The sequence below is a fragment of the Anabrus simplex genome, chromosome 13 (genome assembly GCF_040414725.1).
Source record: "Anabrus simplex isolate iqAnaSimp1 chromosome 13, ASM4041472v1, whole genome shotgun sequence".
NCBI classification, from domain to species: Eukaryota; Metazoa; Arthropoda; class Insecta; order Orthoptera; family Tettigoniidae; genus Anabrus; species Anabrus simplex.
This window is the reverse complement of record NC_090277.1, coordinates 38,686,122-39,148,106: the sequence shown is the minus strand read 5'-3', so window position 1 is coordinate 39,148,106 and position 461,985 is coordinate 38,686,122. Positions and strand designations below refer to the sequence as shown.

At 38.5% G+C, this 461,985-nt stretch overlaps 1 protein-coding gene across 8 annotated transcripts; it reads right to left on the bottom strand.

Annotated features, from left to right (window-relative positions):
• Positions 1–17,197: 17,197 nt before the first annotated feature.
• Positions 17,198–259,608, bottom strand: LOC136884700 (zinc finger protein 714). Of its 8 annotated transcripts, XR_010861407.2 has the most exons (14): positions 259,500–259,608; positions 231,680–231,756; positions 223,821–223,937; positions 223,204–223,326; positions 220,127–220,243; positions 209,067–209,183; positions 207,064–207,180; positions 181,337–181,453; positions 179,526–179,636; positions 168,370–168,531; positions 162,650–162,729; positions 84,681–84,761; positions 50,541–50,621; positions 46,212–46,265 (listed from the first exon to the last, which is right to left on the bottom strand). XR_010861407.2 is itself a non-coding variant. In XM_068229978.1 (12 exons), the coding sequence occupies exons 2-12, from the start codon at positions 231,734–231,736 to the stop codon at positions 114,650–114,652; spliced, it is 1,131 nt and encodes a 376-aa protein (XP_068086079.1). In that variant the 5' UTR covers positions 231,737–231,756; positions 259,500–259,608; the 3' UTR covers positions 113,769–114,649. The 8 variants fall into 8 exon arrangements, 7 of the variants coding, with proteins under 7 accessions (XP_067013079.2, XP_067013081.2, XP_067013082.2 ...); XM_068229978.1 differs by lacking the exons at positions 46,212–46,265; positions 50,541–50,621; positions 84,681–84,761 and adding an exon at positions 113,769–114,662; XM_067156976.2 differs by lacking the exons at positions 46,212–46,265; positions 50,541–50,621; positions 84,681–84,761 and adding an exon at positions 130,526–135,053.
• Positions 259,609–461,985: the final 202,377 nt, after the last annotated feature.

The window sequence follows — 461,985 nt, the reverse complement described above, 5'->3', positions numbered from 1 at the left end:
CTCGACCCATGTTTTAACGGGCTTAAAATATAATACGCATATTTTATTCTATAGTGCAGCAGTTAACCTTCAATACCAATGTGTTGTAGGTGTGATCTGCGGGTTTTGAAATGCCACAGAAGCGATTTGGATAAAGTGTACAAGAAAGAAGGGACGTTACGCTTATATAAGAATTATAAGATCTGTTCAGATCATTTCCAGGCCAGCGACTTTAAAAATCCTCGACTATACAGCCAAGGGTATGTTATATTTTTACTCTAATTGTACGTAAATATTCCTCAAAGCATCACTATCGACAACATTTTCAAACTTTTCTTTCTTTTATCCCTCTTCTCAGATTAAAGCCGGGATTTTATAGATTTTCTTTCTGTTAGTAGGCTTCATGTTAAGAGAAAATTGTCCAGCTATTAAATGTTAATTCATTGCATCATATGTGTAAGGAATGTGCCGATATTTTTATTGACAAATGTCTTAATGTAATGATACTATGTTTTTAAATGAGAAAAAAGACAAATCCAACCGTAAGATTTCAGGCAGGTATGCTAAAGCTAAAAAAAGTAATGCATAAATGAAAGATCAAGCCATTTCACAGCAGTCCATTTCACACCTTGTTTATGTGTCTAATTTCAGTCTTTAAATAATAACCTTTTAAATAATTCTTCATTCATTTATCCAGAATTGCTTTAGCAACTTCAAAGTTAATATCTCAATACCACTTTCTTTCTAGACGTAATTTATTTATCCATTTCCATTGATATTTGAATTTAGCGCGATTTGTTCAGGTCAAGTCACTAGGAGCGCCACCGACGAATTGTCTCCCATGTTAGCAAGGCGAAATCCGTAAGTGTCGTGTATTGTGTCTACTGTATTTGATTCCGTCGATTGCTAGGCTAACGTCTAACCACATCCGCTACGCTACACTGCTGGGAGCTCGCTGGTAGTACGACGAGAGAAGAGTACATACGCCATCCGGTTCGGCGTTTAAGACATTAATTACTGCACTATTACCTAGTTTTATGCATTGATTCCCCTCTTCCATACACCCGGTCACGAGGCACGGCAAATTAACATAGTTACGTGTTCAAAGGACGTCGGTACATGATTTCAAGGCGTCATGTTTTGCGAGCGGACGATATAACCCTGTCGGTAGGGTTCAGAATTGTGTGCAAAATGTGCTCAATTGACATTAGTACGCCTGCAAGGGAATAGCCACCTTATAACCATGTCGCACGTTAGTTGGGTTGCATAAAACTACATTGGAAGGGGCGGCTGAATCACACGGTATAATGGTATAGTGGTTAGCGTGATTAGCTGCCACGCCAAGAGACTCGGGTTCGATTCCCGGCTCTCCCACGAAATTTGAAAAGTGGTGCGAGGGCTGGAACGGGGTCCACCCAGCACCGGGGGTTCTATTCCCACCGCAGCCATCCTTGTAGTGGTTTTCCGTAGTTCCCCACTTCTCCTCCAGGCAAATGCCGGGATTGTACCTAACTCAAGGCCACAGCCGCTTCCTTCCCTCTTTCTTGTCTATCCCTTCCAAACTTCCCATCCCACCATAAGGCCCCTGTTCAGCATAGCAGGTGCGGTCACCTGGGCGAGGTACTGGTACACCTTCCCTGTTTTATACTCCGACCCAAAGTCTCACACCCCAAGATACTGCCCTTGAGGCGGTAGAGGTTGGATCCCTCGCTGAGTAGGACGGAAAAACCAACCCTGAAGGATAATTTAATTATAATCCAGATATGTACATTACAATATTAGCAACCATTTTTGGCATAATAATAGCAACAGCATGGTTGCTTCCATATTTACGTACATAATAAGATACTACACATTAGTACGAGGGGTGTACTACAGTATATTGTTTTACACTTCATTTTTTGTACGTCCGGGTATGGTTCACATTTCACGTTTGAAGGTGGTGACGTGTAACTAGTGTCTTGTAGAAGCACGCACACAGGGGCCAAAGAATGCACTCGTCATATCCATTTCATAACAACACTGTCAGCTTAGGAGCAGACGACATGGAAAGCAACCGTCAGGGACAGCGCTATACGACTTGGTTCCTATGGAAAGAAATACATCGACGCTTGGTGGCAGCCTGTGGAGAACATGCACCGTCACGGAAAAAAATTACAACTGGGTGGAAGGTTGGAAAACAGGGCGCGCATCGGTGGACAAGGGAACCAGTTTTGGAAGGAATGTGACAGTGTCAACACCAGCCAACGTTGCCCGGGTCGAACAGGCCATCCAAGAAAAGAAATGTATGACATTTACGGAAATGGAGGTAGCCACGGGAATTAGCCGAAACACCCTGCAGCGGATCGTGCACGGCCATTTAGAGTTGGAGAAGGTGTCATCCACGTGGGTGTCTAGACTCTTGTCTGCAGACAAAAAGTAGAGGCGTGTGAACGTGTGCAAAGAACTTTTGCAACGCCAAAGATCCAGCCGACTTCATGGCTAGGCTTGTAACTGGTCAGTGGCGGCGCGTGACTTTCGTCACTGGAGGTTCAACAAAAGAAAAAAAAAAAGTGCATCCCCCCTCCACCTCTTCGGTCGTGTGCCGTAACCTCCTAAAATAATATGATAGAAGTTTTGAAAATGTGATCGAATACAAGAGATGGCGATATTTACCGCATACAAAATAAGAAATGTTTCACAATCAACTTACCCTATGCAGACAGCTTATACAAAAAAAATCCATCCTGCGCTCCTTGAGGGATGCAAACTTATCTATGCTTCGTTGAAGTCTACAGAGTCCCGAACCAAGTCCTTTTCAATTGACAGCATCGCAAGAGCATTAAGTCTGTCTTGGGTCATTGTGCTCCGCAAGAAAGTCTTTATTCTCTTCATGGTTGAGAAGAACTATATTTAAAAGTTTTATGCTTTCGCCAGAGACACTCTGCAACTTATTTTCTAAAAAAACTGCAACAAAGTCGTAGCCCCAGAAACAGCTCGAAAATCATTTTTCATGTATAATATTTCAAGTTCGGTTCTCAGTTTCGGTTTGTCGAGAAATGGGTAGGCTTTGTACAAAAGTGAGTGGGGAAACTGTTTCTTGAAGCTGCCGAAATTCTCAGCTTGAAACAGATTTGCTGCAAGAAGGTTGTTTGTGAATTGTAACACTTCCTTAGCTTGAAGAATGACCGTGTCACATTATTTTTTTTTTGCCGCAACTCGTTTCGCGGTACGCAGCGGCCCTCGTGATACCTTCACTGGCGGGGGCAGTGTGTCATATTTATCAGCGATGTGGTCAATTTTATTTTCCCGGACTGTTTTCATAGCAGCTTCGAAACCTGAAAGTGCGCCTTTGACTTCCAATGGATCTGAATTTCGCTTTTGTAGTTGACTGTATAAAATGTCCACGAGGCGTTATCTGATGGAAAACAGCCAACCAGAACTGAAATAATGGGTCTCCAACTTTAAACGCAAACCGCTTGCTTGCGATATGGTGTTAGGCTGTCGAGAGGTAGTTCCTAGTTGATCCAGGCATTCGATGAGGGCATCTATGTTCTCGTCAACTATTTCAACAGTCCTTGATTTAAAATTCAACCTTGTGTTTGAAGCATGAGGTACTCTTCTACCAACTACTTTGGTCAATACACCTGATCGCTTTGGGGAGTTATGAAAGAAGTTGGGGAAGTCACTTAAAACTGCAAAAAATATGTGGACATCCGTATTATGGCTTTCGCTTGTGCCATGACTAAGTTCAAAGAATGGGCATAACAGTGAACAAATGAGTGACTGAATGGGTGGCTCTGTTTCTAGAAAAGAGAACTCAGAGAATTAGAGTAGGTGAAGCTTTATCTGTCCCTGTAAAAATTAAGAGGGGAATTCCTCAAGGCAGTATTATTGGACCTTTATGTTTTCTTTGTGTAAAGAAGTTGAATCAAAGATAAGGCTTTTCGCAGATGATGTTATTCTGTACAGAGTAAAAAATAAGTTACAAGATTGTGAGCAACTGCAAAATGACCTCGATAATGTTGTAAGATGGACAGTAGGCAATGGTATGATGATAAACGGGCATAAAAGTCAGGTTGTGAGTTTCACAAATAGGAAAAGTCCTCTCAGTTTTAATTACTGCATTGATGGGGTGAAAGTTCCCTCTGGGGATCGTTGTAAATACCTAGGTATTAATATGAGGAAAGATCTGCATTGGGGTAATCACATAAATGGAATTGTAAATAAAGGGTACAGATCTCTGCACATGGTTATGAGAGTATTTAGGGGTTGTAGTAAGGATGTAAAGGAGAGAGCTTATTTGTCTCTGCTGAGACCCCAACTAGAGTACGGTTCCAGTGTATGGGACTCTTACCAGGATTACTTGATTTGGCGATTTCCGACAAAAGAGCAGCGTTAGAAAAATGTTGCAAAGTTTGGGCTGGGAAGACTTGGGAGAAAGGAGACGAGCTGCTCGACTAATTGGTATGTTCCGAGCTGTCAGTGGAGAGATGGCGTGGGAGGACATCAGTAGACGAATAAGTTTGGATGGTGTCTTTAAAAATAGGAATATATATTGAAGTATACCAACAGATCATAAGAATTTTCAAATGTTGTGTTACATCCTCAAGACAGTGACTTATTTTAGTGTATACTGAATATTAGATCAGAACTATTTTCAAGTATTATGCTACTGTATCTATTTTTGTTATATGCATGGCCAATTAGTTTTTAAGTGTTTTAAGACCTTATGGCTGATGAAGGCCTAATATCAATAGGCTAAAACTAGTACCATTATTAAAATAAATTGAAGTACTAATTTTATGTTGTATTGATTGTATTGATTAGGTGGATTACCTCATTTATCCACGATAATTACATTGTCACCAATACGGAACATGAAAATTATATACTTTGATTTAACTCAAAAATTGTTGATTTTGAGTTATTTATATCATTCTCTTCCATTTTTCAAGATCTCTCTGGTTGATTAATGCAATAAGCCATACCTCTAATCAAAACCATACTAAATAAAATAATTACTATAGAAATGTCCACAACTGCCGTGTTGAACTTTTCACAACTGCACATTTCAAATTATTTTTTTAAACAGGAACAATGAGCTATGTGTCAATTTTCTACAGTGGTTCAGAAGGATTAAAGAATAAGAAGCTACCAAAAATGTCTGATTGTATAGACACACATAAACTTTCAATCTTATAACTCAAAACCAGTTTTTATGAGATATCTTACTTTTGAAAATCTATCTATAAATTATTTGTTGAACACTTGTATAAAACTAAATGCAATGGGTGAAAAATTAAGACAGAATAGATTGAGGTTAAATTATGTCTTATTTGGTTATGTTATGAAACAAATGTAAATAGGTAAATACATGGATGGCAGGAGGGGAGCATGAGGTGATGCCAGAGGGAAAAATAAACAGGCTGTCATTTGAACTCGTGTGTGATTGGGTTATGCGGGCATGGTTTATGGTTACATAAAATCAGCTTCATGGTTCGTATCGCACTTCAATAGATTCACAATTAAGTATTTATTTATTTTCCACCTAGTCGATACAATGATTGCTTAAGGCAATTTTTAATGGTTAAAAGTGGTACATGTTTCATATATTATCAACATCTTCAGCCACATAACACTGTTTAGATGAAAAATATATAAATTGACAAAGTAATGCTTTAGAGGAAGTGTCCTTAAAATTAACATAAGACTGACAACATTATGTTCATCTAAACAGTGTTACGTGGCTGAAGATGTTGATAATATACGAAACATGTACCACTTTTAACCATTAAAAATTGCCTTAAGCAATCATTGTATCGACTAGGTGGAAAATAAATAAATACTTAATTGTGAATGGTTTATGGTGTCGACAGACGTTATTGTGAAGAGAGTCTTGAAGACGAGCATCGCAAATGCGTTGGACGGAAGTCAGGATAATGCAGTATGGGATGGTGACCAGAATAATGGACGCAAGAATAGTTCGGAGATTGAAGACAGTGACAATGAATAGGGTTAGTATATAGCTGTCTTGTTTCAATAGCCTAATGCAAATTTTACATTTTTTTTGGGAATGTGATCTGTTGCACACAAATCCCTGCATATATTACACACCAAAAATGTTCACACCTATTTTCTGTCAAAAAGTGCGAGTTATATGCGAGCAAATATGGTATAACACTACATACATACCTGTAAGAAATGCACACTAGTAGACAAAGAATGACATGTTTCATTCTACAAAACTATCCTCAGATTCTATTAAATCACTAAAATCATGTGTATATATGTGCAGTATTGTTTATGTTGCATAAACTTGTCAATGATAGAGACTTAGGAGATAATATGAAAAAGTATTAACAAATGATGATTTTATAAGTACTCAACTTACTAAACTTCGGCAATCCAGATAAGTATAGCACCATTATTAAAATAATTGAGGTACTAATTGTATATTGTATTGTCACACTTTTGAATGAGGTGTTGAAAATGTTGTTGATCTTATGTCCTCCAACTACTTTTATGGCTTTCAAAGATGCCCAGGTACCTGAAATTGTTTTGCAGATGTTCCTCTGTGCCTGAAATATGCCAACACAAGGCTGATATATAGCTCAGAAGTCCAGCATTGTAACTTATCCCAGCTTTTTCTCTTCTGATTAGTGTTAGGAGAGGAGAATTGCCCAGGTTTACTTCCCTCAAAAATTATTATCACCATCACTCAAGCTTGAGATGCTCGTATTGCGAGATGAGTGAGCACCCTCATTCCCATTCATGTATAGACATTGAAAGGAATTAAAATTCATGAGGGCTCCGTGGGACCCCATTCTTCAGCATAAAACAGATGTAGTTTATTGTCGTTTATGAAGTCTTTGTGAAACTTTAAGTTTCTATACAGTTTGTCTGTTTTACACAGTAAAAAAACCCAAAAGATTTTGTATATGTATGTCAACCCCTTAATCCCATTTCCTGATACAGGATTGGGAATGAGGTGAGATGAAATTACATCATGTTTTTAGATCCGGATACCCTCTCTGACTCCAGCCTCAGTTGAGGAGCTAATGAAGATGAAATGAATGATGGTGAATGAAATTGGGAAAGGAGGAGGGAGAAATCAGCTGTGGCCTATGAATGGACACTGTTCTGGCATTTGTCTGGAAGTGAAAATGGGAAGCAACAGGAAACCATTCTCAGGGCAGGCGACTGTGGTTCTTGAACGCACTCTGTCTCCCAAAGGCAGAAGTTGGCTCCATGGCTGTAGTGCGTTAATATGCGCATCCACTTGGTTCAGTAAATACAAAAGTCATTATTTCCAAGAAATACTTTATTATGAAGTATACAATGGTTTGAATGATAACAAGGAAGGAATGGTCAGATCAGTATGAGTGTTTTGGGGTGCAATAAAATAGGGATACTTTGCACAAAAATTGGAAAAAGATTGATCATACTGCCATCTGCGTGGGTCTCATCAAAACTATGAAATATCAAGTATATTAGTTTCTGGCTATCTTGGATGTTCCTCGGCAGGTACTGTCACCTGTTTACTCCATGAACTGAATGTTTGGCATGATTAATTGGAAGCGTGCAGGAGTGATCCATTTTGTTGTTCCAGAAAAATCTGTCTGAATATCATATCAGTATTAGTTCAACCAGGTAAGTGACCGTTCCCTTATGTTCTAAAATTTTTGGTAATCGACTTTAATTCATTTGTACTTAAAATCATCTGGAAAAAAGTTAATTACAATTTAGTGGTGTGGGATAATTTTGCACCAATTATGGGAGTACTTTGTACCAACATGAAAAGATGTCAACATCAATGAATAAACACACCCGGTTCATAAAAATTACTTTTATTTGATTTCCTTATATTACAGTATCTATTTTTTTATTGTTACAGGATGCCAAGGTCATACAAAAAAAGTTGGGTGCTTGATCCTATAGGAACTACCCTGAAGATACAGTGAGTGCTTAAATGCAACCCAGAGTGGTTTATTAACACAAAAGGCTGCTTGCAAAAAATGAATCTCCAGAAGAACCATAAACTATAAATTAAAAAACATTTGTCAACTCCCGGAAGACAACCAGTTTTTTCTATAGAAGAAAAATTCTGTTTTGTGCAATGCATTATAAACTCAGTGAGTTTGGGTTCCCAGTTGATTCTTTTAATCTTAGGGTCATAATAAGATCATATTTATCAAGATTGGAAGAAGTGTTTGCCTGTTCAAAGAAAATTTATCAGGACGAGACTGGGTCTGCTCATTTATGCAGCGCCACCCTGAGCTGACTGTATGGTTCACTTCAAACATTAAAAGAAGCCGCGCAGCTCTCACACCACAAATTCTGATGGCTTTCATTGAAAATTTAAAGGTGGTGTTGATAGGAGCTGAGCCACATAAAATATGGACTTTTGATTAATCTATCTCACCAATGACCCTGGTAACAAAAAGGTGTTAACTAAACAGGGCATCAAATACCCCAAAAAGATTAGAAATATCTCCAAGACTAGCATTTCTGTCATGTTTGCAGGAAATGCAGTTGGTGAGGTACTACCCCGTTATGTTGTCTATAAGTCGACTTGTCTGTGGACTACTTGAATGGAAAATGGTCCACAAGGAGCCTGCTACAACAATACACCTTGTGGATGGTTCGACTCCTAGATATTTGATGACCGATTTGAATACGTGTTACACTCCAGGCTGAAGAAGAGTGAAGGCAAAAAAGTCATAATTTGCAACAATTTATCCTCACATTTATCAGCAAATGTCCTCAGGCTTTGTCAGTACAATAACAGCAGCTTTGTGTGTTTACCTATCAATAGCAAGCATCTCACACAATCATGGGATATGGCTGTGTTTAGACTTCTTAAAGGCATCTGGAGGAACATTTTAGGTCAGTGGATGGACAGTGAAGCAGGGAGAAGAAGCAATGTTCTCTCAAAACTAGAGTTTCCACTTCTCTTGAAGAGACTTACAAATGAATCACAGCACACCATGAGGCAAAATCTCATTTTTGGATTCTGAAAATGCGCCATCTACCCTAATAATATAGAGGAATCACTTTCCAGGCTTCCATCAGCAAATACAGATCTCAGTAAGAGTGCTATTGATGATTCATTTTTTGAGCATCACAAAAATCAGGGGTTGCAATGCACTGAGGTTCAAAGAGTTGTTCGCAGGAAGAAAGTTTGTGTTGAACCACGAAGAAGTATAACCAATGAGAACATAGTTGCTGCACAGCCTCAAGCAACCACCTCAACTCAAAGGAAGAAGACTGAAGGAAGACAAAAGCAGAGAACAAGAGATTCCAGTAAAGAAGAAGTTGATGATGACCCAGTGCCTCAAAGTTCTTCAGATGACGAATGCACCCTACAAACGTACACTCAGCTATTGTTGGAAGATGCACAGGAAGAAGAAGAGGCAGGGTTCTTGATTGACGGTAAAACATCACAGACAAACATTCTGAACCTACCTGCTGTCCAAAGGGTTGTAGGAGAATATGTTATTTTCAAACATGAAGGGGAGTAATTCCCAGAAAAAATAATGTAATTGGATTGTAAGGAAGTTGTAGTAACTGCTATGGTAAAATCAATCAGGTCATGGAGGTGGCCTGCTTGACCAGACATATCAATCTACGACTGGGAAGATGTAATTGGCCACACTGATCCTCCCACTCTTATGAATAAAAGATGATTGTACCATGTTCCAGAACTGGAAAAGTTGGGATGGCTGTAATTTCATATTGGTTATGACTTTTTAATTCTTCTATTGGGTTATTTTCAGCATTTATCTAATTGTGCATAGTGTATGATATAATATTGTTATTCTTTGGTTTGTTTTCACTTATTATTACCATCTAATATTCATATCAGTTTTTTTACATCATTTGTAGTCACAAATAAACAAAGGAATCATAAGATCCACCTATTCAATACTGAAGAGAATTATGTGATAGATTCTACAAGTCTGTTAAATCTTCCCATTTAATTTATTTAGTTATATGGGAGCGGTTTCGACAAAAACTGTTTGTCATCATCAGCCAAGAAAAGAAAACATAGACATTAGAAATACTGTACATTAAAATTTACATCTCTAGTAAAATATACCAATGATTTACAAAATTATTCATATCAGGGCTAAAATGTTTATACAAACGTGAATTGATAATGGTACTACATCAGTGTATGTTTTATATGACGAGGTGTACACCATAATAATTATAAATGAGAGATATGCTAAAAATCTTTGTACAATATGCTTTGTAGTAAAATGTATACAATTGTCAATTTTTCAGTACTAAATAAATGTAATATTTTTGTTTATACACAATTTAATACATTATTAAAATAGATGGATACTGTAATCAAGTTTCATGAGGCTAAAAAACAGGTACTCAATTATAAGTCATTCCACAAAAGTATATACAATGATGGTGTGAGAACATTCTAATTGGCATACGGTTTTATACTTAACAGAAATAATGATTAAAATATAGAATTACCAATTTAAACAAACTAGGCAGGTTGAGTTTATAGAACGCTGGTTAAAAGCAAAGTACTAAAATAGAGTTTTTATGTCAGCTTGCTTCACTTTTATGTCCATGATTGTCATAATAAATTATGATATGAGGTTGACTAATATAAAATTGTTTGTCATCATCAGCCAAGAAAAGAAAACATAGACATTAGAAATACATTAAAATTTACATCTCTAGTGTTAAAACAGGTGTGTTGAAAAATGATCTTATATTAAAAATCCATGTTACATAGGTAGGTCTAGAACGGTCTCGAACCAAGACGGAACCTTCAAGAAGAATAAGACGCGATTAGCATTACGAAAAGGATGCGGGAAAAGATATATCAATGAAACATGAGACTCACCTCAGATGCCAATCTGATGGAAGGTAAGTTAAAGAGGAACTGACAGACTACAATGACCGGCAGTACATCGCGAGAAAGAACGGCAGGGGGTGGGGTAGCTAAGTTGGAGGAGGGGAAGGTGTGGTAGAGGCGGGGCTATACTCAGGCGGGCGTGGACAGCGGTAGGGGTAATATGAGCGTATTGTGTATTATTTGAAATATTGATCGATTTTTGGGTAATTTAAAATGATTTAATATTGTAATGAGTATGTCAAACAAAACTGTAGGTCTTTCGGATAAGTCATTGAGATTGAAATTTGGATTATAGTATTGGTCAAGTGAAATGTAACATTGTTCAGTTATGTCAAATAGGAGCCCTTTATTTATTACTTCAATAATATCTATGTAATTCTCTTTACCATAAAATTTGTGATTATAATCATTCACATGTTGACCTACCGCAGATAATTTTCTGTATTTGATTGCATTTACGTCTTACATGCAACTAATTTTAAATGATCTAACGGTCTGTCCGAGATACGTGCCGCCACAGTCATTAGAATGGAATCTATAGACACCTGATTTTTAGAGTTATGCAAAATGTCTAAGTTTCTATTATCAGTTCTAAAAGAAATATTAATGTTTTGCTTCTTAAATATGTTTGTAACCTTATAAATATTGTGGTTGTAGGTAAAAGTTACAAACATTTTTGGTTTAGTCGTTTCTTTAAGAAGATTAGATTTTGGGCGGTATCTGTGCTTGTTTATTATGCGTTCTATAACATTTTTATTGTAACCGTTGTGGAATGCGATGTTACATATAGTGTTTAGTTCTTTATTAAGGTTAGATTTTGACATGGGAATATTAAATGCTCGGTGTGCTAGGCTATTGTAGGTGGCACGTGTGTGGTTGTGAGGATGTAGAGTCGTGTTTGATTGTTGTTGCTGTGTGCGTAAGTTTTCTGTAAATGTTATATTTGAATGAAGAGGCAGTCTGGTGATAGTAAGATCCAAAAACTTGATAAAATTTTTGATTTCAGATTCAAGTGTAAATTTAATATCTGTGTCGATGTTATTTAGATGTATTAAGGTGGTAGCTGCATCTGTGGTGCGTTGATCCAGAATAATAAATGGGTCATCCACAGGTGTATATTATTGAATGTTGGGTCTTTGTCTATTTTTGTGTTTTCTAAAAAGTCCAAATATATTTCTGCTAGAATACCAGAAGCTGGTGAGCCCATAGCTAGTCCATCTGGTTTGTATACTATCTTGTCAAATGTAAAGAAGTTATTATTGATTAAGAGTTTCAAGATACACATAAAATCAAGAATTTCAAGCTGACTTAGTTGACTGTGGTTGTATAGATTTTGAGGGATAACATGCAGAAGTTTTTCTGGTTTGAGGTTTGTACACATGTTATAGTCTATCTTCATAGTAATCATCTTTTTGGACGACCGGAGGTGTGGCCTGGCCTCGAGTGCGAGGAAATATGGGAGCGTTCGCGCTGGTAGTGGGGGAAGAACTTGAATCTTTCCTCCAGCTGACACAGTCGAGTTCAGGCAGCGGACGTAGCTCAGGGAGCTGATTGAAGTAGTGTGGAAAGCTTGTCATAATATGTTACTCTCACCGCTCCAGCCCCAAAATGTTCTCGGGTCGGGATGGTCATAATGCAATGGCACATCGGTGTACACACACCACACTAACTCAAATGTGTAAGAATTATTTAGTATGATAAACTAGTGAAAATAAAGTAATACTGTACATTTTACAAATTGAGTCTTACATTTTGATTGTGTGCGTTAAACCTTGTCAATGAACTACACAGGCCTTTGAGCACGGAAATACTTCGTATAATCCGTAGTATATGTTGGTGACATCAAGAAATCAGAGGGTAATACCTAAAATAATTCATATCGGATTATGCTTTCGATACAATGTCAAAAATATATCTCAGTGTATAGCAATGTAGCCTTTAATTTATTCTTGTGCCATTTATTATGACATATTGTTACAAATATGTCACCAGTTACATAAAAATGAAAAGTTTGAACTATTTAGTAGAAGAAGAAGAAGCTTGCAGCTGGTAATACTGCAAATAAAGGAAGTTCGTTTGACACTGTACTGTATGCCCAGGAAAGGCGTATCATCGGTACGCACTATCATCTCATCAATCGTCTAACGAAATTGAGGAAGTTGTTTCCACTGACAGCCCAAAGATATAATCTACAGTACTTAAGCTGATTTCTGGCAAAATACATATAAAAGAGATTGATTATTGTGAATTTGTCAGGAAAATGCAGAGAAAAAAGCCTTACTAGAAAAACTTCAGCTACTTGCATAATAATAACATTAGCAATGTCTTCCTTTCTTGTCCACTAGAGACCGAGCTCGATAGCTGCAGTCGTTTAAGTACGGCCAGTATCCAGTATTCGGGAGATAGTAGGTTCGAACCCCACTGTCGGCAGCCCTGAAAATGGTTTTCCGTGGTTTCCCATTTTCACACCAGGCAAATGCTGGGGCTGTACCTTAATTAAGGCCATGGCCGCTTCCTTCCCATTCCCAGCCCTTCCCTGTCCCATTGTCGCCATAAGACTTATCTGTGTTGGCACGACGTAAAGCAACTAGCAAAAAGAAACAAAATTGCCCACCAGAAGAAATATAATAATACATAATACTCTTGAATAGCCTGCTACTGTTATGATTGAGAGAGAGTTTTCTTGCAACAACAACAACAACAACAAAGGAAACAGCAACAAAATGCTCCGGAACAATAGACAATACAAATCTGTCGCATAAAATCAAAGCAAAAATATTATCTGACTGCTTACGTGTTATATGATCAAGTTTGTTTGTTTGTTTAATATTCGGAGTTCAGGGATCTTACTTACAATTTATTCAGAACAATCTTCACTCTCATCTGAATCAGTGTTATCTGAACTTTCACCAAGGTTGATGATGAACTGGTCTAATTCTAATTCCTCATCCATTATGTGGTCATGCTCCCAGTATTCCTGCTCAATGACTTTTATGTGGTCACAACATTTTGTCCATTTGTGTAGCGAATATTGTGCAAACAATATCCGGCAAAGAGCTTCCTTTTTGTCGAGTGTGTCTGCCATCAAGTCACGAGCGATCTATAAGACAGAGCAACATTTTTTGAACATAACCACCACTTTTATTTATATTGGAAATAGGAGCACCTCATTTATGAACAGTGAAGGCATTAGAGATGCTATGGCATACTTTTTTGAGCTTAGAAGTGAATGATGCATTATTAGGCCTACTATTAGTTGAAATATATTCTTACTACGAACCTCTCCTTTGATGTCTGCCCAAACCAACTCAATGGGATTGAGATCTGGATGATATGGAGGAAGATGAAGAACTTCATGTCCATAGCTTCTCAAAAGATTATCAATTTTAGTATACCTTCTCCACGCTAGTTCTTTTCACGAGTCCCAACAATTCAGCCTTCATCATACCTGGATCAAACTCAATTCCTTTCTTCTGCAGCCATTCATGTACATCCTTCTTCAGATAGGTAGAATTAGGCTTTCTGTCTTCCTGAACACAATGATAGGCTGCATTGTCCATTATTACTAGGCTCTGTGGGGTTAAATTTGGAGCAAGTCGCTTATTTATCCACTTAGAAAAATTATTATAATTCATATCGTCATGATAGTTCCCGGCCTTTAAGTGAGACTTATAAATTAAAAGGGCATTGGGAACAAAACTATTCTCTCCTCCACCGTGCACTATAATTAATCTGTTACCCTTTCCTATGGAACAAAGTACCACCAGTAATTCAGATCCTTGCCAGTACCAAGAAACAACATGCGAAGCATGAAGATAGGTTTTGTCTATAAATATAATATTTCTGCCTTCATTTCGGAAAATCCGTAACTGTTGCAGGCATTTCATTCGCCATTCCACAATTTCTGGTCGCTCAACTAAAATCTTAGCCTTTGATTGGCATTTCCTCCAACAAAATCCCAAGTCACACATTATTTTATGCAGATGTGAGCGACTGCACTGCACTGTGTCATCCTCTCCCAAAGCTTCAGAAAGGTTTTTTAAAGTGGGCACTTGTTTTCTCACAGAGTAAAATTCATGAATCTTTCTCCTAATAGCTGCTTTTACAACATCATCAACTGTAACTCTCTTCTTTCTTTCACCTTGTTTTCCTGTCGGAGTGCTAAACGTAAGCTCACCCTTAGCCAGACTCGACACTCGCTCTTTCATTATCTTTTTCACCAGTGTTGTTCCCACTCCTGTCACTTCTGAAACTGTCTGCACAACATTCAATTTGAAGTCATATTCTCACTTCATAACTTCCATATGTTCACTCACTTTGTAAACAATTTCGCGTACCTGACCTCGCAGTGGTCTCCCAGATTTAGAAGAGGACTTAGAAGCCATGCTCGTCACATCAGTAATTTCAACGTAGCCCGCACGTACCATGCACCGCTTGAGAGACGTTTTCACTTCAGCGCTAGCCTGGCGACTGGACTTGCTGCAGGAGTGGGGGGACGATAGCTCCCACCACTGCATGCGCAACCATTTCTCGCGCAGGACGCTTTCAACCAAAATCGACTATAGTGATATCAAACGAGTTATTTGTAGTAACGACTGTACCAATGGAAAAGACCACTGAATATCAGTCCTAAAATATACATAATTTGTGCCAGTATGTGCTGCAACTTTGACTTCTATCTGTCATTTAAGGTGAAATTATTGTGGTGGTGCATAGTTACCCACTCACTGGACTAACTTTGCACCAAATTAGATTAAATTTTAAATGAACAGTAGGTGATCCATTCGATCAAATTCTGAACTTAATAGCATCCACAGAGAGTCAGGAACAAAATGTAATTGGTTTTGTGTCTTTGAAGTGCTTTAAACAGTAGGTACATTTAATAATGTACAAGAAACTGGAAAATATGGTGCAAAGTAACTCCATTTTATGGTACCTTTTTCGACGAGCTATAAATTATATTCTTAGCTCTGGGGTAGTAATGACAGTGTTAGTTATTTAGTATATCATGGAACTGCTTTTGGTTAATTAGTATATATTTAGTTTTCTCAAAACTAACTTGAAATTAATAATGTTATTGGCTGCACGTCCTACTAATTACTTTTATGGTTTTTGGAGATGCCGAGGTGTTAGAATTTACACCCGCAGGAGTTCTTTAATGTGGCAGTAAATGTAGTGACATGAGGGTGATGCATTTGAGCACCTTCAAATACGACCAGACTGAACCAGGATCAAAGAACCTAACTTGATTTGATGTAATGTTCATGTTAATTTTCAGGATTTTTCTTTAATGTTTGGTAGATAACCCTTAATTTGACAGGTTTTCCTTGTACAATGGAGCTAGCCCACTGTGAACTGTGACTTATTATTCCACACAGCTGATTGAATCATGGCCCATAACAACAAGGTGCCCAACCTGATGTTGATTCCGGCCCTTCTGATCGTTTCGGTGGTGTTTGTAAACAAACCTCCATGGGCTGTGCTTTGCTATTCTATTTCATTTTATTTCGTAGTCTTCAGTTCGGAGCGAGTTATTTATTTCTGTATATATATTGTAATTTCATCCATTATATACCTTTTTAGTACAGAGTGTGTCTAATTATAGCATCTTCACTTCATTATGGACAGTTAGTATTGAAGTAATGCCAAATTTATTGGTAGATGAAAGGGTTGGATCTGACTTTGAGGTTATTGAGAATGAGCTGACAGATTCAGTGTTGGAATGTTTATCACATATTCTTTCGCATCAAATATTGGAAAGTGAAAGTGATGATGATTCTCCGATAAAGTAACCTAGCATAATAACGTGGTCTAAGGGCATGCCTCCAAATGATTGCATGCCAATACACTTTCCCTAATATTTTCAAGAATATACCTCACAGATTGATGAAAGTTTTGCTAGTGCATTACAGATACATTACTGACAATCTGTAAATCTCAGTTTGTTTGCAACATGTTCCAGTTTTGTGTACATAACTGAACCTTTTATTATCATTATTATTATTATTATTATTTTGAATTTAGGCATTACAAGTTTTGAGCAGACTGCACATTGACAGTTCTGGGGTTAATCTCTTCTGATATGGACTGGTTGTAACATGTTTGTCTTGTACAATACTGCCAAACAGTTTTCCATCTTCCTTTGATGGAGATTTTTAAATGCGTTCGCAGCACTTCTGGCCCTGTGATATTTTGTTGGATCAGATACTTATAACCTTTTGACGAGTGCGAACAGCATACGGCATGCAATAATGTTGGCCTCATCAGAGTACGTATCTGACCGGTAAACAACCTCTGGGGATATCTTTGTATTGAATAGGTGGTTATAAAATAAAAGTTTTTAACTTTAATACATTATCTTCAATACGGTCTAATTATGAGATTTATCACATGTAACCTCTGGGGAGTACAAAATTTTTTAAAAACAAAATTATAATAAATTTATTACAAATTTGTCAGACTTTGAGACACATGAAAAGACATTTTGGATCGAGAAAACAGTCATTTCAAAAACTTTTTAATGTATTACCTTCACAAATATGCCTATTTAGTTCTTCTATAATATCATCACCTGTGTGAAGAAACTCCATAGCATCACTTGTAATTTACAAAAGAAGAAACATTCACAGTTATATTTACGAAAACCAAAAATAAATATAGCTACAAAGAGCACAAACATATCAACATCGGCGGCAATCGTAACACTGCTGTAACCTGTAGGCTTACGGTACACCAAACTCTTATGCTGTAGGGAGTATAAGCATTTCCGTTGGAGACCACCACCATACACAACTAGGTTTTGTAGTGCGACACTATTCGAATAACTGAAAAAGTTCCTAAAAACGCAGTCAGATGTCATATTACGTCAGTAAGCAGTTAAGTTCTTAGTACGGTACTAGGCTAAAACGACAAATGCTGTACGCACTCTACTGACTGCCCTTAGGTGCATTCGTCAACAGGTTAAGGTTTCATATTAATTTATTCCTCTTCTCTGGTAGAATGGGAATAGCCCATTAGAAGACAGGGATGTTCTTAAAATTTCCAATTAGGTGCAATTCTCTTGCTACTTTGTGGTGTAACTCATTAAGGGCTAGAAGGATGATACCACAATTACATGCAACAGTGGGCTACAGTCTATCTGACCAGGAATTAACACGTCCACCAGCAACCAGAAGGCTCAATCACTCACAGTCGACTTACCCTGACATGATTCCTGATGGAGACGTAGATGACGCACCAAATGAAAGCGCCGGTAGAATTGCTTCAAGCACACGTCACATTTATGTGGCTTTATTCCTGTGTGCAGTCGCTCATGATGGATCATGCCACTACGACGAAGAAATTCTTTCTCGCATAAGGCGCATTTAAATGGCTTCTCTCCTGTGTGCAATCGTTCATGTTCCTCCAAAATAGTGCGTCGAGAGAAACTTCTCGCACAAACTGAACATTTATACCTCTTAGTATCAACATGAGTTTGCTGATGTAAAGTTAGTCTGCGCTGGTGTGTAAATGACTTATTACACAGAGAACATGAATATTTACGCTCACTATCGTGACAGACGTGTAACTTTAGGTCATGATTCGTTTGATATTGCTTACCACATGTCGAACAAAGGAACTTTCTCTCACCGTAATGCACACGACGTTTGTGTATCCTGAGCGTACGTACATGTGCAAGAACCTTCCAGCAAATATCACACTGAACTTTCCTATCTCCATGCACATTCAACTTTCTCTCACCGCAACGCACAGTAAGTTTATGTCTTCTGAGTGTACGTGGATGTACGAAAAGCTTCAAGCAAATGTCACACTGAACTTTCTTATCTACATGCACATTCAACTTTCTCTCACCGTAATGCACATGACGTTTGTGTGTGCTGAGTGTATGTGGATGTACAAAAACCTTCCAGCAAATATCACACTGAACTTTCTTATCTCCATGCACATTCAACTTTCTCTCACCACAACGCACAGTAAGTTTATGTCTTCTGAGTGTACGTGGATGTACGAAAAGCTTCAAGCAAATGTCACACTGAACTTTCTTATCTACATGCACATTCATGTGGCTCAGGAGCCTGTCCTTTTTAGCAAATACTGTATCACAGATTTGACACTTATGCAACTGGACATCAGAGGCAGAGGGCTCTTGCTCCCTGAAAAAAAAGAGAGGAAGATAAATCATTCTGAACTTAAAGAACATCCCAGATATTTCCTTCAGTAATCCTCACTACTAATTCTATATCTTGTGCGATACACCTTCCCGATGACTTTTCACTGTATTTTTGTCTCTTTTCAAAACTAACAAGTGTCTAATACAATTTATGCTTTCCAGAATGGTACGATTAATAAAAAATGTTACTGAAAGTTTAATAATAATAATGTTATTTGTTTTACGTCCCACTAACTACTTTTTAAGGTATTCGGAGACACCGAGGTGCCGGAATTTAGTCCCGCAGGAGTTCTTTAACGTGCCAGTATATCTACCGACACGGGGCTGTCGTATCTGAGCACCTTCAAATACCACCGGACTGAGCCAGGATCGAACCTGGGGTTAGAAGGCCAGCGCCTTAACCGTCTGAGCCACTCAGCCCGGCACTGAAAGTTTTATATTTGTGTCATGTGCTACAAACTACATTTCTACAACACCACTGCAATACAGAAATAGCAAAATTAAATACATCTCTATAATGAAATAATACAAATTAAGTCCTGAGTACTACTTGCCACCAAATAATTTCTAACACAAAGTTCAGAAAAAAAGAAACACATGTCTTACAACCATTAAATTTCTGCAAATGTGTCACAAAATTGTAAATTCCAATCACCTTCCAAGTAACAGAAATGCAATATAATATAAGTTCGCTATAGCAAGTATGGCATGTAATCAGAGACCCTTAGTAGTTGTGACACTTTATTACTGCCCAACAAAAATTTCTTTATTAACCTGTGTAATACCCCTTGGTTATGAGAACACTATCACTGAATCATCCATTACCACAAGTGATTACAGAATATCAAGTGATTTGTAGCATGCATATTCCTTCCATTATTTGATATTAATACACTACAGTATTTATAATCAATATAATTGATCATATTCATTATTGATTTTATGCTACATGCACTAGCAAGCCTCTTCCTGGCATTCGAAGGCACAATCCTGTCCAAGTTGATTAGTAATAACTCTTGTCTCACAAATCCAATTCAACTGGTGTAAACAAACATTCAAATTCAAAATGAGAGGGAGAACATGCTTTTGCAAGAAGTGCATAAATAATGTGGCTGATAGCAGTTTTATTCATTATTTAATGATATGGTGATTTTATACAATATATATACATATACAAGGCAAAATCAAACTTTTAAAATCCATCCTTCTAAGCCATTCAGTTAAAGTGGGTGTGAGAGTGAACAAATCGTCGGGAGTGCCAGGGTACAAATGAAGAGGACAACGTTGGACCAGGTGCTCAATCGTCTGTTCCTCCAGGTTACAATCACATATTGGTGAACTGATCCAACTCCACTTGTACCTGAAATAATTGCAGCAATCACGTCCAGTCCTTAACTTGTTGATACGGCACCAGAGGTTCTTCAGTAGGTCAAAACCATTTCCACCTTTCATTTAGGTCATATCCATCTGCAATAAGTTGCCCTGCAGTGACACTTGCTGGTCTTCTTGATTGCAGTCACTGCAGTGACGGATGACAGAATTCTTGGTGCAGTGGCAAAGAGGGTGATGCAAAGATTTTCTTAGCTTATCTTAGCAGAGCGTGCTTCCGCCTTACGTGAGGTGGAGGGATGTGACTCAGCACAGGTAACCAGTGACATGGAGTTGATTTGATGGTACCAGTAATGCAACGCATTGTACTGTTCAATTTTGTGTCTACCTTCTTCACATGTACACTTTCCAACCAGACAGGAGCACAGTACTCAGCAGCCAAGTAGAAAAGGCTGATGCCTGTTAAATGAAGATAACAGAGCTTATGCATTATGTTGTTTCTTCTGGCGACTTTATGAGAAATCTTAGTGATGTGCTCTTTAAAGTTCAGGGTTCTATCTGAAGTGACTCCATGATATTTTGGGAAAGGATTGTACCTCAGCTTTCGTCCATTGAGCAGAACTCTTTGTTTGTAGTTTGCAGCATGATTCACTAGATGGAAACAAGAGACTTCAGTTTTTGTTGTGCTGGGGATCAATCTCCACTTCTTAAAGAAAGCTGACATCTTCTTGAGGTCCTCCGTAAGAATTTGTTCACCATCTTGAAAGTTATTGCTCTGTGCTACCAGTGTGATGTCATCAGCATATATGAACTTAGTTGATGTTGTGGTTGGTAAATCATGAATGTACAAATTGAATAGCAATGGTGCTAAAATAGATCCCAGTGGTATACCGTTATTTAGTTTTCGATTGTGGCTTTTAGTGTTGCCTAGAAATACTTCAAATTGTATTTTCACTAAGCATGCTAAATATTAGATTCACGATTTCTTGACTTGGTACAACTGAGGCCTGTGGATTCCACATTCTTCTATAAGCTTTGTTAAAGCCTTCTCCTTGTCTGAACAAATTTTGGCCCGGCAGACACCCTATTTTGAAGCCTACAGTTACTATAATAAATGTATACTGAATCTGCAGAACTCTTTGTTAGTTTGAATTGTAACTATCTTCAATATGGACCACAATGAAAATTATAACTTATAAAGTATATTTTATCCACAATGTCCCTCCTCCGACACTACCATATAACTAGTGCTTAATCTTACACTACCAGTAAAACAAAAACCAGATCTCAGCAAAATACTGGCTGAAAAAGTAAAATTGGTGAAGAAAGTTAGATTAGTTCAGGAATAGAACACCGTACAAGAAATGGAAGAGCAGAGAAGACATATGCCATGGATAGTAAGTCCAAGTGAAGAATTGTATGGAAATTACTGACAATATCTTGGGTGTATGCAAAACAAGGTGGCTAAGAGATGGTGATTTCTACGCAGATAATTTTAGAGTAACTCGTACAGGTGGCGAGTAGTAATGGAGTTGCTGTCATACCATACAGGAAATGGAAAAAATAATGCAATCAACACCTAACATGTAAAATGATTGATTGAGGATGGTGAAGGTAAACCCAATGTTCATACAGGTTTACTGCCCAACAACAGCAAGTGCTAATGATGATGCAGAGTTAATTCATATCTGCCAACTTTACAAAACCAAAAATCAGGAGATTTTGATATGAAAATCAGAAAAAAGCAGGAGATACAATTGGTCAAACCTGCTTATTCTACTTTCTTGCTCAATACAGGGGGGCTATGGTATATATTATAACTTTTATTGACTCAAAACCTGACAGTTGCTATATGAGGCTACAAGGCAAAAATTACACATCTCTATTCCCTCACAGGAAGTATGCAACTGAGATGATCGGTCTCTGATCAGCCTTCAGAAAGTAGTATGAACACATGCTCCACACGTGTGAATCAGTCATGCACTTAGATGCCATTACTTAACAAATGCATAGATTAATACATTGCATCATGTGCCCGCATGATTATGTGAAGCACAATACAATTTTTAACTTTTCTTCTTCATCCATTCCCTTTTCCAGATTCTCCCCGGGTAGGGTAGTGTACCAAAGCCTTCCACCTTACTCGATCTTTCCACCACTCCTCTTTGAGTACTCGATTGCTATTGACTCCTCTACAGTATTTGCAGTACAGTCCACAACAGAGCTCTCCATCTTATTCTGGGCCATCCATTAGGCCACTATGCAGTCTCTGTATCCATGAATTGTATTCTCTTTCCTGGCATTCTCATCATGTGCCCAGGCCATTTTAGCTTTGCTATATCAATCTCTTTTTGAAGTTTACACACTCCCATGCTTCTCCTTATTTCCTCATTTCGTATTCTATCTCATCTTCATCTTTCACTGCATGCATGTCAAGAACCTAATTTCAGCTGCTTGTATCATACTTTGGTTCTGCTTAGTCAACTCCAGGCTTCTTGCACTTCATTGGCTCATCTTTGTTCCATACAATGTCTCTCACACACTGGTAAAAACTTGCAGACTGCTGTATTCTTAAATCAATTTCTCCAACAAAATTTCCATCTTGTGACATCATGCTGTCCAAATATTTGAAAATTTTCATTATTTCAAGAGATTCTTTTCCTATTTTTATCACCCTCCTGGATTTTTTGTTACCTCTCGTAGTGATCAAAGTCTTGGTTTTTGCAGGACTAATTTTCATTCCAAAATTTCTTATCACCTCATTCCAAAAATCAACTTCTGTCTGTACTTCATTATCTCCCTAAACTACAATGTCATCAGCAAAAGAGCATAGACTTTATTAGCTCACCTATCATCTTCTCCTTGACATTATGTAGAATTCTATCCATGATGATAATGAAGAGTATGGCAGACAATACTCTTCCCTGTCTTAAGCCTGTCTCAACTCTGAACCATTCAGTTTGACCCATTTTGGTTCTAGCACAGCTTTCACAATTTTGATACAATGCTGTCACCATCTGCATTGTTTCATTCCCAATCTGTGCCTCTGTCAATTTTTATCAAGTAAAAAATTCAAATTCACCAGAATTGTCTCCAAATAGCTCAAAAAATTTCTAGAAAAGTCACTAGTCACTATCTTTGAAATTCTGTCACTAAGTACTTAAAAAAGAATCCAAATCGGTATAAGTCCAGGATCCGCCGGCACGGGCGAGCACGGGCTCCGCGGCTGCTGCTCGTGCGTCTATATGACGTCATGTATGACGTGTTTAGCGAGTTGATGTTTGCAAACATGGCGGATAATTCGAAGGAACGTGTAGCAGGCGCTAAATGTATGAATTAATGGTCTGGTATATTTGGCTGTTTGAGACTGCGTAACACAATTCACAGCCACTAGATTGGGTTAAAAATTGACTAGCTGGATAGTGAAATAGATATTAACGGCGCGATATGATGGGGCTGACTTCATTTCGCGAAAACTTTACGAATATTAAGTACGTCCGGCAAGTAGGAAAAGCACTGATCTGGTTTGGTTAAGTCCGGCTAGTGGCAAAACCATTGGTCTAGAGACAAGCAAAAGGGGGTCGGTGGGCATAAGCCCCCATGTTAGGGCCGCGAAGTGGCCAACAGCCTCTAGCATCCTTTACGAAAGCAATTGTGATTCACCGAAAACCACTTTTATTTGCTAGTTGCTTTACGTCGCACTGACACAGATAGGAGGGAAGGGGAAGGAAGTGGCCGTGGCCTTAATTAAGGTACAGCCCCAGCATTTGCCTGGTGTGAAAATGGGGAACCACGGAAAACCATCTTCAGGGCTGCCGACAGCATTACTAATTTAGCGCGGTGATCCACCGAAAACCACTGACAGTGACAGGTTAGGTTGTGATCCACCGAAAACCACTGGTAGTGACACGTTAGGTTAGGTTTGGTTAGGTGCGACAGCATTACTAATTTAGCGCGGTGATCCACCGAAATCCACTGATAGTGACAGGTTAGGTTGTGATCCACCGAAAACCACTGATAGTGACAGGTTAGGTTGTGATCCACCAAAAACCACTGGTAGTGACACGTTAGGTTAGGTTTGGTTAGGTACGACAGCATTACTAATTTAGCGGGTTGATCCACCGAAATCCACTGATTGTGACAGATTAGGTTGTGATCCACCGAAAACCACTGATAGTGACAGGTTAGGTTGTGATCAACCGAAAACCACTGGTAGTGACACGTTAGGTTAGGTTTGGTTAGGTGCGACAGCATTACTAATTTAGCGGGGTGATCCACCGAAAACCACTGATAGTGACACGTTAGGTTAGGTTTGGTTAGGTGCGACAGCATTACTAATTTAGCGGGGTGATCCACCGAAAACCACTGGTAGTGTCAGGTTAGGTTGTGATCCACCGAAAACCACTGATAGTGACACGTTAGGTTAGGTTTGGTTAGGTGCGACAGCATTACTAATTTAGCGGGGTGATCCACCGAAAACCACTGGTAGTGTCAGGCTAGGTTGTGATCCACCGAAAACCACTGATAGTGACATGTTAGGTTGTGATCCACCGAAAACCACTGGTAGGGACACGTTAGGTTAGGTGCGACAGCATTGCTAATTGAGCGACTGTTGTTGGAAGTACACTTTTGGTGATGACATCACGAATAGGAAAGCAACACTATACACACGAGTATATTGCAACCACTGAGACAGGATATGAATTTATGGGTACTCACCAAAAGTTGGCACAGGAGTAGACAGAAGATGGACTTCTTGTGTTTACGTAGATGTACTCCCTCTTAAAATAATAATTACTAGTATGGATGCAGCACTGAATGGGAGTTTTAATTGTTTTGGCTAGTTGTACTTCGTCTTAAAACAATAATCACGACTATCACAGAACTGAACACACGACTCGACTGTTTATCTCTAGTTATACTTCCCCTTAAAACTATAATCACGACTATGACAGAGCTGGTCACACAACTCGATTGTTTTCGTCTAGTTGTAGGCCTACTTCCTTTTAAGATAGCAATCAAGACTATAACCAAAACATAGCTTTCAAAGATAGTTTTCGTCTACTTGTACTCCCTCTTCAAACAATAATCACACTGCTGGTAATGAAACTCGTGATTTGAGTTTGATGTATTTTTGTTCCTCGTAAAAGTTAAGTTGGCGACAATTCAGAGAGAGACGACAGAGTCATCTTTTGGGGTAAATATTAATTACATTGCAATGCCATCTCTATTACTGGTAATGTACTATATGTATCTAAATATGCATCGTTTACGCTTCAAATTATCAAGTAACATGTTAGCTGAGTGGATAAGCTGATGGACTACGGAGTTGAAGATCGCTGGTTCAAGACGGCCTGTCGCCAGGAATTGATAACAGGTAAGTAAAATTAGATTAGTATGCGAATATATAAGTGAAATAACTACGTATAAAATAGGTTAAATGGATGCCGGTGAAATACAGGCGGGGGGTGAAAGAAAGTGAAGGGAGAGGAAATACAAGGTGAAAGTTCTTCAGTATCTTTTAAGTTCTCCCCACCCGAAACCCCTCCTACCCAGGAGGTCCCGTAAGTATGTCGTCATAGCTGTGCCGGCGAATTCTGGCCTTGTTCCTCCAAATCTAGGGCTAGTCTCAAGAATCAACTAGATGAGCATGAATGTAGCACACAAGAACGAGAGATTGATAATCAATATATGCATCGCAATATACAGGCTTCAATAAACATCGCACATTCGGGTGCATTTCTCGTATTAATAAACATCGATATTTCATTTGAAAGCAGCCAATGAGCAAAGGACTTCCAGCCACTAGCATACAAAGCTGAAATGGCGGAATATGAAAACAAATGTTTGAAGTTCACCAAACAATAAGCTAAAATCAGGAGAAATAATAGAATAATCGGGAGAAAGTCGGCAGGTATGGTTAATTGATCAGAAAAACAATTAATTATTACCTAACAAAGAAAATGTAATTGTAATGGGAAACTCTGAGGCAGACGTAGGTTTACACAGTAGCTCAAAATATACTTGGAAATTTGGTCAGTGGGAGATAAATCCCATGGGTAGAACTCTGTGAACAGCACCAGGTTGGTGTTGTTTGAAGTACCCAAAATAAGAAGTGCGTGAAAATATCTGACATTCTTAAAGTGATTACATAGTCCAACAAGAGTATCACAACTAAATAAAATGCAGCCACAGCTACCCAGGGCAAGACACCGATGGTGAAAATAACCTAGTGATAGCTACATGTAATGTCACTTTAAAAAAGGTGAAACGTTCCACTAAAATGAAATGGCGTTTATAACATTTTGAAAAAGGCAGAGACAAGAGAACATTTCAAAGGTAGACTCAGAATGGAATTAAAAGAATTGCAGACAATATATCAGGAGAAAACCAAGTGAGTTGGCCATGCGGTTACTGTCACGCAGTTGTGAACTTGCATTCAAGAGATAGTGGGCTCAATCCCCCCCTGTGGTATGTCCATTTCCACACCAGGCAAATGCTGGGGCTTTTGCTTAATTAAGGCCAAGGCTGCTTCCTTCTCATTCCTAGCCATTTCCTATCCCATTATCCCCATAAGACCTGCCTGTGTCAGTGCAACGTAAGGCAAATTTTATTTGGCGAGAGGAGTCTGCAGCCAAGGAAGGAGAAAGAAAAGGAAAGAAAGGAAAAGAAAAAAGAAAACACTGAAGACTACTAGTGAGCCAAAATCAGATCTCAGCAGACTGCTAGGTAGAAGAAGTAAAATGGATGAAGAAAATTTAGAAATTGAACATGATATAAGAAGTGGAATAGCAGACAAGACATATGCCATGGCTAGAACATACAGTATGCATCAAGAACAAAAAGCTCTGTGGTGAAGAATAAGGAAAGTAACAACCTAACAGGTAAAAGATCTGTCAACAGCTGAAAGGAATACACTGATCTCTAAATTGGAGATGATATAGTGACCATACAGTGACTACGTTGAAACAGAAGATTAAATTGATGAAACTTCAAAGGGTCCACACACGACTATGAAATAATTTGAAATTGCATTACCAAGTGCAGTTGCTGCAGGTGTTAAAATGCTAATGACTATGGATCCAAGCTCTGTATTTTGATGATGAGTCATTTGGTTGTCCTGAGAATAGTTTTCTGTGGTTCTGCACTTTCACTTCCAGTAAGTGCCGGGACAGTTCCTATTCATAGGCCACAGCTGATGCCTTACACCTCCTTATCCAATTTCATCTTCATTAGCTTCTCAATTGAGTATGGCATCTTGAAGGGCATCCGGCAATAAAAACAAGCGACATAATTTCTTTCATCCTACCTTATCCCCAAACCCAAATCAGGAAACATGACTAAGGGTAGACGTATATATACTTTGAAGTGGCTTTGTTAGATCTCAATTTTCATCTACTCAAAAGAAATCTGACACAACAAGGCAATGAAGAGTTACTGCAAGCGACCAACAAAGAATCATCTTTTGAATGTCAACAAGGTAGAGTTGCCCTTCATGTAGATGATTATTTCAAGGTGTACTGTACGCAGATTCATGGATTTCACTCCTCTACACAGGATAGAAAAGGAGAAAGAGGGTTTCTATTGACCTGTACAGCTCCCAATATTTATTAAATGTGTTTTCAAAATGATTAGTGCTCCATGTTAATTTTTCATTCACAAAATTTTAAAAATATTCTACTCACAGAACAGTCTCGGCATTACACACAGGCTTTACAACATGTAATTTGGTCTTATATTCATGGTTCCTTTTCTCTCCACTTTCCACATTCTGTAATGAGACAAATGCACACAAATCACAAATGTATACACTGTAAACAATAATAAAGTACAACCTGTCTTTGAAGGACACCCTATCTATTAAGCAGAAACATGCCTTTAACACACTTACTATGAAGCCCGTAGATTGGGCTACCTTCCTTCCAAAAATTGCCAAGCCCTTAGTTTCTACAGAGTCACTAATTTAAACTAAGGTTATTTTGCTAAGCAGTGTTTCTACGGGCCTGGACACTGGGGAATTATGCCTTGTACTGTCAGAAATGATACTCAGCAAGAGATAACACTCTAGTTGACATATTTTCAAGGTTATGCCTTTCTCATGAGAGTGTTATTGCGTCACTTCACAGTATGGGTACAAGTGGAAATAGAAGCTCCCCAAAGATTATCGCGTCATGATATTCGGGATTGATATGCTAATACAGACGATGATGTAGATGATTTCGAATATGAGGAATTAGATGCTGGTATATTTGAAGGTATGTACATGAAAAAACTATACAATAAGCACGGTAAAACAAAATTATGAGTGTTTACAAAACAGTACAATTTCCTTCACCATTCCACAGTTGTGTCTCCAAGCAGGTTATACTGAATGTGCTATTCATGCAAATCAACTCCAAGTTTATGCATAGTTAATGGTTTGAGTACATTCTTCTACAACCAAGAAGTAAGCTATTAGGATATGCCATGTTTACAGTGCGAGAAGTAAGAAATCAAGTGGGAAAGCTTTTCATAAAGGAGCCACACCATGAGTGTTAGCAGTGCGGTGTTCCGATGTGCATGGAGCCGTGCACAGAATATATCACATGAAGAAAAATATGATCCCGAGTATATAAAACTAATAATAATAATGGTGTAAAAAATGCTACAAATTCTATCCATAGTGATAATAAGAGTGCCAGCCCCGCGGTGTAGCGGTAGCTTGCCTGCCTCCTACCGGGAGGCCCCGGGTTCGATTCCCGGCTAGGGCATGGATTTTTACCTGGATCTGAGGGCGGGTTCGAGGTCCACTCAGCCTATGTGATTACAATAGAGGAGCTGTCCGACAGTGAGATGGCTGCCCCGGTCCAGAAAGCCAAGAATAACAGCCAAGAGAATTCTTCTTGCTGACCACATGAAACCTCGTAATATGCAGGCCTTTGGGCTGAGCAGTGGCTGCTTAGTAGACCATGACCCTTAAGGGCTGTTGCACCATGGGTTTAGTGATAATAAGTGAAATAATAAAAGTTTATGAACAGTGATCCTTTGTTGGAGTTTTCTGGTGACATTTATGTGGTTGAAAAATCCCACATAAAATTTGAGATTTATTTGAAATAATTGTGCTTTTTATTTATGTTCTATTGCGGAGGAATAGACCTTTGAAATGATGCAAGTTTCATTAAAGTTTGTAGCAGAATTACAACACAAAATAAATGAAAATATTGCAGAAAATGCCTTGTTTCCAAGGACCTGTACATAAATATGGTCTGGTAGTGAGAGTGTTAATGGAAAAATTCCTTGACTTTGGTGTGAAAAGGTAATTTGGATTAAGCAGAAATGATAATACATAGAAACCGAAGTCAAAACATAATCTTTATTTCGAACTCAAATAGTAGATTGTTAATTATCCTATATATTGTAGATGGACTGTGATGGAAGAGTGGGTTCTGTATATGGTACAGTCTATTCCTTCTTTCCTGGTCCATTTGTTTTGGTGATTAGCTCTTGGGCATTTCTTGAGACCATAAGGACAATCCACTTTCCATTTGGCTCTACTCTAGCCTGCCAATCATCCTTGGAATTCATCACCTGCATTTCAGAAATTATTGCGGGAAAAAGAAGAAGAGCACGAAGACAAGAAGGATGATGATACTGTGTTTGAAGAAGAAACAACTGAGCACAAAATGAAGACTTACTAAGATGCTATGAGAAGTTCAAATGAGCTACAGGAAATCACCCTATGATGGAATGATTCAGATAAGTTCTGCAGTAAGTTCAACTCTAAAACCGAAATGTAGGCTTTAATGAGCACATTTCAGCATAGGTAATAATAAAAAAATATAACAATAATGGACTAACAATATGCTACACAGATAGAAGTCTACAGAATAATCATCATCATCATATTCACTCCTCTTTACTATGTCATATATATAGCAGTGGTTGGCGTACCAAAGTTCTTTATTTAGTATTAAAAACTTCATTTTTTTGTCCGTATTGACTCAAGATTTTACAATGCTTAGTAAAGCTAAAGGTTCCACCTATTCAATACGTTATCGTAATGGTCTATTTAGAACATCACATATTTATTTAACTTATCATAAAATACATCTTTGGTACCGGTTTCGGCAATCCACTATGCCATCATCAGCCATTGAGTTTTTTATAGCAAGGAACATTCAAAATTTTTTTTAAAAATATGCAATAGCAAGTCCTATTCTTACATGAAAAACATTAAAAATATAGCTAAATAGCATAGGCCTATTTTACTATACAAATAACATGTCTTTTTTGAAAAATACAATATTATTTAGTGTATCTAAAATTATTTTATATATAATTGGCAAAATCTATGATTTGGTATACCTTATGTACAATAGAATCATGTAAAATTGATAAAAGAATCTACTTTTTGCCATTTAACCAGTTTTTAAAACAACAAGTCCTATTTTACATGGAAAATATTAAAACTTGGCTAGTTAGTATTAACCCTTTTTTATGTTATACAAGTAACATGTTTTGTTAAAAAATAAAGTATCTTTTTGTGCGTCTAGAATTGTTTTTTAGGTGCTTAAAAAGATTATGGTTTGATATAGTTGATACACATGAAATTTGATGTTACTATAAAAACCTCTGTCATTTTTAACACAGTTCTTAGTTCCTCATAATATGCGACTTATACTGTTTTAGATAATAAATACAGGTTCTTCTTCCTTAAAACTTATTGAAACAACAGTCTGTTTGACTATGTAAGTCCTGATGTGTTTTTTCTTGTTTGAGTATTGCTTCTAGTATTTTCCAATGTAAATAACTGTGTGGCTGAGGCCGAAACTATGGTTAAGATCTTGAATATTATTTTATGTGCCAGATGGAAATGGGCCGTAAATAGTGTTAATCTCGAACCAGTACGGACCTAAAAAGGAAATAGTGAAATGAGTATGAGTTATTGAGAACGATACGCGGTACTATAGAAAAGAATTGAAGATATGAAACTCACCTCAGGTTGAATGTAACAGCGTGCAGAGAGAGTGAGGAACAACTGCTGAATGTCTAACGCCAACCAGCCGGCTCAGCTGTAAGGCGGGGCGTATTATGTAGGGGAAGGGGACGCAGGAGAGGTTGCGTTCGCGTGTGCCTGTGTGTCAGGGGGGCGTGGACTTTGCCGGGGATAGTAGGCTAGCGCGCTACGTAATATTTTATATACGGATTGATTTTTAGGAATTTTTAAACTGTTAATTAATGAAATAAGCATGTCAAATAAAATTGTAGGTTTTTCCAAAATATCATTTAGATTGTAATTGGGATTATAATATTGATCTAAAGTAATGTAACATTGCTCTGTTAGGTCTAGGAGTGGGCCTTTATTTATTGTTTCGATGATGTCCAAGTCCTTGTTGATACCGTAAAAATTGTGTTTGTATTCCTGTATGTGCTGACCTATTGCCGAAAATTTTCTATATTTTATGGCATTGACATGTTCATTGTATCTGATATTAAATGATCTCCCAGTCTGTCCAAGGTAAACACTGGTACAGTCGTTGCAATGAAACCTATATACACCTGATCTATCGAATGGGTTTTGTATATTAACCGATTTTGAGTTGTAAAAAATATCTAAATTTCTATTATTGGTTTTGAAGGCAATATTGACATTTCTTTTTTTAAAAATATTGGTTAAACGGAAAATGTCAGAGTTAAAAGTAAAAGTAGCATATGTTTTTGTTTTGGGTGTTTCTTTTTGTAATTTAGTATTGGGTTGATGTTTAAATTTATTTATTATGCGTTCTATAAAACATTTGTTGAAGCCATTATAAGATGCGATTTTGCGTATAGTGTTGAGTTCTTTTTTACGTTCTATATTGGACAAGGGTACATTAAATGCTCTCTGTATTAAATTATTGTATGTAGCTCTTTTATGACTAGGAGGATGTTCAGAATCGTGTTTGATGGTCGTGGCTGTATGTGTCGGTTTTCTGTATATTTTGTATTCAAAAGAGGATGGGCGCCTGGTTGGCGTTAGACATTCAGCAGTTGTTCCTCACTCTCTCTGCACGCTGTTACATTCAACCTGAGGTGAGTTTCATATCTTCAATTCTTTTCTATAGTACCGCGTATCGTTCTCAATAACTCATACTCATTTCACTATTTCCTTTTTAGGTCCGTACTGGTTCGAGATTAACACTATTTACGGCCCATTTCCATCTGGCACATAAAATAATATTCAAGATCTTAACCATAGTTTCGGCCTCAGCCACACAGTTATTTACATTGGAAAATACTAGAAGCAATACTCAAACAAGAAAAAACACATCAGGACTTACATAGTCAAACAGACTGTTGTTTCAATAAGTTTTAAGGAAGAAGAACCTGTATTTATTATCTAAAACAGTATAAGTCGCATATTATGAGGAACTAAGAACTGTGTTAAAAATGACAGAGGTTTTTATAGTAACATCAAATTTCATGTGTATCAACTATATCAAACCATAATCTTTTTAAGCATCTAAAAAACAATTCTAGACGCACAAAAAGATACTTTATTTTTTAACAAAACATGTTACTTGTATAACATAAAAAAGGGTTAATACTAACTAGCCAAGTTTTAATATTTTCCATGTAAAATAGGACTTGTTGTTTTAAAAACTGGTTAAATGGCAAAAAGTAGATTCTTTTATCAATTTTACATGATTCTATTGTACATAAGGTATACCAAATCATAGATTTTGCCAATTATATATAAAATAATTTTAGATACACTAAATAATATTGTATTTTTCAAAAAAGACACGTTATTTGTATAGTAAAATAGGCCTATGCTATTTAGCTATATTTTTAATGTTTTTCATGTAAGAATAGGACTTGCTATTGCATATTTTTAAAAATTTTTTTGAATGTTCCTTGCTATAAAAAACTCAATGGCTGATGATGGCATAGTGGATTGCCGAAACCGGTACCAAAGATGTATTTTATGATAAGTTAAATAAATATGTGATGTTCTAAATAGACCATTACGATAACGTATTGAATAGGTGGAACCTTTAGCTTTACTAAGCATTGTAAAAAAAAAAGTACCAAAGTTCAGCGGTCATTGGTGATCCATGTTATTTCACATCGTAGAAAGTTCAAGCACAATCGGTATGTAAACTCCCACCCATCATGAAAGGGAGTTAAGCACAGGAAAAAAAGATACTGAACTGTATCTTCTTTTAGCCCTCCAAGTGCTGATGGTTTCACTGTTAAGTGCTGAGCATTCTTAAGGCAGTGTGCAGATACATATTTTAAAAATTATAATAAGTACAAATTCGTAACTACATATGGCATATTATATATCATTTTGTTCTGGAAGAATTAGAGAACAAGATAATAGTAGGATGTTTTATTGACAAGTATCCAGTAAAAGTATAATGGATGATTAGCCATACTTTTTTTTAAATAAAAAATATTCCAATTTTTGAGGTTGGTAACATGCACTACATTATCTGAAATTAAATTCCAAGAAATACAAAATGTGCTAAATTTAATTACACGCACAATGATATATAATAACAGGAACCTCAATGAATAATAAAAAAGTCACAGGTAAAAAAACTCGGAGAGAGTCTGTTGTGGTGGGCCATTAGATCTAGATGTGCCTGGTGGGGTTCGCACGTTTAGATTGTCTACATCACTACTTGACACATCACTACAGTCAAGGGTATCTAAATTCGGGTCATATTCTTCCCCACTTCTAGAAGAAAAGTCGTCTAATGATAAATCATCAGGAAAATCTTCTACATTACCAATATCATCTTCACTTTCATCACTCCCAAGCTCCTCCAATGCTTCTCTAATTGCACGAGAACCACTTAGTTCACCCATGTTTATATTATAATAATCACCAAATAAAAATAAACCAATTAAAATAGAGTAAATCAGCCACACAATAATCACAAATCGGCTAGCAAACAATAACCTTGAAACGCGCGAAGAAACAGCGCAGTTTGTGCAGACGTAAACAAAGACCAGTTCACAGCTGACAAGATCGCCGCTTACTGCTTTATTTCCCCAACCAAAGACCAACTTGTACTTCCTACCAGATAAAGAATTTCATTTCACAGCGAGAATATTCCTAGAATCGATTGTTATACCGATTTTAGGAGTTGTTATATCGATTTTGCGAATCGTCTCACTGCGAGATGATAGCACTTCAGCCGGGATCCGAATCGTCTCATAGTGAGACGATAGCACTTCGAGGGTTAAGAGGAATATGTAAACAAACTAGCAGGAGCTGAATGAGGGAAATGGACTATGATGATGTAAACAAATGATGTGAATAGTATTTCCATTACATAGATATGACAAGTGTCATAACATCTTGGTTTGTATATGTAACGAATATAAATGTATCCAGGAAATATTGTGTAATGCTATATTTTTCTTGTCATGTTATACTCAGTCATCTGTAACCAGTATTATTTATCATTCTGTACTTGATATATGGTACTATAATTAAGGACACGGCCGCTACCTTCCCAATCTCAGATAATTTCCATCCTATGTTGCCGAAATTCTTTGATGTGTTGGTGTGACGTTAAGCCAGTACTATTCCTGTACAAGAAAATACTGATGATGATGAATGACACAGAATTTCAATAGGAAGGAAGCAAATGGGCAAACTGAGCCTGGATTCTCATACTCAAAACAACTAAGATAAAGATGGATGCAGAAGGGGGGACCAGCCAGAGAAAAAAATAATCAACCAATGCGAAGCCTCTTGACACACTGAAAGAAGTCTGGACAGTGCAGAGAACAGCATGTCAGTGCCATATTGTACCAGGAACGCATGGTACATGCCATATTTATTAAGAGCGATGTCGTATAATCATCACACGTGCCGAGAACTCCAAGTTCGATGTGTTTACATCTACCAGCATGAGAGCAAACAGCTGAGGGATGTAGATGCAGGAGTGAGGTAGACTATCGCGTCCAACTTGTCAACTTGCCTTGTGACAAGGACTGGATTTCTGGAAACATTAATCAGGCATTCAAAAACTTTTGATTTAGAGATTTAGAAAACTTCTTTAATAAAGGTCGTATTGTCTTGAGAGATACGCCATTCTATAGCCAATTACAAGAATGTCTCCATTATCAAATCTCAAGAAAATCATCGAGGGATTTTCAAGTAAATCCACTTTTAAATAATCGCGTTATCTTATAACATGTAGGCTTTGATCATATAAATGGCGGAGTACCCAGCAATAGACAAGCATTCTTCGACAAGGGCTCTGCATGGCCAGACCCTTTGTTATTCTGTCTGTCAACAGTAGAGTCGAGTGACAATGTAGTGATTATCAAGCGCGACGTGTAAGTTCTCACACTGTGAACCAAACCCAGTCTAATTCTTCAACTGCGAAACTTAGTATTTCTTTGGTCAAAACCCAAGTGAAGTGTTTAACTTATTCCATGGCTATGCAAATGTTAAAACATTATGAAGGTAATCCCAAAAATAAGGTGTCCTATCTTTTTATAAATACATAGACCGGTTTATTTCCACAATGCTTGACATCATTTTACAGCTTGAACATATAGCTATTTCTCTACATAATCACCATTTCAGTCGATGCGATTTTGTAGACGCTGTGACAGTTTTTGTATGCCCATGTCATACCAGCTCGCCGCCATGCTGTTCAGGAAGTTGTGAACCTCATCTTTCACCTCATCATCAGTGCTGAATCGCTTTCCAGCCAAATGTTCTTTCAACTTACGGAACAAGTGATAGTTGCTGGGTGCCAGGTCGGGACTATAGGGTGGATGGGTGACGATGTTCCACTGAAACTGTTGCAGGAGAGCGACGGTTTGTCGGGCTACGTGTGGGCGAGTGTTGTCATGGAGAATGTTTATGCCCTTGCTCAACATTCCTCTTCTCCGGTTCTGAATTGACCTTCTGAGTTTTTCAGGGTCTCACAGTACATGTCAGCGTTAATCGTGGTCCCAGCGGGCATAAAGTCGACCAACAATATCCCTTTTCACAGTTGTCATTACTTTACCGGCAGACTGAGTTTGCTTGAATTTCCGAGGCTTTGGCGAAGAGGGATGCCCCCCACTGGCATGATTGTTGCTGGGTCTCAGGTGTAAAGTGAACACCTAGGTTTCGTCACTTGTGACTACTGAGTCCAAAAAGTGGTCCTGTTCGGCTGCAAAGCGTTGAAGAAATGTATGGGAAGAATCAACTCGTTGCCGCATGTGGTCTTCAGTCAGCATGCCTGCACCCAGTATTTCAACTTTTCTGTTAAAATTCTGTGAGCGGCGCGTCGGGAAACCTCAGGAACCAAAGTGCAGAGATCATCCAGGGTGATCCGCCAATCTTCATGCATGATTTGCTCAACATTCACGACTGTCTCGACAGAAATTGATGGTCTCCCGTTCCTTTATTTGTCGTGAATTTCAGTCCGACCGGCTGCAAACTCTCTACACACCACTTACGAACATGTTCGACATCCATGCACTACTCAGCATAAACTTCCGTCAACTGGAGATGGTTTTCAATCGGTTTAGTACCTTTTGCAATGAAAAACCGAATAAAAGCGCACACTTCACGGTAACATCCAATGGGAGCTCCATTCTCAATGGCTGCCAAGCCAAGACTGAGTGCCTCAGCACGGCGTGCGCATGTTTCTATGCGAGCGGGGAAAACACACTTCACAATATTGTGACCAAGAGCCACACGAACAGAGTTCTGTATTTATAAAAAATAAGAGACCTTATTTTTGGGATTACCCTCATATTTCAGTAACTGTGATATTTTAAAGGTGTTTAAAGTATTTTATCATGATAACACAAGTGTTTTCCTATTTCTTGCTATTTAACACTTAAGTGCTCCTTAACTAGTGATAAATTTTTAATATGATAAACTGTGCCGACCGCACTGTTAAACTTGAGCGACGTAAACTGATAATCCATTATACAGTTAATCTTAACTGGAGTCAAACTGATTTCTGTTCATACTTGTACATAATTACTTCTAAATATTCTTCAGTAACTTTCTTAGTTTACGAGACTCGCTGTGCTAGGAGTGACTGACAAGTTATTATTTATTTCATCGCTATCAGCAGTGTCTTGATTAATAAATTTAATTTTGTTCCGTATTGATAATTACCAAATGTCATGAAAGAAAGAAAAGTTCCACCTAATCAATATACATTTATTATAACATATAAAACAGGACCGGTTTCGACCTCTTACAAGGTCATCTTCAGCCTCATTTGAATCTTACATTATTTGCATCTTTTTATATTCTGCCTCACCAATTAAAGTGATAGACCCTAAAATTTAAAATCATTGTAGTTATGCTTATGCTTTGCTTAACCCCTTACCTGGGTACTAAATTCTCCACATGCGTAACCTGCCGTGGTTACTTTTTCCCCACTTTGTGATATTTAAATATTTCCTTCATAAATGTGTACACAATTAGTTTAATCTAATACGATAGTAATTATTATTCTTCAATAATGTGATACTAACATTATGTACATTATTTACATTGTTATGAATCCAAATGTGTTACTAACATTATTTACACTGTTCTGAATCAGGATGATTATAGGTTTTGTAGATTGTTATCTGTGTGATATAGGCGGAAACAAGGTGTTACACAAAGCCCTTTCACAGTCAGGACACCAGTATGATGTTTCCTCCGCTTCTAAAACTGTCGAAATACCCGCACAATCAAGCCGATCTACTTTACGTTTGGAAGCCATGCTTCGCGACATAAATGGCAGCGCGGGAACCTCGTGCAAGGCGCCAAAATAAATGCATTTCACGAAGCTGTGACAGCTCTAAAAAACAATACACAGCGTGATCTCGTGGAAAACATATCAACTAATGCGATAGATTAGATGGACATGCCGTATGCCTTCACCGTCAAGATATATACGCGATAAATTTTACGATCGACTAATGCCGTCATACTCACTGTAGAAGCCCAGCGCGAAAACGTCTAAAGACGTCATACCCACTTAAGGGGTTAAGAATGTTAAAGTTCTATAGCTTATCTGTAAACAGTTGAATGTATAAACAATTTTAAATGCTCAGAATACATAATAAAATATGACACAATATACATATATCTTGTTATGAAATTAGTAAACAAGTATAACTGAATGAGTTCATCATCTGTCTTATATCTTATGCGTACAAAGAGTATGCTTGAGCTCAGTTTCATGCTAGTTGCGATAGGCGTTGTGCCTTGTCAGTTAAAAAGGTGTTGTATTAACACATAGATGTTTGGGTCTTGTATGAGATATGCTTAGTTGGCACATACATAGTAGTTAATATTACGTTCGTATTGACACTACTTATATCAGATGATATCAAATATGTGTTGAACTATTTGTTAAAATTATATAAACCATTAAAACATTAACAAACATAGTAAAATGCACTTATAATGCAAATGTCTGATGACAGTCTAAAGCAGGCCTTTCCAACTTGAGCACTTAGTGCCGGGGCGCACCAACGCTGCACTCTGCAGCACCGCTCCCCTCCTTCCCCACCTGCCCCACGCAGTGGCCGGTTCATGCGTACGTAAGAGACAGTACATTCATTCTCATTCTCTCTCTGTGTGCGTCATTTTCAGTAGAATCTATTCGATAGAACAGATAGCGGAGCAGTTGGATTCACCTTTGTTAAAAATGTCGTTTAATCCTTCATGGGTGGATTCATATTTTGTTCTCAATACCGAAGGGAAAGCTCAATGTTTAATTTGTTATGTCATCTTAAGCGTAAAGTCTTTAACTGTTCGACGACACTACCACAATAAACATGTTTCCACCTATGATGACACTTTTGGCGGAGCAAGAACCGAATTAAATGCTAAGTTAAAATCTGAATTGTCAAGTTCTTCAGAGATAAGTAATAACTTACTCATTAGGAATTGTTTTACATGAAATTTAGGAGATTTGTTTTCGTTTTTGGTTTTGTATTATTAAGAACTGTTTATTATTAGACTTAGATGTGCTGCTAAGAAAACACACTGGGCGAGTTGGCGGCGCGGTTAGGGGCGCTCAGCTGTGAGCTTGCATTCGGGAGATAGTGGGTTCGAACCCCACTGTCGGCAGCACTGAAGATGGTTTTCTGTGGTTTCCCATTTTCAAACCAAGAAAATGCTGGGGCTGTTCCTTAATTAAGGCCACGGCCGCTTCCTTCCCATTCCTAGCCTTTTCCTATCCCATCATAGCCATAAGACCTATTGCAAAAAAGAACCTACAAAGATAATTATTTTAATTATTTTATCTCCCTGTCCCACAGATACTTGAACCCAAGACTTTAGAAGGCGCAGTTCGAGCACGTTATGGGCTTTTGTTGCTCTGAAAATCACAAAAGAAGAGATGTTTTCAATTCTGAATTTAAATAAATGGAGAACTAGGACTTCTCTGTCTGATGCGGACTTAGAGGCTGTACTTAGAATTTCTACTGCCAAATTGATTGTACCCATTATTAGTAAATTAGTTGCCACAAAACGATGTCAGCAATCGACTTAAACGCTAAATGTACATTAAGGTAGACGCAAAGTATGTACAGAATAAATTGTGTGTTAATGTGTTTACAGAACTGTCATAAATAATATTGTTTTCATAAGCTGCGCGCTGACTTGACGACCTGTGGTTCTGCCTCTGCCACTTCCCCTCCTTCCCCCACCACCTCAACGGTGCTATAGTATAGCCGGGGCCGTGGGAGCACCTCAGTTGGAATTGCTTGGTCTAAAGTAACACATCGGTATGTTCTTGCGTTGTTTTTACAGAACATTTCATATGAGGGTTATCAGCTTGAGTTTGAGACATTATGCCAATACACTTAGTAAATGGTTCAACCACTTCTTCTTAATATTCTAATTGCGTTGATCATGCAAAATCTGAGAGTAAATGTATTGAGTTGACATTGCTGATTGATGATCGTTAAAAGCAGTTCACTTCGAGTGTTCACTTTCAGTGTTAAGGTGGCTCTTTCCCTTCCTATGAATGTAGATAAGTATCTGTAAGTTGAAATAAATAAAAATTAGAGATTCTTATTTAAATGTATGTTCAGTTGCCTATTTGTGTATGTGTTCTGTGATATTTACTTACTGCTGTTGAGTGGTTGCGAAGCGTGCAGCTTGGCTGCCTGGCGCGTATTATACCTCGTACTTCTAGTGTTGGTGTCAGTCGTCGTAAGGGGAATGGAGGGATGAGTGGGGGAAGCTTCCGCATGCGTATGGGCGGAGTTGGGCGTGTCCCCTATCTGCGCTATGGCTTGCGTATGACGTTGTTTGTTTACTATTCTGAGGTAGTGACTTTTTACAATAGGCATAATTTTGTTAAACGTTATCTTGTTGAATGTCCCTCCAATTGCTGTTTGTCGGTTTGGTGTTGTCCGAGGTTATGTGGTGACTGTAAATACAAACGTTGATTTACGTCCCTTTCAATCAACCTTATCAAATCCATTAGTTCAACGGACGGTCATTGACATCTATAAGAACATATTTTTTCAACAGCATTCACAGAGGTCATATGACAACAAGCATTTAAATTTCTTGAAGACCAACATTTATCCTGTTACAAGTTCAATCATCAAATTGACGATAAATTTGAATCTTCAGAGACTCTTATCCACAAGGGAAAAATATTTTTACCAGATCTCATTGCCAAGAAAATCCTCAAATTTAGCTCCTAAGATTGATTTTCACGTCTTTCTAAGATTTTGGACATGATATATAGGCCTATATATTTATTTTATTTAATATTTTAGCACTCTCTCTTCCATAATTTTAATGTATCTTCCTATTAAGTACATGTAATTAAGCCATGTATACAAGATTTTATATTTTATGATATTCCAATAGAGTAAGTTTTAAGTTTGTCAAAAATGTTCTAATAGTTCTTAAGTCATTATTTACGTAAATAACAATTATTCAAGATTCAGATTTGGCTGATGATGCTCTATAAGGGAGCGAAACATGTCCCATATATAACTTTTTAACTAATGAAGTTATTTTAAATGTGACAACATTATAAAGTATTGAACAGGTGGATTCATAATAAAACTTTATTATTGTATAACAATTCCTGTATTGACCTCATCATGTGAGAGAGGGTTCAGCACAATGAATATTATTAGACACAAACTGCGAAGCAAGCTTGCCGTGAAGAACTTAAGTGATCTCTTGATGATATATTTTGAATGAACCATCTTCAAAGGACTTTGATGCAACAAAATGTAATGATTTTTGGTATTTTGGTGGGAAATCAAACAGGCGCATGTAGTGTAATTTCAAAAGACGCTGACCTTGAAGGGGATTGGTGACTATTTGGGTTAGTATTTCTTAAAATATAAATTGTTTTCTATTCCATTCTTATATGAATTAATAGATTAGACTACTTAGTGGCACATTTCAAACACGATACGTAGCTTTATCCTAGTCTAAACTAACCTGTGGTTTTTATGATGGTTACTCAAAAAATTGTGCTGGCTCTTGATAAAAAGGGGCTGGCTACTGAATTATTTCTAATTTTTTCTACCCCTGCTTGTATGCCACTGGAAGTAATTTTAAACTTATTCTAGGGAAAAAAAATGTTAAATTTTATTTTGTAATGTCTAAGTAAAAATTTGAAGTGAACATTGTAATTGAGACTCATGACCTGTTATGTTCAAAATAAATAAATAAATAAATAAATAAATAAATAAATAAATAAATAAATAAATAAATAAATAAATGAATGAATGAATGAATGAATGAATGAATGAATGAATGAATGAATGAATGATTGGGAAATTGGAGAATAAAAACATTAATCCATATATACATAAGCATATCATTAAGTATCTGCATTTTGCTCTAATTGTCTTTAGGTTGGCTCTATTGCATTGTGTGCTCACCAGCCACTAGATGGCACTTTTGTCTATGTCTGTGGTAGGTTTCAACATTATCAGATCAGTACAGCTTGTGCTGTTGTGACATAAAGATGGCTGTGCCACTCTCTGTTTGCACCAAGGAATAACAGTGTTCTGTAATCCATTTTTTGTAGTCTGAGTGTGTAAGAGGAGCGGAAATTCATAGAAGACTTTCAGCACAATACCAGGACAATGTTTTGCCACAGAGAAGTGTTTACTAGTGGACTAAACAGTTCAAAAGGGGTCGCACAATCTTGAAGGACGAGGAATGATTCTGGGCGTCCATCTACAGCCGTAACTGATGCCAATATTGAACAAGTGCGTGGTATGATCCTGAATAACAGACTAGTGACTGTTGATTATGCGGCAAACCATATGCACATTAGCCATGGTTTTGCATATGAAATCATGCTTAAGAGGCTTAACTTTTACAAAGTCTGTCCGAGATGGGTTCCATAACAACTCAATGAAGAGCAGAAGTACAATCCTGTGAGAATGTGTCAGCACCTACTGGACCGAAGGTAAATCTTTTTGAAATGGATTATCACCACTTCGAACCTAAGCACAAACGACAGAGCATGGAATGAAAGCATCCAGGATCACCAGTCGAAAAGAAATTCAAGGGTCAACCTTCTGCAGGACTAGTGATGCTCACAGTGTTTCGGGACTCTCAAGGGCCAATCCTGGAACATTACTAGGAAAAAGAGCAAAAAGTAAACAGTGAACGTTACAGTGATATGCTGGTAAACAGCTGAAACCTGCAATTCGCAACAAACCCAGAGTTTGATTGTCGGAAGGAGTTTTCTTTTGTTGCATGATAATGCACATCTATATAGCACCATGCACACACCTCAAACTCTTCAGATACTGCATTTCAAGGGGTTGGAGCATCCTGCGTACAGTCCCAATCTTCCCCGCCGGATTATCATCTGTTTAGTCTACTTAACCCATTTTCATCCTATTTAAATACCGTAACAGTTCACTGAGAACACATTTAAATCCTGCACTACGGCAGTTGTCTGTACAGTGTTGTTTTATAAAACATACAAAACCAACCAGTAAAGATCCCCTTTCTCAAAATGTGCATGTATAATAATGAAGGAATAAGCTTACCAATGCTGCTTTTCTAGTACCTCTGTTGAGTGTGGTATACCTCAAAACATTCTTCTAAGTGAAGTGCTATATGACACTTTTTTGCACTGCCAGCAACTTTCACTTCTCTTACCCCAGCTGTAGCACACAACACATCTTTACATGATTTTTTTTTCTTCTCTGTTGGGGGAAGATGCATGGGAAAGTGGGCCCATGATTTAGCTTGTAATCTGGTAGGGGTGGTGCTCGCTGGAGGTCGACCTCGAACAGAGTACTCCAGCAACTGAGCAGTTTCAAGTAGCTGCTTTGCAATGCTGGTTCTGAAGTCAGTGTAACTCATCTTTTTGTTAGCAGTGATACTGTGATACACAGTGAAGGAACTGAAAATGTATATATCTAGTAGGTAAAATAATATTTTTCTATATCCTTTTACTGTGCATCGTATCACAGAGAACAGAGCTGTCACCTGATTCTGAAGATCAACTCCACCCATTCTCTTTTCGTATTCAAGGCCACACTCGGACTTTATCAGTTCCTTCCTAGAGGTTTGTCCTCTCTTTCATCTGAGTTTGCCTGTCCCCGTCATGTCAGCTGATTTGTGTTTAGTGGTGAGAAATCAAACATCCTTGTTATCTTTTCACTTCACACATAATATACTGTTTGCAGCACATGTCTCATACTTTCCACGTTTGAGTTTAGTTTTACTGATATCGCGAGGCATGTCTTTTCGGTTCTGTCTAACAGTCCAATTTGCACATTTGTCTTCTTGTCATGCAGCCTTCTGAATAAATCTGGGGAAGAATACCAGTTATCTAAAAACAATTTATGCCCTCAGCCTGAGAATGGTTCACACATATTGAGCACAACGTTTGTACTTGCTGGTAGACTAGGATCTGTTACATCATCACCTACATAAATTTTGAAGGCTAGACAGTAGCCAGAACTACATTAGCAAATTTTGTAATTTTTATTCCAAACCTTGAACGTTTAGACCTATTGCACTGGACATATGAAAGACGGTCTCTGAACTTCATTAGACTTTTGTCTAAAGCAATGTCTTGTGAAGGTAAATATAATTCAGAAAATTTGGAATAGAAATGTTTTATTACAGGTCTAATCTTTCTGAGTTTGTCACTACTATCAACTCGTTCATCATCAACAAAATATAAAAATCATGAAATTATAATGAATCTTCGCCTGCGCATGGTTTTAAAAAAAAATGGGAGTGTCTATACACCTGTTTTTACTCCAGTATAACTGAATTCTTGATTTTTGCACTTGTGACATTAGTATAACTAATGCAAAGTATGCGCTAATTTTGTCGGGTGTAGTCTCAAACCATTTTTCATCGTCTTTCACTTTCTTTCTGTCAGGATTGCTCAACTGCTTGCTGCATAAGTATTTGTCTCATCAGATATTTTGTCAAACAAAGGGTTCATGTATTCACAAAAAACTGCGAGTTCAGATAGTGGCTGCGTATCAAACTTTTTCAATAAGTTATCACTAACCTCGCTGTATTCTCTAAATGTATGTACAACAGGGATATTGTCACTTTATGTCCAGTTCCAGTCATTCGAGTTAGTCTGCGCCGAAGTTCAAACTCGTTTTGAAAGACTTGGCCCACCATCGTCATTTGTATCTCTTTCTGTGTCATCAGCACTATTACTTGCATCACTCGAACTAAGACCTTCAGGGTATATTTTGCCGTCACAAACACCACTGTCTTCATAATCACTCTCTAAAACACTAACTATTAGCTCTTGTACTCTATCTTCATCAACACCAACACATCTGCTTGATGCCATCATCGCAACTGACGTGAGCGAAATAATATGAACAAAGATTCTTTTATCTCTTGTCCCAGAAGTGTGTGATAACCTGGAGCACAGGAAATAACCGAAGACACATGTCCAAACTTCAGCTCAGAATGCATACAAGTGGCATCTGTGAGTTAGTAACTGAACTACATGTATTGATATACAGCAGTGCATCACCGCGAGCTGAACTCATCATTGGATTCATATGGCACGAATAAATTTTGCGAGCTAGGGTCATCAAATGATGTGACTGGGTTAAAAATGCTCTAAGAGGCCGTTGATTCAGCTCCGATCAACAGGTGAAGGAAACAGTGCATACGTGGCTTGATGCACAACCAAATGACCTTCTTTGCAGAGGATATCAGAAAGGTTGCGAAACGGTGGACCATGTGTACTGAAAACAGGGTGACTATGTTAAAAACTGATATCTTATAAAACTTGATTGCAGATACTTCTTGACCTTCACTCATAGATCCATTTTCTGGATACAGCAGTGTTTCTGAAATACAAAAAGTGTGAAGTTCGCCCACCGTCCAAATTTACGATGTTTTCAGAGTAAACAACTCCACTCTTTTTGAACTTATTTCACATGAAACATTTGTACTACAGCAAGCAGTTAATGAAGAAATGAAGAATGGGTAAGTCATAACTTTCAACGGCATGAACGAGAAATTAAAGTGAATTATCTTCATTAGTTAGTATTTTATGCATGTTTATATGTGCCAGGAATGCTCTTTAACTACTGGTAGGGAAAATTAAATCAGATCCCACAATCAACATTGTGGCCGTTTATTGAAATTTGAATGGGTTTTGTTGGACTAGCAAGGAGAGAGGAAATACTACTAGATGAACTGGTTTAGGACATCACATAATTTTAAAATATATTATTAGTGTTCAACAGACTATAAAATTTTAAAGTTACTTGTCTAAAAATATCAAAAAGGAGAAAAAGTCTCACCTCATTTTCTGCCAAGCACTCATTTGATGCATCTGATACATTCTCTGACTCTAGTTCCTCCTCATCAGTAGACTTGGTAATGTTCTGTGATGGGTCATGAGGTTCTTGCTTGATTTCCTCTTTAACCCACACCTGTGGTACTGGTTCGTGTTCCTCATTGTTCTCATCTTCCTGTAAACAATGTAGAAGAGCAAAGTATAAATTTTCATCAAAAATTAAGTTTATCAGGCTATATTTTTATCATTTTGAAAGACGTGGCACATCCGTGGCACTGAAAATGTTGTGGTAGATAGCCTCAATAGAAAGTTCTATCCAGATAGTTCTGATCCTCAATCAGAGTCTGCAGATCCCTCTCCTAACCAAGTTTCAGCCTTTGTGAATGTTGTTTTAACTAACTCGCCTTTTCTTTTCAAAGATATTTCTAAACATCAGGAAGATGATCCTGAATTGAAGGCTATTGTTGGCAAGATTAAATCAAGTGAACGTGTTAAACCTTATGTTCTTAAGAATTGTGTTCTATCTTGTCCTGGTCACGGTAGATGAGACCCCTAAATTGTTGTTCCATCTAACTAATTCCTGCTCTTTTCAAGTATTTTCATGAATCATGGTGGTCATCATGGTGTTTTCAAAACTAGAGAGAAAATCCATAAACATCTCACTTGGAAATCCACGGACGGTGAAATCCGTAATCTTGTCAAATTTTGCAAACTTGTAACATTAGTAAACCTGCGCCTAATACCTGCCTAGGTCTGTTTTCACCTAAGTAAGCTTCTCATCCTGTGGAGAGATTATTCATAGACTACACTGGTCCTTTCCTGATGTCACGGACTGGCCAACGTTTCATAACGGTGTGTGTTGATGCCTTTTCGTGTTTTACATGGCTGTTCCAAACTTGCATGGCTAATACTAATACTATCATCTCTTGTTTGAAATAGATCTTTGCTTCTTTGGGACCTTGTCGACAACTCCAAACCTTTCTTCAGTTACATAATTTCTGTTTTCATTTGTCAATCTCTCATGTGACCACCATCCCATATTATTCGAGGACTAATTACGCCGAAAGAGTTAACAGAAATCTTAGACCCGCTCTTTTTGCCTATCACTCTGCTGACCACTCAAAGTCAGTTGGTTGGCTTTTGCCTTTAATATTGCTGTCCATGAGAGTCACAAGCAAATGCCTGCTTCATTAATGCTAGCTCTTTCTCCTAATTCTCCACTTTCAAATCTATGGTCAATTAATGAGCTCCTTCCTGTCCTCACCAACCCAGAAATGATCCATGCTACTTGGCATCGTGTGCGTAAAAATGTGAAGGTTTATTACGCTAACATTCACCGTAACTACTATCGTGGGTGAAGGCTGCATAATCTGTCTGTGGGTGACCAGTTTTTGTTAAAATTCATCCTGTTAGCAGTGCTGCACACCACATTATTAGTAAGTTAGCTCTAAGATTTTGATGTCGCTGCACAATTTTGAAATTTCTTACCCCGGTATCTTTATTGGTGAATGATCCTGAAAGGAAAAGGATCAGTAGAGTGAATTTTTTGTAAGTAAAGGTACCCTAGTTGTTGATATTGCTGATGTGCATTCCTTTATCTGTGACCATTTATGTCTTGGTTGTAAGAAATATCTTTATTAATTTAATGGCTAGCCAGCCCATATACGTGTTATGCCTGTATATATAAACAATTTGTGTATGATTAGTATTAGTAAGTTAAGGAATTGTAATTGTGATTATATTAGGTATCCTCTTTTGGTATTTTCTTAATGCAAAGGGATTTTGTGTGGTATGATTAGGTTGTATAAGATTTTGTTTTTATGGCCACAATGTAGGAAATTACAACTGTAACTTTGAGGTTCTAGGGAGAACTCCTGTAGATGTTCAAGTTTTATCTTTGGTCCTTTTTCATAAATTAATAAAATAGTGCTTGACCTGGGTTTACCAGTATCCCAAGTGTGGGAGAGGGTCTCTCACAGGAGCACATACTGAGCCACCAGTTGGGTGATGCTTATATAGCTTATAGCTTTGTTATTGTGACAAAAAATGCCCTTGGATATTATTGTTTATCTTCGTCAAAACCCTTCTTCAACATTGTTGGACGCTGGACTTGTCTGTTTTATTCCCCTCTCCAGCTGCGTATCTGTTTGTAGTGCATCCACTGCAAATTTTATGTCATCTGGTGGACATTATACTACTGTGCCCGTCTGGATGCTGCACTACACTATTTGGTTGCAACAGTCCAATATTGCGATTAGAGCTGATGGAATGTTCCTGCCTTTATGTGGCAGGACTGAATGTGTATCAGGATTCTGCTGGCATGCAGCCGGTGTCAACGGCTACCTAAATCAGCAATACCTGAAAGAAAAGGAAGTGGATGCATACTGATGTTCCTATCATGAATGGCATAAAAATTGCGTCATGTGGCAAACCCTCCAATCAATATGACATTTTCATGTGTCAATTTTCAAGCACAGCTCGAGTTTGTGCAGTGGTGGATATGGCAGTACAAAGACAGTAGTGGGGATGGATTGAAATTTCTTATTTTATTGTATTACAAATCATTTATGTTGTATAAGATATTATTCTGTTTGGACTTTTGGACTAAGAAGAATTGATTTGATTTCATAAACCTGGATCTATCAAGATCACTTTAAATTCTGTTTCAGAAACCCTTTATTTTTGTCAAAATTTGTGAAAAGTACTATACTACACACGTAGTTCCAGAAGCACATTTTCTGTTGCATCAACGAAGACTTTTCTCTACCATTCATTATCACTGTGTCAGCAACAAAGAAGAGACTTTTGATTGGAGAAAATACGAGTAAATGTAATTGGTGAATGTGAAAGTCAAAGGTGAATTCTGTATTCTGATAGGTTCTCTTTGGTGGTTGCATCATTTCCTGTTTCCTGATCATTGCCTGCTCTTTTGGTAGGATTTGTGTCTTTGATCTTCTGACCATTTTAGCGAGAGGACGCGCTCCTCTTTCGATCTCCTCATGTGAAACCCTGTCTCAGGTAAGCACTGTTTCCACATTTTATTTTGGTTTTTATCTTCATTGAAATGTGATAATCTATCCTTTTCTTACACAGGAGTTTGCTTTGAGTTTCATATTCATCACTAAATTTGTTGAAATGACTTAGCTTCTCAGCTAATATCATATACTTTTTGTTTGGAGGCAAGAGCCTTTTTCTTAACCTTTGTATTATAATGTAACTATCTCTCGGGTTTGCCTCCCGATTTCTGCATCACCTTGTGTAAGTACGGAAAATCTATGCCATTACCTGAAGAGTTTTACATAGTGATGCAAGTTTACTGTACCTCTGTGTTTGGTTTTATTTCTATCCTTGTGTACATTGGGACTAGCCCTCATTCTAGTCGACAAGTATTGCCGGTTTAGTGATTCTATAGATTCAAATTTAGTGGAAAAGTAGATGCGAAGCAGCAACGGATGTGTGCCTTCATACCTTCTTCTCAGGTCCCAGACTTCCAAGTGGATCCCACCTACCACACAAGACCTGGACTGCCCTGAATAGAATCAGAATAGGATATGGCCAGTGCAGAGCCGCTCTCCATAAGTGGAAAAAGCTACCTAATGTAAACTGTGACTGCGGACCTCCCCACCAGACTATTCATCATATCGTCAAGGAATGTAAGATTCGAGCCTATCACGGTGATGAAGATTACTTCCTGCTGGTATCTCCAGATGCTGTACGTTGGATTGAAAAACCTGATATTCAATTGTGAAGCACAAATTACTTGGTTTCTCAGCTGTAACTATATATATATATATTACTAATATTACCTGTATAAGCCATATGCTAAATAATAAATAATGATTAAATTTATTTTAGTGCTCTATGTCTGCAGATGTGGTTAATAACTCTTTTATATCCATTTGTAAAGGTCTTTCAATGATGTAATACCAGGGCAATTACCCTCTCCGTATTCTTTCAGAGCAAAAGACAATGTTCCATTACCTCTTAGGGCTCCATGCTGCTTTCCACATCCATTCTGTAGTTGTAATGTTTCCTAACATGTTTGTTTACATTTTGTGCTGCGGTGCTTTGTTGGATCTAAGTTTTTAGTAATCTTTAAATTTCATTCACTGTTATTATTATGATTATAATTTGTGTAATCAGCCCAATAATGGTTACAAATTACAAAGTAAAATGGATGGTGAACTATGAGCAAAATGCCAATGAAACATAATAAAATTGGTTGAACAATTGATGTTTTCAGCACCAAAGCAAGATTCTTCAAAATATTCAATAAGAGAGAAAATATAAGATAAATTTATTTGAAATTTTGAGAGTAGGATTATAATATTTATAGTACTTATAGGCACAATTTTGTAGTGATAAAATGAATAGTTTCTAACTTTCAAATTTCAATCATGGCTAACCTTGAGTAGCTACATATTATATTACAACAACAAAAATAACATACCAAATCGGAGTCTCCTGAGGACCAATCTGCTTCACACTTTATTCTAACTTCCTCCTCCATTATGTGGGGTGTTTTAGAATCCTGAAAAACATATCAGATGGAAATGAGTAAACATCCAAACTGCACAAAATTGAAGCAGATCTACAATATATTTAAAAGGACAATTATGAACATGGTACTCAGATATAAGCAGCCAGATATTTGAATACCGTATTTTCTTGCATAATTAATGCTCTTGCATAATTTACGCATCCCAGTATTTTTGGGTCCAAAGTGAAGAAAAAGAAATGTTCACGTATTTGACGCATCCACTTCTTCCACACCTGCCAACGACTGAAAAGGGCTATCAGTAAAACTCGCGCATGACAAAAAATTTTAAAAATTTCGACATAGATGCTGATTGAAATAATAACAGTAAGTTATTTATTAAACCACCTAATCACCTAATCAACAAAGTGTCCCCTTCACATTTGACTAACATTCCCACTACAATCAACCTATCTAATACAGCCTTCTCTAAACAAGAATTAAATCTATTAGATAAAGGCATTAAAAAAATTGGCCTAATCACAAAAAAGCAGAAGACATCATCACTACCATCGCTGAAACCGAAACTCATATTGATAGACAGAATGACGTACGTTATGAAGTAAAAAAGAAACTCCCAACTTTGATTAACGAGATAACATCTAATAATAACCACAACGTCTCGAAACAAATTCTAAACCTGAAATCCAAAATCCATAATAACAACGTTGTAATTACAAAAGCAGATAAGGGCAACACCATAGTAATAATGAACAAACAAGATTACATCAATAAATCTGAAACTTTTTTCAGACAATACCTATACCTTAATTAACAAAGATCCAACAAACAAAATACAGTGTAACTTAAAGAAAAAAATTCTAATTTAATTTTAAATGATCAAGATTATCAGAAATTAACTGTAATGAACCCAAAATTACCTACAGTCAGAGCACTGCCCAAAATGCATAAAAAGGATGTTCCCATTCGGCCTATATATTCCTACACGCTACATCCTAAGCCAAAAGGCAGATTGTCACGTGATTCTCGTCCTCTCAGTCTGGCCTTCTTGCCATATGTGCAATCTGTCACGGATAGGATTGGCAATATTCTCAGAATGCACAATATCAAGACCATTTTTAAGCCTAATATCACCATAGGCAATTGTTTGCGATCTGTCAAAGATCGTACTGGTTTAAACTGCGCTGGAATATATATGATTCCTTGCTCCTGTGGATCGGTTTATGTCGGCTAAACATGTAGGAAAGTAGCAACAAGGGTTAAAGAACATCGCAGGCACTTACGTCTTTGCCAGCCAGAGAAGTCTGCTGTGGCAGAACATGCCATAATAATGACCATCAAATAATTTTTGATGCAATTTCTGTCATTTGTAAAGAGAAACATTTTATTCCCGGAATCATTCGTGAGGCAATAGAAATTGCTAAACGCCCGAATAATTTTAACAAAGGTGACGGCTATATACTGAGTAGATCATGGCTACCCTCCATGGTTAACTCGTCAACATCTTTCTCCGTGACTCTGGAGGCCCTGGAATGAACTACATTTCTAACAGGGTCTCTCTATCTTGAGTCTGTTTACTATGGAGAGACCGTAGCCATTTTGCTTTGTTGTTGCTCTGAAGACGATCCTGGTCGCAGGATTGAAACGCGTCAGCTGGTATTTATTTATTATTACACGACCTAATATCCCCAAATAATTATCATAATGTCATTTAGTGGTCGTGAAAGTCTACGTATTAAGATTACAATAAAACTTGTTTAACATAACACAGGCAAGAAATAATATAATACACACTGCAAATCACATGCTAGCAACTGCTTTATGTTGTCCCGACACAGATAGGTCTTATGGCGACGATGGGATAGGGACGGGCTAGGACTGGGAAGGAAGCGGCCATGGCCTTAATTAAGGTACAGCCCCAGTATTTGCGTGGTGTGAAAATGGGAAACAACGGAAAACCATCTTCAGGGCTGACAACAAGGGGTTCGAACACACTATCTCCCAGATGCAAGCTCACAGCTGCGCGCCCCCAACTGCACGGCCAACTCGCCTGGTTTTTGTCATAACAGGAACCAGAACAACTGGTCTTCAAAATAGAAACAGACTCCAGAGATTCATTAGTCATGCATGATCTGAACTCTGTTCTAATTTTCTTCACAAGGCTGAAAACACGTTCACATTATGCACAGCTATGGGATATGGTGAGAATAGAGAGCATTACTCTAGAAATTCCGTTATACTTCAGAAGTCCATCGGCTCCACGAATTCTTGATATTTGTGCCCAACTGGAATCACTGGCAGCACCTTGATTTGCAGCCGAAGTGTCATCTACCTGCAGAGCTGTGATCTGCCTCTGAAGCTCATTCATTACCTCAACTGTAGTTTCAATCTCTTACTAGCATAACATGATAGGAAACATTTCCAAGAAAAAAATGAATGGAAGAAAACTGTACAGCTTCAATTTTGTCTAAACTAGCAACTTGAGCATGTACTGAAAATCGAAATGAACCTGTATCACTGAATATCACATAACATTATAACATAAACACTCATCCTTGAGTGGAAACTTGTTGATGATGTAGTCACAGGCAGTACAAAAGTAGTTTCTCACTGATGAAAAAAAAAGGGATTTATCTCTATCCTGGAGATCATTCACTTTGTTTGAAGTGTGAATGCCAATAACTAACTCATCATCACTTAAATCGTTTCTTCCACCATGTGCAATATTAATACCATGCAGAAGGCAAATTTTTCTTCCTTTCTTGATTTTATTATGCATGGAAAATCAACAGAATATGATTCTTTAAATGCCTGGAAGTACTTTCTCTTATTGGATTTATTCATGATGATCTATAATAGGAATTTAGCATATGAAAATGTCCGAGAACTAATGTCTCGATATGTACTGAAAATCTAAATGAACCTGGATCACTGAACGTCACATAAAATTATAACATAAACAATCAAGGCAGTCAAACACTTCATTAAAACATGTCAAAGCACACAAAGTCTTAAACCATTAAATGAACACGACACCAACCTCGTGAACAAAGAATATTCACACGGTAAAAAGCATACACACACGTGGAATGTACGCAATTCTTCTGCTTCTTTATAATTTAATGGGCTTCGCTAATAGCGGTATATCCCGTCACTGGAATGAATGTAATTAGTCCAACGAATACAGGAAACTGCAAAGCAAAAAGTTATAACACAAAAACTCGAACACTTCATTAAAATATGTCATAATCTTAAAAGGCCAAAACTTTCAAGAAACGCCAACTTCGTGAACAAAGAACAACACCCACGTGGTAAAAGAATATAGGTTAAATCACAACAAGCGAACGGAGCGGAACAAAGAATTTTCGAAGCAGAGCCTGTCGGCACCTAAGATTCACATGGAAGAACTGTTATCCCGGCTTTAAAGTCAATTCCAATAACGATACAAACATCACACGGTTAAAATTACCAGTCCTATCAAAGAATGAGTTATCAACTATCGTGGACTTGCATTCGACCAAGACCAAGCATGCTTCGACCCATGCAAACAATCAATTGTACAGAAGTGGAGCGATTATCTAATGTTAACGTTTCAAATTAATGTCCGGGAAGTTATAAAAACATAAAATGGTGGAATTTCCATAAGTTTTACGGATAAACCGTAAAAGTTGGCAAGTATGTATCTCTGAACATTCCTCGTGCAGCTTTGGATGGGTTTTGAAATGAAGACGTAAACTACTCAAATAGCAGCCTTCCTTTTGCGAAATCGGGCATTCCAAATACTGGGCAACATGCTATTATCAGTCGATAGGAAATACCACTGCGCTAATTCAGTAAGAGAATCAGCGCAGAAGTGACTAGTGGCGCTCTATTCCAGTCTGGTACAAACATATTTTACGAATGTTTCAGGCATGTGACATGTGTCTTCTGTGATCTGAAAATTATTTCTTAGTCCACAGTGAGCAAGAATTAGAGTAATACTGTATCATATAAACACGCGGTGATCAGTTGCACCAAAACATAGGGCACCGGGCAGCGGGCCGCAAGTATTTAGTGTGCAAATGCAACTTGCGCTACCGCGGTAACAGAGAAGCGCACTTCAAGCGACCAACAAGTCTCACAAAGCATTTCATGGACCAAAAGGCGGCAGTTTCCGAAAGTAGAGGAGGAACAGCTTAAATATACGACTTCATTACGCAAAGTTAGATATGTCGTTTCTCATGAAATGCTGTATTTTAAAGGATGAGAAACAGCTGCTGCTCATGGAATCAGCATCTCATATTTGAAGGTTAGCTGTGGCTGGATGATTAATTTTATGATGAGAGACGGAGAGAGCTTGGCGCCTGTGGAAAGACTTCCCTAACACACACACTCACAATACCTTCGTTAAAATCCGCCGCCACGCGAGGTTTATGGTCAGAAGAGACTACAAAAACACGTAGACACTGTCACTGAAAACGTCCGCAGCAATCCCAAGCGCTACTGGAGTCTCATCAACACACGGAGAAGGACGGAGCAGATTCCTGTCAGCGTGAACCACAGATGCAACAGCAGATGGCGCCGATCGCAATGAACTGTTCAACAGGTATTTCTTCTCCAACTTCTCCCCTCCCTTACAAAACCAACCGCTCCCTCCCATTGGTACAGCTTCAAACAGAACCCTATCAAGCATAATTACCACACCAAGTGAAGTTCATAACCTTCTTCAAACTCTTCGTACCAACAAAGCTACCGGTGCCGACACTATAGGTCCTCTTTTCCTAAAAAATACTGCTAGCACTCTTTGCGTCCCTCTCTCTAAATTATTTAACAGGTGTTTTGCCGCGGGCTATTTTCCTATTACCCGGAAACAGCCAAATATTGTTCCACTTCTCAAATCAGGCAACAAATTTAATGTTTCATCTTACCGACCAATCTCTATTCTCCCCACACTATCCTTTATCTTTGAAAAAATTATACACCAGCGTCTCCTCGCATTCACTTTGCCGTATATCTCAACCAAGCAGTATGGTTTTCTACCAGGTGGCTCTTGTCTAACAAACCTGGCCACTCTGCATAGCTTTGCATCACACGCCATTGCAGCTAAATCACAGCTGGATATCTGCTACGTAGACATTTCGAAAGCTTTCGATTCTGTTGACCATACTCTGTTGCTCCATAAACTCTCCGAACGATTTAATATACATGGCAGTCTTCTGACCCTTCTTGCTGGCTTCCTACATAACCGTTGGCAGAGAGTGGTAATATCAGGCACTTCATCCTCATGGTTACCAGTCACCTCCGGTGTCCCACAAGGCAGTACTCTTGGCCCCTTGCTGTTTTCTTTGATTATGGACGATCTGCCATCCGAACTCAACGAAACAGCGAATACCCTACTCTTTGCTGACGACTGCAAGATATTTAGGGAGATCAGGAATCCAGCAGATGCAGTTCTGCTACACTCCTCACTTAATGCCCTCTCGAACTGGTGCCGTATTTGGAAACTTATCCCCAATCCACAAAAATGCAGCCACATGAACATAACACTGCGTAAATCTCCTCTACTGACATCATATTACCTACTCGACAAGCCCATCACCGTGGTTGCGCAACAGCGTGACCTAGGTGTAATATTCGATACAAAATTACAATTTAAGACCCATATAGAAACATACACAACCAAGGCTATGAAATTACTAGGCATTCTCTATCGCTTCACAGAAATTTCTGACCCCATTGCTCTTCGTCACTTCTTCCTCACGATCGTTCAACCTCTCTTAAACTACGCAGCAGGTATTAATGGCAATTAATGTGTCACCGCTGCACATCAGGCGACAGGTAGCTGACCTGAGTTTCCTCCACGAGATCTTAAATGGACATTACCGCTCGGAACATCTTGTTTCTCTCTTCTCTCTCCGCGTTCCTTCCCGCTCCACCAGAACCAAAGACCTTCTCCACATTCCCCACACTCAGCACTCAATACTTCAACGATCTTTCCTAATCCGCCTCCCAACACTCTATAACAATATTAATAGGAGACAAGAGCTTGATATAGCATCAAATAAAAGTGTATTCGAGAGGTGTGTAAATAGTATCTTAAAGATAAGTTGATGTGAAGGGATTATACAGCCATCTTGACCCACGACGACTTGGCTATGAACATGGACATTCTCATGGTTTTCGATTTGGACAGTTATTAGTAGGATGTGTACCTGATCTTGTTATATTTTATTATGAAAGTTTACGTTTGTTAAATAGTCTATTGACAGTGCAAGTGAAATTTGCTCAGTGTAGCTGTATCTTGTGCTTTGTGAATAAATAAATAAAAAGAACAATATTACTGGTATGCCAAAAAAATGCCGTATGATTTCAATCAAAAAGTACTGTAACTGGTTTTCATTGCTTTGCATTTGAGAAGCGTAAAGTAAACGAATATTTGATCTCCCAAATAGGAACCGCAGGTCAGATGCTCATCAGTTTCCACATGCCACAAAGTCGAACGATCGATAAGAAAGGGACATCGAGTGTTATCGTACGCACTAACAGAAGCGAAAAATAACTATGTTCTGCAATGCTTGCTGTAACAGCTGATGGCAGAAAGCTTCCACCTTACGTTGTTCTAAAATGAAAAACAATGCATAAAGTAAAATTTCCACACTAGTATCCAAGAATTTTTTTTTTGCTAGTTGCTTTACGTCGCACCGACACAGATAGATCTTATGGCGACGATGGGACAGGAAAGGGCTAGGAGTGGGAAGGAAGCGGCCGTGGCCTTACTTAAGGTACAGCCCCAGCATTTGCCTGGTGTGAAAATGGGAAACCACGGAAAACCATCTTCAGGGCTGCCGACAGTGGGGTTCGAACCTACTATCTCCCGAATACTGGATACTGGCCGCACTTAAGCGACTGCAGCTATCGAGCTCGGTAGTATCCAAGAAAAACGGTGGATAGACACGTCACTCGTACAAGATTAAATACGAACGGTTTGGGGAAATCTACACAGGGTCCCTCCTTCGATCACTGGCCCTTTTTGTGTTGGACAGTTTTCTATTCTTTTTTTTGTTGCCATTATGTCATTATTATGTACTTGCATGAACTGTACTGTTATTAGTTCAAGTTTAATTCACTTCAGGTCGTACTGTCAGCTCGTAACGGGAAGAATATTTTCCAGTATCGGTACTTCAAACCCACGTGTTCAACCTACCTGATGTACCACTACCTTATTTGACTTTTCAGAAAAACTCTCACGATGGAATTTTACGCTAAATGACGATAACTGCAAATGAGTTGAACCTATTGTGTTTATATTTTATTTGATGTATCTTTTAAGTGTAAATGAATTGTAAATCATTTTTAGATATCTGAATTCCTTGAATAATTTATGCATCTGAAGTTTTTACCTGTACTTTTTTTTGGCAAAAATTGCATTAATTATGCAAGAAAATATGGTAAATTTTTGTTGCTATTTGCTTTACGTTGCACCGACACAGACAGGCCTAGGAATGGGAAGGAAGCGGCCGTGGGCTGGTGTGAAAATGGGAAACCACAGAAGGCCACTATCTCTCGGATGCAATATTCATTTTGACACTAATATGTCTTATAGCTGGGAGTAATGAAATAGTATCAAGTAACAAAATGTGCAGGCTATGTCTTATGGCTGGAGATCAACTGAAATCAACATCTGCTGATGCACGGCCATGACTAAGAGATATATAAGACATATTTATATACATCTGATCTGACAAAATTTTATATATCAGTTATTAGAATAAAATACTCCCATCCCCGAGTTGCAGATTGCCAGCAAAGTAATCATTTATTGCAATCCAAATCATCTGGTTGTGGCTGATCAGGTGTTTGTTAAAACTCACCCCGTTAGTAGTGCTGCGGACCATGGTATTAGTAAGTTAGCTCCCAGACTTTGAGGTCCCTGCACAATTTTGAAATTTCTTACTCTGGTGCCTTTATTGGTGAGTGATCCTGAAAGGAAGAGGATCAGTAGAGTGCATTTATTGCAGATAAAGGTACCCTAGTTGTGGGTATTGCTGATTTGCATTCCTTTTATCTGTGATCATTTATGTCTTAGTTGTAAGAAGTGTCTATATTAAACTAATGGCTAGCCAGCCCATATAGGTGTTATCCCTGTATAATTGTTAACTGTGGTCCTGAAAAGGCTCTGAGCAGATGGCGGTTGAGGAACGTTTGCCACCCGGTTGCAATGAGAGCTGGACAATCTGGAAATCTCTCAATAGGTTGAGATCAGGAGTGGGAAGGTCCAAAGTTAATTTGGCAAGATGGGGCATCATCAATGGCGACAACACCAAGTGTGACTGCGGAGAAGATCAAACCATCCAGCATATGCTTCAGTGTCCGCTGTGTCCATCTTTGTGCACGCAAGATGACCTGCATCGAGCTACGAAGAGAGAACTCGAAGTAGCATTATATTGGTCCAAGATTATTATCTGACACGAGAATAATAATAATCCCTGTATATATAAACCTTTGTGTATAATTAGTATTAGTAAGTTAAGGAATTGTAATCGTACTTCATATTATATTACGTATCCTCTTTCAGGATTTTGCGTGGTAATGGTTAGGTTATGTAAGATTTTGTTTTAATGGTCACGACTTAGAAAATTATAACTGTAACTTTGAGGCTCTGGGGTGAACTGTAGATTTTAATGTTTTATCTTTGGTCCTTTTTTAAATTAATAAAATTGTGCTTGCCTTGGATTTACCGGTAGCACGAGTGTGGGAGGGAGTCTTTCAAAGGAGCCCATACTGAGCCACCGGTTGGTTGATGCTCACTCTTATATTATATCTTCATTATTGTGACAAAAATACCCTTGGATATCGTTTGTTTTTATCAAAACCCTTCTTCAAAATTGTTGGACGCTAGCCTTATCTGTTTTAATCCCCTTTTCTAGTGCGTAACAGTTTGTGTTGCATTTGCTGCAAATTTTGCATCCATCTGGTGGACATTATGCTACTGTGCCCGTCTGGATGCTGCACTGCACTATTTGGTCACAATGATCCAATACTGGGATTAGAACAGACGGAATGTTCCTGCCTTTATTTGGCGGGATTCAATGTGTACCGGGAGTCTGTTGGCATGCAGCCGGTGTCAATGGCTACCTAAATCAGCAATACACGAAAGAAAAGGAAGTGGATGCATATTGTCGTTCCTATGGTGAATGGCATCAAAATTATGTGTCATGCGGCAGACCCTTCGATTATTTTGAAATATTTTGTATATCAGTATATAGCTCGGGTTTGTGAGGTGGAGGATGTGGCGGTATAAAGACAGCAGTGGAAATGGGTAGAAATTTCTTATTTTATTTATAAAAAATTATTTTTTGATGTATAAGATTTTATTCTGTTTGGACTTTTGGACTTGGAAGAACTGTTTTGATTGCATAAACATGGATCTATCCAGATCACTTTAAATTCTATTTTAAAAACTCTGATTTATTGGTTGTATCAAAATTATCATTTATCTGTGAATTTTAATATTTCCATTTTTGTCAAAATTTGTGAAAAGTACTATACTACACACGCAGTTCTGGAAGTGCATTTCTCTTGCATATACAAAGACTTTACTTGAACGTTTATTATCTTATGTCAGCAAGAAAGAAGAGACTCTTGGTAGCAGAAAACAAGAGTAAATGTAATTGGTGAATGTGAAAGTTGAAGGTGAATTCTGTATTGTGATAGGTTCTCTTTGGTGGTTGTACCATTTCCTGTTTCTTGATCTTACCCTGGTCCTTTGGTGTGAGCGAGTTAGAATCTATATCTTTGATCTTCTGACCATTTTAGCGAGCAGACATGCTCGTCTTTTGGTCCCCTTGTGTGATACCCGATCCCAGAGTAAGCACTATTTCTACATTTTATTTATGTTTTCAACTTCATTCAAATGTGATAGTTAGGGCCCGGATTATTTCAAAATGCATATGCGTATATATAAAGGCACATTTTGAACGTTGGTGCATATTCTGTACATCAGTGCATACAGAGATATATTTGTCTCTTATGTGTGATTGATTATCTAATATTTCTGAACAAAATCTAATGAACTCTATATGTTGTACATTCCTTGGCAACATGAGAAGCCTACCCTGATCAAAGAAAGTGTTTTCAGTGTCGCAATGCAAGCAGGTAAACGGATAATGATCCATTTCACAACAGCTCTTTCCTTCTTTCTGGCATTCTTTCTTCCTTATAGAAGCCTCCCAAGGTTTGTTTAAACAAGTACGTTCATCTGTTAATTTGAGCTTTGTCTACCACACTTTTTTAACAGATTAATCTGTAATAATGCCTAAAGATAAAAGCTATAGGTCTTTTTTTAAATGAAACGGTGGATGTCAGAGAAGAGGGACTATACAAGTGACAGTGATGTAGTGTACTGTCAAGTGTGCGACAAGAGTGTAATTTTTTAAATAATTTTATTAAATACCACCTATTCAATACATAATAAGCTAATGAGGACTTATATCCTTATTAAATTGTTAACATGGTACATGTTTTGCTCCTTTTTGTGAGCATCCTCGTCCAATTAACATTTACCCAAGGTTTAATAAGATCGTGAACATTTTCCATTGAGCTAAAATATACTTTGTAAATATGAGTGACAAAACTTATAATATTTTACGAATCATATAACAATAAAAATTATGTCTTTAAATTAAAACACATTTGTCTAAAATCTTAGTGTTAACATTGTTGTTTAAATTTATGGACGAAACTCTCATCAGTTGAACATCCTTTTAAAACTATTTTGAAAAACCCATTTGAGATCTGGCTAATTGTATTGATTCAGATACTTCTTGTCTTGTGCAATTGTTACTGAGCCTTCATTAAATATATTAACAATTATATGCAGTTGATAATTGCCTATATTATGAACCATTATCTTGTACTCGATGTTACCGGAGTAACACTGGTACAAAATGTACTGGCATTAATCCTGTATTGTCAATGTGCTGTATGTTCTAGGCAAATTCCCCCGCCTCTTTCGGGCTATGTGTTAGCTACTAGGTAGCGCCCTTTAGTATTTAATTTTTGCCTTATATCTGCTATGTTTGGCCTTTACGTTTTTTTTATTTATATGTTTAGTATGTGACTCTATTTATAACTTTCTTCAGACATGTTTTAAATGTTTAATATTCTCCCTTCCCCCTTCCGCCGCGCAATTGCCTTGTGCAGGTTACCAGGGCAACGTGCCTTCCCCTCTTATCTAGCCAATTGAGCTGACCTCCCCCCTCCCTCCCGTCGGCCGCTCGCTTAGCTATGTCGAGCTGCAGGCGACGTCTGGGACTTGACCTGTAGCCAGCAGCCTGGCAATAACTCTGTGCTTGGAGTGAGAGCGGCTGGTTCCGCTCGGGTTGCGAACCCTTGACTGTCCATGGTGTTGGTGGTAAGAAGTTCACTAAATAAAGTTTAGAGTTTCAGCGGGGGTAATGAAGGGAGGATATCGTTTTACGATTTGTGAAACCCTTGTTAACATGAGATGTTTGTATTACAATGCCCTTTAAGTAAATGAACACGTCCTGTCACTTCGGAAAATGCTGCCACCTATGTGCTTAGTTTGGTTAAAATGTTGGAGTGTATCTTGTTTGTTCCCTATTAAATTGGCCGTGAGCCGAGTTGTTTATTAACTTACTTCCCTTTCTTGAGTCGCAGTCTAGCGACCTTGGGTTGATGTTGCATGTTGATGTTTAACTACTTACCTTATGTCTTGCCTTAAGCAAATCGGGAGTAAAGCCTGGTTAGAGGCAGCTCCCATATGGTAATACCTCACAGTATTGAAGGGTTATTGTCACCCTACATGGATGATTCGTATTGTGGTGTTCAGAATTATGGAAATTTGTGAACTCTTAGAGAAAATAAGCAAAGGTGTTAGTCTGTACGTGTTAGCGACTAGAGTCACTGTGTGCACGAGCTGCCTTGAAAACTGAAGGGAGCATTGAAGAGTTAAAACTCACTTTCATATTTTCATTTTAATTGTAATTGTAATTTTTATATTATATTTTTGGGCACGAGACCCGGCCTTTTTGTACTTGTTCAACAGCCTGAAGCTGACTTAAACTTTAAAACATGTATCTTTTACATTAATTGTACATGTTAACATATCGAGGGAAAACACAGCAAGGGGATTGTATCTGTAATAAATGTGTAATTCCTTGAAAGATACGCTATCTTTAACCAGGCCCGGGGCCGTACGCTTTTCCTTTTCCCTTCTCCTGTGTGGGAATGATAGACAAACTACGCAGGAGTACTGAGTGGGGGTTGCGACCCTGGGGAATCAGAAGAATCAACGTCGTGGTCTGAGAACATTCGACTTAAGGAATCGGCGACGACATTTTCCGTCCCTCGGATATGGTGGACATCGAATTGGAAAGCGGAAATGCGAATAGCCTATCTGGCTAAGCGATCGGTCCTTCTAGGCTTACCAAGGACCCAGCTAAGCGCATGATTATCGGTTTCGAGCAGGAACTTAACATGCTCCAAATACATCCTAAACTTCTCTAGGACGAATAAAACCGCTAAACCCTCAAGCTCATAAACCGAATACTTCGACTCGGGTGGGGATAGCGTCCTAGAGGCGTACGCAATGGGGCGCCTACCCAATTCCGAATCCTAGCAAGACCGGCGCGACAGCGGACGAGGAGGCGTCGGTCTGAACTACAAAAGGCTTGCTAAAATCTGGCATAGCCAGCACCGGGGCGTTAGCTATAGCTATTTTCAAGTCCTCAAAGGCCGCCTGCTGCAAAGACTCCCATTCAAAGTTAACTCCCTTAAGACGATGCGAGTTAAGCGGGGCAGCACGATTAGCGAAGTTTGGGATGAACTTGCGAAAGAAATTTATCATCCCCACAAACCGAGGGATGCCTTTAACATCCGTCGGGGGCCGGAACTGGCGAATAGCCTGGGTGCGAGATTGGTCAACAGAGACCCCGCTAGGGGAAACGATATGACCGAGAAAAGATATCTGAGGTCTAGCAAAAGAGACCTTAGAGAGCTTAACCTTCAACCCGGCTTGACGCTACCGAGTCAAAACTTCCTTGAGATGCTGAAAATGATTTTCAAAAGTTTCGGAGTACACGACTACGTCATCCAAACAATGGTTCAAATAGCTGAATTTGATGTCTGAAATCAAATGATCAAAGAGCCTAGTCAACACGGCCGCCCCCGCAGAAATGCCAAAAGGCACACGGCAAAATTCGTACAGGTTTCAATCGGTCGCGAATGCAGTTAAGTGACGAGATTCTTCGGCCAAGGGAATTTGATAGTAAGCTTGGTTCAAATAGAAGACAGTAAAATACTTGGCCCGTTTCAACCACGAAAAACGAGTGCAGATCTGGGAGAGGACCCGATTGCAATACGATGTTCTTATTTAACACCCTGTAGTCAAGAACAGGGCGAAAGCCACCTTGCGGTTTGGGTACTAGAAAAATGGGAGAGGAGTATGACGAAGTAGGACGTATGATTCCGTCATCCAGCATTTTTTTAATAATTTGCTTCAATGCCGCCTGCATTTTCGGGGGCGAAAGCCGATAAGGCGGAATCCTCACAGGGGACGGAATCAGTGACTTCGATCTTATACTCAAGTATGTTAGTAACTCCCAATTTTTCAGTAAAAACGTCACGAAACGCACTACATATCTCCCTTATGCACTGCACCTTGTCCTCTGACAAATGGCTAAGGTCGGAGACCATTTCGCCTTGAGGGTATGCGACACATGAAGCTAAAGCAGAATTACGCAAAGATAAACTGATTTTTTCCCGTTCTGCAAACTTAAACCAGCAATGGCTATTTTGCATGTCTAACACGAGTCCAGCATAAGCAAAGAAATTAGCCCCAAGAACGACAGGACACGATAAATCCTTGGCCACATAAAAGCAATACTTCCACGTAAAATTGGAAATGCGAATCTTACATTTGATTAAACCAATTACTTCAAGTTTAGACAGGTTGGCCGAAATACACGAAAAGGATACAGACTGAATATTAGCAATTTAACAAATGGCCTTGTGTGAAATAACCCAAGATTCACTCACGAGAGAAAGGACACTTCCCGTGCTTGGGCAGGTTCATTATTTAACTCGATCGAAATAAAAGGAGCGAAACCCTTAAAATCAGCCGATATTTTCAAGCACTCGGGCGGGCAATCAAACCTTGACTGAAAGGGAAGATGGGAATCACGTCTCTCAACAAGGGTAGAAGGGTCGGCTCGAATGGAAACCGACTCCTGGCCTAGTCAGAGCTCTGCGGAACGATTAGGGCACCGCCTCGCCATGTGTCCCCTTAATCCACATCGAAAGCAGACGACTCCGATAACCCCGTGTTATTCCTCTCACTACCAGCGGCACTAGGCGAGGAATTGGTGGAAATACGAGAAGGACATCGATTATGCAAATGATCTATTGCCCCACAGGCGTAACACTTCCTAACAAGAGCGGGTTTCCCAGACGAGGGTGGCTGAGTACGTTGGTCTGACAAAGGTACATTCGACTCGCGGAGAGAGTTGGCGTGCCGAACTCTCTCGGAGATACCACCACAGCCTCGAGTTCGATAAATGTACGAGCGCGAGTAGCAAAACACAGATAAGACCGATAATTAGGGGAGATGCCCTCCACGATCGTAGACACCATTTGCTCTTCAGAGTAACCAAGTGCGAACACCCGAGCATAAAATTTAATATCCGAAATAAAATCAGACAAGCTCTCACCTAAACGCTGCACTCTAAAAGAATGTTTCTGAATTAAGGAATTAAGCGCACGTGCCGGAATAAAATAGGTCAATAACTTCGCATGGAACTCGTGCAAGGAAGTTTGGGCCGCTATGGCATCAACGATTTTATCACCTAACACACCGGTGGCATAGGGGTAAATAATTTGGAGGACCTGTACGTTCGACATTCCGGAGACTAAGGCATGGTCCTGGAATTCGACCAAAAATCCAAGGAACAACACAACCACGCTCGCCGAGCTGACCGAATAACAAGAACCCTTTTTTAACACAAGACTCAAGGGGTGAGGAAGACTAGAAAACCCTGCGTTATAGAGCACCAAAGTAGACTGCTGATCCTTGCCTGAAAGGCCGTCACGATCTCTTAATGGAGGCATAGACAAAGGAACGATTGCCCACTAAACTCAACTCCGTCAACTGCCTTATTCGACTCACCTTCAGCTGCAGTAACGGAAAGGCAAGTGTTCTTAGGTTTAGCTGACAACCTCATCACCCATGAATCAACCTTCTCTAATAATGTGGAGATTTCCGATTGCAATGCCTTAACCTGACCCATAAGGTTATCTTTAAGTTCTAAAGAGAGCAAATCTTCGATCCTATGTAAATAGTGGTTCAGACGACCTTGAACCCTCTTTAACTGATGGACCGAAGCAATAACAGTTTCCAAAAAATCGATGACTGAGATGATCTCTGTTAAGTTTGCTCGGATCAAGGACGTCGCCCCACCGACCTCGCTACCAATATAAACAGGCACAGTAATAGGTTTATCAAGGTTCGACCTTAATAAATTCTCATCACATTTCACAGTTCGTCTTGACTCCAAATCCCTAATGAGCAGTTCATACAATGACTCTTCCTTTCGCAAGGCCCCCGGATAAGAGACATCTTGAGCCGATATAATGCTCTAACACTGTTAGACCCACAGGTCGAAAGAATTCCAAGAGTACACTCAAAGGTAAACAGAATAATACTTGAATTGAAGCTGGCTCAGCCAACTAGAAAATGAAACTCAGGAAAGTAAGGAATTTCAAGTTACCCAATTGCAAAAGTCAAGTTTTAGGGAGGAAGGGGGTCTGAGATTGCTCTTGGTAAACTGTCAGAGTGTAGTAAATAAACAATTAAAATTTGGTACATTGATGGAATCTTATGAGACTGATGTGGTGATAGGAGTGGAATCATGGTTGAGAGAAGGGGTGGGTAACAGAGAAGTATTTCCAGAAGGGTACACAGTCTATCGTAGAGACCGAGGAGATAAAAAGGGTGAAGGAAACTTATTGTTCACATGAATGGTTTACCGATGAAAGGGATGAAATATTAAGGATAAAATTAATTTGTGAAAATATGAAGGAGGTGGGAATTATAGGAACATACAGGCCTGGAAGAGAGGAAAGAGACGTGGAAATATTTGAGAAAATAATATATTATACTCATAAAAACAATAATAATGATGTGGTAATAATTGGGGGAGATCTAAACTTGCCTGAAGTTGAATGGAATGGAGCTGCAAGTGAAGCCCATGAACAGAAACTGGCAAATAAGTTAATTTGGGAGGGAGGATTTACACAAGTAGTACAAGAACCGCCTTGTCTCAATAACTTACTAGATGTATTCTTGGTTAAACCATGGGAAATTGTTGATAAAACTGAGGTAATTGAAGGAACAGGTGACCATAAGGCTGTAATAATGGATGTAGGACTGGTACCAAAAAGGCTTAATAAGAGGGTCACACAAGACAAGAAATTGTACAGAAAAACTAAAGTTGATGAATTTGGGACTTACCTTACATCACAATTCAGTTGTTGGATAAGTGAAGGGAGTAATGTGGATACACTTTGGGCTAAATTCAAAGGAATCATTTGGGAAGGAGAGAAGAGATTTGTACCTGTTAAGAAGGGTAAAATGACCTGACCCTGTTTATTATACAAGGGAAAAAAGAAAATTAAAAAGAAAATGTAGAATAGTAAACAGTAAAATCAAAGAAGGTGGGAGAGAAGAGAAAGTAGAAAACAGCTAATGAGGAAACTGAATAGAGTGAAAAAGGAAGCAAAAGAGAATTATATGAATGGCATTCTTCAAGAGCGTAATGACCACAAAGGGAAATGGAAAAAGCTGTATTCATATATCAAGAATCAAAAAGGAAAAGGAATCCAAATTCCTACAATGGTGGGAGAAGGGGGTGAACACTATTTAACAGATACTGAGAAAGCAAACCTCTTTAGTAGGGAATTCAGAGATTCAGTAGATGATTGTCAGGAGTTGGAAACCGAAACAGAAGGTACAGAGGGAAAGAAGAAGCTTCTCATTCACAAATGAAGATATTTTCAGATAAATCCAACTGCTTCAGCAAGGAAAAGCAGCAGGAAGTGATCAAATTACTGGGGAGGTATTAAAGACAATGGGGTGGTACATAGTGCCTTATTTAAAATTTCTCTTTGACTATGTCATAAATAATAGTGTAATTCAATGGAATGGAAGGAATCTATAATAATACCAATTTATAAAGGAAAAGAACTACAGAAGGAAGAGAACTACAGACCAATCAGCCTGACCAGTATAGTTTGTAAAATACTGGAGAGTTTAATATCAAAGTATATCAGAGGAATATGTGATGATAAAAATTGGTTCATGAGGAGCCAGTATGAATTTAGAAAGAAATTTTCTTGTGAGGCACAACTGGTGGGATTTCAGCAGGACATATCAGATCAATTGGATTCAGGAGGCCAGTTAGATTGCATAGCCATAGATCTTTCCAAAGCCTTTGATAGAGTGGAACATGGAATATTATTAAAGAAATTGGACGGAATAGGATTGGACGTAAAGGTTACACGTTGGGTGAAAACATTTCTAAATTCAAGGGTTCAGAAAGTCAAAGTAGGAAATAACGTATAGCAGGAAGAGAAAGTTTGGAAGGGAATTGCACAGGGTAGTATAATCGGTCCGTTATTTTTCTTAATATACGTAAATGATTTAAGGAATAATTTAACATCAAAAATAAGGTTGTATGCAGATGACATAATTGTTTATAGGGAAATAAATACCATTGAGGATTGTTCAGAATTACAAAGGGAGCTTGAGAGTATCCAACAATGGGTTGAAGAGAATAATAATAAGGTTAATGGAGGCAAATCAACTGTTACAACATTTACAAATAGGAGTTTTAAAGCTGAATTTGAATATACTTTGGATGGGGTAGTTAGCCCAAAAAAATGGCAAGTGCAAATACTTAGGTGTAAGATTTGAAAGTAATTTGCACTGGAAGGGTCATGTGGATGACATTGTTGGGAAAGCATAGAGATCATTACATGTCATAATAAGGCTACTTAAAGGATGCAACAAAGATTTAAAAGAGAAAAGTTACCTAAGTATGGTTCGTCTATTATTGGAATATGCAAACAGTGTTTGGGATCCTCGCCAAGAATACCTAATAAAAGAAATAGATAGTGTGCAGAGGAAAGCAGCAAGATTTGTAACAGGGGATTTCAGGAGAAAGAGTAGTGTATCAGAAATGTTAAAGGAACTAGGGCGGGAAACTTTAAGAGAAGGGAGAAAACTAGACTTATAGGATTATATAGAGCCTATACAGGAGAAGCAGCATGGGGAGATATCCGTGAGAGGCTTTAGTTGGAAAATAATTATATCGGCAGGACTGACCACAAATGTAAAATTAGAAGGAATTTTAACAGAAGCGATTGGGGTAAATTTTCATTCATTGGGAAGGGTGTGAAGGAGTGGAACAGTTTACCAGAGGTAGTGTTTGATCCTTTTCCAAAATCTGTACAGATATTCAAGAAGAGAATAAATAGCAACAGAGAAAATAAATTAAATATTAGAGGGCATTCGACCAGTGTAGGTTAATGTAAATAAAAAATGTGTGTGAATAAATTAATTCCATCCCCTGGTCTAAGGAGTTTGGACAGCCAAAGTAGGGGACTGCCTGTAGGGGTGAAGTACAATGGGGACTTCGAGGGCCCTGGGACTGCTACGGTAGCTGTGAAGACCCTTCAGGAACTCTGAAAAATGGTGGCAAATGGGGCTCTGGTTAAGACGCAGCAGGTCGTTATGCTACTTAGGTTCCAGAATGGGTAAAGAAAAAAAAGTAAATAAATGCAATGTAAATTTTAATCTTATACCAGTTGTACAGTATTATTTGAAATAATTCCACATACTGTATATCTGTTGACTATATTTGTAAGTAGTACAGGAGATATTATAAGTAGAATTTTGTAAACAATATAAATTTATTAAGGATGAGCTGTGTGTTTAATAGAAAAAATGATTAGCGTAAATTGTATAATATTGTATTATAGGAAAATTTTCTTCTCTTCATGGTTAATGTTTGTGGGTTACTGTAGTCACGTCCTAGTTCATGAACCATGGGCAACGGCTGAGCGGCCTAGTAAGTGGTCCTGAGAGTTGGGATACCAGTTGCTATGGAATGGGAGTGGGCATCTCGGATATATTCTGAGTCCTGGCCCTCCTTGTGCTCAGGCGGCTAGGACTATACAATCCACTGGTGGTCCATAACCCGTTAGAGGAGAGATCCTCACTTGGACTATGTGCAAGTAGGGCAGCATCCTGCTTCATGAATCGACCGAGCTCAGAACATTTTAAGCAAGCCTCGGACCTATGGCAGTAACTGAGTCCCAATCCCATTTGACAGGCGAGGGACTCCTTGGAAACAACTTGGCAAACGAAATGGAATTCGATGGGGAGCTATCAATATTAATGGGGCTTATGGAAGAAAGAAAATAGAAGTGGCTGAGTCAGCAAAGAGGATGCATCTGGATGTGCTAGGAGTAAGTGATATTCGGGTAAGGGGAGATAACGAGGAAGAGATAGGAGATTATAAAGTGTACTTGACGGGTGTTAGAAAAGGAAGGGCAGAGTCTGGGGTAGGGCTCTTTATCAGGAATAGCATTGCACGGAACACAGTTTCTGTTAGGCACGTAAATGAGCGAATGATGTGGGTAGATTTGTCAGTTGGAGGAATTAGGACTAGAATTGTGTCCGTGTATTCACCATGTGAGGGTGCAGATGAGGATGAAGTTGACAAGTTTTATGAAGCATTGAGTGACATCGTAGTCAGGGTAAACAGCAAGGATAAAATAGTGCTAATGGGCGATTTCAATGCGAGAGTTGGTAACAGAACTGAAGGATACGAAAGGGTGACTGGTAAATGTGGGGAAGATATGGAAGCTAATGGGAATGGGAAGCGTTTGCTGGACTTCTGTGCTAGTATGGGTTTAGCTGTTACGAATACATTCTTCAAGCATAAGGCTATTCACCGCTACACATGGGAGGCTAGGGGTACCAGATCCATAATAGACTATATCTTAACAGACTTTGAATTCAGGAAATCCGTTAGGAATGTATGAGTTTTCCGAGGATTTTTCGATGATACAGACCACTATCTGATCTGTAGTGAACTAAGTATCTCTAGGCCTAAGGTAGAGAAAGTGAAATCTGTCTGCAAACGAATAAGGGTAGAAAATCTCCAGGACGAGGAAATTAGACGGAAGTACATGGATATGATTAGTGAGAAGTTTCGAACAGTAGACACTAAGCAGGTTCAGGATATAGAAAGTGAATGGGTGGCATACAGGGATGCTGTAGTAGAAACAGCCAGGGAATGCCTTGGAACAACTGTGTGTAAAGATGGGAAAAGGCGAACATCTTGGTGGTTTGATGAAGTGAAAGCAGCTTGTAAACGTAAAAAGAAGGCTGATAAGAAATGGCTCCAAACAAGGGCCGAGGCAGATAGGGAGTTGTATGTAGATGTAAAAACAGAGCGAAACAAATAATTGTTGAATCCAAAAAGAAGTCATGGGAAGATTTTGGTAACAACCTGGAAAGGCTAGGTCAAGCAGCAGGGAAACCTTTCTGGACAGTAATAAAGAATCTCAGGAAGGGAGGGAAAAAGGAAATGAACAGTGTTTTGCTATTTGCTTTACGTCGCACCGACACAGATAGGTCTTATGGCGACGATGGGATAGGAAAGGCCTAGGAGTTGGAAGGAAGCGGCCGTGGCCTTAATTAAGGTACAGCCCCAGCATTTGCCTGGTGTGAAAATGGGAAACCACGGAAAACCATCTTCAGGGCTGCCGATAGTGGGATTCGAACCTACTATCTCCCGGATGCAAGTTCACAGCCACGTGCCTCTACGCGCACGGCCAACTCGCCCGGTAACAGTGTTTTGAGTAATTCAGATGAACTAATAATAGATCCCAGGGAATCACTGGAGAGGCGAAGGGAATATTTTGAACATCTTCTCAATGTAAAAGGAAAGCATCCTGGTAGTGTTGTGAACAGCGAAGCTCAAGGGGAGAATGAAAATGATGTTGGTGAAATTATGCTTGAGGAAGTGGAAAGGATGGTAAATAAACTCCATTGTCATAAGGCAGCAGGAATAGATGAAATTAGACCTGAAATGGTGAGGTATAGTGGGAAGGCTGGGATGAAATGGCTTCATAGAATAGTAAAATTAGCGTGGAGTGTTGGTAAAGTACCTTCAGATTGGGCAAAAGCAGTAATTGCACCTATCTATAAGCAAGGGAACAGGAAGGATTGCAACAACTATCGAGGTATCTCACTGATTAGTATACCAGGCAAAGTATTCACTGGCATCTTGGAAGGGAGGGTGCGATCAGTCGTTGAGAGGAAGCTGGATGAAGACCACTGTGGTTTCAGACCACAGAGAGGCTGTCAGGATCAGATTTTCAGTATGCGCCAGGTAATTGAAAAATGCTACGAGAGGAATAGGCAGTTGTGTTTATGTTTCGTAGATCTAGAGAAAGCATATGACAGGGTACCGAGGGAAAAGATGTTCGCCATACTGGGGGACACCTTTACTGTTTGTAGTTTACATGGATCATCTGCTGAAAGGTATAAAATGGCAGGGAGGGATTCAATTAGGTGGAAATGCAGTAAGCAGTCTGGCCTATGCTGACGACTTGGTCTTAATGGCAGATTGTGGTGAAAGCCTACAGTCTAATATCGTGGAACTTGAAAATATGTGCAATGAGTATGGTATGAAAATTAGCCTCACGAAGACTAAATTGATGTCAGTAGGTAAGAAATTCAACAGAACTGAATGTCAGATTGGTGATACAAAGCTAGAACAGGTCGATAATTTCAAGTATTTAGGTTGTGCGTTCTCCCAGGATGGTAATATAGTAAGTGAGATTGAATCAAGGTGCCGTAAAGCTAATGCAGTGAGCTCGCAGCTGCGATCGACTGAATTCTGTAAGAAGGAAGTCAGCTCCCAGACGAAACTAGCTTTACATCGGTCTGTTTTCAGACCAACTTTGCTTTACGGGAGCAAAAACTGGGTGGACTCAGGATATCTTATTCATAAGTTAGAAGTAACAGCCATGAAAGTAGCAAGAATGATTGCTGGTACAAACAGGTGGGAACAATGGCAGGAGGGTACTCGGAATAAGGAGATAAAGGCTAATTTAGGAATGAACTCGATGGATGAAGCTGTACGCATAAACCGGCTTCGGTGGTGGGGTCATGCGAGGCGAATGGAGGAGGATAGGTTACCTAGGAGAATAATGGACTCTGTTATGGAGGGTAAGAGAAGTAGATGTAGACCAAGATAACAATGGTTAGACTCGGTTTCTAACGATTTAAAGATAAGAGGTATAGAACTAAATGAGGCCACAACACTAGTTGCAAATCGAGGATTGTGGCGACGTTTAGTAAATTCACAGAGGCTTGCAGACTGAACGCTGAAAGGCATAACAGTCTATAATGATAATGTATGTATGTATGTTGTTAATTTAATATTTAGTGCTTGACAATAATGTATTTTAGTGTACCATTTGCCACCAAGGTAGACACCTCTTTTGCAAATAAAGAGATTTTGATTTGACTTTAAACCAGGTCCATTCAACCATGCTCCGGGCTACCACTCTGTACCCCTGGGTAGTTTCTCTATCATTCCCACATAGGAGAAGGGAAGAGGAAAAATGTACGGCCCCAGGCCTGGTTAAGGATAGTATACCTTTCAAGGAATTAACACATTTATTACAGATACAATCCCCTTGCTGTGTTTTCCCTCGATATGTTAACATGTACAATTAATGTAAAAGATACATGTTTTAAAGTTTAAGTCAGCTTCAACGCTGTTGAACAAGTACATAAAGGCTAGGTTTCGTGCCCAAAAATATAATATAAAAATTACAATTACAATGAAAATATGAAAGTAAGTTTTAACTCTTCAATGTTCCCTTCAGTTTTCAAGGCAGCTCGTGCACACAGTGACTCTAGTCGCTAACACGTACAGACTCATACCTTTGCTTATTTTCTCTAAGGGTTCACAAATTTCCATAATTCTGAACACCACAATATGAATCATCCATGTAGGGTGACAATAACTCCTCAATACTGTGAGGTATTACCATATGAGAGCTGCCTCTAACCAGCCTTTATTCCTGATTTGCTCAAGGCAAGGCATAAGGTAAGTAGTTAAGTATCAACATGCAACATCAACCCAAGGTCGCTAGACTGCGACTGAAGAAAGGGAAGTGAGTTAATAAACAACTCGGCTCACGGCCAATTTAACAGGGAACAAACAAGATACACTCCAACATTTTAACCGAACAAACCACATAGGTGGCAGCAATTTCCGAAGTGCCAGGATGTATTCATTTACTTAAAGGGCATTGTAATACAAACATCTCATGTTAACAAGGGTTTCACAAATCGTAAAACGATATCCTCCCTTCATTACCCCCACTGAAACTCCAAACTTTATTTAGTGAACTTCTTACCTCCAACACCATGGACAGTCAAGGGTTCACAACCCGAGCGGAACCAGCCGCTCTCACTCCAAGCACAGAGTTATTGCCAGGCTGCTGGCTACAAGTCAAATCCCAGACGTTGCCTGCAGCTCGACATAGCAAAGCGAGCGGCCAACGGGAAGGAGGGGGAAGGCCAGCCCAACTGGCTAGATAAGAGGGGAAGGCATGTTGCCATGGTAAACTGCACAAGGCAATTGCGCGGCAGAAGGGGGAAGGGGGAAGGGAGAATATCAAACATTTAAAACACGTCCGAAGAAAGTTCTAAATAGAGGCACATACTAAACATATAAATGAAAAAAACGTAAAAACCAAGCGAGGGAATTTGCCTAAAACATACGGCACAGTCAATATATCAGTTTTGTTTCTGAATGAACTTGTAGGTAAAATGAAAACATTCTAATGTGAAGTAGAATTTGAGTGAACATCAAACATTTCCAAACTGAGCTTGTTGATATATCCTTCCTGCTGCTGCGTGTTATTCACAGCCTCTTGAGAACTACTTGTTGTTCAATTTGCGCTCCTTGTATTATATGAGTGAGTGTTGATGAGCTTGTGTTTTGGTCGGGAGTGGGAGGGTAAAGTGCACTGTAGTGTACTGTCAATTGTGCGACAAGAGTGTAATTTTTTAATAATTAATAATTCTATTACATACCACCTATTCAATACCTAATATGCTAATGAGGACTTATATCCTTATTAAATTGTTAATGAAGATGGTCACAAAAAGGAGCAAAACATGTACCATGTTAACACTAGAACGGCCAGAGCGGTCATTTTGACAGTTAGTGAATTTCAAGGAATTTCCGCGCTTGTAATTTTTTACGCACGAGGATGTTCTTTTGTGACTTTTAATCTTTTAGGGTTATGTACATTCACACCACAAATTACATCTGTAGATGATAAGGGAACACCGACATTGTCCCTTATACCTAGGAAGGCCATAAGCAGTTATTTTGACCGCTTCACTTCCTTGATATGGACAGCTCTATTCTGCTCACTGCTTGCTTCCTGTGACATATTTACAAGTGGTGCTTTAGAGGTGTATGATGTAACTAAATAGTATGCCTCTATCAGTGGTTGCGAGAGGACGAGTTAGTGCCTGTCCCTTGTGTCTTATAGTGTGTAATAATGGCTCGGCGGCAATTACTAGCAGAACTTGAAAAGCTAAGAGAAGACGAATCAGGTGACGAAGATGCATTATCAGATATAGACACAATGAGTGACGATGAGGATTTTATACATCAATAGTGTGATAATATGTTGGATAGTTATGGTGTTTCGGCTGACGAAAATATGCACACAGTGGACTTCGCACCTACGATAGAAGTAGTTACTGCTTCAACCAGCTGTGATCGATCTTGCAGCATAGGACGATCTCTTAGCAGTGGACAACCTGTTCGAAGAGGAAGGGAACAGGGTGGGAGAGGTCATGAACTGGTAAAGTCTTCTTCATTTGCACCAGGGGATCAGTTACGTGGTAAGGATGGAACAACTATTTGGACTGTTATCAACAGTAGTGGGAACCCCCCTAGAAGGATGGCTGCTCAGAATGTACTGAAAGAGGCAGCAGGGCCTACTTCTCACGCTAAGCGTAACGTAGAGACTAATAGCAAGGTTAGTGCCTGGCGTTTATTCATTGACTCATCCATGTTGAAGCATATATAAAGATGTACACAGAGACCGAAGCTCGTAGACAGACAATGGATAATAACGGGTCTATTGCTTTGGAAGAATTAGATGCTTTTATTGCTTTGTTATACGCCCGTGGAGCTTATTAACTTACTAGTCTTGCTGTAGATCATATGTGGTCTTCTTTATGGGGTCTCCCTGTTTTCACTAACACTATGGCAGGAAACAGGTTCAAAGAAATTCTAAGGTATTTGTGCTTTGATCTCCGTAAAACTAGATCCACTCGTTTGCAGACAGATAAATTTGCTTTGGAATCGGCTATCTGGAAAAGATTTATTGAGAATTGTTATGCGTGCTATAAACCAGGAGCGAATGTCACAGGTGATGAACAACTCTTCCCCAGCAAAGCTCGGTGCAGGTTCATGCAGTACATGGCCAACAAGCCAGATCAATTTGGCATAAAATTCTGGCTACTGGTAGATGTTGATTCTAAGTATGTGTGAAATGGGTTTCCTTATCTTGGGAAAGACGAAATGCGACCTGCCATTGAGTCACTGCCTGAAAATATTGTCATGAAACTTATGGACCCATACCTCATGAAAGGACATAACGTGACCACTGATAACTTCTTTACATCAGTAAAGTTGGCTGAGAGACTGAAAGAGAAGGAAACTAGTATTGTTGGAACAATCAATCGAGTGAGGAAGGAAATCCCGGTGTCAATCAAAGCACTACGTATTAATCTGAACGAGACTGTCGTACGTCCGAAGGAAGATCACACTACTCTCACAGTATATCAAGGAAAAGTGAACAAGAATGTGCTTCTGCTAAGCACTCTACACGCAAGTGTTGAAGTCAGTGAAGATAACAAGAAGCTCCCTAGTGCTACTGAATTTTATAATGGAACTAAGTATGGTGTGGATGTAGCTGATCAAATGGCGCGTAAATACACCACTAGAGGTGGATGCCGAAGGTGGCCTGTACATGTATTTTACAATGTACTTGATCTAGCAGCAATAAATTCATGGATAGTCTAGAAGGAAGTTACGGGACAGAGACTCTCTCGATATGATTATATTCTTGAAGTAATACAAGAACTAAGGTCTGATATTGTGAAGACAAGATCCCAGTTGATTGAACTCCCTACACTTCAGCCTGAGCCACAGATTCAGGTTCAATGTGCCAGTCGTAAGCGATGACAATGTCAAGTGAACTCCAATTGTAAACAGAACAAAACCTCTGACACATGTTCTTCGTGCAACAAAGTAGTCTGTGGAAAATGTTTGTGTAAGGTAATAACTTGCATAAATTGCTTGTCAAGTGCCTAAATAGGCTTGTAAACAAATAGAGACTGTTATTCTTATCATAATCTTTCACAAAGGCATTCAATAGCAAGTCCACTGAAATATTTCATTGTTACCTACAAGAAGTGAGAGAATATGAACAATTATTAATATTTAACAATGGACTGATCTGTATACAATACAAAATGACCGCTTGCAGCCTTTATAGGTATGAGGAATGTTTGGCCATTCTAGTGTTAACAATTCAATAAGGATATAAGTCCTCATTAGCTTATTAGGTATTGAATAGGTGGTATTTAATAAAATCATAAGAATTTGTATCATAAGTAGATCTTCAATACAAAAAAATGAAATGTATAACCTGCAAAGAGTGTAAAATGAGATAAAAAATGTAAAATTGAACAGAATTTGAAAACAACTTTACATCTCAGATCAAAAGAACAGAGTAAGAATATGCAACACTACTTTTAACCAACGTGGAAACACGGCGTGAAGTTAGTACATTTTCCGCTGATATTTGTAAAACTTTCGTATGAAGATTGAATAACCCACATCTACGATTGTTTCTTGAAAAGTATTGTGCTAATCAAAGGATACCAGATGAATCTACCCTTAGGAAGAACTATTTACTTTCACTGCACACTTCTGTAGTGGATTCAATACGATCTGACATAGGAGGGAACTGTGTCTGGATATCGGTAGATGAAACAACTGATTCATGTGGACGATACATTGCAAACTTCATACAGGGTAAATTATGTCCAGAATAACCCCGAATACCTCATTTACTTTCATGCAAAGTGCTAGAAAAAGCCAACCACCATGCTGCATTGCAAGATTTGTTAACAATTCCCTGCGACTTCTGTTGCCTAGTGAATCAGAGTGATTGTTACAAAGTGCACATTTTAGTCACAGATGCAGCTTTGTATATGATGAAAACAGGTCAGTCTCCTTCAGCATTTTCTCCAAATTGCATCAGTGTCACAAGTTTGGCCCATGGATTGCATCATATTGCAGATAAGATACGTACCCTTTTTCCATCTGTCAACAAAGTAAGTTTAAGTAGAGAATGAACTGTTTCTAAAAGCACCGACTCATGTACGTACAGTTGTACAAAACTCATCTGCTTCAGGTTTCTCTTTTGCCGGAACCTGTTCTCACAAGATGGGAGAACTTGGTTATCCACAATATTGTTCTACCAGAACTTTAATCAAGTGAAAGATGTAGTTAAAAGTATTGATGATAGCCATGCTGCATGTGTTTGTGAAGCAAATACGCATTTGAATCTGAAACTGTATATAAAGATATCAGTTTCGTCCATGTGCATTATTCGTCACTTTTGAAGGCGATTAAGGCCCTAGAAACTCACAGTGCAGCCCTACACGAATTCCTTCAGTTAACACAAACACCATTAGTTCCTTAAATGGTATCCCAGGTGGGAATGGAAAAGAAGTTAAAAGGAAACTCAGTGCAGTGTTGGACTCAAACCCAGGACTGAAAAAGATTCAACCCATAAGCAACTAAGTGGAATCAGGCAGTCTTTGCCAGAAGAATGTTCTGAGCAGTCAGAACCAGTGTACAAGTACTGCTCAGTTACGTCCGTCGACGTAGAACAATCATTTTCAGCGAATAAATTAATTCTGACTGACAACAGAAAGCCAATGATCCCTGAAAACATTGAAAAAACTGTACATAACCTACTGTCATGCATCATTTTGCAAGGAATGAAACATGTTTATCAATTTAACACTGAGTTAAAATTAAATAATGTGTTTGGTAAGTGTACTTTGTTTTATTTTTAGTGCATATTTTCAACACTTTTAATGCATATGTGCATGCATATTTTTGGAATTTTTAGTGCATATGAATCCGGGCCCTAGTGATAATTTATTCCTTTTTCATGCAGGAGTTTGCCCTTGAGTTTCACGTTCACTGCTAAATTTGTTGAAGTGATTTAGCTTCTCAGCTATACCCCTTTTCTTAATCTTTATATTATGTTGTAACTATCCCTTGTCCGGCCCCACGGTGTAGGGGGCAACGCGTCCCCCCGTCACCTGGCGGCCCCGGGTTTGATTCCCGGGTGGGTCAGGGGTTTTTAATTGTAAATGATTAATATCCCTGGCCTGGCGACTGGGTGTTTGTGTCGTCCTTAATGTTCCTTTCCTCACATTCAACACGTTACACTTCCGCCATTTACATCATACACACAGATTCCTCACATATGGTGCAAGTAGGGGCAAAAGATCTTCCTAGGTCGACGCCCCGAACAAATAGCACAAAAAATTAAAAAACTATCCATTGGGTTTGCTTCCCAATTTCGGTGTCACCTTGCATAATTAAAATTGAAAGAAGTTATAAAATGGTTCAACCTTTTCAATACAAGTAGAATTAGAGAAGTAATGTTATATTACCAGTTGATTATAAGAGGTACCGGTTCTGACCACTTAAAATATAAAAAACAATGCACAGGAAAATAATAGGTGATGTATAAATTTTCACTACTTGTAGTTCATGAAAAATTATAACACTTTTGGCGATAGCATTGTGCGCTGAAAGTTCTTAAAATCTTGAAAAAGGTCGAGGATCAATTATACAAAATGAAGCCAGACATAAGTTCTTGGAGAGCAATAAAACATATGTGCTAATGACACTGTGTTTATAAATGTTTATGAAACTCAATGAAAAACTAAATAGCTCTAGAATCAAGTTTGTAAACATTGCTAGGCATGAAATCGTATAATACAGTGATATGTACTTGACAATAGAAATATATACTGCGCCGTTCCGACGTCCAGGTCGAGTCGCATAAGATCCAGGCTACCTAGCATTTCTCGATATTCAAAGTTTATGGGTTATGGGTTCTGCATTAGAGAAAAGATCACGAATATATATGCTAGTGGAAAATACCTAACATAGGCAGTGGACGTTTCCTACCCGTATTCCTAGTTAGTTTCCACCTCCGGCTTACGCAATTACCAAGTGGTTAACACTTAAAACTAAGCATCTATTCTGGAAGTCATTAAAAGAATGGCTAATTTTTACCATGCATCATTTATTATAAATCAAGAAATGTCAGACGCAAAAGGTTGCCAAGAATTCCTCTTTGAAATGGTAAGTAATAAGCATTGATATATATCTTGAAATTCATCTTGAAATGTTAAGTTGGAAACACTGAATTGAAATAAGAACTCAAATTGGGATAATTAAAAATGAAAACATTACATTAAAAGACATTAATTGAAAAATACTAGATTGAAAATATCTGATTGAAAAGAAAATAAATTAAGTTGAAAAAAGACATTAGATGCATCTAATTAAATGAATGAAAATTACATTGAATCACAATATATACACTGTCGTAGATTGAGAGTCTTTAAATGTTGGACACAGCTTCCATACTTGGTAATGAGTAAATTAAAATTAGAATCACATCTTTCATAATATAAATTCTTGTAAAATTATTCCGAAAATCCTACTTGCTTTCATCTAATATTTGTTAATTCCTTGCAATAAGGTAACTTTGCTTGACTCAAACTATTTGTGTCCAAATACACAACCAGACTGGCATGAGAAAATATTTAAAACAGTTAATATGCATCACACTTTTCAAACATGTTCTCAGATTTCTTGGCATTTCTTCTTGTAGATACAAAGGCAACCCGCTTTAAGTCAGTATATTCTTTAAAATATTATGATCAAACATCATATCTAGAAATTACTCAAATTGTTCTCTTATTTGAGAGCATTAATTAATTCAAGTGCACATCTATGTCATAACATTGTACTATCAAGTGTATCTGACCATCACTCAATCAAATCATACCGTAATTGTGTGGTCTACCTTGTGAGAAGACTCTACTTACTACCAACAACTCTTAGTTGTGAAGCTAAGTCACCAGTGATATCGGATAATGCATTGGAATAAACCTCAAAGCTTCCCCAATATGTGAGAAAATTCTTACGATCAGAAGAAATTCATGAATGTAGGTTAATTTCATATCATCTTCCTCATCAAGAATCATCTGAGGATCTACAATTAAAATACCAACATACGGACGTCACTGAGATCGTATCCTACTCTACCTATGGCTTATTCAAGGATCAATGGTCGATTGAAGACAAATTATATTCATTCACCATCTCAAAAATACTTAACTTGAAATACTATCTTCATTATAATAAACTATGACCTTACTCACGAAGAACAATAATCATCACCAACATTAATCATCATAATCTTATATCATTATTCACATTTAAAACCATCACTTCACATTATTTATCATACATAACACTTCACATCCTAGTAAGCGCACTGATTCATTCCAACTCGACGTATGTCTGATTCTCATCATTGACCGTGTACCTGACTACTCTGTCATAGTCTCAATCTTTTAATAATTCCGTAAAATATTACCATATTCTCCTATTTAGTAAACATATCCTACATACGATCTCATTTCCTCTATTATTTGATGTCATAATTTCTCACGTAAGCCTAGTATTTATTGCAACGTCGTTTAAAATTCACCAAGAGATAAAAATTTAACCTCCTTTCATATTATATTGACAGCATTACGAACGGATGCCTTATTATCACTGGTTGACTACGTCCTATACATGGATTTGACATTTAGGTCCGATGAATACCTATCAACCTTTAACCCAACTATGGTATTCATCTTCCCGTATATAATCATTTCACTGACATTAATTAGAATAGTACTTTGAAAAATAAATTTTTTTCTACAGCATTGACTTAAAGAAACTTATCTTTGCTCTGATTCCCCCGTTGTCATCTCATGTCCGGGTGGATGGACATGCGGGCACAGCTCACGGCTTTTCCCTCATCTGTTTGGGAACATCTGGGACTGTCTCGGCTGGTTATCGGTCCTTATGGGTTGGAAACGTCATATCGTGCCGCCATCATCTAGGTAGCCTCGCCTTCATTTTCTTAGTGCATGCTGCTGGTCTCTCGAACAATCGGAACAAAACAAGACATCAGTTTGGTTAATGTCGTCATCTTATGGATATGCTTTTCTACAATCTGAATATGATATAGGAATATTGCTCTTAGAAAATTGATCTTGGTAGTAATCTAAAATTTGGAATATGTAAAAATGAATATTCCAATTGAATTATGAACATATATGTATATATATATTCTTCTTCTCTCTCTCCTTGTTGATATTACAGCTCTGTAGCCTTTCAGAATTGATGGTATGGGCTGATACGTCGTCTTGAGTGGATATCGTGACGTAGCAATGTGGAATTCTTTATACTTACAATTTAATTTCGCGGCGTGAAATATTCTTGAGTGCTAATACCTCGTAAAAGAGTTGTGAACAAAGGTTTCACTCTATTTTATGGCTAGTATTCTGACAAAATGATGTTTTTCTTCCTCATAAGTATGACCGTGATGTTCTCCTACGTGAATTGAATGGTACGTTTTTTAAAATAATAACTCTTATCAATCTTCACACATCTTTCTTTACCACCGCCTTCTATGCTCCTTTCTCGCCAAGCGCTTGACGAAAACATTACTCCTTCGGCTCATGGTAGTTCTCTGACGCTTTATTATCGACGTTCTGATGATTTAAACTCTATTTTTGTTCCAATTGGATCTTGTTGGGAACAGTGAAATGGCACAATACTAAGGTTGATAAAATCTCGTACGTCAGATCCTTGAAATTTGGAGATGCTGAACAGTTGACATAATAAACAACTGTGAAAAGAAAACAGTTGCAAAGTGCAATATCAGAACAACTGAGAACTGTATATACACAGCGTGTGATTTCTTGAAGATAAAAGCTCCAGTAGTTCTTGAGGTGGCGTAAGGTATAAATTTAATTGTTATAATGATCTGAACTGTTAATGATATTATAATACCCAGTTCAATGAGGAAAAGAAACAAAGATTTTTTTTTTTTTTTTTGAGGGGTTGAATTAGTTAGGAGATGATTAATAGAGCAGGAAGTGGAATGAAGAAAGGAAAGGGCAGGATAGGGAAATCAAGCAGAAGTAGTAGTTTAAGGTGGGGCAGGTGGATGGGTCCAAACGAGGGTAGGAACTATGTAAGGCATGCCAAATCACATTCGGGTTTAGAAATATAGCATTTTTGATAATGAGAATGAGGAAGTTGAATAGAATATCGGGTTTTTCAGAAATTACGTTTAAATTGAAATTAGGGTTGAAGAATTGGTCAAGGTGAATAAAACAATTTTCAGTTGTGTTTAGACGGGGGCCTTTGTTAATAAGTTTAAGTATTTGCATGTCCTGTTCAATTTTGGTGAAATTATGTTTAGAATCTTGTATGTGTTGTTCTATTGCAGAAAATCTGTTATATTTTATGGCGCTGACATGTTCGGAGTACCTGATAGTCAAGTTAGGCCCAGTTTGTCCAATGTACAAAGAGCTACAAATGTTACATATGTTTTACTGCTCTCCAAGAATTTACCCCTGGCTTCACTTATATGATTGATCCTCGACCTTATCAAGATTTTAAGAAATTTCAACATGCAGTGCTACCACCAAAAGTGTTATAATTCTTCATGAACTACAACTAGTGGAAAATTTATACATCACCTATTAATTTCCTGTACATTGTTTTTTTATATTTTAAGTGATCGGCTGATGATGACCCGGAACAGTGGTCGAAACCGGTACCACTTATAATCAACTAGTAATGTAACATTACTTTTCTAATTCTACTTGTATTGAAAAGGTTGAACCATTATAGCCTATAACTTCTTTCAATTTAATTGTGAACTCGGTTCAATACAGAACAGAGTGAAATTCTTATCTTTAAATCACCTTGCATAACTATGGAAAATGTATGACATTACCTGAAGAGTTTTAGAGTGTGATGCAAGTTTACTGTACCTCTGTGTTTGGTTTTATTTCTATATTTGTATAGATCGAGACTAGCTCTCACTTTATTCGACATGTATTGTCGGATCAGTGTTTCTATAGATTCAAATTCAGTGATCAAATTACTTTTAGCACACTGCCCATGTCTGCAGGCATGGTTATTAACTCTTTAATTTCCCTTTGTAAAGGTCTTTAAATTTTGAGTTTCTGATTTTTCTTTTTCAAAAACAAATGTTATAATACAAGGGCAATTATCCTCTCCGTTTTCTTTCAGAGCAAAAGACTACGTTCCATTACCTCTTATGGTTCCATGCCGCTTTTAAGATCCATTCTGTAGTTGTCACGTTTCCTAACCTCTTTGTTTACATTTGCTGCAAAGCTTTTGCTACATCTAAGTTTTTTAGTAAGCTTTAAATTTCACTGATTCATTATTATTATCATTATTTGTGTAATCTGCCCAATAACTGTTACAAATTACAAAGTGACACGGATGGTGTACTATGAGCAAAATACCAATGGAACATAATGAAACTGAACAATGGATGTGTTCAGCACGAAGGCAATTTTTGTAATATGTTCAATAAGTGAGAAAGTATGAAAGAAATTTATTTGAAGTTTTGGGAGTAAGCTTATAATATTTATAGTAAATATAGCAACATTTCTGTACTGACAAAATGAATAGTTTCTAACTTTCAAATTTAAATCATGTCTAACCTTGAGTAGCTACATCTTATTTCACAACAACAAAAATAACATACCAGATAGGAGTCTCCTGAAGACCATTCTGGTTCACACTTCATTCTAACCACTTCCTCCATTCTGCAGGTGTTTTTAGAATGCTGAAAAACATATAGGATGGAAATGAGTGAACATCTAAACTACACAAAATCAAAGCAGATCTACAATATATTTAAAAGGACAATTTTGGACATGGTAATCATATATAAGCAACCAGATATTTAGATAATAACGATCATTGAATTTTGTGATGGCAATATTCATTTTGACAAAAATATGTCTTATAGCTGGGAGTAATAAAATACGTAAGTGTCATGTAACAAAATGTGTGTTAGAAGTGAAACCTAGCAAGTATGTGTTATGGCTGGAGGTCATTTGACACCTGCTGATGGACGGCCATGAATAGGAGATATATAAGACACATTTATGACCATCTGATTTTTCCAGAGGGAAATTCGACACCGTTTTATATATATATGTATGTCAGTTATTAAAACAGTACTCCCATCCCCCGGTCCTGGTTACCAGGAACTGGGGAGAGAGTAACTTAATCATTTTTTTGCAATCCAAATTATTTTTTTATATATTCATGATTTTCTTGTTACAATTAATGCATCTATTACTACCTTAAATATTAGACTTATGCCTAATCACTACCTACAGCCAATCTCTAAATTGTAAATTTCTAAGATTTCATTTATTTTTGTCCTAGACGTTAACAGTTATATAGTCTAGGACAATCCTTATTAATTAGTATTAGAAAAGTATTTATTTATGTCATGAGTCTTAACAGTGTTATTCTTAGCTTAGAATAGCCATTATGACTGTATGAATGATTAGATGACTGAATGAATGAATGAATGAATGAATAGCCTGACTGGATTGTATTCATGCATGCACAAGTGGATGAACACTCCTCTCTCCCAATCAAGGATAGCCACCAACTGGGGAGAAATAATTCATTATTGAATGCTATCAGCCTATATCTATGGAACTCCAGCAGATAAGGTGAGAACATTCCATTTAGATGAATGCATGAATGAATGAATGGCCAGGCTGAGTGGAACAAAGTGTACGCAGAACTTTCATGGGCCCTGCCATACATAAACCATATCGTTCTGATCAACAAAACATGTGAAGAGGTCAAGGTGACCTCAAAATGTCAGAAAGCATCATTGAAAAAAGAAGAAAAAAAAAAGAAAAGAAAAGAAGAATCGGGAGCGGCTGTAAGAAAACTGAATATATGTCCTGCACAACTTCCCTCGCTATGCTAGATTCCTAACCTCTCTTTTCCACCCTCGACCAGTAAAATTTTACCGGCCAAAGCGAACGACATAAAGAGATCTCGTAGCTCGCCTTCCAATAGATATGGCAGAGTAAGTTCGGTTGTGCGGGAATTACATGCAAGTATTTATTTGTAAAATTTTCCTCAGATGCCCTACGTTAGTTCTCGGAAAGATAGAATTAGTTATATAATGTGGCAGTTATTCTGTAGGCACATAATGAAAGTTTCACACTTAACGCCCAGTTCAACAAGAAACCATGAAAAGGTGTACCGAACGTTTGAAATATATACGCTGCAACAGGATGTTCGATTGCCGCACATAGCAGGCACATTCGTATGGAAAGGAAAGTGAGAGGAAAACTGCAATATCATGTTGTTGCATGTTCCATCGCAACGAATGCTCAAATTAGTCAAAAATTCCCCCTCCCCCCAATCTTCTGCACACAAAGCCCCTGCTGTATAAGGCCAGCCCTGTTTGCAGCCAACGTTGCATATATTTGCTCACGCACACTGCTCACAAAGAAATTTTCATGAGGATATATCTCTTCTACCGACACAGTCTTTAACCAGTAAGATTCTTTAAGTTCCTCGCTTAAAATCACGACACTACTTCATCATTAATTGTTTTATGAATATCTGACATGGTACACTTTTCTACCTACTAACTTATTATTCATAAAGCGATGGATGCTCGTCCCCTTATGTTGTTCCCTCAGTGTTTGACAGGTCACTGGCTGCCAGTATAAGGCGTTTCATTGGCCGTCTGTACTTGTGCCGGGCTGAGTGACTCAGACGGTTGAGGCGCCTTCTCAACCCAACCTGGCAGGTTCGATCCTGGCTCAGCCCGGTGGTATTTGAAGGTGCTCAAATACGTCAGCCTCGTGTCGGTAGATTTACTGGCGCGTAAAAGAACTCCGGTGGGACAAAATTCCGGCACCTCGGCATCTCCGAAAGCCGTAAAAGTAGTTAGTGGTATGTAAAATAAATAACATTATTACTGACCAGTCCTTGCCTTCAACTTCGGCCGCCTCCACTTTCCTGGGCAATACGCCGCTTTAGTACGGGCGATCTTGGAACCGTAACCTGATGAATCAAAATAGTACGAGACACTGCATACTCATTCTCCTTGCTGCATACTGCGCTACTTATTTGTTCAGCGATGCACTCGCATAGGGATTGGTCCAGTTAGTTCATTTGCTTGAACTAGTTCATTACATACCGTTCACAGCCTTGAGTCGTTCAAATGAACTATTTCAAATGAAAGAGGTAGTTCATCAGGTGCTGTCACAGAAACAGCCCTCGCGGCATTTTGTTCAAATGAACGAGTTAGTTTATTGTGAGTACGAACAGGGCCGTCATAGGTAGATGGCAGGAAAGAATGAAGAAGAATACAACCAGAAGCAAGGAAGGGAGTGTGGAACTGGGATTGAAGGGTGAGATGTTATTGGCGGTAACGGTCGTCTCGGTGCTCATGGTGATTGGGGGGGTGGGGGATGGAAGTGAACCCAGGCCCTCAGAGCAGTGGAAATTTGAATTGGGAGGCCATAGAGGTGATAAAGAAAGTGGTAAAGGAGGTACTTGAGGAACTCTCCCCGTTTGAGCAGTTAAAGCAGATGATTCAAGAGCAAGTCAAGGAACACGAGAAGACGAGGCTGTGGATCCAGGAAAACTGGAACGAAGTTAAAGGAAGAGTGGAAAAAAGCGAGGGGGAAATAGTATTGCTAAGGGAGAAAATAAAAAAATATGAAAGATGAAGTAATGTGTTTGAAAAATGAAGTAGCAGCCCACAATCTAGAACGGAGGAAGAAAACAATATTTATGTACGGTCTACAAGAAGATAAGGGAGAAGCAAAAGTGGACATTATCTATAAGGCGGTAGATGTCATACAAAAAATAAAATTAACTTTTGTGAGGTTGATATAGACAACGTTGAGAGGGTAGGCAAGATGAGGGGGCGCAGGCCTATGAAGATGACGCTGCTATCATCACCAAGGGCGGACATAGTAATAAGAAACGCCGGAAACTTACAGAAGGAAAAAAATATGGATTAAGCCGGACTTGGGAAGAGAGAGGAATGAAAATTTTAAACTCCTGGAGAAACATATGGTTAAGGCAAGAATGCAAGGTCTGCGGGCACACATTAAGGTCAGTCACTGGTGGTGTCCAATGGCAAATGGACCCGCAATTGGACGGTGCCGAAACTTCAGTCTTTGGGACAGTGTTTAATACAGGTTGAAACGAGTGCCGGAGAAGACAGACATTATGAAAAGGCAAGTCCAGGAACCAGTGCGAACAAGGAAAACAGTGATTGAGTGATCTTAATGTGGAATTGAGTTCGGAGGAAAGAAAAAGAAGGCAACAAAGTTTCGACGAATTGTGGTTCGACAGTGAGAAAAGGAAAATGTGGGCCAGAGAATTAGGTACAGAAATAAGAGGAGAGTCCGGTGGGGAGGGCTGTTTAAGCCCAAGTGTGAGTGAATGTGTTGTGCAGAGTGAGAAAGTTAATAAGAGTGAGGAAGTCAATAAAAATAAGGTTCTACATAAAGAGAGAAGTAGGAGCCTAAAATATTTATGGGGAAGATAGATAAAAGAGAAGAAGGTATAGTAACTAGGAGTCAAAAAGCAAGTAAAGCTAGTAAGTAATTTAGGGCTAGCGTTTTGTTTATTTTATTTCAACTTTATTACGTCTTTTAATCAGATTTTATTTAAATGGCATATTCTGGAAACACAATAGAAACATTCAGGGGAGACGTTGGACGTGGCATCAAGGGGCCGAGGATGACTGCCGTGGTGACCCTCACTTTGGGGTTACATTTCCGGAGTATCCGAGGGATTTCATGGCATGTCCAAGGAGTATGTTTGATTCTTCTTCTTCTTCTTCTTCTTATGTTCTGTTCATTTCTGTTTATTGCGTGTATTATTTTTCTTTTCTCTTTTCTGTACAGTATGTGGAGTTTGAAAGAGTGAATTTTGGCGTAGACTGGACATTGTTATTTTTCTCATTTAACGGAACAAATGGACATTTGTTACTGTAAATCTGGAGCAAAATAATAAAGTATCTTATCATATCATATAAGTCTTTTCAAATGTTTACTCTATAAAACCAGTGTTTTTTCCCTATGCCTGACAGTACACTCATCAGAGTGGGATGTTTCAGGCCTACTCACTGACGGTAGGATGTATGCAGGTGAATTTATCAGAAGCCCGTTAACTTTCTCTATGCTCTATTGGTGTGTAAAATATAATTCCCTTAATATTACATTGTAATAAGGGGAGTAATGACTGAAATTATGAACTTCTCTAGTTTTCTGTCGATCGTCACCTAATTTTAACCACTACTATATATATCTCATTTTAGACATCATTACACACAGGACAGGACAGATGAAATGGAAATGGCGTATGGCTTTTAGTGCCGGGAGTGTCCGCGGACATGTTCGGCTCGCCAGGTGCAGGTCTTTTGACTTGACCCCCGTAGGCGACCTGCGCGTCGTGATGAGGATGAAATGATGATGAAGACGACACATACACCCAGCCCACGTGCCAGAGAAATTAATCAATGATGATTAACGTTCCAACCCTGCCGGGAATCAAACCCAGGACCCCTGTGGCAAAAGGCCAGCACGTTAACCATTTAGCCATGGAGCCGGACACAGGACAGATAGTGACCGAGAATAGGAATTGTCTCACAGGAAAAGGGGCTGAGCAGCTTTTATTTCTGGAACTGTTTAGCGGCCCCCATTTATTGTTACGGTTTCCATGGACGTCGAGGTGCCGAAATTCTATACCGCAGGAGTTCTTTTACGTGCCAGTAAATCTTCTGACAAGAAGGTGTTGTATTTGGGCACCTTGAAATTTATGAGCTTTTTGTATGTGGTATGAACAATTTTAACATATAGTATGTTGTTATTTTAGTTTATTATTCTTCTACGCCAATACGCTCATCTTTAGATAACCTGAGCGTACTGAATACAGTACCGTAGTCTCGTGTCGCTTACCATGTGATAACATGATTTTGCTGCTCCTCTCCAAGTGCGTGTGATTTCGATGTGCCTCATGTTGACATTGATTATTTTGTGTGTAGACAAAGTATTTAAAGTTAAAAACTTCATTATTGTTCCGTATTGAATAGAGAAATAAGATGTACAATATTATAGGTTAGGATCCACCTTTCAATACTCCGTAATAAGATGGTAAAAAGTAGTTATAACCTGTTTAATGGGACCGGTTTCAACACATTTTAAGTGTCATCATCAGCCAATTTGCGAAGATCTTAAAACAACTAGCACATTGAATACAGGCAAAAAATTAACATTGTATCATAACGTAGCAATTCAGTAAATGTTCAAAACACAATAATCACAGTCAAGAGAGTAAACAGAACATCACTATCTTGCGCCGAAAACAAATATAGCTGAAGTTCATAAGCAGGTCAAATATTCGCTTATGTAAAGTCGTTGCTAGGCAGGTCTTGTAGGCATTTGTTTCTCCGGCCGAAGAGCAAAAGGTGACGTGAATGAAGTCCTAGGAAAACAGTGTAGGATTTAATTTCGTCAAATTTCAAAGTGGATATATAGGTTTTTTTAAAATAATTTAAAATGTTAAAAAAGAATAAAGCCAAATAAAAAATATATTTAAAAAATAGGAAGAAATAATGAAAGAAATACGAGGTTCAACTCAAAACAACTTGCCGTAGTAATTGATAAAGAAATGATAAATAGAGAAAGGGGGGGACGTTAATTAGAGGGTAGTGATGGTGGTGGTGGTGGTGGTTATTGTTATTAGAGGAAATACAATTGGGCAACAATCCTTAATATAATACTAATTCGAAGAAAAAAGAAAAAGAACCGACACTTCGAAAAATGAAGATATCGGTTAAAGGAAGACAAGGGCCACGAAGGGCGTGAAAATGAAAGACTCCCTAGCCCTCACAAACCTAATAGCATCGGGGTCGGAAAAGAACAAGAATTGACCAAGGGAGGTCGGACAGGATAGATGAAAGTGAGGAGCCTGGCACAAGTAAGTGGAAGCAATGCCAGGACTCAGCTAAGGGCCCCGTGGTCGCCAACCCACGCTCTGAAGTTCAGAGCCCCTTAACAATCTCAAAAATATATCTACGACAAGGAAACCTTTTACTAAATTACCTAATGAACCAAAAAATCATGACAGTATTATTAGTAAGTTCCACCCCCCTGTTATAAACTTATCCAAAACAACCCTAGATGATAATGATAACTTAATCCTATCAAAAGGCCCTAAACATAACTGGCCTAACTTAAATAAAAATAACAGTGTTTTTAATACAATCACTGAATCTGAATTGGCTATCAAAAAATGCCTTTAGAACTACAGGACGAAATTAGACTTGATGTAAAAAGAAAACTTAATAAGATTTACACATCCAATGATAATAGCAACACTGTTCCCTTCGTTGAACGTAAACACATTCTTAACCTCAAAAAGAAAATTAAAGACCAGGACCTCATCATCACAATAGCTGACAAAGGTAACACTACAGTAATAATGGATAAAGTTGATTATATCGAGAAAACCAAAAATTTCTTCAGCAATAATTCCTTTTCTATAACAAAGAATGATCCTACCCAACAAATTCAACGTCTTCTAAAACAAACCCTTAAGAACTCTTCTTTCTTATTTACTGAACATGAAAAAACAAAATTATTAAGCATGAATCCAGGCCTACCAACCGCTAAATCTCTCCCTAAAATTCATAAAACTGACGTCCCTATTCGACCAATTATTAATTACAGACCCAGCCCACTTTACAAATTAGCACAATTCATTCATAAATTTCTTAAGAATAATTACAAATTTTTATCGAATAAGTCTGTAAAAAACACCATAGAACTAGTTGAGAAATTAAATAACTTCAAAATCCAACCACACCACTCTCTACACTCTTTCGATATTGTCAATATGTATCCCAGTATTAATATCAGAAAATTATTTCCTATTATTGAAAATAACTTAAATACATATAGTTGCTTAAGCAAACTTGAAATTAATGATTTTATGACCCTCTTAAAATTAGTAGTTACTAACAACTTCTTCATCTTCGACAATACAATTTATCAACAAGATGGTTTAGCTATGGGCTCTCCAGCCTCGGGGATCCTTGCAGAAATATACCTAGACTTTTTAGAACACAATTTCATTGATAACAATGACGACTTTAAACATGTATTATTTTGGGCTAGATATGTGGATGACACATTTGTTATACTGGATGATAAAGTTTTCAATGCAGCTTCTACTCTTAATAGCCTCAATAAAATTGATCCACATATTAAATTCACTCTTGAAACAGAATCAAACAAATCTATTAATTTTCTAGACATAACAATAAACAGATTACCTTCCTCATTATCATATATGATTTACAGAAAACCCACACATACAGCTAATACCATAAAACAAGACTCTTTTCACCCACAGTCACATAAACGTGCTTCATACAACAGTATGGTTAACCGCGCCTTCAAAATTCCGCTATCAAAGGATAACTTAAATAAAGAACTAAACATCATCCGCTCTATTGCCAAATTTAACGGTTATAATTCTTATTTTATTGAACAAATCATTAACAAATTTAGACACCGCCCTAACACAACACTCTTAAAAGATATTCCCAAACCAGCTGCTTACACCACATTCACATTCAATGCAAATACCTATAGTATAGCTAATGTCTTCAAAAAACATAATACTATGATTTCTTTTCGAACTAATAATAGAAACCTTGAATTATTACATAATTCCCACTCCTTAAATAGAACAAGTGTCTTTTCTAAATCAGGCGTATACCGTTTTAAGTGCCACAACTGTAATTCTTCTTACATAGGTCAAACTGGTCGCAACTTCAAAATTAGGTACTTTGAACACGTTAATGCAATAAAGCACAACAGATTTTCGGCAGTGGGACAACACATACATGACACAAAACATGCTTTCACTACAATAAACCATGATATTGAAATTCTCAGCACTCTAAATAAAGGCCCTCTCCTAGACATCACCGAAAACTGTTTTATACACCTTGACCAGTTTTTCAATCCAAATCATAATCTGAATGATATTTCTGAGAAACCCAATCCCCTTTTCGATTTTCTCATCTCCTTTTTAAATAACCTGAAGTCAACAAATAAGGAATCAATCTTTCACAATTTACACAATACCCTCTCATGCCACTTCCCCCTTCCGCAACACCCCCCTTGATCCTCCTCAGTTCTCCCCCTTCTCACCCAAGGGGCTCTGAACTTCGGAGCGTGGGTTGGCGACCACGGGGGCCCTTAGCCGAGTCCTGGCATTGCTTCCACTTACTTGTGCCAGGCTCCTCACTTTCATCTATCCTGTCCGACCTCCCTTGGTCAACTCTTGTTCCTTTCCGACCCCGACGCTTTTAGGTTTCCGAGGGCTAGGGAGTCTTTCATTTTCACGCCCTTCGTGGCCCTTGTCTTCTTTTGGCTGATATCTTCATTTTTCGAAGTATCGGATCCCTTCCATTTTTCTTTCCTTCCCACCCTCCATCCCCCAGAGGTTCTGAACTTCGGAACGTGGGTTGGCGACCACGGGGGTCCTTAGCTGAGTCCTGGCATTGCTTCCACTTACTTGTGCCAAGCTCCTCACTTTCATCTATCCTGTCCGACCTCCCTTGGTCAACTCTTGTTCCTTTCCGACCCCGACGCTTTTAAGTTTCCGAAGGGCTAGGGAGTCTTTCATTTTCACGCCCTTCGTTGGTCCTTGTCTTCTTTTGGCTGATATCTTCATTTTTCGAAGTATCGGATCCCTTCCATTTTTTCTTTCCTTCCCACCCTCCATCCCCCAGGGGCTCTGAACTTCGGAACGTAGGTTGACGACCACGGGGGCCCTTAGCTGAGTCCTGGCATTGCTTCCACTTACTTGTGCCAGGCTCCTCACTTTCATCCATCCTGTCCGACCTCCCTTGGTCAACTCTTGTTCCTTTCCGACCCAGACGCTATTAGTTTTCCGAGGGCTAGGGAGTCTTTCATTTTCACGCCCTTCGTGGCCCTTGTCTTCCTTTGGCTGATATCTTCATTTTTCGAAGTATCGGATCCCTTCCATTTTTTCTTTCCTTCCCATCCTCCATCCCCCAGGGGCTCTGAACTTCAGAGCGTGGGTTGGCGACCACGGGGCCCTTAGCTGAGTCCTGGCATTGCTTCCACTTACTTGTGCCAGGCTCCTCACTTTCATCTATCCTGTCCGACCTCCCTTGGTCAATTCTTGTTCTTTTCCGACCCCGATGCTATTAGGTTTGCGAGGGCTAGGGAGTCTTTCATTTTCACGCCCTTCGTGGCCCTTGTCTTCCTTTAACCGATATCTTCATTTTTCGAAGTGTCGGTTCTTTTTCTTTTTTCTTCGAATTAGTATTATATTAAGGATTGTTGCCCAATTGTATTTCCTCTAATAACAATAACCACCACCACCATCACTACCCTCTAATTAACGTCCTCCCCTTTCTCTATTTATCATTTCTTTATCAATTACTACGGCAAGTTGTTTCGAGTTGAACCTCGTATTTCTTTCATTATTTCTTCCTATTTTTTAAATATATTTTTTATTTGGCTTTATTCTTTTTTAACATTTTAAATTATTTTAAAAAACCTATATATCCACTTTGAAATTTGACGAAATTAAATCCTACACTGTTTTCCTAGGACTTCATTCACGTCACCTTTTGCTCTTCGGCCGGAGAAACAAATGCCTACAAGACCTGCCTAGCAACGACTTTACATAAGCGAATATTTGACCTGCTTATGAACTTCAGCTATATTTGTTTTCGGCGCAAGATAGTGATGTTCTGTTTACTCTCTTGACTGTGATTATTGTGTTTTGAACATTTACTGAATTGCTACGTTATGATACAATGTTAATTTTTTGCCTGTATTCAATGTGCTAGTTGTTTTAAGATCTTCGCAAATTGGCTGATGATGACACTTAAAATGTGTTGAAACCGGTCCCATTAAACAGGTTATAACTACTTTTTACCATCTTATTACGGAGTATTGAAAGGTGGATCCTAACCTATAATATTGTACATCTTAGACAAAGTATTTAGTATTTACCTGTGCCCGTGTATAATTCCCACAACTGTCGTGTATTATAGAACGCTTATGCTGCCAGACTGTAAACACGTTTTTCGTAATGTTTTAAGAGGTAAACCAGCGACATTATCACCCCATTGTGTGTATTGTGGACCGTATCTTGCTTAAGATTGGACTCGAACAAACGTGAGCACAGTTATAGGTAGCAGGCAAGTACGACATTCTGCGATCTTCGAATTTTATTGTCGTCTTTCGGAGCTCCTAGCACGAAAAGAAAACAAGTACCCAAACCCAATGCACAGTGCCGCCGCCAGTTGAGAAGTGTGAGAGGAGATGTACTGTCATGTGATCATTAACACGGCACGCCATTGGCCATTTAGGTGCGAGCTTATGTTGTCGTTCAAATGAACGAGGTAGGTCATTTATGCTGTCTTCATGGAAACAGCTATAGCACTTCGTTTAATGAACCACGGCCGACTGGATCCCTCGCTGCGCTCCTAGCTAGCTAGAGCGATGCATCAAGTCGGCCGTGAATGAACGAAGTCGTTTAAATGAACGAAGCACGAGCTAGAACGTACATTTTACAATAAATGGTACTTGATTAAGTCTTCGTCCTCTAACATGCTGTATGCTGGCGTGAACGACCCGTTCAAAATATTTGAAGGAACTCGTACCAGTTCAAATAAAAGAAACGTTCAAATGAACTAGTTAGTTCATGAACGACCCAACTCTACACGTGCAGAAAGCCTCACGATGAGCATGGTCATCTGGTTGCAGGCGCTGAGTAATGTGTTGTTTGGACGGATACCGATCTTTGTTTAACACTTCTATGCACTCAGACATGTCCCATTGTTTGTGCCAAAGGTCTAGTAGGCCTACTTGTATGAGGTTTAGCGGCAACACCTTCTCTCACCAAATTCACTTCTTTGAGATTTTAATGTCCTGTCTGAGCAGACGAGTTGTAATATAAATCGCATCACGGTAAGTTCAAGGAACTGTTCCTTTTTTTTTTTCAACGAGTGCTTGGGAGGAAGACCTAACGGTTCAGAATGTAAATCTCTTTCAAAATCAGAGGGCAGAAAATGTTTCGAGCATACCCGTGCTAATTTGGAATTAAAAACATTCTTTTCTTTTTTACAAAAATGTACCCATTGTTTGTGCACAGTTGGGACTTTTGGGAGTGTAAAAGGACAACTTACTTTTCTTTGCGTGGTCGGGATAGTTTGTACACCCTGCAACAGCTCAGCAGCGCATTTTAACAGCAAAAATGGAGTTTATTTCACTTACGAAAAAAACAGCACGAGTTCAAGGCTTTTAAAACATTCGAAAACCTCGAAGGGAATTAAAACTATGTACAGACCGCAGAAGAACAGGAAGGTGACGAACTTAAATGAAAATTGAAAACTGACAGTAAGGGGAAGAACAATGTGCCGGGCAGTGTTCATTAAGACCGCGGCGGGTTTGAGAGGGTGTATAGAGGTTCTCGTGACGTTACAACCGCTTCATGTTTCGGCGCACCAAAGTACCCAACAAATAAAACAGGTTTGTCGCCATCGGAATAGATAACATAAAACCAATTCTTTAAAGCATTCTTACAAGGGGACTAGTAGTCTTATTGTAAGCACATTACAGTTGAGCATTTGTATACCTCCAGGCAAGTAGATTTCAAAATACAAATATTTCAGGGGAAAATATATATATAGTGAGTAGAATTTTATTTCTTGATGAACCTCTGTTCTGTCATTGCATTGCATTGCATACCACATCTCTAACAGTGTCTTGCACTGCCAGAATATCGAACAGTACTCTATTTTGCTTTTCTTCAAATTGAACATGTTTAACTTTGCACCAACATTCTCTTCAGAGAAATCATAAGACTGGAAGAGAGATTTTAGAATTTCATCATAAAATTTCACAAAACTTCCCTCCAATTCTTTCCTTTCTGAATCATTTATTTCTTAAAATGCATTAGAGATAAATAAAGAAAAACATTTGCCTGAAATATGGAAAATTCTATAGCCTATATAACCTGCAAACGGGGGTTGAAATATCCAGGCTTAAATGCAATAATACAGATACAGAATGTTCTTCAAACTTAAATGTTCTTAACCCTTTATAGGTTACTGGTACATATATGTACCGCTAGCTTTTATGGCTCATATCGTGCTTGAAACATGCGTGATTACAGTCTTTATGAGAGACTTAATGGTCTGAAGTTGCTTTCTTCATTAATTATCGCAATTCCCGCGAGAACGCATCTGCGACATTTATCTGTTTAAAATGTGGTAAACATGTGTACCAGAGAGCGTTAGTTCGCGGGAAAATTTTGCATTGCCGACCTTGGATGTTAACTCATTGCGGACCGTGGACGGCGTAAGACGTTCAAGCTTGCTCCTATGCTCGGGCCGTGGACGGCGTAAGACGTTTAATGTTCCGCGCGAAGCAATGCTGTTTATATTCGTCATCTATGCATTCTTACACCTTAGTCAGCGTTACTGGCTGTAGCAGGAAGTTGGTTGTCCTTGTTGAGATAAACCTCGCGTTGAGTGGGCTCATGTTTATCTCAGCAGTTTTAGCTGGAATATTTCATAACTTCCTCGCGCGTAAATTCGGTACTTGAGATTCCAATGCAGTGCGTGTCGTCCTTACCGAGTGTAGTATAATGGCTTATAATACAAATTTTCTTACGGAAGATTAAATAGATATTGTTCACAATGATTATTCTGGTGATGAACTTATTCCTGAAATAGGCTCAGTGAAAGGGAGAGTGGTGAGGAAATTGCGATTCCCGAATCCGATAGGCCTGTAGAGAAAAGTGAAGTGCCTGATACATATAATTCTAGTTATTGTCCACCCGTTCCACCATTTACAGAGAATTCAGGTATAAACGTTCAAATAGAAAATAAGCAGGATATTTTGCGTTAAGTGAGTATTTTCATGAATGACGAATTTGATCAGTATGTGTGAGCAGACCAATCTATACGCGAGTCAGGGGCGTAGCCAGGGGGGGGGTTACTGGGGGTTAGAACCCCCCTCATTGAACTTTCACAAAAAGAAAATAAATAGAAACTGACAGTAAACAATAAACTTCTTTTATGTGATCAAGATAAACTCCCTGCAATCTACTGCTTGTTGAGAGTGTTTGCCACCCTACCTGTCACCACTGCAGCCAGTGAGAGATCATTTTCAACATTAAGACGCCTTAAAACCTACCTCAGAAATACCACAAGTGAAAGTCGACTCAACGGGTTGGCTCCCTTGAACATTCACAGAGACATAGTTGTAAAACCAACAGATGTGTTAAATTTATTTTCTAGGGAGCCTCGAAAATTAGATTTTAGATTGTAAACTGAACATACCGTTTGAGATAAAACTGCTGACCTCGATCATATTGTTCTTGTTCTGTATTTTAAAGTAAGAATTTTGTAGTGTATTGCAATCTGAATATCACATACAGTAATTCACTCTTGTATCAGTATCCTTATGACAGTCATGCATGCGCGTACCAGACACGCACAAGCACAAGCACTTTCATTATGTTATATCTTAATTTTGTAACTGTAACCCCCCCCCCCCACTGGCCGATCCTGGCTACGCTACTGACGCGAGTCAAGTGATAAGTGCGGAGCCCCGGCCTTTCACAAAGAATTCGATCATGCAATCGTGGAAACCGATTAGTCCAAAATCTTGATATAAAAATGTACTGGACCGAAGAGCCTATTATTCATACTACGATATTTTCTAAAACAATGTTCCGAATACGCTTCCTTCATATTCATTTCTTCATTTCGGTGACAGTAATCGTTATGCCGAAAATATAGATAGGCTGTATACAATTAGACGTATTTTGAAACCTCACCTTAAATATTTACTGCAGGTAAGCACAAAGCATCAATTTTCTAACACCTATAGTTTAGGAGTAAATGTAAATTGTATTAAGTGATGCACGTCGGGAGGGCCGGGCATGAAAATGGCTGGTCCAGGCATTCAAGTGTCCCGCTCAGAAGCAGGTACTGAACGTGTTAAAATACATTTTACTCCATTTACATTGAACTCATGCCAAAGTAAGTTACTTTATAATTACTGTAGACATTATAAACTTATTAGCTGCATAACAGTGGCGGCGCGTGGATAAAGCGTCTGGGGGTTCACTGCTGTCGAAAATAATGTGTTGAGATTTATTGTTACTTGATATTTACATGGATGTAAAATAGTGACATTGCTTGATTAGAAAAGCGTCCTTCCTTTGAAGGGATACGGCTACAGCTCGAGAAGGATATTGATGCTATACAAAACGTAGTTACCAAAATATTCTGGCTCATTGCGGTTAATTACATCAGAATTGCAAAATCGTCAAATCGTCAAATTAAAACCCCTCCAATACCTACCACATACGGCCAACTTTAACCGCGCGCTCTGACAGTGCTTCGGCTAATTTCGGAACTGCTCGAAGTAACTCGTGTCTATCGCTGGTCCAGTCACCAGCGATTCCTGGGCTATGTTTTCCCTGCCCCTCACAACCCCTCGCCTTGTGCACCCTCCTTACGTCTCACGGCCCCGCTCCGACAGACCTGAAATTGAACCTCTTCGTTGGTTCCGAAGAGCAACAGAGTGTTGATGTAAAAAATACCGCTACACGCGTGGATATACCGAGCTTATTAAAGGAATAGGCTGTAATAAACCATTTTACATAGTCTTATCTATTGCTAGGGGGTTCACTGAACCACTGAACATATAGAACGCACCGCCACTGCTGCATAACTATCTAGAGATTTGTTACCGAAGAATGCAGCTAAATAGAGATATTAGTATGCGGTTGCTATCGTACTTGGAAAAATCGTGTTTCGTGCCATATATTTGTTCGGCATTGTTGCACTGAGTGTTCGTTTTATTTGATATTTCTCATTTGATATGAGTGCATTAAATAGCTTTGATTTGAGTGGTAAAGTACTTTCCTTCAGGATATTTGCCGCTAAGATGTTATAATGTGAAGAGTGTACACACGTAACGAAACGTGAGGTTATATTGTGCCTGAATCTTGCCAAGGAGTGAACGGACGTACAGTTTGTAAGTCAAATCTTTTTCAATTTATTGCAGGAATGGATACAAAAGGGAAGTTAACAGAAAATGAAATATTTCATCTCATTACCGATGAAATGGCAGAAAATTCGGATGCTGGAGAAGATTCTGATGCAGAGGATTATAATTCAGCTAACAATTCAACAGCGTCAAATGTTACATCTTATTCCGATGAAGTGGGTGCAGAAGACCAGGGGGAGGAAGACAATCAAGAAGAAATAGATGGCGGGGAAACTCTAAACGTTGCAAGTCACTTAGTGGAAGATGAACGGAATGAGAATTATGAACAGGATGAGGTGGAACAATCAACCAGTGATAGTGATGATGATCTTGTGTGGGATAAGAATGGGCATATCCCTAAACATTTTTCAAGCAGTGACTTTTCACAGCCATTTGGTATTTCTTACCAGGCACAAATCAATCTAGGTAGTCCGAAACACATTTTTATACAAATACTCACGCTTGCTTTCCTGCAACACATAGTTCAACAATTAAACTTATATGCCACACAGAAGAACTCAACCGTCAATCTGACAGTAGAAGAATTGCAGGCTTTCTTAGGAATATTAATTATTATGGGGTTCAATAGCCTTCCAAGCATGCGACTGTACTAGACTACTAATAAAAATTTCCACAACAGCAGAATAGCAAGTGTGATGGTAGTCAAAAGGTTCCTAAAAATATTAAGATTTATTCATCTGAACGACAACACTGCAAGACCAAAAAAAAAAAAAAAAAAAAAAGGCAACCAAACTATAGAACCCACAAGTTCAAACCTTTCATTGACCTTATGAACACTAACTTCAAAAAGCTATTTCATCCATCTCGATATTTATCCGTAGATGAGTCGATGGTAAAATTCAAGGAGCGGAGCACTTTGAAGCAGTACATGTCAATGAAGCCCATAAAACGAGGCTTCAAAATATGGGTGATTGCATATGCAGTTACGGGCTACTGCTTGGGCTTGTCCTTATATGAAGGAAGAAAACAAACGTCGGGAGAAACCTCTTTAGGAGAAAGAGCAGTAACAAAACCAGCCCAAGGTTTTGAGGGACTTGGTTACTGCTTATATTTTGATAATTTTTTTTAGAAACATTATCATGGTAAAGAACTTGCTAGAGAAGAAGTTGTTTGCATGTGCTACAATTAGGCAAACAAGAAGGCAATTTCCTTCACACAAACTCTTTTCTGATAATAATCTAAAAATGGGTGAAAGTGATTATGTCATGACTGGTGACATAAGTATATCTAAGTGGAAAGCCAGAGGGAAAACGTGTGTATGTGTTATTAGTACCATGCACAATGCTAGTGAGAGTGCACATGTTCTGAGAACAAACAAAGAAGGACAACGTGAACCTGTAACATGCCCAGTTTCGATCAAGGACTATAACTCTTACATGGGGGGGGGGGCGTTGATAATTTGTGATGATGATGATTGTTGTTTAAAGGGGCCTAACATCTAGGTCATCGGCCCCTAATGGTACAAAATGAGACGAAATGGAATGACATATTAAAAATCTAAAATTCTCCACTGACCAGAATTCAAAAACGTGAGAATGAAGAATGAATGGATGGATGGACATGAATTTAAAACAATCAGTGGTTGCGACCCGCAATGTCTCACATTCACATAAACAGACGTGACAATATCGTATTACTGACCAAGGGACTACTGCTATAGCATAACACGGAATCGATTATGCGTGCAGTCAAAAAGGGGTCCTAAATCGCAGTTATTCGCCCCTCATAACGGTACTGATCGCTATCAGAATAGAACCATGGTATTTGTTCTGTTGCGGTACTAATCAAAAGTAGCAGAGACTTGCGGCATTCCACACATTATTGTACTACTCAGAGCTTATGAAATTCGACATAATACAGACCTATGCTTTTCTCACTTTGCGGCGCCATTTACAGGCAACGCAAACCTATGGTGTTCATCACATAAGAGTACTAACCACAGGGACCTCTCCCTATCCCGTGGTGTTCCTCATATAGTGGGTACTAATCATAGGCAAGGCAGAACCATGGTAGCTATCATCCCATGGTCCTGCTCATATGGTGGTACTAATCACAGGTACTGCAAAAGCCGACCGCGCGGTGCTCCTGTGTGCTACTGATCACAAACCAATTTCGTACCTAATGTAGTGGTATTACGCACAAGTAAAAGCAACCCTTGGTGTTCTCCGAGTGGTGGTACTAAGCACAAGTAATTTCATGGTTCTAATACAATCAACCCTTGGTCGCCTCTTTTAGTCGCCTCTCACGACAGGCAGGGGATACCGTGGGTGTATTATTCGTCAGCCTCCCCCACCCACAGGGGGTCGTTGATAATTTTGACCAGTTTCATTCAGCCTACGATGTGAGCTGGAAATCTCGGAGGTGGTGGCTGAAAATCATTTACTACTGTCTCGATGCATGCATTGTGAATGTTTATATTCTCCACAAAACAACATCATACGCTGTCAATTCCCAACATAAACCAGTATCTCATCTGAAATTTCGATCAGTGCTAGCCGACGAACTAATAGGAAATTACAGTGCTAGGGTAAAGAAAGGTCCGGTGTCACAGACAGGTAGAGGAAGAAAGCGAAACAACCCAGATGGTAGATCCACCTTACCAAATGGTAAAAGACTGCCAAATGTTGCTGAGCATCTTCCTCTCTCAGGGACACGGAGAAGGTGTGCTTTCTGCAGCACACAGATAGAGCAAAAGCGTTCAACCATTACATGTGCCAGCTGTGAAGTAGCGCTATGTTTAGAATGTTTTGTACCTTTCCATAAGTCATAAATTATTCATTGTTGTAAACAAAAGTGTATATAAAATGTAATTGTGTTATAAAACGTGATCGTTGTGAAATGAGCAGAAGTTAGGGTTTTATTACTTTTTATAATATACTGCCTTTTATATTATGTTGTTGCACATTATTTCGCATTTATTATATTCCATTGTTTCTTCGATGAGAAAGTGGTACATATGTGTACCACTGAACACTATGCGTAAATTTGTCACTGAATAGTCTCTGGTACATATACGTACCACACCATATCATCGAACTAGGCACCTTCAGGATCTCATATGGCTTCATTTTACATTCAACACATCCCGGAGACAATAAATAGCACAACTAACATATCTTTTGAAAGGCCCCAGAATACTGCCCTATAAAGGGTTAAACTTTCGCGGCCACTACCTATTATAACACTTAATTTGGGAATATCAGGTCGCGTAATTCTTATAATATGCTGACACGTTTCGAACCTGCGACCAGGATCATCTTCAGAGCTAGAACAAAGATTTTATTGGCAACTGTCACTCCATAATAACTAGACACAAGATGGAGAGACCCTGTTAGAAATGTAGTCCATTCCAGGGTCTCCAGAGTCGACGAGAAAGATATTGACTAGTTAACTTTGGAAGGTAGCCATGATCTACTCATAAGGGAACTATCAATATGGACATATCAAAACAGACAATGAAATTTCACTGAGAGGACGAGCAGCCCATAAGGAAACAATGAACTAGAATTTAGCTGCCATTTCGAGCTGTCAGATCCTGAAATCGACACAAAAATATCTCATTAAGATTGCATTCGTTAGCATATAGCTGGACGTGGACAACTGTGGTAATCAGCTGATGCGAACACGTCAGCTTGAGTTTTCTGTGCCAGAATATTAACACATGATGCTTTGAGAGTAGCCATGAATCCGGATAATTTTCTAGAATATTGCATTATCTTATTTGCATGAAGAAAGGATTATTCTTCTTCCCCAGAAATAACGTCGGAAGAAGGGGAGAGGGGTCGATTTGTGATCGAACTAATTGAAAATAATCCCATGGGTGCCAGCATTGTCTCACGAGTCGTATCTGGAGAGAAACAGTGATAGCGAAAGTGACAGTCGAAGCAGCAACATATCGTCTGGAAGAGAAGACAACACACCATTACCAGGTAAAAGAGGTGTTATTGATCCGAGTTTGAGCTTCAAGCCTGATTCCCGTCAATCCAGTGAAGCGACACAGTAGTCACCTGACATATTTACCAGTTCAAAATATGCTTCTAGTACAGGAAGAAAATGAAACGCACTGAAGATATTACATACAAGAGGAAAGCTATACATTTAAGGTTTAATAAGTGGGGTAAGAAGTGGCTTTTATTAACAACTGGTCACAGAAATTGTATGGTGACGTCACAACAACTGTACATATACAAGAATCTACGCAAGTCCAATTGAACACAGGGAAGCGATATAAAAAATATTTTCTGGCTTTGCAGAAACAAGAAGGTTGAAGGAGAATGTTTGTGATGAAAACCTGCGAATGTGGGCCTTTGACATATGAAAATAAATTTCAGCACATCTACTGGTTGGTTGAGTTGCTTCAAGAAGAAATACCGAATCAAAAGTAGAAAAATCACAAAATATGTATCCTGTGCATATCTGCAAAGGGAAGAGGTAAAAAGACAAAGTCGTAAAGAAATTTGTAGAAGCGGCTACAGAGAAATTTTTGGATTACATTCAGATTAGATTAGATTCAGTATACAATACATATCAGAGTGGTTTCGTGCGCGAACTGGAAATGAAAAGGACATCATTTGTTGGTGAGAAACATATGGAAGCAGTTGTTCTATCAGACAGTGCATTCACCCATTCGTACACGTTTATGCCTAATGTACCGGGCGGTACACCTCCACGCCGCTTATTTAAAATTTGCGCCAGTTGAAACTCCTCTGCTGGAGGAAGTCTGAACTTTATCTACGGTATTAATTTTCTACTTTCTCAGAAGATGTCACTACCTGGAAATTTTGGAGTTTTTGAACTGTGTCATTTTCGACGTATTTTTGTTTTGCTTGTAATAAGAAGTGTGAACTTTCTCTTCTAGAGGACACTACTGAAGATCAACAATAGTGCACCCTAGTGCGGAATGAAAGAACTGTTTTTTTGGAGAAAATTTAATTTCAAAAATTTGTTCTTTGCTAAATTTCTTTCAGTCATTGTTTAAGTTGGCAATATTAACCCTTTCTTTCCCCTTCTTTTGAATTTAGCCAATCCCGAATTTCTTGAATTAATTTTCCACCAATTATGTGTTTCTTCTTCATCTTGTGTAGGGGTTTTCTTTAACCACCAATAAAAGATTGTGGGTGGGTGTTTTCCTTCCTAAAACGCCTCGAACTTTCCGCGAGAGTATATAACTGCTGATTTTAGGGTCTCTGCGCCACTTCTGTTCCATCTTTTCGTGTGTAAAGTACATAGCAGGGGGCGGGAAGCGCCTCTTTCTTCGGCGGCAGTCAACAACCAGGTAATGGCCGATTAATTACTTCTTTTCTTGCTTGCTCAGCAGTTTAACTCTCGGGGCGGGTCCGAAGTTTTTCCATTATGTAACCTTCCTTAAAATGTAAAGAAACTTGTATCTATTCTATCTTTTAAACTACATATGGGGATAGAGAGTGCTTAACCCTCTCGAGCTCCCACTCATATTGTTTTGAGGTGAACTTATTTTCTCAACCTATTCTTCCTTAACATTATGTAAATTTGTTTCTTTCTAAAGTCACCTCTTTAGTATGGGATTAGCCCTTGCATCAGTGGCCTAGAGCCAAATTAGGTTTTGAAACAAATAGATTAGGAGTGCAGATCGCCTCCTCTCAAATTGTTATTTTAGAGGTCATGTAATTATCCTTTTATCGCTTAATAGACCTCAGTAGGTTGGGTATTTTATCCCTGTGCTTACGTCCTTAGAGGAAAGCTTGAAAGTAGAGTTAGGTGTGGCCTTGTGATAGGCTTAAAACTTTGAGAGCGGATCACTCTTTTGCAATTTGTTTCTGCGTGCCTCTAGGAGGTATTACTGTGTAATTCGGAGCAAGTGCTCCTGGGCATGATTGGGGTTTTCTGCCCCTTTGCTAAACCTTATGTACATGTAAATTCGGGCTAACTGCTCGAGAATTGGAAGTTCGGGGCCCGAAGCCCAAAACCTGTAAATACTATTGTTGCTCTTTGTTGCCTTGCTACTCTGTACCTGCCATTCTTGTTATTTCTGAGTTTGAAAAGAAAATATAACCTTGTTAAATTTTAAATTAATTTTACTTTCGTAGCTTGAGACCTGTTCACCACCCCGCACCTTCTTTCACCTCTAACTACCACAAAAACACGGTAACACCTAATGTTAATATGGCCGGTATCCTTTTACCGAAATTATTAATTGTACCACAGGATCTAATAACGTTTGGTCCGAGAGTTTTTAAAGGAATTTTTCATGCTGAAGATATAATTGTAACAGCCCCAAAATCAGTGAAAATGGAAAAAATTGAAGTATTGTTTTAAAGAAATCTTTCCGTTCATGGAAGATGAGTGTTTTGCTACTGTTAGGTTCCTGGACTACTTATAGCAATAAACGCTGCCTTGAAATAATTCCTTCTGAGAAAAGGGTAGACATTTTCTAGATTCCTCCCGGCACTACAGGGAAAATACAGCCCTTGGATAAGTTTTTTGCCGTTTAACAGACATTATGCGGCATGCGAAGACTTCCCGTTTGATGTTTATCAGAGAAACTGCATATTCAAAGTACAATCTTTCATTCATTTTGAATTTCCTTCCTCACGGTTCAAGGACATGATTAAAAATTCATGGTTCGCAATCAATCACACAACGGAGAAACGAACCAAATTTGAAGTGCCAGTAAAATATTGCCTTCAAACAAGTAAGGAAAACTATGAAGAGAAATGTGACCTTAAAGAACATATTCGTTGTGTGTGTTGACAAAAATATTTGTGTTTTATCATGCGATTAACACACCTCATTCAAGGAAACACATTCGTTCCCTAACATTAAAATATTCTGGACACACTGTAACCTGCCACTTTGTCCGGTCTCTTTCCAGCACAACTAAAATTCCATCCCGCTGTGTGCCACACCAGCAAGATGGAAGTTTTGTCCAGTAGCTGCATTGTCACACAGATTCTGAATGAAGATTTCAACACTTTTCAGGTCAAAAAGGCAGCTAATTTTTTTGTAACCTATTTTATGGTCTCCTCAAACTCGCAGCGAAATCGCATCGTCGGTTTTGATATGACTTGATCAACAGTTCCCTTCTCAGCATACAGCCTATACCTTATTTGGGTGTTAAGCAGTTTTTATCACCTCACGAATGGTTCTAGGTATAATACGTTTCTCCTTATAAATGACAGATATTGCATACAAATGATTTGGTGTTCATTATGCCGTAGCAGACTTCTCTGGCTGGAAAAGACCTAAATGCCTGCGATGTTCCTTAACCCTTGTTGCTACTTTCCCACATGTTCAGCCAACATACATAGGAGCAAGGATTGATAAACAGTATATTCTATATATAGAGATGATTTCCGGTTTAAAAATGGTTTTTATTTTGTGTCTTCTGAGAATATTGTCAATCCATTTCCATAATAGATTTTATGTATGGCAAGAAAGCCAGCCTCAAAGGACGAGAATCACGTGACAGTCTGTCCCATGTGGGTAGATTTACTGGCACATAAAAGCTCCTGCGGGACTAATTCCCGCACTTCAGAGTCACCAAAAAACGTAAAACTAGTTAGTGGGACGTAAAAACAACAATATTATTATTATGGTGATTCAACTGTGAAATGGGTGCATTAAGCCTTGAACAGAACCCTTAGTGCTATTCGACAGGAGAAGACTATGTGCTGGCACTGGGTTTCACCTTTTCCCTTCCTAGTATGATATATCATTAACTCCTCTAGTGAGGTTAATATCAGGAAGGGAATCAAGTTGTAAAACCGAACTTCAATAATTCATCTCTCTTCATACCTGACCCGTAGTGAAATGACTTACGGGTTAGACGTACAATTATTATTCATATTCAATTTCCTCTCTGGGATTTTATGAGTGTTTTATTGTAGGATATTGTTACACTTGAATGTAAACACTACAAGGTAGGATTTAGATTACGGAAGAATTTGGGAAACCTCACAGAGGATAATGATACTTGATACCCGTAGGACATCCGTTTGACTAGAGTCGATCCGGCAACACTGGTGACACGCAACGCTGCACCTGCGTAGCAGCAGGTTTTGACCATCTGCTCCGAACGTTGTTCAGTTGAGCATCGTTTGTGTGCCGTATAAGACCTGTTTGACGCAGTGCGTTTTAGTGCATTGGTTCTGAACTGCGAACAAGAAGATGAACGACCAAAAGATCAATGTACAGTTTTGTTTTAAGCTTGGCAAGACACCGAAAGTAACGCGTGCAATGCTGCTACGTGTTTATGAAGATCAAGCACTGTCCTTGAAGTGTGTGTAGTGTTTCTGACAACCCCCGTAGCGGAAGACCGGTGACCGCCGTCAGTGACGAAAATATTGAGAAGGTGTGGACATTAATAACGAACGATCGGCGATTAACTGTGCACATGATAGCGGATGGAATGCAGACTAACCGTGAACGTGTGCGACATATCGTTACCCAGAAGTTAGGGAAGAGGAAAACGCGTTCTCGTCTTGTGCCACATCACTTGACTGACGATCAGAAGCAGGCACGTTTAGAAGCTTCACAGGATTTTGTCGAAACGGCGGGTGTGAAGTCAAATTTCTTGAACTCTATCGTCACTGAAGATGAAACCTGTTGTCTCAGATACGACCCTGAAACGAAACGGCAAAGCATGAAATGGCGTTCTCCGGGATCCCCTCGTCGGAGAAAAGTCAGAGCCAAAAAGTCATGCACCAAAACGATGCTCATCACCTTTTTCTATAGTCAAGGCATTATCCACAAGGAATTTCTACCTGAGGGAACGAGGTTGAATAACTGCACGATACATTGAAATTTTGACCAGTTTCATGAGACGTCTACGCAGGGTACGACCTCAGTACGCACAAGGTTCATGGATTTTGTTCATGACAACGCTCGCCCACACACAGCCAATATCGTCAAACAGTTCATGGCAAAAAGGGGGTGGTGCAACTTGAACGTCCCCCAAACTCGCCAGATCTCAATCCTCCAGACTTCTTCCTATTCCCAAGACTCAAAATCGCTTTGGAAGGAAAAAGATTTGACGATAGTCCTGACATCCAACGAAACGTGACGAGGCTTTTGAACACAATCCCAAAGGAAGCCTTCTTGCAAAGTTTCCAGGACATGTATAGCCGATCTCAGCAGTGCATAGTTATGGGAGGGGACTAATTCGAAGGACAGTAAGGTCACTGTCGTGCATTGTTCATCTATGTTGATAGTACAGGACTATCCACCGAACTTTGTCACAGGATGTATTAACGTAATTAAAGTTTACGTTGATTGACACATACCCTAAAATACTCCACAAAGGACCAACCCACGTGGGATTAATATTTGACAGCTATCCCACACTCCAATCAGTTTCATAATTTAATACCAGCAAAATCTAAAATACAAGCGACAATACCAGACTCAAAACCAATAACTATTGTGCCATTTCACCGTTCTATAGTTACTATATTTGGAACAAAAATGGCGCTTCGGCTATTAGCGGGTCAGAATAAAAACAATTAACAGCTGTATGAACTGAAGAGATGATAAATTCAACCGGCAATCACAGAAGGAATTTTTTTTAGAAGGCAGTGCGAAAGAATGACGAGAGCGGATTATTTAAATCGATTATTGAAAAAAAATCTTCCATTAAGGAAAGGATTCTTAATTGAGCACTACACCAAGAAAGACGGAATCGCGTAAAGAAACCCAGTAATAATTGGAGAGTTTAGTCTACTGTTAGAGATAAGATCAAGTCCACGATAACCCGCCGAACACCAGCTGTAATTGACATATACGTGAGATAAGAGACCAGCTGATAAGAAACGTCAAGTTGGAGCTTCACTACGTCACGGTTGGGCTCGGAACATTTTATTTGCCCGATACTGCATAACATCAAGAGAACTGAAGTAGACGGAACAGAGTGCAATCCTTAAAGCACATAAAATTCATAACGTTTCGGCGAGCAAGGCAGTTTGAAACAAGACGATATTTAGAGTCTTATAGGCAAATTAAGCGGAACAGAAAACAAATATACTGACCACATTAGCATTACTAAGCAGATTACCATGTATAAATCCACTAATGCCTTGTATTATTCTGTCCTTGATGCAATGAAGGCCGTCATGATGTTCTAAGAAGCTGAGGCGAGGACTACTCTGGCTATGGTAACGCTTGACGAGATGGATGATCCAGGAGGATAATAGTCAGCTGTGATGACGAGATGATTCCTTATTACTTAAGCCGAACCAGGGAGCAAGACCTACCATCCCATGACGATCAACAGCGAAATGGAAGTCAGATCCAATAAGCAAAGATAAGTCCCCATTTAAGTCGTATCGTAAGTAGAAAACCTTATTCTTTGGGTTAATGTATAATATATGTAGTAACATTTTGTGTGCGTAATTAATATACGTGTGTGTGTTCATAAGGAAATAGGTATTCATCCAAAGTTACCGTAAATTCCAAACATAGGCGTTAAAGCACCAGTGAAATGCCGTTCGTAAATCTGTCAATATGAGAGTGGAGAAGTGATTGATATTTTTCATAATTTGTTGTCAGTGAAATATTAGAGTATTATGAGGAACCTAATATTTATATGCATGATGGTTTTGACTAAGAGCAAGCGTAAAGATCGTATTTAGGGAGTATTACAAGGAAATTTGATGGCACAATTTTAAGGTTACAGTGTACTATTTATTTGATACTATGACAGTAATGGTAATGAATATATATATGTGCAGGTGATAGTACATATGTTGTGTTTTGATGGAATGAGTGCTTCAATTATAAATGCTACGCGATAATGGAAGTGTTAAATAATGAATATAGTTAGCATATGAATTGCTAGTGTATTTTGATGGTGATAGTTACTGTTATTTAAGGTGTCGGTCATAGTATTTCTTCGAGAAATGGTAGTATGTGTGGGTTGCACATGCTAAGGTGTCGGAGGTGAAACGTACTGTTTCTGATTACTATTTTATTCTCTAATATATATATGATACAGTTTAGGATACGATCGTAATGCCATCACTAAAGAATTAATTGAATAAGTAGGATCTTCGAAGAGCCGAGAGATCACTTACGTAAACATTTAGACCTTCACTGACATAACTACGAATGTTTTCATATATTCTCACTTACGGCAAGTCAGCTTACGATTTATTTATTTTCTTTTGGAGCAATATTAGACATCACTGGTAACTTAGACTTTCATATGTGGATTTTAGATGAGGATAGAGTCTTCCTATGTGTCAGTTTTTCCACACATGGTATTTCGTTGGAATATTAATCGTAATATACTTGGAAATGTTATGGTAAGTCATATACGCACTTTAGCTGAAATTTAACCAAGAATTAAAGGAATAATTGAATAATTTAGCAATGTAATCCTTACGATGGAAATAATTTGAAGATGCTTACGACTTAAAGTGGACTTAGTTTTGCTTATATGGAGGCTAGTTGGTACAAAATATGAAACATTGAACAAATTGAAACTTCGAATAGAGTAAATACCTAAGGATCAGACAGTAATCCTTTCACACGATTTTTTTACTGTGCGTGGACATTGAGATGAACTGTTTTCAACCGAGTGATATACATTTCTGTAATTGTATGCGAATTTAATTCAGGCAATTGAATTTTGATGATTTCGAGAAGCAACTTAGCTTGATATTCAGAGATTCCAGATCTTAATTAGTTAATTAATTAATTGAGTGATTAATTATTGGCCATTTTCTTTGCGTTTTCCTCATTTTCCAATTGAACTTTAATTTGAATTGTATATAGTAGGAATATAGTTTATTTTACTTAGAACTTTCGGATGCATCCAAATAATTCATTCATTACAAACATTATAATAATTATAATTATTGCAATTATCCAACTTTTTCAATTATGTTGAGTAATTTTACTTATTATATAATTTAATTATTTTTCTTTTCATTTGAATCCCTTGGAAACTACTTAGTTATAATACAATTTTTCGATAGGCTAAGATTATGAGTCAGATGAATAAGGCCTAAGTTCATTATTTTATTTATTTATCAGAGGTTTTCCCAAACCTATTTCTTCAAGACAACATCAATATATGATTGAGAAACTGATTGAATAGGAAACCTGCTATACTGTATAAATGATTTTCAAGGTAATCAACGTTTATTCCAATTCATCCATAAATCAATTTATGAATAAAAGCTGAGTAGAGTAATATTGAATTCTTTCAATGTCTACTTAGAATAGATACTAGATATAAGCTTGGAATGATTAATTTTCATTGCGATCATGATGATATCATGTACAGTGTACTTGACAAGCCACTATAATCTGATTTTTGCGATAAAATTTGGTGTCAAAAATATACGGTAACCGACTTATAGCGTGTTGAAGACGTTCATCTACGTAGGTTGGTATTTACCGTAGGCCGTCGGTGTTCTTTCTCACGCGGAACTCACAACCCAAGAATATTCGGCAGATGAAAGTATTATCTAGAGCTAGTCTGGAAACTCGTGTAATCAACCTGGACGCGGGATGGTGCACTATTCACCCAAATAATTTACTCAACGGGGAGTAGAAAATCCCCCTAAAATACAGTACACTTAAAAGGTTCAGGTACCTTACAAACTTTTGTTAATTAACTTTAGTAACGCCTCTAAGTGCCCATGCCCATAAGCCAAGTTCAATACACTATTTAAAATTTACAAAGGGTACAAACTCCGAGAACTTCAATTAAACGCTGCTGAAAACAGACTAAATTCGATTGAGAAGGTTCACACGTAACATTACGAAACATGTTTCTAACATGTTAGGTTACGAGCAGCTTGACTCATATAATCAATTAATCCAATATAACACCAATCAATAGTCATGTTCCTCCCATCATCCCTAAGTCCGATCAAATACTTAAGACCTTACCTCCCATACCCCTTGCGGCCCTTAGTTCGCAGAAAGAGCAGTGAAACACTCAAGTAACAGAACCAGAATCTACCGACAACCAGCAAGCCAGAGCGGCCTCGCTGGGAGGGGCGATGACCCAAATAACTACGTCACGCGCAGCGACTCTCATAGGTGAGCCAAGAGAGGCGCGGCGCATTCGCTCGGGGCATTGGGAGGGGGAACAAAGAGGGAGACAAAATCGGGACAGAGCGCTCCAGGACGGAATAATTGCTTTTACCCTGGAGCCATAATATTAGGATTGCTTTATTAAGAATTGCCCGAAAGCATGATATGAAAGGCGTAGAAATAACACACTTATAAGTAAGGATGAGCGAAAAGCCCATTGAATACATATACCAAGTTTATAAAGGGGCCGATAAAATTCATGGCTCAGAAATCGTTGTTGAAAACAATCTACACGACATCATTTTCCTCATTGTTTGTATTTACACTCGCATGTACATCAAATATTGGAGCTGGTGGGCGATAGAAAAGAGACTCAGGATCATTGTTCTTGTCTGGATTACAATTCACCCTTTCAGCGCTTTCACTGCTCACATAATCACACTCGCTTTATATATCTGAAACTATCAACTCATCACTTTTCTTTTACTATTCGCTTTACGCAGATAGGTCTTATGGCGACGATGGGAGTTTTTGCATTAATAGGTATCTATTATTATCCAGCAATTCATTTTTCAACCCACTAATGCAACAATATTCATTCTCAACCCTGGAGCCATTAGGAATTACCTGAAAGCATGGCACCTAAGGGGCCGAAATAACACACTTACAAAGAAGGATGAGCTAGAAAGCCCATTAAAATACATATACCAATTTTAAAAAAGGGGGGATAAAATTCATGGCTCAGACCTTCCCCCTTTAAGCACCAACCAGGGTAACAAAATAGGCTTTCACAAATAAGAGATTCTTGCTGCATAGTCCATTGACTTATTCGGTGACTGATAATGTAATAAAAATCTTGCTTTACAATTAATAAAGATAATAGACATATATTCTCTTGCTGTACATAGGTGAAGAAAACGGTTTCTTGTCAACGTTATCCAGGGATACCAATATAAATTGTCCGTTATTGGACATTATAAATTTTCCAGCTAACTCACTCCTGGTTGTCAGCGTTTCGCCCCAGTGTTCTAAGTTGGGCTCATCAGTTGGTAAATAACACACCCACCCAGAAGCATGGCTAGTACATACCGTGGGGGCCACAGCGTAGGCTACTTGGAGTCACTGGCAATGCCAATGCACTATGAGAGACATTGTCTCAGGTTCCCTATGGGAATCAACATCTATATTATCTGTGTAATCCCGGGATATCGACAAGTAGTAATTTCACAAGGTAATGTCCCAACAAATCGCCGAGACAGAGCTGGCCGCACAAGACGTCACAAACACGGAGGAAAATGCCTTCCCAGGCATTCGGGCAGTACATGCGGCATAGGGCCGCCACATGATGAGTGTAACCAAGCAGCAAAGGGCACACATAAGTCAGAAGAAGGATGGCAAGACATAGTCAACAAGGAGCTGAAAACCACGGCAGCGGGAGATGAGGCACGCCAAAGGCAAACCCACACGGGGGCCTTTCCTATGGAGCAACGGGTGAAGATAGTTACTCCGCCTCTCTGTAAAATAAATAAACAGCCAGCAATGGTGTCCAAAATGATACCCAGCATATGGGGGGGGGGCAGAGAGCAAGAGGCGGCCCGATTGACCGGACCGGGGCATGGGAGTAATAAGGAGGGAAAGGGATTCCGGGAGGACTCACATGAAAATTAAACATAACATAAGAATCTTAAATTAATCAATGGGAAATAGATCCCCCCAGAAAGACAGAATATGTGTCAAAGAAACCGAAGAAAGAATCATCAAGAAATAGATAACACACAAATCTGACTACTCATAGCAAACCGATATGCCACATGAAACCGAGGAAACACTAGGCAGATTTAACCTGTGAGAGATGAACACAAAAATCTCTGTCTCGAGATACTTCATGAACAAAGTGACCGGCGTTAAAAATTCAATAATCTCACAGGGCCTGTGAAAGCGATGAGCAAGCTTCCCAGATGGGACAAAATTCTTAACAAGTACCATATCCCCAACGGCAAGATCGATGGGACGGCGCTCTCTTTTCATCTCGTACGAGACCTTGACGTTCTGCTTAGCCTTCATCCAAATGGCCCTGATATTAAGGGGATCAATCTTTTCCGACAACAATTCATTTATGTCCCAAAGATTAATAAGCGGAGAATTAGGGACAAACGAAAACATAAGAGAAATATGGGAAAATTTATGAGCTTCGTGTACCTCAGAATCGTATGCGAATGCAAGCCAAGGCAACGACGTGTCCCACCTCAAGACATCTTTATGGTGGAAAGCAATGAGGACAGACCACAGGTTTCGGTTAACTCTCCCAGCGTACGAAGGTTGAGGGCAATAGGGAAATGTGGTAACATGAGAAATGGACAAGTGAAAGCAAAATTTCTTAAACAGGTTCGATGTAAAGGCGCGGGCATTATCGGAGACTAGGTACTGGCTAGGGCCGAAAGGTGAAAATATCTTCTTTAGACATCTAAAAGTAGTCTCAGAAGTGGCTAATTTCGTTGGAAACAACCAAGAAAACGAGTAAAGCCATCGACACAGACGAAAACGAACCTATTACCATTTGTTCTAGATTTGGGTAGAGGGCCGACATAGTCGATATAGAGATGCTCAATAGGACGTGTAGCTTGAATAGATGACAACAACCCCACACGGGTGTTAAGGGAAGGCTTATTGAGCCTGCAAATATTACATGCTTTAACATGTTCGCGAAGTTCAGCGTCAAGCCCTTTCCAAATAAAGTATTTCGTAATCTTTTCCCTCGTCTTATACACTCCCAGATGACCAGCTAGAGGAGCTTCGTGAAAGTATTTAAAAATCATACGCACCACTACGAAGGGTATAACCACTTTCATTTTATGATCGTGACAGGCGGGACAACAGACCGCCATTCCTTAACACGTAAAGATCGATAATTTTCCCTTCCATCAGGTCTTGGATAATAGGCCCCAAAATAAGGTCCTCCACTTGAAACTTAGCAACGTTATGATACAATAATAAAGTATCAGACAAGATTGCCCCAGCTAGGGGTAATAACGAAGGATCTTCAGAAGTTGATGACTCACCCTCCTGAACAGGCTGATCCGAAAATATTCGACTGAGAGAGTCGGCCACTACATTGTCCGAACCACGAATATGAAGTACGTTGAACTGAAATGCTGATAACTTAACGGCCCAGTGGGCTAGACGCCAGATTTCCTAGGCTTCTCCAGGACCCAACTCAACGCCTGGTTGTCCGTCTCGAGTTCAAACCTTACATGTTCTAAATAAATACAAAATCTTCCTAAGGCGAATAAATCCGCCAAACCCTCAAGGTCGTATACAGAATACTTGGTTTTGAGAGAAGACAAGGTCTTAGAGGCATACGCGATGGGGCGTCTCCCCGATTCCGAGTCGTGCAAAAGGATAACCGCAAACGCAGACGATGATACATCGGTCTGAACGATGAAAGGTTTCGAAAAATTAGGCATAGCCAACACAGGACCATTAGATATCACCAATTTTAAATCATCGAAGGCAGCTTGTTGGGGAGTCCTCTATTTGAACGTAACTCCTTGACGATGAAAGGCGTTAAGAGGCCCGGCACGATTAGAAAAATTTGGAATACATTTGCGGAAAATGTTGACCATCTCGACAAAGCAAGCGGCACCTTTAACGTCCTGCGGGGGTTTGAATTCACGAATGGCCTGGGTGCGAGAATGATCAACTGTAACGACATTGGGTAACACTACACGACTTAGAGGGACATCTGGGGCTTGGCAAAAGATACTTCAGGAAGTTTCACCGTGAGGCCGATCTTACGAAGACGTGATAACACTTCCCTTAGATGCCGGAGATGGTCCTCGAAGGTTTCGGCATAAATTACCACGTCATCAAGATAATGATAAAGGTAATTAAAATTGATATCAGAAAACAGTTGATCAAGCAACCTGATAAGTACAGCAGCGCCCGTGGTAATGCCGAAAAGCAGGCGACAAAATTCGTAAAGTTCCAGTCCGTAGCGAAGGCTGTCAAGTGACGGGACTCCTCAGCTTACAGAATCTGATAGTATGCCTGATTAAATCTAAGACAGAAAAATACCTAGCCTTCTTGAACCATGAGAAGAAAGAATGCAAATCAGGGAGAGGAACTGATTGCAATACCACCAAACTGTTCAACGCCCTATAGTCCAGCACAGGGCGGTAACCACCTTGAGGCTTCGGGACCAGGAAAATCGGGGAGGAGTAGGCAGAAGTAGAGGGTCGAATAATCCCCTCATCCGGAATTTTATTCATTATCTCTTTTAACGCTTGCATTTTCGGAGGAGACAAGCGGTAGGGCGGAGACCTAACCGGAACCGAATCCGTGACCTCAATCTTATACTCCAAAAGGTTCGCCATCCCCAGTTTCTCGGTAAAGACCTCAGGGAAGGCATCGCACATTTCCCTAATGCATTTGGCCTGATCCTCAGGCAACACCACAGATGCAGAAACATGATTAGATATATGTAAAGGAGTTTTAGTAGTATTACAAAATTTAAACCAACAGGAGCCCTCCTGCATATCCAAAAGCAACGCAGTGTGAGCGAAAAATTTGAGCCAATCATTATAGGACACGACAAGTTTTTAGCCACATAGAGAGTGAACTTCCATGAAAAATTAGACAGAAGAATTTTGCACTTTACTATACCCAAAACCTCGACTCTAGAAGAATTCTGAGCAACAAACAAATCAGGAACTGGGAGGAGGTCGGGAAATTTACAAGCAGAACTATAGAGAGCAAACCACTTCTCGCTAATAAACGAGAATACACTTACGGAATCCAACAGAGCCAACACAGGTTCATTATTTATCTCTACCTTGACAAAAGGGGCTAAACCCTTGACCTCAGTAGACATCCCTAAGCACTGGACGGGGCAGAGAGAAGAATGTTCGCCGGACGATATACTAGCATAACGTCGGTCAACCGGTTATAAGTCAGAGGAGCAATAACTGCCCGTTTCCTTGTCTAGTCAGCTACCAGTTGGCCTTTGCGAACACTGCCTTGCCACATGGCCGGGAACCCCACACCAGAATAATATGACATTAGAAGCACTAGACTGAACCCTGGTGCTCGAACCGGCACTCGACACCTGTGCACGAAGAGAACGAGCAGGGCATTTATTTCGAAGATAATCAGGAGCTCCGCAACCAAACCACCTTTTTAATGGGGCTGATTTACTAATAGCCGGAGAGGCAGAGATATCACGAGCCGAAGACGGAATAATCGGAACGCGAAGCGAACGCTCCGCAGCCACAACCATCACTTTCAACTCTTGAAAATTGCGAGGCTGGGCTGCGAAGCATAAACATGAACGGTATGAGGGGTAAACACCTTCCACAATGGTAGCCACAATCTGCTCCTCAGTAAAATTCAGTGCAAAATCTCTGGCATTGAACTTGATATCAGAATAAATTCCGACAAGGTCTCATCCACGAACTGCACCCTAAAGTAAAATTTCTGTACTAGCGAATTAAGAGCCCTAGGAGTAATAAACTGAGCGAGTAAATGAGCATGAATGATGTAATGAGGATTGAATCGAAAGAGCAATAGTAAAATTTGGACATGCGTGGACCCAAAAACCAGGGCATGATCCAAAAATTCAATTAGAAAACGAAGAAAGGAAACCATATCGCTTGCCGAATTTACGGAATAACGAGGGGCACCTTTCAACATCATATTCTAGGGGTGAGGCATATTCGAAAATGGTGTAATCTGGGATGGCAATGTTGGCTGTTGACTCGAAGGGCGACAGTTAGGGGGAGCATTTAAATGAAAAAAACTGCTGCAGTTCGAAGGAAGTACTCTCCATGTCAGGTCGAAGGCTACGAGTCTGTTGGTTCAAATTCGCCTTCTACCTAGGCAGTTGAATGAAGAACAGGCTTCGTTTTAATGAAAAGCCCAGCTAACAAACCCTCCACTTTCTCTAAAAGTTTAGATGATTTGTCCTTTAATTCCAGAACCTGATTCGAAATTTCTTCTTTCAATTCCAATGAAAGGAGATCTATTAGAACAAAAACACTGTGTGCATGTCAATATATTAACTCCTAAGCTTGCAAAAGGATCATATTTAGGGTTTCGAACGTTATGATTAATTTTTTTATTTTGGTTACTGTCCTGGGTTTTGTACACTATTTTAACATTGTGTTTTTTAAAGGATTCGAAACTTGTTGAATGAGTAGGTTATTGTAGGTAAAAGTAGATAACCTTATTAATAATTTCTGCGTTGTATCCATTAAATACAGCCAGATTCCTAAAATGTTTTAACTCGTTCCTTCGACTCTCTGGTAACAGGGGAATCTTAAATGCTCTATAGACTAAGCTGTAGTATGCGGCCTGTTTTCGAGATGACGGGTGTAGTGAATCATTTTTAATTGCAATAGGGGAATATATAGCTTCCTGTATATTTGAAAGTTAAAACAATTTTTTGAGCGTGTTGTAGTCACATCTAAGAAATAGTTAATCTTGTCTCCTTTTGTAAACTTTATATTATTGTCTATGGTATTGAGGAACTTCAAGATGTTATCACCATTCTTATTAATAAGAAAAGCGCACAAACGTGCAGAGAGTTAAGGTTCACTGTTCTTTGCTATATTCCATTAGTGATTTAGTGCGCTTGTGGCATTCGCTGAAGTGGCTTACAGGCCTTCGTGCAGAGGCTGCATATACACTCTGGTGAGGGTTCGTAGAAACTGTTCCTTGTGCATAACTTGTGGTGGAAACCGTGCACAGCGAGCCTAGTTATGGCTCTTCGTAAATTCTTGTTTGGTCCCGTCCAGTTCCGATCTGGCATCGCATCTGTTGCGTAGAATTCGGACCAGATGTCCGCTCTCTTGATTTGTCTGTCCCGAAGTAGCTCCGACTATTGTTTCGTCGCTGGCAGCTGTTGTCTGAACCTCAAATCTTCTATGAGGAAGCACGTTTTTGCAAGTTCGTAGGCCAGTCTCGAAGGGGCGTATTTTGATATTCCTAAAGTTCTCTTTAGGTATTGTACCATTACGTTACATTAGCGGCCGTCAATGTAAAGGATACAGTGGACAAAGATGGCGGAAAATAGCTTCAGGTGCAAGTACACAGAGTAGTGATCTAATAAATCGATATTGCCCGGCCGCAAAGGAAAAAGAATTTCTAGAGTTAAATAATGATGGACTGAAAAAAAATTTGAAAGAGAACGATTCTTGACTACTTTGTGAAGATAGAGTTACAAGTTGAAGGGAAGTTGCACGGCTTATAGAAAGATTATAAAAAGGATCAACTCAGCGTCAAATACGAAAGTATTCGTATATTAACAGAATAGAAGAATATATCTGCAAGAACATAATACGGAAAAAGAGTAGATTTGAAAGAAATCTTCGTTACTGTGAGGCCAGAATTCAGAAACGGAAAGGAAGCTTCAGCCGAATTACACGTTGCCGAAATTAGTACCATAGCGGCGTAATTTATTGTTTCCAGGAGGGAGACAATATCTGTTTAAGCAAAAGAAAGAGCAAGGAATAGGCCAGATTAGAGAAATCTATAAATTTAAAGAAAAGAATATTTTCGTCTAACTCGAATTTCCAAAAACAAATATTGCGAATTGAATTGCCTATTATTCACCAGTATACTATGAATTCTACTATGTATTTGTTCTTTTATGATTGCATGATGACTGGTGACAAGATGGACTCAGCTTAAACAGAAGGGATGTTTGCTCAAGATTGATTAGCTCAAGCCAAGACCCAAGCTGAAGCCGCAGATGACGTAGTCTTCGGATCGCAGTGGTTGCCTACTCCAAGATGCCGTAGTCCAGCAAGGATCCAGCGGCAAAATCCCGTTACGAGATAAGTATTATGAGTTGCATCGTAATGAATTTCAAATCAATTGATGAAAAATATTTATAGGTGTACAGGAGTGCTAGATATATGAGATCAAGTGCCAATGAAAGGAAATATGAATATAAATGCCAATTATTAGCCGATGAAATGTGCTATTTTATGCTATATAACTACAGTGCTAATGTGATAATTTTAAGGTTATTGGAAACTAGATCTGACTGAGTATTTGTGCAAGTTTTGTGCCAATTAATACGTGTAGACCGTAAAACGTTTAACCAGTTATGGATGTAGAAATATAAGCGAGATATAAGACGTAACCTAGAACTTCAAGTCAATATGTATACCAATCATGGCCAGTATGATAATAATATGGTAAAGAAGTGTTTGAAATATTACGAAGTTGCAGTGTATAAGAGAATAATCAGGTTATTGAATATTGCGTCCGTAACACAGAGGTTATTTTAGTGGTATTGAATGATGATATATTTTAAATATGGAGGAATATATATATATAAAGGAAATGAAGTGTTAATGTGGCATGTTATAAGTAGAATGAGGAGATATGTTTCTGTTCGTTATTTAAGAATGGGATAGATAACTGAAATGCGAATTCCTGTGTTACATATTATATTTAGATTTGGGTTAGCACTGCAAGTAAAGAATATAGGCCATGTTGAGTTGAATGCATGTCTCGAGCCAAGCAGTATGTGTTTCGTTGTAACTTTCGGAGGATGATATGGAGAGGTTACGTATTTATGCATTACGTTATATATATTTGGGAATAGAATGGAATCTCGCACATTTACGTATTTGAAGGTCAGCACGTTAACGCTTATACGGAGTACGGTTTGCTTTATCGAGACTATGGCACAGCGAAGAAATATTTGGGAGTATGTAAATATTTTGGCACATGACTAGGACTGTATGGCACGATTTTCGCAGATTAGAATGACGTACCGTCAAATCTATGGCACTCCGTACTAGATTATTTGGTTTATGTTGTACATATGGTGATGTACTGATTTAATTTATTCATTTGGGTTATGATAGGAATATTAGTAGCTGCATGGGTGTTTTGAACCCATATTTAAACATGCTAATGCTTATCTCGTAACGTGGTGAGTCACAAACAAGAATCCAAACATGAATCTAAACATGTGTCCAAGAAAAGTTTGGTCAAATAGCCCGAAAACCAAAATGAAACTTAACTTATGCCCCAAAGAAAATCCCAAACAACATTAAATGAAAGATATTCCACTCCTCCTTGGTTAAATAAAGTTTTGATCCCTATTTTTCCCCTTATATGAATTTAAACATGGAAGATATGGTATAATTTGATAATTAACAAATATGTAAGCAAATATGTTGAAGATTTAAAGTTCTTTCAAATATGTTTATCCCGGAAACCAAGCATTTTTGAGAATGATACTTATAATTCTATGATTTTCCTTTCGTTATTGCCAATGAATATATATTATTCAATTTTATTATACATTAGCATGCTAATAAATTAGATATAGATTTGATTTTGCATTTCTATTCCTTAAGTAGGTAGTAGTAGGATAGTATACGGAATTATTGGGTTAGCTTACGCTGAATATTAGGTGAGGATCGGATAATTTCTTTTGACATAAAGAAATGGTATGTATGTTTCAACGGACGGCGACTCTTCAACGGAATCCGCGATTTATTTAATGCATATGGGAACAACGAAGCGAATTTTTACCCTGAGAAATGATTATATGCCATATGTTGGAACTTATGTTCATAAATACTATTCCAGTTTGGAATCTTTGTATGACTTGCGACCCGATGCTTAGGATTTAGTGGCCGGAGCAATATTCAAATATGTGAATACTCAGTTAATACTCCAATAACATAAGACAGAGATGCCGATAAAGGTCGCAAATCTAATTAAATAGCACACATCAAATTGGTCGCCCAACGTGGCGCAACAACATAAGACAGAGGCATCGGGAAAGGTTACAAAAAATCAATAAGGCATAGTATCTTGCTTTCACACACTCAAGGGTCGAGAGGTATCTAGTTGTCAGGTTGATTCATATGAGCTCAATGCCATAGGTCAGAACAGGCATTATCTTTGCATGGAAAAGTGTTAATGCGGTGTCTAGTGCTAGTCTTGTCAGATTTTTAACGTTGTAAATGGCTGTTATGGCGGCGGCTGCCCTCTCCCGTATGTGAATTTTATAGGATGATCCCGATGATTGTAGGGTGGTGCCCAGGTACTTGAAGGAGTTTACGATCTTTAACTCGTCCGCACCGTAGTATATTTTGTCTTGTGCAGAGGTTCTTCCTCTCCTCCTGAAGGACATTTGCACTGTCTTGTTTGTATTCAGCTGGAGTTGGTTGTTTTCGACCCATTCCTGGAGCCGGTATACAGTGTCTTGCAGGGCCTCCCTGTCGTGCGAGCCTAATACGATGTCATCTGCGTAGAGGTTCATTTTCACTGAGTCCTTTTGTAGGATATCTGTGACGTCTGACATGACGATGTTGAATAGGGCTGGGCTTGTAAAACGCCGTTGGTCTGTACTATGTTTTCTGAGGTCGTCACGCCATCTTTGATTATGATTTTGTTGTAGGTGGGCAGGGTTTTGATAACAGCTGTTGTTGGGTTATCCTTTCCTGTCATACTTTCAAGTTTCTTCATGGGTATTTGTCTGTTCAGCAGGTCAAAGGCTTTTGTGAAATCTACGTAGACTGTGTAGAATTTTCTCGACGGGTGTCTAGGAGGTTAGCAACTGCGTGAAGGGTTCCTCTTCCCTTCCTGAATCCGAACTGTGTTTCCGGCATAAAGGCGTCTGTTAGTGAGTAGAGTCTGTTCGTCAGGATTTTGGAGAATATCTTGACGATGTTGTTCTCAAGTGCAAGTCCTCTTTGCGTTGAGGTCCTCTATGTCGCCTTTGGCCTTGTATAACAAGATGATGTTCGACTTTCTCCAATCCTCTGGTATTTTCCCTGATGTAAGGCATTTGTTACACAACATCGTCCACAGCTGGACGAGTTGTTCAAGAGTTTCTATGAGGTTTTCGTTGAACACCTAGTCTGGTCCTGTTGCTTTTCCTTTTTTAGATTCTAGGATGGCCTGTCTTACTTCGTCCTCGGTTATTGGTTCCGATTCTATCGTGTATGTCTCTTCGGTTTCGTATGCATGTTTTAAGTTGTTCTTGTTGTAAAGCTGAATGAAGTGCTGTTCCCAAACATTCACCGGGATTCCTGCCACTCCTGCTCTGCTGTCCTTCTTGAACGCTATAAAGGGGTCCTTTAGGGCTTCTTCTGCTTGCCTTTATGCATCTGCTTCAGTGTGATTTGCTATTGTTTATTTCGTTGTCTATTACTACAGAAGTGTCATCCACATAACATAACCATAATTTAATTCCTTCTACCTCTGTCAATATTTTATTCTTTTCTAAGAAGTCCATATATATGTACCCTAATATGCCTGAAATGGGGTCACCCATTGCCAAGCTTTTCAGGTGGTATATTTTGTCATTAAAGGTAAAATAACTGTCTGTTAATACTAACACACTAGAATAAACTCACATGGTTAAGAACTTCTAACCAAAATAAAAACGATCAGAATAACAAAAATACAACTATAACCATTTAACTAATAATACCCAACTTACTGTCAATTTGGAAAACACATAGCTTTTTGGAAGATGAAATCAATATTCTCAAAAAAGGGCCTAAATTTAATTGGCTTAGTAAACACAAGGAAGAGGATATTATTTATACAGTAGATGAAATTGAATTGAACATAGTCAAACTTCCTTCAGAACACCATAATGACATAAGATGTGAGATAAAAAAATACCCATCTTAACCAAAGAAAAGAAAAACAACTATGATTACACTAACCAAAAGCTAAGCCAAGAAACAAAAACAAAGATAGAAACTAATAATATAACTGTTACTAAAGCAGATAAAGGGGGGTCCCACAGTGTTGATGAATATAAGTGAGTATATAAAAATAGAAGATTTCTTCACAGATAAGTCGTACACGATTATCAACAAAGATCCAATAATTAGAACATAATAGAGTTTGAAAACATTTTAATAAAGTTCAACCTTCCTACTAAATGAAATAGAACAACAAAAGCTAATTAACATGAACCCTAAGTTACCCACAGCTAGGGCCTTACCAAAAATTCACAAGAAAGAAGTTCCCATACGACCAATAATAAACAGCAGAAATAAAATCTCAAGATATCTACACAGATTTCTTAAAAAACATTACCAATTTCATAATTCCAAACCCTTGAAAAATTCAATAGACTTTTGTATTAGGTTGAATAAATTTAAACTAAAACCCAATAACATAATGTGTTCGTATGACATCATAAATGTGTATCCTGACACCCCAGTAAATGAAACTGTCAAAACAATAAAAAGTAATCTAGACAAATACAGCCATCTAAGTGTGAAATTGAAGAGTTCATTAAGTTATCAAACTTTGTATTAACAATCAGTTATTTTACCTTTAATGAAAAAATATACCTCCAAAAATGCTTAGCGTTGGGTGACCCCATTTCAGGCATATTAGCAGACATATATATGGACTTCTTAGAAAAAAATAAAATACTGACCGAGATAGAAGGAATTAAATTATGATTACGTTACGTGGATGACACTTTTGTAGTAATAGACAATGAAATAAACAATAGTGATAAGATCTTGGAGTTCCTCAATACCACAGACAATAATATGAAGTTTACATGAGAAGACAAGATTAACTGTTCATAAAATTTTTTATACGTGACTACAAAATACTCAAGAAATTGCTTTAACTTTCAAATATACAGGAAGCCTGCATATTCCCCTATAACAACTAAAAATGATTTACTACAACCATCATCCCAAAAACAGGCTGCATACTACAGTTTAGTCTATAGAGCATTTAAGATTTCTCTGTCACCTGATACGTGAAAGAACAAGTTAAAATACATTAGGAATCTGGCTGTAATTAATGGGTACAATGCAGAAATGATTCATAAGATCATCAATAGAGTGAAATAAAAATTAATGACTAATCTCACTCCAGACAAGCTGGTTAAATCCAATTACACTACTTTTACACACAATAACCCACTCATTTAAGAAGTTTTGAATCCCCTTTAAAACATAATGTTAAAATAGCGTACAAAACCCAGAACAGTAACCAAAATAGACTTTTTAATCATAACATTGTAAACCCTAAATATGACCCTTTTGCAAGCTTGGGAATTTATATATTGACATTCACACAATCGTTTTGTCCTTATATAGGTCAGACAGGCTGCAGCTTCCACACTAGATACCAAGAGCATTATAACATGATTAAACATAACAAATTTTCCACAATGAGCAACCACATAAATGATACCAGCCATAAATACACAAGAATAGACCAAGAACTTATGATTCTAAAAAAATTGAACAAAGGAAGGCTAATGAACAATTACAAGAATATATACATTTGGATCAATATTTTAATAAAGACCATAATTTAAATGACATTTCAGGTATTAAGAATCCCACATACAGAAATTTACCCAATTATTACTTTTAATAAATTAAAAGGGTCGCATGTTTAACGACATTTTAAAACTTCCCCAATCTAATACCCCCACAGTTACTAGCAACACAAATTCCTCTCAGTTTCCCCCTACAGACTAACCAATTACGTAATGCTCCACCCATTCCTTCTACCTCTACTCCCTCCTCACTTAAGATGCTGCACTGCTATAACACTCGGAGTACGAGAGCAGTAGCAGTCAATAAGGCAGGTGACATGGGTGATACTATCTTGCCAAGCAAGACAAGAGGAGGTAAGCGAAAAGTTCCATAACGGTGTTCTTCCCATGTCTATTATCATAGGTCCTTTCTAAGTCACCTTTTAATATGTTACAGACATACTCAATGCTTATTGCCTACCAAGAAATTTTCATTCTTCCACTTTTAAGAAAGTTTTCTGTGAGACTCCCATTCGACCACCATCAGCACTGTGGCAATACTAATTTCACCTGCATCTTGGAATTTGATCTCATTCTACTTATCAAGAGTAACAAAGCTCCTTATACAATAAAAATCAACAGTATAACTTAGAACATAATACTTCGAACTAGCATTACACTAGCATACTAACACTTCTTATTATGAGGATCAAGATTTCAAGACCATTATTGTTTATGTGCATAAATTAAGTCACTAGACAACTAAATATACTATTAATATTGAGGCCTATTGAATATGAATCCAGTATATGAATGTAAACAGCTCAAAAAATTCCAAATACGCAAGGTATTAATTTTTTCTTACTACAAATAGGACATATTGTGCCATGAGTTAAGATATTTTAAAGGGTTTTATCCAAATCCATCCTTCTCATACTATTGATTAGATGTTGTCAGAAAACTAGTATTTTAGACAACACCTGATTTATTTCTATCTAAATGCTGCATTTTCCTGTGATTATACATAAGTGCCCTTACATGTTTTTTGTGCATCCAAGTATTTAGTTTTCTTATTTAAGAACATTGTCTTAAGAAGACAGAACAGTACCTAACTATAAGAAAAATTTTAATAAGTGTTAAAAGACATTCAATGAACAATTTTAAGACTGTTTCAGGAGTATTACCTCATTTTAATAATTTGCTTTTACTGTTAGTAAAGTTTTGACTAAAATATATTTGTTAACACATAGCATTCTTACAATCAAGTGTTAAGATACATTATTATTAGAATATTGGGACCCAGATGATCTGTGAATTTGGGGAAAAGGATTTGGCTGAGGATGCCCACAACAAGGGCAAAAGCAAGTCCCAATTGATTGTAATGTATAAATCTTAAGCATTTGTATGAATGTAATGTATTGAAAAGTTTGACCATATAATAAACTTGATTTGTTTTAATTTTTGAGTTGACCGAGCAAGTGCCCATGTGTTTAGGGTCGCACGGCTGTGAGCTTGCATTCGGGAGACACTGGGTTCGAACCCCACTGTTGGTAGCCCTGAAGATGGTTTTTCCAATTTTCACACCAGGCAAATGCTGGGGCTGTACCTTAATGAAGGCCACGGCTGCTAACTTCCCAATTTCCCACCTTTCCATTGCTGAAAACCTTCCATGTGTTAGTGCGATGTTAAACAAATAGAAAAAAAATTGAGTTGCACTTTTGGACGAGATGATCAAAATTTTATTAGCCTTATATCCTCCAACTAATATTAAGGCTTTCAAAGATGCCCAGGTACCTGAAATTGTTCTGCAGGTTTCCTTTGTGCCTGAAATCCACCAACACAAGGCTGATGTATAGTTCAGAAGTCCAACATTGTAAACTCATCCTGGCCTTTCCTCTTATGATTAATATTAGGAGAGGATAATTGGCCAGGTTTACTTCCGTCAGAAATAATTATCACCATCACTCAAACCTGAAATGCTCGTATTGCAAGTTGAGTGATTAGACCACTGCCTGAGCACCCTCATCCCTATTCAGGTAAAGACATTACAAGGGATTAAAATTCATGTGGGTTCCATGGGACCCCCATGTTCAACATGAGAGTTAAAACAGATGTAGCTTACTGTGATTCACAAAGTCTTTGGTGAAACTAGGTTTCTATATAGTTGGTTTCTTTCACACAGTATAAACCCAAAAGTAGGAATTAACGTATCACAGGAAGAGAAAGTTAGGAAGGGAACTGTACAGGGTAGTATAATCGGTCCGTTAATTTTCATAATATACGTAAATGATTTAGGGAACAATATAACATCAAAAATAAGATTGTATGCACATGACATAATTCTTTATAGGGAAATAAATACCATTGAGGATTGTTCAGAATTACAAAAAGGACCTTGAGAGTATCCAACAATGGGTTAAAGAGAATAACATGAAGGTTATGAGGCAAATCAACTGTTACAACATTTACAAACAGGAGTTTTAAAACTGAATTTGAATATACTTTGGATGGGGTAGTTATCCCAAAAGATGGCAAGTGCAAATACTTAGGTGTAAGATATGAAAGCAATCTGCACTGGAAGGGTCATGTGGATGACATTGTTGGGAAAGCATACAGATCGTTACATGTCATAATGAGGCTACTTAAAGGATGCAACAAAGAATTAAAAGAGAAAAATTACTTAAGTATGGTTCGTCCATTATTGGAATATGCAAACAGTGTTTGGGAACCTCACCAAGAATACCTAATAAAAGAAATAGTGTGCAGAGGAAAGCAGCAAGATTTGTAACAGGGGATTTCAGGAGAAAGAGTGGTGTATCAGAAATGTTAAAGGAACTAGGGTGGGAAACTTTAAGTAAGAGAAGGGAGAAAACTAGACTTATAGGATTATATAGAGCCTTTACGGGAGAAGAAGCATGGGGAGATATCCGTGAGAGGCTTCAGTTGGAAAATAATTATATCGGCAGGACTGACCACAAATATAAAATTGGAAAGAATTTTAGCAGAAGCAATTGGAGTAAATTTTCATTCATTGGGAAGGGTGTGAATGAGTGGAACAGTTTACCAGGGGTAGTGTTTGATCCTTTTCCAAAATCTGTACAGATATTCAAAAAGAGAATAAACAGCAACAGAGAAAATAAATGAAATGTTAGAGGGCATTCGACCAGTGCAGGTTAATGTAAATAAAACATGTGTGTGAATAAATTAATTCCATCCGCTGGTCTAAGGAGTTTGGACAGCCAAAGTAGGGGACTGCCTGTAGGGGTGAAGTACAGTGGGGACTTCGAGGGCCCTGAGACTGCTACGGTAGCTGTGAAGGCCCTTCAGGAACTCTGAAAAGTGGTGGTAAAAGGGGCTCTGGTTAAGACACAGCAGGTCGTTATGCTACTTAAGTTCCAGAATGGGTAAAGAAAGAAAAAGTAAATAAATGCAATGTAAATTTTAATCTTATACCAGTTGTACAGTATCATTTGAAGTAATTCCACATACTGTACATCAGTTGACTATATTTGTAAGTAGTACAGGAGATATTATAACTAGAATTGTGTAAACAATGCAAATTTATTAAGGATGAGCTGTGTGTTTAATAGAAAAAATTGTTAGCGTAAATATGATATTGTATTATAGGAAAATTTTCTTCTCTTGTTAATTTAATATTTAGTGCTTGACAATAATGTATTTTAGTGTACCATTTGCCACTGAGGTAGACACCTCATTTGTAAATAGAGATTTTGATTTGATTTGATATTGTATATGTATGTCTGCCCCTTAATCCAATTTCCTGATACAGGGTTTGGAATGAGGTGAGATGAAATTACATCATGTTTTTAGATCCAAATACCCTTCCTGACTCCAGCCTCAGTTGAGGAGCTAATGAAGATGAAATGAATGATGGTGAATGAAAATGGGAAAGGAGATGGGAGAAATCAGCTGTGGCCTGTGAATGGACACTGTCCTGGCATTTGTCTGGAAGTGAAAATAGGAAACAATGGGAAACCATTGTCAGGAGTCATGTTCGACAGCACTCTGTTCCCTAAATGCAGAGCTTGGCTGCATGGCTGTAGCACATTAACATGCACATCCACTCGGTTCAGTAAACTTGAAAGTCATTATTTCCAAGAAATATTTTATTATGAAGTATACAATATCACACACATAATCTTCCCTACAAGAGTCCACACAGTTTATATTATATCAATGCTTGGTCAGACATAATTGGAATAAATTACAAAAAAATCAATGTATGTATTGAAGTCAAGACTTGTGAGCACACATTATAATATGCATTAATAATTTTGGTTGTGATCTTTGGTTAAATATAATATACATTAATACAACATGTTGACTCTAAAAATATTATTATGTATAAGCAAATAATATACCTAACTGCACATAAATGGTAAAGCAAGAGGAACTTTAAACTTAATTTTAAGTAATGCAAAAGGAAATATTCAAAATCCAATAGGCCATACAGTGCACCACTTGAGTTACAAAAGCACGAGTCCTGGAGGGCTACGGGTGGCGGTAGGCTGAGTATCAAGTCAAAACTTTGCATTGAAATCTGCTGCAATCAGAATTATTTTTCAGTAGGTACAAGTCTGAAGAAATTAGGCTGTTATTTGCATTGATTAAATGATCCCAGAATAGGAAACTGTGGGACTACCACAGATTTCATTACTCCCTCAAGGCAAAATTATCTGACCTGTGAGCATGATGATATAATAAGCAATAGGTATGGCAAATACACAAAGGTAGATGAAATATAAACAGGATTTTTGTCTCTGAATATCAACAGTTGGTAGGACTGGCCCTGCGCTTCTGCTATGCATAGGCGGGACCTTCAGGAGTGGGGAGAGCATGCTATTAGATATTTCCTGCCATTTTGTCAGTAACGCACATGATGTTGGAGGAACAGGTGCACCCCTCCACAGTGCAACACATAATTATAAAATGTCTTGCTTGTAAAGGAGTTACAGTGGTGGAAATTTGCCAGAGATTGACTGCAGAGTTCCGTGATCAAACATTGTCAAAGACGTGTGTGTTTGCCCGGCACAAAATGTTCAAGGAAGGGCACGAACGTGTGGAAAATCAGCAACACAATTGCAGTCCTCGGACCAGCATTACAGACGAAAACATTTGTGTGGTTAAAGACATTATTGACAACAATCAATGTGCGTGAGCGACACATAATCAATGCTGCTTACTATTGTATGCTGTTGAGCAAGGCGAGAGGTGCATATCATCACAAAAGACGAGACCAACCGATTCGACAGGTCATCCTGCTCCACGACAATGCGCGGCCCCACACTGCAGCTCATTCTCCAAGCTACAGGAAATGCACTGGAATACACTTGATCATCCTCCTTACAGCCTGGACTTATCGCCCTGCAATTTCCATTTGTTCGGACCGCTTAAAGAAGCTCTAGGAGGGCAATGATTTGAAGATGACGAGTGTGTGGAAGACTTTGTGCACAACTGGCTGATGCACAACCCTGTTCTTTTTACAATGACGGTAACAAAAAGCTGCTCATATGCTGGAACAAATGCATTTCCAAAGCACGACACTACGTGGAAAAATAAATTGTAATTGCCTTGTGTTTTTCAATAAATAAATTTAAATAAAGAATAAAATTCTGTTTATAGTTGATCCCCCGTCGTATTAATGATTTTTCTATAAATGAAACTACGTAGAAGAAATAGAAAAATGAGGGAAGTCCAGGAGCAGAAATAGTCAGCTGGGTGTGCTGGTCCACTACTCAAATATGGTATACCCTGCAACTAATACCCTTAGATTGGAATGATGTGAAGGAGAGAATGGTCAGATCAGTATTCTGGTGAGTTTTTTTAGCGTACATTCCTCTCCGAGCTATAAATTATATTCATAGCTCTGGGGAAGTAAGGACTTGTCTTGTATATCATGATTCATATAAAGTTTTCTGAAACCCACCTTGATTTAATGTAATGTTGATGTTATTATTCACGTTTCTTCTTTAATGTTTGGTATACAACTTTCTATTCGACTGGTTTTCATTGTAGAATGGGGCTACCTCACTGTGCATTGTGAATTATTATTCCTAATATGTTTAAGAGTTGATTAAAACATGGCCCATTACTAATTGGTGCACTACCCGATGTTGATTCCAGACCTTCTGGTCTTTTTAATTACTAGATATTACAATCTTTTTCATACTTATCTATTCTCTAAATTTCTGTAAAAATATGCACATAGTTTCTTTGGATCTCTTCTAATGTGGACTTGATGTAACATGTATTTGTAGAACATTGCCAAACAGTTTTCCATCTCCCTTTCATGGAGATTCTTAAGTATGTTCTCAACCCTTCTGGCTCTCTATGATGATATTTTGTTTTATCATAAACATTTTAGAGGTTTCTTGTTAATTTGTTTCTGTTTTCAAGTAGAATGAGAACAACCCATGAGAACAAAGGGACGCACTTCAAATTCCCAATTAGATGAAATTTTCTTCTTTTTTGGATATTTTATCTTGTTCCCCATTTGTTCAATTAAATTAGATATACCGTATTTCTCTGAATCCAAAACGACTTTCTTTTTCCTGAGAATCTCCTGGGAAAAATCAAGGGTCGTCTTGCATTCAAGACCTAACATTAATGAACACCACTGGAAGCTACCAATCGTAAACACACTGCTGCTTTTCATCCCCGTGTGCGTGCACACAAAACTTGCTGACAATCAACGTAAGCCTCTTTATTATATACATCATTAGTCGTGGCAGCCGGTTGAACAGTGCCTCTGTGTAACATCACTGGATCTTGGGAAATAGTGGAGAATGAAAATCTACTGGCCTCTACAAAAATGTTTCTCAAATCTGCAGAATGGCATCAAAACATGCGAGCCTTCAAATTTTTAGAGAGGCCACGGCTACTCAGTGGCAGAGTTATAATGCATCTACTGTACCTGACGCTTTTTATAGACCGCAGGAATATTTTCCTGATGGATTGTTGTATTGTAAAGGTATGTGGAACAGGTATTGCAAGTAAATTTTCAATGGGTTCTTGTCAATATTATTATGCTAATTTTATGTTAATGGTTACTGAACACATGGAAATGAATAATTATGCAGCCGCAAGAAAATGGGCACAGAACTAACTAAAGCCAATATTCAGCATTAGCATGAAGAAAAACATAGCCTAAAAAATTGTACTGTACAAAAAAAAAAAAGTGTGCATAAAATATAAGGGTGGAACGGCCATACAACAGCGCAATAAACCCGTTCGTTGACCTTCCACATACGTGCCTTTGTTAGGCCTATACATCACTAGCCGTTGAAGTCGACGTAAGCCGACAAGTGAAACATGCGTGTAGTGGTAGCTGGTTGTACCTGATGATAAGTAAAAGTAACAGTTTATAGACAGCAGGAATATTTTTTTCATGGATCGTCATATTGTAGAAATGCATGGAAAAGGTATTGCTGGCAAATATTCAACGGGTTCTCTTTGATATTCAGATGCCAATTTTAAGTTAGTGTTTATTAAACCTGCAGAAATGAAGAATAATAGTGCAGCCACAAAAATATGGCATAACTAAAGCCAATGTTCTGTACTGGTGTGAAGATAAAAATATTCTCATAATGTATACTGCACAAGGCATTCACATGATTTTACAAAGCACTTTTTAGGGTTGACTTAATATTTTTGAAGGAAAAATTTGGGGTCGTTCTTGGATTCGGAGAAATATGGTACTTAGTTTTCTATCACGTTGTTTATACCCACCGAACACTCATGCCCTTTCCACATCAGAAACTTTTTCTCATTATTTTGTGGCGTGACTAGAAAGATGAATCACAATTGCACGCTCTTTCCGCAACAGCGGGCCACATTTTGTCTGACTAAGAATTAGCACTTCCATCAGTGACTAGAAGACTCAATCGTTCTCAGTTGACATTATAACATTATTACTGTTGGCAATGTACATTATAATGACAGTAGAATTGCTTCTCGCATACGTCACACTTTTGCAGCTTTACTCCAGTGTCCGATCACCCTTTACGGATCATGCCACTAGGACGAAGAAATTCTTTCTCGCACAAGGTACCTTAAGACAGCTTCTCTCCTTTGTGCAATCGTTCATGATCCATCAAACAAGTGTGTCAAGGGAAACGTCTTGATCACACTGCACTCTTAAACTTCTCAACAGCTGTATGAGTTCGCTGATGCAAGTCTACGTTGGTGCAAAAATAACTTATTACACACAGGACAGATATTTTTACGCTCACTACTGTGACATACAAGGTGTAACTTCAGTTCATAGTTTGTTTTAAATTGCTTACCACATGTTGGACAAAGGTACTCCACCTCACCACAATGCGCACGACGGATATGTCTCAAGAGTGAACGTGGCTGTATAAAAAGTTTGAAGCAAATACCACACTGGAAATTCTTATCTGTGCACACATTCATTTGGCTCAGAAGCCTGTCTGTTTTAACAAATTCTGTATCACATATCTGACACTTGTATATAGAACTTGGGTTATCAGTGGGCTTCTTAGAAAGGTCACAGTTTGTGCCTTGTAACATACTCTGTCTGCAGCAATATTTTCTTTTCATGGTCTCTAGATGCAACTGGGCATCAGGAGAGGGCTCTTGTTCCCTGAAAAGGAGAATGAGACAATAAATGAAGAGGAACTTAGATAATACAACGGATCTATGATGTTCAGATACACCCCAGAACTTTGCTTCAGTAAACCTCAATTCTAATTCTATTTTTTGGTTGATACACCTTACCCATGACTTTTCACTGCATTTTTGTTTGTTCTACATACTAACAAGTGTTTTACTCAAATTACGCTATCGAGAATGGTTTGTGTAATCAAATTAGCTAATGAAAAGTTTAGATCTAGAATACCATTACAATACAGAATTTGAAAAATTAAATACATTTCTGTCATGACATCACACAACTTGAGTATTTCCAAAATCAGAGTAGAGTTTAGAAAATGTGAATTCAAGAGATCATGTAGAAGACCTCACAAAGGAAAAGGTGTGCCACTATTTGAACAATACAAACCCACAAATCATACTGGTTTATCAGTCAGTGAATGGTGTGTGTATATATATATATATATATCATACGGTTGTACAAGTACACAAAAGTTTACAAATAATCAAATGGAAATATCCAAATTTGACAACCATTCCAGAGCACATGGTGTTACTTGGTGTAAAGTCTTCAGACCACCGTCAAATGCACAAAGTGGGCACTCTTGAACAATGTGTTGTATGGTTTGGTCCTCCACTCCACAGTCACAGGCAGCAGATGTATGGAAACTCCATTTCTTTAAGGCGTGACCACACCTCCCTTGACCCCTTTGACCAGGTTCAGCATGGTAGTTGGAATCTCTCTACCTTCTTTGTAGGATCTTCAACCAGGTGAGCATAGTTGGGTGGATGTTCATACCAACGTTGTTGCTACTTGTAGGTCATGTTGAAAGAATTGATACCTTCTAAATCAACCCAGGGTGGCTTGAGTGATTTCAAACATGTTGTTGGTGGATCTTGCAGGGCATCATACAACGGAGAGTTCTTATGAGAGGTGATCTTGAGCAAGCTTACCTTAGCTGCTTTCCTCGTTAGATCTTGCGGAGTGATATTAGCTACGACTGGTAGACACTGTGTGGGAGTAGATCTAACAGTACCAGTGATAACCTTCATGGTCTCATTGAGTTGCACATCAATCTTAGTGGTATGAGCACTGTTTTCCCATACAGTGGCACAATATTCACCAGCAGAATACACAAGAAAGAGTGCAGCAGAACGTAGAGTATTAGCATCTGCACCCCAGCTGCTTCCGGCAATCTTGCAGAGTGGATTCACTCTTGAGCCAAGTTTCCTCAATAACTTGATGCACTGTTGTTTGAATGCCAAGGACCGATCCAGAGTGATTACAAGATATATTGGATTGCAGTTATGGGGTACTTCGATTCCATCAAAAGTCACATGTAGCTGCCTTTGAGCTTCTTTATTATTTAGATGGAATGCAGTAACCTCAGTCTTGTTTGGGTTGAAGTCTCTATTTGTGGAAGTAATCACTCAGTTTTGCCAGATCACTAGTTAGAACATTCTCACAGTTAATGAAATCTTTACTCTGGATAATTAATGCTAGGTCATCTGCATACTGGATTTTTATGGAATCTGTGAGAGACATGTCATGGATATACAGGTTAAACAAAATGGGGGCCAGAACTGATCCCGGAGGTAGGCCATTGTTTAGAATCCTCCACCTGCTAGCTTGTCCACTCAGGAACACCTTAAAGCACCTGTCAGAAAGCATGTTGTTCATTAAAAGTGCAAACTTTTGACATGCAATGACTTCAATAAATTTGGACATCAAGCCCTCCCTTCACACAGTGTCGTAAGCTGCTGTAAGATCCACAAAAAAAGCAGTTGATTGGAGACCTCATTGAAATCTACCTTCTACTACACTTGTCAATGTTAAGAAATGGTCGCAGCAACTCTGATCTTTCCTAAAGCCACCTTGTTTGATAGGGATGATTTGATCAATGGCCTCTTGATTGCAATTTAGAATAAACCTTTCTAGTAGCTTATAGGTCATGCTGAGTAGTGATATTGGTCGATAATGAGAAGCATCAGTTCCATCTTTTACCAGTTTCAGGATGGCAATTATCTTAGCCTGTTTGAAAAGCTTCAATAATTTTCCAGTTTTCAGAATTTCACTGAAAAATCCAATAAGCCACATCTTTGTTTTCGGTCCAATGGCTTTAAGAAACTCTGGATATATGCCCTCAAAGCCAGCAGCTTTGTTTACCTTTAGCATATTAAAGGCTTTATCAAGTTCCTCAAAAGTCACGTGAGTAGACTGGGTGTGGTTTTAGATGGGACCTCTTTATGTACAGTTCATTCTTCACAGTTTGTGTCTGTTCCTTGTCTATTTTAGTTTTTGAAATATTCATCAGTCTGGATGCAACAGCATTAGCATTCACATGTGTGACTGTACTTGACAACCTGGGATCTGTACCAAGTTTTCTAATGAGGTTCCAGGCTTTCTGACTAGAATGTGTGAAGTTGAGTCCTGCCATTGTTTTATGCCATATTTCTCTTCTGTTCTTATTCAGAGCTTTGAAGAGGACATCAGCTGTCACATCGTCAGGAGATTCTTGATATTTGGCATATAGTGCATCACATTCTTGGGACTATCCGGGGATGTACTCCTTCCAAAAACCACGTGGGACACATTTCCTGGCATTTGCTTTAATCGCACCCACAAATTGTTTATAATTGGATGGTACTGGAGGAATCCATTAAACAGAATTATCTAGACCTTTCCAAAATAGTTCCCAGTTTGCAAGTTGAAAATTCCATCAAGGTTGAGGTACGGAGGTGACTAATGGAATTTTAGTACCAAAATTAATTATGCCTGGCCTATGCTGGCTGTGTGTCATTTCATTATTTCCAGATCAAGATGTGATGCACAAATCAGAATAATCCTTTAACCATCTGCCAGATCGGAATGTTCCAGGATCTTTAGCATTATACACAAGCTGAAGATTGTGCATGTCCATCCATTAATTCAGAATAGCTCCATTTCGGTCTTCTTTCTGGTATCCCCAGACATGACGTTGACTGTTGAAATCAGCAACATATACAACTGGATGACTGAAGAATCTTACAGGTGGATTTGGCCAACTAACTTGCAGTGGTTTGTAAATATTTGCAACCGTGGCGCCGGCAACTTCTACACCCAACGAAAATATCTGCTGCTCTATCCTGGTAAGTTACTTTGTAGTCAGTAAGATGGGACCTGACATATGTTGCAATGCCATACTGTTCATCATTTATGGACCCAACCACAACGTATCCATAAATTCTTCCTCTTCTGTAAAGATCTGCATCAATCTTGTTGTGAGTTTCCTGTATTGCTATAACATCTACTTCATTCTGCAGCATCAGACGTGAAAGGTATTGACTCTTAGCAGAGGAAATCGATTCAATGTTCAAGTGACATATTCGTAAGCTGTTACCAATAGGGACTGTTGAGTGTTCTGCGCATGGTTGGTCCTGAAAAGGACTTTTCGATCGTAAGTTCTCTTGCATACTTGTTGCTGTGTAGCAGCACCTTTGTGGAAGAATTAGCCAGTATTAAACCATTGCCCAGGAATCGCCCGACTGCAGTAACCACAATCTTTGGGGAGGCTCCTTCCTTGATCCCCATGAATGGAGTGAAGGAATAAAAATGACTGCTAATGTCTGCGCTGTTCAATCTCTTCCTGGCAGGTCCCAAAAAGGAAACCTCTGCCAGCATTGCCGAAGAGAGATAGAAACACATCCTCATGCTTTGGGATCTTGCCCTCATTGACAGATGCTGTGGAATGCCAGGCATAACAAGATTCAGTCCTTTATAGCGAATTCCCTCAAAATAAAAATTATAGGGTCATCAAAGAGGTATCCGGACTTGCCAATAATGGTAGCAGTAGGAGAATAGACATCATAGCCTACAAGGAATAGGAGGGTGTTGGATACATAATTGACCCCTAAGTTCGTTTTGAAATCTTCACAGACCAGCCAGAAGATAGGGAAAAGAAGCTTATCTATGAACCTACCATAATTTCTTAACAAGATAAATTTGGATTAAAGAATATTAAAGTGATAGAATTAATGATAGCAGCTTGATGGACTTCTCCTTGATTCATTGTGAATTTTTGGAAGCAGTTTAATTTAGAGGTTCCGGAACTAAAACTATGTCTTACTTAGCTTTACGAGGTTTAGTTTCATTACTGAGGAAATCATTGCTATAAGGTATAACTGTTACAGTTTAAAGACATCAGGAAAATAATGTAATCGACAAAATTATTAGGAATCAAAATTATAATTTTATTATTATTTTTTTACTTCATCCATTGCGGTAACCTTCAACTGTTCTCTAAATGAAAATATAAATTAATAAAGAAATTAAATAACCCTGAATACTACTCCAAACCAAACCAAACCCCATGGCACTACAGCCCTTGAAGGGCCTTGGCCTACCAAGCGACCGCTGCTCAGCCCGAAGGCCTGCAGATTACGAGGTGTCGTGTGGTCAGCACGACGATTCCTCTCGGCCGTTATTCTTGGCTTTCTAGACCGGTGAATACTACTCACCACCCAATAATTTCTAAAACATTATTCAGAAAAGGAAACATATGTTTAATAGCCATTAAATTTCTGCAAATATGGCACAAAATTGTTAATTTAAAATACTTTCAAAGTAACAGAGAATAAGTCTGCTATAATGAGTATGGCATATAACGAGAACCTCATATGTAGTGGGTAGCATGCCTGCCTCTTACCTGGAGGACCCAGATTTGATTCCTGCCCAGGTCAGGGATTTTTACCTGGATCTGTGGGCTGGTTCGAGGTCTACTCAGCCTATGTAATTATAACTGAGGAGCCATCTGACAGCGAGATGGAGGCCCTGGTCTAGAAAGCCAAGAAGATTCGTCATGCTGACCATGACACCTTGTAATCTGTAGGCCTGAGAGGTGAGCAGCATGGCCCTTTGGAGCTGTTGTGCCATGGGCTTTGGTTTCATATGTAGTGACACTTCTTCAATTCTCCTCAAAAATTCCTATATTATCCTGTGTAATATACTTTGGATACGAGAGCCCTATCACTGAATCATTCATTACCACAACTTATTTTTACCAACTGATTCATAGCGTGAACATTTCTTCCATTATTTGATAATAAAATACACTCCAGCATTTATATTGAATATGAGTGATCATCTTCTGTATCGATTTTGTGCTACATGCACTAGCAAGCCTCTCATTAACTTTCAAAGTCACAGCGCTGTCAAAGTTTATTAGTAATACCTGTTGACTCATAAATCCAATTCGACTGGTGTAAACCAACATTCAAGTTCAAATGAGAGGGAAACATATTTTTGCAAGAAGTGCATAAATAACATGGCTGATAGCAGTTGTTAATTTCTTTAAAATAACTGAAATAAATTACTGCTCAATTTTAATTCTAAGTCCCGAAATTAAGTACGACAGTGTGCAACACTGAGTTCAGAAGTTAGGTTACACATTCTTGTGTCTGGCTAAATTTTAGAAAGTCTGTTCCCAGATAAATTGATAGTGAAAATGTTATCAATACTCTGCAAGAGCATGAAATATGTTTTCACGATACATGCACTGTTATAATTTTTAAGAATGAAATTAAGTGCACATTCTCACAGTATTAGAATTAGAAAAAAACTAATGAGTAAGCTGCAGGAGGAAAAACATCCTCAAAAGTGTATGTTTTTAACAGACTGGTTATCATTTCATACAGAATTTTTTATGCCCTCTCTTTTATATGTTCCACAATTATGGCTTCAAACATATAATGGCCACCTGGTTGTACTAATAACCAAACGAAAGAGCATATTTTGAAGTTTTATGTCATTATGGGTTTCACTGTGATTCATCACGTGGCAGGGTGATAATAGATTTCAAAATAGTGACTAATCAACAGAAAGCATTTTGTGTGTCGAAATATGAGAAGATCAAAGCCATCAGTACTGGGCAGCATACGTTCTGAAGACAGTACAGCATACAATCACTAACCCACCAAAGCATTCTGCATGGCTATCGGCAGTACAAGGAAAGAGGTTGTACGACCAGGTGTTTAAGTTGAAGGAATGGAGAGTGTCCGAGATGCATTCCTTCATAGCCCAAAGATACCTATACATCATGCAAGTTACAAACTAGGCATTGCTCAGCCAACTGTGCGGAAGATTCTGCGCAAATGATTACATCAGATCTCCTACAGCTGCTGCAACATTTACGGCCAGACAACTGCCATCAGACAAGAGTTTTGTAAGTGTTTCCAGGAAGTAGAAGATGACAAATTTGCCTCCTGACTTGTATTCAGTGATGAGGTGATGTTCCACCTGTATGGAAAAGTGAATCGTCTTAATGTCTGCAAATGGCGCACTGTAAAACCCCATGTTACAATGGAGATTCTCCAAAGGTGAATGCCTTCTGTGCTGTTTCACATAGCAATGTTTATGGGTCCTATCTTTTCCCTGGGAACATTGTAACTCGTATAACGTACGTACCCATGTTGCAAGACTGGTTGTTTCCGAACATGATAGATAATAACCCAAATTTCATATTGCAATGAGACGGAGCTCCACGTCATTGGCATAGAGAAGTGCGTTGCCATTTGAACGAGGAACTTCCAAACAGGTAGATTGCGCCAAGTGCTCCAGATGATTTGGCACTTGGTCTCCTGACCATTCAATTTGTGATTTTTTTCTTTGAGGATATGTGAAAGATATTCTTTAGGTACCACATTTGCCGACAACAGTGCCTGAGCTCCACCATTGTATCACTGCTGTGCTGGTGACCACTGACAGGGACATGATGGAATGTGTGGTGTCAGTCGTGTAACATGAGAAAGCATAGAACATTTGTAATGATGTGTAAGAAACTTGAAAATGTGATTTCACATACAATGCATCATTCACTATTTTGTAAGAAATAATTTGTGAAATACATTCATCTAAAACCCGATGAATCATTTGTTATCACCCTGTATTTACTAGTTATTTTTATTACAGTATTACCTTGCTTTTACTTTGCTGCATTTTATGTTTTCCCACCATTTACAACATTTTTTTGCTGGTCCCCTGTGATTCTCTATGCTTGAAATATATTAACATTCTTGTTAACAGAGAAAGAAAGTTTACTGCATGCTAGACAATTCTATAGGAATTCTAAGAAACCAAATTCAAGTAATATACTGCATTACACAACATTTTAACTACCTACTGGTACCCTTCCAGTTTAAAAACTTCATATTAAATCCGTACTGAACCGAGAATCTAATGGGAATAAAAAAGTGTATTCAATACAATGCAATGTTATAAAATGAATTATAACATTTTATTATTCACGGGACTGGTTTCGATGCTGGTGTGCATCATCTTCAGCCATAAAATTAGAAAAACATACAATGAGAACTTAAGGTAGCAAAAACAATGCATAAAAGTGTACACAAATCATATAAATGATAGGAGGAATGACTTGATTAAAACCATAAGCCATGAACATTTAACTTGTAACATTAACCTAAAAGTACTCTCTTCTAAAATTATAACACCAATTATCTTAAAGTTTTGTGTAAACGTCCTCTTAACAAGAGTTCAATGAATCTTAAAAACTTTGAATGATTTGTGACTAGATTACCAATGAGCCAAGGACAATAACTTACATATCACTATCTTAAAAGTCTAACACTATATTTCCTTTTTCACGAGAATATTTGTACGGAAGTCTTCTTGATGAAAATTCACCGAGTCTTGAAGTAAATGGTGCAAATGTTAAGAACTTCAATGAAAAACATTTTGTTTTACCATTAATTGAAAAAGATCGGTCGTTAAAATAGCTTAACGAGTCTTAAGATGTGACAAACTATAAATCTGGTGCAAATGTTAAGAACTTCAATGAAAAACATTTTGTTTTACCATTAATTGAAAAAGATCGGTCGTTAAAATAGCTTAACGAGTCTTAAGATGTGACAAACTATAAATCTAAAGAGAACATGAAGGAACTTCAAACTCTGTTTTTATATAGTAAAATGCTTGTCTTCTCTAACTCAAGAAATTGTGACTGGATTCGGTCTACTAAGTATTCTATAGCAAGTTTTTACATGAAAATGAGGTGGACGCCGTGTTTTCCCCACAGTGCTAAACAATGTTCTCGGTTCAAAATGGGACCTCTGGCGATGTGTGTAATCAGATTTTAGAGAAGACACTGAGAGTCGAAAAACACTGTGAGGGGAACATATCAATGTTAATCTAGTCACAAATCATTCAAAGGGGAACTGTTGGAGGGGAACAACACAGGTACAGGTAGGTTAATCTTACAAGTTAATGTTCATGGCTCATGTTTTTAATCAAGTCATTCCTCCTATCATTTATAATATTTGTGTGCACTTTTAGGCATTGTTTTTGCAATCTTAAGTTGTCATTGTATGTTTTTCTAATTTTGTGACTGAAGATGATGCACACTAACGTCAAAACCAGTTCCATGAATAATAAAATGTTATAATCCATTTTATAATATTGTATTGTATTGAATAGGTTGACCCCACTTTTTGTCCCCATTAGATACTGGTACCCTTCTTGTGATCAGTGGATGAGCAGAATTACAAAGGCAGTGTAGTGTCAACAGTTAATTTACACTGGATGTTTAACTGAGGTAAATACTGTACAGTGTTCTCCTCAGAAATTTTCGTCATCCGGGTGGCAGGAATGAGTAGCCGGGCGGGGTAAAACACGTAAAAAATGAATGATAAAATTTCAATTTATTACCCTCTGGGAATTAACAGTAATATCAGGCAGGTAAACATTAATTGTATAATTAAGCTATTTTAGTGTCATTATCACGAACAAGACATAACAGAGTATTTTGAACTTCTTATGTTCTACTGCTCCTTCATAACCATGTAACATCGGTGCTTATCACTCGGTTCCTTTGGAGTGTCATACGGGGTTGTCACGTCATGCGGAATCGAATGCTCGAATGTGATTCCACGTTAATCCATACACCGTTTGCACACGACACTAAGTGATAGTCAAGCCAAACATGTAAACTCCGATGTAATTGATGCAATTATGTTGACAATAATGAAGAATTATCCTTTAAGTAAATCGTTTTTATTATTCACGTTCGAATCTGGAGCATCCATTGACTAATATAGATTAATTTTACGCAACTAGCACATACAGTATCCAGGTTAGGTTAGCCGGGCGGTCCTAGGGAGAACACTGCTGTAATAGGATTAAGGTTAAAATACTCTATAAATTAATTACATGCATTTGTTTAATGTTTACATCCTTTTCCAGAGTGTTTTTACTTAAAATATATATGTTGTTTCCCACGATTTACACTCCCTCCATTTACACCAGTATTCCATATTCTTTGGGTCCCTTGAAAAAAAAAAAGATCTACTGGTTACATAAACCAACAACCTTCAGCATTTTCTTGTGTGTATCAGAAGCAACTGCTAGGCATAGGTACCATCATCACGAGTCAGCAGCCAGGAGAAATTAGCTGTAATAAGTGCCAAAAGTAGCTCCGACTGTGGATCAGTGATAGATTGTTGGCCTCTGGATACCAAGATTGTGTACTCAATCCCTGCAGAAGTAGTGCTGAATATTGGAAGGATAAAAGAAAGTTCATCCAGCTCTCCATATCATATGACAGGGGTATTCGTAGCCTGGTACGCGTGGTCATCTCAAGCGGTACACAAATTTATCGAATATTCTAAGTGTTTTTAGTGATCAGTTCAGAAAAGAGTGGAGACTATTGATTGTCAATAAAATCTTGTTTTGATGTAGTGTTTTTTTTCCTACCACTACACAGAGTCCCTTTTCTGAACTATTCACTCTAAAATATTGTATGTGTCAGTTTGTACCTCCCACTGCTGCATTATTCTTTTTAAATTCTTGTTTTGAAATTCACTCATACACTTAATTTTTTTTCAGTAGCTGTGTATATTGTATCATAGGAAATAGAACCGACTGTTACATGAATACATGTATAAATGCATTTCTTTAATTGTCACATGTATATCGCTGCTACGCAAAAAAACCTTGGTGATTCCACTCAAGAGAAAAACATGTTTTTCCGTCTGCCTTGCCTGACAAGGGAACAGAAGACTGCAATGGTCCAATAATCAGGCTATCATTAACCTATAAAAATGGACGGAGCAGTTCTCTAGCCATTGCCGACCGCTCAGTTTTGGGCTTTTACTGTAAACTTCACTCCGAAGAAGTTATGAGGTTTCCTTTGCCCAGCGACAATATATTCCATATTTTCTTGCATAATTAATGCCCTTGCATAATTTATGCATCCCAAAATTTTTGAGTCCAAAGTGGAGAAAAAGAAATGTTCACGGATTTGACGCACCCACTTCTTCGAACATCACGCAGCTCTGGATACATTTTGAAATGAAGTTCTCAACTACTCAGTAAGCAGCCTTCCTATTGCAAAACCGGGCATTCCAAATACTGGGCAATGTGCTGTTATCAGCCGGTAGGAAATACTACTGCACTAGTTCAGTGAGAGAATCAAAGCAGAAGTGACTAGTGATGCTCTATTCCAGTATGGTACAAAATATTTTGCGAGTTTTCAGGTACGGGACATGCGTTTTCTATGGTCTCAAAACTGTTTGTTAGTCCACAGTGAGCAAGTATTCAAGTAATACTGAATCATATAAACTCACGGTGATCAGTTACACCGAAACATATGGGAATAGGGCAGCGAACCACAAGTATTCAGTGTTTGAATGCAACGTACGCTACCGTGGTAACAGGGAGTGCACTTCAAACGACCAACAAGTCTCGCAAAGCCTTTTGCTGACCAAAAAGCAGGAAGTTTGTGCAAGTAATGGAGGATCTGCTTAACCCGATGAGTGCTACACCCGCCTATAGACGGGCTGACGCGGCCGGTCCAACAGTGCTACATCCGCCTATAGATGGTGCACGAAAACTTTAATTTCTTTGAGTTTCACAGTTCGCTCTCGAGTGCCGATTCGATCCCTGGCATGTTCTGCCATCTGTTGCGCATTATGTAGAACTAATTGATCATGGCTTATAGCTTCGGGAAGTAATTTACAGAGCTTTATGTACACGTCTGTAGAATACATCTATGATGTAAACAAACATGGCGGAACAACAAGCTACAATTGCTCTTGCAGCGATGTTCTCTGCTCTGCTATTTGCTTTACATCGCACCGACATAAATAGGTCTTATGGCGACAATTGGATAGGAAAGGCCTAGGAGTGCAAAGGAAGGGGCCATGGCCTTAATTAAGGTACAGCCCTACCATTTGCCTGGCGTGAAAATGGGAAACCACAGAAAACCATCTTCAGGGCTGCCGACAGTGGGGTTCGAATCCAATATCTCTTGGATGCAAGCTCACAGCTGCACGCCCCTAACCGCATGGCCAACACGTCTGGTGTGCAGCGATGTTACTTTCGACCAAAGAATCTTTCAGTTATTAACCACAGTGGAAAGTGATGAAGACGATGATTTTAATGAATTTTTAAGGGATTTTGAAAGTGAGAGTGAGACAGAGAGTGCTGAAAATACCCTATTATAAGAGAGAAAGAAATAGAGCCTCCTTCTAAACAAAAGAAGAAAACAGGGCGAGTTCAAAAGCTATTTCATCACTGTTTTCGTGGCGGATGGATGATTTTTCTCCACCAGACATTCAAGTAACTGTGACAGACTCTGGGAGCCAAGTAGTATTTCATGACAACCCCAAAATCATTGATTTTTTAAAAACATTTGCGCCAGTGGAGTTGGTGCAGATAGTTGAACAAATCGGTATACACAGTCTTTGTCGACTTAGAGAAGGCATTTGACAAAGTGAGGTGGGATAAGCTCTTGGATATACTTAAAAAACATGGAGTGGAATGGAGAGAGAGAGAAGACTGATGAAGGAATTATATTACAACCAAACAGCAGGAGTGAGAATAAGAGGAGAATTAACAGAGGAAATCAGATTGGGGAAAGGTGTGAGACAGGGTTACTGCTTATCACCAACTTTGTTTAATATTTACTTGGAGGAAATTATTTGTGAATGCTTGGATGGTAAAAGAGGTGTCTATGTTGGAGGTAAGAGAACTGGATGTATAAGATTTGCCGATGATACGGCAGTAATAGCTGAAAATGTGAAGGACCTTCGCAAAGTGCTGTGAGAATTAAACAAAAAGTGTGAATAGTATGGAATGAGCATAAACAAAAAGAAAACCAAATTCATGATACTTGGAGGTAAAGGTGAAAAAGCGACAATCAAGACAGGGGGAAAAATTATTGAACAGGTGAATACGTTTAAGTATCTTGGAAGTATTGTGACTGAAGACCTTCACTTCACTCTACAACAGACATAAAAGCTCGAATTGTCTTAGCCAAGGAAAGCTTCAGGAAGAAGGAAAATCTGTTTTATGGTCCACTAGAGAAAGATCTGTGGAAGAGAAGTGCAAGGTGTTACATATGGAGTATTGCTCTATATGGTGCTGAAACATGGACATTAAGGAAGGAAGAACAGAGAAGAATAGAGGCATTTGAGATGTGGATTTGGCGAAGAATTGAAGGTGTAAAGTGGGAAGATAAAATATCAAATGAGAAAGTCCTGAAGAGAGTGGGTGAAGTGAGGAGCATGCTGACCGTAATCCAAAATAGGAAGAAAAACTGGATAGTGCATAATCTAAGACATAACACTTAACTACGAGTAGCAATTGAAGGGATGATAAAAGGAAAACGAGGAAGACGAAGGAGACGATATCAGTTATTAGACAGCATTAGAAAAAGAAAGGAAGATTATCCAGAAGTGAAGAAAAGGGCACAAGATCGAGAGATATGGAGGTCACAGCCATGATTGGACCTGCCGGATGGCAGAACAACCTATGATGATGATGATGGATGTGATGTACACATGGGCACAAAAAGTATAATTTTGTTTTCTCTCAAAATGATATTGAACATAAAGGGTAGGATATTCCATTTGCATTTAGATTAATAATAATAATAATAATAATAATAATAATAACAATAATAATAATAATAATAATAATAATAATAATAATAATAATAATGCTATTTGCTTTACATCCCACTAACTACTTTTTCGGTCTTCGGGGACACCAAGCTGCCGGAATTTAGTCCCACAGGAGTTCTTTTACGTGCCAGTAAATCTACCAACACGAGGCTGACGTATTTGAGCACCTTCAAATACCACCGGACTGAGCCAGGATCGAACCTGCCAAGTTGGGGTCAGAAGGCCAGCGCCTCAACCGTCTGAGCCACTCAGACTGGCTGCATTTAGATTTATAAAGAACCAACATTTATAAACATTTTAAGCTAATCACCCCACTGATAAGTTAAAAATTGAGGCTTCCACACATTTTTTAACATAGGAAGAAAAAACTCAGCACTGAGGTACCAAACAGTCAATTGGTAACTCAGTACTTAAAAGAACTAGAAATAGCAGCTGCACATGGAATCAGTGTCTCGAATTTGATGTTTAGCTGTGGCTGGATGATTAACTTTATGCCATTTGTTTTACGTCGCACTGACACGGATAAGTCTTATGGCGACGATGGGACAGGAAAGGCCTAGGAATGGGAAGGAAGCGGCCGTGGCCTTAACACTTTGAAGACGATGTCACTCCTCATGGGGTGATGGACGCTCATACAAAATACTGTATGTCACCCCTCATGGGGTGACACGGTAGTGTGTCCAGGACTCTCAACTTTAGGCTGTCGCACGAAACTAGCGCTACCATTTGCTGCAGTATTGCATTGCTTGTTTACGTAAGGTGTTCATAGAGTGTAGTGCGGTGCCCATTCCTTTATCAGCATGCTGTGCATTGAGCAACAGACGGTGGAATTTCTCTGACACCTTCTTGCTGTAGCAAGTTTGTTCCATGCAGCGCAAGGTTCATTGGGGTCCCAACTGAACTGAGACTACTTCTGTTTAACACAGCAAGCTTTTCATTCCACCATAGAACATGTTCAACTTTGTCAATTTTTAATGCTGGCCTCATCGGACAATTCTTCCCTCTATGCAAAAGTGGAACTTACATCTACAACTTTCTAGAAGCATATACTTAGTTATATATGTCAATTGTGCAACACAGGAGTAACTGCCAACCGAAGACTATCTCATCAAGAGTTTTTACGTGACTTCACAAGATTTTACATGTCAATGTGAACACTTCTGTTACTTTTATCATTATTCGCAAATACGGTTTTTCACTTTTGTCTGTCATTCCACCACCATCCCATCCTTCTAGATCCTCTCTCATTTCTCCACACTATTTTTATCACTATGTCTTTTACTGTTGTAATTTGGCTAGGCTGATGATGGTCCACAGTGGACCGAAACTAGTACCTTTTAATATCATTGTATTGTTTTTGTAAAAACATCAAATGATTTTTAGTATTGAGAAGGTGGAATATTAAAATTTGGTATTTACTTTAAGCATAGTCTCAATACGGAACCTAACAATGAAGTTTATTACTTTTAATTAAGATTTATATGTAATCTGAAATTTTCAGATCATGTTACCCAGTCTTACGTCAACATCGGATGGCTACGCCTTGAAGACAGACGCAAGCTGCATACCCTGACTTCATTGCATCGAATCCTTGCCTTACAATCCCCATCTTACCTGTATGAACGATTTCATAGCCTTTCTGAACACCATGATAAAAACACCAGAGCGCTGAGCTCGACATTGCTCACTACTCCTAAGCATAAATCCTCAACCTACAACAATTCCTTCACTGTTGTGACCAGCTGTGAATGGAACTTCCTTCCGCAGGAGGTCAGAGGGATATCAAACCACAGAAGATTTAAAAGTATGTGTTCAAAATATCTCTATGAAACGAGCTGGTAGTGCGACAGTCTTTTTCTTCTTCTTCTTCCTCCCATGATCATTCTTCTTCTTCTTCCCATCCACATGGTCCTCCTTCTTATCATCATCATCATTATTATTATTATTATTATTATTATTATTATTATTATTATTATTATTATTATTATTATTATTATTCAATAGTGTTAGAAAGTACTCAGCTGTGGTTTCCTGCATAGTTATCCCTATCCCCATTTTGCACTGTTTTTCACCCACAGTAAACACATGAAAACTGTAACATTCGTCAGTGTGATATACTTCTGGAATTGGACAAATTAATTGTAAGTATTAGTAGGTTTATCTATATTATTATTATTATTATTATATTATTATTATTATTATTATTATTGAAATTGTAATTCGTTCTTTCGTTGTATGTTAATTTCTTTGTAGGAAGCAAAATGTTAATTTATATTGTGTATTATAATAGTTATTTTTATGTACAGCAGGATAACATAGTAGCATAGTAATTTGTTCCAGTCTCTTTTTCATTTATTCAGTATGTTATATATTTTTATGTTATTTATGTATTTCACTGGTTAAGTGTAAGATAGGGACATGTGTCCCTAACTTTGCCAGTTAAAATAAATCATATCTATCTATCTATCTATCTATCTATCTATCTATCTATCTATCTATCTATCTATCTATCATTGAATTTATGGCATAGTATAAATGATATGAAAGGATAACATTTTTTACAAGATACACATCACTTGTGAACCAACTCATAGTGAGGTTTGCATAAGAATGCTTTGTCTGGGCAATGTTTACAATATGTTGTTACTTTCTTCGCTTTCCTTGCAGCCTGTCGACCTCCAGTTTCGTTAGCCTCTTTGTAGCATATGCTGCAGTATTTCCTTCTCTTCAGTATGGAATCTCCAGCCTTTTCAGTTTCTTCCGTCTCCACAAGGAGATGGATACCACGATTGTGACAAGGTGTTTCTACTTCATCCGACAAGCACATTAGTTCAAGAGCACATTTCTCCTTGAAGGTAGTTATGGACATTTTCTGCAGCTTTGGCACCGTTTGATAGTTTCTGTATGCAATCCATGAATTCACCAAGCTCGTTCCAATTAGTAGTTCCGTCGCTACCTTGTGATACCATCTGACAGTTTTCTGAAGAGATGTATTATAGGACGATAGCTGATCAGATACATCAATGCCAGGCTTTGCTTTGTTGTAGTCAATAACTACAGATGGTTTGAAAATTTCCGTGTTACTCTTATCATGTTTTCCTGAAGATACAAAATCTAACTGGCGCTTAGTTGAGAGCATATAAACCTCTCGCTTGTCCATCCATTTCCATGCTAGGATACCATTATGTGATTCCTTAGCAACCATTTCTCCTTTCTTTAGACTTGGCGGAAGCCCAACTCTATTTTTCCGCAAGGTACCAACCAGATGAGTGCGTCTAGCTAGGAGTTTATTCGCCAAATCAACTGACGTGTAGAAATTGTCTGAACAAAGTTGATCAACTATCTAAATAAGAATCCATAAGTTCCATCACAACAGCTGTAGCATGTGGTAGTCCAGGGTTTGCAGTTGTCCCTTTGCCGGAGTAAACTTTTGTGATGTAGGTATAGCCGTCTGTATCACATAGTTTGAATATCTTCACCCCGCATTTATGAGCCTTATTTGGAATAAACTGGCGAAATATTAGTCTTCCCCTGAAGGGGGATCATAGATTCGTCAATGACCAATGTTTCCTGTGGCTCATTTAGTTCTTTGAAATTCTTATTGAGCTTTAGAACAAGAGGTGCGATTTTATACAACCTGTCATGTCCTCTGTTTGCTTCACTGTTGAAATGCCAGAAACGCAAAATCAGTAAGAACTTGTCCCGCTTCATTACATGACCCCCAACATAGTTTTTATACAGTCTGTTCTTTCTTGACCAATAATTATGAAGTTTGGGAAACTGTGCTAAGCCCATCCACATCAATAAGCCTAAGAACTTTTCATGTCAGCACAATTGATATCAGTCCACTGAGTGAATCTACTCCGCCTACTCACACGTTTCCCTTGCAACACATTCCTTGCATTTTCATTGGTTTCATGCACCATCATATTGATGATATTGTCATTAACTATAGCACGATAGAAATCAACTGGTTGAGATTTAGCACTCAGAGGAAATTTTAAACCGGGGCCACGTGCAAATAAAAAATGTTTCTGCAAACCTGAGAATGTTCCCCAGTAATTGTCACTGGCTGGTGATATGGTTGAATCATCACACGATGCAGCACCGGAATCTTCGCTAGTGTCCTCACTACAAACACTACTGTCAAATTCTGACTCAGAAAAGGTGGAATCACACTGCAAATCCGAAATGTCAACATCACTTGATGCAGCACTCGAACCCTTTTCAAGTTCTTCTTCTATCTCTCTGTAATCATGGTTTACTCGACACAGAAACACATATAACATTAATTAAATTCTTGTCACACAACTGTAAATTACAAGGAACTCGTTGAAAGGTGCGTAAACCACCAGTTTACAACACAGAGCACAGTGTTCCACAACAACAAAGGTAAAAATGGCGTCGCTCTTTTTCTGTTGCATTGTCACCCTAATAACCATATGTCACCCCAATAGAGGGACACAAAAATAGTAACTGTGAACATAAATTATGTCTCTGATTATCATCAACGAATGAAATTACGCTCATCCGTACCCTACAACAACCTAAAATATGTATATTGCATTTCTGCAGTTTACCGCAAAAAAAAAAAAAAAAGCAAATGTACGCGTCGACGTTAACGTGTTACTTAAGGTACAGCCCCAGCATTTGCCTGGTGTGAAAATGGGAAACTACGGAAAACCATCTTTAGGGCTGCCGACAGTGGGATTTGAACCCACTATCTCCCGGATGCGAGTTCACAGTTGTGCGCCCCTAACCACACGGCCAACTCGCCTGGTATTAATTTTATGAAGAGAAATGGACTTTCTCTTCTACGAAGAACAACATTATGCCAAAAGAATACAGAATGATTACAACCAAAAAGTGACTGATTTTCATCGCTTTGTAATTGAGAAGCAAAAAGTGAAGGAATATTCAATCTAACAAACAGGAACTACAGGTTGGACACCAATCAATTTCCAGGTGCCACAAAGTCGAAGTAAAACAATCGATAAGAAAGGGACATCGAGTGTTATCGCATGCACTACCAGAAGCAAAAGACAATGATGTACTGCAATGCTTGCTGTAACAGCTGATGGCAGAAAGCTTGCACCTTTTGTTGTTCTAAAATGAAAAACAATGCCTAAAGTAAAATTTCCATGAGGATCCACATTCGTATCCAAGAAAAAGGGTGATGGACACGTCACTCATACAAGATTGGATACGAATGGTTTGGAGAAATCTAGCAGGGTCCCTGCTTTGATGCCCAGCTCTTCTCGTGTTGGGAAAGTTTTCTTTGCCTGTATGTTATTATTATATACAGTGGTTGATCATATTATTAGGGCCACTAGGCGAAAGTTGTCATTTTCAAACTTGGTAAGATATACACAATTAAACTTCACTGAAATACATTTAATTAATCTAAAATTGACTTTTGACAAACATATTACACAATTTTACATATGAAATATTAATAAAAATCAAGAAAACTAAGGAAACTAGGAAAATCTAATATTTTGTAACACCTTCCTTCGCAGCAATTACCGCTTGGACTCTATCTGGCATACTACAAATGCATCTGAGGCAGCTATTTTTAATTTCATCATCGTGATGCTACACATCGATTAGTCTTTATATCAGCTTGGATCTTATTCGTGACATTATGAGCACAAATTTTCCTCTTCATTAGCCCCCAAAGGTTCTCGGTCGGGTTGAGGTCAGGAGAATTGCCAGGCCACTCCAAAACCTTCACTTTGTTGTCCAGAAGAAACTTTGTCACAGTTTTATCCTTGTCACAAGGTGCAAAGTCATGTATAAACACAAATTTGCCATCTGGGAACTATTCCTGAACTTGTGGAAGTAGCCGTATCTCTAGAACTGGCGTTGGTTCATGGTTCCTTCGACAATATACAGGCGGCCGGTTCCATTACTATTGATGATGGACCACACCATGACACTTAACGGGTGCTTAACGGTCTGGACATTGCAGTCACTATTGTATTTCTCACCCTTGCGCCTCCACACAAATACAGATCTGTCAACAAGGATGTGTACTGATGACTCATCCGAAAAGCAAACCTGAAAAAAATGTAGTTCTGTATAAAAACCAGTTTACGCCAAGTGCGGTTGGGCATAACAGGGGGGAAGTAAACAGCTTACCCTTTTCCATTCATTTGAAGTCCAATTTTGATGTTGTTTTGCCCATAATAGTCGCTTCTTCATCATGGTCGGTGTCAGTAATGGTTTCTTTGCTGGACGATGACAAGCTCTTTGATCCTCCGACGAGCTGTCATTGAAGATATGTTGATCCCCGCTTGTCGAATCTTTGTTGAAATGACTTGCATTTAAGCTTTTCTGTGTTTAATGACGATGTTTCTTAACTGGCGCTCTGTTCGTAGAGAAGTGATTCTTTTGCGGCCACATTTACTCACCCGTTTAGGTGCGAAATTCGTGCCTTGGTCAAGTTTTTTCTTAATTCTATCCACTGTTGACTTTCACACAGAAGTGATAGACGCTATTTTTCTATGAGAATAATCAGTATTCTTTAAAATTGTTTTTATTTCTGAAATTTTACTGGGAGAAAGGTCTTCAGCTTTCCCCATGTTTGTTTTCTAAATACCAGTATTTTCAAGTATATACTTAACTATAACCAACTGTATTCTACTCTTGTCACCTCACTATATCATATAGAGAGCAAAATTCGCACAAGAAATGCAAGGAAACAAATCTACAATATATCACGTGTGTTACTCGAACAACAGTCAGCAAGGAACTGTGACATAATTGGCGCCTTTCTCAATTCTCGACCAGAGTTTTCATTATTAGGCTTCTTAATGTAGGGCTGATTGTTGAATTTAACTATAGAAATGTGTAATTAATAATATCCAACCATAAAAATAAGCAATAAGTAAACACTTACACGAGGGTAATGATCCAAACATATATTTTTCCATTTTTACCTAGTGGCCCTAATGATATGATCAACCACTGTACTTACATAAATTGTACTTTTATTAGTTCATCTTTATTTCACTTCAGGTCATACTGTCAGCTCGTAATGGGAAGAATGTTTTACAGTGTCGGTACGTCAAACCCAAATGTACAACTTATCTGATGGCCCTATTTGACTTTTCAGAAAAATCTTACACCTGAATTCTACCCAAAATGATGATAACTGCTAAAGAGATGAACCAATTGTGTTATATAATATTATATTTGATATATCTTTTATATGTAAATGAGTTGTAAATAATTTTTAAATATCTAAATTCCTTGAATAATTTATGCATACAAAATTTTTGCCTGTATTTTTCATCAAAAAAGTGTGTAAATTACATGAGAAAACTATCTATTTCTGTAGTAGCATTTTTCAATTACCAGGTGCATATTGAAAATCTGATACTGACAACCCCTCTGCGGTCTGAAACCACACTGGTTTTCATTCAATTTCCTCGCTCCCACTGATCATGCATTCCCTTCCAAGATGCCAGTGAATACTTTGCCTGGTATACTAATCAATGAGATACCTCGATAGCTGTTGCTGCTCCCTTGCTTATAGATAAACAGGTGCAATTACTGCTTTTATCCAATCTGAAGATACATTACCAACACTCCATGCTAATTTTATTTCTCTATGAAGCCATTTCATCCCTCCTTTCCCACTATACCTCACCATTTCAGGCCTAGTTTCATCTATACCTGCTGCTTTATGACAATAGAGTTTATTTACCACCACCTTTTCCAGCTCCTCAAGTGTAATTTCACCAACATTTATTTTCCTCCTCCCTAAGAGCTCGGTTGTTCGCCACACCAACAAGGAGATTTTCATTATGTTGAGAAGATTTTCAAAATATTTCAACCACCTGTCCAGTGATTTCCTGAGATCTATTATGAATTCACCTAAATTACCCAAAACACTGTTCATTTCCTTTTTCCCTCCCTTCCTAAGATTCTTTATTACTGTTCACAAAGGTTTACCTGCTGCTTGACCAAGCCTTTTCATGTTATTACCAAAATCTTCCCAAGACTTCTTTTTGGATTCAACAACTATACTATACTACAGCATCCCTGTATGCCACACATTCTCTTTTTATATCCTAAAGCTGCTTACTGTCCACTGTTTGGAACTTCTCACTGATCATATTCAAGTACTTCTGTCTAATTTCCTCGTCCTGGAGATTTTCATTCCTTATTCGTTTGCAGACAGACTTCACTTTCTTTATCCTAGGCCTAGAGATACTTAGTTCACTGCAGATAAAATACTGGTCTATATCATTGAAAAATCCTCAGAAAACCCATGCATTCCTAACAGATTTTCTGAATTCGAAGTCAGTTAAGATATAGTCTATTATGGATCTGTTACCTCTACCCTCCCATGTGTAGTGGTAAATAGCCTGATGCTCAAATAATGTATTCATAATGGCTAAACCCATACTAGCACAGAAGTCCAGCAAACGCTTCCCATACCTATTAGCTTCCATATCTTCCCCACATAAACCAATCACCCTTTCATATCCCTCAGTTCTATTCCCAACTCTCGCAATGAAATCACCCATTAGCACTATTCTATCCTTGCTGTTGACCCTGACTGTGATGTCACTCAGTGCTTCATAAAACATGTCAACTTCATCCTCATCTGCACACTCACATGATGAATACACTGAGTCAATTCTTGTCCTAATTCCTCCAACTGCCAAATCTGCCCACATCATTCACCCATTTACGTGCTGAACAGAAACAATGTTGCGTGCAATAGTATTCCTGATGAACAGCCCTAATTCATACTCTGCCCTTCTCTTTTTTAGCACCCATCAATTACACTTTATAATCTCTGATCTCTTCCTCATTATCTCCCCTTACCCAAATAGAATTTACTCCTAGCACATCCAGATGCATCCTTTTTGCTGACTCAGCCAGTTCTACTTTCTTTCTTCCATAAGCCCCATTAATAATGATAGCTCCCCATCAAATTCCATTTTGTTCACCAAGTTATATCCAAGGAGTCCCTCGTCTGTCAAACAGGAGTGGGACTCTGTTACTGCTTAAAATGTTCTGAGCTCAGTAAATTCATTAAGCAGGATGCTACCCTACTTATACATAGTCCAAGTGAGGATCTCTCCGCGAACAGGTTAGGGACCACCAGCGGATTGTATAGTGTTAACCGCCTGAGCAAAGTTGGGCCATGACTTGGAATATGTCCGAGATGGCCACTCATATTCCGTAGCAACTGGCATCCCGACTTTCAGGACCCCTTACTAGGCCACTCAGCCATTGCCCATGGTTCACAAACTAGGACATGACTACAGTAACCCACACCATATACCATTATTATTATTATTATTATTATTATTATTATTACAAATAATATTATTTGTCATCCAGCAACAATTTTTTTTTATTTCTTGTATATACATTATACTCGTACTTATGGGATATGAGCGTAAAACAATTGGATTTCAGGGATACACCAACCAGAACATTTGAATACTACTGTCATATGATATTGGTACATAAAAGATTCCTGTGATCACCTGATGAAATGAATTAAGACTCAGCAGATCATCAAAGGAGTATTGTTACCCTGATATCCGACATGCTGGAACTGACATACAGGTAGCAAAAATTGTAAAAAATGCCTGCATGTGATAGTTGAGTCCATTCAATTATTATTATTAACAAATTGTCACAACAGGAACTTTTTGACCATCAAGACATAAAGAGACTTTTACTCCTTCATGAAGGTATATTTTTCTTTCCTGCCAGAGATCTTTCAGCCTCTGACCTTTTTTTTTTTTTTTTTTTTTTTTTTTTGTTGCTAGTTGCTTTATGTCGCACCGACACAGATAGGTCTTATGGCGATGAGCCTCTGACTTCTTCCTGGCTACTCTTCTGGAGAAATATTAGGTCTGCCTTAGGGGAGAGATCTTTTACTGACCTGACTTTTGTCCAGAAAGTCACTCTTTCCCAAATATGTTATATACACCATCTTCAAATGATTTTCTTTGAGCTAGGGAGATGGTAGCTTCCACTCTTCTTGGAGGATGAGGAGTTTGCATCTGCATTCCTATTCCTGTTGTATGTCCATAAAAATATCATGTTTCTTTTTCTCACATAGACTTATATACCTTCAAACCTTTTGTAAAGTACATTGTTTGATGGCAGGTAAAATGCAAATTCATCAACAGGAACTTAGTTAGGCCCTAGAGCTGTAGTAAGGAACTTCCTTTTCCTCTATCTCTATCTCATTCTAGCTAACTTTTTTCTACATATAGGCATTTTAAGACTCCGTGACTCAGGCGGCAGCACACCAGGCTCTCACCACTGGGTTCTGTGTTTCAAATCCAGTCATTCTATGTGAGATTTATGCTGGACAAAACGGAGGTGGGACAGGTTTTTGTCTGGGTACTCTGTTCTTCCTTGTCATCTTTCATTCCAGAAACACTCTCCAATATCATTTCATTTCATCTGTCAGTCATTAATCACTGCCCCATAGGAGTGCGACAGGCTTTGGCTGCCGGCACAGGTCCAATCCTCACCACTAGATGGGTGCTTCATTCATTCCATTCCTGACCTGAAAAAATTACTTGAAACAGGCTGTGAATTTGTTTTCATAGGCATTCTAGCTTAACTAATGCATTACGGCCTCTGTACTTGACCTTATAGAAGAGGGATCTAGATTTGTATGTCTTGAGACACAACCAGAATCTCATTTCCATTCTTCTTAATCTAAAATCAATGGAAGCTTTGTAGTTAATATTTGGAAAGAGAACTTTGTCCAAATATTCGAATTTCTTGGTCATATAAACAGTCCCACACTAGGGGCTCATTTCTTGAACTTGATCACATATGTTCACGTTCATATGTCCACACCCAAGAATTAGAATCTCATAAGTAAGATCTTTTCTGAAACTGATATATTTGGACCAAAGTTTGTAAACAACATACATCAAGCAGCTCCAGGATGAAAAATAGAAAAACGGATTGTGAATAGGCAGAATTTAGTGTGAAGTACTCACTGGCCACTGATAATTTTTAAACATAATAGATTTTAGATTTAGTTGTCTATAATAATGTTTACTTAATAAAAATAAAACAACTTCTGAAAGATAAAGTTATCAAATTACCTGCTGTTCACTCCTAAATTAAGTAAATGTTTCACGGCAATATTAAATTATTTCTCCATATCTTGCAAGTGTATTAGGGAAACATATTATACAATATAAATTGTATATTTGTAAGATGTTTTGCACCTAATTATTAATAAACCTATAAGAAAAGGCTTCGAAACATAAAGCAAAATATTATCCTGTAAGATTAATGAAATTCGGCATTAATTCTTAGGTATATCCTGTTTTCTCAAAGGAGATTTGCAAGACTTACTCTCTTAGCTGTTTGTTTACGGGTCTCAATTATTTATAAAATTATTACTGGTAGTGGCAAAACTGAGAATTCTACTCCTCTTAACCGAATGTCACTTAACAAAATCTATGGCTAAACAAAGCCAATGCAAACAATAGTTTACAACCTAAAGCAGTTAGGATATTTTAATGGGGATCAAAAAAAGAATGTCAGAAAGGGGAAACGTGCTAAAAAAGATGAAAAGATGTTCGAACATAAATATAATTATGATAAAAACAAAGAAACAAGTGTTTACAATTATAATTAATGAAATCTATAAAGAAATAATATATTTTAAGAACACCAACACAGTAAAACATCACGGAAAAACTTTCTTAGAAATGCGAACTATACACGTTGCTTACAATTATCTTTAAAGTTGTGATATGAATGTCGGGTGATTAGCACACATTTCTCAATAAACTTCAGTTTTTCATCATTTATAAACTGTCTAGCTATCTTCTTCTCCATAACTGAATGTCCTGCAAACCACTATGTGTAAATATAGTAGGCCTAATTTATGTATGTTGTTACACAATTCACTTACAAACATAAAATTAACCGCCAACACGTCAACTGTATACGTACGAACAGTAGGCCTAATGTACATATGTTGTTACACAATTTACTTACAAACGTAAAATTAGGCATCAATACGTCATACAAGCTACTGTTGTGGGATCCAAACAAATACATGCTCACGTCAAAGACTGGCGCTCCCTGCAGCTGTAAGCCAACATGCTAGGGCTGTGAAATTAAGTTCTCTATCAAATCCACCGAGCTCGATAGCTGCAGTTGCTTAAGTGCAGCCAGTATCCAGTATTCAGGAGATAGAAGGTTCGAACCCCACTGTCAGCAGCCCTGAAGATGGTTTTCCAAGGTTTCCCATTTTTACACCAGGGAAATTTTGGGGCTGTACCTTAATTAAGGTCATGGTCGCTTCCTTCCCACTCCCAGACCTTTCCTGTCCCATCATCGCTATAAGACCTATCTGTGTCGGTGTGACGTAAAGCAACTAGCAAGAAAATATCTACTAAATCCTTACCCAGGCTAGTCACTGCTGGTGTAACGTGCGTGCAACGTGGCCGGGAAAGCTAATATAATTTTTTTATGGTGGAAGTTACGAACGCACTAAAGAGTGACGTAAATGTGCTATCCAGATTTCTTTAGCATGAATTTTATAGGACATGGACTGGTACTTTGGAATAATGATGTAATAACCACAGAAACACGCTAGAGAGGGATATGTCAACCAGTTTTGACTGTATATACCAATTGTCCCATTTACAATGCAAATCTGATGAACCTACCATTTTGTTTTCAGTTCACAGCAAGGCTAAGATTAAAGATCCTTGCCTGTTTCAGCACACAAATATGAATGCCTTGTTACAAAAGCAGTAAATCATCTCTCCACACACTCAGTTTACTTATGTTTTGCAATCGGCTAACATACGCTGAATGAAAGTTATTCTGTTCCTACTTGACCCTGGTTTCCACCTACCCTGTACAGTACATTTCTGGAATTCTGGAAGCCAATCTACAGGAAAATTAAAGGCAAATTTTTTTTTTACATTGCACTGACACACAAGTCTTATGGTGACTATGGGATAGGCCTAGTAGTGGGAAGTAACCTGCTATGGACTTAAGTTACAGCCCCAGTATCTGCCTGGTATGAAAAAGGGAAACAGCGGAAAACCATCTTCAGGGCTGCCAACAGAGGGATTCAAACCCACTATCTCCTGGAAACAAGTTCACAGCTGCGTGCCCCTAACTGCAGGGCCAACTTGGCCAGTCTGTGATTTTTACAAGATTTTATGTATACAGTACGATGTCAATAAAAAAAAACAGACTGTTCTGTGTAAGATAAATCTGAATAACTGTGCTGTATTCTGTATTTATTACAATAAAGTTGAAATTACGTTTTACACAAATTAATACTGTACAACATACATTTCTTCCTTTCATAAGCAGAAATAGTTTGCATGTATTATTCAGAAAAGAAAAACTATCCAAAAATGGCTCTGGCGACTCTGTTTTGGCTAAATGGGGTTCTATTATATTGATCTACAGAGTGTTCACAGAACAAACAACTTATGCTTCGTTACAAGCAGGGCTTTTTCGGGGGAACATGGGGGGTACGCATACCCCTTAAATATCTGAAGACTGTTTAAGAAAAAATATTGGTAAATTTCTATCTAGTCTAGCAAATATAACTTCTGACTCGAAAGTTCATCGATCAGGTTGCGCCAAGCCACTGTTCACAACAACCGGAGAACATTTAGAGTAATCTTCGAATTAAATCAACCTATCAAATTAGTTTCACTTGGTAGGCAACTTGGCATTAAGCAAAATGAGTCTTTCTTTTCCTACCGCTTTTCCCACACCTGTGGGGTCACGGGTGCGTACTGCGTCGCACATGTGGATTTGGCCCTGTTTTAAGGCCAGATGCCCTTCCTGACGCCAACCCTATATGGAGGGATGTGATCACTATTGCGTGTTTCTGTGGTGGTTGGTAGTGTAGTGTGTTGTCTGAATATGAAGAGGAGAGTGTTGGGACAGACACAAACACCCAGTCCCCGAGCCAGAAGAATTAATCAGAAGCGATTAAAATCCCCGACCCGGCCGGGAATCGAACCCGGGACCCTCTGAACCGAAGGCAAGTACGCTGACCATTCAGCCAACGAGTCGGACATTAAGCAAAATGAGTAAACAAGTAAAATGATTAGAAATACTGGGTGCAGTTACCATTTTGACATGCTGACCACAAATAAAATAGTGCAATCAATTTTTCTATAAACATGCCAGCCCCAAAAGTGATAACCAGACTGTGTTGCCGAAAATTGTAAGATCATGATGTTTTGTCTAGTACAACTGAGAGTATCCCTCAAAAATTCTTCTGGTTACAAGCCAACATGAAAGATAAGTTGTGTTATTAATATATATGGTTTAACGAAGCCCTAACTTTTGCAACAAACAAGCTTGTGATTTTGACAACAAAAGGCACAACACTGATCACTTACCTACAAGCAATAACATTTAAATGTGTACATAAACGGAATAGTTGTAATTCAAATTCATGTCATATGCTATATTTAAAAGAAAAATGTTTTAATATTTGTACTTGTCTCCACTGCCCAGTATTCTCTCCTCTGATACTAATTTGTCATCTTGTTTATCCTAATGAGTGTTCTTATTTATATTCTTATCATTCTATATTTGGCTAAATAAAAAAAGTACACATATTCTACTTACTGACGAGTCTCATGCATAGATTTTATGTCCTCTAATTCGGTCTCCTCTTTGCTTTTCCTTTTATCCCCATTTTGCACATTCTGTAATTCGAGACAAAGCACACAAAATTACAAATATATTCCTTAGAAACATTGATAATTGGAAAATCGTACGATATGGATAGCTTTACCTGCCTGCTGGCATCAACCCCTGCAGTACACCTGCTTTAAAATCCCATACTGCACAGGTAGGGTCTTACATGATCCCAGTTGTATTCTTATTACTACTGCATAACTCTTGGATTTATCATCACTGTATTTTTTTATTTTGACCTTTGTGTGGCTTACTTATTGAACTGTTTAATATTTTGCACAATTATATCTTAAATTAAGAACATCATGCAAATTATCATAAGATATAAAAGGTCCAGCTAAAATATGCCCATGAGAATACAATTAGAAGTAACAAAAATCATCAAAGAAAGAAAGACATCATACTTTGGCCACACTGTGCATAGCGAGAAATACCATCTCCAACAACTCATAATTCAAGGAGAAATAAAATGAAAAAGAGGCCCTGAGTGATGACACCTTTCCTGACAGGGAAACCTCCACCAGTGGCCCAATTCATCATCAGCAGGCTTATTCAGAGCAGCTGTTAGTAGGGAAGCGTGGACCAGATTAACTGCCAACGTCCATTGAGGAGAAGAAGAAGAAGCTGAAATAAGGAATGAATTTGCAATGTTGCTGTGTGAAGACCCATTGGAGTGGGAGCATTGACCTCAACTGTGTATGCTGCCAGATTCAAAGCCTTTCAGTGATAATAGCGAACTGGACCGAGGCATATATAGTGTTTGTTGCGCAGACTTTTTTTAAAACAGTAAATATTTTGTTATGACTTAGCAAATATTTTGCATGTATTTTGAGATTCATTGCAAAGGCAATGTTCCAAATCACAACACTGTAAAAATGAGGGTTTCAAATCTTTGGAAAACAGCCTCTGCAATAAAAAGAAAACCAACTGTCAAATTTCATGAAAACACTGAACAACTGCATCATATGCCAGTCTGAATCCCTCAAAAACATCTGATTGTACAGCGCATAGCATGTTACGTCAAGATCTGAATTTTTACTTGTATAAAATGGCAAATGGTCATGAATGAGCTGAACAGGACTTGCTATGTTGAAAACAAGTTCTTTTAAATTCTCTGGACAATCAAACTGACCTGAGAGGAAGAAAATTTTCATCTAACTAGTGACTTCAATTCTAAAAATTTTCATTATTGGTTATTACAGAATTTCAGGTGAACTGACATATAGGCAGGCACAATAGTGTTTGTCAAATTTCGGTACCTTTTTCTGGATGAAGCAGACAAGTCAATGAGAGTAACTTCAGTCTACATTCCTACATTAAACCAGAGCTGGAACGACATAATATTGAAACCCAGACTGTGCGGTTCTAGCAAGGAGAGGCAACAGCAGAAATCTCCATGGCTCTACTCAGAGAAATGTTACCAGGTTACATCATTTCAAGATGGGGAAAGATTATCCTCCCTCACAATTTGCTTTTATGTCACACTGACACAGATAAGTCTTATGGCAAAGATGGGACAGGAAAGAGATAGGAACAGGATGGAAGTGGCCGTGGCCTTAATTAAGGTACAGCCTGGTGTGAAAATGGGGGAAAACCATCTTCAGGGATGCCAACAGTGGGGTTCATACCCACTATCTCCTGGATGCAAGCTCACAGCTGCGCGCCCCTAATTGCACGGCCGACTGGCCTGGTGATAACCCTATCTCAACGCAGGTGATTTCTTTCCTTGGAGGGGGAGGGAGTAAATTCAGTCTATTGCTGTGATACTTAGATCTGTGGCTGTGAAAGCCTTTTTAGGAGTAAAATCTCAATTCATCTACTGGTGTGAAAATGGGAGGAAAACCATCTTCAGGGCTGCCGACAGTGGGGTTCGAACCCAGTATCTCCTGGATGCAAACTCACAGCTGCGTGCTTCTAATTAGTATTTTACAACTAAGCAGTACTGGCACTTAGCATGGAAACCGAGCATACTGCAACTAACAATGTAATATGTTACAAAGAGTTACATAGAAAATTCATATGACTTTTTTTTTTAAACATCGATACAGCCTCATTGTACCACATTTATTTACATATCCTTGCCCACATGTTATGAGAATTGAAGTCACCAGTTGGATGGAAATTTTCTTCTTCTGTCATTAGAACCTGGTCAGTCCGATTGTCTAGAGCACTGAAAAGAACTTCTTTTTCAATATATCAAGTCCTGCTGAGTTCATTTATGACAGCTTGCCATTTTATACAAGTGAGAATTCATATCTTTATATAACATGCTATATACTGCATAATCAGTGTAATGTTACTGTTGAATTTTAAATGCTCTGAGATGAGTACCCTATGACATGTAAATGCATAATTCCCCTGAGAACCAATAGAGTTACAAAGAAAATTCATATGACCTTTCTTTTAGACATTATTACAGCCTCATTGGACCATGTTTATTTAGAATTCCAACCATGTAAAACAATATACATACCTTGGAACCATAATAAATGAAGACTGGGATTGCTCACAAGAAGTCAAGGTGCGCATTGGAAAAGCAAGAAGTGTGTTCCAGAAAATGAGTAATGTGTTTAAAAGCCACAATCTAACTTTACGGACTAAAATCAGACTTCTGCACTGTTATGTATTTTCTGTTCTTTTATATGGTTTAGAGACATGGACCTTAAATAAAAACACAGAAAAGAAGCTGGAGGCCTTTGAAACATGGCTTTATAGGCGGATCCTGAGAATATCTTGGACCCAGAGAATTACAAACGTGGAAGTAATGAGAAGGATGAACACAACACCTCAGTTGATCAAGATTAGTGAAATGCCGAAAGCTGCAGTATCTGGGATATATAATGCGCAACACAGATAGATACAACCTACTCCAAAAAATACTCCAGGGGAAAATCAACAGCAAAAGAGGTCCTGGAAGAAGAAGAATATCTTGGCTTGACAATCTTAGAGGCTGGTGCAATATGTCATCAGCTGAACTGTTCCGCGCTGCCACAAACAAGACGAAAATAGCCATCATGATCGCCAACATCCGAAACGGATAGGCACCGAAAGAAGAAGAAGAACCATGTTTACATATCCTTGTCCATATGTCTTCCATTCTTTTAATGTGAGTGTTTCTTCTGTCTCTTGACCAGGGAAGTTTCTTCACTGGTTTGACTTCATGTTCAGATACCCTCCAATTCAGGAATTTTTGTTTAAAGATGTGTCTCTCTAGGACATTTTGTTGAGTTATTCCACTCAGCCTCAAATAGTCACCCACTGCTTGGTGCCATTTAGGTTTGCCTTTGAGATTCCAAACTTGTGTTAAGATGTGTTTCATCAGCCTGCTATCAGCCACATGTAACACAACCGAAGAAGTTTCGTTTCCTTGTACTGACGACGTCTGTTACTTTGCCTAACCTATTATGCAGTTCATTTTTTCTGAGCTTCCATGTTCCTTCCTTTTTAATGGGTCCTAGGATCTTTCCCCCTATCCTTTGCTGTAGTTTTTCCAGTTCTCATTTTGAGGTTTTATTTCTCAAGCTCAGTGTTTCTGATGCACATAGGACTTACAACAGTGTGGTACTGTCAGATCATAGCTCCCCATGATAATCCTCTCTAACTGTATGTCTCCAGAGTTTTCATGTAAGCTGACTTCATTTTAACCCGATGAGTGCTATGCCTGCCTATAGACAAGTTGACACGGCCAGCCCAAAACTACTACGAGCGTCTATAGACGGTGCACGAGAATTTTAATTTTTTTTGAGCGTCCCGATTCACTCTCAAGCGCCGATTCAATCTCTGCATGTTCTGCCATCTGTTGAGCATTTTGTAGAACTAATTGATCACGGCTTATAGCTTCGGGAAGTAACTTATAGACATCTGTGGAGCTCATCTATAATGTAAACAAGCATGGCAGAACAAGCTAGTTGCTCTCGCAGCAATGTTATTTCAGATCAAAGAATCTTTCAGTTATTAACCACAGCAGAAAGTGATCATAAAGATGATGATTTTAATGAATTGTTAAGCGATTCTGAAAGTGAGAGTGATACAGATTTTAGGTGAGAAAGAAACAGAGCCTCCTAAATGAAGAAGGAAAAACACTGAGTTCAAAGGCTATTTCATCACTATTTTTGTGGCGGATGGATGACTTACCAGACTTTCAAGTGATTGAGACAGACTCTGGGAGCCAAGTACTGTTTGATGACAACCCTAAAATCAATGATTTTTTAAATCTATTCTGCCAGTGGAGTTGGTGCAACTGGTTGTTGATGAAACAAATCGGCATCACAAACAACTAGTGGAAAACATTGAGCTGTCACCACATTCCATGTTTGGAAAATATTTTAAAATATAAACTTATGTATCTCTTAGGAGTTACATGTGTTAGTTGCCTACAGACTTTTAGGAAATAATTTTATTTTTGGCTCTTTACTTTGTATAAAGATGATATATGTGTAGGCACAAAAAGTGTAATTTTGCTCTCTCTCAAAATAATATTGAACATAAGTGCATGATTTTCCATTTGCATTTAGATTTATAAAGCACCAATATTTATAAACATTTTAAGCTAATCACCCCATTGATAAATAAAAACTTGAGGCTTCTACACAAATGTTTACATAGGAATGAAAAAACTCAGCACTGAGGTAACAAACAGTCAACTGGCAACTCAGCACTTAAGAGGTTAATTAATCTCGCTTCCACACCTTGTTTCTAATTATTCCTCATATCTAGCCACTCTCCTAAATATTTGAAAATTTTGACTTTTTGAGCATCATCCTGTGTTGTTTTTATCTTAGGTTTTTTAATACTGGCCATATATTTACATTTTTCAAGCGAGAGTTTCGAGTCCTATTTTTCCTGCCTGATGAAGTTCCACAATCTGTTGCTCAGCTGGTTCAATGGACAGTGCTAGGATTGCAAGATCATCTATAAAGGTCAGGCCATTTATATGAAATCTAATTTTAGATCCCCTGAAATTGACTCCATATGATCTTTATTTTAACAGAAAACTCAATTACAAGTCCATGTGCTGGACTTTATAATAGGAAGGATCATTTGCCCATTATATTAGATTTTAGTGGAGCAAGATCAGTAAATACTTACATATTAATGGCTGCCAATATGAAAAGGTTAAATATTGAAAAATCAGAGTGGGCTGCTTGTATCTGACCTCAATATATGAGATACATCCATACCAAATTTCAGTACAATAACTACCTGGTAAGGTATAACTGAGAAATAAAAAATAAAAACCATCTAATTTTAAGCTTTTTAAGCAATTTTTTTTTACATAATACACCAAATTATATATCTTCACATCAATATTTTGCAATAAAATGTAGTTAATAATGTGACATTTTCTTCCAAAAATGTTTGTGCAAAATTTAATGCAACTCTGCCCGATGATTTAGATATAACATTTCAGAAGGCAGAGAACATTTCATTTTTATTACCCTTGATGGCAAGTGTCCTGTATCTTAAAAAATATATTGGGAACGATAAGTATACCCATTTCTTTCAGAATCCACGTACATTTGACCACAACACACACTTAATGTTTAGTGAACTTCTGTTACTTTCTTAACTAATTGAAGAGCAGACACAGTGCAACAGAAAAGATCTGTAACCTCTGTAAAAATTACCAAAAGAAGAAAATGTCTCACCTCATTTTCTGCCTCATAGTATTCCTCTGAAGAATCTGTCATATACTCCGACTGCAATTTCTGCTCATCAGCAGCCTGTGATGGACCATAACACTGTTGTTTGGTTTCCTGTTTAATCCACACCTGTAGTATTGGCTCATGTTCCTCAATGATATCACCCTCCTGTGAACAGGGTAGAACAGCTGAAGTATAACATTTAGAATGATGCTTTCATGGCCAGCATTAATAGACATATCACATTTAGGTACTTTTCTTGTGATGGGGCAAACAATAGGTAATATTTACATTTCACAAACACTTTGCTCTGCATTACATGAAGAGAAACTCAATCGATCTTGCTCTGAATGTTCTAACAATAAACAAACTTTGAATTAACTACTTTTTGACCTGTTGGAGAAATGATGCTCCTGTTCATCACCAACTAACTTACTATTATAGTATATTCCAAGAAGGAATTGATGTTGGTACATTTACTGCATGTCAGAAGTTTCATGCCTTTAAGTCCATTAGTTGGGGAATGTACCATACAAGGCCATCAGATGTATCATGAGAGGGACGGGGATGGAATATAAAAGAAAATGAGAATCAAGAGCAACAGAAGGAAGATAACACAAGGAACACAATTAAGATTGTGATAAGAGAACGTTTATCCATGGTTTTCAATTAATCATCAATGATTTGCATTTAGGGCGGTTGCCCAGGTGGCAGATTCCCTATCAACTCTTTACCTCATATTTTCATTTATATATAATTGTTTACCTAGCTTTTCTTAAATATTTTCAACGTACTTGGAAATTTTATTGAACATTTTTCTTGATAATTTATTCCAATCCCTTACTCCTCATCCTATAAATGAATATTTGCCCCAATCTGTCCTCGTGAATTCCAACTTTATCTTCATATTATCACCATTCCTTCTTTTAAAAGCTCCACTCAAGCTTATTCTTCCAGTTATGTCATCCCATGGCAACTCACCACTGCCAGCTTGAAACATACCACATAGTCAAGCATCTTATCTCCTTACTACCAAGTCTTCCCATCCCAAAGTTTGCAACATTTTAGTAACACTACTGCTTTGTCGAAAAACACAGAACAAATCGTGCTGCTTTCCTTTGAATTTCTTCTAGTTCTCATATCAATCAGTCCTGGCAAGGGTGCCATATACTGGAACCATACTTTAGTTGGGTCTTAGAAGAGACATATACGCCATCTCCTTTACATCGTTACTACAACCCCTAAATACTCTCGGGATGTAAGTTTAAAACTGTCGGGGACGGGGGAGAAGATAAGGTAGGAAGAATATAAAAGAAGAATATAAAAAAGGAAAAGGAGGTCAGAGAAAAATAAACAAATAAATAAATAAATAAATAAATAAATAAATAAAAAATGAAACTACATTTGTTTGTGCATTTGTCTCACATCGATAAACTATGGACTGATTTTGCTGAAAATTTCACAATTTGTCCTTATTACTCCCGATACAGTTTAAGAAGCGGTTTGAATGAAATCCGAAGGGCAGGTTTTTTATGAGTAATTTTATATAATTAATTTCACTGTAAAGCTGCACCAAGATTGGAGTGACTTGATGGACAGATTATTGCTAGGCAACAGCAACTTATGCTCTATCATGATAAACCAGTAGGAAATGCTGTACGTAGGAGGATTGTCTTCTCTTCTTCGGCAGTTGTACAAATTGCCCAAAAAAATCGTAGAGCTCTTATCTATAACATTTGAATATTCACAGTCACATGGTTACAAATCTATTTATAACCTGAGAAGCAACACATTCTAACATCATCTAGTTAGTTAACTACAATCTGTGTTAATAATCAATACACTTCTACTTACAATCCAACCAGGGGAATGGTTCACCATTGTGAGTAGTAAGCTCATAAGTGTTTTGAATCTGAGACAAGCATAACGGAAGTTGAAGACAGGGAAACTTAAAATTTAAAATATATTTTGAACAGCTGCAGTGTGAGAATGAGTTAGTGATTTACAAATCTTCCTTTCATACTACCACATTAGGTAATGAAGAGGTTCTTATTGCTTATTCCTTTTTGGGGGTTTCAGGATTATAATATGAATACACATATGGCCTAATTTGCTGCTGGAGGAATGAGATAAGGGTAATGACCTGGTTTGGAGGTTGTTCAACTGGCTTGCATGTTGCCTTACTACAATAACAGAAAGCCAGGTCAATTGTGTTTACATACATAGAGCTGACCGACATAAATTTTTTTTTTTTTTTTAGTTTGGAATATCAATGATGAGATTTAAGAGAGACTTTTTATTTAGTTATAGTTTAATGGTGAAAGAATAGACACATATCTAGTTGGTGTAGGCTCGAGGACAGTTCACTGCAGAGGAGGAAACTGCATCTGCATTTGGTAGAAGATGCAAACTTTGAGTGGAAGGTTTTAATAAGTTTTTGTGAAACACACTTATTTTAGCAAAATGAGTAGAAGTTACTTTGACAAGGCTGCATTACAAATACAAGAAAGTGTATTGTTTGATTATTAACAGAGATTGTAGTTTAACTGGATGATGTTAGAATGAGTTGCTTTACGGTTATAAGTAGATTACATGTTATAAACTTCATATTTGGTCTGTATTGAAAATGTACATCAATTTTAAGATTATTAAAATTTTATTAGTCAACCTATTCAATACAAATGATATTTTCAAAGTTAGGACTTACATCCTATTAAACTAAGGTCTAAAGGGACATGTTTCACCCTTTAAAAGGGCATCATCAGCCTTTTTACACTCATGCTAAAGATAAAAATCAGGATCCTGATTGTCAATATAAGAAAAAAATATAAAATGAGAATAAAAATTGGAATGAATATTGTACAATATGTGCAATCATGAGTTCTTAATGACAATTGACAATTAAAATATCATTTAAAATGTTTGCGAAGAAATGGGAGTTGGTACGATAATTATATCAACAATCTTAAAATGATCTTATAAAACTGAACAAACTAGGCCTTAACCAAATAAATAATAAGAAAGTCTAAGGCTAAAGTTGCCGTATCAAGGTTCGTGAAATTCGGCTGGAAGCAACCTGATTTTAAATGTAGAGTAAATGGTTAATAGAATCCAATAGCCACTCAAGACAACATAAAACCTCTCTCGTTGAAAAGTCGTAATGAAACTGTAGTATGGCACATGTAGATTATAAAGTTGTGTCCAATCAATCCATTAATCTCATATTTTGTGAAGTGAGATTGGGGTCTCAGTATTTTTGTTGAAGGAGCTGTGAGAAGTTAACTAATAAGTGCCGCTGTACAGATTTTGTCAGCTCGTATACCGATGGTTAAAAGGGAACATCCTTACGTATTGGCTGTAGTTTTGAATGTGGATTGATTATTGAAGAAATATAGTGCAGAATCTGTAATGAAAAGGAGAATAAAAAGGTAAGAAGTTTAGAGGAAAAAATGGTTAAATTAGGGGAACTGATATAAATTCAATTACTTACGTTCTCGGTTTTTGCGGTATGAACTAGTTGCCTGTAAGGTCTCAGAACGAGTGAGGTTTGAATGGCGTGTGTTGTATCTGTGTGGAACTGAGGGAGGGGGGTGTGATGGATGAACGGAAATAGGCGGAGCATTGAGCTTGCGCGCTATTGGCTGTTGAAGATGTGGAGTTAAGGAAGAGGAGTGTAATGGAGAAGAGGAGGTGGACGGAGGGTTAAACCTACATGCCGTTGGCTGTGGAACATTAGCAGGGGCGGGGACGGAGGGAGTTACTTTTAAGGGGAAGTTGGAATCTTTATTGGAAGTTAGTTTAAGGTTTTTAAGGATTTTAGTTAAATTTGGATTTAAAGATTGAAATAAATTGGGTAAAGTCTCGTATAGGGGATTTTTTATTTCGATGGGATCATTGAGATTTAGGTCTTTGTTGTAATGTTGATCCAGATATATGTAAATGTTTTCTAATTCGTTCATTAATTTTCCTTTGTCTACTATTTTAATGATTGTTAGGTCCTGTTCGATAGTTGTCAAATGATGACCTGTATCTTTCATATGTGAGCTCATGGCTGAAAATTTATTATGTCTATTGGCATTATAGTGTTCCTGATATCTAGTAAGGAAGCTCCGGCCTGTTTGCCCAATGTATGATTTTTCACACTGCGTGCATTTGAGCCTGTATATGCCTGAGTTTGAGTAAATACTATTGTTCTTGTTGAGTGTACTGTGGTTGAAAAACAGGCTGTGATTGGTGTTTGTCATCTTAAAGGCAATGTTAATGTTTTGTTTTTTCAGAGGGTTTGTTGCTTGGTAAATGCCTGGATTATTGTATGTAAAGGTGGCGAATTTAGATTTTTTAGATTTTTCAGGGACGAGGTTTGTTGCTAGTTTATATTTAATTTTATTAATTATTCGGTTGATTATTTCTATTTTAAAGCCATTGAATTTTGCTAAGTTTTTAATATAATGAATTTCTGTTTTTAGATTCTTGGGTGATAATGGGATTTTTAAAGCTCTGTAAATTAAAGTATGGAAAGTAGCTTGTTTGTGGGAGTTGGGGTGTATAGATGAATTTTTGATTGTTATTGGAGTGTGGGTGGGTTTTCTGTAAATTTGGAAATCAAATGTGTTCTTGTCGCGTGTTATAGTTAAGTCTAAAAAGTTAATGGATCTGTTGACCTCGTCCTCCTTAGTGAACTTGATATTTTGATCAAGGGTGTTTAAAAAAATCTAAAATATCATTGCTATTGTTGAGATTACTGTCAATTATTGCAAATGTGTCGTCAGCGTATCTGAGCCACAGGCTGAGTCCTTTTATTTTTGAAGTTATTTTATGGTGTTCTAACGAGTCCATGTATATGTCTGCCAAGATGCCTGATAAGGGATCTCCCATTGAAAGTAAAATAGTTGTTTTTTAGTACAAAGTTTAAAATATTGATGAATTCGTCTATTTTGGGGATGCTGAGATTGCTGTGTTTGGATAGGTTGTCCTTGATAATGTTTATTGTTTGTTTTGTTGGCACGTTAGAATCATCATAGGAGCACATGATGTGGTTAGGGAGTAGATTGAATTTCTTTAAAAGATCACAAAAATCAACCGAGTTCTTCAGAGGGGATTTGTTGTTGAAAGTGTAGTGTCTTTTAAGGAAATGGTGGATGTATTTTGAGGTCTTGTAAGTTGGGCTTTTTCTGCAATTAATTATGGGACGTATGGGTGTATCTTTTTTGTGTAGTTTGGGTAATGCTCTGGCTGTGGGAATATTAGGATTCATGGTGAATAGTTTTTGTTGCTCTTGTTCATAAAGTAAAAAAGTTGAATTCTTTATCAGTGTTTTTAAATTTCGTTGGATTCTGGTGGTAGGATCTTTATTAACTATTGAAAAAGTCCCATCTGCAAAAAAGTTTTCTGTTTTTGTAATGTATTCATTCTTATCTAATAATACGGTAGTCCCTCCTTTGTCCGCTTTAGTTACTATGATATTATTGTCGATCTTCGTTTTTAAACTTTTTATTACGTTTGTATGATTGAAGTCGGAAGTTTTAATTAATTCTTGGTGACTGTTGGGAGTTTCTTTTTTATTTCGTATCTGGTGTCGTTTTGCAAATCTGAAGGGAGATTGGTAATGTTAGACTCGATCTCTGCTACAGTGTTGATTATGTCATTTTCTTTTTGTATGCTTGGCCAATTATGTTTTAGACCTTTGCTTAGTAGGTCTATTTCCTGTTCTGAAAAGTTTGTCTTTGTCGTGTTAACTATGACTGGCGAGTTGTTGAAGAGTGAATTGTTTTTTATTATTTCTACATTCCTATTGGATGATTTTAATTGGGTCTCCTTTAAGTTTGCAAGCTTTTTGTCCAAAGTTTTTTGTTTTCCGCTTAGGATATCGTTTAATTTATAATCTACATGTAACTGGAATGAGCTCCATTCTATTGGGGATACGTATTGAGATATTGCCAAATGTGTTCTGTATAACTGTAAATTTAAAAGCCTTTTCTTTTTGTGGGATGTTTTGATTTTGTGCTTGAGCCAAATTTCATTAGTTCTATTTTGAGTTTTGGTTAAACTGGAGACCGCAATCTCACTTCGCAAAATCTGAGATTAATGGATTGATTGGACACAACTTTATAATCTACATGTGCCATACTACAGTTTCATTACGACTTTTCAACGAGAGAGGTTTTATGTTGTCTTGAGTGGCTATTGGATTCTATTAACCATTTACTCTACATTTAAAATCAGGTTGCTTCCAGCCGAATTTCACGAACCTTGATACGGCAACTTTAGCCTTAGACTTTCTTATTATTTATTTGGTTAAGGCCTAGTTTGTTTAGTTTTATAAGATCATTTTAAGATTGTTGATATAATTATCGTACCAACTCCCATTTCTTCGCAAACATTTTAAATTATATTTTAATTGTCAATTATCATTAAGAACTCATGATTGCACATATTGTATAATATTCATTCTAATTTTTATTCTCATTTTATATTTTTTTCTTATATTGACAATCAGGATCCTGATTTTTATCTTTAGCATGAGTGTAAAAAGGCTGATGATGCCCTTTTAAAGGGTGAAACATGTCCCTTTAGACCTTAGTTTAATAGGATGTAAGTCCTAACTTTGAAAATATCATTTGTATTGAATAGGTTGACTAATAAAATTTTAATAATCTTAAAATTGATATAAGTAGATTTGTAACCATATGACAGTGTATAATAAAATGTTATAGATAACAGGTTTATTTTTTTGGGCTATTTGTATAACTGCTGAAGAAGAGAGAATTGATGCTTCTGAAACATGTACAGGATGTAATGTGATAAGAAACATTTAACATATAATTTTAAGTGTTGATTAGGCTGACTGTATATGTATGAGTGATTTTAATGATAATAAGATTGTGGTCAATACAGACCAATTATAAATATTTAACTTATTCGATTAAGATAAAAATATGTTGACCATGTGTTGTAAAGAACATCATCTTTACTAAATCTCGATTGTTATGCTAATTATTGCTTGCTTATCGCATGAAGTGCCATCTGTTAGTAATTTTATGCACTTTATTTTGGTGTCAAAATAATCCCATATCATGTGTGTCAATTATTAGCTTTCTACCTCCAATATTCTCTGAAGTATTGCCTCAACAAATGTTAACATACTTTTGGGTCACCCTGTACATCTCAATCACAGCATGTTGGATTGCAATTTTTTCCAAATAACAGGCATGGGCGTGAACCTCCTAGCAAGAAAGGTACTTTATAAAACATGGCGATGTGTTCCCATCCTCCGAGCGTACAGACAAAAATTATAATTTTATTTATATAGATGAAAGTAGACTGAGTGGCCACGCATTTTAATGTGCTATGGCTATGGAGCCAAGCTCTGCATTCGGGAAATGCATGGATTTGAATCCCACCGTCGGCTGTTCTCAGAATAGTTTTCTGTGGTTTAATATTTTCAGTTCCAGGCAAATGCCGGTACAGTTCCTATCCATAGGCCAGAGCTGAGTCTTCGCACCCCTTACCCAATTTCATTCACCATAACACATTTCGTCTTCATTAGCTCCTCAACTGAGGTTGGTGCCAGGATGGGCATCCAGCAGTAGAAACAGGCTGTATAAATTAATATCATCTCATCCCAACCTGGTATCAAGAAACGAGACTGAAGGTAGATATACATACAGACAGAGAAAAGTAGGCTGATTATATTTTGAGCAGCTGCTTTACTTAACATCAGAGTATGAATGTTTGAACAGTTTGAGCATAATGTAAGCATTAATTTAATATTAATATTGCCCCCTATTGTATAAGACAGTGTAAGTTAACTGTTAAGTATGAGATGAGCTACAATTGCTTCAAAAAGGGTAGTACTGTCGAAGAAGTTAAGTGTTACAGTAAAATCCTTAGTTTTGAAATCGGAAAGTGCAAAATTCAACGGTTTTAATATGTCCATCTTTTGTCCTACTTCTTAAAACTAATTTAACTGCTTTTACACCCACAACCATCTAGTAACTAAATAAAAGGTATAAATTAGTCCTGTTTATTCTCTGTCAGTCCTGATATAAACACATCAGCCCCAAACGGTAAATGTGGAGAGTCCACGTCCTTCCGGGCGAATCGAGCCCGCCTTTACCACCTCGGCAAGGCAGCCCCTATGAGAATGGGATGCTAAAGGTAAATCTGTTTGCAGATGATATTGTGATGTGAGGAGCAAACGGAAAGGAATTACACGGGCAACTCAACATGCTGAGTAAGATTATTAAAAATTATGGAATGAAAATGAGCATGGAAGAAAATAAGACAATGGCGTTGATTACAGGAGAAAGGGACAGGAAGAGAATTATAAAAATTTGTGGGGCAGAACCTTGAAATTGTGGAGAACTTCAAGTACTTGGAAAACAAACTGATGCAGGACTGTACATGGAGATTGATGATGACGAAGTTTGTTGTTTAAAGGGGCTTAACAGCTAGGTCATTGGCCCCTATGGCATGCGGAGCAATGACATGAAAATTAAAACTTCAAAATGTATTCACTGACTAAAATTTAAAATGAATGATAAAGAAAAATGATTGTGAAACAAAAAAAAAAATTCAGCGGTTCAAATTCACAATGCCTTAATTACTGGGATGATACTTATTTTCTAAAGGGGTCCAAAATCCAGGTTACTGGCCCCTCATAATGGTACTAATCACTGGTAAAGCAGAACCATGGTGTTTCTCGCATGGTGGTACTAATCACAAGTAATGCAGACTCATGGTATGTCATACACAGTGGCACCACTCACCGATAACACAAACCCATGGCATTTCGTATATAAAGGTACTATCAACATGCAATGCAGGCACATGGTGCTCCGCACATAGTGGAAATAATCATGGGTGCCGGTATTCCCATGGTGTTCCTCAAATTATTGGAACTAAATCACAGGCCGCGTATACTCATGGTGTTGCTCACATGGTGGCACTAATCACAGGCAACATAGACCCACGTTGTATCACACATTATGGCACCACCCATAGATAACACAGACCCATGGTGTTCTTCATATAATGGTGCTACTTCCATTGTAATCCTCCCACACTGATACTAATCATAGAACCAGGTGGAGGCCATAACAGTTCATGTTCCTTAAGTAGTACTGATTTTTACTCTAGAAGGGAGCATAACCAGGCACATGCTGTAGTACTAATCACAAGTAAAGTAAACCCATGGTTTTTCTCACAAGGTAGCAAGTAATGCTGAAGTATCAGAAGTAGTCTCATGGTTCTAATGTCATCATCCCTTTTGGTCACCTCTTACGACAGGCAGGGCATGCAATGGGTGTAACTTCGTCTGCATTCCCCACCCACAGGGGGGAGATAGAGAGAGAGCATTATATAGGAAAAATGAAGGGATCCAACACTTTGGAAAATTAAGTACCAAACGTAGAAAGTCAAGGGCTTGGAAGGATCTGAAAATTAAAGACTCCCTAGGCCTCGAATGCTCTAATACCACCGGGGTTTGAAAACAATATGAGTTGACCAGGAGAGGTCAGACAGGTTAGATGAAAGTGAGGAGCATGGCACAAATAAGTGAATTCAATGCCAGGACTCAGCTAAGGCGCTGTGGTCACAAACCTACCCTCTCAAGTTGAGGGCATCTGGGCCACCGTTTAGTCGCCTGTTACGATAAGCAGGGGATACCGTGGTTATATCCTTTGTCTGCATTCCTCCACCCACAGGCGGTGACATAGAGATTAGTAGAACAATTCAACATGGAAATTCATTCCACCAGAATGTGAGAAACCTACTGTGAAGGAAGGAAGTACCAATGGAATGCAAACTCGTGTCCTCATACCGAGGTGGTGCAGCTCTTTTCAGGCACAGCCCCAATGGAGGTGAGCTGCATGTACCATTTTAACCATGTACCAGCCCTCCTGTCATTCTTAAATTTCTGGGGGTACTGGGAAACGAACCCAGGCCCCGAGGATGGCAGCTAACATCACTAAACGTTATGCTATGGAGGCGGACCATAAAGAAGAAAGGTATAAGATATACCAATATCCAATATAGACTTATAGAGTGGAGACTTGGACACTGAAGAGAGTAATATCCAGGTCAGTGAAAATAATTTTTTTTAAAGTATAAGAGGGAAGATAGATCAGAGGATAAAAAGAGGACATCTGGAAGAAAATCGCAATAAATTGGGTTTATGGCATAAAGCAGAGAGAGAGATTTTTTTTTGCTAGGGGCTTTACGTCGCACCGACACAGATAGGTCTTATGGCGACGATGGGATAGGAAAGGCCTAGGAGTTGGAAGGAAGCGGCCGTGGCCTTAACTAAGGTACAGCCCCAGCATTTGCCTGGTGTGAAAATGGGAAACCACGGAAAACCATTTTCAGGGCTGCCGATAGTGGGATTCGAACCTACTATCTCCCGAATGCAAGCTCACAGCCGCACGCCTCTACGCGCACGGCCAACTCGCCCGGTAGATAGATGGTTTGGAGAGGTTAAGAGGATGAAAGAGGGAGACCCAGACTAAGTTGGAAGAAAACGATTAGGAGTAGCATAATTCATAGAAACCTGGACTGGAAGACTGTTAAAGAGGAACAATGGTGACTGAATAGAGAAAGTTAGAAAGGTGCCATAAATATCCCCACTGAAGGAAGGAAATGGATATCGATGATGATGATGAATATACGACATCCATTATTTCAAAATTCAGGAAATTTTCATAGTTAAAAAAGTCGGGACACTATTTATCATGCTGAAATTTGTTTATCAAGGTACTTCTAGAGAAGTAGGTTTAAAGAAAAACTTGTATTTGATGTCCCTGGGTCATTTCTAAAGCCAAATTTTGTATAGCAGAGATTTTCCTTACATTTCTTTTTGATTGCATGCTTGACCTTTTGAGCTCAAGTTCATGGTTTCTTTTCTGCTCAGTTTGGTAAGTGAATGTGCTGAAATACATCAGCCATGTGTCCACAGAATTCCTGGCAACTTAAAAGCACACGTATGCCAAAATTGTGTCAGAATATCATGGGAAGTGTTGACCCTCACAAAATGCAAGAAAGCAATTATAGATAGTTTTTGCAACATCATGATAAGGAACCTTACATAAAGATCCAAATTTCCCCAACATACCTTACATAACCTCACCACTATTATCAAAAGAAAGAATGTTTCATGATTTGCCTACCTTATATTGGTCTGATGAAGTGTGATTCTTCTTCAGGTATGAAGTTAGTTTCCCCTTAATCACTGTCTGTAAATCATTGACCTCTTGATCACCCAACTCTTCCACACAAACCTAAAGCACATAATTATTTCATTTATTTCAACCTGGTTTGAAGAAAAAAATGCAAAAGCAATGAACAATTAAAACACCATTGAAACAGTGTTACAGTGTGTGGGTTAAAATAAGTTTGCATCCAAACCTACCAGTGCTTAAAAATCTGGACTCTAGTTAAGAGGTACTTGTGTTGTTCTATGCTGTCAAGGTATGAACACTAAAGGCTTTGGCAATGAAATGACTGTAGGCCTTTGAAACATAAATGTCATGCAGAAGGTCCACAGTCCCATGAACAGACCATGTCACGAAAGATGACGTACTTTGTTGTGCCAGGATAAGCTCACCAGACAAAAAATTAAGTCACCCCTGGAGAAATCTTTACAAGCATCATTCAATACCATGTAACTCTGCCTCTGGACTTGACAACTGTCTGGATTCAGTTAGGAAGCGAGTCCACAAGGTTAAACCATTCGCTGCAGATTTGATAAGGCAATTCCACCAAATTGCAGGGATGCTGATGTCGGCATTTTACTCACCATTCCAACATGTCCCACAGATTTTCAAATGGGTTCAAGTCAGGTGATTTGGTAGGCCAATCAAGATGTAATAGGGTGGGGGAGTGTTTATAAGACCAGTGACATGAGTCTAGCCCGATGTACTTTGCTGTTGTCATCTTGAAAAATCAGGGTATCAATAGCATAGACTGAAAGTCAACACCTGATCATCCAGAATGTTTAAATAAACATGCTGGTAAAGGTTAGTGGTCACTTCATTTAGCAGATCCAATCCAAGATATGAAAAACACCCCAAAACATCACAGACCCTCCTCCAGCTTGAACCTGACCTTGTACATGTTCAGGATGAAACGCTTCATTTGGAATTCGGTGCACTCGACAACATGCATCATTGGCACAACGGCAAAAACATGATACAACAGCCCACTTTACATTCCACCAGTCAGCTATAGTCCACGTTCGATGATTTCTAGCCCATTCAAGATGAGCCTGTGTGGACAATGGCCTCTTTTTAGGTGCCGACTCCAAATGTTCAGTGCATGCAGTTCCTGTTGCAATGTTATCTGGCTAACAGGCTGGGATGGACCTTCATTCACCGACTGCAGCAGTTCCTGTTGGGTTCGGAAGCAGTTTTGATTCACACACCGTGAAAAGCACCTCCATTCCCTGTCAGACAGGATCTTTTTCCGGCCACAATTCTGATGTGTTTTGTGGCCACAAGTACACCACTGTTTGCAGGCACGTTGGACAGTCTCCTGTGAAACACCAACAAATCCAGCAACTTCACATACCGTATGGCCATGGGCATGGCCAAACACGATGGCCCATTTTTGCCACACCCACGTTGACGTATACTATCTGCTTGAAACATCAATGTCTCACTGATCGCTACTGCCTTATGCTCACATAAAGGGAATGCACATGTAGTTGAGCATGGTACTCATTTACTGCACCATCCGTACAGGTCTAATGGTCCATCAGTGCCTGCGCACTAGGGTAACTAATTTTTCGTCCGGTGAGTGTAACATGGGAAGTGTTAACTCCCACAAAATGCAAAAAAAGCATTTTGTAGATACTTCTTTGAACATCTTGTATAGAGATTCCTGGTAAAGAAACTTACACCAAGATCCTATATTTAAGAAACATACCTCACATAACCTTAACAGTAATATCAAAGGAAGGAATGCTTCATCACTTGCCTACCTTAAATTGATCTGAAGAAGTGTGATTCTTCTTCAGGTATGAAGTAAGTTTCCCCTTAATCACTGTCTGTAAATCATTGACCTCTTGTTGACCCAACTCTTCCTTTTCCATACACACCTAGCGAACATAATTATTTTCATTTTTTGAATCTGCTTTGAAAAAAATAAGTGCAAAGACAATCAACAACAAAAACACCATACAAACAGTGTCACTGTCATGCAGGCTGAATGAAACACAAATAAAAATAAGTTTGCATCTTAACCTATCAGTTCTTAGAAATCCAGACTCTAATTAAGAGATACTTGTGTTGTTCTATGTTGTCAAAGTATGGACACTGAAAGCTTTGGCAATGAAATGACTGTGGGGCTTTGAAACATAGATGTCGTGCAGAAGGTCCATGATCCCATGACCAGACCGAGTCACAAAAGAGGACGTACTTAGTTGTGCCATGATATCATAGGAAGTTTAAATCCTCACAAAATACAAGAAAGCAATTTGTACATAGTCTAACTTGTAGAGATTCATGGTAACAAACTTTACACCAATATCCCAACTTTTCCTAACCTACCTCACATAACCTCAATACTAATACCAATATTGATCTGATGAAGTGTGATTCTTCTCCAGGTATGAGTTAGCTTGCTCTTAATCTCTGTCTGCAAATCATTGACCTCTTTTTCCACCAACACTTCCTACCAACATTGTTCTTTCCAGTTCTTCTGCTCAATATTTCCAAGGCGTCGAATACCCTAGTTTTTATTGCATTAAAAAACTACAACATATAATTCTAATTTTCTATCCTGTAATGGCTTTAACAACTAAGGTCAATGGATTTTTCTCACCTTCCAATATTAATTTTTACAGCTGGTTTTTATGCGTATACAAAAATTTGTCAGTTTAAATTCAAGCTAATCATTACTAGAACCTGTTTCATTCCATTTTGTTACATCTTCGGCTTAACCAAACGTATATTAAGTACAAATATTGGCACGCATAAAATAATGGTAACACTAAAGGTGGTAATGAAGTTAAAATGCTCTTTGTAGAGAATTAAAAAGCTGAACACATTGCTGCTCGTATAGATAATTGTGGCACTAGTCTTTAAAGAGTAAGAGGTTCCCCATTTTTTAAAATAAAAAAAATGTTGTTGATATTATACAATGTACATTCCATTAATTTGTAATAAGTACAGAATTTTGAATTTTAAACAATAACAACCAGGGAAAACTCCTTAAAATCAGAAACTTAGTTGATTATAATTCCTGGTTAAGAATATAGAAATGTTGGTGCAAGTCTGTAATAAAGGAAATAAAGTGTCAGAAGGGAGTAAAGAAACTAGTAAATAAGTGGCAGTGCTGCATGAAAAACAAATGCTTACCTCCTGGCCGGCCCTATTCTACTCCTCTACCAAACTCGATAGCTGCAGGCGCATAAGTGCGGCCAGTATCTAGTATTCGGGAGATAGTGGGTTCGAACCCCACTCTCAGCAGCCCTGAAGATGGTTTTCTGTGGTTTCCCATTTTTTCACCAGGCAAATAATAACAACCTTAATTAACCCTTTCCTGCCCTTAGTGCCCGACTAAACTTTGCCTATATAATTGTCTGTTATTGGACATTATAAATTTTCCAGCTAACTCATTCTTGGTTGCCTGTGTTTGGCCTTCGCGTGCTAAGTGGGGCTCATCAGTTGGTACTTAGCACACCTACCAAGACGCAAGGCTAGTGCATACCGTGGAGGCCACTGCATAGGCTACTTGAAGCCACCGGCAGTGCCAATGCACAATGAGAAACTGTGTCTCACTTCCAAAAAGTTATCTATATCATCTGATGGCCAGGCAGGCACCAATTTTTGGAAGTGAGACACAGTCTCTCATAGTGCATTGGCACTGCCGGTGGCTTCAAGTAGCCTATGCAGTGGCCTCCACGGTATGCACTAGCCTTGTGTCTTGGTAGGTGTGCTAAATACCAACTGATGAGCCCAACTTAGCACACGAGGGCGAAACGCAGGCAACCAAGAATGAGTTAGCTGGAAAATGTATAATGTAGAATAACGGACCATTATATTGGTATTATAAATTTATTCATTCAGGACAAATATTTCATGTTCCCTATGGGAATCAACATCTATATCATACACTTTGCCTTCCAGTCCTTAGCGCCTGGCTGCATTATCTCCACATGTGTGAGATCTATGCGATAGTTTTATATTTTTTCGGCAGTGAATTGTTTATAAGGCATTTATGAACACGCAGTACAACCTACAAGGCTTAGAAAATAAAATAAGAGTGATAGTCTGTCTTGACGTTGTCTAACAAACGGTCTTGAACTTCTGTGAGCCAGCTGTTTCGTTCGTAAACATGGCAGGATTGAACTGCAAATATTGAAACTGAGCTGAATGTAGGTGAAACAGATGACATAAATTTAAGCAATCCTACTTATTTGGACATATTTAATTTGTGTATGGAGAATTTTTCTGCCCTCATCATCTATTGATTGAATTGCCGTTAATACGTGTGACCGAATAATGCCTATTTAAATCTGTACTCAGCGATTATTACATCAATTGCTACATCTTCCCATTCGTTCAGTATGTGAATCAATAAGTTGTGCGGTTGCGCATTACAGTACTCACTTCTGCTCTGTGCACTGCGAGTGCTTCTACTTCCGCCTTCTCGGGGAGAGGAGTTGTGTTGGTGCTAGCTATAAGATGGAGGTAGATTGTATCTAGTTGTGAAGGACGCAATTGAGTGTTGGTGAGATGGAGTCTGACACTCCAGGCTAGTAGCCATGTAAATTAAGGCTTTGGCCTTAATTCCTATTTCACTACTTTGTTATTTACTATTAATCTGTGATACTTGTGACCTCTGAATAGACCTAAGAACGTAAGCTATTGGATTACATTACATTGGATACTCAAGGATGTAACTACTGATATCTCTTAATTGTTTCCAAACTGTGCTACTGCCGGAATATTTGGAGAAGAAGAATCTACGTAACACACTGTCATTGACATTAATATTGTGGGAAATTTCGGCAATGCTGTCAGAATCGTATCAAGCCAACCTCGCAACTGTAATTTGAAATTACGCCTATCTTTTCATGGACCTGTCGGTGACGGTTTATTCATTAAATTAAACTGGGATCTCTTCTGCATCGGACATTTTAATAACATAATTTGAATCCTCAAGATTTTTAATATGTAACAAGTTTTTATAAAAATTCAACATTCCAAAATGTAATTGTAAATTGATAATGGGGTAATTCTGGAACTCGGGATATGCACCTAGGAAAAGTAAATTATTCCATTCACTTTAATTGAGATTATCATCATGTTAACTTTTCTGTTTCTTTTGTTGTTGGGATTATTATTATTATTATCATCAATTTTTGTTGGTGGATTTTCTTCTATTTTTCCTGGTTCATGTTTTGTGGTCTCTATTGCACTGTTATTAAGGTACTGAATGATGCTCTGTGCTAGTTTAATATTTGTGATGGAATAATTCTTTTACTCCTTTCAGGGATGGTTTCCTTTCTGACTCATATGCACATTACCATACTTCCAGGTCCTCCTAAAATTTAAATTTAATAACCGGCATTTTGGTCCTCTATTAATATTTTGTTGAAGGAAATGATAAATTCAATCAACTATACATTATTATTGTAATATCGTGGTTGTGGCGAATTGATGTTTGTTTCTCCCATTCCTTAAATATATTTCTGTTTACGCTCCTGAGTTCAATTCATGTCCGTGTGTTCTTTTCTTTTTTCTTCTTTATTTGTAGCGTCACATTAATTTTATCTTACCTCCTGTGTATGCTATATTTTAGTTGGCTTTGCCAGTTGTTAATGAATTATGTCAGCTTGGGTTTGAAGCTGTAGGTTTCCTTGTGTGCATCATTGTTCAGTTAATTGGGGAATATTAACATTGTTTTCCCTTCGTAATTTGTAACTTATTTGGTGAATATTATTTTGGTTTCCTGCAATTCTCTAGTCTGTTCATTTAATTATTTATGAGAGTAAAATTATATTTTCTGTTGTTATATTTTAAATTTTGTGTGCGACCATGTTTCCGGGATGATTGAAATATTTATGTACAGGGACTGGAAGCAAATTTCAATTTAGTCAGATTAATTGTAGTCTACCTAGTTAACCCTTTCCGCTCGTGTCGACCTGAGGTCGACAGCCGTCACTTAGCGTTATAGCTCGTGTGTCGACCCTGAGTCGACACAAATGTTTCGCCGCTCGTTGCTAGGTTATCTGGCAAGCCAGGACTTTTGTACTACGTTTCGTAACTGTTGGTCCCTTCCGGAAACCAAAATAAACCAAATAGCAGTGTATTAGTTTCTTTTTGCTCGGCAAAATTGCTCCGTTTCCTTGACAATGGAAAGCAGTCGCGTGAAGCAACATGGTGGCGCACAGTCTGACCGAAGCTGAGATTCTTGAGTTTATTTCGGCTGATTTTGTTGATAGTGACCATGAAAGTGAAGAAATTTTGAATCTGGTGATGAAAGTGATATATCCATTAGGGATTCAAGTGATGATATCGATATCAGCGTTGCAAGAAATCATAGAGGAGGCAGTAGTATTATGACTCGTCCCGGTCCCAGTCATACAGTGCTGACTTAAAATATACTTTGGAGATTGTGGAGAACTGGTGATGCAGGATTACCCAAATTTCCTTACAGATTAGCCAGCGGATTCATAAGTTGTGGCAATAGACCTAAAATAGAACTAGAATACTGGCAACCATTTTTTACTGATCAGTTGCTAACCTCTATTGTCCATCTGAAGAACACATTTGCCGAAATGAAAATACAGCAAAATACTCCACTTCAGAGAAAATCTATCTGGTTTTCTTGGAAAAGCTTAGAAGAGCTAAAGGCATTTGCAATGAAACTGGGTTTCATGTCTCTATGGATCGGTTCTATACCAGTTACGACCCTGCAGTTGAGCTACTGAAACTAAAGGTCCATATTACAGGCACTGTAATGGTAAATAGGAGAGGTCTGCCATTACAAGTGAGGAAAGCCGCAACACAGAGAATGAAACAACATGACATTATTGCACTCCAAACAGATAACACTTCTTGCTTGGTTTGGAAGGACAAGCGAATTATTGCTATGCTGTCCACTTTCTATGACAATTCCACTCAGCCTGTGCAAAGAATAAGATGTCAAGGTGCCGAGGCAAATGTAGAGAAACCTACTGTCGTATGTGCTTATAATCAATACATGGGGAGGCGTTGATCTTTCTGACCACTATGCTAGCTCATACCGATTCACACGTAAATCAGTGAAGTGGTGGAGAAAAATGTTCTTCTGGCTTCTGGAGATCACAATAGTGAATGCCTTCCTACTCTTCAAAGAAGAGTAACAATGGAATCACCCATCTGAAGTTCAGGAAAAACTTGGTAAGACAACTTGTAGGAAATGCGCAGAATACACAGAGCAGGAAAAGGGGAAGACCTTCCTCAAGAGGTGAAGAAGTGAGGATGAATGACAAGCTACACCTGCTGTACCCCCATCCTGAAGGAAAAACTGAAGATTGCAACGTTTGCAGTGACAGGAAAGTTGTTGCGAGGGAGGAGAGAGACAGTCCACTTCTGTAAAACCTGTGAGAAGCAACCAGGGCTCCATCCAAGCCTATGCTTTGAACGCTTCCACACACTCAAGGCATACTGTTAAGAAAATGAAAAACATTTTGTGCATTGTAAATACCATTAATTAATTAATTTTGTAGTTCCTTCCTGTATATATTGTTACAACCAGTACTTAATACAAGGTTTTAAAATATGAAGAATGCTGACAGAAATAAATACGAGTGGGGAGAAATCAGGACTTGCAAATAATTCGAGTGGAAAGGGTTAAACTTACTGGCCAAAGGTATGATTGACTCTTAACGAATGAATCCATTTAACATTTGACATTTATTATTTTGATGCAAGCTGCAGACTTTGCTTATTTTTTGATACATTGTAAGAATTGCAGTAGCTTGCTATCTGAGTTTTTGTTCATAATTTTAATTATTTTAAAAATAGATGTTTAACTCTTATTTGAATGAATTAATTTTACAAGAAATACTTTTTAGGTGAAGTTCTTTAACTTGCTTATTTTTGTTACTTTGTAAGAATTACTTTAGGTTGACATCTGTGTGTACAATCATAATTTTAAAAATATATTTTTAATGCCTATTTCAGTGAATTAATTTTAACATTAAATTATTTGTTCTTGATTTTCCTTATTTTTCAACATATTTCAAGAAATTTTGAATCTTATTTAAGTATCATTCATGAATTTTTCTTCTTTTCTAATTTTTTTACGTACAGTTTGATTTATTAATTTTTAATTTCATCTATTATTTGGTAGTTTGTGATATTGACCTGGCAACTCCTCAAGTAGTATTTAAGATCCTGTCTTCTTTATTCCTTAATTTTCTGGGCCCTCCACGTTGAATGTTTAATGCTACTGCCACCAGGGTAAGTAATTTGGTGACCTGAGTGCATATTGCCATTTCACGTGTGTTCATTGTTGTGTGTGTCCTGGGCATTGCAACAGAATCGATGAGTAGGGGTGGAGGTGAATTTTTAGAGAGTAAATAACACATCAAAGAAGATAATTTTAGTGATAACAGTGATTTAAGTGAAAATGGATATCGTGAAATCAGACCTGAAGGCGATGTGCCGGCAGTTCAGGTAACACAAACATTTCGTTTCGTTACTCCGAATGATTATATGGATGATGTTGAACCTGTCCATAATTTCGAACGAGTATTATGAGAAATAGATTTTTTTTTTTTTACATATGTAAGGAGGAAACAAACTAATCAGTGACATAACCAATTGCATATATATCAATGCAGCAATCAAACAGGCACATTCCAGTAAAATAGATACAGAATGGGAAGACACTTGCTCAGAGGAAATAAAACCTGATATATATGGGCACCATTCCATTTCCAGAATCACGTGATTATTGGTTTAGAGGGATTCAGACAACATGTGAATGTGACAAGTACAGCTTACCCCTGTGTCGAGTATCACCGGCAGGGGTGGAGGTTTGAACCAACAACCTTATGACTCTATGAATGAGAGAAATGAATGCGGTAATATGTTTTCTAATATCAATGAAAATGTGAATACACTGTGATCAATAATTTTCATAATATTTAACTTTTTATAAAACAATGTGCTCTGCTTCAATGTTTCCTAAACAATAGGTTGAAATCAGGGGACAAGTGGAGTGAAAATGTGGGCAGGAAAGGGTTAAGGCCACGGCTGCTTCCTTCCCACTCCCAGCCCTTCCTGTCCCATTGCCGCCATAAGACATATCTGTGTCGGTGTGATAAAAAGCAACTTGTAAAAATATATATATATTTCCCTTTCTATTAAGCCATCAGCTGACTGACCACATGTTTTGTTAGGCTAATATGTGAGTGAAGTATGAAGAAGAGGAGAGAAGATGGAAGGAGGAGTGATGGGTATATTGTTGTGAGTGAAATTAGTGTGTGGTGGTGGGGAGGTGCATGGGATGTTTCACTGGACTCTTTTTGGTGACATTTTAATGTGAATCCAAAATAGTAACTTCTTCTAATAAAATGTAACTTCATCATCACCTTTAGTTTTCTCATTATTTTATATGTACCAATATTCGTACTTAATATACAGTTTTTAAGCTGCAGATGTTCCAGAATGGAATGAGACATGTTCTAGCAATATTCAGCTAGAATTTATGCTGACAAATGTTTGCATATGCATAAAAACTAGCTATAAAAATAAAATAAGTATTGGAAGGTGGGAACAACTCTTCGACCTCAGTTATTAAAAACTAACCATACAAATAAGAATACTTCCATTCCATATAAATTATGAAAAGTCTCTTGTACATCAGGTACTATCAGGTAAAAGTTAAATATACAAGGGAAGTTCAGGAGAGATGCTGCAATTTTAACAAAAATTTAAAAATCTTAAAATGAATTTTCATGCATTTTATTTCTACTTGCACATTACATTCATCTTTATCTATACATAAACATCCATCTTACACCTGCCTAATATTACACTCTAAAATTATAGTGACAATACATCAATACGCTCCTCTACTGAAATTTATTACCATGGAGGAGAGTTGCCGCATTGTCATTTTTGTTTTCTAACATTCTCTTCCACAGTGACTACATAGTTATTTGTAGTATGTGCATGTTTCATGCAATTATTTGAGACACTTGCCACACTGAATCCAGTCACATTTTCCCAACACTCTGTGCAGTTGTTGATGTCTTGGTCATAGGCGAGGTTAATCACAGCATTGCCAGGGGCAATCCTTTTGCATGCAGTTTTCTTCCGTTTGTGCTGGAGTAGGTAGTTTAGTGCTTTTCAATTTGGTTTTCCACTCTGTAGATGCCCTTGTGTTCTCCATTCTCATTGAAGTAGTGAGAATTTCTGCAGATAATTGTAACGCTTTGCGGAGGGAAGGGTAATGGGAACAGGACTTATCTCATAAAGGTGCTCCGAGGGTGACACTTTGAGTTTATTAACTTACCCAATGTAGTTTGATTTTATAATGGCCCGAACAGACTACAATCTCTACTTCAATAAATACACCTTTGGTAATTAACACTAGCCTTGTCAATACTTGGAGTTATTTAATTATTTGTTATCATCGAATACATTGTACAGTTTTTGAGGACTTATTGTCCTCTTGCTCAGCGGTTTTTTCAAACTACCGAATATCTCTTGGACCTCTTTACTCGTTATTAAATACCAAATACCATAAACATCTCTTAATTGATATCTACTATGCATCATAAATAAAATAAAATATATCATAAAAGCCATAAAAGAACACTAAACTACACTATTCTATTTACAATCTTCTTACAATGTCATCCTTGTATATTACCTAAAAATATAATCAATTTATTAATTTGTGTCTCGTAAAATTTTACTAAAACCTTCCAATTCAGAGATTACATCAGTTAAATGTTGTTGGTATTTCCATCTGTCCTCAAACACTCCCTAGAGTGGTAGCTCTTCACTGCAATTTAAATGAATACGCTGTTATCCACACATAACCATAATTGGCCTTGGCCAAAGCATTGGGCCATGTGCCTCTCAGTAGAAGTATTGGCAAGGCTGATTTTAAATATCAAATGTGTACTGTCAAACCTTATTAATTCAAAGTCATTGGGGCGCAAAAATCAGACTTCAAAATTAACTGCCAACTCATAATTCAGAAATGCCAACCCTTGCCGCACCACAAAATATTCTAAGACCTGTTACTGCACGCAATTGATTCACAGTTTAAACCTTTCAAATATCATGGAAAAAATTATTTCCAAAATGCATCCAACAATGTGCATTTACATTATTCAAATAATGCACTTGGATAAATCACTGGCAAACATAACCTCACACAACGAAAGAAAAACTCAAGATTCAAAGATGAGAACAAATTAGGCTCACTACCCTGTGCAAATGCTTTACTTTTTGGATTACTATACTGTTTGCATTTTTTAGATGCCTTGTACTTGCACGGAACATGCTCGACACCTTTAAAACATCATGACTTATAAACTTTGCTATGGCGAGGTGGGGAAGCCTCTCGCTTTGCTTCCATGTGCACTGCTACACAGTACAATGACCCTGACCCTTGTACGATTACCCGACTGGCACTTCTCTTCTTTAAAACCATCAGTGCGTTTGGGCTCAGCATTAAAAAAAGTGTGTACAAATTGATTACATGAGCCACACTTTTTTGCCAACCATCGGCATCGCCAGTGTTTGCAGATTCTGCTTCTTCGCACACTGCCTGCTACATGATATTATAGGTGTTCCTTAAAATGCTGAATACAAAATAATTACTAATATAAAAGAACTAGAATTTTACTCGAACTTGGCAAATATGAAGAGAGTGAAAGTATGGAAAACTACCGCAACACGTTCCGGAAGACTGGTTCTGTCATGATATGGATAAATTTTGAATTTAAATTACTGTGTACAATACTATTTTTTAAAATGTAAAAGCAGTTTTGAATTAAAAGTCTGAATTTTGGTAATGGGATTGACATTAGTCTTCGAACTATGAATTATCCGTATTTTGAATTAAACAATTTAAATAAAATGCAAAACCATACTTCATGTTTCCAGGAACGAGAGTTTCTTCGAATGAGGTGAGATTTTGAATGAACCGATTTTGAATTATCAAGGTTCTACTGTATTTATTGGAGTACAGGTGACACTTTGGTCATTGTGGGTGTGGTGGGGGGACTGAGAGATGCGGAGGACTACGAAGTACTGGGAAAATTCAACTCAAGATCCTTAGAACTGGATCAACTTCCATTTGAGGGGAACTGGTTCTGCTTGTGGTGGGTACGGGACTGCTAGCGGTGTTCCCAGAAGTTGAATTGCCGTTGGTAGACAGTATAGCATCGGATATAATAAAAACAATGCTTAGGAACTGCATATGGATTAAGAGGAAAAATCCCACAGGCTCTGAAACCTGAAACTGCACTGCCAACTGAAGTAGCCTTATTCCATGCAGCGCCAATAAGATACCCAGCTTGATATTTTGAGACATTCCTTTGAGGATGATCTCGAACCCGTGCAGCAGCCTCTTTGTTATGGATGGCCTTCAAAAGATCAGTAAACGATCGATCTGGCAAACACAAAATCTTCCTTTCCAGCGCATTTCAAAAGCTCCAGAGAATGGGTGTGAGACACACGTCCATCTAGAATAAGAAGAGTCTTTCCGCGTGAATTCAAGAAAAAAAAATGACCCTGAACCTTCTATAGAACAGTTCAGCACTTATATAGGACAATTTTTGGTTCATGTAGATGTCTGACCTACCCAGAAGACCATCAACACACTCAGCTTTCTTGTTAACAACACCTTTCATTACCGGCACAGGTGGCAGAAATGTCCCTTCTGGTTTGCAGCACGCAACCCAGGTAAAAAGTTTCTCACCTTTCTTTGAGTATTAAGGAGATTATGCTCTTAGTGCTTTTGGTTGCCAAAAATTTCCCAGGTTTACTGATGAGAGGGAAGCCGATCTCATCAACATTGAAAACAGGGTCTGATTTGTCAAAAAGGCCAAGTTCTTACAACACTTTACACAGAATCGTATTTAAAAAAAATTTCATGTCTGTTCTGGTTATCCCACAAGGTCTGCTGAGAGACTGTCCCTCTGCCTGTATCAGCAATAGCTCTGGATTCCTTTTTATGAAGGAATTCAATTCAAGCATACCCAACTATTTCCTTTTCCTGGGAAAACGTGTGTTTTAATCCTAGCTTTTCTGTGAACTTGAATGCTACAATTCGAACTGTTCTGCCATCTGGTGCAAATCCTGATGCAACTAAGCGTTGGATATGGGTAACAAGCCTTTTCTCATTGTCGCTTGTTAACAGGCCATCAGCACCTAGGCATTTATTGGAAAAGTCCCCCTTTTTCATCCTGCGACAGATTGTCCTAGCTGGTATTCCATAATACCATTCTGGTTCTCTCTTTTTTTATTTCACCTGTTGCTACTATGGTTACAGCTTCATTGAGGGTTTCCTATTACCATGCTGCCCTTGTGGATTTCCTCTGGTATGTTGAAGGCATTTCTCTGCATAGAAAAGAAACAATTTGGTAATATTTTCAAATTTCAAAAAGAGCTGCAAAAATCGTACTAATTATAGCTGGATTAATGGGAATGTTAAATGTTCAACCCTATGTGATATTTTCAAATTATGTACTAAATTTAAATCTATAAATGGAAAGTGAAACTATTCCTGTTGGTATAAAATTATGCTGAAGAATCAAAATGTAAGTAGGAAAAGTATATCCTCATTACTTGTCCCAACTGCAAAATAATAGCAAAATGTTTTAAAGGAACTACTTTTTGTCCATATTTTCCCATGGCACAATAGTGCCAAAGGGCCATTGCCGACCAAACAACCGCTGCTCAGCCAGAAGATTACAAAGATTATAAGGTGTCGTGTGGTCAGCACGACGAATCCGCAAGGCTGTTATTTATAGTTTGCTAGATGGAGGCCGCTAACACACCGCCAAATAGCTTTGCGATTGTAATCATGTAGCCTGAATAGACCTTAGCCCTCAGATCAAGGTAAAAGTCATCAACCTGGCCGGGAATCACACCCAGGGCCTCAGGTAAGAAGCAGCCATGCCATCCCTACACTGCATAGTCAGCATATTTTGAGTACAGCAAAACCACATTTTAAGAAAAGGGACAATTAAACCCAGAATTTTTCCAACAGGCAATCTTTCCATATGATGTAGCATCTCTCCTTCTAAATGACGTGGCATCTCTTCTGAACTTACAGGGCAGATGCCGCCTCAGTAAGCACGAAGGGCCTGCTTCGTTCTAAGATTCACTTGTGTGAATTGAGAGCAATGAAGTCCTCAGATGTTGCATTAAACAACATATGATACTTACATTCAGAGACTGCATTGTAGTAGTGTGGTCATCTTACCTTCTAGAATGTTCTCACGCCAACTGAGAAGGCATTAAACGTCCCACTCCCATACGTAATAACAGCACTCAAGTAACTGGATAGCCAGAAAGCTGAATGAGCATCAGAAAGGGAGATATGGTGGAGCTATGTGACGGCATAGTAGTGAAAAATGCCGCATGTGGCGCCTGTCCAAGACTTCCCACATATACACTGAACCCGCATGATCGGGGTCATAATTTATTCATGATTTGTTATATGAAAGAATATAGGGTACATTATTGAAGTGCAGAATTTTAGTTGACAATATTTCATCTGTGTAGTGTTGAAACATGAGCTAAGGACAGGACAGACTGGAGCCTGGGAGATTAGCTTGTCACAATGTGTAGAGAGCTGCCTCACGGCAGGGGGCCCATTAATTTAGCAACCACAAATATGTTTCGTACAAGAAGAGAAAGGCGAGCCAGAAACAATAGAATGGTTGCAACATGAGCGCTGCGAAAGTATATTTTGGGGGAGTGCAAACTTTCTGCTACGTCACGGATTCTTGGAATCAGAGAGTGGAAAATTACAGTGTTTCCACGGCAATCGTTGGCTAAGTTGCTGCAGGTGATAATTCAAATCGACTGCTCGCTGGTAGACCAATCACAAAATTTAGTTGGCGACTCAGGAATACCACCTTGAAAGATCTGGGTGAAATAATAAGGTTAGCTTCGGATATAATCATCAATAAATTATTGCAGTTATATGGATCAACTTAAGGAACTTTTTAGAAGTCATGCAAGGAAGAATAATCAATAATAAACTGCAAATTAAATTAATTGAAGACGGATTTTCTTGGAATCTAAGCACCTCGATTGCTATTGGCTGGAAGGTGACCACGTTGGGAGAGACGTTTTCAAGCCCGCGAAAAGTCAGGAGCGAAATCCGTCCATATCTCCGAAATCTATGATTGTTAGATCATATTCGATCCAGTGTACATTCCAAATGAGGGGATTAATTTGATATAAGTTATAATTTCCAGTTCAGAGTGCAAGTGCCGATTTGAGAAATCCACCCCCTCTCTCTGAGACACGTCAGCGGAGCCACGAGGAAGACATTCACCGATAAATATGAGCGCAATGAACACTCACCAGTTTACTTCTGAATTCATGTTGACGCTAACTCGTTGTGGAGCTTATTTCTGAATTCAGGTTGACGCTAACTCGTCTTGGAGCTTACTTTGAAAATTCACTTTGACGCTGAATTAACATGCATTTTGTACGAACGGCCGCATGTACTTACACGATGTGCTCATGTGTGGGCGATGTGACTTGTAGTATTTACGTCTTGTTCCATTAGTTACGATCATGTTACGATTTGAGACTTTGAGATATACAGTTTGTGAAGTCTAAAGAGTAGATAGTATTTCTGAGGAGAGAAAATACTTTCTTGTCCTAAAACAGTAAATGCAGAGGTACGCTACTGTGTGACGAACAGTGCAAGGAAATAACAATAAATTAATTGAGCCTGTAAGGTAGGAATCGAACCGTCATCATTATTAACTCTTCAAGAGTGCGACGTGATTCAGACGGGCCGGACAACGCGAAGCGCGTCGGGCGTGTATATTAACACTCCGCTGTTGTGTTAAGTCCTTTGTGCGAAAGGGGGATGAAGAGATAACAGTGTAAATAAATTAATTTGGGTCTAGGATGATTAAGTGTTATGATAGTATTTCAGTGAATACCAACAGTGTTAATATTTGAAGTAATAAATGGGTGATAATTTAATAAGTATGGCGGAATGCCAGGAAATGACATGTGATGGGCAACCTGCCGTTATAGAAGGCTAAAACAGCAGAGAAGGCCGAATGGGTCTCTCGTCTACTATGCCGCTGAGGATTACAACTACCAAATGAGTACCAAAACGTAAAATATTTGGGGATATTATTATGACGGGGAAGGATAGTAGTTTGATTTTTTGACTTGGTTACTTCACATAACGAAACAGGTCGCTTCTCGATGCCATTCTAAATTTGTATAACGAATGGGATTAAATAATTCTAACGTAAATGTCGGGTCGAAATATGTATTCATTTTGTTGTACATATGATTCTGTAGGTATAGGATAGCAGTTAAGTCATGCATGTATTAACAGTATTTTATAGTCGAGATTTTTTGACAAATTTTGATTTTGTGTAGCGTTCAATTTGACCCGTAGTTTGCTTTTATGTTATTCATTTGATGACAAGTTGTATAATAATATTTAGGGAAAATCCAGCCATGTGTCAGGCCAGCTGTGTTTGTGTTATGTTAATAGTCTCCGTTTGACGTTGTCAAAAGTTGGAGAGAATGCCACTAATAATAATCATAATAATAATAATTCTTGAGATATCGTCTTTCGATGTGAACCGTAATAGTAAATTTTGTGTGATGATATGTTGAAATTATCGAGAATCGTTAATGATGGTATGTTTTATCTAATTTGGACTTAATATGAGTAATAATCTAAATTGGTGAATTAATAATTAGGAACAGTGAGATCGGTGCTAATGATCCTTGTATGTTGACAGACGTATTGTTTAAATTACGGCCTAATATTTTATAAATAAATGTCAGATATGTCATTTGTAAGTAATAGGCGGAACACGTATGATGATGAATTACGTGATCATGATTGTCAGATGTTGGCAATATAATTCCAGGTTGTTGCGATGATTTGTGGAGAATGACCTCAGAAATAAATCAGAGGGGAAGAGAGATGTTATAAAGATCACGCAGTCCGGATATAAAAATGTCGTACGATGTCATAGATGAGAAATATCAGTTGAAAACTCTGTGATAAATAAATGAATAAAATAATGTTGTGATAGAGAGAGATATAAATTTGTATGGGAAACACTTAGCATATGATGAAGCTGTGTTGAAATAATATGATACGAGGAAATGTATGAAATTAATGATGAACACAGAGAAATGAGTGTAAAAGTACGGGCAAGGTAACAGAGTAATACTGAATTACGTAGCGGGCAGGATTCAAACCCGTGACAGCATGTACGAAATAAATAGACCGTGCAGCTATTTGTTGAAATACCACGGACCTAAAGATAATGAGAGGTTCAGATTCCACATAAATGATCGTATGTTGTGATAGTTAAAATGACTAGTTATGATAATCATGATACCATAATAATAATACTAATAATAATAATAATAATAATAATAATAATAATAATAATAATAATAATAATAATAAATATTTCAGATCAAGAAGTGGGACCGTGTTAAATAAATAAACGAGGATAAATGTGCTGAAGAGGAATAACTGATGGTGTGAGACTAATAATAATAATAATAATAATAATAATAATAATAATAATAATAATAATAATGTTAGAACGGTGATAAATCGTAGTGATCAGTATAACAATAATTGTCAGAATATAATAATAATAATAATAATAATAATAATAATAATAATAATAATAATAATAATAATCGCATTTTGGCGTGGCGATCATTGTCGATACGTAAATGTAACCGGCATATTGAGATATTTGTGGACGTGACCTACTCATAACACATAATAATAATAATAATAATAATAATAATAATAATAATAATAATAATAATAATAATATGAGTGATATCATAATATTAATAATCACATGGGTGATAGCATAATAATAACAACAGTAATAACATTTGTGTTTTGCATCCCGTAATAATAAGGATCATAATAAAACGTGGCATTCTTAGGAATCATCGAATAATAATAATAATAATAATAATAATAATAATAATAATAATAATAATAATGTTAATATTCTAATAATAATGAATTAAGGTATTGACGACGACATCATTCAGCTTGCGATTTCAACGGAGTAATAATCACAGGTTCTCTCGTAACTAGCTGGCTCATGCGTGAGTCATGTTACCGTAATACTTGGTTTGTTTATTTTTGCCTGCGGGGTGAGTGGAGGTCATCGGCCGGTAATTCGCACTACTCCTCATGTTATCTCATCAAGACACTGACCTACTGAGACCATGTGGCCGAGTTGGGCAGTGTTAAGATCGTGCGTAAATAATTTGTAGATGTTGGTTCCAGTGGCACGGCATCAGCTGGATATAAAATAAAACCCATGATTACACTTCCTGAGATCATTACGACATTTCCCATCCTGAGTGCCGACCTAGGGAAATGTAAATAGTCGGAGGTACTTCATCTAATTTCAATCGAGAAGCCGACAATAAACATGGTTTATCCTCGGGCTCTCGAGCCCTATGGACATAGGTTCGATCCTAATGCGATCGATCAGTGTATTATACCCCACAACTGTAATTCTTTTCCAGGACGAATATCATCAGCATATTGTCACCACTTGTGGTGAAGCAAGTGATTTGTTTGATTTAACGTGTTGTAAATTTAATAGTTGTTATCAAGTGTATCAAAATTCAGTGCGCCAGATGGCACAATAAACTGCTCCTTCTGGCAATTATTTCAAAGGAAACCATTCTCATAATCTTCATTGTAGCTAGATGTTATGCCCTTTTTAAAGTTAAATGTCACTTCCTAGTCCTATCATGGAGTCCTTAAATTCATGTTACAATTGAGCTTTCCCCATTTTTATTTTTAGTTGCCCCATTCATTCCCGCGTTCACTGATGCCTCTATATTTATATATTTGATGACTTAAATAATGAACCAACACCCCTGAGATAAATGCTAGTCTAGGACTCGGGAGATAGACGGGTGCAACATGTGCAATGAATATAAACTACATTCTGTTGAGTCTCTACCGTAAGCATTTAAACACTTTGAACACTATGTCCGTACAGGATACGGGCGCACTGCTGTCCTGCTTCCGGACGGCGTCCGTATGTGATACGGGTGTGATTTTCTCGTGTGTTTATATCCAGCTGCATGTATCACGTACGGTTCCCGTCCCTTGGTTGGAGGTGACCACTAGAATGCAGCAGTTATTGGGAATTTCGAACTGAAATGACAAACAGGGTATTTTATCCTTGCCGTGACCTCTACCGAAACACTCGGTGTGCCGTTTGCTGCGAGTGCCAAATCTGTCATGGTGTCAGCTGTGTTACTGTGTAAACATGTCTTCACGCCGGCTCAATGATAGTGATATTCTGGATATTTTATTGGGAGAAGCGGGTTCAGAGATAGATGAAAGTGATGATGTCCCTACTTACGAACCAGAAGAGTAGATGGTGGTACAAGGAGTGCAAAGTAGGACTGTGTATAGTCCAATGTTTTCAGGACTACCATACGAAAACAAACTATTCCTAAATAGGTAAATATTTTATTCCATTGCATTTGTGTTTATTTGTGGCCTAATTAGTCGCATTAAATGATTATTTTTTATTGTTTGAGCAAGCTTATTGGTATAACCTCAATGTAAAAAGAATTTTCCGTAGTATTTTTTTCATGATATTCAAAAGACTAGTATAATTAAATTACTTCAGATATTCACTTGTTGATTAATATCTTCATTTTGGATGGTTGGTACCTACATACGGTACAAAAATCAGGCATGTAATATGTTTCACTGTTCCATAATAACGTGTTAAAAATGAGCAAAAAGACGCAGTTCACAGCCAGGGTCCATGTTTAAAATATCGTAGTGTTGAAAGTATTAAAATAATATGAGCTATACTGTTGTAACAGTGAATTTTTAGATTGCTGCATTTTCCTACTATTCACCCCTGAATCACCTCCGTCCACTGGGTAAAGCAGTACTCAAATGTTTCATGTCATTGAGGAATAATTAGCAAACAGAAAATTACCAATGCTCTTATCAACGTGGATGCTACACCATAGAAACAGTGTCACATTTCCATTATATATATGATGCTGGCTAACACAGTACTGGCAACAGAATTAGAAAATCCAAACCAGAATAGATAATGCAAAAATCTTGCTTCTGAAATTAAAACACCATCTGTGCAACGTGATCTCAAATTCAAAACTCGTTGGTGCCTAACAAACTGCTATGAGTATAGCTCAGTTTTTTAAGCACTAACAGGTTCAAATGCAAACTTAGTCAGCGAGTAGCAGGCAGCATCTAGCCCACTCTACACACAATGTACGGGGGCATTCCATAAACGTAAGGCATTCCAATACGCCATATCTGCAATATTTATAAACTGCATTACAAAATTGTTGTGCCAGCTTTATGAAACATGCTACTCACTAAAATAAGTTTGCACCCTAACCGATCAGCACTTAAATATTCAGACTACAGTTAGGAGATACTTGTGTTGTTTCTTGTTGTCAAAGCATGGACACCAAAGGCTTTGGCAATGAACTGAGTGTAGGCCTATGGAAGATAAATGTCGTGCAGAAAGTTCACAATTGGATGACCAGACCACGTCTCAAAAGTGGAGATACTTTGTTGTGCTACGGGTATAATGAGCTGTCTTAACCCTAACAAAATGTAAGAAAGCAATTTGTAGATAGTTTTTCAACAACTTGTACAGAGATTCATGGTAAGGAAACTTACATTAGGATTCCAAATTGTATAAACCTAACTCACATAACCTCACTACTAATATCAAAAGGAATGTTTCATCATCTGCCTACCTTATATTGATGTGATAAAGTGTGATACTTCTCTATGTATGAAGTTAGTTTCCCCTTAATCTCTGTCTGTAAATCATTGACCTCTTGTTTCCCCAACACTTTCTCTTTCACATACACCTAGAGCACATGATTATTTTCATGTATTTCAACCTGGCTTAAAGAAAAATATGCAAAAACAATGAAATATGAAACCACCGTAGAATCAGTGTCCCTGTCATGCAGGCTGAATGAATCACTCAACAAAACAAGTTTGTATCCTAAAATATCAGCGCTTAAAAATGCAAACTCTATTTAAGACATACTAATGTTGTTCTATGTTGTCAAAGTATGGACACTCAAGGATTTGGCAATAAACTGAATGTAGGCATTTGAAACAAAGATATTGTGCAGACGGTCCACAATCCAATGATGAGACCACGTCACAAATGAGGAGGTACTTTGTTGTGTTAGGATATCATGGGCAGTCTGTACCCTCAAAAAATGCAATAAAAGCAATTTGTAGATAATTTTAGAACAACTTGTACAGATTGATGGTAATGGACATTACACCAAGGTCCCAAATTTTCATAACCTACCTCACATAACCTTAACACTATGCGCCCGCCAGTAGTAATATTACTACCAGGCGGCGTGCGCCTGAGTGCCGCTGTTAGTAATACTACTACCACGATCTTTGAAATTCTGCCACTCAAAGCTATTCACATTATCGAATTAGTTTTTGCTTTGACATGTTGTTGATTTCCTTTACTATCGTTAGGTGGTGTTGTCGATCAATAGTGATTGGTAGTGCAACTTAGGGACGATGTTTTGTAGCCACGTGCGTTCAGTTAGATCTTACGTAATTGCTGCTCGCGCGCTCCGGTTAGATAAGCTCAAATTTATGTGCGTGTGTTCTAATGATAGATTATACTGACTTCACAGATTTAGAATGTAGGTGTAGTGAGGGAAAAGTCTGCAATCATCTCTCAAGTAGTCGATTTATACTGTATAATTATGACCATCTGTGGGACTGTCAGACTAAAGCAAATCGGAAGGAATGCCAAAATCAGAGTTCACAAAAAAACTGAAAAAGGGTGAAAGTCATTGCAGAAAGAACACCTTCTAGCAACGAAGTGCTGAGATGTTCAAGACGTGTATATGCTGAGCACTGCACATGATGACATGATTGAAGTACCTGCAGCAAGAGGGAGCCACGAGAAATCCAAACCATCAGCAGTAGTAGACTATAACAAATTCAATATTGGTGTTGATAAGTCCGACCAATTGTTGGCATATTATGCATTCACAAGGAAATCGATCAAGTGGTGGAAAAAAATTTTCTTCCATCTGTTTGATCTTGCCATAGTGAATGCCTATATACTGTACCGTAAGGCTTCTTCACAAAAACTTCCCCTTTCGAAATTTTGTGAACGTTTAGCAGATGATTTGGTGAGTAGTGTTGGGGCCGAAATTACTGAAGAATCACCAGCATCAACTGCAGGAAGGCTAGCGGGTAGAGATCATTTTCCAGAGAGAATACCTGCAATAGGCGCGAAGAAGGAAGGGCAGGCGCAGCGTACGTGCAAGGTTTGCTACGACAAGTCAAAACATAACACCGGTCGTGCTGTGAAGAAAATAACAACCATATATTGTCATAAATGTGACATAGGTCTTGGCACAGGAGAATGTTTTGAGTGTTACCATACCAAAGCTAAGTATTGGGAATAACAATGTGTAATTCTGTTATTCAGTGACTAAAAACTATCAAACCGTTTGACGTATGTACTCTACATTCGTCGTACTACTAGCACATACATAGCAGTGTAGCGTAGTGGACGTGGTTAGGCGTTAGGCTAGCAATCGACGGAATGTTCCACCGGGGGTTCGAATCCTGCATCGTTGAAATATCTATGCATTGGTATGATGTATATTTTTCCCATTTTAAGTGTTCTGTTGTAAATATATTTCCTGGTTAAACAGTTCAAGTTTTAGAGCCACTTGAGATAGAAAACGTCCAGCTCACGGTTAGAATCCTCCAGTCTCCGCGCAAGTTGATTCCAGTGTTAGACCATTCGCGCCTGTCATGGAGCCACTCCAGGCTTGTCAAGGCCATATGATGTCACACTATGACAACATGAACACCAGATGCTCACTCTCACCTTGTGGAATAGAATCGAACCCATCAGTCGAAATTTCCACTCCACCGTTCACATCAAGCGGATTAGAATCAAATGGGATTCTACACGGAAAACACAAAGCATGCAATGGAAAGTTTGATAAAAGTTTAATGCAGTAAGTTGCGTGCCGCGAAAGGGTGAAGTCATTAATCGAGGTGGCCTTAACATTAATTGAAAACCGAAAAATGTATTTTTACACAACACAGCAGCTTCTTATGCATTACCATACTGTTTGTTAGGAATACATGTATGACAACCATAGGGAATGCCACTTATAAAATTGTTCATGGTAAATACTGTTCATTCCAAGCCATGTCAATTATTGTACTGACATACCGTACTGTATATGGACTTTAACATGATAATATGATTCTGAAATAAGGTCAACAATAATTGCTAAATAAACTAAGTACCATACAGGCCTAATCTACCATAATATTGAATATTCTAACCTGTTTGATTTTTCATTCTTTTGCTTATTTCCTTCCAGGCATTGTCTCTTATGTTGTTGCAATAATACTTAATGAGTCTTGTCGTAGAGGAAATTATGTTTTGGAACTAAACTGATAAGATTTTCTGTGTCCATTATTAGTGAGGTGTAAAAAAACAACTCCCCAACTCTATGCAGGAAACAGCCAAATTGCCAGCTGAGACGCATGCCGCCAAACAGACGGCCGAAATATCCTGATTGTCTACAAAGTTGAACGAATATTGATAAACAACTGGGTGTTGGTGGGAAGCATACAGAGGCGTTGCAATACCACATGTTGGCATAAAACTGAAAGTTATTTTTATTTCTACCTTTATACGAGCTAAACATTGTATTTTTTTAAAATTGGAAACGTGTGTAACAGATTTAATGTGATTTGCTAATTCTGTTCTTCCTCTGTGAGAATGAGCACATAGAACAAAATGCAAATGTTTTGCCTTTCCGTGATCGCATAAAACAAGGAAATTCAGAAATATATGCCTCCCTAAAAGTTCTTAGTTGAACTCGGTATGACCACCACAAAAATACTGAATCGCTTACAAATTTGTCACACAATTCCACAAGTTTCAGAACTACTACAATGTTACACACACACACAAAGCCTTTCAGCTGCTACAAAGCGCAACACAGTTACTAAAGTTGTTATATATAAATTCACAGCCTGCTACTTTTCACTGATTTCTTTTATTCAAAATCACAGCCTGGTACTTGTTTGGGAAAATCTCCATGAATGGAGTAGCAGTTGAGGTCGAAATGGGGTGAGAAAAGCACAGTGATGGTGATAATCGATAATGTGATTGTCAATACATTTACTGCTCTAATTTCAAACGCAGCATCTCGTATTACCAGTTACTATAGAAAGTCAAACAAATCCAATTTGACCGGGCGAGTTGGCCGTGCGCGTAGAGGCGCGCGGCTGTGAGCTTGCATCCGGGAGATAGTAGGTTCGAATCCCACTATCGGCAGCCCTGAAGATGGTTTTCCGTGGTTTCCCATTTTCACACCGGGCAAATGCTGGGGCTGTACCTTAATTAAGGCCACGGCCGCTTCCTTCCAACTCCTAGGCCTTTCCTATCCCATCGTCGCCATAAGACCTATCTGTGTCGGTGCGACGTAAAGCCCCTAGCAAAAAAAAAAAAAAAATCCAATTTGACTGCAGAAAGCAAAAGCAAGCACAGATATTCAAAATCGGTACAATAACTTTGTTCATCGATACGACTGTAAAACACTCAAAATCCGTACATTTTATGGAAAAACTGGAACGCATGGCAGGTATGTGATCCTATAACCAGATCACGTCACAAAATAGGAGGTACTTCATTGTGCCAGGATATCATAGGAAGTTTTGGCCTACTCATTGGCTGAATGGTCAGCGTAATGGCCTTCGGTTCAGAGGGTCCTGGGTTCGATTCCCGGCCGGGCTGGAGATTTTAACCTTCATTGGTTAATTCCAATAGCCTGGAGGCTGAGCGTTTGTGCTGTCCCCAACATCCCTGCAACTCACACACCACACATAACACTATCCTCCACCACAATGACATGCAGTTACCTACATATGGTAGATGCCGCCCACCCTCATGGGAGGGTATGCCTTACAAGGGCTGAACTCGGCTAGAAACAGCCACATGAAATAAATTAAAAATTAAAAAATGGGAAGTTTTAACCTGCAGAAGATGAAAAAAAAAAAAAGCAACTTGAAGATTTTTTCAACAACTAGTACAGAGCTTCATGGTAAATAAACTTATATTAGGATCCCAAAATTTTGAAATCTAACTCATATAACCTCACTACTAATATCGAAATAAGGAATGCTTCATCATCTGCATACCTTATATTGATCAGATGATTCTTCTGCAGGTATAAAGTTAGTTTCCTCTTAACCCTTTTACTCCAGTTGATTGCTGTAGCAGTCAGGAGGAAGTTGTGCCGTGCACACGGTTCACTGCTGTAGAAGTATTACAAACTATCTTATTATTAGAAGAATCACGTCTTTCGGCTGTTTTCCGTTTCACGACGATAGACTGCTGCGTAAGTTCGGCCTATAGAGGTCTCTCATGGCTGTCTTCGGGGTCTGTAGTTACAGCTATTATCACCAGATGACAGGAGTAAACAGTTCAAAGACTTTCGTTACTCACTTTGAGCCTAGTTGCTCCCTAGTGCTGACGTGCTTTTGCTTCTTGACTTAGCTTTCAATCGCTTTGAATTTGTGAAAGGCCTGATGACGGAGGAAAGATATACTGCGGAGGAAGCTCTTGCCTTCATATAGGGTAGCAACTTTGAAAAAGATGACTATGATAGTGATTTGTCATCTCGTTCTGGTCACGGAATGCCTTCAAACATCCCTACTTCAAGTACGTTTACTACTCCAGTTACCGCTTCAATTGTCTAAAAGTTTGGCCTACTTCGATGATTCAAATGAAGATGAAGATAGAGAGGATGAAAATCAGGTGCCTAAACCACCAAGCATAAAACTAAATTGGAAAAAGTAGGACCTGAATCAGAAGAAATAAATACAAAGCAGCTAATTCCAGATTGAAAAGTTTAGTGGACAATGGAAAATGTTTTCTTTGAACTGATTTACCATGAGTATTGTAAGTCTTCTGTGCGAGGAAGATGAAAAGTGCTATAAATATATTCATAAGGATTTCCTTGAACACGAAGTAGAAATAAAATAAAATTCTTTTAAACTCTGGCTGTCCTCTCCTCATGTCACAAACTGACTGCAAACTGGAGAGCGGAGCGGGCTCAGTGAAGCACCTGCTGCTCGTGTCCAGAGGGTCACGCCATCATACATGCTATGCCAGAGTGAAAGATTTAATATCTGTCTTTAAATCATTGACCTCTTGTTTCACCAACATTCCTATCACCATTATCAACACTATTGTTTCCATTTCTTCTGCCCAATATTTCCGTGGCAACGTATGCCCCTAGTTTTCATGGCATTAAAAACAACCCATTCATATTAAATACCGTCACTTCTATTCCATTTAGAATATGGAATGTCTCTTATTTATTAGTAAATATTAGATAAAAAGTATATATATATATATATACACATACACCCAATGAATGTAAACTACATGCTTTTGAGTCTCTACAGTAAAAATTTGAAAATAATCTGAGCTAAACCGTTGTAACAGTGGTATTCAAATAGATTGCATTTTCTTAGTATTCAGCACTTAATCACCTCTGTCCACTGCCCACTCAAATTTTCCACATCGTTGAGGGGTAATCAGCACACAGAAAGTTAACAAATGTTGTTATGAACATGGAAGAAACACCATAGAAACAGTATCACATTTCCAGTGTATATGCTGCTGGTTATCACAATACCTGCATCAGAATTTAAAAATCCAAACCAGAGCAGATACTGCACAAGTCATAGTCTGAAATTAAAACGTCATCTGTTCAACCGTGATCTCGGATTCAAAACTCGTTAGTGCCAAACGAAGTGTTACGTGTATAGCTCAGTTTCTTAAAACTAACAGGTTGGAATACAAACTTATTCAGCAAGTAACAGGTAGCATCTAGCCCACGCTACTCTCATCTAATGGGGCGTAGCGAAAATTTAAGGGATTTTAATAAGCCATATCAGCAATATGTACATATATGTACAAACTACATTACAGAATTGCTGTGCAGGCTTCATAAAACAGACCACTCCCTAAAATAACTTTCCATCCTAACCGATCAGCACTTAGAAATTCAGACTACAATTAGTAGGCACTTGTGTTGTTCGTTATCGTCAAAGTATGGACACCAAAGGCTTTGGCAATGAACTAAGTGTAGGCCTATGAAATATAGATGTTGAGCAGAAAGTTCATGATTCGATGACCAGACCATGTCCCGAAAAGGAAGAGAATTTGTTGTGCTACAATACCATGAGTTGTCTTAACTCTTAACAAAATGTAAGAAAGCAATTTGCAGATAGCTGTATCAACAACTTATACAAAGATTCATGGCAAGGAAACTTACATTAGGATTCCAAAAGGTATAAACCTAACTCACATAACCTCACTACTAATATCAAAAGAAATGTTTCATCTCTGCCTACCTTATATTGATCTGATGAAGTGTGATTCTTCTCCAGGTATGAAGTTAGTTTCCCCTTAATCTCTGTCTGTAAATCATTGACCTCATGTTTCCCCAACACTTTCTCTTTCACACACACCTAGAACACGATTATTTTCATGCATTTCAAACTGGTTTGAAGAAAACTATGCAAAAACAATGAAATATGAAGGAACCATAGAATCAGTGTCCCTGTCATGCAGGCTGAATAAATTATCCAAACATATTGGCGCTTAAAAATGCGAACTCTATTTAAGACATACTTACGTCATTCTAAGCTGTCAAGGTATGGACAGTGAAGGCTTTGGCAATGAACTGAATGTAGGTGTTTGAAACATTGATATTGTGCACATGGTCCACAATCCAATGATAAGACCACGTCATTAATGAGGAGGTACTTCATTGTGCCAGGACATCATGGGCAGTTTGGACCCTCAAAAAATGTAATAAAAGCAATTTGTAGATAGTTTTTCAACAACTTGTACAGATTCATAGTAACGGACCTTACACCAAGATCCCAAATTTTCGAAACCTACCTCACGCAACCTTGACACCAATATCAAATGAAGGGGTGCTTTATCATCTGCCTATCTTATATTACATTATGAAGTGTGATTGTTTTCCAGGTATGAAGACAGATTAACCTTTATCTCTGTCTGTAAATCACTGACCTCTTGTTTCAACAGAACCTACTACCAACGCTCTTATTTCCATTTATTCTGCTTAATATTTACGAGGCAATGAATGACCTAGTTTTCATTGCATTAAATAACAATCCATGCAAATGCAAGAAAGTCACTTCTATTCTGTATAAAATATGAAAGGTCCTCTTCTTCATTAGAACACTTTTTTTTTTTGCTATTTGCTTTACAGTGCACTGACACAAATAGGTCTTGTGCTGACACGATGGGATAGGAAAGGGCCGAGACTGGGAAGGAAGTGGCCATGGCCTTCAGGTACAGCCTGGCGTGAAAATGGGAAATCACGGAAAACCATCTTAATGGCTGCCAACAGTGGGGTTTGAACCCATTAGTAGACTATAGGTAAAAAATAAGTATATACCGAACGAATGTGAACTACTTTCTTTTGAGTCTGTACTGTAAGCATTTGAACATAATCTGAGATAAACTCTTGTAACAGTGAATTTTTAAATAGATTGTTGCATTTTCGTAGAATTCACCCCTGAATCCTCAAACCACTGAGTAAAGCAGCACACAAATATTTTGTATCGTTCAGGGGCAATCAGCAAGCGGAATGTTAGCAATGCTGTTATAAACGTGGATGAAATCACCATAGAAACAGTGTCACATTTCCAATGTATATGACGCTAGCTAACACAATACTGGCATCTTACTGTAAAAAATCCGAACGAGAATAGATACTGCAAAAATCATGCTCCTGAAATTAAAACAACATGAGCAACGGAGTCTCCAATTTGAAACTCATTGGTGCCTGATGAAGTGTTATGTGTATTACATGCATGCAAGGGGACGTTGCATAATTTTAAGGGATTCTAAATGGTCGTATCTCCAATATTTATACAAATTGCATTACAAAATGTTTGTCCGGGCTGAATGAAACATGTTAATCATTAAAATGAGTTGGCATCCTACACTATCAGCATTTTAAAATATATATGCTAGTTAAGAGGTACTTGAGTTGTTCCTTGCTGTCAATGTATAGACTCCAAAGGCTTTGGCAATGAACTGACTGTAGGCCTTTGAAATATAGACATCTTAGAGAAAGATCAAGATCTGATGACCAGACCACGTCCCGAATGTAGAGATACTTCATTGTGCTAGGACATCATGGGATGTCTTAACCCTCAAAAAAAAAAGCAATAAAGCAATTTGAAAATAGTTTATTCAACAACGTGTACAGAGATACATAATAAGGAAATGTACACGAAGATCCCAATACTTTGAAACCTACTTCACATAACCACCCTACTAATATCAAAGGGAGGAATGCTTTATCATTGCTTACCTTAAATTGATCTGGTGAAGTGTGATTCTTCTCCAGGTATGAAGTTAGTTTCTCCTTAATCACTGTCTGTAAATCATGGACCGGTTGATTCCCCAACACATCCTCTTTCACAGACACCTAGAATACAAAATTATTTTTGATTATTTCAAACTGCTTTGAAGAACCAAATGCAAAAACAATGAATAATGAACAATGAAGACAGCACAGAAACAGTGTCACCGTCCTGCAGACTGAATGAAACAACCATAAAAATAAGTTTGCAAAATAACCTATCAGTGCTTAAAAATTCAGACTCTGGTATAAGAGGTACATGCATTTATGTTGTCAAAGTATGGACTCTAAAGGCTTTGGCAATGAACTGACTGTAGGACTTTGAAACGGAGACATTGTGCAGAAGGTTTACGATCTCATAAACAGACCACGTCTTAAAAGAGGGGACACTTCATTGTGCCATGATAACATGGGAAGATTTAACCCTCAGAAGATGCAAGTAAGCAATTTGTAGATTGTCTCTTCAACAACTTGTGCAGAGCTACATGGTAAGGAAACTTAGGATCCAAAAATTTTGAAACCTAACACATATCACCTCACTACTAATATCAAAAGAAGGAATGCTTCATCATCTGCGTATCTTATATTGATCAGATGAAGTGCGATTTTTCTCCAGGTATAAAGTTAGTTTCTTCTTAATATCTGTCTGTAAATCACTGACCTCTTCTTTCACCAACATTCCTACTGTCACTGCCCAAACTATTGTTCTATTTCTTCTACTCAATATTTCTGAGGCAACATATACCCCCAGTTTTCATCAGAAGTTCTCTTCTTCATTAGTAGACTAGTAGATAAAATACACACACACACCCAATGAATGTAAACTACATTCTTTAACGTCTCTAGAATAAAAATTTGAAAATTATCTAAGCTAAACTGTTGTAACATTGATATTCAAACAGATTATATTTTGTTAGTTTTCACCACTTAATCACCTTTGTCCACTTAGTAAAGCAGCACTCAAATCTTCCACATCAGTAAGGGGTAATAAGCACATAGAAAGTTAACAGACACTGTTATGAACATGGATGAAAGCATCATAGAAACAGCACCACATTTCCAGTGTATGGGTATATGCTGCTAGCTAACACAATACCTGCATCAGAAATTTAAAATCCAAACAAGAACAGATACTGCATAAGTCATACTTCTGAAATTAAAACATCATCTGTGCAACCGCGATCTCCGATTCAAAACTCATTAGTGTCTAACGAAGTGTTACGTGTACAGCCCCGTTTCTTGAACACTAACAGGTTAGAATACAAACTTATTCAGCAAGTAACAAGTAGCATCTAGCCCACTCTACTCTCATATAATGGGGCGTAGCAAAAATTTAAGGGATTTTAATATGACATACCTGCAATATATACATTTAAGTTATGTACAAACAGCATTACAGAATTGTTGTGCAGGCTTTATGAAACATGCCACTCATTATAATAACTTTGCATCCTAACCAATCAGGACTTAAAAATTCAGACTACAGTTAGGAGGCAGTTGTATTGCTCCTTCTTGTCAAAAATATGGACACTAAAGGCTATGGCAATGAACTGAATGTAGGTCTAAGAAATATAAATGTTGAGCAGAAAGTTCATGATCTGATGACCATACCACATCCTGAAAGTGGAGATACTTCATACTGCTAGGATATCACGAGTTATCAGCGTTTAAAAGACCACACTCTATTCAAGACAAACATGTGTTGTTCTATGTTGTCAATGTATGGACGGTAAAGGCTTTGGCAATGAACTTACTGCAGGCATTTGATACATAGATGTTGTGGAAAAGGTCCACGAAACCATGACGAGACAACATCATAAAAGAGGAGGCGCTTCGTTTTGCTAGGATATCACGGGCTGTTTATAACCTCAAAAAATGCAATAAAAACAATTTGTAGATAGTGTTTTCAACAAATGTACAGGGCTTCATGGTAAGGAAACTTACATTAGGATCCAAAAATGTATAAACCTAACTCACATAACCTCACTACTAATATCAAAAGAACTAATGATTCATCATCTACCTACTTTATATTGATCTGATGAAGTGTGATTCTCCACCAGGTATGAAGATAGTTTCCTCTTAATCTCTGTCTGTAAATAATTGAACTCTTGTTTTTCCAACACTTTCTCTTCCACACACACAATGGAACACAATTATTTTCATTTATTTCCACCTGGTTTGAAGAAACAAATGTAAAGACAATGAAATATGAAAACACTGTAGAATCAGTGTCATTGTTATGCAGGTTGAATGAATCACTGAACAAAATCAGTTTAAATCCTGAGAAATTGGTGCTTAAAAATCTGGACTCTATTCAAGACATACTTGTGTTGTACTATGTTGTCAAAGTATGGACACTAAAGGCTTTGGCAATGAACACAGACTGTAGACATTTGAAACATAGATGTCATGAAGAAGGTCCATAATCCCATGACCAGAGCCAGTCATGAAAGAGAAGGTACTTTGTTGTGCCAGGATCTTTATGGGAAGTCTTAACCCTCACAAATTGCAAGCAAGCAATTTGTAGATAGTTTTTTCAACAACTTGTACAGAGATTCATGGTAAGAAACCTTATAACAGGATCACAAATTTTCATAAAATACCTCACATAACCTCACTAATAATATCAAAAGGAATGTTTCATCATCTGCCTACCTTACACTGATCTGATGAAGTGTGATTCTTCTCCAGGTAAGAAGTTAGTTTTCCCTTAATCTCTGTCTGTAAATCACTGACCTCTTGTTTTCCCAACATTTTCTCTTTTATAAGAACTTAAGAGCACATAACTATTTTCAATTATTTCAACCTGATTTGAAGAAACAAATGCAAACACAATGAACAAAGAAAACACCACAGAAACAGTGTCACTGTCATGCAGGCTAAATGAAATAATCGTAAAAATAAGTTTGCATCCTAACCTAACAGTGCTTAAAAGTTCAGACTCTAGTATAATAGGTACACATGTCGTTCTATGCTCTCAAATTATGGACACTAAAGGCTTTGGCAATGAACTGACTGCAGGCATTTGAAACATATATACTCTGCATGGCTCTACTTCTAAATTTACATTTTGGTTGATTTTGGCTCTGTCTGGTGGTTATGTGCTGAAGCATAGACATCCATCCCATCCCAAGCTGCCATTCATATAGATTTATACCAGCAGAGCACGATCTCGAATCCTAGTTGCCAAGTCTAATATTTACATTCACCACGTGGTTAACCTATCTCGTTCAGCAAGTATGGTATTTGGTATGGTTCGATCTTTCACATTTTCCTTCAGTAATTAGTGTGTTTTTCATATTAATCTTCATCTCTCTAGTATAGTACAGTATAGCATAGTTTACAGTTTAGCATAGCATGAGTTAGTAAAATACAGGTTTAATTATTCAGAGTATAAAATAGCTGGAGTATTCTTTACATCCGTGTATCAGCGTACTTAGTCCGTCATGTTTACCATGTCTCAGTGTAGTTCGGGAAAGACAATTGGCAAGAAATCGAGAGGTATGGGACAAGGAACGCCCTTGAGAAGCCAGGCTGTGAAAATGTATCCAAGGTGCGCGAGTACTTTGAGAAAGAAAAGGAGAACGGCGCTACACTGCTTACTTTAGTACAAGCCATACAGAGAACTGCTGACCCCACCAAAGTAAGTAAACACACAGCAGTGGCAGTTGGAAAGGAGAAATACCATGCTGAGGAACAATCTCCTGGATCCTCTAAGTTTGAAACGCCAGTTAAGAAAAGGAATCGGGCCAAACCAGTGACGAACTTGGACAGTTTCCAGAAAGATGCCATTCGTCAGCATATTTTTGACTACTACCACAGAAAAGACCACCCTTCTCTTGCGAAACTACGTGAGTCTCTGAGGGAAAGCACACTATTTAATAGAAGCAAGACTTCACCGAATGTGTTGGTAAAGGAAGTGGGATTCCGTTGCAAGAAATTAAGCGGCCGGCGAGTATTAATGGAGGAAGTGATTCTGTGATGTGGCGCTGCCAGTTGTGAAGGGATGTTACGAAGGAAACTTTTGATTCGATTGTGTGGTTAGATGAAACACGGATCAATGCAAATCATACCATAGGAAAGGGCTGGACAGATGCATCTGTGGAAGGTACAATGGCAGTGTCCATTGGTAAGGGGGGGAGAATGATTGGGCTACATGCCGGTACCGCAACAGATTTGTACCTGTTTATATGTACTGAGATCTAAGAAGACTGGCGATTACCACGAAGAGATGAATAGTGTTCACTGGTTTGAATACATGTTAATGAATAACCTGTCTGATAAATATACGATAGTAATGGACAATGCTCCCTACCATTCCGTAATTCTGGACAAAGCTCTGACAATGGCAGCAAAGAAGTCAATTGTTGCTGAGTGGTTAATGAAGGGCAACATTCCTGTGTGGGACGACATGAAGAAAGGTGAACTGTTGTGGCCTCTGAAAGAAAACAAGCCACAATATCCTGTGTATGTCGTGGATGAAATTGCAAGACATCATGGACATAATGTTATTCAACTTCCACCTTATAATTGCCATTTCAATGCAAAGAGAAAATTTGGGCTCAGTTTAAGGATTATGTTCCAACCAAAAGTAAGCGGTTTACTGTACCCGAGGGAACCTGTTAGGCAAAGCTGTGGCGAATGTCAGTGCTGATGACTGGAGGAAAGTTGTGTGCAGTACACAAAGATTAATACGTGAGGCATGGGAAAATGGAGATGTGATGGAGAAATCCATCCAAAGTTTCATAATATCTCTGAGGCTGGTGACTGTGACAGTGATTCATTGTTGGAGGGTTCCAGTGACTCTGAGATCAGTGGAGTGTTCCCTTTGTAGACCATAGCCTCCTTCCTGTGCCAGCCATTAGCGGTGAGTGATGTGTTATTTCCTCATTCTCTTCTATTCTTAATAATATATTCTCTTATTAGCATCAGATGATGTTAATAAGTGTAGTTTTTGTGAATTTGTTTTCAATCCATATTCATTACTATTGCAAGTTATGAATCTCATTCCGTATTGACGGTTATCACTTTACAAAAGAAAATATTTATAAAATCCTCCTATCAATAATTCAAGTCATCTGTTAGATGAAACAAAGTCTATACATGTTTCAGCCTAATCTCAAGGCCATCTTCAGTAGTAAAACGATTGTTACATAATATACAAACAAATTAAAAAACGTTATGATGTGAAGTGACAGTGATCATGATAAGTGAGTTAAAAACACATTGAGGTGCAAAGTCCTCTCGTCTAATAGATCTTGCTGGCTGTTAAATAAAACATTATGCTGAGGAGTGTAGTGAGACCGTCAATACTACGAATAAAACGTGTAACATCTGTAATGAGAAAAAAGGAATGTATGAGTGGATGAAGAACTAGTTAAAAATGATGTACGAAAAGAAAACTCATATGACTTACTTGTAACTAAAAGTTGTCGTCTCGAATGGAGATGACCTTGTCGGTCTCAAGTCACATTGACAACTAAGCCTGTGTGTGGCTTACTGTGTATCTGTGTCGATGTGGTTGGGAGGGGTAATGGAGGGGGAGGGGCAGGGAGGGAGGGACGTTGTGATTCGTGGAAGGAGGGTGGAAGGGCGGGTCTTGTTCTAGAATGTCGGTAGTGAAACTCTTTTTTATTAATGAACTGTCTGCAGATGAGCGGAACAAAGGTTTCCAATAAAATATTTTTCTTTTCGTTGATTTCATTTAAGTTATAGACGGGATTGTTATATTGGTCGATATCTATATATATATATTCTCTAGGTCCCTTACTTAATATACTAGAGAATATATATATAGATATCGACCAATATAACAATCCCGTCTATAACTTAAATGAAATCAACGAAAAGAAAAATATTTTATTGGAAACCTTTGTCCCGCTCATCTGCGAACAGTTCATTAATAAAAAAGAGTTTCACTACCGACATTCTAGAACAAGACCCGCCCTTCCACCCTCCTTTCACGAATCACAACGTCCCTCCCTCCCTACCCCTCCCCCTCCATTACCCCTCCCAACCACATCGACACAGATACACAGTAAGCCACACACAGGCTTAGTTGTCAATGTGACTTGAGACCGACAAGGTCATCTTCATTCGAGACGACAACTTTTAGTTACAAGTAAGTCATATGAGTTTTCTTTTCGTACATCATTTTTAACTTGTTCTTCATCCACTCATACATTCCTTTTTTCTCATTACAGATGTTACACGTTTTATTCGTAGTATTGACGGTCTCACTACACTCCTCAGCATAATGTTTTATTTAACAGCCAGCAAGATCTATTAGACGAGAGGACTTTGCACCTCAATGTGTTTTTAACTCACTTATCATGATCACTGTCACTTCACATCATTACGTTTTTTAATTTGTTTGTATATTATGTAACAATCGTTTTACTACTGAAGATGGCCTTGAGATTAGGCTGAAACATGTATAGACTTTGTTTCAACTAACAGATGACTTGAATTGTATTGATAGGAGGATTTTATAAATATTTTCTTTTGTAAAGTATTCATTACTATTATTATTATTCCATATTCAGTACGGTATTATATTTTACAAGGTCTGTTTACCACGGTCATATTGCATCAGCTGTTCTTGTGGGCGTAGCACGCTGGCAACAGAGGAATGGCAATGATCATTTGTTTTGTGAACAATTTAGAAGTAAGGCCGTGCGGAGTATATGTCGTGCAGGTTTAAAATTTCATAAACAGACCATGTCACAACAAAGAGGTACTTCACTGTGCCAGGTTAAAATGGGAAGTTTCAACACTCAAGATGTAAATAAGCAATTTGTAGATAGTTTTTTCAACAACTTGTGCAGAGCTTCATGGTAAGGAAACTTACACTAGGCTCCAAACATTTTGAAACCTACCTCGCATAACCTCACCAATAATATCAAAAGAAGGAATGCTTCATCAATTGCCTACCTTATACTGATCTGATGAAGAGTGGTTCTTCTCCAGGTATGTTAGCTTCCCCAGAATATCTGTCTGTAAGTCGCTGACCTCCTGCTTCATTAACATTTCCTATCAACATTACCAACACTGTTGTTTCCAATTTCTTCTGCTAAATATTTCTGAGGCAACGAATACCCCAGCTTACACTGCATTAAATCGATTCAAACACAATAATATCACTTCCATTCCATTTAAAATATGGAAGATCTCTTCTTCATTAGTAGACTAAGAAATAAACACACACCCAATGAATGTAAACTACATTCTTTTGTGTCACTGCAGTACACATTTGAAAATAATCTGAGCTAAACAGTTGTAACAGTGGTATTTAATTAAATTGCATTTTCTTAGTATTCACCACTGAATCACCTCCGCCCACTGGGTAAAATCGTACTTCATTAAGGGGCAATGAGCACACAGAAAATTATGAACACTGTTATCAACATGGAAGAAAACACCATCAATCACCATCAATCATTACTGATCTGCATTTAGGGCAGTCGCCCAGGTGGCCTTTCTGTTGTTTTCCTAGCCATTTCTTAAATGACTGCAAAGAAACTGGAAATTTATTGAATATCACCCTTGGTAAATTATTCCAATCCCTAACTTCCCTTCCTACAAAGGAATATTTGCCCCAATTTGTCCTCTTGAATTCCAGCTTTAACTTCATATTGTGATCTTTCCTACTTTTAAAGACACCATTCAAACTTATTTGTCTATTGACGTCATTCACCCCATTCCTCCATTGACAACTCGGAACATATAAACTTTTTACAAGTTATTATCCTCATTAATGTTTCTATGTTGAAAGTTATTCCTATAAGAAATAACAAAGGTATTTTTACTGTTCCACAAACTTAGTTGAGCAGCTTGTCTCCTTTCTCCTAAGTGTTCCCAGCCCAAACTTTGCAACATTTTTGTAACGCTACTCTTTTGTCGGAAATCACCCAGAACAAATCGAGCTGCTATTCTTTGTATTTTTTCCAGTTCTTGAATCAAATTACCCTGGTGAGGGTCCCATACATTGGGGTCCTCTCCTTTACATCCTTACTACAACCCCTGAACACCCTCACAACCATGTGCAGAAATCTAAACCCTTTATTCAAAATCATATTTATGTGATTATCCCAATGAAGATCTTTCTTTATATTAACACCTAGGTACTTACAATGATCCTGAAAAGGAACTTTCACCCCATTAACGCAGTAATTAAAACAGAGAGGATTTTTCCTATTCGTGAAACTCACAACCTGACTTTTAACCCCATTTATCATCATACCGTTGCCTACTGTCCATCTCACAACATTATCGAGGTCATTTTGCAGTTGCTCACAATCTTGTAACTTACCATACAGTATTTATTACTCTGTACAGAATAACATCATCTGCAAAAGGCCTTATCTCTGATTCCACTTCTTTACACATATCATTGATATAATATATCTAAGAAAACAAAGATCCAATAATACTGCCTTGAGGAATTTCCCTTTTAATATTATAGGATCAGATAAAGATTTGTCTACTCTAATTTTCTGAGTTCTATTTTCCAGAAATATAGCCAGCCATTTAGTCACTCTTTTGTCTACTCCAATAGCGCTCATTTTTGCCAGTAGTATCCCATGACCTACCCTATCAAATGCCTTACATAAGTCAATTGCAATAGTCTATTTGACGTTCTGAATCCAGGATATCTGCTAGATCTTGTTGGAATCCTGCAAGTTGAGCTTCAGTGGAATAACCTTTCCTAAACCCGAACTGCCTTCTATTGTACCAGTTGTTAACTTTGCAAACATGTCTAATATAAGCAGAAACCATGCCTTCCCAAAGCTTACATGCAATGAATGTCAAACTGACTGGCCTGTAATTTTCAGCTTTATGTCTATCATCCCTTCCTTTACACATAGGGGCTACTATAGAAACTCTCTATTCATTCTTGAAAACAATAATCAAATAATAAGTCCTTCAGATATGGTACTATATATCCTAACCCATTGTCTTTAGTATATCCCCCGAAACCTTATCAATTCCAGCTGCTTTTCTAGTTTTTAACTTATGTATCCTACTGTAAATGTCATTGTTATCATAGGTAAATGTTAATATTTCTTTAGTATTAGTTACCTCCTCTATCTGGACGTTATCCTTGTAATCAACAACCTTTATATACTGCTGACTGAATACTTCTGCCATTTGAAGATCCTCACATACGCACTCTCCTTGTTCATTAATGATTCCTGGAATGTCCTTCTATAGAAACTATACAAACTACGCCACTTTTCCAGTATATATGATGCTGGCTTAAACAATACTGGCATCAGAATGTTAAAAAAAATCAAAATCAAATTGATACTGCAAAAAATCATGCTTATGAAAGTAAAAGAAACCGTGCAACCATGCCGATTTGAAACTCATGGGTACCTAATGGAGTGTTAAGTGTATAGCCTAGTTTCTTAAGCACTAATATGTGAGAAAGCAAAGTTATTCAGTGAGCAGCAAGTGGCATTACAGAACTGTCATGCAGGCTGAATGATGATGATGCTCAATGTTTAAAGGAGCCTAACATGTAGGTCATCGGCCCCTAACGGTATGAAATGATGAAATGTAATGACAATTTTAAAGTCCAAAATCCTCCACTGACCAGAATTCAAAATGTGAGAATGAAGAAAGAATGGATGGATATGAATTTAAAGCAATCAGTGGATCCAACCTGCAATGCCCCACATTCCCAGAAACTAACATTAAACAATAATATTACTGACCATGAGACTGCTTTCTAAAGTACAATACTGAATCGATGATGATTGTATTTTTCTTGCTATTTGCTTCACGTCGCACTGACACGGATAGGTCTTATGGCGACGATGGGACAGGAAAGGCCTAGAAATGGGAATGAGGCAGCCATGGCTTTAATTAAGGTACAGCCCCAACATTTGCCTGGTGTGAAAATGGGAAACGAAGGAAAACCATCTTCAGGGCTGCGGACAGTGGGATTCAAATCCACTATCTCCCAGATGCATGCTCACAGCTGCGCGCCCCTAACTGCATGGCCAACTCGCCCGGTAGTCTAAAGGGGTCCAAAATCCAAATCATTGGCCCCTCATAATGGTACTTATCGCTAGGAAAGTAGAATCATGGTATATGACATGTTTCGGTGCTAATCAAAACGAACATAGACTTGCAATATTCCACAGATTATGGTATTACTCACAGGTAATGTAATGCGCACATGTAACACAGACATATAGTGTTTCTCACATTGCAACACCATTTACAGGCAACACAAACCTATGGTGTTCTTCACACAAATGTACTGACAACAGGGACTCGTACTCTCCCGTGGTGTTTCTCACATAGTGGGTACTAATCATAGGCAAGGCAGAACCATGGTGTCACTCATACAGTGGTACTAATCACAGGTACTGTGAAAGGCAAAAGCACACACTGTTGCTACTAATTACTAACCTATTGTGTACCTAACATAGTAAAAGTGACCCGTGGTGTTCCCCGCATGGCGGTACTAATTACAAGTAGTCTCATGGTTCTAATTCGATGATCTCTCGGTTGCCCCTTTTAGTCACCTCTTACAACAGGCAAGGGATACCGTGGGTGTATTCTTTGTCTGCATCCCCCACCCACAAGGGGTCGGGCTGAATGAAACATGCTACTTATTAAAGTAAGTTTGCATCCTAATCTATTAGGACTTAAAAATCCAGACTCTAATTAAGAGGTACTCGTGTTCTTTTATGTTATCAAAGGATCTGGCAATGAACTAACTGTAGACCTTTGGAACACAGATGTCGTGAAGATCGTCCGTGATCCCATGACCAGACCATGACCCGAAAAAGGAGGTACTTTGTTGTGCCACGATATCATGGGAAGTCTTAATCCTCATAAAATGCAACAAAGCTATTTGTAGATAGTTTTATCAGCATCTTGTGTAGAGATTTATTGTAAGGAACCTTACAGCAAAATCTGAAAATTTCAAAACATGCCTCACATAATGTCATTACAAACATAAAAAAGGAAATGTTTTATCATCTGCCTACCTTATGTTGATCTGTTGAAGTGTGATTCTTCTCCAGGTATGAAGTTAGTTTCCCATTAATCTCTGTCTGTAAATCATTGACCTCTTGTTTCCCCAACATTTCCCCTTTCTCCCACACCTAGAGCACATAATCAGTTTCATTTATTTCAACCTGATTTGAAGAAACAAATGCGAAAATAATGAACAATGAAAACATCATAGAAACAGTGTCAGTGACACTGTGGTGTCATTAAAATAAGTTTGCTCCCTAACCTATCAGAGCTTACAAATCCAGATCCATTCGCATCATTTGACAAGCTGTGGTTACATGTGGTGTTATGGCGCATGAATCAAATGACGAGCTCAGCATGCAATGATGCTTATCTTTGTATACACTGACTGACAGAGCAAATGCAACACCAAGAAGGAGTGGTCAGAACTTTATGCCAATTGAAGGGTAGACTGACGTCACTGAGGTATGCTCATGATGTGAAATGCGCCGCTGTGCTGCGCACGTAGCGAACGATAAATGGGACACGGCGTTGGCGAATGGCCCACTTCGTACCGTGATTTCTCAGCCGACAGTCATTGTAGAACGTGTTGTCGTGTGCCACAGGACACGTGTATAGCTAAGAATGCCAGGCCGCCGTCAACGGAGGCATTTCCAGCAGACAGACGACTTTACGAGGGGTATGGTGATCGGGCTGAGAAGGGCAGGTTGGTCGCTTCGTCAAATCGCAGCCGATACCCATAGGGATGTGTCCACGGTGCAGCGCCTGTGGCGAAGTTGGTTGGCGCAGGGACATGTGGCACGTGCGAGGGGTCCAGGCGCAGCCCGAGTGACGTCAGCACGCGAGGATCGGCGCATCCGCCGCCAAGCGGTGGCAGCCCCGCACGCCACGTCAACCGCCATTCTTCAGCATGTGCAAGACACCCTGGCTGTTCCAATATCGACCAGAACAATTTCCCGTCGATTGGTTGAAGGAGGCCTGCACTCCCGGCGTCCGCTCAGAAGACTACCATTGACTCCACAGCATAGACGTGCACGCCTGGCATGGTGCCGGGCTAGAGCGACTTGGATGAGGGAATGGCAGAACGTCGTGTTCTCCGATGAGTCACGCTTCTGTTCTGTCAGTGATAGTCACCGCAGACGAGTGTGGCGTCGGCGTGGAGAAAGGTCAAATCCGGCAGTAACTGTGGAGCGCCCTACCGCTAGACAACGCGGCATCATGGTTTGGGGCGCTATTGCGTATGATTCCACGTCATCTCTAGTGCGTATTCAAGGCACGTTAAATGCCTACCGCTACGTGCAGCATGTGCTGCGGCTGGTGGCACTCCCGTACATTCAGGGGCTGCCCAATGCTCTGTTTCAGCAGGATAATGCCCGCCCACACACTGCTCGCATCTCCCAACAGGCTCTACGAGGTGTACAGATGCTTCCGTGGCCAGCATACTCTCCGGATCTCTCACCAATCGAACACGTGTGGGATCTCATTGGACGCCGTTTGCAAACTCTGCCCCAGCCTCGTATGGGCGACCAACTGTGGCAAATGGTTGACAGAGAATGGAGAACCATCCCTCAGGACACCATCCGCACCCTTATTGACTCTGTACCTCGACGTGTTTCTGCGTGCATCGCCGCTCGCGGTGGTCCTACATCCTACTGAGTCGATGCCGTGCGCATTGTGTAACCTGCATATCGGTTTGAAATAAACATCAATTATTCATCCGTGCCGTCTCTGTTTTTTCCCCAACTTTCATCCCTTTCGAACCACTCCTCCTTGGTGTTGCATTGTCACTGTCAGTCAGTGTATTATAACTTTTTTCAATACAAGTTTTCACAATACACACTGTAAGGAACTAGAGACACATGTACTGTTGGTAACCAATGCTGTCTGAATTACTGTGTGATACAGGGATTGTTGAACAATAATTTATTTTAATCGGTGTTAAGAACTCATTATGCAGTAGAATCAGCATTGCGATATATTCTGAGAGCTTCAATCTGCTTGTATTCCTTGGCAATTATGGCAATAATTATGTTTTGGAAGATGAATCCGAGTTTGAGAGTTGTGATGGCAACAGTGAAAGTTATTCGAGTGTGAAGTGCATTAAAGAAAGTCAGGGTGGAAATGCCACGCCAGCTCATTTCAAACCCACGTGGCCGGTGATACAAAAGAACCATACTGATTGAAAATTCGTGAACAAAGGTATGAATCCTGATATAATATCCAATTAGTGAATACACAAGTGTTTCAGAAATAAGCTATGAAATATTTAGTCTGCCCATCTTATGAACTTGCGGTCTTTTTAGACAACACAGTTCTGTTCCTTTGAGAAGTTATTTCAAATGGAAAGTTCGAGATGCAACCATCAGTCATTCAAGGAATGAAGAATGGGTAAGTAATAAATTTCAATTGCATGAATGCAAAATTAGAGTGAATTATCTTTGTTAGTATTTTATGCATGTTTTTGTGTGACAGATACTCTGATACTACTGCCGGGCAAATTAAATCAGATTCTACAGTCAACAATGTGACAATTTATTGAGACTTGAATGGTCTGACATACTTATATTGTTCTATGTTGTCAAAGTATGGACACTAAAGGCAATGGCAATGAACTGACTGTAGGCCTTTGAAACACAGATGTCGTGCAGAAGGTCCATAATTCCGTGACCAGAACAAGTCAAGAAAGAGACGGTACTTTGCTGTGCCAGGATCTCATGGGAAGTCTTAACCCTCACAAATTGCAAGCAAGCAATTTGGAGATAGTTTTTTCAACAACTTCTGTAGAGATTCATGGTAAGAAACCTCATACCAAGTTCCCAAACTTTCATTAAATACCTCATATTACCCCAGTTTTAATATCAAAAGGAAAGCTCCATCATCTACCTTATATTGTCAACTACATAGCGTAATGGTTAGCACTATTAGCTGCTGTCCTCGGAGGCCTGGGTTCGATTCCTGGTACTGCCAGAAATTTAAGAATGGCAGGAGGGCTAGTAGGTGACTGAAATAGTACATGCAGCTCACCTCAACTGAGGGTGTGCCTGAAAAGAGCTGCACCATCTTGGAGTGAGGACACGAGTTTACTTACCGATACCTTATGTTGATCAGACGAAGTGTGATTCGTCTCCAGGAATGAAGTTAGTTTCCCCTTAATCTCTGTCTGTAAATCATTGACCTCTTGTTTCCCCAACACTTTCTCTTTCATCCACACCTAGAGCATATAATTATGTTTATTGCTTCAACTTGCTTTAAAGAAACAAATGCAAAATCAATGAATAAAGAAAACAGCATAAAAAACATGTCACTGTCTTGCAGGCTAAATGAAACACACATTAAAATAAGTTTGCATCCTAACCTATCAGCGCTTCAAAATCCAGACTCTAGTTTAAGAGGTACTTGTGTTGTTCTATGTTGTCAAAGTATGGACATTAAAAGGTTAGGCAATGAACTGTAGTAAGCCTTTGAAACACAAATGTCGTGCAGAAAGTCCATGATCCCATGACCAGAACACAACAGGAAAGAAGAGGTACTTCACTGTGCCAGGACATCATGGGAAGTTTTAATGTTCACAAAATGCAAGAAAGCAACAGCTTGTACAAAGATTCATAATAAGGAACCTGACACCAAGATCCCAAATTTTTTAAACCTACGTTACATAACCTCACTACTAATGTGAAAAGTAAGAACATTTTGTCATCTGCCTACCTTATATTGATCTGATGAAATGTGATTCTTCTCCAGGTATGAAGTTAATTTCCCCTTAATCTCTGTCCGTAAATCACTGATGTCTTGTTTTCCAAACACTGTCTCTTTCATCCATACCTGGAGCACATAATTATTTTGATTTATTTCAATCTGCTTTAAAGAATGAAATGCAAAAACAATTCACAATAGTTAAATCAACACTCTCAAGGGAAGTATTTTTACATTAGTCCTTGTCTTATCTTTGATTTTATATCATTGCAAGTTCTTTTTTTTTTACATTGAACTAAGACTTTAAGGTATACTGTATGAGACAACAGGACATTGATTACAATGACTTTTTGGCAACAAGGAAAATATGAAGTGTTGTGAGGAAATACATTAAACTCCTCTGGCAAACCAAAGTATTGCACACTGTTTTTCAATGTTTCTTACTGTGGTGTAAGACACCCTACCAGGGTGCGAAATCGCGGGGGAGGAGGATGGGAGGGGGGTTTTCCCCACCGATGATTTTTTCTCAAAAGTTCCCCCCCACTAAAATTGCCCAGGGGGGGATTCTTTCATTATAAAATGAGGAAATTACAACACATATATTACTGAAATCACTGTGTTTTACTCTGCATATTTTCATAAAAACGTCAACAATAATACACATAAGTTAGAAATAATAGGATGACTGTCGCACCTTGAGCAATTAAACAATGCAGCGGTGACAACTCCACACATGCAACCTATTTTTAATGTTTCATTCTGGCAAGTCCATCTGAAACCCGGGAATAATTCTCCATTGAACATCATTCTTCTTATAACAACAGAATTCAAACGAAAAGATTTTAAATTTACATTTAAGGGAATTTTATACCCTTATATACTGTTTGAAATAAACATTAGTAGTTAAGCCCTCCGATCCTCCTCTCCCCCCCACCATTTTTTTCGATTTTGCACCGTGCACCCTACCATGTTAAGAATATAATTTTCAATGAATTATAGTTCAGTTCTTAAGAGCTTTGACATTTGAGTACTGCTTTTTGGTCTTGGCTAAGTGAATGAATACACAGCCAATCATAGGCAGCCGATCGCTCAGATAGAGCGCATTAGATTCTAGTTACAGTCAGCAGTATTGTTGATCTGTTGTTTACTATAACCGAGTGCTATCAATTGTGTGTTGTATTATGCTCAGGTAGGAACAGCTTCAGCATCCTTCCTACAGCCTGGAGCATGTTGCCTGAAACTTCCAAATGTTTGGTCCACTAAAAGTAAATCTTAAAGGGAAGCGCATTCACTCGGACAAAGAACTGGAGAATACCGTGAAGGACTGGCTCTTGTCACAGTCACAGGAATTCTGGGAGCAGGGAATCCTTCTGCTCATGAAACAATGAGATGGTTATGCTCAAGCCTATGGTAGTTACTTTTGAATAAAAATGTTGATTATACCCACAGTATAATTTCGTACCTTTTCATTTCAACACCACCGGTAGATAAGCTCTCCCTTCCTCAATCCCAACACTTCTACATCCATCTCTCCTCAGCTCCGAAAAGCTTACTTCCGATTCCTAGCTTTGCTAGGAGGGAGGTCTTCAACACTCATTAAGGTGGAAAGTATGGGGTAAGAAGAAAGCCAGAAAAAATAGGGAAATAAAAAACAGGCAAAAAATTTCAAGATAAACACAGGAGGAAGTAAAGGACTAGGAACACAAGAGATATACAAAAGGAGAGAAGAGGAACCCACCAAGTCATGATGATCATCATCATCTACTAAAGTCAATGCCCTGTCATTGTAGCCACATCTGACGATCATTTGCTAGCCTCCTCATGTTGCTCCATGAACCACATGCCAGTACACTGACGGAGCTCCTGATGTCCTTGGTCATCTCCGGGGTTCTTTCACTTAACTTTCAATGACGCTTTGGAGAAGAGAGTCATTTCTCAGTACGTGTCCAAGGAACTCATTTCCCTCTTCTTTATTGTACTCAAACATTGATCCTCTTTTGCATTCTTTAAAACAAAGCCATTTTTTTATTTATCCATCCAACTTCTTGTAGTTCTTCTCCAAAACCACATTTCTGCAGCCTCAAGTTTTGTTTCTTCCTGTTTCCCTAATGTCCAGGTTTCGCATCCATACAGTAGCACACTTCAAACTAAGATCTTGAAAAATGATTTTCTGGTATCCAAACTGAGATGGTTGTTCAGCAATAAGTTTTCTTATTTTGGAAGGCTCGTTTTGCTACCACCATTATTTTCTTGATTTCTGAAAGGGATCTGTTATCAGAGGTAATTACGCAACCCAAATGGGAGAATTCTGTGACTTGTTCTATCGGTGTATTATTTAATTTTAAGTGTTTTCTGCCTGTAAGCTTCTTTTTGTCCACTATCATGAATTTTGTTTTCTTTATATATAGTTTAAATTTTTCCAAGGATTTGTTTAATGTTCTTAGCATCTTACGCATATTCTTTTTGGAATTAGCTAAGATAGCAATATCATCTGCAAAGTGGATACTGTTCACATTCATTTCCATGTCTGGTCAGCATTTCCAACAAGCTGCAGCTGCGATGGCCTTGTTGTTTCCTCTAAAAACATCTTGTGATGTGCATGGGTTGTCCAGGAGGGGACAGAAAAGTAGATGGCTTGGGTCTTATTCAGCACCACATTCACGCAAGGTGTCTGTGTTTGCCGGAAGATTCCCCCATTTCTTCAGGTTGGTCTTGCATCAAGGGACGGACGAGGGTGCTGTGTATGCAGTAGGAGGGATTTGATGTCCTTTTCTCCCATTGGTAAATTTAACTCTCATTCTCTAAAAATTTAATTTGTACTTTTGTTTTCCTTCATAACTGTGCCGAACCAAGCCTGCCTTGGTGGTGCACTTCCTTTAATCCTACTTCTCCTTGACTGTCATTGTCGCCATTAGCGATAACATTACCCGAATGTGACGTGAAACTTATAGTTTCTCATTGAAGATGGCGCTCTAGCCATCTGTGTTTATACACAGTCTCTTTGACACAGTCTGTCTCTCGCTCTCCGAGTGTTAAGTTGGTCTGCTCGCGATGCCAACAATGGTCGGATCAAACGTGATAAGCAGACTGGAATTTAATATGTGCTTCTTGATCTGCGAATTGCTATTATTGTGGATTTACTTGTTTCAAGGCTCGGTTCTCTGCTTGAAATTATTTTGATTGAGGTATATATTTCGAGACTCCTGATTGCTGCTCCCAGGTATTCATTCATTCATTTTATTTCCTTTTCATGCCAGTTACAAAAACTGTTCTGTATGATTGCATTTCGGTAGTCTTTTATCACCTGTCCTTGCAGGCTCTTAATTACTTCATTTTATGTGTGTGTTTCAATTTTTCCTTTCTTTGTGTGCACACGCGTGGGAACGGAGAGTGGTATTTACCTATCTGTTTGTTTGGGCCTGTGTGTGTTTGTGGGTTTTGAGACCATGCATTTTTGTTTACTCATCATTTGAAATCATGGCTGAGCATTGGTGTATTGTGTGATTTGACGCTACGGGGTTTAATCCATGTTTGTCCACGTGAGGCAATTTGGATGTCCCGTGTAGCAGGTCGACGAGTGTTGTGATTGCTACGATTATATTTGGATCAGCCTTGCCTATATTTTGCGGCGGTCCAGCATTGTATCTGCGGTGTTCGAACCATGCTCGTGAGCCCATGATATCCTTCGCTATCCTGTGCGATAGTATACGTCGCGTGCCTTTACACTCCGGACTGATCTGGGTCGATTTTATATTGGGTCTCTCTTCTTGTTCATACGTGTGTGTGTATGTGCGCGAGCCTGTGCTGTCTGCTTGTATACGGTCTATAGTACTCTCCGTATCTCGTAATTTCAATTTTAATTTTTCTTTATTTTATTTTACTTTTCGTTTTAGTTGGCCGATTCGGGCCATGTGTAGTGTGCTATTTTATATTTCTAGGCAGTTATTTGGTCCATTGTCGCCAATTAGTTTTTGTTTTTGTAACTGTGGCAACATCATCTTCTCCTTCGCTTCTGCTCCTTTTGGGAGGCTGTGCTTTGCTTTTGTTGGGACGCGCTGGCATCGAATGGACGCTCGCTTGGAGCGCGGATGCAAACTGCGATATGTGCGCGGCCCGTATTACCGCGACTGTATTATTCCTTCAGTGGTTCCATTTTCTGATTCCTTCGATGATGTGTTTCACGTCACATTATTTTTCTCAAACGAATTCGTAAATTCTATGTAGTCATACGTAGGTGTGTTGTGCGATCGTGTGTACTGTCGGCGTGTTATACAAAACTTACTATGCCACTGAACGGGATACTACTTGATGTTTCAATTTTCTACAGTTATGTAAGTAACTTTTAATGCAGCCTCACATTTCTGTTCTCATTCTAATATTATGTGTGTTTATAATAAACCCCAGTTTCCTTGATCCATTCTTTTATTCCTGGGGGTTACGGGTTCATGCCTTTCTGTCCTTTCGCTTCCCTTTGTCTACGCACGGATCCAGCCCCGAGCTGTTTTAGCTCGTTCCAGTCCATCCACGGCAATTTACGAAGAGAGGTAAGCGAGGTAAGTATCTGCGCGTTTATGTCGTGTACTGTTTTGATGTGTAATGGTAGCAGGGTATGGGGGTGGTAGATAACTCAAACATTTCTTGAGATATTTTGATGAAATTATATGGCCCGGTTTCTTCAACGAATGTTAAGTGTTAACACTGCTGTTACGGAGACTTAACACACAATTTAACTAAATGGTCGTCTCATCAAGAATTGTTAACTCTAACAATTGTTAAATCTTGTGTTAAATTAACCTAGCAGCACCCCTGTGTTAAACCTCTTAACAGTTGCTAAAATTTCAAAATGGAGACATGTACAAGACGTAAGTTTGAAGCTTTACTGCTGTGTGAGGACTATTTATAAACTGAAGAAGGCAAAGGACGACCCATACTAAGAAATAATGACCTTTTAGAGTTGTTAGAAGAAAGATTTCTAATTACCGAAGCCATAATGAATAAGGTACCTACTAGACGATATAGGTTAGAGTTTCCAACAGATTGCTACTTACCAATCTCTCCAGTGCAGCAGTTGCTTATAGATTTTACAAGGATGGGTCAGACCCTGCGTCCAATCGATTTCAACTAGCTTAATGTACCTGCTGAGGGATACTCAACAGTAACTCGTGTAGAAGGGTTTGGGTCAATACTGTACAGTTTCGGTTTCGAAATAAATGAGGACAAATGTTACGAGGCAGGATCCGCTTCGGACCACGTGGAGGGGATAGAACACTAAAATGCGAACACATTTAACTTGAACTTGTTAGGTCCGCAACGTAATAATTTCCGAAAAAATTACGAATTTCCGATTGTAAAGCACCGCGTATATACTTGAAAAGTTGCACGCTAGTTAAGTGTAACAGTGGCTGAGTGGTCATCGTACTTGTCTACGAACCACGACGATGAGAGTTCGAGTCCCGCGTTGGATTACTTTTTTTTAAATACAAATGTAATTAATTATTTCAGGGAATGTGAAGGTAAAAATGCGAATAAAAGTAATGATCAAATTGCAGTGGAACTTTATTTCCTACCTCAAATTAATATAGTCCGCCTCTGTGGTGTAGTGGTTAGTACCCCCGGAGGTCCGGGTTCGATTCCTGGCTCTGCCACGAAATTTGAAAAGTGGTATGAGGGCAGGAACGGGGTCCACTCAGCCTCGGGAGGTCAACTGAGTAGAGGAGGGTTCGATTCCCACCTCAGCCATCCTCGAAGTGGTTTTCCGTGGGTTCCCACTTCTCCTCCAGGCAAATGCCGGGATGGTACCTAACTTAAGGGCACGGCCGCTTCCTTCCCTCTTCCTTGTCTATCCCTTCCAATCTTCCCATCCCTCCACAAGGCCCCTGTTCAGCCTAGCAGGTGATGCCGCCTGGGGGGGGTACTGATCATTCTCCCCAATTGTATCCCCCGACCCAAAGTCTGAAGCTCCAGGACACTGCCCTTGAGGCGGTAGAGGTGGGATCCCTCGCTGAGTTCGAGGGAAAAACCGACCCTGGAGGAAAAACAGATTAAGAAGAGATCCAGCAGTAACAGTGAGAACATTTAGACCTATATTAATTTCAGGTAGAAAACAAAGTGTACCTGTACTGCAATTTGCGTAATATTTTTGTTCACATTTTTAAATAACGTTCCCTGAAACGAGACTAGAACTCACGTCTACGACGCTCGCAGACAAGTACGATGACCACTATGCCACAACTCCTAAATATATACGCCTTGCATTGGAATCGGGGTTTCATCAGTTTTTCAGAAGTTATTAGGTTGCGGACCTGACATGTTTAAGTAAAATTTGTTCGCCTCTAGTGTTATATCACCTCCACTTCGTCCGAAGCGGAGGCTTGTAACGACATCTGACCTCGAGACACTTTCCATGTAGGCCTAATTGTAGGGGCAAAAGATCTTCGTAGGTCGACGTCCCGAACAAATAGTATTTTTTTTAAAAGAAAAAAGGCCTAATTGTAGGCGACTATGTTCACGAGGGCAAGAAAAGAGTGTGTAGAATTCTACAAAGAATTATTGCTGCCATTGCAGCATTAACAAGGTACTACATTATTTTCCCCGCAATAAAAGAATGCCCGAAAATCATTCAAAACATATCAATTATCACATTTTCCCGGTGATGTAGGAACCTTAGATTGCACTCCTACAAGAATAGGCTATATAGAATGTTGTGATATAACAGTTCGTTATTTCATTTTTTAAGCACACTCGCATAATTTTAAATTGAAACTATAACAACATTTGTCTCGCATTCATCATATTAACGCTGTTGTTGCCTCTTACTTGACATGTTTACTTCTTAGCGGTCTCCGCTAACCATAACCTATAATAATGTCAACCATGTGTCTGTGTGATAAAATACTATTTCAACACGCCACTAGGAGCACTATATGTAAAGAAACAAAAGACGCTCACTGCCAAACGCGTTCAGAAATCTTACGGAAATGTGTTAATTTGTCTTTAACAATTGTTTCGTAACAAATGTTGGAAATGTGTTCGTGAAACAGAGAACCTTTAAACGAACTGTTAAATTAATAACAATTGTTAGATAACATTTGTTAAGCAGAATTTAACATAGAGTTGAAGAAACCGGGCCTATATGATTATGTACCTTGTATAACTTAACAATGCATACTAGAACCATTGCTGTAACATTAGCTTTTTGTATTTTCTGAAAGACCATACCTGACAATAATGTCCAAAAAAGTCTAATACAAAAAAATGAAAAATAAAATATTATTTTGAAAGATAAGTACAGGATTTTAGTTTACATTGTTCACACAGGTATTCTGAGCATTCTTTGAGCAATTTTAAGGTTGTACAAATTATCAAGGAAAAGCATGATGAATGTATAACTTAGTCCAAAATTTTTAAAATGAATTTTTATTAACATTAATTTGCTAATGTTCAGACAGAATACTTAAAAGGAAGGACAGTACTATGAGTATGCGAAGTTTTATTTCAGCAGAACTAAGGGATGAGGTAAATATATTTAAATATCTGCATATTTTTACATCCACAAAGGTATACCTCCCCCTTAAATTATTAGAAACTGAGGTTAAACAATGTCATCCTGGTATCCCCTACTTCTCTTACCCTCCATAACAGAGTCCATTATTCTCCTAAGTAAACCTATCCTCCTCCATTCTCCAGATGAAACCCATCACCAAAGCCAATTTATATGTACAGCTTCATCGATCAAGTTCATCCCTAAATTAGCCTTTATCTTCTCATTCTGAGTACCCTTCTGCTAATTCTTAACTGAGGGAAATTTCTGGCACACTTTTACTTCCAAAGAATAGATGAAAAATTAAGACTCATTAGAATAAATTACTTACCAACTCACATTGATGAGGAAGCTCTTGTTCACGTATTACACGCATCTTCTCCTCCATTCTGATGTATTAATTAAGATCTAAAACAAAAAAGTAAAATGCAGGCTTGAATGAGTATATTTCAGTCCAGTGATAGGCAATACAGTAGTGGTAGTAAGCATTGTTTTAAGATGATGTACAATAAAGTAAGTAATTGCCCACTCTCAAGGAGACCTGGACATAAGAACCTACAAACATTTAGTTATTTTGAAGCGAACTTTTATTTAACCTCATGCCATACTTTGATAGAATGTTCCATCCAGCGAGTAAAAGGTGCAAATATACTTTGACGGACAGTTCTGTCCAAGCACATGGACTACCTAAAGACGCATATTTATGCTTACTGAGCCAGCAAGGTTTCTTCTGCAGGTTTTAAAACGTAACCAACAGATGACACAAATTACCTGAACTTCATTTTTGTATCATAAATGGTAATTCGCTCCTGGAATAGGAAAAAATAAAATGCACCACACTGCGTGTTATTTCTAAACAAATATGGCAGCTGCCTGGAGTGGAGCGGATGGTGCTGTTCACGATTGGCTTGCGAATATTGATATTGAGATTCACAACGACAGTGTGTGAATTATAAATAATTAATCTTCAAATGATATTGGTGAAGGTGAATCTTATTCTATTTCCACAGAGCCAGTGCCAATGAATAATTCAAGATTTACACAAGATGCAACAACATCAATGGGTAGGAACGTCAGTAATGACTGGATCTGGGAACTTCAAGCTAATAAAGTTACTGATGTCACATGTAAGCCAGTTTGCAAAATTCACTCTGTGGCAAAGAGAAAGTTACAAGATAATCCAACAGAACTGTAAATGGTGAATGAATTCCTAACCCCCCCAGATCACGTAAAAAATAAATCAATGCTTAAGTCTGTAAATATCTTGCTTCTTTGCCAAATTTCCCGCACAACGGTAATATTCCCTTGAAATCTCAGAGTCGATATACTGGCTACTATAACTAAAAAATACCACCAACTAAGAAGAAGTTAGAGCCGTCCAGGTGATGCAGAGTGGTGCAGCATGGGGACTCTGCAAGGATACCTCACTAGAGTACCTCAAACGAGAGGTTGCCTTGCATGTGGACACCTGTTTTTTTAGTGTCGCATACATTAGAGGACTTCTCCAAACCATAAACGTATTGTAGAAAGCAAGAAAAGTATTTTATGTGTGTGTAATAACCATGTATATATTCGCCTGCATTTCATTAAAAAGATGAAAAATTAAATAATACGTAAAGGCACATTAAAAAAAAAAACTGGCAGGTCAAAGAGTTAAACTTTTCTGCTTAATTTCACTATATTAGGTATATTTATTACAAAACTTGCATTCAACTTTGAATATCCTTCCCACTCCCAGCCCTTTACTAAACCATCATTGCCATAAGACCCGTCTGTGTCAGTGAGACGTAAAAAGAAAAACCTTTGGTATGAAATATCACTAACCTACAGTGAATAATTAGACTGAGCAATGCTAAAGTACATTTGAACCGTTTTGGAACTTAATTTACAGTAAGCAGTACCAAGTTCTACAATTCCTTTGGTTACTGGTTTGATGTCACACCAACTCAGACAACTCCCAATAGCAGATTTTAAACCCACTATCTACCCATTGCGACCTAACAATTACACTTGAACCATGCAGCCAATTATTTCTGCAGCTGAGAATAGGAGAGAGCCCATCTATTTGGATATGGTAGAGTATGAAGATGCATAGATTATCATTTTCCTTTTAAGTTTTCATGTTTGTACTCGTAACCTCTTTCTACATTGACTAGTCATTGTGTCCATCCTATACTAGGCTCCTACCTCTCTGTACATGATTGGTCTGTTCTCCTGCAGTTTCAGGCATGGTAAATGTGTTACTATATAATGCCCTAGTATTCTAACATTTGAGGGAAAGGTTGGAATCTCCTTCCGCTTGGTTGCTTAGTGTCCTTCTTTAGGTAAAGGTTATGGAGAGGGCTAATCTTCATTCCCTCTGTCCAACCCATCAGTTTTCAGTCTTTTTCAGGCCTAGATTTCTGATTCTTAACCCATTAACTGTCAATTTTTATTCTTGTAATTTAAACTGCTTTCAAAGTTTCTTAAGGCATCTAGTAGCAGAGAAAATAACTCCAATGACACGCTTTGACTTAAAATAATTTATTGTGAGCACCAAATGGAGATCAATAATAAACAATAAGAAACCAGTTGGGAAAACAAGATGCTATTAGATGTAATCCATAACTATATGAAACAAAGCAATTGAATTGAATTATAGATGTATAATACGATGACTTAAAGATCTTTTAAAAGCGCTGAGATGAAGAAACCACGGGAAACCAGTTTTCTTCCTACAAATAACACTCTACAACTGATAAGTTTTATACATTTCACCAGTCACTTCATGAACAAGTTCTGGAAATGAATGGGAAGAACAGGCAGAGACTGCCAACCTAAAAATTACTTCTAATGTCATGCAGTGAAGGAGCCCCCAAATGAGGACCATGACAGTTAATGGGTTAACATTCTTATAGTACCTAAAAATCTTCATCCAAATGACACTTTACCAAGAATACTCTGAACTTCTTCATTCATTGGATTCTTATTATTTAGCGTATGGCTTATACAGACAATATCAGTAATATATATACAGCTGAGAAACAAATTAATTTGTGCTTCACAATTGAATATCAAGTTTTTCAATCCAACGTACAGCTTCCGGAGATACCAGCAGGAAGTCATCTTCATCACCGTGATACACTCGAATCTTACATTCCCTGACGATATGATGAACAGTCTGGTGTGGAGCTCCGCAGTCACAGTCTGGATTAGGTAGCTTTTTCCACTTATGGAGAGCGGCTCTGCACCGGCCATGTCCTGTTCTGATTCTATTCAGGGCAGTCCAGGTCTTGCGTGGTAGGTGGGATCCACATGGAAGTTTGGGACCTGAGAAGAAGGTATGAAGGCGTACATCCATTGCTTCTTCCCATCTACTTTTCCACTCATCAAGAGATTTGAAATCCTTAGCATCCATGTTAGCAGCATCACGCAGAGTTGGATGGCGTGATTTCAGTCTATTAAGATTCAGAAGTGGAAGGTCACTATTCACGGGTAGACTAGGATTTCTTGAGATCTTGTAGAATTCCTTCATAAGGGCATTAGATCGGCGTAGATCAGGTGGCATTATACCAGTTAGCAGTGGAAGCCAATGAACTGGAGTAGATGTGATTGCGCCAGATATGATGCGCATTGTGGTATTAATCTGGGTGTCAACAAGCCTTGTATGATGACTGTTCATCCAAACAGGTGCACAATACTCAGCACTTGAATACACCAAACCCAGGGCTGAAGATCGCAAAGTGGTTGCTGAAGATCCCCAGGTAGTTCCACACAGTTTATGAAGGTTGTTATTTCGAGACGTCAACTTTTGTGTTAAGTTCAGGAGGTGTTGTTCGAAGGATAGTGTACGGTCCAAGATGACACCAAGGTATTTTGGGTTCCAGTTATGACGAAGAATTCTCCCACTGAAACTAACATTCAGTTTCATGTTCGCCAAACGATTACTTAAATGGAAGCAAGACACTTCTGTTTTACTCACACTGGGTTGAAGTCTCCAGATTTTGAAGTAATTTTCCAGTAAAGACAGGTCTTTGGTCAGAATCTCTTCAGTCATCTCCATTACCTGATCTTGTACAGCTAGAGCCAAGTTGTCGGCATAGCAGAATTTTCTGGATGAAGTGTCAGGAAGGTCAGAGAGATATAAGTTGAACAATAATGGTGAGAGAACTGATCCTTGGGGCAATCCGTTGTTCAGCTTCCTCTCCTTGCTTATCTTGCATCCAGAGATTACTTGGAATTTCCGATCACTTAACATGTTGTTAATCAGTTGAGCCATCGTTCTGCATGGTATGATACGAAGAAATTTGTAGATAAGGCCTTCCCTCCATACAGTGTCAAAGGCAGCAGTAAGATCAACAAATGCTACAGATGTTTTCAGCTTCATTTGATATCCTGCCTCAATGAAGGATGTAAGAGACAATACTTGGTCACAGCAGCTACGTCCTGGTCTGAAGCCTGCCTGTTCAACTGGAATATGCTCTAGGATTGCGCTACTTATTCTGTTATATATCAACCTTTCAAAAAGTTTGTAGCAGCAGCTAAGAAGGGCGATGGGTCGATAGCTTTCTACCTTGTTGCTGGGTTTGCCAGGTTTCAGAACAGAAATTATCTTAGCCTTCTTGAACTCCAATGGAAGTTGACCAGTCAGCAGGATGTCAGTAAAGAACTCTGCCAACCATTTCTTAGCATATCCTCCCAAATGAACCAGAAATTCTGCATGGATGCCATCGAAACCAGGTGACTTAAAAGGTTTGAGGTCCTTTAGTCCCATGTCAATATCTAGAACTGTGAAGGAACGTGCATATTCAGATGAGGGAGATGTTGTCTTTTCTTTTTCATTGGATTCATTTCTGTTCAACAAAATACAGTACAACATCTGAGTTGGGAAGTAATTGGATTACTTGTAACATGTTCTTAATCATTTTTACTTTTAATCAATACTTTTTATAAAAGTAACCTTTACTTGTAATTTACTTCTTAAAATAAAATTGTTATCATTACATTCTAATAACCATTACTTTCTAGTAATTTATGTGCATTGACCTGAAGCAGAAGTGGGGAAAAAATAAATTATGATGAAGATTTCTTGATTAGTTCTAATACAGCAGAACTAGCAGCTTCACCAATTCTGGATAAGGTGCTTTCTTTCCTCTCCAGTATTTCCAAAAGAAGTCATACTTATACCAATGATGTTCTTGAAATAAATCAAATGCCCTTATAGTGTCTTTTCACTAAATGGAAAGATGTACTTTTCATTAAAGACTTCAAGGCTTAGTAATGAGAATTTTAAGAACCAATTATTTTATTTGTAAAATAAATAACAAATTATTTGAAATGCTGAAAGACATTAACTAAATATCATGAGAAAACATCAATCTGTTAACAAAGGTGGCGGAGAGCTCAGTCATAGTGTAAAGTGTGTGTCAAGGCAAACTCGTAAATCTGCAAGATAAACAGCAACTAAGTGCCATTCGCAACCTAATCTCCATAGTTTTAATAATCACCATCCAAGACTGACAAAAATCATGACGCTACGGGATGTAGTTCAAAAGGTATCGGTAACTGAAGATGCAATGCAGCATTTTTGCGCCCAACTCAAGGAGGCGACCAGCAGCGCCAACCGGGAGGAGAAACTACAGCGGCTGCAGGAGGAGTTCTGTGAATTTCAAGAGAAAGTGTCTGGTGAACTGAAAGACATAAAAAACAATATTTTAAAAAAAGAGGAAAAGCTGGACGAGCAAAGTGAACGGATGGACGAAGCAGAACAATATAGCCACCGAAACTGTCTAATTTTGCATGGCGTTCCGGAAGCACCAGGTGAAAACGTGTACGCTAAAGTATTATCAACTATTAAAGAAAAACTGGATATCGAGCTTAATAAGTCTGACATTGACCGTTGCCATCGCCTAGGTGTTCCAAAGCGAACAATGGCTGATGTGGTTGCCACGGGTAAATGCCCTTTGATTATTAAGTTCCTGCGGTACCAGGATCGTGACCGCATTTGGAGGGCTAAACGTCGGCTAAAAGGCACGCACCTTCTCCTGATGGAATCGCTCACGGGTACCAGGAAAAACATTTTAAATCGTGCACGAGATCACTTTGGCTTAAATCATGTCTGGAGCCAGGACAGTCGCATTGTTGTGCTATGAGACAATGGACGAAAGGTGTTAATTACCACAATGGTACAACTTGTTAGTTTAATGTAAAACACGAGTGAGCATTGACACAGAGTCATTACTGAGATGGCATTAATGCATAATGTTGTAGTTTTAGGTAAATGTGCGTGTATGTGTGTGAGTGAATGTGATTGTGCCCCTGGAAGTACTTGTGGAGAAAACAAGGTGAGTAAGCAGAAGTATTTTCTAGATAATGGCTAGTCACAATACAAATGTTATTTCTACCGAATGTAGTGACCTTGATGTCAGTGACCCGCTCCCACCCCTTCCCAGTCGTCCCCTCACCCTACTCTTCAACAGCGTCAGCGCGAAACATTCTCAGGGAAAGTCTTTCAAGATATCGGCGAGCCCTACAGTGTTATCATATTAACGTGCAATCGTTAATGGCTCACACTGACGAAATACAATCCCTCTTTCATGATAGTAATACCTTGCACTGCATATGTGTAACTGAGACTTGGTTACAACTCTCACTAAACTCAGGCCTTGTTGAATTAAATAACATGACTTTACATTGTCTAGACCAAAGAAAACGTATAGGGGGAGGGTGTGCTATATACTGTCGTAATGATCTCAAAAGTAAAATAGTGGCTACTTCAGACCAGACAATTCCCAATCGACCTGAGTTTATGTTTATAGAAGTTTTGGCTAACAATCAAAAAGTACTGATCGGAGTAGTTTATAAACCCCCAGGCGTAAGACATCTATCGGACCTTGAAATTTGCTTAGCCAAGTTAATTCCACTGTATGAAAATATAATTATACTTGGAGATTTTAATACAAATCTGCTGACTGCAACAAACGACTCATTACATTTACAAAATATGTTCTTTAGCTTAGACCTGAACATCCTACCTCTACTAATCATCTACATACAGTACACCGGACGACTCATACTTTGATTTATGTCTCAAGTATTATTACAATATTATAAGTCCACCTGTTCAATACAATACAATATGATCCACTATTTCATATGGTCAAATATTTTTTGTACATAATACATAAAAGTCAAAGGTACATGTTTCACCCTCCTTACGGGCATCATCAGCCTATATCAATCTTAAAATAATACATTTACTTATAAATTATAGGTTAAAATGTTGAAAAATGGTTTCGTAAAACATTAACAATAACATCTAAAACAACGATAATGCACCAAAGTATGTTAAAAGAGGGTGAAATTAACAGTTTTAAAGATTAAAACGTGATTAAACATGAAATTTTGAGAGTCTAAAACTAAAATGGATCCATATTTTTATAATATCATTAAGACTGTGAAGGCCTTGAGTATAAATACAATCATCAAAGGGGGATGTTTCTTCAATTCATACTTTGATTGACTTGATCATAACTAACAATACTCAGAAAGTTTTAAATCACGGACAGCTTGCAGTGTCAGGTATTTCTACCCATGATCTAATATATATCTGCTATTCATTAAAGATGCCAAAATATGAAACTAAATATATAACACACAGGGATATAAAAAATCTGGACAAAGAAGGAATACGACACGAAGCATATTATCTGTCGTGGAACGATATTTTACATGGAGGATATTGACGAAAAAATAAATAAACTGTCTGATCTGGTGTTAGAACTGTATGACAGATTTGCTCCCAAGAAAGAGATCCGGGTAACTCGACCACCTTCTCCGTGGTTGACTAGTGAGATTAAATCAGAAATGGCAAAGCGTGACTCGTGGTACAGAAGGTTTAAACGAATGGGTAATGCTAATGATTTTGAAAATTACCGCGTCCTCCGCAACAGGGTTAAACAGTTAATCAGAAACAGTAAATATAAACACATGTCAAGTATCGAAATGCAAGAACTCGACAGAAATATGGAAACAATTATGAACGATGGGTATAGGTCGAAAGTTATTAAAGCAGGTGCCGAATGTATCCCTTGATGACTTAAATTTACACTTCATGTCGGCCGAATCCACTGTAAGAGCAAATAATAATAATAATAATAATAATAATAATAATAATAATAATAATACAGGCACAAAGTGGACTGAAGACAGGAAAAAGAAACACAGTGAAACAATGAAAGAATACTGGAAGAAAAGGAAAGAACTAAGGAGGAACAATTGAAATTGTAACGTGGTCCTTAGAAGGCCGGAACGCAAGAAGAAGATGATAATAATAATAATAATACGGTAATAATAATAATAATAATAATAATAATAAGAAGAAGAAGAATGATGTTCATTTTATGCCAATTCAAGATACATTTGTGTTTAAAGAGGTTGGTATAAATGACGTAAAACGAGTTATGTATTCTCTCAGATCAAATGCTGCTGGACACGATGGCATACCTCTGTATTTCTACAAATATATCATTGGCGCCATTCTGCCGATCGTAATACACATTATTAACTACTGTTTAACACGAGGAATTTTCCCTATGGCATGGAAGGATGCCCTCGTCATCCCAATCCCAAAAAAGGATGGACCCAGTATTCCTTCAGATTACCGACCAGTTTCTATCCTACCACCCCTGTCCAAAGTGCTGGAACGCCTGGTACATCAGCAAATCCTTACGTACTTACATAAATATGCTTTACCCGACTCTTAGCAATCAGGCTTTAAGAAAAAACATAGTAGCATGACAGCTCTGCTGAAAGTGACAGATGACATTAGATATGCAATGGACAACAAACAAGTGACAATACTTACTCTTTTAGATTTCAGTAGCGCATTTGATACTGTCGATCCTACGTTGCTTCTTACCAAATTACAGTCCTTAAACTTTAGCCAGGAAGTGCTGGAATTTTTCTATTCTTACCTTACAAACCACCGGCAGTGTCTGGTTGCAAATAATAATAAATCAACGTGGCGAACAAAAAATATTGGTGTTCCACAAGGGTCAGTCCTAGGCCTTCTCATATTCACTTTATATATAAATGATATCACCAGATCAATTAAGCACTGTAAGTACCATCTTTATGCTGATGATCTGCAAATTTATTACCACACTAGAACTAATAATATACAACAAGCAATATGTAATGTAAATGCTGACCTTGAGCAAATTAATAGCTATGCAATTAAAAACAACCTTAAATTAAACCCCCATAAAACGCAAGCCATTATCATCGGTACATCAAAGAATCTTCACATTTTAAAACAAAATTGCATTCCTCCTGTAACTTTAAATTATATTGTTATACCTTATTGTGAATCAGTTTCTAACCTTGGTGTTATTATAACGGAAACTGTAAACTGGTCAGCGCAAGTTAAGAATATCTGCAAAAAGGTTTATTGTGGCTTGCACCCCTTAAAACGGTTTGTGGCTTGCACCCCCTAAAACGGTTCAGAAATGTATTCCCTCGATCACTAAAAATTCAACTTGTTCGGTCATTATTATTTCCCATTTTTGATTACTGTGATGTAATTCTTACGGATATAACAAAAGAATTAAGCTTGAAACTACAACGCACTCAAAATGCTTGTCTTAGATATGCTATGGATTTACGGTATGACGCTCGAGTTTCTCCCTACTATAAACAATTATCTTGGTTACGACTAGACGACAGGCGTAAACTACGTGCAAATACTCTTGTGTACCAGGTACTTTCGGAAGACATCCCTGCTTATCTCTCCAGCAATTTTCGTCACCTTGGTTCTTTACATCTCCATGATACTCGCTCACTGTCCCTCCTAGAAATACCTGTCCACCGAACAACCACATACCATCGATCATTTACTATCAGCGCTTCAGGATGGTGGAATGCCCTTCCCAAAGACATCAAGGATGCTGCATCAAAAAGTATATTTAAAACCTCCTACCAGCAGTTCCTCGTTAAGTGCTTCCAGCAAGGTACCTGTATGAGTGGAACGAGTGATTGTGTGTGAAAATGATACGAGATTATTGCACAATAAATTAAATATTGGTTTAATATGATAATTTAAATTAAAAACATCCATATTGTATTTACGAAGTAGAAGTAGCCTAAAAATAGCTAGTAGTAAGTACAGTATTTAACTTGGATCTAGTATTGCAAAGGTACAATTAGTTAAATTTCATTTAATATTTTTATTGAGCTTACTAGTATTTTTATATTCATATTTCTTTCATTGTGTATTGAAATTTTCTTTTTTTCTTTTTCAAACCTGTATTATGTAGGCAGTTACTTTTTCTTTCTTTCTTCTTTGCGTGTATATATTAATATTTTTGTCTTAAAAATTAGTGTTATTTGTAGTTCTTGGTATTTTAGGTTAATCAATGTCACTGTATGGAATAATAACAATATATGTGTGGTTAAGTGCAAGAAAGGGCCAAGAGCCCTAACTTCGCCACAGAAAATAAAGGCTTTATCTATCTATCTATCTATCTCTCAATTTGCAAGTTCCAAAGTATCATGTTTAGTCTCAGATAGTGATGATAGCTACTTAATGTATCTATGCAAAAACACACACATACATAATGCAGTATGTCTAATATATTTTCCTTGCAAACTTTTTTGTTACAATAATAATTAAACTTATATTTTAATGGTCCACCTTTTCAATACTATATTATGCAATGTTTGCATTACATTTTTTAAACTTGGAACTAGTTCGGCCCTGATTGGCCATCGTCAGCTATAATATAAAATAGTACAAATGCATCTAATGACTAAAACAAATGCGCAAACACAAATTACATTAAGAGTTAATAAAAGAATGATCTATGTACAGAACACGTAAAATATGAAATTAAAATAAAACTCTAAAGTCCTTGGATGCATTGCATCATGTTATTGCTTCTTGTTAAAATATGCTGATGGGTATTGTCAATACAGCACATGAAGATATGATTAATAGCTGGCAGTTCATAGAATGCAGCTGGTTGAAATTCATAATTCAATGCGGTGTCCATAAAGTTAACCTTTAGGTGCGACATGTAGTGAGTTGCCTACTGTGTGCCTCACTAACAGGGAGGAGTTGAGATTGGAGCGTGTAGAGAAATTCAATGTCATTGCCCAATTTGTCTATTTTGACTTTTAAACCTAAATATAAATAGGCTTTTTGTTTTACCTGGTTGGGTGCATAATCATAGGATATAAATAATCCAATCTCAACTCCTCCCCGTTAGTGAGGCACACAGTAGGCCACGCACTACATGCCGCAACGAAAGGTTAACTTCATAGACACTGCACTGAATTGCGAATTTCTACCAGCTGCATTCTATGAACTGCCAGCTATTAATCAAATTTTCGTGTGCCGTTTTTGACAATACCCAAAAGCATATTTTAACAAGAAGCAATAACATGCTGCAAAGCATCCAAGGACTTCAGAGCACTATTTTAATTTCATATCTGACATATTCTGCACATAGTTCATCCTTTTATTACCTTTTAGGCCCAGTTTCTTCAACAAATGTTAAGTGTTAACTCTGCTGTTAATGAGACTTAACATGTACCTAATTTAACAAAATGGTTATCTCATCAAGAATTGTTAACTCTAACAAATTGTTAATACTTGTGTTAAATTAACCTGGCAGCAGTCCTGTGTTAAAACTCTTAACAGCTGCTAAAATTTCAAAATGGGGGGATGTAGAAGACGTAAGTTTGAAGCTTTACTACTGTATGAAGTCTATTTATAAACTAAAGAAGGCAAAGGACGACCCATACTAACAAATAACGACTTTTTAGAGTTGTCAGAAGAAATATTTCTGATTACCAAAGCAATAATGAACGAGGTACTAGACGATATTGAAAATAGGTTAGAGTTTTCAACAGATTGAAACTTATCAGTATCTCCAGTGCAGCAGTTGCTGATAGATTTTACAAGGAGGGGTCAGACCCTGTGTCCAACCGATTTCTACGAGCTAATGTACCTGTTGGGGGACACTCAACAGTAACTCATGTATAAGGGTTTAGATCAATACGCTTTTGTCTAAAAAAAAAGACTAATGTCATGATGCAGGATCCACTTCGGACCACATGTAGGTGATAGAACACTAAAATGCGAACACATTTTACTTAAACTTGTCAGGTCCGCAACCTAATAATTTCCGAAAATTTATGAATCCCCCCATTCTAATGCAACGCGTATATATTTGAAGAGTAGGAACCCAGACAAGTGGAGCAGTAGCCAAATGGTCTTTGCACTTGTCACCGAACCACGACGATGTAAGTTCGAGTCTCACCATAGCCATACTTTTTTATAAAAATTAAATTATTATTTCAGGGAATGTGAAGGTAAAAATGCAAATAAAATTAATAATCAAATTGCAGGGAACTTTATTTTCTACTTCAAATTAATACATGTATAAATAGAATGAGAATGCAGTCGTATACTCATTTCACAGAAATGCCAGATTTTTGTCTGGACATTAAAATACACTTAAAGAATAGAAATTGCAACACCATGAAGGCATTAGTCGTTCGTATTGATTTTCAAGCTATGGAACGATACCATGTAGGTATGTAAACCATCAAAGTTTCAGACCTATTGGATTGTTGCTTCAGATCTCCCCACGTGATTGGTCGCGGAGGAATCAACTCCAGTATGCGGACTCTGGTATAGCGTAGTTGACTTTCAGTCTGTGCAGTGATGTGTTCCCCGTCAAACATGCCACGACGACAGAGAAGAGCACGCTATCAACAACTGTCGCCGTTTGAGAGGGCTCGGATAATTGGGCTGTGTGAGGCTGGATTATTGCTAAGGACTGTCGCTGCACGTGTTGGCCGACAGGCATCTACGGTACAACGTGTATGGCAGCAGTGGTCAAATGAAGGTACCCACACTCGTAGACCTGGCACAGGCCCAGCGCGACAGACAACTGTGTGAGAGGATCGCCGCATCATACGGATGGCCCGGATGGAACCCCATGCAACAGCAGCGCAAATTCGAACAGCTGTGGCACCCCACGTCACACAACAAACAGTTGGTAATCGCCTGCGTGCAGCTGGCTTACGATCCCGTGTACCTGCAGAAGGTGTTCCACTGACCCCACAACAGCGACGTGTAAGGCTGGCCTGGTGTCGAGAAAGATCGACGTGGGTCGACGAATGGCATAGGGTCGTCTTTAGTGATGAATCGCGCTTCTGTCTTGCCCGCAGTAATCACCGGAATCGTGTGCGTCGACGTACCGAGGAGACAGGCCGCCCAGATCTTATTGTCGAGAGGCACACAGGGCCAACACCAAGCATTATGGTCTGGGGAGCTATTGGCTTTAATGTGAAATCACAATTAGTGCTTGTTGAGGGCACTATGACTGCGCGGCAGTACGTTGATAGGGTACTCAATCCAGTGGTTGTCTCTATGATGGCGAACATTGCTAATGGGATGTTTCAGCAGGACAATGCCCGGGTTCACACTGCAGCCATCTCCAGAGAAGCTCTCCACAACATGGCCCGCCAGATCCCCGGACCTCAGTGCTTTGAACATGTGTGGGACATGATGGGTCGACAACTGGCCAACCGTCCTCAGCCACCCACAACTCTGGAACAACTGACCCGTGCAGTGCAGCAAGCATGGGCCACTATTCCTCAGGAAGCGATCCAGGGCCTTATTGACTCCATGCTTCGACGAATTCATCAATGTACTGCAGCTCGTGGTGGGCACATCCTGCATTGCTTGTTGTCCAAACTTGCGGTCAGAGGGACCTGAAAGTGTAATCATTGAATGACAACTGAACACTCGTCCTGCATGTTTAATTGCAGCAATGTAGCACCACTCCTTCTGGGTGTTGCAATTTCCATTTTCTTTAGTGTATGTTTAAAATGTTAAAATTTCCTAATGCTAGTCAGTGATATTCTAAAGTTGAGATAGCCTATGGCCAGTATAGGTACTGGCATGAAATACTGGCTTTTGGAGTATCATGTAAACCTTTCTTATTCCTTTATTTTTAATTTGACTTTTGATATTTTTAATTCTGTCTGTGGACTACCTGCTCCCTCTTCCGGAGCACGGGTGATCCGTGGAACATAGGTAGTGTGAAATTTTTAGCCAGTGGTATGTATGAATAGTGTACTTGATAACCTAATGCGCAGCCTCTGCAGGTGGAAATCATGAAATGAAAAGTACGTTCCTGTGGACGTAAAGCTGAAGGTCTCTTGGCTAAGATCACGATATCAGCAGTCATCTAAAACTACAGGCTTGCTCGACCGTTTAATTGAATGAATACCTCAATCTCTGTTCTAGATTCCTATCACCTTCAGAACATCAAAGGGCTTGGACAAGTCAACATTGTGAAATGCCTTTTCCAAACCTATTACTCCTGTAGGCTATACGTAAGCTTGTGCTCCTTTAGATGATCTTCTTCAATCAAACGAAGGGTCAGTATTGTGCCAATTGTTCCAAATTTTTTGAAGAGAACGTTCAAACCGATTATCTCCTATTTCTTCTTCATTTTAACTTCCATTTTATGCGCATGATTTGTGTAAAAATGTATAATAATAATAATAATAATAATAATAATAATAATAATAATAATAATAATAATAATAATAATAAGACCCGTGTGGGGATTTACTGGTTACCTCCATCGGGCGCGTCCCATTGGAATTGGGGAAGCTCGCTGGCTCTGCCGCCAGCAGAGTCAGAGGGTAGTAGGGAAATAAAATACCACCGTGAAAAAAAACTGGTCCCTTGCCAGGGTTACGGCGAAGACTGGTAAATGACCAGAAGCCAGAAAACATCTTGAGGCAACCTCTAGGGCTAACAACCCTAGTTGTAAAAGGATGGGTACCCGTCCAAAGCAAAGTCAAGTCAAAAAGCATGATGGCACAACATTTCAAGAAACATACCCCAGGGGGTAAATCTTCGGATAAATCCCTCGTCGTGAACGCCACGGCGCACGAGTCTCGTTCAGATTCTGGGGGAGACTCGACATCATGCAAGAGACGAGTCGGAGCGTCTCGGTGTACCCCGAAGAGTCAAAAACTCAGGCCAAAATCTAAAACCTTTCTAGCAACTTTCAACATAAATTCACTTACACAAACTGGCAAGCTGAAAACCCTCACCAAAGCTCTTCCCGAAAATCAGATATCCATAGTGGCCCTACAGGAAACAAGGTACCCAGATGAAGAGATTTTTGAATCTGAAGGCTACCGATTTTTCAAGAGCAAAGCGCAGAGAGGAATCCTCAATGGAGCTGTGATGCTTGGAACCGCGTTTGCTGTTAGAATCAAGATCCTTAAATCGGTTGCAAATTTTGAACCTGTGAATGACAGATTGTCTATACTCACAATTAAATGCGCGAACTAAACCTACGCCCTAGTTAACGCACATGCTCCTACAAACGATAAGAACAAGTCTGATCCAGATGAAGTTGATAATTTCTGGGACCTACTGGATGAAAAATTGAACAAAATCCCCAAACACCATGTCAAGCTTCTTTTGGGTGACTTCAATGCCCAACTAGGTCGTGAGCAGAAGTACAAGAAAGTTATAGGAAATTACCCTGCTCACAAAAGAACCAATCCCAATGGCAAAAGACTGGTGACCATTTGCGAAAATCACAACCTGCAGGTCATGTCGACCCACTTTCGCCATCTACCCAGAAAGCAAATGACTTGGCGTTCTCCCGTCCAAGCTCTCGGGGAGTTCCAAATTGATCATGTTGCGATCTCCAGGAGAAACAGCCCTGAGATTATGAATGTCAAGGTAAAGAAAGGCATCAATGTGGCCTCAGATCATTATATGTCTCTTATCAAATTCAAACCAATTCCCGCAAACACAAGGAAGACAACCAAACAGATCACACGCTTCGACAATGATAAACTTCGGCAAAGGGTCGAGGAGTTCCAGGAGAAGGCTAGACCAAATGACTGTGACTTTAACAACGCCAAAGTCTCCTTGTTGAGGCCGCCAAAGACGTTGCAGAAATCAAGAGAAGCAAAAAGCATGCCTGGTGGAATAGTACCTGCGAATCAGTCCTCCAAGAAAGACTCAATGCGTGGAAACAGTACAACTCTACGAAATCAGAAAATGATTGGGAAACCTACAAAACCCAACGTGCCCAAGCAGCTAGGGTGTTCAGAACTGAGAAACGTAAATACGAAAAATCTGTCATTGAAAAGATAGAACAAAACTTTAGGAAGAATGAAAGCAGAGAGTACTACAGAGTCTTCAAACGCAAACTCACTGGCTATAAACCACCATCTCTATGCTTTGAGCGAACGGACGGCACACTGGCAACGTCAAATGAAGAAAATTGCAGCATTCTGGCAGATTACTTCAAGAATTTACTTAATTGCTCTAAACCGCAAAACGCCATTGAGACCAAGGAACCCTTACTCAGGTACCCAGATTCCAGACCACCCGACAGAAATGAAATCAAGCGCCACATTGCCCGTCTCAAAAATATCAAAGCGCCGGGGGAAGACTCAGTAGTAGCAGAACTATGGAAATATGCCCCAGAAGAATCACTTGATGTCTTGCAAAAGCAAATAGAAGAAATTTGGAACAAAGAGACCCTACCCGAAGATTGGAAAATAGCTTTGATCCATCCATTACACAAAAAAGGCAGCATGAAGAACATCAACAACTACAGAGGAATATCTTTGCTACCCGTGACTTACAAAATTCTATCACTTGCCATCCTGGAGCGTTTGGAAGCACAAGTCGAACATCAAATAGGTGAATACCAAGGAGGGTTCAGAAAAGGTCGCTCAACAGCTGAACAGATCCAAAATCTCAAAATGATCATCAGATATTGTACACTAAGGTCCAAGCAGTATGTGTCTGTCTTTGTGGACTTTAAGAAAGCGTACGACTCCATTGACCGGGAAGTCCTGCTAAACATCTTAAATGAATTTGGAGTTGATTTGAAACTGCTGGCATTAATTAGAGCCACCCTGACCGATACAAAATCCAAGGTGAAGTTCCACAGATGTCTCTCGCATTCCTTTGACATCAAAACAGGAGTCCGACAAGGGGATGGGCTATCCCCGATACTCTTCAACTGTGTTCTTGAAAAGATCATCAGAACCTGGCGGGTGAGATTACAGGAAACCAACTACAGTCCATTGAGAATAGGAACCAAATCCAAGGGGATCGCAACAGACTGCTTAGCATTTGCCGATGATATTGCTGTTCTCTCAAACGACATAGAAACCGCTAAAGCTCAAGTTGAAATTTTAAAGGAAATTGCCGAACAAACTGGTTTGCAGATATCGTTTGAGAAAACAGAAGTAATGACTAACATCAAAGAGGCTCCACCAAAACTCCATACAAAATACGGGGACATCGCCCGAGTAGACAAATTCAAATACCTGGGTGAGATCATCATGAAAAATGGACTGGACAAAGAAGCACTTCAGGAGCGAGTACGCAAACTGGAAATAGCCTACCAAACATCCCGCACAATCTACAACAAAAAATGCCTTTCCCAAAACACCAAGATACGTCACTATGAAACAGTTCTGAAGCCAGTAGTTCTATATGCAGCCGAAACCCTGTCTCTAAATGCCAACAAAGGACTCCTTGAAGAACTGGAGAAAAGAGAACGCAAAATTGTGAGAGGAATCTTGGGATCAAAGTACAGAAATGGAATCCATCAAAAGAGATCCAACAAGGAAGTCTACAGCAAAATAGAGAAAATTACCGACACAATCAGAAAAGGACGGGCACGATTTTACGGTCATCTGAAAAGAATGGATGGAAGAAAGTTAACTAAAGAAATCTTTCACTTTTTTGATTCAAACCTCAAAACCACAATTCCCTGGTTTAGAAATACCAAAGAAGACCTGCAAATGCTACGTATCTCAGCTGAGGATGCCTTTAACAGAGATCTCTTCCGCAAGAAAATATTGACGAACGGGCTAAACCGAGACGAGCAGACACGGTGCCCCTTGGACAGAGGAGCGTAAGCAGGCCCACTCACAAAGAATGAGGGAAATTTGGGCTCTAAAGAAGGCCAAGTTCAGTGTCAAATGCAACAAGACTTAACGTGGTCCTTGATGGCCCCAGCGAATTATATATATATATATATATATAATAGAAAGAGATCCAGCAGTAACTGTGAGAACGTTTCTTTTCTAGTTGTTTTACGTCGCACCGAAAACAGATAGGTTTATGGCGACAATGGAACAGGAACGGCCTAGGAATGGGAAGGAATCAGCCGTCGCCTTAATTAAGGTACAGCTCCAGCATTTGCCTGGTGAGAAAATGGGAAACCAGGGAAAACCATTTTCAGGGCTGCAACAGTGGGGTTTGAACCCACTATCTCCCGGATGCGCGCTACTAACTGCACGGCCAACTCGCCCGATGTGAGAACGTTTAAGCCTATATTAATTTCAGGTAGAAAATAAAGTATACTGCAATTTCCATAATATTTTTGTTCCAATTTTTATCTTAACGTTCCCTCAAATATTAATATATTTTGTACAAAAATTATAGCTGCGATGAGACTCAAACTCACATCTACGAGGTTCGCAGACAAGTACGGTGACCACTACACCACCACTCCGCTTCGCTGTGATGTAACTCCCAAGTATACCGTATATGCCTTGCACTGGAATAGGGGATTCATCAATTTTATATTATAGCTGATAATGGCCATCCAAGGCTGAAACTAGTTCCAAGTTTAGAAACTGTAATGTAAACAATGCATAATATAGTACTGAATAGGCGGACCATTAACACGTTCAGTACCTGCTTCTGAGCGGGACACTTGAATGCCTGGACCAGCCATTTTCATGCCCGGCCCTCTTGACGTGCATCACTTAATAAAAATTACAATTACTCCTAAACTATGAATGTTAGAAAAATGATACTTCGTGCTTACCTCTAGTAAATATTTAGGGTGTGATATCTGGTGTCACAGGTTTCAAAATACATCTAATTTTATACAGCCTATCTGTATTTTTGGCGTAATGATTACTGTCACTGAAGTGAAGAAATGAAAGCATATGAAGGAAGCGTATTCGGAACATTGTTTTAGAAAATATCGGAGTATGAAAAACAGGGTCTTCCGTCCAGTATATTTTTTATCAGGATTTTGGACTAATCGATTTCCACGATTGCATGATCGAATTCTTTGTGAAAGGCCGGGGCGCCGCACTCACCACTTGACTCGCGTATAGATTGGTCTGGTCACACATACTGATAAAATTCGTCATTCATGAAAATACTCATGTAACTCAAAATATCCTGCTTATTTTCTATTTGAACATTTATAACTGAATTCTCTGTAAATAGTGGAGCAGGTGGACAATAACTAGGATGATATGTATCAGGCACTTCACCTTCCTCCATAGGCCTATCGGATTTGGGAATCGGAATTTCCTCGTCACACTCACTTTCACTATCCAAGTCTATTTGAGGAATAAGTTCATCACCAGAATAATCATTGTGAACAATATGTAATAATTTTCCGTAAGGAACTTTGTTTTATAAGCCATTATACTACACTCGGTAAGAACGACACGCACTGCATTGAAATCTCAAGTACCAACTTGACGCGCGAGGAAGTACTGAGATATTCCCGCTAAAGCAGCTAAGATAACATGAGCCCACTCAACGCCAGGGTTATCTCAAAAAGGTAAACCAACTTCCTGCTACAACCAGTAACGCTGACTAAGGTGTAAGACTGCACAGATGACAAATATAAACAGCATTGCTTCGCGCGGAACATTAAACGTCTTACACCGTCCACGGCCTGCAGCATAGGAGCAAGCTTAAACGTCTCACGCGGTCCGCGGTCCGCAATGAGTTAAAACAAAAGTTTAATTATTATTGTGATCATAATTCAGTATGGATCAAAACCATGGACTTTTATATTATTTCAGCCCCGTACGAAAAAATCAGTCATTTCCTTAAGATTAGCATTCTGTAAAAGTAATTACAATGAAAATTTTATTGATTGCTAGTTGAAAAAGTAAATTGTAATTGTGAGTAATAAATTTCTCAGTATCACTAATAACAGCTATGAAACTCTTCAAACTCAAAATCTTGCCAATAATGTCATACAGTACAGAACTTGTTTTGGGACTGCCTTACCACAGCCAAGCAGTTAGTGTGCTGGCCTTTGGCCACAGGGATCCTGGGTTTAATTCACAGCAGGTTCGAGAATTTTACCCATCAAAGGTTAATTTTGATGACACAGGAGCTTGGTGTGTGTCGTCTTAGCATCATCACGACACGCAGGTCACCTACAGGCGTTAAATCGAAAGACCTGCGCCTGGCGAGCCAAACATGTCCTCAGACACTTCCGGCTCTAAAACCCACACGTCATTTCATTCACCGAAAGGAATCACACAGATATAGGAAAGAGTCAAATCCACTTTCTTAAAAAGGGTGATGAGCTTCTCAAAATATACTTCTTCATGCCATACGTATAAGCCCGAGAATCATTTGCTATTGAAGATATACGGCACCTTTCATTACTTCCAAACACATGTGCCTACAAGAGCCTCCTGAGAGATTTGCAAAAGAAAAGGGAAGATATATGGTCGGGTTTCTATCGCACAGACAGAAAATGGGTACAACCTAATTACATTCTCAGACATACTATAACGTACTTTGCAATGCACGGGTTCTACCATGGGATATGTATAATAGAGAAATACCACTGTATCAATGACCAATGTGTGTGTAACTGTGTGGGAAATCCTGGCATCGATATCATGCTCTAGATTGTGATAAAAGACAGTTGTCATTGACAAAATTCTGTCAAGATTGAACATGCACACTGTGCTAAATTCTTCTTATCATTATTAAAATATTTCTCAGATACCCCTAACTGTAATTCAGCCTGATTACTTCTTCCCTGTACTCTTCCCATCACAGACTACATCTGAAATGAGTCACAAGCTTACTTAAATTTAAACAATCTTTAACAATAAAGAAAGAAAAGGATAAAACCCACCTTTTCAATACTATATATACCGTGAAAATGTTTACATTTCTGTTAAATCATCACGTTTATGAACTTTTGGCACCGGTTTCAACAAAACTATATGTCATCATCAGCCAAGGACAAATTATACAAAGACAATAAAATACATTGATCATGACTCTTATAGTAATATCACAATAGTAGTTTAGGAAATATACGTGATAAAACTTTGTATAATTTGTCCTTGGTTGATGATGACATATAGTTTTGTCCAAACCGGTACCAAAAGTTCATAAACGTGATGATTTAACAGAAATGTAAAAATTTTCACGTAATATATAGTATTGAAAAGGTGGATCTTATCTTTTTCTTTCTTTACTGTGAATCTTGATTCAATACGGAACCCGAAGAATGAAATTCTTAACGTTAAATGATCTTTAACGTACAGCTAATGAGCCAGAATGTCAATACAAAGGGGAAAAATTGCAAATTGCAAACTCAATTTTGTTTTCTTGTACTTATAAACTACACTAGTGTCCAAAAGTTAAGCATAAGTTACGAGCAAGCAGGGCAACAGGAAACAGACCGCAAATCGCACGACAGGAGTGTTCCCTGCTTTGAATAGCAGCGTAACCACAAGGTAAACACAGCCAGTGCCTCAGTCATGTTTGCCCTGTTATAGTGTGCAGAGTGTAGCCTCGTTGTGAACGTGACAACATAGTGGCACAACAATGCCATTTGGACCCCATTTTGCCGGGTAGAATACTCGGCTGCCTGGAGGCAGGCCTGAAACAGACCAAAGTTGCTGTATCCTTGAATGTGCCACAAAGTGTGATTTTCAGGCTTTGAAGACGATTTTGAGACACAGGAGATGTTAGAGAGGTAACTTAAAAGGGTAAAGAAGTAACTTTAACAGGAGATGCTAGTCATAGGCCAGTACCAAGTCGACCAAGGGTAACCACCCCACAGCAGGACTGAAATCCGGCCTCAACCGCCCAACGAAATCGTAGTGCACCTGCAAGTCAATTGTGAGGCTCAGAACAGCAGGGCTGTTTGCCCGACGTCCAGCAGTGTGTGTCTCGCTCACTCCAGCACAGAGATGGGACCGTTTACTGTGGAGCTGTCAAAATCGAAATCGGACCACAAATGAATGGAGGCATGTACTCTTCACAGATGAATTCCGCTTCAGTTTGCAGAACGATTCCCATCACACATTAACCCCTCAGCGTCGGAGCCGTTTAAAGAGCTTCCTACCCCGCGGCCGGATGAGATTTCAACTACGCGTGACTGAAATACATTGATTCACTTAAAGCGTTACTACTAGTATAAGAGTAGCGCGATATTCATGAAATTTGGAATTCCTTATGGTAGAACTATGTACATGAAGATAATTACATAATTGTTTCACATTTCCTTAGTAATTTAGTACCGTGTGATAGAGTTCGAAGCACTCTTCGAGACAGAGACCGAAGGCACACTCCTGGCAGCAGTACACCGATGTCTTCTTTTCACCGTGTTTTGAACACACGATACGTCTCTGAGGTTTGGATTTTTCACTCTTGGGTGCTAATTTCCTGATAAAACGTATTTCCTGCAACCTTGGAACTGTATTATCTGATGCGCACCGGCCTTGAATATTTCGTTTCCCGCCCGAGAAGCGAATTTTGTACTATGTAATCAAACCATCCATCAGCTGAAACTGATAAGATATCTGCTCAATGTTTGTCCCTGTGACTTGTCTAAATATTACTGGAGAATCTAGGAATCATAATTCACTGTTGAAAACTTCCCTTTGACCTGTATGCGTATCTATAGTCTCGTACACGAAAATTCTAATGCTGGATCCTCCTCATCGTCACTCTCTTAATTTACCACTGCATCGGCCACAGCCACATCATCTATTTCATTATCACTACTGCTAATACTGCCACTACTACTTCCGACTAAACTTTCATTTGAATTATACAATATTTCAAGCACGTTACTCTCAGGCCATTGAGCGCGGTGCGTCACACAAGCTGATGAAGCTGCAGCAGGACTGAAAGCGGCAGGACGAAACTGAATGAGGGGAATAACATTTATGACGAATCAAACCAACTCGATACATATTTCAGATTAAAAGGTTGATACATCGTCTTTAAAATGAGATATATACCATGAACAACTGCTGCTCGTGTCGTATGGCAGAAAGCAGCACTAACTGATGCCTACACAGAGCACTCGTGGAAAGTTACGAAAAAACTACAAGCTGAGAAATAAAGACAAATATAATAAATAAACCGCACTCTTAATACAAAATTAGAGCAAAGAACATCACACGAAAAGACAAACTTCCCAGATCATCATTTCTTTATTTTATTCTGTGGGAAAGAATGAAGCAAATGGACTATTAAAAAAGCAGGGATTGGTGCTCAGACATAACTGACAAATACTTATCCTTGCAAAAGCAACTACACTTTAACGATTTTCAATTCTTATTTAGAACACTGATAAACCCGAAAATGTCTTCTTGGAAACAAAACAATTTGCATATCCATAACACCAAAACTCTTCGCGCTACAGCCGTAAATGCAAAAGCATGTATGGGTCTATACCACATATAGAGGTTGGCGGCTACGGAAGAAAAGGGCGTCTATACCACGTATAGAGGTCGGCGCTGAGGGGTTAATCTGGAGAGAACCAGGTAGCCGATACAACCACAGGTTTCTTGGTAATGACAAAGTCTCTCATAGTGCATAGGAACTACCAGTGGCTCCAAGTAGCCTACACAGTGGCCTCCACTGAATGCACTAGTCATGCGCCTTGGTGGGTGTGCTATGTACCAACTGATGAGCCCAACTTAGCACACGGGGGCAAAACGCTGGCAACCAAGAATGAGTTAGCTGGAAAATTTATAATGTCCAATAACGGACCATTTATACTGATATTACAACCACAGGAACATCGTGGAACGGAACCGGTACGGTGGTGGTGGCGTCATGGTGTGGCGCGGCATCATGTTGAATAGTTGTACCGACCTGCACATCTTCATGGGTTGTCCGAGGAACACTGTTACGCTCGGAGATACAGGGATGAGGTACTGAGATCACATGTTCGACTCTTCTGAGGTGCGGTGGATCCAGACTTCCTCTTAATGGACGATAATGCCCAACTGCACCGCGCTGCTCTGGTGGATGAATTTCTGGCTGGGGAAGACATTCATCACATGGACTGGCCAGCAAGGTCTGCAGATCTGAATCCTGGGAGGCGAGTTGCCTCCTGTCAGCCTCCACCAAGGACCATTCAAGACCTTCGCATTGCCCTTTCGGAGGAATGGGATCGACTGCCGCAAGAGCTCTTGGACCATCTGATAGAGAGCATGCCACGTCGCTGCAAAGCATGTGTGGCCATTAGGGGTAACCATACACAATATTAACAGCATATTTTGTTGTGGAAGACATTGCCTAGTTTTGTTAGTTGTTGTCAACGGTGTACCTTAGCTATCAAAACCTTTCTGACACTATTTTTTTGGACATGTTGTGTGACATATGGTGTGTGACTCAGCTTCTGTTTGTTCAGCAACCCGTCGTACATTCCTATCAGATGGTATGGCCTTGTTTAGTGATTATGCTTAACTTTTGAACACTAGTGTATTTTTTTACTTATGGAACTACTCCTGTGTTGTGTAACCAATGCTAAACAGAGTTTTCTTTTCCTGCTAGTTGCTTTACGTCGCACCGACACAGATAGGTCTTATGGCGACGATGGGACAGGAAAAGGCTAGGAGTGGGAAGGAAGCAGCCGTGGCCTTATTTAAGGTACAGCCCCAGCATTTGCCTCATGTGAAAATGGGAAACCATGGAAAATCATCTTCAGGGCTGCTGACAGTGGGGTCCGAACCTACTATCTCCCGAACACTGGATACTGGCTGCACTTAAGCGACTGCAGCTATCGAGCTCGGTAAAACAGAGTTTAACTTGACAGAAAGAATTACCACCATAGACTTAAGATTATGGTCAAGATTCCTTCCTTGTATCTCAGATGGAAGATAGAGCAACAAAGGGGAAAAAAGAAAGCCTGCATATTATAATAGCAACAATTAATAATAAAACTTTTGTAGTGTGTCACACCCCTCAAAACTCAAAATGAGTTAAAATCATCATCATCATCATCAAATCATGCCAGACAAGTCAGTAATAGCTGAGCACGCCCAATCGCTGGATCATGATGTTTGAGCTCTTACCCACTATATAAACACTACACATCTGGATTACACAGGAAGCTGTGGAAATACATAAAAATCCTAACAATTTCAACAGGAACACTGGCTATCAATTAAGTAATACGTGGCTGCCAGCCATTAAGGATTTGCGTAGGTATTTTTCTTCCCTGCCCTTTCTATATTATTATTTTGTTTCGGTGTTTTCCAAACTCGTACATTTGTCATCACCAGTTGGTTCATTCCAAACTACGTTATGTGTAAATGTCATACTTTAATAATGTGTGTACGCTGGTTATGCCCCCTCCTCTCACACCGTCTCACATCATTATCATCCTCTGGTTTTTTCCACATACTTTCTTTCCATTCTTCAGCTCTGTTGTACTCTATGCTAGTGTCTTTCATTGCATTTTGTTATATTACCTTATAATTATTTCTTCTACAATCTTCACCCCTGATTCATCTGTTATTTCATACGCAAACATGGTGTAACGGAACATCTTAATTGGAACTTAATGTTGTGCTCAGTTTCTGCCTGGAGTGCTGTGCCAACATACAGTGAGCCCCCTGATGACGAAAGAGCGTACCACTGCAGGTCCAACGGTAAAATATTCTTAAATTCAAATCCTCATTATTGTAGATGACTTCCTCGTGGACAGTTGAGATTTTCTTCTAAAGACGCGGAGCAAAGTTCTCTACGAAATCTAAAGAGTTACACCTTATTTTCTTGACATGGCATAAGTACAGGCTGTGAAAGCATCCATGTTTAAAATCATCTAGTTTGTTATATTTTGAGGCAGCTCACCACAAAATATATTAGGTAAGGAGAAAATCTTTTAAGAGGCAAAAACCTGGGGGAGCGATGAGTAGGAAGAAGTGCCTTTTGGAGGCTAAATATATAATGACATCTTAATAGGAAGGAGATTGCTCTTAAAAGCTAAAATTGTAGAGAAGATCCACCAGCACTACTTAAGAAAACATTTTTGAACTTTAATAATAATAATAATAATAATAATAATAATAATAATAATAATAATAATATGTTATTGTTTATGTCCCACTACCCACTTTTTGGCAGTTTTCGGAGATGTTCAGGTGCCGGAATTTTGTCCCGCAGAAGTTCTTTTACATACTAGTAAATGTACTGACAAAGGGCTGCTATATTTGAGCACCTTAAAATACCACCGGACTGAGCCAGGATCGAACTTGCCATGTTCGGATCAAAAGGCTATTGCCTCAACCATCTGAGCCATTTAGTCTTGCTTTTGAATTTTTCCTTACCCTTCAGATAATCTGTATAATTGAGCAGGGTCTATTACATGTACAGGCAAAGCGTGACACATGCCCACGCTTCCCCCACAAAGCTACTGACAAAATAATTTTTACCTATTACATATATAAGTTGTTTTAAACTTTATATAAGATCTCATTTCCTACGCATATGACCAAAATCACAGACTACAGGCAAGAACAGAACATGGAATCAAGTTCCTGGGATACAAACATTCTGTGACAAAGGTTCATGTACCAGACCAGTCTTCCCAAAATTTTACCTGAAGTGATAAAATGAAATGGCGTAGTGCCGGAAGATCCCAGGACGGGTTTGGCTCGCCAGGTGCAGGTCTTTTGATATGATGCCTGTAGGTGATCTGCGCGTCGTGATGAGAATGAAATGATGATGAAGACAACACATATACCTAGCCCCCGTGTCGGGGAAAGTAACCAATAATGGTTAAAATTTCTGACCCTGCCGGGAATCGAACCCGGGACCCCTGTGACCAAAGGCCAGCACGCTAACCATTTAGGCATGGAGCCGAACGCCTGAAGTGATGTTCTGGTGGAAGTAGGTTTGAAGTTTAACAAATGTCTGGGGCACATGTATGTGCTGTCACCCTTGTGTGATGTCAGTGACAAGACATCCTTACAGGTTTCTTTCCTCACCCCCCCCCCCAATGTCCTTCTGTGGTGGCACACAATCCTCTTGTTTGCGATTCTGGAGTTAGTTCATTTTGTAGTCTTGATCATGTTACAAGAAAGTTGCATTTTAATTTACAAGGTATGTTTAACACTGAAAATAGAGCCAACATCATGTCTTATTTTCATGTATTTTCAGTCATTTGTGAGCATTATTGTCGTGTGAAAGTGTCACAATGAACGACGTGATGTAGATACTCAATATGTATAGTTCTAAGTAATGAAAACAATCTTGGTCAAGCAATTAGAACCTTCAGGACCAGAAATATGCATGAAAGAAGTGATCAGTGATAATAAGAGCTAGGTCATGAAACAAGTGAGCAGTGGTAATAACGGATCTCTTACCATGATCTTCACTAGATCAACGTACGAAAATATTGAGTGGACTTGTGGTTGTTCGAAAAACAATTAATTCTTTTGTTTGGAGATTTTTTTGCAGATGCATATGGTACATTTCAACAACAATATTCCGTATCCGTCTCAAATGTCCAGTTACACCGTTTAACGTGATTTGACAGTTGCTTTGAAATCCTTATAGGGGAATTATTCAAAATGGTACATTTTTATTTACGATACAAAGACACAATTGCGTCCCTCCTTAATTTGTAATTCCTTGCGAAGATGAGTTCTTTCTTTTCTAAATAAAATTAAAAATCCACACCACCGTCAAGACTGTTAAGGTTATGGATGCATAAACATTACCTAAATTTACGAACTTACTACACAGAGAATATCTCTCCAATGAATTAAAAAATTGCCTTCAAATCATCTAACTTTTCTCGTTAACTTGAAATCAGAATATTTCTCTAAAGCGATGTTAGGAACCACTGCACGACACTCGATTCTGGAAAATATCTAGCAAGACTAACACTACGTGAATTTATTAAATCGTCATGCAAGACTAATTATACGAGAACACATTACGATAGTTATCACGATTTTTAAACACAACAATATTACTCTCGCCTCACACCAAAATAGCCTGATTGTCCCGTATGATAGGAAAATAACTAGATTAGAGAAAAAAAATCGCTTACCAGGTATTAAACTTGATCCTCTTTTATATGAAAATTATAGCGAAGCCAAATCGGACATACAGACCGATTTCAGAGTCTAAATAGCTGTAACGAGCATCTTAACTTCACCACGCTGCCCGCAAAGTTCGGAATTAAAGTAGAGATGCGTAACTCTTGAATGACTCGTTCAGAATGAACGCTTCACTGCTACGAAGTGTGAACTAAGCAATCAATTACAATGAACTGGCAGTTCAAATACTTCACAGTTCTCACATTTCATAACATTCACAACTCATTTGATTCGTCTGTCGCTCGCTCCTTCTCTTCCCGCCCCCACTATCTGCATCATTCATTATCCCTTCTGTTCCATGCCCATCCTACCTGTCAACTGTGTTCCAAACACGTACTTCCTTCTTTATATGAGGCAGGCGTCTGTTTAACTTTTCCTTGTCCCTGTCAACCACAATGTTGTGCGCGGGTCCTGTAAGCTATTGGATGTCCATAATTACACGGCTCTGCAGTCTGTTGGTAATTAAATGTTTATGAACCTTTATTGGGTGGAGTGAGAGAGATACTGTGAAGCAAAGAGAATGAGTGAAGTAGCTACTGAATGATATAAGCAGCTTCGTCAGTAGAGATAATACGCGACACTTACGTATTTCGCCTTACTAAAATGGGAGACAATTCGACGGTGCGCTCCTAGTGACTTGACCTGAACAAATCGCGCTAAATTCAAATATCAATGGAAATGTATATATGGAAATGGATAAATAACTTACGTCTAGAAAGAAAGTGTTATTGAGATATTATCTTCGAAGTTGCTAAAGCAATTCTGGATAAATGAATGAAGAATTATTTAAAAGGTCATTATTCAAGGACTGAAATTAGACATATAAACAAGAAGTGTAATGGACTGGTGTGAAATAGCTTGATTTTTCATTTATGCATTACGTTTTTAGCTTTAGCATTCCTGCCTGAACTCTTACGGTTGGCTTTGTCTTTTTTCTCATTTAAAAACATTGTATCATCACACTTGTCAATAAAAAAAATCGGCACATTCCTTACACATATGATACAATGAATTAACATTTAATAGCTGGACAATTTTCCTCTTAACATGAAGCCTACTAACAGAAAGAAAATCTATAAAATTCCGGCTTTAATCTGAGAAGAGGGATAAAGGAAGAAAAGTATGAAAATGTTGTCGATCGTGATGCTTTAAGGAATATTTACGTACAATTAGAGCAAAAATGTAACGTACCCTTGGCTGTATTGTCGAGGATTTCTAAAATCGCTGGCCTGGAAATGATCTGAACAGATCTTATAATTCTTATATAAGCGTAACGTCCCTTCTTTCTTGTACATGTTATCCAAATCGCTTCTGTGACATTTCAAAAACCACAGATCACACCTACAACAACACATCGGTATTGAAGGTTAACTGCTACACTATAGAATAAAATATGCGTATTACATTTTATGCCAGTTAAAATATGGGTCGAGCAGGTCAGAAGATTATGAAGTACTATAAAAATCTCTGTCACTGGAAGAATATATTTGCAAACACAATATTACTTACATGTTCTTGTCACGAGGGAACCTGAAGAATGACCGCGCATTTTTCTCTACTTCGTAATTACTGCAGCCAAACACAGCACATACCTTTCGCCTCATGTTGGGAGGAGATATCAAGGAATGACACACACTACTATTTATTTATGTCAACTCACTGAAAACGCATAAATAACACCAAAAACTTCAAACAAAAATACACGTGCTCTTATGAGAGAATCAGTACTGTTCAGGTCTATCCGCTAGAGTGAGCTCCAGTAGCTGTCCATCGATATCTCGCTCAGTGTCGCGTATTATCTCTACTGTATTTGGTAGAGATGAGCTTAATCGATATTTCAGAATATCGGTGACAGGCGTATCAGTGACACAAAAATATCTGTGACATTTATCTGTGATTCAGTCACAGGAAGCACGAGCATATGATTATCGTCACGGTCACTCTTTGGTCGTGGGACGGCCAGTATGGAAATACTGTACTTTTATATAGTTGATATGATGACAGTGCCGGGTAGTATTTTTCGGAAGATTCGGGACGTTAGAATTGGGAAAAATAATATTCGCATTTATAATTTGAAGTTTTAATAATGCATGGGGGAAGGGTTGTTAATATGATGCGCAATAAATTAACGAATGGAATGTGAATACCCATGTCGTGTCTCCGGGATACCAATTATTTACAGTAATCACTGTACGTAGGTGTAAAAAAAAATTACGAACCTAATACCAAGATTCCTCCCATATACAGGGTTATTCAGCAAAGGTGTCTACCTCAAATAACTCGTGAACGGTTAAAAATATTGACATTTTTTTTTTCACTTTCAGTAATGTCAAATACAGTAGAGACAATACGCGACACTGAACGAGATATCGAGGGACAGCTATTGGAGCACACTCTAGCGGATAGACCTGAACAGTACTGATTCTCTCATAAGAGCACGTGTATTTTTTGTGAAGTTTTTGGTGTTATTTATGCGTTTTCAGTGAGTTGACATAATTAAGTAGTAGCGTGTGTCATTCCGTGATATCTCCTCTCAACATGAGGGGAAAGGTATGTGCTGTGTTTGGCTGCAGTAATTACGAAGTAGAGAAAAATGCGCGGTCGTTCTTCAGGTTCCCTCGTGACAAGAACCTGTAAGTAATATTGTGTTTGCGTATATATTCTTCCATTGACAAAGAGATTTTTATAGTACTTCATAATCTTCTGACCTGCTCGACCCATATTTTAACTGGCATAAAATGTAATACGCATATTTTATTGTATAGTGCAGCAGTTAACCTTCAATGCCGATGTGTTGTAGGTGTGATCTGTGGGTTTTGAAATGTCACAGAAGTGATTTGGATAAGGTGTACAAGAAAGAAGGGGCGTTACGCTTATATAAGAATTATAAGACCTGTTCAGATCATTTCCAGGCCAGCGACTTTAAAAATCCTCGACTATACAGCCAAGGGTATGTTACATTTTTACTCTAATTGTACGTAAATATTCCTCAAAGCATCACTATCGACAACATTTTCATACTTTTCTTTCTTTAATCCCTCTTCTCAGATTAAACCCGGAATTTTATAGATTTTCTTTCTGTTAGTAGGCTTCATGTTAAGAGGAAAATTGTCCAGCTATTAAATGTTAATTCATTGCATCATGTGTGTAAGGAATGTGCCGATATTTTTATTGACAAGTGTCTTAATGTGATCATATGATGTTTTTTTAAATGAGAAAAAAGACAAATCCAACCGTAAAAGTTCAGGCAGGAATGCTAAAGCTAAAAAAGTAATGCATAAATGAAAGATCAAGCCATTTCACAGCAGCCCATTTCATATCTTGTTTATGTGTCTAATTTCAGTTTTTGAATAATAACCTTTTAAATAATTCTGCATTCATTTAGCCTGAATTGCTTTAGCAACTTCGAAGTTAATATCTCAATACCACTTTCTTTCTAGACGTAATTTATTTATCCATTTCTGTATATACATTTCCATAGATATTTGAATTTAGCGCGATTTGTTCAGGTCAAGTCAATAGGAGCGCCACCGTCGAATTGTCTCCCATTTTATCAAGGCGAAATCCGTAAGTGTCGCGTATTTTCTCTACTGTATTTGGTAATGGTACCAAAGGGCTAATAATCGGACTTGATGAAGTTAATATTTTCTCTGAGATCATGGTACTAACTTCCCTCTTTTAAACGGTACTACACTATTCTGCACACATAGCCTTAAATCTACAAACATTACAAAATCACCTCCGCGATTATTTTGAAAAATCGGACAACCTCGAAAAAATATTATGTATTCAAACAAGCCTCATTTGTCACCTGAGGACTCATCTGTTCGATTGGCGCTACGTGTGAAACATGAGCTAGCTACAGTTGCTAAACAGGTGTTCTCTCTACTGTGCTCACAAATACACTATAATAAAATGTATGACTTAGAACCTTTATATCGCCGTAGGTAACTGTTAAATGAAAAACGGATATAGACCTTGAGCTACAGCACATAACATAGCCCTGTGAACGTGATCCAAGTACACACCTTAAACGATGTTTTTTTGCTAGTGGCTTTACGTCGCACCGACACAGATAGGTCTTATGGCAACGATGGGATAGGAAAGGCCTAGGAGTTGGAAGGAAGCGGCCGTGGCCTTAATGAAGGTACAGCCCCAGCTTTTGCCTGGTATGAAAATGGGAAACCACAGAAAACCGTCTTCAGAGCTGCCGACAGTGGGATTCGAACTCTTATCTACCGGATTCAAGCTCACAGCCGCGCGCCTCTAACCGCGCGGCCAACTCGCCCAGTAAACGATATTTTGTCACAGAAACTTCTGTCACAGCGTATCTGATATATCAGCGACTGAAAAATATCGGTGACAAAGTAGCAGGCTGTGATTTATCGACCATCTCTATTCGCCAGGCATCATTACAAATACCGTTGCCTACGAGATATACAAGGACTGGTCATAGCTACTAATTTGTCCTTGAAAAAGCGGCCCGACCGTGTTCACGGGTTGGCCGCTAGATGTCAGGTTTCCGTTCTGCTCTTGACGGACTTTAACATTGTGATATGCGGAGTAATTGTGATGCTGTGTTGATTTTGTGCAATTTATTGTGAAAATTGTTTCTGTCGGTGAGTGTCTGTGGGGTTGAGAAGAAGATGCACTGTTATGTACCTCTCTATTTCGAATGAGACTAAAAAAGCATGAAAATTGACGTTCCATAATTTCCCTTCCGAGTGCGGGTAGGGGGGGGGGGAGAAATGGAAGCAAACTATTTCTAGGCAAAGTGATATAGTAGGATCTCTTTAGGTACCTAGCAATTCTTCTCATAAAACAGATTTCAGTGGAAGCACATCAATCGAATTTTCTTCTGTTTTCATTGTGTATCCTGTTCACAAACAGGAAAATGTCAACACAGGAAGCGTACAGCTCCCAAAAATGATGTATTGCCATCAAAATGTAGTAAAAGTTCCGATTCAGATAACTATGAACATACCATATCTTCATACGTCAGGCACAAACAAAAAAGGAGTACAAGTCTCGTTTCTATATCAAGGAAAGTCTACGAGTATCTCTGTTAAATCTAAAAAATACATGGATGAGAAAATTAAACCTCAGATTACAGAAAATAATCTATAAATTGAGAAGTAGGACACGGGTGATGAAATCAGAAAAAAAGGTTTACGGTACGGTATCTGAACTTGACCAAAAAGCAAACCAAATTGAAAAGCATGCTAAAATTGGTCATTTAGGAGCTTTATTCCTGTTAGAACGAATTTAATTTTCTTCTTCTTTCTTCATCCGTTTACCCTCCAGGGTGGGTTTTTCCCTCGGACTCAACGACGGATCCCACCTCTACCGCCCCAGGGTAATGTCCTGGAGCACCAGACTTTGGGTCGGAGGATACAGCTGGGGAGGATGACCAGTACCTCTCCCAGGCAGTCTCACATGCTATGCTGAACAGGAGCCTTGTGGAGGGATGGGAAGATTGGAAAGAACAGGCAGGGAAGAGGGAAGGAAGCGGCCGTGGCCTTAAGTTAGTTACTATCCTGGCATTTTCCTGGAGGAGAAGTGGGAAATAACGGAAAACAACTTCGAGGATGGCTGAGGTGGGAATCGAACCCACCTCTACTCAGTTGACCTTCCGAGGCTGAGTGGCCCCCTAGTCCAGCCCTCGTACCACTTTTCAAATTTCGTGGCAGGGCCGGGAATCGAACCCGCACCTCCGGGGTGACAGCTAATCACACTAACCACTACACAACAGAGACGAACACAAATTTAATTTTACGAGAAGAAAAAAGAGAAATACGGTGAAACGACGCTAAATATTTGCGTAACGGCATAACATCGCTCACCAAACAGCGGCTTCAATACGAATGTCAAAATATCAGATGTGCGGAGGAAACGATTGGATCGCTGATAATTGGATGAAGGGCGATTAAACCCAAAGTTATTTATGAGCGCAATCTCGATCCGCTTATCGGATACTCTGAGGCACAATTAAAGGAATCGGTAAGAAGTGACAAACTCGCTATCAGATTTCTATGCTTCTTTCGTGAATTACTTATTTCATTTACGCATTTGTATGAAATACGTTGTAGAAAATAAGTCAAATAATTGCTCTTGGTCTATCTTTGATCCCATATACGTTTGCTGCCTTCTGAAATTACTAGTTTTAATGAATTTTTTTTAGTTTTCATATTGAACGTGTTGTAATGAGCGGGCGAGACAGAACAGTAAAGAGAACTCTAGCGGCACTTGCCGGAAGTATCTCGAGGACGAGTCTAGTGTGCTGTATTTCCCGGCCTTGTGTATCTCGTAGGCAACGACTATACTTCATGAATGAACTACCGGTACTTCATTTGAACGATTCACAGTAACGACTAATGAGTGAAGTACGTCAAACGAATGAACTGGTTTGACGCATTGCTACACGGCCAGACTTTATTAGTGTAGTCTGGCCATGACTGCTATTAAGGATCTCGTCTTTCCGTCGAGTGTTCTGGTAGAGTGCGGGTCTTAGTGTTTGCGTGAGAGTTTGACTAATACAACAAAGTTCTTCTGTGAGTTTTTCGCCGAAGATGGATACCGATAGTGGCGGTGGTGGGACCAATCGACCACCTAACCTTGTTGTGGAAGGCAAAATTGTTGATTCCAGTTCTAACCTCAATCTCCCTGATTCGTCTCCCACTAATACTTTAGGTAGCCCTAGTCAATCTAACAATATGGATCTAGAAACTAATCCACCCGAAGTAGAACAGGAAACATATTCCCGTTTGCACTTTGGACCTTATATCGTACTTGTAGAATCCACGGCAAATAAAAATGTTGCCGGTATACATCCCATGACATTAGGAAAGCTTTTTAATGATACTAAAATCCCGGGTATTAAAACCATTGTTCGAAAAGGGCGAAATAGGATCCAGATTGATTTTCAGAATGCCAAACAGGCAAATGATTTTCTAACACACACCTTTTTACGCGATAAGAAGCTCAAAGTCTATATACCATCCTCGAACGTTTTGAGGGTCGGCCTAGTAAAAGGAGTTGATAAAACTTTGACAATACAAGAAATACAAGAGCATATGGAGTCTATTTTCCCAGTGAAGAGAGTGCAACGACTAAATAGGCGAGTCGTAACGGAAAATGGCATAGCATATTTACCAACTGGTTCCGTAAAGGTCACCTTCCGTGCGCAAAAATTACCGAATCAGGTCTCGCTTTTCAACGTCGTTTTGGACGTCCAACCTTTCATTTTTAATCCCTTAATATGCCAGAATTGTCAGCGCTATGGGCATTTGGCCGTTCATTGTCGATCAAAAACTCCCTGATGTGGACGATGTGCCTCGACACATCTAACTAAAGACTGCCAACAAGATATACTTCTCTGCGTACACTGTCAAGGCAACCATAAAGTGGGGGCTCCCGAATGTGCTATGCACGAATATCAAGTCAGGGTAAAGAAAAGCATGTGTACCGATAATATTACTTTCAAAGAGGCTAACGAACAATTAAATCCCCAGCTGAATCTCCAACACTTTCCACCCCTTTCTGCATCGAATTCTCAATCTACCTTTGAAACGTCTAGGAAAAGAAAATTCACCTCAGTCATTGTCTGGGAGCCGAGGCCAGCTTCTATGCCTGGCTATGATAGAGACGCATATCACAAAATCCTTTATGATAATACACACCAAGCCGCCAACACTAGTTCCCTAAAGCCTACTACAAACAATGTGAATCCCATAGTTGCTAGAGAGGCGTCCGCTTCATCTACATCAGTCCCATTGACTACCAATGGACCATCAACCTTACTCTTGAAACAAATCAACCAGTTTACCCCGGAAATCATTACAACTCTATTACATCTATTACAACTGCTCGGATTTACCGATCAGAGGTCCCCTATGGTCTATCCACATCGGGATAAGGTAATAAGCTTGCTCCAGACAAATGATCAAAATACTCCAGTGGAATAGTAGAAGTATCCTCCCCAAAAAACATGAACTACTTTTATTAATTCAGGAATATTTACCTCATATTATCTTCTTACAAGAAACATGGTTTCAATATTCATCGCATTTTCATCTACAGGGTTATCATATTGAAAGACTCGATGGCAATGGCTATGATGGTTTAGCCACTTTAATAGCATCTAATTTGTCTTATTGACTTCTCTCACTACAGCATAATATCCCTAACTTGTATGTGCTCGCTGTACATTTTTACATATGTATGTAGTAAATATATACTGCCCACCTGATATTTACCTCACCAGATTACAGTGGAATACAGTTCTTAAGCAATTTGCAGATTATCCATCCTTAATCTTCGCAGGCGATTTCAATGCACACCATAAGTCATGGGGTTGCGCTGTTGACTCCCCTAAAGGCACCAATTTACTTAATACAGCCTATGAACATCAGTTATTAATATTGAATGATGGTTCACCCACACGGTTAACTGCTCCTGGGTCCCCACCAAATGCAGTTGACTTATCATTGTGTACTATTCCATTAGGGGTTGTGCTATTGACTCCCCTAAAGGCAACAATTTACTTAATACAGCCTATAAACAATTATTAATATTGAATGATGGTTCACCCACACGGTTAACTGCTCCTGGGTCCCCACCAAGTGCACTTAACTTATTATTGTGTACTATTCCATTAGCTCATAACATATCCTGGAACACCATGAAGGATACCCATCTGAGTGATCATTTTCCATCATAATCACAGTTGGAGTCGGTAAACCTAATCGTATTCAGGAGTGTCAATCATATAAATCCTACCATAGATCACTTAGAATTTTTAGTTCAGATACTTTTCGCAATTACATTTCATCTGGCATGCATTTTCATAGTGACGCCACGATAACATATACTCAATTATTGACACTCATCAAACAATATTTAGATCTGTATCACCCTGTAGTGGTAACCATACAAACATTTGTAAATACTTCAACAAAAATACATAGGTGGGACAAGCAATGTCATCAATTACTTCAACTGAGAAAACAGCTGTTCAAAGCCTATAGGAGTGACTTAACCCCCTCAAAATTATTTTTCGCTTAAAAAACATAATGCAGCCATGTGAAGAATTTGTAATAATAAGCGGCGAGAAGCTTGGAAATCCTTTATCGCAATCTAAAGGTGACAAGCAATGCCAAAGTAATATGGCAAGCTGTACGATCTTTATCCCATGTACATCATACAAATAGCACACTGATACTGGACCAAGAAACCCTTCAGGAATTCTATCAACAACTCACGCCAGATACAGTTCTGCCAATGTTTTCTCTAACTCCTCGCTATTGTAGTCTTTACTTTAGCACTTTAATACATCCTATATCCTTCCGAGAATTGGAATTCAGCATTGCAAAGAAAAAATCTACAGCCCCGGGACCCGACTATATCACTTATTCAATGTAACACGCCTTACCTCCGCAAGCCAAACAGATTATAATTAATTATTCCAACCATATTCTGGATACATCGCTAAGCCCTCCAGATTGGAATGATTTCTTTCTAGTACCTATACAAAAAACAAATATTCACCCCATAACTCCATCCAATTATAGGAGGATTGTCCTAGGTTCTTGTCTGAGAAAAGTGTTTCTAAGATCCTCCTAGGAGAGAGATTTATTAAAGAAATAAATCATCTGTCCTCCAATGAGGGTGACTATTTGGATCCGGAATAAGTTTCAATTTCAATGGAGTTTAAAAATATCAAGAAATTAAGATTTAATCATTGAAGATCTTATCTTCTTTTTTCCCATGGTTAGTGGGGGAGAAACTTCAATCACGTTCTCAGGTACAGATGGAAGTGAATGATTTGCAGAGAGTCCCTCAGTATCTCTATTACTATTTTTTCTAACTCGCAGAATGGAACTTTCAGGTTTTGTAGGAAGTTCGATGTCTGACTAGGGAGGGCGCCTCTTGCTCCAAATAGGGGGCCTCTGACAATCCACCGATCGATTTTATACTTAGATGAAAGGTAAGGCAAGCATGGAATATAAATAGCTTGCTTTTCTAGATCCGCATCCCGAGCCTGATCCAGGTCCTTTTCAAAGCGAATGGTGGGATCTAAGACCATCGCTTTCATGTCCTCTCTGTTGATGGCTATGATGTCCCCCCTCCGATTAGAGTCATCGGTAGAGACGCAGTGAACCTCCTCGTGCACCTCCCATCCACGCTGCCTCAAGCCTTGAGCAATCGACGATCTTACACGGTGGTGGCGGTGGTTGCGGAGTAGTTCAGTGCTCCGGCAGAATCCCAGCACTTGTCCAAGGGTTTCTGTCTCGTTGCAACTGTTTACCGGGAACCGACCTGACTGCGGTGAGGTTGCATGTCATCTTCACTGCATTCATGTATTCAGAGGAGGATAGAGGTGATTTATGAGTCATCCAGGAGTTTGCTTTCGGGCAGTCTGAATATAACACTACTCCTTTTCCTTTATGTGGTAACTGACACGACGACTGAAAGGATCGATTTCTCATAATTTCGCGTAGTTTCCTTCCGTCAATCTTTGGGGGGAGACTTCCTTTTTTTATGTCAAGTCTGTGGAGTGCCATATCTTGTTCTTTAGGTAACTTCCTTACGTATGGTAGGTGAACGTCCTGAACATGGAGTAAGCAATTACAAATATTGTATGGTGCCTTAATTATTACAACCTTTTACCTAAATATCAATATGCATTCATACCAGAGCGAAGTACACAGGATGCCCACAATGTTTCCATCGCCGACATTCTGCTGGCAAAATTTAGAATACATACATTGATAGCAACCTTTCTCGACATAAAAGGAGCTTATGATAATTTTATAATTGACCTACTCTTAAGAAAACTACATGATCTACAACTACCCTATAACTTTCTCACTCTATTGCGTAAATTGTTGCTTGATCGCCGATTAATTATCAATAATCCCAGCCACCCCTGCAAATTAGATCTACGTCGCAAGGCCTGCCTCAGGGAGATATGCTCAGTGGACTACTATTTGCTTTGTATTTGTACGACCTAAAACGGTTGGTGCTCCGATCAGCAAGAATTATCACCTACACAGATGATATCCTTATTTATGCCGGTCATGCGAACATAGACACATGCAGGAATATTTTAACAGATACGCTACGAGATGTCAATTTATCACCTACACAGATGATATCCTTATTTATGCCGGTCATGCGAACATAGACACATGCAGGAATATTTTAACAGATACACTACGAGATGTCAATGTCTGGCTATGAGATAATGGGTTTCAACTGTCACCCTTTAAATGTACCACGATGGTTTTTAGTCACCACAGACAGTGTGATCATTCTCTTATCGTCCTGGATAATATTAAAATTCCTATCCGAACCTCTCATCGCTATTTAGGTATAGTATTGGACCCTAAATTTTCATGTAAATATTATTTTCAGACATTGACACAGCAAGCAAATAATTATCTCAATATCCTGAAATCTGTTGTTAGAAGACAATGGGGAGCAGACCCAGTGATTGCTCTAACTTTCTATAAAGCAACCATTCGATCTAGATTGGACTATGGTGCTCATATCTTTGACTCTGCAGCAGTGACACAACTCAGAACCTTATTCACATCCAATTTAGTGCCCTTCGTCTGTGCTAAAAACTACTCCTACTAATGTGCTACTTGTAGAAGCAGGAGAGCAACCATTACATATAAGAAGATTACACCTAGCCAAAAATTATCTCCTAAACAAAATGTCAATGGCACGTGCTGTTATTCTACCCAAAATCCAGCTCTTCTATGAACTCTTCCAACGTAGTACCCAGCGAAACATGCCACAGCCTGCCTTGCTTATAGCGTACATCCAAATTATGCCATATAAAAATACCATTCTTCAGTGTACATCCCTACCCCATTTAGCTTTCCATCTAGATATCCTCTACTACAATCCTCAAATCATGTTTCCCTCTATAAACTACAGTCATAAGGATTTTACCGAGTTTCAGCCTGCCTTGAAAACTAACAAACGACTTAAAGTATCAAATAAGGCTCTAGGTCTGCATATTTATACGAATGGATCAAAAAATAAGACTGGCGTAGGAGCTGCCATTTATATACCCCAACTGGAAATCTCTCAAAAAGTGTCCTTGCCATCGACACTATCAATTTTCACGGGAGAAATTTTTGCTCTTAGGCAAGCTATTTTATTTCTTAAGCAGTCCCCACAAAAAAAGTATCATTTTTACTGACTCCATGAGCTCCCTACAGTCGATATCCTCTCTCCAAACATCCACCAACTGGTACGTTTACAACGTTAAAAAATTACTTTTTTCTTGGAAAAAGCTGGACAACATATTACACTGGCTTGGATACCAGGACACACAGGTATTATTGGTAATACCATCGTTGACCACTTAGCAAAGGAAGCAGCCACCAATACTGCTATTATACACGAAATAGCACAGCCCTATACTGAGTTAATAACCTCAATTAAACAAAATAGCACTAGGAAATGGAATGAGCTTTGGCAGGATACCCCCAAATACACTGACTGACAGTGCAAATGCAACACCAAGAAGGAGTGGTCACAACTTTATGCCAATTGCAGGGTAGACTGACGTCACTGAGGTATGCTCATGATGTGAAATGCGCCGCTGTGCTGTGCACGTAGCGAACGATAAATGGGACACGGCGTTGGCGAATGGCCCACTTCGTACCGTGATTTCTCAGCCGACAGTCATTGTAGAACGTGTTGTCGTGTGCCACAGGACACGTGTATAGCTAAGAATGCCAGGCCGCCGTCAACGGAGGCATTTCCAGCAGACAGACGACTTTACGAGGGGTATGGTGATCGGGCTGAGAAGGGCAGGTTGGTCGCTTCGTCAAATCGCAGCCGATACCCATAGGGATGTGTCCACGGTGCAGCGCCTGTGGCGAAGATGGTTGGCGCAGGGACATGTGGCACGTGCGAGGGGTCCAGGCGCAGCCCGAGTGACGTCAGCACGCGAGGATCGGCGCATCCGCCGCCAAGCGGTGGCAGCCCCGCACGCCACGTCAACCGCCATTCTTCAGCATGTGCACGACACCCTGGCTGTTCCAATATCGACCAGAACATTTTCCCGTCGATTGGTTGAAGGAGGCCTGCACTCCCGGCGTCCGCTCAGAAGACTACCATTGACTCCACAGCATAGACGTGCACGCCTGGCATGGTGCCGGGCTAGAGCGACTTGGATGAGGGAATGGCGGAACGTCGTGTTCTCCGATGAGTCACGCTTCTGTTCTGTCAGTGATAGTCACCGCAGACGAGTGTGGCGTCGGCGTGGAGAAAGGTCAAATCCGGCAGTAACTGTGGAGCGCCCTACCGCTAGACAACGCGGCATCATGGTTTGGGGCGCTATTGCGTATGATTTCACGTCACCTCTAGTGCGTATTCAAGGCACGTTAAATGCCCACCGCTACGTGCAGCATGTGCTGCGGCCGGTGGCACTCCCGTACCTTCAGGGGCTGCCCAATGCTTGGTTTCAGCAGGATAATGCCCGCCCACACACTGCTCGCATCTCCCAACAGGCTCTACGAGGTGTACAGATGCTTCCGTGGCCAGCGTACCCTCCGGATCTCTCACCAATCGAACACTTGTGGGATCTCATTGGACGCCGTTTGCAAACTCTGCCCCAGCCTCGTACGGACGACCAACTGTGGCAAATGGTTGACAGAGAATGGAGAACCATCCCTCAGGACACCATCCGCACTCTTATTGACTCTGTACCTCGACGTGTTTCTGCGTGCATCGCCGCTCGCGGTGGTCCTACATCCTACTGAGTCAATGCCGTGCGCATTGTGTAACCTGCATATCGGTTTGAAATGAACATCAATTATTCATCCGTGCCGTCTCTGTTTTTTCCCCAACTTTCATCCCTTTCGAACCACTCCTCCTTGGTGTTGCATTGTCACTGTCAGTCAGTGTACTTCAAACTATAGAACAAATATCGAATAATATGTAACCGTGTTTATATTCCCAAACGATCCACACACGAGATAACAGTGGCTATGAGCTATTCGCATGGATAATTAAGAACCAGGTGCTATCGCTGTGGTATGTGTTAAACATTTTTCAGAAAAACACGTGCCTAGTGAGAGAAGGTACTGCCATGCAAAGTGATGGAAGTGTTCTTGTAGTACGCAGAAAAACTCCTAAACTTACTGAAGATGCATGCCCATCAGTGTTTCCTAACCTACCTTCCTTCCTTTCTTTCTTTGAAACAAGCACACAAATGTAAGGATTCAGTAGAAAGAAGAAGAGGAGAAACGTGGCAAAGAGATTCAGCAGCCTTTCGTAAGCTGCTTTACATGACAAGTTTCTTGAGTTTCTATACTTTTCAGAATGGAGTTTGTGACATGAATCTAGAGGTAGGCTATTTTCATTACCATCGTAATTCACAACAATGTGAATAATTGAAAGTTGATAGGCCTACGGAAGATATTCCAAAAATTGTAGTAGGTACTGATCACATTGAAAATTAATTTCAGTGTTATTATGGAAGTTTGTCATGGTAAAATTATAATACATAACTAATCATTTTAAAATTGTCCTTTTTGAGCAAATTATTTTTAATTAAAGGTCCAAATTTGGGTGATGCTTTGTTAGGTGGGGCGTTTGTTTGGACATAATATTTTATGATGCCTAAAGTAGCAGAGAGGAGAGATCCTTCCCGTATGCTTGCCAGAAACACAACATCCCACTGTAAAAAGTATTCTTATTTATATATAAGAATTCAAAACAATCAAAAATCAAAATACTTTATTTGCAAGTAAGAGAGCTTGAAAGTATGAAATGCCACCTTTTTCTTGTTTCCCATCGGCCAGCTCTGATTAGCTGTCATTGACTGTGAAGAAGTCTGTGCTATGTTTCTCCCAACAGAGGTTGCATGATCTGTGGCCACAGGGTTCCCGACCCAGACCAGTGGTTTTGTCACTAGCTGGACCTAATCAATCCAGATAAATGGTGGTGTCGCTAGCCGTACCAAACCACTCCAGACCAATGGTGTTGTCATGCAGGATACTAGAGGCACGTGGGTTGCTTCATGGCTGTAACCTGGAGACTTACGCCCCCTGATGGATTTGTCACTAGCTGGATGTAACCTATCCGGTTCAATGGTCTTTTCATTAGCCTTGTGTTGCAAAGAAATTGGTTGCACTAGTTCCTGAGTTAGCAGCCTTGTGTAGCTTAGTGTGATGCCACCTGAGCCACGCCATGTTGTATGTCCAACCACTGTGACATCATTCGAGCTGCACCACATTACACTACTAATCCCTCTAACTTTGTCCAAACCACACCATGTTGTATATGTAACCTCTATTACAGGCCCTGCCAAACAAAGATTTGCCCAAATTTGACAATCTTGCAAGTCATCTGAATCTGTTTACAGCTGCAAGCCAACAGACAGAGGACAAATTAGTTCAGGCTGCCAATATCTTAACGCTCTTATAGCCAGGAGCCAATCTGGTTGGCTATTCACCATTATATGATGAAAATATTGATTCCCATAGGGAACCTGATATGTATGTTCCGAATGAGTAAATAATGGTATGCACCAGCCATGCATGTTGGTGGGTGTGCTATTTACCAACAGATGAGCCAAACTTAGCAGACTGGGGCAAAACGCTGGCAACCAGGAATGAGTTAGCTGGAAAATTTATAATGTCAAATAACGGACCAACTATATTGGTATTCACCATTAGCCGAAAGAGGCCAGTGCTCCATCTCCACTCCACTACTGTAAAGTGCCAGGCCATTTTTAGTGGAAATACATGCATTTTAAAATTGGCTTATATCTATCGGTGTATGGCAAATAACGGGAAGAAATTTTCTACATGTCGACTACATAGAATAAACAACTGATGAGAGTTATATAATGTATTAAAACGGATTATAGTTGATTTATTTTCAGGAAAAAGGAGACATTTTCACACTTCGTTTCTCAATATCTACTTTGAAAAAATCACTTACAATACAACAGTATAAATGTAATGATATATAATATACTTTCTAATATAATTCTATAAAATAATTACTTTGGACAAGAAAAATATAAATAATACAAATTTATAAACGTATGTCACTAATCTAAACATGATAATTTTGCTCCCCGATAAAATTCTCGTAAGTGTATCGATGTATGACAGATACTGATAAGAAATTTTCTATGTGCAAACTACATAGAATTAAAAGATATTCTGAGTTATTAAAATATAAAAAATGAATAGCTGATATAGTTTTTGTTTTCAGGAAAGAACATTTTCTCACTCTCTGTCTCAGTATCTATCTTATAAAATAATTTGCGATACTAGAGAATATAATTAAAACACCTAACGCGTTACAGCTCTGATGGGCCTTGGCCTACCAAGTAACTGCTGTTCAGTGTGAAGCCCTGCAGTATAAGACGTGATGCATGGTCAATGCAACAAATCCTCTGAGTTTTTATTCTAAGATTTCCACGCCGGGGTGACCATCTCACAGTCAGATAGCTCCTCAGTTGTAATCATTTAGGCTGAGTGAACCTAGAACCAGCCCTCAGGTCCAGGTAAAAATCCCTAACCTGATCGGGAATCGAACCTGTGTCCTCCGGGTGAGGGGCAAGCATGCTACACCTGGCTCACGAGGACTGGCATATATGCAAGGATAGAGAATTTATTTCTGAACAGAATTCTGTAAAACAATTACTCTGAACGGGAAAGGGAAAAACAATACAAATTCAAATATGTGTCACTAGTTAAAATAAGAAAAATGACACGATATTTTCACTGCCAGTACTTGTTGAGCTGACGACTTATGACCTGATAATATTATGATGTTGTCCAAAGTTTTAGACCACTGTTGAAGCACTTAGGAGTATGGTTGTATATTTATACTAACAGATAATTAACACTTATCATTAACACTAACAGGAACTATACATACAATAAAAATATTTAAGCCTAACGCAGCTTTTAATTGTAGTGCATCTCCAACATTGAGTTCGGGTGACAGTTCATCAAGGTAAGGAGTTGGTCAGTGTAGTGATTTGTTACTGTGACTATAAGGTTTAGCAGATATAACGTGAAAAATAAACTGAAGTATGATATGGGTGGAGAATCAGATGGAGGGGCATGTTTAGGTCCAGGAAGTTCCATGAAGGAGACAGGAGGTTGAGAAACGTTGTCAGCTTCATTGGAATGCATTTCCATAAAATTTTCTCCAGAGACATAATCATCTTCTTCAGCGTCAGCTGCACAAAATAACTGATGACTTTAAAAACGCTATGGCAGAAGTAGCGGCATTGAAGTCTAAGGTTGCTGTCCTCGAAAGGGAAAAGACAATAGCAGACGAAGAAGTCTCTAAGCTTAGAGAGGAAAATCAAGACCTCCAACAGTACGTCCGGAGGAACAACGTAGAAATTCATGGACTGCCTCAGCTTGGTGACGAGAATCCAGTCGCAGTTGTGAAAGCACTTGGCAATGCGCTCGGTGTCGAAGTGACCGACAGTGATATTGATGCGTGTCATCGTCTACCCCAAAAGAAGCAGGAACTCCCTCCTCCTCTCCTTGTAAAATTTTGCAGCCGGTTAAAAAAGGATCAGCTGCTCGCAGCAAGGAAGAATAAATCAACACTAAGCTCAAAAGATTTAGGTATCCAAGCAGCTAATCGAGTTGTATATATCAACGAACATCTGACATCGGGGAATAAATATCTCCACAAGATGGCCAGGGATCTACGGCAACATGGATATAAATATATTTGGACAAGGGACTGCAAAATCTACGTAAGAAGGACTGAAAACCATCGATCAGTGCGAATTAGGAGCATTGATGATATTAGAAAGTTGCAGAGCGAAGACACAAGTGTAACGGCACAGCCAAGATATCATACCAACACTCGTTAATGGCAGTACCTAAGTGTTACAACAAATATTCCATTTCTCCATTAGGCTGTTATGAAATACAATACGATTCCATAAATAATTTTGTTTTACAGAACATCAGTTCATATACAGTTGCTTCTCACCTGGACGGAAACAGCTCTACTGGCCCGTCAAAATCTTACAGTGCGGTTAGGTGCTTGTACCTAAACAGCAGGAGTATCCGAAACAAACTTGAGGAAATAGAAATTCTGCTGCACATTATAGGCCAGGTAGATATATTGGTTGTGACAGAAACTTGGGTAAAAAGTGAGGAGGCGAAATACTATCATATACCTAATTATAGAAGCATCTTTTCACACAGAGACGGCAAAGCTGGAGGTGGCTTAGGTATTTACATTTCGCACTGTTGGAAAGCAAATGTGAAAATGAATTGTGAAATTGATCATAGCTTGATATGGGTTGAAATTTATAGGGATAAATTTAGTAGTAGTAATTATAAAAGTATTGATTTAATTGCAGGATATAACCCAAATAGGAATAATGCCATACCATTTCTAGCATCCCTCGAAAATTTTCTAAGTAAAACAACTAACAATTTATGCCTATTTTTGGGTGACACGAATATTAATATCTTAACTAGTGACCAACTAAAAAGAAAATACATGAACCTGCTTTCTTGCTATGATTTCAAGCAATGCAATAATATATATCCAACACGAACATGTGATACCACAAGCACTTTAATAGATCATGTGTCTATAAATAATTCTGGAATATATTATTATTTATCGAATGTTGGTAGCTATATAAGTGACCATAATATATTAATATTTGATATTCTTTTGCCTAATTCTAAATCTCCATCACAATCGCTTGAACTGAAAAGGCTGAAAGCAACTAATGTAGACCAAAATAATGATAGACCTGAAAGTAGTAATATCACTGAACATAACACAAAAGTCATAAACAACACTACTAGTAGAATTGACATAATGTATAATTCCTTTATTGACCAGCTACCGCTTGGTACACAAAAACAGAAAGCACAAAGTCATCGAACACAAAGAACTGGTAGCTTGCCATGGATATCTTCTGAACTTCTCAGCCTTATTAAGCGACGTGACATTTTACATGCAAAACTTAAAAATCCCACCCTAAAGAATAACATCAATCTCAATCAGGAATATCGCAGGTGTAGAAACAATGTGACAAATCTAAAAAGGAGCTTAAAAAACAAATATTACTCTGAAAAATTTAGAATTCATAACAAGAACCCAAAGGAAACGTGGAAAATAATCAATGAAATTATACATAACAGTAAAACAACAAAAGGCGATAATTGTACATCTCTAGAAATAGATAACAAGATAATTACAGACAGTCAGGAAATATGTGAATCATTAAATTTATATTTTACAAATATTGCTAAAACCCTGGCTTCAGCAATCCCTCCCCAGAGCACTGAAACACTTGCAGTTCCTAGTTACTTGAACTCATTTCACCTATATCCAACTGATGAAACAGAAGTAAGATCTATAATATCAAATCTAAAAAACAAGAGTAGCTGTGGGCAGGATGGTATAACTGCCAACTTTCTAAAAGAATTCCAGGATTCTTTAAGTGGGATGCTAACAGATATCATTAACGAATCCTTGGCATCTGGTACATTACCTAGTGAGCTAAAAGTAGTTAAAGTAGTTCCTGTCTTCAAGGGTGGGGACGGGAGGAATCCTAGTAACTATAGGCCTATCTGTATTCTTTCCATAATCTCCAAAATATTAGAAACTATTGTTAAAAAGAGACTTCTCATATTTTTAAACAAAAATAATTTCTTTTACAATGCACAATATGGCTTTCGTGAGAACTCTAACACTGAAATAGCAACCGTAGATCTCATAAATATGCTGCAAGAGTCAATAGATTTTAATAGTTTTGCTGGTGGGTTGTTTATAGATCTAAAGAAGGCCTTTGATACAGTGGACCATGAAAGACTGTTAGCTAAATTAGAGAGAGCAGGAGTTCGTGGTGTTGCATTGAAGTGGTTTGATAATTATCTGTCCGATAGAAAACAGTATGTAGTGCTGAATAACTGTAGGAGCTCAGCAATTAGGGTAACCCATGGCGTTCCACAGGGGTCAGTATTAGGGCCGATTCTCTTCCTAGTCTACATCAATGATATTGCAACTTGCCGCTTGAAAGGACGTATCACACTGTATGCCGACGACACAAACTTGTTCTATACTGGTAGTAATATAGACTCCATTGTTAAGGATATGCAGGAAGACCTCAATACTCTGTGCTTTTGGTTTCAAGCAAATAAATTAACTATTAATGTGCAAAAGACTAATTATATGATAATGACAAAACAAGGTCAGAATGAAATCCCACACAGTAAAATATATATGCAGAATACTGAAATAAAACTAGTTAGAACTGTCAAATATCTTGGGTTGGTGATTGATAGGAACTTGAACTGGACAGACCATGTTGAATACATTACTAAAAAGATCACACCTGTTCAGGAATTTTAAAGAAACTTAGTTATCTTATCCCACAACATCTTCTAAAACACATCTACTACTCTTTAATTCATAGTCACCTACAATATTTGAATGTAATCTGGATGCGCTGTAAGAAGTCCGACTTGAATGAGCTAATGGTAGTACAAAATAGAGCTGTTAGAAATATACTTAATCTTCCCTACTTAACACCAATAAAATATCTATACCTAAGTGCTAAAATACCACCCCTAAGCATGAGTGCAGAATTCAATACAGCTGTACTCATGTATAAAATAAAACATAAATTTATACAACACAACACTACATATACTCTGAATTCTGACAACCATCCATATAGTACTAGGCATGCAAATGACTTTGCCTTATACAATGTTTGCTCTTATAAATATGGTATAAAAAGCTTGAAGTTCTCTGCGATCCAGTTATTAAATAACATCCCTGTGGAGATAAAAACAGCACCAACTTTGGCAAAATTCAAACAAAGAGTCAAGCATTATTTTTGGGAAAGGTACAGTGCTGTTTAAATCAAAATATCAGATGTCATTTAAGGCATTCTCCCAAACAATCTTGCAAACTGTCCGGAACTATTCTTGTACCTCTACAGCTTTTATGTTATGTAAATGTAAATACTCTGTAATCTGTTCTTGTACCTCTGCAACTCTGTGTTATGTATATATACTGTAAATACTCTGTAATCAATTCCTGTACGTCTGCAACTTTTGTGTTATGTAATTGTAAATAATCTGAAATCTATTCTTGTACTTCAGCAACTCTAATGTAAATGAAAATACTCCATAATCCATTCTTGTACCTTTGCAACTTTAAATACAGTCAGAAATAATTCTCTGTAATCCTCATATTGATGATGCACATATTTTATATATTGTATGTGTTTATATGTTCAACCATTTACTAATTATCTTTTATACACAAACTATATTTTGATGTGTAAGTGCCCGCCAGTATGTAATGTCCTGTACAATTCCTATGTATGAGCCTGCAGGCTCGTTGGAATTAATTGAAATAAATGAATGAATGAATGAATGAATGAATAACTAGTTTCATCTACCACCACATTCACAGAAGCATTCATGGCATGTAAAACAAATAAACGTCCCTTCTGTAGCTGCAGTGATCCATGGGGCGTGTCTGGTATAATTCTGTCACTACTCTCTGAAATAAATTAAAAACAATAACAAATAACAAATTTCCAAATACTCCATCAGTTTATCATCGTCAATACCCGCTGAAAAAACAGCATGTGAACTACTTACCATTTTGCTTTCACAATTCCAGTCTGTGCAATGAACAATCCCTTACTAACCAGTTAGCAGTATTTCTAAACACAGGAAGCGACTCTTGTGAAAGCTAGAACACCCTCTTAAAACTGCCAAAGCAAGGTCAGGCACACAATAACAGGTAGCCCCTTCCCTATAGGCTGTCACAAAAATCTTCAAGTCACTATAGATTGCCACAAAATTACGTATATCATACAATTTTCTGCCGGCCGATGTAATCGGCGCTGGCAACTTCCGCCTGGATATTTACAGGCCGACCTGATCGGCTTTAGCAATTTAAAGGGCTGGTCCTTGCACTACCGCATGGCTCCAAGGGCGTTAAATCAGTGTACATAGAAATGAATGAAGATACTGTAAAATATCTGATATCTAAATCCATATAAAAGTACATGGGTCCAAAATTTTTGGCACTAGTCTTCGTCAGTGGAATATCAAATAATGATTGTGGAGACCCTTTTTGAAATATACAGGTAAAGGAAGAGGAGAGTTAGTCAAGGAAAGCGAAAAGTTTTCTTATGACAAAGTTGGATACTTTCCTAGAGCTGAGGAGCAATTGATGTGCAAATTAAAGCAATAGGGGGGGGGGGGGGGGGAGGAAGCATGTAAATGTTAAGGGACTTCAATTATGAAACAATCAGATGTGTTTTGATGGAACCGGTTGTAAATGAAGACAGAAAGATGTACCGTATCTTCACGATTATTCAAGTGCTGCAGAGGCCAGTTATTTGTTTGGCCAGATAATAATAATAATAATAATAATAATAATAATAATAATAATAATTGTTACGGAGAAATCCGTGGAGCAGAAAGAGGTGAAAGAAAGTGCTGGGTTGAATGGGTCTAACTACGATATCAAAATTGAATTAAAACTTCAAGAGTTTATATTTCTTTCAGACTTTCAAACTTAATAAATTTTTCACTCAGTGAAATAATGAGGTTACAGGTACAATGACAATTTTAAAAAATCGGAAAATTCAAGATTCAGAACTTTAATAATTCTGGGCTTCAAGCCCCTAGGTCACAAATTTACAGTTTCAAAGTGGAATTTTTGAGGCAAGGGCAGAAATCCCCCAATTCAAGAGCACTTGCTCCAAAAGTTTCAATATTTAGCCTTCCAGAGGCAGCCCTCACTATAACAAAAAACATGGAAAAGAGCTTACATGCTCTCAATTTCTTACAGCCTACTCAAGGCAACGTTACACCAACTTTTAAGATCTCTGGCCTCTCAAGGCATGATTTACAATGGAAATACTTTCACACAGCGGTATCTAGTACCCAACCTACTGGGCCTTAGTAGAAGAAGAACAGGTCAAATTAATGGCCCGAAACACAAACTGGATGGAGGCATACACTTGCACTCCTGAATGAAAAATAAAATCCTAACGGGGCTCTCAGCCCAGAGATACAGGAGCTAATCCCAAACTACTGAGGTGACTCGAATGAAAGTTGTTTTAAGGCATTACAGGAAAGAAAAAACACAGTTATAAAATCGTAGTCACCTCGACCCAAGTTGAAGAGAAACTCGAAAGGGTAACGCACTCTCTATCCCCGAATAAATTTGCGGAGACAGCAAGAAAGATATAATATATGTGGCCATTACCTGGCTGTTGTTCTGCCTGCCGAAGAAAAGAGGCGCCCCCGCCTCCTGCCTTAACATACACACTCAGAAAGACGACAATCAATGAGACAAGGTAGCCAGAGCAGCCGCAGTTTATATACCCTCAGGGAAGGTTCGAGAGGATTCTGGACTAGTCCGGACATACCCTCTCAATTTTATTGGCAGACATAAAAGTTACACCCAAAGAACCAAAAAGAAGCCTGTGATAGGCTGAAAAACTAATTACAGAAAATTCCAATTGGCTAACTTCAAAACTGGCGGACTGAGAAAAAAAGTATTACAACCTTGATATATATCAGAAGAACAAATGAAAGTTAATTTACTAAGGAAAACCCATGAACAAAAAAATTCTCTCAATAACAATTTCATTTAGCTTGCACTAGAGTGCATGACCATAGTTTTTTGGTAGTGACATCTGTGGAAATGTGTCCAAACTTCTTGATGTAAAGCGAAAACAAAACCAAAAGAAATCCAATCAGTTTAGGAAACTTCACCATAACACAGTTACTTAAAACTTCAGTAGTGACAGCTTTTAATTAAAGCTCCAACTTCTTGTAGTAGCAATTTCACGTTTGGTTAGTTAGATATAGTTCTTTAAGGCGCATCTTTTGAATGTGCGGAGTTGAGGTGTACCTACTGGTACAGACCTCCTCCCCCCACACAAAGATCCTTCCTTAGGGTGACACAGAAGAAATTTGAGAAAAAAGAAATTTCCCATTGAAAATTGTTTTTGATAAGTCTTTTCCAAAGGTTGATTTGTAGACAGATTTGGAAGTCCAGATTTAATGTCTCGTCGTGATCGTAGAAGTTAAATACATGCTGATTAGGTTTGACGGCAAGACCTGCCGCCCGTACCGATACCCAGGTGATGTCGCCCGGACCCCGCGAGTACCCTCAGACCTCTCCCATTACTAGGAGAGCGGTAGTCATGGTGATGGTCACCGCAGATCAGATGTAGAGGTGCAGTCCCCAGATGGGTTGGCGGTATAGATGCTGCACTGCAGCCCTTGCCGGGAAAATGGACTCCGGCGCGCCGTCCAGAGGGAGACGTCACTAGAGCGAAGTGGGCCCATTCTCCACTCTGGTATCTCTCGCCAGATGTTGAAAGACGGCCGCTGATGGCTGAGGGGGTACTGAAACAATAGTGACTGGGCGACAGATAAGTGTGGCTGGAGTTTTGAGAGTACGATCTTTATTGTTGTGAGGCAGTGGTGCGGGCGGCATTGATGGTGAGTGTGTGTCCATAGTGCGTGGATGTAGGAGATGGGGGCTTGGTAATGGCCACCAGGGAATTGATGACAGAAGTAATCCGAGGGGAAGATCGTACATATCAGATAATATACAAAATCTATATATATAAAATAAGAGTTTTGTCTGTACATTGTTCAGAATTTGAAAATAATGGTATTTCTGTACCGGTCATGTCCATAGTAACAAAAAATGCACTTTTTACTTTTCCGTAATTTCTGTCTGTCTGTATGTATGTATGTACACGCATCACGAGAAAACGGTTGAAGAAAATTTAATGAAAATTGGTATGTGAAGTCAGGGGATGAGCCTTTACAATCTAGGCTATAAATCATTTTACTCACGCTGAGTGAAATGGTAGTTTAGGGGAAGGCCTAAAATTGAATTCTCAACTATTTATGCTATTAGTGGTCTAATGAAAATTGGTATGTGAAGTCGGGGGATGAGCCTCTACAATCTAGGCTATAAATCATTTTACTCACGCTGAGTGAAATGGTAGTTTAGGGGAAGGCCTAAAATTGAATTCTCAACTATTTATGTTATTAGTGGTCGCATTTTAAAGAAAATGGGTATGCAAAGTTGGGGAATAAGTTGCTACAATCTAGGCTATCAATAATTGTATTTACGCTGAGAAAAATGGTAGTTTAGGGGAAGGCCTAAAATATAATTCTCAAATATTGTTGTTATTAGTAGTCCTATCTTGATGAAAATTGGTATGCAAAGTCATGAAATAAGTCGCTATAGTCTAGGCTGTAAATTATTTTATTAACGATGAGTGAAATGGTAGTTTAGGGGAAGGCCTAAAATGTAATTCTCAAATATTTCTTTTTAGAGGTGTAATCGATGAATGCTACATAACTAGGGTTATATAGTATTAAATTTCCTATTATTCATGTCTTATACATTGTTACCGTACTGGCTATGATCACAAAGATATTCATGATTTTGGATTTTTGTTACTAAGTCCATATCAGCGCCGAGTAACCAGAAAATGGGTAAACAGTATTTAATGAAAGCTGGTATGTAAAGTCGGAGAATAAGAAACTACAGTTTATGGTATAAAATATTTTATAAATCACAGAGTCGAAAGAAAACTAAATGTGAAGACCTACAATATAGAAAGCTCATAACATTAATCAACAATAACCTTACATTGACCATTGTTTGTCGTGATGTGCTTTGTGTCATCTGTTGCCCCTCATCTCCGGTAGATAGGATTACTGCTGCGTACAAAGTATTTTTATTTGATTTACGTCGCACAGTCATAGATAGGTTTTATGGCGACGATGGGATAGGAAAGGGCTAGGAGTGCCTTAGGTCTTAATTAAGGTACAGGCCCAGCACTTGACTGGTGTGAAAGTGGGAAACCACGGAATACCATCATCAGCGCTGCCGACAATGGGGTTCGAATCCACTATCTCTCGGATGCTAGCTCACAGCTGCGCACCGCTAACCACACGGTCAACTCGCCCAGTCGTACAGAGTGTAACAGCCTGCCTGAATATTGATAGGAAGTAGCTGTGGAGTTAGATAACTTTCTTCTTTAGCATGCCATTCCCCTGGTATATAAATTTTCTGATACTACTGGTACGTAACACACTGGATCATCATAGCATTCGGGCTATTCAATCCCTACTCTGAGGCACTGATTGGAATGAACAGTGTGCATATTTAGCGGAATAATGGCAGATGAGTGTTCATGGCAATCTGCGGCCTGGTCATCCCAGCTCTGGAACTTTGGACTATTAGATTGGCATCGCAATCTAACCGCAGCACTGTTCGTTAAAAGTGATAAAACGTGGGCTTTCCATTTGATCGAGTATTTTATATGATAGCATTGCTTTTAATCGCTACATTCATACTAACGTTTTTGTAATGACCTATGTTGATTTCAGGTTAAGAAAACCACAAAGTCAGTCTTTCTGAGAATCTCGTAGCGAAGCACGGGTACATCAGCTAGTTCTATATAAAACGGGGCAGAAGGCCTCAAATTAACACAATTCAAAGAAACATAACCTTCGACTCCTGCCAAATATTAATGGCCAACGTAAGCAACAATGAAATTACACAGGTTTCGCCTGAGAGAGGTGAACCCAAAAGATCCTCTCTGTGGCTGGATTAGTGACCAATAAAGTAAATGGTGTGAGAAAGTCTAGAATGACACATGGCTCATGGAATCTGGGGCAAGCTTGCCTGCAAGAACAAAGTTTCTTACCATGACTTGATCTCCGACTTTCAAATTGGTGGGCCTCCGTCCACGATCATATCTGTCTCTAACCTTTTCCTGTGAAGCCTTTAGGTTGCTTTTAGCCTTCTTCCATAGATCTGTAAGATTATCGGGATCTATTGTCTCTGGTAAGATAGTGACCAAAGATTAGAGAGAGGCATGTTAGGAACAAATTTCAACATAAGAGAAGCTGGAGTGAACGTAAGGGACCCATAAACCACCGAATTTAAAGCAAAGGCCAACCAATGCAGGGACATAACCAACCTGGAATGATCCTCATTATGAAACACAATTAGAGCAGATCTAAGATTACGGTTGAGCCGCTCAGCTGAAGTGTTACATGTGATATAGACAGGTCAAAACAGCATTATCGGAAACTATATATTGACAGGGGCCAAAAGAAGCAAATATGGTATTCAAACAAGAAATAATTGACTGAGCGATTGCCAGCTTAGTCGGAAATAACCAGGAAAATCTAGTGAAACCATCTTCACATACCAGAATAAATTTATTGGCGCTCCCCTTTGATTGGGGGAAAGGGCCGACGTTAAATGGCGGATAGTGTATAGTCACGAAATACGAGGCTCGTGGTTTGTGCGGCATTAGGAGGTGAATTTTAGCAGTTTGACAGTCGCAAGTGCGATATATTACTCTAACTTGTACAGTTATTCACGTCAGAGTTTTCGTGAAGTGTTCAGTGAAATCTGAAGCAAAATATCTACAAAAACATCCATGCCCCCAAAGTTAAAGAGTTGCCAATGGAAGCCATTGTGAAGTGGTGCAGGAAGCGCTGAGCAGTAAGGAAACTCTCAACATGCTTGCCAACCTCATCCACGATCAGGTGACGAAGACAGTTTTATAGCAACTGAAAGAAACCATAAATTTCAATACGAGTGTGATCGAAGAACTAAAGCGTACGCTGGAAGAGACATGACCATAAGGGAATTAAAAAGGGAGCTGCAAATTAAAACAGACAGTTTAGAGCAGTATCATAGAAGACAGTGCTTGCTTGTGTTTGGTGTGGAAGAAGCTGCAGGAGAAAACACGGACAATACTGGTATTGCTCGTGAAATTGGAGTGGAACTCTCAGTGGACGAAATAGACAGATCGCATAGGGTTGGAAAAAGTCAAAATGGCCGTCCAAGACCCATAATTGTGAAGTTTGTTTCGTGCCGGAAAAGAAAAGCGATGTTTATAAACAAAAAGGAACTCAAGGGTACAAATAAAACAATTAGAGAGGACCTAACCCCAGAGAGACTGCGGCTTCTGAAGGATGCTATAAGTGAGTTCAGTGTGCGGAACGTGTGGTCGAAGGATGGCATAATTTATGTTAAGCAGGGAACTCATAAAATACCTGTGTCAAAAAAGATCTCGATCGTATTCGCTAACCATGAGTCGACATTCTGTAAACTAAATACTGCTGTATAGAACTTTAATCAGAATTTGAACTGCAGCTATAACCTACATTTTTCTCATTAATTTCAGTTTTTAGTTTCTTAATTTTATATAGTGTAGTTTTTCCTTTTATATATACAGTTAAATTTTAAGTTGGCAGCAACAAGCAACCAGGAAAAAATGCCTCTAGTTTCAGCCTCTCCATCCCACAGTCCCAAGCAGGTCACTACCTGTATCCCCCAGCCCCACCCCAAGTACCGCGAATCACCTTCAAGACATTCTTTCGCCTCACACAACCTCGTTACAAATAGCTCATGTAAACACTCAGAGTATTCTCCCACATTTCCCAGAATTCTCTGAAATATTCTCAACCTGCAACCTGCATGCCATACTATTCTCCGAGTTGTGGTTGCGTCAATCTATCCCTTCATCTCTTGTTAGTATGAATGGTTATTCATTAGTTAGGAATGACAGGAGCGGTAAGCTCGGTGGAGAAGTCGGTATGAATATACGGGATGATGTGAAGTATAAGGTTATATTAAAATCCTCCAGTGAGTTCTCCAATAGCCTTGAATTATTGTTCGTTGAGCTCATCGTTCGCGGTACGAAGTGCTTGCTTGGTGTGGTGTATAGTCCACTGAAGACTGGTAACATCACAAATCTAGAGTAAGCCCTACATGATCTAACACCCAGGTATGAGCATTTGATTTTAATGGGAGACTTTAATACAGACTTGACAAACAAATTTACCGAAACAAAACGATTGACTGAGATGTTTTCATCCATTAATTTGACAATACTACCCCTAAACCCTACCCACCATGTTGCCAACTCACCTACGCTCCTTGATCTAATAATTACTAATAATACCAACCGAATCCTAACTCATGGACAAATGCCCGTTCCCGGTCTCTCCCGACATGACATGGTTTATGCTGCATATTCCTCGAAGTGCCCTAAATTCAAGCAGAAATTAATTACATATAGAGATTTTAAACACTTTAATGAAGACGCATTTTTTGAAGATGCTCTTAACACACCATGGCACAACATTCAGTTCATAAATGAGATTGACGGAAAAGTAAATCATTTTAACGAACTACTTCTGACTCTGTATGACAAACATGCATCACTACACACTGTTAGGGTAAAGGGACCTTCAAACCCATGGCTGTCCCAAGAAATACGTGACTAGATGAAAATAAGAGACGCAGCCTATAATTATTACGTGAAATATCCTACATCTGACAATTTCGAAAAGTATAAAAAACTACGAAACAGAACAACACAGTTAATTAGAAATGCTAAAATACGTCACTCTTATGATATTTTGAACACTCAAAATTCTAGTCAGATTTGGAAATCTCTTCGCAAACTGGGATTATGCAAAAACAAGACAAATGACAACAACTTTCATGTACCACTAGCTGATCTAAACTCATACTTTAGCTCACGATCCTCTCAGATTGATGAACAGACCAAAGCAGCAGTAATTAACAGAATATCCTCAAAAACAAGACATAATGGCGAGCAGTTCTACTTTTCTCATGTGACCCCCAGTGACGTTAGGGAAGTGTTCAGTGAAATAAAGTCAGGGTCCACTGGCCATGATGGAATCAACCTGTCTCTTTCAAAAAGGACCATAGATATCATACTTCTAACGGTCACGCATATCATCAATAACTCACTCATGAATGGAGTATTTCCTTCGAATTGGAAACATACAATCATCCGACCTTTCCCTAAAAAGAATAACCCCAAGAGTCCCGAAGATTATCATCCTGGAAGTATCCTTCCCTTATTAGGAAAATTGTTGGAGAAAATAGTACATTAGCAAATGACTGAATACCTTATACAGTACAACGTACGTGACAAATATCAAACGGGATTCGGACAAAATCACAGTACTGCCACTGCATTAGTTAAAGTGACAAATGACATGCAACTAGCGATAGATAAAGGACAAATGACTGTACTTGTTCTCTTGGACTTAAGCAAAGCCTTCGACTGTGTAGATAGAGACATATTACTCGATAAACTTAAGGCGCTGAAATTTTCTTACAGCACTTTAACCTGGGTACAGTCCTATCTTAGTGATCGTCAGCAGTGTGTATCAGTGGGAAACGATACATCTTCGTGGCAAACCACTAGATGGGCGTGGCTCAGGGAGGAGTATTGTCACCACTTCTGTTCGCATTGTACATGAACAACTTATCTGAGACGCTGACCAATTGTAAATATCACCTATATGCAGATGATATTCAATTATATATTCACACAAAGCCTGACTTAAACAATTCAATCACTAAGTTAAACGAAGACCTAGCAAATATTAATGACTGGACTAGCGGACATGGCCTGAAAGTGAACCCATCAAAATCACAGGCCATCATAATTGGCACGTATAAATCTCATGCTAAAATACAAAACACATCTATACCCAGTGTTATGCTCAGTGGAATACCAGTAACATTTAGCTATCCTGTAAATAACCTTGGAGTATAGTATTCAATAAATATTTAAGTTGGTCGGAACATGTCACAAAAATTTGTCAAAGAGTATTCTACCCATTACATTCTGCAAAAAGGATGAGGGACTTCCTTCCAAGAAACTCAAGAAAATTATTAGTACAGAGTCTAATATTTCCAATATTTGACTACGGAGATGCAGTTTATAATAGTATGAGCAAAACACTTTCATGTCGACTACAGCGAGCCTACAATGCTTGTGCTCGATTCGTATTAAATATCCCAATCCAAACTCATATTGGCCCTTTCCTCTCTCAGCTATCATAGCTAAGACTGACTGAATGACGTAAATACCACGCTGTTTCCCTTCTCCAGTATTCTGCAAACAAGCAAACCAGACTATCTTAGAACAGACTTTAAATACCTCTCCCCTTCTGATAGAGCTCCCTCACTGTCATCCACACGTTCCCTCTTGTCCATTCCCATTCACCACAGTAACTTGTACAACAACTCATTCATACCTGCTACCATACGTTCCTGGAGCTCAATCCCAGCTGAAATTACAGGCATAGGCAATCCGAGGCTATTTAAAAGGAAATGTTTAATGTTGTACTCAAATATGTAAAAAGTAGATTTCACTAATGTAAAAATTTAATAATTAGCTGTTAATTATCAATAAGGATACAAAATTATAGAGGTAAGGATACCAAATTATAGAGGTTAAGTAAATTAATTTGAGTGATTTTTAGAATAATATGTAAAAAATGATTTTATGTACATTATTCTGTAAATTGTATAAAGCTGTTGTATAATATGGTTTAGCATAATAGCAGTCTTCATAGCCTGAGCCCCGCCATATAAGAAAGGCAATAAACTAAACTAAACTAAACTAGTCTATATATAGACGTTCCATGGGGCGCGACGCTTGATGAGATGACAATAGACCTAGTTTAGTGGACAAGGTGGGCTTAATAAGTAAGCGAGATTTACAAGCCTTTACCAACTCTCGAATTTTGCTTTCCATGCCTTTCAAAATGAACATATCTCGGATCTCTTCCTGAGTTTTGAAGATGCCTAAATGCCCCCTAATAGGGTCTCATAATAGTACTTGAAGATCATAGGTACAAGCACAGCTGGAACCACTACTTTCATTTTTTGACCATGCCTCGATGGGCAACACAAAACCCAATTTCTCAATACATAAGGGACAACATGTTCTTCAGAAGCAAGGGTTTCCATAATAGGAGCCAGCACTGGATCTTCCCGTTGGTATTTTTCAATACCCCGGAACAACATGGGGGCATCAGTTAGATGGCATTAATGCCCGAAGGTATGGGCATGGGAAGAGAAGAGCCATCTTACTGTTCGGTGGTCTCCATGTCATGAGAAAACATGCGGCTTAATCCATCCGCAACTACATTTTCAGATCCTCGAATATGCCTCACATCAAATTGGAAGGAAACTTACAAACAGTCTTTAATTTAGAATACCATTCAGCCAAAATTATAGAACACACGTTGCCTGAGTCTAATAGAGCAGTGACAGGTTCACTATTCACTTCTATTTTAAGAAATGGTACAAGTGCTGGGGTCTCCGCCGCAATTCTGAGGCATTCTTTAGGGCCTTCAAATGGTAGATTAGAAGAACCTTTACTCTTACCAGAGCTTTCACTGGGTTTAACAGTGGCTGAGCCTTGGGAAGGTGAACATGGCGACTCAGCCGATGACACTAGTCACTTTCTATTATTGGAGTTCGCGGAGGTTGCACTAGAAGTTGAGCAGGAGGGGGTGCTATTGACATTAGGGCAATTCGTGGCGAGGTGAGTAAAAGAGCCACATTTGAAACACCTTGAGATGACCCTACTCCATTCTTTGTCCCACTTGATTTTATAAATGGGCACTTGTGGAGCAAATGTTCCGTTGACACACAAGCATAGCATTTGCGGGTGGTGAAAGTTTGGCGAGATGCGAGCCGAAAATTATTTGAAGAGGGAGGGGGCTCCTTCGTAACTCTTCAGGTGTCGGCATAACTCATTCCTTCAGCTGAGACAGCCATAGCCTCTAATTCTACAACAATTTGGGGACGAGACGCAAAACATAAATAAGATCTATAAGGTGGAGAGATACCTTGAACAGTAGAATGCATTATTTGGTCTTCAGAAAAAATGCAGAGCGAACACTCGGGTATAAAACTTGATATCTTGGATGAAGTCCGCAAGATTTTTATCCAGACATTGTACCCTAAAATAGAGAACTTTTGGATCAATGATGACATTGCTCTAGCCGGAATGAAATCTGCCAACAGGTGGGCGTGGAAGTCTTCTATGGATGATCTATCAGCTATAGCCTTGACTATCTTGTCCAATAGAATGCCTATAGAATATGGGTACATAATATGAAGAATTTGAAAGTGAGAGAGGGAAAACACTAGCACGTGATCTTGAAATTCAACTAAGAACCTTAGAAAAGAAAATTTACTTTGTTAGTGGAGTTTACTGAAAACTTTGAAATTCCCTTAAGCAACATAGCCAAAGGATGAGGCAAACTACTGAAACCGGGTAACATAATAAGTGACGGCATAGAGTGTTGAGAGGTCTCAAACACAGCATTATTCAAAATAAAAAGGAGCTTAAAAACAAATATTACTCTGAAAATTTAAAATTCATAACAAGAACCCAAAGGAAACATGGAAAATAATCAATGAAATCATACATAACAGAAAAACATCAAAAGGTGATAATTGTACATCTCTAGATATAGATAACAAGATAATTACAGACAGTCAGGAAATATGTGAATCATTAAATTTATATTTTTCAAATATTACTAAAACCCTGGCTTCAGCAATCCCTCCCCAGAGCACTGAAACATGTGGGGTTCCTAGTTACTTGAACTCATTTTACCTATATCCAACTGATGAAACAGAAGTAAGATCTATAATATCAAATCTAAAAAACAAGAGTACCTGTGGGCAGGGTGGTATAACTGCCAACTTTCTAAAAGAATTCCAGGATTCTTTAAGCAGCATGCTAACAGAGATCATTAACAAATCCTTGGCATCTGGTAGGTACACTACCTATTGAGCTAAAAGTATCTAAAGTAGTTCCTGTCTTCAAGGGTGGGGATGGGAGGATCCTAGCAACTATAGGCCTATCTGCATTCTCTCCATAATTTCCAAAATATTAGAAACTATTGTTAAAAAGAGACTTCTCACTTTTTTAAACAAAAATAATTTCTTTTACAATGCACAATATGGCCTTCATGAGAACTCTAACACTGAAATAGCAACCGTAGATCTCATAAATCTGCTGCAAGGGTCAATAGATTTTAATAATTTTGCTGGTGGGTTGTTTATAGACCTAAAGAAGGCCTTTGATACAGTGGACCATGAAAGACTGTTAGCTAAATTAGAGAGAGTAGGAGTTCGTGGTGTTGCTTTGAAGTGGTTTGAAAATTACCTGTCTGATAGAAAACAGTATGTAGTGCTGAATAACTGTAGGAGCTCAGCAATTAGGGTAACCCATGGCGTTCTACAGGGGTCAGTATTAGGGCCGATACTCTTTCTACTCTACATCAGCGACATTGCAACTTGCCGTTTGAAAGGACGTATCACACTATATGCCGACGGCACAAACTTGTTCTATACTGGTTGCAATATAGACTCCATTGGTAAAGATATGCAGGAAGACCTCAATACTCTGTGCTTTTGGTTTCAAGCAAATAAATTGACAATTAATGTGCAAAAGACTAATTATATGATAATGACAAAACAAGGTCAGAATGAAATCCCACACAGTAAAATATATATGCAGAATACTGAAATAAAACTAGTTAGTACTGTAAAATATCTTGGGTTGGTGATTGATAGGAACTTGAACTGGACAGACCATGTTGAATACATTACTAAAAAGATCACACCTGTTGCAGGAATTTTAAAGAAACTTAGTTATCTTATCCCACAATATCTTCTAAGACAGATATACTACTCTTTAATTCATAGTAACCTACAATATTTGAATGTAATCTGGATGCACTGTAAGAAGTCTGACTTGAATGAGCTAATGGTAGTACAGAATAGAGCTCTTAGAAATATACTTAATCTTCCCTTCTTAACGCCAATAAAATATCTATAGCTAAGTGCAAAAATACCACCCCTAAGCATGAGTACAGAATTCAATACAGCTGTACTCATGTATAAAATAAAACATAAATTTATACCCAAAACACTACATGTACTCTGAATTCTTACAACCATCCATATAGTACTACGCATGCAAATGACTTTGCCTTATACAATGTTCACTCTTATAAATTTGGTATAAACAGCTTGAAGTTCTCTGCGATCCAATTATTTAATAACATCCCTGTGGAGGTAAAAACAGCATCAACTTTGGCAAAATTGAAACAAAGGGTCAAGCATTATTTTTGGGAAAGGTATAGTGCTGTTTAAATCAAATTATGAGTTGTCATTTAAGTCATTCTCCCAAACAATCTTGCAAACTGTCTGGAAGTATTCTTCTACCTCTGCAACTTTTATGTTATGTAAATGTAAATACTCTGTAATCTGTTCTTGTACCTCTGCAACTCTGTGTTATGTATATGTACTGTAAATACTCTGTAATCAATTCTTGTGCATTTACAACTTTTATGTTATGTAATTGTAAATAATCTGAAATCTATTCTTGTACTTCTGCAACTCTTATGTTATGTAAATGAAAATACTCTAATCTATTCTTGTACCTTTGCAACTTTCATGTTATGTAAATGTAAATACAGTCAGAAATAATTATCTGTAATCCTCATATTGATGATGTACATATTTTATATATTTTATGTGTTTATATGCTCAACCATTTACTAATAATCTTATATATACAAACTATATTCTGATGTGTAAGTGCCCGCCAGTATGTAATGTCCTGTACAATTCCTATGTATGAGCCTGCAGGCTCGTTGGAATTAATTGAAATAAATGAATGAATGAATGTATTTTTTGTCTCAGATGACCAGACTCCGTTTCCAATGGGGCAGAAGTTTGTTGAGTAGCTACAGATTTTCTATTTTCTACCACTTTGGAGAAATCCTCCTCACTTGCTTTGTTTATCACAGGAACTCGGTTGGTTTTGGGAACAGCTGCCCCAGTCAACAACTGACTAACCCTATTTGACATTCCTGAAAGATGTTACAACAAGATTGCTAGCCTCTTTAGCATGATCTTCTTTTAATTTTAGAGACAATAGGTCCCTAGCCTGGTGATAAAAATGAAACAGTCTAGCCTGTACTCTCTTAAGTTGGTTAGTGGATGGATCGCTTACTTCAAAAAAACTTACGACAGACGCTAGTTCGGTAGTGTTGTCAGTGATGGTGGATAGAGCCTCATCAATTTCCTTTTCCCCCAAAACTGGGATACATATAAGCAACTCTAGGGATTCTTTAAGTTTGGCAATATCTGCCACAACTCTGCCTCCAGACTGGAACTTTCTAATAAGTAATTCGTAAAACAATTCCTCATTGCGCAAGTACCCAGGAGCGTGGACTTCGCGAGGGCCAGACATGATGATTGAAAACTACAAATTTAGAAAAAATTCTCAGCGACCGAGGAAATTCTTACAGTTCGGTGCGCATTTGATGTTTAGCCATCAAAAGGGGCTTAATTTAGACCCATTCAAACACGCTCTGCTACCACTTGTTACGGAGATATCCGTGGAGCAGAAAGAGGTGAAAGAAGGTGCTGGGTTGAATGTGTCTAACTACAATATCAAAATTGAATAAAAACTTTAAGAGGTTATATTTCTTTCAGAAATTTTTCAGTCAGTGAAATAATGAGGTTACAGGTACAATGACAATTTTAAAAAAATTGGAAATTCAAGATTCAAAACTTTAACAATTCTGGGCTTCAAGCCCCTAGGTTACAAATTTACAGTTTCAAAGTGGTATTATTGAGGCAAGGGCAGAAATCCCCCAATTAAAGAGCACTTGCTCCAAAAGTTACAATATTTAGCCTTCCAGAGGCAGCCCTCACTATAACAAAAACCATAGAAAAGAGCTTACATGCTCTCAATTTCTTACAGCCTACTCAAGGCAACATTACACCAACTTTTAAGATCTCTGGCCTCTCAAGGCATGATTTACAATGGAAATACTTTCACACAGGGGTATCTAGTACCCAACCTACTGGGCCTTATTAGAAAAAGAGCAGGTTAAATTAAAAGCCCGAAGCACAAACTGGATGGAGGCGTACACTTAATCTTCTAAATGAAAAATAAAATCCTAATGGGGCTCTCGGCCCAGAGATACAGGGGCTAATCCCAAGCTACTGAGGTGACTCAAATGAAAGTTGCTTTAAGGCATTACAGGAAAGAAGAAAAACAGTTATAAAATCGTAGTCACCTCGAACCAAGTTGAAGGGGAACTCGGGAGGTAACGCACTCTCTATCCTCGAATTCCAGTTAAAGATTTTATGAAATTTTTACATTAGGCAAACGAAAATTTACATTTCAGAAAATATTGTTTACATAGCTAGAAATTCGGACCTTCCCCTCGGATAAATTTGCAGAGATAGCAAGAAAGATGTAATATACGTGGCCATTACCTGGCTGTTGTTCTGCCTGCCGAAGAAAGAGGCCTCCTGCCTTAACACACACACTCAGAAAGAGAACGATCAATGAGACAAGGTAGCCAGAGCAACCGCAGTTTATATACCCTCAGGGAAGGTTCGAGAGGATTCTGGACTAATCCGGACATACCCTCTCAATTTTATTGGCAGACATAAAAGTTACATCCAAAGAACCAAAAAGAAGCCAGTGATAGGCTGAAAAACTAATTACAGAAAATTCCAATTGGCCAACTTCAAAACTAGTGGACTGAGAAAAAAGTGTTACAACCTTGAAATATATCAGAAGAAAATATAAGTTAATTTACTAAAGAAAACCCATGAACACAAAATTTCTTTCAATAACAACTTCCTTTACCTTGCACCAGAGTGCATGAACTTAGTTCTTTGGTAGTGATATCTGTGGAAAAGTTTCCAAACTTCTTGATGTACAGCAAAAACAAAACCAAAAAGAAATCCAATCAGTTTAGGAAACTTCACCATAACACAATTACTTAAAACTTCAGTAGTGACAGCTTTTAATTAAAGCTCCAACTTCTTGTAGTAGCAATTTCACATTTGGTTAGATAGATAGAGTTCTTTAGGCACATCTTTTGAATGTGCAGAGTTGAGGTGTACCTCTGGTACAACAACAACAACAACAACAACAACAACAACAACAACAACAACAACAACAACAACAACAACAACAACAACGACAACAACAACAACAACAACAACAACAATAATAATAATAATAATAATAATAATAATAATAATAATAATAATAATAATAATAATAATAATGTTATAGGCTTCATGTCCCACTAACTACTTTTTTTACAGTTTTTGGAGGTGCCGAGGTGTCGTATTTTAGTTCTGCAGGAGTTCTTTTACATGCCAGTAAATCTACCCACATGAGACTGATGTATTTGTTCACCTTCAAATACCACTGGACTGAGCCAGGATTGAACCTGCCAATTTGGGTTCAGAAGGCCAGTGCCTGAACCGTCTGAGCCGCTGTTTCATGAGAGTGCTGCTATAAAGGAATATGTAAAAAGCTGGGAGATGATACGATGACATTTTATGGGATAAAACTTATTAATGGTGCTGGCTATATGAATACAGCACGTCTTGCTGTAACATCTCATATGATCTACTGATCCAGAATTTAAATGGGTTATAACAGCTGAAAATGATCTCTGGTAGGTCGAAACTATACCATGATATTTTTATGTTTAAATAATTTACATCATCAATAAATGTGTATTGAATTGGTGGACCTTGATTAACTTGAATTGTAATTGCTTGTCAATATGGATCATCATTAAATTATAACTTATGATATGGTGATACAGTCATGTCATGAGAAAATGCAATCATTACATTACTCTAACTCAGTCCTGGAGGATGAGAACACTGATGTGGTAGACTACTAAAGATGTGCATGGATAACATAAAGGATGACAAGTTTGATGTGGATCTCAACTATAAAGATGTCCACAACAGAGCCCTGTGGAAGAGACGTAGCAGAGATCCCATATTGTGGGTCAAACGTTATGGTAGAATAAGAAGAGAAGAAGTTAATTAATGCAGATATACACTTTCAGTGTTTCACTTTAAGGGGACCAAGTCTCTCTTATGTGTCCAATATTAAATTGCTGAATTTCTGGCATGCTCAACCACTAAACCACTGAAACTGGGAAACTGACATTTCCTTTTGCTCATAGTGCACAAGTTAAATGTAATATTGAAACAGTAGTTGAAATCAGCATGCAGGCTACCTTAATGGAATCATTTAAGGCTGCAACCTGCCAGCTAAGGCCATATTAATATTTTTAAAAAAAATTATTCCAGCATCAAAATTCATGTTTATTCCAAAGGTACATGTAAATATTGTATTTATCAATTCTTTAAATTCTCTCCTGCAAATCTGTATGTACTGCATTCCTTTCAGGTGCCAAGAGATCAAGCGAAATGGACAAGATGGTTCCTGTAAAAAGTGAACCAGTCTGGGCCTCATGAAAATTCCAGTTTGGTAAGTAGGTCACCCTTTTTCTTGAAATAATCCCTATCTATTTTTGTACCTTCGGGGTTTACATGATAACTCCCTGTTTGTTAGGCTAGGATTCGATTTCTGACCCTATGGTTGAGAATTTATTTTCAGATATGAAGGCAGGAGACAGTGGGATATCTAAAAAGAAAATTGAGAATGAATCCCCGCTTCAACTGCCAGTATAGCTTAGTGGAGGATGCAGGCTTTCTCCACAGTAATTCCCTATTATATCAAATCAAACAAATCTAAGCATCTTCAACTACACAATCTCCAATTTATAAGGCACTTTTCCTGGATAATGTAAAGTAACACCAGTTACAGAGTAATACCTATAGATCCTCTGATATGATGCAAGGAAGTATATTTCATTTTAAGAAAATTAAAATCAAATATGTTTTATAATTTGATGCAGATTTCCTATTTTCCTTGATAGGATTATGATAATTGCCTTAAAAATTGTATTTTCACTGAGCGAGTTGGCCATGGGGGTAGGGGTGCACAGCTTGTGCTTGCATTCGGGAGATAGTGGGTTCAAACCCCACTGTTGGCAGCAGTGAGGAGGGTTTTCTGTGGTTTCCCATTTTCACACCAGGCAAATGATGGGGTTGTACCTTATTTAAGGCCATGGATGCTTCCTTCCCACTGCTAGACCTTTCTTAACCCATCATTGCCATAAGTGTGAAAGTGTGATGTAAAGCAACTTGTAAAATAAATTATTTACCTTAAAAAAAAAAAAACCCATATTGCAGCCCCGAAAGGCCATAGCCTACCAAGTGACTCCTGCAGCCTGAAGGCCTGCAGATTATGATGTGTCGTTTGGTCAGTATGACGGATTCTTTTGGCCTTTATTCTTGGCTTTCTAGACCGGAACCACCATCTATCTGTCAGATAGTTCCTCAATTGTAATCACGTAAGCCGAGTGGACCTCGAACCAGCCCTCGGATCTAGGTAAAAATCCCTACTTGGCCAAGAATCATACCTGGAGCCTCTGGGTAAGAGGCATGCTATGCCTACACTGCAGGGCCTGCTTACATTTTTTAAAACAATGAAATATGTTTATCAGTATTCAAAAAATATTTATGCAAATATACGTTTCAGGGAAAGTAATTCAGAATATGGGATTGCTTTAATTATGATGAATATGTGACAAATTATAATTGTAGAAATAAGTGCATATGGCCCCGAAGGGGTCCTGATTCAGGTCTTTTTAGTTAATGCCCTTGGGTGAAATGCATGTCTGCGAGGATGGACTCTACTTTGCATGAAATATAATGTTGAATTTGTCAAACACAACCAGTCTCCAAGTCAGAATAAACCACTGCATGTTAAGATCCCTGCCCCGGCCTGGAATCATACCAAGGACTCCTGGACCAAAGACCAGCAAGCTAACCAATTAGCCACAGAGCCAGGTGTATTATTATTAATAAGTCATAGATGAATGTTAAAAATGTGGAGTTTCACCGAAACATGGATAGACTGTTACAGAGCCAATTTCGTGTGTTGTGCTGTTGTCTTTTCACAACATACGAAATTGGAGCTTTTTTTTTTTCTTATCATCTAACAGGAGTATTCAAGGAGGCACATTTCTGTTTCATTATAAAGACTGAGCTGTTTATTACTCTACCCCCAACAAGTTTTTCAACTCTCCCGAAAGTATAATCGTGTGAACTTTTGACATGCAGCTTGATACTGCAATTTTAGCCAAGGACATTCTAATAATTTGTATGTTTGGACAGACACCTACGATGATATCCTCTTTTTATGACTTCAAGTACAATCAGGATCCTGACTTTTCACCATACAGGTTTGAGTTTGAGGCTGATGATGCCATTAATATGGGTGAAACATGTCCCTTAACATTTTATAATAATATTTAATTTCTAAAAAGATCTCTTTGTATTGAATAGGTGGATACAAAAAAATAACACTTGTAACATACTTTGTATTTACGTACATTTCAATACGGACCTAACATGAGAATTATAACGTGTAACATACCACTTAGTCGAGCAGCTTGTCTCCTTTCACCCAAGTCTTCCCAGCCCAAACTTCGCAACATTTTTTTAACGCTACTCTTTTGTCCGAAATCGCCCAGAACAAATCGAGCTGCTTTTTTTGTGTGTGGATTTTTTCCAGTTCCTGAATCAAGTAATCCTGGTAAGGGTCCCATACACTGGAATCATACTCTAGTTGGGGTCTCACCAGAGACAAATAAGCTCTCTCCTTTACATCCTTACTACAACCCCTAAATACTCTCATAGCCATGTGCAGAGATCTGTACCCTTTATTTACAATCATATTTATGTGATTACCCCAATGAAGATCTTTCCTTATATCAATACCTAGGTATTAACAATGATCCCCAAAGAGAACTTTCACCCCATCACTGCAGTAATCAAAACTAAGAGGACCTTTCCTATTTGTGAAACTCACAGCCTGACATTTATCCCCGTTTATCATCATACCATTGCCTACCGTCCATCTCACAACATTATCAAGATCATTTTGCAGTTGCTCACAATCTTGTAACTTATTTATTACTCTGTACAGCATAACATCATCTGTGAAAATACTTATCTTTGATTCGACTTCTTTACACATATCATTGATATATATAAGAAAACATAAAGGTCCAATAATACCGCCTTGAGGAATTCCCCGCTTAATTTATACAGGGACATATAAAGCTTCACCTACTCTAATTCTCTGAGTACTGTTTTCTAGAAACAGAGCCACCCATTCAGTCACTCTTTTGTCAAGTCCAATTGCTCTCATTTTTGCCAGTAGTCTCCCATGATCTACCCTATCAAATGCCTTAGACAGATCAATCGCGATACAGACCAATTGACCTCCTGAATCCAGTATATCTGCTATATCTTGCTGGAATGCTACAAGTTGGGCTTCAGAGGAATAACATTTCCTAAACCCAAACTGCCTTCTATCAAACCAGTTATTAATTTTGCAAACATGTCTTATATAATCAGAAAGAATGCTTTCCCGAAGCTTACATGCAGTGCATGCCAAACTGACTGGCCTGTAATTTTCAGCTTTATGTCTATCACCCTTTCCTTTATATACAGGGGCTACTATAGCAACTCTCAATTCATTTGGTAAAGTTCCTTCATGCAAACAATAATCAAACAAGTACATCAGATATGGTACTATATCCCAACCCATTGTCTTTAGTATATCCCCCGAAAACTTATCAATTCCAGCTGCTTTTCTCGTTTTCAACTTTTGTATCTTACTGTAAATATCATTGCTGTCATAGGTAAATTTTAATACTTCTTTAGTATTAGTAACCCCTTCTATCTGGACATTATCCTTATAACCAACAATCTTTACATACTGCTGACTGAATACTTCTGCCTTTTGAAGATCCTCGCATAAACACTCCCCTTGTTCATTAATGATTCCTGGAATATCTTTCTTGGAACCTGTTTCTGCCTTAAAGTACCTATACATACTCTTCCATTTTTCACTGAAATTAGTATGGCCACCAATTATGCTTGCCGTCATGTTATCCTTAGCTGACTTCTTTGCTAGATTCAATTTCTTAGTAAGTTCCTTCAATTTCTCCTTACTTCTGCAGCCATTTCTAACTCTATTTCTTTCCAACCTGCACCTCCTTCTTAGTCTCTTTACTTCCCTGTTATAATATAGTAGGTCTTTACCATTCCTTAACACCTTTAAAGGTACAAACCTATTTTCACATTCCTCAACAATTGCTTTAAACCCATCTCAGAGTCTGTTTACATTTTTATTTACCGTTTTCCACCGACCATAGTTACTTATTAAAAACTCCCTCATGCCTGTTTTATCAGCCATATGGTACTGCCTAACAGTCCTAATTTTAATCTCTTCCTTTCTTTCACATTTATTTTTAACTACGACAAAAACCGCTTCGTGATCACTAATACCATCTATTACTTCGGTTTCTCTATAGAGCTTATCTGGTTTTACCAGCACCACATCCAGAATATTCTTCCCTCTAGTTGGTTCCATCACTTTCTGAATCAGGTGCCCTTCCCATATTAACTTATTTGCCATTTGTTGGTCATGATTCCTGTCATTCGCATTACCTTCCCAATTGACATTTGGTAAATTGAGATCACCCGCTACAATTACGTTCCTTTCCTTATCATTTACCACATAGCTGATTATCTTATCAAATAATTCTGAATCAGCATCTGCGCTACCCTTTCCTGGTCTGTACACTCCAAAGACATCAAGTTGCCTATTATCTTTAGAAATGAGCCTTACACCTAGAATTTCATGCTTGTCATCTTTAACTTTTTTTGTGGCTTACAAATTCTTCTTTCACAAGAATGAATATTCCCCCTCCTACCATTCCTATTCTATCTCTACGATACACCCTCCAGTTTTGTGAGAAAATTTCTGCATCCATTATATCATTTCTCAGCCATGATTCAACTCCTATTACAATATCTGGTAAGTATATCTCTATTAAATTACTTAATTCTATTCCTTTCTTTACAATACTTCTACAGTTGAGCACTAACATTTTATTGTCACCCCTACTTGATTGCCAGTTCCCTGTTCCTTTAACACCGCTCCCTAGGCCAGTCTGTTTCCCTGAATGTACCTCCCTATAACCCTTCTAATCAAATTTCCTAACTGATATGTACCACTGCGGTTTAAGTGAAGGCCATCTGAGCGCAGATCCCTATCTCCTACCCACCCATTAGGATCTAGAAATTTCACTCCTGGTTTCCCACAAACCCACTTCATAGTCTCATTTAAATCCCCAATCACCCTCCAGTCAGTAACCCTCCTACACAGAATTCCACTGATAACAATCTCCGCTTTCTTAAATTTCAACCGTGCTGCATTTACCAGATCCCATACATCCCCAACTATGTTGGTACTTATATCTGCTTGTCTTACGTTGTTAGTACCAATGTGAAACACTACCACCTTCTCCTTTCCCTCCTCCCTCTCTTCTACTTTCCTCAACATCTGCCTTAACCTAATTCCTGGATAACACTCTGCTCTGGTACCCTTTTCTCCACATACTTTCCTGTCATGTCTAACGATAGAATCCCCCATGACCAGAGCCTCAACCCTACCCACCTCATTTGATGCCCTCCCCTCCTGGTCTGTCCTATCTTTCCTGACAGCTGCAGAAGCTACTTCTTCCTCCCTTTCCTCCATCCCATGACCCTGTTCCACCTGTCTTTTCCTATCCACTACTCTGCATTTCCCTTTCCTACCTCTTCCCTTTCTCCTGCTTCCAAACTTCTTGGCAATATTTCCATGTTCCTCATCTTCCCTCGGTTGTTCTACCTGCAGTGACTCGTACCGATTTCTCACCAACACCTGTCCTGAATTTTGATCCTGAATGGAGCCCTTAGCCTGCAATCTCCTTCCCCTTAAAACATTAGACCATCTGTCTTCCACAATTCCCCCCTTTCCTTCCAATCCCTCTATTGCACCTACTGTATCCATGGACACTGGACGGCCTGGGCAAGGCAAATCGGCAGTTGATACTCTACCCCGTTTGACGGTCTCCACTGTTCTATGGGGCATGGCATGTACACCTAATGCTTCCTGCAGCTCTGCATGGCATTGGCATGCATTTCTGCCACAGAGAACTGCTATTTAATATACGATCGTTGCTCCTGCTTGTTGACTTCCATTTAGTGTCGCTGTCACTCACGCACTGAACTTGGGGACATGCTTAGACCCACACTGTTATTTACATACACCATCTAGTGGCATCATACGCAAGTACATACCCTACGTTTCCAAATGCGTATCTTAGATTCTGCGTTGTCTCCTGTTCGCGAGGAAAAAATAGTTGCCATGACTTATGACTCGACCTACATATTAGGAATGATCTTCATTGGCGTAATCATATTTATGAGATTATTAAGAAAGGTTACAGATCTCTTTACAAAATTAGGAGGATATATATGGGTTGTAGTACGGATGTAAAGAAGAGGTCATATTTGTCTCTGGTGAGACACCAATTAGAATATGGTTCTGGTATATGGAACCGACACCAGGAGTACTTGATGTGAGAACTGAAAAGATCCAAAGGAAAGCAGCATATTTTTTTGTGGATGATTTCCAACAAAGGAGTACTGTTACAAAAATGTTGCAAAATTTTCCTGGGATGACTTGGGAATTAGGAGACGAGACACTATGTTTCAAGCTGTCAGTGGAGAGATGGCTAGAAATGATGTTAATGGATGAAAAGGCTTGGGTGGAGCTTTTAAAGGCAGGAAATATCAAATCAAATCAAAATCTCTTTATTTGCAAATGAGGTGTCTACGTCAGTGGCAAATGGTACACTAAAATACATTATTGTCAAGCACTAAATATTAAATTAACAAGAGAAGAAAATTTTCCTATAATACAATATTATACAATTTATGCTAACAATTTTTTCTATTAAACACACAGCTCATCCTTAATAAATTTATATTGTTTACAAAATTCTACTTATAATATCTCCTGTACTACTCACAAATATAGTCATCTGATATACAGTATGTGGAATTACTTCAAATGATACTATACAACTGGTACAAGATTAAACTGTACATTGCATTTATTTACTTTTTTTTTTTTATCCATTCTGGAACCTAAGTAGCATAACGACCTGCTGCGTCTTAACCAGAGTCCCTATTGCCACCACTTTTCAGAGTTCCTGAAGGCCCTTCACAGCTACCGTAACGGTCCCAGGGCCCTTGAAGTCCCCACTGTACTTCACCCCTACAGGCAGTCCCCTACTTTGGCTGTCCAAACTCCTTAGACCAGGGGATGGAATTAATTTATTCACACACTTTTTTTTATTTACAATAACCTGCACTGGTCGAATGCCCTCTAACACTTCACTTATTTTCTCATATTTTATCATAATATGAGGATAAAATTGGAATTCAAGAGGACAAATTGGGGCAAATATTCTTTGATAAAGTGAGAAGTAAGGGATTGGAATAATTTATCAAGGGAAATGTTCAATGAATTTCCATGTTCTTTGAAAATGTTTAAGAAAAGGCTAGATAAAGAACTGATAGGAAATCTGCTTTGTGGGTGACAGTCCTAAAGGCAGATCATTGATGACTGGCTGATTGATTTGATAAAATCATTGACATATAGTGAGCAGCATGTTTGATTTGTAATGGAATGAACAACCAACACATTTCCATCCTAATTCTAACCATAATTAATTACAAATGCACATGTTTAAGCAGGGACCTCTGTTGCTCAGATATTTAGTAAGAAAACCTGCACTTAGCATCATCTGTGATATATTACTAATTCTTATGCCATGACTCCTTGAATATGTGAATTGAGGTGTTTAATTTTTATTGTACTTTATCCTCTGTTCTGCTGCGAAAGCTAATGGCTTGTACTTTACCTAATTACTATCCTCTGTTTGCAGGAAGATCAGTTAAAAAGGAAATATCAGCTGGTGCCTCTGAGGAAACTGATGAAGATCATCCCTCATATTCAGAGAGTAATCTACTTATAGAAGAAGAGCTGGAGGTAAACGATGCTTAATTTCTGGACTATGTAAAGATGAGATATATTTTTTACTGTACTTTTAAATACTTAAGATTGTTTTCTCAAAACTTGGACATATCTGCTCATGTGATATTCTTATGTGGCCCTTGAGAGGACATATATCACACTGAAAAATTATAATTGTAGCCAGATGGTGCTGACACTTGTCAATAGAATAGATTTATTTATCATCAACAGGTTATTTTCCCAATTAAAGATGATTCAATAAAACATAAAATACAACAAATACACCTTAAATAAATAACACTAACTTCCTAAAACAATTACCAAGTTCAAAATAAATCTAGAGACCTATATATATGCATCTTTAAAACACCTTAAATAAATATTAAATAAATAATTAAAGCTAAATATCCTTAAATAAATGACATTATTAAACTACATCAAGTAACATTTACATATTTATATACATTGACTGACAGAGCAAATGCAACACCAAGGAGTGGTCAGAACTTTATGCCAATTGCAGGGTAGACTGTTGTCACTGAGGTATGCTCATGATGTGAAATGCGCCGCTGTGCTGCGCACGTAGCGAACGATAAATGGGACACGGCGTTGGCGAATGGCCCACTTCGTACCGTGATTTCTCAGCCGACAGTCATTGTAGAACGTGTTGTCGTGTGCCACAGGACACGTGTATAGCTAAGAATGCCCGGCCGCCGTCAACGGAGGCATTTCCAGCAGACAGACGACTTTACGAGGGGTATGGTGATCGGGCTGAGAAGGGCAGGTTGGTCGCTTTGTCAAATCGCAGCCGATACCCATAGGGATGTGTCCACGGTGCAGCGCCTGTGGCGAAGATAGTTGGCGCAGGGACATGTGGCACGTGCGAGGGGTCCAGGCGCAGCCCGAGTGACGTCAGCACGCGAGGATCGGCGCATCCGCCGCCAAGCGGTGGCAGCCCCGCACGCCACGTCAACCGCCATTCTTCAGCATGTGCAAGACACCCTGGCTGTTCCAATATCGACCAGCACAATTTCCCGTTGATTGGTTGAAGGAGGCCTGCATTCCCGGCGTGTGCTCAGAAGACTACCATTGACTCCACAGCATAGACGTGCACGCCTGGCATGGTGCCGGGCTAGAGCGACTTGGATGAGGGAATGGTGGAACGTCGTGTTCTCCGATGAGTCACGCTTCTGTTCTGTCAGTGATAGTCACCGCAGACGAGTGTGGCGTCGGCGTGGAGAAAGGTCAAATCCGGCAGTAACTGTGGAGCGCCCTACCGCTAGACAACGCGGCATCATGGTTTGGGGCGCTATTGCGTATGATTCCACGTCACCTCTAGTGCGTATTCAAGGCACGTTAAATGCCCACCGCTACGTGCAGCATGTGCTGCGGCCGGTGGCACTCCCGTACCTTCAGGGGCTGCTCAATGCTCTGTTTCAGCAGGATAATGCCCGCCCACACACTGCTCGCATCTCCCAACAGGCTCTACGAGGTGTACAGATGCTTCCGTGGCCAGCGTACTCTCCGGATCTCTCACCAATCGAACACGTGTGGGATCTCATTGGACGCCGTTTGCAAACTCTGCCCCAGCCTCATACGGACGACCAACTGTGGCAAATGGTTGACAGAGAATGGAGAACCATCCCTCAGGACACCATCCGCACTCTTATTGACTCTGTACCTCGACGTGTTTCTGCGTGCATCGCCGCTCGCGGTGGTCCTACATCCTACTGAGTTGATGCCATGCGCATTGTGTAACCTGCATATCGGTTTGAAATAAACATCAATTATTCATCCGTGCCGTCTCTGTTTTTTCCCAACTTTTATCCCTTTCGAACCACTCCTCCTTGGTGTTGCATTGTCACTGTCAGTCAGTGTATCTTACAGATAGGGCCTTACATCGATGAGGTCATTAGGGCACATCTGATTTTTGACGGGGATGAGTGAAAAAGGTCAACTGATTCACCCACCTCATTCAGTGATGTTAGTGCCCTCAGAAGCCATGAGTTTGCCCGAGCCACAGTTCTCACTTTAGGCAGATGAAAAGTATACCTCTGCCTCGTATTGCGATGAGGAATATGTAATGGAATCAGCTCCAGTAATGTTGAGCAATCCACTCTATTCGTCAGACACTTGTAAAAAAAAAAAAAAAGAGGGCATTGGCACATCTGCAGCGTGAGTGCAATGTCCTCATGCGCATAGACTCACAAAAAGACTTGTAATTGGGCGAAGAGAGAAAAATACCCAAACCTTGTAGCTGATCCATTTCCTGAACCTGATTTGGACTCTTTCCATGTTTTGTATTAAATACTGCTGAGAAGGTAGCCACACCTCGCAACAGTATTCTAATGATGGCCTGATTAGAGTGCAAAACATAGATATTACAGTTCTAGGAGAAACAAATATGGCATAATTTCTTTTCAGAAAGCCAAGTAATTTAAACCCTTTCCTAGAAATCTTGTCTAAATGTTTCTCGAATGAAAGACCATAACAGTTTGAAAGTATCACACCAATATCATTTTCTTATTCACATGAGCTATTTGGAAATTGCATAAATGGTAAGGGTAATTTACTATTCGCAACTAACGTGAAAATGTAATTGCGTTGCATTTTGAAGTATTCAAACCAAGCAGCCACTGTTTACACCAGTTACTTAGGAGATTTAAGTCAGACTGTAGCAACTTACAGTCCAACTCACTATTGACCACCTTAAAGATCTTTTGATTGTCAGCATAGAGAAGGCAATTACTGTGTTGTATAACTGACGTTATATCATTTATAAATATGACAAAGAAAAGAGGGCCCAGTAAAGAGCCTTGGGGTATACCTGAAGTAGGGTGGTACGGCTTTGACATAATACCATCAGCTTTTACTACGCAAACCCTATTAGTGAGATAGCTTCTAATCCACTCCAAAGCGCTTCCTCCTATCGCATATGCTGACAATTTGATTAGTAGAGCATCATGTTGAACTGAATCAAAGGCTTTGGAAAAGTCCATGTTATCTCCTATCCAGAGTTTCTGAAATGAAATTGATATACACCACCATATTGGACATGGTAGAGTGTTTCTGTTCAAAACCATTCTGTGCTATATTAATATACTGTGAAACTGAACTGTACAATCTCTTATACACGATCTTCTCTGCCATCTTTGAAATCAGGGACAATAACACAACAGGCCTATAGTTATCAAACACCATTTTGTCTCCTTTCTTGAACACTGGTATGAAGTAAGCTTTCTTCCACTTACGTTTTTAGTTGTGAGTGTAATTAATTTTTGTGATTTTATTTTTATTACTAACAAGCATGAACACTCCGAAAATATAAGTAGTTAAACATAAATAAGCCATTCATACCTAATTTCATCAGAATAGATTGCAGGTATCCATTTATTCTGGAAGAAATCATAACTCAACTTCCTGTTTTCATGCAAAAGTGACACAAAGCCAGTGGCGGCTTGTGAAAAAATCGTCCTACGTGCTACAAAAAACAAGCTAAATACGCTGTTTTAAATCTGCATATTGCCATGATGAACAACGCATACTTCAAACTTGGTAATAATACTACTACTACTACTAATAATCATAATAGAAATAGTAATAATAATAATAATAATAATAATAATAATAATAATAATAATAATAATACAACTTTTCTCGCAATTTATTACTCAGAACAAAAAAAAACAACATTAATTTGGAAGCAGATGAATTCTTCGACAACTGTCTACGAGATAAATAATTCATTGAAGAAATATTGTTTTTACTAACCTAATGGCGCAACTTACATCAGTGCAAATAGAATCGTGGGAATATAGATCCCCACTAAGAACACTAATTTAATTTCACTTTATATACACTGCAGTGGATAAATAATTTGATAAATCTTCGTATAAACTTTAGCAATAACACAATGACAGGAAAAACACGCACCAGTAATATAACCGCGAGATTAAAAACTGCACAAAGCAACTGAAAGAGCTGCCAACTGATTCATTGAGACCTCCCCTATTAGGTTACCAGAGTAAATGTCCGGCTCCATGGCTAAATGGTTAGCGCGCTGGCCTTTTTGGTCACAGGGATCCCGTGTTCGATTCCCGGCAGGGTCTGGAATTTTAACCATCATTGGGTGTACGTGTTGTCGTCATCATCATTTCATCCTCATCACGACTCGCAGGTCGCCTACGGATGTCAAATCAAAAGATCTGCATCTGGCGAGTCGAACATGTCCTCGGATACTTCTGGCACTAAAAGCCATACGCTATTTCATTTCACCAGAGTAAATTACATTGTAATGCGGGATAACATTTAGGGTCAGTCAAAGATTCTTTGACTCACCTACGAATTCCTTATTTTTGACACAAAAGGAAGATGGATATTTTAATAAGCATGTGTGAGATAGATTGCCTCCACTTACGCTTTACTTTCGAACCCAGACGATGCTACTCTCTAGTGGCAGATTCGCTTACCACGTTCACCATAAGCACGGCCGACTGGATCCCTCGCTGCGCTCCGGGTAGCAGGAGACATCGAGTAATTCTACCCCCTTGCAGGAGAGGAAGTAACTATAAACGGGATCAGTGAAAGTTGATCCCGGTTTACGGTATACTCCGCCGGCTAGGGGGAGTGTTGCAAGCTTGGCTGCGCCTGCGTATTGCTTCCTTCAGGCTACAGGCAAGGGCTCACTTCACATGAGCACGAGCCTTGTTCCCCGGGAGAACGGCGCTAGGTGTTCGACAGATCTCGTCCTGATTTTCACAAAACATAAATTCATATCGTACTCAAAACAACGAAAAGGCACCAGGATAATTGTACTGTACATAAATAATATTCCTTACAGTTCCAAGCTACGTGCTGGAGCCCGGTAGCACGTACTGACCGGCCGCCACTGCACAAAGCATGCCATAGAGTAGTTTTGACTTAACCTACATCACAAAATACTGTATTTATTTTACATCTACAAAACTTGGTTGTAAATACTTTCTTGCCTACTTCATAATTCATTATCAATTATACTCCCATATAATTATTGAAATCGATCAGTTCATTAACATATTCAAGTCACAATATATGGCCAGATTGTTGTTTGTGGAATCAGATTTAATTTGCCCGCCCGTAGCTTGAGCATACCTGTCGCACAAAAACATGCATAAAATAAAAACTAATCACAGTTTTGGACCGTTGGTGGACTATACATTTTTATAAGTATTTCTGAAACACCGATGTATCCACAAAATGGATATATATCAGGATTATCATCTTCTTCTCCAGTTTCCAATCACTATGGTTCTTTTGTGTCATCGGCCACGCACTGGTGCAGCAGCACTTTCACTCCCACTTTCTTCAATATCCTGCTCACTTCAGTAACTTTCACAGTTGCTATCACTATCCTCAAATTTTATTGCTATAATCACCATTTAAAACAATGTCTACAAGCACTTTAAATTTCTCGTCGACATTACAAAACCACTTCTACTGTATAATGAATACTGAATACCAATAAAAATAAACTATTATTCAACAATTCCTGTGTCGCACAGAAATCAGATAGCATTGTTTACCAACAGTACATTTCTCTAATTCCCGACAGTGTGAATTGTTAGAAATGATATTGCAAAGGGAATCCAATATATGAAGAAAAGTGAGGCACTGCGACATTGCGAGCCAAGCTTGTAATTTGATTCATGCACCAAAACACTGCGTGCAACCACAGCTCGTCATATGGCATGAAGGGGTTAATAGATATGCACAGTACACTATATGGGTCAAAATGGGAAGTAAAATGATACTTTATTTATGTTGTAAACTAAAATTGTTTGCAGTCCTGGATCCTGATTTGTGACCTCATACCATTCCATGCTTTCCTCATCACTATTATTGACTTTCTGTCAAATTCTGATGATTAATCCCACTGATAATACATAGATAGTGATCGTCTGAATCTGTCTTGTCGCTTATGTTGTTCTCACAGTCACTTGAATCAGTTTCAGTTTTCCCCCTTTTTCACCCATTATTACTCAGTTTTGGATATTTGTGAACACAATCTAGTAAGTATAACTCTATTTTGGAGTCATCTTGAATTCTGTTTTGAGATAAGTTATAATGTCCACAATAGCTAAAACACATATAACCGAGTGAGTTGGCCATGCGGTTAGGGGTGCGCGGCTGTGAGCTTGCATCCGGGAGTTAGTGGGTTCGAATCCCACTGTTGGCAGTCCTGAAGATGGTTTTCAGTGGTTTCCCATTTTCACACCAGGCAAATGCTGGGGCTGTACCTTAATTAAGGCCATGGCCGCTTCCTCCCCATTCCTAGGCCTTTCCTCTCCCATCGTTGTCACAAAACGTATGTGTGTCGCTGTGACGTAAAGCCATTATCAAAAAAGCACATATATTTGCAATGTCAGCAAACTTCTGAAAAGAACATCTCCATGGAAATTGCGCTTAACAGCAAATTCTTTCTTCTTTTTCATTCCAAATCCCTGTGTTAAAACTAAGTAGGGCCCTGTGTATTCATCCTCACATCTATGGGTGCTATTTCAAACGTAACCCGAAATATAAGATTGCAAAAGTGCATAATTTGAAATTCCGGATAAAGACATAGGCCTATTTCGTTCGCTCTTGCGGGAACAGAGAAGTTCCGGATAAACATTTGTAATATTTGGGTAAGGTTAATATTCATGTGATTGAAAATATATACCTTTATATTGTTAGATACCCTTCTGAAATATCAATATGGAGGCTAATAAATAGATAGGATGAGGAAAATACTAGATTTTATAGGAATGGTGTACTGCTGGGAAGGAAATATATTTAAATATGACAGGACATTGTGTAAGAACTTGGCTCAAAGTGTAAAAGATGCAGAAAGACAAACAATAAAGGCAGAATCTAACAGCAAGCAATTTTATAAAGGAAATAAAAATATGAGATTTAGAACTGACTTGTTAAGTGACAGAGAAAAGAGAGGCACAATTTGTTGGTTGATGGGTGTATATAAGAATAGAGCCAGTCGTCTATGAGTCAGCAAGGAGTGCGGATGTGCTGAGTGGAGCGCGGAGCAATGGGCAACACGTTGACACAATACAGGATTACATAAAGTAAATTTCATCGTAAAGTCCGTATTGTCGTACGTATACTTTTAGGTTAAGTCAATATTCCACCTTTACTAATACCATAAGTTTATTGTCTATTTATTTAAACAACATTATTAACTATGACGGGACATGTTTCGTCTAACTTGTAGACATCATCAGCCATAAGATATTTAAGAAAAAAGCACAAAAAAGACAAGGACAGAACAACACATTAAAATAAATCGGGTTGCCGAACACGTCAACCAAAATAGCGAGTATGTTCCAGATTATTCCAAGTACGAACATTCAAAAGCTGTTGATGAACAAAATTAAAATCATACACATGAGATGATACAGTCAAGCTTGTTGTTAAAGTTCTTCTTGAGGGTGCCGTTGACATGCAGCATTCAGGTGCGTCAGCAAAAGCTGACAATGAAGTGCATAATGTTATTTGTAGCAGAAAAAAAGACGATCAACGAGCATGTGTAGGGAGTCCAGTGAGAAGATGTAAAGAACGTCATATTGGTGCAAGATTGACATTTCTTATTAAAAATAGGTGGAATATCAGATCGCATGACGTACGTGAAATACAGTGGACAGCCCTAGAATGAGAATAAAGATTATTATAAAAATTGAAAAAATTGAAATTAAGCAAGCTGTTACGATATAGAAACGAAAGAATGAACAAAATGAAAAAAGGAAGATTGTGGCACATCTGATTACTTGCGTTCTCGCTTCTCAAAGAGTAATTAGCTTAGCATGGTTTTTTATTGGCTGACTGAGGATGAACTATGGAGGACGTGTGTGATGGGAGCCGGTATGAGGGGAAATTAGGGGAAGGTTGGAATCAATAGACGGGGAGCGATCACGTGGAAGCTTGTTTGAATGTTTGTCGAAATAGGAACTGTTGAGTAAAGCCTCAAAAATAACGTTCATAGTTTCTGAAATCTCATTTAAATTATGAGTGGGGTTGCGTTTTTGATCTATGTCAACGCTGCCAAACATAAAAGATACTCCGTCATGAGCACTCATATGAGAGAGCAATCATTTCTTCACTTCCATAGAACAGGACCTAAAAATTATTTATTTTCATAGTAAAGACAGTTTACTCAACGTTTTAGAAAACATTTTTTTCATTCTTTCGTTTTTATATCATAAAAGCTTGCTTAATTTCAATTTTTTCAATTTTTATAATAATCTTTATTGATTCACATTCCAGGGCCATCCACTGTATTTCACGTACGTCATATGATCTGATATTCCACCTAGTTTTAATAAGAAATGTCAATCTTGCACCAATATGACGTTCTTTACATCTTCTCACTGGACTCCCTACACATGCTCGTTGATCGTCTTTTTTCTGCTACAAATAACATTATGCACTTCATTATCAGCTTTTGCCGACGCACCTGAATGCTACATGTCAACGGCACCCTCAAGAAGAACTTTAACAACAAGCTTGACTGTATCGTCTCATGTGTATGATTTTAATTTTGTTCATCAACAGCTTTTGAATGTTTGTACTTGGAATAATCTGGAACATACTCGCTATTTTGGTTGACGTGTTCGGCAACCCGATTTATTTTAATGTGTTGTTCTGTCCTTGTCTTTTTTGTGCTTTTTTCTTAAATATCTTATGGCTGATGATGTTTACAAGTTAGACGAAACATGTCCCGTCATAGTAAATAATGTTGTTTAAATAAATAGACAATAAACTTATGGTATTAGTAAAGGTGGAATATTGACTTAACCTAAAAGTATACAATACAGGATAGCGATTGGTAGCTGGAACTGTGAAAAGTTAAGCAGAATGGAGACAAGAATGGAGCTGAAGGGTGAAAAAAGGAGGATGGTGGCTACTCTACTGGTGGCGGCGGTGGTGATGGTGCTGTTGATAATAGGTGGAGTGGAAGTTAATCCTGGTCCAGGTCCAGTGGGTTCCATTGGATGGGAAGAGTTCGAAGCGATAAGAGAGATGATAAGAGAGGCTTGTCAGACGGAGCAAATAAGAGAAATGTTTCGAGTTATCCAAGGAGTTTATGGACCTAAAGTTGAGTATTAACAAAGATGTAAAGAAGATATTGGAGGAGGACCTGTTGAAATAGAAGATAAGAAGTTTGGAGCAGGATCTGAGAGAAACAAAGAGAGTAGTAGAGAGGGGTGTGCAAGAAAGTGTGAGAAAGAATATTTTCATATATGGTGTGCAAGAAGAGGAAAAATAGTCTAAAGTGAAACTAGTGTACAAAGTGGTGGAAGTGGTCCAGAATAGGATGAAGATCAACTTTAGTGAAGTTCATGTAGACGATGTGCATCATGTGGGGAAAGTTAAGGGAAGGAGGCCCATCAGAGTGAAATTATTATCTACATTGATGGCTGACATTGTGATAAGAAATTCAAACAATTTAAAGGAAGAGAAAGTATGGATAGGAAGGGAGATGAACAGGGAAGCTATCGAGGAGAACAGAATCCTGAACAGACATTTAAGGGAGGCAAAAAAAAACAAGGCCTAAAAGCATATATGAGAGGGCAGCAATTGGTGGTTGGAGACGGCAGATGGACTCGTATATGAGTGGTGGGCCGGGTAAAAGAAACTTGATGAGGAACACCAACAGCAGCAGAAGGAGTCCTTGATGGCAGAGGGAGTAGCAAGGAAGGGCACAAGGAGAAGTGGCAGTGACGTAGAGGAGAGTGATATTACGGAAGTGAACGAAGTCCACATCATATCAGGTACAGGAAGTAGAGAACTGCTGAACAGCAGTGCCAGCAACCAGATGGTCAGGAATGCAGAGACCTTGAAGAGCCAGCATAACACAGAGGTGGATGAAACAAGTAATGTGTCACGGGTGGTGCGGAGTGAAGTGAAGGTGTGAATGAAGATAATAGAAGACAGGGTAATGATTCATACTCACCGAGTAAAAGGAAAACAGAAATTAAAATGGAGAGAAGACAGGTGCTAAATAAGGAAATATAATTAAGTTTGAAAGATTTATGGGGAAAGAAAAAAGGCGTAGGCACAGAGAAAGGGAAGGAGGAGGAGGAGAGAAAGGAAGAAGAGGAGGGAGATGGAGAAGACTTGCACGTTAGAGTGACAAGGCGTAGGGGTGGAAGTGGAGAAGCACAGAAGCAGAGAGGGGGAGGGAATAAATAACTAGATATGACGATAGGGTTGTGGAATATTGAGAGGTTGATGGGGAAGCTAGGGAATAAAGAAACTGAGAAATTAGTAAAGGAGTTTGTGATCATTGCCCTAGTAGAGACTTCGTTAGGGAAAGGGGTAGAAATTGAATGGGATGGGTATGGAGTAGTCACCGTGATAAGGAAAAACAGGGAGGATGGGAAGAAACCCTGGTGGGAAAACAGTTTTAATAAAAATGAGATAGTAGGGAGGGTAGAGTGAATACAGGATGAGGTAGAAGGGGTGGTGTGGTTTAGAATTAAAATGGGAAGTGACACGAAGGAGGCAATTTGTCTGGCTCTATCCTAATCACCCTAAGGATTCAGTTTATGTGAATAAACGTTTTTCTGAAGAACTGATTGAAGAAATAAACAAAATTAAAGGCTTGTATGTGGAAGATGGAATGATATTACTGGGAGATTGGAATACAGGAGTGAGTAGTAGGGTACCAGATTACGGGAAGGAGGATACCGAAGTGAGAGTGTACAGAAGAAGCAGTAAAGACAAAGGTATAAATAGTTATGGCGTAAGGTTGTAAGAGTTATGTGCTATAGAAAAAATATATTTTAAACGGATGGATGAAGGGAGACAGTAAGGGGGAATTGACATTCACCACATCGAAGGGAGGGAATGTGGTAGATAGGAGTAAGCACGGAAACAGTTTTAAGGAAAATAATTTTTGAGGTGGCAGAATGTGGGACAACAGAACACATGCCCATTAAGATAAACTTAAGAGATGATAATGGTGAAGTGAAGAGAGGAGTAGGTAAAAGGGTGAGGTATAAGGAGGGATGGAAGTATATCTGGAATGATACTACGAGTGAGAAATTGAGATCAGAGTTAAAAGAGAGGGGAGATAGTATAAGGGTAGAAATTGAAAGGGCGCTGGAAGGAGAGGATATGGATAAAGTTTTAAAATTAATAGAACTCCCAGTATGGAAGGTGGGAAAGAAAGTGAAGATAAGAGAAGAGAGAGACAAAAACAGAGTCATGGGGGTGGTTTGATGAAGACTGTAAGAGGAACGACAGGTTGTAACGACAGCTCTAGCAGAGTTTAAGAAGGGAGGGTAACAAGGAAAAGGGGAGGAATATTATGAATTAAGAAGAGATTTCAAGAAGTTACTGAATGAGAAACAGAAAGGCTGGAAAGAGGTGGAAGCTGAAAGAGTGAACAGATATTGCAAAGAGAAAAGATTTGAGAGGATTTGGGAAGCTATAAAAAAGATAAAGAGAACTAGGCCTATGGGGAAGGGAACAAATATAGGGGAAAATGAGTGGGTAGGATATTTTACAGGTTTTTTTGGGTGGGAGGGGAGACTGGCATGGGGATATGGGCAAGACTTATATTGTAAGAGAATTACAAGTAGGAGTACAGTTACTAGATGAGGAGATAACAAGACAGGAAGAAATTAGGGTGTTAAGTAAAGTAAAAACTAAAGCAGCGGGTGGGGCGAACAGTATTACTAACAGGGTATGGAAGGAAGTAGGGGCAAATGAACCGATGTTGAATGTGATGGTTAAATTTTTTAACAAGATATAGGAAACGGCAAAATTTCCTAGCGAGTGGTGAAAAGGAGTATTATGTCCTATATACAAGAATAAAGGGAGTCGAAGTGATCGTAATAATTATAGAGAATTAACACTCCTTGACTCGTTGTTGAAGGTATATACAGGAATTCTAGCCAATAGGATTGAAAATTGGGCAGAGAAGTATGGAAGGATTTCGGAGTATCAAAATGGCTTTAGAAAAGAGAGAAATACGGTGGATAATGTATGGATTTTGGATACTTTAATTATGAAGTATGTAAAGATAGCAGGGATGAGATTATATGTAGCAGCAATAGATTTAGAGAAAGCCTTCGATGCAGTGAATAGGGAGGCATTATTTACTAGATTAAGGGATACTGGGTTAATGAAGGAAATGAGGATGGCAATAGAAGGAATATATGGCAAAGTAATGGTGATGATTAAATTACAGGGAGGGTGGGAGGTGGGGTGTGTAAGTGTATTGAATTGAAGATGGGTGTGAGACAAGGTTGTAAGCTGTCACCAATATTATTTTTATTGTTTATAAATAATATTAGACAGACATGGAGGTGGGGGATGGTAATGTCCTTGGATAGGGAAGCAGGAGATACCGGGACTGTTATTTGCAGACGATTTATTGATCTTGGCACCAACAGCAAGTGGATTGCAAAGAGGGTTAGAAGAGCTTGTGGAATATACTAGAAGATGGACACTTTGAATAAATGTACGGACAACGCAGATAATGGTATATAGGAAAAGGAAAGCCAGGAAAGAAAAGAAATTTTGGATAGTAGAGCAAGAAGAAATCAGACCAAAAAGATAATGAGTATTTAGGTGTAATAATTAGTAGTAACGGATCTTGAAAGGATCAGAGCAAAGGGCGAAATTTAATGGGAGGGGAGCACTTGCAGCAGTGGGGGTTTTAGAAAATAAATTCCCGGATATAAAGTATAAAATTCAGAGACTGGTGTTCCAGTCACTGGTTAAAGGAAAAATGTTATATGGGGTAGAAGTGTGGGGATTGGAGGAGAGTAGAAAGGAACTAAACCAGGTGGTGGCAAAATTTAGTAAGATTATGATGGGGGTTCCAGACTGTACTGCAAATGTGGGGACTAGATTAGTACCTAGACATTACAATAGCTAAGAGGGTGATGAAGTATCGGATGAGATTGGAAGAAGGGAAGTGAGGGGATTTATTACAAAAGGTGTATAAGTTCCAGAAAAGTATGGAGAACGAAGGGTACTGGGTGAATAAGTGTAAAAATAAATTACAAAATTTAGGGTTAGGAGATCTAAGGTGTGAGGGATGGGGAGAGAGGAAAGAATGGGTATGGAGAAGGGTAAAAGGGAGAGTGGCAGACATAGAAAGACAGAGTTTAATAATAATAATAATAATAATAATAATAATAATAATAATAATAATAATAATAATAATAATAATAATAATTATTATTATTATAATGGCGTATGGCCTCCGGAGAGGCCTGGGGCAGGTCCTTTTCTAGTAGACGGCCTATTAGGCGACCTGCATGTCTGTGAAGATGAGGGCCCTACCTAGGATGATTTCTAATGTTGAATATGCCACACACACACCCAGCCCCCGAGCCATTGGAATCAACCCATTAAGGTTAAAATCCCCGACCCAGCCGGGAATCGAACCCGGGAACCTCTGAACCGAAGGCCAGTATGCTGACCATTCAGCCAACGAGTCGGACAGTTTAATAATGTAATGTAGGGAAAGAGACTTGCTATCAGTATTAAACAAATTGGTTGAAACAACGAACCCGAGAACCGAATTTGAGGGCAGGAGGGGTAAAAGAGGTTTATACTGGTGGTTTATATGTAGTTCTAAAAAATAGGGGATGGGTAGGTCGAGAAAATAAGGATAGATGTATTTTATGTGGGGGGATGGTCGGACCTGCATATATTTAACAAATGTAGTGCATTAGAGGAGATTAAAAAGAAAGTGTTGAATAAGAAAGAGATGGTAAAAGTAGAAAAGAGTTATAAGATGACATCATGGCTGTGCAGAGAATGGGAAAGAGGAACAAATATATCAAAATATTTAAATTTGGTTAGAGCTAGATTTTTAAAGAAATTAAGGGAATTATAGGTAGAATGGTGTTTCAGAGGAATGGGAGGAAACATGTAGACGAAGCTGTTAGATTATATATAATGTAAATATAATAAGAAAAGATCTGAAGATACAGGAAAAGAATGTATTATAAAAAGAAAATTGTAGATATTGGAAGAAGTTGGTATTATGTTGTCAAATGTGTTAGGTTTCAGTTAATGTAGTGACAAAAAGAAGAGATTGTAGATATTAGTATTAGAAATGAGTTGGTAATAGCTAGATAGGGATGAGGATGAGTTGATAAATGTGTTATATGATAGGTAATCTAGACACAATAAAAGAAGCCTGTAAATATTGGTAAAAGATTCTAAGAAGTGATGAGTAGGTAATTGCTAGATAAGGGTGAGGTAGAAAAACCTTGTCATAAAGAAATTAGACAGATGAAGGTAAGTTGAGAGAGGATCTGTAAAGAGATGGTATAATAATTAAATTGGTAATGTAAAGACATGTGCAATGAGTGAGTAGTCTTTTAGATTAAGAGACATAAATAAGATGAAAGAACTGTGAGGAATAAGGAAACTGTAAAACTGTTGGCAAGTTCGGTGTTGTTGAAAGTGTTTAAATATTAACTCTAGGACATAGTGGATGAAAATAAGCAAGCAGTGTGTAAACTATAGTGGATAAGTTATAATAAGGTAGATGAACAGGTGTAAGTGAGAAAGAGAGATTGAAAAATAGGGAAAAGGGAGGGGGAAGATAAGAGGTGGAAGGGTGGGGTGAGACAGACCCATCCCAAGGTGAAAAGAATAAGCATGTCCGCACATTGAGGAACAGGAGGGTCAAAGATGGGAGCAGGCAATGTGTAAGTATAACGACTCAGATTAGCAGGCTGACAGTAGATAAGAGCGTGACAGGTCGCATGATGGACTGGATTCCGCCTCTTGTGATTTGCCACGCAAAGAATGGGAAGGAAGCACATTGCCAACAAGGTGTAGGTGGGAGAAGACATCTGACCCACGGGGTGTGGCTGATAGTGGTATCACGGGCGGGATGGGCTCTCTCCTTACCAGGGTGATACCACGACCAGCCAGTTTTTTCTTTTCTGTTAATTAGTTGCAAGTTGTAAAATAAAGAGTTAGCACGTTAGAGTTGATGTAGGGGGTGCCCTAACATGCGGTTAGGAGATCCTCCCATGTTAGAGGCAGCTCAGTAGTTCTAGTGAAGGGTGGTGCAGTGGATGGGTCTGGTATTCCGCCTGTGCGGGCGCCACTAAACTAAATTAGTTAGAGTATGTAGTTTTAAGAGATACAGAGTAGATATTGTTTGTTTGTTTTTTGTTTCTATGTGTGTTTCACTGTCTTTATTGCCTGTAAGCCTATGGTGTATACTAGGGTGGGCAATAAAGAGATGTTCTATGTTCTATAAGAATAGAGCCATATGACAAGACAGTAAAAAAATGTATTGTATGAAAGGCTGCAGTAAAACAAGGAAAATAGAGGAAAATATATGAATGAGAGAAATGTAACATTGTAAATGAACTTAAACCTTAAACTCTTGTTTAGTTATTAAACAGATAGTACAAGAAACATGGGAGATCAACAAAACTATAATATTATTAGAGGAACATAAGAGACGAAATCTAATGAAGGTAAAATAAGATACAATAGTTGTAAGAATGTTCATGAGGAGGTATCCTAGACTCTAAGAGATTTACAGTACTTCTAAGGATATGTACAAATGAGAAGGTATTCTCCACTCTAACTGAGCTTTACTATTTGTAAGAATGAGCATCAGGAGGTATTCTAGACTTAATTTAATTATCTAATGATCACAGTTGACAGGGACATAGACTGTCTCCAGTATTGTTCAACTTGTATGAAATAATTCCCAGAAACCAGCAGAAGTGTTATAATAGCAAACGAAAAATGCTACAGAACAATCTGTTTTTTCGAGATGATGTCACTGGGAAATGATGAAGAAGAGTTCTTGAACACTACATCTTACGAACAACATACTTAAAATGAATTGGAACATGAAGATAAAGAATAAAAGTATGAAGATCGTGAAGTGCTTGAGAAATGCACAAAAGATTGCACAAGTATGGCTAGAAGGACAACAGCTAATGCAGACTTCTTTCAAATACATGGGGAGCTCTATAATATTGGATGACAGAAGAACTGTTGACATAAAGTGCAGAATAGCACAAGCCAAGGAAGCATTTTTCAAGAAGAGAAGTCTGTTAATGTCAAGATATGTATCATTTGAAACTAGGAAAAAATTGGCTAAAGTTATAAAAGTAAAACTCACGAACTAAGTTTTACAAAGTTACAGTAAAAAAACTTGTACCGGTCACTAGTTATAGCAACCTGGACAACACAATTTTCTAACTAATGGTGGTGTAAGATCAAAGTTACAGAAATGGAAATGATTTTCAGAACTGTATCTAATTCTACTAATGACAGGACACCTGAACAAGAGTCCGTGAATTTCCACAGAGACGTAAATAGTCACTGTTGTGTGAGATCAGTTAGTGTAACCTCTTTGATTCTTGTTACTCCTGAGATTTGTTTACAAGAGCTTTGAAATAAGCAAAGAAAGACACTTCAAGTTTTAGTTTGGTATCATTTTTGTAGTTCGCAAGATGGCTTCCATGTATATGTGTGTGTTAAAATAAATGTGTTCGATTATTGTGGAACTGTACCCTTGTTTTATCGTTTTCGAAGTGCATTCCCAACATTTGGCGACCGTGACAGGACATTAGACAGTTATATAATCATATAAACAGTTTCATACGTAGTATTTCAAGCATGGAAGTGAATATAGCTGTGACAAAGAAATCAAGAGCGGTATTACGGCGATCAATAACCAAGATCTACAATGAGCTCGACGCGTTACTACAGATGCCGGAGAAAGATACGGAAAGTATTAGTGCACATATGGATCTATTAGAAACAAAATTTCATGAATTAACAGGTATGGATACTCTTATCTTCACTAATATGATTGAGAACGTGGAGGTTAGGGATGACGAGTTAGACAAAGAAATCAGTATGGCTGACGAGTATAAGTTCAAATTTTATAAGGTTAAGACTGTTGTTACGAAATTATTAAATGAAGACCGGAACTCAGAAGCTACTGCAGTATCAGTTAATTCTAACTCGTCACTCCAAGTTAAGCGTTCATACAAACTGCCTTTGTTGGAATTGAAAAAGTTCGGAGGTGAACTAAAAGATTGGCTTCCTTTCTGGTCACAATTTAAGAAAATTGATGAGGACCCTCTTTTAGACCCTAGTGATAAATTCCAATACCTCATACAGACCACCACTTCTGGATCCAGAGCAAGAGATTTAGTTGAGAGCTTTCCTGCTACCGGAGAAAATTACTGTAAAGCAATATCAAGTCTCAAAGCACGCTATGGGAAGGATGATTTGCTGGTAGAAGTGTACATTAGGGAGTTGTTAAGTTTAATCTTACAGAATGCTGTGAGCCCTAATAAGGTGTGTTTATCATCCCTCTATGATAAGCTTCAGAGCCATATAGGAGCCCTAGGAACCTTAGGTGTCACAACGGACAAGTGTAATTCCATGCTTTTACCACTAGTAGAGTCATGTTTGCCTGAGGACATTCTAAGAACTTGGGAGAGAACTTCTTCAATCGCGCTCATTGGCCAGTCTTCTTCAAATTCAGCTGTTGAACCAGGGGGGGCTAGTGTCGGTGACCAGAGTGTGAATTCCAAGAATCGTTTAGACAGTTTGATGCAATTTCTTAAATGTGAAGTAGAACAGGAACAGAAGATTACTTTGGCTATGTCAGGGTTTGGTGTTTTGTCTTCGGTAGCTGTCAAGGGAGGTCCAAAGAAGAAGGAAAAGAGCTTGAATTACACCACTAATCCGAATGAGAACATTCCCACAGCAGCAGGTCTCCTTAGTGCATCTGGTAGAGAAACAGCAGGGTGTGTCTTTTGTTCGTCTAATCACAAGTCTCAAGACTGTATTAAGGCCCAGAAGATGACTTTGCAAGAACGTCGTCTTGCACTTGAGACTAAAAGATGCTGTTTTTCTTGTCTCAAGGTCGGACATCCAGCGAAGAAATGTAGAAATAGGCCTAGGTGCATCGTGTGTAGTCGAGGACACTTTGTGCTTATGTGTGATAAGTTGCCACAAACCCAGGTAGACTCAGCCGTAGAGAGACCAAACTCAACAGGAGACAAGATGGCTTCTAGTGCGCAAGTCCAGAAAGATGAAGCTTTAGCTAGTTTGTCGAACCATTGTGGGGTGCTGATGCAAACACTAGTTGTCAAGGTTCGGGGCCAAGGAGTTGAGCGGACTGTAAGAGCATTAATTGATTCAGCATCACAACGTTCCTATATTTTGAAGAGTACAGCCATGGAAATGGGATATCAAACTGGCAGACAGGAAAATATCCAACACTCGCTATTTGGAGGTACAACCACTGGAGTATACCATCATTGTGTGTACACTATTTATCTCTCTAGTCTGGATGGTAGCTACAACTGTCACTTTGAAGCATTAGACCAAACAAGAATTTGTGGTGCCATACCTTCAGTACAGCAAGGTCCTTGGATTGAAGAACTAAGTAGTCAGAACATTGTTTTGAGTGACATCGAATCTTATGGACCAATAGAAATATTAATTGGAGCTGATGATGCAGGCAAATTGTTTACATGAGGCTACAAGATACTAAGTACTGGACTAGTGGCCATGGAAACTCGTTTGGGATGGATTTTAATGGGCAAAGTACCTTCAGAACATAGGAATGAGGAAAGTATGGCTATGGTGGTGACTGCTATGCTAACAAGAGAAGCCACCATCACAGATTTGTGGACTCTAGATACTTTAGGGATTAGCGATCCATATGAGAAACGCAGCAGATCTGAGATTGAGTCTACTACACAGCAACATTTCCCTGATACAGTATCAGTCAATGAAGAAGAGCGGTTTGAAGTTCACCTCCCATGCGTTGAGAACCATCCTCCACTGCCTGATAATTACCAATTATCACTGAAGAGACTGATGTCTACTGTTAAGAGATTGAAGACTGAAGGTTACTATGATGCTTATCAGGAAGTACTAGATGATTGGCTGAGGGAAGGGGTGATAGAAGAAGTGCCTCCTCAGGAAATGGATGTTCATTGCCACTATTTGCCTCATCGTCACGTTGTGAAACCTGGATCAACAACACCAGTGCGCCCCATGTTCGATGCCTCGTCTAAAGAAGATAAACAGCCCAGCCTCAATCAATGTCTTGAGAAAGGCCCTAATTTAATTGAGAAAATACCTTCCGTGTTGGCTCGTTTCCGACTGAAGAAGGTGGGAGTTGTTGGAGACATAAGAAGAGCTTTTCTCCAGATCAGCATTCGTGAGAGAGACAGAAATTTTTTGAGATTCTTGTGGTTAGACAGAAATGGAAGTCTCAAGACATACAGACATTGTCGTGTTGTATTTGGAGTCTCTCCAAGTCCTTTTCTATTAGAACCATGCATCAAACTTCACCTTGAAAATACATTAGTACTGTGTGAGGAAGGGAAGTCACCATGGCCCAAGTCATTCGTGGAACTTCTTACCCATAGCTTCTATGTTGATAATTGCCTTGCCAGTTTGGACGATGAAGAACAAGCTAAACAGTTTATTGATGTAGCTTCAGGTGTTATGAGGGAACGGCAATTTTGTCTTCGAGGGTGGGAGTTGACCGGAAGTAATGATGTTTCCGGACCTACCAATGTGTTAGGACTCCTATGGAACAAGTCCGACGATTCCCTAGCAATCAACATAGATAACCTTCTTTCGATTAGCTTCGAGAAAATAACAAAGAAAGTTATTTTGAGTGCTGCCCATAGAATTTTTGATCCGGTGGGTGTCACATGTAGTGTAGCATTAATACCAAAATTGTTGCTTCAACAGACTTGGAGAGAAGGTTTGACATGGGATGAAGAAGTCAATGAAGAGATCAAAATGAAATTCTTGAGTTGGCTTGAAGAAGTTCCTCTTTTAGCTCAAGTCAAGATTCCTCGTTGGTTGTCTAACTGCAACAGCCCAGACGACTCCTGGACACTTCACATTTTTTCAGATGCCTGTCAGACATCATATGCAGCAGTTGTATTCCTGCGTGTTGAGCAAGGGGGTGAAGTGAGTGTTCACTTGGTGGCTGCCAAGTCAAGAGTTGCACCAACTGGAAAATCAGGCAAGGGATTGACCATTCCCAGGTTAGAACTTTTAGCAGCTTCAATAGCAACGAGATTATATGCATCGATTGTAAAGGATTATTGTATTCCCGATATTAAGGCAATTTTTTGGACAGATGCTTCAACTGTTCTCGCTTGGATTCAGCAAAGTGAAGCATGGGATGCTTTTGTCATGAACCGGATTAAAGAGATACGAGAACTGTCAGTTGGTTGCGAATGGCGACATGTTCCTGGAAAAGAAAACCCATCAGATCTTCCATCACGCGGATATTCTGTGAAGAAGTTGATACAATGCCGTTGGTGGGAAGGCCCTGGTTGGTTGAGAGAAAATCCAGACTGCTGGCCACAAACTAACTTTTCTTATAATGAGGAAGAGATAAATTCGGAGAGAAGGAAGAATGTCGTTTCATTGATATCAAGTAATTCAGAAGACATCGGTAAAGATAGGTATTACCAACGCTTTTCTCAGTACAAGAAAATTGTAAGGATGGTAGGCTGGATGTTCCGCTTTCTGACCAACTGTCGCATCAGCAAAGCTCAACGCATACATTGTGACCTGACAAGTGAGGAATTTGTCACGGCAGAAAGGAAGATTTTACGGTGGGTGCAGGAGGAAGTGTTCATAGATGTTTTCAATTCCAAACTAAAGAGCTTACTTCCGTTTGTTGACGAACAGGGATTGATTCGGTTGATGACCAAGATATCAAACCGGGATGATGTCAGGGACTTTTGTCATCCCATTGTGCTCCCAAAGGCGGATCACCCAGTCGTTCAGCGACTGATTATGGACGCCCATCTTAGCAACTGTCATGCTGGTACGCAGATGCTTTTGTCAATTCTGAGGCAACAGTATTGGATTCTAGGAGGTAGACAAACAATTAGAGCTGTTATTAACTCCTGCATGATTTGTAAACGTCATAGTTCAAAGAAGTTGGCAGCTCATCCTTCACCTTTACCTGAGAGTAGAGTGCGTGACGCAAGAATTTTTGAAGTTACTGGAGTTCATTTTGCTGGTCCTCTCTACATCAAAGCCGATGATGGAACCTCGAAGAAGGCATGGGTTTGCTTATTCACTTGTGGAGTTTACCGTGCAGTTCGATTGGAACTGGTATCTTCGTTATCAACAGATACCTTTCTACAAGCTTTCAGACGTTTCTGCAGCAAACAAGGAAGACCTGTCATTGTCTACAGTGACCAGGGAACAAATTTTGTTGGGTTTAAGAACTCCTGTCACAAACTGGACTGGAATGCAATCTCACAATACAGTTCAGCGCGGAAGATAGATTGGCGTTTTAATCCTCCAGCTTCGCCATGGTGGGGAGGTTGGTGGGAACGACTAGTAGGAATGCTCAAAACTCTTCTCCGTCGAGTGCTTGGTCGATCATCTGTCAACTATGAAGAGATGCAGACAATCCTCTGTGACTGCGAAACCGTCATAAATTCTCGGCCATTAACCTATTTGTCTGACAACCCATCAGATCTGGCTGCTCTAACTCCAAACATGTTTCTACACGACATAGAAGAAGTAGGAGTACCTGAGTATGACCTGTTCGAAGCAGCTGATCTTCGGAAAAGACTGCAGTATCGCCTTCAGTTGAAAAAGAATCTTAGAGAAAGATTTCGTACTGAGTATTTAGGTCAGTTGAAGTTATTCGCCAGCAAGGATAAGCCACATGATCTCAAACTGGGAGAAATTGTTTTGGTTGGCAATGATGACACTAGAAGAATGGATTGGCCATTGGGACGAGTTGTCGAGCTTGTTAAGGGAAAGGATGGCAATGTTAGAGTAGTTCGTGTCGTCACTGCTTCAGGCGAGCTTATAAGGCCAGTTCAAAGAATATACCCACTAGAACTCGAGTTTCAACCACCTGAGGATACCCAGGAAATCCGAAACCACCTAAGGAAAGACTTTGTTCCAAGTGAGGAAAATATAAAGGATAATCACGAGGCCGGAACATGTGACTCTTCTACTCCTGCTGAAGATGGTCCTCAAGTTTCAAAGCAGACAGTGAAAACAACTCGTCTAGGACGATTGATTCACAAGCCAGAAAAGTTAAATTTGTGATATGTGTCAATTAACATATTTATTTGTGTTTATATTATTGAATTTTATCATTTTGTAATTGTTTCAGGACTATTTTATGAAATTGGCAATTTGTGCATAAAGGGTGTAAGTCAATTCATGTTAACATTCATTTGACTTAGGTGGGAGGATGTTGTGTGAGATCAGTTAGTGTAACCTCTTTGATTCTTGTTACTCCTGAGATTTGTTTACAAGAGCTTTGAAATAAGCAAAGAAAGACACTTCAAGTTTTAGTTTGGTATCATTTTTGTAGTTCGCAAGATGGCTTCCATGTATATGTGTGTGTTAAAATAAATGTGTTCGATTATTGTGGAACTGTACCCTTGTTTTATCGTTTTCGAAGTGCATTCCCAACAGTCACTCTGTACTTAAATATTAAGTATTTCAAAATGTAACTTCAATTCCCCATATCGTTAGAGAAAAAATGCATTATTGCAAAGACCAGTTAGACACATTAGCTTTTCAGATGATCCTAAACAGTGGGAAAGATGTCTTAAATGTCACTTTTGGTGTAATCTAACCTAATGTCACCACAGTAGATCTAGTCTTCTTCTTGTAATGCAGTGGACAATCAGCTATACATTGTTCTAAATTATATTATACTCCTAACAGTCAAATATTCTCAAAATATGCATGATATGAAAATGTGAATTTTCCTCACAAATTTTGCAGGTTTATCCTGATACATAATTTAAACTTAAAAACTCACAATTCTGGACTAAGGATGAAATGAAGCAAAAACAAAATCCTTGATTGGTTGGTTTACAGATTCTTTCTAGGGCCAGTCTCTTCATGTTACTGCACAGTAAAGCCTTGAATTGCAAGCATAATTTGCAAATGTGCTTGTAATTCAGAGCATTCATATATCAAAGCAAAATTTCCCATGAGAAATAATTGCAGGACATCTTTACTTCAATGCAAGCTTCTGACATATGTGAGCAATTTTTCTGTTCATCTTCCCTGCTTACTAATCTCATCATTTCACCAATTTTCCTGTGTTAAACTGTGTGGTTATTTGAATCTCCTCACCACCTTCAGTTGTTCCCCACCAACTGTTACTCCAGTTGGGGATCTGTCTTTCTTCCTGACTGGAAGCATCATGTCACTCTTCTTTATACTATATTGCATGTCATATTCTTGTATTATTTCATCCTATGCATCCAACTGTTTCTGAACTTCTTCCTCCCTGTTTTCCCCACAACATAAAACCATCTGCAAATGCCAATACTTTCGTCTTTTCTTCCCCAATTCTCTCTGCCATTCTTCTCATTACATCATTCATTAATACAATGAAAAATTGTGAGAGTTCACTTCCTTGCTTCAAACCATTCTTCTGATCTAGCCAGTCGGTTCTCTCTCCTCTTTTCACACAACTCGTACTCCCTTGATACATCTCCTTTATCCTCCATCCAGTCAGTTTCTCAACTCCTGTGTCTTCCAGGGCCGTCCGTATCTTGCTTCTGTGTATACTTATTAAATGCATTTCCAGGCACATCATTAATTAATAGCCCTCATCACCTGTGGCGATACATTAGAAAGTGCAAGACCAACTTTAACATGAGAATGAAAATGTTTAAATGATGATATGTATGGTGTTTCTATTCTCATATATAAGAATTAAAATTTGCATCACTTTTCACATCTTTAATGACACGTTTTTCTTCGTTTACTAAGCATTTTCCCACTTTTATGTTGGAGGTCAGCAAATTCCTTCATTATATTTTTTTGCCACTCCTCTTTATTCAGGACTTCCTCCTTCATCCAGGCTCTTCCTCTGAGATCTTCCAGCTGTTTAATCTGCCTACCATAGCTTGGGTCTGCCAAACCTATTTACTGCCACCTCTGGCCCTTGCGCTCTCATTTCTACATATTTTTTGGGTCTTCATTTCACATGCCCAAACCAACAGTCTGCTTTCTTGGAATTTTCCTATCTTACGATTCTATCTATTCATTCCTTCTGATGTGCTCGTTTCTTGTTCTGTCAACTCTTGAAATGCCACTCATTTACCATAGCATTTGCATTTCAGCCACCTCCAGTCTCCTTTCCTGAGCCTTGGTAACTATCCAAGTCTCAGAACCACATGTTACCATCAGTCTTTCCACTGTTTTTTTTTTTTTTTTTTATTTTTTTTTTTTACAGATTTCCTTTCAGTCTGCTGCTCACATTGTTCTTGCACAACACCCCAATCATACTCCTCCAATTCCTCCATCCACACTGGATTCAATGGGAAACCTCAGCATCCAAGCCTCAATCTTCTTCTGAAGTTGATCCTTGGTATTTACACCCCCTTGCTGTTTGCTACATTACCACTTGATGTCTTACAGAGATATCTTCTCACAGGTCCTTTGTCACTATGTCTTCAATCTTAGCTCCACTGATCTTCATTCCTCTCTCTTCCAGTGCACTCTGCCATTCTTCTCGCCTTTGCTCCAGGCTATCTCCATTGGTATCCTACAAGGCAATAAATATTGTATACAAACATCATGCTGCTTTGAACTTGAAATCATTCACCAGTACATCTGTAAGCAGATTAATGGCTGTGTACTAAATTAATAATTTTTTTGCATGTGATAAAGCTGCTCCCCACCTGCTAATGGGGTTAATATTAAAAATTGCAATAATTTTTATATTTTGTGTGCACCAAAAGGTTAGTTAATATGTATTTCACTTTAGAGTAATATCTTATATTACAACTCTGTTGCAGATTGTGAAGGATGAAGTTGAAGACTCATATGAATTCAGCGATCTGAAGTCTGATGTCTTCCTTTCTTTTTGCTATTTGCTTTACGTCGCACTGACACAGATATGTCTTACGGTGACGATGGGATAGGAAAGGCCTAGGAATTGTTAAGGAAGCGACCATGCCATTAATTAAGGTACAACCCCGGCATTTGCCTGGTGTGAAAATGAGAAACCACGGAAAACCATCTTCAGGGCTGCCGACAGTGGGGCTCGAACCCACTATCTCCTGATTACTGGCTACTGGCCACACTTAAGCGACTGCAGCTATCAAGCTCGGTGATGTCTTCCTTGATGGGTGAGTTCAGTCCTTTCCTCTTTCTCTATTTCATAGCTTTTGGTGGGATGGGGCAAAAATTAGTAGGATTTTCTATTGTCAGTTGGGGCTGAAAATTTTCATAAAGGCATTGACACAATTCATGTGAGTAATTTAGGAATCGCATTATTGTCTGATTAAATCTGTTGGTATTAGTGATGCCATTTTCAGGCCCGATAGTTCTGTTCTTAATATACTTTTACTTATTCTTCTACATTATTCTCCAGTTTTTACAACAGCATCAAATATTTGTGCCAAAGGAGGCCAAATCTGTCTTCTTGCAGGATTATGTTTTGGTGTGTACCTATTTAATGTCAAAAATTTCATGTTTGGTCCGTATTGAAACGGCAGTTACAATCAAAGATAAAGGTTCCATCTGTTCAATACTACAAAATAGTGAAATTGTTAAAACATCACATTTTTCTTGTCATTTTTGGTACCGGTTTTGGCAACTTTATTTGCCATAATCAGCCTAGGAGATTGTTGCAGGACATTTTGTTACCTACATTAAAATATTTATAACATATGTATGTACATAAACAGAACCTTCTAAAATAAGTTTTGTTATTTACAATACCGTAAAACTTACATAGTTGAAAAAAAACCAGATATTAAATCACTCCTTATGAGGTTCTAGACAAGTCATAAAAATTTTCTATATACAATCTTTTAAATGTAGGCTACATCTCCTTGCGTTGTCAATGGTTTGTAACTATATATAAAATTAATTATAACACCAAGTTTCAGATAAAATTTCCTTTTTATATGTATCTTATTCAGCTGTTAAAGACGTAAAACTAGCCATGAAGAGGTATAAAAACATTTTACAACATTTTGTCACGAGCGATCTTTACAATCATACACTAACAACTGGTTTCATTCTAGAGTATTGTTGTAAAATATAAGTAGGTAGAAGACCAGTTTCAGTGACCAATTTTTTATAGAAAACAGTTCCTCTTAGAATGTAATCAATAATAATAATAATCGTATGGCCTCAGCTACCATGTGCAGACATTTCGATTTGACGCCATCTGGCTGTCTGCTCGTCAATTTCGACGTTCCGTTTTACTCTAGGTCCGCTAGATGGCAGACAGAGTAAACCGGATCTCTCTTGGGCGTCTATGGCTGAGATTTAATTAATTTTGTCGGGTAAATACCAAATGTATCACCAGAGATCTTTTACATGCCGACATCGTACGACATGGAGTGTCGAATGGACTTTTTTCCACCCTTCAAAAATCCGACTACCTCTGCCGGGTATCTGCCGCTATCTTGGGATCCGGAGGCCAACACTCTACCACGGATCCACAGAGGCAGCTTAATGTAATCAATGAACCATCTATACTGCTCAGTTCAGTATTACGCTGGTACAGTTATCTAATAATTTGGATTATATCGTTCCCGATCCCTTCACTGAAGATTAAGGTGCTTTCCACAACTTACTTGTAGGATCAACTGTGTTGGACTAATTTTCACTGTAATTTGGAGAGGGATTTTTTTTCAACTTTTGGCAGACAATACGAACCAGTACGCAAAAATGAAGCAACAAAATAAAGTGGATCAAAAGTGGGAGCCTAGAAGTATATAATTTATATTATGATGAAAATAAATTTTTCAAAAGTAAATATCATCATCATCATCATCATCATCATCTGTATACCCTCCAGGTTCGGCTTCTCCCTCGGACTCAGTGAGGGATCCCAACTCTACCACCTCAAGGGCAGTGTCCTGGAGTTTCAGACACTTGGCCGGGGATACAACTGGGGAGAATGACCAGTACCACGCCCAGGCGGCGTCACCTGCTATGCTGAACAGGAGCCTTGTGGAGGGATGGGATGACTGGAAGGGATAGGCAAGGAAGAGGGAAGAAAGCGGCCGTGGCCTTAAGTTAGGTACCATCCTGGCATTCGCCTGGAGGAGAAGTGGGAAACCACGGAAAACCACTTCCAGGATGGCTGAGGTGGGAATCGAACCCACCTCTACTCAGTTGACCTCCCGAGGCTGAGTGGACCCCGTTCCAGCCCTCATACCACTTTTCAAATTTCGTGGCAGAGCCGGGAATTGAACCCGGGCCTCCGGGGGTGGCAGCTAATCACGCTAACCACTACACCACAGAGGCGGACTCAAAAGTAAATATACGGTTTAAAAAAATTTAATATTTGAACTGTGAGTTAGGTCTCTCTGGTTGTTCAAATTACCCACTATAAATTTTCCAAATTATTTTAACCTGTCAGAATTAATCTGTCCAATTTAGGTTAGTGGACTTTTCATTTTCCTTTGCCACAGTGTTACATGCATACCTCGACAGGTATACTGTTCTCTACATGTTGCCCACCTTTCACAGTTCTCCAGCATAAGGAATGCACATCACTTTCAGGGGACGGCCTGACCTTTTCTGTGGCTGATTTAAGAGTACCATTTTCATTTGAGGCTGTTATTATGATGGGGTCACCACTTTCAAAGGCATTTCAGAGATTCTGCCAGCAGGTAAGAGTAGTAGTTTTATAGTTACAACTCTACAGATGTGGAGTTGTAAAGATTTTTAAAAAAGTCTGGAAACTTGCATTTGAGTAGTCTCAAAGATCCGAAGAAGAGGGTTAAAGTCTCCCTGACAGTTACTCTAACATCCTACTCCAGTGTTTCCAGAAATGTATCTTCCTCTCTGCGTCCAACCTGGGATGTATACACTTTGATGCTGGAATGGAGACAAAGCAGGACTTCATTAAGATAAGTTCCAAATTTCAAATCCCTAGGCGCTTGGACAGAAATAAACATAAATATTTCCAAATATTGAATGTGATTTAATAGAATCTTAGGATGTTCTTTTAGGAACAAAACATGTGTGCCATTTCACTGTTCTCATTGAAGTCTGACTGGAAAGAAAATGGAGTCTAGGCCATGAGAACGTCAATAATAAAACAGCAAAGCATTCCTGAATGTCCAAGGAATAATGTTTTCGTCGGGTACTCGAGGAGAAAGAAGCACAGAAGGCGGTGACAGAGAAAGACGCGAGAAGATTGTTAAAATTTATTATTGGAAAATAACATTCAATTCACACTGAAGGTATAGAAGTAGAACGTCACTCAAGACTGCTGAATAGGAAGGATAGTATCAACGAAGTGAAGTTAAAGACGCAAATATAATATAATAATGTCTACGAGTTGTTTGCAAGACGCTGACGTGGAAGGATATTCAGATCCGTAAAAATATAAAATTATTCCAGCAGACAGAAAGACTTCCATTATCAGGGAAGATGGCGGATGACAGCTGTCAGAAAAAAGCACGTGAGTTTGTTTCCAAACAAGAGCACGTGGAATTTCCCGCCACCACAAAGAGGGCAGCACGGTGCTCAAAGATGGCTGCTGTCACGTGGAATTATCTGCCACCACATCTCAAAGGTATCTAGCTAAAGAAGGCAGCACTGAGGTTTGCGATGCAAGATGGCTGCTGTCAAAAAGCATTTTTCAAATTATCCGCCACCACATTTCAAAGGTAAGTAGCTAAAGAGGGCAGCACTCTGCTCTATTGATTAAAGATGGCGGATGTCAGCTGTCAAAAAAAGCACGTGGATTTGTTTATTTCGCGCTAGTGAGCTTAAGTTGGTAGCACTAAGGTTTAGGCCTGCCAAGATGGCAGCACTGCCGATGACAGGTGACGAATTTATAGCTACTGCGATAAAGAGGGCAGCACGGTGCTCTGTAGTTTAAAGATGGCGGATGACAGCTGTCAAAAAAGCACGTGGCTGTCAAAAAACACGTGGCTTTGTTTATCTCGCGCTAGTTAGGTTAAGTTGGTACTACCGAGATTTAGGCCCGTCAAGATGGCAGCAGTGAGGTTAGCGATGTGTTGTTGTCTGTCAAAAAGCACGTGGCTGTCAAAAAACACGTGGATTTGTTTACCTCGCACTAGTTAGGTTAAGTTGGTACCACTGAGGTTTAGGCCCGTCAAGATGGCAGCAGTGAGGTTAGCGATGCGTTGTTGTCGATGACAGCTGTCAAAAAGCACGTGGCTTTGTTTACCAATTCAAATCTCGCGCCAAAATTCAAATTTCCCGCGGGAGGCGGAGGCCTCTCCCGAGAGCCGGAGGCGGCGGCAGAACCCGCTTATTATACTACTTACATGCTACTCGACCTGGACGCGGGAACAGCGCACATGTCATTCTCTGTTTGAGAGTGTGTATAGTACATGAACCTTTTCTTGAGCCCTAGTTCCCATTCAGCACTATAGAGCTCAGGGCTCAAGAAAAGTTTTGCGTACTATATATTTATTACTTGTTTAGTGCTGAAATATTTTTTACAGGCATGTCATAGTGTAATATCTATATTGAAATTCTCCATTCTCTGTCCTTAACTGCATGATTTTTATTTTATCACTTATCTAGTCCTCTTTATCTATATACTTATCTTGTATGTTATTCTGACCTCTCCATTATGTCCTCCACTCCAGTAGAGAGTGTATCCTTTCTTCAACTCTTCCTTCCTTTTCCTCTCCACTTAAGCGAACTCAATCTCATATTTTCCTTCTCCATGAAATCAATCATTTGTTCTTACTTTCCAGTCAGTGAAATGATGTTGATTATTGCCACCATCATAATGTTCTCTACTGGTTTCCCACCTTTCACAGTTCCCGGGCATAAGGACTGCACAATGCTTTCAGGGGATGGCCTGACCTTTTCTGTGGCTGATTTAGAAGTGCCATTTTCATTTTAGGCTGTTATTATGACGGGGTCACCACTTTCAAAGGCATTTCGGAGCTTCTGTCAGCAGGTAATAAGGCCTAGCCTAAGTTGGGATCTGATGCTACTCAGTGGGTTCCATTGTCATTTCCTGTACTAAGGTGACCATTGCCTCATTTAAGGAAGCTCATCCGTCCCTAATGCCCTTAGGTGATCAAGTTATAGGCTTGTTCCAAGAAGTAGCAGTTCATACGACCACTTCCAGCAACTCAACTTCCATCTTATCAATGTTTCCCTCACCTTCCTCCATGTCTAAGATTTGAGGTGAAATAATTTTTTGCCTATGGTTGCTTTTCTAAGCTGTCAACATGACCCAATCCATTGGCTGTAATAATGAATACACATGACAATATTTCAACTTGCAGCTCTTCACTGCCAGAGTATGATCAGGTTTTGACAAAGATGAAATGTAATTTTAATGGCTATGGTATTTTTTCCCCTTTAATTCCTTTCCTCCAAAGAAACAAACTATTCATGAATCCAGTCTTTGAAAATTACTCCATCCATCTATCCATGGATTTGACTGTCTTCAGTACCAAACAGGCAGGTCATGAGAAGTGCTGTTCTTACCTGTGCACCTTTGTACATTTTTAAACGCAAAAGGATTTTTTTTACTTCTATGTAAGAGTAGTTTCAACTTATGTTTGCTTGTAGCTAGGACTGTAAATCTCTCTTTACTTCCTTTGTAGCCTGCAGCAGACATTTCATCCCTGTACGCAAGAGCTTTCAAAGGCAAGATTTGAGAATTCAGACTGAATTAATCAGAATTGAAAAATCGATCTCAAGACTCCCTTCCTTCTACCAGTCCATGAAAATTCTCCTTGAATTTATGAGAATACTTTCCATGGAAGCAGAAATCTTTTCTCCACAAATGCTCAGCTGACTGATTCCTCAGCAATTTTCTTTTTTTTTTTTCTTTTCTGTCCAGCCAGCCAGTGTTTGCAGTAAATCCAGGCTATCTTTTTTCATTAAATTCCTCATATGATTTGAGGATTCTATTCTGCAGATTGAGTCCTGTTACTGGTGATCACTTTTACTCCTCTTGGACGTAAAACAGAATTACAAAGACTCACTCACTATTTTGTATTTGCCTCTTGTAATATCTTTTGTCTTATTTAAAGAACTTCTTTCTATGCATCAGGCCTCCACCTCCAACAGCTTTTCCTCAGCCACATATCACTGTCCACCTAATACCTAAATATTCTGCACATTTATCTATTTTCCTCCACTTTATATAGCTACTTCAGTGAATTTAATTTCACCTCCATTGTCACATTGTCATGTTTTCTCCTTTTAGACTAATGTTTTAACTGCACTTACAATACATGCTTCTATAAATCATTTCTGCATCTTGTTTCTGTTTATCCAAGTCAAAATTCTGCAGAAAAGTGAGACAAGTAGGGTCAAGAAAAACCATTAAAATGTTATAATCTTCTTTTGTTGCCAAAGGGATGGCTCTCAAAATAGAAAGGCGAGTCAAGAGACACGCACCAGTTTGCTTGACCTTCAACAATCTGTATTTGCAAACCCTATCACTGTTGTTGATATTTAAAAGGATCAAGTGAAATATTATTCAGAATTGTACCTGCATGGTTAGAATTATGAACGCAGCTGCAAGGCCAACTGCTTGAGCAAAATTAACCATACCAATTTGTGAAAATAGAAAGCAATACAAATTCACAATAGCAGAAATGGTTTTCATCATTTGATGTTCTTTATGAAATATTCATGCATGTTTTAAACTCTACAAAGGTCCACTACACTCTCACAAACAGTGCCACTTCTTTTAAGAACCTTTGCCTCTCAAGTATCATCTGCAAAAATGTTCATTACCAGGATTGTTTGGTATGAAATGAAAACATTCTCTTTGTCCTAATCTTGTGCCAGCCAAATGCTGGGGCTCTACCTTAAATAAGGCCAGAGTTGCTTCCTTCCTACTTCTAGCCCTTTTCTGTCCCATCGTCGCCATAAAACCTATCTGTGTTGGTGCAACGTAAAGCAACTTGCAAGTCTTGTGACTAATCTACCACTGAAAATCAACAGCTTGTTTCCAGTCACTTGACCAGGTCAGGAATGGAATGAATGAAGCCCCATTCTAGCAGCGAGGATAGGAATAGTTCTGGCTGCTGAAGCCTGTCACACTCTCCTGGGGCAACGATTAATGACTGACAGATGAAATGGAATGATATTGGAGAGTGTTGCTGGAATGAAAGGTGACCAAGAACATTGGAGTACCCAGAGAAAAAATCTGTTCTGCGTCTGCTTTGTGCAGCACAAATGTCATATGGAGTGACCGTGATTTGTACCATGGAACCAAGTGGTAAGAGGCGAGCAAGCTGTTGTGTGAAGCACGGAGGCACTGATTCGTATATGGATACAAAATAGAAATAAAATAAAGGCTTCTTTTATGATCACTGGTGGCTGATGATTTCAGTGGAATCGTGCGTTATCGTGTGATGAGTCTCACAACTGCATTTGGACCTATACAGTATCTATATTGAAAGTTCATAGCAATACTATTGTTACTAACATTTTTCATATCTTATATTAATGCAAATTAAAAGTTCCTGTGTATGCCAGAAATCAGTATTGCCTAGAACACTAACAACCGTAAGTCATGGTGTTTTCTGGCATACACAAACTTTTAATTTGCTTTAATATAAGATGTGAAAAATGCTAGTCATGATAGTATTGTTATGAACTGTTGATATACAAAGGATGTTGAGATATAAGTTCAAATAACCTTACGGAAATTAGGGATCAATATCCACAATTAGTAAAACGTGATTTTAAAAAAAAAAATAGTGAATGATTTGTGCAAGAGAGGAGCTTGAGATAGAGTATGATGTTTTGTGAAGTTTCTTTCTTTTTGCTATTTGCTTTATGTCACACCAACGCAGATAGGTCTTATGGTGATGATGGGACAAGAAAGGCCTAAGAATGGGAAGGAAGCGGTCGTGGCCTTAATTAAGGTACAGGCCCAGCATTTGCCCTGTGTGAAAAATCGGAAAGCACAGAAAACCATCTTCAGGGCCGCCAACAGTGGGGTTCGAAACCACTATCTCCCGGATGTGAGCTCACAGCTGCGTGCTCCTAACCGCATGGCCAACTTACCCGGTGTTTTGTGAGGTAGGTAGTATCTTCATTTGCCCCTCGGCTTACATCACCCTCTATACCATGCTTCACGGTGGTGTTCCTCACATAGTGGTACTAATGATAGGTAAACACCAGACCCGTGGTTTTCCTCGAAACACAAACCCATGGTATTCTTCACATAGTAGTACTAATCACAGGGACCCATACTATCCCCGTGGTGTTCCTCACATAGTTGTACAAATCTCACGGACCCGTAATATACTATTTCGTTCCTCACATAGTGGTACTAATGACAGGTAAACACCAGACTCGTGGTGTTCCTCACATAGTGGTACTAATCACAGGGACTCATACTATCTAGTGGTATTCCTCGGAACGCAAGCCCATGGTGTTCCTCACATAGTTGTACAAATATCAGGGACCCGTACTATACCGTGGTGTTCCTGACATAGTGAGTACTAATGACAGGTAAAATCCAGACGTGTTTTGCTCCTCGGAACGCAGATCCGTGGTGTTCCTCACATAGTGGTACTAATCACAGGGACCCGTACTATACCGTGGTGTTCCTAACATAGTGAGTAATAATCACAGAGACCCGTACTATCCCGTGGTGGTCCTCACATAGTGGGTACTAATCACAGGTAAAACCCAGACCCATGCTCTTCCTTGGAGAGCAAACTCATGGTGTTCCTTACATAGTTGTAGAAATCTCAGGGACCCATATTATCCTGTGGTCTTACTCACATAGTGGGTACTAATGACAGGTAAACCCCAGACCCGTGGCATTCCTCGGAATGCAAACACAGGGTGTTCTCTATATAGTTGCAAAAATCTCAGGGACCGAGCTCGATAGCTGCAGTCGCTTAATTGCGGCCAGTATCAAGTATTCGGGAGATAGTAAGTTCGAACCCCACTATCGGCAGCCCTGAAAATGGTTTTCCATGGTTTCCCATTTTCACACCAGGCAAATGCTGGGGCTGTACCTTAATTAAGGCCACAGCCGCTTCCTTCCCACTCCTAGCCCTTCCCTGTACCATCGTCGCCATAAGACCTATCTGTGTCGGTGTGACGTAAAGCAACTAGCAAAAAAGAAAAAAATCTCAGGGACCCATACTATCCCGTGATGTTCCTCACAGAGAGGGTACTAATGACAGGTAAACCGCAGACCTGTGGTGTTCCTCGGAGCGAAAATCTATGTGTTCCTCACATAGTAATACTAATAATAGGGACCCGTACTATCCCGTGCTGTTTCTCACAGAGAGAGTACTAATGACAGGTAAACCCCAGACCTGTGGTGTTCCTCGGAACGAAAACCTATGTGTTCCTCACATAGTAATACTAATAATAGGGACCCGTACTATCCCGTGCTGTTCTTCACATAGTGGATACTAATCACAGGGACCTGTACTATACCGTGGTGTTCCCCACATAGTGGGTAATAATGACAGATAAAACCTAGACCCATGGTGTTCCTCTTATAGTGGTACTAATCACAGGGCCCTGTACTATCCTGTGGTGTTCCTCACATAGTTGTGCAAATCTCTGGGACCCGTATTAACCTGTGGTGTTCCTTGAAAGCAAACCCATGGTGTTCCTTACATAGCTGTACAGATCCCTGGACCTGTACTACCCCGTGGTGTTCCTCAGAATGCGGACCGATGATGTCCACAACCAGATGCTGAAACACCTGACTGAGGTTTGCCTATTTTTATCTCCATGGGATCCTTCAACCGAATCTGGGCAAAGTGTTAGCCTCCGTCATATTGATGGGTACTGTAAACCCATAGCGATCCTCCAACAGACAAATGGTATTCTGCATTTTGTGGTACTAATCACAAGGATAATGGAACTAAACACATGTAATTTGGTTCAAAATTCAGCATCCCTTGGTCTCGTCCTCCACCGACGGACGTTTGTATGATTGGTCCTTGAGAGCTATTTTATTTTGCTCAAGTCGGCTGGCAAATCTGGTAGGACCCACCTACCTGCCACCTGGGATGCAGCACGAGGGAGTAACACCTCTCCCCCTGCTATGACAGCGTAGTAGGTTCGTGGTTAATCTCCTGTAATCTTATGTCGTCGATCCCTCCTGGCTTACCGCTCTTACAACTGTCAATGTCTGCCATGCAGAGGAGCCGCATAAGATGACTAGACTCTATATCTTCTGACCGTAAAATTTTGAAGTCTGATTGTGAGTTTTACCATTTTCCACGAGCTGGCGGGCAGTCTGTTTAGCTGTTACATTAGCATGACACACTGTACCTGCTGGATCATAACTCAGACGCTTAAGAAACCTCCAGGCTTTCTGGCTACTCTTCCTTAGATCAGTCTGCTCAATTGCTCCTGTTATTAGATATCACTTTTACGAAATCTTCCCCAGCCTGGACGGTATCAGAGCTCAAAGGATCATTGTCAAAGAGATCATGATAATTTCTCTGTATTTCCCTAGTTTCTGTATATATTGTGCAACCTCATGAAATTGAGATACGAGAACAATGCTTCGCGATATTTACATAATCATCATATGATTCAGGAAAAGGCTCTATATTAAGGACGATTTCTTCCAGTGAAATGGTACATTTCTCCCAATCGGCCTTCTTAATGTGATATGTTTTTTGAAAAGGAACTCAGATTCTAATGATTTAAAGATAAGACGTATAGAAGTAAGACAAGGCCACAGAACTAGTTGCAAATACAAGATTGTGGTGGCGTTTAGTAAATTCACAGAGGGTCGCAGACTGAACGCTGAAAGGCACAACAGTCTGTAATGAAAATATATGTATGAAAAGGAACTGTCTGTGGTCAGATTGTAGCATATATCTGGATATAACAGGATGATGAAGGATTGCTTGCCCCACGGATTTCACTGATAACTGAGATATGTGCTTACTTATGCAGATACTGTAAGTTAATATCTGGATTGTATCCATGCCTCCATCTTGCACTGTTGAATGATGCTGGAAGTTTGTTAGCATGCTGTAGAATTAGATCACATAAATCTGCCCATTCTACCCCAGCCTCTCTGCTTTTGTCGGTACCTGGGTAGTCCCATGTTGTATTATGACTTTTGAAATCAACAATCAGAAACTTGACATATTGATGCTGGAAGGCTCCACATATCTAAATACAGCACCTGGTGGCTAATTAATTGAGCTCTACTGTGAGAGTTTTTATGCCATCACAGGAGACGATCTGGATGCTGGATAGCACTGAGGGTGTTCAACCATTAAACGCATGCTCTTGATTTCTGGACGGCAAGATTCTAGTAAGTAAAATTTTTTCAAGAATAAAATTTACTATGCCCAGCTATTCAATACAATTATATTCTGTAGTGGTTAAATCCTATATGAATTACATATTCTAATTAGGGTCATGTTTTGCCCTAGTTTGGGGCATCTTCAGCCTAATAATAATCTTAAGGTCAAGTCCTTAAATCAATTAAACATTAGAACTTATAACTAAATACTTATGCTTAAACATTTATTTACGAAAGGCTGTGCTTTAGGTGATATTTACATAGATTTAAAAGGTGTACATTAATTAAAACCCAGACTTTGTGACAAGGAAGCAATTAAAATTATCATACAATGACTAGAATTTGTCCAAAGCGTAAATTGGAACATCTCCAAATAATACCATCCAACCACGCTTCTTTCTAACAGGATATCCAAGCCCAACAAGATCGACATTATACCACGGTTCCGGTTTTGTAGCTGTGCACTTACGACATAGGTGATCATAACCACCTTTGAAGAACACATTTGTATAAACTATCAACCTAATGATTCATCCTTACATTTGGAGAAGTTCCATTCTACGCTTTGGTCAATTTCTAGTCAATGAGAACACATTTGTATAAACTATCAACCTAATGATTCATCCACACAATTGGAGAAGTTCCAATTTATGCTTTGGACAATTTCTAGTCATTGTATGATAATTTTAATTGCTTCCTTGTCACAAATTCTGGGTTTTAATTAATGTACACATTTTAAATCTATGTAAATATCACCTAAATCACAACTTTGGGTAAAAAATTAAAGCATAAGACCATTGTATTTAGTTTTAAGTTATAATGTTTAATTGGTTTAAGGACTTGACCTTAAGATTATTATTAGGCTGAAGATGCCCAAAACTAGGGCGAAACACGTCCCTAATTGGTATATGTAATTCATGTAGTATTTAACCTCTACAGAATATAATTGTATTGAATAGGTGGACACAGTAAATTATATTCTTGAAAGAATTTTACTTGTTGTTGTCTTCAATATGGAACAGATATGAGATTAGTTACTTGAAGATTCTAGTTTACTAGCAGGTGGAGAAAATTGCGAGAGTAAATATTTTGTGTTGTCTTTCAGATTCTGAGAATGAAGTCAGTAATAAAAATAAAATAATGAAATTGCAAACTTGCATAAAATAAACCAGTAAACCTATACATACAGAGGATGATGATGAGCAGAAAATGGTAGCTGATAAGTGTTAAGTAAGGTCTGTATAATCCAGTAATTTCCACAATGTAGTCTGGTGTATTTTGCTATGTGTGGGGCTGATTTGACCTTGTATTATTTTAGTGAAAGTTTATCACAGTTTCAACTATTAATTTTTGTGCTGAGAAGACACAAGGCAAAATTTACGATACTTGCGTGTGTCACTTTGTTATAAGAAAAATTTTGTCACATTTTCCTCTGGATGTGACGTTAAATTTAGTGCATTTCTCATCAAATTTGTTCAGACATAATGAGGAACATGTTTGCAGTAGAGCAGTGAAATTTAGAGGGCTTTTAAGTACGTAAATTTGCGCGATTTCATGTCCACATATGTAGAATTAGTTGTGTATGCAAATTGGAAAGTTTTAGTCAACTTGTAATTTGTAAATGTCAATAATTATAACTGTACCAGAAGGTTCACCCACCCTGTGCATTTAAATGAAGCACCTTTGAAAAAGCCATCTTAAATCTAAAGCTTGTCACAATGAGCACAATAAATTTGGCCTTTTGTCAACAGATGTCTCTACTACAAACCACCTTACGCCCTCTGGTGTGAAGATGGACTGTTAAATAGTTAAGTTATTTTTGTTTTCCTAGGTTTCCTAAACTGAGTTGATTATTCTTTGTTTCTGGTGTGTTAAAGTTTACAACACTTCTATATCTTCCCGCCAACTTAAGATGCTGGCCAATAGAAATTATTAAATTATTTATTTGTTGATGCTTGCTGCTTGTTGTTTAAAGGGGCCTAACATCAAATGTCATTGGCCAGTTATATATTTATTTGTTAGCCAATAAACCTTGTCTTATATCTATTTAATTACCTAATGAAAACTGGGGGGTGTGTTCGGCCTTAGCCCAGAGTTTTCTGGATCCTTCCACTTGGGTATAAAACTTGGTACATTTTTCTAGCCAGTTGTCTTATTCATTGCTCCAGTCCAGTGTGTGGTAGTTAAGGGAGGCGGAGGTGCTGCTTCCATCGGCGAGAAGTCCATCAGCTCAAGGTTGTGGCAGTCCTGGTTTAATTAAGTAATTGTCTTTGACTGCTAGCTTGAGGAGAAGGTTTCCAATCCTGATAAAGTAGCTTCAAAATGTAAATTTCAAGCTTCTCATTTAAACTTCAAGCAAGCCACGGGAACTTAACCATAATCAGGGAGTAGAGAGTGTGACACCCTCTCAAATCCCCTTCAATTAGATTTTGAGGTGACTATGAATTTGTAACATTTTCCAGCTTGTAATTCGCGTAACATAAATTTTCTCTCCATCTAGTCACCTCAGTATTATAGGCTTAGCCACTGTATCTTCGGGCCATAAGCTCACATAGGGTATTATTCAGCCAATTGCAAACTTCTAGGAGTGCAAGTGTTTGCTCCCAAAATATCGGGCCAGTAATTGAACCTTTTTTTCACAAGGGCCTGGTAGAATGGGTACTATACACCCATGTTAAATTTTATTTCATACGTTTAGTGTAAATACGTCAGACTGTTGAGCATCGAAGACTGTTAATTGGTTTTGTTAAATGTAGGTTGTGCCTTTGATAGGCCCGGACTTCTCTAGAAATAGGTTCATAAGTGTACATTTTATTGAGCAAAGCTACACTGGATATGAATGTAAAGTTGAATGTTGCCTTTAGAAGGCTGTAAAGTTATAAGGTCCGGTGCGCAGTCTCCTAGATAAATTTGTAGAGCACAGATGCTCTGATTATGATGTAAAAGGTATTGGGAGATCCGTCTCCTTGACATGTTTTTCTTGACGGGAGCTGCATGCTCTTGGAGACTGTATAATTAGGGAGCTTCAAGCTCAAAGCTGTTGTTATTTGATCTTCTAAAGTTGTTAGCTAGCTTGTAAGTGAAATTTTGGTACCTGAATTTCTAAAGTTTGCTTTGAAAAGAAAAATGATAGCTGAGAAAGGAATATAACCATAATTTTAAAGTTTTAGATCAATCTTCTAATTGCCTCATAGACCCATTCTTTCACCTCACTGATCCACACAATCCTGGTAACAATAATAATAATAATAATAATAATAATAATAATAATAATAATAATAATAATAATAATAATAAATTTATTTGGCATATGGCTACATCACTCAAAACAATTAATATTTACAATAATTATCTCAGGTAGCAGGTAGGGACCCTCTTCGGAGGCAGCCCTACCCAGGGAGTGGCGCCCCTGCCTATGTGAGTCCCAGAGCACACTGACCCGGTGTGTAACATCTGGTATGGGTCCCAGCTCAGGGTTACGAGTGAAGACCTCAACGGCATCTACGGCAGAGAAGGTGGACTTCGGTATGGCGGAGATGGCAGAAGGGGCATACCCGTAGCGTCTGTACTCCAGAGGAGCGGCTACGAAAGGCGTCTGCCTCCATGTTAGGGGCGGCCTATTTTTGAACCTGGCAGTAGGTATAAAATGCCTTTGGGTGTGGCGAGCCCATCGTAACAATAGCCTATATGGACAAAGTAGATATGGTGCCTCGGAAAAGGTTAGGGCGTCCCCTGCTAAAAGCGACGCGCAGCTCTTCAGGTGCTGGGGGAACTGTGAAAAATGGGCAACCAGCACCAAACTACATCACAATTGCAACAGTAAATGTACTGACACTGACGGGAAAGACAGAAGAACTGGTTGACTTCATGATAGAAAAAGATATAGCCATACTTGGACTGTGCGAGACCAAGAGGAGGGGTACAGGGGAGATCCCTCTGAGAGAAGGATACAGGCAGTATTACAGCGGAGGACCTGAAGCAAAAAATGGAGTGGCCATCATACTTAGAAGAAAAATACAAGAATATGTGGAATATACAAAGTACATCAGCGATAGGATAATGATGATGAGACTCCAGTTTGAAAATGGCGAGAAAGATCTATTTCAGATGTATGCCCCACAAACTGGTTGTATAGATGAACATCTAGAGGACTTCTTAGAGGAAGTGGAGAGACAGATAGAAGATAAGGAAGTACTATTGATGGGAGATCTAAATGCACAAGTTGGAATGGAAAGACAAGGAAAGGAAGATGTTGTAGGGCCCTTTGGATATGGAAATGTAAATCCAGAAGGCAAGTTGTTGGTGGATTTTTGCATGAGGAATCAAATGATTGTTGGAAACACCTGGTTTAGGAAGAAGAACAGTCAGAAGATTACAAGGTATGGTTGGGGAGACAGATGAACAAAGACCATGATTGATTATATAATCATAGAGAAAGAACACCGGAAGAACCTTGTAGATGTAACAGCTATGCCTGAAGAAGCCTTTGGTGGAGATCATAGAGTTGTGATAGGAAAATTGAAAGTTGGAAAGATTGAAAAACCCCAATTAAGAAGAGAGAAAAGAATTAAAGTATGGAAGTTGAAGGAGAAAAGCATACAAGAAGAATTTCAAAGGGAAATAATACCCTTGGTACCCAGGACAGAGGTGGGGAATGTTGAAGAGGAATGGAAAAGGTTTAAGGAAGCACTGGTTGGATGTGCAGAAAAGGTGTGTGGTAGAACATCAGGAAATGTGAAAGACAAAGAAACACACTGGTGGAATGATAGGGTAAAGATTAAAGTGAAGGAAAAGAAAATGGCATGGAAAGCATCTAAGACTGAAGAAAGTAGAAGAAAATATATGGAGGCAAAGAATTTGGCCAAGAAAGTAGTGGAGGAAGAAAAGAGGAAAAGCTGGGCCTCATTCACACAGAAATTGAGAGATGATACGCAGGGCAGCAAGAAATTACTGTATGGTATCTTAAGAAACAAAAAGAGAGATCAAGTAAACACCAGATTGTGAAGGATGAAGGTGGCATAATTTTAACAAAGCCAGAAGAAATAAGAAATAGATGGAGAGAGTATTTTCAGAAGCTGCTGAACATAAGAACGGATGACAGTCATTCAATGGACGACCAGGAAAGGCAATTAGTTGATGAGGAAATGGATAAAGAAATTACAATGAATGAAATTGAAATGGCAGTAAGAAAGATGAAGAATGGAAAAACTGCTGGAATAGATGAAATTTCAGTGGAGAGGATAAAGGCAGCTAGAGCTGTAGGCCTGCAGTGGACATATCGGGTTCTCAGGAATGTCTGGGAGAATAAGGAGGTCCCTGAGGATTGGCAAAAAGGAATAATCATCCCAATTTTCAAGAAAGGTGATAAGAAAGTTTTGAAGAACTACAGGGAAATTACTCTAATATCCCATGTTACTAAGATAATGGAACGGATACTGGAAAGTAGAATAAGGTTGAGGGTTGAGAATCAGATACAGGAAAATCAGTTTGGTTTCAGAAGTGGAAGGTCAACAATAGAGCCCATTTTCATTATGAGACAACTAATGGAAAAGCATTGGGAGTACGGGAATTATATGGTGATGACATTCATTGATATTGAAAAGGCATATGACAGTGTCCCCAGGATGAAAGTTTGGGACAGTCTGGTGCAAAAAGGAATTGGACAGGGATTAATAAAAATGATCATGGCATTGTATGAGGAATGTTGTAGTTGCGTGCAAACACAAGTTTTCAAATTATAATTAATGGAATAAGTAATAGTTACGATCCGTGTGGTATGCTTTGTTTTGTGAAAGGTCAGTCTGCGATAAATTTGACAGGAGGTATAGCATGGGGTTCGGTCTAATGAGGTTTGAGGTCGATGTTGAAGACAGTGTCATACGTGTCTGGAGTACTGTATTTCCAAGTGAAGTGAGAAGCTTCGTAACTGTCCATAACTGTCGGTGGTACATATGTTCTAATTGTCTTTGTAGTTATGAAACCTTGTGACTCAGTGAGACATGTTACTAGTAGATATTCCAGAGTTAGTAGTGTAATTAATGCCTAGGTTTCTTTGTAAAAGGCCCGAGAGAAAATAGTCAGGACAGATGTTTTGAAATATGGTAAGCTGCATGGTTTGAACATTGAATGGGACCCTACATCCAGAGGGATCTTTGTCCATCCAATAACTCCATTAATATCAGTAAAACGCATGTCATATTCCACAGATACCATTAGACTTGAGTTCATTCGTGATGGCAATAATCAAGACCAACTACAATATTATCAGACCTGAATGCATACATCGATACGTGACAAAATGGCTGCCACATTGGGCTACGTGTTAGCTGGCGTGTGGGGCCATGTTTACATTCAGTTTGGTTTAAACCGCGCACATGTGTGGTTGGTTGAGGTTATCTTGCTACTGGAATTCGTGATTTAATTATCCACCGAATATTTGTATGTGTTAAATAGTGTTGCAGTGTCCTTTTATCGGTTCTTTTATTGGTTATCTAGATATTTTTAATGTGTTAGTGATGTTTTAGTACTTATAGGTTATTTCAGTAAGTGGTATGAAAGTGACAAACTTACAGACATTACCTCATTTAACTGTGAAGTTCAGAAGAAATTCGTTAAACCATTCACTGTAATAGTGAAGGAAGATTGTGTTGTTTGTGAAGGTGGATGATGAGTCATTTATTAACGTTCCATCAGTGAGTTTTAAAGTTTCAAGTTCATTTGCAGTTCAAGTGTTTCACAAAAATGTGTGTTTGCCTACAAAGCATTTTAGGTTTATATTGGAATGTAATGATTGTGAAGACCTGAAATGTGACAGATCGCGGAAGTTTTTTTTTTTTTGCTAGTTGTTTTACGTCGCACCGACACAAATAGGTCTTGTGGCGACGATGGGACAGGGAAGGGCTAGGAGTGGGAAGGAAGCGGCCGTGGCCTTAATTAAGGTACAGCCCCAGCATTTGCCTGGTGTGAAAATGGGAAACCACGGAAAACCACTTTCAGGGCTGCCGATAGTGGGGTTCGAACCTACTATCTCCCGAATACTGGATACTGGCCGCACTTAAGCGACTGCAGCTATCAAGCTCGGTCGACGAAGTTTGATAATTTGGTTCATCTCACAAGTTATTCTGATGATAATATTGGTCTCACTGATAAAATTTCTCTTTTAATGAAACTTTTTAAGAAATGCACTTGAATTAGACTGAGACTTTAATGCAGAGAGAACTAGTAAAATAAAACTTGTTCTGGAACAGTTAGAGCTCTCTATAACTAATCAAATAAGGTACCTACTCTCTAGAACTACTGGTATGGGCTGTGGCATTCTCTTATTAGACCAAACCCTGATAAGACATTTGCTGCTTTAAGTAAAGTGGTCAAGCTTGATGTTGGTAGAGAGTCAGTCTATAAATTTAATACTACTAAGGCCAAATTTTCAGACCTTGTTTCATTTAGACAAGAGATTGTTGCTAAAAAGTGGCTCAATATTTATCTAGGAAGGCTCATGTTGCTGGTTTGGAATTGCTTGAAAGTCAAGGTGTGGATATTTCTGATGGCACAATTCAGTTTCTAAAATTAATTCTAAAGTGGTGGTCAGTATGTAATGTGCAGCGTCCCATGAGAGGTGCATATACCATAAATTAAGATGCTAGTCCAATTACTGGTGCTGATGACATGAAACTTTCATTCCTTATATGTTTAAAAACATACATAGACTTATGACACATGCCATAAACAGAAGGAAGATTTTGACACACACACACCACAGTGGTAGACCTGTGTAAATATATTTCCAATAAGTACCTTTGGTCTTATGTGCTTACTGCCAAATTGCAGACAGATAGTTCAGAGGGAAGATTTGATGTCTACAGGAGATTGAGTGGTTGCACTTATAATGCTTCTGTAGAACAAATTCTTGAGTCTGAAAGAAAGCTCAAGGGGTTAGGTGTATTGAAGATGAGGTCTGTGAAAAACGTGGTGAATTTTCTTCTAAAGTCTTTGCGCGTGATGATTATAACAATAGCCATGATGGAATAATTGATAATTTAGATGCGTTACAGCCTGAATTAGAAGTAGTAGTTCACAACACAATTCTCCTTGAAACACTGTGGCTTTTACAAGTGATTGAAATATTGTGTAAAATGTGTGATGTCTGCATTGAAGTGATGCAGACTGAAAATTAATTGCTTGTGGATAGTGACAGGGAAATGGTGTATTTTAATGTAGTGAAGAGAGGTGGTTTGAAGTGTCCATCATTAATGGTCATGTCCTTGTGTTGTACCGGTAACGTGTTCAGAATTTTCCAGGTGTTAATTAGTGACAGTTACAAACCAGAATTTCTTAAGTTACAGAATCAGAGAGAGGCACTGGTAGTGTTAGGATTACAGTTAATTGAGAGAAGTATATGTAGCTTTAATTATGAGTGTCAGTGTAGTGTGAAGTTTGAAACGATGATTAAAAAGTGTGTTAAGGTGTTAGCAAATGTTTTAATCAATAATTATGATTTTCTTATAAATACACCTTTAATAGAATATTTCAAGTAGGACTAGGCTGGTGACTGTGTGTATTTGTTGAGAATGTTGGGTCATTGCCCTGTGTAATTTGTGTTTTTGTTGTTATGTTGTCCATTGATGTGATTTACCAACGAATGTTGGTTTAATTTTGTCATTTTCAAGTGTACTGACTCTGGGGTTATGTTAGTGAGTCATGTGCATATTTAAAGTACAGTAGTCTACGTTGCTGAATGCCTTATTTACTGAGTAAGATATATGTCATTTCACTCTTGTGGATAATTTGTATTTTTTCTTGTAATATGTTACTGTTGTTTTACCAACGAAAATTAATTACTTAAATTTTGTCTTTGTCAAATGAACTGGTGTAGGGTTATGTAAGTTGGTCGAATACTTGTTTCGATTTTGGTATATCGTTTTAAGGGACACTAGGACTGAAATTTCTAATTCCTGTAAAAATTAAGATATCACCTTAATATTCAGTTGGCTCAAGGTATGTACTATTATGAATATCTGTACTGAATTTGATCAGTGTAGCTTTGCTAGTTTCATAGATATTAATTATTTTCCAATATTTATATGCAAATTACTCAAATATTCTAAATGTTAAGCGTATCAAAGCGATCCAGATAGCACATTTTAAAGTAATGATCTAGTACCTTATTCTTATATAAATGAAACTGTGCATCATTTTTGAGATTGTATTATTTACTATGGAGATAGGACTTTTTCCCCTGTTGAAGTTTATTTTTTGTAAAATTATTGAAAATTTAAGCTTAGAATTTTTTTTACAGGCAAACCAAATTTTCAATCAAAAAAGTAATGCACACATTTATGGATAATGTACTAGGGAACATTCATGTGAATTTTCAAGGTAATAGCATCATATCTGTAATGTGTATGACATTTTATACATCTGAAAATGAGAAACTGAGAAAATAGCATATTTTTTAATATTGTCAGTTGACTTACTCATTAGAACTGTCCTGCAGCATAAGTCATACTCTCCGCATTCCGTTTTTCAGCCTCTTTCTTCATTTTTGTGACCTTCGCCTTTCGTAGAGTTGATTTTTTCTTCTCAGAGGACGATCACTGTATTTCATACTTTCTGCGATCATCAGCCTTTTTCTGTCACATGAGACACTGAAGTTCTTTTGATATCTGACTTCAAGTCTATTGTTGCACTGCACCCCTTATTGAACTCTGCCACAGCACTGCATACACCAATTTCAAGTCTCTTTCTTGATACAAAATTTCCTTTGGACACTTTCTCCAGATGCTAGAATGTAGACTTTCGTTTTGATTCTGCGTGGCACCACGGACACTTCGGGATAGTACTTCATCAGAGGCCAGGCTCTGATACACAGGCATAATCTTACACGCTAATGGCTCAGAAAGTTCTACCGACATTTTATCATGATTCTGAGGTATCATACCTTCTGCTATGCTTTTGTTATAGAAGCACCAATTATCCAAGCCTTGCGGGCATTTCTTATGTTGGGGCTTACTGTTGGTGGATATGTAATAGTAGAGTGTGGCAGAGATAGCATTTTTCATGTTTGCAACATTAAGTGTGATTTGTACAATATAACTCCTATAATAGCTGGTAAGTTTGGTAACTGTAGCATTAGTAAGACCACCTGAACGGCCACCTAACTGCACACCCTTTACTTTCCAACTTTGTAGCATCTGTCTGAAACCTTTTCCCATTCTCTTAGCAATGTGGATTACACACACTCCTCCTTCAGTACTGTGTTGGTGCCATACACCACATTTCAAAATTATGTGATGAAGTACGCATAAATGCGTATGCAGGATAATGTTAGGTGAGAATCGAAGAGGAAGGGGCTTTTCAATGGCTGTGCAGCAGGCATTTAAATGTCCCGCTGTGCCTTTAAAAATGGCGGAACGTGGAAAATAATATCGCTAATTTATCCGCAATGGTCAGGGGTAGAGCATTATGTGAAAATCGAAAAATCAAAATATTCGATAAAATATGCCTAAAACTCAGTCCCAGTGTCCCTTAAACCGTTTCGTGTTCTCTAACTATGGAAACTTGATTTATATTCCATATACTAATTCTTCTTAACGTTATCGTGTTAGTTATATTATTAGGGATTAATGCTTAGCTGTGTCCCAGAGCAGACAGTGATCCCAATGTTTCTGCCATGTTGGATTCTGCATTAAGGTCTGATAGGTTGTAGTTGGTCTTGCAATAATGTTAACCGATAAATTGTGTGACAATACAAGGATTTGGACATAGATTTGTGCTGTAGTAAAGGGCCGTCCATGGCGAGGTTTGTTTGCTCACACATAAGACAGTGGAGAGCGGCAGGTATAAACCTGTCATATGAGATAACAGGTGTTCACATTTATACGAGGCAGACCCTGTTCGGAAATAGAAGGGCGCCTTACAACTTTATTGATGTTAAGATAAATGGCGAGTTATTTGAATTTCAATCCTATTGCATAGGAAAATGATACAATGGATTCTCATTAACACTTCCGAACATTTGACTTTGTATTTCAGTTTCGATGTTTCCATAACACAGTAATAGTTCATATTCCCAGTGAGCATTTAAATAATTATTTTGGTGTCAAAAGGATGTCATTAGATATTTAGGATTTCCACTTCTTGATATGTTCATAGTGCAGCTAGTTGTTAAGGACTGTCGATGGCGGGTCCTCCAGTGGAAACGTAGGATGGTGGTTGAAGTGCATGGAAGGGAAACTTGGGGATTGCTCAACCATGCTAAGACCGTGAAATGATGTAGTTAGCCAACTGCCTCTAGATGAGAGGCGAGTATTCAAGTCTGACACAAAGGGTCAGTACCATAGGGTATTCCATAAGATGTAGTAGCATTCTGCCATTAGTCCACGGGATAAGCATGATTTATAGCCATGCTCTTCATAAAGATATTGTAATATTTTGCATGTATATATTTTAGTAAAACTATATAAGTGGATGTTGGTCTAGAAAGCCAAGAATGACAGCTGAGAGTATTTGTTGTGCTGACCACATGGCACCTCATAAACTGCAGGCCTTCGTGCTGAGCAGCGGTCGCTTGGTAGGCCAAGGCCCTTCAAGAGCTCTAGTGCCATGTGGGGGTATATAAGTGGATATAGTTTAATTCTGTGACCAATAATATATAAGGGTTGTCCATGGGTTGAGTTTATTTTCGGGTCTGATTGAACCTTATAAAAATATTATAGCATGAGTAAAATCATGTTAGTATAGGGTTTCTTATCTCAGGTTTTCATGGATTTATTCCAATCACCAACTTCAACTTGTTGCTTTGGTTCATGATATAACTTCATACATTTAATATAAGTAATACTATTTTATGGGAGCCTCCGTGGCTCAGACGGCAGTGCGTCGGCCTCTCACCACTGGATACTGTGGTTCAAATCCTGGTCACTCCATGTGAGATTTGTGCCGGACAAAGCGGAGGTAGGGCAGGTTTTTCTACGGGTACTCCGGTTTTCCTTGTCATCCTTCATTCCAGCAACACTCTCCATTCTCATTTCATAGCATCTATCAGTCATTAATAAATCACTTTGGGAGTGGCGACCCCACCATACTAATAGCCTATATCTGCTTCATTCATTCCATCCCTGACCCGGTCAATGACTGGAAAACAGGTTGTAGGTTTTCATTTTCAATACTATTTTATGTTGTGTAATATTACTCCATTAATTCACTGGCACTTGAAGTCCTCTTATTTTGGAAGTACACTTTGGTCATCAGGCATGTTTCCTTAACCTTAAATACTAATTTTATTGGATGACAATGATAGACCAGTGACGAGTTGGCCATGCACATAGAGGCGTGTGGCTGTGAGCTTGCATCCGGGAGATAGTAGGTTCAAATCCCACTATAAGCAGCCCTGAAAATAGTTTTCTGTGGTTTCCCATTTTCACACCAGGCAAATGCTGGGGCTGTACCTTAATTAAGGCCACGGCCGCTTCCTTCCAACTCCTAGGCCTTTCCTATCCCATCGTCGCCATAAGACCTATCTGTGTCGGTGTGACGTAAAGCCCCTAGCAAAAATAAAAATAAAAAATAGCCCAGTTATGTGAACTGGAGGTTACTCAGATTCAGTTGAGGGCTCAGGTAACTCGTCCTATGCTAATGGTCAGTTAGTGGACAGCCTAAATTTTAAAAAAAGGTCTGGAGAGCACTTCCTGATATTTAGACGATAGAGAAAACAGCAGCATAATGCACAGTTGTTTATGGAGCCCAGCAGATTGAATGTCATGTTGTTTTCTAGTTAACCACAAAGTGGTTTTCTGTAAATAGCCCTTCAGGCTTTCTTTTGCGGTGGAGATTAATTTTATCCTAAAATCATCCAACCGCAGCATTATATTAATGTCATTGAATGCAGACCAATGTTTATGGCCATATTTGTAAATAAACCTGCCATCACATTTCATTGTTTTTGTTTGAATAAGCACAGTTTATGTAAGCTTTTAATTTGAGTAAGTAGGCCTTCCTTGATACCCGAAAGTCATGTCTGGAAGTGATGAAGAGCCATTAAAACCCCCAAGACACAAGATTTAACAATTCATACTGAAGACCTGGAATAGGCAAATATCAGTTTGACATGACAAAAAGTGTTCAGTACTCAGCATGTCTCTTCAACAGTTGCAACATTGAGATATAAGAGAATTTTAGTGACTAATTTGAGGTTTCATTAGAGAAAAGTGAGTGGCCAATTCTCTGCCATGCATAAGTATACTGCATCTGTCGACATACGAGTCCTTCCTTACAGACGACTGCTCGAGAACTACACGATCTTCTTGAATAGCTTTGGGGACGGAAGGTGAACTTTGAACTTGCATTCAAAACACGTTGACGGACACAATATTTTCATACAAGAGCTGAGGGAGCGGGTACAGTTTTGAGCTACTAGTTTACTCATAATTAAAGGGACACACTAGTGACTAGGAGAGCACAGTTGTTCTCAGTCTTCAGCAACAATTTCTTCAACTACATACCCTATTATGAGTGAATTTGGCACTTATTTATTCCCTTGAATTGTTTATTCAAATGTTTGAATATTTTATCCTGCACTTCTAATCTTCGTTATATGATTCTACTGTGTTCATCCGGATTACTTCTTATCCTTGCAGCCGGATGGCTACTCAATGAGCACACTTCTACTGAAGTCCGAAAACAGGAAAAGGGTCATCCATCGCGGAGAACAAGCGGATGTCAAATCTGTGATTGATGAGATAACTGATGAAATGTCCTTTGCTCCTTTTGCAAACACACATGGCATAATGCTACCTGAAAATTGTATCTCAGGGAAAATGGCAACATCTCCCAAATTGGAGAAGGTCTTGTGAACCTCCAAACTCTTGTGGAGATGTTAGTGGGACGTAAAGCAAAATAGCATTTTTTAATCTTGTGCGGCTTCATCCCGGCGTGACGTGACGCATGTCAGTCATCTAGCCAGTGTGCACTGATAGCGAACTGCAACATGAGAACGATTTGCCACGAAACACAGATCAGTGTGGTTCACATGTGCACTGTTTAGTTGCACATTTCCTTGAACATTTTGTCGTATTACTGAGCAATTGTGTGCCTTAACACCTGTGTCATTCGGATGTGAACTGTTGGATAGCCTTTCTGGCTGAAGATTTCCCACAGATATTTCACCAGTATTGCTTCTTGTCTGTATGTGTTTCAAGAGTGATTAATACGAATTCTGCAAGGGTGTGGCTACTCGCCGCCGGTGTGAGTACGCATTAGACCTGCTAGGTATCCTAGATAATGTAGGTTTCATTCTAGATGAAGGATTTGCCACAGTCATTGCATAATTTTGGCTTGTCACTCATGTGACATATGAGGTTGCCTTTCTGAATTAAGTATTTGTCACAGAAAGTGCATCAGTGCGGCTTGTCATCTGTGTGGGATTGCACTTGATGTGTTAGGTGGGATTCCTGCTTTATGACTTGCTACACACATTGCAGCAGTACGGCCCCTCACCTGTGAGATTATACATGTGATATGTTGGGCCTTGTTTCCGGATGAACGATTTGCCGCAGAGATTGCACCAGTAAGGCGTATCTCCTTTGTAGGTTGGCATCTGATCTGTTAAACGGGTTTTCCGGCTGAAGGACTTGCTACAGACGTTGGAGTTGTAAGCTTCTCAGTTCTGTGATTCCGCATGTGTTTCGAGACTTGACATTTACTCGTGAAGAGCTTACCACAGACATTGTAGAGGTATGGCTTCTCCCCTGCGTGGGTCCGCAAGTGATGTTTTAGATACACTTTCCTGGTGAAGGACTTTTCACAGACATTGCACCAGCATGAGACCGCATGTCACGGGCTAGATCGGATCCACGGGCGAATGATTTGCCACAAATATTGCAGGAGTATGGCTGCTCACCTGTGTGAGACGGCATATGATCTGCTAGATAACGTTTCTGACTGAAAAACATTCCACAGAGATAGCAACATAAGGGCTTGACTCCTGTGTGGGTCCGCATGTGATCTGTAAGACCGGCTTTTCGGGTGAATGACTTGCCACAGACATTGCAGCTAAATGGCTTGTTTCCCGTGTGGCTAGAAGTGTGTAGGGTCAGACCGGCATTTCGGGTGAAGGACTTGTCGCAGATGTCGCAGGAGTATGGCTTCTCGTCTGTGTGAGTACGAATGTGTTCTCAGAGTGTAATTTTCTTGCTGAAACGTTTACCACAGACATCACAACAGTATCGCTTCTGGCCTGTGTGAGACATTATGTGTTTTGCGAGATTGCTCCTCTGTCTGAAAGACTTTCCACAAACAGTACAACAGTATTGCTTTTCGCTTGTGTGAATCTTCATATGATATGTCAAGCTTTGTTTCTGGGTGAAAGGTTTGCCACATACTTTGCAGGAGTATGGCTTTTGGCCCGTGTGGGAATGCACGTGACGTGTTAGATGAGATTTTGAGTTTAACGACTTGCTACACACGTCGCAACAAAACGAGTTCCTGTCCGTGTGAGTGTGCATATGATATCGATAATTTCTGTTCTCGCTAAAAAATTTGTCACAAACATTGCATTGGTATTGCTTCTCGCCTGTGTGGGATATGATATGACGTGTTAGGCTTTCTTTACGGGTGAAGGATTTTCCACAAACATGGCATAAGTGCGCCTTTTGGCCTGTGTGAGAACGCACGTGACTTGTTAGGTGTGATTTGCACTTGAATGACTTGCTACACACGTTGCAACAGAACGGCTTGTCACCTGTGTGGGTACGCACGTGATATGCATGGCTGCCTTTCTGGATGAAGGATTTGCCGCGGAGATTGCAAGAATGCAGCTTGCCGGCCGTTTCGTTACTCCCATGCAGCCTCATGTGCTGTGTCAGCATGTTACTGTTTGTAAAGCATTTATGACAAATTTCGCACATTTGGAGGGGGTGGATGTTGTGGTGTTCACACAAGCTGCTTCTGCTGCCAAAGAGCTTTCCACAGTGATGGCACTCGAAGGGACAATCATCAACGTGTCTCTTCAGATGTTGCAAGAAATCCGACTTCACAGCCAGGACTTTACTGCACACATTGCCCCTAAAGCAAGGTCCTCCGCAATCCGGAGGTTGATGAACTGCGTTGCACATCTCGAGTCTCGACCTACAGTGACAAATTAAACCCATGCTATCAATAGTTCAACAGCATACTCCACTGCAACTTTCACAAAGGAATTGCTACTGTAAATTCCACTCACTGATAACCCATTCAGAGAGCTCGTTACTCTTGAACATCATATTCCTGAGGGTAATCATCTTCTGAGGACAAATTCAGAGTGTAGTCTTAAATTACAAAAGCTCTCAATTTTTACAAGGATGCGGTGTGTCTTTTCTTTCGAATCACGATATCATGTGCAAGAAACTTCCGATGATTTAGGAATGTACGAGCTCATAGACAACCCTATTTAAAGAATGCTGTTGAAGTGGTCCAGCCTAAAGTGAGATATACAAGCTCTTTAATCTAGCACAAATTTATCTGTTGAAATCTGAATGTATCTGTATTCCTACATAAAGGACGGTATATTCTTTCCAGTTTTTATCTTGTTCAACCACTCAGCGCATTGTGGCAGGCAAGGAATAATTTCTGTAAGAGCCTTTTGTTGTTGAGTTCATTTGAGAGAATCTGTTGTAAATGTTAATAAAGTTGAGGACATTGCTTGCTGACAGTCAGCAAGATCTGCTGAACCATGGCTAATCCTTTATGAATATTATTTACTGTCATGCAAACATACCTATTGTATATATTCATTGCTGTCATATGAGTGTAGCATTATATTACATCACAGTGTGGTTATTTCTAATTACATAGCTTTGATATGCAATTAAACGGAACCGATCAACATACTGGACGGTAGATTTATACAAGGAAATTCATACTTGCTACCATGTATTACATCAGTCTGTCTTAACTGCTGTCTTTAACAGAGGCCGTATTCAACATGGAAAACACTAATCCCTATGAAATCCTCGATAAGGTGGAAGATAACAAGCAGATGACAGCTCTTTCCCCAACACTCAAGCTTTCCTTACCCTCCAGAGACTGCTGCCATAGACATTACGAAGGCGGCAAATAAAGTGTTTTATTGCAATGTTCTGATATGAATTTGAAACAGAATGCAAGCTATCAAGTCCTTGAATATTCTAATAGTGTTCCTTGAACACTAGAGCTAGAAGGAGAATGAAAATCAAGGTTTGAGCCAAAATTCGAGATGACAGGACATTGAATGTCACCAGCGTGGATATTGCTGCTATGTAAAAGAAGGAATGATATTCCTTTTATTTCAAAAGATCATGAACAAAGTGATTAGTGGATTGATAACATTGCTGGATACCATCCAAGTCTGTGCCTGTCTCCCCACTGCAGAGTGGTTCTGCATATTCTAGGAAAGAAGAGGGAGAAATACAAATTTCTTTGTTAAAGATGAGATCAGGCACATGGGAAAAGACAATCATGCATGCCAAAATACACTATAGCAGGATGCAGCACTTTTTGATTCATGCTGTATGCACTGAATTCATATTGGCACAGTCGAATGCATGACTTCCTCACAAGCAGAGTAGCGGGAGGCTCGATCACATGTTGTTAATGCACTCTTAGGAGAAAATAAGTAAACAAATAGAAGGGGAACATTGATTCCAGATACAACAGGCTAGACCACTTGATCATCACACAAGATCTTGATGTTGATACCACTAGACAGCAGGGGGCAGAAAATACAACACTGGATTTTACGACATACACTTTGTGGCATACCACGCCAATCAAAATTTGCAAAAGTCTGTGGCTATTCTTCCTTATGTAATTATGTGATAGGTGTCACAAGTGACTTATCAGGTTCACAATAAGTTTTTCAGTAAATTGGTAGTTCATTTTGCCCTCATGAATATTCTCCATGAACCAGCTACATTAAAGAAACACGTCCCAGGTGACGGATACAGGTTCCCCACTGGCCTGCTGGCAGACTTGAGCTAAATATAATACCCCTCGCGGACCAAACACGTACAAAGTTTTTAATAGCATATTTGGTGGAGATTGAGATGTTCGGGATGAAGCACTTCATACTCTACCTTTCTGGAAGCTAGTGCAGAAAGGAGCGTAGTATTTCTTCTCTAGAGGAGCGGCTGCAAAGGGCATCTGTTCTCCATGTCCAGAGCAGCGTAACTATCTGCTGTCATGAGCTCTAAAATGTTTCAAGACAAGCTGGCCATAAAATAATACCGCCACATGATTACAGAAATGGAATCAGAACCAAGGTTAGGGCGACCTCATGAAGGGACGTGCATTGGCAGGGCCCAGTCTGCATGGAAAGTTTGCAAGGGTTACTGTTGCACAGGCTGTGATGGCTAAGGAAGCGAGTACCCCCTTTCTGTATCGCTCCAAAACTGGCCAGGGCACGGTAACTCAAGATGTCTTCTGGGCACTGCCTGACAAGAAAACCACTGACTATCTTATCATTGCCGGTGATGTGAATGGACATGTCAGATGGAGGAAAGAACACACAGTCAATGTCAGACATAGATATGTTCAGAAGAAGGACGATGGCCACAACAAATTCCCGATTATGCAGAAAATGATCATCGACAACACACTGTTAAAAAATCGTGATATCAATCTAGTCGCATACTACCGTGCCTTCCATCTAATTAACATTGACCACATCCTTGTGAGAGGTAGGAATATCAAAGATGTTCTACAGACAACAGTTGTTTCTTATGAAACCATTGCGATGCAACATCGACCAGTCATCTGTAAGCTACGGATAAAGTAACCAAGAGACCAATACTTCACAAGAAATGGACCAAATGGGATCAAATGGTGGTGCCTGAAGAAGGAGGCCAACATTGTTGCAAAAGTTACAGTGCCACAAAACAACATAGTTGAAGTGAGCCAGACTAAACGGAAATACGCCGCATGCTCTATTCTTGGAACAACTAACTCAGGTGACAACAACGAAAGATTAACTATGACATGTGGGTTCGGAATGACAATGTTAAGTATGCAGTACGGTTAAAGAAACAACTGTACGACAAGTTTCTTGCTTGTTGGAATGCCTATAAAGCAGCCACTAGTAGAGTGAAGGAGATCATTGCCATAACAAATGCAAACCGGTAAGCAAGTCTATATGTGAAACCTGATACGTGCAAAAACGAATGGATTATTTAATGGCTGGTCAAACTGAGGCATCGTAAAATGGAAGAAGTCCAACATTTTTATAGCACCAATGAAGAAAGAGATGATTTGCTACTCAACTGGCGGGAAACATGAATGGGGCCAATGACCTTCAATGTTAGGCCTCATAAAACAATAAGCATCAAGGGAAACATGACTACACTGGCAGAAATACTTCGACAAAATTTCAATCCTGGAGTTTCCGTATCTACCAATCCCAATCACACTGAAGGTCCAATGTTGGAAACTGATGTCACCGAAGTCCAGGCTATGCTGAAGGAAATGAAACCATGGAAGCCATCTATCTCGATTTTCTTCTGGCAGAATTTTGTTTCTCCAAGTGTGGGGATGCAGCAGTGTGGCTGAAGCAAGCTTTTCAACCAGATCATTAAAGAAGGTCGAAAACCAAAAGATTGGTGATGGAGTATCCATTCAAAAATAAGGAAAGCCCTGCCAATTATTCTAATTATAACCTATTCATACTTCTGAGCCACGCAATGACAGATTTCGAACAAATCTTCGACAAGAGGATTAGCAATTTAGCCAAACATACAACAAGCCAAGTTAGGATTTGTGTAAAATTGTGGCACAACAGGAGCAACCCATGTTGTATGGCTGTTACTTGAGAGAAACTGTGAAAAGAATAAGAGGCTTCATCACAACTTTCTGGGCCCTGAGAAGGCATTCCATCGGGTACCACATAACCTAATAAGTCAGTGCTACAAGAACATGTGCATTCCAGAGCACCTTGTTGAGAGGGTATAATTGTTCTACGAAGAACCAATGAGTTATGTTCAAGCTGCTGCAGGAGCCTCTAATAAATTCCGCACAACTGTATGAGTTCACCAAGGCCCTGCCTTATCACCACTGCTGTTATTTCTTGTGATGGACTCCGTTACATCAGCCCTGCACAGTCCAATACCATGGACACTTCTCTATGCAAATGATGTCATTTTGGCTGCAGAGAATAAGCTTGATCTTAGCATCAAACAGAAGACTGGAACAATCGACTAGCGCAATATGTTCTAGGCGTCAAAAAAAGAAGACAGAATACATGACATTACATCGTCAAGAAGTTGGAAACGGCATGTTTACAGTGAAGATATAGCACGAGCAGAGAAATGTAAGTATCTTGAATCCACAATCCCTGATGATAGCTGACTTACTGATGAAGTCAACCTAAGGCTATAGAAAGCCTGACATAAGTGGACAATGACAATGTGCACCCTTGCGACCGTTGGATGAAGGATCATCTGAAATCTAAGATCTACCGAACTGTTATGCGTCCTGTAGTTTTCTATGGCAACAGATGCTGGCCAACTAAAGAGGTAGAAAGCCAACTAAGCATCATGGATACAAAGATGCTTATGTGGAAGGCTGGCATAACAAGACTGGATCATATTTCAAATGACGTTACTGTATTACAAACCATTTTGGCATTGCACCCATGCAGAAGAAATTTGAGGAAAAGCGTGTGCGCTGGTTTGGGCATGTGTTGCCTACAGGGGACGATATATTGGAAAAGTCAGCGTATACACAGAAAGCCAGTGAAAAGAGGCACAAGTGCCGAACAAGACAGCATAGGACAGATAAAGTGCACAACGACCTGAAAGCTGTGAGACTACCTAGAGACATGGCTCGAGACCGAAATGGAGACAATGAATCACAACACTGGACCCCGCCACCAGGCAGGACTAACACTAAAGAAGCAGAATGGGATATGATGGATATTTTACACATACTAATATTTGGCTGAGTATGTTCAAATCCTCTCCCCTAAAGCCTATGTCCAATATACAAAAAGACTTATTTTCACAAAACACAGTAGTGTTTGATGGACAGAATGCTTCTGGATTTCATACTTAAGTGACTCCTATAAATGCATTATAATTAAAGATATATAACTCAACAAAATAAAAATTTGAGGATTATCTGTTTTGAAATGAAATGACGTATGGCTTTAAGTGCCGGGATGTGTCCGAGGACTTCGGCTCGCCAGGTGCAGGTCTTTTGATTTGAATCCTGTAGGCGACCTGCGCGTCATGATGAGGATGAGGATGAAATGATGATGTAGAAGACACGTACACCCTGTCCCCGTGCCAGGGGAATTAATCATTTATCGTTAAAATTCCCGACCCTGCCGGGAATAGAACACGGGACTCCCATGACCAAAGGCCAGCGCGCTAAACATGTAGCCATGGAGAGGGATATTATCTGTGTTAATCAGGAGTGACAGTTTGAATATCCAGTGGAATTCAATGAGTACCAACAAGAGGGGAGTCCTGCAGTGTATTCTAGCCTCAATAGAATTTTGCAATTCATATTTCTGCTTACATCCATCATAGATAGCAAACAATCAGAATAATGAATTTATTATTTTCACCCTAATCAAGTTTAATATGAAGACCTTGGAGGAGCGGCACATACTGGTCAGCTCAGCACCATGCGACACTCGACACTCTAAAAGTGGAAGGAAACCGCATCACTAATTTGTTAGTTCAGTACCATGTGTCTCTACACAAATGAAGTTAGTCTCATCACTAATTATTTACCTCAGGGTGATGCGTCTCTCCACAAATGGAAGGTAATCCCATCACTCATTGGTAAGCTCTGAAATATGTGTCTTTCCACAAGTAAGCAATTAGGAAATTTTATGCACCTTAAAAACTGTTCTTATATAATTCAGTACCAAATTGACATGGCAAATCTTATGACATTTTAAAAGAAGTCATTTAAGTTGCTGAATGATTATTGTAGACTGCTGAAGTAAGAGTCACGACAACACAGCACCTGAGGTAAGATATAAAACAAAGTGGGAAGCAGTAGATAAGATCCAGTCGAATGAATCCTTCAGAAGTATCTAAAATCTATAATATACAATGGACTAAGGTATATAGACAATGGACTGTCCTCTGCCTTATATACCAAGGAAAAAGGCAACACACAAAAAGCTTGTTGCTTTTCTGGTTTGAGAGTGCTTCTGCACAGGATATGTTTAGGAAGAAGAAAGCTAATTTAAACACCATCCTAAAATAGAAATATGCATTTTGTGTGTGAAAACTATTCATAACCAACATATTTATTGGTTGTCATAATACAAGATTGTTCTCTAATGTAGCCTATTGTATTCTGTTACAAAAGAATTACAAGGAAACAGCAGAATTTCATCCTCGAAGAGTTGACGTATTTGGGTGATCTTCAGTTGTGTGCATGGTTCTACTCTGGTTAATGAGAGTGTAGGCTGGTTGTGGGCAGTTCTGAGGACTGAAATGAATATTTCTTGCCACTAGTTGTGAATGTACAGTAGGACCAAGTCAATGCATCACATAACGGCCGAAAAGACTCTAACCACCCACAAAATCAAATAAAGCTTTCAGAATTCATAGTTTCCATCAATAATCTGGTTTGAAGTCAAACCCTAGCTATGACTAGCCATTGCAGGACCTGCCAATACAAGGGCTCAGTTAAGAGCACCAATCCATGATTATACAATCATTTCCCAGGGATTATCAAAGATCATTTCACACTGTAACCAACAAAGGTGTGAGAGTAAAAAATGAATTAGCAAGTAGTCCAATGGCACACCTACAGTTGAAAAAAACACTACTGCATTAAATGTTTGAAAACAGGAAACACTGGGCGAAACACTGGTAATTTTTGACGATTGAGTTTCCTGAATTTTAATTTTAGCTATCTCAATCGGAAGCCATTTTTTCGTCATGCTAGCCCGGGAGGGCAATATAGCAAGTGGAGATGCAATTCTCCCCTAGTACGTCAGCACTGCATTGTGCTTATCATATGTATGGTTTGCAGTGGTGTTGCTACCGGCGTGCTAGCCGGCCAGTGTCTTGGAAAATGTGCGGTACCCAACTGATGAGCCCATGCCGCACTCTGGGCGAAACACTGGTAATTCTTGACGATTGAGTTTCCTGAATTTTAATTTTCACTTGCAGCTGTCCATTTTATTACTTTATACTAATTGTGTAAATGTTTTTGCAATCAACAAACTACAAGCACTTGACTGATAATGAGCACTAAAATGAATAGTGGGAATTGGCGACAATCAGCAAGTGTGACCTCAATACTGGAACAAACATAAATTCAATACCACAAGATTGTTTTAATACTTACAACAATGTGAAAGTTTTATTTGAAACCTATGATATCTACTGACTGATAGTTTCATTTCTACAACACATTATCTGCTCTGTCACCTACAAATGGAGGAATCTGACTTAACACAGAACAGAACAGAGAAGATCATAAAGAAAAGTATCTAACCAAATAAATAATTTACAATTACATTTTTTGAGTTATCACACTATTGAACTCAGCTATCAAAATATTGATTAATGAACCTAATTATGTTAGTTTGATATTATTATACTGTTTACAACATATAGCCTAACAATTTTGAATTTGTAGATTTATTTTATATTCTACAAACATGGCCTTTTCTGTGTGTCACTGTTGGTACAAACGTACAGAATTACTGAGAATATCTGCAGATAATAGTTGCAGATGGCATTACAGATGATAAAATGTGATGAACAAATGATGCAGTGACAGTGACATTTAACACAATGACTAGCTATTTTCTTTACCCTCTTATATTCACATTCCCCTGTTCCCAACTTTCTATACATGACTTGACTTGTCACCTCTTTGTTCATTTTTCATGGTTGCTTAAAGGTATTGTAAACAAATACACTTCCAAAATAACTAGCTTTACCAGAATTTTTTTGGTAGCTATTTATTCAATAAAACTACATGACAGGACATTAAATATGATCTTAAAGTTCCTGAATATTTTTAAATAATTTTAACCAATAGAATTTTAAGATAATAGTGTTTGAATGTAACCTTGTAAAGAAAGTATTAAACTGATGAAAATGGCCACATTTTGGAGATAAACCAACCAATCCTGAACACAACCGTGAATAGGTACAACCTATTCCATACTGTATAGGATTTGCAGTGTACGTACTTTGTTTCTTCTTTGATGTATGGCAACAGCTGATCGTCAGTATGTTCTTCTATGAATATTTCCTCCTTAATATTTTTGGACAGCTATAAGTAAGAAATAAGAAGAGTAGAATAAAGAAGGGAATAAAAATATCTACGCCTAAACAAGAAACAGCTGAGAAAATAAATTTCATGGTGGCACAAGAAGAGTATAATTAATTTACCTCCATTTTAAAAATATAAGAATGAAAAAGAACAATCAAATCGAAATTGCTCTAAATACAAAAGAGGTGTCTACATTGGTGGCAAATGGTACATAAAATTACATTATTATCAAGCACTAAATGTTAAATGAACAGAGAAGACGACAAGTTACTAAAATACAGTATTGTACAATTCATACTAATATTTTTTCTAATGTCCAAAGCTCATCCTTAATAAATTTACATTATTTACAAAATTTTACTCATAACATCTTCTGTATTTACAAACATAATCAACTCATATACAACATGTGTAATTACTTCAAATAATACTATACAACTGCTAGTAGATTAAAATTTACATTGCATTCATTTTATTTTTTTACCCTTTTAGGAATCTAACTTCCATAATGACCTGCTGCATCTTAACCCAGAGTCCCTTTCACCACTGCTTTTCAGACAACTGATATGAGAGATAAGACCATGAAAAGGAACACACTGCAGTAGAACAGCAGTAGACAACATAGCAATAGAAAAGGAGGGACATTTGTAAATATGAAAATTTAAAATTGCCTACATACCTGTGAATATTTAGGAGAGTATATGTACACATTCATGTGGGGATGGAGGCACTTCCGTGTATGTTACACGTACAATTTAAGGAAAATAAATAATAATAATAATAATAATAATAATAATAATAATAATAATAATAATAATAATAAAATACTATCTGCAAATCATTACCCAATACCATTCCTAGCTTCTCTTTCTGTTGATCCCTATTTCCACAATGGCTAGCTGTTTTCTTTATCCTCTCATATTCACATTCCCCTGTTCCCATCTTCCTACACATGACTTGACTTGTCACCTCTTTGTTCATTTCCATGTTGATATATACTTTCTTCCCCAATACACTTCATTGTAATATCAAATAATCCTGCATTATTCCTACCACTTTCTCAACAAGTGCACAATGCTTAAATACTGTATAACCATAGAAATATCCATCATCCCTCTCTGTAAATAAATAAATAAATAAATAAATAAATAAATAAATAAATAAATAAATAAACAAACAAACAAACAAACAAACAAACAAACAAACAAACAAATAAATAAATAAATAAATAAATAAATAAATAAATAAATCAATCAATCAAACAGCACTTAGGACTGTTGGTTGTTTATGTAGAAAAAAATTGTGGACATGTATGAAACAACTTCCTTGGTAAATTATTTCAAACATTAAATCATCTTCCTATAAGTGAATATTTGCCAAAATTTGTTCCCTTGAATTCCAACTTATCTTCATGTTGTGACCTTTCCTACATTTAAAGAACATGACTTAAATTTATTCATCAACTTATGTCATTCCAAGCCATCTCTCCAATGACATCTCAGAGTATACTGCTTAAATGAACAGCTTGTCTCCTTCCTCCAAGTCTTCCCAGCCAAAACTTTGCAACATCTCTGTAACACAACTCGTTTGTTAGAAATCACCCTCAGAAAATGGAACTGTTTCTGTGGATTATTTCCTGTTCTCTAATCAAGTAATACTGGTGAAGGTCTCATACTCTCATTGTGGCCTTGCTGGAGATTCATATGCCCTTTCTTTTACAACGCCTAAATAACCTCGCAATCATATTAAGAGATCTGTAAATTCTATTTTCGATCCTGTTTTTGTGATTACCACAAGGAAGATCTATCCTTATTATGAATATCTAGGTACTTACAGAGATCCCCATGAGGAACATTCACCCCATCAACACAATAATGAAACCAGAGTGGACTCTATTTTGTGAAACATAGAACTGGACTTTTCACCCTGTTTACCAACATAACATTGACCGATGTCCATCTTACAATATTGTCAAGGATTTCGGCACTTATCTCTGATTAAAGTTCATTATTCATACTGTTTATGTATCAGGAAATAAAGTCTCATAATATTGCCCTGTTGGACCCAATCCCATAATTGTTATAGGATCAAATAAAGCTTCACCTACTCTAATGCTCTGAGTTCTATTTTCCAGAAATACACCAGATGTGGCCTAATTATTAGGGTAAAAGGTATATTTCTATCTTTATGTAAATTATCGACCTTTACAACCTAATCCTTGAACATGTTTGGTGGTAAAGTTACCCCTTGGGATATCCTTGTCCTCAGTAACGCATTTTCTTCATGTAGTGGCTACAGTGAGAACTATAAAGCAATTTCATTTTTCAGATGGTTTTGTGTAATTTTTGTTAGTGCTCATGTTCTGGTGATTATCGTCTACACCTGCATATTGTTGCTGTATGGAAGTAAATAATGTGACCTATTGTGAAGACTGTGCATTCTGTAAGTTACCTGCATTATTGATACTATTCACGAGTTCAGTTGATATTTTTAAAGAGTGTTTCAAGAGAACTGCCAAATTTTGAGGTTAAGACTGATTCATTTGTCAGTAAACAATCACAAGGCTACTAGTTAATATTTACATAAGAAATTAGAAGAGTATGGGTCTTTCGTATCAGCCAGGACTGTGAGACGAGAGCTGTTTAATGCCGGAATGGAAGCAAGACAACCAATAAAAGCAAAGATTATGCCTGCTATGGATGCAAAGAGGTTCCATTGAGCCAAGAATCTCCAGAATTGGACATATGATGACTGGAAAAAGGCAAGTCCATGACAATAACTGTAATTCCTAAATTATCATCCATTATTCCATTTTAATACAATCTAACTGATGTAACCATACAGAACAAGTACGATTTTTTTTTGAAACTGTACAGTTTATTGCATTTACTGCTAGGCTTATTTGTTTTAAGTTATTTCAGGATTGTTTTACTAACGAATCGGTATTTAGTGTCGATGAAGAGACAAGTCAATATGTCAGAAGAAAAGAAGGAAAAGCATTCCATCCAATTGTTTAAAGCTAAGGGGATGCATACCAAGTAGGTACTTAAGTCATAAAGTAAAAAATTGGTAACATCTTGTGTGTTCAATTCTCAATTTTTTAATTTTTACTCCAATAATTTGGCCATATCTTTATAGACGCCCATTTTGTCACTATTTTATCTAGCCCAACTGCACTAATTTTTGTCGGTAGTGTCCCAAGATCTACGCTATCAAAAGCCTTTGATATGTCAACCATGGTACACTTGATCTCCTGAATCATATCTGCTATATCTTGCTGGAATCTACAAGATGAGCTTCAGTGGAATAATGTTTCCTAAACTTGAACTACCTTCTATCGAACCAGTTCGTAATTTTGTAAATATGTATAATATAATCAGAAAGAATGCATTCCAAGAGCTTGCATGCAACACCAGTCAAGATGACTAGTGTGTAATTATAAAGCCAATGTTTATCACATTTTCTTCATACACAGGGGGCTACTACACTAATTCTTCATTCATCTAGAATAGCTGCTTCATACATATAATAATCAATTGAGCACTACAGATTTGGTTCTATATCTCAACGAACTTACTTTCGTATATGCCCAGAAATTTTACCAATCCCAGCAGTAGTTTTAGTTTTAAATTTCAATGCCTATTTTTTTTTTTTGTAGGTCCATGTGGACATTGCAAATGTAAATTCAAAAGATTGGGTGAAATTGCCAACTGCATCAAGTATTGCAAAAGAACATGACCACACCATTGGTGACATATCCTATGCCACACGAGTGACGGGTGCGATGCCCATTTGCTAGTGAACGGTGCCTTTCTTTTACGTGATGCCGGACTGTGATGCCCATCGACTAATGGAATATACACATTCCCATGTTGTGTCCGGCTCCATGGCTAAATGGTTAGCGTGCTGGCCTTTGGTCACAGGGGTCCCAGGTTCGATTCCCAGCAGGTTCGGTGATTTTAACCTTAATTGGTTAATTTTGCTGGCACAGGGGCTGGGTGTATTTGTCGACTTCATCTTCATTTCATCCTCTTCACGACACGCAGGTCACCTACAGATGTCAAATCAAAAGACCTGCATATGGCGAGCCGAACTTGTCCTTGGAAACTCACGGCACTAAAAGCCATACGCCATTTTATTTCATTCCCATGTTGTGTAATTGCTACTTCATACCATTCTCAGTCTGTCGACATTCAACACTGTAGATTCACAATGAAGTATTTATTTATTTTCCACCTAGTCGATACAATGATTGCCTAAGGCAATTTTTATTGGTCAAAAGTGGTACATGTTTCGTATATTATCAACATGTACCACTTTTGACCAATAAAAATTGCCTTAGGCAATCATTGTATCGACTAGGTGGAAAATAAATAAATACTTCATTGTGAATCTATTGAAGTGCGATACGGACCATGAAGCTGATTTTATGTAATTCAACACTGTACACTGCAACAAGACGTAGTACCATGCACTACATTCTGGACTTCAGATGTAGCGGCATTCTTCAGTCAGAGTGTGTGCCTGTGACTTCCCTTCATCTCATCCATGCTGCATTTATCATAATTTGCACTTCAACAACTACCCCACTATCTGTCTGTAGGCATGATCCCAGATACTTGAATCAACTTGGGGGAGCCTTTAGATGGTTCGGATGACTCCAGGTATTCACTCTTCTTTTTGTTCATTCAAAGGTTGTATTGTGAGAAACAGGTATACCAATCTTCACCTGAATGCTGTAGTCCCATTCTGGGTCTATCAGCAAGTGCAACATCATCTCTTAGGAACACTCCTCTGCAGGTCCCATGCGGTGGTGTCCATGCTGAGGACAAAGGGCAATGGGGACACAGTGGAACATTGGTGTACACAACAACTTTCACTGAGAAGCTGGCATTGCAACACACAAAAACTCTGGTGTTCGTGCATAGCATCTTGATCCAAATTATAAGCATTTCTGGTACACCATGGTCATGAGTGCAGACCAGATCACCCGGCGTGAAGCACGTTCGAAAGTCATTTCAAGACAAAGGAAGGCTGATGCCCTCAGTGCTTTTCAATTAGCATTCTGACAGTGAAAATTGCATGAGATGTTCCAGCACCCTTAATGAAGATGCACTGGTTAGCAATAATGCCTGGGCAGATGACTTTCGACGTTAGGCCCCCTTAAACAGAAAGCAATAATGCCGACAATTTCACCCAGTCAATAATGAAGGATACTCTGAAAGATCGTCTCATGTACAATTAGGGGGAAATTGGACAATAACCTGCACATCCTGCTGGATCGTCATTTTGTTTTAAAATAGGCATAAGGATGTTTGTAGTTTAATGACTGAAACAGAACCAGAGTCAACTCTTGCACTGAACAAGCCTGTCAGCTAGCTGATAATGAGTTCTTTAAATTGATATAACTTCCACAAGTTTGCACGAAGGTCATCTGTTCCTGGCGCATTCTAGTTCTTCATATTCCTAATGGCACTGTCGACTTCCATTGATGTGATGCATAAGATGGGACATACCACCTGGCATAGGGTGATGTAGGAATTCAATGCAGGAAATCATGACAAATGTTGTTGCAAATGTTTGAGGATTTCTTGTTCGTCCTGTAACCACTGGCCATCTTAGCCTCAAATGCACACAAGAGAGCTCAATACTTGTGTCAACTTTGATCAGCTGGAAAATAGTTCTTTTCTCCTTCCTTTCAGTTCAGTGGTGTACAGTGATTATCAGGACTATTCTAATAAAAAAATCGAGGATGCTCTTCGTGTTATGTTAAGAACAATGGTTCAATCAGACTGGCAGGGAAAATTATTCTTGTTGGGATAATTACGTTAAATTGTTACTTCCGGGTGCCTGATTCAAATCGACGAGCTGCTGCCATGTTTCAGGGAAGAGAAGGGAATGGAGGGGTGGTAGAGTGTATGATGCAGACAGAGATAAGGCTTCGCACGTATAAAAAATTCCCTCATACGACTTCGATAGGATTGTCTCTATATCCACAGTTCATTTATTAAATAGCCATAACTGCACACACAATTAATGAACACACTGTATTGAAGACACAGTTGTCAGTCGAGGTAAGCACCAGATTGTTTCTCCTCTCCTCCGTTTATTGCAGTAATATTCTATATTAATTAACATGCTCGAAGATACAATGCTGCCACGTCGCAATTGCGGATTCCTTCACTCATATCATTGTAAATTCAATGAAATATTGAATGATGGAATCAACACACCCAATGGTTTGATTACAGCAGATGTTCAATATGGCCCCCTCCTACTTTCGTGCATAGTTCAAAATGGTGTAGTAGTGAGTGACTTCGGACACTGTTCGGGATGTGTAGTGTGTAGTGAATGCCACAGAGAAGTGGGAACTCACCATCAGGACATGCTGAAACTTGATCTCGTAACTCCTGCCAATGCTGTTCCTTATCCAGATCATCACAGCCAGGTTGTGACAGATAAAACACAAGTTCGAGAGGATGCAATGTCGAGTGTCAATGACATAAGGCTGTCTGAGTAGCGCTGAAACTCAGCAGCTCACTGTTGCAGGCTTGTGCACACAATAAAGTCAACAGTGTTCCTGCTGGATGTAGTCTGGTAGATAAGCTCATACACATCTCTGATGTCATGAGATTTCTAGCCTTTCCAAAGCAAGCAACGTACTATCTAATAAACATAGCTACTCTTCAATTCTAAACCAGACTTGCATTATCCTAATTACAAAAGATCAACTGAAACATACAATTTTAGTGAGAACTAAATTTCTAGGGAGATATGTCTCCTACAATGAAAAGATTATGTAATAATAAAGCAAGTATAATATTTACTAATAAAGTAACTACACTACAATAATTCTAAGCCACATTTAGATGCATCCTAATTACAATAGTTTGACTGAAACAACAAATATTCTTAAACTATGAATCTGTGGCACTTACAGGCCTGTAAATTTTCATTGGCTATGTACATAATATTTAGTTTCCTTGGTTTATGAAAGAGATAAAAAAGGTGAATGGTTTGAATGTAATTATCTGTCAAAGAACTGTGGCCAGTTGAATTAATAAATTTAAGATTTACTAATGAAAGTTAATTAAACATAACCTACGACATATTGGTTTTTCGATGATTTCTGCCATTTCTCTTTCACCAAAGAACTGTTTTTTACTGTTTGATGATGATGCTTGCTGTTTTAAGGGGCCTAACATTGAAGGCCATCAGCCCATTTTACTGTTTTACATCTCACTGATACAGATAGGTTGGGTGGCAATAATGAGCTAGAAAATGGCTAGCAGTGGGAAGGAAGCAACTGTGGCCTTAATTAAGGTACAGCTGCACAATTTGATGGTTTAAAAAAATGTGAAACCATGGAAAACATGCACTTCTAGGCTGTCAACAGTGGGTTCGAACCCAGCATCTCCCAAATGCAGGCCAATAGCTACATGGCCAGTTGTTCAGTACCATAAAGAAGCAATTGTTTGCCTTTCTGCAAAACAACCATCAGAAATCCAGCTCTTCACACAACTGCAGGCATGGGACTGACAAGGCATTTCATCCCTCCTGCAGCACCACACTTTGGTGGAATCTGAGAGACAGCTGTCAAGAGTCTGATACATCACCTCAGACGAGTGATGGATTCTTATTGCTTCACCAATAAAGCATGGACCACTCTTACAACACATACATCCTCTCACCAAAGCTAAATGATGACCCTTTTGACATTTCTTATAAAACCACATCCCATTTCCTTATAGGACAGCCAATTAGTACACTCCCAGATCATGACTATACCTCCTCTCCCATCACAACCTTGCCCACTAACCCAGAACTCCTGGAAGAGGTCATCAAATGAATATCTCTATAAATAGGCAAAGGGATACCCCATAGCAACACAATCATACTGAAAGAAGACGACACACCTGCTATGAAGTGGATGATGGCAGTGATCAAATGTGTATCCTGGTAGTGATGAATTCAATCATGTAACAAATGTTCAGGTGAGTAACGGTGAACTTACAAGGCCTATTCACAAACACTATCCCTTATGGGGCATGAAACAGAAAGGTAAGATCACCACTTAAGCCCTTATTTATTCACTGCAAGTTTATGTAATATTATAAGTCACAATGGTCTAGTAACACCATATACCATGTTAGGAATAATAAGAATGTTTTTCACTTGCCATGAGATGGCTACAATGTGTGTAGTATGTAAGTGAACACTCGCAGTACGCAAGCATATCACCTGCAACTTGTATATACAAATAACTGTATTATCTAGAAATCAATAATATAATCAATAAGATTACAAAGCTGTTTCATTTGGAAGCAACTAGTAAAATATCCTGTTACAGTAAAAATAAATGTATCTTATAGCTACTTTGTGCTCAAAATTATTTACAAAATCAAAAGTATTAGTAGGAATGATACCAGCTCCCCAATTATATAGAGTTGAGGTATTTGGAGCAATCCTAACTGCTGCACAATTCATAATACAAGATAGTGGAACAACTTGAAGGAAAAGTGAATACTAGGTAAGTAAACAGTCAATCTCATAAAAAAAGTATATTTTCCATAGTACTACCAATCATGAGCACTGAAATGAAGGGTCAAACACTGATATTTGTCAAGCCATTTTCTAACAATTTTCATTACTTGGTGATGGCTTATCAAATTATATACATTACCTCAAGAGAGTTTTCCTGCATTATCCCTGGCTCTGTTAACTCTGATTTAACTTCTTCTTTCAGAGCTATCATTTCTGATACATGTTCAATATCTTCCTGTGGAAAATAAGATATATTAGTTATGCTCATAATACACATCTACAAACATAGTCACCAAGAAATGAGCAAGTTAATTCATTAATTGCCAGTATTACAGTTACTTTCAAAATTTCACAAATGTTTAAGGAAGATTTCCACCAACAGAGGACTGTTATAACCAAAGGCTATACTGAGAATGGTGTTACTATTCTTGCTCACTCCTTATGTCCGAGAAAGGATGAGACTGAGAACAAAATATAAAATGAGAAACATTTTCTAGCCATATCAGAAGATATCCTACCAGGGACGGAATTGGGGCCATCTCGCACAGAATTTGGAAGGAAGCAGCCATGGACATAAAGACTAAATTATATGAATCATTTTCATATGTACAATCATATCAATGAAATCGTAAAGGTTGTTTGAACCAATTACAAGTGTTACAACTGAGGAGCATCATTTCAAAACGTATTAAATGCAGTCGGGGTCGGAATACGTTTTGATGCGGTTTCCCGCCAGTTAGGTATGCTCTTTAATGCTGTTGAGTTCGATCGGGTCATTTTGTATTGTTTCGCAAAGGAATTCAGTGCTGAGAAACATGATTCGGAACAAATCGTATTATGTGCACCACGGCGAACAGTTCAAAGCGTATTATGTTCACGATAATGTCTCCCAGCCTGCATTTATCCCACTCTTTTGTTGGCTGTTACTGCTATTTTTATATCGTACTTGACAGTGTGTAACTCCTTGCATGAGCTTTCACTTTCAGTCACCATGGAAGGCTACTTATCCATACGAGAGTGTTTCTGCGGACCTGAAAGTGAAAAAGTGGTTCTTCCAGAATATTTTCTGTACACAGTTCAACATTGGGTTTGTAGTTACTGCGCTCGAATGCTCTTTCAGATTAAATATGAAAAAGATAGTGCTAAAAAGAACTGTTTACTAGCTGATTTAGGAGCGGATAAAGTTCGCTCACAGGTTTTTCACAAACTTATCAGGGAACGACCCGCTGACACAATGTCCTTCTGCTTTCATTAGCAACAGGTACAACCACTTCCTAAATTATCAATTGGCGAAGCATTCTATTCATGCCAAATATCATTTTATGCAGTGTGTGTTAGAGATGTCAGTATTCAGAATCAAAAATTGTACTTATGGAATGAGACTGAGGCTGGAAGAGGGGCCAAATGACATTTCATCAGCTGTTACATCGTTTTTATATGAGGTACATTTCGATAAATCGATCACCTGTATCAGGCTGTTCGCAGACGGATGTGGAGACCAAAAGAAGAACATGCATGTTATTTATGCTCTAGTTTACAGGCTACAAACCAAAGCACCCGCTAAAATTTCCATGATTGTTGTCATCTTTCCTGTCAGAGGACATTCTGTTTTACCCGCAGACAAGGTTTTTGGTGATTAAGACAAGTTTCTTCTTAAGTACTCTGTCATCGCTACTCCCGAGTAATACCGAGAGATCTATCAGTCTGTGGGGACCGTAAAACATCTAGGAAAATAATGGGTTATAAGGGACTACAAGATCCTCACCAAGCATTTTAAGAAATTGGACAGGATTATTAAAGAAATGAAGATGATAATTCTGAAGAAAAGCGAAAAAAGTGGTCAGTATCACGTTACAGTAAAGATGGACCGATGTACAGGTTTGATGACCCCTCAAAGCCATTCATTCGTAACCCTTCTGAAATGAGGCATAAGGCTGGGCAAGGTACATGAACCTCCCTTAATTGATAAACCGAGAGCATTATCTGATGCTAAAAAACTGGATGGAAAATTCTAAATTCCCATGGAGGGAATTCGATATTTTTCACCAATAGAGCATGTCAAAAATATATCAGATGTAAGGCTTTTCAGGTGTTTGTTCTATTAACCAGCATTTTGTCTTAGGTCTGACACTAGACTCATCAGAGTGGGATGTGTGAAGGGTCTGACACATCCCACTCTGATGTGTGTAGGGTCTGACACATCCCACTTTGATGAGTCTAGTGTCAGACCTAAGACGAAACGCTGGTTAATAGAGCAAACGCCTGAAAAGCCTTACATGTGATATATTTTTGACATGCTCTATTGGTGAAAAATATCTAATTCCCTCCATGGGAATTTAGAATTTTCCATTCGGAATTGCTAGGCGGGCAATAATTCCGTTGTGGAGATTTATCTCCCATATGCAGTTATCAGACTGTGCCTCTTATAAGGGCTTCTGATAAGTTCACCTGCATACACCCCAGCATTAACAGTTGTGGGTAGGGTCTCACACATCCCACTCTGATGAGTCTAGTGTCAGACCTAAGACGAAACGCTGGTTAATAGAGCAAATGCCTGAAAAGCCTTACATCTGATATATTTTTAAAAAACTGGATGTCGAGAACCTGCTTAAGACCAGATTTGGAGACAACTGGAAGGAGTTTGACAGTTTAAAATTTTATGTTTCAGCACTAAACATCGATTCAACGTCAGATACTGGTAGGCCGATCCATGATGACAACTGTGATTGTTTCCATGAGGAAGAAGTTTTACTTGCAAGACTGTAAACATCCATATAGCATTAGCAATGTGTTAATAATAGCTTAATTTACTGTACATGATGCGCTGTAGCTAACAATAAAGTCAATAAAAATCTTTGGAATAAATGAACATTTCAAATCGTATTATGTGAATAAAAGGCTGTATCAAAATGTATTTTCTTCAGTGAATTGGTTTAAAACATATAAAATGAAATTTTATAATTAGAATTATGCCTTTATGTATTGGGAAATGATTTGAATCATGACTGATTCGGGAACATAACTGCAATACCTAGATTTTGCCGTTTAGAATCTTGACATGTCTTATTTCGTTAGAAAGTAAATTTTTTTCATTTTCTGTAAAATTATAATCTGTGCACTTAATACGATTTGAAACGATGCTCCTCAACTGTTTTAAATCATTTTTTGTTCTCAGCATAGAGTTTGTTTACAGACAGACCTATACACCTTGAAATATTGGAATCACATTCTCTACATTTTGACGAGCTCACAGGGGCTACATAAAGCATTAAGACAGTTCTGTTTCAAACAGCATATTTCAATGCTTCCTAGAGTAGAATAAAAAAATAAACATGAAAGAGGCAGGCTTATCACAGTCATATACTAGCAAAAGATGTGATGTAGCCCAAACTCAAAGCAACTACAAATTAAATATTTTACTACTACAAGGATGTTATGTAGTGTTCTGTGAAGAACTGTGGGGTAGAGAACACTGTCAGTGGAGAGTCAGCAGTGTTGGAGTGTACATCTGCAGTTCCAGAAGCACATTTATGATCTACTACGAGACATTTAAATTTCTCATTTGGATTCATAAAATCTTATCGGCACTGAAAAGCGAGGGGACAGCGATCAAAAGTTTATGTTCTAATACAAGTTAACTTACTAATAAAAGTGAATTAAAGTATAATGTTCTAGAATATACCGACTTAATCATTCAATAGTAGCCAAACTAAGGAATGGATGAAAGGGATGCACAGAAAGGAGAGAGAAATAATGACAAAGAGGAAAGAAAACTTCTTGTTTAATGTGCCTTTATGTCCTCAAAATGTCAGAGCCCACTATGAAGGCGCATATTTAAGAACATTTTCTAAGAAATCATGCATTCTACAGCCCTTAGACATGGTTTTCTATATAACATGGAATCTGACCTGTATTTGAGGGGAAAAAAATGAGCTAATCACCATTCTGCCTTTCTAAATGAATTCAACGTCTGAGCAAAATACTTATTTTGAGAGAACGTACATTCACATTTTGAGCTATTTTATCTCTCGTATGCCATAGAAAAATCTGCTCTTCCCTTAACATACATATCTTCCAGCACATTCTGGATGTGAGGGTAACCCAGAGTAATCACACCAGTGTTGACATTTTGTTTAACAGACTGGTGTATCCAAACTCAAAAACACTGACAAAAGATTTGTTATTTAACTTCTTCTACATTAATTACCGTAACCGCTTGTTCGGGACAACTACAGTTACACATAAATAATAATAATACAATATAGAAATAATAATGATACCTAAAATAAATAACGATAATGAGATAGGAAAATGACGCAGTGGCGGAGAATTCATATAAACCAAATACAGGGAACACTTACAGGCCTAAAAATGACAACTAAGAAAAGATAGTGGAACGTGCTGGGAAGCCCTATCTATGAGGTCCATGGGAACGTATGACGTTATGGGGGAGAAAAGACTTACAAGAAACACCCTCTAGCTCAACTATATTAAAAATGACAAGAAAGTTTTACAAAATACAGTTCCACGACACGAAAACAAGACATACTTAAGTAACTTAACATAAAATTTGATTTAACAAGAAGGTGATGCTACATTAAAGGTATAGTTTAAAGCGAAAGTATTTAATGGATGAAAGAATTGAAACTACGGCAATTGGAACCTAGGGTAAACTCGGACACATTAAATTAAACATTTAAAATGACATTAAGCAAAGAAATAATGAAACACAAAAGGAATTAAACTAAGTGAAACGAAACCAGAAAACATTGAGAATAACATTGCAGAAACACTGAAATAACACTTACCGCGGAAAGATGGAGCTCCCGAGGGTAGTAGCCCTCGAGCGCGAACGCTCGCTAGGGCGGTCGGATGGAAAATCACGCCGAGCTCACGCATCATTTTTCAAAGCCGGCCACAAGGCCGGAAATGGCCCGATTACAATCAACCAATAAGATCAAACTTAGCCTAGATTCCTGGACCTTTTTGCCAATAGGAACTCTCGTGACCATATATGGTCATTTTAACATCGTTAGCAATTGCACAAGTTCTAGAACATTATGATTACAACACCAAAATTTCATCATAGGAAACCGTGCTTGCAGTACAGGTACAGGATGCTCCAAAATAAATCACCTTACAAATTTTACATCAGATTACATAAAAACTACATTTAAAAAAAAAAACACTTCAAAACACTTTTGCATGTTGCAATGTTCATACAGTTCAATATTTCTTGCCATTACATAAAATTCCAGTAGAGTCCAGAGTTGCAAAAAATTAAATCCTTCAGACAAATAAAAAAATTAAAATTTACATTTCCAAACACACTGTAGTTTCAATTGTCCGTCCCACCGACCGGTGACATTCTCCTCCTCCCAAAGTTGAGCCCAGCTCGACAAAAAAAAATTACCAAAAATAACAAAATTTAAACGAACTCAAAATGGGAGACTTAATGGAGATTTGAAGATTCTTTCAACACCACAAATTGCACCACAGCGCCTTTTTATCTTCGTTCTCTTCAGGAACGTCCTTACAGGCAAAAACAAGTAGAGCGTTGGTATCGCTATCAAACGAAGTCGCTGACCGTGGCCGTTGCCAACGTCTCCATCCCTATTGCAGTCCAACCATTGCTCACTTACAGCCTCAGCACAGCCCACCCAACTTAGTGAACAGGTCCATAACTTGCGAAGGTAGGTGGCACAGCACAGACTACTGCCACCATTAAACACCTTTCCATTCCACCATCAGACATTAGTGGCCAATAGGTGCGTTGCAGACTCCAAACAGATATCCCAGGTTGAAAAGTCAGTGGCATAGCAGTAACTGGAACATAAACATACGCAGCAGAAATTTGGAATTGAAGAATTGAGGCCACTGGCCTGAACTATCGAAGAACTAACAGTTGAGTTTCGAGGGTGGGATTTTTGTGTTTTTTCATTAACAATAACAAGCCTCCTTAGGGAGATTCCCTCTCATGTTTCTGGGAAACCCCAGCCCTCCTGGCAAGTGCTATTTCAGAATTTCAAAATTTAGGAAAATTAAAAAAAATTAAAGGAAAATTGGCCAGAGTTTACCCAAGTGCCAAAAACATTATAAAATCCCTAACTAATCATGAATAAACTTCTACACTTACCCCAACAGACATTACATTAAATTATATCTAACATGACTATAAATAACCCTTCCCATTACAACTAAAGTGACTTAACTAAATTATTAACTACAGAGGCCGAAAAATGGTGTGCACCAATTAATTAAAATTTGCTTACAACTAAATCCTTATAACTACCAAATTAAGTTACCGTGTGCATTCTTAATCACCCAACATTAAGGAACAGAACAAAACAAATAAACAGAAGAATTTAGAATGTTGCAAGGGAACACAAAACCGAGAAATAATTAATTACGTTAGCTTGCAAGCACTTTCAATGAATTGAATAGTAAGTCACTATTTATTACCATGTCATGTACTCATGAAAATTTTTTTTTACATAGATAAACTCACATTACGTATTACGTGTCACACCAGTCAAATGAAGGCGCAATTAAGCCAGGAATACCAAATGAAAATCATATTACTTTATCAACAGGAACTCAAATATGAAAAACAAAAGCGATGCAAGAGTGCACATGCAGACATCCAACTCACTGATATAAGAAATAAAAAGGTACAAGTACAACCTTCATACCAGAGATTACCAAATAACCGCACGACACACAAGACTACCAAGCTCATCTGTCCTTCGACATACACACAGACATCAAACTACCAAAACGAGTGGGACGATCCCTGAATCAGCAAACCAACGAATGGTAAAAGGCACGGACGACCTCAATACTGACTCTCATCACATGACATACAAACACAGTACACATACACACATAAAACACCTGTGCGATGACACATCAAGAAGTACCCACCAAATAAAAGGACAGAACATCAGAAGATGACCTCAAGTACCCTTGAACTTATCACACGACAATGAGACTCTTAGGGCCAATATCGTACTCCTAGAAGAGGAACGGCCTCTCAGCACCTTAATCGTAAGTCTCTGTACACACACACATATGCCTACCAAAGGCACAATTATATTCAACAATCGTAGGACAGATACAGCACAGCTACAAATTTAGAACCGTACTCAGTCTACAGAATCCCATACTTCTACAAATTGAGTACATAAATTTGGAAGACACGAACCCGTAATGCAAGAAATTTTTAATATCGGTAAAATCAAACAAAAGAAAACAAGCAGAAAAATTAACTGAATGGCTTAGTTAAATCACGATACCTTCAAAAATTTCACTAGTGACAAATTTTAAATGAAAGAAATGAAAATCTTGACAACCTCCCGAATTACTATGAATTTAAGAACAATTTATAGCTCAGCATAAGGACACCAAAATGAACATTTGCAGAAAATCTTCCTAGTAATCATTCTACAATAACAAGGGACATCATTTTCCATCTAGGCACCTAATACCAAGAAAAAGATTGCGAGGAACCTCATACCAGATACACTAGATTTCCAACATGTCACCAGCACAAGTGCAGATCCGTAACCCGTCAAATTTGCCCAAAATGAGCCTCAGCATTACCTGGTCTAAAGATATGGTGAAAACATGTCACCCTATGAGCCTATCCAAGTCCTCATAGAACCCTCCCTAGCAAATATAGGAATACATGGGTAAATAAATATACGTGACAAGGAAACCGACACTTACACGATGGAAAAGCACAAGACAAACTAGGAAACTTTCATAATTTAAAAGCTAGTTGGGAAACAGTCCCCAAAATAGTCCCATACCTACTTGGAAACGAACTCAGATCCAGCAAAAGACCAAAAACAACACATGACCGGAAATTTAAATATATACTGAGCTAAAATGCAACGTAAAAATTACTTTAGAAGATCACACACGTAGAATAGTACCAAATATAACATACCAGGCGACAAGAAACAAAATTTAGAAAATAATTTGCCGAAACATGAGATTTACGAACAGGAAAACACTCGAAGAAATATACGAAACTTTACAACATAACCTCAAAATTGTTGCCGAAAATTTACCATACAGAAAAACAAAGGAAACTCCATGCTGAAATTCAACCAGAACCACAATGATCACTCTGACAATTCACACTACAATTTACGTGGTCTAGAAGGAAAACAAGCAGAACGCGACACTCGATAATTTTATTAAGGATGTAGGGTGTGCACTTCGCAGTTGGTCAAACGCTCAGCTGTTTTCAACACACTTCAGCTGTTCAAGACATAAACATGAATTCAAACACGGGAGTACATTACCAATTACAGTATCGAGACAAAACTTAGCACGATATCACGACGCAATTTACAACAACCGGAAATTACACAAATGTTACAATCGGAACACAAATGGAAGAAAACTAGACATAATCAAACATATTGAAATTTATCAAAGAAGACTTTCGGAAGGCGAACATAGCACACGAAATGTGAAGATATCACTTTACTACAAAACACGTGGTCAAGCGAAATCTTGCCACACAAGAAAATTTATAAAAATTTACGAAACCGAGAAAACTTGTTACAAATAGTGACATACCATTTCCTTCAACAATTAATTAAGAGAAACACAGTAACACAAGACTGCACATCGCGGAACGAAAAACACGTGGTGAGATTAACTCGCGCAAGAATCATGAAAAACAAAAGCGGGAATTAAGAACACACACGGAACACTTACAACCTAGGCCTATATACAAACTTAAGATTTAAAATTAATTTTAGAAAAGTTAGCCGAGAATGATCATTGTAAGTCTTCGCTCCTTAGATAACACACGCTCTGACATCAAATGTAACCGCTTGTTCGAGACAACTACAGTTACACATAAATAATAATAATACAATATAGAAATAATAATGATACCAGAAATAAATAATGATAATGAGATAGGAAAATGACGCAGTGGCGGAGAATTCATATAAACCAAATACAGGGAACACTTACAGGCCTAAAAATGACAACTAAGACAGGATAGTGGAACGTGCTGGGAAGCCCTATCTATGAGGTCCATGAGAACGTATGACGTTATGGGGGAGAAAGGACTTACAAGAAACACCCTCTAGCTCAACTATATTAAAAATGACAAGAAAGTTTTACAAAATACAGTTCCACGACACGAAAACAAGACATACTTAACATAAAATTTGATTTAACAAGAAGGTGATGCTACATTAAAGGTATAGTTTAAAGCGAAAGTATTTAATGGATGAAAGAATTGAAACTACGGCAATTGGAACCTAGGGTAAACTCGGACACATTAAATTAAACATTTAAAATGACATTAAGCAAAGAAATAATGAAACACAAAAGGAATTAAACTAAGTGAAACGAAACCAGAAAACATTGAGAATAACATTGCAAAAACACTGAAATAACACTTACCGCGGAAAGATGGAGCTCCCGAGGGTAGTAGCCCTCGAGCGCGAACGCTCGCTAGGGCGGTCAGATGGAAAATCACGCCGAGCTCACGCATCATTTTTCGAAGCCGACCACAAGGCCGGAAATGGCCCGATTACAATCAACCAATAAGATCAAACTTACCCTAGATTCCTGGACCTTTTTGCCAATAGGAACTCTCGTGACCATATATGGTCATTTTAACATCGTTAGCAATTGCACAAGTTCTGGAACATTACGATTACAACACCAAAATTTCATCATAGGAAACCGCGCTTGCAGTACAGGTACAGGATGCTCCAAAATAAATCACCTTACAAATTTTACATCAGATTACATAAAAACTACATTTAAGAAAAAAATCACTTCAAAACACTTTTGCATGTTGCAATGTTCATACAGTTCAATATTTCGTGCCGTTACATAAAATTCCAGTAGAGTCCAGAGTTGCAAGAAATTAAATCCTTCAGACAAATAAAAAAATTAAAATTTACATTTCCAAACACACTGTAGTTTCAATTGTCCGTCCCACCGACCAGTGACAATTACGATAGGAGTAATAATTTTTCCCTGTCTAGAAAGCCAAGATAACGGTCGACGGCCAAGAGGATTCCTCGTGCTGACCACATGACACCTCATAAGCTGCAGGTCTTTGGGCTGAGCAGCGGTCGCTTGGTAGGCCAAGGCACTTCACGGGCTGTAGTACCATGGGGTTTGGTTTGATTTGTAATAATTTTTAACATTTGATGCTAATGGTGGTGCAGTACTGTTGGAAGATATTAGTTTATAAAAAAGTACACTGGGCCAACCATCCTCTATCATAATCAGAGGGGAAAAACAGAAGAGGTGGAAACCTTAAACCAAAGTAATTTTGATACTGGGGGTAAAAAATACAGACTAACCTAACCCCAACCTTAACACACTCCCTAACAGTTTCCGATATTGGCACACGTTTCTTTAACATAATTTTCATATCTGTACAAGTTGGATGCAGTAGCGTTATAAGAAATATTAAACCTAGTGCGCTCATATGCCAAGTTCAAGTCTGTCACAGAACATAACAAAAAATATCAAAGGCTGAGATCTTGAACAGCAGGATATGTTCGAACACCGTTCTTTTCTGTAGTGCCTGTAACTCAGAACTCAATATGAAACACTTATTCTGAGAATAGCATTCATTAATTGCAAAATTATAGCTTAAGCAACTATTGGGCAATATCTCATTAGTAAATTAGCAGTTCACAGTGTTAGCAATAGTTTATTACTGTCAAGTCACAGTTATTCATTGAACATCTCTCTTCAAACTGTCAAGGTTTCCAAAGATCCTGAGATGCCAGAATGTTGTGCAGGAATTCACTTCTAATCCAGGAAAACTACAGACATGTGCTGGGATAATACAGGTTCTTCAAATACCTCTAGACCGAACCTCAATCACACTCGCTGACATGAAATTAGCATGTCATCAGTTTACCCTCTGAGCTATAAGATGAAGAGCCACTGAACTGAAAGCCACACACTCAGAAGATTCCAATGGACTGAGATTAGAGTATCAACAGACAGAGCAAGGGAAGATGATGAAAATATCTTGCATCTTCTACAAAATTTTCCACTGCATCTCCACCTTCATCATGGTGTTTGCTTTAGATGAGCTATGCTCACAATAAACTTCCAGGCAAAATTTTACTACATGCTCACCCAACATTAGTGTCATTGTAAAGAAGTTTAAATTATGCAAATCACCAGGAATTTCTTTTCGAGGAAGAAAATGTTCTCCATGAGAACCAGGGACCTACTGGCCATAATATAATGTTGAATACCACCCAAAATTGGGTGCCAGTCTTATTTAAAATTTTGGGAAATTTCTCTTTCCAAACGCGCGTAAATCTGGCATCACCGCTGGCACGCCTTGACAACAATATTCTCTCTGCTCTCAGTAAACGCTACTTCCACCCTTGGGGTCGGTCTCACGCACGTTCTCTGAGTATCAACATGAATTCCACAAACTGTTTGCGATCTTTTACTGTGAGTGAGAAACTGAAAGTAGTTGGGGAATCTGAAATTATTGGAAATATGATATTAATGAGTCATGTATTTGCGATTGGAGAAAGAAGAAAAATGTGCTATTAACATGTAGTTGTGATCGTAGAGCTTTTCGTAGACTGAGTGTACAGTTTCCAGAAACTGAAAAAAAACTTTGTAAATATGTGACAGAAAGGCGGGAATTGGGATATGTTGTGTCAACAGAAATGTGTCAGCTAAAGGCATTAGAGATCACTAAGGAACTTTCAATGGAAGGGTTTAAGGCAAGCCGAGGATGGGTTTGTAATTTTTACAAAAGAAATGGTTGAGCTTACGAAGGCATACCTCAATTTCACAGCATCTTCCTGGTGCCTACGATGAGAAGTTATTGTTGTTTCAACATCACATAATTCGGTTGTGGAAGGAAAATGCATATTTTCTTTTCCAAATTGGCAATGCAGATCAGACACCAGTCTACTTTGAAATGCCAGTTGACAGGACTGTGAATGTTAAGGGTGCAAAAAGTGTTACCATTAGAACAGGTGGTAATGAAGAAACAATGGTGTATGGTAATGTTGTGTATTCTCGCTGATGCAACCAAATTCCCACCGTACATTATTCTGAAGTGAAAGACTCTTCCTAAAAATCTACCCGCTGGTCGTCATCGTCAGATCTCAGAACTCCGGCTGGATGGACAGTTCACTTGTGGAAGACGGGTAAAAGTGTGTCTGGCAACGTCGGCCTGGTGCATTATTGGGACATTAGTTACCGTGGCCACACAACAGAAACTGTGAAGAAAGATATCAAGGATGGGAAAACCGACCTAGCAGTCATTCCGGGCGGGATGACGTCTATGCTACAGCCACTGGAAGTGTGCGTGAACCGTCCGTTTAAAGGAGCCTTGATACAGCTCTATACAGAATGGATGGAAGCTGATAACCACACACTGACGCCAACTGGTCGCATTCATCACCGGGAAGTTCAGCAGCTGTGTTTGTGGATTTTGACGGCATGGAATTGTATCCCTGGAGACCTCATATCGAAGAGCTTCAGGAAATGTAGCATTACTAATGCTATGGATGGCAGCGATGACGACATTTGGTGATTTTTCTTTTTCTATTTGCTTTACGTCGCACCGACACAGATAGGTCTTATGGCGACAATGGGATAGGAAAGGCCTAGGAATGGGAAGGAAGTGGCCGTGGCCTTAATTAAGGTGCAGCCCCGGCATTTGCCTGGTGTGAATATGGGAAACCAGGGAAAACCATCTTCAGGGCTGCTGACAGTGGGGTTCGAACCCACTATCTCCCGATTACTGGATACTGGCTGCACTTACACAACTGCAGCTATCAAGCTCGGTGAAGGTGATGATGATGAAAGTTCCGAAGTTGGTACTGATGATGATGATAATGAATGAACTCATTGGATACCGTTCTGGAAATGTTTGTTTACTTTTATTTGTATCTTCTAATCATTTGACGTGTGTTAGTAAAGATTGCAAATAATTTTCATTTCACTTTTCTTTAAATTTTGTATTTTCAAAATAAAGGTGCGGATCTTATTCGCTGGCGGGTGGTATTCGAGATTATACGGTAATTCATACTAGCACCCAACATTTTCCATCACTTCAGCATTTACTAGCACTGCATTTGGCCGATATAGGAAATGAAGTCAATCCCACAAAGTTTCCATTACCAAACCAGGTAGGATAAATACATAACCACATACCCTCCAGAAATCCATGTCAATAACCAACAGAGGTATTCAATTAACAATCAGTCAATTGGCACTTAACACATGAAATGCCCTGAAGCCTAAATCTTGAGACACTGCTATTCACAACTTTGTCACTATCTGGTCCTAACCAAGGCTCCTTCAATATCAAGCCCACAACATTCATTCAACTTTATGCCACTATCAAACATAGAATGCTATGCCACCTCCCTAGTAGAATAGAATAGAATAGAATAGAATACCCCTGTCTCCCAGTTGCCGAGTCATCCAGTTCATTGTCCCTGCTTTGTTGGTTGCCACACACACCTGTGGACTCAGATTTATTGCTGTCACTCACTAGACTGCTGGTCTTCCACATAGCTGATGCATCAGGGCAATGTCCCAGCTAACGGAGTTGACTGACAGTCCATATCCTGCTCCAAGGATTGGCTGCTATTATAAGTCTGTTTCCGCGGATAAATGCTTTCAGGCCCAAGTGCCGTGCCTTTCCTTGATGAAAACGTAGTGGCTGAGATGTGTTTGATATCCGAGCTTGTTGTACAACTGTGTAAACAAGACTTGAACACGGGAGTTAGCCAACAAGCAAGACACGAACGTTCATGTGCATGAAGTGCTCCCATATATTGTATTCATCTTGTACATACATATATATATGTTAGTTTTAAGTGATATATGTTTTATCAACTAATTTTAAGATCTTAAATATACTATTTTAGACATACAATGCATTGTTGTACATAGTGACATATATACCAGTTCACGTTACGACATGCCCATTTGGATGTCACCTAATGTTTATTATCGTATGGCATTCCCTTGACAATACTATCTTAATCATAGCTTCATCACATAGATATGTATGCAGTGTTCAGCTGAGGATGACCTTATGTAAAGGGTCAAAACCGGTCCTGTAGCATAATAAGTGCAATAAACAAGTATTGATAGGTGGAAATCCTTACCTATTTCTAATTGTGTAGTTCGTCAATACAGAAATGAAGATTAGAGATTATGAAAACGTAGTGTTCGCACATTTTCCATTTCTTCTTGGTCCAATTCTTTCTTGATCCATATTTTCATGCCCTTCAGGTTTTTCATGTTTTCCAAATTTTTTCAAGCCTTTCTAATCTAAAGGCACTATCGATATCACTCTCATTGCACTCGACCTTCAAACTCTCCCTGATTAGGGAAAGTATTCTACCTAGCATATCATTAAAGTTCTCTCTTTCTGTTTCTGCCAACCCGTAGATTATTATGTTTCTCTTCATATCTTCCTTCGATCATGTCTTTTCCTTTTCTTCGAGGTTCCTTAACCTTTCTTCTAGCTCCAGTACTTTCGTCCTCATTCCATCTATTTCGTTTTATTCTGTAATATGCTCTCTTTAATATCCTTGAGTTCTGATTGTATGAATGACTTCAAATCCTCAAATTAATTTTTTTTGTTCCGTTAACATTTCCTTGGTCTTCTCTGCTTGGGATTCTTGCATGGCTTCCTGAGCTTCTCAGTATCTTCCCATGACAGTTCAGGGCCAGGATTTATCTCCACTCCACCGATCACTAGTGGAAAAATCACCACAACTAATGAAACTACTGTTTGTGTAATATTGAGACCGTTTTTTTGCCATTTGTGTTGATTTCACCTTCCATCTGCCCTGAATCTGCCTATAGCACACCTGTATTGATCAACTGAAACTCCCATGTTAGCACACTCCTATACTTTCCACATGTTCAGCACTACGTCCGTTCACCTCGTGAGCTGAATCGCAACTGGGTCTCCCTAGAAAATGCTAGAGGCCAACTGTCCAGTCGGCAGCCATTATCAGGTGGCTTATGCCACCAAAACCCCTTTCCTTATCCCATGAACAATGTTTCTGTCACTAGCTTGACCCATAGATGTCATAAATGTACATCAATACTGTGGTTTGTAATTCCTAAGCGTTGGCAGCTTCGTGTAGCGGGCTGTGGCATATTTCCAGACAAAGAAACAAAACTGAGTTGTACTATGCCTAGATGCTCATGCAGCAAATGGTGACTGCTGGTGTTAATACTGAGGAAGCATATAGTAAATTATGCCCATGCCCAACTTATTCAGCTACTTTCAGCTACTAAGGGTTAAATTCTGACCTCTATAATGTTAACTAGAATGAGACTTACAAGTGGTGCATTCATTGTTCCTTCAAGCCAGGCTGGTTCCTCTTTGATCTTTACCTCCATGTCCATTTCACACTGCAAATGAAGTAGTTAGAAGCTACTGGGATCGTTGATTAATTCCGGTGAACTTACACTGAAACATAAGCCAGAAAAGTACATTATTTTATTGCTGGCATTGCTAATTATGTTATTTCTCAAAAGACTAAGCAACAAGCTTGTAACTTTACACGACCGTCAATTTTACGATCATACCAAAAAGACTTGAAATTTTACATGACTGTTGATATTGTGATCATACCTATAGGACATCAAGTTTTCTGTGACTGATACTACGATCATTGCAAAGAACCTTCAGTTTTACATGATTTCTAAAACAGTGATCACTTCCATCAGAAATATAATTTAACATATCAGTTGATATCAAGATCATAGAGTAAGGGCACGTGGATTTTTTTTTGCTAGGGGCTTTACGTCGCACCAACACAGATACGTCTTATGGCGATGATGGGATAGGAAAGGTCTCGGAGTTGGAAGGAAGAGGCCATGGCCTTAATTAAGGTACAGCCCCAGCATTTGCCTGGTGTGAAAATGGGAAACCACGGAAAACTATCATCAGGGCTGCTGATAGTGGGATTCGAACCTACTATCTCCTGGATGCAAGCTCACAGCCACGCACCTCTACGCGCATGGCCAACTTGCCCGGTACATCTAGTTTTATATGGCACTTTATATCGTATATATAGCTATATAAAATACAGTTTTTTATATGAAGCTGAAACCACACCAAGATGACTTTCTTGTTACAAATCCAACGTACAACTATTCTACTTGCATACCACTCTGATCATCCGGGTCCATATCTTGAAATCTTCCTACTATTTTTATCCATTGCACTTCACTTCAAAACTAATTGAAGAAGTTCACAGTGCCTTGAGATTTGTTCTATCAAAATTTTCCTTCTTAGGATCGAATTCTCTCAAACCATTCTCCTCTCATCCAGCTGATTCACTATCTCTTTATGTGAGACATGTTCTATCCATCTGATGTTCAACAACTTCTGATCACATGGCATTTCAAAGGCTTCAACACTGTTTTTCTCAGCACCAGTTATTATCTATGTTTCAAATCCATATGATGTCGTACTCCTGCTCAGTATAAGCATAATTTTAAAGTTTTTCAATCTGTTGAACCTGACGAACATGATGGAGAACAGATGGGAGTTTAGGCAGGATTTAGTGATGATATTTATCAATATTGAGAAAGCATATGTCAATGTACCACGGCACGTAGTCTTGGATGCATTGATAAAAAAGAAGGCAGGGAGAGGAGAAGAACCAATTATAGAAGCGACAAACAAAAAGTGAGTAAGTAGTATGAATACTACAATAGGACAAACAAACTGGTTCAAAGTAGAAACAGGACTTCAAAAAGGATGTGTTTTAACCCTCCCAATCTTCATTATATTCATGGATAACATTCACAACAGTATATAAAAAAAAAAAGGAACCAAGGGGGCAAAGGCCTTACTCTTGCAGATGGCACAGTAATATGGGAAGAAGATGAAATGGAAGTATGAGAACAAGATAATGTATGGAATCAGGTGGTAGAGGAATATGGAATGAAAGTACATGTGGAAAACTGTACGACAGCCGTGGTGACGAGAGGTAATGGAGAACGAAGTGGGAATATTGAAGGAAATGGAAGGCCATTAGAGGTTGTGGAGAGCTTAATGTGCTAAAATTTACAATTAAATTATTGAAAACCAACTATTCAGTACTTTACAGTCTTTGTGACTATAATATAATTATTATATTAAGGTTGTTATGGTACATGTTTTACCTGTCATAGCAGGCTTCATCAGCCATAAATTCCATACTCTAAGCCAGAGCTCTGAAATGGATGTTATATTTAAAATTATTCCTTAAAAACTATTTGTTTATAATGATTTACAATGATGTATAAAAACATTATGGTCACAATTTGGATTGAATTGGTTAGTCTTGCCTTAAAGTTTTAATGGGGTATCATATTATGTTCCCACATATTAGAGACATTGTAAAAATATTATTGACACAATACTGATATTAGGTTGACAATTGAAGTCAAGTAAGAGTCAAAATATTTACAACAGATATTTCAGTACAATATGCTCAGCTTAAAATGAGTTGTTTATTAGCTAAAATCTACTATAAGTGAAAACGTTGGTTAAATAGCAAGCATAGTAGTGGAGGATGCTTCATCAAGTCTCATTCATGTGACAAGTTATTCCATCTTCTCTTAAAATATGCAAGTACGCTGCCTGGGTCATGAAGCTTGTGGAGTTATCACCATGTAAGTCTGAAAAGGAGTTGAATGGGATTCTTAGGTGTAAATGAAACTGCCATGTGATGCGAATTGAGGTCTGTGAAATAGGACGAAAAAATGTGCGAGTTGCTAAAATTAGAGTTGTTCACTGGTGAAATCAATCTTCTTAACACAAACATTTTAGACTTTAGGACAGATGTCCGGCAGTGTTGCTTGTGTGTGGTGGTGTGAGAGTCACTTTACCTCTACTCCTCGTGTTGTAGGGGTGTCATTAGTGGCGGGGAGTTTGTCGGGTGAAGAGGGGTGGTCAGGGCATTCAGATCGCTGATGGTATGCATGGGGGAAGGAGTGTCTAAAGAGTAAGTGTTAAGAAGATTAATTCCACTAGTGAACAACTCTAATCTTAGCAACTCACACATTTTTTCATCTTATTTCACAGAATTCAACATGCAACACATAGCAGATTCCTTTACACCTAAGAATCTAGTTGAACTCTTCAGACTTAAATGGTGATAACTTCACAAGCTTTACGACTCAGGCAGCATACATGCATATTTAAAGAGAAGATGGAATAACTTATCACATGAATGAGACTTGATCCAGTATCCTCCACTAGCTATGCTTGCTATCTAACCAGCATTTTCACTTTGAATATTATTAATAAAGACTCTCGTTTTAATCAAGAAAATTTTTAATCTATAAAAGATTTTAGCTAATCTGCAAATCATTTTAAGCTGAGTGTTTTGATTCTTGAATATACTGAAAAATCTGTTATAAATATTTTGACTTCTATTTGACTTCAATTGTCAACCTAGTATCAGTATTATGTGCATCAATAATATTTTGACAATATCTCTAATAGATGGGAACATAAGATACCCCATTTAAACTTTTGTTTTTACTATTTGCCTTTTGTCGCACCAAAACAGATATGTCCTATGGTGACGATAGGACAGGAAAGGGCTAGGATTGGGAAGGAAGTGGCTGTGGGCTTAATTAAGGTACAGCCCCAACATTTGCCTGGTGTGAAAATGGGAAACCACAGAAAAATTATCTTCAGGGCTGCCGACAGTGTGGTTTGAACACACTACCTCCAGGATGCAAGCTGACAGCTGCGCACTTCTAACAGCATGGCCAACTTGCCCGGTCATTAAAACTTTAAGAAAAGATTAACCATTTTAATCAAAATTGTGATCATAATGTTTTTATACATCATTGTAAATTATAACTAGGAATAATTTTAAATATGACATCCATCCCAGAGCTCTGGCGTATAGTATAGAATTTATGGCTGATGATGCCTGCTGTGACAGGTGAAACATATACCATAACAACTTTAATAGAATGATTACATTCTATTCATAAAGACTGTAAAGTATTGGATAGGTGGTTTTCAATAAATTAATTGTTAATTTTAATTAATTGAATTTTCGATACAGACTAATAATGGAATTAATCACTTGCAAGCTTCAAATATTTGGGGAGAATAATTGCACAAGATGGGAAAATAAATTAAGAAATTGGAAAGAGAATTGAAGAAGCCAATGGGTTTTACCAGTGTGTAAGATGTACTGTATAGTCTGTAACTGAGACGTCCCAAAGGAAGGCAAGAAAATGTTACACCCAATGTATTACACATCAATTTTGACATATGCAGGAGTCACATGGACAACAACAAAACATGATAAAAGCAGAATCCAAGAAGCCAAGATGAAATTCCTTAAAGAAATAATAGGGAAGACAGGAAAGGATAAAATCAGAAACATAGAAATCAGGGAGAGAATTGGATTCCCTGAAATGCACGACAAGATAGAGACCAATTGATATAATAACAATAAGTTATTTATTAGACCACCTAATCAATACAAAATCGTCTTGGATGATTTACATAAATTTGTTAGCTAATAGTGGTACATGTTTCGCCTTCCCTGAAGGCATCATCAGCCATAGTCTTAACCTTAAATTAAAAATAAGCGTCTTAATAACATGTAGTAATGAAATGAATTTTAAAATCTTGAAGAGATTTGAAGTAAAATAACATTAAAAATAACAATGATGGTTTGAAAATACAATGTGATGAGATATAATAGTGGAAGTATTAACAAAATTAACATTAGAAGGCTGCTAAAATAAGTACAATGGATAAAACAACAGATTGTTATACAACAAGTAGTAAGATTGCATAAAAGTAAAGTTGATAGTCTGGCGGTTATAATTAGACGATGGCGAAAAATCGTATATAATCAAAGTAAAGAAGAGAGAATAAAAGTCAAAGTTAGTCGAGAGATCCGAAGTTAATCATGATCTTGAAGATAAAAGACTAAAGTCAGATGCATATGGTGAAGTTGTAGAACACGTTGAGGATATGAAGTTGGTGAATGGAAGTTGAACAGTTTCAAATAGGATCACTATGGACCATCTCAAAATTTGAAGTGATGTTCAAATGTTGTAAATTGTGAGTTTGTAGATATTCTAGTTGAAAAAGCATATAAAAGTGGAATCTGTAAAAGGAAGCAAGAAACGTAGAGTTAATTGTGTGAAAAGATATTTGAAAAATATTGAAGTAGAATCGTGTGCACTTACCATTTGACGGTGACAAAGATAGCTTGTAACATTATGAGTTAGGAGTATTTGCAACAGTAGACTTCTTGCTACGTGTGTTATAACTGAAGTTTTGTGCTGGAGGGGGATCTGTTTGCGTTGACTTAACTATTGGAGGGGGCTGCTATTGGTGGGAGGGAAGGAAGAGAGTGTATTACTGCGCGTGTTGTAACGGTGTAAGGCTATTGGAGGGAGCGATGTTACGGTGGGTGTGGCTATGGGTTTATTGGTTGTATTTGAATTAGAGGTACTAGCGGCGGGCGGAAGGGAGGGGGGTATATTAGCTGTAGGGGAGGTGGGAACTCTAATTGATGTGGGGTTGAAGATTTTTAAGAATTTGTTGGTGAGGGAAGTTGATTCTCGTAATAAAATAAGAATCTGTTCATACAAGGGGCTTTTTTTTTTATCAATAGTGTCATTTAGATTCTTATCTTTATTAAAATGTTGGTCAAGGAAAATAAATAAGTTTTCATATTCTGTCATGAGTTTGCTTTTATCGACTCTTTTTAGGCCAAAACAACTCCTGTTTGGTGCTGTATCCATACTAGCAATTATAATTTTAAGAAGGAGTACATCTACGTAAACACAAGAAGTCCATCTTCTGTCCACTCCTCTGTCAACTTATGGTGAGTACCCATATATTCATATCCTGTCTCAGTGATTGCAGTATACTCGTATGTATAGTGTTGCCTTCCCATTCATGACGTGATCACCAAAAGTGTACTTCCAACAACAGTCGCTGAATTAGCAATGCTGTCGCACCTAACCGAACCTAACTTAACCTCTCACTACCAGTGGTTTTCTTTGGATCACAACCTAACCTGTCACTATCAGTGGTTTTCCGTGGATCACTCCGTTCAATTAGCAATGCTGTCGCACCTAACCAAACCTAACCTAACGTGTCACTACCAGTGGTTTTCGGTGGATCACAACCTAACCTGTCACTATCAGTGGTTTTCGGTGGATCACTCCGTTCAATTAGCAATGCTGTCGCACCTAACCAAACCTAACCTAACGTGTCACTACCAGTGGTTTTCGGTGGATCACAACCTAACCTGTCACTATCAGTGGTTTTTGATGGATCACAACCTAACCTTCACTATCAGTGGTTTTCGGTGGATCACTCCGTTCAATTAGCAATGCTGTCGCACCTAACCAAACCTAACCTAACGTGTCACTACCAGTGGTTTTCTGTGGATAACAACCTAACCTGTCACTATAAGTGGTTTTCGGTGGATCACTCCGTTCAATTAGCAATGCTGTCGCACCTAACCAAACCTAACCTAACATGTCACTATCAGTGGTTTTCGGTGGATCACCCCGTTCAGTTAGCAATGCTGTCGCGCCTAACCAAACCTAACCTAACGTGTCACTACCAGTGGTTTTCGGTGGATCATAACCTAACCTGTCACTATCAGTGGTTTTTGGTGGATCACAACCTAACCTTCACCATCAGTGGTTTTCGGTGGATCACTCCGTTCAATTAGCAATGCTGTCGCACCTAACCAAACCTAACCTAACGTGCCACTACCAGTGGTTTTTGGTGGATCACAACCTAACCTGTCACTACCAGTGGTTTTCGGTGGATCACTACCTAACCTGAAACTATCAGTGGTATTCGGTGAAACACAATTGCTTTCGTAAGGGATGCTAGAGACCTGTTGGTCTCTTCGCGGTTCTAACCTGGGGGCTTCCCTTTGTTTGTCCCCAGACCGATGGTTTTGCCACTAGCCGGACCTAACCAAACGAGACCAATGCTTTTCGTACTTGTCGGACGTGCTTAATACTCCTAAAGTTTTCGCGACATCAAGTCAGCCCCATCATATCGTACCGTTAATACCTATTTCACGAACCAACTAGTCAAGTTGTAACCCAATCTAGTGCCTGTAAATTGTGTTACGCAGTCTCAAACAGCTAAATATAACAGACCATTAATTCATACATTTAGCGGCCGCTACAAGTCCCTTCGAATTATCCGCCATGTTTACAAACATCAGCTCGCCAAACACGTCATGTATGACGTCATATAGACGCACAAGCAGCGGCCGCGGAGCCCGTGCTCGCCCGTGCCGGCGGATCCTGGACTTATACCGATGTACATATTTTATATATTGTATGTGTTTATATGTTCAACCATTTACTAATTATATACACAAACTATATTTTGATGTGTAAGTGCCCGCCAGTATGTAATGTCCTGTACAATTCCTATGTATGAGCCTGCAGGCTCGTTGGAATTAATTGAAATAAATGAATGAATGAATGACTGTTACCTAAATCATCACGAGTAAATACCGGATATAGCTGTTGTAGGGTAATGATGTGATACAGAAGAATCTCCATAACAGCATTGATATAACAAGATATAGATATGCTAAATGGAATCTTCTCAAGATTTTGAACCATACTACCCTATGTCGCACCCTACAGTGTATAGAACAACACAACATTCACAATGTCACTATTAAATTGCACAGAGAGGTAAATAACACGTCGACACAATAATTAAAATTATACACAACATATTGCAATTTCTTTCTGAAACTACCATCCGCATTTCTTCACCTGCATAACTCTTCAGAATAAATCATTATTCCACTATACTTAGATATATGATATGTTAATACTACTACACACGACTTGCCAGCATTTGCAATGCAAAGGCTAGGCATTTTCAAAAAGGAAGCTAGTTATATGCGTATACATTTTTAATGCTTAGTTAAAAATAAAATTTAAAGCTTTAAATATTAAAAATATGTAGAATGCTGGAATTGAGAAGGATTAGTATTAACTTCTTACTGTTCTCAGTTGAGATCTATAAGTTTCTCAAAAGTAAATTATTGAACTTGAACATTACCGGCAATATGTTACCGTAGAGGTTGTGGACACAGTGTAAAATCATATAAAGCACAATTCCTCAATGAAGAAAATCCGTAACACAATTCACGAAATAAGCTGTACAACTGGCTAATACTGTACGGGTCTTATACAACAACATACCTGCCACTTCAACTCGGATATTTTCATGTAGTTCAATCACTTAAAACAAACTCCTGAAGAACAAATTTGATTTTTAACAGTCAGTAGAACAGGCTGAAATTAGGAAACGTTGTATTACCAGTGACAACTACAGAGTATATGACACTGACTGAAAAGAGCACTGGCGGCACTGGGTGCCATGTCCCGTAATGTCTGGCTCAAAGGATTTATAATAAAAAAAGTACCTCTCCTGGTATGTCAAGTTTTACATGTAGGCATCTTTCTATTTCTGCCTATGTGGTTTTGTCCTGACCCTTACTACCCGATTACACCAGTATTGATACCCATCACCATATCTGGCCTGGTAATATGCTGAGTACGGGGGGACAGGCAGATACTTTTGTCTTGTCCTGTCTTGATAACTTGATGGGCTTCGCGTGAGAGCGGTGTAACCAGCCACAGACCGACACTCCTGTCGTATCACATTCCCACTCCTCCCTGCTATCTTTCTCTTCTTAGAACTAATCTGGCATTCGATTTTGTTGACTGTCTTACCTACTGACGTTAGTCTAGTCTTCGAGAGGCTAATTGTCATTGCACCTACTTTCAAGTTGCAAGATGTCGGAGGCAATGTAGAATAGAGTTGATTGCCACGCGGGGGGAGCTGACATCGTGCCCAAACCCCCGAAAAAAAAAAAAAAAAAAAATCATCTCCGGGTAGAAACAGACGCGAATACACAAATTCGACTTCAGTTGCTTCACGGAAAAAAAAAAAAGAAAGGATACGACAGCAGATCCATAAGTCATAACGTATGTGGACAGCCAAGGAAGGAGGGCTCAAATGACTGAACTTAACGATCCAATTCTTGGTTTATTAACGGAAATAAAATCGTACAGTTTTTTATGCATACATGCATGTATTATCATTAACTTATAGTCCGTTATGCCTTTCAGCGTTCAGTCTGCAAGCCTTTGTGCATTTACTATACGTCGCCACAATCCTCTATTTGCAACCGGTGCCGTGACCTCATTTCGTTCTATACAGGTACCTCTTATCTTTAAATCTTAGAAACTGAGTCAAAGCATCGTCGCCCTGGTCTCCCTCTACTCCTCTTACCCTCCATAGGTGAGACTATTATTATCCTAGGAAACCTATCACTCTACCTATATAATGCATTTAAATCTATGGAGTCAGTACATAACAGAGATAATAGGTTTACAAAAACTACCCTTCAAATTCCCCTTCATCGTACCACTAAATTTAACAAATCTTTTGTTTGCACTGCATCCCGTATCTTCAATGTCTTTAACCTTCACCGTTTCGCAAATGACAGGAACTGCACCCAACTAAAGCAAGCCTTAACATCTATCTTCCTGGAGGAGTACGCAAGGGGCTGAGATCAGGTATTCTTGTGTCCAATAATAAATATGTATATTTCTAAGAAAATTGTTTCTGTTTTTTATATTCCTGAGATTCTTGTAGCCTAAACTATTAAAAAATCGAATGATATGCTTTATTACTTCTTATATGATTTATGTTTTAACTTTATTGGAATTGGTATCTGTATTTTAATTTTAAGTTTAATTTTAAGTTTAATGTTTAATTTGATATTTTAATATTATAAAATGTAGTTAGTATATTCATAAACTTGTATTGTGTTATAAGTAGACGCTACATAAAGGGGCTTTTCAGCCTCAGTGGCATGTATATCATCATAATCAATAAATTCAATTCAATTATCAATTCAATTCAATTCCATTCATCTCACATGACCCCACAACCGAAGCTGGTTTATGTGTACAGCTTCATCCATCGAGTTCATTTCTAACAGCCTTTATCTTCTCATTTCGAGTACTCTCTTGCCATTGTTCCCACGGATTTGTAAAAACAAACATTCTCGCTACTTTCATATCTGTTACATCTAAGGTATGAATATGATATCCTGTGCCCACCCAGCTTTCGCTCTCGTAGGCTAAAGCAAAGTTGGTTTGAAAACAGACCGATGTAAAGATAGTTTCGTCCGGGAGCTGACTGCCTTCTTACAGAACCCTGTTGACCGCAACTGCGATCTCAATGCATTACCTGTAGGCCTACTACACCCTGATTCAATTTCATTTACGGTACTATATTACCGGTACCATCCTAGGACAGCACACAACCTAAATACTTAAAATTAGCTACCTGTTCCAGCTTTGTATCACCAATCAGACATTTGATTTTGTTGGCTTTCTTACCTACTGACATCAGTTTAGTCTTCAACAGGCTAATTGTCATACCATATTCATTGCACCTACTTTCAAGTTCCAAAATATTAGACTGTAGGCTTTCAGCACAATCTGCCATTAAAACCAAGCCATTAGCATACGCCAGACACCGCACTATATTTCCACCTGCCTGAATCACTCCCTGCAACTTTATACCTTTCAGCAGATGATCCATGTAAACTATGAACAGCAAAGGGGAAAGTTTACAGCCTTGTCTAAGCCCTGTACGGTAAGTATCCTGAACCAAGAACTCATTATACCATCAATTCTAACTGCAGCCCAATTGTCATCATAAGTTCCTTTGATTGATTTTAATAATCTAACCCTTAATTCCATAGCCCTCCAGTCTGGTGAACACCTCTTCCCTCAGTATCCTGTCATATGCTTACTCTAGATCTATGAAACATAAACACAACTGTCTATTCATCTCGTAATATTTTTCAATTAGCTGTCGCATAGGCCTACTGAAAATTGGATCCTGACAGCTCCTCTGCGGTCTCTAACCGCACTACCTTTCATCCAAATTCCTCTCAACCGCTGATTGCATCCTCCCTTCCAAGATTCCAGTGAATACTTTGCCTGGTATAGTAATCAATGAGATACGTCGATATTTTGTTGCAATCCTCCCTGTTCCCTTGCTTATAGATAGGTGCAATTACTGCTTTTGCCCAATCTGAAGATACCTTACCAACACTCCATTCACATCTTACTATTCTATGAAACCATTTCATCGCTGCCTTCCAGCTATACTTTAGCATTTCAGGTCCAATTTCTTCTATTCCTGCTGTTTTATGCCAATGGAGTTTATTTACTATAATTCCCAATTCCTCAACCATAATTTCACCAACATCATTTTCTTCCTCCCCATGCACCGCGTTGTTCGCGACCCCACCAGGAAGATTTCCTTTTATGTCGTGAAGATTTTCAAAATATTCCCTTCACCTCTCCAATGATTCCCTGGGATCTATTATGAATTCACCTGAATTACCAAAAAAACTGTTAATTTCCTTTTTCCTTCTCTTCCTAAGATTCTTTATTACTATCCAGAAAGGTTTCCCTGCAGCTTGACATAGCCATTCCAGGTTCTTGCCAAAATCATCCCAAGACTTCGTTTTAGATTCAAAAACTTGTTTTCTCTCTGTTTCATTCATCTACATACAATTCCTTGCCTGCATCAACACTTGTTTGTTTCTAATAAGCCTTCTTTTTACGTTTACAAGCTGCTTTCACTTCATCATTCCACAAAGATGTTCGCTTTTTTACCACCTTTACATACAGTTGTTCCTAGGCATTCCCTTGCTGTTTCTACTACAGCATACGTGTATGCCACCTATTCTCTTTTTATATCCTGAACCTGTTTACTGTCCACTGTTCGAAACTTCTCACTAATCATATCCATGTACTTCTGTCTATTTTTTCTAATCTTATTCGTTTGCAGACAGATTTCACTTTCTCTATCCTAGGCCTAGAGGTACCTAGTTCACTACAGGTCTGGTAGTGTTCTGTATCATCGAAAAATCCCCAAAGAACTCGTAGATTCCTAACAGACTTCCTGAATTCAAAGTCGGTTAAGATATACCTAGTCTATCATAGATCTGGTACCCGTAGCCTCCCATGTGTAGAGGTGAACAGCCTTATGCTTGAAGAATATATTCGTAACTGCTAAACACTAGCACAGAAGTCCAGCAAACGCTTCCCATTCCCATTAGCCTCCACGTCTTCCCAACATTTGCCAAACACCCTTTCGAATCCTTTAGTTCTATTTCCAACTCTCGCATTGATATCGCCCATAATACTATCCTTTCCTTGCTGTTGACCCTGACTACGATGGCACTCAAATGTTTCATAAAACTTGTCAACTACATCCTCATCTGCACCCTCATATGGTGAATACACTGAGACAATTCTCGTCCTAAAACCTCCAGCTGCCAAATCTACCCACATTATTCGCTCATTTACGTGCCTAACAGAAACTGTGTTGCGTGCAATGGTACTCCTGATAAACAGCCCTACCCCATACTCTGTCCTTCCGTTCCTAAAACCCGTCAAGTACACTTTATAATCTTCTATTTCTATCTCGTTATCTCTTCTTACTCGAATATCACTTACCCCTAGTACATCCAGATGCATCCTCTTTGCTGACTCAGCCAGTTCTACTTTATTTCTTCCATAACTTACTTGACTATTTCCTGTTGCTCCTCCTGGAGCATAGGGCTTCCGTGAAACACTTCCATTCTGTTCCTATTGTTGGCTAACCTCTTCACTTCATTCCAAGCTTTTCCCACTGTTCGACATTCCTCTTCTATTGTCCTTTTCCAGGTCTTCTTCAGACGTCCGCGCTTTCTAGCGCCTTGGGGGTTCCAGTCGAGCACTGTCTTTTCAATGGCTCCAGCGGGCTTCCTTAAAGTATGTCCTATCGAACGCCATTTTCTCTCTCTTATCTGCATTTCAATTGGCTTCTGGTTAGTTTCTTCCCATAGATCTTCATTTGAAATAACATCCGGCCATCTTCTGTTGATGATACGTTTTAGACAGCGATTCACGAAGACTTGCAGTTGTTTAGTCGTCTTCTGGGTAACTTTCCACGTTTCACAGCTGTAAAGCAGAACAGACTTAACGTTTGTGTAAAAAAGTCGTAGCTTAGTTTTTTTAGAAATGTTCTTGTTTTTCCATATAGGATACAGTTGAACAAAAGCACCATTTGCTTTCCTGATACGACTCTTAATGTCTTCTTCTGCTCCTCCAGTCGTAGTAACCATACTCCCAAGGTATATGAAGGAGTCTACTTGTTCTACCTCTTTATCATCTATAGACAATTTATCTTCAATCGTGGAATTGACCCTCATCTCCTTGGTCTTATTAATATTTATTCTAAGTCCAGCATCCTCTGCCTCCTCCTTCAACCGCATAATCGTCTCTTCCATATCTCTGAACCGTTGAGCCAGTAGGCAGATGTCATCTGCAAAAACAAGGTCTTCTAACCTATCTTGTAAGCCCCACTGGATCCCCCTTTTCCAACCTCGATACACTCTCCTGAACACACTATCCAACACAAGTAGGGAAAGCGTCGGAGAAAGAAAACAGCCCTGTCGAACTCCCGAGGTCAAATCTATTGGTTCAGTAAGATCTCCCATATGCAGAACCTGACATTTATAACCCTCGTAGATATCCTTTTTAATATTCAGAATCTTTTGTGGTATACCATATTCTTCAAGTGTTTGCCACATAACTCTTCTATTTACAGAGTTGAAGGCCTTCTCAAAATCAATGAAAGTCGAGTAGAGGGTGTTCTGCCATTCTGCACTTTGTTCCAAGATGATTCTCAGATTGTTTATGAGATCGACACAGCTACGTTGCTTACGAACCAGATAGTTCCCTTCTAAGGCACAATTCCACAACATCCTTCACCCGCTCTAAAATGATCCTTGAAAGCACCTTACTTGGTACTGACAACAATGTAATTCCTCTCCAATTATCACACTTAGTAATATCCCCTTTCTTTGGTATCTTAACAATCAGGCCTTTCTTCCATTCAGCTGGTAGCTTTTCTTCATTCCAGATCCTTTCCAACAGGGGGTGCAATAATTTTTCTGAAGTCTCAATATCTGCTTTAAGGATTTCTGGCGCGATATTATCCATACCGGGTGCTTTTCCAGTTCTTATCTGTTTCAAGGCCTTCTCTATTTCTGAACAGGTTGGAGGATCTAAATTTATTCGTGGGTCTCTATCTACTGGTTCCATTTGTTGGTTACCATTCTGTTCTGTATCTCTATTGAGTAACTCTGATTAATGTTCCTTCCATCTCTGTAGCTGTTCTTCCCGGGTGGTCAGTAGTTCACCTCTCTTGTTTTTAACGTGTTTATTCCTGATAAATCCTCTCCTTGACAGTTTCTTTGTGATACTATACAATTCCTTAGCATCTCTCTTTGCTGATGCCTCTTCTGCCATTCGTGCTTGTTCATCTACCCACTGTATATGATCTTTTCTTATACTTTTCTTCACACTCTTATCAGCTTCCACATATTCCTTTTATGCTGCGGCTTTCTGTTGTCTTGTTTTACACATAATAATCTTTGCCTTAACTAGCTTTCTGGCCTCTAATTTTTTTCAAGTATCATCAGACATCCATTCCTTCTTGAGATAATTGTGAAATCCAAGCACCTTGTCACTAACGTCTAAATATGTGTCCTTGACTTTCTTCCATGATAATTCATAAGTTCTGGTTCAACAGCAAGATCTTCAAAGCGGTTTCTTAATTCTATCTGAAATTATTTCCTTTTACTTTCATCTTGCAATTTACCTGGATCAAATTTCTTGTTTCGCCTTTTAAATTTCCTTCCACTTGCCACAATTTTCATTCTAAACTCTGCAACTACCAGGTGATGATCACTTCCAATATCTGCCCCTCTTTTATTTCTAACATTAGTCAATTATCTTCTAAACTTTCTACTTATGGCGATGTGGTCTATCTGGATTTCTGTAACCTGATCTGGCGACACCCATGTAATCTTATCGCATCGTTTATGAGGGAATAAAGTGCCACCTACTACCAAATCATGACTAGCACAGAAATCAATGAAAAGCTCGCCATTTTCGTTACAGTCACCAACTCCATGCACTCCCATGATTTGTTCCAGTCCCTCATTGTTAGAACCAACCTTTGCATTTAAATTCCCCATCACAATAATAATATCTCTCTTTCCCACTTTCTTAATAGTCTCATTTAGCTGGCAGTAGAATTATTCCTTTTTCTCAATCCCTGACATTTCTGTGGGAGCATAACACTGGATCACAGTCACACTGCGAACCCGGGTCTTGAATCGAGCTGTCATCAGTCTTTCTGAGAGGGGTTTCCAGTCAAGGAGGCTCCTCTTTGCCATTTCATTCAATAGCAATCCTACACCTGCTCTATGTTCTGCATCCTTCCCCATTTGCCCAGAATACAGGAATGTGCACCTATTAAGAAACTGTATTTCTCCGAAGTCTGGCCACCGTACTTCACTTAATCCAAGGATATCCAGCCTGTATTCCTCCATCACATTAGTCACTTGCTTCAATTTACTGCTCTCTCTCTCAGGGTTCTGACATTCCAAAAACCTATTCTCGTTTTCCGTTTCATGCCAAAAGTCGTCAACTTATTATCCATCCGGTCGTGTTTCACTTCGGTTTCTTTAATGGTTTATATTTAAGGCTGTGCGAGTTATTAGCCCACAGTAACCCGAGCTTGGTGGTGGGACTGCCACCTAAGCCTCCAAGCCTACTGTTTTCTGTAGGGGTTGTCTCCCTTAGCCTTTGAAGATCCCTCTTCACCAAAAGACAGTGGTTCCCCGTGTTTCTTTAAACCCCGCGGGAAGAGGGTTGGCTCGTCTGCCAGATTTGCCGTTCCAAAAGAATCTTTTTCCGCCGCATCTGCCATTGAGGACTTCACCAGAGCCCCGTTAGCCACCACTTTTCAGGGTTCCTGTAGGGCCTTCACAGCTACCGTAGCGGTTATGGGGCACACACAGTCCCCGCTGTACATCACCCCTACAGGCAATCCCTTACTTCATGCCGTTGCCTACCTCCCACGACGTGAACGAGGCGTTGGACTTATGGGAGGCATTTCTTCCATAAGCCCCATTAATATTGATAGCTCCCCATTAATTCCATTTTGTTCACCAAGTTGTTTCCAAGGAATGCCTCGCCTGTTAAATGAGAGTGGGACTCCATTACTCCCATAGGTCCGAGGCTTGGTTATAAAGTTCTGAGGTCGGTAAATTCCTGAAGCAGGACACTACCCCACTTACACATAGTCCAAGTGAGGACCTCTCTTCTAACGGTTAGGGACTACCGGTGGATTGTGTAGTCATAGCCGCCTCAGCACAAGAAGGTCCATGACTCAGAGTATGTCCGAGAACCCATTCCCGTTCCATAGCAACTGGTATCCCAACCTTCAGGATCACTTACTAGGCCACTCAGCCATTGCCCATGGTTCACAAACTAGGGTGTGACTACAGTAACCCACCACCATGAACCACCAGTTATTATTATTATTATTATTAATAATAATATTATTATTATTCAGGAAATTTCGTGGATCAGAGAGGTGTAAGAAGGTGGTGGGCTGAATGGATGGACAAGGAAACTGACAAGAGCTTAATTTATTGCACTAAATTTTGAAATTTTATTCCTTCCATCTTGTTTCTCTTATTTCAAATTTGGTAAATAGAAGATCTGAATAAACAATAACAATACAACACTGAGCTCATTAGCTCCAACAACAATCACTTAAAGTCCAAAATCAGGTACAAAAGTAGAGGGAATTTTCAGCATGATAATATATGAGGGATGAGTATTATATCTCTGAAACAGGTACACTATTTTATGAGAACCGATTTGCTCCACTAACTTTCATAGCCTAAGAGTCTGACACCGAACTCGATAGCTGCAGTCGCTTAAATGCGGCCATTGTCCAGTATTCGGAAGATAGTGGGTTCGAACCCCACTGTCGACAGCCCTGAAGATGGTTTTCCGTGGTTTCCCATTTTTACACCAGGCAAATGCTGGGGATGTACCTTAATTAAGGCCACGGCCGCTTCCTTCCCATCCCTAGGCCCTTGCGGACCCATCGTCGCCATAAGACTTATATCCGTGTCAGTGCGATATAAAAGCAACTTGCAAAAAAATCTGGGCTGCAAAATGTAATACAGTACAGCCTCTCAGAGGCATAAATTTCTTATACAATAGCAATCTTCAAATGAGGTATTTACGGTCACTTCTGCTCAGTTACTTTCATTTTCTTTCCCAGAAAAGGAGGGGCCATGAGTGCCCATACTAAATAGCCATAATGTACAAAGGTAATGGTTATAATGATCGGTGGAAAACAAAATGAAGGGAGGCGAAAAACCTGCATTCCTTCTAGAAAACTCTTGAAACTTTAAGTGGTCTTATGGCCCCAAAAATACGGAGGCTAAGCCTATTCTGGGCAGGGGCGACGAAATGATAAACATTAAATGCCAAAAACTGTTAATAATTTTAGAGGATAAGAAACTTTAGTCACCCCATACCGAGTTGAATGGTAGTCAACAGCGGGTGTGCACTTTGTCCCTTTACATTACATATTTCCCAGTAGGGAATAAAATATAGTCCTCACATATCTAAGGCATTTGATAGGGTAGATCATGGAAGACTACCGTACTGGCAAAAATGAGTGCAACTGGACTAGAGAAAGAGTGACTGAATGGGTGGCTATATTTCTAGAAAATAGAACTCACATAATTAGAGTAGGCGAAGCTTTATCTGACCCTGTAATAATTAAGAGGGGAATTCCTCAAGGCAGTATTATTGGACCTTTATGTTTTCTTATATATATCAATGATATGTGTAAAGAAGTGGAATCAGAGATAAGGCTGTTTGCAGATGTTATTTTGTACAGAGTAATAAATTACAAGATTGTGAGCGGCTGCAGGGTGACCTCGATAGTGTTGTGAGATGGACGGTGGGCAACGGTATGATGATAAACGGGGTTAAAAGTCAGGTTGTGAGTTTCACTAATAGAAAAAGTCCTCTCAGTTTTAATTACTGTGTTGATGGGGTGAAAGTTCCTTTTAGGGATCATTGTAAGTACCTAGATGTTAATATAAGAAAAGACCTTCATTGGGGTAATCACATAAATATGATTGTTAATAAAGGGTACAGATCTCTGCACATGGTTATGAGGGTATTTAGGGGTTGCAGTAAGGATGTAAAGGATAGGGCATATAAGACTCTGGTAAGACCCCAACTAGAGTATGGTTCCAGTGTATGGGACCCTCACCAGGATTACTTGATTCAAGAACTGGAAAAAATCCCAAGAAACGCAGCTCGATTTGTTCTGGGTGATTTCCGACAAAAGAGTAGTGTTACAGAAATGTTGCAAAGTTTGGGCTGGGAAGACTTGGGAGAAAGGAGATGAGCTGCTCGACTAAGTGGTTAGTTCCGAGCTGTCAGTGGAGAGATGGCGTGGGAGGACATCAGTAGACGAATAAGTTTGAGAGATGTCTTTAAAAGTAGGAAAGATCACAATACGAAGATAAAGTTGGAATACAAGAGGACAAATTGGGGCAAATGTTCATTTATAGGAAGGGGAGTTAGGGATTGAAGTAACTTACCAGGGGAGATGTTCAATAGTTTTCCAATTTCTTTGCGATCATTTAAGTAAGAGCTAGGGAAAGAGCAGTTAGGGTATCTGTCACCTGGGCGACTGCCCTTAATGCAGATCAGTAGTGATTGATTGATTGATTGATTGGTCGGTCTGGCAAAAGTGTTATATTTGAAATAGACATGTATATGAAATAAAAGAGCTTCGCGACGTTTCCCTCAAGCTATCTGCCGGAGTTGTCGCATTTTAAGAATATTCTGCCATTACCCTGTGTTGCTGGGCCTTCCGAACGCCGATGTGCGACCCCTGCCACTTCAGTGTACGCTGCAGCCATGACAATGACAATACGGCCTTAAAGCGCCCAGCGTTCATAGTATCTTGAGGGTAAGGTACAGTACTCTTTACAGATAGGCTGGATGCTTGAACAGACCCCAAATTTTATTTGGCTAGAGAAATTATTCACAAAATTTCGAATTGGTTGATAGGTACCGGTATAGGAGATTGAGAGGGTGGGGCAGAAATATTGACAACCTTGACAAAAGAACAAAACAATCTTCAAAACTCAGGTTAGCCACCTCTGAAAATTAGCTTTCTGTTAAGTATTAATTGTCCTTAATACCGCCAGAGGGAGCACTTAGGCCGATGGCGGAGACATCTAATAGTTGAAAATCAAAGTGTCTTGCATAACAGTGTGCCCGTTGCATTTTCGGACGTGTTCCAAAATGGCGTCCAGGAAAGATATAGATCACTGAGACCCAAAAGAGTATACAAGAAAGTCTTGACATGTGAATACAATGATTAATCTGGATAGACTACCTTTCAAAGGCGGTGTAGAACAGAGCAATGCCAGGGGAATTGTTTCAAAAAACAAGTAAAATAATATATATTATTAAGAAAATATACTTGAAAAAACTGAATTCGAGACGAGAGGAAGCAAACTGCTGTTGCTGCATCGAAGAAGGGAAATAGTAAAGATTACGGCGGAAATTTTGAAGAATAACTATTATAAATTAAGGGAAGACGGCAAGATACTTGTAGAAACACTATGAAAATGTATAGAGATAGCGGGATATACGAGAATTTATTTAAATACGTACACTGATAGACCCGAGGTGCAAGATTGGAAATCATTAATTGGAAGTCGTAAAAGAAGAAAAGGATAGGAAAGAATACTCCGTTAGAAGAAGAATCAAGGAAGGAAAAACATTTTCAGAAAAAAAGATTTAAAATTGAAGATTTGTATAAGACGAGACGGAAGATCTTACGCATATTTAGAGAATTGGTTAACTAGAACGCAAGAGAAGACTAATAGAATATTTAAAAAAGAAATATTACTCTAAGAAGAACTTGAAATGAACATTTACTTGTCGACATTATTTGATTATATTGGCAGTTATTCCGAGAAGAATATGACTTGCTAAAAATCCAGATGGAACCAACCTGGAGGGAGATATGATCCAACCAGCTGATCCTACCTAAGATGAGATGAGGAATCCGACCGAACCTCGAACCATGGCCAATGAACCAGCGATGTGACGAGCAGGAGGAGAGCAACTGACAGCTGATATGATGAAAGACGAGCTAAGTGTTTGCCATACTGCACCCGCTCACCTCCTGAGTCCCAGACTAGCATTTATCTCAGGGGTGATCAGTTCGAAAACGAAAAAAAAATTATATAAATAAAACCAAAAAAATATATATCGGCGCATCAAATGAACACAGGGATGAACGGGGCATGCAAATTTAAGGTTACGGGGGACGACTCATTCATGGATACAAATTTTTGACTCCACAATAGGACTGGGAAGTGACAACTTAAATTCCATGGGCATACTGGACTAACTACAATGAAAAGATATGGAAACTGTTTCCTATTGAAATTGCAATGAGGAGCAATTTATTCACTTATTTTGCATACTACACATGATGACAGTTTTACATTGGGACACTTTCATCCTGAAAAATAAATGACATAATACTTGGATTTTACCTCACTACTCTGGTAGTGTAAAACATTTGGTGAATTCGCCCCAATTGGTTACAGGGGATCGAATTCACATCCGTATTATTGGACGTTTCACCGCTGGAGATCTTCTTTCGGAGACGAAGGCACGACAGTAACTTTTTACTGTCGTCTCCTCGTTCCGTTTGGACATGAGACACTTCCGGGATGTACATTCTGGTGAGCCGGACACCCACCGTGGAAAATGTTATCGCCTCGATAAAACGGGAATTTATAATACGGACAAACTCTAGCCTATTATTTCCAGATTCACAAACACGCCAGGTAGAGTTCATTAACTCAAAGCCTATTTCAATATTTACACTTGTCAATACGACAAGACGTACGGAAAGGTTCATTACTATGCTCTTACCCTGAAGACATGTGCCGTCTGTGGGTTATTTACGTATCTACTGCTAACAATCTCCCCGTGAAAAACCCAACATCTGGTTCGGAGCAGTTCGACACAGGATGACTGTCCCTATCATATCCTCCTATGATTATTAAATAATATCATTACCATTCTTTATCTGATCATTATCATATTCTTTGACTACCATCAATTAATTTATTATTATCATCATTAATTTCAATTATAATCCTGTATTTGATTATTATCCTTTGTCATCCGGGATGATTATATGCCAACCCTTGCCGACGTTTCAAACGAAGGGTCGTTCTTCCTCCTAATTTATCCGCACAATATAATGATCAGCTTCCTCATCAATATTTTATTATTATTATTATTATTATTATTATTATTATTATTAATAGTGGAAATCGTGATTATCCTAACCCGTAATCATCCTTGCTATAATACTTCAACTTCTCGCTCTTATTATTTTCATAAAAAAATTCAAAAAAAGTAGCTTCATTGGTTATTCTTCTTCTCCTTCTTCAAATATTTTACTTATTATTATTAGTTAAAAATCTCAAATCTCTCATTTCAACTCCCAACATCATTATTATGTCCAAAATATACAAAAAGTAAATTCTTCAAAAAAAAAGTAGCTTAGTTTTTATTTATTATTATTATTAATTTAAAAAAATTAATTTCGCCTGTTACACGGTAGTTCACTCTTAATATGTTTAACGCATAACCCCTTTTACGATTCCGATTTATCTTGGCACTAAGCACTGGATTTTAGACAAGATTCACTTGGAGTATGATTATTGTTATTATTATTATTAAAAATGGAAAGATGATATTTTAATTTCCACTCTTTAGAATTTAGTCACATATGTTAAATCCCGTTATGAACCACTAAGATCTGCTTTATATTGGTCGGGACAACACGGTATCCGGGACCGTACCTTCAATTTCGTACTGCCGTTAATTTTATATGGGGACACCTGTCCTCCCAAGACACATCTCACAACCTACGGCACATCGCGGCTGGGCAAATACCTCCAATGCCGGCGATTGCTAAACTATTCCTTCCAATTTGAAGTCCATTTCCTTTCATCGGAACTCTTCAAACATTTAATTTATAAATTAATCCTCGGTGCGTGGATTCTACCACTAATAACACCGGCATCTGTATTTTATATCATCTTAGGCCTTGAGATTCGTCTATTTCATCATTACAAACAATACGGCTCAATTTATTTCACGACGGATATTCGTCCCTCATGACTTCCAACTCTAAATATGGGCTCAAATCATTCTGGGCTTTTAACATATCGTGACCATTCTAATTCATGTGCCTTTATCGCTTTTAAACAAAATTTTAATGGTTAAAATAAAGTCCAAAAACGTAAAATCAATAATTTACGTAAAATCAAACTGATTACGCGAATGAAAGTCTTTAACGCTACATGTCATCTCCACATTGATTATTATATTTGCACTGGCTAACTCGCGAAGCACTGTCATTATTATTATACTTTAACTCGCAAACGCACAAATATTATTATTATTATTATTATTATTATTATTATTATTATTATTATTATTATTATTATTATTATTATTATTATTATTATTATTTTACTTTCCTTTGTCAACTCACAAACATGATTATTATTAGTATTTTAATGACCTTCCGTACGCAACACAAATCTTACATACTCTGGCTCTTTCATAATCTGGCTGTCTAATAGAAATTATTCCTAATTAAAATACAAATGATCACCGCAGTGAATGAAATTCAAATAAATGGGTTAGCACAAAAAAGAATTTAACACTTGAAATGAACTTAAGTCAAAGTATTACGAACAGCATGCATTAATTGAAAGAAATATATCCCATATTTACATTATATACAACAAACATATACTCAAATTAATTAATCTAACCCATTATTACGTTAATATACATTAGTTCGTCCATCTAACAAAAAATAAAATCATGGACTCGGGCGGCGGACCATGTTAAGTAATCATAATTAATTTACACTGAACCCCGTTTAGTCGCGATAACATCACCCAAATATCAAAATTGTGTACTCATTCCTATGTAGAATTCCATTGTCTCGTAGCGGATGATATATAGGCCTTACGGCCCCATGGTGATCTACTCGTCCATCATGTCGCACAATACAAATTTAACACCATAAAACACTTCTGGGTGACTACCCATATTAATACCTTATTACACTATTTTACACAAGAATACTAACAACAAAAAAACACTTATAGGTGCTCCTAGACCCCTGACACTCGCACAATATAATCTTCATATACGCCCGAAACACACGTCGTGACACATTACGACGAAATGTCGTTCATTTGAACCGGCGCGTATCGCGTCTTCAACCGGCACTTCCTGGTTTATTTCTAAGCCGTCTTGATAATCGCCTAGCTCCTATAATTCCCTGCTCGGATAGTTATTCACCGTCTATCTTGAGGTGTTTACTTCAGGCTCCGCACACTGCCTTCCAAAGGTACTATCGGCGTTCCGTTAATTATTTATTATTCAATCACATGACATTTATTAAATTCAACATACAGTTGTACTGATTAGTTACACTCGGTACTATGGATAATTTCACTGTTCGTATTCATTCTCCTAATAATTCACGCACTTTCAGCTTTAACTGACTTCGAATGCGTCCCGAGGTACTGACTTACAGAGTCAACGTGTCAGAGTCTCAACTACTTCATACGACTGACACGACTGGTGACCGATAACGACTGGTGACTGGTAAGAACTGAGTGAGTGAGGTCCGCTACTGGACTTTTATGGACGATATGGTTTCCCGCCGGGTCATCCGCGGTCAGCTCCTAGAGAGGGGGGTTGGTTATCCTCAATCGGCATATGCAGGCGGATTTGGATCTCTTGCTTTATCCTACTTAATACACTGGCGATACACATTCATGTGTCGTATTCTGAACTCATATCGTTCGGTGATCATGGAAATATCACTTAATTTCTGTCTTCCACCTTTCGCGCGCTAACTCGGCGTCCCTGATGGCGTGCTCATCTCGACCAATGGCGAGATAGCGTGGGTCATTTCCACGAATTCATTACTTGAATTTATTACGATTACAATTAATCAACATGGGAATGATATCACAAAAATCCCCTCTATTCAATTATGTGGTTGGAATAATTTAATTATTGTCATCGGAGAAGATAACTGGAGTTCACTCTGAGTTTTTCTTGTGTTGGTTTATCTGCGGGCCTATGATAAATTTTCTCATTGGTCAACACCGCTTCGGTTAGTTTGAAATCTCTTCCTTGTAACGTTGACAACACCAAATGCCTCGGGCGTGGAAAAAATGGCACGTCACATTCTCGGTATTGGTGATACATCTGCTCGCCCTTGGTCCGAAATATATACTCTTTCACTTCCTCGAAGTCATTACTTCGTTGTTGTGAGCTCTAGCTTTAATCCTCTTATCTTCTGGCCAAGAAACATTTTCCCCCTAATGACAAGCTTACTGTGGCGACGGTTTGTCGCGATCACGCCGGGTTATGTTGAAATTCTCCCGTCCACACAAAACTGACACTGTATTTCATTTAATATTTCTATATATCTGTATTTCTCATATCAAAATCAAATCATGAAACTAGGGCCTATCTCATCAGGGTACAATACGTATTATAATTCTTAGTTTAGCTAGACATATGCATTAGTATAGAGTATTCTAAGTGTGAAATATTTAAGAGTGCAAGTGAAACAGTGAAGTGAAGTGAAGTGCGTTACATTTAATTTGTTAATACTATATTAAGTTATTGCATAATTATATTGATATCTCGTGGAGTATGGCTATGCATGAAATAAGTGAATTACCAAGGTAATTGAAAATACGAGTAGGAAGAAAAGCTACCTAACAGCTGAATACAAAGATTGTCATACGGTGAATAATACCTACGGATCTCGCGAAACCATTCAGTCAACGATTACGTCACAGGTGGATCGCATGAGAGGAAGTGAAAGATATAGTCGAGTTATTCCTTGTAAAGTAATGTTGTTAAATGCACGAACGCAATATTTAAAGTTAATCATCATAATATTGGAGGCAGGGGCGGCCGGATATTATGTGCTGAAGTGCTGCAGCACATTATCTATTTGAAAAATAAATTACTTTAATAACATTATCTATAATCATATACAGTGCAATGAAAAGACGCCAGCCAAAGAATAACAAATTATTCAACTCCCCTCACAACCACGTTAGTCGTGCGCTCCACGCTGGGTGCTGGCTGTGCAGATCACAGCTCAGCGTGGCTCATCGAGAATTTCTAAGCCTTTTGCCACAAAGCAGGAACTCCACCTTTTGGGCATGCGTGCCTAACTTCTTCGATAGGCTGTGGAAAGAACAGCCAAGACATCACTTCAGAGCGAGTTCTCGTTCGACCACATAGAGGCAGCACTGATCACACCAGCATTTCGACCGAAATGAGAATGTGGGAGGTGACTCAGCGGTAGTACTTAAGAGTGGATCGCTCAAAGCAAACGGGAAACTAAATATTGTAGAGAAAGCCATCATCTGCAGGTCTTTTAATACTCCCAACTTGCCTACTCCATAGCCACATTTGTAAATCGATGAACTATGAAATATGCACTTTTTATGTTGTCAAAATAAGGACATGATATTGTGATGTCCTTTTAATTACAAAATATCTAGTTTATAAATTTCACTAAGTAAACTCGTGTCCTCATCCCGAGGTAGCGCAGTACTTTCAGGCACACCCCTTTGAGGGTGAGCTGCATGTACTATTCCAACACCATACCAGCACTTGTGCCATTCTTAAATTTCTGGCAGTACCGGGATTCGAACCCGTGCCCCCGAAGACGGCAGTTAATAACACTAACCATTACACTACGGAGGAGGACATAAATTTTACTGTAACAATATAACATGTAATTTTGCATTACGATGTTGTTGATTTTATTTCAATGATTTTTATAACGTTGCGAAGTTCTGTTTTTGCGCGCTCACACCAAGTGCTTCTGAGTTCGTGAATGTTTTGTCATTGCAGGTGTTATTGTGTGTTTAATTAGTTTCGTATGAGGAATGTGTATGTGTGTTGGGGATGTATGCGTGTTTGTTCAGTATGAAAAATTCAGAGGTGAGCCCCTTGGAAACCGCATAAGTTTCTAAATATTTTTATTTTTTCTGCACCAGCCGCCACTGATTAGAAGATAATTGATCTGTTTAAAGGAGTATTTACGTAAAGAAGAATGGTACGTCTTAGTAATTGCATTTATTATGAAAGAGGTTATGAATGATGAAAAATAGTATTGAGAAAGATGAAATGGAATTAATTGAAGGTTTATAATGAAGAAAGAAGATATATGAATTAATTTGTGTATGATAATGTGGCTTACGGTGATTATAAGACTATATATGGATGGAAGATGCTAAATATGCACATATTGGATCAGTTAGACGATGCAAGCACAAGGAAAGAGATACACCGTGGGAGTAGCATAAAATAAGGTATGAATGGTGGATATTTACGTATAGTTAAGATTAGAGAGTTGGTGTAACGTCAAGTGCAGCTGTTAACATTAAAATATTTGTATATTATGACGTGTGATGTGAAGCGAAAGATGTGTTAAGCCAATATAGATATTAGAAGCGACGAATACATATAGTACTCAGATATCATAACGTAAATACTTATGAAATTACTTGCACATATGATATATTAAAAATAAGCTTAGCGAATGGATGCATATTGAGCCGTATAGCAGTAAATTAAGAATTATTCAGATAGAATAGTGAGAAAGATTATTTCATATTTTGAGTGTTGATTTTTAATTCATGTAATAATTTTAGATGAGAAGATAGGAGCCGTGATTTAGAAGGCAATAGGGATGGACACCATAGCACGTCAGTCATTATAATACATTTCTTCGCCAGAGATAAACTTCGTTAACGAGTTCAGATAGCAAGATTTTAGACTTTATCAATTTTAAGGAGATATTCCATTTTAAACTACAAAGTGATTTTTGTACAATGGTTGATTTGAATGATTGATTAAATTTTTCAAACATGAATATTAATGATGAAACTTGAGTTCATTTCAGAAATAGTGAATTCACTATATTATTTTGTTAGTAAGCGAGCGCTGACTTAAATGTAGAATATTATGAATTATTATGCAGTTTAATCAACGATTGTGGATGTTTTTAGTAACACGAGTTCTCAATTCTTTAATTTTTGCTCAATTTAATAAATGTGTTTTCTCATTATTTTCTTATAAAGTGAGTGATAATTTGTAGCAGTTGAGAGTAGATAGACTTAGTTTTTAAGGCGTTTATCATATGATTTGCGTCAGAGTTAAGCGGTCAATGATAAATTTACTCTTGAATGCGATAAGATGGAGACGTTCTTCGGTGATTGCCACGTGCGTTCCCTACCTTTTTCTCTGTTAAGCCTAGCCAAGAGGAAAACTTAGATATTTTTTTATGTTACGAAATATCCTGAGATTACATCTGGCTGTCGGGATATTATGGCTGTGTCGTACCTGGACGCGGGAAGGACTCAACAGTATTTTAAGTTCAATTACATAGATTGCCTTACAGAAGGCATGCAGTTTATTTATTTAGTTCTTGTTTTGCTATTTGCTTTACATCGCACCGACACACATAGGTCTTATGGTGACGATGGGAGAGGAAAGGTAGGGCATGTGAAGAAAGCTCCCGTGGCCATAATTAAAGTACAGCCCCAGCATTTTCGTGGTGCGAAAATGGGAAACCACGGAAAACCATGAACCACTTTCTCCCGGATGCGAGCTCACAGCTGTACACCCTAAATGCATGGCCAACTCGCCCTGTACACGCAGTTTAACTGGAAGGTGAAGGATTACCCCCGGTACAGACCGCCACCGCCTAAGGTTTTAACACAGTATGAACAGCTTTGAAATCTTGAATCTTGACATACATAATTTTTTGAGAAAACATATATATATTTTTGAAATACTTGATAAAGAGTCCTTTCTTGCTTATTTGTTGAAGTAAAGTTGTTTAGATAGTGTTTGCGAAGTAGTAGAACTTTGGGCTGTTGCGCCCAGAGTCGACGGCAAGAGCGGCCGCAGCTGACGCTGTCAGGATAGGATCGCTCGGACCCCCAAGGTACCCTGAGATACCACCCTCCCATACATTGTGGGGAGCAACCAAGGCGATGGTCACAAAGTACCAAGTAGCATTGTTCGGGCCAAGGATAGAGTGGATGGTTGGAGTCCCGCTTCCAAGCCACTCCCCAGGATGATAGTTCCAAAGGAAGCAGTTTAGACGGAGTCTCGGCCGGAACAAGGCGGGACCATACCCCGCGCCGGCATCTCTCGCAGGTTGACACGACATGGCATCAGGTGAAAGTAGAGCACTGTAACAATGAACTATGGGGCAAGAGTAACATACTCAGAGACAGTGTTACATGTGGTTTAGGTAAAGTTGGTGACTTTGGAGGAGGAGTGCGTGGAGTTTCTGACACAGGTTTGGAGGTAGGGTCCTTAATGGCAGAATGGTAGTGAAATCAGTAAATCGTAGCCACAAGACCTATCTGTGTCGGTGCGACGTAAAGCAACAACAAAAAAATCAGTGAAGGGAAGGTTTTCAAAAAATGTATACAAAAAGTGAAAGTTAAGTTAGGATATAACTTAAATACATGAAATATTTCATAACCCACAGGGCCAGATGTTCTTGTTATTCTAATGTGCTCATATAAAACTTAAACTAATACAATGCTAAGGAAAGAAATATAATTAAATCAGCAACATCATCACTTTGTGGCATATAATGAAAAAGCAAAGGCTTTAACACAGGTCTTACTTAATACAGATGTACCACTACAATCCTTTCATTTCCCGAGTAACTTACCTAAAGGGTGACAGGAATAAGGAAATCAGATATAATGCAAGGTCCATGAAACCTGGGGGCAAGCTTGCCCGTGGGAACAATATTTTAACCATAACCTGATCACCAATTCTTTTTTAATTGGTGGGTCTTTGTCCACGGTCATACCTCATTCTTACTATTTGACGAGAGGCCTTAAAATTATTTCTAACTTTTCTCTACAAATACTAGATATTCTGTGCATCTATTGTCCCTGGCAAATTTTTGATGAGGTATCATCATTACACGATCTCCACACGACCACATTGTTGGCTTTGAAACCACCTGAATTAAGCCTGTTAATTACCGCAACTTAAGAGAACAAGCTTTATTCTTCTCACCGATAACATATGTCACCTTATGATCAATGCACCTCAAACTAGACTATTCTCTTGTTTATCAAGACACAACAACTGGGATACCTTCTGAAAACTTTTATATTTTACGGTCAGATGTACCTCATCATTCCAACTGTTTATAATCTAACAGTGACTTTATAGGTGCTGTCATGTGTTTTAGATGGTCATAAGCACCATACACTCATCATTTTAACGTTACATTTAAAATTGCCTTAGTAGGTGCATTCAAGTGTTGTATATAGATACACCTTATGTTGTACAAACCTCAAGCTGGACTATTTTCTCGTGTATCATACCTTAACAATTGTGTTACCTTCTCTGATTTCCTTTACTTGCTTTAACTTGTTACAATTTAACTTTTAATATTAGTCCTTGTATTTGCTCTCATGTGTTTTATATTTTAACTAGTCATAGTTTAACATTTGTCTTGTAGGTGCGATCATGTGTTATATATTGCTATCTGATAAGTTGTATTTTGCTCAATTGAATCGTTGGCTGATGATGATTCACAATAAGCGTCAAAACTAGTACCAATCTTTTTTTAAAAGTTATGTGTTACATACCCACATCAATAAATATTCATTGTATTGAAAATGTGGATATTCAACCATTTCCATTTTACTGTAAACCCAGTTCAGTATGGAATAGAATGAAGTTTCTAACTTTCAAGAAGAAGAGTTAGTTGAAACACATCTTACAGAGGAAGAAACATTTTCAGGAAATTTACAACAAAACTTTAAATTGTAATACCATTCTCCTGAAATAATAGAGCCAACACTTTCGGAATCTAAGAGGGCAGTAACATGTTCATTGTTTATTTCAATTGTAAGGAAAGGAACAAAATCTGAAATATCACAGGCACCCTTGAGGTACTCCTTTGTACCTTCAAAGATGGTTTTAGGTGGTCATCCCTCCCTAGAACATATGATTCCAGTCTTAAATTGGGCTGAGCCTTGAGATGCAGATAGTGGCGAGGACTCAGCCGGGCACCCTTGTCATTTTCTATTGCAGTGGTTAGCAGAGGTAAAATCAGAAGTAGAACAAGAAGGTGTACTATTTGATGAGTTACAGTTATTTGCCAGGTGTGTCAATGGCCTGAATTTGAAATATCCTTGAGAACAAGACGTTCCATTTTTTGGTCCATTAGTTTTTAATATATGACACTTATTTTTTAGATGGTCCGCCGACCCACACGCGTAACATTTACGGGGAGAGAAGGTTCATGGAGGTGGTGGCCGAGAGATTTCAGAACGGGTGATGGATCTCTAGGGACTCGCAGAGTATCTGCATATTTCACTCCTTCCGCTGACACTGACATGGCCTCAAGTTCCCTGAACGTTTGCGGACGACAAGTATGGTCTATAAGATGGTGTATGGCGCATACCTCTGCCATCTCTTGGTGAATTTTAGAGTTAACTGATGGCACTCCTAGCATGGGGTATTTGGAGAAGGTTGCTACGTTCTTAATGTGAACTTTGGGTAGTAGTGACGCACTTTTCGCGGCAAGGTTGCACTTGATGTAAACAGAAATGGAGGCATGGTGAACACTGAGTTGTGTTACTGATGAGGAAATACTGTGTTTGCAGGATGAGTGTGTTGATTGGGGTGGTTAAACCGATGAAAGTGATAGGTACAGCAGTGATGGTAGTGATTTTGAAATAGAATGTGAAAGATTTGAATAATTCTTCTATGATTCTTTTTTATTATTATTCTTTCTCTCCAGATCTTCACAATATGTATATGATCCATTAATGTAGAGAAAAACTAACAAGTCTGACCTAAAGCAGTCCACGAAAGCAAAATGAAAAGAATGCCACCAGAATACAACCATAAATAATAATAATAATAATAATAATAATAATAATAATAATAATAATAATAATAAAATGGCAATGAGGCAGGATAAACACTGTCGCCTGGCCCAAGATCAACTCTTACTGGTGGTCCGTTGACCATGGCAGAAGGCAGTATGATAGTATTGTAATAAGAAACTAAAGTACTAACATATTGCTGTGTAAAGTACAAGAGTGTCGGCATACGGCATCTGTAATTTAAACAAACTGCATATCACTTCCGGCCTGGTTCGCAACTCAGCGCAATCCTTTCTGAACACTGACCTCTCTTTTGCTCTACTCAAGTTGCAAGTCCACCTTTTGTATTACACTCACTGTCGTGCCGGTGTGCAATTATTCTCCTTACGTTTCATTGCTATTGTCCACTGTAAAATTCTATTATCTGAAACCATCTCAATTGCCATTCCATACATTACCAACCAAACATCACTATCTCCCTTTTCATTCCCCAGCCTTAACACATCACAAATTTTTATATCCACTCTAGTTTCTTAAAGCATCCATCCCCGCACATTAACTTGATCACGAAACCTCGTGATTATTTTCTAAGTCACCACACATGCCATCGCTACCTTGAATCGCAATCATCCTGCAACCACTTGTTTTCACCAGCCAAAATATCTCAACTGTAGTCACACAAGCCTCCCACCACATTAAATTATGCCACTACATTTTACAAATAACACACACACTCCACTATTCTCATATGCTTAAATAATTTACTTACTGCTGCTATTTATTTTTATTGCTACTTGTCACTACGCCTCCGTCCAATTTACTCCTGTTACCCCATATCTCCTTTAGGCTCAAGCTCCTCCCTTTCACCCCCTGTATCTTCCTTTCTTCTCCCACACTGGCCTCCGTCCTCAGCTCCTTAACTCTCGCCCTGGACGCCCTCCTCATCTCAATTACTGCTTCCCTGGCTTCTTCTATGATCGATTCAAAGAAAGCATGCACGTCCTTTTCTGTCTTGCTAATTTCTTTTTGCTGCAAGCTCTGTACCAATGTCCTATTTTCCTTGGTTTTTTTTCTTTATCCTCCTGCCGTCTTCACCACATGTAATGTCTCTAACTTGCCTTTCAATCGACTCTCTGCTCTCTTCCGATCTCGCCACCATACTAAGATCACACGGCTCACTGCTTCCATTTTATATTTCCTTTTCTCCATGTCCATCTTCTCCAGCGCTGCTTTCTATTGCCTCTTTTTCCTCCACTCTCTTCCCTATCGCTAATTCCTGCCTCAGTCCATCCTCTAATGCTCGTAATTTTGTCACATTCCAAAATCTGACCCATATACCATTAGTTACCACTAATTGCTGCCCCCTAATGTGCGCTCTTAATCCTTGAAGTTTTGCCCTTACTAAATGTTTTTTAGGATGAGCAGATTCTTGTTCCCTTCTCTACCCATGTCTCTGTTAATCCAGATTTTTTCACTCTGTAGGTTCCCCGCATTTCTTATCACTATTTCAGCCATCAAAGTGGATATTAAAAGGAAACATGGAAAATAAGCAATGAAATCATATATAACAGAAAAACAACAAAAGGCGAAAATTGTACATCTCTAGAAATAGATAACAAGATAATTACAGACAGTCAGGAAATATGTGAATCATTAAATTTATATTTTTCAAATATTGTTAAAACCCTGGCTTCAGTAATCCCTCCCCAGAGCACTGAAACACATGGGGTTCCTAGTTACTTGAAGTCATTTTACCTATATCCAACTGATGAAACAGAAGTAAGATCTATAATATCTAATATAGAAAACAAGAGTAGCTGTGGGCAGGATGGTATAACTGCCAACTTTCTAAAAGAATTCCAGGATTCTTTAAGCGGGATGCTAACAGAGATCATTAACGAATCCTTGGCATCTGGTACATTACCTAGTGAGCTAAAAGTAGCTAAAGTAGTTCCTGTCTTCAAGGGTGGGGATGGGAGGAATCCTAGTAACTATAGGCCTATCTGCATTCTCTCCATAATCTCCAAAATATTAGAAACTATTGTTAAAAATGGACTTCATACTTTTTTAAACAAAAATCATTTCTTTTACAATGCACAATACGGCTTTCGTGAGAACTGTAATACTGAAATAGCAACCGTAGATCTCATAAATCTGCTGCAAGTATCAATAGATTTTAATAATTTTGCTGGCAGGTTGTTTATAGACCTAAGGAAGGCCTTTGATACACTGGACCATGAAAGACTGTTAGCTAAATTAGAGAGAGCAGGAGTTCGTGGTGTTGCTTTGAAGTGGTTTGATAATTATCTGTATGATAGAAAACAGTATGTAGTGCTGAATAACTGTAGGAGCTCAGCAATTAGGGTAACCCATGGCGTTCCACAGGGGTCGGTATTAGGGCCGATACTCTTTCTAGTCTACATCAACGACACTGCAACTTGCCGTTTGAAAGGACGTATCACACTATAGGCCGACGACACAAGCTTGTTCTGTACTGGTTGCAATATAGACTCCATTGTTAAAGATATGCAGGAAGACCTCAATACTCTGTGCTTTTGGTTTCAAGCAAATAAATTAACAATTAATGTGCAAAAGACTAATTATATGATAATGACAAAACAAGGTCAGCATGAAATCCCACATAGTAAAATATATATGCAGAATACTGAAATAAAACTAGTTAGTACTGTCAAATATCTTGGGTTGGTGATCGATAGGAACTTGAACTGGACAAAGCATGTTGAATACATTACAAAAAAGATCACACCTGTTGCAGGAATTTTAGAGAAACTTAGTTATCTTACCCCATGACATCTTCTAAAACAGATCTACTACTCTTTAATGCATAGTCACCTACAATATTTGAATGTAATCTGGATGCACTGTAAGAAGTCTGACTTGAATGAGTTAATGGTAGTACAAAATAGAGTTTTTAGAAATATACTTAATCTCCCCTACTTAACGCCACTGAAATATCTATACCTAAGTGCAAAAATACCACCCCTAAGCATGAGTACAGAATTCAATACAGCTGAACTCATGTATAAAATAAAACATAAATTTATACACCACAACACTACATATACTCTGAATTCTGACAACCATCCATATAGTACTAGGCACGCAAATGACTTTGCCTTATACAATGTTCGCTCTTATAAACATGGTATAAACAGCTTGAAGTTCTCTGCAATCCAGTTATTTAATAACATCCCTGTGGAGGTAAAATTAGCACCAACTTTGGCAAAATTCAAACAAAGAGTCAAGCATTATTTTTGGGAAAGGTACAGTGCTGTTTAAATCAAAATATCAGTTGTCATTTAAGTCATTCTCCCAAACAATCTTGCAAACTGTCCGGAATTATTCTTGTACCTCTGCAACTTTTATGTTATGTAAATACTCTGTAATCTGTTCTTGTACCTCTGCAACACTGTGTTATGTATATCTACTGTAAATACTCTGTAATCAATTCTTGTACGTCTGCAACTTTTATGTTATGTAATTGTAAATAATCTGAAATCTATTCTTGTACTTCTGCAATTCTTATGTTATGTAAATGAAAATACTCTGTAATCTATTCTTGTACCTTTGCAACTTTCATGTTAGGTAAATGTATATACAGCCAGAAATAATTCTCTGTAATCCTCACATTGATGATGTACATATTTTATATATTGTATGTGTTTATATGCTCAACCATTTACTAATAATCTCATGTACACAAACTATATTTTGATGTGTATGTGCCCGCCAGTATGTAATATCCTGTACAATTCCTATGTATGAACCTACAGGCTCGTTGGAATTAATTGAAATAAGTGAATGAATGAACTTCATTTTTATAGGCCTGTTTCCATGCGCTGTACCTATCCTTTCAACATCATCTATATTTACTTCGCTGAAGTTAATTTTCATTTTGTTCTGGTTGACATCCACAACTTTATAAATTGTCCCCACTTTGTCCTCTCCCATTTCTTCCAGTATCCCATATATAAATAAGCATTTCTTCCTCAGTTCCTGACTAGAGTATTCTAATTCTGTCTGCAGCTTCAACATCTCCTGTTCCATATTTCTAATTTTCTCTCCGAGTAACACAATTTCTCCCTCATTGTTCCCCACTTTGGTCATTGCTTCGTCTACTTTTTTCTGGATCCATTGTCTCATATTTTCAAACTCCTTCACTTGCTCCTGTATCATAGTTTTAATCTGTTCAAACAGGCAAACTTCTTCCATAACTTCCCTTACCACTTTCTTTATGACTTTCACATCTTCCCAGCTCATGTTGCCACTGGAAGTCGGCCTGGGGTTGATTTCCACGCCTCCTATGACTAACAGAACCATAACCACCGCTGCCACCAACATCCAGTCACCCTTCATTCCTAGTTCCACTCTACCTTCTTCTCTTTGGCTGTATTTTTCTTTCATCTTCCTTGCCATTTTCCAATTACTAGCTGATACTGCTCCACACCAATCATCTTCCTCTTCAATTTCCACTTCCTTCCTGCACTCACCTCTCACACTCCACTCCTGTTCTACCGGCACACTTGACTCAGCACATCCGCACCCGTTACTGGCTTAGGTTAGACTGAAAGATTCGAAGATAAGGAGTGTTAACTGCAGGAAGATGTTGGACCTCTGGCAGCGAAGATTTTTCAGTGAATTAGGCCTACCCTGGTATAGTTGTTTAATAATATGGATTATACCTTCACAGAAGATCAAGGTGCTTTCCACAACTTACTTGTAGGATTAAGTGTGTTGGACTAATTTTCACTGTAATTTGGAGAGGGATTTTGTTTTCAACTTTTGGCAGACAATACGAACGAGTACACAAAAATGAAGCAACAAGATAAAGTGGATCAAAAGTGGGAGCCTAGAAGTATATATTTTATATTATAATGAAAATAAACTTTTCAAAAGTAAATATAAGGTCTAAAAATATTCAATATTTGAACTATGAGTTAGGTCTCTCTGGTTGTTCAAATTACCGACTATAAATTTCCCAAATTATTTTAACCTGTCAGAATTAACATGCCCAATTTATGTTAGTGAAATTTTCATTTTCCTTTGCCACAGTGTTACATGCATCCCTCGGAAGGTACAATGTTCTCTATAGGTTGCTGACCTTTCACAATTCTCCAGCATGGGGACTGCACATCACTTTCAGGGGATGGCCTGACCTTTTCTGTTGCTGATTTAAGAGTGCCATTTTCATTTTAGGCTGTTACTATGATGGGGTCACCACTTACAAGGCAATTTCAGAGATTCTGCCAGCAGGTAAGCATAGTAGTTTTATAGTGACTACTCTAAAGATGTGGAGTTATAAAGAGAGAAAAGAAAATGTCTGGAAACTTGCATTTGAGTAGCCTCAAGGATCCAAGGAAGAAGGATAATGTCTCCCTGACAGTTACTCTAACATCCCACTCCAGTGTCTCCAGAAATGTATCTTCCTCTCTGCGTCCAATATGGGATGTATACACCTTGATGCTGGAGTGGAGACAAAGCAGGACTTCCCTAGGTACTTGGACAGAAATAAACATAAATATTTCCAAATATTGAGTGTGATTTAAGAGAATCTTAGGATGTTCTTTTAAGAACAAAGCATGTCATTATCTGTGTGGGAGTGTGTATTTTTATTCCTTGTTTAATAGTGAAATATTTTTTACAGGTGTCATAGTGTAATATCTATATTGAAATTGTGTGTTTGACAGGTTGAAAAGCTTTTAGTTTATATTTGAATGAAATCCTTCACTCCATTCTCTGTTATTTAACTGTATCATTTTTATTTTATCACTTATCTAGTCCTCTTTATCTATATACTTATCTTGTTTGTTATTCTGACCTCTCCATTATGTCCTCCACTCCAGTAGAGGGTGTACCCCTTCCTCAACACTTCTTTCCTTTTCCTCTCCACTTAAGCTCACTCAATCTCATATTTTCCTTCTCCATGAAATCAATCACTTGTTCTTACTTTCCAGTCTGTGAAATGAGGTTGATTATTGCCACCATCATAATGTTCTCTACTGGTCGCCCACCCTTCACAGTTCCCGGGCATAAGGACTGCACATCACTTTCAGGGGATGGCCTGACCTTTTCTGTGGCTGATTTAAAAGTGCCATTTTAGGCTGTTATTATGATGGGTCACTACTTTCAAAGGCATTTCAGAGCTTCTGCCAGCAGGTAATAAGGCCTCTAAGTTGGGATCTAATGCTACTCAGTGGGTTCCAGTGTCATTTCCTATACTAAGGAGACCATTGCCTCATTTAAGGAAGCTCATCCGTCCCTATTGCCCTTAAGGGATCGAGTTATAGGCTTGTTCCAAGAACTAGCAGTTCATACGACCACTTCCAGCAACTCAACTTCCATCTTATCAATGTTTCTTTCACCTTCTTCCATACCTAAGATTTGAGATGAAATAATTTTTTGCCTATGGTTGCTTTTCTAAGTTGTCAACATGACCCAATCCATTGGCTGTCATAATGAACACATATGACAATATTTCAACTTGCAGTTCTTCACTGCCAGAGTATGATCAGGCTTTGACAAAGATGCGATAAAATTTTAATGACAATTTTCTTTTTTTAAAATATTTTCCTCCAAAGAAACAAACTGTTCAAGAATCCAGTCCTTGAAAACTATTCCATCCATCGATCCATGGATTTGACTGGCTTCAGTACCAAACAGGCAGGTCATGAGAAGTGCTGTTCTTACCTGTGCACCTTTGTACATTTTTAAACGCAAAAGGATTTTTTTTTTACTTCCATGTAAGAGTAGTTTCAACTTACGTTTGCTTGTAGCTAGGACTGTAAATCTCTCTTTAATTCCTTTGTAGCCTGGAGCAAACTTTTCATCCCTGTATGCAAGAACCTTCAAAGGCAACATTTGAGAATTCAGACTGAATTAATCAGAATTGTAAATTTGATCTCAAGACTCCCTTTCTTCTACCAGTCCATGAAAATTCTCTTTGAATTTATGAGAATACCTTCCATGAAAACAGAAATCTTTTCTCCACAAATGCTCAGCTGCCTGATCCCTCAGCAATTTTCTTCTTTTTTTACCTGTCCAGCTAGCCAGTGTTTGCAGTAAATCCAGGCTCCCTTTTTTCATTAAATTCCTCATACAATTTGAGGATTCTCTTCTGCAGATTGAGTCCTGTAATTGATGATCACTTTTCCCCCTCTTGCACATAACAGAATTACAAAGACTCACTCACTATTTTGTATTAGCCTCCTGTAATATGTTTTGTTTGTTTAAAGAACCTCTTTGTATGCATCAGGCCTCCACCTCCAACAGCTTTTCCCCAGCCTCATATCACTGTCCACCTTATACCTAAATATTATGCACATTTATTTATTTTCCTCCACTTTATCTAGTTACTCCAGTGAATTTAATTTCACCTCCCTTGTCACATTGTCACATTTTCTCTTTTTAGATCTAAGGTTTTAATTGCACTTACAATACATGCTTCTATAAATCGTTTCTGCTCCTTGTTTCTGTTTATCCAAGTCAAAATTCTGCAGAAAACTGAGACAAATAGGGTCTGTAGAAACCATTAAAATATAATAATCTTGTTTTGTTGCCGAAGGGATGGCTCTCAAATTAGAAGGGCGAGTTGAGAGACATGCACCAGATTGCTTGACCTTCAACAATCTGTATTTGCAAACCCTGTCACTGTTGTTGATATTTAAAAGGATTGATTGAAATATTATTCAGAATTGTACCTGCATGGTTAGAATTAAGAATGCAGTTGGAAGATCAACTGTTTGAGCAAAAGTAACCAAAGCAACTTGTGAAAATAGAAAGCAATACAAATTCACAATACCAAAGATGGTTTTCATCACTTGATGTTTTTTATGAAATATTCATGCATGTTTTAAACTCTACAAAGGTCCAGTACACTCTCACAAACAGTGCCACTTCTTTTAAGAACATTTGCCTCTCAAATATCATGTGCAAAAACATTCCCTTAGTCCTAGTCTTGTGCCAGCCAAATGCTGGGGCTGTACCTTAAATAAGGCCATGGTTGCTTCCTTCCCACTTCTAGCTCTTTCCTGTTCCATCGTCGCCTTAAGACCTATCTGTGTCGGTGCAACGTAAAACAACTTGCAACTTGCTAGTCTTGTGACTCATCTACTAATGAAAATCCACAGCCTGTTTCCAGTCACTTGGCCAGGTCAGGAATGGAATGAATGAAGCCCCATTCTAGCAGCGAGGGTAGGAATAGTGCTGGCTGCCGAAGCCTGTCACACTCTTCTGGGGCAATGATTAATGACTGACAGATGAAATGAAATGATATTGGAGAGTGTTGCTGGAATGAAAGGTATCAGGGAAAATTGGAGTACCCAGAGAAAAATCTGCCCTGCCTCTGCTTTGTGCAGAACAAATGTCATATGGAGTGATTGGGATTTGAACCACGTAACCCAGTGGTGAGAGGCCGGCATGCTGCCGTGTGAACCACGGAGGCACTGATTCATCCATGAATACAAAATAAAAATTGAATAAATGCTTATTTTACGATCACTGGTGGGTGATTATTTCAGTAGAAGCGAGCGCTATCATGTGGCGAATTTCACAACTGCATTGTGACCTATCCAGTATATATATTGACAGTTCATAGCAATACTAGAGTTACTAGCATTTTTCATATCTTATATTAAAGCAAATTATAAGTTCCTGTGCATGCCAGAAATCACTATTACCTAGAACACTAACCATAATTTTTTTGTTTTTTCTAATTGCTTTATGTCGCACCGACACAGATAGATCTTATGGCTACGATGGGGCAGGAAAAGCCTAGGAATGGGAAGGAAGCGCTGTGACCTTAATTAAGGTACAGCCCCAGCATTTGCCTGGTGTGAAAATGAGAAACCATGGAAAACCATCCTCACGGCTGCTAACAGTGGGGTTCGAACCTACTATCTCTAGGACGTGAGCTCACAGCTACGCGCTCCTTACCGCACGGCCAACTCGCTCGGTGTTTTTTGAGGTAGGTAGTATCTTCAATTGCCCCTCGGCTTACATCACCCTCTGTACTGTGCTTCAGGGTGGTGTTCCTCACATAGTGGTACCAATGACAGGTAAACACCAGACCCGTGGTTTTCCTCGAAACGCAAACCATGGTGTTCCTCACATCGTTGTACAAATCTCAGGGACCCATACTATACCGTGGAGTTCAACACATAGTGGTACTAATGACAGGTAAATACCAGACCCATGGTTTTCCTCGAAACAAACCCATGGTATTCCTCACATAGCGGTACTAATCACAGTGACCTGTACTATCCCCGTGGTGTTCCTCACATAGTTGTACAAATCTCAGGGACCCGTATTATACCGTGGTGTTCCTCACATATTAGGTACTAATCACGGGCAAACCCCAGACCCATCCTGTTCCTTGGAGAGCAAACCCATGGTGTTCCTTACATAGTTGAACAAATCTCAGGGACCTGTACTATCCTGTGATGTTCCTCACATAGTTTGTACTAATGACAAGTAAACCCCAGACCCGTGGTGTTCCTCGGAATGCAAACACGTGGTGTTCCTTATATAGCTGTAAAAATCACAGGGATCCATACTATCCTGTGGTGTTCCTCACAGTGAGAGTACTAATGACAGGTAAACCCCTGACTCATGCTGTTCCTCGGAATGCAATCCCATGGTATCCGTCACAAAGTTGAGCAAGTCTCAGGGACCCGTACTATCCCGTGGTGTTCCTCACATAGTGGGTACTAATGACAAGTGAAACCTAGACCTGTGGTGCTCCTCGGAATGCAAACGCATGGTGTTCGTCACATAGTTGTACAAATCTCTAGGCCACGTACTCTCCTGCGGTGTTCCTCAAATGCGGGTACTAATGACAGGTAAAACCTAGACGCATGGTGTTCCTCGCAACGCAATCCCACGGTGTTCGTCAAGTAGTTGTGCACGTCTCATGGACCCACACGATCCCGTGGTGTTCCTCGCATAGTGGGTACTGTTACGATTTTATATCATTAGCGTATATCACTTCTAAAACTCCCTCAATCATACAAGAGAGCACAATGTTTACGTGTCAGGCCAAGCAGAGTAACAGGAAACGTGCACGAGGCAGTGCGCAGTTAGTAGCGCAGAACACAAATCATCAAGGCCCTTGCCCAGAGGTATTTCGTAGTAGGAGCATAGAAATGAAAAGAGGACACAGAACAAATAATAAACCCAAGGGATCAGGTTTTAAGAATCATGACATATATGGTAACAACATCAAAAGAAAGCTTACAAACACGACACATAGCAATTAAAACTCACTATCTTTTAAAGGTCAGGTACTGGAATTGTAGACATGTTAGAAGATTAAGAAAATAAGGCGTATGTACAAGTGCTTTGTGAGATTATAAACAGACGACAAGATTCAGATAGTTACAATGGTATCAATATCGTAGCAAGGACGTACCCTGAATATACTTCAAAAAAAAATATTACTAGTGGAATGATACATTCAGTAAACATTGGGATAGCAATGCGAAGAAACCACAACATCGATATTTCACAGTTTTTAATCCCCCGAAAACGAATTTCATTTAACTAGAAGAACAAGTTGAGATTAATTTTAAAACCATCAAATAGAAGAACAGTTATGAAAATTCGCAGACCATTACTAATCTGTTAGTGCATTATTAAATTTCTCATAGAAGAAGAAGAATAGGAAGCAACAAGGGCATACACCGGTAGAAGGAAAGGTAGGGAAAATGGATAAAGAAAAAACAAAACACAGGTAAGGGCATTAAGGGAACAGGCACGGATCAGGCTGCAAAACCCCGTTGAAGGTTAAGTTCATTTCAACACACGATGTAAGGTTCAAACTCGCTTATTGGTCCGCCAAGGAAAACTCCCCAATCACAACTGTCAATGTTCACAGAAATGAAGGAAGTGCTCCATAGTGTAAGTAAAGTCCAAAAGGGACCGAAATTTTCAAGCTTGATATTTGTAACAAAATCTGTGGGGAGCTGGAAAGAATATCCACATGAATATGTAAAATGAAACATGAGTCTGCTCACCCAGCGAGACGTAGAAGTTCCCCACACAGGTTAAATAAGTCAGCACAGACCAGCCGCGGACGATATGAATCTCCCACTGCTTATAATAGCATAATGCACACACCTGATCGCCGATGAAGACGAAACGGCAAGTTTATATAGGCCGGGAACACTGCTACACTGATAGGTCCAAAAGTCAAGTGAGATAGTGTCGTTTTCTGGTGGTTTTGTATACGGACATCGCAAACATGTTTTCGGTGCCGAAAAGAACAGAAAGTTATCAAAGGTGGTGACCGTACTTTTCAAGAACTCTGGACAAGGGAATTCGGACTGATAGAAAGAGGTGCTGCCTGTGTTCGAAAACAATTGTATTCCCCACATGTAATGTAAAGCTGAATTTTGAGACTAATCATTCAAATGTTTCTTCTATTTCAAATGAAGGAAGAAGGGAATTCGTTTCACAAATATCGAGCATTACACAAAACTAACTAGTTCTTTTGTATCATCTTTCCAGCCCAGGAATAGTAACAGTGCGGCTGTTTCCATTGCGTAGTAGAGCATGCATGGGAAATCGATTTCTCAAGGTGAGTTGTTGAAAGATAATTTCTTATTGACGTTCGACACTTTATTTGAAAACTTCCCTAACAAACAACTGATAATTAACAGAATTAAAACAATGTCAGCCAGCTGAACTGCAGTCGAGGGTAGAATAATAACAAAATGAGTGAAGAAGTTCCGAGCAATTGAAAGCTAATTTGGATAACTCCCACATGTATGTTTTGATGAAAGAATGAATGTGTTCTTACAAGCAAGGACATCTGTGATGAAGATGAAATTAGTTTAATTGTTGAGCATACAAACTACGACAACATCGAAAGATAATGAAGTTACTGGAGGAAGTGAATTCCATTCGCAATATTACTACTTTTGATTTTTATACCTAATAATTTTTTTCTCACAATTTGCTTTACGTCGCACCAACACAGATAGGTATTACGGCAACGATGGGATAGGAGAGGCATACGAGTGGGAAGGAAATCGCCATGGCCTTAATTGAGGTACAGCCCCATGGAACATGCAATCAAATGTATTTGCAATATATATGTGTAATAAATAAATAAATAACATATTGTGAAACATAATGGGGAATTTAGAAAGGTAGTCGTGGGGTGGGTGTTTGTAGACATTCCTTAATGGAAAACAAATGGCACAGTCAACAGTTGAGAATAATAAACCAGACTTAAAATGGCACACTAGTTGAAAAAGGTTCGCCATCCCTGCCCTAGGATGACTTGATTCGGCACTTCCCTTGGATTGATTATTCAATGTTTGAATATTTTATCCTGCTCTTCTAATCTTTTACCACTTGTCTTTTTCATAAGATTCTTCTGTGTTCATCCGGATTACTTCTTATCCTCGCATTTGGACGGCTCCTCACTGAGCATTACTGAGCACACTTGTACTGAAGTCCGAAAACAGAAAAAGAGTCATCCATCGCTGAGAACTAGCGGATGTCATATCTGTGATTGATGAGGAGAAAACTCATGAAATGTCCTTTGCTTCTTTCACAAATGCACCTGGCAAAATTTTACCTTGAAATTGTGTCTCAGAGAAAATGGCAGAAAGGGATGGATCCTCTCTGGGTACATAATGATGTGTGCTTAAAAGATGCCTTTCTGGCTAAAGACCAGGAGAGAAATATGTCTGGTCGCTTGTTCGCTTAGCACCACTCGAGGATCACGTCTAGGGCACTTTAAGGTTAAACATACGGACGTGTTGTATCTGTAAAGCCATACGCTAAATAAATTACTTCTCTGCTGTGTGCTATCGCATGTGCGTGGCTACAACTTTAGAATCGGAGGTCTTGTGAATTTCCGAACTCTCGTACAGATATCAGTGGGACGTAAAGCAAAATAACGTTATTTAATATCCTGCGGCTTCATCCCGGCGTGACGTGACGCTTGTCTGCCGTCTCGCCAGTGTGCACTGACAGTGTACTGCAGCGTGCAAACGATTTGCACAAAACACAGATTCTCTCCAGTGTTGTTCAGAGGTGCATGGTTAAGTTACGTGACTCTTCGAACACGTTATCGTATTAATGGGCATTCGTGTACCTTAACACCTGTATGCATTCGGATGTGAAACGTTGGATAGCCCTTCTAGATGAAGTTTTGCCACAGATATTTAACCAGTATGCCTTTACGCCTGTATGTGTTTCGAGAGTGCAATTATCCCAGAAAAAGTGCTTAATACAACACTGCAGCGGTCTGGCTACTCGCCTGCGACGTGCTAGGTTTCCTTCTAGATGAAGGGTTTGCCACAACATTGCATCATTTCGGCTTGTCACAGAGGTGGGATTTCCTCCCGAATGTCTTGCCACACATATTGGATTAATATATCTCCTCACTTATGTGAGTCCGCACGTGAGATGATAGGTTATTTTTGTGGATGAAGGTTTTCCGACAAATTTTGCAACAGTACAGCTTCTGACCTGTGTGGGTTCGCATGTGATCTGCAAGACGTGCTTTCTGGGTGAAGGACTTCCCACAGGCATTGCAGGAGTAAGGCTTCTCGCCAATGTGAGTCCACACGTGCTGCAATAGTATATCTTTGTTTGTGAACGACTTCCCACAGTCATTGCAACAGAACGGCTTGTCTTTTTCGTGAGTCAACATATGTTGTGACAGGTACACTTCTCGGCCGAAGGACTTGCTGCACACATTGCATGAGTGGGGCTTCTTACCTGTATGGGACCAAATATGTCTCGTTAACATATATTTAGCTCCGAAACGCACACCACATATATTGCAGCAGTACGGCTTCTCGCCTGTGTGAGACTGCATGTGAAGTGCCAAATTGTGACTCGCGGTAAAGCATTTGCTACAAACATTGCAGCAGTATGGCTTTTCGCCTGTGTGAGAGAGGGTGTGACGTAGGAGGTGAGATTTGCTGTTGAATGACCTACCACACACATTACAGCAATGTGGCTTCTCTCCTGTATGGTTCCGAATATGATATAGAAGGTTTGTTTTCTGCATGAAGGATTTGCCACAGACATTGCAAAAATGTGGCTTTTCGCCTTTGTGACAAAGGACGTGACGTAGTAGGTGAGATTTGCTTGTGAATGACCTGCTACACACATTGCAGCAGTTTAGCTTCTTAGGCTTGTGGATCCGAATATGATTACCTAGGCTTGATTTCTGAATGAAGGATTTTCCACAGACATTGCAGGTATTCGGCTTGTCGCCCGTGTGGTTACTTGTATGCACCTGCATGTGCTCTGTCAGCATGGTCCTGTTCCTAAAGCATTTACCACAAAATTCGCACACTAGGACGGGGTGGATACTGAGGTGTTCCCACAAGCTGCTTCCGCTGCCAAAGATCTTTCCACAGTGATCGCACTTGAAGGGACAATCATCTTTTTGTCTCTTCAGATGTCGCAAGAAATCCAACTTCCCAGCCAGGACTTTACCGGACACACTGCACCTAAAGCAAGGTGCTCCGTCATCCGGAGGTTGGTGATCTGCGTTGCTCATGTCGGGTCTCGATCTACAGTGACAAACTAAACCCATGTTATCAATAGTTCAACAGCAAACTCCACTGCAACTCTCACACAAAGGATTTGCTACTGCACATTCCACTCACTGATATCGCTTTCAGAGATCTCGTTACACATGAACATGTATAATATAACTATTTATAATAGTTTATTTAAATCCGCCTTGATCAATACACACATTAAATGAAAGAAACACTATTTATTAAACCATACATGTTTCGGGAAATCTCAACAATTCCCTTCATCAGTGGTTAGATCAAAGAATAACACAATTTGACACAATCTTTTGTTTTACAATTTGAAGGAGTATAGTGTCCAAATACATCATATCAAAGAGTAAAGAGAACTTATGAAATATTATAAAAATGATCAATACATACAATTTTGGTTGAATTGAATGAGAATACTATATAAATTTAGGATCTTCAAGTTTTTCTTCTTTTCTTCTTTTTGTTCCTTAAATGATCATATGCTAGCCTAAACAGTGGGTTATCTTCTGCACTTTTCTCATTTAAACTTGATTCAGAATTACATTTTTGTGTAAGGTAAATTTCTAAATTTTCCAAAACATTCATCAGTTTCCCTTTTTGGTCAAATGTAATAATTTCATGTCATTGGAAATATCTGTAAATTTATGATTTATGATCATTTTTATAATATTTCATAAGTTCTCTTTACTCTTTGATATGATGTATTTGGACACTATACTCCTTCAAATTGTAAAACAAAATATTGTGTCAAATTGTGTTATTCTTTGATCGAACCACTGATGAAGGGAATGGTTGAGATTTCCCGAAACATGTATGGTTTAATAAATAGTGTTTCTTTCATTTAATGAGTGTATTGATCAAGGCGGATTTAAATAAATTATTATAAATAGTTATATCATACATTCAGACCAGTCAATACCGACCAAACACAATATTAACCTATCATGGTTAAGTTTATTAACACATGAACATCACATTCCTGAGGATAAACATCATCTGAGGACAAACTCAGAGGTTAGCCTTAAATTTCAAAAGCTCTCAACTGTTACAAGGATGTGGTGTGTCTTTTATCTCGAATAACAATATCATGCACAAGAAACTTCCGATGATTTAGGAATGTACGAGCTCACAGACAATCTCATTTAAAGAATGCAGGAGAAGTGGTCCACCTTAAAGGAGAAATACAAGCTCTTTAATATGGCACACATAAAGGACAATATATGCTTTGGAGTTTTGATGTTGTTCATCTACTCTGCGCTTTGTGGCAGGCAAATAATAACAATTTTGTAAAAGCCTTTTGTTGTTGAGATTGTCTGAGAGAATCTATTGTAAAAGTTAATAAGTTGAGGACATTATTTGCTGAGAGTCAGGAAGATCTGCTGAACCATGGCTAATATTTTATGAATGTTATTTACTGTCATGCAAACATATCTATTGTATTTGTACATTGTTGCCATATCAGTGTAGCATTCTATTACATCACAGTGTGGTTATTTCTAATTACATAGCTTTGATATGCAATTAAACAGTACCGACCTGCATACCAGATGGCAGGTTTATACAAGGAAGTTCATACTTACTACCATGTATTAAATAAGTCTATCTTAATTGCTGACTTTAATAGAGGCCGTATGCAACACGGAAAATACTAATCCTGATGAAATCCTGGAAACGCTGGAATATAACAAGCAGATGACAGCTCTTTCCCTAACACTGCCTCTTTCTTTCCCCTCCAGATACTGCTGTCCCAGACATTATGAAGGCAGCGAAGAACATGGCTTTGGTAGTAGTTTTATTACAATGTTCTGATATCCTGAATTTGAACCCTAATGCAAGCTATCATGTCCTTGAATATCTAATAGTGTTCCTTTAACACTAAATCTAGAAGGAGCTTGAAAAATCAAGGTTTGAGCCAAAATTCGAGATGACAGGACATTGAATTTTACCATCGTAGATATTGCTGCTATGTAAAAGGAATGAGATACCTTTTATTTCAAAAGATCACGAACAAAGTGATTAGTGGAATGATAACATCACTGGATAGCATCCAAGTCTGTGCCTGTCTCCCCACTGCAGAGCGGTTCTGCATATTCTAGGAAAGAACAGTGGGAATACAAATTTCTTGGTTAAAGGTGAGATTAGGCACATGGGAAAAGTCAATCACACAGGCCAAAATACATTGTAACATGAAGCGGCACTCCTCAATTGATGCTCTATGCACTGAATTCACATGGCCCAGTCAAATGCATGACTTCCTCACAAGCAAAGTAGTGGAAGACTCGACCACATGTTGTTGCTGCACTCTTAGGAGAAAATAAGTGAATGAATAGAAAGGGGGTGACTGATTCCAGATATGACAGGCTAGACCTCTTGACCATCACACAAGATATTGATGTTGATACCACTAGACAACAGGGGGCAGAAAAAATACAACAGTGGATTTTTTGCCATACAATATTTGTGCCATATCACACCAATCAAAATGTGCAGAAGTCTGTGGCCATTCTTTTTTATGTAATTATGTGATTTGTGTCACAAGTGATTTATCAGGTTAATTGGCTTTTCAGTAAAATGGTATTTCATTTTGAACTGATAAATATTCTGCATGAACCAGCTACATTCAGTAACACATGGCGTGTCCCAGGTGACAGATACAGGTTCCGCATTGGCCTGCCGGCAGACTTGAGCAAAATATAATACCTCTCGTGGACCAAACACACGAAGTCTTTAATGGCAACTTTGGCTGAGATTGAGATGTACAGTACGAAGCACTTTGTACTCTACCTTTCTGGAAGTTAATGCAGAAAGGAGCATAGCATTTCTTCTCTAGAGGAGCAGTTGCAGAAGGCGTCTGTTCTCCATGTCCAGAGCAGCGTAACTACCTGCTGTTGTGAGCTCTAAAATGTTTCAAGATAAGCCAGCCATAAAATAATACCACCACATGATTACAGAAATATGTCTCATGGAATCGGAACCAAGGTTAGGGTGTTCTCATGAAGGGATGTGCATTGGCAGGGCCCGGTCAGCATGAAAAGAATGCAGGAGTTACCGTCGCACATGATGTGACGCCTAAGGAAGCGAGTACCCCCTTTCTGTATCGCAGCACAGAACTATGTCTGGAGGAAGTAACAAATTAGCCACAAGACTTGAGAGAAGGAATACAGGCATCTGTGAGGTACAGGAAAAAGATGGAGTGGAGAAAAGTCATGCGAAATGGGGTGCGGTTAGTGGTGGGCACTACTGAATACTTTTAACTATCGAATACTATTCGATTCTACAAGTAAACTATCGAATATTCATTCGATTGTTTTCATTCGGTTTTTCGCTAGCATTGCATTCAGTTTCTGTAAGTTGTTTACGGCTTTAACCTCTTGAGTCCAGAAGTGTACATATGTACACCTTCAATTTTTATTTTATTTCGACACATTGAGGTTAGATTTTTATGTTTGTGCCATGTGCCACACGTATGTTTACCTTATTAGTTCCAAATAAAACCACTAGATGCACTATATACCTGTTCAGCTGTGAGCCAGACCACATGGAATTTTACATTTGACCAAGATGGCTGCTAGAGAGCACAGCAAGGTAAGTAAGTACCGGTAAATATTATATTTAACGGCATATAAATGAAATAACTATTGGAATACGTTCAGTTACATTTAATGATTGAAAACACATAGTATTTAATGTGTTGTAATTAATATTTCGGTATGTTTTTATCCGGTTAAAATGAGGTGTACATTTGTGCACCTCAGGTCCCTACAACAATATTCTCCCTGTTTGAGGTTATGATTTTTTCCTATGTTTTCTGCATCATAAACCAGTGTTTTACATTTACAGGCATCCTTACTACAGATGCATTAGTAGATTTACTGAATAACAGTGATGCCGAACTGTCAGACACAGATGAGTTACTTGAGACAGTAATTACAGAAAACTAATCCACAGGATCTGAATCAGAAAATGAAGATAATGTACATTTGACAGCTGCTACTACACCACTGCAAGTAAACACCCGTTTGATGAAGTGGAAAACAACAAGATATGTTCAAAATATTCTATATTTTCTATATGAAGGAACTTCTCTTCCCATTATGTAAAGCATTTGCATGTACTTGTAAATACAAAATTAGTGTAGGCCTAATTTACGTTTCATAAATTTATGTTAATTCATACTAATTTGGAATGCTTTGTAGAATAGAGAGAAAGGGGCCTGAATTTGAAGAGGAACTGGAGGTCCATGAAAATGGTCCTAAAGGAGTACAAGAGGCCTTTCATGAATATCTGCCAACTGCTTTTTGGGAATTGTTGGCTGAGCAAACAAACCTGTACTCAGTGCAGAAACGTGACTTGCGCTCTGTTCAGACCACAGCTGTAGAATTACTACAGTTTACAGGGATTCAGATTTTGATGGGTAATCTGAAGCTACCACAGGCGGAACTATACTGGAGCAGGGAATTGAAAGTGCTTTTAATTTCTGAATGTATGCCTCGAGAGAGGTATTTTGAACTCAGGATTTACCTGCATTTCACAGACAACCTAGCTGAGCATGACCTGTCTGATAAACTGTGGAAAATCAGGCCAATGATAAATATTGTTAGGGATAAGGGTCTGACGTTGCCAAGGTCTGCACACCTGTCGATTGATGAACAGATGATACCCTTTTCAGGAAGGTGTAGTTTTCGTCAGTTCGTCTTCTCAAAACCTAACCCACTTGGACTTAAAATTTTATCTTGGCAGCTAGAGATGGATTAACATTAGACTTTTGTATATATCAGGGGAGAGGAACTGTTTTTGAAAATGACTTGAAAGAGCTTGGTTTGGGTGGCAGTATTGTGAAACTGTTAAGTGTGACAGAGCCAAAGGATGGACATCATGTAATTTACACTGAGCGTTTCTTTACTAGCATGAAGTGTGCATTCTTGATGCGTAATGGCATTCATCAAACAGGAACTGTCTTGAAAAACAGAATTGGGCCTGTGGTTAGTAAGCTGAAAGATGACAAACAGTTGCAAAGAGGGGAGTGGGATGAGAAAGTTAGGGAATATGGAAAAGTTTGTGTTCTGAAATGGAAAGACAACAAATGTGTTACTTTTTTGTCAACTTGTGTTGGAAGTGAGCCACAGGCCACATGCATGCGTTGGTCCAAACAGAAAAAAAAGAAAATTGAGGTACCACAGCCAGCAGTAACAAGGAGTTATAATCCAAACAGATTGTTGGCATACTATAGATGTACTGTACGAACAAAAAAATGGACAGTACGAGTCTTCAACCATTTTGTAGACCTTGCCCTTGTCAACGGCTGGTTAATGTACAGAAGGGCCTGCTGGAAATCAGATATCCCTAAGAGAAAACAAATGAGCCTCCTACAATACCGTCTCCATGCAGCTAATGCCCTTATTAGATCTGAACCAATTTCACAGTCAGTCAGACACTCACCGAGAGGACTGCACACTGTTGGCATTGAGGATGATGCACAAAGGGAACAGGAAGAACAAGACCCAGCCTCTAAATACCGTAAAGTGATATCAAAGCCTATTCCGGAGGTCAGATATGATATGTACGGGCATTTTCCCAAGTATTCAAATGAAAGCTTTCCATCTGTGTGTAGGTTCCCAGGATGCAAGTCCAAATCAAGAACCATGCGTGTAAAATGCAATATGTACTTGTGTGTCCTCAAGAACAACTGTTTCATGAAATACCATGTAAAGTAATGATTGAGCATGTAATTACAATGTAATATGTACAGTATTCTTGAATTTTTCAAGTATTTTTAGAGTTATAGCTTGGTTTGGACACTGACGTCATGATTTTTGAGGAACATCTTGCTTATTATTACATAAAGTTCTCAAGTCAGATTTATACCTTCTATTTTTAGTTTAAGGCATTTATGTAATTTTGTGATTTAATCTGGGTGTAAATGTACCATACTTTTCAACATTAATAATGTATATATATAATTTTGTTAAATATATGTAATAAAAACCTGAGGTGTACATATGTGCACCATCAATTTTGGACACCCTATCAGTAGAATATCTTTTCTGAAATTTTTGTCAACATCTCTGATTCCCTATTATCCACTCTAGTGAATATCACTGTCAAAATCCAAATTTTTGTCTCCTGGGACTGAAGAGGTTAAGGAGCATTACATTCGATACTTTCCAGTTACTTTTCCTGTTATTTTCATTCGCTTTACTTATTTGTGAGTCCAGAAGAAAATGACTAACGTGATCGAGTAAACAATGAAATAAAACCATTGAACACATAATATTTCAGTGAAGTTTCAAATATATACCATATAATATACCGCAAATTAGTAATATATTCACAACTGACACTTAAGAATTAGGTTTAAACACAGGACATTTACTGTAATAATGTAAAAGTAGCCCATTTTAGCTGCATTATTACATTTAATTTGTGATATTTTATAACCTAAAATTCTTACATGAAGATTGCAAGTAGTAACTGTTAGGTTAGGACAAAATCCTCGGCATTGTACATTTTTTAGATGGATCGTAAATTAAATAGGTTATTATTGCGGATAAAACCATGAATTCTGTGGAAATCAAATGGTTAACAAATCATGTCATACAACACAAATTTTCATGCAGCTTATAAGATTATCATATGGAAAATGGAAAAGTACAAAATAATTTTGCAACTGTACCAATCACCTATACCCTTGATCCTTACATTCCACACAGTAATTATATAGGCCTATATTTGGAAGTAATACCTATATTTTTAAGTGTACCGAACAGTATGATATAGATGGTGATTCCCATAGGGAACGTGAAATATTTGTCCCAAATGAGTACTTTTTCCAGGTAACTCATTCCTGGTTGCCAACATCTCGCCCCAGTGTGCTAAGTTGTGGTCATCAGTTGGTAAATAGCAAACCAACCAAGACGCATGGCTAGTGCATACCATGGAGGCCGCTGTGTAGGCTATTTGGAGCCACCGGCAGTGCCAATGCACTATGAGAGACTGTCTCATTATGAAAAATTGATGCCTGCCTGGCCATATGTCTACACACTGGCCTCCACGGTATGTACTAGCCATGTGTCTTGGTGGGTGTGCTATTTACCAACTGATGAGCCCAACGTAGCACAATGGGGCGAAATACTGACAACCAGGAATGAGTTAGCCGGAAAATTTATAATGTCCAATAACGGACCATTTATATTGGTATTATAAATTTACTCATTTGGGACAAATATTCCAGGTTCCCTATGGCAATCAACACCTATATCATCTGATGGCCAGGCAGGCATCAATTTTTGGTAATGAGACAGTCTGTCATAGTGCACTGGCACTGCCAGTGGCTCCAAGTAGCCTACGCAGTGGCCTCCACGGTATGCACTGCCCATGCGTCTTGGTGGGTGTGCTATTTACCGACTGATGAGCCCAACTTAGCACACTGGGGTGAAACATTGGCAACCAGGAATGAGTTAGCTGGAAAATTTATAATGTCCAATAACGGACCATTTATATTGGTATTACCTAACAGTAGCCACTTTGAAATGCCATTGCACCGTTTTCTGTAGGCCTACTTCATCACAATTCACATAAACAAATGAAAATTTTACATTATACACAGTAATTGCATATATTTGGAGGTAATATTTAAAGGTAACAGTGGACACTTTAAAGTAAAATGATATTGCTGCATTTCCTGTAGGCCTACTTTATGAGAATTTACATAACCATCTGATAATAAAGTAGAAAATTAAGTACCTGGGCATTGTACACAGTTATTACTAGGGCTTGGATGTTTAAGACCTAATAATAGCCCAAATAAGCAAGCAAATATGACCTCAAAAGTGACGATATATGACGTCAAAAGTGGAGAAATATGACGTGAATATTACAAAATATGACCCAAAAATGATTAACCTAAATGTGGACATTTTTAATACATAATAAATCGAAAGGGCAATTCCTCTGATACATGTTTGTTAACTAAATTATTTATTCTTACTTTCATATTGATTTTCTGAATATAAATGTTTAGCAGTTATTCACAGTCTATTGTCCTTGATTCACTTATCGAAAATTTGTGCATACATAGCTATAAAGTACCGGTACTAGGTTCGATAAGATTATCAGATCACACAATATTTTAAAAGTCATTACATGTTTGCACCCTGTAGCGATGGTTTAAAATAAGAGAAAACTAGAATTCAACCTATTTTTTAAATATTTTGGAATGTTCAAGCCCAGATTTCATTAATATTATTATTTGCATTAAAGTTTAAATTGAGCACCACGAAACAAATTAAGTAGATGTCTTTCATTACATTATGGTAGGCCGGCAGTGCCTACAGTGCAAATTTACATATCTTTTACATTCTTCTCTGCGGGTGGAATTGAAGTGTATGACAAGATTCATCTTCAAATCATCAGACGCGAAAGAACTCTGATTATAACTAAACGCATTATTATAAGAAGAGGAGCTCATTTCTACATCACAGGTTTATTGGTGCATATTTAAATCATGTGAAAGTTGCAGTGAAGTCTATACTCACTATATGCAAACGGCATTCCACTTGTATTAACTGCAGATGTGACACCGAGAAGCAGTTTTGTGAACACTGGTTCGCATTCGATAAATTGATTGATTTTGCACAGCTACAGCTGTCGTCAGATCGTCGAAATATGACAGAAATATGACGTTTCTACGAAAATATCTCAAAATATGACCTTACGACAAAATATACCCAAAATATGCACTATATGACAAATAAAAATCGCTTAATTGTGATGATAACCACCTGATTAGCACCAAAATACAATCAGGCAAGAAAATAGAGACAAAGAAAAACTATGACCTTTCCTAAATATCCAAGCCCTAGTTATTACATATATCTGGAAAAAATTACAATTGTAAGTGTACTGATCAGTACTGGTAGCAACTTTTAAGTACAATATTAACTTATTGCTCTATTTTTCATATGCCATATGCCATATCAAGTTTCTTTACGTTATGCACAGTAATTGCATATATTCGGAGGTAATATTTACACCAACTTTGATGGAGAAATAGAAGCCAATTCTCTTGGCCTACAACATCTAATTAATAGAGTCAATTTATTTGAAAAAGCAGTCCTACTCACAGATTCTCTAGCTGCCATACAAGCAGTATCCTCAAATATCTAAACTCATTCATCAAGAATTCATGACATTAAACATCTACTAACAAAATTAAAAACTTTAAAGTGAAACATCTCTTTACAATGTATCCCCACACATGTAGAAGTATAAGGCTATGAACAGGCAGATAAAGTAGCAAGAAAAGGCACTAGTATCTACATGAGAACAAACCTCTGGCAGCTAACTCAATCAAGATGATAATCACAAGTAAAAACCTTGAAAATTGGAAGGAAGAAACTACCCAACTTACTGCAATGCAGAAATGGAAAAAAATAAATGACCTCTCAGACAAAAATAAAAGCAAGCTGAGGAAAGAAGCAGTGGCGATCTTCAGATTGGAAGCAGGACATGACTGCTTAGCTGCACATCCAGATAGAATCAAAATTTACCCGACAGAAAAGTGTACCATCTGCAAAATTACTGGGTCAATGATGGACTCGAAGCACCTACTGTAGAACACAGGACTCAAACCAACCCAGCCCTATACTGGATGGCCAGGAACAAGATGAAACAAGAGTCTGTTTCCTAATACATCTGTACTTTATTAATGTTATTTGTATATTACTGTTGTTTAGAGATATCAATTTTGTATTGGAAATATTTCCCAATAAAACCATAGGTTACAACAACATTTACATGTTTAAAGGTAACAGCGGGCACTTTGAAGTACAATGATATTGCTGCATTTTTGTAAGTCTACTTTATGAGAATTTACTAGACCTAGACCATCTCTAAATAAAGTAGAAAATTAGGTACCTGTGCATTGTAAACAGTTATTACATATATCTGGAAAAATAATACCTATAATTTTAAGTGTACCTAACAGTAGCCACTTTTAAGTACAACGTTAAATTATTGCTCTATTTTCTGTAGGCCTATTTTATCACAATTCACATGGCCAACTCAAAATAAAATATAAAATCAAGTACCTGTACATTATACACAGTAATTACATTTCAGAGTAATATCTCATTTTTAAGTTTACCTCACAGTAGCCTCCTTAAAGTACAATGTCAAATATTTGCTGTATTTTTGTAGGCCTACTTTATCACAGTTCACACAACCAAACTGCAAAATAAAGTATATCTATGTATATTACGAAGACACAAATACCCCTAAGAAGTCATCTTTATATCTAGATACATTGAGAAATATCAAAAATCAATCAATCACCAGAGATTTGAATTTAGAGTTTTCTTTCAGGGGACAGATTTCCAGTTAGTTGTTAGCCACATCTTTCTTTACTTTAAATTATTTGGAAATATATTGAACATCTCCCTTGGTAAATTATTCCAATCCTTAATTATACTTACTATTAAGAAATATTACATATTTGCACCAACATATATTAGAAATGTCTTTGACTGATCAAGCAACACATATGAAACTACAAACATTGCAACAGTATCAATAAAGCAAAATTTATGTACTGGTAAGTGTGAAAGAACAAATACTGCAGCAATACTAATAAAGTAAAAGATTTGTAAGCATTGCAAATGCACCAGAATACATGTGTAGTAATTTACTGTATACATTTTTAAACAGTTTGCACTGCCAATTAATGCTCTACTTATGGTCATTCATATTCTAAAAGAATTGCACTAAAATGTACACAATCATCTACACATCAATGAATTAGTAAAAATGAAAAGGTATCATCACTGGTTAGCTACCCTTGAAAAAACAAAAAAACAAAAAAACAAATTAGTGCTATACATTACAGCAAACATAATAATATTAAAAATATAACATCAATTTTACTAATGTTTTGTCTTCAGATTAATTGACAGGCTGAAACTTTTTAGTTTCCTTTATAAAGGACAGCTGCCTACCTCTTGAGGATGTCTCTCTTTGTCACATTTACAAATTCATGTTTAGAAACAGCGACATGTCCAGATTCTTCCCTTTCAGCCTGTTCCTCCTCTCATTCATGATCTGGTCTCCTTTTGAAAATACCCTTTCAGATGGGACTGAAGTTGCAGGAATACACAAATACTTCTCAGCTAATCTGCTTGAGTTCTTCCATCACCAACTTTTTACTCTTCCAGAAAACAAGTGGGGATTTTCTTGTCCTCATATGGTTGGTCAAGATATTGCCTAAAAATGATAATGGCATTACTCACTGGATTCTCATTTTTTAGATGATCTGCTCCTTTAGTATCCAAATAACCAAGGAGACATTCATTGTCAGCAGGATATACATCTGTTGCAACAGTATCTTGAATGTCTTGGTCAGCAGGGCACTGGGTATTCATTCTCAATTCTTGATTGGAAGAGAGCAGCTAAATCACCTGTAATAAATTTTTTTGTATTTTCTGCGTTACTGTCTACTCCAAATCCTGCTTTCTTGAAATGGGGATCTAACATTGTGGCAGCAGACAGTAGATCCATTTTCTCAACTTTCCCCAACCTCTTATTTATCTCAAAAAGTAATGTTTCTTGTAGGGATCTGCCGATAGCCGTACTTGCAGTTTTTTCTGTAATGCTTATTTGGATCCCTCTTACTAAAGGGATGAACAGAGATACGGTTGGGTACTTTTGGCCAGACAATTCTGTAGTCATAAGTTCTATAGGTTTCAATAGCAAGACACAGTCTTCAATTACTTTCCACTGATCTGTTGTTAATGCCATTGGACTACCTGGCAATGATACCAATGCTGCAGATAAAGCCTCTTTGATTTGAAGCAGCCTCTGAAGCATGTAATAGACAGAGTTCCACCTTGTTATTACATCTTTCTTTACTTTCAAATCAGTCCGTCCCATTTGAAGTTCAACAGATTTGAGTTTGTCACAAGCAAGAACACTAGATTTAAAATATGATACTATTGCTCTGCTTGCTTGAAGGACACTATCTAGTTCCTGAGTATCTCTCAATGCATGCTGGATAACTAAATTAAGCAGATGTGCTACACAAGGTAGATGAGACAGTCCTAGAATGCTAACAGCAGATTTGATATTGGCTCCACCATCAGTTACCACTGCCACCAACTTAGATATTATATTCCACTGCTAAAATATATCTCTAAGAACAGCTGCTAAGTAAGTGCCAGTATGGTTGGTTGTGAGCTGAACTGTAGACAAAACATAACATTATTAATAAAATGAGCTGTTACTGTTGTTACTGCAGATATTGCATTAACAATTATATCTAGAAATTATGTCATTTATTTATGTTTTTTAAAATCTACATTATTGTAGTATTTCATGTATAAAATGTATTTATTAATGAAGTTGTGAATAGAGGGCAGCACCTCACTTCCGGGACTGTTTTCTTGCACGAGTGACTGGCTAGGGACGCGAGGAGAAGCCCGTCAGACATGCCGTAACACGTGGAGACAACAGTCTCATAAAATAATGTAATTGCCCAACAGTGCTAACATTTTTCAAGTGCAACCAAACCATTGGCACAATAACAATTACGTCCTTTCAAGTGTAAAGAATATTTCTAGTGTTTTTTAGTGTCAGTGCGTACCTCATGTGTAAATATATAATTGTATATGTACAAGAAGTACTTACAGTACTAGTGTGTTTTTAGTTAACGTACAACTGAATAAATAAGTGACTTGTGTGCTCTTTATGTTTTACATACTATATTTTCTTAATAACATCTAAGTGGTCCTCCGAAAGTACTTTATTATGAGGTTATCATATGCGACCACCAGAGATAAGGTTAGATCGGAAACAAAACAACAGTTTCACCTCGGTCAAACAACTGTCATGTGTGAAGTGTTACTTGAAGACGTCCAGATATCAGTTGTTGCAGACACACAACATGCTGTATTAAGTTCATCTTGAACAGACTGTTGGATGTTCTGATAGAGGTCTGGAAGTAGTGAACAACTCAAAACTCTACAACTTGGAAGTGAATATGTGGGTTCCAATTCCTTAACTAATTTCTTAAAAACTTTGTTGTCGACTACAGATAATGGTTGCAAATCTGTTGCAATCATTTCAGACAATGCCATATTAATTCTACTTAGTTTTTCTTCAGACAGTTCTCTTGACTGAACACTTCCAGCAAGTGTTAAGTGAAGAGCAGGAACTCTTCTAACCATGCCTGTTGATCCTGCTGATGAAGATGGAATTACTGGTGCACAGGGAACATGTTCTGTCCTTGTACTGTGACGAGTTGCACTGAGTTGATCATCTGGATCTCTTCCTCCTTCTCGTTCACTTCTGAATACACTTACATGTTTGCACTTCAGATGATCTCTCAAGTTTGAAGTATTATTTTTATACTTAAATTCACATTTATACAGTAAACATAATGCCGTGCCTGGAGTTCTTTTCTCAAAATGGTCCCACACTAAAGATCTATTTTTTCTGTTCATGTTGTATTTTTATTTTAGCACTTAAGACTCTGTAAAAAACAAAGAAAAACTACAAAACCAAGTATAAAGTAAGAAAACGAAGAAAAACCTATAAAACTGAGTATAAAGTAAGAAAACTATCAAACTAAGTACATAAAAACTATTTTTTTTAAAGTGCACTCTTATTAATAATCAATATTTTGCAAAGACTTATTCATTGAAACGGTGCAAGACATTCATTTGCATCTATGAATAAGGGGTATAATCAGGATGTGCGCATTGTTTTGAGTAATAATACATTTCAATTGGTTCTTAAATCCCGCCGTTTCCTCACAGATATCATGTGTTGGGGTTTGAGAAAGAGAGAGAGGGAGAGAGAGAGAGAGAGAGAGAGAAATCTTCCGATATCATACGAACTGAATCGGCTGCCAATCGGTTAAAGTCATAAATTCATTCGCTTATCAAGTGAAGGGATGTGGGAGGGAACAGCTGCATTTGATTTTCGAAAAGTGAATTAATCATTTGAATACCGTTTAAAACAACTGAATATTTCGATAGTATAAAACTATGGAATATTTCAATAGTGCACATTCGATACTGCCCATCACTAGGTGCAGTTACTAAGTGATGTATAACGGAAGCCAAAGAACAACTAAGGGTGTTGGAAGTGTTATATAAGCAAAATTTCACAGCTCAGTCTCCGAGGTGCGAAAGTATAATTGCATGATGTAACTCGTCTACATTGGGGAGAGAAGGAAATTATTTTTTCAGTGGAATGCTCCAAAATTGGCCAGGGCACGGAAACCAAAGATGCCTTCTTAGCACTGCCTGACAAGAAGACCACTTACTATTTTATCATTGCTGGTGATATGACTGGACATGTCGGATGGAGGAAAGAAGAATATGAGTCAATGGCGGACATAGATATGTTCACAAGAACAAAGATGGCCAACAAATTCCCGATTATTCAGAAAAGGATTATCGTGAACACACTGTTTAAAAATCGTGATATACAGCTAGTCGCGTACTATAGTGCCTCCCCCTCCAACACACACTGACTACATCCTTCTGAGAGGAAGGAATCTCAAACATGTTCTAGAGACAGCAGTTGTTCCTCATGAAACCATTGCAATCTAACATCGACCAGTCATCTGTAAACTGCGGAAAAAGTCACCAAGTCTCACACCGAACAAATTAGAGACAGTGAGAGCAGTCTGACCAGGGATCAGAAGCAACAGCAACAACCAAAAAATAATTTAGAAATACTTACCAAATCTGATCCCAAGTAAGGTCATCACAATTCGTGGATGACTGGACACAAGAGGTCAGGTGAAATGATTAAAATTTAATTTAATTTATCTTTGATGAAATAATAATAAGGCTGATTCAAGATGAGAACTCTTTAATTAAACTAATTATTTGAAATACTTCTGAGAAAGCTTAACATTTAAAAAAAATATTTAACTGAACTAATTAAGATATTAACTTTAGAGATCAGTAAGAGGTGGAAATATAACAAACTTCTATACTAACATACTAAGGAGATTAACAAATAACCATGAATATAAACTTCCCTTTTTAAGTATACACAAAGTTTTTTTATAAGTAGTAGTTAAGGTTAATTAATTTACATTAACAGCACTCTCTGTTCTTGAGAACTTTTGATTAGGATATTAAATAGAAAACAACTTTTAAACGACTAGCTCGGAACGTAGGTAAATAAATACACAATGAAAGACGATCAGCTTACAATGTCCAATAAAATAAACCAGAAGAAGATAAACAAGAATAATCCTGAAACACCCACAAGAAAATAATTCAGGCCCAAATAAGATTAAATATCAAAACTTCTAGAGCCTCGGTAAATCAAACTCTATTAGCACCGAATGGAACAAATATCCATACACCAGAAGAAAAAAAAAAAAAAAGTGTCTTCTCATCTCAATAGGTGAATGTCAAATGTCACAGTAACAAGCAACATCACTTAAATGTCAAACTCAACAGAATTCATGCCCCCAAACAGTTTACACGCGGTTACATAGCAACGAATCACATGACACACATAAGAAAATGGCAGCCCAAAACAATCCAAGTAGTCACTAGAAAATGTTTTCACATTACCAGCTTACTCCCGAGTATGGTGGTTGTGAGATATACAAGATAATTATCATAATTCCAGTAAGTTAAACAATGATACACTTAAACCAACAGACAGAGTTTTATAACAATTACGTGTTAATAAATAATGGTCTTTAGGAGCTCCTACCGTATAGATTTGCTTAAATCTACCTTATGAATCATTCGAATTACCTCAAGATGAATATCTAATGGTATTACACATTTACAATTTCTTTGAAACCCCAACATAACAAACAATGGAATAAACTGTAATGATTATGATCTGAATTTCCGCATATTTCTGCTAAATATCAATTTCTTGGAATTTAAATAAATAATTATCTCTCATGGTCATTATACCAAATCTGTTTCCATTTGCTCCTCAATAGTACGTCTTCTTGTTGTATCCATCAATCGGTTCAGACCAGTAGAAGAAGATCATTCAAATACTCACAAGGTCAGAAGATCAGAAAAACTAACCAAACTTTTCTGGGCTAATCGCCCTGGGGGAGGGGGGTGGCGGCAATTATATAATCCGGGATCCAGTCCAAGCAACATCTCCTCTAGTATTCAATTAGTTGCCATACAATTTAATATTCACTAGCCGAACATCAGGCAAGACGCTTCTTTCTTCAACAACAGATAACGACAACTGAACTTCGACACTTGTAGTTCTCACACGTGTTGACAATCGAAGGGCAAGTTCAAATTTACGTACCCAGATGGCAGCAGTGTATTAAGCAGAGCAGAAAGACTAGAACACCGCTCGTGGCACGGAGGTGCACTATTAGCGAGCACAGAACAGAACAACTAAATAAATGCGCCGCATCAAATAACTTGAATTCGATTATACAAGAGCCCAATACCTCGCAGGGAATGGACCAAATTGGAACAAATGGTGGCGCCTGAAGGAGGAGGCCAATATTGTTACAAAAGTTACAGTGCCACAAATCACCAGAGTTGAAGTGAGACGGACTAAACTGAAAGACACTGCACGCTCTATTCTTGGAACAACTAAGTCAGGCAATGACCACGAAGGATTAACAATGACATGTGGCTTCGGAATGACAACGTTAAGTATGCAGTATGGTTAAAGAAACAGCTGTACGATGAGTTTCTTGCTTGTTGGAATGCCTATACAGCAGCCACTAGTAAAGTGAAGGAGATCATTGCTGTAACAAAAGCAAACCGGTAAGCAGGTCTATATGTGAAACTCGACCCATGTAAAAACGAGCGGAATACTTAACGGCTAAACAACGTTTCAAAATTTTTGCATCGTTTCCTGTATAAGCATTATAAATTCAACAATAAAGCCTACATAAAGAATTCCGTAGATTTCTGTAACAAATTGTCCACATTCAAACTAACACATAATCACGTTATGGTATCTTATGACATCACTAACATGTATTCGAACATCCCCGTATTTGACACAATTAAAATCGTAAAATCTAACCTTATGAAATAATCTAAGCAGATACAAAATAGACGATTTTATTAATTTATTGAAATTTGTACTTAACAATAACTATTTCACATTTAATAATAAAATATATCATCAAAAAGGATTAGCAATGGGCGACCCAATTTCCGGCATTCTGGCCAATATCTTTATGGACGATATGGAAACCAAATTAATAACTGATAAAATTAACGGCGTAAATCTATGGCTGAGATTTGTGGATGATACATTCGTTATCATAGATAAACAATTGAATAATAGTGACAACGTACTCAGGCTTCTTAACAACCTTAACCCTAGTATTCAGTTTACTAAAGAGGACGAGATCAACAACTCCTTAAACTTTCTAGATTTAAACTTGACTAGAGATAAAGATGAGTTCACTTACCAAATTTACAGGAAACCATCTGCTGCCCCTATAACAATAAAAAGTGAATCCTTGCACCCTCACTCCCACAAGCAAGCTACATTTTACAGCTTGATTCACAGGGCCATGAACATTCCCCTTTCTAAAGCTAATCAAGATAAAGAAATATGCTTCATCAAAGAACTAGCCATGACGAATGGTTTTAAACCTGAAATGATCACCAGATCATAGGTAAAATTAAACTAAAGAATTCAACTACACTAGTTCCCGAAAAAACCAAAAGAACAAATTTTGCTACTTTTACTTTCACCAACCCAGCTATTCATAATGTCACTAAACCATTAAATAAGCATAATATTAACATCGCATACCGAACCTATAACACCAACCATAATATCTTTTTCAATTCTAATTCCGTCAATACAATTTATGACAAATACTCAAACTCGGGAATATATAGACTTAAATGCACACAGTGCAATTTTTCTTATATAGGGCAAACTGGCCACAGTTTTCGAATAAGATATTTAGAACATTATAATGCCCTGAAACACAGAAAGCATTCTGCTATGAGTATTCATCAGTACTATCGATCAAGATATGCAAATACTCAAATACATAAATAAAAGCAGTCTAATGACCGGGTATGAAAATGTTTTTATTTCCTTGGACCAATACTTCAATAGGGATAGCAATTTAAATGAGGTATCGGATATTAACAGCCCCATAACTGAGCAAATCCCCAAATTAATTGCTAAATTCGGTATTAATGCTAATAATTTCCTGAAGATTTTCCACTATAAACATGCTTTTAATCCTCCCGTAGCAACAGCAGCAACAGTAGCCACACCCACAATGCTTCCTACCATTGCATCCTCCCCATTGGCTGATAACTCGCGCAATGCCCCGCCTCCCTTCCCCTCACCGCTACCTTCCCCGTTTCCACGACCGCATTCGTATAACACACGCAGCAGTAAGCCAGTTACCATCAAACCTAAGTAAACAACCAAGGGACCAGTTCACACACGGGTAAGTGCTTTCCGTTATCATCTCCTTAAAGTGCTACACTCTTTAAATTTTTTTCCAATAGACGACACTCATATTTCCCCTCCCCCCTTTTTCTTTTTCAGGATACATCCGATCAATTCCATATAATAGATCAGTAATTCTCCGTTAGAAGAACAATTTCAACAAATTACTGCACAAAATAACGGCTGAAATTACAACGCAAGGAGTCCCATAAAGGCTAATTTACGCCGATCTAGACGACATTTTATCACCAGTGAACTTCGTATTTCAACCATCGTATGCAATTTTAGCGTTTCTCATCATATTTATTTTTAAAAAACAGCAATATAGTTTATAATAAGAACTCACCCTGATATGAAAAACTGATTTTATCATAAACAGTTTAATGCAATCGAGCGTAGATATATTGAACAACGATTTTTAAGAACACCTAATTACCATATACTATTTTTAACTTTTAAGCCATCCATTCCATTCCACATTTTAAACAATTTTAGTGATAAATTTTTTTGTTTTAATAGACATAAATAATCTTATTAATTATTTTGAAGTGTTAAATTTATATATTTTATCAATGTATATTAGACATTCTTTTGTGATATACACCAGGATCAGGGCCCTGACCCACCAATGATTTATGTTAACTATTGCTGATGATGCTCACAAAGTTGAATGAAACATGTCCAATTTGTGATTAAACGATTTCATCCTAAATATAAGGATTTTGTGTATTGGAAAGGTGGTTCATTAATTATTATAATTTGATAGACAAATTGAGGCATCACAAAATGGAAGAAGACCAACATTTTTATGGCATAAATGAGGAAAGAGATGATTTGCTACTCAACTGGCGGGAAACGTGGCTACACTGGCTACACTTTGACAAAATTTCAATCTTGGAATTTCCGTACCTACCAATCCCAATCAATTTGAAGGTCCAATGTAGGAAATTAATATCACTGAAGGCCAGGCAATGCTGAAGGAAATGAAACCACGGCAGCCATCTGTCTCGATTACCTTCCGGCAGGGTTTTGTTTCTCTAAATGGGGGGATGCAGCAGTGTGGCTGAAGCAAGCTTTTCAACCTGATCACTAAAGAAGGTCTAAAACCAACAGATTGGCGAAGGAGTATCCATTCAAAAATAAGGAAAGCCCTACTGATATTTCTAATTACCACCTAATCATACTTTTGAGCCAGGCAATGACAGATTTTGAATGAGATAGGCTCTATCTTTCATGATTTGATTTTGATACGAGAAATACAGATATATAGGAATATTAAATGAATACAGTGTCAGTTTTGTGTGGACGGGATAATTTCAACATAGCCCGGCGTGATCGCGACAAACCGTCGCCACAGTAAGCTTGTCATTAGGGGGAAAATGTTTCTTGGCCAGAAGATAAGAGGATTAAAGCTAGAGCTCACAACAATGAAGTAATGACGTCGAGGAAGTGAAAGAGTATATATTTCGGACCAAGGGCGAGCAGATGTATCACCAATACCGAGAATGTGACGTGCCAGTTTTTCCACGCCCGAGGCATTTGGTGTTGTCAACGTTACAAGGAAGAGATTTCAAACTAACCGAAGCGGTGTTGACCAATGAGAAAATTTATCATAGGCCCGCAGATAAACCAACATAAGAAAAACTCAGAGTGAATTCCAGTTAGCTTCTCCGATAACAATAATTAAATTATTCCAACCACATAATTGAATAGAGGGGATTTTTGTGATATCGTTCCCATGTTGATTAATTGTAATTGTAATAAATTAAAGTAATGAATTCGTGGAAATGACCCATGCTATCTCGCCATTGGTCGAGATGAGCACGCCATCAGGGACGCCGAGTTAGCGCGCGAAAGGTGGAGGACAGAAATTAAGTGATATTTCCATGATCATCGAACGATAGGAGTTCAGAATACGACACATGAATGTGTATCGCCAGTGTATTAAGTAGGATAAAGCAAGAGATCCAAATCCACCTGCATATGCCGATTTAGGATAACCAACCCCCCTCTCTAGGAGCTGACCGCGGATGACCCCGGCGGGAAACCATATCGTCCATAAAAGTCCAGTAGCGGACCTCACTCACTCAGTTCTTACCAGTCACCAGTCGTTATCGGTCACCAGTCGTGTCAGTCGTATGAAGTAGTTGAGACTCTGACACGTTGACTCTGTAAGTCAGTACCTCGGGACGCATTCGAAGTCAGTTAAAGCTGAAAGTGCGTGAATTATTAGGAGAATGAATACGAACAGTGAAATTATCCATAGTACCGAGTGTAACTAATCAGTACAACTGTATGTTGAATTTAATAAATGTCATGTGATTGAATAATAAATAATTAACGGAACGCCGATAGTACCTTTGGAAGGCAGTGTGCGGAGCCTGAAGTAAACACCTCAAGATAGACCGTGAATAACTATCCGAGCAGGGAATTATAAGAGCTAGGCGATTATCAAGACGGCTTAGAAATAAACCAGGAAGTGCCGGTTGAAGACGTGATACGCGCCGGTTCAAATGAACGACATTTCGTCGTAATGTGTCACGACGTGTGTTTCGGGCGTATATGAAGAGTATATTGTGCGAGTGTCAGGGGTCTAGGAGAACCTATAAGTGTTTTTTTTGTTATTAGTATTCTTGTGTAAAATAGTGTAATAAGGTATTAATCATGGGTAGTCACCCAGAAGTGTTTTATGGTGTTAAATTTGTATTGTGCGACATGATGGACGAGTAGATCACCATGGGGCCGTAAGGCCTATATCTCATCCGCTACGAGACAATGGAATTCTACATAGGAATGAGTACACATTTTGATATTTGGGGGATGTTATCGCGACTAAACGGGGTTCAGTGTAAATTAATTATGGTTACTTAACATGGTCCGCCTCCCGAGTCCATGATTTTATTTTTTTTGTTAGACGGACGAACTAATTTATATTAACGTAATAATGGGTTAGATTAATTAATTTGAGTATTTGTTTGTTGTATATAATGTAAATATGGGAAATATTTCTTTCAATTAAGGCATGCTGTTTGTAATTCTTTGACTTAAGTTCATTTCAAGTGTTAAATTCTTTTTTTGTGCTAACCCATTTATTTGAATTTCATTCACTGCGGTGATCATTTGTATTGTAATTAGGAATAATTTCTATTAGACAGCCAGATTATGAAAGAGCCAGAATACGTAAAATTTGTGTTGCGTACGGAAGGTCATTAAAATACTAATAATAATCATGTTTGTGAGTTGACAAAGGAAAGTAAATTAATAATAATAATAATAATAATAATAATAATAATAATATTTATGTGTTTGCAAGTTAAAGTATAATAATAATGACAGTGCTTCGTGAGTTAGCCAGTGCAAATATAATAATCAATGTGGAGATGACATGTAGCGTTAAAGACTTTCATTCGCGTAATCAGTTTGATTTTACGTAAATTTTTGATTTTACGTTTTTGGACTTTATTTTAACCATTAAAAATTTGTTTAAAAAGCAATAAAGGCACGTGAATTAGAATGGTCACGATATGTTAAAAGCCCAGAATGATTTGAGCCCATATTTAGAGTTGGAAGTCATGAGGGACGAATATCCGGCGTGAAATAAATTGAGCCGTATTGTTTGTAATGATGAAATAGATGAATCTCAAGGCCTAAGATGATATAAAATACAGATGCCGGTGTTATTAGTGGTAGAATCCACGCACCGAGGATTAATTTATAAATTAAATGTTTGAAGAGTTCCGATGAAAGGAAATGGACTTCAAATTGGAAGGAATAGTTTAGCAATCGCCGGCATTGGAGGTATTTGCCCAGCCGCGATGTGCCATAGGTTGTGAGATGTGTCTTGGGAGGACAGGTGTCCCCATATAAAATTAACGTCAGTACGAAATTGAAGGTACGGTCCCGAATACCGTGTTGTCCTGACCAATATAAAGCAGATCTTAGTGGTTCATAACGGGATTTAACATATGTGACTAAATTCTAAAGAGTGGAAATTAAAATATCATCTTTCCATTTTTAATAATAATAATAACAATAATCATACTCCAAGTGAATCTTGTCTTAAATCAAGTGCTATGTGCCAAGATAAATCGAAATTGTAAAAGGGGTTATGCGTTAAACATATTAAGAGTGAACTACCGTGTAACAGGCGAAATTAATTTTTTTAAAAATTAATAATAATGATAAAAAATAAAAAAATACTTTTTTTGGAATTTACTTTTTTATATTTTGGACATAATAATGATGTTGGGAGATGAAATGAAAAATTTGAGATTTTTAACTAATAATAATAATAAATAAAATATTTGAAGGAGAAGAAGAATAACCAATGAAGCTACTTTTTTAATTTTTTTTTTTTTTTGATGAAAATAATAAGAGCGAGAAGTTGAAGTATTATAGCGAGGGTGATTACGGGTTACGATAATCACGATTTCCACTATTAATAATAATAATAATAATAATGAAAAGTTGAAGGAGCAGAAGATAAAGAACTTGCAATAGTAATTATAGAATAATAATTATGATGAAAGGAAATTAAGATATTTAATGGGCGATGATTCATTGTTACGAATATAATAATAATAATAATAATAATAATAATAATAATAATAATAGTAATAATAATAATAAAAATATTTATGAGGAAGCTGATCATTATATTGTGCGGGTAAATTAGGAGGAAGAACGACCCTTCGTTTGAAACGTTGGCAAGGGTTGGCATATAATCATCCCGGATGACAAATGATAATAATTAAATACAGGATTATAATTGAAATTAATGATAATAATAAAATTAATTGATGGTAGTCAAAGAATATGATAATGATCAGATAAAGAATGGTAATGATATTATTTAATAATCATAGGAGGATATGATAGGGACAGTCGTCCTGTGTCGAACTGCTCCAAACCAGATGTTGGGTTTTCACGGGGAGATTGTTAGCGGTAGATAGGTAAATAACCCTCGGACCGCACGTCTTCAGGGTCAGAGCATAGTAATGAACCTTTCCGTACGTCTTGCCGTATTGACAAGTGTAAATATTGAAATAGGCTTTGAGTTAATGAACTCTACCTGGCGTGTTTGTGAATCTGGAAATAATAGGCTAGAGTTTGTCCGTATTATAAATTCCCGTTTTATCGAGGCGATAACATTTTCCACGGTGGGTGTCCGGCTCACCAGAATGTACATACCGGAAGTGTCTCATGTCCATACGGAACGAGGAGACGACAGTAAAAAGTTACTGTCGTGCCTTCGTCTCCGAAAGAAGATCTCCAGCGGTGAAATGTCCAATCATACGGATGTGAATTCGATCCCCAGTAACCAATTGGGGCGAATTCACCAGATGTTTTACACTACCAGAGTAGTGAGGTAAAATCCAAGTATTATGTCATTTATTTTTCAGGATGAAAGTGTCCCAATGTAAAATTGTCATCATGTGTAGTATGCAAAATAAGTGAATAAATTGCTCCTCATTGCAATTTCAATAGGAAACAGTTTCCATATCTTTTCATTGTAGTTAGTCCAGTATGCCCATGGAATTTAAGTTGTCACTTCCCAGTCCTATTGTGGAGTCAAAAATTTGTATCCATGAATGAGTCGTCCCCCGTAACCTTAAATTTGCATGCCCCGTTCATCCCTGTGTTCATTTGATGCGCCGATTTATATTTTTTTGATTTTCTTTATATAAAATTTTTTATCGTTTTTGAACTGATCACCCCTGAGATAAATGCTAGTCTGGGACTCAGGAGGTGAGCGGGTGCATATTGGCGCCCAACGTAAAAGGGCCTATTATTTCATCATGTTTGAGCAACGGGTGACTTTATTTTTTTACGCAAAAAAAAAAACCTGAACCTTTTGTTGTATTAGCGACGATATTATTAGCGACCATCTCAGTGCCCGATTGCTTTATAGATAGGCCCAGTTGTTTAACTTAAATGTAAACCCAATCGGGATGTTTAATTAAATTTTGACCGCATCACGGTTAAGTTAAATAGTGGTTTTAGATATGTCAAGTAATATTTCATGTTAAAGTAAGGTTAGTTTCGAACGGGGCTAGACTTGATAATTATACAATAGTATTTTATTGCTATAAAGGCTCATTAAATTAATAATTCCCTATTCTATAAAATTAAAATTTATTGTGATTTAGTGAGACTCCACATAAATGTAACTATCCATGGGCAGGAATTTTATATAGGCAAAATTCATTAGGAATACTGTATTTGGTAAAAATGTGACTGAGAACCAGATTCATGTATTAATAAAAAGATAATGGAACTGTATAAGTTAAAGGTAAATTATTTCAAGACAGGTGACTTCAAGTTTTCCATCGTTGTATTATCGATTGTTGTTGTTATTGTCATAGTCTGGAGTGACTGATGATATCTAATTCAGGCATAATAAGCACGTGATGGCAATTAATATGGAAATTTGAATTACGTTATATAATAATTCGCTATGTGAAAGCGAAAAATATTGTTTTGGTTTTGAATTTGGAAATTTAAAAAAAATTTAGAAATAGTAACGAGGATATAACCGTATGATAGGGCCTAGACCCACAATTGTCGTAATCGTGTGCGAAAGGATGAGAGGCTGATCGGCCCTCTTTTCTCATTTATATAATGTCAGACGAAGGAGGGGAGCATCCCCAAGGTGAACAGTTAGAAGGACAGGGAGAGGTGAAAGCTCTCACTTTGGAAGATTTAATGCGAGTTTTGGCTATAACTACGGAACAAATTCAGGCCGCTAATGTTTCTACTAAACAAGAACTGACATCTATAGTTCAGGCCGCTAGTGTTTCTACTAAACAGGAACTGACATCTATAGTTCAGGCCGCGAGTGTTTCACTAGAGCGTAAAATTGAGACTAATAGACAGGAACTGACGGAACAAATACATGCCGCTAAGGTTTCGTTAGAAAATAAAGTCGATATGGTACAGGCCGCATGTGAATTTAATAAAATAAAACTCACAGAACAAATAGCTGAGGTTCATGCCGCCAGTATATCGCTAGGACGAGAATTACGGGACCGAATGACCCAAGTCCAGGAGGCGTGTCATTTCGCTAAGGACGAATTGAAACAGCATATCGACTCTTGTATTATTAGTGTCAATGAAAAGGTTGACCGATTCAGGGACGAGGCGTTACTAGAACGTAACGAAATTAAGGAGAAATTAAAGGCCAGTATTCAGGAGATTTCAGCTCAGAGGTTGGTCGACCGCGAAGATTTAAAGGCGCACATCGAAGAGGTGAGGGGTGAATGTCGCAAGGAAAACGATATCATCCAAAGCCATGTGGAAAGTAAAGGTGCACATACTGCAAATACTTTGGACAGGCACGAAAAGGGAATCGATGAGTTACGAGGTGAAACTGTTCGTACCCTAGTACTAGTAGCCGGTCTCAGAAATGAAATTCAGGATATAAAGACGAATTCGGAAGATCGTAGCCGTAGACTCACACAGTGTGAGGAGGCAAATATAGCA

Excerpts from the sequence above, each read along its gene's own strand:
- LOC136884700 (XM_067156976.2), bottom strand. The coding sequence starts at position 231,736 with ATGGAGGAGAAGATGCGTGTAATACGTGAACAAGAGCTTCCTCATCAA. Across the intron at positions 209,184-220,126 it reads CTTCAACAGATCAACATAAG|GTGTCTGTGAAAGAGGATGT; the intron begins GTAGGCAGATGA and ends TTTGTATTCTAG. Across the intron at positions 179,637-181,336 it reads CTTCTTCAGATCAATTTAAG|GTTTGTGTGGAAGAGTTGGG; the intron begins GTAGGCAAGTGA and ends TATGTGCTTTAG.